This window comes from Desmodus rotundus, chromosome 4 (genome assembly GCF_022682495.2).
Source record: "Desmodus rotundus isolate HL8 chromosome 4, HLdesRot8A.1, whole genome shotgun sequence".
Classification (NCBI taxonomy): domain Eukaryota; kingdom Metazoa; phylum Chordata; class Mammalia; order Chiroptera; family Phyllostomidae; genus Desmodus; species Desmodus rotundus.
This window is the reverse complement of record NC_071390.1, coordinates 127,514,921-128,091,636: the sequence shown is the minus strand read 5'-3', so window position 1 is coordinate 128,091,636 and position 576,716 is coordinate 127,514,921. Positions and strand designations below refer to the sequence as shown.

The 576,716-nt window shown below is 38.2% G+C and overlaps 2 protein-coding genes and 1 non-coding gene across 3 annotated transcripts; 1 reads left to right on the top strand and 2 right to left on the bottom strand.

Annotated features, from left to right (window-relative positions):
- The first annotated feature begins 164,415 nt into the window (after positions 1–164,415).
- On the top strand, positions 164,416–393,700 carry ADAMTS3 (ADAM metallopeptidase with thrombospondin type 1 motif 3). Its single transcript, XM_024577370.3, has 22 exons — positions 164,416–164,929; positions 166,227–166,254; positions 187,268–187,674; positions 277,952–278,108; positions 343,372–343,571; positions 358,869–358,952; positions 360,825–360,981; positions 361,726–361,831; positions 362,382–362,525; positions 362,987–363,119; positions 365,092–365,205; positions 366,997–367,142; positions 368,533–368,708; positions 369,879–370,012; positions 371,837–371,960; positions 375,297–375,377; positions 377,331–377,494; positions 379,416–379,581; positions 382,289–382,421; positions 385,881–386,088; positions 387,710–387,827; positions 391,025–393,700. The coding sequence occupies exons 1-22, from the start codon at positions 164,861–164,863 to the stop codon at positions 391,588–391,590; spliced, it is 3,615 nt and encodes a 1,204-aa protein (XP_024433138.2). The 5' UTR covers positions 164,416–164,860; the 3' UTR covers positions 391,591–393,700.
- LOC112296468 (U6 spliceosomal RNA) lies at positions 211,616–211,721 on the bottom strand. Its single transcript, XR_002973912.1, has one exon. It is a non-coding gene; the product is annotated as a U6 spliceosomal RNA (small nuclear RNA).
- Positions 393,701–436,842: 43,142 nt separating the features above from the next.
- Positions 436,843–485,742, bottom strand: NPFFR2 (neuropeptide FF receptor 2). The gene is given in 5 exon segments (XM_045187392.2): positions 436,843–437,469; positions 437,471–438,223; positions 441,700–441,799; positions 447,591–447,925; positions 485,641–485,742. Coding segments are annotated over 4 exon segments (1,257 nt in total). The 5' UTR covers positions 447,919–447,925; positions 485,641–485,742; the 3' UTR covers positions 436,843–437,393.
- Between the last annotated feature and the right edge of the window lie 90,974 nt (positions 485,743–576,716).

The following is a 576,716-nucleotide window of genomic DNA, read 5'->3' as shown; positions in this document are numbered from 1 at the left end:
AAAATTGTCTCAGGATTCTTAATTTAATAGCACCTACAAAGTTCCTTTTTCCATGTAAGGCTATATGTTTTCATATTTTGGGTACTACTACATGGACATATTTTGGGGGAGGTGCTTTATTCTGTCTACTACAGAAAATAAGAGAAAAATGTTAAAAGGACTAAAATATAAGCCTTGAATCCCCATACGCATGTAAGACGAATGCCCCAGGAAAGTAAGGAGAGAACAGATGGGAGAAAATGATCAATTAAATTAGAGTAGAACATTTTCTAGACCTGAAGAAAGCAGTATGTCTTTAGGTTGACAGGACCTGTGATATTATTACGCAGAATATATACAAGAGACGTGTAACTGGACACTAGGGAAATGGCAGCTCTCCAAGGATAAAGAAGAATGTCTAAAAGCTTTCGGAGATGGCAACTTAAATGCAAATGGGTGGAAGTCAGATTGTCATCAGGTTTTCATTAAACATTTGCTAGGCATACTAACCAACAGAACAGGGTTTTCGAAATTTTGAGACAAAATCATTTTAAACAAACAATTCTAATGCCAGTGAAGTAGCATTTATGACTGAAGGCTAATGATTTTTTTGAACATGCCAAAGCATAGAACTTTTTCCAGCCACAGAGCCCATTTGAAAGAATTGCTTGAGGCCGTGTTCTAGTAAAAACAAAAGGAAGTAAGAGAAAGAGGAAAACAAGGAGTGCTGTGCAAGTAACACTGGAGAGCAAAGGTACCAGTACAACTATAAAGTCTAAATAATTGGTGCCCATGTGAAAAAAATAACAATGTAAGAGTTAAACCACAGATGATTCTAATGTAGGTGCTGGCAGAGCTGGTGTGGGGAGGTTAGAAGTGAAGGGAAATGAAGCCATTTTTGTCGTTATTGTTGTTTGTTTGTTTTTGTCTTGCTGGGCATGAAAAGGATATTTTAATGTAGTTTATTTTTTAGATTTTCTTCATTAAAATTTTAAAAGCTAAATTAAAAAGATTGGGTTAATATTCTGTGTTAGTATATTTTGAAAGAGATTTCTCAATATGCTGTTGGAAAGTATATATTTTCTTTAGTGTTTTAGAGGGCAATTTGGTAGTTTCTTTGAAATTTTACAATGAATACATACTTTGGCCTAGCAATTTTATCTCTCAGAATTGATCGTCTAGAAGTATTTTTATATCTGCCAAAAGGTTTTCCAGCATGTGTATATGGTGTTATTCAAAACTGTAATAATTCAAAAGTAATCTAAACCCATATGTACAATTAGATTAATTATGGATAACTATGCCATGGTTTTGAAAATCAAGTAGTTATAAAATGCTTGCAGACATAGTCATTTCTTTACTTTTTAATTGAATTTTCGGGGTGACATTGGTTAATAAAATTATATAGGTTTCAAGCATACAATTCTATGATACGTCCTTTGTATATTGTATTGTGTGATCGTCACCTCAAGTCAAGCCTCCTGCCATCACAATTTATCTCCCTTTACACTGTTCTACGTCCCCCCCACCCCCCTTCCCTTTGGTAATCACCATACTGTTGTCTGTGTCTATGAGTGTTTTTATTTGTTTTGTTTTGTTTTGCTTAATCTCTTTACTTTTTTCACCCCGCAACCCCCTCCGCCCTCTGACAGCTGTCTGTCTGTTCTTTATCTATGAGTCTGCTTCTATTCTGCTTGTTAGTTTATTTTGTTCATTTGATTCCACACAGGAGTGCAATCATATGGAGCTCGTCTTTCCATGACCGGCTTATTTCACTTAGCATAGTGTTCTCCAGGTCCATCCATGCTGTTGTAAAATGTAAGATTCCCTTCTTGTTTTTAGAGCCAAGTAGTATCCCATTGTGTGAATGTACTACAGATTTGTTATTCACTCATCTACTGATAGACACTTGGACTGCTTTCACATTTGGGCAACATAGTCATATTTTTGAAATAAAAAAGGAAGGGAATTACAGGTGTAATTCTATTTATTGTAAATGATCCTGAAAAAATTATATTCACAAATATATTGCCACAATGCTAACAATTATTATCTTTGGGGAGGAGGGTATATTTGAGAGATTTGCTTTTATTTTCTACTTTTATTATTTTACAATAAGAATATTTATGTAGTATGCATGTTACTCAGATAACCATTTAAAATTCAAAAACATAATAGCAGAAGTTCTTGAAACCCCAAACCTAAAAACAATTACTGTGAAGTTTGGTGAGTATCCATCCAGGATGTCTGAATTATTCATATGAGTATGCAGATATATTTAATTTTCAACAATTGGAAGAATACATAATGCATTTGCAGTCATTTTAAATGAAACTTTTTAATTTTACATTGTAGTCTCATGCAGTTCTGGAAACAACTACAGAGAAATCTCGTGTACACTTTACCTTGTTTAGCCCGGCGGTAACATTGTAAATGTGCTCATATTTCGACCATGCCATTGACGCTGACGTCAAGATAGAGATGTCTGTTGCTACAATACCTCATGTTGCCCTTATGTAGTCACAGTTACTGCTTCCTGTCCTCTACTTCCTTCTGAGTCCTGGGCACTGCTAGTATGTTCACCATTTCTATAATTTTGTCATGTTTAAAAGTACTTTTTTATTTTTAGATTACAGTCAACATGGCATTATTATATTAGTTCAGGTGTACAATATAGGTATTAGACATTTATATAACTTACGAAGTGATACTCCAATAAGTCTAGTATCCATCTGACACCATACTAGTTATTACAATATTACATCCCCGAGACTATTTTTAAAGCCATCAATTAGCACCTCATAATTCACTCCCCACCTCACCTCCCATCTGGGAACCATAGATACACAAAATGTTCTGTGTATCTATGAGTCTGTTCTGTTTGTTTATTTTGTCTTTTAGATTCTGCATGGAAGTGAAATGACATGGTATTTGCCTTTCTCTAACTGGCTTATTTTACTTCGTATAATAACCTTTAGGACCATCCATGTTGTCACAAATGGCAAGATTTCAACCTTTCTTGTGTCTGAGTAATACTCCATTGTGTGTGTGTACCACCTCTTCTTCCGTTCATCTCTTGTTGGACACAGGCTGCGGCCACATCTTGACTGTTGTAAATAATGCTTCAGTGAACATAGGGGTGAGCATGTCTTTTTGAATCGGTGTTTTGGGTTTCTTCAGATAAATACCCAGAGGTGGATGTGCTTGGTCCTTCTTTGTCTCTTGTTACAGCCTTTGTTTTAAAGTCTATTTTGTTCAATGTCAGTACTTATACTCCAGATTTTTAGTTACTATTTCCACGAAATACCTTTTTCCTTCCCTTTAATTTCAGTCTCTGTCTTCTTCTGTTTCTCAGGTACTCTGTTTTCTTTTCACATTGCAGAGATGTGCACGTGATAGAAATTGGCATTTCTAAGTTCCAGTCTGAGTGTGGGGTGTACGTGCGTGGCCTTGTCATGAAAGGGCATCTTGTCCAAGTTGGGGCTCACCTTGTGCTCTGAGCTGCCAGGAAGGGCCCTGGCTGCCTGTGGCCCTGACCTGGGGTAAACGACTTGAAAAATAATGATCATACTTGATTTTATTAGTAGTTCTTAAATGTATGTATAGCTCACATTTATTTCAATATTTAATATTAGAAGTGCTTCGGGTCTTTATTTAGAAGTCTGGTGACATTTTTGTGACCAGAAATATGTCATTGGAAATTATCTTTTATTTATATTAATTAGCCTATAGTAAAATTGATTTTGTTATATGCCATTTTGCTTATCAAATATAAATAACTCAAGAAGAGCAGGAAAGTTTATTATATTTACCCACACTTTTGCTTACTGTGCTCTTCTTTTCTGGTGTTCCAAGCTTTCTTCTCTTTTCATTTCCAGTCTGTGTAGAGAACTTCCTTCAGCCTTTCTTTTAGGATAGGTCTGGTGGTGACAAATATTGTTTTCCTTTTTCTGAGCATGTGTTGGTTTCATTGGTTATAAGTTTCTGGATTATTACTTCTTTTCTTCCAGCAATTCATAACTATTGCACCACAGTTTCTGATGAAAATCTGCTCTCATTCTCGTTTCCACAGTTTCTGATGAGAAATCTATCATTCTATGTGTTTTTTCCCCATATAGATAAGGGGTCATTTCTCTTTCACTGGTATATATTATATATATATATATATTTGCTTTAGATTTCATAAATTTGACTATGAGGGATCTTGTTGTGAATTTTCTTTGGTTTTGACTACTTGGGATTCATTCAGCTTCTTAAACCTATAGGTTTATATTTCTGGCTAAATTTGGGAATTTCAGCTGTTATTTCTTTAGGCATCTCTTTAGCCTTGCTTCCCCCCACCCTCTTTCTGTTGGACTCTGTCAATACTTGTAAATTCTTTGTCAACTCAGTGGTGGCGTGTATTGATTTTTTAAAATTCAGTTTGAGATTTTCCTGGTTCTGGTATGATGAGTAATTTTTTATTGAAACTTGGTCATTTTTATGTTATGTTGTATCTTATTTAAACCATCTGTTTTAACTGAGTTTTTTTGGATACTGCTCCAGCAGCGGAAGGGTGGTTTCACACAACGTCACATCCTTGTGCTAGGTGGAAAGAGAAACTTGGATTCCCCTCTTGGCCCCTGTTACTACCCAACCGTAGTGGTGTTCTTTCTTACTGCTGGGCAGGGTGGGACTTCTGGCTCCCCTATGGTCTCTACTGACTCCTTAGTACTCCTTGTTCCTGCTGAGTGACTGAAAATTCTGAGTCTCTACTAGCCTCCTCTGATACCACCTCAGGGAGAGGGTGAGGGTGCTTCGTTACTGCTGGGTGGAGATGGAGGCAGGCTCCCCACATGGTAGTTACTATCATTGCAGTGGATGGGACGCTTTACCAGCCAGCAAGGATGAAAGGACCAGCTCTGTCCTTGGCAGGTTATTGTAGTGCTTCATTATAGTCTGATGAGGGTAGAGGTCTAGAAGTTCCATTCAAACCTTTTCTGGAAAGAGTAAGTAAGAGTGAGATCAGAGGTTTTTATGTGGTGTTTGGTTAGAGGAGAGCAGTTATTGTCTAAAAGTTTTGCTCTTGATTGGCTGTCCCTTTCCTGTTTCTTTGGCTAGACAGAATAGGTGCTTGTTGGGGCCGTTAATATTGTTGGATTGCTAGCTTCTACTCCAAATCTTAGATGAGGCAAAAAGAAAATCCAGAGAGCTCACCACTGTGTCATTTCTTGCGTCTTGTTGTGCCAACCCAGTCTGCCTTCTTTCTCCACCTTTCACAGTCTTCTTATGTTAGTTTTATTTATAATGCACAGGGCTTTTAGTTGTACTTCGTAGGAGGAATAAAAAAATGACTACTCCACCATTCTGGGAGCTAAAATCCTACAATTATTCCTGATAAAGAAAAATCCGTTTTGCCACCTACTTTTACACTCAATAATATGTTGTGAAGATCCTTTTATTAAAATGAATACCAATTGATACCATCATTTCAGTGGATAAACATTATTCCATTGTTTGATTATTACCATAGTCTCCTGTTAACTAATCTGTTATTATATACATTTAATGACATAAACAATACTGTGATGAACATATATCTTAATATAGAGAATAATATCTTAATATTCTTTTGTCTATACTTCTAAAATCCAAAAAGTTATATAAACCAAAAATATTTTGTTATGTTTGGTGCAATTTTTTTTGACAAAATCTGGTTAGAATTCACATAAGGCTATTTATAGCCTTAATTTATCTAGTTTGATTTCAACACTTAATGTTTGCTACAGAAACACTGAAATGCTTGATTACAGTTTGCTGCCCAGACTCTGCTGGGGGTTGTTACGAAACATGTGGCCCATGTATCTAATTACTTCCTAAGATCCAAATGTTTTAAATTCTAACACAACTGTTTCAAATCTTCTGAAGATAATGTCCCAAGAGAATGATTATTAAATTTTGGTTCATACTGTTCAAATTGCACTACTAAAATATTGTACTACGTGTTCTTAACAGAGCGGGAGACTACTTATTTCCTGACAACACTGGATATTGTCAGACAATAGTGTCCTTGATTTATATTTATTTTTTGTTGGATTATAAATACAATCTATAAATGTACATTTCAGAAAACTCTAGAACGTAAAAAACAGTACAAAGAAGAAAATTGAGAACACTTATAACATCTTTCAGAGGTAATAACTTAATGTTTTGACTTATTTTCATCACGTCTATTTTTAAAATAATACAAAATTGTAATCATGCTATATGTAATAAACTTTTTCATTCCTTTTTTTGATTAGTGATGTATTGTGAACAATTTTCTCTTTCTCTAAACATTCCTATAGAGCATGATTTAAATGATTGTGTAGTTTTTCATTGAATGAATATGTCATAATTTATGTGACTAATTCCTTATTGTTGGGAAAACATGACTGTGTCCAGACTTTCTCATTGTAATTACATTGTAATAAAAGTAGTTATACATATTCCAAAGTGAAAGAGTTAAAAAGAAGGTGGTTTGGCCAAAGCCTGGTTTGTACTTCTTCGCACTGAAATTCCATCTTTTCCAAAGGTTTTCTAGTTTACTCTGATTATGATACTGTATTTTCATAAGAATGTGATCCAGAGTACAAATTGAGAGATGTTAGTTTTAACGTCTCTCTTTCTTCCTCGCTTCCTTCTCTTCTTTCCCCTTTTTCTCCCTTCATTCCTCCCTCCAGAAATGTTTAAATAAAAATAATTGATTCCTATATTTTAAAAGTTTAGACAAAGAAAGGAAGAGGAGATAAAGCTTTCCGTTCTCATGGCAACTCATCTTGGAACCAGGAAAAGCCACTCGGTTTTCTTGTCTTTACTCTCTTCAGCTATAAAGTGAAAAAATTGAGTTAGTAGCTAATGTTATTCAAAGCTCCTAAAATCCTATGTTTTCCTTTCTTTGGGCCATCCTGATGTCACTGAGGTGATGTCATCTCCATTTTTCTAGTTTTTTCCCTGTTAATTTACATGATTTTTTGGCAGGTATTTTTATCTTTGTTTATTATTGTTTTTAAATTTTCTGGCAGGATTGTTTTGTGTGTGAAGAATGTGGAGCGGGGGGGGCGGGTACATCACTCAATTTCCAGGTGAAGATTTTTCTATATTTTACTTCATCTGTCCTGGCGTGGATGGGAGACTCAGTCACCAGGGTGGATTTTTCAATACTCTCTGTGTATGCCTTACAGAATACAGATTGTATGCCAATTCTCTCTTGTTATAGCCACTTAGTCTCTCTGGCCCTCAGTTTTCTTATCTGTAAAACAGAGAGAAAATTATCTCTCTCACAGCTTTTCCTTAAAAGGTGTATGAAATAATGTGTGGGAAAGTGCTTCCTGAAATACGCAGAAGTCCTGCATAGAACTAGAGGTGAATAAAAGGCTTAAGGGACCACTCATCTTTAGAGGGCAGAGTGGAGGCAATGAGTTTGTCCATTCTACATTAAACCAGGTTGGCCTTAGCTATTCCAAACTTACACTAGCATCTATTCCTTTCCCCCCGTCATTAATCCACCCTTCTGATGCTACTTCCTTAAGCTCCAAGACTGCTTCTTTTAAGCTGTCAAAATAAGGATTTTTGGCCACATGTTTGCAAATGTCTACCCCCAATTCCCAAGCCAAACATCTGGCCAAACTGGAGGGCCTGGCTGTCATTCCTTACAAGTTAAGAGCCAGTACCATAAGACACTCTTGCATATGCCCGTGAGGCTCTTGGCATGTTTTGGAGGTCTGACACCAAGGACAGCCCCAAGGGATCGGGTGTCAAGGGAAACACTCTACTTCCAGGACCTGGGAAGTCAGTCCACATTCAACCTGATCTCACCGGAGTGTGAGTAGCTTAGTACCTGACAACGGAGTCCAAAAACCTCTGTAGTTTATGTGTGATCAAGACAATTGCAGCTACAGTTTTTCACTATTTGTTTTTTTTAGATAAACTTCTCCGTGGAAATCAAGACAATCAAACCATGAATGGAGGAATACAGTTGCTATCTTAGTTACTATGATTAGAGGACATGTAGATGTGCTGTGGTATCTCCTGGTCTGGAACAGGACTGAGCACTGACAAAATTCTGTAAACTGAGGGTGGTTCTTCCACATAAGCCGAGGAGATCATCCTCCAAAGATGTGTTCTACAAAACAAGTGTAAGAATTTCCTTTCTAAAAATGTCTCCCTCACAGTCCAGCTGGGATGCTCAAATTTCCACTATTTGGGTTTAAGGCATTGTTTGTTTTTGTGTACTGAAACTTAGCTAAGTAACAGCTAAGGTCAAGTTGAGGTTCGTTACACATTGTTATAGACTGTGTTTTGATGGGGTCAGGGAATAAGATATTTCAGAAGAAGAAGAGAGACCAGAGGAGCAGCTGGTATCCAACAATATTGAGTGTCTACAAGGAGGCAGAGTAGTGCAGGCTTAGAGGCTTACCAGCAGGTTAAATGACATAATGTTTATGAAGTCTTCAGCTCAGAGACTGACACAAGTTATGTCCTCAATAACTTATTACTATATACAATGTGCCTTGCAGACTGATGCTGGGGTGGCAACAGAGAACAATATAAACTTAATTCTTGCTCTCAAGGAGCTAAAGTTGGGTAGATGGGCAACCAACCAAAATTTGCATTAGGGCATGTAATAAACACTGTACTTTTGGGAGGTCAGAGTAGGATGTTTGAAGAGCATGAAGCCAGGCACACAATTCAGTATTCTGACGATTAGGTGACTCCAGAGAAGGTGATTGTCTATTCTGTGACCTGCATGAGCCATGGGGGTGTGAAGGACGGTTTCGAACACAGGGAACACATAGGTGGAAATTCAGGACTGTGACCACGCAGGGCATGTGCTGAGGGCTGAGAGGAGGTTAGTTGTTGCAGGAGAGAGTACCCATCGGTTGCTGCACTGAAGCGAGGCTGAGGAGGTTGGCAGCAGAAGGGAGAGTGGAAAGTGGTAGGCAGAGAAGACATACCTACAGTCATTTGAAGCTGGAACCGGCTGCTCCAAAGTGAGAAAAGCTTAGTCACAAGCACAGATCTGCCAATTGTTTTTGGAACACTGATGCTGTAATCAGCTTTTATTGAATTTTGGAGAAAACTGAACGTTCCAGTCACACTTTCATGCTGTGTGTCATATGCCGCGATTGGAATGTTGTTGCTTCTCTGCTTACAACTCTTTCTCTTCTTCCCTCAGAAGAGCCAGAGTGATGCAAATGTCACTTCACTGGCACCTCGCAATGTCTGCCATGCGTGCTGCCACAAAGAAGAATAAGCAAGGACCACTGAGCACAGACGGGGATACAGCTAAACAATCAGGGAGTTCCAAATTGTTAAAAGTTTCAAAAATAATAAGTTCGCAGAAAAAGTAAATAATACAGCATCCCCCTCCTGAAGTAACTAATGGGAAGGGTTGGGGTGCATCCTTTTACACCTTTCTAAAGACCAAATACCTAGAAGGCTACACACACACAGATCTGTCTTCTCGTTTTTAAAGGGGCTATACGTCATACATTACTTTGAAATGTTTCTTCTCATTTAACGATACATCATGGACAATGTTTCAGAACAGAAACAAAGATTTATTCCAATCTTTTTAATGCCGCATATTATTCTGTAGGATAATGTGATATAATTTAATCAACCAATCCACTCCGAATGGACCTTCAGATTGTCCTTATATCACAGCATAAAAATGCTTTAATAAGTGTGCCTGCTTATAAATTCTTACAGGATCTTTATGTGGGTTGAGTAAGTCAATGTGTGTGCATAGGAACTCCACATTTTCTTTTTTGAGGACGCCAAGTTCTTTCCCCCCCCACTGAATCCTTAGAAGAAGCCAGTACTCAAGTCGGAGGTGCAACGAGTGGTGGTTCTCAGCTTTGACCCTCTCCAGTCTTTCATGAGCCAGTAGCACACAGACTTGCTGCTCTCAGGGCCCTTGTACTCTCAAAAATTACCCGGAACACCCAAAATCTTTTTTGTTAATGGCAGTAATATCCATCAGTATTTACCATGATAGAAATTAAAACTGAGAAATTTTTAAAAGTATTTATGATTTTAATTAAAAGTAACAGTAATAAATGCACTACATATTACCATATTTTTTATGAAAAGGAGTTATGATTACCAAAACAAAAATATTAGTGAAGAAAATGGCACTGGTTTTCCTTTTTGGGCACTTCTTGAATATCTAGCTTAATAGATGACAGCTGGATTTAATACAATTTTCAGATAATTGTGGATATTCTTCTTTGATACTGTATCAGAACTTGACAGATGGTAGTTTCATAAAGGTTATGTGTAATGTGGAATCTGAAACCATGTCACTAAATGTGTACTCTGTTACATTAAAAGTAGTTGTTCTGTCTTGCTTTTTGAATGGATCTTTTACTCGTACTTTGGTCATTTAAAAAGTATTCATCCCCTGAATTCTGTAGGGCTTTCGAACGCACTTGTTGGTATCACTGCAGTCTCCTTAGAATAGTTAGTAGAAAGATGTCAAGACTGTAGTGGTTAATACTAGTTTTTTAAGATTCTAATTTCCACTTTAAGTCTCAAAGGTTATCATTGAAAACATATACTGTTAATTGTTTTCCTTCAAGTGATATACTTACATTTTGAGTAAAATATTTGCCAAATACTCAATTACGAAGAACCACAGTTTGTCATTGGTTCCTGCTTGTAAATAGCGCTTATGAACAAGAGGCCAGTTTAGCTCATAACTCAAACAATCTCACAGGTGCTTTGTCTTGAGTCAGTCTTTATGCTTCCATTTGCAGCAGCAATGCTTTTTACATGCTTCTTATTTATTTCTTCCCACAGAATATTAAAAAGATGTGAATTCAGTGGTTAAGACTTAACAAAATCAGTCTGTTTTCCTGTATCATCAAGAACATTATTAAATATAACTGGCCTTTTTATTTCCTACAAGTTTGAGACAGTTCCTTGAGTCATGGTAAAGCCCCGAAAATTTTACCCACCATTGCTTTGTACTATCAGCGCAGATGCCAATACACTGAAAACGGCCATTCAAAGAATCTGAAAAGGGATTCTGGTCTTATCTTGAAAATATCTTGATCTTATTAACCTCTTGAAAGGCACCCTGGAGGGTGCAGTCAGTGTTGAGAACCACTCTCCTACATCAGTGCATCTCAAATATTAATACATACACGAACTGCCTGGGGATGTCATTAAGAAACAGATGCAAAATCAGTTGTCTCGAGGCAGGACCGGAAAATTGCATTGGTAACAGGTTGCAGGTGAAGATGATGCTTCCTGTGGACAGCTGCGTTTTAGTCTCTAGAACTGCACCATCTAACACGGGAGCCGCTAAGCTATATGTGGCTACTTTAATTTAAATTTAAAGTAACTAAATAAAAAATATACAGTTGGTCAGTCATATTATTCACATTTTGAGCATTCAAAGCCACCTGGAGCTAGTGGCTACCGTAGTAGACGCAGCAAATAGAGAACATTTTCATCGCAGAAAGTCACGTACAGTGCGTGTGGTTAGCTGACACAGAGTTAGTAATGACAGGCTTGTGTAACTGAGTGCATTTAACTAGTAATCAGAAGCTATCCTTCAAAATAAACGTGGGGATAATTTATGAGTAATGTCATTTTTCTGATATATGCAACAAAGGCAATAATTTAGGATTTGAAAAAACTGTTTTAAACTCAATAGCTTCCAGTTGCCTGACTAATTTCTTATACATTCCCTGGGGCCATGTCTTTATGAGCTTTGTAAACTGATATTGCCAAGACTGATGCATGGTATTCCATTTTTTATGGAAGAAAAGATTCTATTTAAAAGATAAAGTGATTAGATACCTGATACAGAGATAGAAAAATCCTTACTCATTGTAAATGTTTTTCATAATCAAAACATGGTCCTCTATACAACTCACGAGGCATAATTTCAGTGAAAAAAAAACCGTCCTCTAGGGAGAATAAAAGTTTACACCTCAGAGGTTAGCACGCGGGATTGTGTTTCACCTGGGCACATGCCAGTGTAGGCAGCACGCTGAGAGGCATTCCTTGGAGTTCACTTGGGAAGTCCTTGCTCTGATGAGAGCTGGCCAAACTCTGCATACCCCCACCTGACTCAAGGAAACGTTCCAAGGTAGGCTTTCCAAAAGCATTCCTCGTCTGCAAAGTTCGCAAGCTGAGACGAGCCTAGTTGGAATGAAGAGCAAATGAGAGGTAACAAAAATAAGTGGGGGAGGTCATCCCAGACTGTATTATGAGCTCTTATTTAGGTTATTATTTTCTGTCACCTCTGTATCTGTAAGTTCACTTTACTATCTACTTCTAGAGAGTAAGTTCTGAACGTAGCACACCTGAAGCATAGCATTCCAGTTTTAAAAGTTTTAAAAGTGGATTGTCTGTCTTTGTGTAACTAACGCTCCTTTATAAAATTGTTCAGTGAAGTTAAGAGGAGACAAAGAGCGTGTTCCTTCAGTCTTGGACACCGGTTCCCCAGTGTGCAGAAGCACAGAATTCGTGACTCTTGTAACTTAATCCCCCAGAGTGGGTGCGGATGTTGCTCTTGTCAGTTCAGTTCTCGTTTGGGTAGATGTGTCTTGGCTTCGAAGCTTCTCAGACGTCAGTAAAACACCCCCACAAGGAGCAGGGTGATGAATGCCATTGGAATCTACATCTAAGAAACAGGTTTTCCTACTGCTGGGATATCTGTCACTGTGGTTTTTGTGTCTGGTGCTCCCTGTCTCTCACTCTCCCAGCTTGTACATTCACAACTGCGGAGCCAAGTCTTAACTCTGTGTTCTGTCTTGGACCCTGGAGTCAAATCTCCATGGTCACCACTATCGTGACAGGCCAGGCTGGAGACAGTATGTTTGTTATTTAGTTGAGACAAAAATAGGGCCATTTCAGGTAAAAAGCAGGATTTCCTGTTGCTCTTCGATTGGAAGGTGGGGCGTGATAGGAGGCAGATGTGTTGTGCTGGGCTGGCGTTTTTGCAGACGACCTTCTGTGGGCGCTCCGCGTGCAATGCCTGCCCCTCTTGGGCAGACGGCCTCTTCCGTTCACATCATTCCCTACCTCTGTCACCTGACTAACTTACTCTACCCACGTTTGCGTGCCTGACTCCTGCTTCAGAGCGCTGATCTCTCATGATAATCTAATATATCTATGGGCATCAGGGTGATAACTGTTCAGCAGAGCCGTGGAAGAAATGCCAGCTTGTAAAGACAAGATGCTAGAGGCCAGATTCCCCTCTGCAGCTTCTCACTGAGCAGTTGGCATTTACTAAGAAGCTACTATGCACCAGGCCATGGCATAGGTACCAACAGATACTGGGCCTTCCAAACTTATTTGTCAAAAGAAAGAAAAAAAATAAAGGGATGGCTATGGACTTTTCACAACAACCAATCTACTAATGTGTATTAGGACTTAAGAGGTTTCACATTAAATGTAATGGAGTAAATCCCGAAGGCGAGCAGGAAATTTTTTAGAACTGTCCATTTATTCTTTTTTTTAAAAAAAGAGGTATCTTGTCCCTCACAGTATTTTTAAAAAATATTTTATTTATTTATTTTAGATTGAGGGGAAGTGAGGGAGAAAGAGAGGAAAACATCAGTGTGTGGTTGCCTCTGGTGCGCCCCCTACTGGGCACCTGGCCCGCAACCCCGGCGGGTGCCCTGAGTTGTCTATCACATGTTTGCATAGAGTTTTATTTCTTGTTGGTTCTGGATCATTATCTCAAACTTTAATGTGCTTAATAGATTGTATAAGATTGTGTGTAAACCTATGAACTCTCAGGCTTTATAGTTTACTTAGGGGATTATCCCAGGGTTATTTTCTCCCTAATCAAGTTTTGCCTTAGAAACTAAGTTTCATATCTATCCTTGTGTAAGATGCTATTGCACTGCATTTATGAAGGAATCTAGGAATCAACACTACTTCAAAACTGTATCATAGAGAGACTAGCATCTTGTATTAGGTGAAATTTTCATCCTGAGTAGTTTGACATGCTGTTCTCCCTCTTTTCTCCCAAAGTTTACATCACTTGTTGTATTTATTAGATAAATCAAGTATGTGCTTTCCAACTAAAATCTACTGTACAAGGACACAAGGGTTTTCCTCTATGCTTGCAATTGGGTTTAATTTTTTCAACAAGGAACAAAAGTCATAACTATTCTCAAAAAGAACAACTCATCATCAGCTATAGAAAAACAAAGATGACTGACGTTTACAAATGTGTTGTGACTATTCTGATACGTTCCTACCATAAAAGCAACTGATTCAACCACGTAAGGGTACATTTTGCAATTTCTGTGCTAAAGATGTTATTTTGTCTACCATAAAGACAAAATATAATCACAATTGTTAAGCCATGTTTTGATATTTTTTTATTGTTAAATATGAGGTGCCTTATAAAATAGAAGTGCCTTCTAAAATGTCCTGCTTACAATTTTTTGATTTATAAGATAGTTGTTTTTAATTAACAACTTAGAATTTTAGTGTATGAGGTACAATTAGGTAATTTAGCCACAAATAATTACAATCTAATTCTTGCCAGAAGCTCTTACAGAGACAGCCTAATTAACATGATAACTCTCTCCAGCCTTGTTCTCTAGCTTTGTCCCTGAATTACGTAGCAGTGCTAACCCATGTGATATCAACCAGGCTGTTTCTCAGCTCCTGCAGAATTGTTGTCATCGTGTTAAGACTTCTTAGCTCTCAGCTTTTGTAGAATTCTAGAGACTCATCAGTTCATTTTAGATACCATTCATTCTAGTTCCTTCATTTTGTAAGTAAAGAAATTGAGGCCCAGAAAAGGGAAATGACTTGCTCAAAAATCATAAAATAGTAAGTGGCAGAATCAGTACCAGAAATCCATCTCCCTCTTCCTTTATGTGGCAACCATTGCAAATGGCCATCTCTCTGGCCTCCTCTACTCTGTATCCATTTTCTTCCAGGCACCTTGTCCGTAGCTTCTGGGGAACATTTGCTCTACTGAATGTTGGGGAAATTCTTTAAGATGACCCATATATTCATATTTGTTCATTGCCTACAGAACTACTTCCAAAATGAACACACACTCCTTACACCGGGGGAAGACGTCTGACAGGAGAGTCCATATTGGACCAGATATTATGCAACATGTTCCTTTGTATTGGCTCTAAGTGAGTTAAAATTAAACTGAGCGTTATATTTAATATCACTATTGCCCGTACAATGGAATCATTCTAATGTAAGCACTAGGACCAGACTATGTGGTTTCAAATCTATTCTACCACGTCAGTCTTGGAACCCTGAGTAAGTAACTTAAGGTGACTTAATAAGTAACTTAAAGTCACCTCTCTGTGACTCAGTTTCCTCACTTATGAAATGGAGATAATAATAGTTCTTATCAGATAGGATCAATTTAAGGAATAGATAAAATATTACAGGCAAAGCTTTTGGGACAATGTCTGGCACCTAGCCATTTTAGGTACTTTTGCAGTCTATCCCAGGTTTTCTCACTGAAAGGCATGCATGATGCGAATTTTGGAGCATGCATCTCAAGTAGATATTTCCTTATATTACATTTATATCACTGTATTATTATATATCTCATATAAACTGCAAAAATAGAAATTAAAATTGATGAGAAAAGAAATTAAATATTCTTGGATGCCAAGAAACCGTCTTAGATGTACTTTCCCACGGGAAAATCTGCACACCACTAGTCTACTCTCATGCACATATTTTATGCTATTACTTCCTCCCACTTTACCTCACAGTCTACCACAAAACGAGCAAAGGACTAGCTTCTTCCCTCTCCCAAAGCAATCATTCCTATAACATTGCTAACTTTGATCAAACTTAGTGGTTTAAAGTGCTGATAACCTTACAACATGTATCTACAGCAATTAAGGATTTTTTCCCCCATCTGGAACCAATGGTACTCTTCTGTGGTGATTAGTCAAAGACTGTAACAAATTACATTGTATGTTCAGTGGTTAGGATTTTTTTTATTGTTTAAATCGGAAGGGTATGATAGCTTTTTCAGTGTCTTTTTTTTTTTAAATGTTTTGTTTATAAATGGAAATGCATCAAAAAGTTCTCTTTTTCTCATATTTTTTAGTTTGTCAGTGGTGAATTTTGCATATGGTCCTAGTTACCATAAGTAACCAGAGACATTCCACCGGGATCTTGGATGTTCCATATGTCAGAGTACCAGATGGGCTGCAGATGATGTTGGAAATGAAGGTTATCTTTGGTAGCTTTATCTAAGACATATCAAACACAATTTGTAAGGTGATTAACGTTATAGGGGTTACTTTTCTCAATTTTTATGTGGTTATAGAAATTGTTGGGAGAGCTCCAAGATGATAAGCAATTATGAAAAGTCAAATCCTTTTCTTACTTAAGGATTTAATCTATTTACTCATTTTCATTTTGGAGGAGAAAAATTGCTCATTCAATTACAATAAGTAAGAATGTACTATTGCAATAGTTAGAATGTTTGTTTTGTAACTTGTCTCATTCACAATTTTAAACAGCAATTATTACATATTATTAACTTGTATAGGATTATCCTAGATGCTACCAATGTTTATTTTTTTATTTTTATTTTTCAATTATAGTTTGCATTCAATATTCCTATGAGATTATTTTGTATTTTCTAATTTCTAAACCTGGAAATATAGATATTATTTTCCCGATTAGAAATCTTTTGTGAAAAGTGTTATGCACCTTTTTGTTACATTTAGTATTATTTTGTATTAGTTTCAGGTGTACAGCATAGTTATTAGACAACCATATACTTTTACAAAGTGTTTCCCCAGTAGTACCCAAAGGCACTATATATAGTGTTACTGACTATATACCTTATGCTGTATTTTACATATCTGTGACTATTTTGTAACTTCCAATTTGTAATTTTTAATCCCTTCTTCACCTTTTTCACCCAGTCTCTCTTCCCCTCTGGCAGCCATGAGTCTGTTCTCTACATCATGATTCTGTTTCAATTTTTGTTTGTTCATTTATTTTGTTCTTTTTCCCCCATTTTTATAAAGGCAAATTTATTTTTTAATTAAATGTATTGTGGTAATATTGGTTAATAAAATTATATAGGTTTTGAGTGTACAATTTTGTAATACCGCATTGTGTTTAAATTTCACATATAAGTGAAATTACATGGTGTTTGCCTTTCTCTGACTGTCTTATTTCACTTAGCCTAATACCCTCTAGGTCCATCTATGCTGTCGCAAATGGTAAGACTTTATTCCTTTTCATGGCCAAGTAATACTCCACTGTATATAGATGTACCACAGTTTTCTTATCTATTTATCTTTTGATGGACAGTTGGGTCACTTCAATATCTTACTTGTTGTAAGTAATGCTGTAATGAACATAGGGGTACATATATTCTTTTGAATTAGTGCTTTGGGTTTCTTTGGATAATTTCCCAGAAGTGGAATTCCTGGGTCATAAGGGAGTTCCATTTTTAATTTTTTGAGAAACCTCTACATTGTTTTCCATAGTGGCTGCACCAATCTGCATTCTCACCAACAGTGCATGAGGGTTCCCTCTTCTTCACATCCTCACCAATATTTGTTGTTTGTTGATTTATTGATGATGGCCATTTAGACATGTGTCAAGTGGTATCTAATTGTGCTTTTAATTTGCATTTCTTTGATGATTAGTGACATTGAACATCTTTTCATATGTCTATTTCCCATCTGTATGTCCTCTTTGGAGAAGTGTCTTTTCAGGCTTTCTACTCATTCTTTAATTGAGTATTTTGGGGTTTTGGTGTTGAGTTGTATGTGTTCTTTATAAATTTTAAATATTAACCCCTTATCAGATGTATCATTGGCAAATATCTTCATCCATTCAATAGATTGTCTTTTTGTTTTGATGACGGTTTCCTTTGCTGTTCAAAAACTTTTTAGTTTGACATAGTTCCGTTTGTTTTTCTTGTTGTTGTTTGTTTGGTTTTCTTGCCCAATCCAATATATCAGAAAAAATATTGCTAAAGGAGATGTAAAAGATTTTACTGCCTATGTTTACTTCCAGGATTTTTATTTTTTCGAGTATTACATATAAAGTCTTTAATCCATTTTGAGTTTATTCTTGTACATGGTGTATGAAGGTGGTCTAGTTTCATTTTCTTGTCTGTATCTGTCCAATTTTCAAATGCTATTTATTGAACAGACTATTTTTATCCCTTTCTATGTTCTTGCCTCCTTTGTCATTTATTAATTGACCATGAAGTTGTGGGTGTATTTCTGGACTCTATTCTCTTTTGTTGATCTCTATATCTGTTTTTATGACAGTATCATGCTGTTTTGATTACTATAGCCATGTAGTATATTTTGATATCAAGTATCACGCTACCTCCAAATTTGTTCTTCTTTCTTAAGATTGCTTGAGGGTATTCAGGGTCTTTTGTGGTTCCATATAAGTTTTTGGATTATTTGTTCTAGTTTGGTGAAAAATGCCATTGGTATTTTATAGGAATACCAATGTGTTGATTCTGTAGATTGCTTTGGGAACTATGGAAATTTTAGGGATGTTGATTTTTTTGTATCCATGAGCACAATAGATGCTTCTATTTATTTGTGTCATTTTTAATTTCTTTGTTCAATGTCTTATAATTTTTTGAGTACAGGCCATTACCTTCTTAGTTCAATTTATTACTTGGTATTTTTTTGGTGCAGTTGTAAATGGGATTTTTTTCTTAATTTCCCTTTCTGATAGTTCATTATTTATTATTGCTATATGAAGATGCAACCAATTTCTGAAATACTTATTTTGTATTTTGCTACTTTACTGAATTCATTTATCAATTTTAGGTTTCTTTGGGTGCAGAATCTTTAGAGTCTCTCTATACAATATCATGTCATTTCCAGATAGTGACAGTTTTGCTTCTTCCTTTCTAGTTTGGATGCCTTTTATTTCTTCTTCTTGTCTAATTGCTGTGGCTAGGACTTCAAGTACTATGTTCAATGAGAGTGGTGAAAATGAACATCCCTGACTTGTTCCCAATCTTAAAAGAAATGCTTTTAGTTTTCCTCTTTGAGTATGATGTTCACTGTGAGTTTGTTGTATATGACCTTTATCATGTTGAGGCATGTTCTTGTATTCTCACTTTTCCAAGGGTTTTTAATGAGTGCTGGATTTTGTAAAATGCTTTTCCTGTATCTGTTGGTATAATCATATGATTTTATTCTTTATTTTGTTTATGTGGTATATCATGTTAATTCATGGATATTGTACCAGCTTTGCATCCCAGGAATAAATCCCACTTGATCATGATGTATGATCTTTTTAATGTAGTGCTGAATTCAGTTTGCTAATTTTTATTGAGGACTTTTGCATCTATGTTCATCAGGGTTATTGGCCTATAAATTTCTTTCTTTGTACTGTCTTTATCAGCTTTTGGAATAGTATTTACCAATGTTATTTCATAAATAAAATTTTTACCACATGTTAAATTAAAAATCTTTCACCTTTAGTTAGCAAGGTTTAATTCAATTATAGTGTTAAATATTTGGGGGATACTGTGAGAGTTTGCAAATAATGTAAAAGATATAATACACAACTTCAAGTGGAGTAAAGATCATACTCAGTGAAAAAATACTTAGATAACTAAACAATTTTAAAACACATACAGAATTACCCATAGTGATGATTTATCTAAGTTCAAAAAGCAGAAAGGTGGTTGGTTCAATGATGGTGTATTGAGAATGGTTACTGAAACATGTGAATCCAGCTATGATTAAACTAGAATGGTTTTATGATTAGGGAGGATTTTTAATAAGTGTGCTTAAGGCTTAGAGTATGAGAGGAAACAAATTTCCCCACCCTTAGAGAATTAATATAACCTTCAAAGGACAGCAATTGGGAGATGTCACACATCTGCCTGGTCCAAGTCTGAAATTCGAGAAGGCCTCATATGTTGGCTATTATTCAGTGCCAAACTTACATAAATAGGCAGGAGTAGGCCTCATCACAAATGTAGATATTTGCCTGGAGCTATATTCTCCATTTGGTTATCTAGGCACCATATTGCAAACAGTTATGGGGTTGTTGCTAAGCATTCATAATTAATCACAGATTGTGAGCCAACTTTGTTGGAGAAGATCAATATCAAAATTGCAATCACATAGTCATCTTTACAAGTATATATTTTTTAGTTATAATTTTATATTGATTTGCAGAATGCTCCAGAAAATTTATTCCTGGTAATTTAAAACTATTTCTTATTGTCTCTGTTTTTGTTCCCTTGAAACTCAAGTCACATAAAGTAGAAGCATTTTTGTACTCACATTTAATTGTATATGGAACTATCGTTATATTTTTCCTTCTTTCCTCCCTCCATTCCTCCTCCCTCTCTCCCTCCCTGTCTCCCTTCCTTCCTTCTTTCTTACCTTGTTCCTTTCTTTCTCCCCCTACTTTTCCCTTCCTTTCCTCTTTCCTTCCATCATTCCTCCCTTCTGCACTTTTTCTTTCCTTCTTTCATCAGCTATGTAATAATAATTTGAGTTCTGTTTATAGTTTTTAAATATATGAACATTTTATTTGCCATTAATAGAAACCATGTTTTAATTACATGCATAATTCCCTGATTTTCAGCTCTTATGTAATAAATATTTTAGTGGAAAAGTGTGGAAATATAGATGATCAAGTTTCAAAATTTTTTTTCTGTTAATAATATGCAAGTCCTTTGAATTGTTACTTTATTCTCAAATGTATTATGTTGAGCCATATGACATTGCTGATATCCGATCATTTATGATCTACATAATCACTTTTATTATTTAAAAAATCCCATTTGTGATCTACTAAGATGGCAATTTTATCATTGAGCCCATTCCATATTGAAGAAACTCGTTGACACCAAAAACTACTTACAAATGAGGGTGGGAAGAGATAAGAGCAAGTAAACTCAAAATCCAATGCTGCCCAGATCTCACTGGTCCAACGGGAAAATGTGTTGTCCTCAGTGGCTCAACTGTAAGAGAGGTCAGTCCTGAGAGATGATCAGGAAGATGCTTTGTGTATACCGTAAAGAGGACAGGTCAGTAAAAATAGAGACTTTTGTTAAATATTCATGCTATAATGATGGGTTCTATATTTTAAGGGCAATCTTTTGACTGATAAGGATTACAAAAATATATGATAATTCCAATTACATCTGGGATATATGACTTATATATGGAAAGTTAGGAGGATAAGAAGATGAGGAACTCATAAAGAGGGAGAGGGTCTTTTATAAGACATAAGTGGGTCAAGACTGGGTCAGGACTTTGAGATGCACCGGAAAATTAGAATCAGCATCACAAAAAGGAATGGGCAGTCTCTATGATGAGAGCAGTGATAAAGACAAATCAATGTAATATAATCATAATATAATTTGATACCATTAATACAATGTAAGAATTTAAAAAGGCAATAGCAAATAATGCTTTTGGAAGTTATAAATATGTGGTTTATTGTTGGAAAAAACATTTTAAAAAGTTTTGTCATTTCAACTGTTTGCTTTGGGGTAATTTCTACTAATTATTGTCTTCCTCAAACTATGTTATTAACTCACACACAAAAAAAATGTTCTAAAAAAGGTAAATGGGGTAAGACCGAACTAGGAAAAAGATGATGATTGAAGCATAATGTTTTATTACTTACGATGTAATACAGCATAAGTTTCCTTTGGGGGTCAAATAGGGCTGCTGTTCTCATGTGGGTGAGCTAGAGTATTTGTGTTAAAACAATGCCCTGAATTTAGCTGTACTAAAACATGTATCATGTGGTTCACTGAGGGTCATTCCCTCAAGTACATGATGTGCTGTGTGAAGTTTGAAACTAGCAATCTTAATGGTACATAAAATAGTAGGATTAAAATGTGGTTTGGACAAGATGCCACAAGACGAAATACCAGAAGAAAAGATGTTACCACAGTGCTTGCTCTTTGCCTTGTAATCATTCCTATATATATATTTACTTTAGTTTTTTTTTTTAACTCAGTTATATCCTAAATATTTCAGTTAATCAAGTGGATTCTTAAAGTCATCTACTTATTTGATGTTTGTAATATAAATAATTATAGCATAATTTTAAAATGCTTAAATTAGCCAAGGAGGTACAGACTAAAAAAAATTAGGGGAGCTCTACTAAACATCTTTAAATTCTGGATGCTCTTGTGGAAGGTTGAGAAAGCTTCTTCCATGATGGTTTAAACTAGAAATTTATCAACCAATAGTCTTGAAGTTTTGATGAAGCCATATAGATTTTTTTAAATGGTGATGTTTCACATACAAATCTGTTTTCCAAGCTTCTGTTGAGAACTGGGAACACTTTGGCAACATCAGGATCTCTCCCATGGCAACAATCTCCAGCTGTGGACTAGTAGCTCCTCCTTTTAGACGACATAGGTGCTCTCTCATTTGCCACAATCACCACCCTGCTTGACCAGCTTCACATAACTGTCATCTACCTGGTTTCTGTATGCATTTGAGTTTGTCACTAACAAAAGGGGCATATTTTGGTTTTGCATGACAGCTTTATTTTTTATTGAGGTATAACTGACATGACATTATATTAGTTTCAGATGTACAGCATGATTTGGTATGTGTATATATTTGTGAAATGATCACCACAGTAAGTCTAGATAACATCCATCACCATTCATAGTTACAAATTGTTTTTTCTTATGAGGAGAACTTTTACAATCTACTCTCTTAGCAACTTTCAAATATGCTGTAGAATATTAACTATGGTCACCACGGCGTGACAACGTTAGCAAGACAGGCTGCCTCATGCGGTAGTGGGTGCCCCTGCTCTGAAGTGTAAGAGAGTCTGGGTGTAAAGGTAATGAAGAAATAGATGTTGGCTAGATGGAAGAAATAGATGGATTTGGCTAGATGGATTTGTAAAATTATTTTCACCTCTACATTACTTTGATTCACTTCATGAGCATAGCATCAGTTTTTTGAGAAGTATTTGTCTTAAAACTTTTCATTTATTTTAATACCATTTTTAGAAGAAAAGTGGCAATTTTATGTATTAAGAAAGCAAGACATACAAGTGGTGTAGATTTTAGGTAATGAGTGGAAGGTGTCGATCCCCAAACCCGGGACCTTATTGTCCAATATGTCTATTTGTTCATTTGGCACCCATTATTGGGCACCGTCAGGATCCTGGAAGTGTAGGGCTACAGTTAACAGAGAAAATGTATGCTTTTTATGAGAGTTCATGTTTGAGTGTGCAGAACAGAAAATCAGTAAGCATATAATTTCAGAGCATAGCAAGTGCTATGAAAAAAATGAAGCAGAGTGAGGCAGTGTGTGTGCGGTCTTTTAGCAAAAAGTGGTTGGAGATGCAAAGTAACATTCAAGCAATGAATGAGTAAACAGAAAGGGTTAGCAATCCAAAAATATGGGAGTAAGGGACAGGAATGAATTTGACTTCTTCAAAGTACAAGAAGAAAACGATGGTAGATGGAGCCTAGTGAGCAAGGGAAGGAGGGCAACAAACAAGGCCAGATTGTAGGGAATGTTCTTAATGCAGTGGGAAGACAGGAGAAGATTTTAGTCTGAGGTATGATGTGATCCAATTTTGGGTTTGAAAGATTATGTCCTTCAGCAGATCTGTAAAGAATAAGTTTCAAGACGCAAAAGAGTATACAGAGAGATCAATTGGGAAACTGTTCCTGTCACCCAGGATGGGTGGCAATGTTGAAGTGATGAGAAATGGTGATACAAGATATATTCTGAAAAGAGAACTGACAGGATTTGATGATGGACTGAATTGGGAGGAGAGAGAGAAAGAGAAAAATCAAGGATGATGCATATGTTTTTGCATTAAGCATTTGGATGAATAATTGCTAATAACTGAAAGAGTAAAGAGTGGGAGAAGCGAGTTCTACCAACAAAAACCCAAGTGCCACATTAAATATTTTCTGGAAAAGGCAGGGCATAAATACCCAAGAGAAATATATTGGGTGCTAAGCACTAATACAAAATGAATATGATGCAGTCCCTGGTCCTGGAGAGCTCCTAGTCTAGTGGGGGTACACATGTCAAAAAAGTCAATAAAAGTTTATAGCCTTTATGACTGAGATGTGGAATGAAGTGGAGGAGGAAGGAGCTTTCAGTGAGCTCAATTGGATGCCCAGGAATGGCTAGCAGCCTGGCTTGTGAACTTCCAAAAACATCATTAATCACCATTCACCTAATGGTGAATGGAGGAAAAACCGGATTTTATATGATCTTTTCTAGTAGGTCTTATTTTCTAAAATTTTGATCATTCTGGCAATTCTCTGATTATTCTTTTACATCACATCATGGAAAGAATATGGAACACGAAAGGAATCTATTTCAGTCCACTTCTCTTTCCTCTACAAATTCTAATCATGGTTCCATTCCCCTATCTCTGTTCTGTCTCAACAGAAACCAAAATTTACCAAGTGTTTCTTAAGAGTCCAGCACGAGCCAAGTGTTTGTTTCTTTCCACATTCTCTTTACTTTCTGGCACTTTTACCTTTGAGTATGATAAATTTCCGGCTCTTATCTTAAAAGCATTCTTAGACTTCCTCTCTTTCTACCTGGAAGTTTTCTTTGCCACCTCCTATCTGTCTATTTCATCTTGTTCTTTATTTCTTTCTTTTTGCTTAACTCACCAATAACCTGATAGTCTTTGCCATGTTTTCACTTCTTATGACTTAGTTCACTTTTCCTTTCCCCTCCTACACATGCTTATCTTTCCCATTTCTTAGTCTTCCATTGAGCTTCCATATATACTCCATAATTACTATTTCTTTTTCTTTTTCTAGGTTGTTCCCTGTGCATATCACTTAATTCTGTTCTCTCTAATATGCTCTGCTGACTACCATTTCTTCAGTAAATCCATATTAAGACAAATTTAATATATAAGTGTTTTATGCAGCTTAAAATAGTTTGATACATTGGTTAGCTTAAATATGTTCCAGATATCATCATGGATGATTAATCCTGCAAACATCAGTGCCTGCATTGCTTTCCTTCTTGCTCACTCGAGTTTTCATTGATGTGTTTTCTTAAACACACGCACACAGATGCACACACACACAAGTAGCTTATAAACAACTGATCTACTTGTCTACTTTTGTCTACTGGCTGGTTTTAATTGGCAGGGACTGAGTAAAGCCATTAAGTATGATCCAATAGTCCCCCCAAAAAATCCAAATAAAAGGTTACCAAAATTACATTTGGAGAAGGCAATACGATTTGCATGAAGATAAACATGAAGAAAAAAAACAAGGAGTGAAACACATTTTCAAGGCCTTTACTTTCAAATATTTATTTAAGAGCCCCTTATTGGAAATTTCTGTTATTGTAGATTGAGGAAGAATTGTACTTTTCCACTGAAAATGAACAGGTTTCCTCCTTTGTTATGGGCTGCTAGAAAGACTGAAGTCAAATTAGAGGCTCAAACTAGCTTTTCCTTTCCCCTCCCTCCCTCCCTTCCTCCCTCTTTTTCTTTCTTCTTTCTTCCTTCCTTTCTTTCTTTCTTTCTTTCTTTCTTTCTTTCTTCCTTTCTTCCTTTCTTCCTTTCTTCCTTTCTTCCTTTCTTCCTTTCTTCCTTTCTTCCTTTCTTTCTTTCTTTCTTCTTCTTTTTCTTTCTATCTCCCTCCCTCCCTCCCTCTCTCTCTCTCTTTCTCTTTCATTCTTTCATCTTCCTCTCTTTCACTTTTTCTTACCCTCTTGAAGACATTTTAGACCCCAAAGCATTTTGTTTTCTTATATACTACCTACTTTTAATTTGCTATCTTGTATAATATGTATCTATGTAAGCACCCCAAACATTTCTGATGAGAGATGAGATATAAACATCTTTTCTTAATAAACATCTTTTTCTAACCATTTGGTGTCACTATTCACTTTGTTTCTACCTCAGTCTTAAATGACGGGAATATGAGCCATTTGGTTAGAAAAGCTGTCACATTTGGAAAGGGCAGCCAGTCAGAGAGAAATTAAATTGTTTTTCTTTGTCTGCTTGCCGTTCCAAGTTTCTGCTGGCATTGCCAGTCATTTGGAGGGAGAAGTGTAGGGCTTGTTCAGCTGTCAGTGAGTGTGAAGGAGGTTGGGTGGATGCCCGCCAGCCTCTCCTCCTTGCCATGGAGTCAATAACTGAAGGCTGGGTAGGCACTGGGGGAGGCACCACCAGGTCTTCCTTGGAAGAAGCAGCTGATGCTTTCTGAGGAAAGATGGTTTGTTACTGTTGTGAAACTGATGGTGTTGATCTACTAGGCAAAGCTCATATTTTCCACTTTCATATCTCTGGCATCAAGAGTCTTTGTGGACGAAACAGATTTAAGGAAGACTATTCACTAAAACTGAATTTGCTGTAAAGTTAGTTCAGCCATCTAGCAGGGGTGAGATGCTGAAGTAGTAAGAATTTCTCCATGTGAGTCAGTCCCTTGTGACGACCCTGGAGTGTTAGGTCAGATCTCTTTGTATTTGCCTGAGGAGAATGATATGGGGGATACTGGAGAGGTAGCTCTCAAGTATCACGGGACTGAAAAAGCATGGATGCAGCGAATGCATACTTGATTGAGGAAAGGTATTGAGGAACAACTGATCTACTTGTCTACTTTTGTCTACTGGCTGGTGAAAGGTTTCTGGACCATGGAGCTCACTGTAAAATATAGAAAGCTAATATGTGATATTTAAATCCAGAGGCCAGTTGGTCAGCTATTCAGTGTTAATGCATATTTCTTTCCAGACCTAGAGCAGAAATCAGTGACTAGACTGCTGGAAATTAGTCCTGGGAATTAGTCTTTAGGACTGTGGCCCTTCCTACAGAAAACATATGTGTTAGAAACTCTTATAGAAAGGAGTTTCTCTCCTCTACCTTGATTTTTTTTTTTTTAGTGATTACTTGTATTACTGTGGTAAGGGCTTATTTCACTTAATACTTATAACAAGTTTATGAGGGCAGCTCTGTTATCGCCTCCATTCTCTGAATGAAGAAATTGAAACTGAGCTGGTTGTTGAGCAACTTGCCCAAGGTTCTACTGCCTGAAATTGGGAGAGCCAAGTTCAAATCCAGACACTGCTCGGGTTGCTAACCATTATGCTATCCACATTTCATTCATGATACAGGTGCAAAAAGAGAGAGACAGTTATCTTACCTTAAAATATGTTAGTCATATACTGACCAACTTTTGGAAAGGACAATTGAGCCATGAATACATTTCTAAAGAACTGATAAGAAACAGGGGAAAAAAATGCCCTCAGCATAGAACTTTGCAAGATAGTGTCAAACATGATGTCAGTACAGAATAGTTTTCATGCAAATGTTGGAGCTTAGAAAAGTACTGTGTGCACTAGTGGATATATTCCGAGACCCCCCAGCAGATGACTGGAACCACAGATAGCACTGAAACCCATATATTTTACTATGTTTTTATCCATCCATACATATAATAAATTTAATTCATACATTAGGCACAGAAACTAACAACAGAATCAATAATAAAATAGAACAATTTTAACAATATACTGTAATAAAAGTTATATGAATGCGGTCTTTCAGCCCCCTCCCTCAAAATATCTTATTGAACAGCACTTACCTTTTCATTTAAAAGAAGCATTTTACAGCTTCTCGTGGGCATATCCAAATTGTCAGCATCACTATTCTCGCACTTTGGGGCCATTATTAAATAAAATGAGGCCACTTGCACACAAGCACTGCAGTACTGAGACAGTCGAACTGATAACCGAGATGGTTACCAAGTGACTAGCAGGTGGGCAGGATACACAGTGTGGATATGCTGGTCAAAGGGATGATTCAAATCCTGGGTGGGACGGAGCAGACGCAGGAGATTTCACCACACTAATCAGAACAGTGTGCAATTTAAAACTTATGAGTTGTTTATTTCTGGAATTTTCCATTTCCTATTTTTGGGCCACACTTGATCGTGGGTAACTGAAACTACTCATCTATTAATACTATGCCCATCTTTGTTATGTCTCATCATCTTGAAAAAAAGGTGTTAACCCTTATTAGTTGTGTGGCTTTGTTTAAGTTATTTTTCTTCTCTGGATTTTATTTTTATCATTTTTAAAATGATAATTACTGTACCTACCTCCTAAGGTTGTTAGGATGATTAGATGAGTTCACTGCATAGATATAAAAGAGGGTTGGCACATAGTGAGTTATCCAGTCTTGCTGCCATCATTGTCAGCATCTCCAATCATCTAACTTTAGTTCCTTCTGATTCTTACAACATTGCTTACTACGTGGCAGGCAGAGTTCTAAGTGCTTTACATTTATGAACTCAGTTCATGCCTATATCCTATGCAGTGGGTATTATTCTATGTGCATTTTATGTATGAGAAGATTGAGACTGTGCTTAAACTCGAGATATTGAGACGACCGGAACACAAGAGCTGCAATACTGCAATCACGTTGGCCTTTGGAGTCAGCTTTCTTCACTGCCACTCTGTCACAGATACCATAAGCGGTCAGTCCAACCTCAGACACCTAGAAAGGGTCAGAACTGGAGTCGGATTAGCATTTTCACTGTAAGTTTGGACCCCACATTTTGGGGGTATAATTTGGGAACTGATGAAAGCTGAAGAATTGAAAACAAAATTCTGGAGATACTAACATTTCAAACCAACACATTAGTCCCTTTTAGCTTGTCAAAATCAGATTTTCTAGAAAAGAGAAATTAAATATACAGAAAAAAAATTAGCAAATAAAATGCTCAAAACAAGAGAGTAGATCAATTACACTAGTGAAAGAAGATAAAATAACAGAATGGATCGAAGGAAATCCTAACAGATCCAGATTCCCAAATCTAAACCCTAAAAACTCATTTTAACATGGCAGAACAAACTACAAGTAAAATAATTGAATTACATTTGTTTGCTATTATATTTTGTTTGTTTCTGATGATGTTCAATAAGAACACCTACCAAATTATAACAATCTTAAAAACACAAAGTATTTTTACATTTTGAATTTTTCAATTATTGTATCAGATCAGATTTTGTATCAGTTCAAATTCATTGAGAACACCTTCCAGATACTTCTGTGAAGATTTGAACTGGAACTGTTTTAATATTCCCTTCAGATCATTTACTGCATGTTCCAAAGACTATCAAAATTTCATGCCCTAAATATAGTGTCTACAAAAAAACATTATATGAACAAGATGAATAATCTTTTACTTTGGATTACTGCCTGCCTGTCTTTACTCCTACTCTGCAAAACCAGGAAAGACTATTATTAGACCTTTTTCTTTGCATTTTTCTAGATACTGGGGATCCAGCAGTAAAAAAGACAAGGACAAACCAAAGTCCCTGATATCCTAAAATAAAGGAAAAAAATAAAGCAATAAAGCATCAGCAAAAAAAGGTCTAAGTACAACAAAAAATGCTTGCAGTGATATTGTTAGTGTTGCAAGTGTTACTGGAAATAAGAATAATAATAATGTTGATGATAATAATATATGATAGGTTACATTTATTGAGGACTTACTCCTGCAAGGTACTGCTAAGTATTTTATGTACACTATATCTTCGAATATACACAATTTGGTCATTCGGCGAGTATTTATTCAGAGCCTATTTTGTGCCAGGCACTCTTGCATGAGTTGACCTTCATGAGTATTGCTTTGTTGCAGTTTATATTCTGGGATTAGTAAGTATGTTTAATAAGTATGAAAAAAGTTTTTAACGGGATCTTATGTTAAGAGTTATACACAAAAAATAATAGAAGGGGTGGGAAAAATCTTTGGGAGGTGATGGATGTGTTTGTGGCATTGATGATGGTGATAGTTTCATGGGTACATACTTATCTCCAAACTCATCAAGTTCTGCATGTCAAATATGTATGGAACTTTACATGTCAATCACACCTCAATAAAATGGTTTAAAAAAAGATACCAAGCTTTGTGATTTGGCAGGCTGCGCTGGTGGTAAAATCAAGGATAGAAGAGGAATACTGGGGAAGGGGAACTAATCTGGGGAAAAGAGGGAGAGGTCAGTTTCTAATAGGTTGAATGTTCAATTTGAGATTATAGTGATTGAAGGAAGCAATGGTTATAAACCAACTCCCTGAAAGAATATGAGAGAAAATTATAAAGGGCAAAGGACAACCCTTGAGAAACAGAAGGCGCAGAATGATGAGTAGGAGTTATCTAAGAAGAGAGAGCAGTCAGAAGAAAAGACCAAGAGAATTCTAAATGCAGCTGGGAGCTGAAAGGTAGCAAAGACAGGAGATTTTTTTTTTTTTTTTGCCCAGAAAATAACTGCTGATAATATCAAAACAGCACTGTATGTGGAGTGGAAGCAATGGTGGTGATGAAACCAAATGCAAGGGACGAAATGGGATGGGCAGACAGGAAAGGGAGGCAGCCAGTGTAAGGCAGTGAGTAGGTGACAGCTCAAATGGTGGGTAGGGCTGTTCGGAGAACACAGTGCCGCCACCCTGTTCTCATTTAGCCTCAGGGTACAGAAGACTGTTGTAGCAGAAGTTCATGTTAGCTCAGTGAAGACAATTCTTTGCAAAACAATGAAAAATAATTCATTTTTCTGCACAGTAGTCAACTTTCAGAATACAATGAAACACCCAGAAGAGCTGTTGGTATCAGTTCTTGCATATGAAGTAGAAAATCTGTGCCTTTCAATATGAAAGCTTTATTTTCCCCTCGCCCTTCACATGGAGATTTATTTTTGCTGTCAGTCAGAAGGGAAAAATGTCCTCTGGTAGGTAGCAGGGTTTGAAGCAAGGGAGAAAATGAAACATACTCTGTCACAAGCTTGCGTTTGTGTTGGGAAAATATCATTTTGGCAGGAGAGACACTGTAATTTATCAAGCAGATTAATCTTGGGAATGGAAAGTTCTAACCAAATGGTGAAGACTTTAATATATCTCTTGTGCAGATAGGCTGGCTGCAGCCTGTACCTGCTGTGGGAGTGAACAGAGACTCAGATTATCCTTAAGATTTAACAGATGAAGAAACGTGATACATTTGGAGAGTCTGTCTAATTAGATTTGCTCAGTGTTGGCCAGTTCACACTTTCAGCCAACAGCAGAATGGGTAGAAATGTCATTCAGAGCGTAGTAGCCAAAGTATAACAGGTTAATATTCCTTTAATCTATCTATGGGTTGTAATGGCTAGGAAATCAGAGAAATAATCAGAGTAATTTTTCTTTCTCTTTCACTTTAATTATATTTTATTATATCTTCCAAATAAGCAAAAAGGAATTGACAGGGAAAAAACTAAAAACATTACATAAGAGCTAGAATTTTCCCTCAAACCTCTGCATGCTATTTCAGTTGAAACTATATTTAATGGCAAGGTCATTCTAATTACACTCTGAAATCCTCACGTCATTAGGGGTCCTTCGGGAAATACTCATTTACTGATAGGCGCACAAAAGCTATGCCCTGCACACTAGCACTTGCAGTACTTAATTACCAGGAGTGGTTGGTAGAGGGATGGGATTCTAGAACCCTGAGCTACTTGGTGTGGGCAAAGCTTCATGCCATCGCTGCAGGGTGAGTGCCAACGTCTGGGTGCCCCTGTGGCAGTTAGCAGAGTGCTTTAAGGGTAGTGAATAGTCACAAAGCAGAGTGTAGGACATGAACACAAAGAATGCTGTCGTATTTTCAACTGCACTAAAACAGGTTTTAAATCTCATCAAGACACCAAATGGACAGAATTTAAGAGCTCCGTACTTATTGCTAATTACAAAATCATCATTGCCCAGTTCTTAGTTATTGATAATTTGGGAATCTTAAATTACAATTTGTAATACAGACAGATCACATCCACTCTTTCCAGCTCGCTGTAATCAGAAAGCTGACCTTATTTGAGTAATGGAGACTCTGAGGGGGCAGGGTGGGGGGGCGGCGCGGTCTGCAGAGTACAATGCCCAGAGCTGGGTGCTGCCCAAAATGCACACGGACCGCCCCTACTTTATCGAACTTTAATGTCTCTTCTCTCAAAATCGCAGGCAGCTTGTGCACACCATATGCTCTCTGTCTGTATTTCTTCTCTGCTTTTTTTAATCTAAAAGAATGGTTCTTGAAATTCTTACAGAACTCTTTAAAATGTTTGCCACATATTTTGAGAAGCATCTGGTTGGACAAAGTCCTGCGTTCTGTATTTTTTCCCAGTTGTCTGGTGTGTGCCATGTTTCTTGTGAATCTAGTTTTGTTAACTTTTGGGGTAAATGCTTTTGCATTTGCTTCGGTGTGTATGGTGAGGCTAATAGCCCAAAGCAAGTTGCTAAGGGCTGTGTAGAGGTGAGACTCAGTGTGGGGACCACTTGATTAATTCACCTGCCATCTAATTTGCACAAGGTTACCTGAAAATTGGTGTTTGTTTCTTTTGCTTGATGATTTCAAGATGGACCTTATCCCTTTAAGGAATCCTGGATAGCTTGAATGGTTTCTCAAACGTCTCTGGTTTCATCAGGGAGAGTTTGGGGCAGCTATAATTCACATAGCTTTCCTTCAGCAAACAAGGCACCTACCTGTCAGTAAGACAAATTTTCCACAGAGCTAAAAAATGAAGAGTGTTATAAAGGAGTTTTGAATCTTAATAGCAACAGAACTTTCAGTTAAGGTAGCTGTGGAAAAGTTGTCTGTGCTGCCTACTTTTTATTATTTTCATAGTTTTTGGGATTAAATTATTGAGTTTATACACACATTAAAAGTTTAGTAATTTTAAAATATAAAGAAGAAAACTAAAATTAAACATAATGCCTAGAAATAGTCGTCAATAGCTAACACTTGCGTGGTATTACTAGGTAATAATCACTGTTATAATTTTTATTTATATTCCTTTAACTCACAGAATGACTTTAATGAGATAGATACTACACTTGTCCTCATTACAGAGATGAGGAAATGAGGCACAGGTAAAGTGACTTGCCCAAGGTCACTCAGCTAAAAGGTGGCATGGCCAGGATTCAAATGCAGGCAGCCTGATCCCAGGGTCTCTTAACTGCCATTCTGTGTCATCAATACTTATTTGTCACTGTTCACACACACTGAATTACTTCCAGCCTGCTTTCAATGAAGTTCTAGACAAGGCTGCAATTGGTGATAAAGATGGAACTCTTACCTTTTGTGACGGCATGGATGGGACTTGAGACTATTATGCTAAGTAAAATAAGCCAGTCGGTGAAAGACATATACCATATGATCCCGTTCATATGTGGAATCTAATGAACAAAATAAATTAACAAACAAAATAGAAACAGAAGCGTAGATACATGGAACAAACTGACAGACTGGATGAAAGAGGGTAAAGGGATTAGCCAAAGAACATACATGCGTGAGACATGGACATGGGCAACAACAAGGATTTTGCCTGAGCAGGGGTGGGGTGGGGAGGGCTGGGTGGAGGTGGGAAAAGGGGGAAAGAAGGTACAAGTTTAATAGCATAAACATTAAAATACAATATTAAAAAAAGACAAGTTTACAATAAAAAATCATGTTTAATTATTTGCCTTAATTTTATTTCCTTAATCTTCTAACAACTTTTCTCTTACACTGTCTACATTGGTAAACAGCTTTGCGATAAAGGTGTTTTAATTCAGTAAACATCTGCTGAGACCGTCTTCTTCATGTATTGGCTATTTACAAAGCTTCGCTTCGCTGGCTGAGAAGTGACAGGGTGCACAAGTGAAAGTGCAGGGTGCAGACCGATCAGTGTGGGGTGGGTCTGAGTGAGTGACCTTTGTTTAACTCCTCAGCCTCTTTAAATCTCAGTTTTCTCAACTCTAAAACAGGGTAATGATATGATAGCCTGGGGTCCAGGGTTGTGGTGACCACTAAAGGTACACCTGTGAAACGTGCCTAGGAAAGTGTGCAGTCATTTACAATGGTGACAAATGTCAATGATTACTTTCACAACCAGCAATAGTACTCTGTCCAACCATGACTGGCAGTTGCTAGAGGAAAATTTTTCTTAAGCAAAGGAGGAGATAAGAGAGGTTTATCAAAGATATGAACATAAACATTGTCGGGGACTGTGGAAGATACATCAGTAATGGTGGTGGAGGCACTGACAAAAGAGATGAGCAGCATAAATAAGATTTCCATGTATTTTCTTCCAGAATCTTTTCTGTCAATTTTTTTTAAGTTTATCATCTGGCTTATTTATAATCAACAAATTGCTAAATCAAATTGTTTCATCTTCCTCCCTTTTTAATTGGCTACTTGCCTTTTCATTTCTTCCATTTTTACTTGCTTACTTAACTTCTCCATTTTCTCTTCCTCCCTTTCCTTCCATTCCCAAAGTCATTGACATATGAAGCACTCTTGTTAGTAGACAAACCAAGTCTTGGGTTAGGGACTGCAGCTTGCAGGGGACCTTTGAGAAGTACCTGTCCATTCATCTTCTCTGCCTTCACACAGGACCACAGCCAAGCGCTTTCAGGCACAGAAGGCTGGGCACTACTGAGGCCTGCAGGGAAGGACATTCTGACTCTGCGCCCACAGTTCTGCAGCAGCCTGCAGCCTCGAACCCCAAGAACCAACTTGATTGCGTGATGGCTTCTAACTAACCTAGCCTAACCACATAAGGAGATAATATTCAAAATGCTAATAAAATAAAGGGGATGGATTATTTTTAAACTTTCAGTTCCTTCTTAAATTGGTTGAGTATGTCTACAAAATTTGCACTGATGACATTTTATATGAAACACTCTAATTCTCCAGGTTTGCCATCTTTGGATATCGTCAGTAGTAGCTCAGCACATACTGACATGTTTTTGTATTTTCTTTTAATTTGGGACTTGGCCCTTGCATTAGAAATCCTAGCAAGACTGAATGGCAGATCCAACAGAGGTGAAATACCTGTCTTGTAAACTTGTTATGGAAATGTCCTTGAGAGTAGGCGAAGAGAACATGCATTCTGAGAAGATAACACCAGTCTGCCCACTGCCCTGTCACTTGCCCAGAGGGTGTGCCATAGAAAATTCTGCAGTGGGTAAGTCTAGACAAAATATTTTTGGATGCTTTGAGCATATCCTTCCAGATTAAATGCTGTTGCCAAGGGGTTAATTGGACTCAAAGATCCCTCTCCGTGAGGTTTGAGAGTCTGTGATATAAATTCCATCTGCTTCTTGAAGCGGTTTATGGGTTTGGCAATATGATGTGTTGGCCTGACAATTGTTTAAAAAATCCTTTTTACTCTGATACAGGTATAATTTTTTATAGTATCCAGATTTATTTTTTTCAACATCTAATTTTAAATAAGAAACCACTCCAGGTCTGTGTCTGGGATACAAACTTTGTTCTGAATGTGAATACTGTGTAGCCATCGCTTGACCAAAGAGGTGTAACTTTCATACCGTAGCGTAGGAGGAGAACATTCTTCCTCCAATTTCAGTGCCATGAGAATTGGAATGTTATAAATAGTGAAAGTCAGTCCTGAAATATTTCTTGACTATACTTTCTTTGCTCCAGAGCATTGTCTGCAAACAGTCTTCCGTGGATTACAGGATCTGAGATTATCTCTAGGCCTGTGTGTGCTCATTTTCCATGAATGACTTTCATATTGGTAAATCTAAGTTTAAAAAACACCCCCCCTCCAATATAACCTTAAAGGGGAAAAATTGGGCAAAGTCAGCCTGAAACAGTGAAAGCTGGAAGACAAAAGAGGCACCTCTTGGCCTTAGTCACAGAAGGGAAGGATCTGCTTCCTGCTGGCCCTTTCATCACCCACGACCTTGACTTTGAATTTTCATAAAGAGCTACCTCGATTATTTATTCTTGTGTAGGGAATTCCTTCAGATGTATCTGCTCCTGTACTATTAAACATTTAGCTTTTTATCATGCCTCTTTTCATCTTATACAAACCTATTTGGTCAAGTGAGTGGATTATAAACCTTGATTCTGACCTGGTTTCCCCTTGAATTTAACAATTTAACAATTTTCTCTGGCTCCACACACCACAACTGCTGGCAGAGGGCCCTGTTCCTTTAATCTGCACCAACCACTCAGGAAACTTGCTATCTGGACTGATATCAACCCTTCGGTTTTACTTTATGAAGAAGAAGATCAGATAGCACTCACTAATCGTTGTTCAGCTCTCAGAGAAGACAGAGTTTCTGGTCTGTGAGGACACTGCACCCACTTCTCTACCTTCCCATGTTACTAACAGGAGGAAGGAACCTTAGGTCATCCTCTGATCCAAAGGAGGTGCCGTGTTCCATTATTGAGAAGTAAAGATGCAGGCTTCTGTCTCCAGCACAAGATAGTGATGACCTCAGGAGCCTCAGCTACTTTTGGAACAAGCCACTAAACCTGGAACATCAATTTCTGGGAAAATCACCTGACCCTGACCCCTGACAGGAGCATGGGGATTCCCTATTCAGGACTGGTGCCCACTGCACTCATGGCTCTCTGATCTTTTGGACCTACTTCTTCTGTAGAGTGTAATTTAACATTCAAAATATTTCCTCATCATCTGTTCCAATTGCAGGATTCTAGATTAATATGCTTGGACTTTTCAAAGAGAAGGAAACAGCGTGTCCTCATCTCTGATGACTATTAGAACCATGACACAGTTAGCATCTGGACCCACTGCCTGCTTTTGTGGATGTCTGATCTCTTGGGCTAATGTTTATTCCACCAGCTGCCCTTTTGAACATGCCGGACTTTCCAAGAGCCAGATAAGAAACTCCATGTCCATCTGCTTTTCCACTCAGAACTTTCTCCTGGCTCCATTCCTCACCATCTCCTCCAAATCTCTTTCTTAGTAGCCATCACAGTCTCCATGTTCTTTAAATGTCACTGGACTCCCCCTCTTTACTAGTTCCCTTTCGGAACGGCAGCTTGATTTCGGACTGCCATGCTGCCTCTCATCTCACATCCCTTTGAGCTGGTGTTTTGGTAGATGCCTCCATCCAAAGGCCTGAGAGCCATGAGGTGGCTTTTGCTTCCCTAGGAGTTTAAATGCCATTTGAATACTGTGTTCTTTCACTCATTAGCTAAAAAGTATATGCCGAAAGTTCCTGCCCTTAGATCTAAGTGGCAGTCTACTCCAGGGTACTCATTCTGTGTGATCAGCTCTATCTGGTGTCAGCCAACATTAAGCTGCCGTGTGGCAGGGACTTTCATGTGCCCATCAACCAGTGCCCTGTCTGGCAGACATAATATCAACTGAACAGCTTCTGAATAAGTAAATGCACTCAGGGACGGTTTGAGGGCATATGTGAAGGAACTTTCGACTGAGCTCTGTATTCTGTCAAAGACTTAATTATGAATTTTTAAAGTGAAATTGATATACATCAAAGTAACTATGAAACAGACCTCTGTATGCAGCATTATACTTTCATTAAAATTATACCTGGATTTAATTTATAGAAGCATAACTGAGGGCCAACACAGAATGGCCCATACCATTGGAAGACAATTTATTACTTACACTTCTTAAGAAAAGGGGGCACAGTGTGCTGTGCAGGGCTGCAAGAGAAGCAGTAGGCATTTGTCGGGAGGAAGAAGCATGAGCAAGGAGAAAGTCTAGATCAGAATTTTCATTGGGGTTTTCTGAAGGCAAGGCAGAGTAAGTAGCTCAGGAGTGGCTAGTTCGTGTGATGTCAGTGAGCTCTGGGCTATAGGGGTGGCCTCTAGCTGTCTGGGGAGAGCCTGGGAGACTGAGGGCCCTGGCCCTCAAAGGAGAGATAATGGCTTGATGCAGGAGAGCTTGATGAGAAGATGGATGAGGTTTAGGCTCTGGATTGGTTAACTTGCTTTTGAAAGATGTTCTTTCAAGTGAGCTGTTTGCCATCTTTAGGAATTAGTTAGCTCTGGAATATGTAGTCTCTCCCATGTCTGTAAGGTATCCCAAGATGTCAAAATGTCATGCTATGCCAATGATAAAACATATAGTTGCTCACCAGTTCCCTTCACCTTGGGTCCCTTCAGCCAAATTAAAGATCTAAAACCAGGTCAGGCTGATATGTGTTTAAAGAGGAAACTGTTACTGTAAAATGATATCTCCCTTGCCCTAACACACATAAAATTACAGGTGGATTAAGGAGTTCTGCTTTCTTTCCATGAAGCAAAGAATGGAGAGCTGCTACAATGTCCTTCAGAGGGCTTTGGCAGGGGTTTACAGAAGACTGGCGCCTGACTCCTGTCTGAGAAAACTAAAGCACCCTGTGGCCGGTTTGTCAGTCCAAAGACACGTGTAGATTTTGTGTGGAGCAGCAGTGGGACAGATAGGAGAGAGAGTGAAGGTGGTTTTAATATCATCACAGGTCCTGTCCAAGGGGCCTACCTGGAGGAGAGAACTCTCACAGCCAGAACTTCTAGGTGAGCCCTGAATTCCTAAGGGCTGCAGAACGATTTGCAAGGAACCACCCAAAACAGAGACACATCCTCCCAGTCAAGAAAACTGCAGGAGACGGGCCTTGAGTGATGGAAATCGTCAAAGGACCTTCAAACACACCCACTGAAAGAGGAGCTTCAACTCTCTGCCAGTCTCAGGGAGTCCGAAGGTAACCTATGAGAACATCTGGTCAAATAAATTCTTTGTCCCTTAACACTTCTTTCTTTCTCTCTTTTACTCATAAGTGATTTAAAATTGTTAGTAATCCAGGAAGGGTGGGGACTTAGTACAGAAACATAGAGAGGAAGTCATCCATTTCACCCCATTTCTACTGTAAGTTTCTAGTCTGATCATATTAGAAACCCAGTTATGATTAATTTCTTGGCAGGACACTTCTAATTTCTAAATTAAGACTATGATTTTTATTGAAAGAGACTGTAGCACTGTCCAGTACCAGAAAGCAGCAGAAAAATCATGGGACCTACCCAAGTTTTCACAAAGGGAAAAGAAAGGACATAGAGGGCTTAAGGAAATATTCCGCCACATCAAAGAGTTACAGAGCCTTAACAGAGCTGACAAAAGGCAAACCTTTGGTGAAGATCTTCCCCAGAAGCCTATAGAAGCTTCAGCTTTGTGTCTCTAATGAAATATCAAGGACACATGATCTCTTTGAAAGCAAAAGATTAATTGAAAATTAGTACATTGGGATTCAGGCTGAGAGAATAAGAAATGAGTGAAGGAGTCAACTGAATAATCATAGAATTTAAATACTGACAGAGCATAAAGAACCAAAATCACCTGCAGAAAACGGAATCAGTGAACTGGAGGACTAACCTGGGGCACTCTTGCAGAACAGCAAGAAAGGGAGCAGGGGCGGCTTTTGTGCATGGAACACTCACTGGACACCAAAGGCAAGTTATAGGGGAAGAAACTGAGACCTGGAAAGGTCACCTGATGTACCCAGGCAAGCAGCCGTGGGTGACAGAGCAGAACTAAAACTCAGATATGTCAGATTCCAATGTATATTTGTTAACTATATACTGTGCTAACGAGATATTTAGATCTGAGGGAGACGAAAGAAGAACCACTTTTTTGTGAAAGGTATTTTAAATTGAAAAAAAGAAGAACAAATTGAACATAAAAGGTAGAATAAAGCTTTCTTAAACTAAAAAAATAAACAAATGAAAGATCTTGTCTAGTTAGCAAACTGAACAATTGATCAAAAAAATAAGAACTGGTTCTTTATGCAGAATAAGGGTAGGGAATATGGACATAAAATAGTTAAATCTTTGGCAAAAGTGATAGCATTTACTATTGTTAAGAATGTAGTGAGACACATTCATATTTATGGGAATATCAAGTAAAAAGTATTGATCATAAGAAAGTAGTGTGAAATAAAAAAATCTAAAGGAAGCAGACAATTCTATAATCTGAAAAATATTTAACATAGATTAAAAGTTTTTCAAATGCAAATAGGACTAAAATAACATTTTAATGTTTAACATAGATTCATAAAATATATTTTAAAATTTGCTGCTTATTAACAGAGTCTGGTATCTGAGGCTTCTATTAGTGAAAAAATATGTGGTATCCCCACAAAAATTCTAAGAGGAAACTATGGGTGCATTTGACACGATAAGCTAATAAACAGAGTAGGACTGTTGAGTTTGGCAATACGCTTTGAATTCTTTGAAGTGACCCTGGAGAAGCAGGGTAGGGCGGGGTCACGGCTGCTCTATCAGACAGAGGATGCAAGTGCTGTTCTTGTTTGCCACCTGTAGTGTTACCTGTGCGAGTCAGCTTTTCACTCCAAACTCTAATATCCAGCCTTGAAGACCCTCACCAAGTATTTCTTGCCCAAGTCACTTGCCCAATGTCACATGGGTAAAAAAAAAAACAACTAAGGGACTAGGAATTTAAGAAACTTTCTCCTAAGTAGCAAACCAGGAAATTCATTTAGGCAACTCCCAGCAGTTTGTTGGAAGATGTGGAAACCAGTGGAAACCAGCTTCAGAGTCATTATTTGAAAGTGAAGCAGACTTACTGCCTTGTCCCAGAGAAGTGACGGGCAGATGAGGAGTCTGTGCAGGTTTATGTAAAACATATTTATATACAGAGGCTCAAGGTCAGAGTCTGGGAATATGGATAGTGATACAGAGAAAAGACAACCCTTGAAGATCATCATAGAAACTGGGTGGTAAATCTATGCTCCACAGTTCAGGAAATATGAATGAAATAAGTACAAGCATTCAAAGAGGAGATTGAATTGGTCTGAACCTCCAGACTGATGGTTGTGGGGATTTCCCTTTTACCTTAAGGCAAGACCACACCTCAACCATCTCAAAGAGATAAAAATCTTCCCTAAGAAGAGATAAAGAAGAGGTTTCTCAACCTTATACACTTCAGACAAGTCTTTGTTGGGCTAAGATGAATCAGAATAATCTGAGGTCTGCCTGCCTGTTCTGCCCGAGTTTCAGCCAAGCAGAATCTCAGAAACTGGCTCGGGCGTGGTTGACATTGGACAGCAGAGCCCTGTCAAATCAAGGGGGTCTGGGGGAAGCTCTGGAGTAGCGCAGGCTGAGCCTCATCTCTGGTTCTCAAAGGCACTGCTGACTCTTCTGTATGTTTGTAAAGGCAGCATCCTCAGGTAACTGAGATCCTCCATTTCTTTCAATAGTCCTTGGAAAGTATCTTAAATATTTGAAGTAAAACTGCAGTTGCTTAATTTCACAACTGACCAGAGACTGCCAGCCAGTATAAACATATTTTGAAAGTATGTATTATATTTATTTAAATCCATATATATTTGCACATGTAGAAAAATATCAATAAAGATCAAATAAGTTTTAAAAGTGAGTTTTAATAATTTATATACACCTACTGAGGTATACAAAGTGTTCTCAGACAGATTTACTGGAAAGATTCACTTGTCTGCTAATTGGTCATATGCTCAGTAATCTATGAAGTCATCTCCCCTTTTTTGTATTAATTTGGGGGCCAGAGAGGGGGAGATCCAGTGACATTATGCCTCCCATGAAATCCATACCTAATGGTCCCAGGCACTTTTTCTAACTAGCAGAGACTCACCAAGCAGTTGATATGCCAACCACGTTTCTCTTTCTCCTGTGAGTCTCTCATGTACTTTACTCAACGATCTCTTGAAACATCTTTGTCATCACTTGAAACAATAGTCTCCTCATTTGCTGGCTCCTGGGTGAAAAAATATTCTTACAGAGAAGAAGTAGGTTAGTTATATTTTTGTTCAACACCAAAGCAAAGCCATAAGCTTATTTGATGATTAGAACTAAATAGCCGAACAACAGTTCCTCCTTACTGATACATTCATTTCAGGTTTTTCAATTAGTTGCGTATTGCTTCACCTTTTCTAAAAAGCACCAATATATCCTATACATACTTGATCATAGTCAAAAATTGAGAATTTTCTTGGAATTTCTGTAACTACATGAAAGTTTTAATATTAATTTCTCATGACAATGTATCAGTGCTCTGAGAAGTGTTCAGGTAGAGGTTCTGTTGTCTCCGATGATTACACATTTTACCCTGTAGGAGACAACAAACAGATGGAAGTAAAGGTGGGCATTGTTTGTTGTTTGTTTGCTTGTTTCTGAATAATTTTACTGGAGCTGAAAGCAGCAGAGTATATATAAACTTAGAATCCTCTAAATGTTTGAAGATAGTTTTTATGGATTTTATAAGAGTTTTCCCAAACTGTTTTCCCCAAATAAAGTCCAAAGTGCAAACCAGTTAGGCTTCTCCTGTAAGACAAGAGTCAGCTGTTCATTTTTTCCTTCACGTGAGAGGCTCTTTATTCTCCATTTAGATTCTTGCAAAGTACTTACGAATATCTGCGTGTGGCTGGCCACAGGTGTAACGCTCTGCGTGGCAGCGTGAGTAAGGAGGTAGAGAGAGAAGACATACACAAGTTGCTCTGATGTGGTAGGAATGGCTGAGGCAGCAGCAGTAGGTGAACTTGTCATTTATCAGGTGAGGAAATACCAAATGGTATTTCTTTCCTATTCACTTTCCCCAAAATAGGTTAGTTATGGATCAGTTCAGGTCAATGTCTTACGAGGCACAGCCAGGGCTCCTTATCTAACTAAGGCCACCTGTTGTGGTGGCTGTATAAAAGTCCTTAAATGTTGATTTGTTTGAGTAGTGGAGGCTGGTGCCCAATTGCCTAGAACATGATTTTCCTTTTGCAGTGATGACTGCCCAGATCGGCCATTATTTTTATCTTGGCCAATTTCTCAGGTTTGTCCTCCTCCTTTTTGAAGTCCTGTGTTGCCTTTGTCTTCGATTTCTCGGCAATAACATAGTATAGTAAAAAGAACATTGGATCAGAGAGTAGGGAACTTGAGTTTTCCTTCAGGTCCTACCTTTACTAATTAGATGAACTTTAGGGAGAATCAGCTAATCTTGTGTCTCAGTTCTCTCATCTGTAAAATGACAGTGTTGCACTAGATGGCTTTTTCAGAAATCAAGAAGATTTTGAGTGGGCATAATCTCACACCAACCTTTATTTCCAAATTTTATGTTCTGGTCAAATTTTTATATTATTATTTAAAAAAATGAAATAACAAAAAGTGATACATATTTTGTGAAAAATCTGGAATAACACAGAAAAACAAAAGGAGATAATTTAAATACCCAAATCATTCCTATTGCAACCAGAGGTACCTACTGTTAGCATTTGTTCTCTTGGCTGCCAGTATTTTTCTTTTGCATGTGCAGGTATTTGAGTTCTACTCTGTAAATACATAATAAACATGTATAATTATCAATATACTTTGTAGGCAAGTAAAATATATTATAAAACATGCAATCCTAGTGTATATATAATTTCATATGCCATGTCCACTCTACTAATAATCTCATCAAAGTGATTCTTCATTTCTATTGCAGTGTTTTGATCTCTAGCATTTTTGTTTTGGTTCTTTCTTAGGATTTCCGTTTCTCTGTTTACACTACTCATCTGTTCTTGCATGCTGTCTACTTTATCCATTAGAGCTCTGAGTGTATTAATCATAGTTGTCCTAAATTTCCAGTCTGATAATTCCAACATCCCTGCCATGTCTGGTTCGGAAGCTTGCTTTGTCTCTTCAAATTGTATTTTTTGCCTTTTGGCATGCCTTATAATTTTTTCTTTACAACTGCACATGGGGTCCAGGTAACAGGAATTGCTTTCTATTGGCCTTTAGTCATGAGGTGGTAAGGTGTAGGAAGGAGAAGTGTCCTGTAGTCTACAAATAGGTCTCAGCCTTTTAGTGAGCTTGTGCCTCTGCACTGTTAACCTCATGTGTCTTTGTAAGCTTTTCCTGCCCTGCTCTGGTGGGGCTGGATGGTGAGAGCAGGCTGCAGCTGGATGTTTCCCTTCCCCAGGTCACTTAGACTCTGATAATCCCCGGCAGGTTAGGATCTGGTTAGCTAGTTTCCCCTGAAGACAGGCCTTGTTTATAAGAACAGAGTGCTCTGATGCATTTCAAAGTTGTTTCTGCCCTCCAATCCACTTGCAGGAAGCCAAGGTGATTTTTCTCCAATATTTTCTATTGGTTCCCCCTGTCACGTTGGAATCTTTAATTCTCCAAGTGGCCTGCACTGAGCCTCCAGCAATTGTCACTTACAGTTCAGGTTTTCCTCTCCCTTCACTGATTTCCATGGTGGTTTCTACTTGAGTCTGCTCAGGTGAGCCGACTCACCCCTGTAGTTGCCCATCTGACTCTCCAGTCTTGGGAGTACCGGTTTGCCCTGTGTCCTCCTCTTTCTTGTAGATCCAGGAAGAGTTGTTGATTTTTTAATCTGTTAAGCTTTTCCTTTGTTAGGATGCAGTGGGTAATTCCAAGCTCCATATGTGTAGAATAGAAAATTGAAAGTTCCTTCAACTAATTTTTAATGATATGGTGCTAAGTCCATACACTACTGGAGATACTCATCTCTGTTTATGTTTCTATTGCCAACCTATCTCTGAAGTGTGGTGCCTAGACCTACACCCAATACTCTAGAGGTGGCTCAATCAGAGCAAAGTGAAAAGCCATCACTACTTAGCTGATTTTGCACACTATTATCTTTCTAGTGCAGTCTAAGATGGCATTCATTTATTTACCCATCCAATAACAATAAACTTGTAAACGGTCTTTATGTTAGAAGGAAATATGCATATTTTATGCTTATTTAGCTTATTTATCTACAAACCTTTAAAAATTTATTTGCTATAGTTATTTTCATTCTGGACTTGTATAGTTGATTTCTTAAACCAAAGTATAGGCTTCACTATTTTGTTTGTATTGAATTGTATTTGATTTTATTTGTCCCATTTTTTCAGCTTGACATGCACATTTTTATTGTATTTTTTTCCATTATCATTTAGTCCCCTAAACCCCCACCCCCAGCAACCACCATGGACTCTTGTCTGTGTCCAATAGTCCTTTTTCGTTCTTGCTCAATTTCTCCATCCCTTAACCTCTCCGCAACCTTAGCTGTCATCCTGCTCTGTATGGGTCTGTCCCAATTTCCTTTTTTATTTCAGTTTGTTCATTAGATTCCATATATGAGTGAAATCATGTGGTATTTATCTTTCTCTGACTGGCTTGTTTCATTTAGCATAATATTCTCCAGGTTCATGTTGCAAAGGGTAAAATTTTCTTCTTTTTAACAGATGAGTAGTATTCCTTTTTGTAAGTGTCACATAGTTGTTTTATCCACTCATTTACTGATGGACACTTGGGCTGGTTCCAAATCTTGGCCATTATAAATAATGCTTCTTCAGATATTACATTTTTTTTTGTTTCTGACTGGTCTTTTTTTATGGTCTATGTCTTTGTTCATGCTGTTGAGTATCCTTATAATCATTACTCTAAACAGTCTGATAAATTGCTTGTCTCCATTTCATCTAGTTCTTTTGGAGAATTCTCTTGTTCTTTCATTTGGGGTCTGTTTCTTTGTCTTCCCATTTTGGATGCTTCTTAGTGTTTGTTTCTATGTATTAGGTAAATCTGCAAAGACTCTATTGTAGCCCTTTGTCAGACACTGCTTGTGACTGGCCCTGGGCAACCTGTTTGGAGCCATCAGCAAACCACAGCATGTGGCTCTCTCTGCTGGGCTGTGTGTGTTAGAACAAACCAGCCTGCACACCAAGACCGGGTTTTACCAGCACCATGCCATCGGAGGTTCAACTAAAGTCTCAGAGATCCCAGAGATCTACCTTAGTTGTGAAAGTAATTACTGATATAGCCTCAAGCTACACTCAGCGGATAGGCATAAGCTCCTGCAGGTGGGACTAATGCTTCCTTTCAGGCTGATGCCACCTGGAGGGGAGTGCTCTGCCTGAGAAGACGGCCTCTGCAGTATGGGCAATGACCCAGCACAGGGATCCTGGTGGCTGTTCCTTCAGTTCTCTCCCCAGAGTGACTAGCCCAGACTCTCTTCATGTGTCTCTAGTCCACTCTGCCCTCTCTCTGCCAGAGCCCAGGGTAAATGGCTGTAAACAAAATTTTGTGCATTGGCCCTTGAAGAGGCTCTCTGTGCTCTAGCTGACTCTTCCTAGTGGACAGAAACCCTGCTGCTTTTCACAGCTGGATGTTATCTGGGTTTCCTTCCCGGTTCTGGTGCTGTACGCTTTGGAGCCCAGCTTGGGGTTTAAACCCCACACTTCTCAGGGGGAACACCCCCCCAACAGCCACTGAAATATCCCCTCCCAGGAATTTCAGCTGCCACCCATGGAAGCCCAGACAGCCCTCTCACATCTCCACACCTCTACCAGTCTTGCTGTGGTGAAGTGGTGTCTTCCATCTGTCCTTGGTTGTGAGGTTCTCTCCAGCTAGAGTTAAGTTGATTATTCAGGATGATATCTTTACAATTTAGTTGTAATTCCACGTTGGTCCTGGGAGGAGGTTAGTGTAGCTTCGACTTACTCCTCTGCCATCTTCAGCTTGACATATATTTTTGAGTCTTAATTTCTCAGTATTAGGGCATTTTCGCAGTTGAGAAGTGTTGTATTTTTGTTTCCTGATATGCAAATACAATGACCCATTAAAAAAAAAGTATTTTAGTATTGCTCGTTTGAACTGAGCCCATATTGGTTCTTGATGATCAATGCTTTCTTACATGTCATGAATTTAATAAATTCTGGAAAATTTTGGAACATTATAATTCAACAAATAGTTTTTATGATACATGCCACTGAGTGTAGTTTTCAAGAGGAAGATTTCTAATGAAAGGGACTCATTAGAAATTTTTAATGAGTGTAAATCTTATGCAAATACCATGGAGTCCACAGAAAGGCAACTTTAGTTGCAAGTCATTGCCTACTGCTCAGTCACATAAACCTCAGACCTTTTTAGTTTCTCCCTAGTGATATTTTTGATCCTTCAACAAGAATACCAACTATTGTAACATGTTAATTTACAAAACAAACCACTGAGGCTTGATATTCTACCAAACATTCAAGATGTTTTTATTGACTTGTTGAAAAAAGAAAATTGAAACTCTTTATTTCTTTTTAAATTTTAAAATTACGTTTTATTATTTATGCTATTATAGTTGTCCCAAATTTTTCCCATGTTTCCCCTGCAACCAGCACTCCCTACTCCTTCAGACAATCCCCACACTGTCATCCATGTCCATGGGTCATGTATATATGTTCTCTGGCTACTCTGTTCCCTATTCTATACTTTACATCCCCGTGGCTATTCGGAAACTACCAACTTGTGCTTTTTAATCCCTTCACCTTTTCCACCCATCCCCTGACCTCCATCCCTTCTGGCCACCATCAAAATGTTCTCTGTATCTATGATTCTGTTTCTGTTCTTTTTTTTGCTTAGTTTGTTTTTTAGATTCAATTGTTGATAGATATGTATTTATTACCATTTTTTGTTCATATTTTTTATCTTCTTCTTAAAGAAGACCCTTTAACATTTTACATAATACTGGTTTGGTGATGATGAACTCTTTAAGCTTTTTCTTGTCTGGGGAGTCCTTTGTCCGTCTTTCAATTCTAAATGATAATTTGCTAGATAGAATAATCTTGGTTGTAGATCCTTGCTTTTCATCACTCTGAACATTTCTTGGTAGCAAAGTTTCTTTTGGGAAATTAGCTGACAATCTTATTGGAACTCCCCTGTAGGTAACTAAATGCCTTTCTCTTGCCACTTTTAAGATTCTCTCTTTGTATTTAACCTTTGGAATTTTAATTATGATGTGTCTTGGGGTTGGCCTTTTTGGGTCCATCTTGTTTTGGACTCTTTGTGCTTCCTGTATTTACGTGTCTACTTTCTTCACCAACTTAGGGAAGTTTTCTTTCCTTTATTTTTCAAATAGGCTTCCAATTTCTTGCTCTTTCTCTTCTCCTTCTGGCACCACTATGATGCAAATGTTGATATACTTGAAGTTGTCCAAGAGGCTCCTTATGTTATTCTCATTTTTTTCTTTTTCCTTATTGTTTTTCTGATTGTTTTTTTTTGCTTCCTTATGTTCCAAATCATTGATTTTATTCTCAGCTTCATGCACTCTAATGTTGATTCCTTGTAAATTGTTCTTTATTTTAATTAGTGTATCCTTTGTTTCTGAGTAGATCTTTTTTATGCTGTTGAGGTCCTCACTAGGTTCCTTGAGCATCCTCATAACCAGAGTTTTGAACTCTGCATCTGGTAGATTCCTTTTCTCCATTTTGTTTAGTTCTTTTCTGTAGTTTTGTTCTGGTCTTTCACTTGGGCCATGCTTCTTTGTCTCCTTATTTTGGCAGCCTCCCTGTGTTTTTGTTATGTATTAGAGATATTATGTCTCCCAGGCTTTATAGAGTGACTTAATATAGCATGATGTCTGTAGGATCCAGTGACACAGCCTCCCCTAGTACCCAAGCTGGGTACTCAAGGTATGCCCACTGTATGGGTTGTATACACCCTCCTATTGTAGTTGAGCCTTGATTGCTGTTGGTACATCCAAGGTCAGCCACTGCCTGTGTTCTTTCCAATGTCTTACAGTATTAGCTACAAAGCAATCCGTGGGTGGATGCTGCTAGTGCCGGGCCTGGAGCACCTTAGCAAGAGGTACAGTGATTGCTGAAGCCAGATGCTGCTTGTTTGAGAGAATTTAGGAAAATCTGAAACATGGGCCAAGACAAGCCATTCATATGGGAAAGTCACTGGAAACAGCTTGGGTGGGTCTAAAAGTTGGGTGGGTTATAGCCTCAGGGAACCATCAGGGTGAGGATAACAGTGTAAGCCAGGCCAATGGAGTCTCAAGCTGTGGTGCCCATCCCCCTGCCACTTCTGTTGGGGGAGGGCTCAGAAAAGGAACCATGGCCTCTGCAAGCACTTCTGTCTGGGAGAAAGCTGCCCCCCAGCTCTCGCCCTGATGCTGGACAATTCAGTTCCATTCTATATGTCTCTGATGCCTTTGGATCTGCTGCCCCTCTGCTGGAGCTCAGAGGGAGTAAGTCCAAGTATGTCTGAGTGTGGGCCCTTTAAGAGGAACTGCCTGGGGTTCCAAAAGTTAACTGTGTTCCATAGCCTCAATCCCCACTAGTTTTCACAGTCAGAGGTTATAAAGACTTATCTTCCTGGCACTGGACCCCTGGGCTGGAGGGGCTGGTGTGAGGGTGGGACCCCTCACTCCTGAGATATCCCTCCTGGTTTTAATCCACCACATATGGGTGTGGAACTAACTTGTTCTGTATCTCCACCCCTCCTACCAGTCTTGATTTGGTTTTTCTTTAATTTAATAGTTGTAGGACTTCTATTCAGCTCAATATCTGATGGTTCTGAATGATGGTTGTTCTATAGCTTAGTTGTAATTTTGATGTGGTTGTGCGAGGAGGTAAGCTGTGTTTACCTATGCCACCATATTGACTAGAAGTCCATACTTTCTTTAATTACATTGGATTTTGCACATAGTAGGAGCTTAAACATAATTTGACCATAAATATTTGTCAAAAGGATATATATTAAGATTCAGTCACAAAGTGGGAAATTTTGGCTGGTCCAACTGAACTTACTACAGAAGCTTTTGTTAATTGAGGGAAATGCTCTACAGAGATCAGGATATTTCCTTATTTGTCTGAACAGTTATGTTGTAAATACAAGGTATATACACTCAAGGTGTTGAGTGAGGTTAAAAGAGAAAAAATGACTTTTTGGTTTGAGTGAGGTTAAAGGAGAAAAGAGATTTTTAAGGCAGGTGAGATTATCTATTGTAAAATCATAAGCCCTTCAAAAAGAGCATAATCACAAAGAAACAAATTTAATTCATCATAATAATCATCAATAGCTCTGTCTCCCTGCCTCTGTTTCTATGGCAAACAAATGATAACATTTCAGCATAGTTTTGTACTATTACTACAATAGTAATGAATGCAAGACATTCGTGAGTCTTCTGTATATGAATATTAATAATAACTTGCCAAAACCAAGTTTAAAATCCAAAATTGTAAGAAAGTCAAAGTTATTCATAATAAGAAAGTTGGAATTTTCTTAAAAGCTTTTTACACTGTGATAATAATACAATAAGCATAAACAGATAATTCACAAAAGAAATCCTACAAAAACTAAATTCAAGCTCAAACTCAGTGATAATCAAAGAAATTCAAGTAACTTAGTTTTATCCAGCAGAGCGGCAGTGATTAAAAAGAGTAATGACATCCAGTACTGCAAAATATGTGAATGAAAGGGCATTTTTATACTTACTGTGGGAATATAAAGTAGGACCAATTTTCCCAAGGGCAAGTCTTCAAAATGCACAGATACTTTAACTCAACAATTTCAGTTGTAGGCAATGTGCCCAAAGGAAATAAAAATACATGTCGAAAGTGTATGCACAGTGGGCTTATTTTAATATGTTTGTATTAGTTACAATCAGAGACAAACTATGTTTGCAACATCAAGGTATTGGTTGAATTATAATGTATACACACATAATAGAATCTATCTAGCTTCTGGGAATGATGAGGGAGATCTATATCTATTGATATGAAAATGAATTGTGTTAATGACACCTTGACACATGAAAATAGGTTACAGAAGGATGTCATTCCAGTTTTGTAAAAAGCATATTTTATTCAAATTTATACGTTTTTTCACATTTGCTGTACAAAGGGAAATATCTGGCAGCAAGAAAAAGGTAAAGAATATTATCTAAAATAGTAACATGTGAAACTTTGAAACAATTATCATTGTTTTTTAATTTTTTAATAATGAATTTGAACCACATGTAAAATAAACAAGTGGTTTTAAAGTGTACTCTTTAATGAGTGCTTCATCAGAAAAGAAACCAATATGTTAGGCAGTGTTTCACAAGGACATTTTTTAGATTTGCCTCATTAATTTTTGCATAGTGGACATACAAAGTTAATAGAAAACACACATAGAGTTTTTTTGTTGTTGTTGTTTTTAGGATAAAAAAATTTGTCATTTGTTGCCAAGAGAAAAATTATTTTTCAAAACTAAAACCAAAATCCAATATGTTTCTGCTTGCTTCTGAAGGATAATAATTTAAAATTTATAATAGATGTTTAATTGTCAAGTTAAGAATGTTTAGAGCTCAAGGAAATTAGATTAAATGAAAGGGAAATAAGGAGATACTAAGATAAGGTGGAGATTTTCCTCCTATTCTTGATGCTGCTTGCCTTGTATTCTAGAATAAAATATTGAAAGGACGTTTCTTCACAATTATTTCAATTCAATAAATATTTATTGAGCTCATAAAAGTCACCACGTTCAAGAATGAAGAAATTAATAAGCTATACTCACTGTTCTCCAGATCAAGTCTGGATCTTCTCATGTTCAAGTAATTTCCTGATTCATACAAAAGAGAAACTTCACTGGTAGTGCTCAGAAACTCAATTAATAGGCAGTGTGTTTCAATGAAATTCTAACTTTTTAATTACCAGTTTTCTTTCATTCATTCTCTAATAACTGCTCTTATAGGCAGAAGATTGAGGTTAAAAACTAACACTTCCTCCAAGTAAACATTGTGAACTCTCTGAATTTTTTCCTTCTTCCATAGCAAAATGCTCTGTCTTTGTCCTTTTGGGCTGCTATAAGAAAATAACACAGATTGGGTAGCTTATAAACAACAGGAGTTAATTTCTTTTTGTAGATCGGGAAGCTGGGAAGTCCAAGATAAAGATGTTGGCATGGTCATGTTCTGGTGAAGGCTCTCTTCCTGGTTCCTAAGTGGCACATTCTCACTGTGGTCTTACATGATGGAAGGAGCTTGGGATCTCTCTGGAGCCTCTTTTACAGTGTACTTATCCCATCCATGAGGGCTTCACCCCCATGACATGAGTACTTCCCAAAGGTCCCACCTCCTCCTACCATCGTCTTTGACAGTTAGGATTTCAACATAAATTTTGGGGGACACACATATTCAGGTAACAGCAGGGTCCAAGAAAAGCAATAAATATAACAGGGAAGACTGAGGAATGGACTCTCTCCCAGTACTGGATATCATGGCCTTCATTTACTTGGAATTTGATCGCCAAGCTGAAGGTGATTGTAACTGCTACATGTCTCTGTCATCTCATGCTTTGGATCTGTTTTAAATATATTTAAAATATTTGTTAAAAGATACACACATGTTAAAAAGTAAAATAGAACCCAAAAGACTTAAAACGAGGGGGAAATATTGTGCTAATTTTCACTCTTTCCCACCCCTAGTGCAGTTTCTGTAGATGCAACTATTTTACACTGTTTTCTTGCAGTTCCCTGCATGTTGCTAAATAATACACCTATACATACTGTATTCTCTGCTTTCTGTTTGGACACTCAGGATTTACTCTCTTACACCCCCTTTCAGCTTTATACTGCTTCTTTCAAAATAATCATACATCTTAATTTTAAGTAAATCAACTAACAATACTTCCATTAATAAGAAAAATACATGAGTCCCATAGTGTCAAGTATTGACCTTGGACTGCATTTCTTTTCTGGTACAATTTTGTTCCCTAAAGTTGCTAATTGTTTTGCTTTTTGTTAGAGTACTTTATTATAATAAAAATGATTGTATTTCCCAACAACTTCATCAGAGCCATTTTACTTTTTTTTTTTTTTTTAATGAAGCCCAGTATTCTTGTGTAGTACTCTGGGCCAGTGACTGTCCAGGCCACGGTCACAGTCTTGGGTCGCCTTTGTGTATGATCTTGAATAGGATCCATGTGTTCTAGGTAAAACCCTTTTCTTCTTGTTGTACTCTTTGGTGTAAGGGTTACCACATCCTAAATACTTTCTAGAAAGAATGCACAGAAGATAAGTATATGCACTCAGTCATGTGTGAAAATATCTTCTTTCAATGCATACTTACGATTCATTTTTTAAGGATATAGAATGAGGCAAAAAGCTCTAGAACATAACAAAAATAAGAGATGAACTTGGGGTATCTAACCTTTGACAAATAGGTATTTTAGGAAAGAAGTGAAGACAACTTGGAGCAGGATGTTATTTTTCTTTTTAAGTTAAAGAACCGTGAACTTCTATACTGAAAGAGTAAGCTACAGTTTTTCGGTGCCACTTAGAAGAAAATTTTCATTGCCATCTAGCATCCAGTGTTGTAGGTGAGAAGTCTGAAGCTTTTCAGGTTTTCATTTACATGTAGTTTCTTTTACTCTCTGTAAGCTTTGAGGGTCTTCTTTTTACATCCAGAATTCTAAAATTTTATTATGTGTTTCTGTCAGTATTTAAAAAAATCATTTTGCTGAATATTTAGTTTTCCCTTTCAATGTGGAGCTCCAGCAAATTTTTGTTCGGTGTGGTTTTTCCCTTTTCCTTTTCTGAAACATCTCTTAGTCAGATGTCAGATTTCCTAGGTAATTTTTATGTCTCTTGATATTGTTGATTCTACTTATTTATTTATTACATATTTGGGAATGGCATTGGTTAATAAAATTATACAGGTTTTAAGTATACAGTTCTATGATACATCATCTGCATATTGCGTTGTGTGGATCGCCCAAAGCCGAATCATCTTTCATCACCATATATTTGACCCCTTCACCCGTTACTACTTCCCCACCCCCTTCCCTCTGGTAACCACCAAACTGTTGTCTGTGTCTGTGAGATTTTATTTGTTTGTCCTGTTTGTTCATTTATTTCTTTCAGTTTTTTATCCCACATGTGAGTAAAAAATCATATGGTTCTTGACTTTTTCTGTCTTAATTTGCTTAGCATGATATTCTTAAGAGCCATCCATGTTGTTACAAATGGCAGCATTTCATCTTTTCTTATGGCTGAATAGTATTGGCAGTATATATGTACCATACCTTCTTTATCCAATTATCTATCAAAGACACTTTGGTTGTACTGCTGGTGAGAATGTAAACTGGTGCAGTCATTCTGGAGAACAGAATGGAGGTTCCTCAAAAAATTAAGAGTAGAATTACCATATGACTTAGCAACCCTTCTTCTGAGTATCCACTCAAAAATTTGAAAACATTTATTTGCAAAGATATATGCTTCCCTATACTCATTGCAGTGTTATTCACAGTGGTCATGGCATAGAAACAACTGAAGTGTCTTGCTTTATCTAAAAAATACTTTTCAGATCTTTGTTGCTTTTATTTTTCTGTTTTTCTGAGAAATCTTCTTAACTTTCTTTTCTGAAGTTTCTACTTGCTGACTTTGTTATTTAGGTACTCAAATCTCCAAGAATGCTTTATCTTCTTTAATTGTTTATTGTTTTATAGTGGCATGGTTAATGAAAATGAATCTGCTTTGTATACAAATGAGAGGTGGTTGTTGTTGCTGTATTATTATTATTATTATTACTCCCCAGTCTTCTCACTTCTCTCTTCTTCTTCTGGGTTTTTACCCCTGTGTAACTTGTTTGTCTTTTACATTGTGGTTTAAAAAAAAAACCCAAAAAGGCACGATTTTCAATTGCCCATTAAAAAGTTGTCTGTATCCTGTGTGTTGGATTTCATTTTCAATTGGCATCCTTGCCTGCTGGTGATCAGACAGCCATACGGCTCACCAAATGTCAGAACATCAGATACCTTTTCCCTCAGGTTCTTTATTTTCTCCAGAGAAAGAGCCTTCATTCCCCTGTCTGAGCATGAGATCCCTCACTACTGTCTGGCTGCCTATTCCATCTGAAGTAGGATGTGGTAGTGTGGACATGGCATTGGGACAACTATATGCAAACTTCCAATTAGTCCTAAGTTTTCACCCCATCCATCACCCCTCCCACATCAGCTTTCTATGTGCAGTTCTATGGAATATGTTGCTCCCTTTATTTTGAACCCTCTCTATAAGCAGTCTAAGCTAAGGTCTCCTCTGAGATGCTGCATCAGTTATCCACCTGCTTCCCATTTTCCAAAGTTTTGTGAAATCTATCATTTATTGATAGCCCCTTTCTTATTTTTTGGCCACCTTTGGTTTAACTGCATGTCTTTTAGTTCACCAAGTACCTGCTGTGTGCTTGCGTAATGTGAGAGGTATAAGAGACATAATTGTAAGAGGCAAAGACTCTGCCCTGAAGAAAGATCATTTTTATTTTTAAAATTTAAAAAATTAAAAACATTTTCAATTACAATTGACATACAATATTATATTTGTTTTAGGTGTACAACATGGTGACGAGACATTTATATACCTTACGAAGTGATCACCCTAATAAGTCTAGCACCCATACAATATCATATATAGTTATTACAACATCATTAACTATGTTCCTTATGGTGTGCTTTTCATTCCCATGGCTGTTTTTATAACTGGAAATTTGTACATGTTAATCCTTTCCCCTTCTCTCACCCATCCCCCTAACCACCCTCTCACCTGGCAACCATCAGAATGTTTTCTGTATCTATGCATTTGTAAGAAACTTATAATTTAATGGCAGCTAAAATACTGATGCAAATGATAATGAGCAATAAGTACTAATGTGGCACGGAATGTGTCCCCAGCCTGATAGTGTTGCGGGAGTCAGGGCACTTGGAGTGAGCTCCGAATAATGGAAACATATTAAACTTGAGGAAGGAAGAATTTACTGAAAGTACCTATCAATGGACTTTCTGGGTCTTTACTCAGGAATGTGGCAACTTTACAGACTATTAAGGAGGTTCACTGGCAGGTGGAAAGGTTAAATGTTGAAGTAGTAGCAACAGATAGTCAAGGTCTTGAAGTTTACTTCATGTGAGAGTAATGATGATAACAAAAATGTACAAGAGTTTGTATATTATGGCAGCTGATCTCTTATAACTCTGCTGTATAGATAGGGAAATAAAGGTGCTGATAATTTAATTTGGCCTTGAGCAACAAAGGAAGGGTTCCAGGAATCCAACATGGAGGTAAAAAAGTAGCTCCTTGGTGGATGGCTAAGATCTTTTTTACTGCACATGCTCTGAACCTAATTTGTGATGATAATTTATGTTTTTCCTTTCATGTAAGAAAATTCTGTGCATGCCCAGATATTAGTAACTGAACATTATAATGCATAATTGAGACCCAGAAGGCATGCTTTATATAAAATTATTTTGAATGATACTTCTTGCAGTCTTCATTCACTGATTCATTCATATGCTCACTAATTCATTCAGTATTTTACCCACTCTTTCCATGCAGGTGCTGAATGCTATGAATATAGATATGAATGAGCCATTTCTCTTAAAGGGCTCATTTTTCTGGCTTTGAAAGGACAAATTTATGTTGTTTTGTTTTATGTGATTCAAGCAACAAATTCAATTTCTTGGATTATTAAGGTTATTTCTAGCCCCTGCTAGTATTTCTGTTTTGTTATTTTGTTGCTGGCCATATGCAATGAGAAGAACAGAGTCCACTTTTTCCTCTTTCTGATAACCCTCAGCAATGAGAACCCAATGGCCATGTTCTGCATTTAGTAAACACACCCCAGAAGTATTTTCTCAAGTATATTTAAAAATATTTTGGTTTTAGTAGACCAAACATAACCTATTCAGGACGTTTTCCCTCTTGATTTCTAAATGCTGACTTATTTACATGTAACTCAGCTCAATGTTATTTTGTGAGAGTGGTTCAGTGTTCCAGAATTTTCATGAGTTTCTAGTATTTACTCTTTTTTTAGTCCTAACCACCAAATGCCGCACCATCAAAATCAGGAAATCCTATTATATCTTCACATGCCTAAACAGTCAAGGTAGGCTTAAAACAAAAAATTTAGAAAGTTTGAGCTCAAAACTATGTGTGCTCATGGCCCTGTGTCATATCTGTTTCTCTTGTTAAATAAAGAATGTTTCAGATAAACAAGAGGTAGGGAAGGAACAGAAGGGCAATTTCATTCTACCCGGGCTTTGGCACATATGTGTTCTGGAACTTCCCCACGTGCAAGTGTTATCATAGAGACAGATCAGGACGTTCTTTTTCCTTGAAGAACACACTAGCATGGGTTTGAAGAGAGACCCCCACAAAATGAAATGTATTTATTAAAAATTGTGTGTTTATTCTCACATGTTTAAACTTCAGTCACCTTCAAAGTACTCCTCATTTGATGCAATACACCTATCTGGAGGTTTTTTCCAGTACTCAATACAGTTTTGAACTCATCGATTTTGATGCGTTTTAGTGCTTGTGCTGTTTTTTGTTTCACTTCTTCCATATTGGCAAAACATTGCCCTTGGAGAACTTTTTTTAATCCAGGGAAAACCAAAAAATATCACTCAGGGTGAGATCAGGTAAATAGGGAGGGTGGAGCATGAGGGTCAGGCAGTTTTTGGTCAAAAAACTAATGAACACTCATTGTGATATGGGCAGGTATGCTTGTAAATCACTCATCATGAAATGGGCAAATGTGTTGAAAGAGTCTTCAAAAAAAAATTCACTGAAGCTGAATGCAGCCTCTCACAACAGTGCCAGCTGGTACACTGATACACATGGGTTCCTAGAACACTCACCTAGTGGGCAGAAGCCTGTACTGCAAGGGGAGATCCTCCAGAAGATAACTACATTTTAGGGGGGTACCCCTCATATTTTTGTTGGAACTTGAGCTTTTGTAAAAACTGTGCTAAATGAGAAGAAGAAAGCAGTGATAGAAACTTTCAGCATCTTTTTGCTTTCCCCTCTTTCTCATCTGCAAGAAATAAAAAATCCCACAGAGAATATGTAGTACATTCCGAGAGCATTGATCATTATTGCGTTTTAGCAACACTCAGAATTTATAAAGAAAGACCCAAATTAACCTGGAGGAGCCTGTATTTTCCTATCTTTTGCCTTCCAATTGCTCCTATTATTACTATAGCCATTACCATTACTATTATTGCAGGCATCTCACTATGTTTTCAAACAAAAGCCTGGCTCCCATTCCTGAAAATGTCATAAGAACTAAGCTCCCTGTAAAATTTTAAGGAAACGTTTTAAAACTAAAACTGCACGGTTTCAATCTAAACTTCATTAATTGCCTCCTTGAAGCCAAACACAGTCTTGCAAGGCCTGTTAGTGTGATCTGGAGACGCTGAGGCCCAAGTAGTTCCTGAGAGTCCAGAAGTGCCTCACTCAGGCTGGCATCGTTCCCTGTGCTGTACGAGGCCTCTGCTGGGTCCAGGCAAAATTCACAGCTTGTTTCTTTCTCTTGATTCTGTCAGCTAAGAAGAAATATAAGATAGTGCTAGCCTGCCTGGAGAACTAGCAGCTGGAGGAAGGGCCTTCTTAATTGGCAGGACTAGGACAGCTTTGCTCCTTGTGGCGTCCATTTAGCAGAATGTCCCGAGGTTGCTCTATGGCACATGTATTTCTAGCTCCTTAATTAAAAATGCGCAGTTCCTCATTCTATGGCCAAATAAATTACAGGAGATCCAGGGGAAATAGAATTCTTCACAGGGCCTGGAATATTTCTGCATCTTCCTGGAAAAAAAATTTATGAAGGAACTATTGATCCTTGGCCTTGTGGATCAGAACCAGTAATGAATAGGCTCACCTTTGAATGGCCTATTTTCAACTCTAACAATAATGTTTTTCATTTACTCATTCAGTGCTAGTAGGTGACTTCCTATGGACCAGGCACCATCCTAGGTGCTGGGAAAACAGTGATGAACAAGACAGATGAAGTAGATCCCTCAAGAAACTTACAAAAAAGTAATGGAAGCAGATAAACAAATACATATATTTTCTTTAAAAAATAATGCTTTAGATAACTCCTCTAAAGCAAATTAAAAGAAAGATTACAGGATGGAAGATGTGGGCGTGTCAGTGTGTGGTAAGTCTGGCATCTATTTTGGACATGGCAATTGGGAAGGACTTCCCAAGGAGTTGTCACTTAAGAGGAATCTAGACAGAATGAGAGAGTAGAGCGTGAAATATCTGGGAGAAACGCATTCCAGGGAGAGAGAACAGTAAGGGATACTGCCCTGAGGGTTAGGGTGGACCTTGTACACTTGAGGAGGAACAACGGTTCCAGTCTGGACGGAGGAGGTTGAAATAGGAGAAAGTATTAGAAGATGAGGTTAAAGCACATGGTGTGTCAACTGACTGGCCTCCGTTCTTCATGTCTTGCTATCTCATTAAGGCTAAAGGGCATCTCTTGCACCTTAACCTTGGCATCATCCACATGGTTTTCTTTGACCAGTTGCAAGTGGGCAGAGATGATAAGATCCTAGTTCTAACTAGAGGATCTAAGAGGTCGGCACATTTCCGTTTTTACTAAGGCTAGTTCACTGGTCCCAGGAAAAGGAGAGAGGCGTGTGAACTGCTGTAGTCTGAAGCCATTTTTTTCCCCAGGAATGGCTGGCCGAGGTGGACCAGTCAGCCAACTCACAGATCTCTTAGAATAGATGATTGAAGTCCTCAGTTTTGTGGTTGTTTTTAATGCTGCAAAATTGTGGTAATGGCTAATCAATACAGGGACCTGATCCTTTAGGATCTTGAGATCCTGGGTAAAAAGCCAGATATTCTTCTACATGTAATGTAATGAAGAGCCATTGGATAGTTTTGAAATAGGAAATGATACAAATTTAGTTTTTAAAATATTAAGTTTTAAAAGACCCTTATTCTCTGAAGAATAGATCATAGAGAAAAGTGTCATCAGGCAGTTCAGGAGCAATGATTTAAGAGAACGATCTTAGTGGCCAAGACACTCCCTTATTTATTTAAAAGAAAAAAAACAGTAAAAAGAGTCAATTCTGGTTTCTGCCTTAGAAACTTGGTAATTATATCATAGTCATTGAAATAAAAAAGCTTTACTTTATTTTGTGTTAGAGATCTGTGTTTGCTCTCCACCTAGAATGAACCCTGCAGTCAGTTAAGTCTAGAACTTTTTTTTTCCACCTGAGGGTCACGGAACACAGAACTTCAAATCAGGAAGATTTCCGATGACAGTTTTTAAGTATAAAAGGGAGAAGCTCTGTCATGGAGAAAAGAAAAAAAATACTTTTTGTTCCCATATTTAAAAGCTTTGAGAAATATATAGATATAACATGGTAAGAAGGAAAAAGAGAGAATGAGGGAGAGGGGAGACAGAGAGAGTCAGAGATAGAGATAGGGACAGAGAAAGACACAGACCAACCATATGGACGGTAAGTCATTCAAGAAAACTAATATTTTGCTATTGTCTCTCTAAATAACCTTGAGGAAGTGGAGGTCTTAGATCTTCCTCAGGTTTCCATTTACTAATAGAAAATGGCATAACTGTCTAGTCAGCTTCTAAGTTTATCCTGAGTATATTGTATATATGCTAAAGCACTTTGAAAAGTATAAAGTACCATACCTATGGAAAGTATAATTATAAAACTTGAAAACTAGTCAAGGTCTTAGTTAATAAAAGACCATTGGTGCTATGCATACAAGAATTCCTAGTAATTTACTTCAAGTATCGTAATGACTAACATAGCTGGGGAATTGCTGTTTGTACTGAGTATAGGTTAGAGTGTATCTGAGCAAGTGCGACTCACTGTGTCTGCTTATATTTAAATTTTGAGCTAATACGGCCTGACACGGTAGCAGAAAATACACCAGACTCTTTAAAAGTGCTTTGCTATTGTGGAAGTATTAGGGAAGGGGTTGAAGTCTTCTAGATTTTACTTTATTTTTCTGTATTAGAGGAATTAAGCCAGAAAGTGAAATTAAATGTGGGTTTTTTTTTCCTTCTTTCAGAAAAAAAAATCTACCAAAATTACAGATGCTTTTTCAAATCTGGGAGTAACTTCACCCTTAGCACACATGAGTTGTCTGTTCTAATATTTGTCTTAAGAGAGAAGACAGGAACTAATACAAGCGCTCGTGCAAGCTTTTCCAATCTCTCCTGCCCACTTTTCTATAATCCCTGTCATTTGAGGGAAAATTCGCCTCCACTTACAAAGACAACTGTAAAATCTTCATGCAAACTGACAGTTTTAAACCAAACTGCCCACTTATATTTTATCATTTGGTCAAAAATATTCTATGTCTTGTGTTCCAAATTAAAGCAAACTAAGGCCATAAGTGGAAAAGTTGGGTGAGGCAGGGAGGGCACTGTCCAGAGGAATGGGGCCCGGCCAGCTGGCTTTCCTTCTCAGGTAACGGGATGTCAGACTTGCCAGCAGAGGTGACCGAAAGGCAGAAGTGTTTCTTCCTTGCCTTCACCCTTTAACGTCCGTAGGCAGAGGGGAGTTCTGGAGCGAGCCTGTAACAAAATCTTGAAGGAATAAAGATTGACTTTGAAGCCCATAAAAGCCCCCTGGAGAAATGGCCTAGGACCTTACTCATTGATAAGGGTCATGGCTGTCTTTTCAGCCTTATGTTTTTGCAAATAAGCAGGACAAATTGAAACTGCACTTAATGCAGTAAATGAATTGGTCTTGATTTGGCTTTTTGATAAAAATGAGGGTAATTTTAGGGGGAGAAATTATGTTTCAATATATTCTATAATACACAGTTATGAATATAAAACTCTAGTTCAGTTAATTGTCTTAAAAGCTTTATTTTTCACTTAAGCCAGACAAGATTGGAGCAAGGGCAATAGACTGGCAGATGATAAAATAGAATTGTGATTCAGATCATGAATGAGGGAGCCCAAAGGCTTCTCTGGACACCTCTCAACCCCTCATTATTTCCCCACAGGAGGCTGAGATACAATTGGGGAACACGTTTATTGATTTTTAGAAGACACATGAACCACATACAGTGTATCAAACACCAGACTGAGTAAAAAATAAATAACTAAAAAACCCCACAACAGTCTTTGTCATAGGGTAACAGGACAAGGACAACAACAAGCCTCCCACCAGCCTTTAGAATGCCAACTCAGAGGTCTTAAGTCTTGATGTGCTTTATTACATCACACAGCTTCCTCCATTTCCCTGAATGTCCCATCCTTCTGCTGGGATTGGACTTGCTCTGTAAACTACCCATCAAGTAACCCTTTCTCCTGAATGGCAGCAGCTTCACCTGCAGATCCCACCAGAACATGCACTCCAACTCCAGATGCTTTTAGATTTCCTCCTGTTCAGGGGGACCCAGAGGAGAACTGTTCCCTCCTGAGATCAAGCAAGTAAATAAAACCGGTTAGGCAGATGGGACTCCAGGGTGAGCAATCAGTGTTCAACTAAATGGCCAGAAATCTCCCTGGGGAAATCCAAGACAATGATGAATATTTCTTTAGATGTACTCTATTACCCTGGTGGGGAGTAGCTTGCACGTCTCCAGTTGTAAGCCCATTCTGAAGTTTGGGATCCAGCCCTCTCATTTGGCCTGTGTTTATGACTGTTACTGGTGCCTCTCAGCAGAGACCCAGTTGCCTTGTGCAAGCTGACTCAGGACTCTATGTTGGTTCTAATCATGAAATAGCAACAAGTCCTTCCTGTCATTAGGTTTCTGGCTTTCATATCATCAGATGTTGTAGAAAATCATAGATGTGTAAGTCAAACTATTTCCCTGACTGCTGACTCACAAGTACAAGTGTTACCATGACTACACCTTCTTGCTAGCTGTTGGGAGGGCAACTGGGGTACCACTCAATGGATTTTTTAATGATATTAATAGTTTAATACTCCTGTTTCAACTATGTTGTTTATTTCTTGATTTCATGTTTGTTTTGCCTTTTTGCACTAAAATTGTTTAAAGGAATATGGGTATTGTGGAGTGAGGGTCAGACGCTTTCATGGTATTTTCAGAGGTCTCTAATACAAAAGTGGTTAAGTACCATTAACTTTGCTAGTAAATGTAGCATTCATACATCAGTTCCAAGATGTTGGCTTTAAGCTGCTAGGGCACCATCTGACCCACCGTCTGATGGGATATAGTACCAGCTGGGGTGGCCACCCAGTTTGCCCAGGGAATTTTCCATATTTCTTCACCAACTGCTTTTGAACCTGAACTGTATTTCTTCCTTTCACTCTCTAGAATCCTTTGGCCTAGAACCTGAATGTACTTTTTGAACATACTGCCTTATCAAAACATCCTTTGAACAATCTGTCATTTGGATTTGTGTCTTCTAAGCACCAGCATCAAAGACAGGAATTGGGAATGGATGGCAGAAGCTTAAGGGGGAAGAGTGAGAAAATGAAAACTTTTCCTTTGTTCTCACCTAGGCTCCCTTGATGTCACCTTCTTAGTTCTCAATCCAGAATCACAGGTTTCAAGGTTCCAAGGCCTCTGACTGTTTGAGAAAGAAACTTGGACATGTAATATACATTTTGGTTACTCTAAGAATAAAAAGGTTTGTAAAATTGGTCTTCTTTCTACTAATTCAAAGACTCTTTCTAATGACGCAAGCCATATGGAGCATGTTTCTTTCCGTGCTTGGCAGTCTAAGTGGGTTACCATCCCCTTTTTTATTGGATCGACGTGGTTGGTCTCAGAAGGCATCTACATCTGGTTTGGAGTTTCCTGTTGTCTAGTTTCCTAAAGAGGAGTCTTCCTTTCTAGGGCTACTTGGTCTATAGAAGGGTTTTGCCTTGGCTCCTTCTAAGCAACCTTTGTTTTATCTTTCTCTTGAAATATTTCAGCACACGGGATCTGACCATAGCTCTTCCTCTGATCCCTCGAAACATGCCGGTTTAGCAGGTTACCCTTCTTTTCTGGATCATCTCTAAAAGTAACGCAATGGATGGAAGAACCTCAGAATATTTAGATATTTCCTGGCTTTGGACATTCTAGAAATGTCTAGGTGCTCATCATTAATGAACACTCAACCTTGGTTAAAAAAATCACAAACACCAAAATGCACAAAGGTGGAATAATAATAAAGATTGTTGTGAAGCTCGGAGGAAAGTGAAAATGACTATTTCAAATATCACTGGGATATCTAGAGTGACAATTTGGTCATACAATTTATTCTCCAAAAATTTGAGTCCCACATCCCGTGAAATGACTTCCCCATCTCTGAAGGTCAGTTCAGAGTCTAGTACTTACTCTGTCATTGTGGGTCATGTTGAGCCTTAATTTCAGTTATTTGGGTTTCATGATATTTTAGCTGGGACTCTGTAAGTACTGTAACTTTTGCATCTTTAAAAAACTCCTTGACACAGAAACACACTCTTAAACTCAGAGACAATTTTATATGCACACTATAAATCATAGAAAAGATGTGTTTTGCCATCTTCTGAAAATTCAAACTACACTTTAGGATTGAGCTATTTCGAAGTCACACTAAGGTCTCCCAATTCCTAGGTGGCCATTTAGGGTAAAATTTGGTATCTATACTAAAAAACCTGGAGTGATGGAGGGAGGTGGGGAGACAGAGAAAGGAGAAGAGGAGAGGAGGGGAGGGGAGGGGAGGGGAGGATAGGACATATATCAGTGATAGCATGAATTATACTAATGGCATGTTTTCACAAAATGTTTACTTCAGAGCACTCTTTTCAGCAGAATTGAGTTGAAGGTTACCAACCAAAATGGCTAATTAGTGTCTAATCAAGACAGCTAAAACGAGTAGTTGGTTCCCATCTTTGAGCATGTTTAGTGTATAAAGAATGTTTGAATGAGTTTGGCTTGCCTGACAGATGTCAACTGTGAGTGGGCCATTTGTAAAGCTTCATTAAGTAAAAAGAATACAGATTTTCTAGGACCTCAGACTGAGCTCATCAACTGAACCAGATGTTTTCATCCAGACCTCAGATCTGCTCTGCTGTAGGGGGACCTGATATTCTGGAGCCAAGGTCAGAGATTCCACTTGCAAACCCTGAGTTTACTTTAGCATTTTGAAATAGTTAGACCAATTCTTGATAATCTTTTATGGTAATCTGTTCCTATAAGGCTTCCCTCCCCTCCCCTCCCTCCCCCCTTCCCCCTCCCATCCCCTCTCCTCTCCTCTCTCCTCATCTCTCTCTCTCTTTCATCTTGATACCTATTATAACATTTTTATTTTCTTTAGTTAATCTTACTTTTTCAGGTTCAGGGTAAAGCATAAGAACCTGTGTTAGAGGTGTGTCATACTTGATCCAATAGGAATGTCTCCAAGGTACAGAGGATAAGGCTGAGAAGGCAAACTGGGGAATGGTTTCAGAATATTTTCATTCTTCTAATAAATAAAATTATTGTCTTCCAAAAATTTATTTTTCCTTTAATAATCAAAAACAATATTGCTCAAAATCCAACATCTGTTGTGGTTCTGTGTTTACTTAGCTAATTATCTCAATGATCGCGGGTTTTTGTCTGCTTGTGAATTTCTCCTTTCTTTTTTCAAATATGCTTGCTGATCTATTATATTATTCTTTATTTTCTTTAAATACTTCAAAACTGAAATTTCTTAAATTTAATTTTAGTAACCTATATTAACTTAAAAATATTTTTGTCTATTTTAGTTTACCTAAAGTCTTGTCCATCCAACAATTTCAGAGGACTCTTTCTTCACTAGCCCAGCGTCACTCCATTACACTTTCATGGTCTTTCATGTCATCTTCGCTTATGTTATTTTCTTCACTTTCTGTTCTTTTCCTACTAGGTACAACCAACCTTACTTCACAGAGTTTCTTACCATTTGCTTACTGCAGGGGATTCCCATGCCACTCTCGGCTCACCAAGATTATAACAGTTTTCATTATGTGGCATAGGTTCTTGCTTAGTTTTCTTTAGCTCACATGACCCCGTGACTTTATTTATAGCTAACAATAGAGCTGATTCTTCTGAGTCATCTCAAGGCACAGAGTAGATTCCAAAAATACATACTGATTGAAACATTAACACTAAGTTTATTTTTTATTCCCTCATTTTAAAACACATAATAATCACAGTAGAATACTACAGCTAACTCATACCAGCTTGTGAGAAACAATTATTACATTTCCAAGAATTTTACAAACTTGTTAATATTAAAAATTAAGTGATATAAATATGCATTAAATAAGGCATATTAAAAACAAAGATAATAAATATTTAAAATGCATCACTACCTAATTACTTTATTACATTTTGCTATTACCTATGCTCTTGAGGTTATTTACATCTATTGATGGCATAGATGGTAGAAATACTAGGCAATAGTGTGTGTACATCTCTTCTCAACAATGAAGTTCAAATTGATTATGAAGACAGTGTTCCCACCACAGCAACTGGCAAATGCAAATCAGGTCTTGGCTCATGTTTAATGGATTATCAACACATAATGATGATCAAATTCAAAGTTTGTTTTGTCTGTAGCTCTTTCAATATAGGTAGCACCAAAAGTTGAATAAATATTTTTCCTGCATTCAAACTGTTTTCTTACTCAACTAAGAAACTTCTTATATAATTGGTGAGCAAGTGAAATTCCAACAAACTTCTTCATCATTTCATTTTTGTCTTATTCATTAACATAAATAAAAATATCAACTTTCATTTGTGTCCAAATTATGCTTACTCATAAACTACAACTGTAGTTTTGGCTACAGAAATAAGAGTTAGAAAACATTCATTCTGTGAGAATTAATTGACTGTATGGCATTTAAAAATGGAGCCTTATGAATTTTAATATTTGTAAATTGTTTGCTAGACATCCTTTATATCAATGCATTTAAAATAAATGCATGTTAAGTAAATATATTTACATATATGCATAATTTTTCCAGAAATTTCCCCATATGTATTTAACTACTTATTTTTCCTTTCTATTTATTACCTGATCCTATCATCTTTTTGTTTCTTTAAGTAGGATTTTTCCCTTTTTCTTATGATGTTAACTATTAATATATGAGGTCTATCTAGAAAATGTCCAGCCATCGTTAGTATAAAGAGAACGGTTTGCACAACATTGATGTAACCAGGCAGCCAAGGAGAGTGGACTGGAATGCACATGTGTGAACAATGATGACTTCACTGTACTAGTCAGTGGGGGTGGTGGATGCTGTTGAGGGAGCGAGAACGTGTACAGTGTGACTATCACATTCAATATGACTGAGCAAGTAGAGCAAAAACTCTGCATCAAATTTTATGTTAGGTTTGAACATTCCTCCGTGGAAACTATTCAGATAATTCAGAAGACTTTTGGGGATGATGCAGTGAGTGCAGTGCAAATAAAAATATAGCACAAATGCTTCAAAGATGGTCAAGGATCTGTTGAAAGTGATCCATACTTTGGAAGGCCTGCAACAAACAGGACACCTGAGAATGTTGAATGTGTACAGGCTGCAATCAACAAAGATCAGTGACTGACAGTGTGAGAACTAGAAGCTGATCTGGGAGTTCCAATAACTACTATGTCCAAGATTTTAAAACAGGATCTTGGCATTAAATGTGTTGTGGCAAGATTCATTCCATGGCTTCTGCTACCAGAGCAGAAGGAACATCGTGCTGCAGTTGCTAATGATTTCATTGAAACTGCTATCGATGAACCAGATTTCCTCAAGAAGGTCATAACTGCAGATGAAATGTGTGTCTACAGCTATGATCCAGAAATGAAGGCTCAGTCATTGTAATGGAAGTCTCCTGGTTCTCTACACCCAAAAAAGGTGCAGCAAAGTCACAGCAAGATCAAGACCACGTTAACTGTGTTTTTTGATTGAGAATGTGTTGTCCATCATGAGTAAGCCCCTCCAGGCCAAGCAATTAATAGGGAGTACTACCTCAATGTTCTTCATCAGTTGAAAGATTCAATACAATGAAAATAGCTGTAGCTATGGGCAACTGGTGATTGGCAGCTTCATCACAGCAATGCGCCCATTCATGCATCACATCTTGTACAGAGTTTTTTGGTGAAACATCAGATAATCCAGGTGACTCAACCTTCCTTCAGCCCAGATTTGATGCTCTCTGCGACTTCTGGATTTTCCCAAAACTAAAATCATCTTTGAAAGGCAAAAGATTTCAGACCATTGATGAGATTCAGGAAAATATGATGGGGTAGCCGATAGAGATTGGGAGAACTGTGTGAGGTCCCAAGGTACCCACTTTGAAGGAGACTGAAGCATCATTGTACTATGTACAATGTTTCTTGTATCTTGTATCTTCTTCAGTAAATGTTTCTATTTTTCATAGTATATGGATGGACACTTTCTGGACAGACCTTGTACAGCCATCCAAGGAATCAGTCAGTTATACAGGGAGGGTAGTAAGTGTGGTAGTATGTTTTCATGTCATTTATGTAATTTTCCTTTAGAGAACAATTAATATACCAAATGCTGGTATTATTGATTTTTTTCAAGTGAATTGGGCCCCTTGTTACTCAAAGTATCTAACATGGTTGTGCATCTGGGAATTACCATACACCTCAACTATGTATGCAGCCCACTCAGCATAGCATCTCTGTGGAAAGAGAGAGACATATAGAAAGTGGATATGGATACTGGGATTTAGAGATGACAAGAGACAACAGGAGAGTTTTCTATTAGATATTAATTTTTAATAACTTGTCAAGTAATTGACTTTTGGGGCTTGTGAAATGAATAGACAGACTCTTATTTAACTTGACACCACACATGTTTTTAAACACTTGTATGGCTATAAGAATAGTTTTAAGTTTTGTGGGGCCTGAAGCTTATAAAATTCATGGGGTCCTCCTTTTAAAACAATAATGCACAACAGTGTGGTGATTTCAGAGGGGCATGGGGTGTAAGGAGGATAAATGGTAATAGAAGAAATACAATAAAAAATAAAAAGAAAAAACAATAATGCACAATTGTGTACAAAAGTTAGGTTAAAAAAGTGAATATTTATTTAGAATAAAAATTACAATAAATAGAAATAGTATAAAGCTAACACATAGCAGAAATATTACAATATTTAGAAAAATAACATACTGTCTTTTAATATGAAGACATTTTGTAAAAACATTTTCTATCAAAGGATAGAAAGATAATTTAATCTTCCTGCTAGAATTATTGATAAAATTTTTCATTATTAATAGTTAGAAAATTATAGTTTCATAACTTACTAGAAATGTGTAAATTTTTAGGGTCATGTAAATTTTGGGGTGGGCTTGTGAACATTCTAGGACAATGTGGGCCCCCCCGGATGGACTCTCCTGAGAGATTGGCAGTTTCTTCTGCCACTGCAACTCCCACAAGATTTTATGGCCAGAGGTTATGAGGCTTTATTTTCCCAGTCCTGGAACCTGGGTTGTGCAGTCTGTCCTGGGCTGGAATTCCTTGCTCCTCAGTTATTCCTCCCAGTTTTTATCAGCATGAATGTGGGACCAACTGGTCACCATCCGCTGCCTCACCTGCATGTCCTCTCCACCCTGGCTGCCAATCTCTGCCCCTCCTCCTAGTCAGGATGAATGTTTCTTCTTTAACTCTTTGGTTGTCAGACTTCCATACAGTTCGATTTTCTGGCAGTTCTGGTTATTCTCTGTTTTTAGGTTGGCTGTTATCCCTCTCCTCGTTGTGCGAGGAGGCACAGTGTATCTACCTATGTCTCCAACTTGGCCAAAAGTGTCAGTATTTCTTTATGTATTAATCAACAATTGTTTATTTGCATCACAGAGTTCCCTCCCTGGAACATTATGGCTTAGATACCGTCTCCATCAATGCAGACCCCCCTGGGGCACAAAGGTTGAATTGCTTGTCGACCTCCTAGAGTCACGTAGGTCATGTATCCCAGTTTCTAGAATAACAGCTTTCCACATTCATTAATCACTTAAGCTTATAACTATAACTGCAGCTAAAATCTTTAATTTGTGAGTTCTCTATGTTTTTACAAATGAGAAACATTGTGTTTGCAGTTAAGTTTCGTGTCATTGGATTAAAAGTGGAAATTCACAAATGCTTGTTATAAAAGGCTTTATTTTATGGTATTACTGCTCCTCTATATTCTTCCTTCTAAGTGTGTTTTCTTTCCTCTACCAGGCCAGTGGTTGTTAATCTTGGTTGCAATACAAGATCACTGAAGTACTTAAACAAACAAACAAACAAACAAACAAACAAAAAAGCCCTCATTTCCTAGGCATACCCCTAAGTACCTGCAACTTTTAAAAAACGGAAATAATTTTGGTGCACAGTGAGAACTGAGAACCACAGTATCAAACATCAGGGCAAGATATTGCTAGTCTACGTTTCAGCAGTTCCGTTCGTTACTCTGCTAGGATTTAGAAAGTGGAAACGGTGAAGATCGTGTGTTCCCATCTACAAGCATTATATCTCTACCTACAGGGAGGACAGGCCTTCAAAATTAGTATTGACTCTACTTTCCATAAATACAGCTGGTTCCATTTCAGCCATTGACAAGGTAAATTCCATCTTGATTAACAACAACAGCCACAACAAAAATTTGTCACCAAATACCATGCTGTAAATCAAATAGAATTCCTACTCTCTTGGCCATGGTGAAAGGCAAAGCAGATGTGGATAAACATATCAGCATAGTCCCTCAAATGCTGAAGATTATTGGAGGTAGTCATTGCATTCTATCTTCCATCTCAACTTGATATTTATTCTGAGGAGTTCCAACCAACACTTATTTATGAATGAAACAATTTTGCCATGAAAAAAAAGAAAGAGAATGGTGACTGGAAATGGGGAAAAGCCATCCTGTGGATGTGGGAAGTGACATAAAGACAGGTGTACCTAGAAATGATGAAGAAATACAGCACAGAAAATACAGGCCAGTTGAAATCATGAGTGTGTAATTTGGATTCCAGACTTCGGCAAGGAGTATAGGTATAGATTCTGTGCTTGATAGAGGGTGAAGGAAATTTTTGGCTTGGCCAAGCAAGCTCCTTGGAGTCTCCTAGAACCAGCTTCTGAAACTCTTAGAATTGAACTTATAGAGTTGTTTGATTAAGGTCATGCTCTTTGATCCACCAGAGTCTATAAGTTTTAAAAGGCAATTTAAACTGCCCAAGTGTCTCACAGGGAATGACATAGCTTTTTAACTCATACAATGAAAATGAGGATTTCTCTGTATCCATTCTACAAATATAAAACTGTATAAATCCAAAAACAGTTATACAGAGCCTTGTACGAGGACCTTCAACCAAAGACATTTGCAATCTTTTAAAATATACTATAAAAGCATCCACAATTGTTTGGCTTTTAAGAGCACTTGACCAGAAGTCACAAATAAGTCACCCAGGTCTTCTTTTGTAAATCTGACCTGGGCAGACTTGGGCTACCCTGGAGGAAGCAGGAAGATATCACCTTGCTTGCCTGCCTGAACAGCTCTGTTGTCATCTCAAAGATCCAGCTGGTCTCTCCCTATTTTTCTCCTTTTGTAAGAATTCAGCTAATATTTAACAAAGTTGTTAAATATTTATATTGTATAAAGGTACAATAGGTCATTTCACTCTGCAGTACATCTTTTGAGTTCTAGAACAGATGTTTTTTTTCCATTCTCTCTGTCAAGACAAGTTTTGCCATTGGCTATTGAAAGGAATGTGTTCATCAACACTGTGGTAAAGTGGATTGAGTTGAGAATAAACGCTAAATGAGGTAGAGTGGGATAAAAATGTAAAAACATTGGAACAAGAGCAAAGCTGGCTGTAGGAATAATCATTTGTTAAAGTGGCTGCACAAAGAGGGATACAGGGCTTGAGGTGGTAGAGAAGAGCACGCACGATGGCAGTCCGGCTCTGCTTAGGCAACTTTCACACCTTCTCTTGGCACTGAAGTGTTTGCAAATGCCCAGGGCACCATGCAGCCTGAACTAGTTCATCCTTCTTGCCACTTCCTCCCACTTTTTACCACTTCCGCTGCTTTCATATTCCTTGAATGTTAAGGTATAGATGTGTAAGGGAGGTGTTTGCACATCCCTTCATTCTTCAGCTTGGTATTAAATGCCTTCCACATGCCAGGCACTATACAAGTGTGGCTGGTTTATTGGAGAATGGAGGAGATGTGGGAGGTTATTTGAGTTTTTTCTCTGTTCACAGTTTAAGCCCAGAGGGATGATGACTAAAAAGTTTAATGAGGTGTTGGAAACGACTCAGATCTGTTCATTTCTGTGACGATCTGATCATTTGGTAAGAGAATGAATATGAAGTAATAGTATTAATGTGATGTCTACAGTAACAGCATAGTAAAGCTCTCCTAAGGCAATATAAAGGCGGGGGTGGGGGGCGTGTCATTCCATCTAGAGCCCAAGTTCCAAGTTGCATCTACCACTGAGATTCATGCAAACACAGGAACATTTAATGAGCTAATACAGTGGGTGGTCTGATGATCTCTATTTGCATAAATTGATTAGTATAGGAGAAGTTGAGTGCCAAGGAAATGCAGAATGGGGTAAAGTGGGGATGCAGAGGGCAGCAAGGTGGTTGTTTTAAATAGTCATACCTCGGTACTTGTTGGCTTCACTACTCATCATACTCTGTACTCATTACAAAAAAATGTTTCAGCATTTAGTGCTTGCTTGGGACTTGTTGCACTTGCCAGAACTTGTATGAGTCACAACACTGCCCTGCAAGAGAAAATGCTTCATCGTTTGGTCCTCGTGGGTTTCAGCGCTCCTCACAGTTCCACAATGAATTAATGATGAATACGGAGGTGCCACTGTATTGGTCTCTTGGCATAATATTATGAACTTGTTTCTGAGACTTATGGAAAGACAGAAACTTCAAGAAAAATCTTCACCGTGGGACAATAGGAGGGCCTCTTTGGCAGCTCACAGGTATCCGGATATGAGACAGTAGTAGGAAGACTATTCCCTCACCTCTGCCCAAACATAGCACCTTGATGTTAGTAATGTCAGGAGAATCAGGAGATAGTAGTCTTGACACAATTATTAGAATCCTTTCTGTGCTTCCCACTATAATTTCAAAGTTAAGGCAGCCTCAAATGACTTCATAGACAGTGGACATCACTGAGTGAGTGGGAGCAGGAAGAATGGGTCAGATTCCAAGTAGTTAATGTATCTGACAGAATGGTCGTGATACCTGTAACACACTCTCTGAGCATAAAGAAGCATAAGTAAGTGAAACTTCAATGGGGGATTAAGTCTTTTAAAATATGAGTCATTGTTATTAATTTGCATTACACATGTCTGCAAAGAGTACTTGAATAGAAAGAACAATTCAACCTGTTTTAATTTGGTTATCTTTTTTAGTTTTCTAACTCTTTTCATTAGAAGGAGCTACGCATTCAAAGAGCCTCAATATTCCCCCAAACCCCTAACACCCAACCCAAAGCAAGAGCACTGTATTTACTTCTGGGAGCATTTGAAAATTAAGCTTCTCTCTTTGCCTTCAAGGAAAGGTAGATCAGCTTTTTGGTAGTTGTCATTTGGGTCTGGTTTAATGTGTCATCAAGGTCTATTAAGAAAGCAAAGCAGAGAATTGACTAGGACATGGGGATCGAAGGATTAAGAAGCTGTGACAGAAAAAGCAGAGACCTTCAGGTAGGAAAAACTGAAGACATTAGCCCCAAAGTCTGGAAAACTACCCTGAAACATTTGTCCAAGAAACAGAGGTGGAGGCTGGGAGAGACAGAGACAACTGCCCAGTTGCCGAACCTAGAAAGACCACCGGGAGGGGAGTGCCAGTTAGAAATGATAAACACCAACAGCAAAAGAACTATAAAGTCACCCCCCAAAAACTTAGTGACTGACACAATAACCACTTTTTTCTTCCTAGGTTATAGGTAGGCAGGTGGACATGGATGATCTGAGCTAGGCTTGCTCAGACGTCTGCCCGGAGCTCTTAGGTTCCCTGGTGCTGGCTCATGTGGGAGAGCCTTGGCTGGGTGACGGCTCATGTGTCTATCACATCCCTCCAGTAGGCTGGTCCTGACATATTCTCATGGCACAGGGTTCCAAGAGATGAAAAGGAAATACACAAGTACTTTTTTCAGGTCTGTGTTGAGTGAAGCTTTTACTTCCCTTTGGCCAAAGCGTGTCACAGAGTCAAGCCCAGTGTTACCTCTGGGAGGATGCTATCAAAGGAAAGTGTACAAAAGGTGGCATTACTCACATTTCCAGGTGCCATTTGAGAAGCTGACCCCTTCTTGTTTACACAACAGAGAACCTCTTGCCACCTGCACTCACAACCTAACCAGGTGTTCCTACCAACCATAGCATAGACATAGCAAAAAGCTTGGTTTGATTGGGACCTAGTCTCACTTTTGCCTTCGGCCCATAGTTTTGGTTACAGTGTTTGATTAAAATAGTTTAGTAGAAAGCTGTACTGGTAATGATATGATGATATAATCCTAAAATACATTAAAATTTTTATCTAAAACTTTTGAATGGTTGTAAAACCTTTGTTTCATTACTTTATAGTTTTGAGGCAAAACTGCTTGCTGAAAGATATTTTTCTTGTTCTTTCCATTCAGAGTAAAAGCATAATATTAAGTATCATCTTGGGCTGGCTTCATTTGACTTTAATATAAATATTCTCAATGCTATACAAATGTATGCAATTGATGCATGTCATCCATTTATTATCCAGAAAACTACTGATAAGAATATTTTAAAAGGTAAGAAAAATGTTTAAACTAGTCATAAAACATAGAAATAAAAGGTTACATCTACAAACAAAAATATAGATGGATGTTCATATAATATATAATATTAGAAAAAGAGTAGTTCCAGTTATAAATTATATATATAGATAGATAGATAGATAGATAGATAGATAGATAGATAGATAGATAGACATATATATCTATCTCAAGGTCTGTCCGGAAAAAGTCCAGCCATTGTTAATATGACAAGAATGGTTGGCATGACATCGATGTAACCTGGCAGCCAAGGAGAGTGGACTGAATGTGCTTGTGTGAACAATGACAATTTCACTGTACTAGTCAGTGGGGGTGGTACACACAACTGAGTGAGCATATGTACTGTGTGGTTATTACATTCGAATTGACTGAGCAAGTAGAACAACCAGTCTGCATCAAATTTGCTGTTAAGCTGAAAAATAAATTCAAGGTGGATAAAAGCTTAAATATAAGTTGTGACAGCATTAAAGTCCTAGAGGAGAACATAGGCAGGAAAATCTCAGATATTTCACACAGCAGTATTTTCCCTGATATGTCCCCTAGAGCAAGGGACATCAAGGAAAGGATAAACAAATGGGATCTCATCAAAGTAAAAAGCTTCTGCATGGCTAAGGAAAACCTATTAAAATAAAAAGAGAACCAACCGTATGGGAAGACATATCTGCCAATGATACCTCAGACAAGGGTTTAATCTCCAAAATATATAAAGAACTCAAACAACTCCACTTAAAGAAGACAAGCAACCCAATTGAAAAATGGGCAAAGGAATTGAACAGACACTTCTCCAAGGAGGACATACAGAGGGTCCAGAGACATATGAAAAGATGCTCGGTATCACTAGTTATCAGAGAGATGCAAATTAAAACCACAATGAGATACTACCTCACACCGGTCAGAATGGCCATCATAAACAAAGCAACAAACAACAAGTGTTGGAGAGGTTGTAGAGAAAAGGGAACCCTAGTGCACTGTTGGTGGGATTGCAGACTGGTGGAAGCACTATGGAAAACAGTATGGAATTTCCTCAGAAAACTAAAAATGGAACTGCCTTTTGACCCAGCAATTCCACTGCTAGGATTATATCCTAAGAACCCTGAAACACCAATCCAAAAGAACCTATGCACCCCAATGTTCATAGCAGCACAATTTACAATAGCCAAGTGCTAGAAGCAACTTAGGTGCCCATCAGTAAATGAATGGATCAAAAAACTATGGTACATTTACACAATGGAATTCTATGCAGCAGAAAGAAAGAAGGAGCTCCTACCCTTTGAGACAGCATGGATGGAACTGAAGAGCATTATGCTAAGTGAAATAGGCCAGGCAGTGAAAGACAAATACCATATGATCTCACCTTTAACAGGAACCTAATCAACAAAACAAACAAACAAGCAAAATATAACCAAAGACACTGAAATTGAGAACAGACTGACAGTGACCAGAGGGCAGAGGGGAGGGAATTGCAGGGGAAAAGGGTGAAGGGTTTGTAGGAACAATTATAAATGACACATGGACAATAATGGAGGGGGTGGAAGCATGAGGGAGGTGGAGAGGACTGGGGGTTGGGCTGGGGTGGGGAAAAAAGGCAGGAAACTGTACTTGAGCAACAATAAAATTTAAAAAAGAAAAAAATTTTTTATTGAATGAAGAGCTGAATAAACTAAACTTGGCCGATTAAAAAAAATTGTGTTAAGCTTGAAATTCCTCTGCGGAAATTATGCCAGTGATTCAGAAGGCTGCACCTATGGGCAACTGGTGACTGACAGCTTCATCACAACAATTAATTCACCTGCTCATGCATCACATCTGCAGAGTTTTTTGGGAAAGCATCAAATCACCCAGCTGACTCAGCTCCCCTACAGTGCAGTTTGGTGCCCTGAAACTTCTGTCTTTTTCCAAAACTAAAATCACCTTTGAAAAGGATGAGATTTCAGAACATTGATGAGATTCAGGAAAATATGATGGGTCAGCTGTTGGAGATTGGGAGAACTGTGTGAGGTCCCAAGGTGCCTACTTTGAAGGGGACTGAGGCATCATTGTCCTGTGTACAGTGTTTCTTGTATCTTGTATCTTCTTCAATAAATGCCTCTGTTTTTCATTTTACATAGCTGGACACCTTCTGGACAGACCTTTGTATATCCCTACCTCTTTTAAAAGTGCTTTCACTTTTTTCCCTAATGCCTTTGAAAATACAGATTTGCTATTTATGAAATATTCTATATGAAATGTTTTAAGATTCACTGGTCTCTAACTACAACAAGTACCAAAATTGTCAATACTAGTGATTACACACACCTTATTCCCTTTTAAATTTGGTTCAGTGAACTACCAGTAATTTGGTATAAGAATTTTGTAACCATGGTTTATCTGTACATTAGCCATTTCATGACAATATTACACACAATGTTAGTTTTCAGCATCCTATCATTTGGCTGCCATGACTAATGACCTTATAATAGATGTAGCAAGTTTATTTTTCTTAGGTTTTAGAATAACAAGGGGAAAGATTAAGTTAGTTACTATTTACTTGAAATTTCTATTTAAAACAACAAAAAAAAGAATGTAAGCAAAGTGTTTACAAATGATTACAAACATGTCAACAGGACAAATAGGAATCTAAAAAGTGAATCAACACTGACTGATCGTTGGTTAAATTACATGAGTTTCATCCCAGGCAGGGGGAAATGTATCCTGAAATACCTCACCACCTCAATCCCAAATAAATGACAGGGGGCAGTGCAGGGACAGACCAGTGAAAAACAAAACCAAGCATTCACCCTGAAGGCAACGGCAGATGTTTCCTTTCAAAGATAATTACAACTGGGAAGCAATTAGTGATGGTCAGGCCCTACAGAGAAGTCCTTCATTTAGAGGATGCTTTAAAAGAACTTATTTAGAGAGGCACAACTGTCCTTGTGTGATACTAAAATTAAGCTAAAATTAATTCCTCGAGGTTTGCCCATAAGGAAGACACAAGTGAAAAAGCAGCCTGGGCACTTGAACATTGTGAATTACACAGCGAGCCTTTTTTATGGAGTGGTTACCCTGCAGTTCATAAAGGTCACTCGAGATTGGGCAATAATACGAGCCGTGGGACAAGATGTCTAAGAGCTCTGCTTGGGGAGATTGCTTTCATTTTTGAAATGTCCGCTCTTTGTTAGGAAAGAGTACAAATGCCTTCTAGTCTTCCGAAGGGTCACTCTTCTGGAATTCCATGCCACCCTTTTTATTGCCCTCAGATATGTCCATATACACTATTAAACATATAATGTGTATATAAATGTATGTAAAATATATGTCTACATTCATGTATATTCATATAGGAAGTCATTCTCTTCTCAAAAAGATATCTTACAGTTAAATGACTCTAGATTTTTTTAAAAATGTATTACTCCTCTTTCTGAGTCTGTGTGAGCTTCGTGAAGGTGTAATTAAATATTGTGTTGGCCAAAAAGTCCATTATTTTCTTTTACATAAAATAAAGACACATTTTTCATTTTCACAAATAACTTTATTAATTTGGATATTTTGAGTACATTGGCTATCTTGTGCTATTGACTTCTAGTTGCTGCTAAAAATCTTCCAACAAGACAGTCCCACAGCAAAGAATTATTTGGCCAAAATGTCAATAGTACCAAGAAACTTTGCAAACAACTTTGGACACATTCAGTCAGTCACAGCACCTTCTCCATATGCTGCATAAATCTTTTTGTGTGTTTCATTTGCATTTTTACCTTTCTTGGATTAATAAAGGATAATATACCAAAAATGTTGCAGATTTTTCTCTGTATTCAATATTAAAATGGCTGCACAAAAATTCACCACTTTTGATAAGTTTTTGTAATGCGTGCTGGTATGACAGCTGTCACCATGCAATATCACAAAATTGTTTTAAAGGCAACTATGTGTACTAGAGCCATCGTACAGAAAAAAAAGTAATGGACTTTCTGGCCAAGTCAATATGAGCTTTCTTAGGCTCCTCTCACTGACTTAAAGCAAAATAAAAATTTTGGCACTTGGCAGCAGATGCTTAAAATGCCTTGCTTCTTCTTCTTGTATCATGGAGTTGGTGACTCCAGAGAGCAGAGCACTAAACATAATAATGAGACACCAGAGTATGGTTTCTTTAAAGCAATGACAGGCCCGTTACTGGATGGCAGTGACTAAAATCAGCTCCTTCTTGGCTGAAGCAGCAATTACCAGCGCCCACAGGGGTCCTGTCAGGATCATTGTGGAACAATGCACACTACAAGGTCCACATGTGCCCTGGAACTTGCTGATGACTATCATGAGCATTCAATCAGGATAAGCTGGGATTGAAGATTCCCGACGAAATCAGGCTTTGATAGGTGTGTGGAATAAACCTGAATGTGGAACACTGTTGAATCCTATGAGCTGCTCGAAATAAACAACAAATGAATTGTGAGAATGTGCAGAACAGAAGTCCCTTAGATAATAAACCTAGGAACTCTGGATGTGATCCTCTAGAAGAGGAGCTTTGATAGGAACTAGGTTCAGGGTTGGTTGTGGTGGTATCGTCTTTCCTCAGTGATAACACAGTAGAGAAAAGGTTGCTAATCTATGGGGTCAAGAGAAAAGGCACAGTGATTTCTCAGGTGGTACTGAGAGAAGACTGACAGTAGGGATGAGAAACATCAGCACCTCTTCACTTACTGATCTCTTTATTTGGAATATTCTTCTCTAGGCTCACCTATGCCATTTGGTGGCCATAGCAAGACTACAAGTGGAGGCGAAGCCTGTGGTCTGTCCCCGGGCTCTCTAGCTTGCCTCTGTCCCACACTCTGGAGGATTTCATATGCATGTATTGGATACCCAGCCTGCAAGTTCAAGTTCCATCCCAAACCGTCCCTGGTAGGAAACCAGTAACCTTTCAGCTACCAATCTGGTCTCAGGGTACAGAGAGGTCCACCTTAGAGGGAAGAACCAGGAGATGAGACTTGCATAGACCCTGAAATGGTCTCAGGGCCATTTGAGCATGAAGTATGATCTAAAAGAAGAGGGCATGGACTCTGGTGGCCATGTCTCTTGGCCCTGTAGACACTTAGCTCAGTGAGAGGAACATGGCTGGCCGCCTGAGGGGGGCCCTCTCAAGCACAGAGCCCCGAGCAGGACCCTCATTGCCTTTTGCATGCTTTACCCCAAGTTATCCTTATAGTTTTTTCCTCTCACTTCTGTTACTGTTTTTGAGTGCAGGAAATTGAAATAACTGCAGTTGCTTTGGAGTTTTTCTATTTCAGCTCTGGAGGCATTTACTAAATAGAGTCTTCATCTGCAATATTGGAACAGTATAGACACAGAGTATATATTCACATTTCAATAGTAAATGCACCTTTTAAAAATAATATTTTAATACTTTTTAAGCATGATAAGGAACAAAGAAACATTCGTAGAGAGAAGTGAAAAGAAGATGGCTTGGTGTAAGTCAGCTGTCTGGGTGAGCACCTTGGACTCATGGGAGCATTTTTAACTCTGCCAATGACTGAAAGTCAAATTGAATCTACTCACAGGAGCTGATTGTTAAAGCTTCAACAATCAATTTTGTAAGTCCAAATTGTGTTAAACTCAGACATTATTAAAAATTAACATATAAACTTATAATTAAATAATTTGTATTTAAAAGAAAGCATTAGGACCTCATTACTTTCTAATTATTATCTTGTATTTTATGCTTTTCTGTGCTTCAGAAGTTATTTATATCTGTTGTACGTGCATGGAAGAACTATTATAAAATGTGCTTCTATACTCCTTACTCATTCTCACTCTGTTCACTCTGATGTGCCCCAGACTGCTGAACCCCAAAATTTCACCCATATGATTGGCTTATATCCCACCCTCTGAAGTGTATGTATCTTGTATATCTTAGTTTGATTGATGTGATGTCATTTATGTAATGGATCAATGTAATGTTCTACAGACTATCTAGACAATTAGATACCTTTGGACTATGCTAGGGTAGAGGGCAAGAGAGCTTACCACAGTCCCAGGTCAAGACCATGGGTGTATACTCAGGTTCATCTCACACCATACAAACTGTTTCTGATCCTTTTTCCTTATCAGGCCGAAGAACACATGACCTTGAATAGCCTTCTTATAGACCCTGAGCAAATACACCCTGGGATAATTATGACTTAATTTGATTGCTTTTTTCTTTTTAATTAACTCAAATTAATTTCTGCCTTTATATTTATGAATTACTTCCTCCTGTTTACAAGGATTTTTTCTCCAACTCTCAAGTTAAATACATAAAGCATTCATTTTAATTCATATGTTGGGCAAAATCAGAGGCATCATTTTAGGGGGAAAGCAACCACATTTTATCTCAAAGAACACTTAACTGATTCTTTCAGCTATACCTTAGATAGGTTATGTTAAGACAAACAGATCTAAGCTCTTGTTTTATTTCTTAAAATATTATTTCCATAACCTGACCACAACATCAACATCTCAAAAAGGTGTTATATGTCATTTGCATTTTGGCTTATTTTTGCCCTATTTTTATTCTCATTGCAATTTAAGCAGCGTAGTTACTTTAAAAAGTTTCTTCATTATAAAATAAAATATCCATGGGTTTGAAACTTCAACATAGTATATAGTAAATTAACGTTTCTAGAGTTTTAAAGTTCAGATTTCAGTAAAATAAATCATAGCAAGATGGTCAGCTAAGAACAGTATTTCCAACAAGCCTAAAATCTGAAAATAATATTGATTTTTTTAACTAGGTTGTTTTAGTTCATTCATCTAATAATACTCCTTTAATCTCAAGAGAAACTGTGAAAACAAAAACATTGTATACAAAATACATTGTATGAAAAACTTCTGCAAAAATCTGAAGATAATAGCTTTCATATTTGTTAGAAAACTTTCTACAAAGCAGTAGTTAAATCTGAGATGCTTTTGACATAATTTTTATGAATCCATGTGTTTATATTCTCTGTATTTTCCTTTTTGTTTCACCTTTGACTTCTGTTCTTTTTGTTCAGTTGTTTATACTGTCAACTGCATTAATTCTACTAGCTGAGGTCTAGGCTTGTCACTTCTGTAGTAATGGTGGCCGGAAGTGGAGAGAAAAAATAAAAAGAAAGCAAGTGAGAATGATGAAAGTGAGAAAAGAGACAATGTTCATTCCTACCATGTTTTTATCCATAAATGTAGCATCTTCAAGAATCTCATTCCTTTTTTTGTTGTGAGAGCCTTCATTTTGGGTGTTCAAGAACCCAAGAAATTAACAAAATATACTATTTGATGTTGTATAAGCATACATTTAAATCCAAATCTTAGGAGTTTATGAGATGTGACCTTGGGCAAGCTTTATTAGCTAACCTTTGACACTCAGTTTTCTCTTCATAAATGGAGAAAAGGCCTGCTTGCCGAGGTTTTGTAACAGTGAGCATACAACATGCCTGAGCTTGGTGTTGATTTGTTTGTTAATCCTCACATTTGACAAATACATAATGAGCACCTTCTATATGCCAGGCAATATGTTAGGTTCTACAATGTACTTAAATTTTTGAGCAATACAAATGGTATATTTCTGGCATAAAATAAGTGATAACTATTAAAAGACTAGAAAATATACTCTAGAAAGAAGCTTAATGACTTTAGGAGGAAGTACTGGTGTGTGAGAATTACTAGTAAGCGACAAATTCTACAAACTTTTTATTCATTTTCCTCAATAATTGACTGGAAAAAATAAAGAACAAATAAGGGAAGTAAACACTTACTAATCTTATTGGTGTTCTGGGGGAGATGATAAACATTGAGACACCCTAGATATTAGAAAATATTAAACCTGACTATAAATGTTAATTCTGTTTAATTTCAAAGTGAACACTAGAAGAATACAAATAGAATATTTAATATTTTCCATCTAATATCAAGTTTCTTTCTACAAAAGAAAGAAAAGTGTTAAAAACTAGTAGAAATAAAAAACACTAAAATGTCATCTGCTTACTGACAGTGGAAAATTTTAAACTCAGATGCCTGGTGTTGAGACAACATTTGAGGACCAGGAAGAAAGACTAGGAGAACCTCAGCATGGCTGAACCAGAGCCTTTACATTGTGAATTGATTAACAGAAACAATATTTTTATACATTTGCCTCTGTTAATTGAAGTTTTTTTAAACTCATGGACAAAATGATTCTTTCTATATTATATAATAAAAGGAATTGAAACATTTACAAATTTCATAAAATATATTGCACTACATTAGTATATTCTCCCAACCAAGTACTAACCAGGCCCGACCCTGCTTAACTTCTCAGATCAGAAGAGATCGGGCATGTTCAGGGTTGTGTGGCCATAGACTATTAGTACATTCTCATAACATATTGTTGCCTACAACTATTTCAACTACTAAAAATTGTTTCACTTAACTGACTTTTATTTAATATATTTTATGGAATAACAATATTCCTCACTTGCTCTGTAAATGATAAATCTGATTCCTATAGCCTCCTGAGTACTTATGGCCTGTAATCTACTCTTACATATTTATATATTGTACTACAGTTCCCACTTGTTCAGTTATAATTTTATTTATTCCCAAACATTTAATGCCAGTTGTATTTGACATAATTTGATTAAATATTTATGTAAAGCATCAAAATATAAATGGGAACAGAAGAGAGATATTTGTATGAAAATTAAATTAAATGCTTTCCCATAAAGAGAAACAGCTGAAAAGAATGTGAAATTAAACATAGGTAGGATATTTAGAAAAGATTACGAAACCATGGAAACCTAAAAGGATTTTAGTATGTGTTTGCCCCATTGCAGCATTTAGAGTTACTAAATTCCTGCATCATTTAAAAGAACTGAAACTGGAAGTCTTAGTCAATGTTTTGGGGGTGGTTTATGCAAGAAAGGCCAGGTGAAGTTTCCATCAGTCAATATATTCTCAAGGGAATAGCTTTTGTTTTACATCAAAAGACTGGAACTTGAATTAATAATTATTTATTTTAAGTGAACATAAAATATTTATGACACCTGTAATTTATTATTGTTTGCTAATTTAACTCATTTTCCAGATTAATCAGTTAACTCTCAGACGCCTTGGAATTGGTTAAAAGTATGTCTACCGTACATTATGCATTTATTTTACTTCATAATACGCAACGTTGACACATTTTGGTAAGGTTAGCGAGTCACTTGCTTTTGATTCTGACTCTTAACTGGACTTCAGTCTTCTGGTTGGACTTAATGATGTTTTATGTAAAGATGGGGTAGAACTCCAACTTCGTCATGAGAATTCGAATAGCCATACTGAGAGTTTTAGTGTATGGAGACTTAGTGTGGCCAAACGAACTTTTCCGTTGGCAGTTTTTGCAATGTACACCCTTTTCTTATGATTATAGTATAGTATATTAGTTATTTGTACAGTTATATGTGAACCCGAAAGCCTTTTTCTCCAACATGTAGTGACTTTATGTTCATTTTATACCAGCAGGAGTAGACTTGCGATGAGCTAGTTGCAAGAACAATTGCAGCAGGCCTCAGTTTTGTTTTGGGACAACAATAGTTAGCTCTGCCTGTAGAAGAAGAAGGAAGTCTGTCTGAGGCCACCTTCCTGAATTACTACTGAATTACAAAAGGTTCATTTGCATGATTTAGGGTGTATATGTGGGTGTTCTTCTAATATAATTCTGTCTTGTCATTTCATTACAGAGTTGATAGCATCTCAAGCTTGGGGGAGTCATTTGAACATCCAATGGCTTATGGCAGCCTAGCACAGCTTATTCACAATTCAGAAGGTTAATAGCAAGCATGTGGGTGCCATTTGTTCTGAAAATCAAGGGGCTCAGTTAATATTAAATTTACCATATTTATACTTAACGAATTATGGTATTACAAGAAAACCTGACTTCTTCCAGAAGGAGGCTACTTTACATATTTTACAGCCAAGCATAGGGTGGGAGAATTACCAAATGCTGGAATGTCAACTCTAAAGTTTAACTCCTGAATCACCAGGCTGGGAACAGCTTTATCAGTTTTTCTCACTTGTTTCTGTGTTGATTTAACAGTCGACATTATTCTCATATGGCCCAAATCCAGTCACTGCAGAGAGTTGGAGAGCTATAAAAATTGACATTTACAAATATCTCATGTTATCATTGTTTTTCAAAAATTAGAATTTTTGGCTTAATTTTGAAAACAAATTATACCAGGTTTATTAATGACTCTTACATCACCATTCTTTTTCCTGTGTGTACAAAAGGGCAACATATCCTAAGTAACTTCTTTAAAAGATCCTCTGGTATTTATCATGATTATTATAAAAATTTTTCCTTCTAAAAAATTAAAAAATATTTTTAAATCATCTGACAGATGCCAAGGAGCCAACCTCACACTCTGCCAGTACTAGGAGAAGCTGCTGTGGTGGAGTGAATATTGGATAGAGGTAAGGAAGTCAGGAGGTAGTTGCGGTAGTTACCAAAGACTTAAGGTCATAGGAGAGAAATAACTTTGCACCCTGGCTGGTGTGACTTAGTGGGCTGAGTGCCAACCTGCAGAGCAAGGGGTCACTGGTTCAGTTCCCAGTCAGGGCACATGCCTGGGCTGTGGCCGGTTCCCCAGTTGGCAACCAGTCGATATTTCTCTCTCTTTCTCTTTCCCCCTCCCTTCCCCTCTCTCTAAAAGTAAATAAATAAAATATTTTATAAAATAACTTTGCCAACTGTCAATAAAACACTATATATTTGGAGCCACCTACACATAAAAGGATGTTATATGATATGTATGCAAGGGCATAGCTGTCATTAAGTAGCTGAGATAAAGTGTGGTTTTTAACTTGGAGGGGCCACACAGTCCCCTCCAAGGGGACTTGACAAGGGACAGGCTAGATTGGACTTCTCCAATTGGTTCTCTAGATGAGGGAAAAAGAGGTGTTTTCTGAAGTGGCACTGATAAGGTATTTTCTCGCTTTACAATTTAATAGCACCCTCAGTACATGTCTGTATTATTTACCCTATTACCTTAAATGGCCTGCAGGCCCACCTAGCGTTTAAGAACACGGATTCTAGAAACTCTGGAGCGCTGCTTGTGACGGCTTTCTAGCTGTGGTGTCTGTTGTTTTTCTGTGCCCCTGCTTCCGGAACTGTAAACAAGGAATAATCATGTCCCTGTGTTGCAGGATGAGGCGAGGATTAAAAGAGCGTTGTGTTTGTAGTGAACAGAGAATGACACAGACAATAACTTAGCTATCCTCTCCACAGGCCCATTTCTTCCACAAGTCCTCTTGGGAAGTTGTCTTCTCCATGAGTGGTATGGGCGTTAAAGAGCTTTGTTTTTAACTGGAGAGACAAGTTTTTATTGCAGATTTTCTTTCTGCTTTTGGGATTTGGTGGATAAGTGGTGCTGAGGTGGGTAGTGGGGAGGAGTGGATCAGAGTAACATGGCAGAAACAGGCTAACAGCTTGATGCCCACATTGAAAAGTTTTCTATTTTCTGTCTTCTTCCATTGTTTGCCTGCTGTGCAGCTCAGAAACAATAAAAGTAGTCCTATTTTTAATTTTTTGAGTTATCTCCATACTGCTTTTCTCAGAGGCTGCTCCAGTCTGCATTCCTACCAATAGTGCACTAGGGTTCCCCTTTCTCCACATCCTCACCAGCACTTGTCTGTTGCTTTAGTGATGATAGACATTCTGACAGGTGTGAGGTGGTATCTCACTGTGGTTTTAATTTGCATTTCTCTGATGATTAGTGATGTTGAGCATCTTTTCATATGTCTATTGGCCATGTGTATGTCCTCTTTAGAGAAGTGTCTGTTCAGATCCTTTGCCCAATTTTTAATTGGATTGTTTGTTCTTTTGGTGTTGAGTTTTATAAGTTCTTTATAAATTTTGAATATTAACCCCTTATCAGATGTATCATCAAATATGTTCTCCTATTCTGTGTGTTATCTTTTAATTTTATTGATGGTTTCCTTTTCTTCGTAAAAACTTTTCAGTTTGATGTAGTCCCATTTGTTTATCTTTTCTTCTGTTTCCCTTGCGTGAGGAGATATATCAGATAAAATATTGTTACAAGCAATGTCCAAGATTTTACTGCTTATGTTTTCTTCTAGGATTTTTATGGTTTTGGGCTTTATGTTTAAGCCTTTAATCCCTTTTTGAATTTATTCTTGTGTATGGCATAAGAAAGTGATCTAGTTTTGTTATTCTGCATGTATATGTCCAATTTCCCCAGCACCGTTTATTGAATAGACTATCTATAGCCCATTGTGTATGCTTGCTTCCTCTGTTGAACATTAATGGACTATAAAGGTGTGGGTTTACTTATAGGCTCTCTATCCTGTTCAATTGATCTATGTGTCTGTTTTTATGCCAGTACCAGGCTGTTTTGATTACTATGGCCTTATAGTATAGTTTGATATTAAGTAGTATGATTCCTCTAACTTTGTTCTTTCTTAGGATCACTGTTGCTATTGGAGCCTTTTTTGGTTCCACATAAATTTTTGAAATATTTGTTCTAGTTCTGTGAGATACGTCATTGATATCTTGACAGGAATTGTGGAATTGTGTTGAATCTATAGATTGCCTTGACCCAGCAATCCCATTTCTGGGAATATATCGAAAGAAATGCAAAACACTAATTCAAAAGAACATAAACATCCCTGTGTTCATTGCAGCATAATTTATAATTGCCAAGATATGGAAACAACCCAAGTGTCCATCAGTAGATGAGTGGATAAAACAACTATGGGACATTTACACACTAGAATACTACTTGGTCATAAAAAAAAAGAAGAAAATTTTACTCTTTGCAATAGCATGAGTGGACCTGGAGAACATTATGCTCAGTGTAATAAGCCAGTCAGAGAAAGACAAATACTATATGATTTCACTCATATGTGGAATCTAATGAACAGACTGAACTAACTAGCAAAATGGAGACACACCCATAGATAGAGAGCAGGAGGACAGCTATGGGGGGGGTAGTTAGAGGATGGAGGGGTTGAACATGGGGATGGACAACAGTGTGGTGATTGCAGGATTTATGGGGGATAAATGGTAATGGCAAAAATTATAATAAAAACAAAAAGGAAGAATAAAAGGAGAAGGACTGAGGCCTCTGGGTTGGGATTAAATGCATAGGAACATGGAGCTAATGTAAGAAACAGAATGGAGAGATTTGGCTGTAAAAATCTATCAAATGAAATTTTACAAGCATTGTAGCTGTTGATTTCTAACCTAACCTTAGGGGCCAATTAATCTTAATGAGATTTCCCAGTCTTTTGGGGGTTAATGGACCCCCATGGAAATCTGAGAAATGGAATCAGAAAGTTATAATGATATACCGGGCTCAGAAGCATCTCTATTACAGCCCCCTATGCTTCAGTAGTGTTTTCATTGTCTGTCTGTATTGTGCCATTGATTATTTTGTGCTTATCATAATATGTCACAGATGTTACAGAATCATGACTTACTCATCTTGTTATTCCGAGCATCTAACATAATATCTCGCAAATAATAGCTACAAAATGTGTTTGAAGAAAGAAAAATAAAGGGAATGATAGGAAAGGAAAAGAAATAAAAACAATGAAGGCAGACAGGAAGACAGGAAGTTATAAAGGAAGGCGAGAAGGAGGGAAGAAGGAAAATCCATTCTGGTGCTTATTTTTATAGGTGTTATAAATGACTGTAGACAAATTTTCTCTTAAAGAGCCCTAGGACAGAGTATCATGTAATCTTTCCCAATACTATACTCCAGAGAGTAAGAACTATTTGAGCTGAGATGTTATGAGGATCATAGATCTTTATATAATCTAATCTTTACCCTGGAAAAGTAAGTTTTGGAAATGTAAGAAATGTGTTAAAGAGAAGTTAATCTGACTAAATTTAGACAGTACATATGTCACAAAAAAACCCCATGTTCAATAACTAAGGGTCAAGGAAGGTGATGAGATACAATGAACTCTTTACCTAATATAATTGAATGTTATTGTATTATTCATCAAGAGTCCTTCTGACACATAAATATGAACTTTTCACCCATTTTTAATTCCCTGGTACATTATAATAAGCTAAAGTATTACACTTTTGTTAAACCAGAACACCTTTCAAAATTTCATTAGCCTCTTGAGGTTGATGAATTATTTATTGTTAAGCAATTTGGTTGCCTGAAGGATACAGTCTAATGATATTTTGGAAGCTAAGTATGAAAAGTCTCATGATTTTGAAAGAACATGGCATACTTGCTGAGAAGTGGTTTACTAAAATTCAATGATTAGCTCAGCAATGTGTCATTTCTCACATATCTTGCTATCTCATTAACTTCAAATCATAAGGGAGAGGTAGCACTTTTCCATTATTTCTATCGGCACTTGTAGAAAAATATCTTTTTTAAAAGTTTGATGTTCTTGCACAGCTAAAGAAGCCATCATCAAAATGAAAAGGGAACTGGCTTGTGGGAGAACATATTTGCCAATGATACATTGACAACGGTTGAATTTCTAAAATATATAATGAATCTATATGACTCAACACCAGCAAGACAAATAATCCAATTAAAAAATGACAAAGGACCTGAATAGACACTTCTCCAAGGAGGACATACAGAAGGCCCATAGACATGAAAAAGTGCTCAACATCACTAGCCATGAGAGATGCAAATTAAAACCACAACGAGATATCACCTAACACCTGTCAGAATGGCTACCATCAATAAATCGACAAACCAAAAGTGTTGGCAAGGCTGTGGAGAAAAGGGAACCCTAGTACTCTGTTGGTAGAAATGCAGACTGAAACAACCACTGTGGAAAACAGTATGGAATTTCCTCAAAAAACTAAAAATGGAACTGCCTTATATGAACCAGCAATCCCACTGCTGGGAATATACCCCAGGAATCTCGAAACAACAATTCAAAAGAATTTATGCACTCCTATGTTCATAGCAGCACTATTTAAAATAGCCAAGATTTGGAAACAATCTAAATGCCCATCAGTAGATGAGTGGATGAAAAAGCTGTGTAGTACATTTACACAATGGAATACTACGCAGCAGAAGGAAAGAATGAATTCCTTAATTTTGCAACAGTATAGATGGAACTGGAGACTATTATGCTAAGTGAAATAAGCCACTTGGTAAAAGACAAATGACATATGATATCACTTATAAGAGAAATCTAATGAAAAATAAACTAATGAGCAAAATGGAACCAGAGATATAAAATCATGGAACTGACAGACAGCTGTAAGAGGGGAGGGAGTACGTGGGGACTGATTGAAGGAAGGTGAAGGGATCAGTCAAAGAACATATATGAATGACTCATGGACATGGACAACAGTGAAGGGACTGATTATGGAAGTGGGGGACGGGCTGGATGGAGCAGGGGAAGGGAGAAAAATGGGGCAACTAATAGCATAAACAATAAAATATTTTTTAAAAAATTAAAGTTTGATATTGTAAATATCTGCTAGAGATGAAATGGTGATGAGACCATACAGTTTCTTCATAAATATGTTAATTCAAAATAAGATGTCAAGATTTTAATTATAAAAAGAATGTATGCCACTTGATTTAAGTTCCCTTGGATACTAGGAAAAAATTTTGTCTGGATTTCATGGTGTTTAATTCTGGATTGACTAAGCAAATGTGAATGGGTTCTAAAATATTTGAGCAAAAGTTTAAGTATAATATCTTTATCTTTAAATGTTATGAATACAAATGCCAACTTACAACTCCTCTTTCTTTCCTATTTTAAAGGAGAGACTTCAGGCTTTTCAAATACATATAACTCCTAGCTGTAAACTAGGGCGTTCTACTTCTAGCTCTCTCTATATTTTACATAGAATGTGTCAAGCACTGCCAGGCAGAGGGGCAACATTCAATAATTGTTGATTGAGATGAAATTAGTAGTTAATACTCAAGAAGAATTATTTGAAGGAATGACTGGATCGTCATTCCCATTTCATTGCCTGTCACAGTTATTTAACCTGCATTAGCATGGAATATTGAAAATTCAGTCTTGATCTTGGAGACTGTTCATATTGTACAGATAAAAAGTTTCTCTCTTTAAATTCAGTAACTACCACAATTTCATAGGTTGTAAATATATACTGTACAAAGCAAATAGCATTTAATGAAGGAAAACAGAGCATGCACGTAACTTTTCAACCACGTGCCTGCTTTTCCTGAGCAGATGAGATAATCTTGAACATGACTTTTTTACATTCACTGAAAGAAAAGAAAAGGTAAGTTATCATTTTTATAATGGAGAAAATTTTGTTTCATTTTATTGGAACTTAAAGATTGTTCAATTGATTTTCCTCACACTTTCCAGTGAAAAATGAGCCAGAATTAAATAAACATTGAATGTTTCAGCTTAAAGTGATCTTTTTTCCAGGAGTAACAACCAACTGTGCATAAATTATGAGAAGGGAAATCATATCCTCGCTGCACTGGTGTGCTTTTTAAAAAAATGAGATAGAATTGGTATGTAACATTCCATGTTTCGGGAGTACAACATTATAATTTGACATCTGTTTATACTACAGAGTGAACTCTACCAAACTGTAGTTGTAGTTATCATCCATCACCACGCAATCGGTCCTTCTCATCCATTTTGCCCACCCCAATCCTCTTTCCCCCTTCTCTGTATCTATGAGTTTGCTTTTCTTTTGTTTGTTCACTGATTTTCTTTAAAGATTTCACACATGAGTGAAATTATATGCTGTTTTTCTCTGTCTGACTTATTTCACTTAGCGTAATGCCTTCTTGGTACACACTTATCTTCTTTGTCCATTCATCCTTTGATGGACATTTAGGTTATTTCCATAATTTGGATATTGTAAATAATGCTGCAATGAACATGGAGGTACAAATATCTTCTTGAATTAGTGTTTTTGATTTTTTTGGATAAGTACCCAGAATTAGAATAGCTGGATCATACAGAGGTTCTAGTCTTAAGTTTCTTGAGGAATCACCATACTGTTTTCCATAGTGGCTGCACCAAGTTACATCCATTAACAGTGTTTGAGAGTTCCCTTTTCTCCACGTGCTCTGTAACCCTTTTAATTCTTGTCTTTTAATAACTATTTTAACAGGTTTAAGGTGATATTTCATTGTGGTTTTGATTTGCACCACTGTAATAATTAGTGATGTTGAACATTTGTTCATGTGCCTGTTGGCCATCTGTATCTTCTTTGGAAAAATGTTTATTCAGATCCTCTGCCCATTCTTTAATTGGGTTATTTGGTTTTTGTTGTTGTTGAGCACTGGTGTCTTTGAGGTCATCTTTGAATTCTCTCCTAGAAAGGTGTTACACAGGCAGAAACTATCAGCTTTGAGATAATTAGGTTAGTAATTGCCTTAGATAGGGGTCAAATTAAGCCTACCTTACTGATTTTTATTTGTAGCTAAGGGTGTTATATCACATGTTCAGATTAGTGGCAATATTAGTAACTACTCAATAAACCCCACGTAATACTAAGTAGCTAAGATAAGTTACTCAAACTGAATTGACCAGAAAATGCTTTTTTAAAATGGGTTTAGTTTATACTTTGGGAAGTATGCATAGAAACATTCTCACACCTTTTGTTTAGTAACTGTTCAGTTAATAACTGAAATGGCAAGAGAGTTTTAAGGAAAGAAAATTTAATAATGGGGATGGTGAGTCTGTTCATCCATGCAGAGGGAAAGGAGCAAAATAAAAGGAGACATATTAGAGCTGGAAGGGCATTGGAGGTCATTTGTATGAAGTTCACCTCCTCTACTGTACAGGCTGTGAAAATGAGTTCTAGGAAGACAGAATACTTGCCAGATTTAGTCTGTGAGGAACAGAGCTGGGAGTTCAATCCTGAACTTCATGAAGCTTATCTGTAATAGGACACCTTAAATTAATATAACCCTTGGCATCTGGAATTTTTTTTAAAGTTGTGTGAAACTGGGTGTGATATATTTAGTCCTGCTGAAGGAAATGGAGCCATTCTTAAACATTCTAATGCTAGTGGTGGTGGTGGAAAGGAAAAGAGGAAATGGTGCTGCGACACACAGGTAACGTATCTGGTGGGATAAAAAGACTATAACACAGCTCTTAGGACTGATAGGAGGGTCGATGAGTTGAAAGTATTGCATCCAATGGAGAAAAGGTTAAACATAACCTAACGCCATATAGACACAAACAGAAATAACACTATGTGTTATTTAATGCCAATATTGTAATAAATTAAAAATTGTATAAAACTAATAGATATTCAATACAGGATATTGGTTAATTTAAGAGTGAGAGAGGGTGACTCAGTCTGGGAAGGGTTACTGGATTATTTTATTATAATAATGTTATTTTTAAGCTGGCTATATTATTTGTTAAACATGCATGTATCTTAAATATTGCACAATACCGGCAACTCTTTACACAGTTGTATGAGAACAGTCTTCAATCTAGGATATAATTATAGAGTGTATGCATACCTAGGCTCATATACATTCCTTTTCCCATACCACCACCCAAATACTGGTTACAGACAAAGATATGAAATCAGTATTGTTTAAGTGGTCAAAAGTTAATATTTCACATTATGAGCCTAATTTTTAGAGTTGCTGTTAGTGGCCTCCCCTTTCTCTCTCACCTCCACTTCTCACTACCTATTTCCACCAGATATGTTTCCACCCACTTCTGCCTGGGCCCACACACTCACCATCTTACACCAACTCAGATAAGCATCGTGTTGACTTGCTGCCTGTCTTCCTCTCTCAGTGGTGGGGAGATTTCATTTCACTAAGTTTAAACCTCTTCCAATATAAACAGTAGAAATTCTAAGAACTTCAGATTCCCTTAGTAAGCAATTTATACATTCTTCTTGATAATTTGAGTATGTCTACGGTTAAGTAAATATAGTACTTACAGTTCTGAATGCAAACAACAATAGGAAGATTTGCAAATGACTAGCTATTTTGGTACAATATATCATGGGTTAACCCAAGGTACTATTAGGTACTTGTTTTCATTTTCACTGAAATCTTCTCAGTAGTCTGATTCATAAAGCTCTGTTGAATTAATGTTCCAAAAGTGCTAAATACGTACCAAGCCCTTTCACCTAATTATTTCATGCCAAGAGTCGAGGCCGCTCCCTGTCCTCATCACTTTGCTCCTCTTACATTTAAACCATCTGAGAAGAAAGTGGAATTCTACTTAGGTACAACTGAATGTGCATCCAGGTTTAAGATGGTGTTATGCAGATTCCTGGCTCAAAAATGTCATGGGCATGAACATAAAGTGTAAGAATATGTGCAAGCATGTGGCACTGTATTGTTGCACTCCAGATACAGCATTGTGGTGGTCTAGCTTCTCAGGAAACATCACAGGTGCATTAACAGGAATTAAAGTGAAGGCCAAGCTTGCACTATGTCACAGAATGAACACCTAGCTGCCAGAACAGAGATGTCACAAAAGAGACACCAGACCTCTCTCTCATTTTCTGTATCAACCCTGCAAATCCAGTGCCGTAGCATGCGCGAGGAGGCAAGCAAATGCCATATGGAGAGAACCAGTTTACTAACTAAACTAGTTTAAAATGTCACCACAGAGTATGTGCCCTGTCAGGTCAGAAGTTAACGACTATGGAAATTCCCAGGAGTCCATGTTCTGCTATGACATTATCCACTTAAAAAGGACTTAAATGGGCTTTCCTGATTGGCCCCCACCAACCACTGCCGTTGATGTTAACAGCACACCCCCTGTAGGTGCCCTCCTTTCCCCTCTGCTTGTCTCCAAATGCCATGTGTATGTAGACAACTTCGAATGGAGGCATACCTTTCTTACGATCCCATATTATTTTGGCTCAGCAGCCTGTGGCATCTTAAACGTCATTACTCAAAACAACTGGTAGATAAACAGAGGCATGGGTTTTTCACACAGACAATTGGGCGGGCTGTATTCTCACACAGTTGAGAATTTGACCTGAGATAGACTCATAATGAGATTATGCTGGACAGAATAGACTGTCGCATCCACATACCCCTTTTTAGCTTTGGAGCTTTAAAGTTGGAGCATCATCCAGGGGACAAGAGGATCTGACAGTGCATCCAGCATCACCCTCTGGTTTCTTTGATGCCACCTCAGGCTAGTTTTCAGGCAGCAATTACAAATGAGTGAAAGGTGGGTGATACCTGAGGCAAGATCCCTACAAAGCTTCTCAGGCTGTAGGCAGGTTTTCTAATTGCATGTGTAGGGACACTGAACGTATTTCATGATGATGTTGCGAGGGATGATTTAGACCATGCAAGATGTAATTTTTATTTTAAAAAAACTGACCTTTTCCCCATTTGTGTATTATCTGTTTTCCCTTCAAGTTTCTATGTTTTTCCTATTGATTTAAAGTTATATGAATCTACATAAGTATATGTATTACTCTGTAGATTCAACACTAAAACATAGAAACTAATGTAGTGTAGCCACAGTAATATTTCAGTTCTCAAAAAAGCTTCATGAAGATAGTGACATTGTCATCACTATTTTACAAATGAAATTGACCTAGGGAAGTTAAACAATTTATTCAAAAACACATAGCAATTATGTAAAGTGATGGATTGTAACTAAAGGAACTTAATTCTTTCTTGTTTTTTATTATTCTTGTTTGTTCTATTATATTACAGTTGTCTCAGTTTTTCCCTCTTTGCCCTCCTCCACCCAGCTCACTCCCTGATCCCACAGTTAAAGAGATGTAATTCTTGTTCAGTTGAAATTTGTAGCTTTTCTTTAAAGCATCTGGATATTCATTAGCCATTAGAGAGATGCAAATTAAAACCACAATGAGATACCACTTCACACAGGTCAGAATGGTCATCATTAATAAATCAACAAAGACTTGCTGGTGAGGTTGTGGAGAAAAGGGAACCCTAGTGCACTGTTGCTGGGAATGCAGACTGGTGCAGTCACTGTGAAACAGTATGGAATTTCCTCAAAAAACTAAAAATGTAACTGCCTTTTGATCCCAGCACTATACCCTAAGAATTCTGAATCACAATTCAAAAGAACCTATGTACTCCAATATTCATAGCAACGTTATTTACATTAGCTGAGCGTTGGAAACAGCCTAAGAGCTCATCATGAAATGAATGGATCAAAGATTTGTGGTACATTTACACAATGCAATACTACGCAGCAGAAAGAAAGAAGAAGCTCCTTCCCTTGGTGACAGCATGGATGGAACTGGAGAGCATGATGCTAAGTGAATAGGCCAGGCAGTGAAAGACAAATACCATGTGATCTCACCTATAAGTTGGACCTAATCAACAAAACAAACAAATGAGCAAAATATAACCAGAGACTTGGAAATAAAGAACAATCTGACAGAGAGCAGAGGGGAGGCGGGAGGGAGATAATGGGAAAGAAGAGGAAGGGGCAAACAAAGGAACACAAATAGAGGACTCATGGGCATGGACAATGGTGCGGGGTTGGCTGTGGGAGTGGGGAGACATGGGGTAGGGGTGAGCAATGGGGAAAAAGGCAGGACAACTGTAACTGAACAACAATAAAAAAAAGAGGCAAAGGATTTGCTGAGATCAAAAAATAAATGAATAAAACATCTAGGTATTTGTATTCAGGCGAATACCTTTATACGTTTAGGGCATTTTTTTCTTTGTCTTCCTGCAATGGAAATAGAACTGAGTGATGAGTGAAATGTCTAAAGAATGGATAATTTGAAGTTGTATTTTTCCTCAGTTTCTGTCTGTGCGTGTGAAATTTTTTTTCTAATTTATTTTGAATTAGCATATAATGTAAGCATTGTCCATATTTGTCATAAAATTTTTGTAAGCATCATTTGCATGGCATTCCTTTAAATATTGATAATACTAGTTACCTATCCATTCTTCTATTCTTGAATTTTTCTCTAAGCACAAGCAATGATGCAATAAATATCTTAGTGGCTAATGTTTCTTGTGGATTTATACTTATTTCCTTAGAAAGGGTGTCAGTATTTTTAAAACTATTGATGCACATGCTAAACAACTTTCTTCTATGCCATTAAAATAATATGTGTGTGTGAGTTAGTTGTGTTATATTATCTGTGTGATTACATATATATGTATGTGTATATATATACGATATACATGTCTATGTTGTTTGCACAATTACAAATTAATCCAAAATAAGAAATAATGTCAATGTATTTTAGTTTAACTAATAGAATCAAATGTTGGATGATGAATGAAACTCATGAAATATTTCTTTGATAATTGAAGAGGTAGAAAAAAGCACTTTTTTAAAAAAAAAGCTAAAATTATTCTTAGTAGTCACATTGCTTCAGATAGGCACCCATAACATTGACTAAGGATCTATTTTTATCTAATTAAATGTCTATTTCATATTGGTAAATAAGTATGTTAATCAGCAACAGAAAACTAGATAAGATTTTAGAAATATTGGAGCACAGACCACATACTGTTGGGCCAGAAAGGAGATAATAATTTGAGATGAAGCAAGAATTTTTTAAATGCTGACCAGGGCCAGTTTTGAGCATTTTATGGTTACCCTCACTCCTCATCTTCTAAATATGCCTAAAGCAGAGGAATTCCCAGGTATGCGACCCTATCCCTGGGTCATTACACATAATCTTTAAACTACTGAATCAATGTATTTAAATAATAAAAAGAGTTCTTGAAGAACTGTCTTCAAAGATGATATGTCACAGATGTAAATAAATACAGAGGATGTCTTAATAAAATGCCAAGTAAGTTACCAAGAATACGTACATAATATGGGTAGTCTAGTTTCATGGGTGTTACTTCAATTTACATGAATTTTGATAAAATAAAAACAACATACTGGTTTCCAGAATTTTCTTCTTTTTATTTACCACTTCTTGATTTTTTTCTAATTTAGATCGCATCAACATGGGAAAATCAGGTCTTAAAATTATGCCCAGCCTAGACAACATAAGCATAAATAAAATAACATTCATTAATTGTCATTTATTTTCAATGAAAATTATGGGATAAATTATTACCTATAAAAAGTTCCTCCTCTTCTCTGGGAAATAGTGACTTTTTTTTTTAAATAGTGACATTTTGAATGTTTTCCTGGTCCTCTCTGAGGCCCCTGAGACTAAACATACCCTGTCGGTCTCCCTGCAGTGCCACTCTCCATGTTAACAGGTATCCGAGATCTTATTTCCTATAACAATTTACTTTAATTCATTTATTTTTAGAGAGAAGAGAAGGGAGGGAGAAAGAGAGGAAGAGAAACATTGATGTGAGAGGGAGACATCAATAGGCTGTCTCTCACACACACCCCACCACCCGCAACCCAGGCACGTGTCCTGACCAGGAATCGAACCTGCAAACTTTTGCTTTCCAGGATGATGCCCAACAAACTGAGCCACTCTGGTCAGGGCAGGATATTGTTCCCTTTTTGAGGGACATCTCAGAAAGGAAGAGTTTGCCTCAGCCTTTATATCAAACTTATACCAAACTTATATGTGTTCAATTATCTCTCCCCATGCCACACTACACACACACACTGCCCCAGTATGGTAGAGTGTGGATACTTTTCTTCCAACACTAACCAACATTGAATTTTCTTGCCTTCTGTTTCAGCTTTCCCCTTCAACCTTAGCCAATGAAATCCCAGGAGATTTCTCTCTCCTTTTTAATACTTTCCAGCACTGGCTTTTTGTTAGGGATAATGAAAGACATACTTAGTGTAATTCCTGAGTTTCAAGCAAGTTTTTCTCTAGGGAATTTCAAGACTCAAGTCTACCATGGAGTATAGACAGGCATAGTCACATAGTCACCATCGAATTTTGTTCATTATAAACTCATCTAATGTGCACTTTAAAGGCATATTGAAGCAGGAAATAAATTTTGCTTGATGATGAATAGATATAGTAAACCAGCGATTTTCAACCCTTTTTTATGTCATGGTACACATAAATCAATTACTAAAATCTGTGGCACACCAATATATACATATATATTTTTTGCCAATTGGACAAAAAATAAGTATAATTTTGAATCATTCACACCAGATGGCTATTGTCATTTTTTTATCTGACAATCTAAGGAAAAGAGGTCAGACCCATGACTAAATAGTGAGGTGTTGTATGTTTTAAAAATTCTTGCAACACACCAGTTGAAAATTACTCCAGTAAATCACAGAATTAGTTTAGTCAGGTAAGCTCTTTCTCGACCACTCTCTACTTCTACACACCTCGTTCTAAAACCTAACAAACCATGTTGTATTGCAATGAAACTGTATATCAAGCTAACTTTCTCCTCCACTAGTTTATAAACATCTCAAGAGCGAGAAAGAACACTGTCTTACTCACCTCTTTGTCCATAGAACCTACGAGAGCACCTGGCCCTCAAGCATACTCGATGAATATTTGTCAAATGAAAGAGTGAAAGTGCTATTTTTGGTTTCAGTGACTGAACTACCTGAATTTCATCTTACTGGCAGCTTTTGTGAACCACTATGGTATAAAAATGCCAACAGGCTGGACCAATGATCAGGAAGCAGGGGAGAAGGGCTCAGCAATTTTGGTAACAGTGTCATATTTTAACTTGTCCTCTTCTCATGAGCAGATCCAATTCAGGGATGTCACAGTTGTGAGGGGAATTAATCAGGTATGTGAAGTTACACAGAAAAATAAATCATCTTTCTAGTAATCTCAACCAATAGATTTATTCTGCACTATCAATTTTGGCATCCATGATGTGATATCCTAAAATATGTTAAAATAATCTTTTCGGATTTAAGTAATGGCTTTCATGCCATTATCACATCTCATCTTAAAAATACATTGAAATTTTGGAACTCATAGTTTCTGAAGTTAAAAGTCTTTTCGTGGTGACACAGCTAAAAAGAGGTAGACATGAGCCTAAATTCTCTCACAATGAGTATTCGTTCCATCACACAGATGCAAAACCTTATGATGGAGAACTCAAAGGTAAATTAGGCATAGACTCCCTAAGAATTATATAATCCACAGTTAAAATAATTGATTATAAGCCAAGGTAGAAATTGATAGTACCATCAGAGAAATACAAATAATTTTCAATGGGAGAACAAAGGAGTGAGAGCTGATTTCCACCTGGAGTAGGGAGAAAGTCTTCACACAATTGGTGAATGAACAGGACTTATAGGATGCAAAGAATTTGTACATTGGCTTTGTATGGGAAGATCATTTTAAGTTGAAGAAATCACATAAGCAAGTACAGAGCTTGGCTGAGGATCAGGGAATAGCAAGCAGTGTAGTCTGGCAGTATCTTGAATGGGTGTAGCACATAATATGTCCAGAAAGGTCAGTTGGGGCCAGATTGTGAAGGAACAGGAACTCCAGTCTAAAGAGTTCAAATTTATTATGGAGACAGTGACCACTGAGCCATGGAAGTTTTCTGAGTGAACCATTAAAATTGGTGAGCAGAGGGAATGATGTGCTTGGACTGTGGCCACTGCACACATTTCCCCATTTTTATCAAATCAAATATACGTACACCTGTTTCTTTGGCTGATGTCAGGAAATCCTTTGATATTTCCCCACGGTAATATTTTCCTCGTACACCTCAAAAAAAGGAAACTGAAGATCCTATGAGCATTTCCAAGAAATGGGCTGTCCCGGGGCAGTGAGCCCTGGTTTCTGCTCAACAAAACAGGTCTGCTTTGAGCAGGGTGTGCACTGCACACATTCAGTCGATATCAATGGGAAAAGCAGATATTCCATCTGCCAATGATCAAACCATAAAATCACACAGGAATGTACAGTATGCTGGTTTGAACTACATAGGCATTTGCCTCAACCGAAGAGAAAAGACCTGCCTATTTATGTCCCCTGGTAAGGACATTAGTGAGGAAAAGCTTTGATGTTTAAGTAATCATATAATTGACTCTACTGTTGGATCCAGAAATCCAGGGCTGGTTTCAGGAATGAACACTGAACATTTTTAATGGCACTATGAATAAATGGAGGCATGTGGCGAAAAATGTTAAGCACAAGACTATTATCTGTGAAATATTCTGATTATGCAGATTTTAAACTTTGCTTCTCAAAAGGTACATTGCCAGTGCTGCTGAATTTAGGTTTTAGGTATTATATCCCAGGGAATCTGAAAAAACAAAACAAAACATAGATTCTCGAATGTGGCAGTCATAATATTTTGTACAAGTTTTGAGAAAGCAGGGATGGAGAAGATTTAGATGACTGCCGAAGGACACATCTATCTTAGGATTTTATGATTAAAATTGGAGCCAATTTGTCATCCGTTTACTTCTCCCCATATATCCAATAAGTTTTCCCAGTCCTATCAATTCATCTTTGATAAAACTACAGCCATCTGCCCCTTTCTGTCACCAGCTTACTCCAGGACTTCATTGCCTTATTCCTGGATTAGTATAATAGTTTCCTAACTGACTTTCCTGCTTCCAGTCTCCTCTTTCCCATCCAATCTGCAAACTACCTCCTTTTATCCTTATCCAACCCGCAACCATTCCAAACTCACATTCTTAAAATACTACTCTTGCTCTCTTACTCATCTATTTATTCATACGGCCTCATGGTTCCCCATATCCTACCATACAGCTGGGCAGTCAGGGTACTGTCGATAAAATATACCAAGCAGCTGACACTCATCCATTCCAGTATTTACCAGCATACACTCTGCACTATATCACACTACTCACATTTTTCTCACATTTTTCTGAGACATTTTCCCCCACCGCATCCTTTGGTTAATAGCTCTTTCCTCTAACCATCCTCTTCATCTACTTAAATCTTACCTTTTTCTTGGTTACTTCAGTCTATGTTGGTTTCTAAGTTTTCCAAATGGCTTTCCAAATTTATATCTGAGCTCCTATTCTGGCACTAAATGATGGACTGTCTTATTTGCTTATTTAACCACTTTACATGTGAGTATTGTTCCCCACAGCAATTTCATGTGCCATTGAGGAAAGGGTCATTTGTTGTCCTACTTTTGTAACCTCCTGCAGTTTTATAGAGTGGCCTCAAAATAAATACTTTTTAAGTGAATGGAATAAAATTCCTTTCATACAGACAAGGTAAATAAATGGTAAAACAAAACAAAACAGTTTTTCTGATTTATTTTATCCCCAAAACAGAGAAATGACTTTAAAAACAAGACAAATATTAATAGCTTACCATCAAGCTATTGCTTATTTTGTTCCAGGCATGCTTTTATAAACATTTGATGCATGAATTTATTTAGTACATTCAGCAACTTTGTGAGGTGGTACTAATGTTACTCTCATTTGTATGGAGAAGGAAACTGAGCCTCACAGAGTGTAAGAAACTTGGCCCAAGTCCCTCAGCTTGTAAATGGAGTTTAAGCATAAGCTATTTAATTTCAGAAACCATATTTTAAAATTGTCCTTGTTATGTTCTGAATGTTTGTGTCTCCCCAAAATGTATAAGGTAAAGTCCTAATCCCCAAGGTGATGGTCTTAGAAGGTCTTGGAAGGTCTTCGAACTGCGAGAAATGAATTTCTATTGTTTATAAGCCACCCAGTCTGTGGTAATGTGTTATAGAAGCCCAGATGGACTAAGATACTCCTATAGTCTAGATTTCTTAAAGGGCATCAACTCTCCATCTGTTGTTTATTAATATAAATACATACTTTAGAGTAAAATGTGATTATTTGACTGCTGATGCTATGTTACCAAGCTAAAATGTGAGACAATTGGTACCAGAATGAAAAACAGCTCTACTCATATAAAGAAAAATTGTATACCCTTGTGCAATAAGGGGATGGATGGGAGGGAACAATTTAAATAAAGCAAATATATACTGTGATTGGGATGGAAAGAAGCAGTTACAAAATAATGGCAAGACACACTAATATATGCATGTCACGTAGGCATTGTGATTTATATTTTCTAGTCTGAACACATATTGCATTATTATTTATAAGCAATACTCATTATAGTAAAAAAAGAACTCACTTTTGTTTCTCTGACTTTAGCCATAATTTGGCTTTCATTGGAATTTTTTGTTCAGTTTGGAGTCTGATAGTCAAAATAAGTTGTAAAGATAATACAGTTTAAGAAAAAAACTTCTAAATTTAAAATCATTTCTCTTAAACCATATTGTGGAATTTTATAGGCAACAAGACTGTCCAGCTGGTCTGCATTTTCGAGGAAAACAAATAAGAGGAAATTGGATATTCTTCCAGCAGGAGGATTTCAAGCCATAAGTATTGTGCATTTGGGAACAAAAAAGCCTTCTGATTAAGAAGTATGTATGGTTCATAATATCAGTGTTTAACATATAACGTTTTATATGAATGTTATTAAAGAACCTCAGTGGGAGCTGTACCCTTCCCTTGGGAATATCTTCAGGACCCTTCAGTAGCAGGTAAACTGTGAAGTAGTTGGGGCTGGGAGCGGCAGCTCCGTAGGACTTCCACACTCTCTGTGGATGGGCTTTCAGACGGGAAACAACACTAATGAGTGTCCAAAGTGGGGAGCGAGCTTTGAAACAGGAGAGACTGTTCTACTCCGGCTAAAAAATGTCATACAGCTCTGAATAGTTTCGGATTAAGATTGCCTCCACCAGTTAGGCCACAAGGGTAGCCTCATTTAAAACAACAGTTTAGAAGTTGAGCATTTTGGAACCAACAATGACCAAGTCTGATAAAAATAACCCATTTGTTAAATCATTCACTCAAAATATAACTTTTATCCATCACCTTTGTATACCAGGTACTCTATTAGACACACTCTATATTGTAGTGCTATAAACTCAGAATTCATAAAAATTATTTTACAAAAGTAACCTTTGCCTTCAAGGGGATCAACATGGTTTTGAACAAATAATTTGCAAAAGAGACATGGGTTAAGGGTGAGGATAGGACTTTTACAGACTTCAGGGTTTACACAGCAGGGTGACATAAATAAGTGAGGCAAAGCTGCTTAATAAAATTTTCCTTCAGCACCCCAAACTCATTTTAGTATTTCAAAGGAGAAGTGAAGATGCTTTTTCACTTAGTTCAGTATGGAGAGGAGAGGTTTAGTCCTAATGACCAGCAGAGGTGATGCTCATCGCTCATCGGAGCCCTGCAGAAAGCGGTGGGTGAGTCCCAATCCTGGGAAAACACCTGGGCAGAGGATAAAATCTGCAGTGGGTCTCGTCGGGGTGATCATCTCGCAGAGCATCTGGTACCTCTTATTAAATTGTTTTGTGAAACAGCCTTCCCTAAGAAAGATTAATAAGATATAAAAGAAGGAATGGAAGGCCATTTTCAAATTATAAGGATTAATTTACTTCCTAGTCTGTTGCACCTCTACTCCAGTCCTCTGCTGAAATTCAGAAAACCTAAACCATGAAAAAAATAACTTCTTCATAGTCTTCACCATAATGGAACAGAAAAGAGTTGCCAACTTTCTGATCGATAAGGACATGCTAGGTAACTTCTCTGGGAAGGGCATTATTGTAGTACCTTTCGAGAAGGGATGATTGAAAAATTATAATCCCAAAGGAGCTGCCATTTGGTTGCTGCTTGCTATGTGCCAGGCACAGTACTAGGTATATTATATATTTGTCTCAAAATACATTTTGAGGTCATAGATCTTGTATTCTTGTTACACATTTTTTGGCCTCTGCCTTTGCTTCTTCCTTTGCCTAAAACCCCCTTTCTCTCAAAACTACCTGTGAAAATTCCATTCATCACCTAAAATTCACAACTTGATATCTATTTACTTTGAAGACTTTGCTCTAACTTCCTCCAATCCAGAGAAACTGATCTTTTGTTCTCTAAGCAAACCTCTGTTGTAGATATTTATATTTTTCATATAGAACCTACTTTTTTTTGCCTTATATTGCAGTGCTATAAGCTCAGATGGCTCGTGTCTGGCTTCCTTACTATAAGATAAATGTTTTCAGAGTAGGAACCATGCTTTTCTAAAGATTTGCCTTCCCAAACAGTGTTTTTCAAGGTTTCCCCCATCTTTCAAGATCTCTTGCAGCAGAATCATTTGGGTTTTTTGCTAAAAGTCCAGATTACTGGTATTCAATACCTACCTCAGCACTGCTGAATTAAATCTTAGAGGGTAGGGCCCAGGGACATATATACTAACTGAACATCTTAAGTGAGTCTCACATTCATTAAAGTTCAGGAATATCTGTCTTAGCATAGAGCAATGGTTCTCAACTGGGGGTAATTTTGCCTGGAGGGGATATTTGGTGACATATGGGAACATTTTTTGCTCATTACAGCTGGGACAGGGGTGGGTGATTCTGGTGTTTAAAGGGTAGAGGCCAAGGATGCTGCTCAACATCCTACAATGCACAGAACAATCCCCAGCACAAAGAATTATCCAGAATTATCTAGCCCAGAATGTCAATGGTGCTGAGGCTGAGAAACACTGCCATAGAGCAAATAGCATCCTGTGAGTGTAGGGATCAATAAGTGTTTCTTAAATAAATAAGTCTGTGATGAAGTGGGTTGAGAAAAATAAAGCTGGATGCTCTTCATGAGGGCTCAGCTGCATTCCTTCTGGGAAATGCTTGGTGGGGTGCTTGACAGCTCTGTCCCTGCCCAGTTGTGTCCTTGCGGCCAGGAGGCTAAAGCCCATCTATTCCAGTGACCATACATCACACTTAGCAACCTTTATATAAGAGAAACAACCTTTTTTGTAACGTTCACATCATAGTAAATTTCTCCTTTTAACTCTTTAAATTTGAAAACCACTTAATCAGTATTCTTTTAGGCAATCTCGGTATTTCTGGGATAGGAGGCAGCTTGGGTCTCTGTATTACAGTCAAGCTGACTCACAGCAGCTCCATGATCTGCTGGTGGTCGAGTGGTGAATGAACACCCTGGTTAGGATTAGAATCGGCTGTTTTCTATACACAAGCCATAAGGCTGCATTGCCCCACAAATATGTATTTTGACATTTTTGACCCTTCATTTGAAAATGTAGTCTTCTGAAATCTAACAGTACATCTTTGAAATGGCTTTTCATTTAACTTTTAATTGTTCAATCCTAAATGAATCAGCACCCACCATAACAATGCAGTATCTCCTGTCTGGAGAGAGGATGTGTTTAGATTGTCTCTATAGAAAGACGTCAAGGATCAGCTCTTTCTGACAGTGAGTGGTCACTTTAGAATCTTAGAGCTGATGATCTTGGCATGTGGAGTATTTTCAAATGTAGGACATGTAGAACTTTTGGCTGTGTTATATTAATGTGTTTCATACTGTTTCAGAATCTCAGAGATTATATAAGAGTGAAGGTGTATATACACACATAATCCTAGAATACTGAAACTAGAGATATAAAAATATTTAATTTCTGACTCTTTTCTTTGACCATAATTTCCCTCTTTTGATTTTTGTTTGGGTTAAAAAGCCCCCAGCTCAGCTGCCCTGTGCTGAGGTTCTCTGGCCTTTGGGTAACACTTAGACTATATAGTAGCAGGAAAGAAGAGAACAAGGATTTAGTTATGGTTTTCCATCTAAAATAAATTCTTCTTTTTGAAAAAAATGATATTTATTTATGCAGAAACTGCTTAGGATATAACTAAAATGTTATAACACATTATAGATTCTTCCACAAGTTCTATGAATGACTTGGACACAAACTATGTTATTTTCCTCCTTTTTTAATATTTGAGAAATTCAGTTCTAGTCTGTTCAGGTCAGAAGTAAAAATGAGTTCAAAAGACTGGAAAGTATTTAATAGCAAGCATATAAAAACATTTTTCTTGGGTGGTCTCTCTGTAACTCATCTTTTTTATTTTCCTTCTCCTTATCACCTATATTTTCAAACATGTTTAACTACCAGACAAGTGAATTAAGGGAAATGACTTTAAAAAAAATCTATGTAAAAGAGAGAAGGAGAAATGCAAAGGCTATTGAATTAGGGTGTTTTATGTTTTCAGCATTTAGTACAATGATAACTTTCACTTCTGTCTAATAAAATGAACCCAGAGTGAAAAGTTCAAATATTAGGCTTTCCGGTGGAGCTGGTTTCATGGAGTCCGGAGAGCCAACATCAGCGGAATGACAGAAGGGCGTTCATGTTTCTGTCTAGTCTGTGGTGGACTGCTGAGATGGCTACTTGAGGCAAGTAAAAGCCCCCAAACCAAAATTTAACCCGAACCTCAGAAGTTCAGTGACCTAAGGTGAAAGAACTTTGCTTCAAGTCTCCACTGACTTCCTCTGCTTTTCACCAGCCCCTCTCCCCAGATTGCCTCCTTAAAGCTAAACAAACAAAAATGGCAAAACACCAGACTTCTCAACAAAAGGGCTTTTGTTTTCTACCCAACTGTTGTGTACAATATATGAAAGTCACGGGCATGGCAGAAGGAAACTTACATTAAATTAACATTCCCCAAAACAACTTAAAATCAATGGATGTGTTTTCTTCCAGAGAAATCCGTAATTACCTTGGCTTCAGCGCAGCAGAAAATAACAGAGTATCATGCACAGGTTTTTGAGTTACTGTAGTTCAGATCAAGGTCCACATATGCTGTAAATCTCCATAACGGCAAGTAACTATCAGAACCTAACTAGCCATTTAGCTTCCAAATAGCTTGCGAACAAGTGTTCATTTCCCATAAGTACCTTGAAATGATCAGTAGACACAGTTAAGTAACAGCTGAGAGATTTAGGCCTGTGTCGCTAGAATGGGGCTGCCAGATAACAGACAGGACACCCAGTTAAATGTGAATTTCAGATAAGGAATGTATTTTTTAGTATAAATATGTCCCAAATATTGTACAGCACATACTTACACTAAGTAATTATTTGTTATTTATCCGAAATTCATTCAACAGACAGCTTCAGACCACATTGAAGCACCACCTAACCACCTCCATAGACAACACACTCAAGAGTTGAATTCAGTGGGCACCAGAGCCCTGCTAAAGTAAGTCTTGCTCCATGGGGAGGGTCCCTGCACAGCTGATTCTCCATGGTGATTAGTGGTCACAGCCAGACCTTACAGCTGAGTGGCCTGGGGGCATATCCCTCCCATTGATGTGCCATAGCCATCAAGGCTTAACTACAACAGGAGGGTGTACCCAGCAAACACAAGGAAGGGGAAGCACACCTGGACATCCCAGCTGAGGTGAGTGGGGAGACTGTACACTGTACCCTACAGAACACCCACTACATTAGGGCACTCTACCAAGCCAAGGAGATGTAGCGCCTCTGCTGAATACATAGAAACAAATATAAGAAAGCAGCCAAAAGGAGCAGACAAAGAAACAGGTCCCAAGTAAAAGAATAAGAAAAATAACTATATGAAATGGAGGAAAGCAAACTAACAGATACAGATTCAAAACAATGGTTATGAGGATGTTCAAGGAACTTAGTGAGAACTTCGACATCATAAAAAGGACATGGAAACCATAAGAAAGAATGAGTCATAAATGAAGGATACACTAACTGAAATGAAGAATAGTTTGCAGGGAATCAACAGTAGAAAAGATGAAGCCAAGAACCAAATGAATGATTTGGGATATAAGGAAGCAAAAACCACCCAATAGGAACAGCAAGAAGAAAAAAATCCAAAACAAATGAGGATAGTTTAAGGAGCCTCTGAGACAACTTTGAGTATACAAACATTCACATCATAAGGGTACTGGAAGGAGTGGAGATAGTGCAAAAAATTGAACACCTATTTGAAAACATGACAGAAAACTTCCCTAACCTGGTGAAGGAAATAGACATATAAGTCCAGGAAGCACAGATAATACCAAACAAGATGAACCCAAAGAGGCCCATATCAAGACACATCATAATTAAAATGCCAAACTTTAAAGACAAAGAGAGAATCTTAAAAGCAGAAAGAGAAAAGCAGTTAGTTACCTAAAAGTGAGCTCCCATAAGACTGTCAGCTAATTTCTCAACAGAAACTTTGCAGGCCTGAAGGGACTGGCAAGAAACATTTAAAGTGAGGAAAAGCAAGGACCTACAACCAAGATTACTCTACCCTGAGAAGCTACAATTTAGAATCAAACAACATATAGGGAGCTTTCCAAACAAGAAAAAACTAGAGTTCATCACTGCCAAACCATTATTACATGAAATGTTAGTCTTTTTTAAGTAGAAGAAAATAAAGATAAAAGATATGAATAATAAAATGGCAATAAATATGTATCCATCAAAAAAAGAAAATGAATACAGAACACAAAAATGTACTAATACATGAAAGTAGTTAAAACATCACTGAACAGGATGTTTTGTATTTTGAGCAACAAAGAAGAAAATAAGGCAGTTTCCCTTAGTTTCAGTGAGATAGGTTAAGACAACATTTTGTAAGAAAACTGACAGAATTCAGAATTAAGGGCTGTTTCTGAGTTTATCATATGATTAAAATTTTTTTTCATATTTTTGCATTGATATGTTTGCCTAAAGGAATAAATGGTAGCATTTTCAACTTTAGTCTATATCCAAGACTTTTTTATAATAAGATGGAAAGTACCTGTTTCTTGAAAGTCTGAAAAAAATCCCTAGCCTTTGTTTCATATACTTTGGTGTTTTGTTGCTAGATGCATGTATGTTTATTATTTTATATATTTCTGTTTTATTTTTTATCATTATAAAGTATTTCTCTTTTTTTCTGTAGAACAATTTTGTTTTAAAGTTTATTTTGTTTGATATTTGTATAGCCACTGAAGTTTTCACGTGGTTGCTGTTCACATGATACAACTTTTTCCATCCTTTTACTTTCAATCTATTTGTGTCTTTTCATCTAAAAATGTGTACCCTGCATACAATATATACTTTAATCCATGTTTTTTAATCCAATGTGATGATCTCTACCTTTTAATCAGATTGTTTAATCCATTCACCATTAATATCATTGCTGATATAGTTAGATTTATGTTGCCATTTTACTTTTTGTTTTCTATATGTCTTGTGCCTTTTTGTGTGTTTACTACTCTCTTTTGCATTAAGTGAATATTTTTGAATATAGCATTTTAATCCTAGTAATGATTTTTTTCGCTATATTTTTTTGGATTCTTTTAGTGTTTGTTCTAGGTTTTACCATACATAGTAACTTAATCAAAACCAGCTTCATATTTATATGAGCTCAATGTCTGAAATATATATATATATATGTATATATATATAAATGCTTCTCCTTTATGGTTCTTATCCTTTTCCCTCTTTTGTGTATTATTTATGTATTATTGCTGTTACAAATAATTTATCGATGTTACAAATCTAACCATACATTATTATAATTATTACACAAAATATCAATGTTACTAACCCAACAATACACTGTTATAATTATTACTTTACCATCTGTGGTCATATCCTTAGCTCATTGCTGCTTTATTCCTATCTACCTTCTTTGTGCTGTTATTGGCAAATATATTATACATATATTACATTTCTTTTTGCTATGGGCCCAATAATACATTATACATATACTATTTATCCAATTGCTTTTAAAATCATTTAAGAGGGGAAAAGAGAAAAATGAACTTATATAGTATTCTTTATAATTACTTAATGACCTTTATCAGTGCTCTTTCTGTGGATTTGACTTGCCGTCTGGGGTCACTTGCTTTCAGCCTGAAGAAATTCCTTTAGTATTTCTCATAGAGCATGTCTACTGGCAACAGATTCTCTCAGTTTTTGTTTATCTGGGGAAGTTTTTGTCATCTTAATTTTTGAAAGATAGATTTGCTGGGTATAGGATTCTTGATTTATAGTTTCTTTCCTGAGCATTTTTCTCTTAAATTGTTGTTATTTGTGAGAATTCTTTAAGTATTGATTCAGTAGTAAACTGTTAATATTTTTTGAGCTGAAACTGGCTTTCTCAGTTTGTATTTTGCCTTTGGGTTTTTTAAATGGTTTTCTGGACATATCGTATATTTTAATTTTATATAATAAAACTAGAAAGCATTTTTTAAAAATAAATAATAGCTATGAAATAAGAAAATGTAATTAGAACTGTTACTGACATTTATTAATAGTTAAGGTATGGACTCCTGGGTGCCGGGGCCTATTCTGCCCTATTCATGCTATAACGTCAGCTCTGAGCACAGCGCTTGAGACAGGGAGGAGTTCACAGACAGAAGTGCCCCCTTGTCCCTGGGGATGCATCAAGACCCCCAGTGGATGACTGAAACCACAGATAGTTGTTTCCACTGAACCCTACATATACCATGTTTTTTCTTATACATGCGTATCAATGGTAAAGTTTAACTTAGAAATTAGGCACAACAAGATTAACAACAATAACTAATAAAATAGAATAATTATAACCATATAAGGTATAAAAGTTATGTGAATATGGTATCTCTCTCTCTCTTTCCTTCTCAAAATATCTTATTGAACTGTACTTACCTTTTTACTTAAAGGAAGCATTTGAATGGCTTCTCTTTGGCACACTCGATTGCCAGCATCACTACTCTTGCACTTTGGGGCCATTATGAAGTAAAACAAGGGTTGCTTGAATACAAGTGCTGTGATACTGAGACAGTTGATCTGATAGCCAAGATGGCCTCTGATGACTAGCAGGCAGGTAGCATATACAGTGTGGATCCACTGAACAAAGGGATGATTCACATCCTAGGAAGGTCAGTGTGAGATTTCATCACATGATAGTCAGAACGGGGTTTGAGAGTTAAAACGTATGAATTGTTTACTTCTGGAATTTTCCATTTAACATTTTTAGTCCATGGTTGACTGAATGTAAATGAAACTGCACAAAGCAAAATCATGGATAAGGGGGGTACCACTGTATTTATAGAATATTACTTCTATAAATAACTTTAGTAGTAGAGGTAGTCCTAGTAATTTACTGGTAAATCCAGAAATTTAGTATTTTGGAAGAGACAATGGCTCTTTGTGAGTTTCTGGAGGTGTAGAACCAAATTTTGAAAACAGATACATTTTATTTTAGGAAAATCACCAGTAAGAGTCTTGAGTTACCCCACTGTAAAATTAGTACCAACTCACGAGGTGGTATTGTGAGGTCATCTTAAACCAGAATGTCGATGTTGCAAATTGAGAAGCTTTATGTCTGTTCACCAATGAAAATGGATGCTTCCTTTTCTGCAATTCATTGTACCTTTCAAAAATTAGTGTAATGATTATACGTAAAACAGATTTTGATCAAACTATAGGCGTGCTTCATATGGTGTTTAAGATGAAATAGTCTAGAGCTCAGAAAATAGATTTCTAACTACTATTATTGTCCTACCTAGGGCCTGCAGGCCACATCCTGAGGGTTGAGAAGGATTGTGCCTTTTCCTGGAGGAAATGGATTTTCTAACCTATGATTTTACTGGGGCAAGATGAAAGTTTTAAAGTGGCAAGGAGAGAACCCTCCATTCTATAAGATTGAGAATTGCAAGACTAGAGCTGGGGACATGGAAATGTCCATAAAATAAACACCGTGGAGGCTAAAACTGGTGGAGGTTAATCTGGTGACTGCCATGTTGACTACAGTTCAGATCAAGGGCCACCCATGCTGTAAATCTGTAATGGCGACTATCGGCTTGGGATCTAGGTGGGGACCCTTAAGTTGCGTTCAATTCCTACAAAACTCAAACATACCCATGACTGTTAGCCATGTGAGTCCTGAAACTTGTACTTCTGTTGGCCCTTTATTCAGTGAAATTTTGTAAAACGCTGCAGTAAAGACCTAGTCACATTTGAAGAAATAACCAAGGAATCTATGTTCCTGATTGGAGAAAATCGGGATGGGGAGAAAGACCAGTCCAGAGAATCAAGTTATGAGATGATGTGATATGACCTGCTAGAGCTCTGGATCAGAGGGTGGAAGCCCAGATGGCTGGCAGAACTGAAAACAGACCACTAGGCTGGATTTGTAAAACATCTAAGAAAGAATTCCTCAGAGATTCCCCAAAATCACCTAGGAAGAGAAACACAATATGAGTGGACTTCCTGAAATCAATTTGGGTACTAAAAGAAATGTAACCTTATTTTGTATTACCAGTTTGTAACATCTGGGGATACATTTATTGCATTATGTTCATCTTGGCAGCCAGGAAGCTCAGAGCTGAAAGTGTTGCTAATTATAATAATAATCTCATCCGGAATTCCTAAAATCATCAAAAGCTACTTGGAAGGGAAATCCAACTGCAACACCTTCGTTCCTCTTAAATGACTTAATATCTCTCTTTTAATCTTTATTATTATAACCCTGTTTTGTGTATGATTTGCACATGAGCTGGGATTTGGATGTGCCTAGGCATGTGCAGTGAACCAGCGAGCAGCATGCCAGGAGTCTGTTCAGATGAGTGACCAAAAAGGCCTCTCAGAAAAACAGAGTCACTCACAAGCTTGGTCCCAAAATAAAACAACAGAGTTGGGGGGAAGGAGTGACTCCGGCTACAGTCATTTTGTCTCCTGTATTAGTCTTTGGCTCTGCCTCCATGGACATATGTCTAGGTCTTCTGGGGAAATGTGTAAATAAAACCAAGGCAGAGGGAAGGTGGTTTTATTAAAACTCCTTCATGGGGAGAAACACAACTGCTTTAGTTATCTCCTAAAAGTGTTAGATCCCCTTACCCTTGGCCCCTGAAGGGTTCTGGAACATTCCCCATAGTGTTCATTGGGAGATAGTGGTACTTTGGGAAAGATGGCTTTGGAGTCTGGCAGCCAAGCCTCATAGGCGAAGAAGAAATAGCTGTGAAAAGCAGCAACAGGAGTGGCCGTAGGCACAAAAAGACACTGAGGGAACAATAGTGAGGCCTGTGGAGTGGAGCAATTCCCAGTGTGAGAAGTGGCAAGGCTCTTTCCCTGATTAAACTTCAGTCAGCTTCCTTTAAGCTCTCTAGGCCAGAAATTGGTGTCTGTCCTTGTAGGGCCTGCAACACCTAGTTGTAGCAAGAATTTTGCTAAGTCAGTTTTACAAGAGTATCTGATCACTCTAGAAATCTGATCAAATTCCTCATCTCCCACCCTTGGCTTCTGGTGATCCTGGCCTGCCTTCAGCAAGAATCTTGTTAACTTAGTTTAGCAAGAATTCTGCCTCCCCCCACTTACAACAGATGTTTTCTCTTAATACTTTTCCACCCACTGACCATTCTTTGTGCTCTTTGGCTATAATTCCCCACCCTGGCCATGTTGAATTTGGAATTGAGTCTAATTCTATACTGGGTCTCTTTCTCCTTATTACAACATCCTGAATAAAATCTGCTTTCATCGCTTTAGCTTCTGCTGGCTCTGGTTTTCTTTAAGAAACGTGATACTTGATAGAACTTGTGTCGAGTAGGCCTGTATGGAGTATCCTTTGACAGTGCTCAGAATCAGGTGTGATGGTTCCCAGAGGTGCTGATGTTACCTGTGTATCAGCAGTACCAGCAGACAGTTGTGTGTTCTGAGTGCACAAGGAGTCGGTGAGCACATATGAGACATACCCTAATGAGTCTCAGAATATTTGGGGAAGAAATTTTCCCAAGGAACCAGAAGAAGATCCAAAGAAAAAGGCCACAGTTGACCCTTGAAAAACATGGGTATGAGTTGTGCAGGTCCACTTAAATACGGATTCTTTCAATCCCCCCCTTGCCTCTCACCTACCTCAGTCCCTTGTTCACAGATCAACTCCATGGCTGGGAATCCATGTATGTGGAGGGTCCACTTAAGTTGTAAGTGGGCTGTGGATTCTTGACTGCACGGGAGGTTGGTGCCCCGACCCTCATGTTGTTCAAGGGTCGACTGTGTGTTTAATTCTCATAATATCAGTAGTATTTATTACGAATAGAATATCATGGTGTTTTAAATATCCATATCCTTACTTTACGGTAATAAAACTGAGGCTTACAAAAGCTACCTCACGTTGTAAAGGGAAACATTGGGACATAATTCAACTGTTCTGCTACATTTTCAATGCTTAATGTACTACAATATAGTGATTCCTCATTTAAATTACTTCCTCTACAAATTTTGATGCCCAAGCCCCTTTATAAAATTAGATAATTGCATAAATTAATAAATTTCTGTTTTTCTCTACGTCAGGTGGAATATATTTTATACCTTACTGGAATTCATTTTTAAATTTTTTATCTGAACTTATTCATTAAAATGTATTTTTTATTTATTAAAATGCTTTGTATCTTTATTTGAAGAAAAATTTAGTGAATTTAAAATTAGGATGTATATTTTGAAATCTGGCAAGAGGAAGAAAGATAACATTGCTTTAAAAAATGTAATTGGAGAACTTACAGAAGCATAAAAGATTTCTGTTACTGTCTTCAAAAGCTCCTCTTGAACAGGACATTCAAGCAAAATGATGACATGGAGCAGGACAGGGTCAAAACTATGGGACTTGCTAGGTTAGTCCAGGAAAGCTAGGGTAAGAGTCAGATTCTCTCTACAAGCGAAGAGAGAGCCAGAACCAAGAACTGGGACCTTGCCAGAAGCTGGGCAGGGTGGATGCCAGAGGAATAGCCAGGAGAACAAGCCAAGGATTAGTAAGAAGAGAAAGCGGCAGAGGTAGCAAGCAGGACACAAGAACACAGGACCAGGTTCCTAGGGCTACCTACCTGAATTGCTTCTGGACAGTGTCTCTTTAGCATGATAATGCCTCACTTAAGGCTCCAAGCATGAACTCACTATGTAGTGTCTTAAAGGTAATTTTCTATGCCTGATACTGTACAGCCCAATCTAATCTTCTACCTCTTAAAATACGGGATTTTGATGTGGAAACTGAGGAGCATGGGCATCTGAGTTATCTGGTTGTCGTTATAGTATGTAGCAGTCTTCCTGGGCCATTTCTCAGAGCTGTGTCTATTGGTGTCCCCCAGCCTTTGCTTGGCACTGAAGAGAGCCTGACAGGGCCTGGAAAATATATTCACGTTTCTACTGTGTTGTTTTGGAAGCAGGAGACATTAGATTCCAGATGGAGTGCGGAGACAAAAAGCCTGAAGGACAGTGTGTTTGCCTCAAGCCTGGAAAAAAAACATAGAGGGAAAGGCCTTTTTATTAAAATCTCAGAACTCAGGACAGATGGTGGAGAATTATTTAGCTTTGAAGTGGCCAGGTATAGGGATATGTCAACAGGGCTGCTAGGTATGGTTTCCTACACCGAGGGGTTCTATGGTGTCTTAGTAACTGTAAATATCATCCTTGCAGTGGGAGGTATATGGTCTTGAACTTGTGTTCTCAGAATCTGTGAGAAGTGCCAAGTCCTTTTTCTTTGACCAGAGCTATTCATTCGGCCCTGAATGGATGATGCTGAGGACAAAATTCTCATAATATTTCAAACAATTAAGCTTGTACTCTTTATTTACTCTTGCCAAAAAAACAAAAACAAAAACAAAAAAACCCTGGGTGGCTCTTCAAACCCAAGGAAGAAGGGAAAGGATGGAAGGCACAGGAAATGTAAATGGCAGAAGTAAGCACTCTACTCCTCAAAGAATGCAGTGAGAATGCATCTTCGGAGCCACTCCTCTTCTTCAGACCGGAAAGTCGGGGTAAAGTTGCGGAGGAAACAGCCGAAAATAGAAGGATAGAAAGATACCTATCTGCAGGAGAAGTGTGCATTAGTCAGCCTTTTCAGGACTTCTCCGCTGTGTCATCTAACATTGTTGTGGAGGTCTGCTATTGTTTTGCACTTAAAAAATCTTTTATATCACTTGCCACAGGGACATTAGGATCTTAAATCATTCTCCCTGCAATGTCAAGCCCTGAAACATTTTTGAAGTGAAGAACATATACTGAAGCAACTTAAAAACACTTGCATAAAAAGTAGAGTATTTAATAGAAATAAAATTAGCACAATATAGCAAAAGGCAAAATTAGTTCAATTATTCTATGCAGAAAGAGTGCTTTAATTCAATTTCTTACATAATCTGTGTATATTGGAAGGAAGGAGTGGAATAGATTGCATGGGTTCAGGCAAGAAAACAGATTTCACTTCAGCAGTGGCCTGCTCAGAGTTCTGCTTCTCATCTGTTTATGACATGTGCTGGGTCAAAACCTGTGGGCAGCATGGCCCCTACTGGAAATGCACGGGACCTGTCAAATTGGTGCTCTTGCTGGAGGTACAATATTCAATACTATGTAATAACCGCATGGGGAGAAGGGAGGACAACCTGGAATAAAGTTAACAGGTGTAGCCCTTTACGTGTTGATACAGTGTGTACATTGTCTATTTGACTTCTTCTTTGGATTGTGGATAATAGCAGAGGACGAGTGCACCTTCGTTTGAGGATATCATGGCAAGTATAGCCTAGGGTGAGTCACCACTCCCAATGAGTCACCCCCTTGTGTAAGCCTCTCTCCCTCAGTGGGGGTGGAATCTGGGGTTTGTCTCTAACCAACAGAGCATGGCAGAGATGAAGGACTATTTTCAGACATAATTTAGGTCTCTAATTATTTGACTTCGAATTAATCAAAAGAGTGAGTATCCTAGGTTGGCCTGACCTAATCGGGTGAGCCTTTAAAAATAAAGACTAAGCCTTCCCTGAAGGCAGAAACTCCAAGCAGCAGAGACTCTCTCTGTTTCTAGGTTTCAAGAAGCAAGCTGTGGTAAATTCTACAGCTTCAAGGAATAAATCCTCCCCCAAACCTGACAGAGCACGATGGTGATCCTTCCCTTGTAGAACCTGCCCTGAGAATGCAGCCTGTATGGCCCCTTGGTTTCAGCCTTGTGCAACCCTGAGCAGAGAGAACCGAGCTAAGGTTTGCCCACGTTTTTGACCTACAGAAACAGTGGGTATTGCTTTAAGTCTCTGCATTTATGGAAATGTGTTATGCAACCATAGAAAGCTAATACATATATCTAATAGGGCCTCCTTAAAGAGAAAGGAGAGCAGAAGCCCACAAGTCAAGATTACCTAATCTTGCATTGTGGAAATCCAGATATTTTTTCTTAAAAGGGTAGCCATATTGAACATGGTGGAAGGCAGGAGGCAGATTTTATGCTGAGAAGAGGTTGTTCCTTTTTGTGGGTGTGATGGTACCATAGTCAATAGGAAAGCCCATCAAAAACAGTTCTCTAAGCAGATGTAAATTTTCAAAGGGAACAGAAGGCTATTCATTCTACCTGGGCAATCCCAGGGAATGGAAAATACTGGACCACCAGCAGTCCTGGCATATTGGATGGGTATTTGAAGGAGCCAGGCCCATTTGACACGTGAGGGCTGGCATATGGTACAATTGAAATGCATGCACACATGTGCCCTGGTAAGTGGGAACAAATGTATACCAGGCCTTCACTACGGAAGCCTCCTGTAAGTGTGAATCTAGGGTGTCAGACATTAATGAGATGGAATCGACACACGGACTGGCCTACTGATAAAATGAGATTCAACCAGGCAGAGGGCTGGGGAGGTTCTAAAACTGAGTAAGTTTTCCTGTAAGGGACAAGTGTGAACTAAAGTGTGAATCCAGCAAAGACCATAACCTGGGTCGATGTCTGAGTTTTTCTGTTTTACCAGGTTCTGGATCTTTGCCTTGTAATGAACTAAACATGGCCTTTCAGACTAAGATTTGTTTTACCTGCTTTGGACAGAAAAGCGGTCACACGCTAAACCTGACCAGCTCAGGGGAGGCCTGCATGGTGGGCCTTACTGACTCAGAGACTGAAAGTACCACATGCAATGGTTTGAATATACAAATTCCTAACTAAAAGCAGGTCATGGCAACCTGTCATGGCAACATGACAAAGGTCAATGTTTGCCTGAAGTGAACCTGCTTTCCTTTTGAATTTACGATAACATACCTTTGAAATGTCAGAGGAATCTCCTTCTCCAGGCCCCTCAGTCACAGCCACCAGCACCAGAGCAGGAGACCACAGAATTCCTCACTGTTCCCTGCACGGCATCTCTGTGTGCCAGAAATGTTCATCATTAACTCCCCTGTCCCCACCAATGTGAAAGAAGTGTGTGTTTCTCTATTTTGCCTTTTTATTCCATCCCAGAGATCCCCCCATTTTCTTCTCCCACCCCCTTAATCTACCACCAGTGGATTTCATGTAACCCTCCTCACGCCTCTTCCTTTTATTCTAATGTATAAAACAAACTGCAAAATTGCCACTCCCCAGAGCATTTACTGAATCCACTGAGATTTTTCTTTTGGGAAATTGTTATCAGTTAGGCTTAAATAAACTCACAAAAATTTTCTGTATGTTTGGGCTTTTCTTACATGGACGCCACAAAGGGTCCCTGCTGAGGCTGTGTAGGTCCCTGTCTTCTCCAAGAGATAGTGACAAAGGAAAGTTGTGACCTAGACAGCATATAACTCCAACGACTTTTATGTGAGTGCTTAGCTGAATTAGAGATCTTAATATTAATCCTTGCAACACACAGAGTATTGGAGAGTACAACAGAAAGGCACCCACAACAGCCGTGAAGGCATTATTCATGCTCACGGGGCAAGATTTTCCTTTGGGAGGTGAGATTTTTCCATTTACAAGATAGACAAGGAATAAACAGCAGCTTTATCATGAGAGCTCTGGTGTAGTTTGGGGAAATAAGCCCCATCAATCGTGATAAGTCTTGCACAGCCCCAGGTGGATGTTATTCCATTGCAGTCCAAGGAATGGCTCCCTGGACTTAAGCAGCAGTACACAACCCACAGGAACCCAGGTGAAGGCAAGGTGGTGTTAAAGTCAACAGCCCATCTGCTCATTGTATAGAAGCAAAGGCGAATGAACCATATGGTTCGGTCTGTGACATCGTGCTCTCTCTGCCAAGGTTGAGGCCCTGGGGTTCACTCAGAGATATTGTTAGAAAATGGGACACATAGGGTCCTGCCCGAGGGAGGCAGCTGAGAATCGCTGAGGGACAGGGGCCAAAATCACGAAAGAAAGGAATGTTGAAAGCAGTTGCTAAGGCGGTCTGACTTATACCAGATGGTGTCTGCTCACTGTGATTGCAGCAGAGCAGTATCTGACAGACATTGTACAAACCAGCATCAGACAGATACCACTTTATTTAATGAACTGATCATACTATAGTTAAATCTAAATACAAATATTTGAACTTGTTTGCATTCACATTTTCCATCATTTAGCCACACATGAAACATAAACCATTGCCATTTTATTACTGAGAAACAATGACACATTGGAAAAATGGTAGATTTTTCTTTTCCAATCATGGCACTTGTGAATGTGCTTTTTCTGTAGTAGCAAAGAATGAGAAACCTCACTTCAGCCATTTCCCAGGAAACAAGAAAACAAATTTTTTTTCTATCCCAACATAAACATTTTAGGTGTTCTCTAGTGCTGTAAAAAAAAAAAAAAACTAATGTGGTTAAATTCCCAACTGACAAACCCTAATGAAGCTATTTTATTCTCGAACTGTGGCCCATAATTCAGGGTCTTATTGCAGCCAGTGGGTAATGGTCCCATTGGTTGTTGCATCACAACCCACACAACCTACAGGAGGCTGGGATGTCTGAAAGACTGCCAGCGTGGTTTTCCTTCCCGTAGTGCTTCCTCGTGCAATGAAATGTGGGCGCCATTGTTTATGCATCAACAATTGTATTTACTCCATAAAATGATACCATTAAAATAGGATTAAACGAAATACTAGCTTTGGGGATAATGTATATCTATGCCTTTTCCTTCTGTTCTTAAAATATGAAAATATTTACACATATGCCTCCCCCAAAATAATAAAACAAACTCCCAAGTGTTTACCATGCAGCTTAAGAAACCAACCTTTGCACTGGCTGGTGTGGCTCAGTGGACTGAGCACTGCACCGTGAAGCAAAGGGTCACCAGTTCGATTCCCCATCAGGGCATGTGGCTGGGTTGCGGGCCAGGTCCCCAATAAGTTGGCATACTACAGGCAACCACACATTGATGATTCTCTCCCTCTCTTTCTCCCTTCCTTCCCCTCTCTCTAAAAATAAATAAATAAGTAATCTTTGAAAAATAAACGAAAATAAAATGCTTAAAAAACAAAAACAAAGAAACAAACCTTACTGACTCCTTTCCACTGACCCCTATACCACAGAAGGGTAACTGCTCCTCTGAGATTTGTGTTTATTATTTTCTTACTTTTCATTATAACTATGATATATAGAGAAATATTATTTACTATATAATATGTATATATCAAAAATGTATATATCCCTGAAAATGTTTAACTGTTGTATATTTGTAAACTTAAAGATATTGGATTATTATAGTACATATTCTGCTGCGACTAGCTTTTTTTACGCAGCATTCCATTTTGAGATTAATCCTAGTCACAGCAATAGCACGTAACGTGTTTTATTGCATTAATTATCACAGTATATTCATCCAGCTGCCTATCAATGGACATTTGAGTTGTTCTTGGCTTGTTCTTTGGTTGGGTTTCATTTTTGCTAATATCTGTCCTTTTGTGAATATTCTTTTACATATGTCTTAGAGCACAAATATAAGACTTTTCCTAAAGCAGTGCTTCCTAATTTTTTTAATAGGTTATCGCTCATAGAAACTAACATTCATTCTGTGCTTCACTGGAAGAAGTAGATAAGCTGCTCTGGTCGAAGACAATTGGCCCAGCCCTCACAAATATTCCAAGGACCAAAGGCAACAATTTTTGGCATACCTGTCACCTAACACTGCATAAGAAGCTCAGCTCTAGAGAAAATACCTACAAGTGGAAAAGCTAGGATGTAGGGTGTGCATGTGTTTAACGCATCTTTCAAATGTTTTTTTGACTTCTGCTCTTATACAGCAGTTAATGAAGGCCTCGCTACTTGCCAACACATTGTATTCCATGTTCTTCAAAATTTTGTTAGTTAGTTGGATGCTAAATGATCTTTACATACTGGTTTTTAACTTTTGCATTTCTCTGAATGACAATTTTTCAAATGTAAGGGCCATGCATTAGTTTCCTAGGACTACCATACAAATGACCACAAACTTGGTGGCTTAAAATAGAAATTTATTTCTTCACAGGAGGAAACTATTTCCTCACGGAAGGCCGGAAGTTTGAAATCATGGCATCGGCAGGATTGTTTCCTTCTGGAGGCTGTGCGGCAAAGGCCACCCTACACCTCTCTCCCAGCTTCCGGTGGTTGCCAGCGGTCCTTAGTGATCCTTGGCTTGTAGCTGCATCACTGCAATCTCTCCCTCCATTATTATGCAGCCTTCCTTCCTGTGTGTCTCGCTCTGTCTAGACATGAGCTTCTTAGAAGAATACTAGTTATTGGACTTAAACATACCTTAATTCAGAGATTTTCAACCTTTTACATCTCATGGTATACACAAGCTAATTACTAAAACTCGGTGGCACACCTAAAACATATTTTTTTGCCAATCTGATAGGTAAAATAGGTATAATCAAAAAATAGGTATAATTTTGATTCAGCATATACATTGTTGTATTGGCTGCTGTCAGTTTTTTGAATCTGACAATCTAAGGGGAGAAGGGTCAGTGCCCCTGACTAGTCAGCACACTGGTAAAAATCACTGCACTAATCCACTGTTACCTCAATTTAACTAATTACTTCTGCAAAAATTGTATTTCCAAATAAGATCCCATTCTGAGGTTCCAGGTGGATTTGAATTTTTCCTATAAACTGTCTGTTCATATCTTTTGTCCATTTTCTCTTTTTTGTTGGTCTTCTTCTTCTCAAATTTAGGGCTTAATTGTTCATAAAGGATAGTAGTATTTTTTGATATTAGTTATCAGTATATTTCCCAGTTTCCTATTTGTATTTTTAAATAGTGTTTTATTTTTCAATTACATTTGACACAATATTATATTAGTTTCAGGTGTACAACATAGTGATTAGTTATGTAACTTACAGAGTGATCACTCTGATAAGTCTAGTACGCGGCCAACACCATATATACTCATTACAATATGATTGACTATATTCCCTATGCTGTACTTTACATCCCCATGACTGTTTTTATAGCTGGAAATTCACTTATCGTAATCCCTTTCCCCTTTTCACCCATCCCCACAAACCCCTCTGCCTCTGGCAACCATCGGAATGTTCTCTGTATCTATGAGTTTCTACTGTTTTGACTATTTTGTTTTATAGATTGCATATATAAGTGAAATCATATAGTATTTGTCTTTTATGACTTATTTCACTATGCATTATACCCTCTAGGTCCATCCATGTTGTTGCAGATGGCATGATTACATTCTTTTTTATGGCGGAGTAATACTTCACTGTATATGTGTACCACCTCTTCTCTATCAATTTGTGTATTCGTGGACACTTAGATTGCTTCCACATCTTGGCTATTGTAATTAATGCTGCAGTGAACATGGACATGCATGTCTTTTCAAATTAGTGTTAGGGGGGGTTGTTTTGATAAATACCTAGAAGGGGAATTTTTTGTCTCTTGGTATAGCCTTTGTTTTAAAGTCTGGTTTGTTTGGTATAAGTATTAATACCCTGGCTTTCTTTTTTGTTTCTATTTTCACAAAATATCTTTTGCCATCCATTTACTTTCAGTCTCTATGTGTCCTTTGGTCTGAAGTGGGTCTGTTGAAGGCAGCATATATATGGTCTTGTTTTTTTTTAATCCATTCAACCACTTATGTCTTTTGATTGGAGCATTTAATTAATTTACATTTAAATAAACTATTATTATGTATGTAGTCATTGCCATTTTATTCTTTATATTCCTGATCTTTCTTCTTCTTCTTCTTTTTAAAAAAGTCCCTTTAACGTTTTTTGTTATACTGGTCTGGTGGTGATGAACTCCTTTAGCTTTTTCTCATCTGGGAAACTATTTATCCGTCCTTTCATTCCAAATAATAGCATTGCTGGGTAGAGTAATCTTGGTGATAGGTCATTGCTTTCATCAGTTTGAGTATTTCCTGCCAATTCTATCTGGCTGCAAAGTTTTTGTTGAGAAATCAGCAGACAGTCTCATGGGAGCTCCTTTTAAGGTAACTAATGGCTATTTTCTTGCTGCTTTTAAGATTCTTTGTTTTTAAACTTTGGCATTTTAATTATGATGTGTCCTGATATGGGCCTCTTTGGGTTCATCTTGTTTGGGACTCTGCACTTCCTGGACTTGACAATCTTTTTCTTTTACCAGGTTAGGGAGGTTTCTGTCAGTATATTTTTCAAAAAAGTTTTCAATTCCTTGATCTCTCTTTTGTCTTTCCAGTACCCTTATGAAGTGAATGTTGGTGTGCTTAATATTTTCCCAGAATTCCCTTAAACTATCTTCAGTTTTTTAATTCTTTTTTTCTTTTTCCTGTTTTGATTGGGTGTTCTGCTACCTTGTTTTCCAAATTGCTGATTCAGTCCTCTGCTTCATCTACTCCACGGTCCATTCCCTATAATGTATTCTTCATTTCAGTTATTTTATTCTTCACTTTTGACTGGTTACTTTTTATGTTTTCTATTCTTTTTTATGTTTCCTCTCAATTTGTTGAAGATCTCACTGAGTTCTTTAAGCATCCTTATAACCAGTGTTTTGAACTCTGCATCTAATATATTGTGTGTCTTCATTTTGCTTAGTTCTTTTTCTGGAGTTTTGTTCTTGTCTTTCATTTGAGACATATGTCTTTGCCTCATCATTTTGGCAGCTTCCCTGTGTTTGTTTCTTTGTATTAGGTAAGGCTGCTACATCTTCTGATTTTGGCAGAGTGGCATTATGTAGTAGGTGTCCCGTGAGGCCCAGTGGCATAATCTCCCTGGGCACCTGTACCAGGTGCTCCTGGTGCATCCCTTGTGTAGTTTGTGTGTGACCTCCTGTTATAGTTGAGCATTGTTGTTATTGCCATGTCAGTTGGAGGCATTGATCCTCATGACTATAGTGGAGAAGTTAATTGTGCAGGGATGACCTCACAGAGAAGGATTTGTGTGTCTGCTGAGTTTGCCCTTTGAGTGTGTTATTTGTGGAGGATGTTGAGTGGTGCTCTGGTGTGGTTGGAAGCTGGCCACCAGGTGTGTTGGTTCTGGGGTCTGTTGGGAGGGACTCTGGTGCAGGTCAATGTCAGTTGCTCCCTTTTTTCTCTTTGGGACCACCTGGTATGAACTACAGAGTTTTCTGCAGATGGTTGGTATTTGTGCTGGGCTTGGAGGTGTCTGGAAGAGGCTAAGGTGTGAGATGAGGTGGCTGCCTTTAGTGCCAGGCTTGGGGTCACTTAGCACGTGGCACAGGGCATGTTAAGGCCAGACGCCACTTGTTTGTCAACCTTTGAGAGATTTTAGGAAAGTCCAAAGCATGAGCCAAGACAGACCACTTGTATAGAAAAGCCAGTGGAAACTGTTTTGTTGGGCCTGCAATTTGGGTGGGGTGGAGTCTCAAGGAATCATCAGCACTGTGTTAGGTTAATGGAGACTCAGATATGGCACTTTTAAGCAAAGGAAGAATGGCCCTCGCCAGCACCTCTACCTGGGGGAAAGCTGCCCCTCCAGCCCTTACCCCAGAGCCAGACAATTCTGTCCCCCTGTATGTCCCTTGTGGTTTTAGAGCTGCTGCTCCAGTGCTAGAGCTCAGAGTGACTTAGTCCATCAGCAGGTGAGTGTGTGCGAGAGTCCTTGAAGAAGAACACCTGGGATTCCAGTAGCTCGCCGTCTCACTCATCTGCAATTCCTGCTTGTTTTCACAGCCAGAAATTATGGGGACTTCTCTTCCTGGCACTGGAACCCTGGGCTGGAGAGTGCAATTTGAGGCTGGGACCTGTCACTCTTCAGGAGGGACCTCCACAGATGAAATATTCCTCCCTATTTTTAAATGCACACTTGGGTGTGGGACCAGTTTGTTCTGTGACTCTGCCCCTCCTACCAGTTTCAATCTGGCTTCTTCTTTATACCCTTAGTTTTAGGAGTTTTGTTCAGCTAAATTTCAGGTGGTTCCTGATGATTGCTGTGTTAGTTGTAATTTTAAATGTGGCCCTAGGAGAAGGTAAGCACAGCATTTACCTATTCTGCCACCTTGAGTGGAAGTTATTCTCTATTTGTCTTTAATATTTATAATGCTTCTGGGTTTTGAGTCATGCTTTCAGGGGTTAATATTTTATATTAATATCTCTGGTCTGTTTGGAATTCATTTTGGTATATGGTATAAGGAGTGGATCTAGTTCTCCATGTGCCTATGTATTTGTCTAGGTATTATTTGAAAATTTTTCTAGTAATTTTAGATGTTCTCTTTGTTATATACTAAATTTTCACATCTGTGTGAGTCAAGTTTTAGATTTATACTATTTTAAATTTGTCAATCTGTTCTTGTGCTAATATTACACTGTTTTATTTACAGAAGAGTTATATGTTAATCATAAGTTTATAATCTTTTTCTACAATATTCTTTTTTTGTGGCTATCCTTGCTTATCTATTCTTACATAAAAACTTTAAAATCACTTTGTCTAAGTTTAGAAAAAAAGGCATTTTTAAAAATTGGGATTGTATTACATTTAGAAACTAACTCAGAGAGATCTGGCATTTAGATTATTTTTCCTCTTTTTGACACAAACATTTATATCTTTACATTTTTTAGACATATTCTATATATTATAGTGCTTTATCATTTTCCTCCTATAGATTTTTTACTTTTCTTGTTAGATTTATGCCTAGGAATTTTATTTTATTTCTATCTAATATAAATGAGGACTTTCCCATTATCATCTTATAACTGATAATTTTTACATATTTGAAGACTTGGTTTCATATAAATTTTGTTTCTAGGTGTTTTATAAATTATTTTATTGCTTTACTGAAGATTTATTATTATGAGTCTTTTAGATATGCTATCATAGCATCTGTAAACAAAGGAAATTCCACCAGTAAATACTTTATTAAGGTCCCTCTGTAATAAGTATTGTGTCAATACTAAAATCAAGTATGGTAAGGCTATGCCAGGTAGCTCAGTTGGGTAGAACATTACCCCAATATGCCAAGGGTGTGGGTTTGATCCCCAGTCAGAGCACATGCAAGAAGCAACCAATGAATGCATCAGTAAGTAGAATAATAAATCAATTTTTCTCTCTCTTTCTCTCTCTCTCCCCTTTCCTCTCTCTCTAAAATCAATAAATAGAATTTTTCAAAATCCAAGTATGGTAATACAAAATATTTCTTGGTAAAATCTTTAATGAGAGCCATTGCTCTTACCATTCTGTACATTAAAGCTGATATCAATGTTCACATCAGTAAAGTAATCTGTTAATTTAATAATAAGTACAGTTGCCTTGTCTAGAGTTTTCATGGAACCCTCACTCTGTGAGTGTAACTTTATGCTTCTGAAGAGCTGCCTCCAAGGTAATGAGCTTTATTTATAGATTTCCTAATGTTGAAATACTCACTTGATTTTGATGTACTTTTGGATTTTGTTTGCCAATATTTTATTTAAGATTTCACATCCACAGTTAGAAATGAGATTGGTCTATACCTGTGTGTGTGTGTTGCATCAGTGGTAAGCTCACCTCTTGAAAACTGGAAAATTGCATAGTTTAAGTAGCATTAAGATTATTTGGTTTTTAAGGTTTTGTAGAATTCTTCTTTAATACCATTTGTTCTGGTGACTTTTGGGGAGTGTGGAGGCTCTTTGACAACTATTACTTCTTCTTTGAAAGTTGGATTGTTTAAACTTTGCACCTCTCTTGAATCTGGCTTTATAAATTATACCTTCCTAATAAGCTATAAATTGCATCTAGTTTTTAAAAATTAGTTTGCCCATGTTCATGCGATATAATCTCATCTTTTAAATCCTTTCGTTTTGATAGATATTCCCCCTTTTTACTTTTCATTTTGTATATTTATCATTCTATCTCCCTTTCTCAGCTGATAATTTGTCTACCTGTTATTTTTTAAGAATCAATGTTTTGTTCTGTTTTCTAACTCAGTTAATATTTACCTTTAATAATTTCTTCCATTTATTTTATTTTGCTTTACTGTGTTGGTTCTTTTTCTATTATTTTAAAAATAATTTTTTTAGCTTTTTTTATTGTTAAGTACAGTTGTCTTTATTGTATGTTTTATTTATTTGTTTTTGTTTTACTGCTGTATATATTTATTGCTATGGATGTCTTTGGGGGCCTCTTCAGCCATGTCCCATAGATTCTGGATATGTCTGTGTGGGTTTAAATTCCACTCCTGGTACCAAAATATGTATCAGTTTTCTATTGCTACCTAACAAGTTAGCACCGACTAGTAGCCTAAAACTATACATTTGTTACCTCACAGTTTCTGTGGGTCAGAAGTCCAGGCATGGCTTGATCTCTCAAGGCTGCGAAGTGTCAGTTGGACTGCATTCCTTGAGGGAGTTTCAGGTCCTTTTTAAGTTTTGCGTGGTTATGTGACAGCATTCAGTTCCTGGTGGTCGCAGGACCGCAGTCTTCCACCTTCTGGGTACCAGCCAGAGCCTGCTCTCAGCTTCTGTAACCTCTGCAGTCACTCGCCGTGTGGATCTTCCAGTGGCCTTTCCACACATGACAGTTTACTTCTTCAAAGCCAGTGAGGGGGAGTCTCTCAACGCCAATCTGCCAAGAAAGAATCTTATATAATGAACCTCATCAAGAGAGTGATTGTTTCATTATCTTTGTCATATTCTATTGGCTAAAGCAAATCCCAGGTCCAACCCAAACAGGAGGCTAGGAGATTATACAAAGGTGTGAAGCATCAGGGGGTCATTTTAGGATGTGGCATTTTAGGGTCTTTGTTGGTAATTTGACTTTCTAACTAATCAAAGCATCTTTCTTTGTTTTTGGTGTTTTGCAGCTTCACAATGATGATTTAGATGTAGATCTGGGTTTTGTTATTTTTTCTTTTGTGCAGCTTATCCTTGTGTGTCCTGTAACCACATTTGTAATTTGCAGTAATTCTGGTAACTTGCAGGTGTTGTCTTTTCAAACGTTGCCAGGGGGTTGCTTTCAATCTTGAACCAGATAAATTTAATTTCTTAGCTTAGATTATCATGAACATATGAGTAATGCAAATTTGAAGTATAGACTTACGTGAGAACAGTTTTGTAATTTTTAATTCTCAGAGGACACTATTATTACTTTTGTAATTATTTTTGTACCCAGAGTTCCAGAGACAAATCGATTTTCTTTTATTTCCCTGACCCAACAGGCCAATTTTTCTCAGTCAGCATTTTCACAAAAGGAATAGCCTGGTTGTGCTAGCTTCGTGCAGGAGTTTCAGTTCAGTTTCCCTATTTTGGACAGACCCTAGGCTTTGTTTACTGGTCCTCCAGGTGCAGCCATTGATTTCCAATGATCTGTGTTTCTGGTATTGTAATTCATCCCCAGCCCATCCTACTTTTCTACTTTTGCCTACTATCCTGGTTTCAGCTTATGATTCATTCACTCACTTGTTTTGTTGGTGGTGGCGGTTAGGTTGTGTTCGATCTTTGATGATATTTTTTGCCTTCATGTGAGTCAGAAATTCATTTAATATTATTTTTGTCGTATTTACCCAGTGTCTTCATGTTTTGCAGTGGGGGGACATTCCAGGGCACAACCATGTTGTTGATGCGGCAGTACACATTTTTTAACTTTTCACTCAGTCTAGTCTTGGCTGTCCTCTGAAGATTAAGTGGGACACTTCTTTATGGTCACCCTGGATAGTCACCTTGGATTTCCAAGCTTTTTTCTTCAGCTGGCCTTTCATCTTCCAGCAGGTTTATCATATAACAGACACCTTTTATTTGTTCAATTTTTCAAAGAGGGTGACATCTTTCAGGTGCATCCTTGATATGGAGGCAGGAATAGGTAGAAAATTGGTTTGCTACAATCAGTAATTAAAGCATTTTATTAGAAAACAATTTAAAATATTTTCTTATGACTTTTAATAAAGACATAAATTTATTTTGTCACAACTTGTGTTCTTGGACTTATAACAATCCAATCTCTACCTTATAAATCTGAAAATTAGAACAAATACTTTTACCGGCCACCAGGGACAATTTGTTGTAGCTCGAATTATGATGGGAATGTGTCTGTAAAGGACTTTATCTCTGATATTTTTCATCTACTGCACTGCAGAGCTGCTTCTACCTATACAATTAAATAAAGTCCTAGAAGATATCTAACATTAGTGTGCATAAGGATATTTCAGTATGCTTAATACAATTTCTTATTCTCTTCCTACATATCTATTCTGCTTCTTTAAGACAGATCAGACTATAATTTTTGCATTTTTAATACACACCCAAGGACTAGGGACCATACTCGGAGCAGACCTGTAGTGCTATATTGATTCAACAAATCATCCTGAAATGTCTTTTTTCTCTTTTATGTGTATCTGTCACAATGCTTTCAACTTCAGAAGGTATCAGAAGAATAGCAGCATATTGAATTGAACTGGATTTTAAATTATAACTTATCTACCTGCTGATTACTTCCAGGCCTCGATTAATTTGTTTCATGTTCTGAGTCTCTGGAATTTTTCTGACTTGCACATTTTCATTTTATTATGTTTTTAATATTGAAGCTATAACTTATAATCTTGACATTTGATAACCTTCTTAGAGATATTTAAATGTCTTTTTTGGCTGTACACTCCTACATTTTATTTTTCCAATTCCCTATCAGTATTTTTTTCTTTTCCTTTTTTCATTTTGCTGTCCTATTATTGGGGTTACAAGTAACCAGCATGTTTTATTGCTTTTCCTTTTAGTCATGCTACTTATATGTGTTTTACTATGATTTTCTTTAGATATTCTATGATTTGTTTTACTCTCTTCCTCCTGTAATATTGTTTGTTTTCTTGAATTCATATCTATAGTTTAGCTAGGGTTAAACTGAAAGGATCATGGTTTGATTTTCAGAAAAATTAGATTTTTTCTATAAAGTATATTATATTTATTTTATTAAGTATATTATAAAATATACATGGGTTAGGTACCTCAAAGTAAGTTATATTTGGCCACTGTCAGGACAATAGTAAAATATCTTACATTATTGTGGAATTTATTTTATAAAAAGAAGTAGATTAACAGCACATGGAGTCATTCATATCTCATGCCTTTATTCAAAATTAAGCCTAGGGCGATGATTTGCTGGAAAAGCTCAGCAGACACTGAGAAAATCAGAGTGGCCTGAGATATTAAATCTACTGGCTTAAGATGCCATCTTACTGTAGGAGGGAGGAGACCCTCACAAAAAATTCAATGTGAACAAGACGAACCAAGGCCTGTTTTCTTTGTTAAAGACTTCCAGCAAATTTACCTCATGGTGAAAAGGAAGAATACAACTACCCAGGGGCTTTCTCGAGCCTGTCTCTTGCTCTCCAGTGGCCACAACCAGGTATCTTGGAGATTTCACTGCCGTGCTTAGGCATTTGGGGCAAAAGCTCACCCTCTGAGAAACACAGCAATATGTGCTGGGAACCGTAGCAGATTAGAGGCAATAGCTTCAGACTAGCATCGGAACAACTGCAGCCAGAGTTTAGGGTGGGAAGAAAAAAAATGATTCAGTGGACTCTATGCTTTGCTTATATTTATGTACTTAAAATTTTATTTTGTTATATTTAATAAATCTACAGTTCAACTGGCTTTTGTACCAGAATAGATCATTCTTATAGCTTGTGTGGGTTTTTCATGAAATTATACAACATACATTAATTTTTTGGTTTGGATCTAGGAAATTAAATGGAGAGTATCAGCTACAGGAATTTAAAATGCATCCATTCATTCATTCATATATATATGCATAATCTAGGAGTGACAAATTCCAAACCACTATTAAATGTTTTCTCTGTCTTTCTGATTCTCCTAAAATTTTTAGTTAAAGCATATATTTGAGATTTAGCCCTCATCATCAGTAGCGATAAAAATATTGTGTGGTTGTCCACCAGGGATCAGTAAGGTCATGATTAATTATAAGAGTTGCAAATGTACTATTGAAGCCTTTTGTGGAGGAGACGGTTTTAACCTCTTAAGTCTTCAGGATTTCTCTGCAATTCTACTTTGGAGCTGCTCAGTGAAACTCATTGATCCTTGTCCTGCAGCCATTCAAGGCTGGGCAGGTTCACAGGGGGTTCAGGCAGATGGGAGAAAATTGGTGGAGCTCTGAGGATGTCTGACATGCCTTTACCCAGGGTGGGGCGATCCATGCATGCGGCAAGCTGCAAGTCGCACCGTGGGAAGTCCTGACTCCCTCATGTACTAGGTGCACTCAAAGCTGACAAGGTGCCAACACTGACTTTCTGATTACAGAACAGAGCTTCATTCTACGCACGTGGACCCTTACTCAAGGCCACGTGAACCCTGCCAAGTCACAGTCCCCGGACATCGGGGTGGGGGAGCCTGATTGACTCCATTTTCCCCACAATTCTCTTTCCTGGATTTTTCACTGAAGATCATTGACTAATGTATCTCCGTGGATATGTCAAAACCAGCTTACTGCAACTTACAACAGCATTTCTAAAAAGAGAAAAGAGCATATGTTCTTCAGTAACATTACTAAAAAAAGCCCAAATTTAGATTTTAAATCTTGGAGTGGGGTACTTTGCTCATATTTTATACTTCTTATGTATAAAGTATAAAACTTGCTTATTTATACTTCAACTCTTATTTTGAAATTCAGAAAGTATTGTAACAACGATGAGCTTTTTCACACCTATGTATTTGCTTCTTAGAAAAAAGATGCCATAGAAAGTTAATGCATGTATCATGACTGTCAGCAGCAGCAGCAGCAGAGAAAGGACAATAAAAACTTAGATCTGTTTTAAAAAATCTAAAGCTTTTAAGTAGAATAAAATACTAGGAATCAGATTGGTAGAACCAATCTGGTTCTGCTCAGTGTTCTATCCCTAATCTGGTACCTTTAACTCAGCTCATGTTTTCAGATTGACTGAAGCACTCTCTGCTTGTCCTCTGAGATTGGAGTTTTCCTGCCAGAGCAGAAGTGAAGAATATGGGTGATAACTTGGAGTTTGCCTTCCAAGTGTCCCTTTCCTCATATATAAGATATGTATATATATACATACACACATATAGTATATATACATATATGTATATATACATATATAACACACATATAAGATATATATCATATATAAATATCTTATATATATATAATGTGAATTTTTTATTAAAAGGTAAAGCATTATATATAAGACCTTTTAATAAAAAATCAAGGCTTCATGGCTTTTAGGTGAAGCCTTGATCAGGCCTTGCAAGGATAGGTTCTCTATGAGTACATGTGAGCAAGAGAAGGGAGAGAATTCTAGACAATGGAAGCACGTGCAATATGGCACAAAAATGGGAGTAGCTGCGTGTGTATGTAAGTGTTCATGTCTGTAAGTGTGTTTACATGTGTGATGTGCATGCACTAGGACTGGAGCCGTCTGCCTGTCTTTATCACAAAGCTCTTATTAATAAGCAATGAGAAATAAGGTTGGATGGGTTTACTGAGGTAGAATGGTGCGCTTCTGACCTCTGAGAATAGGAGTAGTGCTTCCTTACTGGCCTGGTATTGGTCGGATGTACCCCACTTATGGGTATGTATGGTGGGCCAATTTTCCCCACTCATTGTATGTATCTTTCCCACATTATCAATGTATTTTATTAGCATTGACTTTTTATTAAAAGGTAAAGCATCCATTCTTAAATTTAAAATATTGATTATCTACGAGGTTTCACACACACTGGGCTAAGTACTGAGGAGATAGCAGTGAACGATCTGTGCCCAAACAGAGCTTAGAGTTTAACAGAAAACACAGACATTAATTTCAAAAAAGTGCAGGGAGTTTTGAGAGAACAGCCATCTGAAGTGGTTGTGCCTTCTGACTCACATTTTAATGGCTAGGGCTCTGGAGCATCCACAGAGAACTGGACAGTGTGGAGACCCCCAGTGTCACCCTGCATGACAGACATTCAGCAGGACTGACTTTGGGCGGGTGTTGCTGCCAGGTGCTTCTTCAGATGCTGAAGCAGAAGCCACATTCAAGCTTCCATACAGAATTCAGACACATAGATGTTCCAAAATGTTGTTAAGCAAAACGAAATACCACTATTCTGTGACCTGTTAGGTATTTCTTGAAAACGGAGGGAGTGAAGAGGCTTTCCCCTGGTTTTTCAAAGCTGGGAAACTTCCGATAAAAACAATCAGGATTTTTACACTCTGCGATTTGCGAATGTGTATTGTGACTTAGCCTCGGTTACGGTACACAACATTTCCCCAAAACACTTCAGCGTGGATTCTAGTAACAACCAGATACATCAGTGTTCATGCCCAGTTTAGGAAAGTCTACAGGAGACCCTAGTGGCCTGATCTTGGTTATGGTGACATTTTTATTCCTTGACATCTGTGAGATCCTAATCAGCCTGTCTGCATCAGTCTGACGCAATGCCTTTGGCCTACAGCCGAAACCAGTCCTGGCCTGTCAAAGGAACTGACCAAAGCCAGGTCGAGTGTTGTTTATCAAAGGGTGCCACATGCAAACTTTCAGAAACTTTACTCTCAGGAAGTCCTTAGGTATTGCATCCAAAACAAATCAAATGCCTCATGCTCTAGCTGCAGTGGAAATTCAAAGCAGCTGATAACTATTATATAATCATTCTCACATATTTGTTTGCTGTTAGCAAATCAACTTTTAGATCTTTCTTTTTAAATTATAAATGATCCTAGTTCCTTTTATATCTGTCACATTGAAACAAACACTTGTTTCTTTTCCGGCAAATTATCCCACCCACGTGTATCTGGTGGTATCAGCCCTGTTAGGAATGCATGTGTTCAGAGAGGTGTTCAAAACTTTCTATAAGCCTTTTTGGAAGAAATTGCATATTCCTGTAACATTTACTTAGCTGTATTGAAACTTCGGTCCTCTTGTGGAATGGCCACTGTTTTTGGTGGCTAACATTATTGCCCAGTTAAATTTGAATTTCAGACAAAAAGGAATAATTTCTAGTGTAAGTATGTCTCATGTACCAAAAAAACGATTTATCGTTTACCTGAATTTAAATTTGACCGTGAATCCTGTGTTTTTGTTTGCTAAACCTGGCAACCCTGACAGGATCATTCGAACAGCACTCATTTTGCAGGAGCAAGCATCCTCCTTTTTCCAGCTGAAAGCGAATCCCACACCTCTTTATACCTATAAAGCAGAGTATATTCCAAAATATTTGAACAATACCTCTTTCTGGATTTCATGTTGATGATTAACTACTGATGCCAAGGTTTGAAAGAGTTTTCACCTACCGCAGTGGAAAGCTGAGGAATTATAAATGCCACCGTGACCGTGTAATCGCAGACATGTTTCTGAATTTCGCTGATTGTCAGCTTCCTCAGCTGTTAGTGGGATAGCAATGATTACCTTAGAGGCCTGTGACAAGGATGAGAATAATCTTTGTAATGGGCCTGAAATGACACACACCACAAACGTTGGTGCAGTGACAATATGCAGCAGGGGCTAGGCACTGGGGAGGTAACAGTAAAAGAGACAAAGTCCCTGTGAGTGATGAACAAGTAAAGAAACAAATAAGCAAGGGAAGTTTGAATAATGGAAAGAGCTAGGCAAACAATTAATCCAGTAAACACAAAGGGCCATCAGATGGGGGCTTGCTGCCTAGATGAGAGAGGGTCACCAGAGTCACCCTGAGTTGGTAACCTTTAGATTGAGATTGGAGTGAAAGAAGGAGCTGGCCATGAGGAGACCTGTGGGCAGAGTATTCAGGGAAAAGGAGTTATAGGTGCAAAGGCAGAGAGAGCTTGGCTTGCTAGAAAAGTTGGGTGCAGTGGAGGTTTGGGGGTAACAAACAAACAGTGGTGCTGGAGCATGCACGAGGGGCATATTTCTGGGACAGTGTTTCTCAAGCCGCCTGTGGTGGAAGACAATTTTTATTCTCAATACTTTCATAAAATACAATGAAAATTACCATAAAAATGGAATAAAGAAAAGAACATACACAATGCAAGCCCATATGTTCTAATTAAATCCAGCAGCATAAAATTATATTTCAGTAACTGATATCAGAATGGAACAGATTAATAAAGTGTATACGTAGGCAATTAATACAGTAAAATGTGCCCACCAATCATGTGTGAATATGATGGCAACATCAAAACGCTATACACATTTCTTATTGTCCCTTTTGCAGGTGGGTATTGGTGCCTGGACCACACTTTGCATAACTGGAGGACTGCAGAGGTCACAATGGCCATGATAAGAAGTCAAGATTTAATTTTAAATTCTAGCCAGGTGGTAAATTAATAATAATATGAAGAATGATAATAATGAAAATTTGTTTTTCCAGTCAACTGTGAAGAAAATGGGATTCTCCTTGTGCTAAACTTTCCAGAAGTTTAGGTCCCAGCAGGGTGAATTTATTATGGAAGAAGTCTACAATGGCAAAAGGTCCACATTCCAAGGTTCCCACCACGTCCATAGCATCAGCTGGTTCTTGCTTCCCCTGGTGTGCTGGCAAGAGAGATCTAAATGAGGAGACAGGAACGCAACCCTAGTCTGGCCCTGACGAGGTAGCAAGGCTTAGGCAATTTTCTCAGCATTTCCGGATCTTAGTTTTCTCATTTGTAAAAGATTGGATGGAGGACTAGCTGATATCTCTGGTACTTTTATATTCTAAAATTTTATAAATGCATGATTCCAATTGTGTCTTTCTTTAGTGGTAGAATAAAGTTTTCAGAAAGAAAAGAACTTGCTAAGTTAAAATAAAAATTCATTTCCATTAAATGATTTTTAATTATATCAAGGAAGTTTAAATTGAATTAAACTAAAATTAAAATAAAAGTAGTAATTTTAATGCGATACAACTGTTAGGAATTTTTGAATAGCTAAAATTTCTAATAATTACTATATCTTGTCTCTGCGCTGGTGTTACAGACCTCAAAGAGTTTATCCATCCAGTGCCGGCAGAGCCAAACACTAAACACAGAGAACTGCAGCGGAGAAATGTCGGCTGTTTTATTATGAACAGCACCATCCAGGAGAAGGGGAAGTTGGTGTCCAAAAGCCCCAACTCCCTGTGGGCATGTAGGTTACAGATTCTACAGGGCAAAATCACAACATATGGTGGGTTAAGGGGTTAGAGGTGGTGCTGGGACCTGACTGGTTGGTGGTGAAATAAGGGTAATAAATCATTTCTTCAGGTCCCAAGGACAGCTCGGAGGTCTTTTCCAATGACCATTTTCACAGGAAAGTAGCCAGGGGTCATTCCATCTTAGGGCTCAGGAGCTGAAATATAACTTAGGTCAAGATGCAATCTTTAGCCTGCCAGAGGTCCAAGATCGTGTGACCATTAGTCAGCTACCGGCTACTTTCCTCTGCTGCCTCCAGGGCTGCTGATTATCAGGGGAAAGGCTAGGTCTCCGAGGGGTAGAGAGAGTAGGGGTTGGGGGCAGGAGACAGAGAGAGAGAGAGAGGTGATTTCTAAAGCTAGGATTTAAAATGAATCAAATCATAACAACCCTCGGTTTCACTGGGTTTATCTTATTAGGAATGGGTTTCCAGCATACTCTGGTCAGGCTATCTACAAATTTAGAAATTATTGCTCATTCACTTCCTCTTTTATTCTTATTCCAGTGCGTTTCATCATGTTTCAAACTTTAGGCTTATTGAATTCTATATAGGTTCTCTGTGGTCATTCAGGGAGGAGCCAAAACAAGCAATAAGCAATCCCTCCTAGAACCCTGTAAATGTAAATTTTAAAGTGATCCAAATAAAGATATTCTGGAAATTTCCATTCATCAATTTAATATTTATCAAATATTCTGTTGAATATTGGAACCATATAAAAATTCGTGGTACCCAACCATGCCCACAAAAAGATAATGATTTGTTTGGGGAGAAACAAAGATGGTCAATTTCACAGGTAAATTTTTGAACTGAGAAAAGTATGAAGTGCTGTGAGAACCATGGGCCTGGAATGGCTACTTGCTTAGGAGAATTAAGACAAGAGCTTTGGAGTGTGCCGGAATACCGTCCTGAAGAATGACTAGGAAGGGTGTTTCAGTGGGAAGGAAGAGCCTGTGCACAGGTGCAGCAGGGGGAACGGTGTGTGGGAGAAGGCAGGTAGTTCTGTGAGGCATTTGGAGGCGGCAGACATGTGGTACTAGCATTATATTTTGAACATTCTCTAACATGTTACCAAGTTTTGAAATTATGATATAATAAATGGGAATAGACTTTAGAGGATGTATGCAGAAGAGTCATTGAGAGCCAGTATCCTTAGTTTGTAAATGAAAAAATAGAGACTCAGAGAGGTTAGTTAACTTCTCCAAAGTAACAGCTAGTAAGTGGCAGAGCTTGCATTTGAATCTAGTTGTTTGACTTCGAAGTTCCAAAGGCCAGGCCTTTTCCACATCAGCACCAGGCCTCCAGAGGGGCGGGCAAGTTGCTGGTGGGAAAAGTTCTCATCTGTCTTTGCCCTCAGGCCACCCAACTTCTAATGCTCCCTTGAAAAGGTTATCCCCCAGGGTATTTTATGTGCAAGGGGATGGTCATTTATCTAACTTCAGAATGCTGGGCCCCTCCTTATCAACAATGGCCTCTCGGGGTCTGCCTTCAGGCTTTTCATCCATTCCTGCAGGTCTGGCAGAGCAGTTCACAGGCTACATGGACAAACTTAATTAAATTCAAGTGAGTGTTGTTGCGAAGACCTGACAGGCACAGTTGTGTGAGGCTGAATAATTGAGTTGTGTGCGTTTTTTTTTTTCTTTGCCTTCTTGGTGGTAGGATAAGGGGGGGAGGTTGTTTTGTTTTCTCTGGGTTTCTAAAGATGACCCTGACACTTTTCATAAAGCTGTTTTCTAGTAGGAACGCCCTCCATCAGAGACGCAGTTTGGTTGCCAGGCTACCAGGAGAAAAGAGAACTCCAAATGACAATGCCGACCTTTTCTTGGAGGATCCAGGATCTATGCTTGCTCAGTACAAAAGTACCTCCCGTAGACCTCACAGCTAGAACTCCACAGTGTCACTACCTGAAACCCAGACTGCTAGCCAGGAAGGCACAGCCTGGCCTGGACTAAGCTCAGAGCTAGGATTGAAAACCAAACCAAAGCAAATTGGTAATGACGAAAAGAAACGGTCACTTAGGGACCCATTTAAAAATATCGTTTAGCATAAGCACAGATGAAACCAATTCAGAAGTATTTTTCTGAGGCAGCCCCCTGACACAGTGAACAAACGGAACGATGCCTGGTTGGCAGAAAGGCAACAAATGTTGTGCAGCTGATTTGCTTACAATTTGGGGGGTGGATCACTTGTACTCTGCCTGGATTTGTATGAGCCTTCAGCACCTTAGATTTTGAAATCTAAGATTATGAAACACCCCAGCTGTGGAACAGCTCAGCTGCGGAACAACTCAGCTGCAAGGTGGCCCTTGGGTGAGGCCCCTCTATGGCTAGACAGCTTCATTCTGCTCCTCTCCGCTCCTCCTGCTCTGGTCCGCTCCACTCTGCTCCAGCTTCAGCCAGGGAAATGCAGATTTCAGTGGAAAGGAAAAGTACACTCTCTGAGCAGAGAGAAGGTGACTTATATAGAGAAAAGTCCTTGCCCCTGGTCCCTGAATGGTCCATCCTCATACAAATGAGGACTCCAAATCCTTGCACATATAGTGGTCCAAAAAGCACTGTCTTGATTGATCAGAATGCAGCTGCTCTGATTGGTCAGTGAAGATCGTAGTGGGGCTATAGCTGCACAGCTCTGATTGTCCTAGTGGTTGAAATACGATTCCAGGAACTCCTTTACAAGGGGTGGCTCAGCTGGTAGGAACACAGTGCAGGCAGGCAGTTCAGCGCAAGTGGCAGGCATTTTACCGCAGGCTTCTCCCTGAAGTGTGGCTTTCTTGAGAGACTCCTGTTTAGAAATGGCTGCCAGGCTCTGTTTTTAAATTTGAGCCCATTTAGCCACAGGAGCCTTTACTGGTAGAAATTTTGTTTCTTGGGATCCACATGTTGTAAGTCATTGCACTAGTCTTCTATATGAGATATGTAATTTTGAGAAGGAAATACATTGATAAATAATATGAGAGACTATATCATGCAGAGGAAGGAGTGAAAATTGCAGATTAGCTAAATATGGCACCACTATATTCAGCTTCCAAGTTGCAAATTGGAAGGGATGGTATTATGTGAAATTACTTCTATTTATTTTTTAAATATTTTATTTATTTGTTTTTAGAGAGAGGAGAAAGGAGGAAAAGAGAGAGAAAATCAATGTGTAGTTGCCTCTCACACACCCTCTACTGGGGACCTGGCCTGCAACCCAGGCATGTGCCCTGACTGGGAACCCAACCAGGGACCCTTTGGTTTGCAGGCCAGCACTCAGTCCACTGAGCCACATCAGCCAGGGATTAAATCCTAGTAGTATGATTAATGTTTAAATGTTCTATCTAGATTTGTAATGACATTAATTGTAGTGAATTAAAATAATATGGGATGATACAAAGAAGAAGACAATTGTTTGTTGTCTTAATATTCAGAAATGAATATAATATTTAATATTTAATATAATATTTAATATATTATATATTATAATCACATATATATTATATTATATTATATTATATATATTATTATCACATATATATATTATCACATAATATTTAATATATTTCCTGTCTCTATAACCTTATATAATGTATTTATACATGATTTCATTTACAAAATTTAAAATATAACTATATATGTACACTAAGTCCTGATATTTTTATTACTATATTGCAAATATTTCCAAATGCTATTAAATATAATTTTACAAACCAATTTTGGCTATATAATGTATATTACATTGGGAACTTAATGTGTCTCTTTTTTATATTTGAAACTTTGATGGATTTTTAATTTCTCACAGTTAGAACTAGTGGTGGAGCAGTATAACTATAAACCAGGGAAGTCAAGCTCAAAGGCCTACAGGGTCAAGTCAAGTCCCTAAAAAGCAGGTATATACAAAGCAAAATGAAGTCATAGAATCTGTGTTCAATACTACAGAATTCATGTAAGAGAATCCAAAATGCAGCACCCAAAGAAACATCTACAATAGACAGAGACAGGATTTGGTGTTTGGGCTGTCAGTTTGAGACTTCTGGACTTCTATTTACATTTTCCAGAGCAGTACCTGTGGAAGATAAAATGCTTGGCCCAGTCCTTCCTCTTCCATTGAATCCATGCCAGTGTGGTGGTTTCCTTTTGGATGGAGCATACATCCCTGCTCTTTGACTCGGAGGTCCATCCGTGATTCCCTTTGGCTCATGGTCTGCAACAGGTCTAAGCCAGGATCCAAAGGAGTCTAGTGCATTTCCACTTGTCCTCCTGTATACCTCAGCCATCGCCTGGAGAAAAACGTGCTCAGCCACTGATTTCAAGAGAAGGATGAGATACATTTAGAGGAGACCATGTCAGAGGGAATTTCAATACGAAGCAGAGCCATTCCTACTACCCAAGAAACCTGTGAGAAATATTTATTTTTGTATGCCATTGAAATGTTAAAGATGTTCTGCTATGCAGCAACAGCTAAACAACACAACATCAAATTGTTTTCCAGAAAAGTATAAATTTGCATTCCCATATTAATATATGAGGTAAAAATATCTGGTTGTTTGATTTTGCATTTGAGTTCATTAAAATTTCACATGATTATTAATTATAGTTCTTCTTTTGATCATGTCCTTTGACATTTTTCTACTATAGTTTTATTTGTTTGTAGGAGCTCCTTGTATAAAAAATACAAGTCTTTCTCTGGCGGGTGTGGCTCAGTGAATTGAGTGCCAGCCTGTGAACCAAAGGGTTGCCAGTTCGATTCCCAGTCAGGGCACAATGCCTGGATTGCTGGCCAGGTCAGGTCCCCAGTAGGGGGTGTGCGAGAGGCAACAGCACATTGATGTTTCTCTCCCTCTTTCTCCTTCCCTTCCCCTCTGTCTAAAAATAAATAAATAAAATCTTTTAAAAAATACAAGTCTTTGTTCATTCATTCAATAAATCAACCATGTGTCAGGCACTGTTCTCATCTCTAATTCTGTGTTAACATTTTTTCCCAAATTGCTGTTTGCCTTTTAACATTAGTCTAAGGTACCATTTTTATCCCATGTGGTCAGATTTTTGTCTCCCCCTCTTTTTCCCCTTGATTTGAATTCATAGGACTTGTAAAATGGGTTTTTTAATCTTTGTTTCTCAGTCTGTGTCTTTGTGCAGGTCTTATTTCTGTGATGCTCTGCCCTTTGCCCTCCTACTCCACTCAGTTTTCTCTTCTTCCTGCCCATTTTCTTTCCCTTTCTGATTTCTCATTTTCTAACGCTACTTTTCTCCTGTGACAATTTTTTCTCCCAAAACTCAAAAAATAGTCACATATAAAATCAATGTTATTTGAAAATATTTGAATCTACTATTACAAATTCAAATTTTCTCCACATACTTAAATAAAAACAGCAATTAAGTATTACCTTTCCCCCTAGTTTTATTGAGATATAATTGACATACATCACTGCATAATTTAAGGTACACGGCATAATGGTTTGACTTATGTACATTGTGAAATGTATGTTTAGTTAACATTTATCTCCCCATCATGAAGTATTACTTTTTGTCTCTCCTGATAAGTTTAACTGAATTAAATTACTTTTAATTACTTATGGCTCTAGATGAATTTTTTAGGTGCATAAATTTACTACCTGAAAAAAGACTCAATGCTAAACAACATTCTGTTTGGGTCAATAAATATGTGACCTCCATTATGCATTCAATGGCTCATGAGAGCCTCATAAGGACCCAGTAATGAAATGAGGGTTGGAGGAAAGGGAGCTAATGTAATCACAGAAATAAATGTAATGCAATTTAGAATACGGCATTGCCACAAGAGCGCTACAGAAGTTTAGTACATGGGGAGACCTTGAAAGTAAATTGAAGTCAGCACAAAGGAAATTAGAGATGAGAGATGAAGAAAGAGATGAGGGACAGAGATAGAGAGCTATATAGACAGAGATGGAGAAAATGAGAATGAATCTCGCATCTTGATAAGATTTTCAAGCCTTCGGATCCAACTCTTTCTCACATTGAAATCTAGACTTTTCAGCCACGTGAGCCAGTAAAATGGAACTCCCCTTCGGAGGGTGGCTGTGCGTGGAAAGAGCCCACACTGTCAAGAACTGAAATGTTCACCCCAGGATGGTCCCACAGACTGGAAGGACTTCCAGAGGGATATTCAAACCAGACTGAGCCCTGGTTGGAAAATGTTCTCACCTCCCTTCCTGTTAATGAATCTATAAAAGAACAAACTCTAACAGGCACCTATTTGCCCCCACAGGCTGTATTTTTTGCATATATGTCAGTCTTGGGCTTTTGATAGTCTAGATAGGTGGAGGCAGACTGGACAATGCTTTTTGTGTCACTTGACATCCTCGTTTACTATCCTCAAAATGCTAAGAGCCACTCCTCTGAGTTCTCATTGGAGGAAAAAGAAGGCTTGATTAATTGTAGATTACTACCCTGATGAGGCTCCCTTTGTTTATGAAGATAACTCCCATGGCCTTTCTGTGGGATATTGAGTTGCTAGCAGATTTTTCAGGCGATAAGGGTAATTGCTTTCTCAGAATTGTGTTGTCATGGGGTGGCCTTGCACTACTTATTAGAAATAATGTGAAACCTAAATAGAAACATCGAATTGCTCACTTAAGCACCAGAGCCATTCAACCTCAGAAAACATCTTTAAAGTCCGCAGGATGAGTAGTCCTCAGCAACAGAGTCACCGGTGATTATGTGCTTGCAGCCCAAGAAGGAGTTTGCGCCATAGCTGATACCTCCTGCTGTACGTGGATAAATACTTCTTCCCAGGCAGAATTAGAAACAAACAACCTCCTTAACCTTGTCAGATTCATTAAGGGGCATTCCAGTCTTGTTTCTAGTGTCCATGGCTCATTAGGATTTAAATTTTCTGACATTGTCAGTTGGCTCCTAACTGGGCTCAAAGCTTTTTCAAGGTCTGGGTTGCAAATTCTTATTCTAATTTGTTCAATATATTTCATTGTCAAGCTGTTGATGCTCTATATAACCAAATGTTTAAAACCTCCTACAAAAACTTGGGTAATGTTGCGTGAAGAATAGAAATGATCCATCAAGCCACTCTATCCCCTCCATGTTTGTGATTCATAATGGTTATGATGCCAAATACCTTTTGTCAAGCACCCCTGATTTCTCTTATGAACTAAAGGCCTTTGCTGTTCTTTAATCGTTCCCAAGTTGTTTTGGCTGCTATGATAAGAGACTGCATGTTTTGAGTTTGACAGGTACCTGAAGACCTCTATTAAGCAACTGGATTCACTTGCTCCATTACCTACTGCACTGCCATAGGAGTCCCACTGAGGGACTGGATGGAACAAGAGCAGGCAGCCAAACCACTCTGGCATCAACACAGGACAAATTGACCTGATCAATCATCAACATTGTCAACAAGGTTCTGATCTAAAAGGGAAAAAATGTGGACCCCGAGAAAGAAGATTTCTACTAAAAAGGACTCCTAGTGGCTAACTGGACCCAAATTAAAACAAAACAAAACAAAAAAATAAACAAACACAAAGCCCAACCCAGCCATTTCTACATAGATTCAACTCATGCAAACTGCCATTTCAGGGAGAAGCTTTCACTGAACTACCTGGTTCTGCAGTGAACTGCCACCTGCATTACTTCTGCCATCTAGGCCAGCCCTTAAAAAGGAAATCCTGGAATCCTGTTTCAACCAATAGGACTGAGGCTTTCCTCATCCAATTGAAGCTGCATAGCTATAGCCACATCAACTTCTTCATGAACCAGTCAGAGCAGCTCCGTTCTGACAAAACTGTGAAGATTTGGAGTCCTCATTTGCACACAGATGGGCCAATCAGGGACCGGAGTTGGGGGTGTAATTCTATCTATATAAGTCAGCTCCCCTCTGGCTCCAGCATGCACTTTCCCTTTCCACTCAAGATTTTGTTTCCCATGCTTGAGCTGAAATATCGAAGAGCTGGAGCAGAGTGGTGCAGATAAGCATAGGCCAGAGCAGACTGGCACAGACTGGAGCAGAGCAGAGCGTGGTAAAGCGGTCCAGTGAGGAGCAGAGCAATGCTATCTAGCTGGTGAGGGACCTATTAATCTGGCTTTTATACAGCCTAGATCTCTTCTTGATTTAAAACCTGATCTGTAAAGTGATGGTAGATTGTGTTGTCTCTGCTTATGTTTCCTTGTTATCTCTAGGCCTGTCTCCAGTACCCAGTGAATATCAAAAAGGATTCATGGCAATTGCATTTTCTTAGTATATTCTTACCTGTTAAATATCAATGTAAGATAATACATTTTGAAATGTACAAGTGAGGGCAATTCGCCATAGCTGATGACTTCTGTTCCCTTGCCAAAGAGTTAATGTAATGTAAAACAAAGAAAAACAAACCAAATAAATAAATAAATAAATAACAGACTACATGAGCACACAGATGGAGGGATAGAGGGGGTTTTTTCAGAAGTGTAATGAGTTGATTTATAAAATTTTTGTGAGCAGATCACCAACCACGCATGATTGATACCTCAGAGTTAAAATGAGAAATGATTATATTAGTGGTTGCATTCACATGGGTGCCTCTTTGTTTTAATTGCATAGCAGTATCGAGGTAAAGTTAAGTGGTACTTGAGATACTTGTAAGGGGTTGGATACTAGAAGTTTAAGAGAGAAAGTTTTATTGGAAGCAAATAGAATATTATATAAATAAGGATCTGAAAAAATTAATTTCTGAGGATTTATCTTAAAAGAATTTTATACCTTTCCTTGAGATTTCAATGCATTTTATCTGAAAATATTAAACTTATTCCTTCATTTTTTATTGCTTTTACTGTCAAGGAAGTTTATATCTTACAGTAATATTATTAAGTACTTTCAGTCTGTGAATGAAATTGTTCCCTTTGTTATAAAAAGTGAGCCTCCAATGTAGTCTTTAGATTTAATATATAATCTTTTCCTGCACATTGTAGTGGAATTGATTCTCCTTAATCATGGAGAAAAATATGTCCCTTCTGAACACAAAGGCTAAAGGGAATCTCTGAAGTGTTGGAACAGACTCTCTTTGCAGCTGTTTCGGAAGCTGCCAGAAGCTGGGAAAATGTGAAGAGAGCAGCACAGGCTTTTCTTCCATTCATGGACCAAAGTCAGTCTAGCATTTTCCCAGATGTCAAAGGACAAACTGACCTAGTTGTTAAGCACTGTTTTCAGAGTCTTCACAACCAGAGGTAGAAATAAAACAGAAAGCTCAGAACTGTACCCTAGAATGTCAGTAGAAGACATTTTAGTGTCAAAAAGCCCTACATTAACAAATATTATTAATTAAGTTTATACAACTAAAAATTATGTGACTTGAATGGAAATGTCCAATGGAACATAAAAGTGAGGAATAACTTTTACTAATTCTGATAACCCAGGAAGCAGTGATTTTCTCACTGAGGAATTTTGGGTTGCCTGAATAAACGGAATTAAAATGAAAAACATCGTTGCTTGGAAGCATGATGCTCTATAGGTGAAGTAGTGAGAGCAAGTGCAATAGGCCTGGCAAAATCCACGTAAGTCACCAGCTCTCTCCCTTTCCCCCATCCAAAGTAAGTGGAACAATGTGGATCTTATTACTGTTTCTGGGAAATACAATTGGTTCCAGGAGGTCATGGCAAGGAGAGATGCCCAAAGTGGCATTTACTCCCTGCCTACTTGGCCCACAAGGTAAGGAGTGGGGCTCTTCTTTGGCTGCCTCCTAACAAGTGCAATGACGCCAGGCAAAGAATGGTGGTCCCATGCCAGCTAATTCCTGGCCACTACTTGCTGTCTTTGGCTTCTGATACTTCCTATTTCTCCCCAGGCCACTGTACCTCTGAACCAGCAAACTATGGTTACAGTAAATCTCAACTTTTCATATTTATGTGTTTTTATGCTAGAAAGGTTGGAACAGAAAGACCCACAAGGTCTTTGACAGTTTCCTATCAGCTTCTAATTGTGGACAAGAGAATTTCCTTGGCCTCAGGTGTGCCTTAGGAAACAGAAAAATATTCAGGCACATTTGTTATTTTATTACAAAAAAAGGGAAACTTCTCCAAAGCACTAGAATTTACTATAAGCAACAGGAGTAAATTTTGAGATTTTTTTTGTACTATTTACAGATTACTGAGATTTATCTCCTGACCAATGAACATGTGCCATGAATCTCTCCCCATCCTCAAGCCATTGAACTTACTGCTTAGTCTATGGCAGGACTTTTCCCTCTTTGCACTTCTTGCCCATAAATACAGTCCACCCCAAGGCCTCAACTGACTCAGCTGTAGTTTGCTTCAGCTTGTGTTTCCAGAATTGCAATTATTCTGCTATTCCCCCCAAAACTCAATTTCTGGTCACTTGAGCTTTCCTCAGTTTACTTCTTTATTTAGGTTGACAGGCAGAAACAAGAAATTCAATATGCATATGAGAGAGATTTCAGAAAGGGAAAGAAAGAACGTCCAAGAAAAGAAGTTCTAAGGAAAAGATGAGGAAAACTTTAACGAGCTGAAGAAAGACTGAGTCTGAAACTAAACAGTCTCGCTGAACACAAGGCAAAATAAATAAAAAGGGAAATTAATAGCCTAAGTTTAAAAAAAATAAATTCAGTTCTTCCAAGCAACTTCTTTTCCTCAGCATTACATTAGAGTTTGTTAAGGGGCCTTGCATACCAGGTGCATCTTAGGTGGCGACAAGTTGAAGTGGATATCCTCCACCAAGCAGCTCTTGAACGAAACAGAAAATTTCCAGTCTAGATAGTTTCAAGACTACTCAGACAGTTAGAATAAAGAAAAGTCAATGTATCAAAACTTACAGTAAAGCACCAATGCCATTTTAGAAAGTGGTAGCCTCTTTGTTTCTATTATTAAACAAAAAGGAATGAAAATGAATTATTAAAAACCTCAAAAGATTTGAAAATGAGAAGTCAAATAAGAGGAAAGCAGGAGAAAGAAACTATTAATACAAAAGATAAACTAAGTAATTACAAACTGAAAATCTATAGAAAATCATAACAGCTAGGAACTGGTCCATTAAAAAACATTAAAACAATATATGACATATATAATATACTGTATTTTGCCATGTATAATGCACACTTTTTTGCCCAAACTTTTCAGGGAAAAATAAGGATGCACAATATACATGGGTAGTACTAATTTGTTTCCGGTACATAAAATTTCTTGTACCTTGTATCTGTTCTTGTGTTTTGTAATTATTTGTTACATAAAATGTCTTGTATCATAATATGTTCAAAAATAAATGGTAAAATTCATTTATAATACAAAGAATAAGTATCTAAATATAAGTGAATAAAACATTGAATTAAAAAATTAAAAAGATTTTCCTGAAATTTTGGGCCAAAAATGTAGATGTGCATTATACACAGCAAAATACAGTATATATAATGTGCTAATAAATCTAAACCAAAGAAATTATAACATTATTATAATATCTATAAAATTTTTAATTAGATTGTTATGTAATAAGATTAATAGTGTTAAAAATCTTAAATGATAATATTATATCATTTAATATGATAATATAAATGATAATTTTATATAATATTTTTATAAAATATAAATTAATTAGATGGATACTAATTATTTTAGTATCCATTTAAAGACCAAGAAGCAGAAAAGTAATTAAAAACTGTGGGGTTTTTTTAAGGCTCCAGTTTTGATAGACACACAGATGTATTCTTCTAAACATTCAAGGAAGAATTAAGATAAAGATCCTAGGAAAAGTTTAAAAAAATAATTCTACTAATATAAGCTTAATAGCAAAATCTTACAAAGTGCAAAAAAGGGCAGTTCTATCTCAGTTGTGACAGTGTAATCATTCTAAAGATACTAGCAAATGTAATGCGACATGATTTTAGTATAGTAACTTATCATGGTTGAGTAAGAGCTGTATCAGAAAATAAGAATGGTTTAAGGCTAGGAAATTTATGAAGTTGTGCATAGCAACCATAGGCCAAGGAAGAAAATCTACACAAATATTTGTTGGTTTTAGGAGTAGGGGAGGGCAAAAAATGACTCATTTTCTGATTGCTACTCCTCCTACAATGCTGAGTCAGTTAAGATGTAGACAAAAGACTCAAGTAGATAGAGATTAAAATAGCTTTACAACTGAGCTATAACCATTTGAAAATACAATACAAATAAAAGATTTCTTTCACAATTGCAACAAAATCATAAATTAGAGTGAACAAACTTAAAAAGTAATGAGCAATAATGATAAGAAAATTTATGAAAATTTACTGAGTGTCCTAGAAAAGACCTGCATGAAAAAGCAGGCACATCATGCAGGGAAAGGAGGGTTTGATTTTACAAATATACAGCTCTCCACAAAGTAAGTCATAATTCCAATTTCAGTGTGATTTTTTCCCTTTCCCTTCTGGGTTTTTTTTCTCTTCTCCTCCATTTCTCTTTTTGTTTGTTTGTTTATTTGTTTACTTTTTTCTTCTTTTGAATTAGGAACAGCTAGGAAAATTTAGAAAAAACACACAAAGTTATTGTAAGAAATTATAATGCTACAAAAATCAAAATAAAATTTCTGGATTTTATGTATCTGTGTATTTATGAACATGTAATGTTATTTTGTTAGATATATGATGTTACATTGTTATTATGTCACTCTAATACCTAAGTATTCTTTTGGGCTTCTGGACCCAATTCCAATGTGTGTGTGTATGTGTGTGTGTGTGTGTATGCCTCCCCTTACCAACAAGCAATTCTTGGACATCAGGAGGGTGTCCTGTAATTCAACTCAGTCCTTTATCTATGGGAGATAACATCAGCTTCTACTGGGGAGGGCTCAGTCCTAGGCGACTGTACTCCATCAGATACCAATCACAAGCCCAGGTTGTTATCTGTACTTCTGACCAACTGACTGTACAACAGTCAGAGGTTACCAGGACTGCCTCCTTGGGTCCAATTCAGGAAATGTGTTTACTCACCAGATAAGCAAAACATTACAAAGGATATAGAAAAATTAAAATCAATAGCAACATGAGGAGATAAAAAGCTGGACGTTCAAAGCAAAGGAACTTTGTCCTCATAGAGCTGGAGGCCTTGCACGGGGCATGTGGAAGCATTGTAGTTCCTCAACCTGGAAGCTCTCTGAGTCCTTTTCTTTTTTGTTTTTTATGGAGGCTTCATTACATAGGCATGATTGATTAAGTTATTGGCCATTGATTCATCCTCTAGCCCCTCTGCCCCACCTGGAAATCAGGAGGTGGGACTATACGTTCCATCTCTGTTCAGGACTGGTTCCCCTAGCAACCAGCCTACATCTTTAGATGTTTTCAAAATGTCACCTCATTAACATAAATCAAATTATAGTTGAAAGGGGCTTGTTATAAATAACAAGACACTCATTTCACCTTTATGGCTCTGAAACATTTTCAGGAACTGAAGACAAGAGATTAAATATTGTAACAAAGGATGTTCCCTTTGGTATTTCTCTCAAGAAGTTCCAAAGGATTTGGGACCAGGGACTGTGCACGAAGACCCAGATATATATGGAAATATGTTTTGGTCATCTGAATGACCAAATTTTATGCCTATATCACAATATCACAAGCATAAATAATCTGGATGTTTCATTTTCATTTTAGTAGCATTATAATTTCAGGACATATATATGATACTGTGTTACATACATATGTGTATATATATATTTGGTGGCATTGCTAGATATAAATGATAAATATTTTTTCAAGGATCTTAGGGTTTGCAAACTGGAAACACAACTAGGCAAAAACTCAGAAATGTTCTGAAGAAGAAAGAAAAGTTAAGAGTTCTTACAGTAAAAAAAAGTACATTTTGATAAGAATCAGAACTACATTCTTTGCCCTAAGAAAATTATCAGTCAGACATCAGGCAGTCTGGATGATGGGTGGATGCCTGTGGAGGTCAGGAAGTCCAGATACATGAGTCCTTCAGGGCTGAAGCACAGGGTCATCTGAGGTCTGATGTGAATTCAGGCATTGATCCAGGACTGGAAAGTTTGAAAGTGTAAGTTCCCAGACCAGTTAAACAAGAATAGAATCATTTTCTCATACCTCAACCTACTTGATTTCAATAATTTAGCAGCTTGACTATAGTTATTTTATTTCTTCTCTCTATTCATATATATTTACATATTTAAATATATAAAAGTAATATAACATAATGTCACACAGTAAAATGAGTAAATAGGTTTAATGTAAAGTCAAGTCAATTAATACTAATAAAGACTTCACATCAGGTTCTTCCTTGCCTTGAGGCGAGGTTTAGAATGGAAAAAAAATTCCATGCCTGACAGGGTAGTGAGTGGAGTTACCATCCAGTCCAAAAAGGACTGGGTGAAAGTGAGTTTGGCTCAGATGAAATCTTAGTTATTTCTGTTTTTCTGGGATCTCTGTTTACTGAAATAAATAGATGTTGCACACCCAGATATTATGTCATTTAAGAAGTTAAGCGGCCTCTGGTTTGTATGTTTTGATCAGGCTCGTTGAGTATAAAGGAGTTATATTCTCAATGCATTTGTTAGAATACCACAGGAGAACATTTTAATTACATTGATGTAATAGTTGTTTCAGAAAACTTCCTAAGTGTCTCATAGTTTATGCATGGCTTTTCTGAGTAATAGTGGGTGTTCTCTGACTAGGTAGAATAAGATTTCACTTTTGAGGTAACTAACACTTATGGGAAGATATTTGGCTATGGATGTAGGTGTAATGTAACAAAGTCAATGTATAATGTTCTTTGGAAACAACTGTAATACTTGAAGAAGTGGAGGTTAGAATACGTTATTGAATTGGACTGAGATGAGATATTCTATGAAAGCATTTTTTGAGGTGATAAGTAAATTTTTCATGTTTAAATGTTAACTATCTGCCAGTGACATTTTCAGGTTGTTTTTGCTTATAGGAAATGGAGTTTTGTTTATCTGCTTATTGAGCTTCCTGCACACATTACAATACAATTTAAAAAAAATATGGTGTTAAAGTGAAGAGTATCTTGACAGTCCACGTGGTAATGGTTCAAAGTGAAAATCATTACATATTAGTAGCCCCTGTTATGGAGGCTCTGCTCTTCCCCCCCAAAACAATTGCTCTGCTCCTGGGATTCTGATCTGGAACTGATTCTTTCTACCAACTGGCATTTTAAGGGTCCTTGTCTCTGCCACAACAGGACAAAGGGGCCCCAGGTTAGAGTGCTGCGGGGCCAAGCGATTAGACAGTTCTCCCAGAATAAATACAGGAGACTGCTGGCATTTCTAAGTCTATAAAAAGGAGAAAACCTCTGGGACTCCAGAGAATCAGCTGACAACGATTTTCTTAAAGAGAGCTGTGAAGGTTTGCAGTTGCGATGCACAGCATCACAGCAAAGTAGCCCTCGTAGAGGACAGCAATGGGGTCTCTTTGAAATTAGCAAGGAACAAAATCAGCTTGATTCACACAAATAATCAGCCATTTTTGAATAATGCAAAGAAGAAAATCCAAAGCCAATTAGGTATAAGGCAACATTCCCCTAGCCACGCCACAGATTCTCACCAATTGCTTAGTGCACAGCTAGTGGACTTCATCTTAAGGATTTATCATACTATATATTTGTGTTTATGCTGATTTAAGTATATGCTAAAATACTTCGAAACTCTCCTTCCACAGTAGATGTTTGATTTTTATCAAGAAACTACAGCAACCAAGAAAGTTTTTAAAGAATTTTGTGATGTCTCAATTTGAGAACTCTCTAAAGTATTGCTATAAATGGGGGTGGATGCTACTTCCCTATTATAAACTCATGCCCAGAATGGGCGAATTTAGGTTCAGCATATGTGATTGGCAACCACACTGGAGTGTTCAAGCATCTTTAAATCCCCAGATCTCTGGGCCAGTAGGAAATTCAGTCTCAGTTACTTTGTCTTGCTAGGATTTTAGACTCCCCAAAACACAGAGAGTGACCTCTCCAGGTCTGAGGAGCACAGGTTACCTTTGAGACTCCCTGTGACCTAGGTGCCTGGGTTTTGTCTTCTGCAGGCCCAACAAGAGCCCTTCCCCTCTAAGACCTTGCTTCCCCCATGGACCTTGGCTCACCAGGCCTCATGGGAAACTTGAAATCTCTCTGTCCCTTGCACAAATCAGTTATTCACTTCTCTACCTTAAGCTTCTGGGAAACAAAAGTAGGGAAGACAAATTGTATGTGGGCACTTCTTTTTCTTTTTACCCTCTTCTTTAAGCAAAGGAACACAGAGCTTTGGTGTCTATGCGTGGAAGGGGAGAGGGGTTGCGGGGATATAGTGAAAAAGAATAGTGAGAGAAGAAAACAAGTAAATATGTGCCAGTTAATAGGTAGTTGATACCTGTTATAGAATGCTCTCTTACTAAGGCTTACCTCTCTCTGCATATTAATAATGAGAATGCTTCATCTATTCTCATACAGGAGGAAATAACAGCATTTTCTAAAGTAACCAAACATTAATTGATTAAACATCTCTTTGATTACCCACAAACAGGAATTATTTATTTATGTTTTATTTTTATTTTTTTACAAACAGGATTTAAAGAGGTCCTCTCTGGTCTCTTTAAATTCTGTTAAACAGGATTTAAACAGGAGAAAAACAGGAATTATGAATCCAAGAGACATTCTATTTGGTCTCGAAACATGCAAGAATATCAGAATTACTTAAATCTTACTGTGATTTGTATCAAGCAAATTCTTTTATAATCTAAGTCACTCAACCTCCAGTACCTAGAGAGTACCTTGTGGTTAGTCTTTCAGTAAAAGCATCAACCAAGTCCTTCAGTATTCCTTCCTTCAAAGATGAATAACCTCAGTGAGTTCCTTGAATTCTAATCTGCTAATAGAGAGCAAGTTGTAAGCAAATTTCTGTCCTGTTAGGATGCTCATTGCAGGAAGAGTTCAGAAATGTAGCACCTCACTAGGAAGTCTGTCATGAGTTCATGGACACCAGACATTCCTGAGAGGGATTGTGGATTGCAGATTGTGATTTCTTTTTCAAAAATTAATAATTAGCCCTGGCTGTTGTAGTTCAGTGGATTGAACATGGGCCTGCGAATCAGAGGGCTGCTGGTTCAATTCCCAGTCAGGGCACATGCCTGGGTTGCAGGCCAGGTCCCCAGTGTGGGGGAGCACATGAGAAGCAACCACATATTGATGTTTCTATCCCTCTCTTTCTCCTTCCCTTCTCCTCTCTCTAAAAATAAATAAAATCTTTAAAAAATTAATAACTCACATTTTAAAAACTGATTTGATTTGACATGCTCACTATATAAGGAAATACCTGACTTTTTAGTAACAGCACATGTAATCTTGTAATCAATGCTACAAGATCCTTTCCTGGACTTGTATCTTCCCAGTTCTGAATTACATGTTCATTTTGTATAATGGATGTTTAGTTAGGAATGGGGCACAAAATTAGATGTTATTCCAAACAGCTCAAGACTGGTTTTAATGTCATGTGGTTCTGTAATTATCTACAAATAGTGTGCCCTAGGGTCTTGCAACTCAGTGTTTTCCAAGGTAAAACCAGCGATGTCATCATTACCTGGGAACTTGTTAAAACTGCCTCACCTCCAACTTATACTAAATAAGAATTTGCATTTATTAGGTATATAAAAGTTTAAGCACCATGTCCATGTCCTTGGACACACTTTAGGCTGTATTATCTGTGAAAGTTTGGAAAAACACAGATGCCAAATTTCTGCAGTTGAGCTACTGTACCAGAATAGGTGGGAGTTGCAAACATGTGCATTAAACAAAACAAAACAAAACAAAATGATACTCCACAGGTCAACTTCTTACGTACATTGAACTTCTAACATTGGGAAGAGAACTACCTAGTAAATGGAGGCATGTTTTTAGCATGAATTGTAACAAACAGGTATTTAGGAAGTTCAAATGTTGAAGCTGTTCTTTTTTTACGAAGGCCACAGAGTTGCGGGCTAACTGAAGTTTATAGACTTGCATCAGTCCCTCCCACTATTATTAACTTAAATTATTAATAAAATAAAACGGAGAGTAAACATTTGTGATAATTTTTTCCTAATATGTGAAAAGCATTAAATGTCATTAGAATATTTGACTCTGTGTTTAGTTACACTGATGGCAAAAGTTCTTTCGGAAATGTTCACCTCTCTCTGAAATGCCGCAGATACTACAATGGTTCTATCACTTCGTATTTGAACTGTCTGCACTAAGCATTTATCATTTGAATTTGCCAGAATAGTGATAACTTCTGGGTTCTTTCTTTATTTAGTGTGACAATAACAGAGTAAAGACCCTAGACATAAATTTTAGTGTGTTTTTTTTAAATATGTGACTCTTTATAATAACAGCAACCAAGTAAGAGCAGCAGTAATTTCTAGCTTGATTATATCTGGCATATCCACTGGCTAAGAATCTACTCAGATAAAACCCCAAATCTTCCAGACCAGAGTTCAGTTTTTGTTTTGTTTTGTTTACCTTCCTTAAAAGCTGTACTCAAAGATTGTGAGTTATGTTTTCTTAAGGAGTCTTGCACTGGTTGTTGATTTCATTACTAATTTTTCATTTCTTTGGTGAATTGTCTTCTTCTGCCCATTATCTCTGTGGAAATTACTTGTAATTCTGGTCTGGAAAAAGTTAAATGGTACCTTAATGAATGAGTAGGACAACCTAAGAACTAAAGAACTGATCTTATTGAAAGGCTGTTTTTATGAGGTGAAGTTGGAGATGACTTTTGGTAACTTAGTGGAATTCAAAGTTTGCTTGTTTTTCCCTCCAAGAAAAAACTACAGATTTAAAAAAGAAAAGAAAAATGAAGACTCAATCCTCATAAACATTTTGTGAAAAGTTTGCCAGTCAGTGGATAAATAATGTGAAGGTTCAGAAACTTAATAATGAAATATAAATGATCTCTGATAGTACAATGTACTGCAATCATGTTCAAAATATATTACGTCTCACCATAGAGTGAAACTGTAGCTACTGCACAGTCATTGTATCAAATACCCTGACAATATCTGACTCTATTTTTCTGCTTTCAGATAGCATAGAAAGATTTGAATGTCTTAAAAGTCTATGGGAAACTTTATTACATAATTTGCTTTGTTAATTTACAGGAACAACTCTTACTTAAGTGGAAGGATTTTTCTCAAATACAATTTTAATACAGCTTTTTCCACACAAATCCATTTCATCTTATTTCGACTCCAGTGTAAATTCAGAACACTTATTAGGTTTATAACTTGAGGTAACCTACATTCTTTTGTAAGAGAATTTGATTCATGAGCTGTAATTTCTAATTTGCTAGATCTCTCTCCCCGTTCATAAACCTAATTGAATCCCAGTGAAAATGGTGAATTCTATTGTAGTTTTTTCTTAAACGGTAATTAATTCACAGTCCTGTACTGTGACATACCTCCCAAATGTTCTGTAGCATTGACTTGAGAATTATAGGAAGGAACACAGAGCTGTAAAGTTAACAATTTGGTTGCATTTCAAAACATAAGCATTGATATAATTAGTTGGAATTGGTTAGTTATTCAATTAAATTTATCATATATTTATTGAATGGTTAGCTATGTAAAAAGCACTATGCCACATCTTTGATTTTGGACCTCTGCCTCTGCAGAGAACACACTGACTACACTCAGTAGTCTTAAATAGTCATCCGTTTTATCCCTTGTCCCACTGTATTAGTGTGCCTTGACCTAGCAGGAGGAAAATCATGGCATAATGCAAAGTAGTCTGACGATAATTCTGAGTATTGAATAAATTAGCCATAACTATTAGGTTATACCATATCAAGTAACATTTAGAAGACTTTTACATTTTAATTGCTCCCCTATATCTGTTTAAACCCCAGGAAGGCTCTGATCTTCTAATACCACTAAAAAGTTTCCAAACAAAAAATATTTCAAAGACTTGAAAAAAAAGAGAAAGATTATCAAAACAATGGAAGGTAGACAGCAATATCTGTTTATGTTAGTTGGAGAAGAACAAGTAAATATATTAATTGTTAAGATAAACTTTATCAAGAAAGAAAGAAGGATATTTATGGTACTAACCAAAGGTAAGGGTGCCATGAATAATCCCAAGTCAAGAAAAAGGAGGAAAATTAAGGAACATAAGGATTACTTTTCATGTCTTGTCCTGTGGTGGAATTATTCTTCTAAAAGCAAATGATTAAGTTAAAAAATCCTAGACATCCGAATTTATCCCTGTGAGATACTGGTTCATCTCTGAAGGAAGAGACTGTGGGAACAACACTGCCTCAATGACTAGCCAATGCATGGACTAGATGACCTAGTAGGGTTTTTCTGTTTCTAATTTTTTGATCATTTTATTCATGAATTTTCCTGTTTTGTTTTTTTTTCAATGAGCCTTGCAAAAACTCTTGTGGAAAAGGTCCAAGTTGGAAATATCTTATTTACTGATAGTAGAGAGAAAAGAAAATCTATTCATTTCATTCTATTAAGTAGAGAATGTAAATATTCCCTCCCTCATTCATTCACCCAATATTCCTTGAGTGCCTCCTATATGTCAGGCCTATTCTATGAGTGTGAAAGTTTAGCTGCCTAACTCCTAACCAACCTAATGCCTTGATTTAAAAATAATAATAAGAGTAATGTATACACAGCATGCTTGATTCTCTAATCCACAAATGAGAAGTCATTATTATATAAAACAGGGGAGGGTACTATGTGAGAGGAAGACTCTTGTCCTTGGTGAGAAGCAAAGTAATTCTGTATGTGCAGCTCCATTTCCCCATTTTGCAAGTCTTGTACCTGAGTTCCTTGAGGCGATAGAGAAGGTGGAGAGGTGGAGAAGCCAGCCGAAAGGCCCAGCTTTCAGGGTGTTATAGTGGCGAGTCCCATGTTCTCACTCGAATATTTCTCCGTGTACTTCTAGGTGTCAGGAATCCCAGGACCTGGAATAAAGCTCATCACCAGGTACAGAAAAAAAGGACATAATTTCCCCTGGACATGCTCAGAGTGTAGTAAAGTACGCTGCGACTTCCCTGGGATGGGAATTGTGCTAGGGACTGTAACTGAAAGCGAATATGGCAGAGCTCAATGCTCTCAAGGAATTTACAGTTAGAGGAGGAGGTAGATACAGCTAGTTGATTATGATGCAAGAAAGTTCTGTACTTACACTATGAACAAAGTTGAGGAGAAAATTCCCCAGATTTGTTTGACCATGGTGAAAAAATTAAAAATTATAATTCATCTAATAAATATTGACAGGAGGTCATTTGGTGTACTTCATTAAAATTAAGAACTTCTCAATACAAAGAAATGGAAAGATATTCTGTGTTTATGGATTGGAAGAATCAACATAGTTAAAATGAGCACATGACTCAGAGCACTATGTTAGATTCAATGCAATCCCCGTCAAAATCCCAGTGACATTTTATTCTTGTTCATTAAAATTTTGGGGTTGACATTGCTTAATAAAATTATGTTTCAGGTGTACAGTTCTGTAATACACCACCTGCATTATGTATTCACCAGCCCAAGTCAGGTCTCCTTCCCTCACCATTCACCCTGCCTGTACACTCTTGCACCTCCCCCCACACCCATTGTTCCCTCTGGTAATCACCATACTGTTGTCTGTGTCTATGAGGCTTCTTTTCTTAATCCCTTCACCATTTTCCATCATTTTATTTTTTATTGTTTATTACAGTTATCCCATTTTTTCCCCTTCAGTCCTCCTCCACCAGCCCACCCCTGTAGCCCATAGTCAGTCCCCTCTCTTTTGTCCATATCCATGAGTCATTTATACACATTCTTTGAGTAGTCCCTTTCTTTCCTCCCACCATTTCCCACCCTCCAACTCCTGTCTTACAGTTATCAGTCTGTTCCTTGTTTCCATGCCTTGGGTTCTATTTTTCTCCTTAGTTTACTTTGTTCATTAGATTCCAGTTATAAGTGAGGTCATATGGTATTTGTCTTTTGCTGACTGGCTTATTTCACTTAGTATAATAGTCTCCAGTCCCATCCATGCTGTTGCAAAAGGTAGGACTTCCTTTTCTCTCTCTTTTTATTTTTTAACATCCTTAATCTTTTAAAAAAATTTTTATTCTTTTTAATTTATTTTTTTATTGTTGTTCAATTATAGTTGTCTGCATTTTCTCCCCACCCCTCCAGCCCACCCCAGTCAAACTCACCTCCCTCCTCCACCTCCACCCTCCCCCTTCATTTTGTCCATGTGTCCTTTATAGAGTTATGAAAGCTGCCACCTGTGTCTAGTTCCTGATATTAAGGGAAATGCCTTAGTTTTTGCCCATTGAGAATGATGTTGGCTGTGTGTTTGTCATATATGGCCTTTACTAATTTGAAGTATGTTCCTTCTATTCCCCCTTTGCTAAGTGTTTTTATCATAAATGGGTGCTAGATTAATCCCTTCACCTTTTACACCCAACCCTGCAACCAGTTGTCAGTCGGCTCTCTATCTATGGGCCTGTTTCTATTTTGTTAGTTCATTTTGTTTATAAGATTCCACATGTGAGTGAAATCCTATGACTGGCTTATTCACTTGGCATAATGCTCTCAGGTCCATCCATGCTATCACAAAGCACAAGAATTCCTTTTTCTTCTTTTTTATGGACAAGTAGTATTCCATTGTGTAAATCCACCATAGCTGTTTTATCCACTCATCTACTGATGGGCACTTAGGCTGCTTCCAACTCTTGGCTATTGTAAATAACGCTGCTTTGAATACAGGGGTGCATATATCCTTTTGAATTAGTGTTTTGGGTTTCTTTGGATATATTCCCAAGGGTGGAATTGCTGGGTCATAGGCAGTTCCATTTTTAATTTTTTGAGGTAACTCCATGTTGCTTTCCACAGTGGCAGCACCGATTTGCATTCCCTCCACATTCTTGTTAACACTTGCTGTTTGCTGATTTATTAATGATAGCCGTTCTGACAGGCATGAGATGGTATCTCATTATGGTTTTAATTTGCATCTCCCTAATGATTAGCGATGCTGAGCATTTTTTTCATATGTCAGTTGGTCATCTGTATGTCCTTCTTGGGGAAGTGTTTGTTCAGGTCCTTTGACCATTTTTTAATTGGATTGTTTGTTTGTTTGTTTGTTGTGGTATTGTTTTACAAGTTCTTTATAAATTCTGGATTTTAACCCCTATTGGTGTATAATTGGTGAATATGTTCTCTCACTCAGTGGGCTGGGGTGGGTAGTAAAGTGTGAAGGGGATGGTGGAAAGAGATTTGACGTTGAGTTGTAAACACAATGCAATATACAGATGATGTATTATAGAATTGTATGCTTAAAACCTATATAATTTTATTTACCAAGTTCACCTTAATAAATTTAATTAAAAAATCAAAAATCCTCTGGTAAACACAAGGTCAAAAGATTGAGAAGATAAGCCATGGACTGGGAGAAAATATTTGCAAAAAGTATTTGCAAACTCAATAATAAGAAAATAAACAACCCAATTAAAAAAAGCCTTTAACACACACCTCACTTGTAAGAAGTTACACACATGGCAAATAAACATACGGAAAGATGCTCCACTTCATATGTCATCTGGGAGATGCAAGTTAAAATGACAATGAGATACCAGTAAAACCTGGGACAATTGTACACTAAATGCTGGTTAGGATGTGGAGCAACACGAGCTCTCTTTCTTTGCTGGTAAAAGTGCAAAAATGGTACAACTACTTTGGAAGACAGTTTGGAGCTTCTGCGAAACTGTACATGCTCTGACCACATGATCCAGCAATCGTGCTCTTTGGTATTTACCCAAGAGAGTTTAAAACTTATCTCCACACAAAACACTGAACCTGGATGTTTCTAGCAGTTTTATTCATAATTGCCAAAGTTTGGAAGTAACGAGCATGCCCTTTAGCAGGTAAGCAAACGGTGGTACATCCAAGCAATGGACTATTATCAGTGCTAAAAATAAATGAGCAATCAAGCCTTGGAAAGAACGGAGGTAACTTAAATGCATATTACTAAGTAAAAGAAGGCCATCTGAAAAGGCTACGTAATGTGTAATTCGAACTATATGACATTCCAGAAAAGGTAAAACTATGAAAACAGTTAAAAAAGATCAGTGGTGGCCTGGGGCCGGGGGTGGGAGGAATGATAGGTGGAGCACAGAGGATTTTTAGGGCTGTGAAAACATTCTGTATGATTCCATAATGATTGATACATGTCATTATACATTTGTCCAAACTCACAGAATGCAAAAAAACAAGTGAACCGTAATGCAAATTATGGATTTTGATGATGATGTGTCACTGTAGGTTAAATTCTAATAAATGTACCACACTTTTCTTACTTTTGGGGTAATGCTTATAATAGGGGAGGCAATGCATACCTGGGGGCATATGGTAAATCTGTGTGTGTCCCCCTCAATTCCTCAATTCTGATGTGAATCTTAAACTGCTGTAAAAAAAATTAAGCCTTAAAAAACTGTGGGAAAGGTAAACTGCAGAAACAACAACAAACTGACAAATGAATTCTTTGCTGCAAGAAAGGACAAAAATTTTAATTATATGCTTAATACACAATAAGCATTGGGCATTATTAAAATGTCAAATTATGACAAACTACAAAACATCGAACAGTCCACCCTTAAACAGAGCATGTGCACACACACACACACACACACACACACACACAGCTCTCTGCTTAGTTAATTGTTGCCAGTACAAGGATGCACAGGTTAAAATGTCCATACATCAATGCAGCGGTCCCCAAACGTTTTGGTTCCAGGGACCAGTGTCGTGGAAGAGGTGAGGATGGTTTCAAGATGACTCAAGTGGATTACATTCAAGCTCACCTCCTGCTGTGCAGCCCAGTTCCTAACAGACCTGGACCAGTACTGGTCCAAGGCCTGGAGGTTGGGGACCCCTGTATCAACTGATTTCCCGAAACTTTAGTTGAAACTGGATGATTTCAGAATTAGCGAGACTACATGCATATGATTACTTTTGAAATTATTTTTCTACTGTAGACAAAAAAGGGGTCCCATACTAAACCTGACAAGCTCAGGGAAGGCCTGCATGGTGGGCCTTAAAACCTCAGAGACAGAAAGGAGAGAAACTACAAAGGATAGTTTGAATGTAAAAATTCCTAACAGTGAGTCATGGTGGTAGTCACGTCCTGGGCCGCTGCTTCCTTGAGAAAGGTTAACCTTTACTTTAAGTGAGCCTACTGTTTTTTTGCATCTTAGATAACATACCTTTGAAATATCAGAGTAATCTCCTCTTCCAAACCCCTCAGGGCAAAATCCCCACAACCAAAGCACAAGACCACAGAACCCCTCATTGTCAATCTGATTCCCTAGTACCATCTCTATCCTCTGTAATGTTAGTTAACTCCCCTGTCCCCACCAATGTAAAAGAAGTGTGTGTTTCTCTATTGTGCCTTTTTATCCAATCCCAGAGATTTCCCCATTTTGCTTTCTCCCATGCCCTTAATCTACCACCAGTGGATTTCACATAACCCTTCTTTCGTCTCCTCCTTTTATTCTAATGTACAAAATAAGCTGCAAAAAATTGTCTTTCTCTAGAGCATTTTCTCCATCCATTGAGGTTTTGCTTTCTGGCAACTGTCACCAGTTTGGTTCATGTAAACTCATAAAAATTCTCTACAGGTTGGACATTTCTTTTGTTGACACTATTTAAAACATAGTTTGGAAGAAAACATACTACAAACATTAGTTTAGCATTTTTGTGGAGCACCTATTAGCGTTTTCTGTAATGTTCTTTGCCTTGTGGAAAGGAAAAAGGGTGTTACAGACTGAAAAATCAAGACGAGCAAGTGTGTGGACCTGAGTGTGGGAAACAGCACAGCAACTGAGGCAAGTTAATGTGCCGGGATGGCAGGCAGGACAGGAGTCTGAAGTAAGGCCGGCAGGTAGGGGGCAGTTTGTGGAAGGAACTGAACGACTTCTTTGCTTTTGATTACTAACATTATCTCTGGTAAATTAAACATTTATTTGAGCTGTTTATATTTTCCTACCTCTCTTAGAACTTTCCCTATTTCATTATCAGTGAGCCATCTGTACCTATGCCATACAGTTTTATCTAAAAAAAATTCATTTCAGCCTTTACTATGTTATTTACATGCAAGATTATGTTAATCATTTTATGAAATGATGAACATTTACGAAAGCAGTATTATTACATTGATTCTAGAATTAAGAACACTGAGGCTGAATCTGCATGTGAAGCTTACCTATCTAACTCAAAGTTCATTTTAACTTAATAGTCTTTATAATAGTATTTCCCCAGGAATGTTCCTCACAGGACAAAGCGTGAGACAAAAGCAATCTGTGGTCACATCTGTGTGAGGACCAAAGGGCACTACCTCTCCCTCTGGAAGAATCACAGTGTGCTTAGGATATTAAAGTTTTTATGAAGTTCCGAAAAAAGGAAATTCATTTCATTTTGTTTAAGTACTTCACAAACTTTAGTTGACTGTCAGTGATTTTTTTTTTAAACACTGAGCATTTCAGGGTATACTTTGAGAAACTTTGTCTTAGACTATATCGGGAGATCCTTATTAATCAGAACTCAACTCACCTAGAATCCAAGAAATATAAACCCTATCATACACTCTCAAGTCAATGTTTGTCAGAGTGAAGGTAGTGACTCATTAGGTTATAAAATTAATGAAGTGGATCCTGACCAATATTTGGGAAAATAAACCCAAAACAGGAAACAAATAGGATAGAAAACATCAGGGCTGTTGCATGTGTAAGTATTGAATCATGAACATTTTCCTGGGTCACAATGTAAACTACATTTCTTTCTATGGTCATGGCCAAAAATGTCTAAAGTCACTGGCTTCGTGAAAGCACATTATTATGTCAGAAAATACAGTGATAACGAATGTCTGAACTTTGTAAAATTAACACAAAAAGGACTACTGTAGTGCCATAGCTAAATGTAGTATTTGTTATTACTTAGAATTGGAGAATTTGAGAGCTGAAGTATGTCATAGGGAAAAACCAAAATAGAGTTTTAGTGACTTGTCAAGGTCAGAGAGCTGTTAGCTGGGCCTAGAATCCAGGTGTTCTGATTTGTATTCTAACATTCTTTTACTTGTCAGTGTAAATTGATATAATGTTTATTTACAGAGCATGGATATTATTTATTTAATGAATAAGCAAACTAAGCACAAAATGAGCCAATCACTCTTGGATAGTAAGTCAATGACAGGTTGCAAAAGTGCTGAAGGCTTTAATTAAAGGGAAAAAGTAACTTAAAGATACCTCACTGCTGGGATCTAATTATAATTACGACTAATAACTAATTAACATAATACTCCTTGTTACTAGGTGGGGCCATTGAGTTATCTGGTTTCCCATTTGTACGTGTAAGTGTCCTATATATATGATTTTGACAAAAACAGCAAACACATCAGTGAACACAAAATCTTGCTTTGGGAAGTCAAGATGCAACCCTTAAATAATAAATCAAAGTATAGCAAACCCTCCAAACTCACACTTAAAAAAAAATAAAAGGAACTATGACTTAATAGAAGTATCCCTTAGCAAAACAAACTTTAGCTTGTATATATTTTATTTTGGGTAGGCTCCTTGCAAGACTCTCTGCAGTTGAAGTCACAAAGCTAATAGTTTAATTTGTGCCTAATCATTCCTCTTTTATGGTCTGTTTTTGGGAGGGCGTGTTTGTTAGAAACTGGTCAGTGGAGGTCTGAGATATGTAAAGCCCTTTTCCATCCCTCTGTTCCCTGGAAAGCACCCTCAGGAGTTCACCCCAAGAGAATGGACCTGGGTTTGCATTCCAGCAACCTCATCTCCGGTCGGTCTCTTGAGCTCAGGTTGGTGTGATCCACTCCCTGGAAGTGCTGGGCCACAGTGGGCAAAATCATCTGATAAGTTAATCTTGGGGAGAGGAAGAGACGCTGAGGCCTGTGTACTCTAGTGATAAACAGAAGCAGCCAGTGAGTCAAGGAAGAGGCATAGTATCTTTTGAAATTAATATAAACGAATGAAGCATAAACAAGAACTTAAAGGGGGCAGGGACCACCCCCACCAAATGGGGGAGGTGACTGGTGTCTGGAGGGGAGATAACCAAGCCCTGAAGACCTGGCAGTGCCAGAGGTGCTCTGCGGTGGCAGAGCACGCTGGACGAGGTGAATGTTATACAGCCCAGGACCCTTCCTCTTCCTATAATTAACTCAACGCCTGTCCCAGCAGTGGGACCGGTCTCTGCCCCGGACCTCCGCCTCCCTTCGCCCATCCCGCGGGGACGGAGAGGATCCGGGGGTGGTGGGTCGAGCACCGACCACCCAAGCCCCCGCGCGGTTTCAAACCCCGACCTTGCCCGCGGCCGCCCGCCCGCCCGAGCGGTCCCTCCTCCCCTCCCGGTCCTCCTGCGAGGGCCGCCGCGGGCGCAGGCGGGGGGCGCGGGCCCCGGCCCGGGGTGACGTGGGCGCCTCCGCGGGAGGAGCCGCCCGGGGGGGCTCTGGCCTCCTTATTAGCACCCTGCGGGTCGCCCTCCGCCAGCAGACGGCCGCCTCGCCAGCCACCGGAGCCGGCGTGCGGCCCACCCCTCCCACCTCCTCCGCCTGCCTCCTCCTCCTCCGCTCGGCTCCTCCCGCCCCCACCTCCGTGCGGTGCGCGCGGCGGAGTCGCCCTCTCCCTGCCTCTTTCTCCCGCTCCCGCTCGCACGTCTGCCTCGCTAATACTTCCCCCTGCTGTACTCCCGGGGACCCAAGCATTCTCCGCGCTAACCTTAGGGACCCATGGTGCTCGAAAAGCCTAGGAAAAGCCGCTCTGGGCAGAGATAGTGGAAGCCCCACTCCCTTCCCCCTCTCCCGGCGCAGCCCGTGCCGGGCTCGCTGCACCTTCTCGCTCCTGCTCACTCCGTTTGGGAGGACGGGGTGAGAAGGTGAAGTGGGAAGAACTGCAGAGCAGAGGGGGCCAGTCTCAGAGCTCAAATTTCATTTTCATTGAAGCAAAGCACAGAAGATCCGTTTTTTTTAATTCTGCATTTTTTCTTTTTAATTTTTTTTAAAAGAAACTTATTTTGGGGGGGTGTGCTCTGGGCACTTGCTTTGCCCAGTAGTTGAAAAGTGAACTCGACTCGTGATGGTTCTCCTGTCACTTTGGTTGATAGCAGCCGCTCTGGTACAGGTTAGGACTTCAGCTGATGGACAAGTAAGTGGAAAATAATAATAAAAAACTCAAACCCAACCTTTTCCCGAAAAAGTTCCTCCCCTCTTTCCCCTCCTCTCTTTCCTCCTCCCCCTCCCACCCTTCCCCGTTATCTTGTGCGTTCAGGAACGAAGTTTTGAGTGCTGGGCGCAGCGCGCGGGGCTTTTTGGGGTGGGGGGTTGAATTGCACGAGCGGTTTTGACTTGCTCTCCGGGAGCCCCGGCTTGTCACACCTAGGGCCCCGCCACTTTGCGGCATTCGTGATAATTCCTGGTGGCAAACTGCAGCCCATTCGCATCCTCGCCGGCCCATCCGGGCTTCCCCTTTCCGGAGGGCAGGCTGGGGCGCTTGAATGAAGTTCTGGACCTGGGACCGGGATCCCAGGGCTCCGTTGGCTGCAGCCGGAGTCGGCTTCGCGGGGCTTTTCTCTACTCACTGACTCACAGCTTTTTCGGGCAGCCGGAGGCGGGGGTTTCAGGAAGTCCTTGGGTCGGACCGGGAGCGATCCAGTAGACACGTGTCTTGGGAGGGCTGCGGCGGGGCTGGGGTTTGACAGTTGGGGAGGGGGCTGGGGACGTTTCCTGCCCTGCATTTTCCTGGGCACTGGCTGGAGGCGCCGGCCGCTTTTCTCCCCTCCCCCTCTGCACAGCTCCTCCTCTTTAAAGCAGAGTGCAGCTCTGTTTCTTTTTGGCCCAGCCCCCACCCCTCGGAGACTCAAGGTGAAGCCTGATGCTCTCAGAAGAGTCCTTCAGAAGGCTGAGCTGCACGAGCCCAGCCATTTGTAGTAATTCACATCAGCACAGGGCTGGTGGGGCTTTGGGTATAGAATGCGTCTGTAAGTTTTTGTAGCTTCTCCGGTGTGCCTGGTCTGAACATAGGGTAAAAAGTATAGAATTGTCTATTCTTGACTTCAAATTGATAAGTCAGCCCCCCCCCCTTTAAGGCTTCTTTTCGCACGTGTAATATAGAGACTGTTTTCTGATCCTGACCCAGTATCTGGAGTTTTCAGAAAAAATATTGAGTGCCAGTATTTAATTTTGCTAACTTCATAAATGTTTAGTTGAAATAAAAATGGGCAAACAATTCCCTTCTCTGAATTGTTACTGATTTGGCTCTTGCTCACCGTGCAAGAACCTTCTACAAACCCAGGTGCAGCCTTTAAAAGGCACCAGTCCCAGTCTCCTGAATCTCCTGATTAGCTAGCTCCTGAAAAGCGTTAATGGTAGAAATAAAGCACACAGAGTGATAAGATGAAACCCAGTAACTGTTTCTTTTTCTTTCTTTCCCCCCACCTTTCCAGGCTGGTAATGAAGAAATGGTGCAAATAGGTAAGACCTGTTCTCAGATGTCACTCTTATCTTAGCAGCAAGTAGGAAATGAAGTAAGCTAAGCAAAATATTGTTTCTGAAATTTCTCCTGTGGTTAGAAAATTAATTCGTAGCCCTGGCTGGTGTGTCTCAGTGGATTGAGTGCCGGCCTGTGAACCAAAGGGTCACTGGCTCGATTCCCAGTCAGGTACATGCCTGGGTTGCAGGCCAGATCCCCAGTAGGGGGTGCTTGAGAGGCATCCATACATTGATGTTAAAAAAAAAAAAATTGATTTGTAGTCTAGGAACATTTCTGTTGTCTTCCTCTTTCTGAAGGAGAATCCCATGTTCCTCAGGCTGAGTTAGAGTAAAAAGTCTCCTGCAGTTGGACTTTTTAGGAATCATTTTATTACTATTTGAAAAGCCACTGGTAGGTTCTAGGACAGCAATGTGGGGCTGAAAGAAGACATGGAGAGAAATAAAATCAGATCAACCTGTGTAGCCTTAGGAGAAGCACAACTGATTAGAGCACAAGACAAAGTGTAAGAATGCTACACAGGAGGGAAAGATGAAGTACAGAGGATGGAAATTTTTCTCTTAAAAATTTTCCAGCTTTGAATAAAACCTCTGATGAATTCCCTTATTCCATCTACTTTAAAATGATTCCCTATTGATGTGCAAGATACCGTCAGGCCTTCTGCACATAAAATCGAAAACCTCCGTATTACCTGACAGTGGGGTTATGATTCCCATTTTATGGGTGAGGAGACTGAGACTCAGAGAGTGTAAGTGACTTGTAACAGGTCGCTCCGAAGTCCATGGTCTTTTTTGGACCTGTTCATAAAATATATTTGTTCTGCATTCAGAGACTGAAAGTCATCTGGCAAGGAGCCATACTCCACTCAAAGCCTTTTTACACACATTTAACTTGGGTTACTGTAAGAGATAATTTTTCTTTTTGGCAGAGTATTAGTCTGTAAACTCTGTGTTTGTCAAGTGATATCGTAAAGTCATCCTTCAGACGAAGAGTTTTTATTACTGTAAACATAATTACAAGTCATTGCTCATGTGCTATGTGCCAGGCAGTGTTGATTGCTTTTTGTGCATTATGTCATCTAATTCTTGCAACCAAACTATAAATTATGGACACTATTGTGCCATTTTAGACTTAAAGAAAATGAAGTTTGACAGGCTACATAGTTATCTACTGTAGTACATAGTAGAGAGCTGGGGGTGGGTGGTGGCGGTTTAGGAATTCTGTACTTGTAAACTAATGGGGGGACCCCAAGATCCAGCTCCAGATTAGCTGTATATCTGTATGTAGCTGTGTATCAGCCTTTCTACGCACTGCTTAACATTGTTGGAACACTTCCCCAAGCTTAAACCTTCATAGTAAGAGCAGCACAGAGGGGGAGAGAGTGACAGAGAACTGCATTCAAAAAACAGTGTCTACAAATTTGTCATTTGTAGTTGATAGCACTCAGCCATCAATATATATCGCTTTAAAGAAGGTTTTGTGGGGTTTTTTGTTTTTTCTTTTAACTAATTCGCAAACTAGTAATAAGGAAAAGAACGCTGTTTTACTTTTAGTACTATGTAAACATTCTGTTACTGAAACATCCCAACTTTTCAATATGTAAATTAAAAAACTCTTTTAAGATAACCCTTTCTACTGAAGGAAAAAAAAAAACTATTGCTTTGATTAAATTTTCAGATAGAATCATCGTGCTGTCATGTAAGACACCTGGGTTAGACTTTGGTCCAGTGCGTTTGTTACTACAAATTTCTTTGGTAGCCCTTTTCTTCGGGGAAGAAAGCAGTACAGGGGTGCTTAAAATTCGGTAGGAGGGAGGTGAGTAGCAGTATGAAAGCGAGGAGGACAGGGTGCTCTTCAGTTGTGTTGCTTGAGATTTGCTTGCTTCCAAGTTCCTTAGCTTGTTGAGATTTCTCTCCTTAATGAATATCATTTTAATTTACCATTTTCAGGTGGAGTGAAGAGAAAAAAATAAAGATAAAAGTAGATTTTAACTCAAGTCTTATGATACCAAAGGTGTAGGATTTGAAAGTATATTTTTAAAAAGTCTAATGTACAATAATGAGGCTTCTCTCCCCTGTCCCTGCGGGTAAAGGATTTGCTAATAGGGGAACTTGGTAAGAAGCACACCTCTAATATAATTAACTTTCTATCCAATAATTGATTTAAAAGTGATCTTATAAGACTGCCCAGAGGTTCTATTTGATCAATTATCTAGTTAGGAAAGACTAATGAGTTTTATAGAATTAATCAATTTATATTTGTTGCTAGAGAAAATTCCACGACTCTGAATAATTTCTAGGTAATGTAATGTCGCAGGAAGAGAGCAATATAAGTTAGTGACAAGGCATAAATTATTAGGAAGCTAAATGTTAGAATGACTTTCCATTGAAGTACAATATGCATGCAGGAGAGTGCACATGAGTGTATACCGTGCTGATTCTTCATGAAGGGGACACTCCCAAGTACCTGGACCAATAAGGAGGACATTGCTAGTGCTTGTGCCACTGTCCCCTCATGAAGGGTAACTACTCTCTTGACTTCCAACAGAATCAATTAATTTTGCTAGGTTTTATTGTGTGTGCTTTTTATAAATGGAGTCCTACAATACGTGCTCTTTAGTATCTGGCTTAGGAAACCAATTAAAAAATATATATATATTTGATATGCTTCTATAGACTAGAAAGGCTTTTATTTATTAGGTTGGCCAAAAAGTTCCGTCTGATGGCTCTAGTAGTGCTTAGTTGTCTTAAACTTCATTTGAAACACTTTTGTTAGAGTCTATTGTGACAGCTGTCATATCAGTGTGCATTAAAAAAAACACATCAAAACTGGTGGGTTTTGTGCAACCAGTTTAACATTGAATGTAGAAGAAAATACACAACATTTTTGGTCTATTATGCTTTATTACTTCAAGAAAGGTGAGAAGACAACTGAGATGCAGAAAAAGATTTGTGCAGTGTATGGAGAAGGTGCTACAACTGATTAAATCTGCTAAAAGGAGTTTGCGAAGTTTCTTGGTACTATTAACACTGTGGCTAAATAATTCTTTGCTGTGGGGCTGTCTTATGCATTGGAAGATGTTTAGCAGCACCCCTGGCCTCTACCTACTAGAAGCGAATAGCAGGAAATAGCGGACATACTCAAAATATCAAAATCAATAAAGTTATTGGTGAAAATGAAAAATATGTCTTTTATTTTATGGAAAAAGCTAAACGGACTTTTTGGCCAACCCAAAAGGTAGAAAGAAGGCAGTTTGTCATGGGGGCAGGAAAGAATATGTATAAATGTATCACTTATATAGTGTGTTATAGGGATGTTGCTTCTTTCCTTCTCTTGCTACCCAGTGGGAAAATGCCCTCTTTGTATGTAGGCAAGTATGATTCACCCTAGAGAAAATGGTCAAATAGGTTTTGAACTGTGATCTAGTTCTCTCCTCTTTCGTCAACCGGGGAAGAAACACTTACCTACTTATTTAGACCTCTGTATACTTACATACACCCATACATAAGCACTTATATGCATGTATGAATGTATATGCACTATATATATGTGTGTAGGTGTATTTTTATGGCATATCAGTTAGTTCTTTCATTTCTGACTCAGAATATGGCCTTGGTAAGAGGTCTAGGATAATTGTGGGCAGCTGGCTGGCTGCCATGGTTGGGGAAGGAGGCTTGCTCTGTGACACATGTGGCTTAGAAAATAATCATAGTTCTGTAGAAATTGGAGCATCCGAAAAAGAATTCTCTGAGTCAGTTCATTTCATTAGTGACCATTCTGAGCTTGCCTGAGCATCATTAAAGGAAAAATCATTGTGATCCTTTGATGTCAAGCTATCTTTCTTTCATCACCCCTTCTCTTGGAATTGGGGTGTATTCATCTTTCCATGCCTATTTCTGCTTCCTAGCTTCAAATTCAATTGCATTTCATTCTTAACAAAATAAAGTTGCTAATCTTGTTCTCTCAAATATACAGTTTACTGAGAACTAGTTTAGTAATTTGCAGGTATTTATTTGGTTTTCAAGGATTAGTGTGAGTCACTTCACCTAGTCCTTGGCATATAGTGAGTGTTTCCTCTAGTGTAACCTCATGAGAGCAAAGACTTTGTCTTGATGACTGCTGTATCCCTAGTAAAGCAGGGCTTGGTACTTTGTGGCTACTCAAATATATTTTTTAAAGATTTTATTTATTTATTTTTAGAGAGGGAAAAGGAGGGAGAAGGAGAGGAAGAGAATCATCAGTGTGTTGTTGCCTCTTGAGCACCCCCTACTGGGGGCCTGGCCTGCAACCTAGGCATGTGTCCTCACTGGGAATTGAACCTGTGACCTTTTGGTTTGCAGGCTGGCACTCAGTCCACTGAGCCACATCAGCCAGGGCGTCAAATATTTTTTATTCAATGAATAAATCTAGCAAGCAGAGTTTAGTCACACTGGGATTTATGTGTGTTCTGAATTTCTTTTATTTAAAAGAAATTGTTCTTTTTGCTCTTCAAAAACTGTTCAAATTGCTCTTGTTCTGTGTCACTCTCCAGGTTTAACTGGTCCACAAGAAACAAGGATGGCAACAGTGGCTATACAATTATTCAGTGTTGTCAAGGCTTCTTGTGACTGATCTTTTCACTTCACAAAACTCAGGGACCTAGGCTTGTTGGTTTTTATGCACTTTCCCTTTTTGTACTTCATAATTATTTGGCAAATTGAATTGAATTATATGCAAGTTTTGAATGCCTACTAATTTCACACTGAAGTCTGCTTGGGGTCATCTGCTCTGTTGTTGGCATTAGGGGAAATAAAATTAGCTGAGATTTAAATCTAAACCCAGTTTGTCAGCAGCAGTGCTAAAGGGTGTGGTTCAAAGAAGGGTTAAACAAACCCTCTGTAAAATTTAGAATTTTAGCTACCCAAGCCATTATTCTTCCTTGTAATTAAAGATCATGCACTTAACTGCTTCAGCTCCCATCTCTCCATGGAGCATCATAATGGTTAACATTTCTGCTTCTTAGGTGAAGATGTTATTAAATTCGGCATGTTATCTATCACCCATAACTTACTATTGCTATTTATCTGAAGTATTTCTTCACATACTTTCAGTGTTTGCCCTTGTCATTTAACTAAGTAATGATATTGCTCAGAAATGTTAAGAAATCTTCAAGGTCACTTCTGCTTCCAGGATGATTATCTGTAAATATTCTTTGCTTGTGGGTAGCCAACCCAGATTTCCTTGGAAATCCATTAGGGACAGTTCCCAATTGTCTGGTAAAATCATGCATGACTTCAATATGAAGAGTTTGGTTCTATCACTTGGACTGGATATATTGACAGTGGTGACTGAGATAAAACTCTAAGGCTTCCTCAGACAGGATTGCCAGCACCAGAATTGCAGGGGCCCTCTCTCCAGCATCCCGCTACTTCAGAGATCAGCTTCTTCTCCTAAGCTGTGCAATTTCTGCTTTTATAAATTATTGAAATATTCTTTTAATTAATGAGTTTTTGCTGATTATAGAAGTTTTACATATGCCTATTATAATCATCTTCTTTAATTTTTCTGTATTTCCAAGATTTTTGACAATCATCCCAAAGACAAAACTGTTGTTACCATTTAGCATATTATTCAGAGTGTACAGATTGTGTGTTTTTTGTATACCTGTTTTTGTTTTGTTTAATATTTTAGTATAATTTTCTCTATCATTAAAAACTCCTTGCAAATGTCATTTTAATCCCATCATACTGAAAAACCCTAATTTATGTGATCATTTTCCTAGTGGTATTTGTTTCCTCAGGACAACGAATGTTGCTGGGCTCTGTTGTCTGCAGACCCTCCTCTGCTGTTCAAATGGCTGCTTAGGACAGAGACCTGGAAGTTGATGACTGAGTAAAACCAAGTTAACATGATACATTTTAATAAACGGCTTTAGAAAATGTTTGTATGACCTGAACTCCCACTAGCAATCTATGAACATATTGATTTAAAAATATTAATTCTACATTAGTGTTGTCTCTAGTCTTCTTGAAATTTGAAAATGATTTTTAAATATTTGGTTCTACAATCTCTGAAAGAGGGGCTGAATTAATTATTTTTCTGGTTATCAAGTACCTAAAAGGATGGACAATTATGCTATTAAAATGTCTTGTCATTTTATTTGTACCGTGAGAAGACCCCTCCGCATCATGGGATAGGACTTGAGACTTGTGTATTTAGAATGGACAGCAATGTGTGGGGAGAGTTTCCTCACTTTGAAATCTCTGTTCCCACATGTAACTGATTCACCCTAATTTTCCAAATACGTTTACATGACTTTGCTGACTAACTGTAAATTCCTAGGAAAGATTTTGTGGTAAAATGTCAGTCTCCTATTTATAAAAATGATTGCCACAAATTCAGCATGATGAACCTTTATGGAATTTGGAACAAATTGTGAGCGGCATGCAACAGTCTATCTCGTTCTTGAAGTGACTGATAAATCGTAAATAATACTTAGGAAACTTTGTAGGAAGTAAGTAGGATTAAATCTATGACTCTTCAAATACCGTAGTCTTAGATATCAAATCACATTTCCTATAATTTTCTTCATATGTAGTACATATATTTTTATATGCACACATGCCAACAAATAAAAGGAATGATTGAAATTATTATTCATATGATTTGAATTCTATTTCTTTATGTGTAAAAACTTCTCTCTTTTACATGTAGAGTCCATTCCTTGATCTCACCCTACGTGGTATATATCCAGTAGAGTTCCTATTAGTACTCATCGCCTTTCCTCCCTTAGATGGTCAGGGGCACAGACTGTTCACCCTGTGGTGTAAAACCCTGACTCCACCACCGCCTTGCCGATGACTTTAATCTCGGAAAGCATCACTTTCTTGTGTGTAACACAGGCATACTACTACTGCTTACTTTGTACAACCGTAAAGGACTTATACAATTCTGGAACATGGTAAGCAAACTAAAATAATAGTATTCGTGGTATGTCTTAGTATTGTGCTTTTTTAAAAACACTTTTACTCAGGGAGCTCCATTTCATTCTAATCCCTGCATTTTTGACAGGTCTGCCTGACAACATGAATTTCCAGGGACTTTAATTTTCTGTGCCGTGGACTTGTAAACTCACTCACTTCACCATGTGACAGCTCTTTGAGAGTTCTGTTTTCATGTATTATCTTTCTGTTGATAATGAGGTGTTGCTTAATTCATAGGGCTGTAGTGGTAGAGGAAGAGAGTTGAGTAAGGAGTGATGCAAAAACAGCTACTCCGTGTAATTCCCCCTTACCTATATTGTGGGTATACCAGACTCAATTCTTTCTCTCCTGTTCACCTTATTTACTAAAATTTCTTCTTTCCATTTCTTTGAGAGGAAATTCTTATATTAATCGTGACCCCTTTGAATGCAAGAAACAGGAACCAAGTGGACACTGGTTAGGAAAACAAAATTGATCAGGTGATCAAAGTCAGGTACAGCTGGATCTGAGAACTGAGAATGATGTCAGGAATCAATCTCTCAATCTTTGAATGAACTAACTAACTAACTCCCTTCCTTCCTTCCTTCCTTCCTTCCTTCCTCATTTTCCCTCTATGTTCACTTTATGTCTCTGTTAGGATTAGATGGCCATGTCTGCATCACCCCCCCACCAGTTGCTGACAAAGTAGTAGCAAATACTGTCATCAGCGGCTCTAGGCTGTCATTCTACCTTTCATCCCACTAGACAGAACCCTTATTTTTTGACGGCTCTAGGAATGTTCCTGGTTGGGCTTTTATTTGTTACCTAGCTTGAGGCATAAGCTTATTCTTGAACCATTCACCATGGTCAGGGATGCAGAGTTCCGATTGGCCTCAGTTGAGATATTCAACCCTTGACTTATAGGGACTTAGTGTGGAGTGTGGGATGGTTAACTTGAGGGACAATTGGCATGGAGTGTGGGAGGGATGCTGGGGTGGCTCACATGTGCAATAGTGCCACAGATGTGAGGACTTCCCAGCACACTGCATGGGAACTGGTGGCTGCTGTAGGCAGAACAATGGCTCCAAAGATGTGCACTTCTGAATCCCTGGAACCTGTGAATGTTACATTACACGGCAAAGAGGAATTAAGTTTGCAGTGGAATAAGGTTACTGATTAATTGACCTTAAAAATAGAGAGGTTATCCTGGATTATCCAGGGGTAGTCCTTATAAATGAAAGAGATAGATGAAAAAGATGGCAATGTAAGAAAGATGTGGTGGATGTTGCTGGTTTTGAAGGTGGGGGAAGGGAACCATGAGATAGGAAATGCAGGCAGCCTCTGGAAGTTGAAAAAGGCAAGCAAACAGATTATTACTAGAGCTTCTAGAAGAAATGCAGCCCCGCTGACACCTTGATCTTAGCCCTGTGTGAATAATTTCCGACTTTTGACCTCTAGAACTATGGCAAAACAAATTCATGTTGTTTTAAGTCACCAAGTTTGTGGTAATTTGTTACAGCAGCGATGGGAAACTAATCCAGTGGCCTAGCGGACTGTCCCAGTTTCTCATACTTTTGTTAAACCGTGAGTCAGAGTGTTTTAGATTTGGAAAATATAATTATCGCAAGTAATGTTTCAGTGAAAGTCTTTAAAAATGCTATCCGCATTTCTTATCTGTCATATTTTCCCCAGCCTTTGGCCCTGGAGGCAAATGCTGATTTTCCTGGCTTTAAATTCTGGACTCAAATTAGCCTTTAAAAGTATTATACATCAACCAATTGTAAGATGTATGAGAAGTATTAATTTTTAGAATGCCTAATATAGCTCTTGAGTCTGCAAGATGATAAATACAGCAAATAGAAGTGCTTCTTTAAAAACTGAGATTGGAACGTTAAAATTTTGGCATTTGGGCCTTACTTAAAAAAGTAATTCTCTTCTACTTGTTATCCTATTGATTATTTGACTACCTTTAGATGTAGCAAAAAACAAAAATATTTGTGGTGTTTTAAAACTAATATTTTTCTTCAGGCTTTTAAAAAGTTTCTTGAAAGATCTTTTCTTACCTGATTTCATATTCCGGAACAGTAAAGAATGAGCTGTTCTTTCCTAAACGACTCTCGTGAAATAAACATTGTGCAGTTGCAACAGTTGTTTACAAAAAACTCAGATTACAAAAATGAGGAGAATTTTTAAGTGTACAATTCTTCTTTCTTTTTTTAAATTTTATTAATATGTATTTAGTTTTTAAAATTTTGTCATTGTTGTTCAATTACAGTTGTCCCCATTTCCCCCTCCCCCATTGCTCTCCCCTGCCCTGCCCACCAGAATAATCCTCAAAACACCTTTTTGTTTTTTTCCTCGAATAGGTTGATTAAAAACTCTTTGACTATGAAAATGGGTTTGCAACTAAAAAAAAAAAACATCAAAGAGTTTCTCGACCTAGAGGAGATGAAGTGAGGACACAGAATCTGGCTGTATTCAAAAGTTCAGCATGTGTCACGATTAATTTTTAATTGCCTTCGAGAGAAGATGTGCCCCCTTCTCTGTTAGTGTTTACGGCCTTGGTGAGCCCTGTGGTGTGCAGTGCCCTTTCTGAGGTCCACTCTTCACCCTGCTCACATTTTTCCTGGAGCAGCTGGCTCCTGTCGTTTCTGATGAAAGTCATTCCCTTTCCTTTGGCTCAGGATTTGGAAATGTTGTTGTTGGAGCTACTTCTTTAGCAGATCTTGAAAATGCTTATTTGATTTTATTCTTGTGGCCAGATTGTTGCATACTGAGAATTTATACCTGATAAAGGAAATTGCCTGTGTGAACTGCCTTTTCATAACAGAGCAATCAGCCGATTGTTGGGAGGGAATCCCAGTCTATGGGTTGGGTAACAGACCGTGGGGTGTGACAGCCAGCCTGGACTTGAGGCCCTGTATTGATATGCAGTCTCTTCTAACCGCATCAGAAACATGAGGTGGGGTTGGGGATACAGTGGGGACGGAGGCCTGAGGGGTATTGGGGTGGAAGGAATCTGAAACTGACTTCATGTTTCTGTAGCTCTAACTAGAGGATGATGATGGTGATGGTGGTGATAACATCAACTAATTTTTCATTTTTTGAAATGTTATTAGGCAAGCCCTGTATGAGACTTACCTTGTTTGATTCCTATTATTGTCCCTATTTTACAGATGACTTCTCTGAGCCTTACTTTTCATAACTTGCTTGCAGGATACCAAAGAGTGTATCAGTTTGAAACCAACCAGAATTCAAACACAGTGCTTTCTGACTCCAGACCTTAGTGCTTCCTTACTCCCTTCCTTGCCTCGGATGAAAGCCACATTGCAGCAATCACGGTATCCCGATAATCTGTGTACCGGGGGTGGCTTTGGAATTATTTAGATCAGCTAAAGATTGCTGTTAGATGTGGGAGGTTTGTACTGCAGTCACTCCAGGTCCTCGCAGTGTTGACTGTACTACCGAACACTTTTGTTCTCTGAACTGTTCCATAGTGTGGTTTTTCAAAATGTGCTGGGGACCTCTAGTATCCCTTGGAGATAGTTGTGTATCATTTTACAGCATGCTTCGAAAGATACCAAACTTCCTGTCCTCAGCTGTGAGCATGTGTGACTGAATGCGTGAAGGAGTTAGGAGGATCCCAGAGCATGGGCCACAGTGCTATTCTGTGAGAGCCCTCCGTCCCAAGAATTCCCACTTCCAAAAATAATCATTGATTTTGTTTTTCCCTAAAGACTGATGTACACTGAGAACATTTAAACACAGTTAAGATACCACGTGTCTGTCCCAAAGAGCATAAAAATCTCTCTAAGGACAAGACATAAGCATATAATTTTCTTCCATAGAGACTTTTATAACTTTCATACAGACGGTGTACGACAGTGAGAATAAGGAAGTTTAGACCAGGAGGGCTGTATTCTGGACATGTTAGCAGGGAAGATTTTTTTGGAAAAGATGGGGCTTGAAATAAACCGGAGGGGATGGGTTGAACTTGCATAGATGAAGGAAAAGCACCAGTTCTTTTACCCTGAGGGATACAGTAGAGCAGAGCTATGAAGGCAGATTAGAATGTTTTCGATAGGCTAATAGATGGTGTTGAGAAGGAATTAGGGATAGAGTGCAGAGGGCCTTAAACATCAAAGTTAAGTTTTGATGCACTTAAGTTACCTATTCTCTGAATTTCATTTTCTTACTTGTAAAGTGAGAGGATGTTGTTAGCACATGGTCTTTCAAGCAACTTTTGGCCTAAAGTAATGACAGCTACTTACACTATTCAGAGAGAATAACACGGTAATATTAATACTTAACATTTATTGAGCACTATGTGCCAGACAGTGTTCTGAGCATTTTAGATTAGGCCGTTTAATTTTTACAACAATCCTGTGAATTAAATACTTTTACCCTTATTTTTACAGGTGAGTACTGATGTGTTAAAGAGTCTTAAAGGACCAAAACCACAAAGATAGTAAGTGGTAGAGGCTAGGCATTTTATTATTTATTTATTTAAAATATTTTGTATTTTTCAATTATGACTGACATACAATATTAGTTTCAGGTATACAGCATAGTGATTAGACATTCATATAACTTATTAAGTGATTATCCTGATAAATCTAGTACTCATCTGCACCATATATAATTATTAAAATGGACTGTATTACCTTTACCTCTCCATGACTATTTCATAAATACCAGTTTGTACTTCTTAATCTCTTTCCCTTTTTCACCATTACCCATCATCTCTCCCCACAGGGAACCATCAGAATGTTTTCTGTGTCTATGAATTTGTTTCTATTTTGTTTGTTCATTTATTTTTTTAGGTTCCACATATAAGTGAAGTCATATGGTATTTGTTTTTCTCTGTCTGACTTATTTCACTCAGCACAATACCTTTGAGCTCCATCCACGTTGTTGTAGATGGCAAGATTTCATTGTTTTGTACGGCTGAGTCGTATTCCATTGTATATATGCACCATTTCTTCTTTATCCATTCATCTGTTGACAAACATTTAGGTTGCTTCCATGTCTTAGCTGTTGTAATTAATGCTGCAAGGAACATATGGATGCATATATCTTTTTGAATTAGTATTTTGGGTTTTTCTGGATAAATACTTCAAGTAGAATTAGTTGGTTCTTATTTGTCTCTTATGAAAACCTTTGTTTTAAAGTCTATTTTGTCTGGTATAAGTGTTGATACCCTAGCTTTTCTTTTGTTTCCATTTTCATGAAATATCTTTTTCTATCCCTTTACTTTCAGTCTGTGTCTTTTGCTCTAAAGTGAGTCTCTTGTAAACAGCATACATAAGAGTTTTGTTTTCTTATTCATTCAGCCAACCTATGTATTGTGATTGGTACATTTAATCCATTTACATTTAAAGTAATTATTGTTAGTAATGTAGTTATTATTGCCATTTTATTATTCACATTTTGTATTTTAGATCTTTTTTTTTCTTCTTCAAGAAGTCACTTTAACCTTTCTTATAATATTGCTCTGGTGGTGATGAACTCCTTTTTAGCTTTTTCTTGTCGGGAAGGAAGCTCTTTTTATCTCTCTCAATTCTAAATGATAGCCTTGCTGGATACAGTAATCTTGGTTGTAGGTTTTTGCTTTTCCTCACTTTAAATATTTTTTTTGCCAGTCCCTTCTAGTCTGCAAAGTTTCTGTTGAAAAATAAGCTGACATTTTTATGGGAGCTCCCTTGTAGATAACTAACTACTTTTCTCTTTTTGCTTTTAAGATTCTCTTTCTGTCTTTAACCTTTAGCATTTTAATTATGATGTATCTTGGGATGGGCCACTCTGAAGTCATCTTGTTTGGGACTCTGTGCTTCCTTGGTTTGTATGGCTAGTTCCTTCACCAGGTTAGGGAAGTTTTCAGTTGTTATTTCTTCAGATTGGTTTTCAATCTCTTGCTCTTTCTCTTCTTCTGGTATCCTTATGATAAGAATGTTGGTATGCCTGACATTGTCCAGAGGCCCCTTAAACTTCATTTACTTGGATTCTTTTTTTTGTTGTTTTGCTTTTCTGATTGTGTCTTCTACTATCTTGTTTTCTAAATTGTTGACTTATTCCTCTACTTCATCTAAGCTACTGTTGATTCCCTGATGCATTCTTTTTAAAATTATTTTTAATTGTATGTTTTCCATTACCATTTATCTCTCTTATACCACCCCCCCCCACAATCACCACACTGTTGTCCATGTCCATGTGTCCTTTTTCCTTTGTTACTCTATCCCTCCACCCCACTGCCATGCCCCACCCTGAGCTGTCAGCCTGCTCTCTATCTATTAGTTTCAGTTATTCTGTTATGGTATTCTTCATTTGTGACTTGTTCTTTTTTACGTTTTCTATCTTCTTTTTTATGACCTTTATCTATTTGTTTAAGTTCTCTCTGATACAAGTATTTTGAAGTCTGCATCTGACATATTGCTTGTCTGCATTTTGTTTAGTTCTTTTTCCAGAGCTTTGTCCTGTTCTTTCATTTGGGACATGTTTCTTTATGTCCTCAATTTGGCAGCCTCCCTGTGTTTATTTCTGTATATTAGGTAGAGCTGTTACATCTCCTAGTCTTATGTAGTAAGTGCCCTTTGGGGCCTAATGGCACAATCTCTCTGATCACCTGAGCCAGGTGCTTTAGGTGTGTCTTTTGTGTGGGTTGTCTGGGCCCTCCTGTTGGATGTTGTAGTTGAGCCTTGATTGCTATTGACACATCAATGGGAGGGGTTGACATTCATGCCAGTTGGTTGTCAGGACTGGCCATGACTACAGTGGAGGAGCTGTTGTGCAGGGGCTGACCCCATGAAGCAGGATTCACTTTAGCAGGGCTCTGGTGCCTGCTGAGCCTACTCTTTGGGTGTGTTGTTGTGGAGGTGATCGGGTGGTGCTCTGGTGTGGTCTGAAGCTGCCCCCTGCTGCATTGGTTCTGAGACCTCATGGGAGGTTCAGGCCAAAGTCATCTGCAGCCTGTGCCTGCCCTGCGTTACTTGGCATGAGCTACAAAGTGATCTGCAGGTGGTTGCCACTTGTGATGGGCTTGGAGGTGCCAGAGAGACTCCAAGCTGCAAACTGATGCTGGCTGCCAGAACCTAGGCGTTTTAAATGTGGAACATGGAAACAGTTTTCCTGGCAATAATTTACATCATGTTTTGGTACAACTTATACAATATTTGGTAATAAGAAATTATATATGGGAAGCTTGGACTTGGTACTTGGAGCTTTTTGGTTTGAGGTGATAAGGGCTTGAAGGTGATTTGAAGAAAGGAGAAATTCTTAAGGAGAAATCAGTAGAACTTGAATAATATTGACGTATTGAAGTAGGGGCAAAAGTTAAAATGAAATTGTTTTTCTAGCCTGGAGGTTTGGGAGATTTAGCACATCATGAAATCAGGAAGGCAAGCTAAATATTCAAGTAAAGTTAGAAATTTGCTTTAGATATCTGAAGGGTAAAAGAGAGTATAAGGCACATTATTCTCAACAGAGAGCTGTCCCATTGAAATATCAGTTTCAGGCAACTTCCTTCTTTTCACCTATATTTACTGAGGGCCTGTTTTGTGTGGGGTATCATGCTTAAACACAGACATGTGTAAATGAGCCCAAAAACTCAGAAATGATTAAAATTTGGAAACTATTGGAAAAGTCTAACATGGTTGACATTAAAACAAAGTCTGACTTAGCTCACAGGTCTGTAAGTATATGGAAACACAGAACACCAACTCCTCAAAACCTTTGATGTACAGATGTACACATACGCCACACATACATATATGTACATTTGTACAAGAATGCAGTGTTTTCATGCAGTACAAAAGGGAAGACGGCATTAAATTAAAATCTGGAATGAAGAATTTAGATTCTGGCAAGGAGAATTGTTAGTGTTATAATTAGACTGCTGGCAGAGGTGTGACGATACATTTTCTTAGAGATAGTTCAAGGTTCTGAAGAGATCCAGAATGGAAACATAGCCCTCTTACCTGCCTGGGTGCTGAACAAGTGGAGAAATAGCAAATGTAAAGACACAGTGAAAATATTGTTTTACAGAAGAGGCCAGGATGAAGCATGGGGCACTCATGTGGTTGGGCAGTGTTCTGGCAGATGGACACCCCATCCAATGTGGATCAGGCCTGTGCCCGGGGAAGTGGAAGAGAACATGTGCTCCATATCACGGTCCTTCCCAGGAAGAGGAATGATGAGGGAGGCGAGAGCTTTGCAAACTTCTTACTTTTCCCTGACTTACCAATCATGTACCTCACTCTTCATTACTGGGAGGAGAGGTTGGATAGGTGATGGGATAATGGGAACAAAGAGGCCTGGGACACTCAAGAGAAAACTCTCTCCTCACAGTGAACAGGAGCAGGTTAAAAGCGCTCTGCCTCGAACTTAAGCAAAAATAATGCCATCTACTTGAGATGCCTTAATTGTAAGAAAGGAGCAAAGATTAGATGATTTTTCAAGGCTGTTTTTATTTTTGACCTGTGTAGTTATAATTCTATGACTATCCAAAGGGATTGCAGAGTGGAGGCTAATTTCCCTCTGCTGCTTATAAGTGCGGGGTCCTGTGTCTGCTTTCCAGGAAGTCTGTCAATGATTAGATCAATTTATTTTTGTTTTTGGTAATTTAAAAGGTAAGACCTGGATACTATGAAAAGATTCATTTGTAGGCCAGCAAGAACTATGAGAATGCATACAGTGTTGGTAAGCAAAATTCTGACTGTAGAGGTATCTGACAGCTTGTGTAGTTTACTGGCATTGATTGCTTGGTCATAAATTACTGCTTGGGGTGAAGAGGATGCATTAGGATTTCAGATACCCCCTCAGGCTCAAACTGCTCTCATTCATTCATTTATTCAGATACATTTACTGTATTTATTGAATGACTTCAGGGTCTGTTTTAGGTGCTGGGAAACTGTAGTGAAGGGAACAGATTAAGAAAAAAAACCCTGCCCTCCTGAAGCTTATATGCTAGTAGGTATAAACAATAGCATGCAAATATAATTTATAGTTTGAGATGGTGACAAGTTTTGTGGAGAAATGCAACATATGAAAGGGCGATAGTGATGTCACTGGTGGCCAGGACAGGCCTCACTGGGAGGCACGTTTAGGCAAAGGCCCGATGGAACTGGGGGTGACCCATGCACTGGTCTGGGGGGAAGACACTGGTCAGAGGAAACAGCAAGTACAGACCTTGGGATGCGAGGATTCCCAGTGCTCGGCTGTGAGCTGTTTTACTCTGGGATGGGTTTTGAGAAGCATGACATGATCTGCCACTTTCCTCTGGCTCTTTCTTGAGGATAACCTGTAAAGGGGAAGAGCAGAAGCAAGGAGAGTGGTTATGACATTCATTAAAAACTGAGCTGATGGTTGTTTGGCTTAGGGGAGTAGCAGGGGAGGTGATGAGCAGTGGTCAGGTCTGGAGATACTTTGAAGGTAGAGTCAATAGACTTTGTGAAGATTTGGTGTGTGGTGTGAGAAGAGTTAAGGTTAAGGATGGTTTAGTCAAGTGTTGGCCTGAGTAACTGGGCAGATAGACTTGCTATTTCCTGACACAGGTGAGGGACAGACTTAGAAGCAGGAAGATAGGAAATTCACTCTTGGAAATGTTGAGGTGCCTAGTGAACGTCCACATGGACGGGGTCTATAGGCACCTGCACCGACAAGAGAAGAGCTCACAGGGGGAGCCTGGGGTGGAGATGGACGACTGGGAAGGCACTCAAAGTCAGGGGTGGGGTGAGCGCACCAGGCTGGAGCGGGCAGATGCAGAAGAATCCTTGGCGCTGCAGTGTATGCAGGTTATGGGAATAAGGGAGCTGAGGGACAGGGAGGGAGGAGACTGGTGAGGACAGTGGAGAACCGGAGGAGAATGGTGTCCTGGGAGCTAAATACTAAAAAAAGTGTTTCAGGGAGGAAGGAGAATCTGGGTCAAATGCTTATAGGACAAGTATGAAAATGCAGTCTTGACCATCGGTTTCAACAACAAAGTGTTACTAGACCCCCACAAGGGCCTTACCGGAGTGGGTTCGAGAAAGAACACGAATGGGAAGAGGGGAATTGGAGGCATCTAATTAGTCAATCTTTTGAAGTGTTTTGCTATAAAGGGGAGCAAAGCAGTGGGTTAGCTAGAGGAGGATGTGGCATCAAGAAAGTTTTTTTATTTTTTGTTAGAGATGGGAGATATGGCAGCTTATTTATTTGCTGGTGGGAATGATCTGGTGATCTGGGGAAAATTGATGAGGAAAGAGAGAGAAGACAATTGCTGAAACTGTTCTTGCAAAGGCAGGAGGAGCTAGGATGTGGTGTGCGAGCGGACGGTTTGCTTTCAGGTAAGATTGCAGACAGTACACAGGTAGCAGCAGGCAGATGACCAGGCGCTGCCTGCGGGTCGTGCTGGGTACTCAGTGAGCACAGGGCGGCCGTACAGTGGCCCTGGCCCTCCCGGCTTGTGGAATTCATGGCCCACAAATACCTGTACATAACCGTTGCTGTGGCTCTTCAGCCAACTCAGCTGACAACTGAATAGTTTCCTATATTAAAATTGCCCTTGGGCATTATTTCGATGAGTAGCTAACTTATATTTAAGTTAAAATGGCTAATCCTAATTGATTTATTTGCATAATCTCATTTAATCCTCTCACCAAACCTATGAAGTTGGAACTATCACCAACAAATGAGGAAACTGAGTCAGAGGAAAAATAAGGCACTTGTTCAAGTTCATATGTTAACTTGCTGTTTTCTGACTCTGTGGTTCATTCTTTGACTACAGGCTGTGTTGCTTTCGCGGGAGCACTTAGGCCTGTGAAATGTGTAATTTTTGAATGCAGGAAATTAACATTTGATATTATTTGGTGTTATTCTGTGATCGTAATCTGAGATTAAATGCTTTTGAGAGCTGTGAGCTTGACCCAGCACCCTTTTTGTTTTCTCCCAAAGACTGAGAAGTTTTTGAAACTATGCCAGAGGAAAAATCAGTTGACTGGCTGTGGGCAGGCAGAGTGTCGTCGTTATTGTGGTAGTTTTCCTCTTTAAGTCAGATGTTAAATTACATGTTGATAGGAAGATGTCCCATCTATTGTAAAGTGGATAAGAACACAGGAGCATGATCTTCAGTTTCAAAATGGTCAGAATTGGAAGTTTCCTTTGGCTCCTCGCTGGCTAGTGTCAGACCTTCTAGTCCTGCCTTCTCCTTTATGAACTGGGGACAGTAATACCTACCTACTGTGGCTGTTGTGAGAATTAGAGATGGTATGTTCTTAAGCACAAAGCACAGCCCAGTATTTACTCTGCTATTAAATGGCAGGTGACTAGGCCGCTCCTTTGTTAGTTTGTTAACATACCGTCCAGGGATGGTAGCCTGGAAGGCTACTAAGTGCATCTTTTTCCTTGATTACCTTAATTTCCTCCTGGAAAATGACTCAGTCAAGCTTTAATTTCAGAAATGTTTCTTATGTGCATGTTTTAGGAATGATTTACTAATTAGCATTGCACAAGACAGAGCTCTGTAGCAATACACCATGTTTATTATGAAAAAAGGTTCAGAACGTGTTGTCTGACAGGAAAAATGGAACTGTCCCAGTGACGCTGGAATGTACAGTTTACTGTAAGCATGAGGCTCTGGGTATCCTCTTGGGCGTGGAGGAGACTCCCTGCATTCTTTTTAAATTTTCTCATTGTCCAGTCACTTAATCCAGGTATCAGTATATTGTCTAGACTTTGGTTGTGTGAATTCCTTTCAGCGGAGATGGGAAATCCATGTATTAAAATTAAGCATTGCTTTCTCCTTCCCGTGAAGCAGTGAATGGATGGTTAGAGAAAGAGTTATAACCGGGATTATTGGTGCAGCCAGATGCTTGTGGGCCTTGGACAGTAAGTCAGAGTGTGGAGCAGCCTAGACAGAGCAAAGGTTCTTTAGTTACCCGCATTGCCACCTGCACACATACTAAACAAATCCCACTGACAGGGGATCCTGGAAAGTACAAAATCTTCTTTTAGGGTATATTGGGAATACCAGGTTGAGTGGGAAGTTCTTATCCTCAGGAATTAATTTGGGGTAAGCTTTGTCAGTCCACATCCAAGATCCTGATTCATCCTTTACCACCCTCCATCACTCCACTCCTGTGACGCTTGAGTTCATTCCCTAAAATTTCAAGTTCTCCCTAAACTGGAATTCCCAAAAGTATTCACCAGAGATGGCGGTAGGGAGACCAGTCTCTGTGTCCGTGCGTACAGCACTGGCTTGTGTGGGTCCTTGATGAAGACACGGAGCACCTGTGACACAGGGATCCTGCTGCTGCTGTGTAACTGCTCCTGTGCTGGGCTCAGGCTTCACTGTCTCTGGGGCAGGACAGTCCCGGCTCCTTCTCTGCCTAGTAAATATTTGCAGCCCTGTTACTTACTCTGTGCATTTCAGAAAGAGGGACATTTTGTTTAGATCCATTGGTCATTGTAAGTGGCATAATGATTACAAACATGTACTCTAGAAATTTCCAAGTTGCAAAACGCCTTCATTTGTCTTCTGGTACTTTACACATTGTTTAAGGCATTTAAAAAGCAGGAGAATAATGGAAACATAGTGATTCTATAATTATATTTAAAAGTATAGATTGTAGGTTCATTTATGGGTCTCAAACTCCACTGGATGACATACATGCAGTTTCTATAAGTGAGCAGTATTTGTGAATCATATGTTTTCAGGGTACTTTAACAGACCACAGCACTAGTCTTAGGCTAGAATTATGAAGGTGGGGAACTGTTTAATTCATACTCTCAGATTTCTATTTCCATGCTTGCTTTCTTCATCCTCTTGCCCCCTCATTTCCTTCGGGATCCACTGCCTTCTGCCTTCAAGGATAAATGGTTCATTCAGTGTATTATCCCTCCTAAGGACGCTTGCATTTTAGCAGACATAATACTCACACTGACCAAATGAGGGGAATGAAGTTCTAACAATGAAATTCAGTTTAGCATGTAAGTGGCCACCATTGTTGTCAGGTGGACCCCAAATACACTTTCATATTCAAATGAGCATCTGTCCCATGTAAGGAACGTGCTGCAAAATGACAATGCCACTTGCCCTTGACTAACCAGTACCTGTGTGTTCAATTTATAGATTATTATTTCTTATTTTTTACCCATTTCCTCATTTTCTGAAAGCATTCTGTGATTTTTGGGACATGACATGATGTAGCAGAATGAATATGTGAGAACTGGAGTAGCACTTGGGTCCATATCCGAACTTCATAGTTATTTGACCATGGAAACAACCGAGTCTCCATTTCCTCACCTGTAAAGTATGATTGTTAGGTTGTTATGATGGAGAAAATGTGTATAAACTACAGTGTATAAATTATAGGCTGCGGGAGATGCAACATAAAGTAGCTATTGTAATTACTGTAAATTCCAGGATTCTTATAGGAAAAAATTTTAAAGATAAGAAAAATATTTCTTCTACATAATAGCAACTTTGTTAAAAGTTTGTAGCAGGTGTCAGTTAAGCAATAACTAATTAATTGGGAACATGTTTTGATTATAAGCCAGGTATTGTTCATGGAAACTTTATTCATGTTCTCAAATATATAAATGAGATATGAATGTTCACATTGTAATAAACTTTTAAAAATAATAAACCATTTTTTAAAAAGATTTTATTTCTTTTTAGAGAGGGGAAGGGAGGGAGAAAAAGAGGGAGAGAACCATCAATGTGTGGTCGCCTCTGTCACGCCCCCTACTGGGACCTGGCCCACAACTCAGGCATGTGCCCTGACTGGGAATTGAACCAGCGACCCTTTTGTTCATAGGCTGGCACTCAATCCACTAAGCCACTCCAGCCAGTGCTGTAATAAACTTTTTTTAAAAAATGGAAAAAGAGTCTTTGAACACAGAGTTACCTAAGTGCATTTGAGAAGTGATTTGAGTTCTCAAAATGTAGTGCTTATGAGATGATTCAGAAATAAACTTATTATGCAAGTTGAGGTGCAGTCTTGTGGTGGGCACCTTATGCTGTGTCCTCCTGTGTTCTCTTGTTGTTGCACAGGGTCCTACAATTCTATTTTTCACTCCACAGATTCACCCATAAAGAGAAAGAAAGAGTATGAGCTGGTGACTCCAGTCAGCACAAATCGAGAAGGACACTATCTCTCCCATATTCTTTCTGCAAATCACAAAAAAAGATCAACGAGGGACGTGTCTTCCAACTCTGAGCAATTGTTCTTTAACATCACAGCGTTTGGAAGAGATTTTCATCTGCGACTAAAGCCCAACATCCAGCTCATAGCTCCCGGGGCTGTTGTGGAATGGCATGAAACATCTCCAGTGCCCGGGAATACATCCAGCCCTGTTAATGATCATCAACCAGGAAGTGCTTCTGAAGGAATCTGGAAAACAGAGCCTTTGCAGACTAACTGTGCTTACGTTGGTGACATCATGGACATTCCAGGAACCTCTGTTGCCATTAACAACTGTGATGGTCTGGTAAGACTCATTCCCTTTGTGTGTATTTGTTTGCAGGCGTTTGGGAGTGTAGCATGGCTTCAGCATGGTTGGGAAGGTGGAGGTGGAAAGAAGCCTCATTATTATAGTTTAAATTTAGGAAGAAAGAAGCAGGAGAAAGCATTTGATTGTTAAAGATGTGTGCTTTGGCTTAATTTTGACATGAAAACAACATTATTCCAAGAAACAAAAGACAGCTATTTTAATAGGGGTTTTTTTTTTTTTGGCTTATATTTTTACTTGTGTTACACTGGGGAATTTTATTTTCTTATTTCTTTCAAAGTGTTTTGAAAACTTTCTAAAGAAACTTAGATTCCTCCAAAATGATAGTATTACACTTACGTGGAAACTTTTGATATCTTCTTAAAGTATTTTGAAAGCATTCTTTAGCTTCCCCACAGAATGCTAAAATGGGAACTCAGCAGATCTTCTGTCGGAATGTGTTCAAATAGCATTACTGTATGAACTGGTGATATAGTTGTCTCTGTGTGGTGGCTTTGATTCATAGTAACCTTTACCTTCAAGTAAAATACCCATAAGTTGCTCTTCAGTTGTATGGCTGAACCCCATAATGACTGAGCCTTCTTTACACTCTCTGCAGATGTGAAGTATTTTTATTTGTTTTGTATCTCTAGATGTTATTTGAAAAGTGTGTCATTTGAACATTTGAAAAATGTTTATGCCTTTTTCTATCCACAGTTGACTGCAAGTCTTTGTTTAAAATGAGCAACCATTTTTCCTTCCTGTGGTTGCCAGGCTGCTGTTTCTTGGGAGTTCAGAGCTTTTCCTTTTGTTTTATCACTGCTTCTAAGAGTTCTCAGAGTATCCCTTACATTTCTGCTTATGATTTTTCTACCTTGGCTGGTCTTCCACCAATACTATGAATATTCTGCTGTTGTCCTCTCTATACCTAAGACCAAGGAGTTAGGATACCATATGTTTTATCAAATGCTGTTGGGTTCCTTATTTCAGGCTTGATTTTCCAGTCTTGCCCCACCCCATGATGGTCTGTAGATTTTTTAAAAGCCAGTCCAGAAAATTGAATAGAACGCGTGCAGCAGGTCTGACTCTCCAAGTTGGATTCCATTCGTTTAGGGTCCACACCCTCATATTTGGGGTTGGGCCATGTTTGGGGGTTTGAAGACATAAGGGATCTTTCAACTTCTTCTTAGTCTGCATAAAGGTTGACTAGACCTGAATTAACTAAGTTATTGAGGTTTAAATTACTGAGAGAGCTGGATTTAGTATTGCAAAGACAGAAGTGGAAATAAGTTATAGAAAAGGTACTGTTTTGTAAAACTTTTAAGTAAAATGTATTGATTACAAAGCTTAATTCAGCATTATTTTTTAGATTTTAAGCATAAATAATATCATGTGCTTTTTATCTCCTCAGCTCAGACTTGAAACTTGCGATATTGGCTTAAAAATCATTTTAAGGGAGGCAAAATGCAAGAAAATCTTATAATGGATTATCACAGTGATTTCTAAACCCAATTTAGCAATGTTTTATTTTTACTGTATGTGTGAGATTATGTAGATTCAGAAATCTGGGGCAATAAAACTTTGTGACCAAAAAGAGAAAAAGTCACTATAAACTGTGATTGAAATTATGAGGTTTGTTTAATTTCTCATTTTAAAGGGATGATATTCACTGCTGACATCATGTATATGTAGATACAGTATGCATCCATCTGTGTATATAGTACACTACCAGGGTACACTACAGGTATTAATTTATCCCATTTGTTGATCTGATCAATCAGTTAATTAAAAGTTTTTGTAGGAAGCCAGTTACAGGTCAATCACTCTTCCAGGCACTGGAATAACCACGGTTACCAGGCTTATGGAACTCAAAGATGTTAAATATGCCACAGAATTTAAGTATCAAAATATTTAAAAATATGTATATGTGTTTATATGTGTATATACATATATGTGGGTGTATATGTGTGTGAGTCATGTTTAACTTAAACATTGTGGTCAAAGGGAGTATTCTGTAGGGAGATTTTTTGAATGGGACAGTTTCAACCCAGAGAAAAGTGACCAGGGCCTTCAGTCTGATCCAGCAAAAGGGTAGGTCTGGGTGTAGCAGGCAGTGCTGACTCTGAGGGTGTGCGGAAATGGAAGCCTCTTCTCGAGTTTCCAACTCACAGTAGCTGTGGAGGGAGACTGCAGAAGATGGCAGGGAGAGGAGCAGGGGTGCTGAGAGCAGGTCATCTATGGGACTTTGTGCTCTGTGACTTCGAAGTGGACAATACTCTGAGACAGGTAATTTATATTAGACAGAATGTTTTAATTAAAAAAAAATACAATGCTACTCAAAGTATGTCCATGAATGCAAGTTTCTGACAAATATAGAGAGCAAGACTATATATATAGAACTGTTATAGCAATTTGACAGTTATTGTATTTATATTCATTCTAATAACAAAAAAGTGGATCTGCCTTTTGACCCAGCAATCCCACTTCTGGGAATATATCTGAAGGAACCCAAAACACTAATTTGAAAAAACATAAGCACCCCTATGTTCATTGCTGTTTATTTACAGTTGCTAAGACATGGAAGCAGCCCAAGTGCCCATCAGTAGATGAGTGGATAAAGCAACTATGGGACATTTACACAGTGGAATTCTACTCAGCCATAAAAAAGCAGAAAACTTTACCCTCTGTGACAGTACAGATGGACCTGGAGAACATTATGCTAAGTGAAATGAGCCAGGCAGAGAAAGACAAATGCTGTATGATTTCACTCATATGTAGAATCTAATGAACAAACTGAACTAACACAGAGGCAACACAGAGACAGACTCATAGATGGAGAGCAGATGGCAGTTGTGGGGTAGTTAGGGGGTGGAGGGATTGAGCAAAAAAGGAAAAAGGACTCATGGACATGGACAACAATGTGGTGATTGCTGGGGAGAGAAGGGAACTAAATGGTAATGGAAAAAATACAATAAAGATTAAATTAAAAAATGAGACTGGGGTTTTGTGTCTTGTATTTTTTTTTATTTTTCCAGTAATTAGTTTTTATTGTACAATTGGGGAGAAAATAAACTCTTGCTTTACCACAGATAGTTTGGAAAGCAAGCAATGACTCTTACCTCTTTACCCCTCTGGACATCAGAGGCTTGACTGAAATACGTAGAGTCTCCCTATTCTAGTTAACTGTGTGAAATGATCACAGGAAAGGTGCTTTAAGGTAGACATTATTGGAGAGGACAAAAAAATTCCTTGAGTGATATTTCCAGAGCTACAGTCTAGAATGTGATCTAGACATAGACATACTTAATAACTAACATATTATTCTTTGGGTTTCTGAAATCATCATTAAAGTCATCTGCACAAGGGAATTGACAATGATTCTCACCTTATGTGCCCAAGAACAACGTCTGTACCTGTGTAGCAATACCTTTTCCTATTCCTTGCCAAGATTGCCACTTAAGAGTGACCGCTCATTCTTTACCAGTTACAACTTTATTCTTACTCTTATTGGTCCCAGTTATAGGTAAGAATTATGGAGATATTCAGTCATAGACTTGTCCCTGCTGTCTGACAGTATCCGACCTAGAACAAAGCTCTACTTCTCTAGACCCTTCCCCAAATCACCCAACCAAAGCCTACATCCTGATAATAGTTTTTTTTCCCCTTAACACTTTATTACTGAGATGCCGATGGTTCCCTCTGATGTGCATTCTCCCCCTGCAACTTGTATTAAACCCAGCTTGTCAACTGCACATGTGCTCCTGGTGCTTTTTGGTTAAAGGGTGTTGATGTGCTTTACCTCTCTGCTTCTACATCCTTGAGGTGAGAGTCCATTGGTCAGGACGGCAGGCATTTCACACTCTCCTCAGTGGGAAGACACTTCTGGCTGAGAATCCCAGCTGAAAATAGATTTCTTTATTCCACAGAGCCCTGGCATTTGCTCTGTAGCGCCACTAAATCTCCCCTGCCAGTAGCAGCAGCTCATAATCATATTTTGTGGTCTATAAATTTGCCAAAATAAAGGATTGTTTGGTTAGTAGACTTTATGTCATGTATTTCATAACATAAGGAAAGTGGATTTTTCTAGGCCTGCTAGAACAATATTGCTCTGTTAATTCTCCTGGATCGTTATAAGAGGAAACAGTTGGGGGTGGAAGAATTGACTGGTGAATGGCTCTTTTGGGTTATCCAGTTCAGTGATTTCTTCATGGGTTGATCAAGGGAATTTATCTAGGACAGAAGTTTTCAACATTTTGTTTAAACATCCAGAGTTCTTCCATCCCATGAAATCACTGCGGGTTATCTAATAACACGTAAAATGGATAAACTCAAGAAAGGCCTGATTAAAACACAGGTGGGAGGTTTCTTCTGCCTGGTGTCTCTTCCTCCTGCCTTGTTTCACTCTAGACTACTCTTGGGCCTCCTGGGGCATCTAACAGGGGTCTTCACTGATAGGGTAGGAGGTCCTGGAAGCTTGAGGTTAAAAGTTGGGAACCATGAACAGAACCTTTATTGCCAAAATATATACTGCTAAAATATATGTTAGTTACATCTGGTTAATACTGGAGGCATTTCATGCTTTTAGATTCGGGACATGGCCAAATGAAGTCTTTGTGGACTGCTGCTAACTTAGAAAGAAAACAGCCTTAAGATTTCCTTGCCTGAAGACTTTTACTTTAGGATTTTTTTTTGTCCCTTCTAAAACATGTTCTTGTCCTGCCTATTTCAGTGAGTCTAGCTGTATAAGCACTTTTTAAATAGCATTTTAAAAAAGCATTATGAGATAGTGTACCTGGGATTGAGAATATTTGACCAGTGATTGTAAATGCAGCTCAATCTGGCAAATGAAGTATGAAGTGTCTGATACTAAAAAAAGAAACAACTTTGTAGCTATTTATAATGGATTTAGAAAAGAGGGTTTTCCAGGGCTGATCTTTTAGAGGCTGACATTTGTACATGTGCTTTTATGAGAAGAACCTGATCGCTAACAGCCAGTCCCTTCCCACCTTTTCCTTTCATGGACCGTGTCTGTGGAAGGCGTCGTGTATTTTATTGATGGGAGAAGAGGGAGATCTGTGCCTTCATGGTCTACGTGCTCATTTAGGAGACCTTGAAGTTCTGAGGAACGAAGGAGTGAGACCTTCTTTCAGCTCTAGGCATCTACCCGAGACAACTTTAGTAATGTAGGATTAGGAGACACTCAAAGTCCCTATACCCTTAAATTTCTAGATGTAGAAGGGAAAAAGCATCAGGCAACAGCCCCTTTAAAAATTAAGAATGGGCGAGTGTCCTCTATGTTCATTAGTCTGGGAGAACCAGTTTGTGACAGATCTCACGACTTCTTCCCTGAGATTTGGACTAGCTGTGGCCTTTCAGGAGCTGACGGTGTTTACCTAGTTACTGTGCCAGCATGTGCCAGATACGGGCTCTTGGATACCTCTCCCACCTGCCTCCTTTCTCAAATAGATAGGCTACAGTTTGTGCTTATAGTGGGCAAAGAGGGAAGTTTCGGCATAGTCCTTGATCATTTTCACATTTCATGTCTAATTTTCATAAGCTATGTCTAGCTTATTCCAAAATTTTGGCTCTATTTCTCTTGCATGACTTAGTTGGTCTTATACAAAAAAAAATAGCCAAATATGTGAGCTTGGAATAATGTAGGAAGTGGAAAAAATGGTCAAGTGTTTTCAAATTTTGAAAATAATTCTTTTTACTACTTATTTGGTAGTTAATCTAAATCATTAATGTTTGTTTATGAGTACCACCTAGTCAGTGCATATTATTTGATTTACATCAATTTGATTATGATTTACTAACTTTGGTATAGTAAATTTTTAAATTAGGTTTAAAGATGAGTTAAAAATAGGGAAAAGAGTAAATGTGTATTGAAAGTCTTTCTTTGGACATACATGGAAAACAGAATAAAAGGGGAGGGGAAAGACTTTTTCTTTTTGTCGTTGGCCTGGGAAGTAATGCTTCCTATTCTTCTCAATGCCACGGCAACCATGGTTTTATTATAAAGTAATGCTTATTTTTAAAGATACTCAAGAAATGCCATAGAGCTGTGAAAGCACTGCCGAGCATATCTTAAATGACAAAAGTACAGTGAGTTATGGATATGATGCCCTTGTGCATAATCATGCTTTGAGGTCACAGAGTTCTTTTTAAAATTTCTTTATTTTTTAATTGTTTGTGCTATTACAGTTTTCCCTACTTTTTCCCTCTTTGCTCACCTCTACCCAACCTCCACTCCTGCTAACTAAACCCAGTTTCGAAGTTTGCATCTGCAAAAAAACCTATTATTCATTCAATTTAATGCTCTGCTTCTAGGAATACTGATAAGTTAATACAGCATTTTGAAGTACTAGGCCACGTACAGTGCTGTATTGATTGCCGTAGTAAATAGTGAAGGAAGTGAGGTGTAACCTTTGTCTTCCAAGGGTAATGTAAATAAGATATGCAAAAGTAGAATCACAGTACAAGGCAGAATGTTTTAAATGCTTGCAAGACTAGAATAGATGAAATGTGAAAGCTAGATTATGAAAAGATTCTTTCTGCCTGGAAGGATGGTAGAAGGCTTCCCAGAGGAAGCAATATTTGTGATACCAGATTATTGAAAAGACAGATACTTTTTATTAAAGTGATCACTGATGATGGCAGGGAATGGAATAGGATGGGTAGGAGGAGGAGCCTGTGGGGAAAGGAAGGGAATTGTGTGGAGGTCCACAAGTGACGGCCACAAGAATGGGGAGAAAATGGGGTGAGGTTGATTTCATGACCTTTGTAACATATGTAATGAATACACTGGAGAGCTGAAGAAGTGATGGGTAATATTTGACAGAATATAGGGCCAAATATCATACAAAAAGGAGGGAGGAAGGAAAGGGAGGGTGAGTGTGTGGTTGATAGTGACAGGCTTGCATGGGCGTTCTGGAGGAGAGGAGGATGAGCATTCCTGGTTTTAATTATGTTGCTTTTTTTTTTTTTCATAGAAAAGTTGTTCTGAAGTCACGAGGGCTTTTTTTTCTGGAGTTTAGACAGGTTTATTTTCAGTAACTTTTTTTCTCGCTTCTGTCTCCCAAATTTTATCTGAGATGATTATGAAATTTGATTTTTTAAAATCTGACTTTCTTTTAGTAGCTAGGTCCTTCAGCCTTTCATGTTTGATCAGTTAAATGCCCATTTAGTAAAGCTCCATCTATGGCTATAATTTCTTCCATTTAAAATGTTTTTCTCACTTTCTTACTATATATACTGTATGTTCATATCCCTTACTTCTTTATAGTTTCCAAGAAGTACTGTTTTTTTTTAATTCAGTATATTTTATTGATTATACTATTATAGCTATCCTATTTTTACCCCCTTGCCACTCTCTGCCTGATACCCCCATTCCCTCCAGTAATCCCCCACCTTTAGTTCATGGCTATGGGTCGTACATATAAGTTCTTTGGCTTCTCCATTTCCTATACTATTCTTAACCTCCCTCTGTCTATTTTGTACCTACAAATTATGCTTCTTATTATGCTTCGCTGTACCTCTTTCCCCCATTCTCACCCTTCCCCTCCCTGTTGATAGCCCTCCATGTGATCTCCATATCTACGATTCTATTCCTGTTCTAGTTGTTTGCTTACTTTGTCTTTTTTTTTTTAGATTCTGTCATTGATAGTTGTGAGTTGTCATTTTACTGTTCAAAGTTTTGATCTTCTTTTTCTTACATAAGTTCCTTTAACATTTCATATAATAAGGGATTTGTGGTGATGAACTCCTTTAGCTTTACCTTGTCTTGGAAGCACTTTATCTGCCCTTCCATTCTAAATGATAGCTTTTCTGGATAGGGTAATCTTGGATGTAGCTCCTTGCTTTTGATCTCTTTAAATTCTTCTTGCCAGTCCCTTCTTACCTGCAAGGTTTCTTTTGAAAAATCAGCTGATAGTCTCATAAGAATTCCTTTGTAGGTAACTCTCTTTTTTTCTCTTGCTGCTTTTAAGATTCTCTATCTTTAACCTTTGGCATATTAATTATGATGTATCTTGGTGTGGTCCTCTTTGGTCCCAACTTGTTTGGGACTCTCTGAGATTCCTGGACCTGTATGTCTATTTCCTTTACCAAATTAGGGAAGTTTTCTTTCATCATTTTTTCAAATAAGTTTTCAATTTCTTGCTCTTCCTCTTCTCCTTCTGGCATCCCTATGATTCGGATGTTGGAATATTTAAAGTTGTCCCAAAGATTCCTAGGCCTCTCTTTATTTCTTTAAATTCTTGTTTCTTCTTTCTGTCCTGGTTGAATGTTTATTTCTTCCTTTTGTTCCAAAGCATTGACTTGAGTCCCTGCCTCCTTCCCTTCACTGCCAATTCCCTGTATATTTTTCTTTATTTCACTTTGTATAGCATTTACTTCTTCCTTTATTTTGTGGCTACACTCAATCATTTCTCTGAGCATCCTGATTACCAGTGTTTTGAACTCTGCCTCTGATAGGTTGGCTATGTCTGTGTCACTGAATTCTTATTCTGGAGCTTTGATCAGTTCTTTCATTTGGGCCATATTTCTTTGTCTTCTCAATTTGGCATCCTCCCCGTGTTTCTGTGTATTGGGTAGAGCTGCTTTGATTCCCCATGTCATTAAATTGTAAGGGGCAGAGCCTTAGGTATTTGCCAGGGTGGGGCAACCTGCTTCACCTCTTTGTGGTGCTATAGGTCAGAGAGGGAACAATGCCGCTTGCTTGGCTCTTGCCCTATTTTCATTCACTTCCCCCATTTCCTGTAAGCAACTGGCGCCCTTCTAGCTGCTGCCCTGGTACTTATTCCCAGAGTAGTTAGGTTTGCGTATGTCCTAGGACCCTGTGGGCCCTTTTAACTGACTCTCCTGAAAGAACAGCAGTTTCTTCTGCTGCCCAAAACCCCACTGGTTTTTACAGCCAGGGGTTTTGAGGCTTTGTTTCCCCAGCACTGGAACATGGCTGTGTGGTCTGGCCTGGGTCTGGGATCACTCACTCCCCAGTCATCCTTCCCAGTTTTTATCCAGGGGCACATGTGAATGCGGGCCTGCCCATTCTGCTGTTCATCGCCACTGCTGCCTCACCACCATTTTTGTCACTTGTAGTATTTACACTATGCATAGCTATATGTATGTATATATATGCAAACATATATGCATATATACACATGTATTTATGCATACACAAGTATATACATATACATACAAATATATGGAAAGTCATAGAAAAGGCAGAGAATATCAATGTTTAATTCAATACTGTGATTCAAGGACAAGTGACAGAATTTGCTGTCAGGTTAAACAGTTGGTAGCAGAGCTAGACTGGCCTGTGGATCTATTGACAACAAAGCACATGGTGGCTCTGGTGCCCCAAGCTGCCTATCTGTGCTTCTCACAATGTGGGTCATTGACAAGGAGGCCATGACATAAATTAACTTGTATGTTTTTAATACTGTTAGATATTTATTGAGATTAACCAGAAATACAATTGAAAAGGGAGATTTTAACTTCCTATCATCAGTCTATAATAGTGAAATTGCAAAAAAAATTGGAGATAACAAAATCAATTGCACTATTTATTAAGGTAGTTAGACTTTGAACTCTCTGTTTCTAAAACAAGAAACTTTAAACACTTGGTATTTTTCCAAATATTTTCAAAGGAGCTGATTAATTTTTGAGCAATCTTAAACTCCATTAAATGTATCAAGAGATTGTCATTAGACTTATTGTGATTTGTAAGTCCTTTGATAAACTAATTCGATTCTTCCATAGTGATAATAAATTTCTGAAAATTCTACTTTATTGATTTTAAAAACTGGGATATGTAATGGCACTAACATCTAATTCCAGAGTTAGTAATATTTTTGAAAAGGATATTACATAGCCTGATAGGTTTTGCCTGCTTTTCTAAAATATTTAGAAGATACTAAATTTGGAGTATTACAGTAAGAACAATCAGAAAATACCAGTGAAGAGGAATAGTGACCAATCTGTTGAGTTAGGATATTTTGAAAGATTTCAGTTTGGAAAAATGTAAGTACAATTGTTGACAGAAGTCAAAAGTTTTATAAAATGGCTGAGGGAAATGGTTCATGTAGGGAGCAGGCATGGTGTTGGTTTAGAATCAGATAAACCTGGACTCCAATTCCAGTTCCACCACCTACCAGTCTTGTGACTTACAACTTACTTAACCTGATGGAAATCTCTTTCCTTCAGTAAAGTGGGGAAGGTAATGCTTGTCAGGCCAAGGCCTTCCCAAGAATGTTAATGCATCTTTCACACAGCCTGGCTCCTGGGAAATCTGTGATTGTTACTCTAGTAATTTCTTTTTTCTGTCTATAAATATTAGCCCTTAAGATTTTGTGATTAATAATAATCATGATGACTAACATTGTGGAACTTGTGGAAAACACAATCTTCTCTGAAGTGAATACCTTGGTGAAACTCCTGTGATTTCGGATCGCCTTTTGCACCCAGTACAGAACTCTTCTATCACAGTCTTCTCTGCAGGCACTCCAGCCCCTGCTCTGAAGACTCCTGGGATATGCACTTCTTTCCATCTTATTTGCATAGAGCTCTGCCACAGAGAAAGTTCTTCCTTAGGTTCTGCTTAGAAACATGCAGTGAAAATATCCCGCTCCACTTACCAGAGTCTTCTGAGTTGACAAAGATAAGGTGACAGTGGTTGCCTTCTTACAGTTGTACGAGGTTTTACACGATGAACAATCATTCAGTGCACCATGCAGCAAACCACTTCATTTTTAGGAAACATTTTCCTTTATTATTGTGATAAATGCCATATCTTGGCTAGAATGAAATTAATCAGACATAAGTCATAGTTTTAACATTCCTCTCAGGCTTTTAATTTGATCAAATATTTTAAATGAGGAATCCCAGAGTGAGACATTTTGGGGATAGTGAAAAAGAGTTCTGTGACGTTAGATTGTGTACACTGTTCAGTGTCTCTCCACCCTTCTTCATTTCCTATCTCTTTCATTAGGTGATGGTGGTTAATATGCCATCTTATATCAACTTTTCCCCCAATCTGGAGTCTTTTGTGGGTAAAAGAAACATACAGCAAGGAGTATGCATTTTCTGCAACTCTGGAGGCAGTTGAGGGGCTGGAGATAAGGGTGGAATGGTGAGTCCTTGGCTCCAACCACCAGAAAATGCACTTTTGAAATTAAATGTCATTATCAAAATGATCTTGGTGATTTTTTTTTGATTATGTGATAGGACTTTCCAAAGCCAATTTAAAACGTATGAGATTTTGGAAGGTCTCCTTTTATCTGGCGATGCTCCGAAGTGGAAGTTCTTTATAGACTGAAAGGACTGTACAATAGAAGCTGGGGTGTCATATGAGCATAGCAGGACCCAGTCTGAGCATGTGAAGCCCAAGAGAAAGCAAAGACCAGCACTTAGTGAGAGATTCGGCAAATGTTAGCAACCAAACACAGTGGGAAACGTTTTACTTAGCATTATCTGTGAAACACTATGCTTTTAACAGTGATTCGCATCTTGGGGCAATACTTCCTTTGGGCTTGCAGGATACTTGATCTTGCTTAGAGTGTGCCAGTATTTCATGCTTTCCTGCCTGGCTTCATATAGTCCTTTATTTTGCATACCTGGCTCTGAGGATGGTATTAACTGGCTGCCAGGACAAGAAAGCAGACCAAGCATAGTGATGTGGGTTCAGATAAAATTAAGTCACTGTGAGATACCTGTTTCTGTTTGGTCAGCTGAATGCCACCGTCACCTTGGGCTGCAACTATGGTGCCTGATTTAGACTTAGCATAATGATGAGGGAAGACTCTGAGTCATATTGGTCCCAGACCCTAACCATTGATCTATGGTTTTCAGGGAGGGGCCTCTTTTTATATACCATGCTTGGAAATATTTTAAAGGTACATAAATCTATGAGGATGTTTTTACATTTGAGCTGTATTTATAGACCTATCTTCTTACTCTTTACCATACTTAAAAATTAGGGGTTGGAATTAAATCAGTGATTCTTATTGTTTCACCTATTGGACCTTATATTATGAAATATTTTGCAAGTGAGAAAAATTATTTCTTAAGTCACAAATCATTTTACCTAGCTATTAATAATAAAAAAGTATAAAATTGCTGGTCAGAGTTCCCAACGAATACAAATTACTCTCCCTCTTCACTGAATCATATCTTTTCCAATAAAAAGATTAAATTATTCATAGATGCACCATGTTGTTCGGCCTTGGGACACAGCAGCCGTCATTCCAGGTCTTCATTACTGCCTCCACCGGTTCCTATGGCCCAGGATCTACAATTGGAACATTGTTAACTATAAGCTTTCCGAGATTCTAGAACTGATGTTCTATGACTGTATAACTAAGTGTGTGTCCTGTTTGTCCTCATGGCCAGTGCATGTCTGCCCAAGGAAGAAATCAAAGCATCACATGGACCATTATTCATTAATCACAGTCTCAAGTGGAAATGTCATGTGTGAATGTTACTTTTCTAAACTTTGAGACATGGTTACTTTCTAATAATGTTTTTTCTAATTTAAAATTTATTTTTAATCCACTAACTACAAATGTGTATTCTCAAAGGCTCCAAAGAACCTAACTGCAATAAAAATGTTGGGAGATGTTTGAACCTGACCCCTTATGAAGTGTGGAAATAACACACACACACTGCATAGTGAGGTTTTGGTCAATGATGGACCTCCCAGAGAATGGTGCTCCCTTAAGATTACAATGGAACTATAAAATTCCTATCACCTAGCAATGCTGTAGCCGTGATAACACAGTAGCATGACGCATGACTCATGTGTTTGCAGTGATGCTGATGTGAACAAACCTACTATGCTGCCAGTTATATAAAAGTATAGCACTCACAATTATGTACAGTATATAATACTTGATAATAACTATGCTACTCATTTAGGTGTTTACTATGCTATACTTTTTATTATTATTTTAGAGAGTACTCTTTCTACTTACAAAAAAAGGTTGCTAGAAAACAGTGTGACCTGTTAGGGCAGCAGCGGCGTGACACGTCTCATGTTTACTGGGTCCCCGGATTGTGTCCTTTCCTCTTGTACTTGATTGAATCTCATGGTGTTTTGTACAGCAGCATGCTCTCTAGGTTTGTATATATATAGCACATGGTATCATATGGTAGGTATATCATGTAGCCCAGATGCCGAGTAGGCTGCACCATCTAGGTGTGTGTAAGTACACTCTGTGATGTTCACACAACGTATTTCTCCTAACTATGCGTTTCTTAGAACGTATCTCTGTTGTTAAGCAGCACATGAAAAAAAATGTGTGTATATATCTCTATATACAGATATAGAGATATGTACATACTATATACAGATACATACATATATACATACACACACAGAGAGAGAAACATATGTGTATTTTTATAAAATACTAAGAGCAGAAGAGATTGCTCCTTGGATTTGATGTAAGGGAAATGCCAAGTTACCTCACCATAAGAAAGTAGTGCCAGCTATTCTGATGCAACCATTTCCCCAGCAGAGTTCCTCAAATGTTGCATTTGAGGAATATGCAACTGAAATTGAACATTATTGTTCTCCCCAAGGGGCCTCTAACCTTAGTGGACGTCAAGATTTCCTGGAGGGCTTATTAGAACATAGATTGCTGGAGTTTCTGATATAGGTCTCTGGGGTAGGCTTGAAAATTTACATATCTAACAAGTTCTCAGTTAGTGCCAGACCACATAACTCTACTGCCTGCTTCTTGTTTGTGTGCAGTGATGCTGGATACTGGTTTTTCCCAGCTGACCAGCTTTCTCTGGTAAGGGATTTCAGGGGGGGGGGGATTGGTGTGGAATACTGCGTTGGCCCTTGCCCACCGCCCCGTCATAATCCCAGCCAGTTTGACTCAGCACCTGTCAGTCCCAGATGGGTTAACTGCACAGCTACAACTTCTTATCCTTGCCTGGAGTCTTCATGTTCCTTGGAAGCTCCCAGTGAGTACCATCTCCCCAGACCAAGTTCTGGCAGAATACAGAAACTGTGAACTTGGACATTGCACATAATGTGTCTCATCCTCAGATTACTCTCTTCATTCATGTAAAGATTTCCTGATGGTAGATGGAACTTCGAAGTGGATAGGCATGCTGTTATTTAGTAGCCACTAGTCACTTAGGCGTGCTCTCAAGTTTCTAAAATCACTTAGCTTTCAAGAACTGGTTTGGGGCTGGGCCACGGATAACACAGAGGCCTTGAGGTCTTCATTAGTCCTGTGCTTTAGCAGTCTGGGACCATCATGCTCCTTGGGCTCCCATGAGTCAACCCTGTAGTCTCTCCATGCACCGGCTCTGTGCCGTACCCACCCTCTTCTGTATCTATACTCTCAACCTAGATGATCTCATCTGAATAGATTGTTTCAAATACCATCTATACATTGATGACTCTCTGTGGCTGGCCCTGACTACTCCTCCCAGCTCCAGACTTCTATGTGTATCCTGCTGCCTACTCAGCTTTTCCATTTGGATGTCTAATAATCATCTCAAATTTAAGTGGGGCAAAAATTAACCCTTCATAGTCACCCCTGCACAGTTGCCTCCAAAAAGAAGTTTGGGCACTGTTTCTCAGGCCAAGACCTAGGCTTATGCTATATTTCTCTTTTTTTCCTTCATCTCTTCTATAAAATCCATAAATAAGTCTTGAGGTTTTTCTATAAAATATGTTCTGATCTACTTATTAAATCTTCAAAGCTACTACTTTGACCTCCTATGGGTTTTTGTTTGTTTGTTTTTGGGGTTTTTTTTTTTGGTCCCTTTTGCCTCTCTTCATCCTTCACGTAGAAGCTGAACTTTCTAAATTTGATGAGCTTTTCTCTATTTAAAAGCCATCAGTCACTTTCCTTTGCAATTTTACCATGACCTTTAAGCCCCTTATGTCAGTAGTTCCAATAATCATTGTGTATCATAATCACCTAAAGAGCCTTTAAAATACGTAGCTGCCTGCACCCCAACCCTAGAGATACAGACTCATTTGGTCTGGGGTAAGGCTCAGCATACGTAGATTGCATGCTGCTCCAGATGGTTCCAATATGCAGCTAGAATTGAGAATTACTGTTGTCTCCAAGAGGCCTCTAACCTTAGAGGTATGAGATTCCCATGGAGGGTTTGTTAAACAGATTTCTGGGCACCACTTTGGGTTTCTGACTCAGTAGGTCTGCAGAGGGGCCTTAAAGTTTGTATTTCTAACATGTTCTCAGGTGACGCTGCCTTCTGGAGAACCCCTGTTCTTCAAGATCTGGTCTTAGCACCCTTCTCTGATATCATCCCCTTATTCACTATATTCAGCCTATTTGGTCTTCATTTTGTCTTTCCAATAATCCAAATTTTTCCTGTCTCTGGACTTTTGAAAATGCTGGGTTTTTTTTTTTTAAGACTTCTGAGAGTGTTCTTTTCTAGATATTTAAATAGAGGTTCCTACTCATCATTTGGGTGTTGACCGAAATTCCATTTTCTCAATAAGGACTTTCCAGGTTATTTTAGCTTAAACAGAAACCCTAGTTACTCTATGCTGTATCAGTGTTTCAGATCTTATTGGGAGCCATTACTGGCATTTCCAATTTATTGAATTTATTTTGTCCATTTATCGATGGGCGAGGCATGGAGTACCGAGGACAAGAACTCTTCCCCCTGGGTTTTCAACAGGGCTTAGTGCACGGTATGTCCTCAACGGATTAACATTGACAGGCTGAGTGGTATGAAGATTGGAGCAAAGGACTGATTACCAATTTTTAAAGATGAATTATAGACCTTTCTTCGATATTTTTTTGTTTTCCCTTAAGTTTTGCAGGTGCAGGGAGTGCTATGAACTTACAAGTTTAAGTGTCCTAAGGTTTCATCTACGTCAACTCCATCAACCTGAGTAGTGTTTCAGTGCTGTGGTTTTTATAACTAAGTTTTTTCCTCTCACTTTCCATCTCCTCTTATTTCACATGTGAGTAAAAGGGCAACATCATCGTGACGCAAACCCACACTTGAGTTCAACACCATAATAGATATGTAGGGTGTCTCTTAAATTAATTTACTCCTATTAGGCAACAAAAACAGATACAAGTCGGCATGACTTTCTGTTGCTTAAAATTTTTAAAAGATATTATAAAATACTATACTTTGGATTAATTCCTTGGAAGAAAAGAAAATATGCTTATGTATTGACTTTCTAGTCAGGATTGTTACTATAGCAACATGTAGTTCCTTCTCAGCCCTGATCATATAAATTTTTGTTTGAAGACTTTTATCCCGTGTTAAACTGGAAATTCCATGAGAATTGGAACAGTGTCTGTAATGCTTCCTCTTGTATCCACAAAACTAGTTGCCATGCCTGATATACAGTAGGTGCACAACCCATATCTGGTGAGTTACTGAAAGAATGAAGACACATAAATTCCACGGATAATCTACTTGCTATCAGCTTCCAGGTTTCATGAACTTTATTGAACAATTCCTTCTTTTGTGCAAAATTCCTCTTCCTTCCCCTTTGGTACCCAGAACTCTGTCTTACAGCCTTTCATTTCTTTCTGTGGCTTCTCCTTGATGGAATGTTAAAAAGTTTCTCAAGCCAAGTACAGAACGCCACCCCTTTTTACTTTCTTAGATTGTTTAACTTCTTTAGACAAGTACTGGTCTTTCCAACTTTGTGTTCCTTGGTGACTCCCAGGATTCCTTATATTCCTGTGAGTGAATTCTTTTCCTTTTTGCTTCTTAGGAGGAAATAAATGGATTGATTGACATCTGGATAGAATTTGGCTGAGTCCTGCAGTCATTTAATAAGTATTTATTGAGAATCTACTGTAATGCTACTTTCAGGGCTGGGGATGTAACACAAAAGCAGGCATAGAACTTGCCCCTGTGGAGTTTAGGTAGAGTGGGAAATACAGACATTTCTTTGAAAAAGTCATTCAGCCCTGGCAGGTGGTTGGAGCATAGTCCTGTGCACCAGAAGTTTGCATAGTTGATTCCAGTCAGGGCACATGCCTGGGTTGCAGGTCACCCCAGGTCAGGAACGTACTGGGGGCAGCCATTTGCTGTTTCTCTCTTTTTTTCTCTCTCTCTTTCTCTCCTCCTTCTTCTCTCTCCAAAAAGCAATGGAAAAAAATGTCTTCAGGTGAGGATAAAAGAAAAATCACCCAACTATGTGAATAAGGGTAAACTGGCATGCCTGCTATAAGGGAAGGGGACATTGTTTTATGAAGTAGGTAACCAAGTCATCTGAACTAAGCTAGGAGTCAGGAAGGGTTTGCTGAGGAAACAGTATCTGAGGTGACTTTTTAAGGATGAATAGGAGTTTCCTAGGTAAGGTTCTGGTTGAGCACATTTTATGGCTTAAGAGGACAAGGCGAACACAGGGTCAGACTAACAGGGTTGGCTGGGATGTAATTTGACTTTCAGAAGAAAATGAAAGCCACTGTGGTCCTCCTGAGTGACCATAGATGTTTCATCATAACACTAATACTAGTTAAAATTGACGAGCTCTGACTATTATGTGTGAGGCACAGATCTGTCTTTTAAGGGAATTAACTTAATCCTGACGACAGTTCTCATTTATGGATTAGGAATCCAGAGGAGGGAGTGTCTTGTCCTGTGTCTCACACAAGACTCAATACCGGCCTTCAGAATCTGTTTTTGACTGTTCGCAGAGGATATTCCTAATATTTCAGGTAGCTCATGCAGCTTGAATTCAAACATAGACACATATATGGATCTCTATTTACATATGCATTCCCTATCTATATACATACATGTACAAAGGTGTATGTATGAATGTTTATATAAAAGTCCATGTGAGTTTTTAGGTGTGTGTATATATGTTTACCTGTATATTTAATTAGTATATTTCGAGGCTGAAAATCAAATCTAGTGATTTGAAACCAAGCAATGTAACTATGAAAAATTTGCTGGATGGGATAGATAAGTACCAGTAGTTAATAAACAGAACTGAGCTGTTTTCTCGCAGATTCAGGTGCCTAACGGCAGCAGGTGAGTGAATGTCATTAGGGCAAGTGAAAATCTTCGGTCTGGCCTTATCCTCTGTCACTAAAGCAGCTCATCTCCATCCACAGTAGCTGCTTATGGCTTTAAATAGCATACCCTAGACTCTCTCTGCCAGTGTTTGTCAAGCCAGCCAGGGTTACCGTGGGGCCTTGGTTGCTCAGATGATGCCGCTATGCTGAGTGAGGCCAGGGAAGAGGTGAGCGAATTGGCCAGCGGCCTGGACACCAGTGCAGGGAAGAGATGGGGCAGTGCAGCGACTGCCTGCTTGGGGCAGAGTCCTAGGAGACCTGTACTGGCTAATCCCAGCCTCTTAAGTTTTTCTGGGATACCTCACTGGCCCCTCCCACACCACTCCCAGAGAAGGGTACTCTCAGAGAAGAATTTGAATTGTGCTATCCACAGACTGGTATGTGGGGATGATTTAAGGGGATCATGAAGCCCTGTCCCACTCCAGCTGATCGTCATTTTTGCCTGGAATTTCCACTATTAAAAGTGCAAATATCATAACTCTCTAGTTTTGAGTTTTTAGCTTACGTCCAACCATATTAGCAATTGAGCACACTTGCCCCTTGAAGGACACTGAAGGGATGGCAGAAGGGAGAGTTGAGGGGGATGGTGAACGCGAAGCCTATGTCTGGACAGGCACAGAGAATCAGGCATTGTCTGGGAGAGCAGACCTTCAGGGAGGAGAAGAAAAAGAAAAAACCTGCACATTTCTTGTTTGTCACAGTTTTACTTAATTCTTATCTTGACTTTGCCCATTTCTCTTTCTTTGGAGGGCGAGGCCAAGAGAAAATGAGCACACTTATTCTTGTAAGTTCCTTATGTGTCATTTCTATCAAGGCAATGAACTCTTCCATACCAAGTAGGGATGATAAGCATCTTCTCATCTGAGCTATCCTAGCTGCCTCAGTGATGGTTTTATTTTTTAACTTCAGGTGCCCGTCTCAGAATTGTTGGAATTTCAGGAGAAGTTTGAGGACAGAATGTTTTTCTAGGTTATATTGGGTGGTGAAGCACTTCTTAGTAGTGGACAGAATATGTAGTTACTGCTTACTTCTGGGTCCCTTACTGAGCCATGTGCTTATCTAGGGCTTGTCTGGTGTGGAATATTCCTTTTTAATGAAGTAGGATCTCTCGAAGGAGAAGCACCCACTCTGACTAAATAGGAGTGGGGTCCTACGGCTCTGTTTTGACTCTCAGTGTAATGGAGCAGATGCTGTGAGCACACCCAGCAGGGGAATGAGAAGGTCTCCGTGTCCTCCCAGGGTTTTAGTCAGAGCTACAGGGTCGGTTGTTGTAGAATTGTTCCCATTGTTTTATGGATGAGGAAACTAATGCCCAGAGAAGTTGAGTGACGAAATCCACGTCACACATTTTTGATTATCAGAAAAAGATCTGGAACACAGGATTCACAGCCCTGTGTCCAACATTTTTTTTTTTAAATATATAGCACCTGGTTCTGAATCCACAAGACTTCTGAGAGGTCTTAGGGCAGCTTTCTTCTCTGTCCAATTCAGTTTTTCCCTTCTCCTCAGCTTACTCAAGTCCTTGGTTTGGCAATATAAAATTATAATCTATTTCAATATTTTATTTGAGCTGGCTGCCCTCTGCCTACTTCTCATGAAGTATAAGTTCTCATAAGCCAGTTATGTCCTTCAGAAAATATATATCAGAATAACACACACATTTTCTTTAATTACAATAAAGAGAGCATACTGGTTAAGAGCAAAGGCTCTGGAGTTAGCAGTAGGAATCCCAGGTCCATCACATACTAGGTGTAAAACCACTTTAAGTCACATTTTCTCATTACTAAAATGGTGATAATACGTTTTTATTTTTTTAAAGATTTTATTTATTCAGTTTTAGAGTGGTAGAGAGGGAGAAAGAAAGGGAGAGAAACATCAATGTGTGGTTGCCTCTTGTGCGCCCTCCACTGGGGGCCTGGCTCGCAACCCAGGCATGTGTCCTGACTGGGAATAGAACCAGTGACCCTTTGCTTCGCAGGCTGGCACTCAATCCACTGAGCCACACCAGCCAGGCTAAAATGGTGATAATAAGTGATAATTTAATAATAAATAAAACCTGTTTCATAAATTATTGTGAGCAATAAATAATACATATAAGCACTTAGTACAGGTACTGGGACATAATAAATATTCAATAGAGATAATTTTTCTTTTATAATTATCTCTAATAATAATAGAGGTAAGCATTCTTCAGAATGCTCAGTTTTTTAGCTTATTACTCATACAGCATTGTGATTGCCTCAACTTGAAAAATCATAGAATATTGTCAGCATGCACTTAATCTTGTTTCCACACGCAGTACAACAGACCTCTGACAATTCCGAGGATCAGGTGTATGTAGGTACGTGCATGCCTTTCTGCCTTCATTCTCCCTACCATCCTCCCTTCCCTTCCTTCTTCCTCCTCCTCTCTCTCTCTCTTCCTTTTAGTTACTTTTTAAAAAAGACTTTATTTATTTATTTTTAGAAGGGAAGGGAGAGAGAAAGAGAGGGAGAAAAACATCAGTGTGTGGTTGCTTCTCCAGTGCCTCCTGCTGGGGACCTGGCCTGCAACCCAGACATGTGCCCTGACTGGGAATCAAACTGGGGACCCTTTGCTTCACAGGCTGGGGCTCAGTCCACTGAGCCACATCAGCCAGGGCCCTTTTAATTACTTTTGAAAGGATTTGAGGAAATCCCATGTTAGGACAGTGGCAGATGAGTCATTTAAGGAAAGATCTGAATGAAGACCATGTGAAGGAAGCTAAAAGCGATATTTTCAAACATATGAACCGAACAAGATTAAGCACTTGGGAAATACAGGTTGCTCTAAAGATTTGGTCAGTTAAAGCTTAACATGAAATACGTTAGGTTATACATTGTAGTTCCTGACAGTGGAAAACGAGATACCTCACATCTTCAAAGGCAAGTTATTTTTCTCTCAATAGGGCTAATATGACAATTTTAGACTCTCCCTATATACTTGTAAATCAACTCTTGATCAATAAACTCGACTTAATAGACAACTCAGTCCTGGCATTTATTGGTCACATTTTTACATTGTTTTTGTCTTTTAATATGACCTCATTATAATGTGGTTGTTTGTTAAGAGAGATTATTGTTCAGATTATGCATGGGAGTAATTCAATGTCAAGATGAGTCACTTTTGAGTGGGTTGCATATTGATATTTTCACTAATTTTTTAAACAGGCAATGGGAATGACTCATGCAATTATTTAAAAAACAAAGTTTTCAATATAGATTCCTCATATTTAAACCTAATTAAAAGTTAATGTGTGGAATTTCTTCAGATATTACCTAAGACAAGTTAGATAGTAAGTTTTATATGAATTTGAAAGGCATTTGTGTATAATCTTACTGTTTGGTTTAATTTTTTTCACTATACTGGAAAACAAAATGCTTGTAAAAAATATAGGACAACATTGTTCTCAGTTTTTAAAATATTAATTGTATAAACAAATAAGAACTCTAGAAACTGTACTTTTCAGGGAAATAAAAGGAGTATTACTCTGAGCCTGTGTCACCTTAATGAAGTTGTAAAGAAACTGCCTTTACATTTATTGGAAATAGAAAGATTTTTCTTTTAATGCGTGCATCAGATACAGATTGAATGTACACTCTGCCTACATTTTTTTCTCAAACGTTTACAATAGTTGAGTTTTTACTCTTTGTTGTGTGAAAGATTATTGGGTTATGCCCCAAACTCCCATGAAATTAAAACTTAAGCTATTAAATTCAGGTATCATTACCCTTTCTCATTCATAGAACAACCTTGTGTGAAAATAAGGAAGAATATATTATTTTTTAACCTGGTGGGGTTAGGGTTGAGATTTTTATATTTTTAAGACTTAGAAACAATTCTGTTAAACAATGTCCAGTGTTAGGAAACTAGCTCACTTTCGTATTCGCTCAGCCTTACATAGCTTTTTCTCTCTCTTTTTAACTTTGAACTTACTGTTTCATTTTTATAGTGGTTTTAACCTTTTAAAAACATTTAAACATTTTTAACATGGTCAGACACGAAGACTGTTCATTTTTTGTTGGTTATGATTCATTTCTATATCAGCTTTCAAGGAAGCTGTTAACACAATGTTCAGTGACGGAGTGGAATAGAACCTGTGCGGGGAGACCTAAACGCTCAATTCGATAAGTGTAATCATTCTGTATTTATTCTGAGGTTAGTCATGAGGATGGTGTGATTTCAGAGGATCACTCTTTGCTCTTCGCAGTACCTGATATGAGGCACAGACTTTGTAGGTGACTTCAGTTCCCTTTCTGTTTCTGGCCTGTGAGTCTCAACTAATCTTTGGTATTCTGTGAAAGTATCCTCAACATGCCAGAGTTCTCTCATCTCATGAGGGTTATAACCAGGACGGTGTAGGAGGTGCTGCTCAATCTGTTCGGAGAGAGAAAATTTCCCGGAAGGAAAATGTAAGTTGAATGGAGGGAAAGCAACTGGGTTAGGTTTTATGTAGTGACTTTGTGAACTGGACCAGGTGTTAAAAAGATCAGAATCTGTAGTGACTGTTGAGGACGAAGATTGGCCCAGCACACCTACTTAGAAGGTCAATGGTGGGAGGAAAGGTTTTCAGTCTTTTTTTCCAATTATGGATTTATGTGTAGGAGAAAGGATGTTCCATTTCCTCTGTGATTGTGAAATGTCCTTCCCATGGGGTCTTTTATTGTATTGGTTCCAGCAGTTTAACCTGCCATCTCACTTAAGCATTGTTTCTATAGAGTCTCCATGTTTTTACTTAAAATTCTTGAGTTTTCATTCCCTGTTTGGTGGAAGGGACCTCAGAGCTCTGCGTATTTGTGGGAAGTTGTAGGCCATCTCAGATAGAAATCTAGATACTCTGACCTTATTTCCGAGATCTAGGTAGAGCAGCGGTGTAGTTAATGACCTGGAAATTTGTGGAAAAGAGTTCGTTTACTTACTGTGAGAGCATTCATTTGTATGTGATTACTATAGTTTGATTTTTTTGGTAAGTACTCTTTATTGTAGCAATGGAGGTAGGTAATGAAAAGCTATGAATAACTTCAGTTTACATAGAAGAGATTACTGACAAAGAGAACGTAACATAATATGTAGGCAATGTGCAGTATTTGAGATATTTATGATAATTTAAGAAATAGGCACTTTTGAGGATGTTTCCTTGTAGAATTTGTTTTGAAACAATTGTAACTTAATTTGGCTTTCAGAAGGAGAATGATATAAACTAACATTGGTTGTGTACTGATTCCATGCCAGAGACTCAGCTAAGTACTTTATGTGTACTTTATTTAATCCTAATGACAACCCTGGACACTAGGTGCACCTTATTTGTTCCCAGTGACAACCTTGGAGACTAGGTGCCAAGTTGTTTTTGAAAATGATTTCAAAAGACACTTGTGATTTTAAGGAAGTGTGAGTATCGGAAAAATAGAGAAGAGAGATTGATCACTGTGTAGACCTCAGCTTAAATAGTTGGGGTCTGCATTATCATCCCAAAATATTATAAACATTTGGATTCATTTTGAAATGTTATTAAGTAGTCATTAACTTTGACTATTTTATTTTATTTTTCCATTAAGGGCTGATGGTGTGTAAGAAACTTAAATGTTTTGGTGAGGATATAGATTATTCGAACATGGGAGTTTCAGAATTTACATACAGTAAAGTAAGGACCAGTGACTACGGTTGGAATCTGGGCAGAAGTACAGACAGGTGTGAAGCACAGCAGAAAAACTGGGTAAACTCAGGAGAAGCCTACTGCACGAAAGTCTGAAGAGCTTCCTGAGAGAGAGCTTGCCCCAGGGAAGAACTCAGCTATTCTGAACTTGACGTGGTCTTGGGCATTGAAGGATAGAGCAATTCTGACCATGTGATCATTGTTCTTTGTGTTTTCTTTTTAAAATATAGAATGCTTCACAAATTTGCACATCCCCCTTGCACAGGGACCATGCTAATCTCTGCATCATTCCATTCGTTTATTACATGTGCTGCCAAAGTGAGCGCTCTTTGTATTTTCCTATTTCTCTAGCTCTCAATAGATTTATGTCTGAGCCTCATGGAAATATAGGAGAGCATCTAAATAAAATCTATAGTGAGAGAAGCTTTGTTCATGAGTATATGGGAACATGCCTTGAAGTTTCCTAGAAACTTATATGGACCTAGGAATCCCATCAGTAGGTCCAGGAGTTGGTGACATTTAAGTTAGACCCATCTGTGCCTGTAGGTGGGGGATAACGTCTGACAACATAGGGTTTAAAAAAATAACTGTTATACCAATGAAAATGAAAGATGCTGAGAAAGAAAGAGAGACAGAGAGAGAGAAAGAGAGGAAAAGAGAGAGGGAGGGAGGGAAGTTTGGGAACTTGGCAACTGGTGTGGATGGAGAGAGAAGAAAGTTTTGGGGTGACTAGGAAATATGGAAAACATAAGAACAGAAGAAAAACATTTGATAAATTCTCTGTAAGACTCCTTGAATGTGAACTGCCAACAGGATGTGCAGATAGAGATGTTTAACAGCCAGCCAGGAGTTGTGGGAACTCTGGAGAGATACATGGCCAGGTAAAGAAATTTGGAAGATGTGGGCATAAAGGCAGTACCTGAAGCTGGGCCAGGGGATAGAGTTGAGGATGTCCAGATGGGAGAACTGAAATTTGAGCAGAAGGCATAGAGATTCCCCAAGTACCCTTTGCCCCCCACATATCCAGTGAATACTTATATTTAGGGAGCAAGAAGAATAGGAGCCAGAGGAAGAGACAGAAAAAAGTAACCAAACAAAGGAAAGTAAACACAAGAGTAGAAAGTTTATAGAATCCAATGAATTTAAAGTTTAGGGTTAAGTTTAAATAGAAAAAAATAATTAAATTACACAGTCCTTATTGTTTAACTAAAATTATCAAAATAGTATTCCTAAGAAGAAGTTCTTATAGAATTTACTAAGTATAGAATCTGTTCAAGTATTAGTATCATGAGATTATATTTGTTCATGGTTGAATCAGCCAGATGATGTATCAAAGTTTCTGTCTTAAAAGGTAAAATATCTCCCTTAACTCTTCTGATTGTCAGGTCAGAAAATCATTTAAATCTTTTTGATTCATCTTGCTCATGTTAAATATGACCATACTCTGTTTTCTACAGTTGCCTAGAAATATATCTTAGAAAATTAAAATAAAAGTAACTGAGTTTTTCTGTCCAAGAATTATTTGTGGGAGAATTTAACCACTAACTTGTTTTAACCTTCCTTTTAGTCTGCTTATAAGCATCTCCAGAACCATTACTATAAATGAGTCATTGCTGAGGTAGAGATTAAAAGTGAACACCCCAAACTCACAGTAGCAGTAGTGGAGAGAATATTTGGAGAGTGAGCGGTAATGTGTCTATACAGAGGAACTTCCACATTTCACTCCGTAGACTGACTTCTGCATATTTTATAATGTGCATGTGTTTGTTTATTGCAGTGCATAGATGTGCTTTTTGAATTGGGATTATTATTATGCATGGTGAATGATATTGGGCGTTGGATATTGCGTTTGTTATCTGTGTACACTCTAAGCTAAATATCACATGCTCGATGTGAACGGGGGATATATGACTTTAAAAAGTCAGCATAAACGCAAGGGCATTTTGTCCATGTGGATGAATCATAAAGTGTTTACCATGCAAGTCCAGAGGGACAGGAGTGCTCTTAACTCTGTATTGGACACTCACAACAACAAGGACATCAAGTCCTTAGGCAGAAAACGGACTGAGTGCCTATGGAAAATTTCCTGTTAGGCTAGTGGATGGATGTGAGTGTGGCTCTTACCTTTCCATTAATCTGAAAGGGTTTCGTGGATGAAGTGGTAGGGTTTTCGTAGTGGTTTAAATGGTCATTGAGAAAGTGTCCTATAAATAGTGGATCAGAACAAGGTGTGTTCTCAGCATATCCTAATCTTACGTGGTTGGTTGTTTTATTTGTCAAGAGAAATAATTTGGCTAACATGAAAAAAATGGAATACACTGGAAGTATTTTAGGTGACTCACAAAAATTTAAGGAAAAGCTAAACAGTCAAGCTTCAAGAGCACAGGAACCAGGACAGCCAAGAAGTCTGTCAAAATCCTATTTCTGGGAGATTGGAATTGTCAGGTTCCAACCATCACCATCACGTATGACCTTTATGCAAATTCCCAGGAATGAGATCCCAATGAGGTCATCTCGGACCTGGTCACCCTTTGAAAGGTGGCATGGTAATTCAACCACATGGACTGCGGAGGGGGTGGTCTCCAAAAGAAGAGTGAGGTAGAAGGGAAAAGAGGTGCTGGGTAGGCAAACAGCAGAGGCCTGCCATAGATATTTATTGTACTTCTTAAAAAATGTGGGCTTGGGTGGTCTCTGAAACTAAATCTAGGTTTATATACACCTACATACACAGCCACACATACATGCTTTATATACTGCTCTTGGATGATCTCTTCCACTTTTTCCCCTCATTCACTACTACTCTTGAGGTTGATAAACCAAGTGACCCACTATAGGCTGCCTTCTCTCAAAGATAAGATTTAAAGAAATACAGGAGGCCTCTAAAGATACATCATTATAGAGTGTAATATATGACAAGTACTGAGTTGAGCTTAATATGGAGAGTCACTTTTTGGTTGATAATGAAGGCACTTAATATTTTTAGGCAAAGAAGGGTGTTTGCACATTTTGTTTGAGTAGAATTTACATTGACTTACATGAATATTCTCATCTGCCAGTAGGAGGAGATTCTCTTGCTAAAATAAGCGTTTCCTTCTGGTGTACTGTTTCACTTCTGGTTCAGAACTGGATTTACTACAAGTAAAAACATGTACAGTGCTGTCACCAAAAACCTAGAGCTTGCCACTTACAGTTGTGAATACGTTGTTTTAGATAGGTTCTCATTTTACTTCATAATGGGACAAAAATTCTCATTGTAGTTCATACTCTTAGACAAAAGAAAAAAAATCTTCCGCAGTCATTTATGCAGACATTTCAGGTTCCAGATCTGTGATTCTCAAACTTCGTTTGGCATGAGTCTCACCTGGGGTGCGTGCTACCAATACAGACGTCGGGGTTGACTTCCAGAGGTTCGGATTTAGGTGGTCTGGTGGGGGCTCAGGACTCCAGTTTCACCAAATATCCCCGATGATTGTGATGCAAGTGGCCTGTGGACCACCCTGGAAAACCCTGCTCTGGAGGATTTTGTGTTACTTTCTCAAAGTGTCTATATAAATAGTGTCCAAGAAGTAAATATTATGTATAATTTGTTCAAAGGGTTGGAACTGGACTGTTTTAGTGTTGATTGTTCAGAACATATACTGATGAACCACCCTTCTCCTAAAGTGGTTAGAATTGTTATTAATGAAAGCATTAGAAAGTTAAAGGGAAAGGAAAGTTTGTGAATGAATTCTGTATTCTCCACTAACATTTTACTTCCAGATGCATCTCATATATTAATAACACTTTATTTTTATATGAGAGAGAATTCCAGGGTGAGTATAGAATGTTCCTTTGTCCTGTATGTTTTTGGAACAGGTTGGAGTTCTCTGATAAGTATGGTATAGTAGGTGCACCAAGACTGTAGTTTCATCCTGTATTTCTTTTAAAGTTATATTCTCATGCATGTCATTTTTTTTCTGAAAACAAAGTTTTTTTTAGCTTTTCTAGTAAGCACCCTTTTATTTCATCTATTTTTCTCAAAATAAGATGGTTTGATATGTGATTTCATTTTTTAAAAACCAACCATGAGTGGAGCTAACGCTGTCAGGGATACTGTGGGAAGGACTTTAGTTGTCAAAGGCACTGTGGACTGCATAAAAGGTGATGTGGAGCAGGTAGACCGGGATGGAGCACAGCAACAGGAAACTGAGCGTTTCCTTTTGAGTGAAATTATTAATATTGTCAGCCTCAGAATATACTGGCCAGTTCTGTAACACAAAGGACATATTTTACTACATGTAATATGGAAAGCATTGGTTACGTACTACTCCTTTTACTTCTGCTTGAACACTCATCTGCAGAAGCATCCGCATGTGGAAAGAGAGAGGTTGGACAACTCAGGGCCACACAGCTGACAGCTGCATTTGATAAATGACCATAGCTTTTGAAAGTCTCAAGTAAGAAAAGCAAATCTAATCTTTTCCTTAAAATCATTTAGCTGAAAAAAGAGGTACTTTAAACACAAATATATAATGGCTTGTCTTTAGTGATGTGAATTCAGTAATGTTTTTAAATTTTTTAGAAGTGTTTTTTATTGTATTTTTTCTATTGCCATTTACCTGCTTATACCCCCTCCACCCTGCAGTCACCACAGCGTTGTCCGTGTCCATGAGTGCTTTTTCCTTTTTGCTCAATCCCTCCACCCCCTTACCGCCCTCCCCTAAAGCTGTCAGCCTGCTCCCTATAGATGATCCTGTCTCTATTTTGCTTATTAGTTCAGTTTGTTCACTAGATTCCACATATGAGTGAACTGATACAGCATTTGTCTTTCTCTGCCTGGCTTATTTCACTTAGCATAATGTTCTCCAGGTCCACCAATGCTGTCTCGAAGGATAAAATTTTCTTCTTTTTATGGCCAAGTAGTATTCCATTGTGTAAATATCCCATAGTTGTTTTATCCACTCATCTGCAGATGGACATTTGGGCTGTTTCCATACCTTGGCTATTATAAATAACACTGCAATGAATATAGGGATGCTTATATTCTTTCAAATTAGTGTTTTGGGTTTCAGTAGAAGTGGAGTATGCTGGGTCAAAAGGCAGATCCATTTTTAATTTTTCTGAGGCTTTGCCTTACTGCTTTCCACAGTGACTGCACCAATCTGCATTCCCACCAACTGTGCAAAAGGGTTCCTCTTTCTCCACATCCTCTCCAGCACTTGTTGTTTGTTCATTTATTGGTGACAGCCATTCTGAAAAATGCAAGGTGGTATCTCATTGTGGCTTTAATTTGCATTTCTCTTATGATTAATGACATTGAGCATCTTTTTATGTGTCTATTGGCCATTTTTATGTCCTCTGTGGAGAAGTGTCTACTCAGGTCCTCTACCCTTTTTTTAATTGGACTATTTATTTATTTGGTGTTGAGTTTTACAAGTTCTTCATTAGATTTTGAATATTAACCCCTTACCAGATATATTGTTGGAGATCATGTTCTCCTATTCAGTTCTTTGTCTTTTCATTTTTGTTGACAGTTTTTCCTTTTCTGTGCTGAAACTTTTTAGTTTGATCTTCAAATTATCTAAGCAAACTTCTGGGTAATATTATGATTAGCTGATCAATTTTAATAAAAACAGGTATTATTTTTCTGATAATGATTATTAATCTACAACAGGAAAAGTTGCGATTTTGTTGGAGGAGAGTTTGTTATGTTTCAAATACTAGTGCTTTAGTTGCCAAAGCCTTGAATATTTGTAAGTCCTATCATGCAACATATTTAAGTGGGAAAATTCACTTTTCTTTAAAAAACTCAGCTGAAATTTTATTATATTCTGGGATAATAGTTTTGTGAGCTATCTTCTGATAAAATAGTTTAATGTTTAATATATTAAATTATGTATAGTAAAAGATTCTCATTGATGTAGCATAAGTTATGTCATTTCCATAGAAGTGTGAGAGAGGGACAGGAAAGCGTTTTCCGAGCCCTCCAGAACAGTATGCATATGGGTGCGTTCTGTAGAGCAGAAGTGGGACCATTAAACCAGAAAATAAAGCATCAGCGCCCTTGCAGGCTGAGGTCTTGCTTACTCTACACGGTTAGTCATGGTACAAAACATAGTCTTGATTTTCGTGGTAGTACCTCCATACTTATTTCCAGAATACAGGTTTCTATGGCTTTAAGTGATAGGATAAAATACTTTTTAATTTGTCCTTATGATAGAACATTTCTAACAGCTTTGTCTTTTTCCATTTTAAATCCACAAGTTATTTAGGGGAGAGCACTTCAATTATTCGGTTCACATATTTAACGTTTAATAACTTCCCTTTAGACAAACCGAGTGAGCTTTGAATTCAAGGCTCTGATGACTCAAGGGCTCTAAAGGTGGCAACTGGACTGACACCAGCAAGAAATACTGGGTATTAGAAATTATTCCTGTGCAAAGTGGTGGGAGAGGGGAGGAGGGGAGAGCTCCCTTTAGGTTGTGAGCTTTCCAAATATGGGATCAAAATAGAGGATTTTAACTGATATGTGGCTGAGTGTTTATTTTTTAAATTTTTTAAAATTTATTTTATTTTATTTTAGTAAGAGGGGAAGGGAAGGAAAAAGAGAGGGAGAGAATCATCAATGTGAGATAGAAACATCAATTGGTTGTCTTTGCAGGCACCCCAACCAGGGATGGAGCCCACAACCTAGGCATGTGCCTTGACTGGGAGCTGAACCAGCAACATTTGGTTGGCAGGATGACACCCACACACCTGAGCCATGCCGGCCAGGGGGATTTTTAATGATAGGGTATTTCTCAGGTATATCTGAGTTGAAGTATATAGAATCATAACAATCATCTTCAGAAACCAAATGTGAAAAGAGGGTGCAAAAGGTCAGAAGCACACTTAAAGTGGGGAGGCCATTAGCCCCCAATTCTCCCACATCTCAGTTTTAAAGAACCTTTGCCACTGTTTAATAATGCCCTCTTAATAAGTTCAGTGGAATTAAAAGTATATCACCCACAGGAAAACCAACTGCCCCTGACGCTAAGCAGCTTTGGTCGTGGTGGGCTGGAACAGCCGACCTCAGTATGGTTGTCGCAGTGGGGGCAGTGGGAATGGCAGATGCTTTTGTATACATACACTGTGTAGCCTGGGGCAGGGACGTCCAGCCTTGTGGCGTCTCTGTTTTTGTCTTGGGCCACACATTAAATATATTGCAACATGTAATCACACATACAAACATCTCATAATGTTTTACATAAATTTACAGTTTTGTGTTGGGATGCATTCATAGCCATCCTGGGCCTCAGGATGGACACGCCTGGAGAGGGTTGCTTATAATGATTATTATCCAACAGCCAAGAAACACTCCACAGATTGCGGAGGTTGGACAGGATCAGGCTGATGCGGGCTGATGTCTCTGTGAGCTTGAAGGAAGGTGAGATCTGGATGCCATGGGCATGACAATCCACAAGATGGAGTTATTATACACTGGTAAAACATTTCCGAAACGAGCCCGTATGTGAACAATGCTGCTTTCAGCAAGATAAAGCCCAAAGTAAGAACATTTGGCTTATTCCCTTAAAAACTAGGGCTAGAAAGCCACAAAAAGCTACTGCTTTGGTGACTACTTCATCATTCCAGATTTTATTAGCTCATTTTGCCAAGACCGTAGGTTGAAAATTTCTTCTGTAAGATTAAGTATGCTTCTTTTGTAATGCCATGTTTGTAGGAGATACAACTGGATCTTTGGAAAATGTAATGAATTTCTCTTTACAAAATTATAACTCATCTCAAAACATGAAATGAAAGCAATGAAAAAAAGTTTTCCCACTATATTCATCTACTCCTGGCATTTAGCATAATGAGTGGCACATAGTAGGTACATAGTATATTTGTAGGTGAACAACATTGCTTATGTGAGAAAAGTAGAACAGAAATAATGCTATATTGAAATAATGTGCTTATTTGCTTCTGTGCAAAATCTTTACTGTTTAGTAGGTCTGGTTTGTGCTTCCATCTTTTTTTCTTTTACCATGTGAAATATATATCCCAAGGAAAAATCCTTTCCTCAAACTGGTTGACAGCACATCTAATGGACATGGGTGATTGTGGGAGGGTTTTTTTTTTTCCCCTGCAGGTAATTAAGATATAATTGAACTGAAATGAGTAGGTGTGATTGGATGCTTTTTTTTAGGTGTTTGTTTTGGACCTGTTATTATTGAATCATGTGTTGTATCCTTGACTATGTATCTCCACAAAAAAAGGTTTTAAAGGAGTTTGACAAATGATTTCCCTTCTCTTTTTCCGCCCTTTTAAACAAAAGATAGTGAATGTTACCTGCATCCTTCCTAGGCACATAGGTAATAAGCTAATTAATAATGTGAACATAGCCTTTTCCATTTGACCAAGGAGAAACGAATTGTGTAACTTTTCTGGATCTATAGAAATTTATGGAATCATATGTAAAGTGCATGAGATTTAGACAGTTACTTATACTTTTTTCTCTACTTTGAATATGGTCAACAAACTAGATAAGGGCCAAGGATTTTATAAGTCAAAATTTATAAATACATCAGAATTATTTTTTTCAGATATATATATTTTTTCCACATTTTTTTATTGTTGCTCAAATGCAGTTGTCTCCATTTTTCCCTCCACAACTCCCCCCAACCCCAGCCATCCCCACCTCCCACCCTTGATCCTATCCCCCTTTGGCTTTGTCCCTGTGTCCTTTATACATGTTCCCGAAAACCCTTCCCTGTTTTCCCCTCATTGTCCTCCTACCTCAACTCTGTTTACTGTCAGTTTGTTCTTAATTTCAGTGTTTCTGGTTATATTTTGGTTGCTTGTTTGCTTTGTTGATTAGGTTCCATTTATAGATGAGATCACATGGTATTTATCTTTCACCGCCTGCTTATTTCACTTAGCATAATGCTCTCCAGTTTCATCCATGCTGTCCCAAGAGGTAGGAGCTCTTTCTTTCTTTTCTGCTGTGTAGTATTCCATTGTGTAAATGTACCACAGTTTTTTGATCCACTTATTTACTGATGGGCACTTAGGTTGCTTCCAGTACTTGGCTATTGTAACTTGTGCTGCTATGAACATTGGGGTGCACAAGTTATTTTGAATTGGTGTTTCAGGATTCTTGGGGTATAATCCTAGCAGTGGGATTGCCAGGTCAAAAGGCAGTTCCATTTTTAGTTTTCTGAGGAAACTCCATACTATTTTCCACAGTGGCTGCACCAGTCTGCATTCCCACCAACTGTGTACTAGGGTTCCCTTTTCTCCACAGCCTTGCCAGCACTTGTTTGTTGATTTAGTTATGGTGGTAGTGCTTATTTGAATTATTAAACTCTTTTAGCAGAATAGAGTTCTTTACTAGTTAATATATACCAAGTTTGTTCAATTCCATGCTTGTCTGCATATAGAACCTGGCTTTATAGTGATAGGCTTTGGTATATAAGTAAAGGGAGAAAATAAAAATCTTAATATGTAGGGAAAGGTTTTGTTAATAAGAGTGGCTGCCTGATACAAGTCTTGTTCACTCGCAGTAAATCTGGGACCAGAAGTGGTGGGTAGAGACTGCTGGAACCGAGTACCTGCGTATATTGCCTGGGAGACAGACAGAGACAGGCAGGTGTCTTACTTAGACGTAGCTATTACAATTTTGCTTTGCGGGTCGGTCCTGTGACTCTCTCCTTTGCTCTCTAGTGAGTTGTTCTTGGCTCCAAGCCCCCTCTTAACAAGGTCACTGATTCTTGTGATGGAGAGAGATTACTTGTCGCAAATTTTCAAGGACATGTTTTAGCACAGGCCTCCTTTTTCCCTTCTAAAGGGAAAAAAATCCATGTTAGCTTTTTTCATCCTCTATTGTCTTCTGTTTATGTTTCTGAACATGGAGCCAGTATAATATATTAATGTATACATCTATGAGTCATGTTTTCTATGAAAAAGATAATGATCTCAGAGTTGACATGCCTTTTATTAAAAAAAGGTAAAGGCTCTGGACCAATATCTGGCATAGAGTAGGCATTTTGCTTCTCTTGTGACTCTGGGAAAATGTCAGACCATCAGTAACTTTAAAAAAAAATTCTCATTTATAAAATAAGTGATGAATATAGATGTGATTTCTAAAATAAGTTCTTACATTCAGGTAAGGATGAGCACAGTTTTTATTAAGTCAGAGGAACATACAATTGGTAGCTTATTGAGCATTTATTATTTATGAGGCTCTGTTTTGCCCTCCCACCTTTTGTTCTTGCTCTTAAAACTAAGAACACTGGAGGGAGAATAAGGAAGTGATAGAGCAGATGAGAAGTAAAGAGCTTCAGAGAGTGGGGGCGAAGTACTCCATCCAGGCTGGCATACCAGCTGTTCTAAGTAGCCTATTGATCTTCAAATGCCTAGCTTCTTCCTTCAGATTATGAAGTGGGCACTCTTTGTTCTTAAACGCTTTCTTCCATCTGGTAATGCAGTCTGTCTTTAGAGAAGATACATTTTTCCTCCTACTTTTGAACCAACTTTTTGGTATCAGAAATCTGCCTTTTTGAAAATTTTGATTTTACTAGCTTTTGGTCCTCTTGATGCACTCTGAAAAATACTTGTTCAAAGCCTTGAGTATATTAGCGTTGGTGGGCTCTTGCTTCAGCGACGGGATGGAGACCTAGATGGTCAGTTGTCTTTGTGAAATAGACATAGAACCTTTGGTTCAGAAACTTCTATTTGCAGGTAGGAGCCAGAAAGGCCTCTCTGTACTGGGCTGTGCAGAGATACAAGTAAAGTGTGTGAGTATCAACATTACCATGGTGATGAAGATAGGTTTTGGGTTTGGAATAAATTAGAACTGGATGAAGTCTAGCTCTGCCATCTATAAATTCTGTTGCATTGGGCAAGTTTAATTGATTTCTGTAGGTCATAGTTTCCTCATTTTTAAAGTAGGAATGATATTTACTACAGAGGATTTTCAGCCTGACCTAAATTAAGATAACGTGTCTCTTACTACACAGAGTGCTTCCATGAGGATAGTTGCATGGTTGTTATTTTCTGTTAGAAATTTGGAAGGTATTAAAAAGGGTAAATATGGTTAGGATCAGCAGATACACCTCAGGAGAGGGAAGAAAAGAATTTAGAGGTTGGAAATTAAAGTAACTTTAAAAAATGGAATATTGGGAGGAGAACTGGTAGAAAGATATTCCTTGAATGATTTTATTTTGAACATATTTTCTCAATGACCTTTTAAAATCTCTATAACCTGTTAAACTAGAACACACAAAATAAAACTTGAAGTTTGTACAGGCAAACTTACAAACATTTTGTATTGGAATGCATGTAAGTTTGATTTATTATCTATTTTTAATGATATGTTCAAACTTTTACAATGAGTATCAGATCTGAAATCACTACTTGACAATTAAACTCTAGTCTGAACTATAAGAAACTTTAGCTTAAGCTGATTATGAATGAATCACTATGATTAACACATCTGTAGCAGTTCAAGAAATGGAATAACAGAGTTGGAAACTAAATATGCAAGAGCAGTATATTGGACTATGTGGAGAAATTTTGGAAGATAGAATTTCTTTAAACTACAGATCTTGTTCCCCAGTCTTAGTATTTGTTGTCGTGAAAATAATTACAAACCCACATGCCTGAGGCTTAATGAAAACCTGGTGGCTGCAGAAATCATCAGAGGTGTAACATGCTACATTTCTCTTTTTAACCCATTTCATCTAACTTAACGTTTCACACAGTATTTTCAAAAATTTTTGAGCATCCCAAACTCATGCCGATGCTCGGCTTTTACAATATTTGTCATGTGGGAAGTTAAAGAAGGATAAATGATCAACAGGGATTGGCATTTATAATCTAACATTATAAGCTGAAGAGAAGTTTTAGGGCCTTATACTTTTAGAAACCTACTTCCAAGAGAGGTCTGTCTGTACCTCGGTTTTGATCGCCTTGTTACTTGAGTATCTTTTAGGTGCCCACCTTGAACCTAGGCTGTAATGATAGAAACAGCAACAACTCCCACCACCACTGTTGGCACACTTCCTGCTGGGGTGCCTGTCTTCACAATGGGGGCACCTCCTAGTTTTCCCCGTATGAAACTTGGGGCATTGCAGACTCACTGTGACTAGCATGGGGTTCCACCCCATTTATGCTGAGGCGAGCATAGAAATTCAAGGCACTTGAGTTTTCCTGGCCCCATCTCTGGTTTGGTGTAGGAATGTAGAGCAGATACAGTGACTCAAATGTACCTTCGTACGTGCCTTAATGAGATTCAGACACACTCATCCTTCTTTTGTTCTGCTTTAAGCCTAGTCTACTCAGGGTGTATTCTGGCGAGACATAGACGGTCAGGCTTCTGAGTTTTGAAAAGATAAAGGTAGTTGTTTGTTTAATGAATGATATGAAAAAATTATAGATATTTAAAAGAAAAAAAAAGGAGGCCAATAACTTTCAGGACATCACTTGAAGAATTTCACAGGAGAGAAACTAGGATAGTACCCTTGTATGAAACATGAACTATACTTTAGTGTTAGGGGTTTTTTTTTTTTTGATTGTTTGTTTGTTTTGTTTTGTTTTAGTGTTAGGTTTTAAAAGATTTACTAGTATTATTTTTCCACTTTGCTTTTTCACACATTACTGTAATTCTAATGTGTTTAAGGGGGGACAGTAGGATTGGGGTAGATTGAATGGGGAAGGGGAGAAGGAACCAAGGTTATTTTGAAACAGAAATGTGGCAAATAAATGCTATCTTAAGGAGATTTGGGTACTCCTTGTTTGCTCCACCCCCTCCTTTTATTCAAATCATCATATTCCTTGCAGTGAAGTTGGATACTAGGGTGGTTAAACCTCTCTGAGAACCATCCTTAGCAACAGATGTGATGTGTTCCCCACCTGACACCAGGGTAGACCAGGTATGTTCCATGTCTACCTGGGAGACCAGAGGAGAATGTGCTTCCTGAATTCATTGTTAAGGAACTCTTATTCTTCTGAAAGGAAGAGAAATAAAAGAGGGAGGAGCTTGCCATAAACAGAAATGAAGCTAAAGCGTTTATTTTAAGATTAATCACTAATACTGCTCTGACCAAGACTATAACATTTAGTTTAGCTATAGACTTTTCAATGATATTCATCGAGGTATAACTCTGATACACTGAAATGGATGAATTTTAGGTGAAGTGTTGGATAAATTCTGACAACTGTATGGCCACGTGGCTGTCATCACAGCCATGGTCTAGAGACAGTTCCCTCGCGTGCCTGTCAGTCTCCCCCCTAGCACCCCCAGGAACCACTGAGCAGCTGTCTTTCACTATAATTTTGTCCCTTCCAGAATTTTCTACAAATGAAATCGTATAGTAGGTGTTTTGTATGTGTGTGTATGTGGCTCCTTTCAGTTACCATAGTGCTTTTAAGATTCAGCCATTTAATTTTGAGTCCGTAATGTGTGCATTTTTATTGCAGAATACTATTCCACTATACGGATACCCCAAAATTTGTTTATCCATTCACCAGTTGGAAGACACTTGCAGTCTTTTGATTTTAGGGCTATTACAAATAAAGCTGCTATGAACATAGGATGAAAGTCCTTTTGTGGACAGGTTTCCATTTCATTTATATACATGTTTAGGAGTAGAATTGCCTGATCATGTAATAAGTGTATGTTTAACTTTAAAATAAACTGCTAAACCTTTTTATGAACTGACTTCATTTTTCATTGCTCATAGCAAGGTGAGAGAGTTCCAGTTCTCCTGTCTCCTTGCCAGTGTGAGGTCGTGTCAATCTTGATTGTAGCTATTGTTATGAGCTCGGAGGGTTATCTCACCAAGGTGGTGTTTATTTTCCCTGCTGTAATGACTGGTGATGTCGTGTGTATTTGTCATCCGTATGTCTTTTGTGAGGGGACTGTGCAGATCTTTTGCTGACTTGTTAAAAGAACAGATTGTCTCCTTGAGTTTAAGAATTCTTTATATTTTCTGGATATATATTATATTTTCTTCTGTCCGTGGCTGTTCTTTTCATTTTCTTAATTAAGAGGAAATGTTTTTCATTTTGTAGTCTAGTTTACTGATATTTTTCTTTTATAGTTATGTTCTTTATGTCCCATTTAAGAAATTCTTGAAAAACTTAAAATGCTTTGTTTTCTAGAAATTGTGTAGTGTTAATGTTTATGTTTAGTTTATTAATCTATTTGGACAGATTATTCCCGCTTTATTAGTTTTCAAAATTATCTTAGCTATCTTAGTTCTTCTGCCTGTCCATATAAATTTTAGCATAATCTTATCTGTATCTATGAAAAATCTTGCTTGGATTTTGATAGGAATTGTATTAAACTTGTATAAAAATTGGGGGAGAATTGACATCCCTACTAAGTTGAACTTTCAATCCATGATCACATTATATCTCTCCATTTATTTGGATCTTCTTTCATTTCCTTTTTTTAAAAAAGATTATATTTATTTATTTTTAGAGAGAGGGCCAGGGAAGGAGAAAGAGAAGGAGAGAAACAACACTGTGTAGTTGCCTGTCTCGTGCCCCCTACTGGGGACCTGGCCTGTAACCCAGGCATGTGCCCTGACTGGGAATCAAACTGGGAATCAAACTGGCGACCCTCTGGTTTGCAGGCTCGGGCTCAGTTCACTGAGCTACACCAGCCAGGGCTGATTTCTTTCATTTGTATTGTGTAGCTTTCAGGATATAATTCCTGTAAATGTGTTTTTAGATTTATACCTACCATTTCATTTTTCCAGAGTGGTTGTAATAGTATTATGTTTTATAATTTAGTGTTCACATGTTCACTGCTTATATAAAAATATATGTTTTGCTTGTGTATCTTGTGTCATGCTACCTTGCCAGACTTCCTTATTAGCTCTATGAAGGTTTTTTATTGTTGTTGTTTAATTTCTTGGGGCAGGGTAGATTCCTTGGAATTTTCTACATAGACAACCACATCATTTGGAATTGTGGATAGTTTTGTTTTATTTTTAATCTGCATGTCTTTTCTGTCCTCTTTCCATACTACATTAAAGAAAGAGTTCTGAGAACAGACATCTTTGCCTTGTTCCCACTCTTAAGGGGAAAGCTTTGAGTATGTTATCCTTAAGTATGTTATCTGTAGGTTTTTTGAAGGTGCCCTTTATCAAGTTTAGGAAGTTCCCCTCTATTTCTATTTTTCTGGTTATTTTTCTCATAAGTGGATGTTGAATTTTCCCAGATAGTTTTTCTGCAACAGTTGGTAATATCATGTAATTTTCTTTTTTATTCTGTTGATGTGGTGGATTGCATTGCTGGATTGATTTTCATATATGAACCAGCCTTACATCCCTGCAGTATACTTCATTAGGTCATGTTGTATAATTCTTTGTATCGTTATATTGTTGAATTCTGTTTGCTATATGTGTTAAAGACTTTTGCATCAACATTCATAAAGGGTACTGCTAGAGAGTTTTAGTTTTTTTTTACTGTCTTTGCTGGTTTTTCTATCATGGCAATATTAGCTTTTTAAAATGAATTGGTAAGTGTTCCTTTCTCTTCTGTTTTCTGGAAGAGATGTTAATGGGGTTGGTGTTAATTGATGTCTGGAGTTGGTGTTAAGTCTTCTTTAACTATTTGATGGAATTCTCCAGTGAAACAATCTGGGCTTGTAGATTTCTTTTTTGTGGGGGTGGGGAGATATTTAAAGTTTTGAATCTAATTGCCTTAATAGTTACAGGACTTCAAATTATCTATTTCATAATGGATGAGTTGTGGCAGTCTGTTTTTTGAGGAAGTATTTTGTCTGTTTATGGTGTTCATGGTATTCCCTTGTTATCTTTCTGATGTCTGTAGGGTCTTGAGTGAATCTCCTGTTTCATTCCGGGTATTACTAACTTGCATCTTCTCTTTCTTTGCTGCTGTTGTCAGTCCTGCTAGAGATGTCCCGATTTTACTGATGCTTTCAAAGAAGCATCTCTGTTTTATGGATTTTTCTACTGTTTCTCTCTTTTCAATGTATTGATTTCTATTTTTTATTATGTACTTCCTTCTACTTGCTTTGGGCTTATTTGGCTCTCTTTTTTCTAGGTTCTTCAGGTGGGAGGTTAGATTAATTTGAGACTTTTTCTCTTTTCTGATGTATTCATTACATGCTATAAATTTTCCTTTCTGTACTGCTTTTGGTGAATACCACAAATTTTGATACATTTATATTCATTCAGTTCAATGTATTTTTTTAGTTTTCTTGAGATTTCCTCTTTGACTAATGGATTATTTAAAGTAGTTGTTTAGTTTCTAAGTGTTTGGTGATATTTCTATTATTTTTATTTTGATTCCATTGTAGTCAGAGAACTCAGTCTGATTTTAAATTTGTTGAGGATTTTTTTTGTCATGGACCAGATATATTTCTATTTTGGTATATTTTCTATGGGCTCTTGAAAGGATGTATATTTTGGTGGTCTTGGATGGAATATTGTAGTATCCTATTGGTTGATGGTGTTGTTGAGTTCTTATATATCCCTGATGATTTTCTGTCTAGTTGTTCTATCAGTTCTTGCAAGAAGCATGCAGAAGACACCAACTGTAATTCTGAATTTGTCTATTTGTCCTTATAATTCTATGAGTTTTATGTAATATATTTTACAGCTCTGTTATTTGATATATACCCATAAAATTGCTATGTATTTTTGGTGGATTGATGATTTTATCTTTATATAAGAACTTTTCCTCTCTCTGGTAATTTTTTTTTGCTCTGAAATCTACTTTTATCTGATTTTAATAGAGCTATTCCTGATTTCCTTTGATTGATGTTTACATGATATATATTTCTCTGTTCTTTTACTTTCAACTTCTTATATTTGAAGCGAGTTTTTAGCTTGTAGTCATGGTATAGTTTGGTCATGTGGGAGGAGGGAAGGATGCTTCATTACTTCTGGGTGGTGCGTGGGAGTTTGGCTTTCCATGAAATGTCCACTGATAACACAAGGGACTTGAGAAGGGCTGGTTACTGATTTGTGGGATGAAAGTTCCAGCTTCCCACTTGGCTTTCTCTCACTTGGAGTGTTGGGGTCACTCATCACAGTGTTGAGAGGATGGAAGTCTAGGCTCTTTACTTGGCTTGCATTGGTGCTGGTGTGGGTGTGGGTGTGGGTAGGACCACAACTTTTTTCTGTGGTGTTTGGCTGGAGTAGAGCTGTTATTGTCTAAGGTTTTCTATCTTTTGAGGCTGGCCCTCTCCTGGTCCTTTGGCTAAAAAGAAGTCTTTTGTTGAGGCTTTTGTTTTTTGTTTGTGCCTATTATTTCCGACTTTGCTAGCTTTTTCCACTTCAAGTCTGGAATATATGAGGCAAAAAGAAAACCCAGCATCTCATCACAGATCCTGAGGTCTCTAGCCAGTCTCTCTTCCTCCATCTTTTAGAGTCTTATGTTTCTTGTATATGTAATGTCCAGGGTAGTCAGTGTACTTAGCGGAGAGAATCCGTAGACGGAGTAGAAGTATGTCTACCCTATCTTCCTGGATACAAAGGTTCATAATCTGCATTTTAACAAGACCTCTGGGATCTATTGCTGAAGTTACACAGGTTGAGTAGTGAGGCTCTATGCAGTTAGTTATTATTTTTGTTAATATTGACATTCTTTTTAGAAGTTTGAAAATGGAGTATCAAGTTACCTTTGTTGCAAATTACAGATTTTGTTTTGCTGTACCTTATACTAATTTTTAGATAAATTTCTCCCTTATTCATATTTATAGTCATCAAATACATATTACAATAAAGTTTGAGACACCTCTGATTGATCAGTGTCTTTTTTTTCAGATTTTATTTATTTATTTTTAGACAGAGGGGAAGAGAGGGAGAAAAACATTAATGTGTGGTTGCCTCTTATATGCCCCCTACTGGGGACCTGGCCCACAACCTAGGCATGTGCTCTGGATGGGAATCAAACCAGTGACCCTTTGGTTCTCAAGCCAGTGCTCAATCCACTGAGCCATACCAGCCGAGGCTGACTAATGTCTTAACATAAAACAACTCTCATTAGCTAAAGTTTTTGCAGGCGCTTAAATCATTCCGTAACTGTCAACGTGAGGTATTTATAAAGAATTACTTTAACTCTTCATCTGGCTTGTCTTCTATGTGGGGTAGCCAGTAATTATTCCCATGGGAGCACGTGCTGTCACAGCTCTGGGGCTTTTTTCCCCCTGTTTTCCTGGGGTTTTTTTTTTCCTGTTTTACATTGGGATGCACTGCAAAATGGAAGAAGCAATACTTCCCTTAAATGATATCCTATTTTAGTACCTTATTTCAAATGCGTACCGGGAAAGACACAGGATGACATTATTACATTCTTTAAAGAAATTTATAACATGAGCTAGTAGGTTAATAGGTTAATTAGCCTATTTCAGTGAAAACAGTAAGAAAACAAACTGCTTGACGTGGAAGCAAAAACTTATTAGTAACTTTTATGTTCCAAAGCACTATTTCTATGTCCTTAATATACTGTATAAACCTACATTGAATTGCTTTGCATGTTGTTAAGATATTTCACCAGGGATCTTTCTGTATTTGGCACATATTCTGCAGTAGCAGAGGATAACCTTTTATTTTCAAAGAAAAATGATCAGAATGCAGTTTGTTTTTTTATAGGCTGCTTTTCTCCTATGGGGCATGAAATTTTGGCCTTGAAAAAATGAGAGATGCAGTGGAATTGAGAATGTATGAATGTAAGATTATTTACAAAAACATTATTATTCCTCCTGTTTGTCATTTACATTGTCAAGCCCCATCTCATTTTCTCCTGGACCAGGGCTTCCAGATGTGAGACGATATCACTTTCAGAAACTCAGGTCTCATTTCTAGGTATTCCTTGTATTTATTTTAGACGTCTTAAGTATCTGCTTAATGTTGCTTAGTTTTTGACATTCCAGCTTCAAAGTGAGAGAGAAGTGATCTCTACTGATAACCCTTTTCAGTGGGTGGATCTTGTTTTCTCTAAGGCAGCAGTTCTCAAATGTGTTAACCTTAGAACTTCCTTAGAGGAAAAATTGCTGAAGACCTCGAAAATATTTTGTTTATGTAAATTAGGTCAATCTACATCTGCCATATTAGAAATTAAAACTGAGAAAATGTTAAAAATTGATAAATTTATTTAAAATAATAGTAAACCCATTATCTGTTAACAAATAACTTTTATGAACAATAGCTGTATATGTTTTTAAAAATTAAAATTTTGAGAGAAGGATGGTATTGGTTTTCATTCTGCCAACCTTTTCGATATCCGGCTTAATGGAAGACTTTGAGGTTTTCATATCTGCTTTTGCATTTTAATAGGTTGTTTTAGCTGAAATCTATGAAGAAAATTTGGTCTTAACAAACATCTGCAATTGGAAAAGAAAGGAATATTTTAGTGCCTTTTCAGATCATTAAGGATACACGTATTCTTTTATCCATCCCATACTAAAACTCAACAAATGGTAGCACTTTAAAGGTTAGTTGCAATGTGGAATCTGAAACCACATCAAATATTTTTGTACTCTGTTACATTAATATCCATGTTGCACTTTCAGGGGCTCATTTAGCTATGTATGATTTTGCAATTTCATGCGTTGGTCATTTGGAAAATATCGGTTCACTGAGTTATGAGATATTACAGTATAAACATTTGTTAATATATTCATAGATAGAATCAGAAAGTCTTTTTGTGTTGGCAGGCTGTCAGGCTCACAGTGGAACATACAAGCATCCAAAATTCTAATTTTTGCCTGAAAGCTTGAATTTTATCATTGGCAACAAATTCTGTCAGTTGTTTTCCTTGTAGAGGCAGGCTCACTTTATTCATTTGCAAGGTGTTTGCCAAATACCCAAGTTTGAATAACCATAATTTATGTTAGTTGTTATTTCAAGCAAAATGGTGTTCCGTGAAAATAAAGGGGGAGAGTTGAAGCCACATCTCAAACAATCGCATTAGTGATCTTTCTTGAGATACCCCTTGTAATTTGGTATGCAATGGAGGTGTGATAGGATGGCACACTTCCTGTTTCTGTCACAGATTATTAAAAATGTTGTACGTAAATCTAAAGATTTAATAAAATTGTTACTTTTATCAGCATGTTATTAAGATCACCTGGCTTTTTAAAACTAATTATTACTGTAATATCATGACTCCTGGGACACTGGGGTGCTACCACCTAGATTCATGGTAACTTTCCAGAAGTTTCATTAGCCATTGCTTTTGCACCATTGGTGCAGATATCAACACAGTGAAAAAGGCAAGGATATCTGTATATTAAAATGAGAATAGATTGGACCTTGCAGAGCCCCTTTGAGAGAATGGGTTTCAGGATCCCCAGAAGTTCAAGGGCCACCTTTTGAGAACCACTGCTCTAAGTCATGGCTATATAGGACAATGAATGTATTTCTTAAAATGCTTACTGCTATATAATTTCTCTTTGCTTTGAAATTTAAAGGAATTTCTAAAAAACAGTTTTGGTAACCATCATTGTACCCCTGAGATGTGGGTGGAGATTAGAGTATCCGAGAGATGGAGAAATCAAGTCAGGGTAGCCAACCCATTTTGCCTGGGGCCAGGAAAAATAAGTCAGAGCACATGCTGAAAGGGCTAGAATTTTGATTCTGAAGGAAGCCAACAAGAGAGCCAGAATCAGCCTGGACTAACACGATACTGACCATGAGCCTTGCCTGACTTTTGTTTTTCCTCTTCTTGTACACAAATTTGAAGTCTTTTCTGAGGAAGATATCTCGACAATTATGGCACTTTGGGAGAATGCTCGGAAGGGGCAGGCCTGTGTGCCGGCCACGGAGATGTGAGCGGTGAGAGAGCAACAAGGAGGGAAGGAAGCTGATATTAATAATGGTCCGATGTGTGCCAGGTGCTGTGCAGGGCACTTCACATAGAGTACCTGTTAATTCTCATGAGCAGCCTGTGAAGTCACTGTTATCAGCCTCATTTTAGTGATGACGAAGTGGAGCCTCAGGTGTCAAACAATTAGCCTGAGATTAAAGCACTCCTGTGGGTCGGAGTTAGAATTCAGCCATCTCTTTTCATTATAATATGGCGTGTTCATGTCAGTATTCTTGAGCCTCTTGGACTACATGGGTAACTGGTTAATTATTACTATATTTGTCTTCTAAGCATATTTCTGAATACACATGCATATGCTTTAGGCTTAATTTTTACCTTTCTGGGAAAAACAGCACAATTTTTTAATTTATTCATCCACTAGGGGGGGCAAGAGTGCTAATTTATTAAATAGTAATGATTGAGGAGCAGGGTTTAAATTATACGATTGTAGTATGATTTATAATTATGAGTAGGTACTATAGGAAATTGTATATGGAAAAAATATGAACAATTATCTAATGATTATTCCTGGTAATAAAAAGGCTCTGCACTTTTTATTGAACCTAGGAAACTGCTTTCTGTTTTACATGAAAAATAAAAATGGGATTGGCAGTTGAAGGGAGGGGATCGTGTAATAAGTACTGGCAAGATAAGCAGCGAACCCTCAGAAAGATTCAAGTTCTAGTCTCTTGTTTATTGGTTCATTTGCTTGTTTTAATACATGTGTACTTTAACATTATTCGTTTAACTTTGTTATGATCTGTTTTATGCTGTGGCGTCTGAAAGAAATCATATGATTTTCCAAAGACATTATTTAAGTTATAATGGAAAGTATTACATGATCTTTTGTATTTGGATAATGCATTTGTTAATCATTATTTTTTATTCCAGATCCATCATTAAATATGTCTAGGCATGGAGAGATTCCTTTAAAATAACTGATATATCTAGTTTCTCATTTACATAATTGCCATGTGGGTAATTTCTAGTAAAATTATGAAGTATTTTTTAAAAAAACTAAAACTGAACTGTGAAATAATTGCATAATATTTGGCATTAATTCATGTTCATATTTGCAAAGACATTTTGTCTATTGTCCTGATGTCTTGTTCCTTAAGACTCCTATAAAGTTTGGATGATGATTGCCATGGAAAAATTAGAAATTTCACCAGCATTATAATCATGATAATTGTGAAACTTTGCCAACCAGGTTCTTACTTGGTATGTTGTATAATTTTTTTGTTGTTCTTGAGTTTGTAAATGCAAGGATTGAATATAATTTATCATTTCACTATTTCTAGATATAATGAAGACTTTACTTGAGATCTGCATAAAGAGATTTATTTAATACTCTGAAAATCTTTGAAGGATTATTAAAATAATATATCTTTACATGATTCTGATTTTGAAAAAGGTATGGCCATTGGAACAAAATGGACCAGAGCTCATAACTGTCACTTCTCTGATAATACAGGCATATGATGTTGAGCTGTGGCTTAATCGTTTTGAACATTAGTTGACTCTTCTATGTAGTTGGACATCAGGGTTGCTCTGAACTGGTGGGTGTTGAGGGTATAAGGATGAGTTGCAAGTTATTCTGTCTTCAAGGATAACAGTCTAGCTGGAGCACTATACATACAATAAGCATGCAATCACATTGAGGTATGGCGGGGACAGTGATAACGTGACACAAACTTTCTAGTATGGCATCACCTCAAAGGGATACCTGCCTAGCCTGTGACACATTCTGTAAAGATGCTTCAGAGGAGGTAGGACTTGAACTTAAAGGATAAGCAGGTATAGAATCTGGGGATCTGAGAGGAAGGAACATATTTTAGGTAGAGGAAAGAGCATGGACAAATCATGGTGGAATAGGACAGTATGACTTTTGAGTTGTAAGAACATAGAGTAAAGATGAGATAACGTAGAAGAGTAAGCTGCAGATCTATAATAGGGCCAACACAAATGTATCCTGAGTACATATGACAAATTCAGATCTCATTTAAGTTGTAGGAAGCCATTCATAACTTTTTAATAACGTACGATATGATCTGGCATTTTTGGAGACTCGCTGGAACAGCACTGGGGAAAAGTCCGAAGGTACTGGTGTAGATTCAGTGAGAAGCAGTGTGCCCTGAGATAAGACTGTAGTAGTAACACCTGAGATGGTGATCAGCAGATTCCAGGGGTACCTAAGTATAGGCTTAACAAGAGAGAATGAAATCAAGAGGTTTTTAGGAATTTGAATCTGCCAACTTGGTAATTGGTCTTCAAGAAGCAGAAGGACACAGGTTGATTCTTAGACTCAAGATATGAGTGATTATATGGAAAATAGAGAAGAGAAGCAAACTTTTTTGAGGGGGCTTTGAGCTGGAGACAGACTAAAATATAACCTTAACATAATGTTTGAGTACTTTTCCATGTGCCGGGGATAGAGTAATGTTTTTTTTAGCATACATATTTAATTATCTGAGTATCCCCTTGAGGTATTACCATCTGTAACTGACACATGGGGAAGCAGTTCAGAGAGGTCACCTATCTCACCTAAGACCACACAGCTGGCAGTGGGGGGACTTGGAATTGAGTCTAGGTCTATCTGACCCTAAAGTACAACCTCTCCCCAGTCTATTACTTTCAGAACCATTGCATACAGCTGTAGTTGAAGCAATGGGTATAAATGAAAATGATCACCAAGAGTGTATAGACAGAGGAGATAAAATGGCCAAGGGCCAAACATGGCAAATAGCATTAGATTAAATGGAACCCACAGAAGAGGCAACCAGAGAGGTAGGACACTGGAAACAACACTGCATCCAAGATACAAACTTTAGAATAATCCTTCAAGGCTCTTTTTCACTCCCACATCCTGTTCACCAGCAAATTCTGTTGGCTCTGGGTTCACAATATATGCAAAATCCAACCATTTCCCCTTGTCCAAGCCACTCACATCTCCCGTGCTCTCACAGGATTTCCTGCACCCATCCCGTTCCCTCCCATCTTTTCCCCGCCCAGCAGTCAGACCAGTTATTTCATAATGTGGATCAGATTGCCATTTCTCTGCTCTGAACTATCCAGTGGTCTTCCTTGTCATTAAGAATATAATCCAAACTACCACAGCCCACAAGGCAGCAATGACTTTCTGCCCACAGGCTACCTACCTTTCTCATCTTTCTTTCTTTATCCTCCCCAGGCACATTTCCAGCCACACGACAGGCATGCTGCTTTCCAGAACTTTGCACTGTTTGCCAGCCTGGAACCCTTACTTAGAGAGACTTTCCCCAGCCAACCTGTTTCAAATAGCACCTTCCATCATATTATTCTACCTCTTTGTTCTCTTTTTAGAAGTTTTCATCACTTAGTATATTAAAGTTGTTTGTTTGTTTTGTGTTAATTGCCCCTAAAATTTCTGGCCCATGCCCAAGCTTCATAAAGTAAAGAGTTTGCCTTTTTATTTACTCCTGTAGCCCCAGGATCTCAAATATAGTAAATGCTTAACATACATTTGAATGAACAAATGCATCAGCTTTTGATAACAAGTAAATTATATTATGCTCCCTCTATCCCCATTTATCCCTCCTACCCCAGTAGTGTCTCATTACAGTAAGAAATAAATCCAGACTCCTTTCTGTGATTGACAAGGCCTGCCATGATCTGGGCCTTGGCTGAGACTGACCCCAAGTCTTTCCACTCTGCCCTGATTGACTGCGTTCCAGCTACATTGGCCTTCTAGTTCTTCTTGGAACTTGCTACGCTCATTTCTTCCTCTGCCAGCCACTCTTTCTACGTGGTTGGCTTCTTTTGATCCTTCCGATCTTTGCTCATTGCTTCTGCAGAGAAGCTTCCCCACACTACCCTCTCTTGAAACAGTTCGTCCAATACTTGCCTCTCCCCTCAAAATCTCCCCAAAACTCAGGCTAATTTTTATCATCACAGTTGTCACTGAGCAACATTGTTCATTTATTTACTTAGTGATATTCTCTTTCCCAACTTGGGATGTAAACTTCATGAGGATGAGGGCTTTTTCTTTCTTAGCATCCTATTTTCAGCATCTAGAAGGAGGTGCTTGGTACATCTTAGAAGCCCAATCTTTAGAGGATGGATGAATGAAATACTTCTGCTACTCTTATGAGGGTGACTAATTGTTACTGTGAATGTTTGAATACTCTGTGGGTGAAACATAATTGAAATAATGCGTAAAACTTCCAGGATGAAGGTTATGCAATTTGAACATTAAGTAATGAGTGTACCTTTCCAAACTGGCTCATGGAATTCTGGTACATTACTTTATAGAGATTCTTTTGGCACATTCTTGGGAACCCAAATCTCTCAAACTTTCAGAGTGTTGTAATTTTTATTTTTAGTTGTTGCTAAAACTCTTTGACTGGATGAGATTGCTAGTTCCTCAAGCATGGTGAGTGCCATATTCTTTTTGTATCCCCAGTGCTTTATCCAGAGTTCAGCACAGAGTAGATGTTCAATAAATGTTTGTGAATGGTGGTTTAAACATTTTTTACATTTAAAAATGTAGAATTTTCTGTAAAATATTTACAGTTAGTTTTTTCCGTTACAGTTTACATCCAATATTATTTTTTTATTAGTTTCAGGTGTCTATCATAGTGGTTAAACAATCATATACTTTACAAAGTAGTCCCCCCAATATTTCCAGTACCTACCTGGTACCGTACATAGTTACTACACTATTACTGACTATATTCCCTGTGCTGTACTTTGTATCCCAGTGACTATTTTGTGACCACCAATTTATAGTTCGAAATGAATATTTTCAGTTTTTGTGGCTTTCAAATCTGAGCCTTCCCCCTGCTCCACCATCTCCAAGAAACTTAACCTTTAAGCAATGTTTATTTACTGACAAACTCTAGAATAGGAATAAGGAGTGATATCCCCTACTAAATTTAAATTCTGTCCACCAGGCTAGAGCAACAGAGGGGACCTGTAATCCCTTACTCACCTACTGTACCTCCCTATTTGGATGAGGTTGGGAGGAGGCAGGGAAAGGCTCTGTGGCCCAGCATCCTCCTTCACTCTTGTTTTCTTTTTGATAAAACAGCCAGTGTTTAGTGTGGCTCCAAAAGTTTTGGTTTGGGATTTAAAAAGCGAGCAGCAGGTAGCTGTGACGCAGGTTTTGCAGTCACTGAGCTGCACACACCTTAAGCCAACATAACCAGTGAAAGGTGGCAGTGTTTGAACTGAATCTGGGCTTTTTAGATGGAGCAGCACCTTTTTAATAAAAGCACGTTTATACCGACTCCTTAAGAAGTTTAGACTGGAGGGCTGTCTCCAGAAACTGGCCCCCCTTCTGCCAAGCCCCATTTGTTTGTCTTGGCAGCCTGGCTCTGTCTGCTTGGCTGGTGCTAATGCTGGGATGTTAAATTGATGAAACACAGAGCTCTTGATCCTTTTCAGTGAGGCTTCTATTCGGCTAATGGCTGGGTAGAGCTCTTTGCTGCTAGCCACCTGTAACTGGCCAAGAAAAAAAAAATAGATGCCTAGATGTGGGCAAGGAAATTTTTCTTTAAAAAATCTTACAAAATACTACATTTTTTGTTTGTTTGCCTGTTTCACTATCCAAAATAGGTTTAAAAACACTGAAAAAGAAAGTGAAAAAAAAAGCCTACCTAAATCCCACCACTAATTTGGGGCCGTGGCAGGGGTTGGGAAAGGGGTGAAGGATGAATATTCTTGTAATGTAGTTAGGGATTTGGACACCTGTGGGAAGATGCTTTATTACCATAATTAACACTGCTTTTCACTGTGGCTTTTGTCTCAGTCTTTCTTTGGTCTAGGTAGGATTTTTTTTTTCCCACAAGTATTTGCAATATATTTAGCCTAAATCATCAAACATTGATAACCAGGCAAAAACATGAAGGGCTTTGGCGTTTCGAGAATCTGGGTATTCCAGAGCTATAGACCAACTGTACTCGTGTAAAATGCACTCACATTTGGGTGCCTGGGGCTTGGCCACCCTTGGGCTGTCAGCCTTCATGGCCGTACATTATTCCAAACCGTGGGCTATGACTAGACCTCTTAGAAATAACAGCAAAGAAAGGAAACAAGTGTAAATCATCTCTCTGGTTTGGGTGTCTCGAGGGACTTATAATATTGATTAAATTATTACAGGTGTTGACAGTCCCCAAAGGTTGGTGACTTTATCACTCCCTCATTTCATGCAGGCTTCTGCGCATGTGTCACCTCCTCAGAAGAGTGAAAGCCCCTGTCCAGTCCCTCTTTCTCTACTCACCTGTGCTATTTTTTTTCATAGCAGTTATCCTGATCTGAAATTGTATATATTTAAAAATGTTTATATCTTCTCAACTGTAATGTAAGTTCTATGAAAACAGGGATATTTGTCCTATTCACTGCTTAACCCTCAGCACTCAAAAGCGTGTGCAGGACATAGTAAGTGCATGACGAGTGTGTGTTGAACGGCTGAATAAATGAGAAAAGGAAATGAACCATAAAGGATGCAGTCGAGAAAGGAAATAATGATTGTTTCCCAGATAATACCATTCATCATGTGGCTCGTTAAACCAGGAGAGGAAAGTCCATCAATCTTGCCCACGTGAAATGTTTATTAGTACTTTCAATAGAACTTTGAGTAAAAACTGGATTGCATGTAACAAACATCACTTGGCCCTAGTTAGCCAAAAATCAGGAAATAGGAAAAGATTTCAAAGCATGGTTGTACTGAAAGATTGAGTAGAGAAATTAGATTTGTTTTAATAAAGGTTCTAAAAGAGCACGTACGCTTGGCTGTGGGAATACATGTAAAATTCTCTTTGCGTCTCGGCCATCTCTCTCAGAAGGGGTAGGTCTGTCAATTTCCGAATCTCTGTCTCAGCGCAGTGACGTTTCGGGGCTGCAGCACATGCTGCCACACACAGATGGAATTGACAGGAGAACATATCTACCGTCCACTAAAAAGAAATGTTTAAAGAGGGTATCTGATGCGTAACAGATGGCATGAGAACCAGCCTGTCACATTGAGATTGGTGATGATGGATTAGTGAACACCCTGTAATTAACTACCAGTTATTCTTCTCATGATTACATTTCTTTCCACTCTATGTCCACTTTTTATATGACTCGAATCAGTATAGTTCATATTTTATATATTAACTTTCACCATGAAGATTTATCTGTTTTCTTTTACGGTCTTCCTCGTGGTTTTATAGTTCATCATATTGATGTGTTAGCATGAGACTTACTAAGAACGAGGCTATCATGCCTTAGTGAGCAGTGTGCCTGGTGTGGAGAACACGTTCAGTTCATTTGTTGATTTCTATTGAATTGGCCAAATTTATTTAGCTTTTCTTTATATCAGAACATTAGCTTTTTCTGGTTATTAATATTATAGGCAATGATGCGGTTGACTGTCTACCTGAATGCCTACGACTTCATGATTCTTTTGACGTGTGGTCTTCGGATGAATTTCCACAGGGAGATTCTCAGTCAAAGGTTGTCAACATTTTCATATCTGTTGATTTGTGAATGGGTGGTATCTTCAAGCTTGAATATTCCTTTGGTCTTATAAAATAAATAAGGGTATTTTTGACTTTATCTTGTATTACTTGTAACAAATTTCTTCTTTCTGATATTGTAACTAAAAGGATTCACCAAGTTTTAATATAGGTAACAACCTATTTTTGTTCTCTTTTCATTATAGGCTTATTTTTTGTAAGGTCATAGCATGTTTATGAGTTTTATTAATGTGTGATTTTGTTATAAATTATGCATCTCATCAATTTTTCATGGATTTGGTCTTTGAGCCTGGACATTCACTAATTAATTATTATTGTAAGCTTAATTTTTTAAAAATCTTATTTTTTGTGGAGTCTCTAAAACTTTGACATTCCTGATGCTCTCCCCCCTTTTTTGGTTCTCCCTCTAAATGTTTTGGAATTCTAGTGGCTTTTGAAGTTGTTGCAAATTGTTAACACACACACATTCATATGATATATGGTATATAATTATTGTTGTCTTCTCAGCTCTGTTACAGGCAGAACAGCAACAGAAACTAGAAAACCCATCTTGAACAACTCTAATAAACAGAAAAAGAAATCTGTGACTATTTAAGATGACCAAATCTGGTTAAAAATCAGCTAATGACCAGTTAAAAAAAAAGAAGATACTCTTAATTTTTAACTGTTTGTTTCCTGGTTCTGTTAAAAAATTTGGAATACTAAAATCTTTGCATGATAACACTAAGATAATAGTGTAATTCATAGTAGGATGATAGCTGTTAGTAATAATAAGTATAATTTGAGTTTTTTTGTACGTGTAAGTCACTATTTCTTATGCATTTTCTCATTTAATCCTATTATCTTTCCCTCTTTACTGATGATGAAACTGAAGCTTTGAGAAGTTAACTGAAACTTCTCCTGAAACAATATTCATACGTGGGTCTGGACAGCTTTGAAATGTTGTGATTTCCCTTAATCATGATGCTAGGCCGAATACATTGGTTTTGAGAATTTTCATTTATCTCTAAGGATTTCTTTTAAAAAGTCCCTTCCTTTCTGTTGGGTGGATTTGTATGACCATCTCAGAGTTGAAATATTAAGTAAATACATTTTAATTTTTATCCAAAATGACCAGGTGTCCACTGGGAAAGCCAGTTTCCAATATCTCTGCACAGAGCCACAGTTACTGGCCACAGTTAACTGGTTCTTCTAAGTTGGATCTCCTAGTTTCAGTGTGCTCCCTTATCCTGTTTCTTAAAGAGTCCTCATCCTTCGCCTAACTCCAAACTTAAATCAAAATGAAAGTGATTCTGGTCCTGACCATTTCTAATACACTCTTTGTTTAATAGTCGTTTTTATATTTAATAGTTTATAGTACGTAAAAAACCTTTGAAAAGTCAAAATGGCCTTTTATTGGCAAATTGTTTTTATTAACATTGCTCATTAATATTTCCAGTGCTCTGCCAGTTTTTTGCCAATTAAAGTGCTGTGGGCGGTAAACAAATTGAGCTTGATAAAATTCATCATTAGTGGTCTTTAGTTTCCAGTAGAAGATTTAAGTGTTCTTTCAAGGGTTTTGTCACATTCAACCCTACTCTTACTGAAAATGGTGTGGCCCTTATCAGTGGAAACCCTTTCTGATAACTGGAAGTAGTCAGTAAATACTTGCTTATAACCAGATCATTATTGACTTTAGGAGTTCTTAACTTGGGGACAATGGAGGCAGCTTCAGGACATCTTAGAAATGCCTAAAGTAATGTGAAAAATATGTCATAGGACCCTTTTTAAATAGAGTTTATCATTTTCATCATTCAGTTATTCATTGAATCATCATTCATTCAAATATCCCCAAAGAAAAAATAAACCCAAAGAAACTTATAAAACATCCCTATTGTCAAAACCTCATCTACATTTATTTAACTACTTACACCTCAATACCAGAATTTTTAGATACCTGTTTGTCCACATTTTCTGTTCTTATTCTTTTGTCAATTTCCCATGCTTAAACTCTAAGCATTTTTTTAAACGTGGTACTGTCTTTGTTTCCCAGTCAAGGAGAGGGGCATGGGCTTATTTTTTTTATTTGTTTCTTTTGATTTTTTTCCTTTTTATTGAATTTACTAGGGTGATACTGGTTAACAAAATCATACAGGTTTGAGGTGCACATTTGGTCTTCATTTGTTTGTAATTAACATCATGATCTGTTAGTCTCTAGTTGAATAAGTGGCCTTATTTTAGAGAGAGAGGGAGGGAGGGAAGGAGGAGAGAGAGAGACTATAATTTGGAGAATTTAGGCTTCTGGAATGATTGACTGATGTGAGGTGGGTATTTGAAACCTGTTATTTCCGTGATGTATAAACTACACTTTAATAATCTTAAATACAGCTCTAGGGTCCCCTCTTCTCTCCAGACAGTAAGAAAAGGAATGTGTCAGTTTCTTTTCTCTTCACCACTATGAGACCACTACTTCCACCCACCTCCAAATATTAATGACCCTACACTCACCTGATTAAAGCCCTGCTCTCCTGTCAGCCTGGGGTAGACCAGCGTCACTGAGGTGAGAAAGGAAGCAGTCAGTCAGTGCCAGGGCCCCCCGTGCTCTGTCGGTCCTCATTCTTTACTTTGAGTCCTTTATCCCAAAGATGAGTCACAGCACCCACCTTTCTTATAATTATTACAAACTCAACAAAAATGATGAGTTTGTTTCATGGAGGGAAATGCAGAGAGAGTATGAAAGAAGGATATAAAATCTGTTATGTGTTTTAAGGATAAAGGTTCATTTTGAATCAGTCTTTCATGATTCTAAGAGAAGACAGTACTGTGTAGTAGCTAACAACCAGGTTATGGAATCTGTTATCTTAGACCTGCCACTGGTTAGCTGTGTCGCCTTTACAACTCAGGATAAAATGCATTACTAGTGTACCTATTGGCTGCGGTAGAGCAGCAACATTCTTGGCACATAATAAGCCGTCAATAAATGTTTATTGGTGAGATATATTTCTTGATGTCTCCCAGTTTTAGTGACTTATCTAGAAACTACTGCATTCCGTTTAAAGTAAAATAACCACTTCTATTTAAAGTAAAACATTCAAAAATCTACATTAACAAGTTCAAGAAGCATGTAATATTGAATTTGGAGCAGTACTCATTTCTCTTTGCCTGATTAGGTACTAGATCGCTGATCATTTAAACTTATTAAAAATAAAATGAATTTCTTGCTTTATATTGCAAATGAACTCCAGTATTATTACTGCCATTTATGTATTTAATGGTTTACAGCCTGTAAATGTAAATGATTCATCTCTAATTTTTGCTATGTTTTTCCAGTTTCTTATAAGTAATGCCTATTTATAATAGGCAGAGTCTGATAAAATTCAGTCACTAATGTAGGACATTCTTGGGTTATTAGAGAAAGCTCACTTCCTTTATTAATTTTTGGTTCTTTTACAAATGTACAACATGTTTCTCTCTGCTGCACAGAATTCCATTGTGTAAATGTACCATAGTTTTTTGATCTACTCATTTGCTGATGGGCACTTAGGTTGCTTCCAGTACTTGGCTATTGTAAATTGTGCTGCTATGAACATTGGGGTGCATAGGTTCTTTTGGATTGGTGTTTCAAGGTTCTTAGGGTATAATACCAACTTTGCAACAGCATGGCTGGAACTGGAGAGCGTTATGCTAAGTGAAATAAGATAGGAGGTGAGGGACAAATACCATATGATCTCACCTTTAACTGGAACAGAATCAACAAGAGAAAAAAGCAAACAAAATATAACCAGAGACATTGAAGTTAAGAACAATCCAACAGTAGCCAGAGGGGAGTGGGGAGGGGAGAGTGGGGAGAGGGGTTTACCGGAGCTACTATAAAGGACACATGGACAAAATCAAGGGGGAGGGTGGAGGTGGGAGAGGGAGGTGGGTTTGGCTGGGGTGGGGTGGAGGGATGGGGAGAAAATGCAGATAACTGTAATTGAATAACAATAAAAATGTAAAAAAAATTAAATAATAAAAAAATGTAGAACATCTTTATTTCATTTAGCATTTAGACATGCTAAAAGATATTTGAAACATAGAAGAAGAAAAATTGCTCTCACCCCTACAACTCAAAGATCCCTTTTGTTTATATTTTGGATAATTTTCTTCCATGAGTAGTTCTACAAATTTAAGGCTTCCAGTAAATGCCATTTTGAATATGTTCACTTTAGTAAGTTTCTCAAGGGCTAAATTACAAAATGTCTTTGATTATTGTGTAATTTCTCCTGGTGTTGGCTTGGAACACTACATAGGGTGTGCTCTGTTTAAAACCGGAACAAATAAAGAAGGAAACATACAAATATGAATGTAAATAATGAGCCAACAATGCAAGAGGAGCCTTCCATTGTAAGCATCCTGGTACAGAGAAATACACATTTTCTTCACAGCGTGAGTTCATATGTGGCCTAGCATGGAAGGTGGAGATCAGGAGGAAGTAAATACTAGTAGGGATGCGTGGGAGCCTGTGTAAGTGAATTGCACAGCCTTTTCAGCAGATGTAAGCACTTTAAAAAACCATTTAGAAATGATTTAAAATGTATTTCTCTGTTGATTGTAAGATACATCAGCCACTGATTTTCTTAATTTAGTTGTTGTAGCCCTTTCAATAATAGATCATTTTCTGACAGTTTACCTGTAAAACCAAGAATGTTTAAGTCAAAGATAATTATTAGAATAAAATTTAGTATTTCAGAATTCTCTGCATTAATGTACTATTTTGTAAGAAGTTGCAAGTGGGATTCATCCCAGGGATGCAAGGATGGTACATTTGCAAATCAATAAACATAATACATCACATAAACAAAAGGAAACACAAAAATCATATGATCATATCAATACTTGCAGAAAAAGCATTTGATAAGGTACAGCACATATTTATGATAAAAGCACTCAGCAAAGTGGGAGTAGAGAGAACATAACTCCACATAATAAAGGCCATATACAGGAAACCTACAGCCAACATCATATGCAGTGGGCAAAAACTAAAAGCTTTCCCACTAAGATCAGGAACAGGACAAGGATGTCTGCTTTCACTACTTTTCGACATGGTATTGGAAGTCCTAGCCACAGCAAACAGACAACAAGAAGAAGTAAAAGACATCCAGATGGGAAAGGAGGAAGTAAAACTCACTGTTTACAGATGACAAGGTACTGTACATAGAAAACCCCATAGACTCTACCAAAAATCTACTCGACCTAATAAGTGAATTTGGCAGAACAGCAGGATACAAAATCAGTACTCAGAAATCAAAGGCATTTTTGTACACCGACAATGAAATATCAGAAACAGAAATCATAAAAAAATCCCATTTGATATAGCAACAAGAAAAATGAAGTACCTAGGAATAAAACTAACCAAGAAGGTAAAAGACCTGTACTTAGAAAACTACAGAACACTGAAGAAAGAAATTAAGGAAGACACAAATAAATGGAAGCATATACTGTATTCCTGGATTGGAAGAATTAACATCATCAAAATGTGCATACAACCCAAAGCAATCTATAGATTTAATGTAATCCTTATTAAAATACCAATGACATATTTCACAGATATAGAACAAACATCTCAAAAATTTATAGGGAGCCATAAACAATCCCAAATAACTGCAGCAATTTTGAAAAAGAAAAACAAGGTAGGAAGGATCACAATACCTGACATTAAACTATATTACAAGGCCACAATAATCAAAACAGTCTGGTACTGGCATAAGAATAGACATGTAGACCAATGGAACAGAATAGAGAGCCCAGAAATAAACCCAGGTCTCTAAGATCAATTAATATTTGACAAAGGGGGCAGAAGAATAAAATGGAGTAAAAATAGCCTCTTCAACAAATGGTGTTGGGAGATCTGGACAGCTACATGCAAAAAAATGAAACTCACTTATACCATATACAAAAATAAGCTCAAGATGATAAAAGATTTAAATATAAGTCACAACACCATAAAATACCTAAAAGAGAACATAGGGAGGAAAATCTCAGATATTCCATGCAGCAATATTTTCACCAACATGTCACCTACAGCAACGGACGTAAAGGAAAGAATAAACAAATGGGATGTCATCAAAATAAAAAGCTTCTGCACAGTGGGAGGGGGAGAGAGGGGGGAAAGGTACAGAGAATAAATAGCATAAATGATAGGTGGAAAATAGGGGGAGGGTAAGAATAGTGTAGGAAATGTAGAAGCCAAAGAACTTATAAGTATGACCCATGGACATGAACTATAGGGGGGAATGTGGGAGGGAGGGGGTGGGCACAATGGAGTGGAGTGAAGGGGTGGAAATGGGACAACTGTAATAGCATAATCAATAAATATATTTAAAAAAAGAAAAAAGAAAACATTAGCAAAATGAATAGGGAACTAACCATATATTTGGGAAAATATATTTGCCCAATGATACCTTGGACAAGGGTTTGATCTCCCAAATATATGAAGAACTCATACAACTCCATGCCAGGAAGACAAACAATCTGATTTAAAAATGGGCAAAAGATCTGAACAAACACTTCTCCAAGGACATACAGAGGGCCCAGACACATGTGAAAGGATGCTCAGCATCACTAGCCATCAGAGAGATGCAAATTAACACCACAATGAGATGCCACTTCACAGTGGTCAGAACGGCTGTCATAAACAAATCAACAAACAATAAGTGCTGGGGAGGATGTGGAGAAAAGGGAACCCTAGTACATTGTTGGTGGGAATGCAAACTGGTGCAGCCACTGTGAAAAACAGTATGGAATTTCCTCAGAAAAATAAAAATGGAACTGCCTTTTGACCTGGCAATCCCACTGCTAGGATTATACCCCAAGAATCCTGAAACACCAATCCAAAATAACCTGTGCACCCCAATGTTCATAGCAGCACAATTTACAATAGCCAATTGCTAGAAGCAACCTAAGTGCTCATCAGTAAATCAGTGGATCAAAAAACTATGGTTCATTTACACAATGCAATACTACACAGCAGAAAGAAAGAAGGAGCTCCTACCCCTTGGGACAGTATGGATGGAACCAGAGAGCATTATGCTAAGCAAAATAAGCCAGGTGGTGGAAGATGAATACCATATGATCTCACCTATAAGTGAAACCTAATTAGCAAAACAAGCAATCAAAATATAACCAGAGACACTGAAATTAAGAACAATCTTACAGTAACCAGGAGGGAGGTAGGAGGGGATAACTGAGGGAAAAAGGGGAAGGGTCATCAAGGAACATGTATAAAGGACACATGGACAAATCCAAAGGGGGCTAGGATCAAGAGTGGGAGGAAAATGGAGACAATTGTACTTGAACAACAACAACAAAAATAATAATAAAAGCATGGATGGAACTGGAGAATATTTTGCTAGGTGAAATAAGCTAGTTGGTGAAAGACAAATACCATATGATGTCACCTGTAAGAGGACTCCAGTGAACAAAATAAACTACAAAACGAACAAAATAGAACCGCAGGCATGCAAATGTGAACAGACTGACACTGAGAGGTGGGAGGAGGGGGGTAATGGTGGAAAGAAGGGGAAGGGCCTAGTCAAAGAACATGTATGAATGACCCACAGACATGGACAACAGCATGGGAATTGATTGCGGGAGTGGGGGATGGGATAGGCAGAAGAGGGCAAAAGGGGAAAAATTGGGGCAAGTGTCATAGAATAATAAGAAATGATTAAAAATTTTAAAAAACAAAGAAAATTAGTACAGCAAAATAAAATGCCTGTCTCTGAGTTGAAATAAAAAATTGACTTATTTCATCAATATTTTAATTCAAATTGTTTTAGTCTTTGTGAACAAGCATGAAATATTATTTTTCCTCATCTTTGTCATAAAGATGTGTATGTGTTTCTACACTTACCCCACCTTTACCAAGCAAATTGGCAAAGTCAATATAATTGTAAATTCAAAATCTATCCAATTCTTCCTTTTTTCACTGTTGATAGAGAAGTTTACAGTTTGGGGGGGTGGATGGAGGAAGTCTTCACTGTTTTAATTTTTGAAGCTCAGTTGGCATTTTACTTAACTATTATGATTTGACCATTTCTGATGACTTTGTTCTGTTCAGGTCTACTCGCTTATCCTTGTAAGGAACTTTGTCACAAGCAAAGGGAAAGAAACTCAACAAGAGCCAATCCTAAGGATAGCCTGTGTATGCTGGCACCACACTACTTTGTATTTGATTATATTTCCTTCAACATGAGTGATTTATTTTGAAAAACCTTATCAGAAATGTATTGAGTTTTAGTTTTTGTTCATTTGAAATTTAGAAAAATATTTGGAGCCAGTTTGTATAATAAACTTTCTGCCTAGTATCATGCTATTTCTGTATTTGTGGTTACAAATTTCTGGGTCTGACAAACGTTCAATTTACGTCATAAAATAGCACTGGCCTTATTTCTAAATATATTAACATTAGACTAGGGCTAGCTTTTCCACTAGGGTTTCCACAGCTATCTTTTAAAAGCTCGGTTTCATGGGTTTTGCCAGTCTAGTATGCTCATGGCTTGCTACCATCTTGGAATCTGCCAGTCAGAAATTGCCTCAGACGTTATTGAGAAACCTGTGTCATTCCTTTCCTATTATTAACTGTTTTTTTTCTGCTGACATTTGTTCTGAGTAGCTCAGATCCATTTTAGCCAGGCAGTCACTTTGTGCTAAATGCTACTTGACCTTCAAGAGTGCGTAGGTCCAGCCAGGATTGGGTCAGACTTGATCCTCTCCAGTTTTAGATACCTGGCCAACTTCTCCAGCCAGAGTTAGGCTTTGATACTTCTAAAGGTCTGTAGATGATTTCATGAAATTGTGTTAGTGCTATTTTCTTTTGGGACATCTTATTTGATGCAGTCTTTTTCTTTCTTCCTTTCTTCCTTCCTTCCTTCCTTCCTTCCTTCCTTCCTTCCTTCCTTCCTTCTTTCTTTCTTTTCTTCCTTCCTTCCTTCCTTCCTTCCTTCCTTCCTTTCCTTCCTTTCCTTCCTTTCCTTCCTTTCCTTCCTTTCCTTCCTTTCCTTCCTTTCCTTCCTTTCCTTCCTTTCCTTCCTTTCCTTTCTTTTCTTTCTTTCGTCTTTCTCTCTCTCCTTCCTCCCTCTCTCCCTCCCTCCCTCCCTTCCTTCCTCCCTTCCTTCCTTCCTTCCTTCCCCATCCCTTCCTCTTCTTTTTTCTGTCTCTCTTTTTCTCCTCTCTCTTTCTATTTCTTTCTCCCTTTTTCCCTACCTCCTTCCTTTCATTTTCTTCCCCTCCCTGCCTTCTACTCCTTCTCATATTCCTCTTGCTGGTACCTCTATGAAGGCCCTTCTAGCAAGGCAGGTGGGAGAAGAGACGGAGATGGCACCAGCTACCCAGCTGGAATGGATCGATAATACTGACTGAACAAGTGTCATGGAGTCTACACCTTTGCAGTATTAGGATATTTGCCACGGATTATGGTTCATCATAGACTTTCTTAGATTGTGTAATCATGCGTATTTGTGGCACTGGCACCATTGAATCCCTAGGAACAAATTATATTCAACAAACCTATTACTACCTCTACACAGGCATGATAAAACACCAGATTGTGGCTTTTAAAACACAATTCTTTAAAGCACAGCAATAGTCATGTAGTGGATTAAATGAAGGTTTTTGTAGCTTTGAAGCCTCTTACAAAGGTACGATAGCAAATCTTACCTGAAAGACAGTGGAGTGTCTTCTTCTGCTGCAGGAGTGCCATCCGTGGTTTCCATAATGCCAAAGCCCGGCCATTGGGCTCCTTGGTCACATATTTTAGCAGAGGAGTCAGTGAGATGCCGAGAAATAACATAGGACGATATGACAAGAAGTGACTGAGGCATCTGTGGGGGTTAGGAAAACATGTTACTTAGGTTGAGAGCTGAAAGAAAAGAAAGTGCTAGATGTGGGGGAAATCGGGAGGATTGGGGGTAAAACATATCTGGCAGAATGAGCTGCTAAGCTCAGTGAGCTATGAGGAAGGTGTTGGAAGACAAAGTCCAAGAAATGGGAAGAAGCCAGATCTCATATGCTTTATTATCCAGTGTAAAAGTTTAATTTTAGGTATAATGGGGGCCATGGAGGATTGAAGCAGAAGGATGATATGGTATGATTTACTTTTTTAAAAAGCAGATTACCTCGTTGTGTGGAAAATGGAATAGGAGAGGGGCTAGAGTCTAAGGTGGAGGCTCTTGGTTTCCAGGTGAGAGATGATGGTGCCTCAAATTCTGGTAGCAGTAAGGGAGGTAGAAAGAAGTAATTGATTTGGGATATATCTGGGGGGGTAGCTTGACAGGACTTGCTGATGAACCTGATAGGTGAAGTAAGAGAGAGAGGAAACAGTGATAACTTGCAGATTTTAGAAGTGAGAAAATGTACAGATGGGCCGTTTCCTGAGATGGGGATAATGAAGGGAGCGGTTGGTTCAGATAGCAAACTCAGAGCTTCTGTTCTGGCCTAGGAGAGTTTGAAATGCCTGCCTGACTTTTCTATGCAGACAGTGAGGAGGCAGCTGGGCAACCAAGACTGGAGACTCACAGAGAGGCTAGGGCTGGAGATTTAGGTGACATCAACAGTTGGAAGATGTTCTTTAGGATTGGATGGGATCACCTAAGGGAAGTCAATCATCAGAAAGGAGAAGGAGGCTCAGAACAGTCTTCATGCTTCCCTACTTTTATGGTTTAAGTACAGAGTTGATCTAGTAAATGAGACAGAGAAGGAATAGACAGTATGATTCCCCAGAAGCCAAAGGAAGCCAGCATTTCAAGGAGAAGATGGGGGCTCTAGGTTTTGTGGGGTCTGACACTTAATGTGGGGGTCCTTTTAGAATGAGAAAGAAACCATGACAACTTACAAAGTAAAGAGATAAAAATGCCACAAATATCACCAAATTTTGGAAACATGGTTTATTAATATGGGTACATGATGTGCTTTTATAAAACTCTTTTTGTGGAGATGAGTGCTTAATCCTGGACCATTTCTTCATGCTACAATAATCTTGTAATATCTTGTACAGAAATTAGAAAGGCAAATAATTCTCGATTTATCATGGTTGGTCCAAATTTTATTTTTAGAATGATAATTTTAGAGAAGTTCTTTTAGTATTACAGCCTGTTATTGATAATGTCATGTATATTTTTGGGATTATTGCCAAATTTGGGGAAATTTCTATCAAATTTTTTAAATATATGAGCTCTTCTGGTTTCAGGAAATTTCAAGTTTTTATGCACATGGACTGATAATTCATCTTTGATGACTCTTACAAACCAGTTTATTACTGATGTTTTTGTGTTATCACCCCAGAAGACCTTTCTACCCAGGGCCACTAGAAATAACCGAACTCTACAAGGAAGTTTATCTGGCCACAGAAATATATCCCACTGAACCTGAATTGAAGATACTCCCAACTCAATTTCTATCTGTATAGATCCCAAAAATGTTCGCCAGGACCCCCAATACAAGAGCAAGTGTGATGGAGAGGAAGTTGAAATGAAAGAGACGGCAGTCTTAATGTTGAAGTTAAGATATCCTATTTTTTTAAATTTACAATATATCATGGAAGCATTGCTAGGGCCCCTCCCTGAGCCTTAGAAGTGGCCTGTGCAAATATGGGGCCTGAACCTTAAACTTTGTTAGCTTCCTCTGCAAGGAAAAAGTAGCAAGGTGTAGTGCATACTGGACAGGCAGAAGACCAAGTGAAATAGAAACAGAGTTCCCATTGGATATATACTCAAAAATTAAATATTTAGGATAAAAAAATTGGTCTAGGTCTTTGATGAAAAGACCTTGATGAAAAATTGGTCTAGGTCTTTTGTGTAAGTAGCAACATGATATACTGGTCAAGCAACACACACAATGGAAATCTCGGGGCTAGCAGAGATAAGATTTGAGTTACGTGGAGTGGAAATACACATTTTAGCTGACATTTGCTTCATTAGGGTCAGAAGTTTTGCCTTTTAGGGCCAAGTGCTCTTTATGGTTTGATCTTCTATAAAATGTATAAATGAAAAAGGGGTAAATGATGAAGATGAAGATGAATGTTCAGCCATCAGATACCTTTCTCAATTCAATTTAAGTCCTTTTTGTCTTGCATCTCAAAATCCAAGTTGTTTTTGAACACAGGAGAAACTGAGGTTGATTTTACATCTGCATTTTGTTAAATTTATTTTCAAATGTGGTGTCAGGTTCTGACTCAAATTTTTGCAGTAATTGAATATAAACTTTATACCTTTGCTCACAATTGACTGAAGGTCTATTCTTAAAGTCAAATAAATTTGGGTTGAGATCATATTATTTGTCCAAATAATCATCAACATTAACTGCATGAAAGTAGGTCAAAATGGAAATTGGAAAGTAGGACTTGGAGAGAAGAGGGATGGATTGGAAGTAATGGGCTCCTCCCGTGGTCTTGATGGCCACTGCTCCTTTCGTTGTCCATGTTGTTATTTATTCAGTATCTGGCTGAAGCTAGAGACCTTGTATGATCCGCAGTCTGTTCTTCCTCTTACACCAACTCCCGGAACGGTTGCCTGTGATAGGAATGGAGTTGTGAGGGAAGAATATCAGAGAAATGAAAAGAACCAATGACTGATGTTTAGAATTTCTTTAGCCCCCTCTGAAACTTCTTTGTTTTCTTTACTATATTACCTGATTCAAGAAAATGCTGTTTGACCCATGAAAAACTGTTTTGTTGTTTTCTTCTTGCCATTTAAAAACATCAGTTTTAGGCTTTTGATTTGAATTGGCAGGTTTGTTAAGGCAGACAAAGAGGGAAGTTATGGGCAAGTTTCCTACATGCTAGAGTTAGCCGAACTACAGAAGGGATTCAAGAAATCTTAGCTAGTTCAGCCTGCTATCCAATGACTGTCTTCTCACATAAGCTACATGGTGAGTTGGCCTTTATGCAGATAGTCTCATTATTGCCCTTTCATGAGGTCTGCCCCATACATACTGTAAGAAAGCTATAGTTTGTAAGGCCTCAAATTAAATGAATCAGGAAGCTTTTCTTTCACGTGATCCTTCACATGATCCTTTGAAGACTTCATCTTAGCCTTCTCCTCTTAGGTTAAATAGCCTTAGTTTATTTGTTCTGCGTGTGAGGTGGTGTTTGGATCACATACCACCCCGATCACCTTTCTTTTGGTGATGGTTGTCCCCATTTCTTCCTGGAACAGCTCTGAATTTGTTCATTGTTCTGCCCTCCCAGTTGATTTGCGGGGATGACCTCCCCTCCCCAGCTCCAGGGGAAAATCATGATCAGAATGAGCCAGTCATTGTGGCCTCCTTCCCTTTGTTGGGATTGGTTTAGACATGGTCATGTGACTCAATCCTGTTTCTGAGACCTGATAGGAAGTCAACCAAGGGACATTTGGAAAGACTTTTTCCCAAATAAAAGGCTACATTGAGGAAATTCCTTTCCTTCCTTCCTTCCTCCCTCCCTCCCTTCCTTCTTTCTCTTCTTTCTTCCCTTCATCCCTTCCTTCCTTTCCTTCCTTCCTTCTTTTTTTGGATGTGGAGTTATGAGGAGTTATCATCTAGAACTGGTAGCTTGGAAACATTAGGAGAGACGTCATTGGAGTCTAGGGACACAAGGTAAAAAGACCCAAAGCCCAAGTTGAGCAGCTCCTTCCACATCACTTCCTGTGTATGAGATGCCTGATCCTTTCTTGTTTCCATTTCTTACAGTTTCTCTTCTCTTACTTGCTGCTCTGAGCATCCTAACAGACAGATACCCAATCCCTTGTATTATTTTAAGTTTCTTGCAACTTTTGTCAATCAATGATACCCTTACCATTGTTTATGACATCTTATTCATGGAATTTTTATATTTAACGAAAATCTTTCTTTAGTGATTCATAAACATAGGCAAAAAAACATAACTTGATTGACATGAAAACCGAGTTTTCTGCTAAAATGTTATCCTGGAGTTAAGGTGGCAGAGCACTTGGCAGTTTTGGTTTTTTCCTCCTGCAGTGGGTTTAACAGTGGTTAACCCTGGCTGGTTTGGGCCAATGTTTTCTTAAAGGAAGCACCCTGGGCCATAAACATTACATTTATTTGGCTATTTTTTAGCACTGTATTTTTTATGCTTGCTTATTCTATTAACAGTTGTCCCAATTCTTCCCCTTTGCCCTCTTTCATCCACCCTTCCCCCGCTCCCACAGTCCTTCTTTTTATAACAAGGTTTTGTAACATTTTGCCACTTTGTTCTGTATTGGTTCTGTTTTCCTGTTCAACCTTTAAAGTAAATGCATTCAAAATTCCTCTTTTATAAAACTGCTTTCCACCTAGTATTCAAGATATTGAAGACTGTGTATTATTTAACTGAGACTTTGAAACAAGTAGAGAAACTTTGCTACACATTATTAGATCATTCGGTTGCTGTACTACTTGACTGAGGTTAAGTATGTTTAGTGTATGTATTTCTCCCTCCCAGATTAGCCTCCCTCTTTATCCTCCCACATTTATGCTTATAAATATGGACATGTATTTATTTCATTCTCTTCTTTTATATATAAAGTAGATGCTGGTGTTATTCACTGCTATGAAGTATTATCTATTTTTAATAGTTTATCAAGATATGATTCACACACCCCACAATTCACCTATTTAAGATTCAGTGGTTTCTAGAATAGTCATGGAATTACGCAGCCATGGCCACAGTTAATTTTAGCACATTTTCATGACACTGAAGAGACCTTGTGTAGATTAGCAGTCACTCTCCATTTCCTCCCATTTCTTTCCTTTCCCCTGAGTTCTAGGCAACCACTAATCTATTTTCTGTCTCTGTGGATTTGTCTATTCTAGGCATTTTGTGTAAATGGAATAATAAGTGTTTTGTACCGGGCCTCTTTCACCTAGCCTGTTTTCAGGGTTCATTCCTGTTGTGGCACATGTCAGTTCTTCGTTCTTTTTTATTGCAGAATAGTATTCCTTTGTATGGCTCTACCGTATTTTAATTATCCATTCTTCAGTTCAGGGGCGTTGGCTGTTTCCACTTCTTGGCTATTAGGAATTATTTAGGATTGTGATCCGAACTTATCCTTCACTTCCTTCAGTTTGCGTCCAAACTTGCAAAGTCAAAGAGAAAAACTATGCTGTTTTCCTCTGATTGTATCCAGCATTTAGATGACTTTTCATTGTGTGAGACTTTAACTGACCATTTAATTCCTTCAAACATGTCCATAGCTTCACACAAAACAGAAATAATGAAGGAGAGAGCACTCAGCATGCATCCAAATACAAATGCCCACACACATAAACCCCTGGATTTGAAAAAAGTTAGAGAAATTCACATGTGAAAACATTACTTTTAACACAGATGGTAATTGTAAACCTGAGTTTAAATTTAAATTGGAAAAAATACCCCAAGGTGTTTAATGTTTATCCTTAAATGTCCAGGATAAGACCGTGATGACAGCTACTGACTTATTTTTTATGATCTTGGAAAGACATGAGAGGAATAAATTTTTATCATGCGTCACACACGCAGATTTACGTACCTCTTTTACCTACCCATTTAGAATTTGGTGAGGGTAGCAGGGAGTTCTTTCCTTATTTGTTTTTCTCAGAACAGAAGAAGGAACTGTCTATGCATGTATGTGTTTGTATTTTCTCCTCAGAAGGAAGTCAGCACTGGTCCCTATGTGCTGTGTGTTCCCTTGCCTGCTGCTGTTGTAGCCGAGAGCTGAGCTGCTTCTGAAGTTTTTTTTTACAGGATGTGGGACATACAAGGACCATTCATTAGGGGGATTACTTCCCCGTGTGTTTCAATTCCATAAGTATATGGCTCTGTCTCCCCCTGATACTCATTCTGCAGTCCATTAGGTTTGTGTAGATAACCCATAGATCACACCTAAATGAACTTGAATGAAATGGCCATAGAGGACACCAGAATGACCAGTATTATTCTTTTCTATTGCCAGAATTTTGAGGAATAATTGACCTAAAAAGACTAAACACGTGAAACAGAATTGGTTGAACTAGGAATGTGAATGAGGTTTCCCGGGTCTTTTTTTTTTTGGCTTCTTCTAGTGCCTCTGGGATTTCAGATTCCCCCAAGTGGAAACATTAGCTGTTAAAATTGCATTAGTTTATTTTAATACAGTTGTGCTTGATTGCCTGACAGTGAACTAGCTGTGACAAGGCTTGCACTACTCCATCTTTTGTAGAAAATTTAATCAACAAACATTTGTGAGACTCTAGCAATTGTCAGGGAGTGTGCTGAGTAGGACACAGTGGTGACTTTCAGTCACATCATTGTCTAGGTGCACGCAAAGTCACTTTTAACACTACAGGGTAAGCTTTGTGATGGTCGGGACTCAAAATGTTTTTATTAAACATTGTACATCTATTTAAGCACAGTCTTTGACAGGTGGTAGGCACTCAACAAATATTTGTTGAATGAATGAATACATAATTGAACATTGTATTAATGTGCTATAATGGAAATGTGTGGAACATGGAAGGAACTGGGTTTTTTTCCCTGGTGAGGGAGAGAGTTTTAGTTATTTATGTTTCTTAATAGTGTTGTGATGACAATCATTTTACCAGGCAGATAAGAGCAGGGAACTAAATTATGAAAATTACTTCTTATGTTACTGATACTATGGTGGATAAGTTGTTTTAACACACATATTAGTTGAGCAAAGTAGTATCATTTTTCCATTACATTATTTTGTAGTATTTGTATTATAACAAATTAGTATATGGTATAATAATCCCTTTATTACTGTGTTATTATTGTACAAAGGGGAAAAATAAATTTGGTGCTACTAGGTGACTACCCCAATGTCAAAGAGCTCCAAGTGGTGGGCCAGTTTTTGAACTCAAGGATATCTGTCACCCCTTTTCACATGAAGGACTGGTAACTTCCCAAGTAAGAACTAAATATCCAATTTCAAGATGAAGAAAAAAGCAAACTTCCTCTTCCTTTCTACTAGTTAAAATGTATCAGTAAGGCTTTTCACGAAATGCTGCCTTTCCTGGCACTCAGAGTGATCCTGTCTCAGTGCTCCCCATCTAGGTGGTCCCTCTCGGGCACTGCCTGCCTCAGGTGTCTTTCTCAGCGCCCAGGCACCACTCTGTGAGAAGCCCATGTGTCAGCCACATGGAGCGGTAAGTCTTTGAGATGTGGCAGTCTAGGTGCTGCCTGTGTCAGTGAGGGACCTTCGGATAACTCTAGACTTCCGCCATATGAGTCTCCTCAAACCCTTTAAGTCTTCCTAGCTCATTCTCAGACACTGTGGAGAAAAGATAAGCCATCTTTATTGTGCCCTGTCTGAAATCCTGACCCACAGAACTCAAAGAAAACATGATGGCTGGAGCTGTGGCAGTCTCCTAGTGACCATGAGGAAAAGGCTATAAGAATTGCTCAGACCCTGGCTGGTGTGGCTCAATGGATTTAGCGCAGGCCTGCAAACCAAAGGGTCACCAGTTGGATTCCCAGTCAGGGCAGGTGCCTGGGTTGCAGGCCAGGTCCCCAGTAGGGGCATGGGAGAGGCAACTACACATTGGTTTTCTCTCCTCCTCTCTCTCCTTTCCTTTCCCTCTCTCTAAAATAAATAAATAAAATCTTTTTTTTTTTTTAAAAGAAAAGAATTGCTCAAGTGTCAGCCTGGACATTAGTCGTATAACCAAGAAGAAGCCACTTACCAGGAACTTCTTGTTACAGCTTCCATTTCTTTCTTTTTTTATATTTTATTTATGTATGTATTTATATTATTATTTATTCTATCTGTTCATTACTGTTGTCCCAATTTTTCCCCTTTGCCCTCTTCTGCCCAGCCTATCCCTCTGCCCTACTCCCACAATCACTCCCCACACCATTGTCCATCCATGGGTCATTCATACCTGCTCTTTGACTAGTCCCTTCCCTTTCTTTCACCCAAAACCCTCCCACCCCGTCCCCTCTGGCAGCTGTCAGTCTGTTCCCTGTTTTCATGTCTCTAGTTTTGTTTTGCTTGTTAGTTTATTGTGTTCATTAGATTACTCTTATACTTGAGATCATGTGGTATTTGTCTTTCACCAGCTGGTTATTTCACTTAGCATAATGCTCTTCAGTTCCAACCATTTTGCTGTTGCAAAAGGGAGTGTGGTTTGGGGAGCACGGAAAATGGTTCTGTGTAGGAACAGGTTATGAATACTTAAGCTGGCAGCTACAGTATTGAGATGGCTGCTGAATAAACCAAGACCAGTTCTGTGCTGAGTCTTTTCCCTTTGACAAAGTTGCAACCTCTGATGAGAGAACCCTTGTAACAGGAGTAGGTTGCTCCTAATCTGGAGAGAATTATTGGCACATAGAATAAATAATGGGAAATTGTGAATGATGGGGCTGCAATTTTTAATACAAACTTCAGAGAATACTTAAAGTAGGTTATGTAATCTGCGGACATACACAAGAGTTGGAAACCATGCAATTTCTAACTCAACTCCTTTGGAATGCAGAGAGACTGAGGTCCCATGCCTCAGCCCCGAGGCCTGACCTTGGTAGAGGAGGCTGCTGAGCCTCTTCCCGGAGACAAGAGATAGAGTGCGTTATGTCCACTTCATCCAGACAGGGCTGACTCCCCGTCCCTCCCAAATAGTAATACAATTCAGATAATCATCCAAGAACGCTGGCCTGTGTTACTCTATACACATAATTAATTTGAGGTGGATCGTAGACCTATATGTAATCTTAGACTTAAAAAACTTCTAATAGAAAGTTTTGGACACACACACACACACACGCACACAAAGCAGTGACCATGAAAACCATTGATAAATTGACTTCATTGAAATTAAAAATTCTGCTCATCACATCATTAAAATAACGAACAAACAGACCACAGATTGGGGAAAAACATTCACAGCATATATATATGAAAAACAATTTGTGTATTGAATCCTTAAGGAAACCCTACACATCAGTAATGAGAAGGTGAGCAATTTTTTTTTTAATTTTATTTTTTTATTGTTATTCAGTTACAATTGTCTGCTTTTTCTGACCATCCCCCCACCCCACCCCAGCCAATCCCACCTCCCTACCCCACCTCTACCCTCCCCCTTGATTTTGTCCTTGTGTCCTTTATAGTAGCTCCTGTAAACCCCTCTCCCCACCAACCCCTCCCCACTCTCCTCTGGCTATTGTTACATTGTTCTCTATTTACATGAAGTCAGAGGATAGTAAAAAAAAAAACAGTCTGTGATGGTGGATTAGAAAGTGGTTGCCTGGGGATGGGAGAGAGAAATTGCCTAGGAAGGGGCATGAGAGAACCTTTCCTAAAATGTTAAAAAAAAATTTATTGTTTATGCTGTTACAGTTGTCCCAACTTTTCCCCCTTGGCCCCCCTCCCCCCAGTACCCCCCTTCCCACAGTCAGTCCCCACACTGTTGGAGAGAACCTTTTGATTCTGACAGCTGTGTCCTGTATCTATTTTTAGTGTTGGTTACACAGATATTTACCATTGTGGCCACTCATTGTACAGAACACACAAGCTCTGTTTTTCTTGTATATCATTTTACTTCACTTCAAAAATGACACACACAAAAGGAGGGATAATTTTCTCACCAGAATTCTTCTACTAAAGAAAGAAAAGAGTAGAAATCCAAATTGAATAGATATATTCTCCTCCCTTGAGACTTCATGAGATTATTTCAGTTTTATGTGTGGATGGGCAAAATTGGCACAGTGAACACATTTAATTTTTTTGAATTGTTCCTCTTGTATAAAGCTCTCACCTGCACTGTGGCATATCTTCACAGGAAGGAGGAGGAGTGCGTTTAAAGGCTCATGGGATTGGGAGCTTGTAAGGAGGTTACGGTAGCTGATGGAAAATGTGTGATTGAGCTTCACTGGGGACAGGTGCTGAAAGGCACTCAAGGCCTACTTGTAAAAGGCACGAATTGGCAAAACGTGTTCAGGGGACTGAATGAGCATCGTAAGCTATATGGAGTCAGATTTCATCTAGGCAACAGATATCCATGGACATTGTTAACTGGGGAAGTGATTTCCTGGTCCTAAAGTTGACTGGCTTTGTGGAAAGTAAGCAAAAATTTGGAGAAACTGGTAGAAGGGATGTTATTGTTTGAATGTCGTGTTTCTGCTATGGATTCTAATATTTCAGCAGATTTTGATGCATGGGTACAAAACGGGGTTCAGACCTTTGTCTCATTTGAAATATGTTTGAAGCATACTGGGAAGCTCATCTTTCACTTGCCTATTTGAGGCTTTTTTACATGATTAGGATTATATAATTATTATTCTTTCAGGCAATTAAAAATGACCTTAATCAAATTTTTGAAGTTTGAAATATTAACTCATGATATTTTATTGTAAAATATTTTGCTTTTCTTCCTATTTGAAGTAGGAAAGCTGTTAACTAATGTTCTGTGTATCTTCTGAAGTTTTTCATTGACATTGTAAGTCATTTAAAAAATTCATAAATATCCTTCATAGTAGAACTTGTAAAGAATTGAAAAGTGAAGAAAACATTTTAAAAAATAAAATTGGAGAAGGAAGCTACATTTTTCCTTTTAGGGAATTCTTGCTTTTGGAAATAGATTTTAAAGTTTCAGCAAACACCTTTTCAGAAAGTGATTTATTTAAGCAAAATTACTATGCCAAGGTAAGGCTTATACCAGTAACATAGCAACTGTAGGTACACATTTAATTTTGTGAAAAAGATGGCAAGAAAATGTCCTGAGCTTGAAATGAATGTCTTGCCAATTCAATAATGTAAAATATCTCACATGAAGGAAAACCACTGGTTACGATGGTGATTTCTTATAACATTTTAATCTGAACAATATGATTTTGTCATTCATGTTTTTTTAAAAAAGAACCTTAGGGATTGTTAAAAGATCATACCAGTCACTTGGTAGTTATATACATAGCATTTAAGAAAAAGGAAACATTTTTTTAAAAAAGGAAAAAAAGGATGGAAACAGATGACTGCACTATTTGACTAAAGACTTACTCATACACAATTTCATTTAGAAGGAACTAAAGGTGATGGAGGGAAAACATGTGGTTTGGCAGCTGAATGTCATAAAGCAAAGTTAATATACTTTATTCAGTAAAGCTTTTTAAAAACTGAGCTAATTCTCAGGAAGCTAGATGCTTTTCTGTTGTTGCTCAAAGTAATTAATTATTGTGATAATAAGAATTCTGATTTCACTTCGTGAATGCTTAATGAAATGGCATGCTACTACTTTTCTTTTAAAAATTATATTTTAGAGGCCATTTATGAAGTTACTTACATGGGTTCACTCCCACAGTCCCCAACCACAAAAAATTAAATATCACTTAATTCACATCTATCACTAAATATCACAAAATATCACATCTAACCTCTACTTTGTGTATCCTTAAGTATATGCTACTTGGAAGATTCCACTGATTTTAAATTAGTACATTATTAGTAAGCACTGAGTAAAACTAACAGTGAATGTATGTGTACCCAGGAGTTAGGTAGCATTGTGATTTTGAAGGGATAGCTGTAGATAATGTATTTTCTGATCTTAAGCAAGTCAATCTTTTTTATTTGTTTCAACACCGCTGTTCTTACAGTGTAGTACGGAGAGGATAACCAGTCACTCTGGGTTGCTCCGGACCAAGGGGTTTCCCCAGGATGAGACCTGGAGTGCTGCTAAAACTACATGTGTCTCAGGCAAACCTGATAGTTTGGTCACTCCGTGTCCTCAAGATCCTTTCAGGGGTTCTGTGAGTTCAAAATTATTTTCATAATAATACGAAGACATTTTTTGTTTCTTCCACTCTCACTCTCCCTTAAGTATACAGTGGTCCCCAACCTTTTTGGCACCAGGGACCAATTTGGTGGGAGACAATTTTTCCACGGACCAGAGTAAGGGGAGGGTTTCAGGATGATTCAAGCACAGTGCATTCAAGCTCGCCTCCTGCTGTGAGGCCTGATTCCTAACAGGCCTGGACTGTACCGGTCCATGGCCTGGAGGTTGGGGACCCCTGCTATAAGAGGTATATTACAACAGATTGAATTCAGAAGCAGGTAGGAGAATCCAGCGGTCTTGTATTAAGTTGGACGTGAAAAGATTTGCAAAAATGTAAAACAATGTCAGTCTTCCCACTAAATTTTCTTTGTTTTGAAAATCATAGTTGTTTTTCATAAAATATTTATATTACCATATAACAGACTAATTTATTTTTAAATGAGTTAATGTATTATAGATTTTTGTTGTAATTTGTAATATAATAAATACCAAGAAACATAACCTACACAATCAAAGGCTTCTGAGGGATCTTCAATATGTTTAAAGTATGTAAAAGGGTTCTGAGAACAAAAAGTTTGAGAAACATTGTTTTAGGACTTTTCTGGATGAAAGAGGGAGTTTTAATTTGGGAACAGTATCATACTCCGAGCTTTCTCGCAGCTTTGTTTAGGGGAATCCTGTCTCACGCCTGGTACGTGTGTGGAGCTATGCTGCCTCCCTGTGCCCTGCTTTCCAAACACTTAGAATGAAGGAGGGGCTGTCTGTGAACTTGGCCTTAGCCTCACTCAAAATCACAATAGCTACAACTTAAAAGGAACAAAAAACCCAAAACATTTGTGGTAACTGGAAAGAGTGAAGCAGTTCCATCAAACTAAACACTCATTCTATTGAATGGAAAGAATCTTATAAATAGTAAGGGTACCTTTGTTATTTCCTCAAAACTGACTATATTTTGCCAGTACTGATATTAGAGCATTACCTACGGTTAACATTAGTGCATATAACTGTACTAAAGGGCTCCACCTAGGAGTGTGAGCCCAGAAGGAATTCTTGTTTTCTTCACTTTATGGGTCTGAAATGTCATTAGTACTGACGTAATGAAAGCCATGTGGCTCTTGGAGAGCTCGTCCTGGTATTGCCACACTTGTGCCGATCCCTGAGGACTGGCTCGTGGTGGACCAGTGTGGGGACCTGGCTGAGAGCTTTGGAACAGGTGAATGTTGCTCACCACACGACCTTAGCAGAGCGTATTCTGTGCCAGTTTTTCAACCTAAACACTTTCTGTTTTTCTGTTTTCAAAATGTTTATTTTATTTTATTTAAAAAATAAAAATTTTATTTAAAAAAATGCACAACAGACATCTGCATCTCCTACAATAACTTTAACATTCAGTCGAGGTATACAGGGCTTTCACTTTGTACTTTCTTTATTTCTATAAATTTTGAATTTCTTATGAGTATGCACTATTTTATACTCATAAAAGCAAAGTTTTTTTGAGTGATCAGTTATGATAGACATCGGGTTATGATCATGGCCATCAAATCCTTAATACGAACTAAGGGGGATAAAGACCCATGGGCGGCAGACTAGTGATCCAATCATCTTTGTGTTGCCATGAATTAGCACAAAGCTTTCTTTTTTAAACAGTTACTTTGAGAATATTTTAGAAAGTTGGTTGACAAATATTTGATGTCACATGGTTCTAGTGGTCACACTATCCATGGCATTTTGTGATTTGCTAAACATTAGAGCTCACGTCTTTTCATGGCAGTAAAAGTGCATCAGGATTCGAATTTGAAGGTGGCTGTGTTGTAATTGGTTTGTTTAATCTCTATCTGTTGGTTCTACTTGGCAGGCTTGCATTTAAATTCCTAGAAGTGAAAATGCAGAATCAAAAGATACATGCATTTTTTTAAGAATTTTGATTCACATTGTTAAACTATCCCCCTGAAAAGTGGTAATAATTTATAATTCCATAGTAATATTTAAGGATATAGGTTCTCCATCATTTTGAAGACCTGGGGATTATCTTTCTTTTAAATCTTTACCAATAACACGGGTATTATTAGGCGCCACCTTGAAACTCTGCTTATCATCAGACCCAACCTCAGACTGTTTGATTTAGTCAGTCCACAGTGGAGCTCCAGGGTTTCTTATGAACAGAGATCTTCTGTTCTGTAAGAATAGAAAAACATCATGTTAGGAGTTGAGAGATAGGGCTTCAAGCCCTAGTTTTGCCACTCACTATATGACCATGGCATCACTTAACTTACTTGAATCCTGGTTTCTGAATAGCACACGATGGTTTTAAAGACTGAATGACCCAATGAATGTGTAGTGGACTACTATGTTATAACATAGTTTTTTTGTGGTTTGGGAGTTTGGGATTGGACCAAGTATAAACTGACATTGTTAATACTGTTATAGTACCATAGAGTTGGACCTCAAAGACCTAGGTGCACAGTTCTCTTTTGGGTCAGAGACCCCATTTCGTTTGCAGCACACAACTCTCAGGATGAAGACCAGGATCCCTCTCTTCACTCTGTTCTCAAGTGTCCATTTAAAGATCAGGATGTGCTATTGGCTATCTGCCCTTTTAATGAAATCAGCCTCACTAGCCTAGTTGATTGATGTGCTGGATGGCAATAGGAAGCAAGAGAGGCCAGCCCATCGATAAAAACCATGCTTTGTTGTCGAAAACATTTTTTCTACTCTCAGCCCATGTACCTGTGATGTATACCTACAATTTAAAAAGAACAAAAGCATTAATCACCTGGCATATGTAACAGAAGGCACACCTTGTTTTTGTGTAGAGATTTTTATAAGAAATAACAATTATCAATGCTTGGAAAATCATTTACACATAAGTGTGCTATTTAACCAAAATTATGGCATTAAGAGACAAATTTTATTAGCAGCACATGAGTTTAATAGGGCACTATTTTGTTATAAAAAATACCATGTTTGTGTGACTTTGCATTTTCATACAGCAAATATATGAAAGAAAAACTCAGGAAGATTAAATTGCAAAACATACTACACTTTTTGCCTAACTCTACTAGATCAATTAATGTAGCTGTTCAGAACAAGTGCTTTAGCCTCATATTTAATGTGCTGGGTCTAGGCTTGGTTTGAAGCAACGTAGAGCTTTTTTTTTTGACAGATATGCCTTCTCTGTTCCTTGAAATGGTACATATTAGCTAATGTTGCATCTCAGAACAAGAACATTGGAAGAAACTCAAGATATGATGAGTGCTGTGGAGTAAGGGTAAATTTAGAGGGAAACAGAAGGAACTAGAAAAAGTTTTTATCCAGGGAGCTCGATAATGGCCATTTGCTGCTACTGAACGTCTAGCTGGAGAGATGCTTTAGCATTTTAATGTAACTTGCAGGCAGGGTGTGGCTTTTGATCAGGACCTGACATTAATGATCAGGGTCAGCTGTGGTTAAAGCCTGTTTTTTCCATTATAAGAAGATCATCAGGGGAAAAAGTCAGTATATTTCAATACTGTAAACTGTTTTGGGCTGGTTCAGCCATTTGGCGGCCCTATAAACGGAGTCAGGTTTCATTGAAAGAATGAGAACTGAGAAATATATGTTCTTTGCCTTCCAGCTGAGGTGGGTGCTGTTCCAATGGAGAGCTAGTTTCTGAGTGCTAATTTTAAAAATTGGATCCTGTTACTTTTCTCCTGAAAATATTATAAATATCATAAATAAATATTCTAAAATACGAGAAAAGTTTGGCATATATGTTTAGTGTGAGCTAAATATAATGATTATGTAGAAAATGTAAAAGGGAAAAAAGCCACTCATCAACTCCATTATTGGTGCTTGGTACCGTCGGTATAAAATGAACAGTTTTGGGCTCACAGTTATTTTCAAGACCACTCTCAGTTCTAATGTTCTGTTATTTTATTAGTTCTTTAATACCCAAGTGTTGTCCTTTTTATCCAGAAATGAAATAGAGTGGTATTTCTGGCAGGATCCTGGTAGGGAGCAGTGCTGTTCTTTGAAAAGTTGGAGAAGAATTTCGAGAAGAGACTGTTTAGAGGTATATCTAGTGTAAGGGAATGAAGATGGGGTGATGAAGCACCTAGAGCCTCTCAAGAGCAGGATGTTATTGTCCTTAGCCCTCAAGGTCTTAAATGGTGTTAACCCCGGGGCTGTGGCAGAGCGCACCCAAGGAGGGGTAGACACCACCGCTGTTAGTGTGTGGCCTGGCGGGGAGAGAAAATAGAAATACCTATTCTCTCTCTTCTCCAATTCTCTGACGTGGTGGTTACTGTGGGAGGGTTTTACGGGCCAGGCAAGAAGGGGCATATATCACTTCCACCCACATCCCATTGGCTGGAGTCTGGACATACCTAACTGCAAGAGGAAGCTGGGGAACATAGTTCTCCTGTGTGCCTAGAAAGAAGAGGACAGTAGGAATGTTGGTGACTACCAGCAGCTTTTGCTACAGAAGGATTAAGAATGAGTCCCAACTTCCTGACCAGAACACCTGGTAGATCGTGGTTAAGAAGCTATGTTGGGCTTTCTTGTCTTCTCTTAGAAACTTTATCCATAATAACTCCTAGCTTTTTCTTCTCATTACTACTTTCTCTTCATTGGGTTTTTCTTGGTTATAGTCAGTACATACAGATCTTACAGATCTCCTTCATTTCACCTTCGCCAAATTTCTCTTACCCTTTATGCTACTATATTTTATTTTCTTCATAGTACTTATCACTATATGAAAGCTTATCATTTAATTGTTTATTGCCCTCATTGGTACTTTAAGCTGTACAGGGTAGTGACTTTTCCATATTCCTCACTATGTTTCCACTGTTCCTGAAATGACCCCCAGTAGGGTCTCAACAATTTTTGTTTAGAGGAAGAAGTATCACAGAATCCCATGGGCCATTTTAGACATCATGCCATTATTCTTTCTTATGTATGCCCACTGGGTGTTCTCTCTATTGCATCACTTCCGTTTCTCTCCTTGCAGCTTTTTCTTTTGGTCTCTCCAGTTTGATTTATATTTTGCTTTATGAGTATTTGAGTTAGTCCAAGGAAAGTGGTTTCACCGATGGAACCAACAGCCATCCTGAAGTCTTAACAGTCCATGTTCCATTTTTAACTTCCTTTATATGTTCTTAGGTTTCCGTCTAATTGGCTGCTATTTATTTGCTGCTGAGGCCTTCAAAGTTCCTTTGCTGGTGTCCCCATTTCATTTATGTTTTAATCTCTTGCCTCATCTCAGGACTCACCTTCTGTTCTAGCCAGACTTTTCTCTTGAGTTCTCGTAAGAGTTTTGGAAGCTCTATCACCAGACCTTCCCTCTTACAGCTACATAACTTTTCTAAACAATTAAAAGTAATAGGGATGGATCAAGTATTTACTAGGTGTTCTTTTTCTTCTTTAACTCTATCATTCTTTCAGTTTTCCATTGTTGTATATAGCAAACCACCCAAACTTAGGGTGTAAAATAACAGCTATTTTATTATATTCATGGATTTTGTATATCAGGAAATCAGAGAGGGCAAATGTCTTTGCTCCAGAGCGTCTGGGTTCTCATCAGGGAATGTTCAAGACTGGGATTGATTTGAGTGGCTGAGTGTTGGGAGCTGGCTTCTTCATTCTGTCTTCAGTGTCTGGTGGCTGGGCCGAGTTATGCGAAGGCTTGGTTGGACTGTTACCAGAATGCCTACACATAGCCTCTTCATGTGGCTTGGATCTCTCACAGTGTGGCAGCTGGATCTGAGAGGAAGCATCTGGAGACAGAGTGTTCCATGAGACTGAGGCAGAAGCTTCAAGGCTTCTTCCCAACTAGGCTCAGAAATCATGGAGTGGCATCTCCACTACATTCTTTTGATTACAAACGAGTCACAAAAGCTGGCCTGAGTTGAAAGGGAAGGAAATTAAATTCTACCTTGTGATGGGGGAGTAGCAAGGTCATACTGAGAAAAACAATGTGGGATGGGAGATTGTATTGTGGGCCATTTTTGGAAAATAAAATCTGCTACATTGACCTATGGCTTATTCATGGGATTTCCTCTGGGGCTCTGTTATCAAAGTGTCATCCAGGGACCAGAAGCATCAGCATCACCTGGGAGTTTATTAGAAATTTAGAATATCCACCCAATAGCAGAAAAATAGCAAATGCTGAAGGAATAGTTGAACTGATCTGGATTGAATTTCTATTTACAAGCAAAATTTACATACTTTAAATTATATGTCTCATACTATTTTGACTGTTATGTTAATTGTGATCTTGCTTATTTTTTAAGGAATAATATATATATGTTCAATATGTATCCTCATAATGTATTATAATGCACAATCCTAGCTTTAATAATTAATCATTGATCTTCTTAACTAAAGAAAGTTTGGAATAAACATGTACTTAGGTGTGTGTTATAATGCTATTTAGAATCATTTCTAAGATCAAAAAGTTAGATTCTTTTGGATTTAACATACCACTTAAACTATTTTTTAATTGTTAGAATTTATAAAGCTTTTTTTTCTCTTGTGACAGCTGTTAGTAGATATCTATTTTCTTTTGAATGAAAGAATATGATTTTTAATTTGTTCTTTATGACTGTTAATCTATGATACCCTGACTCATTCTGCAGACTCTTTGAAACCTGAGAAATGCACACATATTTTAGTATATCTTTAGTAGATGATATTATGTATTTTAATTATTACATAGAGTTCAATTCATAGATTCCATTAACTCATGTTTTCTTTAAATAGTCATCTTTTTAAAATTTGTTTTGGAGTAAGGGAATACATATCCAAAAAGTCATTTTGATTGGCATATTATTTTTTAGGCAGTTTTTCTCAAACTATAATTTTCAGACTACTACTATTTGTAGCATCTGAAACGCTTGTTAAAATTGCAGATTTCTGATCTCTGTGTCGGTCCTTTTGAATCAGGCTGCCTGGAGTTGAAACATGGAAAAGTCTCTGAGGCTGGGACCTAATTTCTTTGGCACACTAAATATTGCCACTGACTTCTCATTAGTCTTATGATCATATCTCAAGTTACTTATCATGGGAATAAGTGGGTCTTGGGATGCTGGCAGGGAATAACAGCTTGTCAAATTCATGTCTTTCCTGGGAGCTGTAATATTGGAAGATAATTTAATTGGAAGTAATTTTAGAGATTATGAGGGGGGACCCCCTAAAACCCCCCTGGAATTATCTCCTGGAGGGCGGGCCCCTGTCATATAGGCTTCCCCTGCTAGGTGAGTGTTCTAGGAACCCATCTGTAGCAGTGCACCAGCTGGCGTTGTTGTGAGAGGCTACGTGCAGCTTCAATGCATATTTTTGAAGACTCATTTGCCCATTTCATGATGGATGATTTATGAGTGCACCTGCCCACACTGTGCTGAGTGTGCAGCAGTTTTTGACCAAAAATGGTATGACCCTGGTGCCCTACCCTCCCTATTCGCCTGATCTTGTCCTGAGTGACTTTTTTTTTGTTTTCCCGGATGGAAAAAGTCCTCAAGGGGTAATATTTTGCTGATGTGGAAGAGATGAAACAAAAACTGGCAGAAGCACTAAAAGGCAGCAAAACTGATGAGTTCGAAAACTGTTCTGAGCAGTGGGAAACATGTCTCAATAGGTGTAGTGCATCAAATGGAGAGTACTTTAAAGGTGACTGAGGTTTAAACATGTAAGAATAAATATACATTTTTTATAAATAAATTCCATTTTGGGGCGTCCTCCCTTATGTCTAGTAAAATTCTTGTAATTTTACAGATTATGAAACTGAGCCCCCAAAAGTTTAAATGGCTTTTCAAGAGTCATATTAGTTAGTAGTAAAGCTATGACCATAATCCACATTTTGTGTCAGCCAAGCTAGGTTCCTTTCTAAGATGAGGTAGGTTCATCTTCTCTTTAAGCATGATAGTTAGGTATGTTAATGAAAAGACCATAAAGGAAATCCCAAGGATTAATCAGAAGGGATCTGTATGTTTGCTGAATTGACCATTGTAATAAATTGAATGTTTGCAGTATTTGATCTAATTAGGACTTTAGTCATCTAATTTAAGTTTTGTCTTAGAGATTTTCTTTGATGTCCACATAAACCTTATCATGGTTCAGGAAAAATCCTGGAAAAATGCCTTACCATGAAAAATTCAACATAAAAAGCCAGAGATTGATTACTTATATGAGGCTTGTCTGGAAAATGTTCAACTACTGTTAATATAATGAGAACGGTGTGCACAGCATCAGTGTAACCTCACAGCTAAGGAGAGGGGACTGGAATGCGAATGCTTTAACAATGACGACTTCCCTGTACTAGTCAATGGAGGTAGTAGATGCCTTTAAGTGAGCATGTGTACTGTGTGGCGGTCACATTCAAAATGAGTGAGCAAGTAGAGCAACAAATTTGCATCAGATTTCGAGGTAAGCTTGAACAGTCCTCCATGGAAACTATTCGGATGATTCAGAAGGCCACACCTATGGGCAACTGATGATTGGCAGCTTCATAACGACAACACGCCCACTCATGCCTCATGTCTTGTGCAGAGTTTTTTGGTGAAACAGCAAATCACCCAGGTGACTCAGCCCCCCTTCAGCTTAGATTTGGTGCCCTGCAACTTCTGACTTTTCCCAAAACTAATCACCTTTGAAAGGGAAGAGATTTGAGATTGTTGATGAGATTCAGGAAAATACAACAGGGCAGCTGATGGTGATTGGGAGAACTGTGTAAGATGCCAAGGTGCCCTCTCTGAAGGGGACTGAGGTGTCATTGTCCTATGTACAATGTTTCTTGTATCTTCTTCAGTAATCGTCTCCTTTCATAGCATATGGCTGGATACTTTCTGGACAGACCTCATATAATGCACAATATTTGCAAAATAAAAATGAACTAGTTTTGCAGGAGAAGCAAAACTGTTCCTTTTACTAAAAATGGAGAGTTCTTATTTTATTTATTTATAATGTTTTATTGGATTCCCACAGAACAAATAGTATATGATTATGATATTGAGAGAGGTCCTCAACAATCCCCACACCATTATGACAATAATGAGCTTTCCTGGGTCCCTTGTTGTGTAATCACTTTTATCATAGGCTGATGGTTAACACTTTATACAGTTGAATGAAAAATGTCCTGTTAGGTGCCCAAATAATGGTGGCCTGGCTGGTAATGGAGATTAGGGAAAATTAGTGGAATTAGACTGAATGCATAGGAAATCCTTTAGTCTTTAGGAAATCCTCATGCAATTTTATTTTTGTAATTTTTTTAACCTCTCAACAATAGTGCTTTAGTGATGAAAGGTTAGTTTCAATGGACACAAAATGGCTGTGTAAAGTAAGTTTTCAAAATACATTTCCATAGGTAAAGAGTATCTCTTAGTAAAAGAACAATTATCTATTAGCAAAAGTATTTGTTTCTTGCGATCTAAGTTTTGATAAGAAGCAAGCAGCAGAGTTTTGAGGTTATGCTCTCTAAATAAGAGACTGAATTAGTGATGTCCATTGTCCCTGATTAAGGTTAGATTCATTTGCTTTAACAATTAATTGAATTGTGAGTCAGGATGGCATCTCCCCCCCACCCTTTTTTATATTTGGTACTCCAGCCATAATGCCTGCCTGACCGGAGGGCCCATTCATGAAGGGTATTCTGCAAGCATGCATTTGGTGTTGTCAGTTCTCAGGGGATTGTGTTAGATGCTGTTCAGATTCAGAAGTGATCCAGAAGGATTATTCTTGAATGAAATGACAGCCAAACTCGATTTAATCAGATTTGTATTTTGGTTTGGCTGACTTCCTTCTCAATGTCTCTCAATTTCCAGGCACTAGCACACTTAACATAAAAAAATTATAATAAAAGATTGACAGTTATAAGTACCATAGAAATATTGATAAAATGCTGGCTGTCCAAAAAAGGTAAAAATTGCTCCTGGCTTTGAAATAATTGAAGGCTTTATGGAAATCAATGGTTTGACTTGGGGATATTTTAGCTTCTTTTTAATCTTCATGAATTCTGTCTAAATGCATCCCATATAATTAAGCTTCTTTAATGTAAATAGTGTTTTTGGTTAACAAGTACAGATTTGAATCTGTTCTCTTCCATTTTCCTGCCCTTCTTAACTATTTTGCCTTCCCCAACCACTGTTCTGTAGAAATTTGGAGGATATCATTGAAATACCCCCTGGAATTCAGGAAATATTTGAATATCATCTTCATGTAATGATATCTATCTATTCTAATGATAAAATGGAACCAGGCAATGTGTTGGCACCTTTATAGAAAAATATTGGAGAAAGCAACACAATGAAATGGTGATTGTTTTCACAGAACCTTAATGAGCTAAGATATAGTTGTACCACTAAAGAATTATGATAGTCTTTTCAATATTATATATACCTTTATTCTCTCTCACACACAATGTCAATATAAAATTTTCTCAGTGTCTCTTCCAGACATATAAAACTAATCTAAGTTTAATTAAACTAGTTTAAAATGTAAAGCAGACATTTAGAACTTACTGCTTTTCTATGTTGAGTTAAAATTGCAACCAATTTTAATACAACATAATGAATATTTAGTTACCTTCAGTTTGTTATTTATTACATTATTTGGCACATATTTCCTGGCATTCCAAAAAAAAAAAGCTATCTAGCTCTATTCTCCTTCCTTAATAGATTTGAGAATCACTGAAGTAAAACAATTTTGGGTGTCACAATTAAAAATGGAATGTATCCCTAGCCTAAGTTTTTTAAGAATATCTGGCACAGAATTTTCCAGAAAGTCTTCGTAATTCTTGCTGGAACTCTTTTTTAAATGACTTTTATACTGATTTTTATTTTAAAACAAGTTGAACACAATTTAGTCTTTTCTTAGTGACTGATGTTTATTATTACTGACCTATAAAGGCTAGAATTTTACATTTGTTGTAGGGCTTTAACATTTATGTAGGGCTTTCGTAGACATTATCTCATCTGAAAGTGCCTATGCCCCACACCCCTTACTGTCCTGTTATTTACACTCTGATGACGATAAGGAAACCGCCTCACCTGGTTTATAGAATTGGGTGTCAAATATGGCTTGAAGACTCCTTCCAGTGAGTAAGAAGTGTGGCCCTTTTGATAGCCGTTTCCATGCTCAGAGGCTGTTTGGCTTACTTCTGGATTCTTGGCAGAGTTTGGGTTGACTGATGTAGCTGGAAGAGTTGATCTGACGAGAGGGGAATTCTGCATCTGGATTTCTAGCCTCGATCATTGTTTTATACGTATCCCCTCTGAAACGCTGTCAAGGGCCTGTGTGAAGTCTTAATTAAAGCATAACAATTCATGTTTAATATAACATGTTTCATGCTCTACTAAACATACTGTAAAAATTAACCTGTATTAAATTTTGTAAAATAGTTTGAGAAATACAATGAATGATTTCTCTTTGGTTCATGGGATGAGAGAATGGTAAATGTGCAGGGCTTTGCATCATAGAGGGAAATTTATGAAATGCTATCTTGATATCGTACACCAATTAAGTAGCATTAAAGATGGATTAAAAATGATTGCATCTGTTTAAATAGAGTCTCTTAGGGCCATATGTCATCATAGGTGTGACGTTTCTAAAATTTTCGAAGTTATAATTTAAAAGTTGTAAATTTCTGGCAGCATTATAAATAATACTAGTACTTAGAGAGCTGAGAGTTTTTATTTTATATTTACTGGGTTGTATTCCTTCAAGTCACCCCATCATTGAATGTAATAAGTGTATCCTATGAAATAAAACTATGGGGTCCTGAGAGCAGGGGAGTCAGTTATTTAACATTATGGTGGGACGGTGCATGATCTTTGAGCTTCCAAAAATACTCTTTGAATGAGCGAGTACCTAAATGAATATTTTAGTGGATAAAAGAAGCTTTGATACTTAATTATTAGTATTGATGATTTTCCCCCCTACTAACCCTGCATAAGCAGTTTTGTCTAAAAGTCACTCCATTTTTGGTAGCTGTTGAGGGAGAGAAATCAATAGTGTGGTGGGAAGAGCAGCAGAAGACTCTCACTGTGATGGTTCCGTATAGTCTGGCATCTGAAATGTATGTGGTTCCACAAGTCTTTGTAGTATCTCTTCAGCCCCCATTACTCTAATTAGACACTTTTGTTTGTCTAATTCCCTCCCACGGTCTTCATTCTTTGTGTCATCTCCATTGCAGTTACTTTTTACTTTGCTAAAACTCTCCTACTTAGCTACCCATGACACTCTGTTTTCCTCCCACCTTTCTTGCCATTCCTTTTCAATTTCCTTCTAAGGAGTTTTATTTTCACTTGTCCATTTTTAACATTACTTCCTTCTCCCACTCTCCCTAAAATATTAGGCACCTACTTTCAGCCTGTCATTGTTCTGGGCCCTGGGAAATAGCAGTGATATGTCAAAGTCCACGCTTGATAAAAATTATGCTCTTAAGGATGACAGTCAATCATCAAGGAGATGTCTTTAAGGAAAAAAAAAAGGCTGGAATAGAGAGTGAAGGGGAAGCTAATTCATATAGATCGGGTAGTACCAGAGGGACCAGGGCCAGTGTGGCTGGTTCTGAAAGAGCAAGGTATAAAACATCAGGAGAACCCAGAGAAATAGACTAGGCCCAGCCACGCAGGGCTTTGTAGGCCACAGTCCGGAGTTCAGATTTTAGGAATTTTCTGCACAGCAGGTTGAGGAAATACAAGTTCTCCACAGCCTCATTTCACAGAACTGCCCTGTAGAGACTTCTCTCTGTGTGAACGGGGTACAGTCCTCAAGCATGTCTTGGGCTTTTGCACTTCAGATCCCACAACCCTTTGGTGCATGGGACGACACCAACCGAGCCACTTGGCTAGGGCCAGAAAATCATTTTTAAAGAAGTAGCATTAAAACTGAGACCTGGAGGGGTGAAAACAAAAACTAGCCAAGGGAAATAAGGCATGATGGCAGAAGGGACTTCTAGGCAGACCAACTGCATTTCAATGCCTGAGTCTATAAAGAACTTGAGAACATCTAAGGAAAACCAAAACTGAACAAAGGCCCCTAATTCTGGGGCATAGGAAGGGGGTGATAATGGCTCTACTTGACTTTGGTAGGCAGGGCCAGCTGATACAGGCCTTGAGGCTTATGGTAGGGAGGAAGATTTTAAGTGTAGTAAGAAGCAATTAAAGTGATTTAGACAAGAGTGGCATGATTTTGTTTGAGGTTGAGGCTGCCATCTGTTCATCAAAATCCATTTGTCCTTTCTCCCTGGGCACACAGCCGGATTCCATTTCCTGGCTCTCTTTCTAGTTGGCTGTGTATCCATCCATCCTATCTATGAAAGTAAGTGGCGGTAGTAAATACCACGTCTAAGGCTAGCTCATAAAAACTTCCCATGTGGGCTTCCTCCTGCTGTGTCCCCTTCTCACTGGGCAAACTTCGGAGCCTGTACTGAGCACCATCAGCCTGGACCCCTGCATGTCTCTATGGAACAGAACCACCTCCCAGCTTCCATAGGACTGTCCCGAACTTTCATGTGAGCAAGAAGGAAGTACCTGAAATTTAGAGCTGTTCATACATATTCTGTCCCTTTGTTACCACATCCTGGTTTATCTAAAATTAGTATGATGTTTTGAAAGGACAATGTTGGCTGCTGTGTGATGTAAAAATATGAGGCAGTGCGAACAATAGTAGTAGCCAAAGTGAGTCTCATTGTGATGGAGACTAGGGAAATTTCAGTTTAAGTAGATTTAAAATAATTTTGGACGTAGAATCAATAGCTCCTATGTATAATTTGCTATGTATAGTAAGAACAAAGGTTAAAAAAAAAACCTCACGTAATTTAACTCTGCAGTGCCATATCACTAACTTTCAGGACTTTCCATTTAATTCCTTTAGGCATATATTTTATTTCTTTGACTAGGTTGCCCTCAACTGGAGGGCAAACAAACCACGTCTTTGAGAATTTTTTCTTTACCTTGGTGTCTGTACAGTACTGTTCATTAACTTTGTTTAAATTAATGAATAAAAGGGTAGACTTTCACATTTTTGGTCTGTGAAATTATCGGAGGTCACATGACCCAGCCTTTGCCTTGCCAACGATATTGCCTCAACCTGGCTTAAGTGTTCATTGCTTTCTAAGGGAGAGGCTTAGCTGTGTTAAATTTTGTTCTACCTATGGCCTAGTGGGAAAAGTAACATCATGGATCCTGTGTGTGGAGAAATGTCTTTTAAAAGCATGTGGGCTAATCTTCACTGCCCACCCCGTCACGTTCAAGTGTCCCCGATAGCCATTGCTTGTTGCTCAGAGTAACTGAATGCTTCAGTGACCACTGTGTAGTCACCGTTGTGTTCATCCAGAGTTCGGCACTCGTCTGGGAGCATCTTTATGGTCTCAAGATAGGAGGCAGTTTCTGTAATCCAAACGAGCAATGATGAGGTCTGTACCGAAGAAAGTGGTTGTGGAAATAGAAGAATGGGAGAAGAATGTAAGAAACTACAAGACATGGTAACTGCAGGGATTTGGGACATAGAAGACTGGAAAAAAGAGGAATATGGAAGTCCTCATGCTAATGAACTTCAACATATAACATTAAGTATATGGATATCAACAGAACTATGTTTCCAAGATAAAGCCAGTTAACACTGCCTGACACCAGATGGTGTTAGTGATGAGACAGGACATTCCAGCCTTGTTTTTGGTCTGTTTGTTAATATATTATATGTTTACTGCATTTGTGCTTAGTTTGGATGTGTTTTATGAACATTATTAACCCATCCATACTTAAGAAAAGCAAAACCAGTGATGTTGAAATTACTGGTAAGAAGATATGTAAGAATATGACACCAATACATAAAATAAAAATGACATTTGGAAAGCATGAAACCAGTGTTGGAAATTGTTATTGGTAGAGGAGATGAATCCATTGATAGAAAAAAATGACTCTGAAGGGTAAAGGTGCAATCAGACCACTTGTGAGAACACTGCATTTCGCAGTACAGGAAAAAGTAATTGGCCAGATGAGAGGACAACTCCAAATGTTGGCGTTTGCATTTGGAAGATCAGGGTACTGTTGAATGCCCACTAGCTCAATGTTCTTTTTAGTCAAGGCCAGAAGTTTCTTTAAGGTGGTAAGAACTAAGCATGGTGAAAGGGCTCTGGTGATGTTTTCTTGCAAGATATGGCCCCGTATGTTCAAGGGCTGTTTGCATGTGCACTGTGTCTGGGTGGGTGTAGAACTGGCATCTGGAGACACAATGGCTGGTAAGACTTCCCTGTGAGGCTCACTCGGGGGAAGGAGGGGATACTGCGTATGTAGCTGGTGGTAGAAGTCAGGATGGAACAGAGGGGACAGATTTTGATGCAATAGAAAAGCTACAGTCAGAGGCGTATTTACTGAAAACAAGTGCTATGTGCTAAGGTGCACCTACCTTTCATTTCTGTGTTGCTTGGCACATAGTGGTAGAGACATTAGAGGAACAGGAATTAGAATGGATGAGAGGCTCCCCTCCCCCATCGTGTTCCATAAAGGCCAGTGACCTGTGAAAACATAGAGTAAGTTAAGAGCCTCAGAAGAAAAATATGACTAACTTCTTGACCTGATATATTTTTTGAAATAATTACAGTTCCCATACTAGCACACTACTTCTTCAACTTTGTTTTCAAATAAATACACTGACATTTAAGTGAACATACATATTAGTTTATGACCTTTAAAGTAGAACAATGAGCTGTAACTATTTGCCTATGATGTAGATTTGATAGTTAATGGAGAACAAATTTCAAATGCAGTCATTTCTCTTCTGCTATTGTACTAAATATAGCCCTGGCATTTCTAAATAAACAAAAGATGAAACTCAGAAAAAGACACTAAATAGAGAGGTGGAAGGAATTGATTGTAAGAATAATGTTTTCAATGTGAAAGGATGAACATTTAGAAGGAAAACAAGATATACAAAATCACAAGGTTAGGTTAAGATAGAACAAATATGAGTTTTTCAAATAATAACATTGGAAATTTGGAGTTTTAAATGAAGCATAAAAAGGTTATTTAAAGGCAGAAATAAGTTTATGTGCTGAGTGCACTATGGAACTTATTCATTTCATACCATAGTGGTGTGGAAGGAAGATGTAAATGAGCTAAAAAGAAACGTACATTGACATGCATGGACAGAAGCTCCATAATGAGTTGTTATGGGAAACCAGAAATGTTTCTGGAGTTCACGGGCTGCATAAGATTTCTTTTAGAGATAAAATACCAAGTAGAATATATAAATGCACTTCTTTTACAGTCTGGCAAAATGTATACTTTGTATGATTTTCTTATTTATACCCTATGTAAAGTTCTTATTCTACCTTAAATGAATTTTTTATTCCTGTCGTACATGAATTTAAACCTGTGAATTACTGATATCTCATAATACATTTAACACTTAAAATATGTAGCCAAAAGTGGAAAGAAAAAGCATTAGCTTTCACAAATTATAATCTTACCATTAAAAAAAAAGGTACTTGTAAGGTAAAAATGATAAATATTTCTTTTAAAAATTAACACATTTTATTCTTTCTCTAGGCTGGCATGATAAAAAGTGATGATGATGAGTATTTCATTGAACCCTTGGAGAGAGGAAAACAGATGGAGGAAGAAAAAGGAAGGATTCACGTTGTCTACAAGAGATCAGCAGTGGAACGGGCTCCTATAGACATGTCCAGAGACTTCTACTACAGAGGTGGGCATCCTTGACTGGGCTTAATAATTAGCCATCATTTTAAGATATGGTGAGAACAACTCTCTCATCAATCAAGAGAATGTAATTGTCAATGCGCTCTTGTACAATCTGGAGGAAGCAAAAGAGGTTTTCACAGGGGTTGGCAAAAGTAGTTTACTGTTCATATGGAAAAGAATACAATAGTTAATAAATAATAATACAAGAGTAAACTCTTGTGTGCTCACAACTGTGACCCTACCTTTGCCAGCCTCAGTGTTTATAAAACATGAAATAGGGCTTGCCTTTTAAAAAACGCTTATAGGTGTTATAGGCAGTGTCTTCTTGCGGGGCATTATTGGATCCCCAAAATGGTTATTATTTATGATTTCTTTTAAAAGTTTCACATTAAAAATATAATCTCTCTAGCTTATATTAAATTTGAAAATATTTGTGCTTTCTAGAAGTATCTAAATTATGCTTTATTAATATTATTTAAAAATATTTAAAATAGATGTACTGACATGGTAAAGAGTTATATTTTAAGCCCAGTGTGATAGATATATTTGAAAATAAGTATGCTATTTTAATTGAAGGTCTATTTTTAAAACCTTTTACATGTGGAGGAGACAATGAGTTGAATACATCTGTTGGATTTTATTTCAAAGTAGGTTGGACTGCTAAAGTCAAGTTAAATTATGGCACATGAATATTTTCTATTTTTGTTTTAATGAAATCTGAAAGTAACTTGGCATTAAAGAGATATTCTTGAGTATAAAGTTGGGTGTAAAAGTTTCCTTTATAGAGAAGAAAGGAAAATTGGAAATCTGTGTATTTTTTTTTAAACCACATCTCTAAAGTCTACATTTAATTGCCAGGCCAATGTTCTGAATAAAGATAATGGAAATTTCCCCTTGGGAGATACCAAGATTATAAGTAATCTTCTCAACTGAACAATCATCTGTCTTCTGGACTGTTACTACCTAGTTGTTATTTTGATTTTCAATGCCACCAGCTTCCTTTAATATGCTGTTCTCATGTGCTCATAAAATTTAAAATAAATTTAAAATAAATATGACTTGAAAACTTTTTGAAAAATTCCTGGTTTGAAACAAAAGATAGATGCAGTACTATGAAACGTGTGCCTGTCTTATAGGGTCAGTGTGATGTAAGAGAAAGAGAAGACACTGTAGTCAAGTAGGCAGGTGTAAGTAGTAGCTCTACAATGTAAAGTTGTTCTGTTTACCTTGGATTAATACCTTTCTGAGTTATCTGTGAATAGAGTTAAAATACATTGCACAATTATAATAAGTGTTAGAAATGATATTTGTAAATTGCTTAATGTAGCCCTCATCAATAACAGGTGCTTAAGCAATTCTAGATATTGTTTTTGGTATTAATTATTAGTATTGTTTTATGCAAAATATTTACATATTATGAGTTTTGTTAAAGTCGAATAGTTAGACATTGCTTGTCATCACATGAATACATTACTGTTAATTCTCACTTGTATTTTCATGTTTTAAAAATGTCATTTTAAGTCAGAATACTGGTCAAAGGGTGGATAGTAGGATACAGTGCTTTAGTTTTGGTTGTTATATTTTAATCACAGGTACTACCTGTTTTGAGGCAAAGGTTAAATATCTTTTAGAAAAGCAGAGCCCGCATGTTACGGGATTGTATTAGAGGACCAGAGACCAGATTAGTCACTAAGACTGTCTTCCTGTGTGTTCCATCTGTTGTACCTAGTTTCACGTAACTGTGTCCTGTTGTTCCATTTCAATCCCTGATGGTGTCTATTTCTGTAAATATCAGACTGTTGGGAACCACCCTGCCTAGTCTCAGAAGCTGTAACCCCCCATGGTTAAGGCTGAGTCAGAGTTGGGACCATGAGCCACTAAGGAGACAAAGCTTATCTCCCTGGCAGGGGCGCCATCTCTGCTCACTTTACTTTACCCTGCTTGGCCCTGAGCTTGACCAGTGAGCCAATGACGGGTAAGATTCCTCAAGGGAGGAATGACCTAAGACAGGCATGGTCACAAAAAAGTCCCACAGGGAAGGACTCGGGGGGCTATAGAAAAAGGGAGTAATGGACCCTCACCCCTCAGCTTTGACATAGCCTGAGTCCTCATTCTGTCTGCAAGAAGTCTCCTATCTCTTGGCTGCCTTACTTCCCCTGGCTAATTTAAGCCTGAAACAATGACAGAGGGCAGTGCAGTCTTGTGCTGGAAAGGGCAGATTCCCCGGGGAATCAGGCCTAAGAAAGAATGCATAAAATCCTGTGAAACCTGCTTTGTTTATATCCTCAGCTTACATGATAAGGGTCCAAGCCTGAAATAAGTTTGTTTCCCAAAGTTTTATAGCCCTTTAACTAACTGACCCTGACTCAGAATAAGCCCTCGAAGTTCTTTATATGTTATCCTTTGTTTGACCCTTACTGCCTGACAATGATTGAGGAGCTTTACCTGTATTCCTGTGCAAAATTAACCTAATAAAAGCCCATGGAGGAAAAGGCTCTGGGCCCTTCTCCTTTGAGAGATTGGCCACCTCTCCTCCCCAAGCAGATCATGTCTTGGTAGATTTATTTTCATGTGTGGTGGACGCGGGTCTCTGCGGTAAAGCTCCCCCACATCAGACCTGGTACTTTACATTAGTCTCATATTTATAAGGAAGGAGGGAAGATTATTTTTTTTCTTGAAATAAGAAAATTGTGAGAAATACCTATCGTCTTTTTCAATTCTAGAGAAAATAATTTAGTAGTCATAGTATGTTAGTATAAAAGAATCGAATAGGATTAAAATGATTTGAGACATTAATTTTTTAAATTATGGGAAAGTTTATAGCATCAAAATCAACATAAATTTATAACGTAGACACTGAGACTGTTTGTTTTGAATTTTTCACTCAGGACTAGAGAGTATTGCCTCACAGTAGAAGTACCCCACAAAGGAGAGCGGTGCGTTTTGGAAAGATTCTCAGTGGTCGTGGGTGAAAGCAAAAGGGGCTCCTTTGTTAACTCTCAATTGACTTGAAACTCGATCCAAAATAGAAACATCCGGTTCTCTTAGAATGTTCCATGATAAACCCTAGAATGAGCTTAACAATTTTTGTTTTCTTATGTATGAAGTTCTGATTGAACTGAGTTACTGGTGATATCAGTTCACATCCTTTTGAGAATCTTAAATTGTAACCATATATTGAATATTTTAGAGGTGTTAATCTCTTCCCAGGATAAAAAGAGATTCAGCATTTAAATGCACCATACTATAAGTTTAATTTTTTTTAACTTCTAGGTCACAGGACTAAGAGCCAAGCTATTATATGGACTAAATTTTTACAACTGAAAATTAAGGATATATTTTTTACCTTATTCCATCATTTAAAATGTAAAATTGAACAGATTCTAGGAATAGAAAAGCAATTGATTTATAAGAGAAAATTCTAGTGTAGCATAAAATAGTGCTTTTCCTGGATCAATTCAGGAATGTTATTTTAGGAGACACATGAGTTTTTTCCTTAAAAAGTTATATAAAGAGGAAAATACATAAGATAAGATTTATTTGGAAAGAAAAGCATTTGAGGGCCATGGTCTTCATAAATTTCTGTGACAACAAGTCATCAGGAGGGGTTCTGAGCTAAGCAAGGCACTTCTGCCCTACTGTTTCATCAGTGGGGCCTCTGTAATGAGATATTCTGCATTTTGCTAGTTGTCACTGTAATTGCCTGACTACATTTTTTGCTTTGTCAGCTTAGCAAGAGAACTGCCATTCATTTGAAGTCTGTAGGTTGTTGCAAGTGTTCTAAATTAAAAAATAATTATGATCTGAACTAGGTGAGGAGGAGTAAAGTAGAGAGGAGTCGGACTGGACTGAGATTGAAGTGGAATCGATGGGGTAATTTGTGGGAGTGCACGTTAGGGTTGGAGAGAAGGAGAATGATCCAGGATGACTTGGACTTCTAGTCTGGAAGACTAGAGAATTCTCTTTCCAGAATTTGGGTATTTAAAATGAGAAATACAAATAAGTTTGATGGAGGAGGATAAATTAGAATCAATTTGGACATACTAAGTTTGAAGGTAAAGTGTAATAATGAGTGAAGATATGCATAGTATATTTTTATAATAATGTCCCAGAGTCAGTGCATGAATTATATACCATTATATGCATGTGATGGTAGACATGGGTAAGGGTTAGCTCTGGAGTCAGGTGAGAGCTCTTGGCTTGTGGGTGCTTGGAATGTCTCTGCTTGCCTTCTACTCTCTCCTTCTCAACTCTGTGTCACTGAGGGTCAGAAGCTGTACGGTGCACAGAATCGGAAGCTCATGAAAGATGTTTGCTACCTATCACTGTAGGGGAGGAGGACATTATGTCCTCAGGAAAACAAGAACTAAAAATAAAACAAAAACTATGCTTCTCCTACCCTCAGGAACCCTAAGCTATTTCACTTTACTGAATGCCACCTGAATGTCATTATTCTTATTCATGACAATGTACATATTCTCTTAAGAGATTTTTTTTTGCAGGGGGGAGGAGGCTGTACTTGTATGACATCATTTGCTTTTACTGTTTTTTATTTAATCCTTAGGCCCTTAGGCTTCTCCCTTCAAATTACAAACTATTCATTCACTGGAAGCTTTGTGTTAAAGTAATTTTTGTAATTACTTCCTACCAGTGGGAAACAAGGAATAGAAAGCCTTTATCTCCTAGCTTCCTTTCAGAATTTTCATTTTCCTGCGTGAACCCAAGTGCTTGTGACACTGCTGTGGTTGTCATGGCACTGTGAAGGAGCCTTTGTCCCAGGTGGGAAACATGTGCAAGTCTGAAATGATTTGGGAGTTGCTCCTGGTTGCTGGGGAATGAAACTATGAGACAAGAACTAGGATAATGGGAAGACTATTCCTACACTTAGTGATGCTAGGAACTTCCTAGACATGGAGTCTTTCCTTGAATCTACAGGCGTGTCAATAGGTGCTATAACCCCTTGTCTTTGCAAGTTCTCATGACCTATGCCCTGATCAGAGAGAAACATTGATGAGCTTTGCAGTACGCATGTGTGTTCTCTCTCTCTCTCTCTCTCTCTCTCTCACACACACACACACATCAAACAAGAAATTAATTTTAGCAGATTTTTTAAATTAAATGAAACATGGAACATGATATGTCTAAATCATTGAGATCTGTCAAGCAGCAACCATTCTTTTAGGTAGATGTTAAATGATAACATTTTCACAACTGTGTAGTTTAGTTTATAATCTAAGGGTTAGCCACTCATCAATGCTGGTACCCTAGGATTCATATAGAAATATTAATCATATTTATGAAATTTCTTTTCAGTTAGGTATTCTACATTTAGGTATTTATAACAATTTTTACAAAAATGAAGGGCACTAAAGATTGAATTACATCTTTACAGCAAGTAATCTGGAAGCCGAGTGATAGTTAAAGAGCTTTCAGATGTGAAATATGAGGATAATACTTTATTTCTTTTTATTAAAATATCTTACTGGGCCTTTCATGAATAGGTTCAACAAAAGGAATTTCCTTATGAAATAAACTACATTTTTTTCTAATAAGGAAATGGAAAGGCACAAACTGTGTTGAGAATTCAGACTGATGCATTACTATTTAATTATTGATGTGGCATGAATGAAAAAGAACTGGAAGGTTTTAGACATATCTGGGAAATTCAGGTGCAATTAAAAGCAGTTAACTTCTATTAGGGTAAAAAGCTAATTCAGATAATTTAATCCAGATCTTGATTCTTAAAATAAATGATTGCCTACTCAGAAGTAGCTACAGTTGACCCCTGAATAACACAGCTTAGGGGCACCGACCCCCATACAGTCAAAAATCTGGGTATAATTTTTGACTCCCCCCAAAACTTTACTAATAGCCTGCTGTTGATTGGGAGCTTTACTGATAATATAAACAATTGATTGGCACATATTTTGTATGTTACATGTCTTATTTATTCTTACAATAAAATAAGCTACATAAAAGAAAATATTATTAAAATCATAAGGAAAATACATTTATGGTACTATACATATTTATTGAAAAAATCTGAGTAAGTGACTTGTGTAGTTCAAACCTGTTGTTTGTTCCAGGGCCAACTATACATCAGTTGACTCATGAGGGAGAAATGCCTCCACAAAGAAATTGTGTTAGTAATCAAAATGCATTTATTCTTTCTAAAAATAAAATAGACATTATTATCAAAATATAATGTTCGTGTTTGGTTTTATTCATGCCAACTGATTTTGCTTAAGAGGGATAGACCCCATTTTAAGTAAAATATTATGTATATGTTGACTGTGCTCTTGCCAAATGTACTTGCTTAAACACATTTTAAAGCCTATACTATTTTTTTCTTCTTCATGTACAACTTACAGACTTTCGTGTGCATTGTGTAAAGAATCTGAATATTTCTGGAGGTGTAGTAATCTTTTGTTTCATTATGTCTAATGTGGTTGATATTTTAAAGAAATAATTTGCTGTAAAGTAGACTTTATTTATTTTTCTGTCATTGAATGTTTTCTTTTCCTTGCTGGCCCATCAGTCACTAACTTTAAGTATAACATTTATTTCTGATGATTAGTGTTCTTCACCCCTGAACATCTTCATTTCATGTTGGGTTGGCCAAAAAGTTAATTTAGTTTTTTCCCTACCATGGCTCTAGTCGTGCTTAGTTGTCTTTAACTTCATTTAAAACAATTTTGTTAGATTGTATTCTTACAGCTGCCATATCAGAGTGCATTTAAAAAAAACTTGTCAACTTCAATGTCTCTGGTTATATTTTGTTTGCTTTTTTTCTTCTTTTGATTACGTTCCATTTAAAGGTGAGATCATATGGTATTTGTCCCTCACCACCTGGCTTATTTCACTTAGCATAATACTCTCAATGAAAGTTCTTGAAATTGGGGCTTTCTATATGGTGAAAAGATTTGTTTTAGGGCCCTGGCTGGTTGACTAAATTGGTTGGAGTGTCTTCCTGTGCACCAAAGTGTTGCAGGTTTGATTCCCAGTTGGGGCACATACCTAGGTTTCGGGTTTTATCCACATTCAGGGCACATCCGGAAACCATCTGATCAATAATTCACTCACATTGACGTTTCTCTCTCTCTCTCTCTCTCTCTCTCTCTCTCTCCCCCCTCCCCCCCCTCTCCCCCTCTCCCTCTTGCTGTCTATCCCCCCATCTCTAAAAATCGATGGACATATCCTCTGGTGAGGATTTTAAAAAATTAAGAGAAAAATATTTGTTTTAGGAATGTTTGGAGCCATTTCTTTGAGTGAGAATATGAAATTTATTATAGATAAGTAATTATATACAACATTTTCCTCTATCACTTTCCAGTACCTTACTATGTATCTGGAAAAAATCCTGGACATGTCTGAATGAGACATTAGTTCAAATTATTTTTCGTTTTTCATCATTCACAACTATGGGAACCACTTGTATGCCCCTCCCACATTAATGTATTATTTGCCTTTGGGTTGCCTTTGAGATATTTGTTTATCATTTCAGAGCTCTGATTAATAATACCAAAAATTTAGCCTTTGTGTATATTCTTGTCTGAAGGACAGCCTTTAATTCTAAGTGTTTTTTAGCCAATTCCCCTGGAAGGTTTTGTTTCTCTCTAGTGTGCGTCACGAATTGTTGTGTGCTCTTTAAATGTGAAGAATAGTATCTATGCGGTACTAAAACTTTTGCAATCTACCTTCAGTCCTCTCTCTCGGCACTTTGACAGTTTTTGTTTTCATGTTTTATCAGGTCTTACTCCATGTGCTAAAAAATAAAATAAAATCAGTATCTAATGCCGTCTCGGTGAGAAAAGTGGGTGATAAAAATAGGTTCCTTATGTCTTGTGCCATGATACCTGTACTAATAAAATGCCACCATACAGCCTTCTAATAAGAAGAAATTAGGAAATTAAAATAGCTTTTAAATTTCTGCATTCCCAGTTTTGGATGACATATATAAAAAACCCGGCGACTTCCAGCCAAGATGGAGGCATAGGTAGGCTCACTTTGCCTCCTCACACAAACATAAAAGTATAACAACCAATCTAGAAACAAAAAACAACCAGAAGTGCCCTAAAATCAAACTGTATGGAAGTCTGACAACCAAGGATTTAAAGAAGAAATGTTCATCCACACAGGTAGGAAGGGTGGACAGGACGTGCTATGGTGTGAAGAGGTGGTCACTCGGCCACTGGAATGGGTGGTCCCACATGCACTTACAGTAGATAAAAACTGGGAGGGACAACTGGGGAGCAAGTGATCCCAGCCCCAGGCTAGATGCACAGCCATGGGTTCAAGTGCTGGGGAAATAGAGCCTCATAACCTCCAGCTGTAAAATACAGTGGGTGTATGGGTGCTGGAAAAAACTTCCAGTCTCAGGGGAGTCCATTTAATGGGCCCACAGGCTCTTAGAACATACACAAAACCACCCATTCTGGGAATCAGCACCAGGGCAGCAGCTAGGTGGGTGCCAGTTGCTTACAGGAAGTGGAGGAAGTGACAGGAAGTGGAGCAAGAGCCAAGCAAATGGCATCGTTCCCTCTCTGACCCCTCTCCCACATACAGTGCCACAAAGCAGTGAATCAGGTTGCACTGTTGCCAGTACCTAAGGCTCTACCCCTTACAATATGACAAGTGTGTTCACGCAGCAAGTCAAAGCAGCTCTGCCTAATACACAAAAACACAGGGAGGCTGCCAAATTGAGGACACAAAGAAATATGGCCCAATGAGAAAACAGATCAAAACCCCAGAAAAATACCTAAGTGACAAGGAGGTAGTCAACCTTTTACATGCAGAGGTCAGAATACTGGTGATCAGAATGCTCACAGAAATGACTTTTGAGTACAGCCACAAAATAAAGGAAGAAATGATGACTATACACAGAGAAATAAAGAAAAATACCAAAAGTGAAAGGAAGAAAGTCAAGATTCAAATCAACAATTTGGAACAAAAGGAAGAAATAAACATTCAACCAGAACAGAAAGAAGAAACAAAAATTCAGAAAAATGAGGAGAGGCTTAGGCATTTCTGGGACACCTTTAAATGTTCCAACACCTGAATCATTGGGGTGCCAGAAGGAGAAGAGGAAGAGCAAGAAATTGAAAAATTATTTGAAAAAAATAATGAAAGAAAACTTCCCAATTTGGTGATGGAAATAGACATCCTAGTTCAGGAAGCCCAGAGAATTCCAAACAAGTTGGACCCAAAGAGGACCACACCAAGAAATAATCATAATTAAAATGCCAAAGGATAAAGAGAATCTTAAAAGTAGCAAGAGAGAAAAAGAAAGTTATCTATAAGACTATCAGCTGATTTCTCAAGAGAAACCTTGCAGGCAAGAAGGGACTGGCAAGAAGTATTCAGAGATGCAAACGAGGACCTACAACCAAGGGTGCTCTATCCAGCAAAGCTATCATTTAGAATTGAAGGACAGATAGTTTCTCCCAGACAAGGTAAGGAGAAGCTAAAGGATTTCATCATCACCAATCCCTTATTATGTGAAATGTTAAAGGGACTTATCTAAGAAAAAGAAGATAAAAACTGTAAACAGTAAAATGACAACAAACTTACAACTATCAAAAATGGAATCTAAAAAACAAGAACTATGCAAGCAGCTAGAGCAGGAAGAGAATGATAGAATTGGAGATAACATGGAGGGTTACCAGCAGGGAGGAGGAGGGGGAGAATGGGAGGATAGGTACAGGGAAGCATAACTGGTAGGTACAAAATAGACAGGGTGAGCGTCAAGAATAGTTGGAAATGGAGAAGCCAAAGAACTCATATGTACAACACATGGACCTGAACTAAGGGTGGTATCGCTGGAGTGAATGGAGGTACCAGGCAGAGGGGGACAAAGGGGAAAAATTGAGACAACTATAATAGCATAATCAATAAAATATACTTAATGAAAGAAGCCATTATAGGAATTTGATGCAAATAAACATTGTCATTTCTCATTCTATGAGCCGAGGCTTAGCTTTTTAGTCAGGGGGATATCTGAGTAGAAATCACTGCCAGGTGCAGTAAATGCACCTCCCTATTTGTGTTTAACAGGAGTATGATTAAGTTAGCCAGGCTAGATATGTTGTTTTAGTCTCCTTCAACATCCTTCTCTCATCTGTGATGACCCAACATCTGAAAAGCCAACCGAAGCATCTGTGGGGTTGCTCTCATCTGAGTTCCTCTGGGTATCTTTCCATCACTCACCTAGTACTCTTTCTCTTAAATTTATACAAAATATGTTCCAACCTCCTGTCATCTCAGACTTATAGAAGTTATTAGTGAACATTTGTGGTATAGCCTAGGATTATTTTTATAGATTTGAAGAATGGGCATGGGGCAAAATAGTCATTATAATAATCACCCAGACTTGTATTCCTGAATAAAACCCCAACTGTTAGGAATTTTTTATCTTTCCTAGTTATATGGCCCCAGTTATACTGCACCTCAGACCTCCACCTGAAGTGTACACAGAGTGCCGTTCCTCTCTGTTTCTTCTTTCTTGTGACCTTCTGCCAACTTTGATAAAGCAACTCAAATACTTCAAATGAACCTCAAATTTTGTATTCTGAGTAGAAATTAAGTAAATGGGAAGCCAAGAATTTATTCTAAGTGGTAAGATTTATGAACATAGACCTTCCTTTTATTAGTAGACTTGCTACATTGTAGCCCATATCCATTCTTTTCAAATATTCATGGAGAAAACAAATAAAAGAACAAATACAAAACAGGGGAGAAAAAAAGCCCAGCTATCCTACTATGTGGGATGCATCTCATTTTGCTTTTGTACATGTGTTTTATATGTTAACTAGTACATGGGCTTCTTTGGCTGGCTGAGGAGGTCCCGCTGGGCTGATATTCCTTGTTTGCCTGGCTGCTGCTAGCCCTGCTGGCATTCACTGCAGGTCTCTCTCAACTTGACTCCAGTCAGCTTTCACTGGTGCAGCAGACCACCCCGAGTTCTGGCTAGGAACCCGGTGCACGCAGCCCATGTGATCCACCTACGGCTTTTGTTGTGGGACCATGTTGGTCCTGGACTAGCAGCTCTGACAGGCTCCCCAGGAAACTCAGATATTGCTGTTCCTATAGCACAGGCACCACGGGGAGTCGTGGCTTCCTCAGCTGCCACCAGACTGATGTGATTAATGTGCTAGCAGCTCTTGAGGTGTTGTTCCTCCAGAGTCCTCAGAATAGGTCAGGACAAAAGACTTTGCCTTGGAGGTCCTCCAAGATCTGTAGGTTTTAATTCCATGTCCCTTCTTCTCTTCTGAGAGGTGGCCTTGAAGGGAACTGGGAAGAAATCAGAACTACTGTTCTGGTTGCTGTTTGTCTCCCTCATCCCAGAAGCAGTCCAAGATCAAAACAGCCAAGTTTGCCTTTTCCTTCTTCTAATTAAGTGCCTTTTCCCTCACTCCTCCAGCCTCATCACTTAGCCTTACAATGGCTCGGATTTTCTCTCCTAGGAGGAAAAACAAACAAACAAAAGGATCTCTATGTTCCCATCTCAAGGCCTAGTGTTGATATATAGTATATGAGAGCCGAGAGGATTTAGAAAATCATTTCTCTCTCCAGGCAGCCTCACTTCCACAATCTCCTTTCTCCTGAAAAATCTTATTTGAGCTCCAGAAATTGAACATTGAGTTGCTTTATATTTTGGTACAGCAACCCTACTGTCCAATGGTCTCTATCCCTTCCCTTCCTCCCCCTTTTTCAAGGCCTCTCAGTCAACGCCCGGGGATGACCAACGAGTAGGTCATCTCTGAACAAAGGCCGAGAAGGATTAACATGGTCTTTTCCAGATATCACCCTCATTGCAAAAATTACCATATTTCTGTGGCCCACATTGTTGTAATTCCATATCATTGTAGTTACAGAAACCATATCTATCACAGGTTACTGAACAGGCTCTTATTGGGATCTTTTCCTCCCCCATTTGATACATGTAATTTCAGATAAAGAACGATAAGATGTCAAATGCAAAACAACAAAAAGCAGGTTTATAATTGGAATTAATATCAGAAAAAAATAAATGTTATCTCCATAACATAAGCATACATTACCCTGTAGTTTGTAATCTAAAGTGTGTTGTCCTGAGTCACTAGAACCTTGAAATCTTTAAATTCTGAGATTTAATTTTACTTTACTATTATTTTTTTCTAACTGTTATCTACAAACATAGAATTTTATCCCAAATATTACAGGATTTTATTCTTGATGAAATGAGGAAGTCAAATTTATTCTCTTTGTGAAGGTAAAAACCTGCTGTTGTACTTATAGGGTTAAAAATAAGTGATTTGTATGCCAATAAGAGAAAAGCGGTATCATTATTATGAGCCCATCTACTTATTTTTGCAGAGTGTTCTGACTTGGTCCTTAGATAGAAGAATAGTGTTGAAAGTGAAAAAGGCATCATGACCAGTGCTCCTTCAGTACAAATAGGGAGGTCATCTGTTTTAGTCTTCTACAATTCTTGGCAATAACAAAGGAAAAATTAATAAGACCAGTCATGAAGGCACTTTCTTACCTTAGGTACCCGTATCCAGTGACCAAAGCTTAAAGAGCAGTTTGAGTGTGATGTACAGCAGAGAACTAACGGGGTCAGGAAACCACAGTGCTCAGTATTTAGAAAACACTCGTTTCTAGGTGTAGGGACAGAATGGATTTATTCAGAAAACATATTTTGATTAACATAAGAACATGTTGCATTAAGATGGCATGACATATATTCTCTGTTCAACTCCCTTTCCACACACACTCTAACCCCACCTTAATGGCCATTCCTCTGAAAGGTGTTTCATAGCCAAAGGAAGACAGTCCAACTGTCTTAAATTTCTTAGAGTAAAGTTAGCCAAGGCATATCCTGTATAAAAACAGACTCAAACATTTGAATCTGACCTCTTGAGCCAGTTTTAAAATTACATCTTCTACTCGGGTCTTTGGAAGACTAAAGAAATCAGGAATCTAGGCAGTGACTTTTTTTTTTTTAATCCTCACTCAAGGACATCTTTTAAATTGCTTTTAGAGAGAGAGAAAAGAAGATGTGAGAGAGAAACATCGATTGGTTGCTTTCTTGTATGGGCCCCTCAACTGGGGATCAAACCCACCACCTGGGTATGTGCCCTGACTGAGAATCAAACACACGATCTTTCAGTCTCAGGGAGACACTCCAACCAGCTGACCCACACTGGCCAGGGCTGCAGTGACTTTTTTTTTAATACAAGACCGTTTAACATGTTTCTCTTTAACAATCTTTACTATTTCCTATCTCACAGAAAAGGAAACAGAGCCCCATATTTCAACTAGTTTTATAAAAAACGAAAACATTTATTATTAGAGATGGAATATGTGTCCATAGTGTATGCCTTCAAAAAGTATGAATGTATAATATGAAATAATTAATGATGACTTTTAGACAAACATGTAGTGTACATTGAAAGAAGATACGTTATTTTTATTTTATATTGGGACCTCAATATATGCTCTCCCATCAGAATATGGCATACTTCAGTAAAGGTTGGTAAAGAAACATACAATTGAAACTAAACCATTGTACAATTACCAATATAATGACTGAACACAAACACATTCTGTGACTTTAGAGATATCAGTGGATGTGGGAGTGTTTGAGGGACTCCCAGGCTATTGAAGGGTACCTGGGTTTTGAATCAAGATTCAATGACTGAAGAGAAAGGAAAATATCCCTAAAGTAGGAAAAGTTTATGTACAAAGATATTGGTGATGGTAGGGTGATGGTATGATTAGTAATAGCTATTAATACTAAAAGTAGAAATCATATTACCTAAAGGTTTTTTGTTACATAATAACTAAACTTTCCTCAACTGTTTTATATTCTTTGGGTTTAATTTAATTCGATTTTTTCAAGCCTTATGTATACATGTATTGGGAACTAAAGATGTGAGAAGTGACTCTTAATTTTTGTAGTGCTTATGTATGCTGCCCATCAACTACTGGACTTTTAATAGGAGAATATTAGCTGAATAATATACCTATCACCCATAAAAAAAAGCATAATCTTTTCCCCCTCTTAAATGTATGAGTAAACTGCTCTGATCCAATAGTATCTACTAGCTAAACTTTAAAAAGTATATTTTGGTGAGTGGGAAACATGTCCCAAAATGCTTTCTTTCCAGGAATGCAGGAGATTGAAAAAAATGACCAGGACCATCCCTCCCAACAAATAGGATCCTGTATGTATTTGAAAGTTTAGGAAATATATGCCACGGAAATGATAAGGCTTCTGCTGCAGAGATCTTCGTTTCCTCAGCCAACAGTGATCTTCAGAGGCAATGACATCATTGTGGCTGCCCTGACTTAAGGATTTAGTCTAGAGCCAAAGCCTTGGAACTGAGGCAGCTTCTTTGTCAGAGGCAGCTCAGAAGAGAAGACACAAAGGGCCTCCCTCTGAGTTATGGCAGGCTTTGCGACTCCTTTCTTGGCCCTTTGTGAAAGCACATGACTGGACTTGTAGAAGATTAACCCCCTTAACATTTCTGTAAAAAATTAAACAGATGCAAAGCAGCTCCATCACCTTTCTTTCCTCTCTGTTGTGAATTCAGCATTATAGTGGGCAGTGAATTATTTTGAATTCCCTCAGAGAGGCCAGGGCAGTCAATGGGGACTGAATGTGGGCCCTCTGAAGGGCTCAGTTGTGGGTTTTCTCGGGCTTTCACTCGTCTTTGTAGCATTATTCCTCTGAAAGAGTTTCCTCGAAGAGTGGGGTCAGTCTAGAGACCTTTATAGTGCTTGAAGTAATCCACCCTTTAATCTGTTCCTTCCTGTGGGAAAATCAGTATGAAAAAAGAGTGAGCTAATATTTATGTCCAGAAATAGACTATTCAGACTGTTTACATTTAATTCACTACTGTTGTTTAGAAATAGTTTTTTTTCAACTTTAGTTTTAATAAAGAAAAAAGATTACAAAACTTATTCCATGGCTTGTGCTGATAATTTTATCTAGTCATGTGTGAATAGCTGATGTTGATTTCTTAACCTAGTTTCCTACCCTGGATTATTATTTCATTAATCCAACAGATGCTACATATCTTTAAAATTAAGTATATACTATTTTATTGTTGTGAACTAAATGATAGCTGTATCTTTTTTATTTCCCTGTTTCAGAGTTTGTTACATATGTTATATGTGGAACAGATTGTATATTTTATCATTAGATATCAAAATATGTTTGAGGGTAACAAAATTCAGCTCTTTTAAAAGTTTTATTAAATTTTGGGGGGTGGCATTAGTTAATAGGGTCATATAGGTTTCAAGTGTATATTTCCACATTACATGACACATATATTCATTGTGTGCCCACCACCCAAAGTCAAATCATCTTCCATCACCACATATGTGGCCACCTTTACTGCCCCTTCCCCCTTCCCTCTAGTAACTACCATACGTTGTCCGTCTGTGTCTGTGAGTTTCAGTTTTATGTCTCACATATGAGTGAAATCATATGGTTCTTATCTTTTTCTGACTGACTTATTTTGCTTAGCATAATATTCTCAAAGTCCATTCATATTGTTGCAAATGGTAGTATTTCATCTTTTCATATGGCTGAGTAGCAACCCATGTTTGTATGTATCATGTCTTCTTTATCCAGTCATTTATCGAAGGACATTTTGGTAGTCTCCATGTCTCGGCCACCGTGAATAATGCTGCCGTGAACATAGGGGTGCATGAATCTTTGCGAATTAATATTTTCAAGTTTTTCAGGTAGATCCCCACAAGAGGGTATTCAAATTCACTATCTGTTAGGGAAATGCAAATCAAAACTACAATGAGATACCACCTTACAGTTGTTAGAATGGATATTATCAACAAGACAGGTTGGAGAGGTTGCAGAGAAAAAGGAACCCTCCTTCACTGCTGGTGAGAATGTAAACTGGTATAGCCATTATGGGACACCGTATGGAAGACAGTATGGCAGTTTGACAAAAACCTAAAAATAGATTTACCATATGACCTAGCTCTTGACTTTTAATGACAAAATTGGTGACAGTGATAACACAAATAACTGTGATGTCTTTTGGGAACAAGATTGTATTTGGGAGTTGGGATGGTGAGAGAAGACATTTGCTTGTTTTTTATTGTATGTTTTTAAAAATGTAATTACACATTCATATATTATATATTTGAAAAAAAATTAAAGCAACAAAGAGAAAAGTTTATTTGCCTCAGGAGTATGAGCATTTATTCCAGTTCGGATCATTCTGATTCAAAGTGTATAAAACTCTTTTCTCATGGTAGTTTCCAATTCCAATCTAAAGACTCCAGATCACTTGGGTTCTTAATGGATTGGTGTTTCAGGGTTCTTAGGATATAATCTCAGCAGTGGAATTGCTGGATCAAAAGGCAGTTCCAATTTTTAGTTTTCTGAGGAAATTCCATACTGTTTTCCATAGTGGCTGCACCAATCTGCATTCCCACCAACAGTTCATAGCAGCATAATTTATAATAGCCAAGTTGGAAGCAACCTGAGTGCCCATCAGTAAATGAGTGGATCAAAAAAACTATGGTGCATTTACACAATGGAATACTATGCAGCAGAAAGAAGGAACTCCTACCCTTGGTGACAGCATGGATCGAACTGGAGAGTATTATGCTAAGTGAAATAAGCCAGGAGGTGAAAGACAAATACCACATGATCTCACCTATAAGTGGAACCTAATCAATAAAACAAACAAGCAAACAAAATATAAGTAGAGACATTGAAATAAAGAACAAACTGACAACAACCAGAGGGTAGGGGGAGGGATAACAGGAGGAAAAAGGGGAAGGGTCATCAAGGAACATGTATAAAGGACACATGGACAAATGCAAAGGGGGGTGGGAATGGGTAGGGTGGGGGAAGTTGTGGGGGTAAATAGAGACAAATGTACTCGAACAACAATAAGAAAAAAACCCATTAAAAAACAAAGGAAAAAAAACCCCTCCAGATCTAAAAAAAAACATTAAAAAATAAAGGAAGGAAAAAAAAGAAACCAATACCTCCAGATCAGTAGGAAGAAGAAAAGGAGATGGGGAATAACCTTTCCATTGTAAAATAGATGAAAGATAGAGGTAGAATATTTTTTAGGCACAATCTTTTGGAGAGAAAGCACATCAGAATTTTCTTTTTTAGTTCTTGACTAGTAGAAATAAAATAAAGTTAGCTGCCTTCATTTATCTTTGAAATAGTGTAGAGTGAAAAAAAAAGAAGTAAATAGGGTTTAGTCAAAGAAGTCAATGAAAGAATGTTCTTTACTCTCTTGACATCTGTTTTTCTCTTCTAGAACTGCTCTTAGAGAAAATTGATGATGTGCTGTTTGCCTAGCGAGCCCCTTTCCCAGGGACTAATAATAGAGGGGCATGCAGAGACAAAAGTATAAGTATAATTTGAATTTTCAAATAAAGCAAATTTTCAGTACAAAATAATGCTATGCTGTAATCATGTGATTAAGGGGTAGAATTTTTGATACGTAGGAAGAAGGCAAGAAGAAATTTGTGGTGGGGTAGAGTAGTGATAGATAGGGCTATCCTTGGGGAAAACATATTTAGAAATACAGGGGTGGGCAAAAGTAGGTTTAGAGTTGTTCGTATGGAAAAGAATACATTAATAAATAACAATATAAGAATAAACTCTTGTGTTTTGTTTACTCACAACCATAAACCCACAACCGTTTCACACCAGTCCTGTCCATGTTGCTTCTCCTCTTGTTCCAGGTGGCATGGCAAGACCTGGCTGTAGGTCTCAGGTGAAGCTTAAGAAATCGGAGCAGCACAGCACAGTGGAAAGGCACTAGGTCTCCAGGAGTCAGGAACATGAGCTCTGGTCCCCCTCTGCCACTAGCAGTGGGATCCAAGGAGCTTGCCTCTCTGTTGTGCTTGTAGCTACCCTCCAGGTGGACATACTAGGTTTTAAGCTCCTTAAAGCTCCCTTATACCCATGGTGCTCAGCCTAAGACCTGGCACCTGGAACATACTCCTAATACAGCTTTTGAGGGAAAGAGTGAAAATGCACCATTTTTCTGGTTGCAAAAGTTAGGTGGGGCAGGGTGGTTAGAGGTTGTCATGTTTCCTAAGGTTCCTTCAAGCTCTTAAACCCAGATTTTAGACCATGTAGGGAATTTTTTTCCTATTCAAGTGTCTTATCTGTAACAGCCTTGTCATGCTGTCCAGCTGCTCTGTGTCAGGGACAGTAGCCTCACTATCACCGTGTTGTGTTTTCTGGTTCTTTTACCTGCACTATTGAACGAGTTCCTGGTCTCCAGTCCTGTATCCTTTTAGGAAGGTTTTAATGAGGTTTAATCATAGGTAACTGACATTTTGTATGCCCAAAATAGTTGAACACTGACGATTATCAAATGGTGAAACTAAGGTTCATTATCCCAACTTCAGTCACAGAAGTTTGGTCCCTTCCTTTCATTGTTTCAATGGCTTCTCATTATTCCCCTGGCCCTCCCCCCATTCTTTTGCCTCTGTCTCCCCCAGTCCCTTCTTGTCCCTACTCACAACAGCTTTGGTGATCTGACCTTCACTTTCTCGGTGGGCCAGCCTATTTTATTATCAATCTCTTTCACTGTCTACACTCCAGCTGCTCTGAAACTTCAGTTCCTGGACTGCCGAGCTTTCTCTTTAGTGTGGGCCTTTGGAAATGCCGCTCCTTTAGCCAGCAGTACTCTGCTCCTCCTTCCCTTTCAACCACTGCTCAACCCTGTCGTCTAGGTTGGCCAACACCCATGTTAGCAAAGGACTAGAGATAATAAACATGTAATAAATAAACTATTGCATATTTAGGAGTGTAAAGTGGTATTGAAAAAAGGAGTTTCTTTTCTGTAACTACCCTGATCCTGTATTTCACGTGTCCCATTTAAATGATGGTACTTATAACTGAACACAGTACCTTGGACATGGTCTGATGAACAGAGAGCACAAAGGAAGATAAGAGCCCATGTTTGGGGCCCTATAATTCTATCGTTACGATTTTTTAAGGCAGCCAGCTCTTTAAAAATGTGAGCTCTCAGCAATTTTCCATTGCTCTGACATAAAACGAGCTTAAAAAAGTGTTTGGCCAGAACTTCTTTTTTCTAGGATCCCAGGAAAAAGGGATCATCATGGGGGGAGTGAGGAAGGCATGGCAGTTTTCAGGAACAGTTATTGTGGGGGGTTTTTAAATAGTTTTCAGATATTTATAGAACAGCTGAGGAAATGAAGCGCTTTCCCAGACAGGTGTTTTTGCTGGGCTTTGGAATACTGGTGTGGGAGAAATGCTACTGCAGCCTTCTTTTAATTCACAGGAGAAACAGACCCTTTTGCTCCTTCCTGTATAATAACATTAGCTTTGCCAAAATTATGAGTAATCAGTATAGGAAATGTAGTTATTTTTGGTTGGATATTGTGTTTTCATAAAGTATGAGATAATAGGAAATGAAGTGGGTGAAATAAGTAAAGTTAAAAAATACAGGCTTTGGGTCAAAGCCACCCGGGTGAGTCTGCACTGCAGACAGTGAACTTGACACCCACCGTGCCTCCACTTCTGTACATGTAAAATGAGGGGGGATTCAGTGTCTTCCTTATTGGGTTATTTTGAGAATTAAATGAGAAGAAGTGCTTTATATGTCATAAATTTATGCAGCTACCAAAATTTTCACATCCTTGCTTTGGATCTTTCTGCTTAAAAAAATTAAAACCTTATGGATATAAGTCCCATTCTTCATGCCTTTCCACTCCTTCCTACTTGTGGGTTATTCATTCACACACTTTGATATATGTTGTTTTATGGATGTTGTATATTTTTACTAGATCTATATACAATATTAGTTAGGGCTTATGTGCAGAAAAGAGTTAACATAGCAGCCCTAAGACTGCTGTCCTTAGAAAGGTCTGCCTGCAAGGTTTCTCCTTGGCTGGAATCGGAGAACGTGGATTTCACGAGGTTCCCACCGTTCCCAGAACTGATAAGAGGGGCTCACTGCTCCTAAACTGTATAAACACCATGGTTGATGGTAATCACCTTCTCTCTTTCTGCGAATCTAGCATTTTGGTCGTGCCAGGCAGAGTGGCCTGCACACCCAGCCCTCTATAAAAACCTCGGGTACTGAGCCTCTACTGAAGCTAACATTTCCTATGTGATATCACACCTCGTTGCTGAGGAATTAAGTGTGTCCTGTGTGACTCCAGTGGGAGAGGACTCTTGGAGGCTTGCTTCTGGTTTTCTCTGAACTTTACCCCATTTGCCCTCTCCCTTTGCTGATTTTTTCTTTGTATTTTCTCACTGTAATAAATCATACCCATAAGCATGACTATATGGGTGAGTTCTGTGAGTCCTCCTAGCAGATAATCGAACCAGGGGTGGTCTTGGGGCCCCCTGACAGAGTGTCGCCTTTGAGTTGGTTGGGATATAGGCTAAGCTGCTGCAATGAGACCCCAGAATGCAGTGAGTTGAATGAGAAAGACAGTCATTTATGTTGAATGTAATAGTGTAGAAGTTGAAAGACCATTAGGCTGACAAGGGTAGATGGCCAGGCAGCACACAACTAAGTGACTGGAGCTGGAGCAAGGAACATGAGGGAGAACATCTGGGGATAGGGACAGTCCTTCAATTGCCCATTGCATTCTAGGGCAGCACAAATAACTCTAGAAGGTATTAATGACAGACTTTGGGAAAGAAGTCTCAATATTTGGGCTGTGGTGCTTTTTTTAAACTTTGTTTTTATTGTTGACACTATTACACATGTCCCCGTTTGCCTCCTTGTTTGCCCACCTCCACCCAGCCCCCACCTCCCCTTTACTCTGATGCTTTAAAGTTGCCCGATTAGGGAAGTGGGCTGGTTGTGACCATAGGTCAACATTCAGTAGCAGTGTGACCTGGCTTCAGCCCCGTCCTGCCAGGTGAGGGTTTGAGGTTGGGGGAACACCAGCCTTCCACCTGGAGTGATCAGTGGGCTGGGGCCCAAGCCTCACACTTGCAGTTACATCTGTGACTCGGCAAGCTAGCAACAGGATTTGTCGCATCAGCACTCACAGTTGAGAAGACTCCTATTTTCTCTCTATGCCAGTGGAAACGTTTTGCTTCTTCTATTACATTGGTTAATCTTTCAATGATTCTCACTTGATCAAGGGTCCCTGTTCCCCAGTCCTTTTCTCTTATCCTCCTTTGGTTATTAAAGTCTATGCCCTTATTTAACTGAGGGGTTACTATTCCACCCCTCAAAGAACCCCGCCCCTACCCCGCCCTGCCAACTCTGCCTTAACATCCTCCTCACCTGGCTGCTTACTGTGGCTTATATCTCAAATGGAATTTTTAGTTCCTTCCTCATTTCTGGTGCTTGTGACTGCTCCTTTATTGTGAGATTAGGTTTTCATTCAAAAGAATGTAGGTTATATTTCAGGTGGCAATTCTAGATATTTTTGGAAGCCATTTTTTTTCTTAAGCTCATAATATTTCTTCCTATTTGATTATAACTAGTGATTTTTTTGGTAAAGATTCATACCAGAATGTCACTTGGGATTTTGTTGTTTTTAAAAACAAGGTTGGCCAATTAAATAATTGAATTCTCACCCTGACTGGTGGTGTTCAGTTGGTTGGGTGTTGTGCCACCAGTTCGATGCCCAGTGAGGACACATGCCTGGGTTTCGGATTTGGTCCCCATGCAGGGTGTGTGCAAGAGGCTGATCGAGGTTTCTCTCTCACATCGATGTTTCTCTCACTCTCTTTCTCCCTCCCTTTCCCTTTCTCTAAAAATAAATAAAATCTTTTAAAAAATAAATTCTCAGCTTATTTGACTAATGTAGGGGGAAAAAAACAACTAATTGATCGAGTGATAAGTGGGCTGACTCTATATACTGTTTCCTTTGTCACAAGCATAACAAAGGTCCTTGGCTTTTCCTTTCACCCCCTTCCCTGTCGTTCTCCCTCCCTTTCTTCTCCTCTCTTTTTCTCCCCCTCTCTGACCTCTTTCTACGGTGATGTCTATTGACCATTGTTTTTAGCTTTCTTGTTCAAGGACCTTAAAGGAGAACTGTTTTTATAATTTATCCAGATATGAACATTGCAGGTATTTCTTTTTAATTTACCACTCCCTTCCAGAAACAGTTATAAATTCATATGGAGGCAGACTCTAAGGTAGATGTTGTTTTTCTCCAGTAGAGAAGGTGCTTTTAGATTGTCTCTGTCTTAGTTGGTATAAACATATGATTTAAAAATATCTTAGCTGTTTCTATTGAAGAATGACTGCTCTCTGTCTGTCTGTCTCTTCTTCCCACTCCTCCTTTATTCCTCTGATTTAAAATGAAATTTGGAACTGCTTAACATCAGCTGCAAATAAGATCATCTACTTTGATGAACAAGTTACTTAGAATCTCTTGTATGAACACTGCTTAATTCCTGGCCTTGGCTAGGTAACTTACACATTATTTCCATTGCCCCAGAAAAAAATAGGAACATGATGAAAGGGTTTGGACAGAGTAGAATCATCATCTCTACTGCAAAATAAAACATCTCAGAATGGATACATATCTAGTCAATGGTGGAGACTAATGTTGTCTTTATGTATTATGAGCAGCTTATAATATGTTTTCAGCTATTTTATATTTCACTGATAAATGAGGCCGAGATGGGCTGTTAGTAATTACTTGGTAATTCCCTGGATTTGTGCTTTTATACTTTGATGTGAGAAAATTATTTCTTTAGTGTCGGATGTAGATAAGTAACATTCTTTAAGACCTTGTAAAAACACTACTTTTTCATCTTTTGTTAATTACATACTGTGGGACAGCAGTTAAATTGCACTTTTGAGTCTGAGTCTTTTAATCAACTAGGAAGAGACTGAACCCCTTGTGTTTTGACCAGCACCACTTAGTTGCCGTCGGTAAGGAATTTAAGTTAACTTTAATGGGAAATTTTGATAGTACTGTATTCACCATAGCACGTTCACCCCAGAACTACAGATGCCTCTTCTTGCGAATCAACCTTGTGCACTATAGTTAGAATGAGATCAGACTCATCCATGACAACCCCAAAATATACCTCCAAACCTGACACCCTTCCACATAGTGACAAAAGCAAGTCTTGAGGCCTTACCTTTACTTAGGAGATTTGAACATAGAAATTGACAGATGAGTAGCACCTAGTTTGTGATGTCATTATTTGTAGGAATTATTTTCCATTTAAGAATTTTCGATATTTTTGATAAATATAAGAGATAGAAAGTGTAGTTGACTAAGTATGGGATTCAGATCACAAGCTGAAGAGTAACTGAAACTCTAACAGTTGTCAATCATGCAACTACTTCCGTGGATTCTGTGTTGTGGGATATAAAATGGGTCTAGTAACAGGGATGCCTGCCTCACGTAATTGTTATGAGGATAATGTAAAATGTTTAAATGAAAATCACCTTATAACCTGTAAATATCTTATGAATTTTAGTTAACTAATTAGTCCTGTAAAGAGAGGGTACTCGGAATTTAAAAAGAAATTCTAATTGGTATTTTCTATCTTGATAATGTTTCTTCATCTTGAAAAATTAGGCAGCTTCTTATTCTAAAATTCCTTTAACAGCCAGAGATGAAGAACAGGTTTTTAAGATTTTGGATAGCACTAACTATTATTAACAGCTTTTATTTTTCTGAATGAACTCTGATGTTTCAACTAGCTACTATATTTTTTATCATTTACCTGATGTTTTAAATGAGAGGGCCAGTGGATAAGATTTGCAAAAAGACATGCTAAGGTCATCATACTGAGGACCTGCTTCATTACCAACCCGTAAAACACCATAGTGTTTTTATACTTTGATGAAATGGTACAGTGGGTTCAAAGGGCTGGTTCTTGGGTCAGATGGTCTGCATTTGATTCCTATCTTGCCTAAGTGATGAATAGTGTTGGAAAAGTTACCTAGTATTTTACTTTTGACTAATTCACAAAAATAGTGGTGAGCTTACAGTAGTGCCCTGGGTATTTGTCCAGGTGATTCATATTCATTCATTCATTCATTCATTCATTCTCTCTCTCGCTCCCCTTCTCCAGCCCCCTACCCTTCCCTGCCTTGCTTTCTGTTGGTTGCTTTGTCATTGCAAAATGTTCTTGCCCATACCTTATAGTTGTTATCTATGAAGAGTTTGTTAGAGAGGAAATACCCAGCCATTCCAGAAGTGAACTGCTATCATTTGTTTTGGAATGTGGAAGGTGCACCAGCTATAAATTAAAAAAAAAAAAGTGGGAGAAACATTTCTTAAAACAGAAGAAAGCTTCTATTCCCAGGATATACCTTATATAAGGCTATAAATTTTGCTTCTGGGAAAGAACTGTTTATCCAGCGGGAGATCATTTACATAAAAAAATCTGCCCTGGCTGGTGTAGCCCAGTGGATTGAGTGTGGGTTGTGAATCCAGGGTCGCTGGTTCGATTACCAGTCAGGGCACATACCTGGGTTGTGGGCCAGGTCCCCAGTGGGGGCCAAGTGAGAGGAACCATTCATTGATGTTTCTCTCCCTCTCTTTCTCCCTCCCTTCCCCTCTCTCTAAAAATAAATAAATAAAATCTTACCAAAAAAATCTATAGTGAATCCTACTGTGATCCCCAAGGGTATTTTTAAATAGCTGCCTATTATAAAAGTATAAAGGTTATAATTTATAAATTGGTGATAGAAGATACAGAAAAATATATTTAAATATGATATTGAGTATATTTGAATATGATATCAACCCAATTGTTCTATAGGTTCCAGTTTGAGAGTCTAATCAAGTAGCTCTCAATCCTTAATATACAGCATAATCTGTAGTCCAGGGGTGTCAGACTCATTTTCACCGGGGGCCACATCAGCCTTGTGGCTGCCTTCAAAGGGCTGAATGTAATTTTAGGACTGTATAAATGTAACTACTCCTCAACTAGGGACAAGGAGCTCTACATTCGGCCCTTTGAAAGCAACCACGAGGCTGATATGGCCCCTGGTGAAAATGAGTTTGACCTCCCAGCTCTAGTCCATGGTGTTTGTGAAAAATACAGATTTCTGGCTTCCATCCCTGGATACTCTGATTTAATAAGTGTATTATTAACATGTTTTTGTTGGTGGTTCTTGTTCTTCAGCTAGATTTAAGAATTGTTGGCATATCTTTCAATCCCAACTTAGATATCAGGCTCCCCAGGATGTGTGAATGAGAGTTTAAGGAAGAGGGAAACTTCTGAGTGGTTTTACGAGTTATATCTGTTGCTTCCTACACAGAATATGACTATAATAAGTTAAGCAGAGAAAAAAAAAAGAACTGAAAGGACCCTACTGTGGAAGAAATATGCTGATATGCTTTAAGCCATTGTACCCTTAAAAACTTTACTGAGCTGGCAAAATCATGTGTTTCTATGAGCCTTATTTCTCAATCTCTGCCATGTATTTGTTTTTAGTCATCTGGGATAACTGCTACTTCCTGCTCTCTAGAACCTGACTAAAACATGAATTAAATATTACAGACTAGAATGATGCAGTGTGGGATTGTGTGATAGAGATTTGTTTTATTCCTAGGGCAGAATGGCGATGGGATACTGATGGTCCTGCCAGGTGAATTTGCTAGTGGTATCCCTGTCTTAACATAATAGAGGGGAAAAGTAGCACATTTATCATATGACAGCTATGCACTAAGTGAAACAGCCTATGTTAATTAATCCAGTAACAACCAATATTTGGAACTATAACTATAATTATAATAATGCTTTATTACTTTTATGAAAAACCTGCCATCGTTCTTTAAAACTGAGATTCGGTATCTGTGAAAAAAATTAAATGCTCTATTCAGTTTATCAGAAATTCTAGACTGTAGGTTCTCTGGTTGATTTGAATTTGTTATAAAGTCATGGAATGTTAGGGAGAGAAGAGGTTTTGATGCCAGGGTGATCTCTAAGTGATTTTCTGCTCAAGAAGCTTATTAAACCTTTTTATTTACCTACATAACTACTTATTAAAAAAGAAATTATCTGCGTCTATGAGTTTTTGCTTGTTAATCTTATTTGTTCACTTTGTTTTCAGTTTTATATCTCACATATGAGTGAAATCATACGGTTCTTGACTTATCTCACTTAGCATGGACCCTCAAGATCCATCCATGTTGTTGCAAATGGCAGTGTTTCGTCTTTTCAGATGGCTGTATTCCGTGGTACCTGTGCCCCACATCTTTATCTAATCACCTATCGAAGGGCACTTCGGTTGTTTCCATGTCTTGGCCACTGTGAATAACGCGGCAGTGAGCACAGGGTACAAATACACAGACGACAGCGCGGTGGTTACCAGAGGGGAAGGGGGATGATGGGGAGATAGTAAAGGGTAAAAGGGATCAAACATATGGTGACAGAAGACTTGACTTTGGGTGGGAAATGCACGATGCAATATACAGATAATGTGTTCTAGAATTGTATACTTGAAACCTATATGCTTTTTTAACCAATGTCACCCAAATACATTTAAAAAGAAAGTATCTGTCAAGAAGTTCAAAGTGTGAAGTAGATGGAAGCGAGCTCTTCTATTTGGGAGTCTCAGCCACTTGCTTTACCTCGCCCTGTGGCCTCTGGGGGAGGGGTTCATGCTGCCCTGGGGGGTATAGTTTCAGGGCAGCTGGTGTGATAAGCAGGATTTTAACATGACCCCAGGATTTCCATCCCTGGGTACGTGCCCTTTGTAATCTGTGCCCCGCCCTCCAAGTATGGACAGAACCTCTGAATGTGATGGGATATTGAAAGGGAGATTACCCTGGGTACACTTGACCTCATTAGAGGACCTAATTTCAAAGAAGGTGCAGTATTAGAGAAATGTGCCCCTGCTGGCCTGGAAGAAAGTAAAAAGCCATGTTGTGAACTGCCCATGGGGGCCTCCTTATAAGAAACTATGGGAGCCTCTAGGAGTTGAAGCCTTGGCTGACAGCTGGCAAGAAAAGTGGGACCTCAGTTACACACCTACAGGGAAATGCAGTATGGTAACGACCTACGAGTTTAGAAGAGGACCTCAAAGTTCAGATGAGAGCCTCAGCCTGGCTGGTGTCTTGACTGCAGCTTTTTGAGAACCTGAAAAAGAAAACTAGGTGAGCCCTCCCAAACTCTGACCTATAAGACTGAATTAACAAAGGAGTGTTGATTTAAGCTGCTAAAAAACGTGGTGATTTGTTACACAGCAAATAGAAAGCGAAGGGGGTTGGCATAGTGTGAGTCATTATAACTTCTGTCCTGCAAATAAAAATCCCAAGTCATGTTGATGGTGGTTTGGAAACATCATGTACAGACATAGGAAAGGAAGCACTTATATTTTAGCAGTGTATAATGAAAACTCCCTCTTGCATAGGCTCTGAGGCTTACTATTAATAGCCCATCTAAGATGATGTCATGTGGTTCTATTCAGAAGTAGAAATGAAAGGTTATGCTGCTAATGATAATTATTATAATAATTACAAAAATAGTAGGTAATGTAACTATATGGATAAAGTGTTATTATTTTATTATATTTATTATATGGCTTGAGAATCCTCCTCAAGAAGAGACCAGCCACTGTTGGCAAAATAATAAAATAGGATAGCCTACTTGGGTCAGAAGATGAGATCATACAGGACTTGCTTGTGAGCAGAACTTTCCTCTTTGAGAAAGAAGATGAACTTGCTTGGGTACCAGCAATGGAAAAGGAGGAGGAAAGATAGGGGGTTAGTGCACTGAAATGGTGAGTAATGTGGGCTGGGTCACCCTTCCCTGAAAACCTGCAACTAAGTCACTAAACTTACCAAATATTTGTTGCAAGAGTATTGTCTTCAACCCAGAGAAGCTAATGAACTTTGTATAATAGTCAACATGAGATGTAAGGGAGACATTCTGCAGGGAGGAAGGGGGCCATGAAGAAGTAGTCAGCTTTCAGGAATTTGCTGAAACCGTGGAGAGGGCTCTGGACTCTCATAAGCCTCTTAGATGTGGAGAAGTGGTACTGGACAACTAAAAACACCCATTTGAAGTTAATTATGTGTTAGCCGTCATGATGGACACTCCACCTACATAACTTTATTTTGTTCTCCTGGGGATAGATCCCCTTTCTGTCTTGTTCTCTGTAAATTCGAAATGCTTAGCATGGTGGCTGATATGTTAGGTGCTTTATAACTATTTTCTTAACTTCACTTACCAAAAATATGTAGAAAGAGTGTCTGTTACATACTAAGAACTAAGTTTGTAATGCTGGACCAAACAGACTTAGTTCTTGCCCTCATATATCAGATAGTCTAGTTAATAAATGAAAGAATGATGGGTATTAAATAGATTTGTTACTATCCTCATTCAAGTTCAATGAATTAAATAACTTGCTCACTCAGCTATAAAGTGGAAAAGTCAGCAGTGATATCTCTTTTGCCTAATATCTAATTTGTTGCACTTGTTAAGTACTGTGTACTGCTGCCCATCAATTTAAATGACACTATTTGGATGTTTTTCAGCTCAAGAGCTTTCAATATGAAATCATGCTCATAAAAATCTGTAAGTGCTCATATACATCTTTCAGGAAAACTGACATAATTCTTTGTAATTAATCAATTTTTAAATACTTGGAGGTTTATTTATAAAAGACAAATATTTGCGCTTCCAGTAAATGAAGCTGTTTAAGGCTCAGTTCCATTTATGAATATGTTCTTAGTGGAAATCTAAACTTTTTTCCAGATAAAAATGAAAGAACAGCCACACATTTGCCCTTATGCCCTCCTCCTTCCCCCGATTTCCACTTGCTGTGTTAAATTGCCTCTAAAAAAAAGTGCTTCATTTATTTGATTAGCTGGAAAAGATGCTCTGTCATACTGCGAGCCTTCTCTGTCCCCAAACCATTAGTATATGCTCTTTCTCCCTTCACTCTTCTCAGAAGACCCTGCGAAAACTGTCATTTTAAGAGCCAAGGATGTCCAAAGTCACTGGCTAAAAATACACAGATGTCCCACGCGTGTGCTTTATTCTGTATCAACCCATTTCTGCCCACTTTGTTTCCTGCCTCTGTCCCTTCCACGCTAGTTTTGTCAGATTTCTGCAATGCTGAATTCAGCCACTGATTATTTTACCCTCCAGCATTTATGCACTATTTTCATTTTTGCAATGTATTTTTTTCATTTCCACTGAACTCTCGTGAAGGTTTGAAAAAGTCAGAATAAGATTCCGTTAATGAAATGATACTGTAGATCTCGCGCAGCACCCCAAGAGCACGGCTCCATAGTGACCCTGTGTGCAGATCAGCCCACTCCACAGCTTCACTGATACAGCCTGTTACTGCGCACTGTGGCTTCCCCCCATTTTTAAACATTTTACTTGTATTTTTTTCAGTTAGTTTCCATATTTATGTAAGATCACTTCTTCATAATACAATACTCACATGTACCTTTTGCACTGAACTAATTAATTGATTGACCTTTGGAAGTAAATGTAGCTCAAACACAGAGAATCCACAAGTGATCCTACCATGGTCTCTAGGGAAGACGAGGAGGAAAATAGCCATTTTGACTCTTAACACTGAATTGAAAATATGCCTCTTAAATGTCACTATGATTTACTAAGTGCTTCATTCATTGTGCCCATGTTTTGCAGTTAAGGTGGACACAAGGAAATCCCCATTTTCTGTGGAAACCAATGAAGGAACTTAACAAGAAACACCAGGCTTTTTAATATGGGTGAGCTTTTTATAAGTTCAGATGGGATCATTCATATATTATCCATTTCAATTCCATCTATTAAAGATCATTTTTCCAGAAAACCTTCCCGAGAGGGTGGTTTTTCTTGACTCTCTCAGCATGTTTTCTTCACCTGATCATTGCTCAGAACAGGCAGAAAAAGTCACAGTTTGAAGTAGTTTATTCGGCAATAAGCATTTAAAAAAATCCAGTGTGATCATTCACTGTTATTTCCAGATTTTCGTTGTTAGTTAGTGAATCTCAGTGTTTTAGGTAAGAAATTTCAGCTGAAATAATGGAGAAAACACCCTTTCTCTGAGCACAAGTAGAGACCACACTGACCTAGCTTCAAAGGAGGAATTCCTTCTTTCTCTCCAGTGCCTGGCAACATCAAAGGCCACTCTGAATATCAAGGCTGTAACCTAAGTGACTCAAGGTGGCAGAGCTGCTGGCAGTGGAATTGTGTCACACCCGATGGCAACTTGGAATGTTTCTAGCATCTGCAGAGGAAAGTTGACATAGCTTTGGAAAATGTTGGAGCAGAGAGGCAGACATAGTCCAGCCATACTCCGCGACTGCTGTGTCCTTTCTCCCTTCAGCAGCCTTGGCAAGCCTCTCTAGACTGCCTTTTCTGAGCAGGCTCTAGCAACACCCAAGTGAAATTATTCTGCACCAACAGAGAATCCTAAGTCCCTTTTCCCCTTTAACATTTCTCCTTTTTCCATTCTACTTTCTGCTTCTTGGAACATTTCCCATGAATTCACATGGAATAAAGAAGCAGAGGAAGACCCATCTACGGTAGTACATCCAGGATTTGCACAGAGTGACTTAGAAAGATATCTGCAGGGAGGTAGTAACCATCCCATGCCCTCTCCTTTCTGAAGGTGATATTCAAAGCATTTAACTATGAGTGTGTCATGGTCACACCCAATCAGAATGGGCACTGGCGCAGGTGCTGAGGCAGGGTGGTGGCAGTCCCTTGCTGCACCAAGTCTCTCTCTTTAAGTTGCTTTTGTGGGTCTGCAGTACACGGGGTGGTTTGGATAGCAGTTTATCTGCCAACCAGTGCAGAACCTTTTTAGTGCTTTAATAACACCTGGTAAGACCATGCTCACAGTACTGGCGACATAACTACGTAGGCCTCTCTCTTTTTCAGTTCTTGAATTCCTGCTATTCCATGCCCCTTATGTGAATGACAGGGAGAGTGCTTAGATATTTAATCATTACTCTCTCCTACTCACATATCTTTTTATTCTTTTTATTCATGAAACATAGACATTTGATTATTAAAAGATACCATCTTTGGCAGTGCAATATAAGAAAAATATGAAACAGCTGATATCCTTCAAGGGCCTTCTGGTTTCATTCAACAAGTTGGGAGATGGGCCTTAGAGACAGTAATAGCTTCATCTTACAGATCAGGGCATGTGACCTCAGAGATAAGGTTTCAAAATGTGGTTCCCGATCAACAACATCAACCTCACCCATAAACTGGTTAGACGTGCCCGTTTCAGTCCCCAACCAAGACCTACTGGATAGAAACTGCAGGCGTGGGACCCAGCAGTCTGTGTTTTAATAAGCCCTCTAGGTAATTCCAGTGCACTCTGTTGCTTGTGACTCACTCACTATCTGAGAGGTTCAGTGACTCAGGCCTTCAGTGAAGTTTGATTCAAGTTCAGGGTCCTCTCCTCCTGACCGTCCTATCTCCACCGTGGCAGGTATTTATTGAGTGCCCAAGCTAATTTGAAGTAATTGTGTGTAGTCTATGGGGGCTTAATGCCAGATACTCTCTGGATGGTATTTGCCAATCAGAGGAGCAGCCCAATTTAAATATACAGCAGAGATAGGAGTGAAAGAAAGAACTGCTGTATCCCTCCACTGTCATACGTGTGGATATTCCTTTCTGCATGTGACATTGTGAATGGAATCGCTCTAACTTTGAATGTTTACTTTCATGTGTTTTACTTATATTTAACACTACCTAGCACTTGCATAGTAAGAGTTACATAGACTTGAGAATATATAAACTGTCAGATGCTAATGGATATTACCTAATGGTCCTCTTTTGATGTTCATCTTAAATTAACCTTGCCTATATGTTTTTAACTTATTTTTATTTTTTTAAATTTTATTTTTCAATTACATCTCTTATGATACTATTGCTGCCTACATCTCTAGTGTATGGCATTTTGCTCCCTTTCTTCTTTTTCATACCAATTTATGTCCAATGTTGCAACTTTCCCCTTGTCACCTATGTTTTTTCTTACAGAATTTTATACCACATAATGTCCTGATCACAGCTCTGGGTCCTTTTTCAGTTTCTTTTCTGGAGGCTCAGAAAGACTCTTGGCAGAACTCGAGATAAGAGTGATTATCTTTCCCCTGTGACATGAAACAATCCTTACACTGGAATATATTTGAGTTTAGTTTCCCCTGTCAAAATTTTAGAGTTTTCCCTCACCCCCTTATCTTGGGTAAATTATTTAATAATTTTCTAAAACAAAGTACCTTCATTCCATGGATCCAAATCCTTATTCCGCTATGCAGGAGCCTGATGTGGCTCCTGCCTGTTTATTAGTCTTCTTGTCTGTCTTCCTTCCTTCCTTCCTTCCTTTCTTCCTTCCTTCCTTCCTTCCTCTCTGTCTTTCTCTCTCTCTCTTTCTCCCTCTTTTGTCCTTCCTTCCTTTTGATTCATTCCTTCCTTCCTTTTGTCCTTCCTTCCTTCCTTTTGTCCTTCCTTCCTTCTTTCCTTCCTTCCTTTTGATTCATTCATTCATTTTTTAAACATGGACTCTGCTTTGATGGATTTCAGAGCCTTGGATAATAGTAGCAATCAGTGCTGGACTTGAGAAAGTCATTATTTGATTTAGTACACTAACATCCCTGTGATTATGGCCCCCTTTGTAGAGGTGAGGAAGCTGAGGCTCCAAAATGTTTAAGAGTGTACCTAAATTATATGGTTTGCCTTTACTTAGAACCTTTATGTGTTCTGGTGCTTCATTTTGTGGAGGCAGAAAGCATGTTCCCAGACAGGCATAGAGTACAACAGGATACAGTCTGGAGGTAGCAGTTACTGGACAGGGTATACCGGTGTTGTTGGACGAGAGGACCTTTGGCTTGTCCACCTGCGGCAAGAGCCAAGCAACTGGCTATGGTGATTCACTTCAGACATTCCAGGCAGACGCCCCACTTACACACACCATTAGGTAAAGGCAAAGCCACTAATACTAATATTTCTATGTTTGGATCATTGCAGCCCTATCAGTCTGTGGTCACTGAGGGCCTAAAGCCCTCATTGCAAAGCCGCAGTCACCTTACCCACCCAATCACAAGCACACCTGTGTCCAAGAGGATGCCTGCCAGGTAGCCTGTCACTCAACACCCATGGCCATTTCTCATGGCTTTGCTCCCACCCTGACGATGGTCAGTTTCCACAGAGACCCCCCACTGGGCCACCATCTTAGGGTCCACAGTTTCAATGGACTGAGATCAAAATGGCAAGCAACCATATTGCAAATAATCTCTTTATATTGCATAGACCAGTAAACCTGGCCACCTGCTGATACTTATATCTTGTTATAAATTTGGAGTAATAAAAAGCAAAATGCCACTCCGTAGTGCCCCATAGGCTAAGGATTTAGTTACTCTTTGTGACAAACTTTGCCTTCTCCTTTACATCCCTTCCTCATGCTGCCCATGCTAACCTCTCCCTGACATCAGCTTTACAGTTAGAAACTGTCCTAACAGGGGACCTGGCCTACCTGCCACAGGGAAACTGCTGACCTGTGCCCTGATAACTACACAGTATGTGTAGGGGCCAGCTCGCTTCCTCTCTCTCTCCCCAATTGTACGGTCTTTGAGGCAGATCCCAGACCTCTGAGGAGAGAGAAGCAGTGGGCTTCCCCATATACAATGTCTTTGTTCAATTAACCAAAGACTTTCTAATGTTGAGACCTCATTTCTAACCATTTGGTTAAAAAACCAGAAAATCCCCCAGCAGCTTCTTTGCATTAGGAGGGATTCAAGGAGGAAATCTCTTGCTATAGCTTAAGCAAGAAATTGTCTTCTCTGAATTGTTCCACACGTGGGGTATATTATAGTCATGGATGTTGCTACTATTTGACAGAATTTCTAAAATAAACTTTCATTTGTTACTACTATTCTCAGTCACTCTTTTTTCCCTGGGCGCTAAGTGACATTCTGGGTTTTCAATACAAGGAATAAAAATCTGCTAGGTGCTAAAATCTTTCTCACAAATCATCACATGGAATCATAATAATCACTTGTAATCATCATAATTACATTTGATGTAATGAATGTTCTCGCTTTTTTATTTTTTAAACATCTTGCTATTTTTAAAACAATTTGTTTGTAGACAGAGGGGAAGGGAAGGAGAAAGAGAGGGAGAGAAACATCAATGTGTGGTTGTTTCTCATGCGCCCCCTACTGGGGACCTGGCCCACAACCCAGGCATGTGCCCTGACTGGGAATTGAACCGGTGACCCTTTGGTTCACAGGCAGGCACTCAATCCACTAAGCCACACCAGCCAGGGCTTGTTTTTTTATTTTTATTTTTTACCCTCCCCTCAACCCCATCCCCTTTGGCAACTATTATCTTAGCCTGTGATCTATGGATCTGTTTCTGTTTTGTTTTATTTATTCACTTGTTTTTTTATATTCCACATATAGGTGGAATCATAAGATACTTGTCTTCCTCTGTCTGACTTACTTCACTTAGCATAATGACCTTTAGGTTGATCTCTGCTGGAGCAAGCAAGATTTCATTCTTTTTTATGGCTGAATAATACTCCATTGTATGTGTGGATCACATCTTCTTTATCCAATCATGTATTGATTAACACCTAGGTTACCTGTATATCTTGGCTATGTAAAATCTGCAATGAACATGTTTTTTTCCCTTTGGATAAATACCCAGAATGGTATTGCTGGGCTATGGCAGCTCTGTTTTTAATTTTTTGAGGAATCTCCACACTCATACTGCATCTCCATACTGTTTCCCTTAGTGGCTGCACCAATTTACAATCCCTAAAACAGTGTATGAGGGTTCCCTTTTTTTCCACATCCTCTCTAGCCCTTGTTTATTGACTTTTTGATGACAGCCATTCTGAAGGGGTGAGGTTGTATCTCCTTGTGATTTTGATTTGCATTTCCCTGATGATTAGTGATGTTGAACATCTTTTCATATGTCTGTTGGCCATCTGTATGTGGTTTGTTTTTTTTTTTAGAAATGTCTATTTACGTCCTTTGTCCATTTTTTAAATTGGATTATTTGGGGGGGGGGGTTTGGTATTATTTATCATTCTTTCTTGCAAGCCTTTCCAGCCCTGCAGACTGAGTAAGACCAACTGTCACATGCCCTTGAACTACTAAGTAGTTGCTCTTCTCAGCACTTATTACAGTCTGTAATCATGTATCTACCATGTTTTGCCATGTATATGTGCACCTTTTTGCCCAAAATTTTGAGGGAGAAAGAAGGATACACATTATACATGGGTATAATGATTACATACAGTGGGTAAAATAATAAGCATAATAATCTTGTGTGTAATGTGCACAGAAACATGGGTGTGCGTTATACACAGCAAATGATGGTATGTAGTTAATTGTTTAAACTCTGTCTTTTACATCAAAGCTCTTGAAAGGACAGAAATCTATCTTTTTTACTCAGCATATTCTTTCTAGTGCCTGGCAGAGTGCTGGGCGTGTGGTGGACACTCAAGAAATATTTGTGAAATTGAGTGGACTGACCCCCCCCAACCCTGAAATGCATTGGCTGCTCAGGGGCAGTTCTTTATGGTAAAGTCAAGCTTGCTGGTCCATTTTCCTAACTCGCAGGAATGAAATAGAGTATTTAGTCAGGGTTGCCAGAGGCAGGTTCCTGAGTCATAGTTGTGGCTCAGGGAGGCAGTGCCTAGCACCAAATCTGAAGGATGAGGTAATGCTGGAAGTGGAAGAAATGGAGGAATTGGTAATAAAATGCAGAGCCAGGAAGATCTAGATCAAGAAGAAATATATCAGGAGGAAACATATCAGGGCTAGCAGCTCAGAACTGAAGCCACAAACAGTAACCTCCTTTCATGCAGTGACCTGTGCAATATGGGAAGCATTTCTGAGGAGAGTAGTGAAGAACCAGAACATTAAAGCTTAGGTAGTGGCTTTCGGGGTTTCTTAGAAATACCTGCTTTCATTTAAAGATAGTAATTGCTTGTATCAAGGGCAAGAGGTTTTAAACATTTATAATCACTAGAATTAAAGGTGTTGTTGAGAGTATTTCTTTGCTAACCATTTCTGTTGTCATTTTTGATGCCATAGTAACAGCTTCCAGATTTAAAAATAAATGCCTTTCACAGCATTTTAAACCAAGCAACTATGCAAAAGTATAATCAGTCACCTCATTCTCTTGAAATATATAACTGAAATGGCAATAAATAACCCACCAATGTAGACAGAATGGAAGAAACAGAAGTGGAAGAAAATTTAGTATAAGGAAAAAATATAAAAATCTATTTATGGAAGTGTTTATTTTCATATTGCCTAGTTAATAATTAGTGACATCTTTTACTTTCTTCTATTTATATCTCTCTTCTCCCTTTTGCCACATAAAATTATCCAATTTTTAAGTAATTCACATGTGTAATAATTCTAGTTCAGTCCTGAAGGAGCTAATCCCTTGTGACTGGTCTTCTTTGCTTCTGGGTTAGCCGTTTAATGCTCAAAACAACTCTTGGCTTAGAGGATTCAAAGCATAACAAGAAAATAGTAATAGGAAATTCTATACCCACAAAAGGGGAGGGGAACTATTCTCAAACAGGCAGTAAACAAAGAGGCTGCCAGCTTTTAATTAAATGAATACATTTAAAAATTTTGTCACAGTGGCAAAAATATTATAGAATGACTTATAAAGTGTTCACTTTTTCTTGATATTACTAGCATAGCCATATGCTTTAACAACATTTGTTTTTTAGAGTCTTTGTAACACATTCTGTCTGGGGAGATGAAGAAGTGGGCAATATGCTTGTTAAAGCGTGTTCTTCGTTAAACTGTGGAGAGAATCATTAGTCTTTACGAGTGTTACACAGCCCTTTCCATTTTCCTAGAAAACGTAAAGCCACCAGATCCTGACCTAGAACGTTGTCAGCACCTCAGACACTTCCCTTACCATTACTTTGACTTAAAATATTATGAGCTAATTCTATCTGATTTTGAACTTTAAATAAATGAAAATATGTGCATAGTATGTCGTTTGTGTCTAGCATATTTTTGTGAAATTTATCCATATGTACGTAGCTATCTTTCGTTCATTTGTATTGCTGTACAGCCTCCCATTACATGGATATACCACAATTTCTGAACCCATTTTGTTGTTACTGGAGCAGGCTGTTTTCATTTTTGGCTGTTACAAATAGCTCTACTATTAACTTTCATGTACATATCTTTTGGTGTACATACATAAACATTTCTTGTGGGTATATACCTAGGAGTGAAATTTTTGTGTCAAAAATCAGCTTCAGAAGATATTTCCAATTTTCAGAGTGGCTTCATCAATATATACTGTTTTTAGAAAGTATAGGAGAAGGCTAGTTGTTCCACATTCTCATCAGTTCTTGGTACTATTGTTATTTTAATTCTAGCCATTCTGGAGGTGTGTAGTGATAACTCATTCTGGTTTTATTAGCATCTCCTTGATTACTATTACGGTTGAGTATTTTATATGTTTATTGACCATTTGGATATCCACTTTGGTTAATTGCCTGTTTAAATATTTTACCCATTTTTTTTGGAGTATAAGCTTTTGTTATTGATTCATAGGAGTTATAAGTGCACAGGTGAGCACTCTTTCAGATACACAGATGTCACAAATATCTCTTCTCACACCGTGGCTTACTTTTAACTTTCTTACTTGTCCCTGTCTTGTGATAAACAGATGTTAAAATTGAGCTTAGCCAAATTTTCCTATAGTCAACATTTTTTGGGACCTCTTGGAGTTTCTTTGCCTGTCCCAAAGTCAGCTAAGGTAGTCTGTGTTTTCATTTAAACGAGCTCCTGTTATTCCTTTCCTACTTAGATCTACCAACCATCTACTTTTGATTTTTGTGTTTGCTGTGAGGTATGGCTCAAGATTCATTTTTCCCTTATATGGATATTCAGTCGACCTCCCACCATTTACTGAAAAGGCCATTCTTTTCCCGTTTCACATTAGTGTTGCTTTGTATTTGAGGTGACCATATGTATACGGGTCCATTCTAGACTCTGTGCTTTTCCACTGGCCTCTCTGTTAGTCTTTGTATCAGTGTTAGACCATTTTAACTAGTTTCGCTTTCTAATAGATTTTGATATATGGTGGTGTCAGTTCAAATCTCTGCTTCTCTTTAAAGATTGCCATGGCTGTTTTAGGTTCTTTGCATTTCCATATAATTTCTAAAATTACCCTTGTAGCTTTCACAAAAAAGTACTTGCTGAAATTTTTATTGGAATTGTACTAAATCTATAAATCAATCTGGGGAGAACTGGCATCTTTATAATAATGCGTCTTCCAAACTATGAACATAGTTTATCTGTTCATATATTAATGTCTTATTTTCTCTCCATAACATTTTGGTTTTTTTAGTGTATAATTATCGCATATCCTTTATTATATATATTCATAGTTATCTGATTTGTATATGAATCCTCTCTTTAAAAATATTTGTGTGTCTGGCACATAGAAGGGTACTTTTTATGTTGACTTGCTATACTTCAGTTATTAATTCTTATAGTTTTTCCATAGAATCCTTTGAGTTTCTGGATCGGTTTTGATTACAAATTCAATTTTCTTAATAGATGTAGATATATTCATTTATGTATCATTTTAGTAAGCTGTGTCTTTCAAGGAATTTGTTAATTTCTTACAAATTTTGAGATTTATTGGCATAAAGTTGTTCATGATATCCTCTAATTTTTTAAATTATTTTTTGGATCTGTAATGATATTCCCTTTTCCATTTCTTATTTTTGTACCTCTTCTCTCTGATGGATCTCTGTAGAAATCTTCTAAAACTATATCATTCTTTCCACAGATTTAATTTTTGTCTATGTTAATTTTTAGTATATTTATTTCCTTTTTTTTTATTATGTCATCTAATTTAATGACTTCACTTTTTCCTTTCCTTTTTTTACCCTTTATTCTCTTTCCAATTTAGGCAATCAAGGCCATAATTTTTTCCTCTAAATGTAGCCTCATGTGCATCCAACAAATTCTAATGTGTTATTATTCAGTTCAACATAATTTCCACTGCATTGTATTGTTTGACACATGGTTTATGAGTGTGTTGCTTAGTTTTCCTGTATGAAGATTTCCTAATTGTCTTTTTGCTTTTGATTTCTTGCTCAATTCCATTGTAGTGGGAGAACACTTAATGATTTCAATTCTTTGAGATTTGTTCAGGCTTGCTTTGTGGCCTAGCATAACATGTTACAGTCCAGCAAACCCCAAATGTTCCGTGGTCACGTGAAAAGAATGTGAATTCTGTCATGGTTGGATGCAGTGTCGTTTGTCACCAAGTCAGGTTTGCTGATTGTGTGGTGAATATAATCTGGAAATGTATTGTTTTACTAACCTGCTTATTCTGTAGTTACTGTTAGTTGTGTTAAAACCACGCACTATGATTAAGGTGTTTTTCTCATTTTAGTTCTCCTGAATTTTGCTTTATATACTGAAAGGCTATATAAATTAGTTGACCGTGAATTAAAAATTGCTGTATCTTTTTGGTGGATTGAGTTTTTAAAATCTTATCGATGTCTCTTTTATTTTTAGCAATGCTCCTTGCTTTATAAAGTCTAGCTTGTCTGATATTAGTTTAGATGCATCTGCTTTATTTTCTTTTGTGTTTGCTTGGTGCACCTTTCTCCAGTCTTTCATTTTTAAACTCTGCATTTCAGTATTTAAAGTATGTCTTTTGTAAGTGGTATATTGCTAGAGGCTGCCATAACAAAATACCACAAGCCAGTGGTCTAAATATAATAAAAATGAACTCTTCCCCAATCTGTAGGCTAGGTGACTGAAATCCAGGTGTTGGCAGGATTGGTCCCTTCTGGAGGCTGCGAGGGAGAACCTGTTCCATTCCTCCCACTAGCTTCTGGAGTGGTGGAACTCCTTAGCATTCCTTGACTTGCAGACACATCACTCCAATCTCTGCTTCCATCTTTACATGGTGTCCTCGCTGTGTGTCTGTATCCAAATCCCCCTTTTCTTATAAGGCCATGAAATTAGGATCCATCCTAATTCAGTATGACCTCATCTTAACCTGATTACATCTGAAATGATACCACCAAATAAGGTTATGTTCAGGGCTTAGGATTTAAACATATCTGTTTGGGGACACAATTCAACCCACAACAATAATTATTGATATATCTGATTAGGGATTATATCTGCCATTTTACTCTCTTCTTATTTGTCTTGTTCCTCTTTGTCTTCCCCTCTCTTTCTTGCCTTCTTTTTAATTACTCAAGTATTTTTTTATTATTCCATTTTCACCTTAGATTAGCTGTTTACATAAACATTCCTTTACATTCTTTTAGTGTTTACCCCAATGATTTTACTATTTTTTTACTTTTACCCCAGTCGTACCCTCAAAATTATAACGTTCATACTTTTCTTATTATTGTCTAGTATTTTTTAAGATTTTATTTATATATTTTTACAGAGGGGGGAAGGGAAGGAGAAAAAAATCAATGTGAAAGAAAAACATCAATCAATTGCCTCATCTACACCCCAAGCAGGGACCACACCCGCAACCCAGGCATGTGCCCTGACCAGAAGTCCAGCCAGCAATGGTCTAGTGTAATTTATTGATACTTCCTAGGCAAACACTGGAATTTTAATCAACTTAATTCTATTTACTTTTCCCTATCAACATTTGGATTATTATTGTGATGTGTTTTAATTTTTGGTATATTTTTCACCCCCCACAAAATGGCCAAGATTCATTTTTAATTTATCCACTTGTTTCTTGTGGTTTTCATACCTCTCCATCCAAGTTTTTCATAAATGACTTTTTTTTGTCAGAACAATTACCTTTAGTGTGTCTGTGCCTGTGGGTCTGTTGACCACAGTTTTGACTATTTATTTGTTTTAGCTCTGCTTATCTGGGAATATGCTTTATTTTTTGATGGTTATTTTAGTAAAATATTTTCTTTAAGCACTTTAAAACTATGATTCCACTGACTTTTGACTTTCATTATTTCTACTGGGAAGTCAATTTGCCAGTCATTTTGTTGTTCCCTTGAAAATAACATTTGTTTTTTTAGCTCTATGACTGAGTCTACAATTTACACTTTGGCTTTGGCTCTCACTGCCTCAGCATGGCCTTCTTTCTATTTATCCTCCTTAGGTTCTGTAGTACTTACTAAATTGGTGGTTTGATACTATTCACATTTTTAGAACTTCTAACCTATTTATATTTTTCCCTATTGAGATCCACAATATATGTATATTTTACTTTTAAATGCAAAGAAGTTACTAAAGTAAACCCTAAAGACCATAGCTTGGGAAATCTTGATAAGTCACTTCATTCAAAGCAGAGCTCACCCAAAGACTGGATTAAATTATATTATACCTCTAGCCACCTGGATTAGATTGAAAAATTTTATGTCACCTAGGTTAGTATCTTCTACCCTAACCCAACAGGGAATATCAAAATAGCAAAAGGCTATCATCTTGCTAAGGAAGAAGTTTGGAGACATGAATCTGCCTAAATGATGGTGGTACTCAGCATGGTGTTTTATATAAAGAAAATGCTCAGAAAATACTGGTTAAATGAAAGGGAGCCAAGACATACAGACTATGTTGTTGAGTTGTTCTTTTGTTAATGCCTCTTGCGCTGGTTGTAGGTCTTGTGGATACATTGCCCTTGAAGGCCTGAAAGTGAAAAATATCATTTGTTTAAACCTAAATAGGAGTGTTTATCATGCTTTGTGACATTAAGCTTATAAGCACTATAAGAGACAGAGCAAATTTCTGGACCTGGTTTCCTGTGTTAGTTGCTTTAGTGTTAGGGTGTAATGATAGAGCTTACAATACTTCAGAGATAATTTGCTTTACATGTCCTCAGACCATAAAATTCATCAATATTTATAAAAGTTCTTTCATTTTATCACATTTTAATCTATATTATCTGTCATATTGAATCCATTTCTTTCCTTCATGTCAACATGAAAGAAAAAAACCAGGATTCAGAGCATTCATTTCTTATGCGTTAGTTATTCATTCAGTTACTGGTGTATTCATTTTTATAAATGTTTGAGTACCTTCCATGTTCCAAAAACTTTGAATATAGGAAAATAAAGGGCTCTCTGCAAGATACTTTACATACACCAGAAAACTGGTGTTATAAAGATACCAACTTATGCTATCCATGACGTTTACAGCATCTCCTCAGACATGCAGCTCTGGGACGGTGCACAGCCTTCTACACTGTATGCAGTGGTCCTGATGTGGACTGCACACTGCTTGCCTTCAGGGAGCTCTCAGTGCAGCCAAAGAAAACAGTTACAAACAATACTGTAGTACAGCTCTAGTGTACATATAATAAAGACATGCATAAAGAGTTGTGGAAAACATGAATGACATTGGTGTGTGGAGGTGTGGGAGAGTTTTCCAAGAAGAGGTTGGCAAGTGTGAATAAAATATTTACCAGAAATACAAGAAGGTAGAATTCAACGTGAGTGATTTTTTCTGCTGTCCTTGAAATGACTCTCATTTCTCCAGCTGATAACTTGCTATCCTCATGACCACACAGCTGTGTACATCTTTATGCAATTATGAGGTCATGTCTGGTAGATATTAACCTCTGAAACAATTTTGTTCATATGTGGTAGGAGATAGCATTGTCCTTAGTGGTTTTTTGTTCCTACAAGCATGAAATTCCCCAACCATTATTTACTGAAGGCTTACTAATGTGCCAGGCCTTGTATAGGCACTGTGGATGCAAATAGGCATGAATCATATCAATTACTCAAAAAACTACCGAACTAGTATAGGAGGCAAAGCAGAAACTTAAAGTACAGTGTGGAAAATACACAATAGATGTATTTATGAAGTGCCGTTGTATTTTCACTTTTTACCCATGATGATAATTCAATGATAATCTGCTTGTTATATTAAAGTGGTACTATGCATTCGCATTGGCACAATTACTAATAATTAAGAGTGTATCATTCAATTAGCATTTTAAGTGCTTGGTAGGTAGTATATATTTCATCGGCCTTGGTGTTATATCCTTAAAAATGTTATTATTAAACCATGGTCTTAGTATTTCTAGCATTTTCAAATTCAAATGGTATCCAATATTCTAATGAGAAAAAGTAATTGTTTTTCACAGACAGTTTTACCAATTATATATGTATTTTTTCACATGACCTTTCTCCATACAATATTTTCCCTACAGCATTTGCTTATTTTTTCATTCTCATGATATTAAATGTTTTTTAAAATGTTAACTCATAAATTTAATAAATTAGCATATGTCAGTATGGTCAATTAGTATTTGACAAAAGGGGCAGGAACATAAAATAGAGTAAAAATAGCCTCTTCAACAAATGGTGTTGGGAAATCTGGACAAGTACATGTAAGAATATAAAACTAGACCACCAACTTATACCATACGCCAAATAAACTCAAGATGGGCAAAGACTTAAATAGAGGTCATGATACCATAAAGTCCTAGAGGAGAACATAGGTGGAAAAATTTCAGATACTCCATGTAGCAATATTTTCACTGATATATGCCCTTAGTGTATCATGAAGGAAAGAATAAACAAATGGGACTACATCAAATTAAAAAGCTTCTGCACAGCTAAAGAAAATATCAACAAAATGAAAAGGGAACCAATTGTATAGGAGAAAATAATTGTCAATGATACCTCGGATAAGGGTTTGATCTCCAAAATATATAAAGAACTCACACAACTCCACACCAGGAACACAAACAATCCAATTAAAAAATGGGCAAAAGACCTAAACAGACACTTCTCCAAGGACATACATGAAAGAATGCTCAACATCACTAGCCATCTGAGAGATGCAAATTAACACCACAATGAAATACCACTTCATACTGGTCAGAATGGCCATCATTAAATCAACAAACAGCAAGTGCTGGCGAGGGTGTAGACAAAAGTGAACGCTAATACACTGTTGGTGGGAATGCAGACTGGCGCATCCACTGTGGAAAACAGCATGGAATTTCCTCGGAAAACTAAGAATGGAACTGCCTTTTGACCCAGTAATTCCACTGCTGGGATTATACCCTGAGAATCCTGAATCACCAATTCAAAAGAACCTATGCACTCCTATGTTCATAGCAGCATTATTAAAAATAGTCAACTGCTGGAAGCAACCTAAGTGCCCATCAGTAAAGGAGTGGATCAAAAAACTGAGGTACATTTATATAATGGAATTCTATGCAGCAGAGAGAAAGAAGGAACTCCTACCCTTCATGACAGCATGGATGGAAATGGAGAGCATAATGCTAAGTGAAGTAAGCCAGGCGGTGAAAGACAAATACCATATTATCTTACCTAATCAACAAAACAAACAAATGAGCAAAATAGAACCAAAGACATGGAAATAAAGTACAAACTGACAATGACCAGAGAGGGGTGGGGGTGGGGGATAATGGCAGAAAGAAGGGGAAGGGGCAAGGCAAGGAACATGAATAGAGGACTCATGGGCATGGACAGTGGTGGAGAGAGTGGGGGTGGGGCAGGGGAGCGCAATGGGGAAAAAGGCAGGACAACTGTATCTGTACAACAGTAAAAACATAAATTAGCATAAATCAAAGTATAATAACATGAATAACTATATACTGTATCTTGAGGCACTCAAAACAGTTCACTAATCTTAGTTCCTTAGTTGCATGATGCCTTGAGGTCCAGAGTAGATGCTGGGTAGTGTCACTATTTTATAATCCTGGATGGTGTCTCCATTTTATACTGGTGTAAAAGCAAAAAAAATCAAGGCCATTTCCAAAACTCATAATATGAGCCATATCCTAATCTGGTTTACAGTTTTGGTGGGAGGTTTTTAGTTGCTTATTGAAGAAAGTATTTTTTGCAATAGTAAAAATTAATTTTGTTGAATATTGTATCTTCTACTTTCTACCATGTTCTCTGCCTGAGTGCTAAGGAAGTCTTGCTCTCTCACTTAAAATAACCTGAATGTTCTTATTTTCATTTAGTCTCTATCCGGATCATTTCCTCCTCTCTAATCTCTTCAGTCTTTCTCAGATTTTTTCTTTATTTGTTTCCTATTTACCTTTATTGTATATTGCAGTAGTTCTATCATCCAAGCTAATTAAGATAATGTAGGAAAAGGACATTACGTTTTTTGTAAGTAAGCAGATGGACTGAAAATGATCACGGCATACTATGGTACAGAGCAGTGCACCATAAACGTGCAACCCAGACCACCTGGTCCAGGATCTCCTGGAGTGCTTCTTGAGGTGCATGTCCTAGAACCCACTGTGGACTTAGTGGGGGAAAATTTCCAGGGGAGGGCCCCTAAGAATTAGGTGATTCTTACGCACACAAGAGTACAATAGAGAAACCGTGTTTCTTTTTTTCTTTTTAAGCTTAGCTAGAATGACAGCTGGTTTTATTTAAAGACTATAAAGTACACTACAGCAGTGTCCAGCATACATAAATACCAAAGTAGTTTATATCATGTCAGGAGTACGGAGGGGAGGCCTTTTGAAGAATGATCTCATAGGCATTCTTTGGCAAAAACTTGGCAAATGTCCTGTGTACTCTGGCTAGGCTTACATTAACCAGACATTCCAAACCCAGAAAGTAAATTTTGTGGATTAATTTAAAATGTCTTTTGTTTTCCCCAAAAAGTTACTGTTTGGGGAGAAGAGAAGGCAGTCATTGTGGGGGGCCTTTTGCCACTCTTGCATAAATTAGTTTGCATCTATTTAGATTGCTGCCTCTATCCTTCAGGGAGTTTTATGGCATTCTCCACCATTTCCTGTTTCTACACTCAGGTGTCAAACAGTCAGGGGGTATGACAGAATAGATTCATATTTAAATTTTTTTGTTTTATTTTGGTAATTTTTTGTTGACTTGTAGTATATGTACAGAAAAGTTCGCAAGTCTTAAATTTTCAGCTCAACAAATTTTTACAAATGTAACCATCATGTATATCAAGTGATAGAATATTTCCAGCATCCCAAAAGCCACCCTGTACTGCCACATAGTCAGTTCCCCACCAAATGGGATCGCCATTCTGAATTCTGCCAACATAGTGTAGTTTGGACTTTTCATGAAATTAGTATATAATATACATTAAATCATGTAATATTTATTATTTTTGGTCTGGTTTCTATAACAACATTTTTCTATGAGGCTAATTCATGTTGCTGCATGTGTTAGTAATTTGTTCTTTTTATTGCTTTATACTATTCTATTGTATGAATTTACCACAATTCATCCAATTTATTTTCCAGTTTCACCTATTATAAATAGCAAAGAATATTCTTGAACATGTGTTTTGGTTAGTATACATGTGCATTTCTGTTTCATTTTTCCACAGGAATAGGGTCATTGTGTAACAGGGTGTGCCTATGTCCAACTTTAGGAGGTAATGCTAAATGGTTTAAGAAGTAGTGCACCAATATACACTCCCGCCTGTAGTGTATGAGTTTCAGTTGGTCCAAATTACTAATAGATGCTTAGAATTGTCAAGACTTATTTTCCAATTTAGCCATTATAGTAGGAATGTTTTATCTGGCTGTAATTTGTTTTTCCTGATGTCTGACACTGTTGAGAACCTTTCTACCTACCTATTTGCTCTCACACTGTGGTTTTTATGAAGTGCATGTTTAAGGGCGCTTTCAAAAACTGGATGTCTGTCTTGTTCCTAGTGTTTTGTATAACTACTTACGTATTCTTCATGTGAATACTTTGTCAGATATGTATTGCAAATATCTAACTCTGTGGCTCAGTGTCTTTAAGTAATATTTATAGTTTTCAGTGTAGAAGTCTAGCGTATCTTTATCAGATTTGTTTCTAAGAATTTTATTTTTTGTACTCTTTTAAATGGTATTTTCTTGTTTGTTGAAAAATTTTGTTTCTCTTGGCTTGCCAACCTTTGAATAACATGGGTTTGAACAGCGTGGATCTACTTATATGCAGATTTTTTTCAATAAATATACAGTTGGCCCTCCAGATCCCTGGGTTGTGCACCATGGATTTAACCAACCATGGATCCAGTATTTCCAATCCATTATTGGGAATCCACCGATGCAGAGGTCTGACTATATACATTGTTTTATGCAATTTTATGTAAGAAATTTGTACATCTGAAGTTTTTGGTATCCGTGGGTTTGGGGATTCTGCAACCAAATCTCTCCCAGATACTGAGGGACAACTACTGTAGTTTAAGGTTTTGGAGAGTCAAAAGTTATACACAGACATTTGACTATGCAGGGGTTAGCATTCCTAATCTCCGTGTTGTTTAAGGGTCAACTGTACATCAGAATCAGTTAACTTTCTGTGTTGGTTTTGTAGTCAGTGGTTTATTTAATCCCCTGATCCTAATAGTTGATGTGTAGGTTCTTTTGCATTTTCTATGAAAACAATTCATGTTGTCTGGAAAAGTGACATGTTTATTTCTTTTTTATAAATTATAATTCTATTTTATTTGATATTATTGCTTTATTGAGTTTTTTGCCATTCTGTGCATATCTGCAGATGACTGAGAAATCATTGCAAGAATTCACTCGAGGATTACAAATAAATTTTAGTGAGTAAGCAAACTCTCAAATACAGAATCCACAAATAATGAGGATTGACTGTATGAGATGTATATGTGTATGAACTATAACATCATATAATATCATAGTGTGTGCCTCTGTGTGTGTTATAAGATTAATTTACTTAATTATAACTCTGTTCTTAGATGTATAACTTCCCTCCAGTTTTTCTTTGACATCATTTATTGTACTGTTACAAATTTCAGTAACAATTAGCTGTGGTTTTCCTTTTCCATTCTTCTACTTGTTGCACACTGATACTTTACGATTTATTTATATCCTCATGTTCCCTAAACTCAAACCATTTACCTGCTGTTCACTCATTTATTTGTTTAACAAATATTGATCTCTTAATGTGTTTCAGGCTCATTGTGCTACTTTTTAGCACATTTCCACATTTAAAAAAATAGGTGCAATTATTATCTTAATATTTTAAATCAAAAAAGTAGTCTGCATTTTAGAAAATTTATCTTCCTCTGTCTATAGTTCCATGGAGTCAATATAATGAAGAATTTCAAAGCAAATAGGATAAAGATGTACTGACTCTCAAATTATATGCTTCATACATGGCTACAACTATATTATACAAGTATTATGTAGTACTTTAGCCTTGTCACATGAAGTTATGTGCTGTGGTTTTATTATATATGACTATTCTTTGCCCTACCAAGAACTTTCTGTGATGTCCACTGAATAAAAGGAAAAATGTAGCACATGAATTTACCCTTGAACACTTTTTTTGAAGTTTTGGCTTTACAGATGTTAGTAGAAAATCCCCTGAGATTGCTAAATATATTAATTAGAGTCAGATGAAATAATCCTTGAACAGAGAAGACTTTGATCAATTTCATTAAAATTTTTTTGAGATAATTGTTTTGTTCAAGTGGATGACATTCTAGGCTGACGAAGTAAGTAAAATGACAAAAATGAGTAGACTGTAATGAAAAATAATTAGGTTAACTCTACTAGAGGAAAAATAAAACTCACCTACAATAACAGATATGTACTTTAGGTAGTTTGGCCAATGCCAAAAGGTTTACATGTAATGCAAAAAGGAAATTTGTACTATCAAAAGCTCTTACAGTAACATTTAAAGAAGATAATTTAAGTGGTTAAACATATGATAAATGTACAAGACAGAAAATAGAAAAAGAGAAGAAATAGCTCAATGTATAGAAACTGAAATATGTTGTTGAAAGCAGAAAAGTAGAGAGAATGGTAAATCTAAGAATATTATGTAGCCAGAAGTATCAGCATTTGGCAATGGCCTTATGAGGCAAGCAAACTAAAAATAACTACAGAGTTTTGATTGCCTTTTAAGGAAGTATAAAAGATTGAAGGATAGCCCTGGCCAGGTTGCTGAGTTGGTTGGAGCATCATCCCAGGCATTAAAAGGTTGTAGGTTCGATTCTTGGTCCAGGCACATACCTAGGTTGTGGGTTCAATCCCCAGTTGGGGCACGTAGGGCACAACTGGTTGATATTTACCTCTCCATTGATGTTTCTCTCCCCTTCTCTCACTTTCTTTCTCTGTCTCTGTATCTCTCCCTTCACCTCTCTCTAAAATCAATAAATATATCCATGGGTGAGGATTTAAAAAAGGTTGCAGGATGTATTATGTAGAGATAAGTTAATGCTTTGAGAATAATAATAATGAGAAGACATTGAGACAGAATGTAGAAGTGTTCTATAACTCAGGATAAAACCTGCGGATTAAAAAAATGTATTAAAACTCTCAGACTGAATTAGTTGTCCAAGAAAATATGTGTAAAAGCAAAAAGCCTTGGGTGATTCTCAGACAATTGGTGAGGAGCGCAGGATCCAGCAAAGGGTCACCTAAATGGACATATGGAAAACTGTGAGTGGGGTGGAGTGAAATGTGAAGTTCAAAGACTGCATCAGTGAAGGAATATGTGACAACTTATTCTACTGAAGAAAGCAAAATGGGCTAGAAATGGAGATGGTGTTCTAGAGAGATGGGAAAAGAAATCCTTATTTGACTCTGGTCAGTTTCTGTAAAGAAGAAGCTATCCTGACGGAAGCCTGGAATGGAAAGGGGTGAGGAGGGCTGTCTACAGGGTGGGGACTGAAAGCTATTAAATTGCAAACAAGACAAAGATAAAGTGTATTTCCAGGAATTTCTTGTCTAAACAAATGCTTGGACTAGGTTAGTGATTTTCAACTGGTGTGCCACAAGAATTTTTAAAACATTCCGTACCTGACTGTTTAATCAGAGGCACTGATCTCTGCTCCCTTAGATTGTCAAATTTAAAAAATGACTACAGCTAACACAATAGCCATCCAGTGTGAAAGAATCAAAATTTTATCTATTTTTTTGTCAGATCAGAAAAAAATATTTCTGTGTTGTGTCACAGAATTTTAGTAATTAGTTTGTGTGTGTCATGAGATGAAAAGGTTGAAAATCACTGGACTAGGTTAAAGGGTTTATATAATACTATTTAAGAGCACCTGGCACATAATAGATGCTCAAAAATGTTTGTTGAATGAATGAGTGATCTCTCATTCCTGCCTTATAGATACTTGTATTGTGGTGCATTTTCTAAATACTAAAACTATGTTAATAATGATCTTACTAAAACAGTTATATGGCAATAAAAGCTAGAGGCCAGATTGGAAGTAATTTCTGAGGGATGCAGAAGAGAAAAATAGAGGTATTAGGTAAACTCCAAAGGTGTAGAATCACAGAAGCAGCATTCTAGAGGCAGGAGGGGTCTTGCAGGTCATTGAATAGCCCAACCCTCTTATTACATGGCTATAGATTTGAGGCCAAGTTTTGTTAAATAACTTACCATATATATGTTAAGTTTCAGTTCCAGGAAATTGAAACCGTACTAGCTATTTTAAGCTTGAAAGGATTTAATATAAATAATTAAGTGCACATTAAATTGTTGGACAGATTGGAGGGGTGGCCTCTAGGCTTAGGCTCCAGGACTAGTTCCCAGAAGGACACAGGAGATTGCCCTCTGCCCCCCGCCCCCAAGGCAGTAGTAATGCCACTGTGGTCAGAGAGGGAGAATGAGCAAGCTGCTGCCGGGACTGCTGACTCCAAGAACTTGCCACTGAAGATGTTTTCTGAGGACAACAAACTGCCATTACTGCTACCACACATTCCTCTCATTGTCCACATAGCTAGTGACTCAGCCTAGGATGCTGCCCATCTCCACAGTGTCTCCCCAGTTGCATTTGCCACTTCTGAATGTCATGCCTCACATGAGTGCATCTAGTTGGCTTAACCAAATTTTCACCTGGAATCCCACCTGCAGGCATATTGGAGCATAAAGTTCCAGCTTCTGGAGGAGTCTGCACCTCAGGGAAGTTGGAACGGATGTCAGCTCCAGGTAGCCACATTCCCCAGGCCTGCTCCCACAACTAGGAAAGAACATCACTGCAACACGGACGTGCAAGCCCTGTTATTTCAGTCTCTCCATTATCATTGCACACAAGTGTGCAAAGGAGAATTACAGACTCAGCCCTGCCTTCATAAGCCACGTTCTGAGACTGAGAGACCTATAAGAAGGGTGACCACTTGATTTATTGCTCCAACCAGGACACATTTAAATGTGAGAGAAAATATTACTAATATTTATGCCAGGATAACAGGCATGGAACTGAAATGCCCCAGGAGAACCAACTCGAAGTCTGTCTATAAAATATTAAAGTTCTTCATGATCTTGCCTCCATCTCCCTCAGTGGCCACATGTTGCCACACAAATCTTTACTCACTTTTGCTCCATCCTCTTTGATGTTCTGTTCCCCCAACGTTTCAGTACTTTCCAAGTCTTTTGCACATGTATGTCCATTGTCTGGAATGGCCTTCCCAATTTCTCCACATGTCTAACTTCTGTGAATCTTTTAAATTCCAACTTGCATGTCACCTCCTCTGCTACAACATTCTCTGATTCTTCTAGGTGGGGTAACTTTGTTCTTCTTCAGTGACATATTTATATAAAATATCTCTTTATATATCTTTCCTATTCAGCTATAACATCTTCAGTGATAGGAACTGGGCTTATTAACCTTTAGTCATAGAAGCTGAAAAGGTGCTCAAGAAATGTTTGGGAATACTTGGGTGGAAGGAAGAGAAGGAGGTTGGGAAGGAAAAAAAGGAAAAGAGGAAGTGAAGGGAGCAAGAAATGGAAGGAGAGGGAGAAAGGGAAAGACGGGGGAAGTAGAGGGGGAAAGCGCAGGAAGGAGGAGCTAATGAACCTTTTCTAGTAATTCTGACATTTTTACTTGTGATGATCCTCCTTGTATTACCAATGTATTAGATCTTTAAAATGGAATGAATAGAGAAGAAATCAACCCACACTCCCTTAGAAATAGACTTACTACCTCTAGTCTGGAATTGCTTCCTGCTGTTTGAAGAAAATACCAATATTTGCTGATTTTGGTGACAGTGGTGTTTTCACTACATCTTTGCTAACCTATCACGTACATCATTCCTCAATTGAGTTGAACATCCCGATTTTTAGATTTCTTGCACTAAGAATGCAAAAGAAGGGTTTTTAAAATCTCGAAAGATGAATTTAGATATAAGGCCTAGTGTACGATGAACCATCTTTGTTTCATTTTCCTGCAGTTATCACAAGATGATGCCTTTTCTGAGCGAGCAGTTTCAGTCTGCTGGTTGTGCCTTTGTTGATTTTAGGGGTTGGACCGCAATGAGCCCTGCTTATAGAATGTATTTCTTGCCTTCACCTCTGTAATGTGACTTCCTGAAGTTCACTCCCAATTTTTTATCATCTAATCATGAATTTTTTATAATCTTCGCTTGTGAATAGCTTTTTAAATTGATTTGAGAGAGAGAGAGAGATCGATTGCCTCCCATACACTCCCCAACCAGGGATTGAACCCACAACTTAGGTGTGTGCCCTGACCGAGGATCAAACCCACAATCTTTTGGTACATAGGATGATGCTCCAACCAACTGAGCTATCTGGCCAGGGCTAATTATGATTTTTTAAAAACCTAGTTTGCAATTCTCTAAAAAAAGTCAGTGCAAAACATTTTCAGTGAATATTTCAAGCATGTTCTTTGGACTGTAAAGTAATACCTATGTTTGCTGAGGTTTTAATTTTTTGAACTCTCTCCATGTTTTTGTTAAGTAACAAGTAGCTTTTTTTCTTGGAAGACAGCTTTCTTTTCTGTAAACACATTTACAGTACCTTCCAGCTTAGCCAGCTTTTAATGAACAAAGAAGTTCACATTCTTTTAGAGGAAAGGTGAGTAAGATTTTTTTTTTTTGAAATTTACTAAATGCTGTTCAACCTTAAATTGCTTTCCATTGCATATGATATGCTGTATTGCAAAGACATTTTTGAGGAGATTTAGTTTTTCATAAATGTATGATTTTTTAATTAAAAGAGCAATGTCAGGGTTTTTACACTGAACACTGTACTACTACCTAACTTCCACAAGTCCAAGGAAATGTGTATAGAAAATGGTTATAGAAAATTCTAAATCATAAGCACTACATGTTCTTAGCAATATCCAATTAAGTGAACTTCTGCTTTTGGCCAAGATGAAATAACAGAGACTGAATTTACCCTCCTTTAAACAATCAAACATTGGAAAAATATGTGAAACCATAGTCTGCACACACTGGATATCTGGCAGTGAGAGCCAGTGATCCCTAAGACGGGAAACACATATGAGGTGAGCCTCAGCATTACCCCAGTGTACTTCCTGGAGAGTTTCCAGCCCCAGTCCCGAGGAAGAGTTGAGAAGCCAGAGCTGAGAGTCTGGGACAGGAAGGTGGCCCACGTTCACAGGACTGAGTGTGGGAGAAAAGAAAGCTACATAGAGGTAGAACTCTGAAGATCTGTGGAGGTTACTTTCTGTGAGTATTATTCAACTGAGTCCTGATCAGCACATTCATGTGACGAAACCATGCAAATCTTGGAAAAGAACCCCCTTGGGAGGATTGGAGGTAATAGTGCCTGCCGTTGGTTTCGTGGGGTTGGGAAAAGTGTTACCTCTAAGCAGACTGGAATGTCTCGTGAATCACCCAGCATTGGATAGAATGTGCAGGGGGTCTTGTCTCAGTCATTATGAGTAATTAGCTCTACATGAGCTTTGATCTGATCCTGATTAATATCTTTAAAGCAAGATCTGAAAGGACCAAACTGTTTTCAAGGATTTTAACTGCCTCCAAGAACAATGCTCAAGAATATTTATAGGAATACAAACATATCCAACAGCCCAGGTAAAATTTACTATGCTAGATGTCTGATCAAAATTACCAAGTATGCCAAGGAGGAGGAGGATGGAACCCGTGACGATGAGAAAAATCAGTCAAAATCAACCTAGAACTGACTGAAATGTTAGAATATAAAACATTAAAACAGCTATTAAAACTGTATGTATTCCATGTGTTTAAAAATAGATACAAAATACCTCCATTTTTTTTTTGCTTCCATGTAATCAGTGCTATCTGGGAGAATGTATTATAGACATAGGATAAAATGTAAATGTAACTGTTTCTTTCCTCTGGCATATTTTACTCCTTAGACTAAAAATAGTTTTATCTTAGCAAGTAAGTGTTGTTAGTAGAAATTCACTTTAGAAAGGGCTGGCTCAATAATTTTATTTGAATGAAAAATGCTATTACTAAATTTAACTTGGGTATTGTCATTTGTGGGTTAGGAGTTTTGTACTATGCCATTCATTCTGGAAGATTACACCATAACTATGAATACAAAGTTTACACATATGTGTATAAAGTTTCCTTATAACTCATACAAATATAACTAATATCCGTGTGGCTTACTCCATCATCTGGAAGGGCTATTATCTGCCTTCTTTTGACCATCGTATCTAAAATTGGGCCTATTTCACTAGGTCACTCTTATTCTCCTCATTCTGTCTTCTTTTTCTCACCCTGGTTCATCATTGTTATCATTGGAAATTTAGCCTTTGAGGTCAAGTTCCATGTCTCCCATGTTCCCTGCTACACTCCCAGCAATTAGAATGGTGCCAGCTCAAGTGGCCCCGTTGTTAAAATATGTATTGGAAAGAATAAATGGCAAATGTCAGTATTTATAGTTTGGTTATAACAACTTGTTTAAATTTTTATTAAACCATTCAATATGCCTTTGAGGGAAAATTTAGGATGCTCCAGTAGAGTTTCTGAGAGAAATTTGAGGTGAAGAAATCTTTTGATCTTAATAAAGTAGCATATAAGAGGCGACTGATAGAAATACCTTGTACTTTGAAACTGACAGCTGTAAATAGAATCATACTTCTCATTATGCAATTGAACTAAATTAGAAAGTGTTAACTTCTAGCAGTGTGAGATTTCTAGAAGCTAATCTAGTAACTGGGCATGGGGACCTCTCCCTCTAGTCTTCAGTTTAGTAGAGCTCAATTCCAAAAGCCATAAGGAAGGAAAAATATAATCGAGAGAAGGAAAAGTGTTCATTGAAATGCTACTATTAAATGTATAGAGTAGTAAAATTTGAAAATTAAAAACTGTACTTTCTTCCAAAACTAACAGTATGATTCTTAGCTGATTAAGAACAATAAAAGAAACAAACTACAAAACAGATCACTAGTAACAAAGTCCTTTTAAAATGAAATAAAGGGAATAAACTAATTAATTGGGGAGATTAAACACAATATATCATCTTTTTCAAAGAACTGTGGATAGCCTAAGAATATTTTATTAAAGAAGATTTAGAAGAAAATGAGGACAATTGATGACTGTAATAGGAAAAGCGTAGATGGATTTATTAATCATGGTTCTTTTAATTTCATTTGTTAGGAACTAACATCAAACTGTGTTAAGCAAAAATTTTTTAAAAAGCAAATAGAAAAGAAAATGAGGTGGTGATAGTTTATTGACTCATGAACTGCAAAGACCAACGTTTCAGGCATGGTTGAATTTAGAAGCTGAAACTCATCATCGGAGCATAAACTATTCTCTCCATTAGTAATCTTCTCTTTCACATTCGCCAACAAGCAGCTGCCCTGCTGCACTGTTATATTCTGCTAGTTTCAAGTTTAGTGGTGAAAACTTCTCTTTCCTCATATCTCCCAGTAAAACAGTTCTAGGTCATAGTTTCATTGGCATGATTTAGGCAGTGTGTCCGTCTATTAACCAACTCCTGGAGTCACAGAAGTAGAATGTAGTACTTAACCAGCCCTGGGTCAACGCCTGCTGCTGGAGCTGAGATCAGGGTGGAGTGCAGAAGGCAGGCCTGGAGGGTGTAAATCCGTGGAACTACATGGGCCGTCTGGAAAAGGATAGTTGCCCCACACCTGGAGTTGCCAGATTTAGCAAATAAAAATAAAGACTTTTTATTTAAATTTTAATTTTAGATAAACAGTAAGTTTTATTTATTTGAAATTTGAATTTAACAGAAAATAGTACATTGGGTTGGTCAAAGACTCTGTTTAGTTTTTTCCATAAAATAAAAGACACATATTTCATTTTCACCAGTAATTTTATTATTTGGATATTTTGAGTATGTTGGCTATCTCCTGTGTTGTATAACATTGATTGTTCTCAATTATGCCTTTCTAAAACTTATTGTCATTCAATTACAGTTGTTCTGATTTTTCCCCATTGCTCTCCCCTGCTCTGCCCATCTACCTCCCACAGTCAATCCCTACCCTGTTGTCCATTTCCATGGCTCTTTATGCGTGTTCCTTGTCTAGACCCTTCCTCTTTTTTCCCCTGTTATCCCTGTAACCCCTATCCTCTGGTCCCTGTCAGGGTCAGGGGCCCTGTCTGGTCCCTTGTTCTTTATTTCCATGTCTCTAGTTCTTTTTGCTCATTTGTTTGTTTTGTTCATTAGGTTCCACTTATAGGTGAGATCATATGGTATTTGTCTTCTGCTGCCTGTCTTATTTTACTTAGCATAATACTCTTCAGTTCCATCCATGCTATTGCAAAGAGTAGGGGTTCCTCCTTTCTTTCTGCTGTGTAGTATTCCATTATGTAAATGTACCACAATTTTTTCATCCACTCCTTTACTCATGGGCACTGAGGCTGTTTCTAGCACTTGGCTATTGTAAATGAACATAGGGAGGGGTGCATAGGTTCATTTGAATTGGTGATTTGGGATTCTCAGGGTATACTACCAGCAGTGGAATTGCTGGGTCAAAAGACAGTTCCATTTTTAGTTTTTTGAGGAAATTCCATATTGTTTTCCACAGTGGATGCACCAGTCTGCATTCCCACCAACAGTGCACTAGGGTTCCCTTTTCTCCGCATCCTCACCAGCACTTGTTATTTGTTAATTTGCTAATGATAGCCATTCTGACCAGTCTGAAGTGGTATCTCATTGTGGTTTTAATTTGCATCTCTCTGATGGCTAGTGATGCTGAGCATCCTTTCATATGTCTCTGGGCCCCCTGTATGTCCTCCTTGGAGAAGTGTCTGTGCAGGTCCTTTGCCCACTTTTTAATTGGGTTGTTTGTCTTCCTGGTTTTGAGGCATATGAGTTCTTTATATATTTTGGAGATCAAACCCTTGTCCAAGGTATCATTGGCAAGTGTTTTCTTCCCATGTGGTTGGTTCCTTTTTCATTTTGCTGATGTTTTCTTTAGCCATGCAAAAGCTTTTAAACTTGATGTAGTCCATTTGTTTATTATTTCCTTTATGTCCCTTGCCCTAAGAGATATATCAATGAAAATATTGCTGTGTGGATTATCCAGAATTTTTCTACCTATGTTTTTCTCTAGGACTCTTATGGTTTCACAACTTATATTTAAGTATTTTATCCATTTTGAGTTTATTTTTGTATATGGTGTACGTTGGTGGTCAAGTTTCTTTCTTCTTCTTCTTCTTTTTTTTTTTTTTGCATATGCTTGTCTAGATTTCCCAACACCATTTACTGAAGAGGCTATTTTTACTCCACTTTATGTTCCCAGCCCCTTTGTCAAAAATTAACCATACTGACCAGTATTGACCATACTAACATGGGTTTATTTCTGGGCTCTCTATTCTGTTCCATTGATCTATGTGTCTGTTCTTATGCCAGTACCAGACTATTTTGATTACAGTGGCCTTGTAATACAGTTTGATATCAGGTATTGTGATCCCTCCAACTTGGTTCTTTTTCTTCAAAATTGCTGAGGCTATTTGGGGTTGTTTATGGTTCCAAATATTTGAAATATTTGTTCTAAATCTGCAAAATATGCCATTGGTATTTAGATAGGAATTGCATTAAATCTATAGATTGCTTTGGGTAGTATGGACATTTTAATGATGTTAATTCTTCCAGCCCATGAACATGGTATATGCTTCCATCTGTTTGTGTCTTCTTTAATTTCTTTCTCCAGTGTTCTGTAGTTTTCCGAGTATAGGTCTTTTACCTCCTTGGTTAAGTTTATTCCTAGATACTTTATTTTTCTTGTTGCTATAGTAAATGCAATTTTTTCCCTAGTTTCTGTTTCTGATATTTCATTGTTGGTGTATAAACATGCCTTCAATTGCTGAATATTGACTTTGTATCCCGCTATTTTGCCAAACTCACTTATTAGTTTGAGTAGTTTTTTGGTGGAGCCTATAGGGTTTTCTACATACACCACCTTGTCATCTGCAAACTTGATTTGATTGCTATCAACTTCAACTGGTCTACCTGACTGTGGCGTGTAGTCCAACAAGAAGTCCCCAGCATAAAACTTTTTTTTTATTACTTTATTGTTGTTCAATTACAGTTGTCTGAATTTTCTCCCCACCACTCCCTCCCACCCCAGCCAACCTACCTCCCTCCCTTGCTTCCACCCTCCCCCTTGGTTTTGTCCATGTGTCCTTTATAGTAGTTCCTGAAAACCCTTCTCCCCACTGTCCCCCCACTTCTGGATATTGTTAGATTGTTCTTAATTTCAGTGTCTCTGGTTATATTTTGTTTGCTTTTTTCTTTTGTTGATTCTGTTCCAGTTAAAGGTGAGATCATATGGTGTTTGTCCCTCACCACCTGGCTTATTTCACGTAGCATAATGCTCTCCAGTTCCATCCTCTAGCATGAAACTTTTCACACCACTTTTGACACGTTTGATCAGTCACAGTACCTTCTTTATATACTGCACAAATCTCTGTGGGTTTTTTTTTTTTTGCTTTTCAATTGCATTTTTACCTTTCTTGAAGTAATAAAACATAACATGCTGAAAATGTTGCATATTTTCTTCCATCTTCAATATTAAAATGGCTGCACAAAAAATCACCCATTTTGGTAAGTTTTTTTTTTTTCAATGCATTCTGATATGACAACTGTCACAATATCTAACCAAGTTGTCTTGAATGACATTAAGGACCATTAAGCACTACCAAGGCCATCTTATGGAAAACATCAAACAAAGTTTTTAGCCAACCCAATATTTTGTCTAACTGAATGCACACCCAATTCATTAAAAATATCATTACATTTTTAATGATACATTCAAGAAATGTTTGAAATGAGGCTGAGCAAGCAACAATGATGGGAGTTCACTACTCTGGAGTGAAAGACTGTACCTTTCCCAGAACATTAAGAGCCCAAAGAATGCAGAATTAGTCCCTAGGCAATCAAATTACAATAAGAAAAATTAAATACAAACTGTATTAATGAAAAGTAAGATAGAAAAAGAAACCAGTGAAAGACTGTTACTAGGGAATGCGGTAAGCGGAGGGTGAAACGCAGGATTCAGCCATGTGGGTTACCTGCACAACATCCATTTCCCCCTCCTCTTTTTATTTTAAGGCCTTTCTTCATTTTTTAAATAGGACCTTAGTATAATTCATAAACCCATACTTGTTCTAAACATACACTTCAGAGGAGGCTGATCTCAGTCACAGCGGTTGACTTCTGATTGGACTAAGACATAAGTTGGGTTCTCTTCTTATTTGTGAATGATTTTCACATGGGCATTTGATTCAGTTCTGACCACTGAAGCATGCAGTTAAGTGTGCCAGAGGCTGTTAGGAAAGATTTTTGTCTAGTCCTAAGACAGACATGTGTGAAGATAACATTTGTTGTACCCGGCTATGATGCTGGGAGTGGTGCAACCACTTGCAAATAATCAAAGCTAATCTGAAGACAAAACTTATACACCAAGAATGGCAGGATATGGAAAGCTGGATAAAAGTGGGTACTTGATGATTTACTACTGATGAACTGCTTAATGAGAAGTTGTCCTACCTTTGGACCTCTTGTAAGGCAAGCAAATGTATTTCCTGATTGCTTAAAATAAGTGAAGTTTTCTTTATTTACAGATAAAAATATTCTGGCATATAGGAGATTTTTATTAAAAGTCAGAATTGTCTATATATTGGACATTGAATGATTTCTGTTTTGTTTGTTTACTAATGATTACAAACCCAAAACATAAAAGCATTTTTTTCATTTAAAAGGTAAGAGGTTTTCCATTTTAAAAAATGCCATATATTATCCCTCATAGTAGTCAGTGAAAACAAAACCAACACATGTATTTTGGAATTAGAACTTTTGGGGAAAAGAACTCATGGAAACTAATATTCATTCAATGGTAATGTCTTAAAAAAAAAAAGCAACAGTTACCTAATGAAACTTCAGAATTGACATCATAAATTGGCCTGAATATAGTTCTTTAAAGTATTATTATGGAATTTCCCTGTTGGTAAAGGATTCAGCTGCTTTTCACAGAAACATTTTATATCTCGGTAGAGTGGTAGTCCCATATATGTATATAAACGGAAATGCTGTTACTGTATCTTTATAGGAATTGATAATAATATATATATTTTAAAAATAGAAGTGTGAAAATTACACTTCTATTCTTGAAAGATACAAACAGATCAACACACTTATTTAAGTTAACTGCTCTCTGATTATGATGTTATCACCTGACATTTGTTGGATTTTATGCCTATTTTTTAATCTCATCTTAGGATCTCTACCTACTATTGGAAAACCCAGGTTGTAGTATTCCAGTTGCTTGATTCTCACCACAGTGTTCTGTTTATGAATAATGCATAATTTCTACATATAAACTCATTCTTTATTTTTTTTGCTACTGAAAAACTGTGCTTCTCATTTTCTGAAATAGATGCACTATAAAGAAATCTGCTATGGAATATTTTGGTAAAGTAGATTTTTGTCATTCACTTATTCACATAAAAATTAACTTGCATTCCCAAATATAGAAGGAGTGCTAATCTAAACAAGATTAAATATTTTCAGTCATATCTATTAGGACTATATTCTGTGACATAAAAAATACCCCAGACACAGCCCAACCACAACTGTAGTGCTGTTCCTCATGGGTAGCAAGTCTGGCGCTGGGCAATCCAGGGTGGGGCGCTGGCTCTGCTGTCACCGTGGGGTTAGATCCCCTCTCTGTAGCTGCCCCACCATACTCAGCACCTGCCGTGATGCCAGTGTCACCTCACAGAACTGATACCATGTCCATGTTTCCAGGCCGCAGGAGGAAATATTGAGTAAAGTGACAAAGGGAGGGGTGCACCTACCAAGGTGAATCACCTTTCTTTGGGGAGCCTTCATGGAAGTCCTCCATACAACTAATTTAAATCACTGAGGTATAAGCAAAACTTCCGCTCAAATCTCATTGTCTTCTTCTTAGGCATGTGTGGTCCTTTGTCACAGGGAGACTGGGGATGACTTTTAGCTGGATTTATTGCCACTTCGGATAAAATTGACGTGCCGCTCCTTAGGAAGGAGAGCACAGAATATGGGGTTGATGATTCTCGCACTGCCTCCCGCATAGTATGGTGAAGGTTGCTTTCCAACTCAAAATATGTTCATATCAGACTGAGAACTTGGTCAGAACTTGTGCCTTTGCAATTTTATCTCTGTCTCCTGCCGTTTTTCAGACCATGGGAATTTCTGCTGGAGTGTAGACTGCTCTCACCAGGTACACTGTAAACATAATGGGCATATTCACATGCCGTGTTCCATCCTGGAAGTGTATTAAGCCTAAGTGTTCATAATCAGCAAAACAAGCTATATTCTACTTTACCTATTTGATAAGTTCAAAATTCTGAGTTAACATGACAGTTCTATATTTAACACTGACATGATTATACGTATTGTGACTTGATTACCCATGTTCCCCAAAATGTTATTTCAATAAAAACTGTTTATAGTAAAATTGCTTTTCTAAAAGTTCACATACAGCAATTGGGAAACTAGGGGGTACACACAAGGATACAATCAAAATATTTTCAAAATATTAATTCTTATCGGTAACTCCTTAGGTAAGTTTTAAAACTTTCATTTCCCAAAAAGTTTGTAAAGAGAAAACTCACTCACCCTAAGTCCTCAGAGGGATTGCCTTTAATATTTCCAAAGAGTTTGAAGAGTACCCTGAGCATCACTGTTCTGGAGCGCGGTGTGGGGAACAGTAGCATCACTATACCTATTGCCGGGGCTTATTTACTTACTTAAAGGGGCTCAGTTTTCCTGCTAGTTCTGTTACCGCACCCATCACTTTCTGCTCTCCCACTCAGCCACCACCATTCAAGTCACCTTGGATGCACTTGTGTGGCAGGATGCCAACAGCATGCCACCACAGAGCCATAGTTTGCAGCACCCCACTCAAAATGTCACTCAGCTTTCACTTCTTGAACTTGCCTGCTGACTTCTGTGTGATTCCTCCCAGCCCTCTGGGCAGTAGACGGTTCTGCCAGGGGGTGGTTGGACAAGATTAGAATGATACTGCCCTTCAAGATTTCTATTTCCCTCTCTTCTGGGGGCACAGAGATGACGGAGACTTGGGCATAGAGATATCTAAGATTCTGCCACAGTGTGTCAGCTTTTAAACTCTGAAGCTTTATAAAGGTGTGAAGGATTACTAAAAGGCATGTGTTAGTGCCCTGATTAGAGCTACTTAAACTAGTGATTGGGAAAGTGACTCAGCGTACATAGTTGTTCCGACATAGTAAAATGCAGCTACTTTCTGGATATAAATCCAGTACAACCGTGTGGTTCCCAGGGGCTACACGCGTGTGGGTGCTCAGTAAGTATGCACGGAATGAAGATCAGTGCCATCTCCAAGCTAGCTCTTTCCAATACTCTTAATCTACTAAACAAGCTTGTCTCACTGAGTTTAATCCTGATTTAACATTGAATGTAAACACTCTAGATTTTCTCTCCCTGTATCTACTTTGTGCTCTGCAGGATGTAGGTTACCCTCATTTCTAAAGTCACCAGCAGTTTACAGGTTCAGTCACTAATTCCAGAATTTTTTCTCGTGCCTGTTTTAAAAGAACTATACCAGTTTGATTTGCAGTGTACAAAATAGAATGTAGGAGGCTTTAAAAATGATGGCTTCTCTTAACGGGAAATCATCATCACATCATCATCACTGTAGTAGGAGCAGTAAGTAGTGTTTGTGAAGCACTTACATCTAAGCACTGTGCACAGTGTTTTTTAATGATCATTAATCACATCTTGCAGCAAGTCTGCAAAGTCAAGCATCTTAAATAAAATCACACTGATAGGATGTGACACTCCCAGGATTTAAAGCCAGATATGTCTGCTTAAAAGCCTATGCTACTAATCATTTTACCATTACATTATAAAGTAGGCATACTATGAAAAGTTCATGATGAATGAAGATATTTTACAGCCTCAGGACTGTCTGTAATTAATGGAGATGTGTAGAGATCATAAGTGCCAGAAGTTTTTTTCCTTGGAATGTTTGGCATTGCTCACTTTAGGAATCATAAAAAAGAACACTGTACATACAGTGCAGCACAGAGGGAAATAGCGACAGAAGCATTCTTGATTGAATAAAGGCAATGGTTGAAAGAAAAAGGCTTCCTTCTCCCATCCTAAGTTCCAGGCAATGAAAAAAGAGATTCTATCCTCTTTCCAGAAAACTGCCTATTTAAGGAGAGATAGAAAGGCCAAACCGAAGGTGTGTTAGAGCAGAATGAACCATCTCTCTGAAATACGTGTTCAGCCTCCTTCATTCAAGCGTCAGACTTAATGATATGATGACATTGCTGGTGTATTTCCATTGGATGTGGTCGCTGACAGTTCTGCCAAATAGGACATTTTTAGAACTGGGAGTTCATGTATGAATTTCCTATTTGTATGCTAGCTATCACAACCTTTCACATTCTCAAGTGTGTGAAAAGGCTTGAGGTTGAATAGTAAAGCTGTTTGCAGGTGTAGTCTCTTGCCTTCACTGGAGGTTTACACCACTCAAAAACAACTTTTGAGGAAAGCTTTCTGTTTGATGTGGATGGTGGTGAGAGTTATTTATGTGTTGTGGAGCCAACCTGAGTCCCTGATGAGGAGAAAATTCCCAGCTAATGATCTAGCAGTTGGGCTTGGGTCAAAGTGAATTACAGTATAGCTTTCAAACCTGACTAGTCACATTCAGAGCTTACGCCCCTACTCCTGGGGAGGGTGCTGGTGTTTCTTTCTTTCTTTCTTTTTTTTTTTAAGTGGAAACGGTCTGAGTGGGATCTGTACTTCCACTATTTCTAATCCCATGCGGCTGTGGCTTGGTCATCAATCTTTCTGGCTAAGAGACACCTTTTTTTACCCCTCAACTTGACTAAAACCACAAAGGGGGAGAGGAAAATGCCTATTCATTAATGTCACACGCTACTTCAGCTAGCTGCTAGGCCCCAGTGCAGCATTCAATAACGCTTCACATAAAGCATGAAGTCAGACGAGATTCTGTCAAACGTGTTTTTAGATATGCAGTCATTTTAGACATCAAGGCACCGTGAAAAATAAAATTTTTCCAAGTTTTATATATTTGAAATGGAAATGAATATGCTTTCAGTTTTATGCCAACAGTTTTGAATAGCTTTTATTTAAATATCCAAATGATAGGTTTTATTTTTCAATCCACCAAAACCATTTCCTTTGCCAAAAATATGGTAATCCAGAGGCAGATAATCTAGGTGTTTAAAACTTAAGGATGCTTCACTCACTTCTCCCGATAGAAGACAGATAGACAGATAATGTATGTGTATCGGTATGGTTTTTACTCTGCGCGTATATCTCTATGTGTCTTTGTATGTTCCCATTTGGAAAGTAAAAATTTTAAATTTCTTCAATTAAAAATAAAATTAAAAAGCCATTTCTACTATTTTTTTCCTTTGGCTAGGGAATTTTCTGACCTTCTTACTTGGGCATCTCATAGACTCTGCTATATGGCAACTGAAGGGGCCTGCTCTCCGAACAGTGGCCAGTACGGGTGTGTACACCTGTAGTGTTAGCTGGGCGTTAAGTGGATGTGCCTTGTATTCCCACTTCTCCCATTCACTAGCGAAACACGTTCAGCAGACATAAAGTAATGATAGTGACCGACAATTGTACCAGTAGATGCTGTTGTGTTGCCAGGCTGTAACTGGATTTTTAAGTTAAGGGTACTGGAAAAAGGAACGAATTAAATGGATTGAGATACAAATCCTACACTCTGATTATAGTTATTTAACCTCTGTAACTTATCAACGCATGATTTCTTATTTAAAATCTCCATTTATTTAGTAACTGCTTAGCCAGCACTTCCTTTGTACCCTACTTTCTTTGCCCTGTAGTGGGGAAACAACTGGAGGAAGACTAAACTACTCTTATCCTCAGGGGCATTTAGACCAGCGTGGCAACATTGCCTTCTGTACAGTAATATCATTTCACCCTCAACATTTCTGTTCTATGGTGAATTTATAGGAGGCCTGTGTGATCATACGGATATGCATATTATTTACGGAATGAACTGAAAGTCAATGGTTACGGATTATAACAATGGGTTCCCTAGAAGATCTTGCAGAAAGTTATTAGAAGGCCCATTGGGGAAGCTGAAATGCTTGAGCTTTGTTTGCTTCTTCATAGAGTCAGATCTGGAAGGCCTCGATGATCTAGGCACTGCTTACCGCAACATTGACCGGCAGCTGAACGAAACAATTAGACGTCGCAGACATGCAGAAGAAAACGATTACAACATTGAGGTGCTGCTGGGAGTGGATGACTCTGTGGTCCGTTTCCATGGCAAAGAGCACGTCCAAAACTACCTCCTCACCCTAATGAACATTGTGAGTAGTGACTCCTTCGTGAGGCCTTTTATTTTTTAATGTTTTGTTAGTGTCTTCTAGAAACCTGTGTGAGCACTTCTGTGACTGTGCCCACATCCAAAATGTGTATACAACTGCATTCAATGCAGACAGTGATTTACACAGTTAACATACCAGGATGCAAAAATAAAGGAAGCATAAAGCACACATTTCTTTTGGTTGATCAACTATTTTTCCATTGTCATCAAGGGGAAATCATAATTTGAAAAAGTCATAATGCAATGGAACTGTGACATGAATTGTTTTCTCAGTTCTGGGAATAATCAAAATGCTCAGGACTTAATCTTCTTGCCTTGATGTGGACCACAAAGGATAAAATAGTTCTTTTTAGCATCACGTTGTATCCCAGGATGATAAAGAATGATTGAGGCCTAATAACTCCATCTGATGCTTCTTGGCAGAGCCTTTGAATAAGAGTAACGTTTTTCTATATTATACAATGTAGGTAATATATTTACAAAGCACAGTCAACTCTTGGCACAGTGCTGCTGTGCAGTCATGAAGGGCTCTTTAAATTTGTTCTTTATTTCTTCTTCATGAGCCTTAATCATATCCAGAAGACATTTAATCAACATCCTTCAAACTGGTGTGTTTTTTTTTCCTTGTGAATAGGCAGAGAGCAATTGAGAAGAGATAATTTATAAATCACCTACTTCTAAAAGATAATTGAGATAGTAATACAGTCAAATTTATATTTTCATCACTTAGAATTATGAAATACATATTCTATTGATCTATTAAATGTTGTTATCTAAGCCTGTTGTTTCCTTCTTTCAGCTTTTGGCCACAAATGTAACTTCTTTGGACATGTATGTGGTTTACCTTCTTTTTTCAATGATTAAGATTAAATTTCAAATAATTATGTTGAAGAAGAAAAATCATTAATGTTAATCATGATTTTATTTATTCTGATATTTAAGTCTATATGTTAAATACAGTTTTGTTCTTTGAGATGCCATGTCTCTTTGAAATGCAAAATGAGTATAGATATTCAAATCCATTTTTATTTGATCATCAGCACTAATTCCTGTTATGAGGACCAGTTAGCACACAGAAAGCAGATGACTAGCCTTGTATAAAGCTTCGTCACTGAGAATTAAATGAATGCCTTCAACTATTGGCTGTCACATGACTTGCTAGTAGCATAACTTTGAGCACGTCGCTTAGCTTCTCTGGGCCTGCTTTAGTCTTCTCATCAGGAAAGTGAGAAAAATAACAGGACTTACTAGGGATGTTGAGAGGATTGAATGAATGAATGGAAGTCATGTGCTTTACACAATGCTGTATACACGTGCAGAAGTACACAGCCATGTTTTAGATGTCTACGTGAAGTTTATTTCCAGCATTACCTAAACTTTAAAAACTGCTGTGGAGATGCTATTCCCAGGTGCTTCAGTCATTGTACCTCGTGTCCGCCCTCTCCTCCCACCTGCGAGGCCGTCAGTTACAGACTTCTTGGGCCTCTAACTGGTGTTCAGACTGCAGAAAGCTCTCCGAGTAATGCAGCAGAGATTTGAACTGGTCCTTGCCCGCTCAGAACTTCTAATTTGGGCGAGGGGGAAAAATATAAGAGAAATTTCAAAGATTGAGCAATAAAAGGCATGCTACTATTAAGGCTCATATTGTAGCTGCTGTGTTATATATAAATTCTGTAAGACTTCAGAGAAGAAAGCTATGACAATGGTCATCCGAGGTGTAAAGTGCTGAGAATATTAAATTGGGACTTAGGAGGCAGGGGCTTTAGTTTGAGCTCTATTAACTGGTTGGCCCTGGGACCTTAGACGAATCGTGTGCTTTCCTGGGATTTAGTTTGTGTTTTTATAAAATTGAAAGTTTTGACAAAATGTTCATTAATAATTCAGTTCATCAGAAAGTTGGGAGTTAAACTGGGTCTTTAGGGGTTTGTTTACTTATTTTGATTTTTGTTGTTACTTTGTTTTGTTTTTTGGAGGACACATGAAAATGTAAAGGTTTTCTAGGTAAAAATCTATTGACTGGTCAGTAAATGCATTCTCCCTATAGTTTACCTGGTAGTCAGTGTAGTTCCCGTACCAGAACCCGGATGGTATTTACTGTACAGTTCCTGAGCAAGTGCTTTGCTTCATGGTTGCCTTTTTCATTTAAACTGAACTCCTTTTTGTAAGGGGAGCTTGTATTTCTTATTTCATACTTTCGTATCATGGAAAGGGTTTTCAAGTTATTAAATGTTAAACATCTCTTTAATGAAAGAATGGATAAATGAACAAAGGAGTATAAACAGCATGGAAGTAGATTATGATCAATCTTGGGGAAGCAGTAAAGTTGGATTCAAAACATGAGGGTATATGCCCTGGCTGATGTGGCTCAGCTGGTTGGGTGTCGTTCCACAAAGCGAAAGGTCACTGGTTAGATTTCAGGTCAGGGCACATGCTTGGGTGGTCGGCCCAGACCCCAGTCGAGGCACATGAGGAGGTAACCGATCAGTGTCTCTCACATCGATGTTTCTCCCCCTCTCCTTCTCCTTCCCTTCCCCTCTCTCTAAGAATAAATAAATAAAACATTTTTTAAAAAAGCAAGAGGAAATAAATGACAACTGAAAGCTTTTAATCAGCTTAATGATGTAATGAAAGTATTGTTTAAGAAATAAATTAACATTCCTTGGTTATCGTACTTTTTTCCATGTATATTGCAAGATGGGAATTACTCCCAATTTTCTAGTGGAAACAAAAGCTTTAAACTGTTAATAAAATGGAGGCACATTTTTAAAATTATTTGAATTTTGTAAAACAGTCTCAAATGATGATAATGCGGTGGTGGTGATTAGTAGAAGGTGGCGGCGTGGAGCCCAGGTGGGAGGGTACAGCCCCGAAAGGGCCTGAAGCTCTGCACCCTGCCTCCAGGCATGGCTCTGTGGATCTGCTCCGTCCGGCTGGCCCTGAGGTGTATCTGTCATAGAGAAACCAGTGTGTAGGAGGCAGCAGCCTATGTTGGAAAGGCAGGACAGCTTTGGTTTCAAGCCTTTTCCCAGCCCCTACAAGGTGAGAGGCCTTATACAAGGAGGAACTTTTCAATGTCTCAGTTTCCTCACCAGTAAGACAGGGATAGCAGTCCTAGTTTTATAAGAGAATTCTGAAGAAGAGAGGAGATTGTAGGTTGTAATAACTGCCACGATGGAAAACAGATAAGAGTAAAGGGCTATTGTGTGGTGGGGGAGGTGGGGGCTAGTTTGGATAGCAGGTTGGAAGAAAGCTTCTCTGAGATACTATCTGAGCAGAGATTTAGAAATTTGATGAGGAAGGGAGTCAGGCAAAGGACTCGATAAAAGACGATCCCATCTGAAGGATCATGAACTGCAAAGGCTGCATCAAGAAACAGCTTCTGAATTAGGAGTATGTTTTTCAGGCCGAATGGGTAATTTTCATGAATACCCCCAGTCAAAAAGTCATAAAGGACAAGAACAGAAAGGAGAAAACGGGGGGTAGGGGGGGGGAATCTTTGAAAATAAAGAAATAGAAATTAAATTTCTTGGAGTGAAAAATACAAATAATTAGACTGTCCTGGAAATTTTTCCAACAGTTTTTCTTTGTATCTTGACACTCAAACTGTGTTGGCAGAAATGTGTTATCACGCGAGCTCCTCTGAAGCTTACCTTACAGAACTCCGAGCATTCTAGGCAGGTGGCAGTTTTTTCCCAGTCTGAGCATAGTGGTACCTTTTTAGAGGGGTTCCTTCCTTCAGGATACGTACTAGCTGCTACAGGAGAAAACATGGGCCTTGCTGAGAGGAAAAGCAATGAAATAAATGTAAAGGGTGGGTCCAGGCCTTCTTTGCTTTTCATCTAGATGGAGAAGAATGGCTCCTGGCAGTACTGTGAAGGTAAAAGGAGGAAATACCCTACAGAGTTTTAGAATCGTCTCCTATTACAAGGACAAAGGTAGACTGTGGTTCAAATGATCAAAACAAAAAACAGTAGAATTTCAAAGGATAATTCCATCTTATGAAATTTTTAACTTTGAAGTCTAATGTCCTACCATGCAAACGGGATTCGTGAAGTTCTTTTCAAGAAACCAGTTTAGTGGGATGTATGTCACTAGAAGTGTGTGTTTCCCAGTGTTTGCTTTCTCAGCCCTGTGCTCTCTTTCCCATGAGTAGTTTAGGCAGCAGTTACCACTGATACATCCTCCCATTGGATCACACCTTGGAATTTAAGAAGAAACGTTAGAGGCGACCCTCTGTAACATTGTCCTTTTTGAAGACAAAGGGATTGAAGACGAATGTCAGGTTACTTAGTTAGTGTCAATAACTCAGTTAATGCAAAGCCAGACTGACTTTGTCTCTGATCCCCGCCTTAACTCCACCTCAGGTTAACATTTATGTTAATAGTTAGTCATTAGTACCCAATTTTCAAAAATATATCTGAAGGAGACTCTGTGATGTGAACTAAAGAACACGTGTGCTTATTAATGCCCTGGGCTGGCTGCTCAGAAACGTAGGCTACAGTGAGAACTAATTCACCACGTCATAGTGCTCGCCGGAAGGAGGAATATGCTGCCAACCTTCACCACTGTAAGAATTGGCTCACTTGCTCCGTAATTATCAACTCAATGCTGAAAACTCTAATTAGTCAACATAATATTTAGGAATCAAAATGTATGTGTAGAACCATGGTTTTTTAACAAACCTTTTAGAGTGTGGGTTTATTTATGAATTTGAGGAAAACCATGAAAAGTGTATTTGTGTCCAAAACAGCACACACCGTTTCAGAACGTCCAGGCCCACTTGACACTCATCCAGGTTGAGAGCGCTGGTGTGGAGCTGGCTGAAAGGGGCTCCCAGGAGCCAAATCTGAGACACTGTGAGCAAAAGTAAATACATGATAATAAAGGATGATAACACATGCAACAAAAGAAATACTCGTGAGTCCACACTGATAGAAATAAACAATGGACTATGTAAGTGAACACAGGACAAAACTTCCTTGTAGTCGAATTCCAGTTAACATATGTAGCAGGAATGATAGATGTATAAAATTGCTAATTAGCAAACACCAATGCAGTAATTGTTGCAGGCAAATATCATCAATGAATGACAAAATTAGTGGATGAAAGTCTAATGAGAAACGGGATATATACATAGCCTCAAAGTATCTCCCCACAAAGGATTTATTAACCATAAAGGGAAAACTGGTAACTTTATATTACCAAAACCTGACAGACAGCACCTTAACATGGGCCAGGGCATAGGAGAAGGCTGAGTTCAGTTTCAGGAGAATTAAGGGGCAGCCACTGAAGGCCTCTTTCTGTGTTGTAAACACTGCAGTAGAGAAGTGCAGGAACAATGAAGACAAGCCAACTGAAAATTAATTGTAGACGTTTAGGCAAGAGACAGTGGTGTGTTAGACAGTGAGGGTTGCTAAACAAGGGAGTATTTATGGGAGAATCAGTAGAACTTGCCAGCAGATCGGGGCTGAGAGAGAGAGAGGAATCCATCATGATTTTCACTCTTCTGGCTTGACCACTGCTGGATGATGGTGCCATTTACACAGAGGGAGTGACCTGTGGGGGAAGAAAACAGATTATGTGGCATGAAGGCTAGTGACAAAATCTTTGAAGATGTTCAAAATCATCTAGTTTTAGGTTGAGGTGCAAAGATGATTTAATGTTGTTAAAAATGAAGGCTTATTCTACTACCAACTAACATTTAGCCTTTGCTCTCTGCCTGGTCCTGTGCTAAATACTCTACATAAATTATATAATAATCCTCAGCCCTGAAATATGTTCATTTTTAGTCCCAGTTTATAAATGAGGAGATCGAGATTTAGAGAAGTTAGGCTACTCTTCCCAGAGTCAGACAGCTAAGAGGTAGCAGAACTGAGACTTATGCCCACATCTCTTTGCCTGCTCTTCCTCCCTAAGCTGTACTGCCTCCTGTATATCCCTTGCTGAATAAAACTCTGATGTCTTTTCTTTACTTTTTACTGTGTCTTGTGAGAACACCATTCAAGTCGTTGAAATGAGAATTCAGTTCCGTGCCTGATAGAATCAAATCAGTTAGCAATCCAGTTTAAAATTCTAACAGGGTGATGGAGCAGATTTTGTGGTTAAGGGGCAGGTTGTTTTCTTTCAGTATGTTAGATGGCCTCTGTCACCAACACCTCCCTGTCTGTGGCAGGTGTCCTGGCCATTTGCTAAGATCTATGACGTGATCTGGGTCTGTTGTTCCTATTAATATTTTCAATGCCCTGCAGAGAATTCAGTCTATGCTTCAATCCCAGTATTTACCAAGTGAAAAGAAAATAATTTACTTAAAAGAATGCCTCCTAGTATGAAAAACAATCTTGTACTTCCAAGTCCTCATTAATAATTAAGAGAAAATTCATCAACTCTTTTTTATATTGAAATTGGCTACTTAAGTTGGCTAATGAACTAATGATAACAGCAGCATAGTTGTGTTATCTGGACATGGCAATCTTTACTACCTAATATTTAAAAAAAGACTCCATAGAAGTACTCTGGCCCCAATGAAGCATCGATTGATTTATTCAAGAGTTAGCAAATATGCTCTGGTTAGTGTGGCTCAGTGGATTGAGTGCCAGACTGCGAACCAAAGAGTCGTAGGTTTGATTCCCAGTCAGGACACATGCCTGGGATGCGGGCCAGGTCCCTAGTAAGGGGCGAGTGAGAGGTAACCACACATGGATATTTCTCTCTCTCTCTCTCTCCCTCCCTTCCCCTCTCTCTAAAAATAAATAAATAAATAAAATCTTAAAAAAAAGAGTTAGCAAGTATGTGTAGTGACTGGTTACTTAGTGATGATTACATCTCAACACTGCTTTTGATTTTTTAACTAATGTTTCTAAAAACATTGAATGCGATTGCAAAGCCGATTTACCTGGGGAGTGTACGTGTTTATGCAACCTAAGCAAATTACGCAGCAGTTTTCTATTTGGGGTCATTACTGTTAATCCATTTCTTACCTGTGCATGCACACTGTCTTCTTGTCATTTATGCTCCTGGTATGTATACCCTCTCACAGTCCAAGTCCTGTTAGGTTCTAGAGAGGCAAAAATTAGTAAGATTTAGCTCCTTTCCATAGGAGCTAATTCAGCAGGTAAAATAAACAAATGAGCAAATAATAATAAAATAGAATAGTTTCTTCATAAGATTCAGCTGCAAAGTAAACATTAACTGAAAAGGAGGGGTGTGGTTTGGCAGATAATGCCAGTGGCAGATGAAGTCTTTCTTCATTGAGAGTATGTCATTTGAGTTGTAATTAGAGAATGAATTAGCATTTCCCTGATACAGAAAAAAGGACTCTTGAAAGATGGGGAACAGATTATAAAGAGAAGCTAAAAGTGGTAGTTTGGGGAGCCACTGGAGTTTTGTCTGTATGTGGAATCAAAGGGTATTTCGGGGAGATGGCAGAAGATGAGGCTGGGTAGAGCAGCTGGGGTTACCTTCAGAAAAGCATGTGCCGTCCTAAAGAGTTTGAATTTCACCTGCTAATGAAGAGTCATTCTGTGTTTTAAAGAAGACTAGTGACTTGATCAGTCTGTTTTAGACAGAGAATTCTGGATGCCATAGAATGATTTGGAGGAAGAGACTGTGTTAGACTCATGCTATGGACCTAGACACATAGTATTTATGTGCCAGATTTAGGGGATCAACCGCATTCAGTCTGGCTCCAAATTCCTTGTGGTTTACACTACCCCTCCCTGCCTTAGCAAACTCTCGTAATTTCCCCAATGTGGATTGAACATACCAGGTCACAGAGACAGATTGGGGTAAGTACATGTCAGTCCAGCCTCCTTACATAAACATGCACGCCTCCCCTAGAAAACCCTGGACCCGTCAGTCTAGAATAGAGTCCCCACATCACAGGGTACATTCACATCACACGATGTCCATGGTGTTGCTGCCTCAGAGGTTCTTTTGATTTTACTGAAGCGCCTCAGTTTCCTCTTTCCCCTTTGATTCTGCAGCCCCAAATTCCTTTCCTGACATTCACCCATTTTTCCTCTTTTATGCTACAAATAATCAGTCTGATCTTATTCTCCCCAGATTTATTCCATCCTTGATTTCTCCCAAGGTCCTAAAACATAGAGAAGCTTTTTAGCTTGTTGAGGAAATCATTTTTCTCATTCTTGAAAAATGGGAATGAATTCTACCTGAGCTTTTGGTATTTTTCCACTGTTCCAAAGGCCCAAAGAGTCTGTAAGGCCTTGTAGCTGAATTGCGTATTCTTGACCCACCCAAAGCTCCTTAGATGCTTACAAGGGGTAAAAGTATATTTAACCTAAAAGGACAGACTCCTGTTTATTGAAAACAGTCATGTAACCATTATAATCTGCCCTTCTGGAGAACTGCTGAAATGGGCCCAAACTACCCACAAATATTTGCGAAAGTTTTAACAGGTTATTACAGTGGTCCAGCTGATTCAGATGGGTACTAAGCTGCGTGGGCGGGTTTAAGAGATGTCCGCAGGGCTTGTAACGCATTGACTGCTATTCCTGCAGAACAGGGAGAGGTCAAGGATGATTTAGTCTTTGAATGTGGTAAAATTTTCAGAAAAGAAAAGATTTTGAGAGAGAAGGTGAGTATACTTTGAGATGTTTAAGTATACTTCCAAAGACGTGGATCTATTACTAGAGCTGAATGGGTGGCTCTGAAGAACGAGAGCTGAATCAGTGTTAGGAATAGAAACATTTGGAATTCATCAGCCTATGGATAGTGGTTGAAGAAACAAAAGTTAATGGAACATTGCAGGGAAAGTAGGTGACAAGAGAAGAGGATTGACAGCGAGACACTGACATGTGTGGACCGGACAGAGAAAGATAAGCTGATATTGCTAAGAAATAAATAAAAATAAACCAATATCATTGAAGAACATAGTGGTAAACAGTTCTGCAAAACATACTGCAAAACATTATAGGCAGGTTATTTTTTGTGATGAAGAAAAATTGAGAACATTAATAAAAGAGGAAAAAGAATGCCAAGAAAGGGACGGATTGAATAAGGGAAATAGAGTTGATTTTTTGGAATGAGTGTCTTTAGGGAAGTTGGAAGGAGCCTTAGAAGAAGGTAGAGACTTAGCACTTCCACTAAGACAGAAAGGAAAAGGCAGCGAGGTGTTGTTAAGAACAGGAATTAGCATCACACAGACTTATTTGAATTTTGGCTGTGCTGATTATTTGGGGACCTTCATAGAACTTCTCTGGGTCTCTGTCTCTTCCTAAAGTGGTGATAAGGAGCCCTCCTCTGTAGCGTTCTGCGCTTTCATGATGCAGGCTGAGCCTGGGCACTTGCCCTCCCCTTTGCCTCCGTTGCTCATTCTCAGATGGGCACAGACCACCTCTTTCCCATCCATGGGTCTCCCTGCTCGGACTGCCCAGCCTCAGGTACCTTTCTCCTCAACTGCTTGTCCTCTACCTCGCCCCTCAGATTTATTTACTTCACAGCGCCTATTCCCATCCAAAATGACCTTGACTGCATGTCTTTTTGCATTCATTTTCATAGCTTGTTTTACCTGTTAGAATATCTGAGTATTCATGAAAAGAACAGACTCATCTCATTTACTCCTCAGTCCCTCACCCCCAGGACAATTGCATACAGGGCAGCTGTTCAGTAAAGATTTGATAAGACTATTCATAAAAAATTAGTCTGAGATTGGGGGTGAGATAAAAAAAGTTGGCCGGTTGAGAGGCAGCTACCAACTTCTAGTAAAAGGACTAGAGAGTACGGAGCTGAGGATGAAGCAAATATGTGTTGGAAACTTTTAGCTCTACAAGAGCTAGTTGTGGATAGAGTTACGTTTTTTCATAGCCCATTTCAGAATTCTTTTTTTTATCCTCACAGCCAAAATCACCTGGACTATCTTATTACTTGTTTGCCTTCAGTTAACCAAGTCTTTTTCTACAAAAAAGTATATACACGTACCATTTATTTGTTTCTGTGTGAATAATAATATGAGTAATGGCTACAGTTTTTGCTTTTATATTTGCAAGGGCCAGACACCATTAAATACTATACATATATAAGGAATACATTTATTCCTTTCAACAATCTTGTAAGGGCAGTGCCACGGTTGCCCCATTTTACAGATGAGAAAACTGAGGCACAGAAATAGGTAACACACCCAAGTTCACATAGCTAAGGTCAAACCCAGGCAGTCTGGCTGCAGAACCTATCTCCTTTACCACTAAGCTATACTGCCTCTCAAGACCTACTCCACTCATCTGTGAGAAAAAACATTGTTCCTTTGTTGAAGCCAGACAAAGCTGTTCCTACGCTAGTCAGACAAAGCAGGTCAGATTGTCCTGCCAGGGAAATGTCCTGGGAGAAATTGTGCTGTCCGGGAACAAACCTGGAAGGAATTTTCTTTTCAAGGAAAGGAATACTTGGTTTTATTTTACCTTTTCAGTCCCCCCTCACATCATTGGCAACCCCTTTCAATATAAGGTCATCTGAAAATTGAATTAATTTTCTGCTTACCCCTTCTCCCAGGTAATTTAATAAAGACTCTGGTCTCAACCCTGAGCAGCCCACAGTAAACCTACACATGCTCCAGTAGACTGGCTCACACGATGGCAGGGTCTTCTGTTCTCTCTGGACAAACGTGCGTTTGCATTCTGTCGTGTCAGATAGGTGACTTATGTTTGTGCCTGATGCTTTTCTGACAACCCAAACACTGGTTGTACGTTTCAGCCCTCTCTTTTCTATTCTTACAAGTTTTCTCCAGTGATCTGCTCTAGCTTCTCTTTATTTTTTCCCAATATATATATAATGGCATTTTGTTGAATGCCATTATACTGATGATCAAGAAATTCTTATTTATGATAAATCGAATCCAGTTCCTCATTTCCTTAGAATTTACATGAGGATGGGGTGGGGTGGGGGGATAGGGTGAAAAGGCATACAACTGTAATTGAATAACAATAAAAATTTTTTTTTGAAAAAGCTACATATGGGAGAGCATATTATGTTAATTACCTTAAGTTCATTATGTTCCAATTTGGGGGTAAGAACTCCAAAATACATAGCTTTTTCTCTCCAAAAAAAAAAAAAAAAAGAATTTACATAAGGAAAGGTTATGAAAAGGAAGTGAAATTTTAAGTTCTTTTTATCCATATGATTCCTCCCCCGTTTCTTGAACTGAGGGGTAGCAAGCTAGTGTTGGTCACTCTAACATCAGTCCTTTTGTGCCGGGTGGCGGTAGGGCTGCTGTCTGCAGGTCTGTGGGGTGGGGCCGTGCGCTGCCAGCTACTGACCCTGGAGTCGGACTGCCCAAGTGTTCCTCCTTTGCTCTGTCTGCTAACTGTGTGACCTTGGGCAAGTTGCCTAAGTCCTCCTCCTTTTGGGAGGGAGGGGGCTTAACTTCTTTAGGTGTAAAGTAGAGATATGTCTAAAGTTATTGCAAGGGTTACTTGAATTAATATAAGGATTTAGAGCTGTGTGTGGAACCCAGAAAGCTCTCTGCAGCCTTAGCTGCTGTTTCAGTGTGTTGTTGATGTTGCTGTTACTTACAAAAAATTGCTTTTCTTGTCACTGAGTTGTGAAAATGCTGCCTGAACAAATATTATCTAAGCTCATCTTGATACATTTAAATGGTTAATTGAGTGTGATATGCTTTTAGTTTTTCTGTGTATCATTTATTGGTTGTTAAAATTTGCAATTAATTTATAGCCAAGTCAAAGGAGTTTCTTTGTGCCTCTTATGTTTTAGTCAGATGATACTAAAAAACAATCTAAATAAAGATGTCTTAAATATTTTTCTTTGCTTTCAAGAGTCAAATGAGTAAAGTATTTAAAACTCAATGTTTTCCTTGGGTTAGAATATTTTTGAATGCTTCTTTAATTTTAAGGAAGTTATTTTATCTATGTGTAAATATAGGAAAAGACAGGCACACCCACTGGTATTTAGGTACATTCAGGTGTGTTAAGTAGCTTGTCCCTTATTTCCTCTGAAATGTACATACTGCCATCTGCTGGAAAGAGCTTTTGTACAACATTTACACAGTATTTTCGAAAAAAAATTAGTCAATTATTTTTTGATAAGTTAAACTAAATCTTTTAATTAAAATTAAGCCCATTTCAAGGATGAGTCTTGACATCTTTTTCAGGGAAAACTAAGATGGGGGCAGTTGTTTTTCTAGCTCTTTTCAGGTAGATTATGAAAATACATCCACAGACCTTTAAAACATTTTGCACGGGTACATGGGAGAATGCTAAGGGTGGTTGTGTGGCTTATTGGCAGAGCAAGTCCAATTACATTTTGCCAATGAGACAAGGGAGGCGCAAAGAGGTCACAGGAGTAACAGGTCACTTGGTTCATCAGTGGCATAGCTGCAACCAAAGTCCAGGATTAGGTCTTCGAATACCTAATCCTGAGGTGCTGTTTATTTCTCCAGCTCTCCCCACATCCGCTGTGTCTCCGAGGATAAAAGCATTGCATCTTAATATTGATTAGGCCTGAAAAGGTGAAAAGCAGTCAAATTATTAAGTTCATTTTAAAAGTAAATCATGTATAGGAAGCGACTTTTTAAACCTTGGAAGGCAAAACAGTGAGTGCTATCCAGTTCTTTGCATAATACAGGCACCTAGTACGTGTCGATTTGCCACCCTGAAAGAGAACTTTCTTCTGTGTCTAAGTATTCCTGCCTTACGTTTGATTATTTCTACCCATAAAATTCAGGTGCACCTGTTCCCCGAACACCTGCTGACCCCGAACACCCCACACCTAATTTTGGTCCCGTCAGAACCCTGTTATCTAATTAGCTTGGCCTAACGGTGACTTTCTTTTGGTGAAGGGCAAATTTTTAAATGTGTCTTTTTATTCCATCATATTATAATGTAATATTTTCATAAAGTGGATATGATCTATTTGAGTAATATTGCCAACATGAATTTTGTCCATTATACTTTCGTGGCACTGTACTGACTTTTAAATTCATGAAGTACAGTTGAATGTATGAATTTAGTGGGGTTATGTGTACATTATACTAACTCAGATATGACACTATTTGCCATTGTCACAATGATTCTGAGATTTTCTGATGCCATCACTGCTGCTCTGCGATGGCTGTCTGCGCCCCTTCCCTTCCATCAGCTCTGCTCCCGAAATTCCTTCATTTTACTTAAACCTAACTACTTTCTTTAGTTTTAGTATTGTTCTTCTATCTTGTGTATTTGCTAACATTGCTTTCAGCCTTTCTTTTTACATTGATTGTATTTACATTTCAGTTATGTTAAGCTAAGTACGTGTCGAGTGAAGCAATGTTGCTAATTCAGAACAGCTGCCTTACAGAAAGCCTCTTGGAACATCCATGAGTCCCTGGGTGAAAATATCAGTAACGTGCCTGGCTTTTTGCTTTTATTGGCCTATAATGTTAGGACTTCCTCGTTAGATAATTAATCCAGAAGAGGGGACATGCAGTTTTCAATTAGCAACAGGAGGTGTGGTTTCTGAAAAAGGTCATAAGAAAAAAGCCTTTTGTCCAGCATTCAATTTTTCCTTATATTTACTCAAAATCTACCCCTTAATAGTGTTTACTCATGGTTCTTAGATTTGTTTTATGTAAATACACAGAATAAATCAAACCCCTTTTCCATTTGGTTGCTATTATGTCTTCTTTCTACATTTTTCTTTCCTACTTCCTATACTTTCATATCCCTCCCTCCATCTCACTAAAGTTTTTTTGAGCAATTGTTTGCATGAGTTAAATATTTTTATCCTTACCTAACCCTGTGAGATAGTGCTCTTACTATGCCCATTTGATTGAAGCTCAGAAAATTGAAGACCACAAACAATGAGGGGTTGACCCAAGATGTCAACTGAGACTATTAGTGTGTGGTGTCAGGCCCTGAGCCACTGTGTCTCTCCAGTCATTCTTTATGTGGCACTTTCTCTAGGCTCCTGGCTCTTTGCCCTTCTCTGGATATATCCATGTTTATCGATAACTCTTCTATGACAGCAGAGACTAAAGGAACCCAACACTTCAGGGGTACTCTGGCCTGCACTGGGACGACGTGGGGATGAGCTACCTACCCGCACACCTGACCGTGCATTTCCTTTTCACTCCTCAGCTTAGCTCCAACAGAGTTAAATCGGGTCTTTCCATTCTGTGCTTGTGTGTGTATTTGTAAATGAATGTACATATATGCACGCATGTTTCCATGTAAAAGGACTCTTTATGTCCTGTTAAAGTACACTTTGTCATCTTCAGTGTATACTAGGGTTGTCAGATCTTTTTCCTGCATTTTATTGCTCTTCTGTTTTTTTGTTTCATATACAAATTCGGTAAGTAAACCTATAGTCTGCATTTAAGGCGTTGGTTTTTTAAGGTGTTCTATGCAGTCCCACTAGATTCTTGAAACATTTCATTTGAGATTTCATGGTCTGCATCTTGGTCAGTGTGGCATTTAACAACTTTGTGATTCATGAATTTCTTTTCTTTTTTAGAGTGTTCTGCCATTCTTGAATTATATTTCTGTTTAAAGCCTCACTCTGAGATTATGCCTATCTCTTCTCTGTAGGTTTTTAATTGGCTGCACTCACCATTCAAACCCCCTAGAGTTGAGTGGAAGTGCATTTGGTTCTACATTCCTCTTTTAGTTACTGTGACAAAGGTTGGGTCCCCATTCTGGGGAACAGCTAACTTTGTAATCTAGCCTGACAACCTCACCTTTCCCACTCCCACTGGCATTTGTACACTTACTAAGAATTCTTTATCACACTAATTTGCACTAGGTTCTGCAGAAAATACAGTGACTGTCCACTTTGGATTCATATCTGCCAACAACTTACTGTGTTTTTATATGTCAGTTAATATCTACTGTCTTTCTCTTATTTATATAAAATCATCTTGGACTATGACCTCTGAGGTTGCTTAAATTCTAATATCTACAATTTTACAGTATACCTTGTCACTTTTAGAAATTTCACAATAACTTTAAAAATTAAATAAAAGCAGTTACTCAGCTTTGCTTTTCTCAGCTCTATCCATGACTGACATTCAACTGATACTCACTTGTACAACCATATTCTCTTAAAGCATATCCTCTGAGTTCATGATACTCGAGAGTTTACCAGCTCAGTAATTTACATATCTAACATTATTCCAAAGCCAAAGGTCAGAGATTTCATTTAAGAGTTCAGTTTAAATGAAGACTGCAGTACTTGTGATTACATGGAGGCTGATCCCTTAATTATTAAGCATCTCATAAAATCCTTTGTGCTCCTTTTCTTTTAGCAATTATCTTGTAGTAATTAGCATTGTTTCTAGGTGAATGAAATTTACCACGATGAATCCCTCGGAGTACACATAAATGTGGTCCTGGTGCGCATGATCATGCTGGGTTATGCAAAGGTAAGCCGTCTTAAAATATGTGAACCATGGACATTAAGGACTGGGTTAGCAAACAGAAGAAGAAATTGTTGGAGCTGTATCCAACATACGGCACCGATAAATCTCACGTAAACCTCGGGTGCACTGAACCAAGGGAGAAAAATGAGTGGAGCTCTCCAAATTTGAGCAGATAATGAACTATTTTTGTGTTACACCATGCCCTTTCTTTTCTTCTCTCTGATACAGCTGTGGATGGTCACCCTGACATCAGACACGATCATATGAATGAAAAAAAAATGAATACCATTGTAAGGAAAGAGGATTTCCTTAGTCTTGTCATTTTATCAAATTTATGATTTATTTATTCATTCAAAACATACAGAGTGTATATGTCAGATGCTTTCTAGGTACTCCAAATATATCAGTAAAGAAAAATAACAAAGACCCTTGCCCTCACATAATTAAAGATAATATTTTATGTGTCTACCTTTCCACTTAAGAAAAGTAAAGCACACAGTGAATATTATCATTCTAAAGAGTCTTAGTCCTTTTGAAAATTAAAAGTTGGGTCAAAATGCACACAGTAGGCATTTCATATGATGTAACTAACTGTTAGTAACTGAAGTTAACTTTACAATGACTCTAGGTATGTCCCTGTCCTTGAATAATGAAAATAATGAAAAATAATGAAATAATGAAGAGGATGAAAGGTGTCTCCCTTTGAGGAGAAATCTTAGGGGAAGTGACTAACTTGACAGTTTTCTTGATGTTTAAAATTATACATTCCTCCCATAGTTAAATTCTTCTGGTTACGAAATACTAATGAAGTTACATATTTAGCAAATAGAAACACTCCATATGCTTGCATTTCGTTATGTGTTTAACACCCACTTATTATCTGATGAGAGGGTGTCATTGATCTCCTTTATGCCATAAACCTGACCCACTGTGTCCGTGACACTGAATGCAAGTCAACTCCTGCTGGAGATGTTAACAGCCTTTAATTGGTTGTTAAATTTGTTCGGAGAAGCATGTGATCAGCATATAGCAAACCAAGCTACTTTTGTTAAAAATGTAAACACTGATAATAACATTTGCTGAACATAACAAAACTCTTAGCCCATCAGCCAATTAGGGTGAATTTCGGGTTGCAAGTTCAATCTCTCATTTCATCAGAGCTACTCTTGGAGGTGTGCTTCCTGGGTTTTTGAAGGATGGGCTCTTTCCCTCTGAACTTTTAACTCCTGACCATAATGTGATAGTAACAACATTCCAAGGAACTTCGCTCCATCTATTCGACCTACAAGATAAGTGTAAACCCCTCTTCATTGCCTTAAGCTTAAAAAGGGTTGGTTTGTTTTTCAGTGTGTGGTTTACAGAATTTGACCACTGTTCATTGACTAAGATTTGAGCAGCTTTGTCAGCTCATTGAAGAACTTATATTCTTCCCATATGTTGATTGATTCTAGACCAAAAAAAAAAATCTTAACTAAAGATCTTTAACAGCTCTGGACATAAGTCTCATGCCAGAATTTTTCCCTCTCTTTTTTCTCATTACCTATGCAACTAAAAATCTAAACTGAAGTAGGAAATATTTAGACTGCTAGAGGTCTGCACCAGTGACTAACATTGTTTGCCTCACGTGAGCAAATCTCAGCGTCACACACTCCCATATGTGTGTCGGCCACCTTGCACACAGGTGATAGAGAGTATGTAGATGCCCTTCACGGGCACTTAGAACTCCCAAACTAAAGTAGGTATCTACATGAGCCCCAAATAATATTATCGAACATGATTTAAATGCTGTAATCCCAAATGTTAACTTCAGCAAAAGAGATGAAAGGAAGCCTTTGGGCAAATGTTGTGTGTCTTCAACATTCTGTTCCCTCGCAGTCCATCAGCCTCATAGAAAGGGGAAACCCGTCCAGGAGCCTGGAGAACGTGTGCCGCTGGGCTTGCCAACAGCAAAGAGCAGATCCCAACCACTCTGAGCACCATGACCATGCAATTTTCTTAACCAGGCAAGATTTCGGACCTGCTGGAATGCAAGGTATTTCCATTAATATGTAGGAAAAAAACCCTAAGGGTATGACTTTTCCAAAGTAATCCTAAATCAGGGAGTCTGTTCAAATGTTCACGTCTCTGCCTCCACTCTCCACCAGGCATCAGCCAAGCATACATTTTCTTTCTATTGCTTCCAGTGACTTCTGTGGAACTCACAATGTGAAATGCCACTTAAATACTGTAATAACTTATACTCCCCTTTAAAATAATGATTGTGCATTTGGGGCACGGAGGGGATGCTGTGAAATGCAGTGTGAGTTCCACTGAGCGTTTGGAATGGGGAAAGAGATGCCATAGAACCCACTGCTGCCAAGAGCTTTCTTCCAATGCCAGCTTACATTTATCTAATAAATTCCAATGCTGGCTTTGGCAAGAGAAGACTGACGCTTTTCTTTTCAATGTTGATGGAATTTCTGGCTCCCTTCATCGGTACCATGATATGAAGGACCATTCTCTACAACAGAAAGACAAGGCTTAGTTGGTGGGCAGACCAGAATGGTAACCCCGGGCAGTTCCTTCCTTTAAGAAAGGAGAAAATGCAGACCCCGTGAATCTTTTCAGAGACGATTACCTGTGGCTTTCCCAAGAGAATGTGGCACAATGCTAGCAGCAGAAATAATACTGCCTCTGTTTCCTGAAAAGCTCCCTACCCCCTAGGCAAAGGTCCAGTAGTAATTCTTAATGGGTTTTCTCATAAAATGAAAATAAAAGTAGTTGTTATTCTCTACAGGATATGCTCCAGTCACAGGCATGTGTCATCCAGTGAGAAGTTGTACCCTGAATCACGAGGACGGTTTCTCATCTGCTTTTGTAGTAGCCCATGAAACTGGCCATGTGTAAGTCACTGTTGACAGCTACAAAGCCAAAAAAGGTCTTTTCTTCCCTGCCTCTCAGTATTGTTTGCACTTTGGGCACAGTGCATGCCTGCGTGCAGTTCTCGTCCCTTGCCAAGTCTGAGGGGCTGAGAGCAGCTGAGAGGTCATGCACTGAAACCAAATGAGTGCCTAGCTTGCAGAGACACCCTGCTATGAAATACGGAAGGCCTTTCTGTCTGATCGTTCTCTATTTCACAATTCCTGTGACTCCTCCACAAAAGGCATGTTAACTTACAAAATACGTATTTTCCTGTACAGTAAGTCCTTACTTAACATTGTCCATAGGTTCTGCAACTTTACGCAACACAACTTAAAACAAAACCAGTTTTATCATAAGCTAATTGATATAACCAAGAGTTAAGTTTCTGTGGCATCTTATCAACATTCTAAGGAAACTGCATTAAACAGAATGACTTAATTTGAGGACCTACGGTATTTATTTTTAAGACTGAAATTAAGCAGTCGCCTGGCCCCTGTGATTCTTACCAGTGAGATCTCACATGTGTTCCAGGCTGGGAATGGAGCACGATGGACAAGGCAATAGGTGCGGAGAGGAGACTGCTCTGGGAAGTGTCATGGCTCCCCTGGTGCAAGCGGCATTTCATCGTTACCACTGGTCCCGATGCAGCGGCCAAGAACTGAAAAGATACATTCAGTATGTCCCTTTCTGCATGTCATGAGAGCGTTTATAATATAAAAGAAATATGGATGTGAAAATGACTCTTAGGATCATGTTCATAACAAAACTCCCAGTGAATGAAAACGGTTGTTCACAGTAAACATTTTCCTGTGACCCAGAACTTTTGGCACAGTGATTCTATAACATGATTGCAATATTTTAAGTCGTAAGTCTACAATTTAAATGATTTTTTCCTGTGATTTTTTAAAGTAAATTATTCCTGGAATCTTGGATTAATGGTCAAATTTGAGTTGAGGATAAGGAGCAGGTTTTTGAGAAAGGTTTAAACAAAAAAACCTTTAAAGCAATGCTTTTGTGACCTTGTTCTGTGATCTAATGAAATCCCAGAGTATATAACCTAAGGATACTTTTGTTTTCAGGGGGGCTTGATAAAAGAATGGGACATTTCACTACACGTGATGTTTTCCTTCCTACAGTTCCTATGACTGTCTCCTCGATGACCCTTTTGAACATGAGTGGCCCAAACTCCCGGAACTTCCTGGAATCAATTATTCTATGGATGAGCAGTGTCGTTTCGACTTCGGAGTTGGTTATAAAATGTGCACCGCGGTACGTTTCTCAGTCAATGTCGATCTTGCGTCTTGAAATCTGTTTGCATAGCTCCTGTTCGGAGAGCTCTGCAGACTCACTGGCACGAGTCTGAGGATTTCTTCCAATGGTTTTGCGCTTGCCATGTCACTGTGTGTTAAAACTAAGTGCTTTATGTATACCGTCTTATTTACTGCTGTGACAGACTGCGCGCGAGTTGGTATACATTTATTTTACAGATGAAAAAGTCAAGATTTACAGCGATTAAGCAACTTAATTAAATCAGACATCTTGTAAATAGGGGAGCTGGACACTGAAGCCAAAGCTGTCCGGCTCCAAACTACCCTGTTGCTCCTTTGGTTTTTGTGACCTTTAGAGATGACTTTTAAGCATTAGACAGGTTGCTTTTCATCAGCTTGTTGGCCAGGGTCCTGTAGCTGTGACCCCAGGGAAGGGCGGTGCTGGTTCACGCTCCTGTGAGAATCACATTGCAGAGCACGGGGTGGGGAACACGGGCATTGTAGTCAGACTGCCAGGCCCTGGGGGCCCAGACCTGACACTTACCAGCTGTGGGATTTCAAGCACCTTCTTTATCTCTCTGTCTTAGTTTCTTCCTGTATAAAATGTGAATAATGATAGTGTTTATCTCATAGAAATAGATCAGGGCTCAATTTGATAATGCAACTGAAGTACTTAGCATGATGCAGGCACATAGTAAATGCTCTGTGGAATCCAGAAGCCAGCCTTCTGTGTAGCTTTTGAAATTAAAGGTATGTTTTAAGTTTCCATGTTGAGATTTAGTAGTTCATTAAAAAAGGGGGCGCTTTTTTAAGTGCTGGAGCAAACTGTATGTGTTAGAGCAAAAAAAAATAAGTATTTCATGGTACTAGCAATAAATGATGTGCTGTTTGAAATCTTCCACATGCAGATGGCTACAACCATCTGGACCGTCCACTGTACATTGTCAGCTCCTATCACCTCCACTACTGTTTTGACCTGGAAATTCTAAAACTTGGGCTCAATATGGTGGGAAAGTACAGTGTCCGAATTAAATAACAGGAATTAGAACAAAAAACCCAGGTCCAAAATGAGAACTAATTAAGAAAGAGCTCTGGCCACAGGCTGTGTGTAATTGGTGGTGTAGCCAATGACATGCAGGTAAATTGGTATTTAAGAATTTTTAAAAATCTATCTAAAGAGTGGTAAGATGTTTACAGTTACGAGGAAAGCAGACAGGCAAAGAACACATACAAGTATGTGTGCTGACACATACTTAGGGTATTGTCATGTGATATTTTAGGAAAATAAAAAATATTCTTAAGACTGAGAAAACTAAGATTCTAGTTGGGTTCTGGTACTGCCTTACTTGTAACAATAACTACAGCCTTACCTTGTAACCCTTATATTCTCAGCCACGGATTGTTATGAGGCTCAAATATATGGAAAGTATTTTATAAACCACATGAATGTACTATAATAGTTTGTTGTACCCAGAATACACTATCTTACATAGAAAGTTTGACAAATACTTTCTGCTTTTAGTCAGCTTTTTATGATGGGCATTTTTATTACTTATATCTGACTGCTTCACATTTACAGGGATTAAGAGGAGCCATTCTGATAGCTTGAGAGCTGCAAAACCATTATAATAAGTTTATATATTTAAAATGTTCATAATAATTACTTTTTTAAATTCCAGTACTATTTGAAAAACACAAAATAGAAGTGGCATGCAGAAATATTAAGAGTCAACTAGAGAATCCCAGACAAATCATTGGTTATCACTGTTATTTTAGAAAAGCAAACTAAAAATAGTCTCTACTTGGAATCCTTAGGCAGTATTTTTTTCTCATCATGCCACAACTTTGACTTTAAATTTAACCTGAAATTAAAATATCCAAGGAACATGATGTGAAGAAATTGAATAGAAGATATTGTTGGTACATATCCTGCCGTCTGCATTTCATTGAGATTTTGATTCTCTCTCTTCCAGTTCCGAACCTTTGACCCATGCAAGCAGCTGTGGTGTAGCCACCCTGATAACCCCTACTTCTGTAAGACTAAAAAGGGGCCCCCACTTGACGGGACTGAATGTGCTGCTGGAAAAGTGAGTCTGTCCATACCATGAAGACTTAAGATATGTGGCGTAATAATCACCTTTAAAAGTCTGGGAAATGACGAACATAGCTGTACTGTCATTTTTATGGATACCCTAGTACATGAGGTTTCATTGTGATAATGTACTAACTAACATTGTGTAGTAGTTTCGAATGACCCCTATAACAAATTACCAGAAGCTCAGTGCCTAAAAACAACAGAGCTTTATTTTCTCACAGTTCTGGATGCCAGAAGCCCAAATCAGTTTCACAGAACCAAAACCAATGTGTGAGCAGGACCATCCTCTCTCCAGAAGCTCTGCTGGAGACTCTTCCAGCATCTGGTGGCTGCCACATTCCTTGACTTGTGTCTCCACCACTTCAGCCTCCAACTTCATGACGCCATTGCCCCCTTCTCCTCTTCTGTATGCAGGTGTCCCTCCACCCCTGTCTTATGAGGATGCACATGCTGGCCTTGAGGGCCCATCTGGATGATCCAGGATAATCTCCCCTCAAAGTCCTTAACTTAATCATATCTGCAAAGACTGTTTTCCAAATAAGGTTACGTTTACAGATTCTAGGACCTGACATCTCTGAGTCCCCACTCTTCAGCCCACTACAGATAGACTAGGAAGCAGCAGCTCAGCAGAATATCTGGGACCCTATGAATGGGATTTGATTTACTTGCTGGCCTCCCTCTCCTTGTGAAAATTGTCCAGAAATAAAGTCCTGAGAATTTATACAGAAGATTTGGCCTTGCTCCTTGGGGAAAGAAGCCCAGAGGTTTTAAATCTCAAATTGTGCAGTCAGGATTGAATGCTCAGAAACTGGCCAGGTGCCGAGCTACCCTACTCCTAAGGGGAAAGATCACCCATCTCCAAACAAAGGCATGTTAAGAACTCAAGCTGAAGTGCCTTGATTAGTTTGGAAATAAGATATTGTAGACAGGACCAAAAGCTGGCAAAGAAAATTTATATAGCTTTTAGTTCTTTTAAAGCCCTTTAAAGCTCCATTTCAAATGTGTATAAACTATACTTGCAATGAGGATTACAAGCATTAATAATAATAATAATAAAAACCTGCCACTATTTGTATTTAAACTTCATTAGTCACTATGCTAAACAGACTACATACTGTGTGTTGCTGTGGGAAAATCTAGTATTACAAACTTTTGACTAAAAAACAAGAGCAACAATGAGTTGTTTCATTTTTGCTTTATAAAAAAGATAGCCTCCAAATCAACTCTGAACATCAACTTCCCTAAACACATTTGTGTTATATTTAAATTTACTAACATGGAGTTTTAAGAAACACTTTTATTGTATATAGAATGAAGAAACAAGTCAAAATGTTGGAAGGGAAAAGGACTCACACCTGCTGGGTGCTCAGCTGCCCGAATGCAATCAGGGTTCCAGTAGTTCCCACTTCGTTACTTCCTGGTCGGTCAGACGGTCTTGCATCACTCATGCTCCTTTCTGGGGCCCAAATTTCCATGTTTCCCACCAGAAAATTAGGTGCTCAGATCATTTTTATTGGTTATGTTTGATACTCACTCGTAAAGGTATCTCATAAAAACTCATCAAAATGAATTAGTTATTATTTCATTTTTATACTTAAAAACACAAGTCTAAACTACCCTTTGTATAGGGGACCTAATTTTTATAATTACTTTTGGATAATTTTAAACACATTTTCACCTGGTGGGCAAGGGGGGGAATGAAGCCCTTGCATTTCTCTTGCAACGACTTCAGTTCAGCACAGGCATGACTGTCGTAATTGTTAACCGTTGTCACTTTCCTAAGTGGTGCTACAAGGGCCATTGCATGTGGAAGAATGCGAATCAACAAAAACAAGATGGCAATTGGGGGTCATGGACCAAATTTGGCTCCTGCTCCCGGACGTGTGGGACGGGTGTTCGTTTCAGAACACGCCAGTGCAATAATCCAATGTGAGTACAACCCCTGTAATTCTGGTTATTTTTGTATAGACCAGAAAATGCTTCAATGTGCTGTTATTACTATTTTGTTTCATCAAATACATTTAAAATACAGAACATGAAAACTAAGGGTGTAACTGTCTATTTTGGGTAAATCTCCATTTATCAATTTTGCGAAGAGTAGTCAATGGTGAAGATGAGAGGCTTGAGTGAAGATCACAGATTTTTAAGAAATTACTGCTTAGGAATATTAAGAAGCTGAGCAGGGGAAGCCCTGAGATCCACTGTAAGAGGCACAGGTGTGTCAGGGCGGCAGCAGCACCAACTACAGATGCTCGCTCACTTGGGGTTGGGAGGGCGTGCTTCTGGGTGGGGCAACAAAAAAGGTGCAAGGTCAGGAATTGTTGGAGAAGTTATCCATTTATTCCCTCGGACTAAATTGATCGAATCCCTCTAGCATGCTCAAGAAAATATATTTTCTAAAGGAAAAAAATGACCAAAATATCAATCTTCAGACATTCTTCCTTGTCTAGGGTTTAACATGTGAGCAGCGCTGTGTCCCTGGCAGCAGGAAGGCTCGGAGCATGTCCTTTATAAAGACTGAGTGTCACACACCTGTCTTCACAGGAAGAGATGATGGTAGTATTAGTGGCAGACACAAAAACAGTAAAAATTACCGTAGTAAGAGCAGCTAAGTTTCACTATGAGCCACACTCTGTGCTAAGTGTTTTAAATATGTAAGCTCACCTAATTCTCTCAATTTTTCTCTTAAGGAAGAAAGGATGGGAAACTGAGGCATAGAGCTGTGGTCAGAATCTCTTTGAGTTGCACCTACATGTCTCATGCATGGTAGAAAATAAAAATTTCCTGAGCCTATATTTTTTATTCCATTATATACTTTGCCATGCATTTAAAATACACTGTTTAAAAAGCCAATTTAAGTTGAGTTTTGGGTTCACCCCTTTTTCTCCCCACCCCCCACCCCCAGCAGGGAGGGGAGGGGAAAGGATGGTGCTTTTGGAAAGGAATTGAAATTAGGAAGTATGAGTTCATTCACTTGGTGCTGGCAGCTCAGAAGCTCTGGCTTTCTGCCCTCCCTTGAGCACTATGCCTGCAAGCTTCAATGGCTGGACTGGAGCCAAGAGGCCTTTTTTGTGAAATATTTTATTTATTTATTTATTTATTTATTTTAGAGAGAGGGGAAGGGAGGGAGAAAGAGAGGGAAACATCAATGTGTGGTTGCCTCTTGCTCGCCCCCTGCTGGGGACCTGGCCTGCAACCCAGGCATGTGCCCTGACTGGGAATCAAACCAGCGATCCTTTGGTTCACAGGCCTGCACTCAGTCCACTGAGCCACACCAGCAGGGGCCAAGAGGCCTTTTTAAATGTTGTCTTTTCTTTAGGCCCATCAATGGTGGTCAGGATTGTCCGGGTGTTAATTTTGAGTACCAGCTTTGTAATACAGAAGAATGCCAAAAACACTTTGAGGACTTCAGAGCGCAGCAGTGCCAGCAGCGTAACTCCCACTTTGAATACCAGAGCAGCAAACACCACTGGATGCCATATGAACATCCTGACCGTGAGTAGCAGCCTGCTCCTTTCCTCCTGCACGCATGGTGACTTCGAGTTTATGCTTCGTCTTCACCATTCCCTTGGACTCTTGATCACTACTTGGTAACTTAGAAACCTTGGTGCTTACAGGGTTTCTTGGGTTTCCAAGAATAAGGCTAACATCCTCCTTTCTCTAGAGAGGTGAGAATTCTGGAATAGTTCCCACAAGTAGCACTACCCCCATCACTACTGAAAAGACCAGGGGAAATCCAACAAAATGAAAAGCGTGGAAGAGATGTTGAGTTTTCCTCATTCAACGGAAATCCCTCTCCTAGGAAACACTTTTGGAATATTGTGATCTGTCCTTTCTGAATAACTAAAGGAAAATGTAGCTATTTTCTAATGGGGTCAGGAACAAGAAAAAAGACTACTATTTAATAATAACAGAAACTTCATAACCTTTTTACTTTTGTACTGTATGCTGGTTATTAAAAAATACACTTGAAAGCTCCCTTTTAATGTTTCACTTCTAACCCTTAAACTTTCAGTTAAATATATTCAAATGAAAATGTCTCATCATATTTCTTATTTGACTAAATAAAAAAAATAGTTACATGATTGGCATATGATATAATACACTGCTGAGTTCAGTTGAAAAGCTGTTTTAAAAGAAAGATGCATCCATGTAGGAATTCAAAGGTACAACGCATTAATAAAAATGCATTTTTTAAATCTATTTTGGTCACATAAATTATAATAAATGTAATGAGGTTACACAAATTCAGAAACTTTCCTAGATCACTGAGTCAAATGAAAGAGAAACTCTTCCGGCACTCTAAGCATCACTAAAAGTGAAGTGGTTCTGATTTAAAGTTTTTGAAGAGCTGTGGTTAAATCTAGGGTTGCCATGCAACCTGAGTGGCCTGGCATAGCCCCAGGTTAGACCTGTTGTCCTGGTAGAATTAGTGACAGAGCCCCTTTTCACTCTCAAAAGTATCCCAGTTTCGATGTTAAATCAGATGGTCACCCTGGTTGAAAAAGTCTGCTAAGTATATATAATTTCCTCCCCTCTTTATTTATTTATACCCTGTTTTGTTTTCAGGAAATCACATTGAGATTTTGTATTTAAAAAATAAACTATATTGTTGAAATACACCATTTTATATAAATAGTTGATTTAGTTTTCCATCTTATGCAGCCAAGAAAAGATGCCACCTGTACTGCCAATCCAAAGAGACTGGAGATGTCGCGTACCTGAAACAGCTGGTGCACGACGGAACGCGCTGCTCTTACAAAGACCCGTACAGCATCTGCGTGCGAGGAGAGTGTGTGGTAAGCGCCGTGCAGTGTTGTGCATCTGCCTTACCTAACATTCATCTGCACGTTTTCCAAGTTTTTAAACCATTCCTTATCTGCGAAATCACATTATGATGTGAATGTATGAGTAGTTCAGTAGCTAAACTAAATCTGGGAGAAACAGCACTTAATAAAATCAAACTTTGCTCACTGGCCAAATGAATATTTAAATACAATTTCCCTAATAGCAAACCACATTACTCTGATGTTTGCTGGTTGGGAATACAGTTTGGAAACAATGCCTTTGTTTTGAGTATTTCAATGTTAAATGTGTTTTGTCTTTTCTTTAAGAGATAATTCTCTCCTTCTCTCACCTTCCAATTGACTTTAAGTTTAAACATTGAATTTAACATCTGAACCATAGTAGTGAAGATGCAAAAACTGTGTTTTTATCTTATTTAATCTTTTTTAAATGCAGTTTGTTTTCTTACTCATGTTCATATATCATGTGAAATTGATATGAAATTATCCTTTTTAATAGTTTATTGTATTTTTCTATTATAATTTATCACCCCTATATCCTCTTCCCCCCCACCCCCGCCATCATCACACTGTTATCCATGTCCATGATGTTTTCGTTGTTGTTCAATCCCTCCACTCCTTATTCCCCCAGAGCCGTCATCTGAAATATCCTTATTCACGGAACACATTGCTTCTTCCTGTTTGACTTATTTTCACTTCAGAACAACTAGTGTTATATTCATGAATCTTAAGTGTGGGGATGCCTCATAGTTGGTCTGAAATTTTCCCAAAAGTGCACTTGGGGGTTTGTTCATCTTTCACCTCCCACAGTATGTAGTACATCAAAGGATGCGGGGTCATTATTTCCTCTGCACACTCTCATCCCGGACCTACCAGTGCAGTGGCATGTCACGTACCCTACACTGATTTACGTTAAGGAGCTGCCCCAGCTCAGAAAGCCTTCAGTAGTTCCCTGTTCAGTTAATGTGAAAATGTTTCTCTTCCTCTGGTACTCAAGGCCTTTCACAGCCCATGCTTTGCAAATTTTCCACTTTGCTTCCCCTGTCACACCACACCAAGTTTCCATTGGTTTAAATATGGTTAAATATTGTTCTATGACCCCACTTCCCATGAATATACAATTTGCATGGCTCTTTTAATCCCTCTGTATTCTTTTATTTTAATCCTCACCCAAAGATATGTTTATTGATTTTAGAAGGAGAGAGAGAAACGTCCATGTGAGACAGAAACATCAATTGGTTGCCTTCTGTATGCAGCCTGACCGGGGGTTGAACCTCCAGCCTCCTGGTGTACAGGATGATGCTCCTACCACCTGAACCACGTGGCCAGAGCAATCCCTTTGCATTCTTGAAACACATTTCCACACACTTGATTCCTTCAGGAACCTATGAATATCTCTACTACTTTGGTGGAGTTTTGTCTTACATGCCTAGCAAACTTGTAAAGCTTGTACTAATGTACAACTCACTATTTCATTATTCATTTTATAAATATGAAAGCAACCAGGGAAAAACAGCAACTTACTTTTGTCTCCTTGGCATCTACTACAACATCTGTGCTTAATAATGATAACTATGTATAATGGTCCCTAGACTGGGTGAAGTTTATCCTGGAGTACAATTTAACCTGGAACACAAGTCATTTGATTGCATAGTAGTTCTTTAAAAGATGGAGGTATTATAAATCAGGGTTAGAACAAAAGTTTGGTGCAAATGGCCTGACTGTGTGTTCCAGATTAAACAAGGTCATCATTCTCTAGGGTGCTAACCTTGCCTTGACACATTAAAATTAGCCACATTTAACATCTTCTTTCTGCAGAAAGTGGGCTGTGATAAAGAAATCGGCTCTAACAAGGTTGAGGATAAGTGTGGCGTCTGTGGAGGAGATAACTCCCATTGTCGAACTGTGAAGGGGACCTTCACCAGAACTCCCAGGAAGCTTGGTAAGATGCCGCCTCTGATGCATTTAGTATCCTTCTCTATGATTTGTGTTTTTTGAGACTTCTTTTAGGAATGCAGCCTTTTCTCTATAAACATAATAAAATATTAACTGCTGATTTATTTTTATTCAGATGACCTTTTAAGGAACTGTTAAAAAAAACATGGAGTTCATGTCTGTAGCATTTGTAAAAAATTATCTACTAAACTTTGATAAAGAACAAATAAATCACTATCAATTATAGTAGCTAGCTAAAATCTTTGTTTTGTTTTATTTTGCTTTTAATAAAATGCATTAGACCTAATTATTAGAATTGGTGCTTACTTCGAATTTTCTGTTGCACATAAATTGTTGATCAGAAGTTTAAAAAATCACAAAACTTTAGATATAACATATTATTTTTGCTTCTTTTATTTTAAAAGTGAATAGGTTTTGCCTATTTATAAATCTATACATCTAGGGTCCATATTTCACATAACTTTTTAAATTTTATATTAAACAAAATTGAGGTACAACCAAAAATAACCTGAGGTGTCATTTCTTATGTGTGTGAGTTTTGTGCATTTTAAACAATCAATGACCTGGTCTTAGGCATATGGTAAATTTCAACAGATGAACAACAACAAAAAAACCCCCAAAAATAATATGCAAACATATTAACAGTATTATAATTATCCATTTGAATTTTTATTTTTTGAATTTTAATAAAATATTTATACAAACATTTATTAATAAACTTTCTGAGTTTATTACAAATATTTAACTATTCAATAAGCATTTATTGGACAAATGTTTCTGACACTTCTGCAATTAAAAACACATTTGATGTGGTGCTTTCCTTGAGAAACTTCTCTTCCATTACCCAAATCCCTGTCAGTATGCAGTTGTCCTTTGTAGAATGATGGAAAACAAAATAAAACAAAGAATTTTGGTTTACTTTGACTGAGTACCTTGTTGTAATTTTCTCTTTTAGGAGAAAAGAACATATAAAAAAGTTGGTCTTCATCCGAATGGAATAATTCTCTTAGTTCTTTTTATTCCCATTACACCTCAGCTACCCCACTCAAGCCAATTCCCCAACATGTGCATTGCTCTTTGACATACTTACAGGGGCAGAGCTGGGGGACTATTCTAACGTGTTTCTCTTAGGCATTCCTTACTTTAGTTATGGATGTCTGTTATTCCTGGGTGGTAATTTGTGAACATTGTTAAAAAGCAAATATTGCCATTTCCAGCTGACTATATTACTTTAATAAAGTGAACAGAATTAGAATATTATATACATAATGTTTTGGTGCAGTAAAATGTAATTTTCTCCATCTCTTTATGAAGTAATTTATGGTGCTTTACCACAGTTATATATGATTATTTTAGATGTAAAGTAATTCATTTGGTTTATTTCCAGTGTGAATGAATGTACTAAAAAAAGTTTCTGCCATACTCATTTACTCTATACATTGTGCGTAATATGAGATAGTGATATCTTTTTTCACATACCTCAAAAATTATGCTAAACCTGCAAATCAAGGTCGGACGAACAGAAGAAAACTTTCATCAATCAAACAGATTTAAACTGTTGAAAGATAATCTAACATCCATTTCTTTGCACTAAGGCTGTTATTATAGTCATTTAAAGACTAATTAACCTATTCCAACAGGGAAACATTTAAGCAAGAGGTGCCATAAAGAATTGAAGTTGCTGGAAAATGAAATCTGCAAGTATTCAACTTCAAATCACCTATATTCTCATTCATGCTTAGTCTTACTTTCATTGACTATTTATACTTTATTGGCATTAGCTAATTATTATAAATGCATTTTGACTTCAACATATAGAATTATAAAACGTATTTTAACTTACCTAATAATACATATACATATAGCTTATATAGTCAATGAAACAACAAGACTTTGATAAACATGAAACCTCCACTAATGAAAGACATTCTATTTAAGGGAAAACGAGAGGCGCCTTCACTTTACCCAAAGGAGCTCGTAATATTTCTCTTGCTGAAACAAGGGAAGCTAAAAATGTACTGGGTAAGTTGTAGCAAACTGCAGAAAGATGGGCATCCATAAATGAATCAAGCTGTTTCGCTGTCCTGGGCATCTTACGCATGTGACTCACAGGCACTGAGCACTCAGGCAAACATGGCACTTTCCATGTATTGGGCTTCCTTCTGGCTCAGGTGCCCAAAACTCAGGCCCAAAATCACTATTCCATTTAGTTAAGCTGTTAATGACTATTGTGACTACCCATAGGTAGCTAGTAATTGTCTATATACAAGTGGCAAGCATGTTTCTTTCTCATTCCATCAGCAGTTATGAGTTTATAACTGAATTTCTGTCAATACTCATCCTGTAGTATATGAATTGGATATTTTATAAGGTATCATTTACATCATCTTCCTCTATTTGCTTACTTTTTGATGGAAATGAGATGTAACACTTCATTTCTCTATTTTTTCCCTGACGATTGTTGATTTATAGCTGCGGTCTTAATTCTAAGTGATCTTAAGATAATTTTTAGAATATGTGATATCACTAAGAAATTCTGTTACATATGAAATTGACTATAACAGTATTGATATGATTTTAAAACCCAAGGCGAGCCATTGCACCTATTGGATTTATTTATTTATTTCTTTATTTGCACCAGCAGCTGGAGGCTAGGGTGCGTGTGAACGGTGTGTTTGACGACCTGCAGGCATTTTCTGACCAAATGGCTTGGTCAAATGTACAATATGTATTTTAACACATTCCTACTATAATACTTGTTGAAAGCTTAAAATTAGTTGCTTATCACAAGAAGAATGCTTGCTGATTTTCCTTTTGTAATTTTCTAGAATAAGGCAGGTTTTAAATATCAAGATATTTTATTAATTAGAAGTTTTCACTACTTGCTACTTAGACTTTTAACATACTATATAGGCTGATAAAATATTTTCAGAAGTTCAACTAATACTCTAAAAACTGGTCCCACTTCACAAGAGTGGTTTATAAAACTAAAAATCACATGGAAGGAGCCAGGAAAGTATAGAATTTGCCTGAGTTATTGTTGACCCAATTCACAGGTCAACACAAAATAAATGGCTAATAGGTTGGAAAGATTAACTCTTTTCTTCCTCTTTAATTTTTTTTAAAAAAAGGTTTGCCCTAATCTCATGCCAGATGTCACACAAGCTACCAGTGCTTTGAAGTTAATTTCTGAAACGGCTTCTTTCAGTTTATGTATGCCCTCTTCGGCGTGCAGGGGCAGTGGGACCGGAGCGCTCATCTAACCGTGGTGTGGCTTTTGTTTTCTCCTTTGCTTCCTACAATATTCACCACACATGCAAAGGGTACCTTAAGATGTTTGATATCCCCCCTGGTGCCAGACATGTGTTAATCCAAGAAGACGAGGCTTCTCCTCATGTTCTTGGTAAGTGTTTCTAACTGCTGCCTCTGCTTTAACGTGCACTTAAATGTGGAAATGTCAAAGAATCCTATCTATATATAGATATATGTGTGTAGGGGTATATATGTATATATAGATATGTATGTAGGTGTATATATGTGTACCTGGATTTGCAGGATTCAAGTTATATACATATGCATTGTTATGTGACTGTTGGGCAGCTCTCCCAAATATTCTTTCTTTAAAACAAGAAATATTCAAAATTAGAGCTTTAATTTTTTTTGGAACCTCAATTGGTTCGTTATTACATGAAGAAAAAATCATTTGACAAATTGATACATTTGCATTTTTGCTCTGCATTAGGGGGTAAGAAAAAATAAATATGTTAAAATGCACCAAATTATGGATAGTATCAGAAAATTTGCCATATTTATTATGACAAATTAGTTCTGATATTTTGGTTTAAACCATACTGTATGCCTCTCCTTACTGTTCTTGCATTTTAAGTTCTTTGACTAAACAGCAACCACATGTGAGTTATACTAGTCTAATGAAAATTTTCCTAATATCTGTTATGTGTCCAGTTTCTGACTGGTACATGCAGACCCATTCGCATGGCTGTTTATAATTTCCAAAAGAAGATTCTTTTCCTCCTTTATGAGGGGATCGTGTAGAAATGCACTTCAGAGTCTGTGTACAAGTGTGAATGTAACTTTCACGTAGTCCTTGACCTATTAAAGCGCTAAGACTTCTGAAACTAAGGTGTCATCTGTCAACCCCATGAAAATTTGTAGAAAATTGTTCTTTTAATGTGTGACTTAAAAAATGGTATTTCATAGAATATTTTTAGCATTTAAATTATATCCTCCACTAGATTCCCTGGCAGTCTAGCAGTAAGCTGGAATTTTAATTATTGGAGTTATTTTTTCAGTAATTAAAATTAATTATTTTTCATCCTTAGCATTCAGATTATTATCTTTGGAAAAATTAGACTAGTTTTAAAACTCACTAAGAATCAATCTATTCAACTTAAATTGCTCATGTTTTCTGTACATTTGCAGTAATGGTGTTAATATGAAATTTTATTTTCTACATCATTATATGCTGGTAAATACTTCCAAACTTGAAAATGTCATTTATTTTTATTCATTAAGAAAGTATTTTATTTTATAATATATAGTAGATCTATACTACATTAAGAATTCTAGCCATTAGCCCCAGCTGGTGGGGCTCAATGGATTGAGTGTGGGTCTGCAAACCAAAGGGTCGCTGGTTTGATTTCCAGTCAGGGCACATGCCTGGGTTGCTGGCCAGGTCCCTGATGGGGGGCACGTGAGAAGCTACTTTTTCTCTCCCTCCCTGTCTCCTTCCCTTCCCCTCTCTCTAAAAATAAATAAATAAAATCTTTAAAAAAAAGAATTCTAGCCATTAAACAGCTTTACTAGCCATATAAGTAGAGGATGTGACCTTGGAATTTTATAGTCATAAGAACTAAAAATGAGTTTAATTATGTTGAGTACCTATAAATATTTTTACTAACTTGAAAGAGATACACAGTAAATAAATAAGCCATTATGTTACATGCTGAACTAACATACATGATTTGCATTAATTATTATAGAAGTATCCCTTATTTTCAAAATATTCCCATGTTTCTGAGGAAATGTATAGGATTGAATGAGTTTAAAACTGTTAACCTCTTTGACAATATTTTCAAATGGGAACATTTCCTAATTTTTATCTTCAATGTAAATTTCTTATTATTGCTTTTGAATAGTTAGAAATCCTTCTTGAGGATTTTAAAGACCTATTGAAGGAAATGGGACTCATATCAGAACTAACACTCATTTTGATTTGTTTGATGCTAAGAAACAGTCTTTGATTTATAGAAGGAGACAGATAAACTTAATATGGATCATCAAATCTGGAATATGATAAAATAAAATGTCTGCTGGTTCCTCATTTTCCTCCCTTTAGCTATTAAGAACCAGGCTACAGGACACTATATTTTAAATGGCAAAGGGGAAGAAGCCAAGTCACGGACCTTCATTGACCTTGGCGTGGAATGGGATTATAACATTGAAGATGACATTGAAACTCTTCACACCGATGGACCTCTACACGATCCTGTTATTGTTTTGGTATGTGGCATTCTGGGCTCACTATTTAGTTGGATAAGTTATAATTTTTTTAGTACCTTATCTGAAAACACTTTTACCTTATACATTGAATATTTAGTTGGTTGTTTTTTTTTTTAAATAATTCCATTTACCTAGGGCAAAAATTAATTGTCTAAATGTATTTGAGTTTATTTTTGAACTATCATTCCATTCCACAGGTTAGATAATTTTATAGAAAACATACAATAATCAAAACTTTAAGTGTGAATGATAGGCAATCCTAAGCTCTCTCTCACTTTTGCATAATTACACTGCATTCTTTTCCAGCTGCACAGGTGTCTTGTCTTGGAGTCTGCCATTTAACCTCCAGGGAAGATGGCCTGGAGACTCTGCCCCCTGAGAGTGGTGTGGACACAGGGAACAATGGGCTGGAGTGATAAGGAGATTTGCAGCTAGAGTAGCCCGTTGTGGACCAGCAGTGCTCTGTCAGCATGCTCTTCCTTTCCTGTCCAAAGGGCCGGGACCCCAGGCCGGGAGGCCTGAAGCCTGGGGCTAGGCTGTCTGGAGTGGAAAGCACTAGATCTCTTGCTAGCGTGTGAAAGCCAGCACTCGATTTTTTAATGCTGTTTTAAAAACAAAGGCTAAGGGGGAAAAAGAGAACAAAACCCAGATAATCACATCCTTCATTTTAGTGGCTTGATATCACTTGATTTCTCAAACAAAAGCTGTTTCTAAAAGTTCGTATTAAATACCAATGAATTGCACATTTTTCCCCTTGTATAATTGATATAATCCTATAAAAGCTACATGGAAGTCAATAAAAACTAATTTTTTTTGGAAAAAGAATTCTTTGCTGTACACAAAATTTTAAAAGCAAATAAATTGACTCTTATTTGCAATGTTTTTTTAAAAAATTACTATCTTTATTTCATCTTCGGGGAAAAAGACACACACACCATTTCACAGAAAGAGGACATGCAGTATACAGCAGACAAAACTCACTTAGCTGAGTAATAAACGTAGGAAAACTCAGCTTTACTTTTTATCAAGTAAATAACAACTAAAACAACAGCCCTTTGCCCATTCGGGTAGTAAAGATGGAAATTATATAATAGGTAGTGCTGGACTGGGGCACTTCCATATACTGTCTCAGTTTGAAAGTGGTAATTTTTCTAACCATTCTGAAAAGCCGTTCATCTGTCTGTCATAAGAACTATAAAGTGTTTGTACCCTTTTGCCCCCTAAGGAAAATCAGAAATCGTCATAAAGGTGGGGATAAATTCTAATCAATACAAATATTTATAAGTCAGTAGTTAAATAATGCACCCAGCCATTAGGATTAAACACTATGCTGGCATTTACAATTATGTCTCCAAGTGGTATTTACTGTTTGGGGGAACTGTGTATAGCACATTTAGTGAAATAAGCAAGTCCAGAGAGAGTGTGGGTGTGCATGAGTGTGTTCACACACACACTCAGTATGCAAATATCTTGAGGCTATATCCCAAAATAATAGAAGTAACTTCAGTTTCCTCTGGTTTAGTAGAATTATGAGTGATTTTTTTGTGCTTTTTTATAATCTACATTTTCTGGAGGGAACTTTATAATCTTTATCATTATAACAAAACTTTATAAAGAATAATTTTAAATGCATTAAGGAGGTATATAACTTAATGAAATTTACAGTGAATCTCATTATAAAGTTATTTACTTTTATAATACAAACCCTTACTCCTCAATGTATGTCCAAGTTTTATATATTTGAATTTTTTCTTAAACAGAGAACACTTGTACTTTACTTGAAACAAAAACATATTTTTAGAAACAACTTAAAAGTCTTCCAGTTTCAGTAAGAGCACTATTCTGAAATATTTTAAATTTTTCACTCATACTTTAAAACTCTCTCAGGTGATTTACATATACTTATTCATGTGTGTGTTAGATTATACCTCAGGAGAATGACACCCGCTCTAGCCTGACGTATAAGTACATCATCCATGAAGATTCCGCACCTACAATCAACAACAACAATGTCATCCAGGAAGAATTAGACACTTTTGAGTGGGCTTTGAAGAGCTGGTCTCAGTGTTCCAAACCCTGTGGTGGAGGTAACAGTTGAACACATTTATTACATTACAAAGTAATCATAGTAAACCAGTCTTCTTGCTTTTCTGCCTTAAGGATTGACTCCAATCAAGGCCATAATCTGAGAATATCATATATAACTAAAGTGTAAATACAAAGCATTTTTACTGGAATTTCAGAATCTACAAAGGATAGGAAGCCATTCATTAGAACAGTAGACCTTCTTAAACCCCTCTTGCCCTTTCCCTTGAGTTCCTTCTGTCTCCTATCATGTAGCCACATCCCTAGTCACTTTACTCCTCCTAAGCTCTCCCGGATTCAGGGTCCTCTGGTGCTTGCCTTCTTTTCCACTTTTATTTTCCATACCGATGCATTTCTACTCTACCATTGTTAGTAACAAAGGAGTTATTAGTTGCTCTATGTACCAGACACAGTTTTAAATGCTTTATATATTAATGCGTGAATATTCACATGGCCTCTGTGAAGTCTACTATTTTTTTTTTGAAATCACTATTATTATTATCTCTATTGTATTAATGGAGAAAGTGAAGCTCAGGGAAGGTAAGTAATTTGCCCACATCATAAGATACATACCCAGGAAGTCTGGCTCCTAAGAACATGCTCTTACTACATTTTGCTTCCTCTCTGCCCTCCCCAAGGTAAATCCATTAAGCTCTTCTCAAGGTTTCTCAGTCGCTCCCATCATCCATTCTTCTCATTCTGTACATCAGTGCTCCAGAGCTGAGCTGGCCAAGACAGAATTCTCCCCAACAGGCAGAAGAAGGCCATGCCCTCTCACAATAATGATACTGAATAATTGAAAACAAAAGATTATTGATTGTATAATTTCAAAGTTAAGAATATATTTCTAAAGTGTTTTTTGGGGGGGATATAGACATAAAGTGTTGTAGTTAATTATGTAAAATGACACTTTATTCATTACAAGAAGTTGATTTAATTTGGACCCTCCCTTCTGCCTGCACCCTCAATATTGACTTGGTCACCAGATTTGTCATACACACCTTTTTATTATCTACCACACCTATTCCTTCCTTACAAGCTTCCTTCACAATTTTTGAGGGGAAGGTTACTGCAGAAGTCTCTTAGTCAACTAACTTTTGATTTTCTTCTCTTCCTTTATTTCCAGGGTAATCTTTTTGAATGAATGAATAAGTGGATTAATGAATGAGTATAATTATATTATTTCCTTGACTCAAATCCTTTAGTCTCCCAATATGCTGCTCTGAAATACAATATAACTTACGTAGTATTCTCGCCAAGTGAATAACCTGAATTTAACCCTTAGGACACAGGTGGCAAACAGGGCCTGCGGGCCGAATCCGGCCCTCCACCATGTTTTATCCAGCCCTGCACCTTGTGTCTACCCCGTGGCAGCCCCGATCTCTCACTTCACTGTTAAGGAGTAGTTACATGTTTACAGTCCTAAATTACATTTGGCCCTTTGAAGGCAACCTTGAGGCTGATGTGGCCCCCAGTGAAAATGAGTTTGATACCCCTGCCTTAGGAGAACATTAAATAAACCCAAAGTGTGGGACATTTTTCAAAATAACTGGCCTGTACACCTCAAATATATTAAAGATAAAAAATGTCTCAAACACTGTTCCTTATTAATCTCATAATTCCATGACAACTAAATATTCTTGGTTGGAAAAGCACTACTATACAGAACATTATAGGGGCAATGGAAAATTTTTTAGTATGGTCAATATATAATAGTATTTCTGCATTAAATATCCTGATTTTAAGAATTATATTGTGATTTTGTAAGAAAACGTGTTTGTTGTGAGTGATAAATGAAGTATTTAGATGTGAAGGATCAGGGTGTCAGCAAATTTATTCCCAAATGGTTCAGCAAAATTTCACATATATATCACATATTAATTATGTATTAGAATTGTAATATCATTATAATTTATATATATATATCTTAAATATGGTGACATGGTAACACAAGGTTAATCTATATGCAAGACATACAAATGTTTATTGTGTTTTCCTTACAACTTTCTTTAGGTTTGAAATTTAAAAAAATAAAATTATTCATAAATATGAAAGTTGGCAGTTAAGGAGACCTTTCATAATTCCCTGTGACCTTCAGAATAAATTCCAAACACTTGTCTGACACGCAAGGCTTTTATATTGGATCCTTTCCTACCTCTCACCCCTCTCACACATGAAGCGTCAGTCATTCAGAGACCTGCAGTTTCCTGGTATTGCCTTTGCTAGGAATATCGTTTTGCTTCATTCCCTTTATGCAATACTATTTGAACCTGAAGATTCTGCTCAAGGAAGTGCTGATCTTATAAGAGTTCCCTCCCCTTCTCCAGCTAAGTTAGAGCCTCTCCCATCTGTGTTACTTTGGTGCCCCCTGCAGTCAGTTATGTTCATAGCTCTGTAAAAGCCTAGTTCATGGATTATTCTCCGTGGTTTTCAAACCTGTCCCTGACACTAGATTCTGTATATTCAGAGTCCAGTTAATTAGCAAGTATACAGTTACTATTTAATAATTTGTAAAATTTATTAAATATAGGCTCTAAAAAGATAACTTTGTTTATATAATTTACTTCTGGACCTTCAGCACCTAGAACAGTGGCTGGCTTACTGCACGCAATCAGTAAGTATTTGTTGAATGAATGAATGGATGGATGACCAAATATATAACAGGATGAATAAGTGATTTAATCCAAAGAAATTTATTTTCTTCCCCAGGTTTCCAGTACACTAAATACGGATGCCGAAGGAAAAGTGATAATAAAATGGTTCATCGCAGCTTCTGTGAAGTCAACAAAAAGCCGAAACCTATTAGAAGAATGTGCAATATTCAAGAGTGTACACACCCACTGTAAGCACTTATTTTAACTGTTGTACCCTGGGGACTAAATAATATGGATTTTAGTGTCTTTAGCTCTTTTTAATTTTAATTTTATTCAAAGCTAATATATGTACCTGATTTAAATAGTTAAAGTCAATTCACAGGATTTATATAAAGCTGCAGTTCCCTGCCATTTGTCATATTCCTGCTCTTCAAAAACAACACTTTCCACCATGATGCTTCTTTTGACATTTGATACAACTGCTTCCATCTCTCTAAGTGAAATGTTTTTGCTTTTGCTGCTTGACTTTTTAGGGCAAGGAGGGGTAGGGAAGTTTTAGACATTATGTATCTTGAACTTCCACTGTGGAAAGTGAATTATTTAGTGCAATCCTCCTCCAAAACCACACCCACAGCCCACACTTCTCCCTCCCCAATACTTTCAATATTGATACAGCCTGTCTTTTACTGATGTTAATGTTCAGAGTTTATATTATTTCAATGACATGCATGTCTCTTACCAGTTGAGACACTTAGTATCCTATTTTTGTTTCTTTTTTTTTGGTAAAACTTAGTTTCTTCTAGAGTTCATGAATGTCTTAATTTTTATATTTTTTATTGCATTTCACAAGTTTGTGCCTAAGCGCTCTTCCATGAGTAGCAATCTCCTCTGAATACTAAATGCTAAACACTCAAGTATCTTCTTAGAGATATCTCTCAGAGAGTTCTGTGTATTCCAGCCCTGCCCTGGGCAGCACACGGCTTTCCCACCCTCCTAGCCAGTCCTGTTGCCTGCATTCCTTGTCTTCTTATCTCTGCTATAGTCATTTGTTCTGATGGATTGTATCTTCCAATAGCTTCATAAAAAAGTATATACAAATTAAAAACTTTTATTAGAGAATTAAATTCTTCTACACCCAAGAAAAACATAAGTTAAAGTATAAGTATATAGAAGAAGTCTTTCTTCTACTCTCACTCTTGATCATTTGGACACACACTTGATTCCAAACTAGAATGTATTTCCCTCTGAATTTTGAAACCATTATTCCATTGTTTTCTAGACTGCAGTCTTGCTGTTAAAAAGTCATTTGACATCTGATAACCAGTGCTTTCAGTGTGACCTATTTTTGTCATCCTAAGTTTGTAGGATCTTCTTTTTGTTCCCAGCGTCCTGAAATTTTATGGCCATGGAATTTCACAGCTGGGTGTTCACCTTTCCTCATCCATCATGTTATGACTTAGTTACAGACTTTTTGAAACATGAAACCAATATTTTTCATCTCTGGGAGAGTTTCTTGTATGATTCTTTGAAAAAAAATGTCTTCTATTGGTCTTTTTTTCCCAATGTTCTTTCTTTTGGGGATATTTGTAGTAAGGCTTTCTAGAAAGATTTAATTTTATGTTCTCTCATTGTTTATTGTTCCACTTGCTGAATTTTTCATTTTTGCTTCTATGTTAATATTCAAGAGAGCTTTAATATCCACAAATTCTATTTAGTTCCTCAAATTTTCATTTTTCAAGGCATTTATTTCTTATTTCACAAATGTAATAACTTATTTTATCTCTTTAAAAATATTCAAGATTTTTCCTCTTTCATGGATTATATCTTTTGAGTTATTTCTTCTGTTTCTTTTTCCCCACCTTCATCATTTGTGTTAGAAGATTTCTGTGTTTGGGGGATTGTTGGCTATTCACACATATAAAAGAATGCAGGATTAAACAGGCTGGTGCGAAGCTTGTTTTTGATCAAGAGTTTGCTGGTGAGCTTCATTATAAGATGAGCTGGCTGGTTATTTCACTGAAAGACCATAAATTATTTGTATATTTAGGGCTTTTCTAATGAAACTATCATTAGATTCCATAGAACAGAATCAGCTTCCTGTTAAGGGGGTATAAGCCTATGGTGTAGGCAACTAGGTTCATCTTAGCATTCCATATGTGGGCTCTTACATCACCCCCGTTTTCAGTATGGTTTTGTTCTCTGTAGTCTCTTGACTATGTCTGTTGTCCACAAGTTAAAAGTCTGGTTCACCTTCTACAGAGGGCAAACCTCAAGTTTCCCGCAGCTTCACAGGAGGGGCAATCACCCGGTGTGGTCAAGGATTAGGAGGCCTCACTGCCTCCAAGCAGACTTCCCATCGTTCCCGCTGCTTTCAGCCCTGCCGTCGCCCATGCTTTCCCAGTTCACACTCCCCCCTGCGGCCACAGTTTCTGTAGACTTCTGAAATTCTGCGTTGTGGTTTATCAGCTCCTACTGCTGACTTAAACTTCATCCTTCTTATGGCTACTGAAGTAGCAGGCATACACCCAACTGTTTTCTAGGTTCCAAAATTATCTCGTGATGGCTTTTTTCCCAAGTTTTTTGGCCTTTGTGGTTTTCTATTTTTCTCCTCCACTGCCATTCTAGGAGTTTCAAGATGGAGTAACATAGCCATAATTGTCTGTGTGTCTCCTGCAATCTCTGTCTCTTCAGGTGAAAGTCACTACTGGGGCTTCAAAGTTGAACACAATTTCTTTGTTGCCAGAATACATTTTACTGCCTGTTTGATAAGCTAGAGCAATCTTAAACTGTTAATACCAAAGACTGGTAAGGTTTTAGCATGGTTGTAGTTTGGTATCCCATATATGTGGAAAGAGAAAACAATTGCAGAGGAAAAGTAACCTTAGAAAGGGTAAATAGTATGCCTCAGTGACTTTGTGACAGACTGATAAAGCAGATGCAATTGATGGGGACAGCCCTTCGGGACCCGGTAACCACATGTAATGGAGAACTGTCTGTTAATACTGTACACTCAGCTGACTCGGGGAGCGCTGGACACCTTCACATTGACACTCGTATTTGGCAATGCCCTTGGGAAATCTTTGTGAACGTATTGTTTTGGAAATATTTCTTCCAGGTGCCTTCAAACCTTGATTGTACGCTGCCTTTATCTTTGTGTGAGACAGTCTTCATGGCAACAGTTGTAGAAACGAAACAGTTATCTCAGAAAATTAAAACATGAGTAAATTCACGATTTTGTGAAAAGGCAGCAGCAGCCAGATAAATTTGTGTTAGCGAGAATGAGATGGATTCCTTTTTCATTTTCATTTCAGATCCTTAACACCATTAGGCAATATCACTGAGGCTGCTTTGGTACTATTTTGAAAACTACCGTCATGTCTGAACCTAACCAGGCATCCTTTAGATGAGTTTCAGAAACCATCTGTCGATCATCCATCCTTTAGGAAAGGACTAGCTTTCGGAGTCACTGGGAGGCAGAAAAATACTAAGCAATTAAAAATAAAAGTGTCAGGCCTATTATTGTTAGACAGCTCTAAGGCTTTTTAATTGTTCAATACACCCATCTTTCTGAAAGGGCTCCCTGTACTGCCATGTGCCCCACTGGCTGCACGTCACTCAGCGAGCAGAGCCATCTAGGCTTGCAGTGCAGGAGGATGCACATGCTACATCCCAGTGACCATGTTCAATCTTAACCCCCATACCCACAGCTGGGCAGCAGACGAGTGGGAGCATTGCACCAAAACCTGTGGGAGTTCCGGCTACCAGCTGCGCACCGTGCGCTGCCTCCAGCCCCTCCACGACGGCACCAACCGCTCCGTGCACAGCAAGTACTGCGTGGGTGACCGTCCTGAGAGCCGCCGGCCCTGTAACAGAGTGCCCTGCCCAGCCCAGTGGAAAACAGGGCCCTGGAGTGAGGTGGGTGTGTCAGTTCTGTGTACACATGTATGTGTGTAAACATGTGAAGTATATTTGCAGACTTTGTGTGAATTGAGAAACTAACATTTTGTAATCATTAAGTACCTGGAGGTGTTAGAAAAAATAATGTTTTAAAACAGTGTTTGTATTTAGGATAAGTTGGTAGAGGCAAACCACGTTTGGGTACTTTGAGCCAAGAGGAGTCTAAAGGTGACAGATCTAACATCGTTGTTGACTTCACCATGCCTACGGAGTGAATTCCAAACCCCTCACACTGAATGCAGGGCCCTGCTCCGTTTGGCACCTTGCTAATCACTCTTCTTCTTTTTAATTTGGATATAATTGACAAACATGATATTAGTTTCAGGTGTGCAAGGGAATGATTCGACATTTGTGTATGCCACAAGAAGTCCTACACTGACTCTTCTTATTCTTTTTTATTGCCACTCTTTGGCCCAGTTTGAGTAAAATTCTAACTGTTCCAAAAAGACTTTGCCATTGAGAGCTGACTACCTTTTGGCAGGTTGGCCCTTCACCCCCCTCCTCTCTAACCATCTCCCTCTCATCTACCAAGGTTCACCTCCACAGCCCAACATACCACCTTCTGGGGTGCCTTTCCCAAAGTCCTTCCTATGCATTCCAAATGCATATTGTTCATGCAGAGTATTGTAACTCCTGTCCTTGAGCCTGTGCTTACCACTAACCCACCCACTTCTCAAGAACCATGCGCTTTGTTTCCTTGGTACCCAGCCAGTGCCTGTGAAATGATGTTTGTTTGGTGACTGACAGACTCAATGTTGGGGTGCCTGAGTTAACCCCATGTCTTTTCTATTTGTAAAGACTCATAATGAGGATTCAAAGGAGAAGAGGTAGAGAAGGAAAGGGCATCAAAAAGCACCTAAGGAGGAGGAAGTAGAGAGCAGACCCAAGAAGGAAGGACAAGTACGGGAAGGTCACCTGAACAGACCATAATGATAGTTCATATTCCTTTCCCCTCAAAGTCCTGGAATGAGGGCCCCTCCTCTGTAGCTCCTATCTAGAACAATAGCAGAGACATTTCTGAGCATAGTTTTAGAGTGGTTAGCCCCTTCATTAAAGAAATGAATTTATGAGAATAGAGTAATAGTGGTTCCGAAGAGGTTGAATTAGCCAGGGTAGCCTGTCAGTAAATCCTGCCACCTGTAAGGAAGGTGAGAAAATGGCAAGGTCAATACCATGATCAGCCCCCTAAAAACGGCACCACTATGCATATATTAACATTATAATACCAATGGCTTCTTTCATAGCAAATGCTTATTATATGCCAGGCATAATTTCTACACACCCTATCTCCTTTGCCGTCATTTAGTTCTACAACCATCCTATGAGGCAAACATTATTATTATTCCAGCTTTCAGAGAAAAAAGGAACATGCCCAGGCTGGTAAATGATGGAGCCAGAGTATAAACCTAGGACTATCTGTCTCCAAACCCCAGGGTAAAACCGCCTCCATAAAGAAAGAACCCCAGAGCTGTGTGTACGTGTGTGCATGTATGTGTGTGTATGCGAATGCGTGTGAGCATGGAGGAAGGAAGAAAGGCGGTGCAATGAACGTCTGTAATCGCAGCCTTTGTCTCCGTAGTGTTCCGTTACCTGCGGTGATGGGACGGAGGTGAGGCAGGTCCTCTGCAGGGCTGGAGACCACTGCGACGGGGAGAAGCCCGAGGCGGTCAGAGCTTGTCAGCTGCCTCCCTGTAATGGTAGGTGTGATACTAACTGATTTCCCTGCTCCAACGATGGTTTGTTAGCATCAAAAAGCAGAATTTCCTTTCAGGACAAGCTCTAGAATTTCTATTTGCTTATCAAAAAATAACCAAAGGAAAACAGTCTTAAAAAATTAGTCTAATACAATTCTTAAGAATGGTGTTGCAGGCCATGGCCGAGTTATGCCACCTCTGCAGCTCTGACTCGGCAGCGCGAGCCGGAGGGGAGAGCTGTGGCCTGTACACTCACGTCTGTCTGTGTTTCTGAAAAGGCTGCTGTTTCCCTCTCTCTGATTTTCTTTATAACCTCCCATCATTGCAAACCTATAATATTGCAGAAGGTTTGGAAATGTTTTTACTAAAATTATTCCATATAGACATGTGGATGGTAAATGCTACTCAGTAGGCCATTTCCAATATCTGCCCACCCATCACATGCACTCCCCCAGGGTGACTTCAGAATAGACACCTTGCGTACATGCAAAAACTTGCCTTCGCAAGTACTTCCTGTAGTACAAGAGTAGAGTCGATTTAATTTAAAAATAGACATTGATTTGCTACTGTAAAACAAATAAAGTACATATATTGGATGATTTCAGCTTCTGTCACGCTGTCTCCTTCCTCCTTTTCTGTGCTGGTTCTATTTACCTCTGTCTGTTCTCCCTGCCTGTTCTGCTTTTTCCCCTTCTTCCCCTACATACCTCCTCTTCTTTCCTCCCCCTCCATACTTCCTCCCTGCTTCTCTCTTCCCAGACTCATGCATTCTCTCCCTCTGTCCTCGCCTTACCCTTCCCCCACCACAAGCTTCCTCTGAAATGCAGTTGTGCTAAATCTGTGCCCAGTGACAACTGTGGACACTGCTCTGACATACTCGTGAGACTCCAGACTAAAGAGGTTTCCTTGCGGTTGGCCTACAACATCATAACTGAGCCGCTGATGGAATTCTGCCATGCGCTAAATGGTGTTTTCTTTTTTCAAGAAAATTTGCAAAGCACTATTTTATCAAATGTCGAACTTTTTGAGGAAATGTCAGGCTTCAAGTCTTTTGAACCTTCTAAGTTTTCATTTGCAAATGTGTAGTGGCATGAACAGGAATGACCATGAGAGGGAGACAAGGACCTGTACAGGGTCCAGCGCAAATAACACCCCTTTTCATTACACAACCTTTTATTACAGAATCACAAGCATGTACTTCTGTAACATAACAATATCACACTCAAGCACACCATATGACATTTTAGGTGAAATGCTCAAATTAAAACTGTAAATTATCACACCCAACTATTACCCTACCAACCACACTCAAGCAGGCGTTACTTCTGCTGGACCCTGTATATTCAATCATTTTTCTCTGGAAAGTATATTTGAAATCTTAATACACAAGTCAAATCCAAAGGAACAAACTTTACTCTGAAGCTATAAAGTTTAGTTGCCCTAATATCTTATTCTTATGTAAGCGTTACTGCCAGGGGGCTAACTACTTTGTGAGGAGGTTTTACTGATCTTAATAGCTCTATCAGCTATTTCTGCAAATACACCTAATTATCAGCAAGAATTTGTTTGATTTTCTTCCTTTAGCCAAAAAAAATTTTTTTTTATTGGAAACCAGAGGTGCTGATGAGAAGACGTAACTGTGTCAGTGATTCCACTTTCTTTTAGCAGCTCTCTTGCTCCGAAACAGTTCTAAGAGCTCTGAAAGGCCCTGTATTTCTTCCACATATCAGTCAAGCAAGTAATACTTCCCAGCAGAGTCTCAAGCTGCAATTAGAATCAAATGGCCTTTTGAGACACTGTGTAAAACACTTTTCCTGAACTTCCTATAATGATATGGGCATGGAGTGAGAAGCCTAAAAAGCTTTCTTAATTCTAATGATTCTGCCCTATGAACTCTTTTCTAGATACATTTGGATTGTACTATTTATTGGCACCATTAAGTCCTTCCCAACTCTCCTGAGGCAAATTACCATAAAACAAATGTATTCCTTTGCTTCTATTTTTTTCAGAATATCTCTCCTTTTTCCCTCTCCCATACAGAAGCATATTCTGGCCTAATTAGACCCGGGCTGGGAACCTGTCCCTGCAGTACCAAGCTGCTCACACTCGGAGACCGAGCCCCTTGTGCGGGCTTCTTCAACTCAAAGAGATTAGGGCACTTTGAACTGGGCCACATGATTTAGAAGGTTTAAAAAACTTGGAACCAGAGCAAGGGTGTTAGAGGTGAAGAGTCAGAGGGAAAAGAGACTACAGGGTCAGATAAGGTCCATTACCCTAGGGCGGGAGCCATAAACTCATAGAAAGAAAATAGTTTCCTTCTTTTGAGATACAGGCATAGAAAAAGTCATTCAGGTATGATGACGAATTGATGTTTGAGGAGAAAGGCATTAGGTGATTCTCAGGCATTCACACCATAATTAGAAGATTATCTGAGCTAATATGAATTACTCAAACACATCATACTATATAAAAGATCTGTGAATGTCAGACAAATGTAAGTCATTCCACAATTTGAGATGTGGGCATGGTTTTGTAACTAATAGATATTATATTTTCTAATACATAATAAGCAAGGGTGGTATTTTTAACCCTCCTGTGGGCCTTGCCAACTCACCCTTCTTTTAACTTTTTCAAGCATGAGAAAAAAGACTTTTTAATTTCTATGGCAAGTTACATAGCAGATTCATTACCTTGTAATATAATTTTACCCAGTACGTCTAATCAAGATATCATCTTGACTTTTTCTTTGGTAATACATTTTTAAGATTTAATTTGTTCCAGCAGGTCTTTAGTATATATCTCTATTTTAAATTTAATACAGAGGCTACTTTATTAGCAATACAGAAGTACCATGAAATAAAATAAACTAGATGCCTCTTTAGATCCTAAAAATATTTGTTAATCCTATTTTCTCATTAGAAGATCAGGTGAACGTTCCTCATAGGAACAAAAAGTACCCTCAATCGGAAGACTCCTGATGGAGATATTAAAATGGTGGTCAAACCAAGTGTGTTGCACGTAAAGAACAACTTATTTCAATGAATTCATCCTAATGCTGGTATTTATAATTCAAAGGCTCATATGGACAACTCCCACCAATGCCTGATTTTACTTAAATCTGTTTATAGTCATAAACAATTTTAATTTCTCTCCTCCTTATATTTTATATTTAGATGGGTTTTTCTTTTTAATTTTCACAGATGAGCCATGTTTGGGAGATAAGTCCATATTCTGCCAGATGGAGGTGCTGGCGCGGTACTGCTCCATACCAGGTTACAACAAGTTATGTTGTGAGTCCTGTAGTAAGCGCAGTAGCACCCTGCCACCAGCATTCCTTCCTGAAGCTGCTGAAACTCAGGATGATGTCATCTTTAACCCCGGTGACCTCGACCTCGCTGGATCTCTAGTGATGCCTACATCTTTGGTTCCTTACTATTCAGAGACTCCTGCTGTGAGGAAGAAGTCTTTGAGTAGGACCTCTTCAGTGGGAGGTCCAAATGCACATGCTGCTTTCAGGCCAAACAGTAAACCTGATGGTGCTAACTTACCCCAGAGGAGTGCTCCGCACACAGGGAGTGGGGCCGTGGGGCAAGTCTCCCCTGCCACCAGGAGTGGCCCCCTCCCTTCATCTCCACCCATGGCTGCTGCCCCCTCCCTTGCAGTCCGTGATTCAATAGGTGCTTCTTCTCAGGCAAGAACCTCAAAGAAAGATGAAAAGATGATTGACAAGAGACATCCAATAAGCTCATCCCCCTTGGAAAGATGAGAAGGTGAACCTGGAAGGCTAGAAATCAGAGGAAAGCCCGGCCAAGCTCCCTCTCCCCAGTGGTGCATATCGCTTCATTAAAGTGAAAATCTCCATTGATTGTCAACTCATTTTACCTGTAAAGGGAAGAACAGAAAGTGCTGGTTCACTTTCTAGTTTCTTTCCTCCTTTTTTTTGTTCTGCATCGACTAATTTACCAGAATTCATTGGAAGAAAGCACCAAAGAGTATTAACAGAAGGAAAAGTAAGTTGCTAAATACATTGGTCACTCTCTAAAGCAGAAAAGGGACTGGAACCAATTGTGCGTTTCGGCTGATTTTTTTGTTTAAAAAAAGTTATAGTAAAAGTAAAAAAGAGGTGCCAATGGTTTACACCTTAACAAAATATTTTGGGAATGGAGCAAAGAATTCGTAGACTTGTATTCCTATTTATCTATATTAGAAATATTATATGAGCAAATTTGCAGCTGTTGTGTAAATACTGTATATTGCAGAAATCAGTATTATTTTAAGAGACGTGTTCTCAAATGATTGTTTACTATATTACATTTCTGGATGTTCTAGGTGCTTGTCATTGAGTATTGCCTTATTTGACATTTATGGGTTGATTTTCAAAGCAAAATATTACAAAGAGGAAGGATTGCAGCTATTGACAATACAAAGAGTTTTGTTTAATCAACAGTGTGATACCTAAATTACAGAAAAAGAAAAAAACAGGTAAGCTGCAGATATACAGATTTCAGCTTACCTATTACCTTCTGTCTTTAATAAAAAGGAATGGGGCTGTGGTCACAGGGGCCAGAGTCCAGTAAATGAACCTGTCCAAAAACAACCTGAAACCCTCTTACCAGGACCTCAATAGGCACCACTGAAGTGTCCTATGTTCTTGTCTTGTTTTTGTTTTCCCATAGGTGACATATCCAAGAAAAAGCATACTCAATGTACTGTAATAATAACAAAGGAATATGTATTGAGGTAATTTGTATGTTGGTAGCTGAGAAAAGTATCATTGAACTAGAACTGATGCTCAAGGACAGTAAGGCTTTGGAAGCAGGTTCAAAAAAGCATTTGTCAATGGTTGCAATATTTATTGTCTGCATGGTTCACATACCCAAAGGTTCACAACCACAATGCATCTGACTGCAATAATGTGCTAGTAATTTATGTCAGTGGTCACCTTACTCACAGTGAAGCCAGAAATGCTCTCTCCAGGGAGTAGATGTAAAGTACTTGTATATAGAATTCAGAACTGAAGATATTTATTAAAAGTTGAATTTTTCTTGATAGTATTTTTATGTACTAAATATTTACACTAATATCAATGACATATTTTGTTAAACTAGAGAGACATAATTAGAGATGCATGCTCTGTTCTGTGCCTAGAGGAGAAATTTAAGCAAACTACATCAGCCGAATCAAAGAGCTTAAAGTGAACAAATTTGATGTTATGCAAACCATTTGCATTTTTGAAGTAGTTGAAACAAAGTTGATTTGTTCCCCTTCAATGAAACATAAAATAGTATGAACTCACCTATCTTTTTATGAAATAGTGAACTAGAAATATTTGTTTTAAAGTATTTGAAAAACATACATACTTCATGAATTATACTTCAAAGAAAAAAGATGTATGTCAGCATAATGTTTTTGAGGTCAGTTCCTGAACTAAGAATATATGTTAACCTTTCAAAGCACAGAATGTGCAAGCACTTTTGCATTTTAACCATGGTAAACAGCTTCACCTATGGACTCTATACCTCTAAGGAATCGCTGCTACTTTGTGCAAGACTTTTGAAAGTCAAATAAATTAGGTGAATTCCAGATCGTAAAATAATCCCTGAGCCTCAAGTAGAAGTCATTCCCCTCCCCAAGTTCCCCTGAATGAATTCTCTCTAGTTTGCTTGCATGTGTATACATCTGGTCCACAAGAGAATATAGAGAAAGATGGTCACACACATACACCTCCCATAAAGATGTACACACTCGTATACTTCTGATCTTTGAGCTTCATTTTCTACTAAGCTAAAAATTCTTTTTTTTTTTTATCAAAGTGTACACTACTGATGCTGTTTGTTGTATTGGGAGCACGTAGCAATAAAAATGTTAATAAAATACAGATCTGACTCCATCTAGCTTTTATCACTAGATGCATCACTGAGTAATGAAAAAGTGTTCCTTCCTCCTACAAAGTGAAGTATCAAACCCATTTGCTATTATTGGGATTTTCTCTAAAGAGGTTCAGATAAAGTGACATTGTCTCCTAGTTTCACATCAGGGTGTGTCCTAATTGTTTCAAAGGAAAATAAGATGTTGCAGGGTGTGGTTGAAGTTGATTTTACAGAACTATGAAGAGGCAGAGAGAAAATGGTGACAATGCTAGTATATATAAGAAAGCAAAGGCAGGGTGGTCTTTTAAAATGGGTAATCCCAGACTGATTTTTTTAAAGAAAAGCTGCCCACCAGCTTTGAATCCTGGTTGCCTGAGGACCTGTGGGAACAGTGTGGGAAGGAATGGGACATTACATTAGAGGGCCTTGCATTATGTAACAGGGGGAGACCACCTACAACTTCAGACCTGAATGATCTTGGGTGACCTGGCTAGATTTCCATTTCCTCATCTGTAAAATGGGAGACAGAATTGGGAAACACCATTGTGTGATGGCTATGAGAAATGGTTTACGTAAATCTGTTAGCACATAGCAACTCACAATAGTATCATCATGCTTGTATTGTCCCAGCCTCCTCCTCATTGTCTTCATTATGTGACTAAACCAGCTTGCCATAGAGATTCCCAGGTAGTTTGAATCGTGGTCATTGTGTCTCATTGATGGTGGTAAAAAACTTTAGCTGTAAAAATGACCTCCAGTCATTGATTTTGAAGATTTGTAGTTAACTATGCTTACTCTTCTTTTGCAAACATTAAATAGTCAAGCTAAGGAATGACTATTAATTATATATTTCTATAAAGGTAGTCAAAGGTACAATAATTCCCCAAATTATTAGAAAAATATTTCCCAAATATTTACATAAATGCATTTTGCAGAAATATCAAGTCACTCCTCTACACACATTTTATATTTTCTTCATGAAGAAGCTGCTTAAATATAAGATTTAAGAAAATTGAAAAATGATGAAAACATAGATAAGCTGTAACAGACATCACTTGTTTAAAAAAGTACCAAATAAAAAAAGTTAAAAACTAAACAGTTAAAGTAAAACTGCTTAAAATGCACAGGCACTACAGCACATCATCTAAATTAGAAAACAGTTGTCTGGGGCCCAGACACTTCTGAATAAATCATTTAGAGCTAGAGACACAATTTTAAAAATAAAATACTGCTCACCCAGCAAAACATAATATACTGAAATGAATTTATCAAAAACACAAATTCTAAAACAAAACAAGATGCTATGAATTTCTACCAAATCACCACAGAGATTACCTAAGAATCAGCATTACCCCATATTTGTCCCCCATCCTGATGTATAGCAGGTGCATAAAAAGTCACTTACCTACTACCGGCCAAGATGGAGGTGTAGGTAAACACACTGTGCCTCCTCACACAACCAAAAGAAGGACAACAACAAATTTAAAAACAAAAAAAACCCAGAACTGACAGAAAATCAAACTGTATGGAAGTCCAACAGCTAAGGAGTTAAAGAAGAAACATTCATCCAGATCAGTAGGAGGGGTGGTGATTGGCAGAACCTGCAGCAAGGAGGCAGCTGGAGGAGCAGGTGAGGAGGTGGCTGGCCGAGCCAGCAGTCCCACATTCCATGCAACCCAGGGTGCCAGCACAGTGGGAAAAAAGCCTCAAAACCTCTGACTGAAAAAACCTGTGGAGGCTGAGGCGGCAGCAGGTGAAACTCAGACCCACAAACCGCGCAACCCAGGGCTCCAGCTCTGGGAAATAAAGCCTCAAATCTCTAACTGAAAACACCTGTGGGGGTTGAGGCAGCAGCAGGAGACACTCTCAGCCTCACAAGAGAGGTCATTGGAGAGACCCACAGAGTCCTAGAATGTACACAAGCCCACCCACCCAGGAATCAGCACCACAAGGGCCCAATTTGCTTGTGTGTAGCAGGAGAAGTTACTGAAAACCAGAAGAGAGCAGAACAAGCATCATTGTTCCCTCTCGGACCCCTCCCCCACATACAGTGACACAACACAGCCATATGGTTGCCCCACCCTGGTGAACACCTAAGGCTCCACCCCTTACTATGTAACAGGCACACCGGGACAAAAAAAAAAAAGCCCAAATGAAAGAACAGATCAAAGGTCCAGAAAAAATACAACTAAAGAAGTTGTATTTTTACAGATGAAGAGATAGCCAGCCTATCAGATGCACAGTTCAAAACACTGGTAATCAGGATGCTCACAGAAGTGGTTGAGTATGGTTGTAAAGTAGAGGAAAAAGTGAAGTCTATGCAAAGTGAAATAAAGGAAAATGTACAGGGAACCAATAGTGATGGGAAGGAAACTGGGACTCAAATTTATAGTTTGGACCAGAGGAAGAAATAAACATTCAACCACAATGAATGAAAAAACAAGAATTCAAACCAAAAAAAAAAAAGAGGCTTAGGAACTTCTGGGACAACTTTAAATATTCCAACATCCAAATCACAGGTATGACAGAAGGAGAAGAGGAAGAGCAAGAAATTAAAAATTTACCTGAAAAAATAATGAAGGAGAACTTCCCCAACCTGGCAAAGGAAATAAACTTCCAGGAAGTTCAGAGAGTCCCAAGGAAGTTGAACCCAAGGAAGCACACACTAAGGCACATCATAATTACATTACCCAAGATTAAAGGTAAGAAGAGAATCTTAAAAGCAGCAAGAGAAAAGGAGACAGTTACCTACAAAGGAGTTTCCATAAGACTATCAGCTGATCTCTCAAAAGAAACCTTGCAGGCAAGAAGGGGCTGGAAAGAAGTATTCAAAGTCATGAAAGGCAAGGACCTAAATGCAAGATTACTCTATCCAGCAAAGCTATCATTTAGAATGGAAGGGCAGATAAAGTGCTTCCCAGATAAAGGAGTTCAAGTTAAAGGAGTCAAGTTAAAGGAGTTCATCATTACCAAGCCCTTATTATATGAAATGTTAAAGGGATTTATCTAAGAAAAAGAAGATGATCAAAAATATGAACAGTAAAATGACAACAAACTCACAAGTATTCAAAACTGAACCTAAAATAAAACAAAAATAAACTAAACAAACAACTAGAACAGAAACAGAATTACAGAAATGGAGATCACATGGAGGGTTATCAGTGGGGGGAAATGCACAGGGAATAAGCATAAATGGTAGGTACAAAATAGACAGGGGGAGGGTAAGAATAGTATAAGAAATATAGAAGCCAAAGAACTTATATGTACGACCTATGGACATAAACTGAGGGGGTGGGCAATGCAGGTGGAATGGGGTATGAAGGGTTGAGGGGAATAAAGGGGGGGGGGAATGAGACAACTGCAATAGCATAATCAGTAAAATACATTAAAAAAATAAAACCAAAAAGAAGTCACTCATATATGTTGTGGCGACACTAATGTTACTACTTTTAAATTGTTGATTGGCAAGGCTGCTCTTTTTCAACCAGTTCATACTTTCAAACAAATTATTTGACCAATTAGCTTTAAATCATTTGATTTTTAACAATTCACCTGGGTCTAAGTAGTGACACACACACATGCACTTTTATATATTTATACACGTACATTTTAAATATATTTATATATACACATTTTTATATATGTATACATATATATTTTTTAACTCTACCAAATACCCAAAGTTACTCTGCTATCAAGAACAAAGTGATTATTTACAGCCAAGTGTGACTCACTCACAAGTGTTAATATCCTGCTCGGTAGAATCACTCCAAAGGCTTAAACCAAAATAACAAAGCGCTTATACAATCCACTACTGAATAAACGAGTGATGCTAAAATTAGAAATATATCCACACAAAGAACATTTCTGTTCAAATTAGCTGTTTAGAGACTTCCATGGAGAGACTCTCACTAGTAGTTCCAGTGCAAACGAACCTCTATGGTGCTATTTTCTATTTCCATGCCAGGGAGGTAAGACTCCTAAACTTCCTAAGAAGTTACATTGCCCTGGGTGAGAGTGGGGGACTAGTGCCAGGCTGCTGGTTTAAGTGCTGCTTCTGTAGCCAACTAATGGTGACTTGAATGAATTACTTAATGTGCCTAAGCCTCAGTTTTTAATCTATAAACTGATGATGATAACACATACTTCATGGGTCTGTCTGAGCATGAAATTAGAGAATCCAGGAAAAGCAGTGAACACGGACTGACAGGCACTGTGTTCAATAAAGATGTGCAATTATTTTATCTTTTTATGGATGACCAACAAACCTCAAAAGATTCAATTTGATTTATTATTTTTTCATTGACCTGGTGTCAGAGTTATTTTATTGTAAATTATATATTTCTTTAATTTTTATTAAATTTATTGGGGTGACATTGATTAATGAGATTATATGTTTCAAGAATACAATTCTATGATACATCACCTATATATTGATTTTTTAAACCAAGGCCACAATTTGCAAGAAGTCCGGACTGTCCCAAAGAAGTTGGAACACAAGATCCAAAGGAGATAGTTGTGTGAACTACTACAATGTAAGAAGTTGTCATTTCACCATGGACAATCTGGCAAATGACTCCAGAGTTCAAGGGAACTGCTCTTTCTGTGGTGGCATCATGCACCAAAGATATTGTCCACAGACTCTCTGCCACCACATCCTCCGCAATGGGTGCCACGGTTCCTCTGGGGTCTAAGGGGGTGGGGGGGCTGGCTCTGGCTTTATATGCTCAGGGAAGAAGGGCTCCCATATGACCTTTGTAATTGAAGGCCATTATCCCTAGATTAGCAAGTATTTATGTGATCATCATGAAGTGGGCAGAAGTGTGCATTCTGAGAGAGAAAATCTGAAGGCCTATTAGTAAAGCCTATCGCACTTCCTCCTGAGCTTTTGTGACACCACGCTACACAGGAATGTGTCCTGCTATGCATCAGGCACCTGGCTTGTGTATATTGTCTAACTCAGGAGTGCCGAACTCGTCTTCACTGGGGGCCACATCGGCCTCGCAATTGCCTTCAAAGGGCCGCATGTAATTTATGGACTATGGAAATGTAACTATGCCTTAACAGTTTAAAGCAAGAGCGCAGTGCTGCCGCCGGGTAGAAAGAAGGTGCCGGGTGGATAAAACACAGTGGAGGGCCAGATTCAGCCCGAGGGCCTTGTGTTTGCCACCTGTGGTCTAAATGATATGCTGCATTATTCTAGTTTCTCTGCTGGATTTCTCTCCTATTTTTAATATCTCGGATATTGCCTGGTGCTTGAAGGCAGCAACACAGCCTCTGGCTGAATGCTTTCATATCTATAATGTTCTCAACATGGAGTTCAAGTTGTCAGAAGAAGCAGACGCTCTGATACTATCTGCATTTGCTTTGGATTTTCATGATGGTTAGAAATGCTCTTGACTGATTGGGGGTGGGGGAGCATCTAAATAAATAGCTTTTTTTAACCACATAAAGAGTTCTATAATTTTCTTCCCTCTACAGTCATGCTTCTGACTTGAATCTTCAGCCTGTCTCCTACACAGATTCCTTAAACTTACAACCATGCTCAGGTCTTCCTCACTTTACAGGGTAAGATCAAACTTCTGCTTGACTCTGCTTCTGCCTCATTAGCCACTATTTAATCTTTTTTCACCAGCAAATTTTTCAAAGAAAAATTTCTTTGGAAACTTTTCCAAATTTCCCTAGCTTCACCACCTCGCCTCCTCCCCAGCCCTCACCCACACTGACGGTGGGATCCACTACAGCCCATCTTCTGCTCCAAGCGCATGACAGAAGGAGCTTTCTCCAAGGTCATGGACTCAATTAAATTTCTGAGCTCTGATTATGTGCCAGGCATTGCTCTAGGTTCTTGGACTACGGTCATGTGCAAACTGGTAAAATTCCCTACCCTCTGCCTGGAGCTTACTCCAGAAGAAACATGCAATATTCATTAGACACTGGTAGATAATTTGTTAAAGGTGATAAAGCAAAGCATATCGTAGTATGAAATAGGGGAATGTTGGTAGAACCCATTTAGCAGATGACAGTACAGGAAAGGCTTGAGGGAGTTGAGAGAATCCTGGGGAAGAACATTCGAGGAGGAAAGAATGAGGAGTGCAAAGTCCCTGAGGCAGAATGGGGTCTGGCATGTTCAAAACACAGCAAGGACAGCAGTGAGCTGGATGGAAATGTTCAGGGTGAATAGCAGGCGATAAGGTCAGAGAGGTAACGGCTAACTAAATAATCACTAGAACCTGGCAGGCCATTATAAGGACTTTGGCTTTTATTTTTATCAGATTCTCTACAGCATTTCACCGCCTAGTGAAAAGAATCCAGGATTTGGTCCCAGATAAGCTGCGTTTGAATTCTACTTCCCTCTCATGAACTGTGAGACTTGTCTTTTAAATTCTCTTAGTCCCCTCTTCTACAGCAAGGAATGAAAATACTTTTATCAGACTCTTTAAGCCACACCAAACAAAGCACTTCTCTGGTTTCTTTCTCTCATATCATGAGGTCCTTCCTCAACCTTTTATGCTCCTAACCCACAAAATCCCACCCCAGATCTATTTGCACACTTGTACTGTCCCATAAAACTAACTCCAGCTTTTTGGCCCCCACGAAATGAGCTTGGTCCTCTATTATCCTTGGGAATTTAGTCGAGGCCAGGACCAGGTCTCAATCTCTATACATCCAGAGTCTTGCACACACTGTACTCAACACATTTTTGCTAAATAAGTGAGGAATGATTGCTTTGAACCATTTCTCATAAAAGGCCAATTTTCTCACCTTTCTTTGTGTTTACTCACTTCTCTGTGCCTGTGCCTAACTCTACTTACTCAGTTCTACAGATTTGCTTGGCCAACTGGGAATCAATGACCAACTCATTGATTCCCAGTTGAGAATATTCTTGCTAAGGAGTAAAATAAAATAGTTAAGAAACTCAATGGCCAAAATACATGAAAATTCACAACTCTTATTTTGGTCACATTGTTAGAATATTTTTAAACTACCAGATAAAAAAGAAATGATTCTATGCTATTGAATTCACTTCTAAGTAGTGACTGGAATCAGAGTAATTGGAATAGAAATAATTTATGGCTTAAATCATAATCTGAGATTTTTTAATGCTATAAAAAAGGTCTAGTGATATAGTCTCATTTTATGTCTTTAAAAACCATCTAATAGCTGGTATTAACATCTCCCCAAAATTTCCATTTATAGCCCATAGCCTCTCCTGAGTTCCAGATTTATATTTATAACTACTAACTTGACATTTTCACATTTGGACAACTAATAAAAATTTCTAACCTAACCCACATTTTAATTCCCATTCTTCCCACCTTGCTGTCCCCAAAACTCTTTCTTCCAGAATTTTCCTTTCTCTCAGACCCAAATCACGGAGTCATCCATGACTCCTTGGATCCATTTTCTATTGCTTCTATAAAACATCATCACAAACTTGGTGGCTTAAACTATTGCTCTACAGCTTCAACAATACAAATATTTCACAAATCCGTAGATTAGAAGTCTCACACAAGACTCAATGGGCTCATAGCAAGGTGTCAGCAGGCCGGCATTCCATTCTGCAGGCTCCAGGAGAGAATCCATTTCCTTACTTTTTCTACCTTCTAGCACCTTCCTCCGTTCCTTGACTTGTGGTCCTTGCATTCATCTTTGCAGCCAGCAACAGCAGGTCAGTGTTGTTTGCATTGCATCTCTCTGAGCCTTCTGTCATCTCATCTTTCTCTCAGCATAACAGGAAACTTTCTGCATTTAGAGAACTCGTGTGATTGGACTGAACCCAATAGTCCGGGATAGTCTCCTCATCTCCAGGTTAGCTAATTGGTGACTTTAATTCCAATTGCATTTGTTAGAATTCTTAATTCTATTCTGTCATACAATGTAATATATTCACAGGTTCTCGGGATTAAGATGTGGACACTTTTGGCGGATATTCTGCCTTCTGCATACCTCTCTTACTTTATTTCTTTAAGAACTCTTGCTTGTTCTACCACACACACACACACACACACACACACACACTCACACACAATCCGATGACTTGTCACCATCTCCATTACTAACACCCTGGTCCCAGTCACCATCTTCTCTCATCTAGCTTATTGTAATAACTTCCTAACTGTTCTCCCTCCTCCTATCCTTGCCCCACTATGGTCCTTTCTATTCAGAGCAGCTCCTCATTTAACTCAGAATATTTGCAATGGCTTATGAGGTCCTGCATGAGTCTGTCCACTGCACGTCACCACCCCCCTCCACCCGTTACTTCACTGGTCTTATTTACGACTAGTCTCTCTCTTACTCTGCTACAGCTAGAGTAGCCTCTCTTCAATTCCAGGTACACCACTTCCTCAGGATGTTTACACTAGCTGTGTCCTCTGCCAGGAATGCTCTTTCTGGAGTGTCCACATGGCTGAATTCTTCATGTCCTTCAAGTACTTGCTCAAAAGTCACTTAATCAATGAGGACCACCTCAGCCATCCTGTTAACATCACAACCCACACTCCTCCCCACACACCTCCTTCCAGTCTTATTACTTTGCTCTACTTTTCCTTTTTCTGTAGCACTTAATACCTTCTAATTTATCACATCATTAACCACTTTCTTCACTAAAACGTAAGTGCCACAAAGGCGGGGGTATCTCTCACGTGTAACGCTTAGAACAGTAATTGGTAGGCACTCAACAAATCACTGCTGAATGTGGAATAAATAAATGGATAAGACAATATGAAGGCATTGGTTTGCCCTCCCTTTTCAATCAATCTTCCATATTTATAACGTATTCTCAGTGCCTTTCTTCTCTTTTGCCAGTCCATTAAGTTCTGCTTTCTGATGACTGCATTAAGCTTTCTGTTTTCCTCATTATGTTTCATTCTGTTGATAGGATCACTTAGAATTTTATTCTCAAGACACAAGGCATTGAATCTTTGTAGCCATCTCTACCCTTTCAAGTTTTAGCAGATTCTTCTTACAACTCTCTGCCTACCTTGTTTGTATGAAATAACTGAAACTGATCATTTCGTGTTTCGACACAATTCCTACTTCTGCTGGTATTATCTGATCCATTGCCAATTCAACTTATCTTCTAGGTAGTTAAACATTTTGTAATGCAATGATATGTTTATTAAATTTAATATAACCTCTCATTAGAGTTTATTCCATGAATGTATTTTGAGCTTTAAGAATATACTTGATAGCGTATAGGCCTATGAAAGAACTTTGAAGTTTGTAATAGTATCTTAAGTTTGACAATTAATTAAAACTAAAGCTGGGTTAATTTTTAAATATTTCAAAGCATTTTTGAAATTCAGAATTAAGTTACTCAAAATCTATTACCTAAGTAGCAGATCACAGCTATAAGTACAAAGATCTCTGAAAAGTATTTGAGAAACCTAAGGCTGTGATATGGGCATGTCTATAAGCATTTATCCATGCTTTTTTGCTTTTTTCACCCCAGATTTTCTGTGGTATGCATGTATTTCCTGATATACTATTTAAAATACTGTTTCCTAAAGTGCCACTTCAGGTTTCCATAGTTCAGAAGATGGAAAAAGTGAATTATGGTTGTTGAGGTCAGTAATTTCCAGAGTGAGCCTTGCTCCGTTTCCACACGCCTCAAAGTTAAATATCTTCAAGCTCATGACCAAGTTTAAGAGCTGGGAATGCCACCCCCGCCATGCACAACCCCAGGAGTGTGTGCTGGCTACTCCTCTAGATCATCATTATTCAAAGCATATTACACAGAACGCCTTTGTGATGGTTAATTTCATGTATCACATGGTCTGGGCTAAAAGATGCTCAGATAGCGGTAAAACACATTTATGAGTGTGTCTGTGACGGTGTCCCAGAAGATATTAGTATTTGATTCACTAAACCAAGTACAGAAGATCGCCCTCACCAATGTGGGTAGGCATATCACAATCCATGGAGGGACTGAATAAAACAAAAAGGTAGAGGAAAGGCGAATTCACTCTCCCTGCTTCAGCTGAGACCTCCATCTTTTCCGGCCCTCAGACATTGGCGCACCTGGTTCTCAGGCCTCCTGGTACTTCCACCCACCACTGGCCCCCAATATTCAGGCCTTTGGATTCAGGCTGAGCCACAACACCAGCTCTCCTCATCCTCCATCTTGCAGACAGAAGATCATGGAACTTCTTGGCCTCCATAACCACCTGAGCCAATTCCTATAATGAATCGCCTTTCACTTATCTCTTTGTCTACATCTTATTGGTTTGGTTCTCTGGAGAACCCTGACTTAATATAATCTTTATGCTTAAATTCACCTGTGCAGCTTCCCTTTACTTTCTCACTCTGTCTGCAACCTGCCTCCCCACTGAGGACACTGCTTCTCCGTCAGCGCTCTCAGATGGGTGGCAATTTTTATCTTCTATACTGATTTGTACCAAAGGACCTAGTGGTACCTCAGTGTCTTCCAGGGCCTCATTGCAACTTCTAGGCTTTTCGGCTTCCTCCACTAAAACACCAGTTTTGGATGTGCACCCATTCACACCTCCGGTCGTTTCACTCATCTTTCCCATGCCCCCAGGACCGTACTCTCCGTTCTTAGAGAATGGCTCACCATGACTCCTCACCACTGCTGCTGCAACTTCTGGTGACTTTAGCATATTGGTCGACAATCCTTCCAAACCTTGGTCTCTCAGTTCCTCTGGGCTCCTCTCTACTCCAGTGATCTCAACATGCACCTTACTTCAGCCCACGCTCTCAGAGGGACAATGTGTTCTATAACTCTCCTAGCTTCTGGGGTTGCCAGTAATCCTTGGCTTTCCTGGGCCTGTGGAGGCACCGCTCCAATGTGTGCCTGTTTCCACGTGGCAGGCTCCTGTGTGCTTCTGTCTCTGTTTTCTCTTCGCACAAGGACACCAGCCACTGCGTTAAGGCTACCCTTATCCAGTGTGATCTCAACTTAACTGATTATATCCTCAAAGACCCAATTTCCAAATAAGGTCACCTTCTGAAGTTTGCTTTGGACATGAATTTTTGGAGGAAAGTATTCACACTGGGTATACCCCCCAATTCTTTTTTTCTTCTAGTACATTACGGCACGTTTCCCTCTTCTGCTTGTGAAGTAGATCACATCCACTCTTACCTTCTCCAGAATTTTAATTTTTCTCTCGCTTCCACTTTTAGTCTTCCCTTCTTATCACTATTCTTATCATGGAAATGTTTTTCAGTATCTTTCATACTAAAAACAACTTACTTTTTAAATCTGCTCTTGTTCATAGCCAAATCTCTCAAAAGGGTTGCCTACCCATGATACCTTCACCTCCTCATTGTTCAGTTCTCTGTTATTTACCATACTTGAGCTTTTGCTCCCAACCCTCTTCTGTAACTGGCATGTCCAAAGGTCCCCAGTGACCTCCTGTATTAGTCAGGGCTCTCCAGAGAAACAGAACCTATGAAATATGTATATATGTAAAAGGACATTAATTATAAGGAATTGACTCATAATCATGAAGGTTGGCAAGTCCAAAATCTGCAGAGGGAGCCGGGGGCTGGAGACTCAGGAGAGCCGAGGCTGCAGTTCCAGGCCAGGGGCTGTCTACTATAGAACCAGGAAGAGTTGGCCGTGCACATACAGTCTGAAGGCTGTCTGCTGGAGAATTCTCTCTTGCTTGGAGAGACAGGTCTTACTCAATTCAGGTCTTTATTTCATTCAATTTCCTCATACTTCCATAGTGCCAAATCCAGTGGACTCTTAGCTGTCCTCACAGTATGCATTTTAGCTCAGCGTTCTAACATAGTTCACTACTCTTTGAATTATTTCTCTTGGACTCTATGAAGTATTATTTTTGGTTATCCTCCTATCTCATCAGCTGGTCTTTCTTCTGATTCTTTTTCTTCTACTCAACATATAAATGTTGATGTTCTTCAGGCTTAAGTTCTTGTCTCTTTCTATATTCTCTTCCTTGGTGAGCTTCACTCCTATGGTTTGAGGTATCATCTATTGGCAGGATGGTTCCCCAATTTTTACCTCCAACTCAAATCACTCTTCTAAGATCCAGGCTCAGATATTTTATAAGTATCTCAAATTTAACATGCAAAGCAGGAGGCTTGATTCTCTTCAAACCTGTCCTACCCAACAAATTTTCTACCTGGCCCAGTTTCTTCCATATCTTAGAAATGGTAATATTGCTATTCAGTTACTTGAGCCAGAAAACCTAGATATCACCTCATATTCTTTCCTTCATCCTCATCTTCACCATATCTGGAGCATCCAAAAAACAAAATCTCTCATGTAGCTGTTAAACTCTACATCTGTTGCTACAGCCTGGGTACAGGCCACCATATGCTCTCAACTGGACTGTGAGAAATGGGTTCCCCATTCTGCTCCTGATTGTACACTCCAAAAAACTATAATTCTTTAAAATACGACCCTGTTTAAACACACTTCCGGCTTTCCATTGCACTTAGAATAAAATCCAAACTCAAACTCCATGACCTAACTGCTGGCTATGTATCCCACCTAATTTTAGGTGCTTCTCTTTTTTCCTCTACTGCAGTTACATGGTCTTCTTTTAATTCCTATGTGCCAATGTCTTCCCATCATCTGTGTCTTCATATGTGTTGTTATCGTTGCTTAGAATCTTCAGCATTCCCGCAGCTGCTATGGAGAATGTAGAAAAGAATAATCTGTTGTTCTGAGGTAACACCGAAACCATGCAGCAGCTTCAGAGAGGAACTAATGCTTTGTTTTTGGAGCAGATTTTAAAGGTACCTTAAAGGATTTTAAAGGAAGGAAGAAACTCTCAAAAAAAATCAAAGGTATGAATGGAGGTCCACCTCCCATCCAGCAAGTGGAGGGGAGTAGTGGGGAAAAATGGAGACAACTGTACTTGAACAACAATAAAAAAAAAATGTGGGGGAAAAAAGAATGGAGGGGCAGAGAGCTGAATCCAGGTAAAGAAAGGAACAGGTAAGTAGATGCTGGAATGAACAAGCTAATACTTTCTGGAAACTTCAGGTAGCTCCATATGCCTTGAGTTTAGAGCATGTTGGGTGATGGGTCCATTTCTCCCAGGCCCATCCTGCGTGAAGCATGTGACACCACCTCTAAAGCAAAATTCCACTGGTGAATAATGTAAAACTCTGACAAGCTGCCATATTCCTTCACGATTTAGAGATGCTATAGTTTGGCTTATAAATTACCCCAGAAATTCTAGAAATTTCCAGCTGGTAAATATAAACTATAAACTGAACTTACTTGCAGATGGTAGCCATGATTCTATTAAACAAAAGCCTTTCCCATGTAATAAATGCACCTGGAATCCATTTCCTGATGTGTCAGGCCTGTCCCTTAGCAAACTATTTTCTTGTTAAGTTTATGTTGCTTATTTTTATTAGTAGTTTAAACTGCCTTCTTACAGTTATATTCTATTTCTAAAATAAAACCTACCATATATGAACAAATATTATTCTTAGCTCCTGAATAAAATCAAAATAAAAATTTCCACACCTATTTAACACCCTCTGAAACTGGGTGCATTCTCTACTTCTGTTGGCACTGGTTAAAACCAGCGGTCAGTGCGAGGAGCTGGTGAAGCTAGTGCACCGTTGTAATCTACACATCGGGTTACTTAGCTCCGCGTTGTTCTGCACTAAGAGACAGTCCCGTGCCATCAGCACCAAATTTACGGCCTTGGTCAGGAAGAAGTGTAAGGAATTAAGTCCACATTTTACTGGCTTTTATACAAACTATTCAGTTTGAATTGCTGAGTTAGTGACATATTCATACTTCAAATTCCTCCTTTTTCAGTGTTCTGGCCGATGCTATATAATCTCTTTCTGCATTGTTTTTTCCCAGTCTATTTCACATAGTCCTTTCCCTAATTTCCATTTTCTGGCTCAGCTCTAGTATCTGAATAACAAGAGAAGACATTGGCGATCTATTGAAGGCTAAAAGGGAGGAAAAAGTATAATAAATTCTATATTACAACTCACAAAAAGCCACTTGAAAACTCACAAAATTACACTTGAAAAGCCATTTGCTCTAACCAGGGTATGTAGTGATTAAAAAATGGGCTGCTGAATCAGACTACTTGGGTTTAAACCCTGACAGTAAATGTCAATTTTCTCCATCTCAAAATGAGGGTATAACTGTGACTACTTCACAGGATTGCATGAGGAAAAATCAGATAAATCACATTTTAAAATGTTACACTGGAAGTGGGAGAACAATACACTTAGGCATTTTATTTGTTACTTAACTTGCTACTATTTCTTGGTTAATTTTTCTTTTTTTGTACCATTATTTATTCCAAATCTATTTTATATTTACTTATCTATTCCAAATATGAAACCATAAAGAATGAAGAGATATGTTATTATTGAACTGAGTATGTGTAAGGAATTTTGATGCAATATAAACTGCAAAAATAGAGAAAATAACCTCTTAAAAGAATAATAAAATATAAAAGATGTATTCCGTCATGCTGTGTAGTAAGTCTTCCCTTATTAATATATGCGAAAATTCATATCTAACTTTGTTTCCTTTATTTTGATAAAATAATTAGCAAAGATGTCTCTAAAGGCTCTAAGCATGTACTAGACTTTTACATTGACTTTAAAGGAATTGGGGACCCTGAACACTCACAAGCTCATAATAACTTTAAGGCAAAGCAATATGGCCCATCCGTGGTCATGGCAACTAAGATGGTTTTACTGAAGAGGAAGAATTGTAGTCTCAGTATACAAACACATTTCCATGTTGGATAAAACAATTCCAATGTGTTGCATCCTAGAATTATTCCACCCATTTGATGAACAGTGGTAGAATTCAAAATCATTCATTAAGAACAATCTCATTTATAAATACATATAATCAGTGGGGAATCATAAAACCAGAGGTACTGAATTTAGGAGACTGCAGCGGAAGAACAAAAGAGCTTAGCCACTCCTGTTTCTATCATATTGATTGTCTGCAGTCAAAGCGCTGCTTTCCTTTCATCTGTGTTCCTCCTTCACACGCATTGGTACAGCTCAGGGACTCAGAAAAGCATTCACGTCTCCTTTTGCAGAAGAAACATTGAGAAAACTATGAAAAGCAAAGAATTCTCATCCACAGGTTCTAAGTTACAGGATTTATATGTTACTTAATTTGGATGATGAAATAACTGTGGGGCTTGAGATCTAACATCTGATGCCAGACAAGCAGTACAAGTTAAATAGGGCAACGTAGGCAAATCCTGTTGGGACAGAATATTCACAGTCTTAGAATATGAGCTCACTAAAAACAGTTATAAAAACAGTAAGGGAACTGTTCTTTTCCTTTTTCCAAAATAAACAGGAAGCAATTATTATTTCAGCAGTGACAGCACTGTGAATGTGCAAGGATGCAGAATCCTTGCATCTGAACGCCATGAATGGTGTTCAGAACACCACAGACTCCTAAGGCAAACTTACTACTTAGCTTGGAATTTCAGAGCCTTTATGAAGGTGTCAAGTTTCCTTATCAGGAGATGAAGGTCAACTTCTATTCCAACTTGAAATCTAAAATTTTCATTTAAAAAAATGACAAATTTCTAGCGCAGAAAATGTTGTTTTCTTCCACATTAATCTATTGGTAATATAATTAAACTGCATTTCAAATTTTTCTCTTGCTGCTCTCTGATGAATTCCATTTGGCTCTGTGCTCATTTTCTCCCACATTCTTGCTGTCATCATCAGTCAACTTGAAAAATTACTGAGCTCACACATTATTGTGAGTTTTCTACCAGGAAAAAGGAGGTGGCAGAGTACTTTCTGCTCTTAAGACGCATTTGTTGTGGCTACACAAGTTTACAGAACAAAACTGAGTACATTAATTCATGGCATTTATAATACATGAGCAAAGCAAGCAGAGAATGAGGATAGTTTTGGAGTAACTAGCAAATCTACCTGAAAAACATTCATTTTGAACAGGAGGCAAAAGGACCACAGAAAATACAGGTCAGAAAGTTGAGTACCACTGAAAGAAGACTCCCACTTAAAAAAAAATTATTGTACTCTTCAAACAAGTTTCCTTCATGACACCTGACTTAAATTAGCCTCAAAATATTGTACAGATAAAATTTTTAAATCAAATGTCATAAAAATAAATAAATATATATAGTTGTCGAATGATCTAATGCAGGAGTAATAAATGTTGGTTCCATGGAGAGCACTTCTGAAGCATCCACAAACTTACTGAAATTATGTGCAATATTTTGCATGTAGGTGAGTATGGACTTTTTTTTGGAAAGCAGTTGTGTTGTATTCATCATTTAACAAAGATTCTGTGACCCCAAAATATTTTAACTCACTACTTTTCAACCTCAGTAATATTTTATTAAATAAATCATAATCCATACCTGATTAACACTTCTACATAGAGAAATTATGACATGATAATTCATTACATATGTACACAGTGACATATATCATTATTTTAAAAGTTTTTCTGATAATTTGGGGTAGTTTTTATTATTTTCAGGATATTTAGGTATACTGAAATTTGAATACGCTTCTGAAAAATCTGTTTTTATTTTGTTTTTAGACTTCAACATAAAATTTAAATATGTAAGGAACCGACAAATGACATGAGCTGCCACCAAAACTAAAGAAAAAGTATATTAGGTCTTTCACTGATGCACATCCCGGCCCGTAGGATCTGCTGTTGTGGTTGCAATATTCAAATACACACGGACTACAGAAATCCTGTGGAGGAAAAGGGATGGTGTGGCCACTCTCTCAAGAGGACAGCACCCGACTCTTGCCTTGACAGGCTTTTATTATTTTTCTAGGCCCCTTACATCAAAGATGGTCCTCATTTACTATGCATAGGTTTGTTTTGGGTGGTTATCTTTTACAGACAACAAAGGAGAGGATGTCACTAAATACATCAAAGAAGGATATTTGCAAATGTAAAAGGAGAAATGGTCGAAATCGGCTATGTTCCATACATGGAAGGTCTAGCCCAGATTTTGGGAAGATAAAGATACTCAGTAAACATTTGCTGCCTCAGGGTGAGGGAGTTTTAGCAAGAGCAAGTCTCATAGCAGTCTAGGTACAATGCAGGCCTGATTTCCCACTGGAGAACCTTTCCATGGATGTGGGTCCTGCCCGCCAACCTCGCTCCCCACTGGCTTTTCCAAGTGGGGGCTGAGCCACATTTCCCACGCTTGGAACGATTCCCCACATTTCACTAGTTAATTTCAAAATGGCATGAATTTGAGATGCGATTCCCAATGTGGATGTGCCCTTTTTCAAATTCCCCAAATAATTAATTTCATGAAATATTGTAACTGATAGTAGTTCCTTTCTTACCTTCTACCAGATCTCTTGCAAAAGTAAGCCAGTAATGCCCACCATTCTTCTCTTCACTGTAAGTTAGAAGTTTAATCATGTACACTAAGCATTACACTGATAAATGCCACATGGAAGATAAAATCCCCTGTGCTGCCACATTTAATCCATGAAGTACTATATCCTTGCTTTTCGTAACTAGACAAAGTCACCATCTTCTCTTTTTTTAAGATTTTATTTGTTTTATCTTTAGACAGAGGGGATGGAAGGGAGAAAGAGAGGGAGAGAAACATCAATGTGTGGTTGCCTCTCATGCACCCCCTACTGGGGACCTGACCCACAATCCAGGCCTGTGCCCTGATTGGGAATCCAACTAGCAACTCTTTGGTTTACAGCCCACACTCAATCCACTGAGCCACACCAGCCAGGGTGCCATCTTCTTAATCACTGTCTTCTGACCCTTGTATTCTCTAATGGGGCCTTCTATGACGGTCTCATTTCCTCCCGGATCTCAACTATGTTGGATTATAGTGGCCTTGGATTATACTGAAACCACTAATGTGTATAAATATAGCTTCAAAGAAAAGAAACAGTAGTAAGCAGTTATTGAGAATTTCATAATATGATGCCACCTTTCTCTTTTGAATGTCAGTATCTTGCATTTCTTTTCTGTGTTGGCTTTTTCTTTGCTTGTTGGAGAATATCTCTTTCTAATCAACAGCCACACTTTCCAAACAAGGTACCTGTTCCATTTTATCATCACTAGTAAGAAACTGTCATTTGCAGTATCATATTTATTAATAAATGTGTGTATATATATCTACTTATATAGTCATATATATATAAATGTACCTATAATTATATATAATTTGGGGATATAATGTTGAGTGCATCTACCAACATAGTTGTATGATCATGGAGTAATTTTAAAATGTTAAAAAGATTGCCTCGACTTTTGACCTAAGCACCTTGCTCTCAGAAACCTCTAACCTCCAGAATGTTTGAGTATAAAAAGTAATTAGAAAGGCCTTCTACCACAACCTAGTATAATAACCTCACTTATCAAATACTATTTATCTAACAATTCTTAAACACTTATTATCTGGTCACCAAGCACAGTATATTAGAAATTCAAAATCAGAAGTAATAGAGCAATGCCAGAGTATTTGCTTAAAACAGAAATCTAATCACGTTACCTTCTTTAATCTCTTTAGTAGCTCAAAACTCTTGGCCTTTGCACATGCTGCTCATTGACCTAAGTTTGTTCCTACCTCGAACACCATTCCCCACTCCCCTCTTCTAACTACTATTCATAGTGTAAAATTACCTCAGGCTTGTTCTGACTCTTCTGACACTGATTTCCCTTTGGTATTTTCATTTTATCATGTACAGACTCTTAACTATCTTTTTACTAATAAAATTTCACTTTTATTGCTTGTCTGTCTTCATTGCACTGGAACTTTTCGGAGCCTTAGGCTTCTTTATAATACAGTGATAGATGCTAAGAATGTTGAATAATGAATGAACAAATGAATGGCTTCATGAATGATTGAAGTAGACAAAATAATAGAAATCATGACTGACAGCTGAACATTAATAGCAAAGACAGATTAACAGAGAAAAGACTAAAATTCCACACAGTGAAATGTTGAATATTATTGATGAGTCATGATTTAAATTATATTCTGTCTTTCCTATTTAAGAGGATGGAGGAATTGCTTACATTATTAAATAATTTCAATAAAAATGATTACATGAATGATGACTTCATTGGTAAATGAAGTAAATTCATTTATCCGCAAAATTCATCTTGTTGCCCAACAATTTCAGATAAATGTATACAGAATATACACTTATACCAAAATTTGCTCTTGTGCCTGATCTTTTGACATTTGGTAGGTGTTAAATGTTTCAGTACTATTGGTATGGTGAAAAATAACTTTGAGTGGTGAGGAAACTCTTAAAGATGTAATAATCAAAGAAAATAAAGAATCACCAAGAGCTCTTCTAGTTCAAAAATACTTTCTCTTTATTTTTTTTGGCATTGGTTCCTTTATGACAAGTGAGCATACTCTGAATGTACACATATGTGCACTGCCTTATGTTTAAAAAGTATTATTCACCCTGTCCTTATGCTTCAGGTAACTGGTTGTCAGAATATACAAGGTCTGTCTGGAAAAAGTCCAGCCATTTTTAATATACCGAGAATGGTTTGTGCAACATCAATGTAACCTATAGGGTAGCCAAGGAGAATGGACTGGAATGCGCATGCGTGAACAACGATGACGTCATGGTACTACTAGTCAGTAGGGGCAGTAGACCCACTGAGTGAACATGTGTATTGTGTGACCATTGCATTCAAAATGATTGAGCAAGTAGAGCAATGAGTCTGCATCAAATTTTGCATTAAGCTTGAACATTCTTCCAAAGAAACTATTTGGATGACTCCGAAGGCCATAGCTATGGGCAACTGGTGATTGGCAGCTTCATCACAACAATGCACCTGCTCATGCATCATGTCCGGGGAAGTGTTTTAGCAAAGCATCAAATCACACAGGTGACTCAGCCTCCCTATAGCCCAGATTTGGTGCCCTGAAATTTCTGGCTTTTCCCCAAACTAAAATCACCTTTGAAAGGGAAGAGATTTCAGACCATTGATGAGATTCAGGAAAATACAATGGGGCAGCTGATGACAATTGGGGAAATTGTGTGAGGCCCTAAGGTGTCTACTATAAGGGGACTGAGGCATCATTGTCCTATGTACAATGTTTCTTGTCTCTTGTATCTTCTTCAATAAATGTCTCTGTGTTTTATATTACATGGCTGGATACCTTCTGTGTAGACCTCATATACTGCTTATGGTACTCTTTAAAAATTACTTGTTGCAATTTTAAATGAGGATATTCTAGGACACAAAAATGAAGGTAGGTCATGAAATAGTTTTAAATGCTCCTAACTAGATTCCTGATTCTAGTTTTGAAAAATGGGGCTTCTGGCTACAAAAAAGTTAATGAAGCTTTGAAAGGCTTTAGGGTCCCACTTTAAATGATTTTGGAACAGAATGTAATACACAGAGGTATTAAAAATTTGATAAAGATAAAGCACAGGTTCTGTAATCCTGTCCTAACTTCAAGTTCTACTTACAAAAGTTGATTATGTGCAAATTTGCTTCAATGTGAGTAGTTATAATTATATTAAAATTTTGCAATGAAACCTAAAGTACAGACAAACAGGAATAGAGCCTAGGTCTTAAAACACCTGCCTACTATGTAAGCATCTGCCTATGGTCTCCGTACCTGTCTGTGACAGGCAATGAGGAAGGGGGGAAGCGTACATTTGCCTAGCGACACAGACAGTTGGCGGAAATTGGCAATGTGAGGGTGAAAAAACAAACAACAGAAGACATTTAGATGAAGGATCAAACACATTAAAAAATAAAGGCAAGTGTTTTAGTATGTGCATTTTCTGCAAAACAAATTCATGTGTGAGGGAAGATGATTGGAAATGCCTTTCAAATAAAAGCTGGTCAATGGAAATTGAGTCTACAGGACTTAATTTCACTAATAATGGTGTAGCAGAGGGATGAGTGAAAGGGGTTTTAGGGCCAGATCACCTGGTTTTGGATCTTTCTGTACAATTTCTGTACGAGCTCTGAGCAATTTACGTAATCAATCTTGCCACTGTTCATTTGTAAACTAGATACTACTACTGACACTTAGGGTATTACTAATAATAGGCTTAATAGGTTTAAACCTAATAATGCTAATAGGTTTCTTATGAATAAAACATGTTGAGCATGACACATTAAGTACTGCATACCTGTTTCTGCTATTAATTTAAGGTATATAGAATGTTATTGATGATTTTATTTAGCATGCTATATTTATTGAATTCCATTGATGTTATTTATTTGTTTTTCCAATAACTGGTCACTTGCATTATTATAGATGGTCATATTCTCCTACCACAGCACCCTTAGGAATATCTGAATACAGATTTCTCAAGGGTTATGCGACATGAAATTCATGCTGATTTTATCTTGGACAAGAAGGCAATTAATAACAACCATTTAAATGTAGAGATGGGAGAAATGTTGTACCTCATCCTAATTCACCTGGTGGGGCAGTGTGGTTGACAACCAGGAAGTAGTAGAGGAGACTAGGTAGAAAGCAGCCGCCACCACCGCAAGGCAGACGCTAGGAATTTCTGTTACCATGTACACGCCTTCTATCCCATGGTTACTGTATGGTCTCGTCTTCTAATGCATGCCAAATTATCTATCACACGTGCACACACACATACACCGTTCCCTTCCTGCTCCTGAGCAGTGCAGCACTCAAAAGACTCCAAAAGTAGTTTTACTAAAGTCTCGGGAAAAGTGTCTATTTGAGGAAGAAAGGAAGAATAGGGCTTGCCTTAAAACACAAAGCAAATATTTCTTAAAACTCCTCTGTATATAAGTCACTCCCTGAAACCTCACTATTCCAAACAGCTGCCTCTTGAAGTTCCTTGTGCTGTGCCCCCCAACTCCTGGCTGTTCTCTTACCAGGCCTCTCTCTAATTCTTTCCTTCAGCAAGACCGCACAACACTGCCCTTATCGGGGTGCCTTCGATGCCACCGCCAGGAGGCTCTCGCAGCATATCCTGAGGAGAGATGATGGCAGCAGAGCGAGTGATAGATGAAGTATTTAAAAGGTAAATTTGAATTCTTGAATGATCAACAGCACATGAAGAGAAAGGATGGAGATAAAATTGCTCAGCTGATTTCTGGCTTCACTCTACATTGTATTAAGTATATCAAAATGGAGCCACTGCTCACACTACATGTAATACTTGACATAAAAAAATTAAAAGGATATTTATAGTACTGTTTTAAACATTATTTGGCTATAAGCAATTTGAATAATTTATAATTAGCTCTGATTCTCTCAAATCACCATGGAAATGTGGAGATTATTGCAAAATGAAGAAATCTAATGTACTAGTTTCCAGTGTAAAAGAAATATTACGAATACTAAATTTAACATAATGCTGCTAGCATTACATTTTGTTGACTGCTAAATATTAATTTTTATGTGTAGATTTTATTTTCCTGTTGCTGAGAGAATAATATATTTTTTGACTTCAAAATTGTATAGGCCCCTGAAAAGCATGCAGTCCCTGGGCACTGTGCCCATAGTCCCTAAGGAATAAAACAGACCCAGGTTTACCAAACCTCAGAAATCTGGTGTCAGTCACAGAGCCTCACGTGTGGACCTTTGGGAGACGCGGAGTCAGTGGACTGTCCTGTATTTATGCATAAAAGACCAATTAAAAGCCATGCCAATTTGGTTAGGAGTCATACTGGTGCCCTCAGAGAACTGAATGGTCTTTGGAGACTCCAAAAAGGAAAACATAATCTTGGAGAATCTTATTCAATGACTGTCTGTTATTTTAAAGTAAGAATTAACTCAGTGATTTTTTCCTCTTGAGTGAGATTAAGTAGTTATGACTGTGTTGTCCACATTCCTGCACAAACACCACCGTGGTTTGCCTACACTAGGAAAGAGAATCCCCAGTCTGGCTTTCAAGACTTCTACAAAGTGTTCCCAAACTTCCTTTCTAATTATTGAACATATTTCCCACTAGCCTTCAACATACCAGCCAGAATGCTCAGTATTTCCTGAATATTGCTGAGTCACTGATTGTTCTATGGTCTCTATCTCTCCCTATTGCCCACCCCACTTCTCTGATCAAGATGAAAGTAACATTTTCCTTTACTGAAATCAACTATACTTTGTCTCTATGTATCTTATGGCATTTGATATATTTTGAACCATATTACAGATATTAAGCTAAATGTTTTATTTCTCCTACTATTCAGTATGTTCACTAAGGACAAGATTTCATTATATTCTGATGCACCTTTGGTGAACTGGCTTTAGTAAAATTCACTTTTCTAAATGCTTATGCTGCATTCTGAAATAAGTAAAAGAGAAAAGATATCATTGACTTAAAGGATTTTACAATCCAGTTGCTAATATATTCCATATGAACATGAAAGTTTTAAATGTCAAATTAAAAGAGACAATAATTAGGCCTTGGCTGTTGTGACTCAGTGGATTGAGCACCAGCCTGCACACCACACTTTTGCTGGTGTAATTCCCAGACAGGGCACGTGCCAGGTGGCAGGCCAGGTCCCCAGTAGGGGGCGCGTGAGAGGCAACCACATACTATGTGTCTCTTCCCCTCTTTCTCCCTTCTTCCCCTTTCTATAAAACTAAATAAATAAAATCTGTAAGAAAAACAAAAGAGACAATAATTAGATGTTCACATAAAGACTACATAGAATTTCAGAAGCTGGACAATTTGGAATAGGTTGAACTAGTCAGAGTAGATTGGATGAAATATGGAGAATTTAAATAGGTATTGAGAAGTGGATGGAATTGAAAGGTGAATAGGTGAACCACAAGCATTTTATCTGAATTTATTCAAGTACACTATGTACCAAACATAACCCAAACAGCTATAAACCAGGCTGTCAACTTTTGCTGTAGAACTAAATCTATCCTGGCAAGTATCATAAATCTTACTTACCTTCTAGAGAGCTAAGACTTTAGCAGGAAAATCATAAATATATATAAGAGCTGTCTATTTGGGGAAAAAAGAGAAAATGTCCCCTTAAAATGTGACACCGTATCCCCATTCGTGCTTGTGCCAAGAATTGTTGCTAAGTGAGGCCAAAACCTTCCTAAATGATCGAAGAAATTGAGTGGGGAAAAAAGAAAATCGTTTTGTTTCTCTATCCTGAGTTGAAGAATTTAGGAATAAGAAGCAATGGAGATCTTTGAGATACTATATGTGTTGAAATAACAGGGGATAACCACTTCATGAACTAGGAAAATGTGGGAGAATCCAGAAACATATCATATAAAGGGTCTGGCACAAATAACACCCCCTTCCCCTTTTTTTATTACAAAATCATAAGCCTGTAATTCTGTAGCATAACAATATCACACTCAAGCACACCAAATACATGTTAGGTGAAATGTTCAAATTAAAACTATAAATTATTACACCCGTATTATTTCCCTACCAACCACACTCAAGGAGCTGTTACTTCTGCCAGACCCTGCACTATTGCTACTCTTTTTCATTCTATTTATCTCTCTCCTTTTCTATATTTCAGGCTCGAACTCATTAAGTGTAACTGACTAGAGAAGGTGTGCATATGTCTATATATGTGTGTTTAACTAACATATAATGTACTAATAGCATCCTTACTAGAATATAGGCTATATTAGCATAGGGATTTTGGCTTGCCTTGTTCACTGAAATATCCCTTGAAGTGTGATTAATCCATACTAACTGTTCAATAAATACTTGTTGGAAGAATATATGAACATCTTCTTACAGAGTTTGAACATAATGTAAAGAAATTATGCCTGCTTCCAGTTTGCAGTTCACATCTGTGCTTACGTTCACTCCTCTATGATCTGAGTTTCAACCAGCATCACCTTCTTACAATTAAAAAAAATTCCTGGAGACAGATTGTGGTGATGACTCCTCAACAGTATGAATATACTTAATGCCACTGAGCTATATACTTAAAAATGGTTAAAATGGTAAATTTTGTATTACATATATTTTGCCACAATAAAAAGAGGAATATTAGAAAAATTAAAAAGAATGAATCATACTTGTCAAGCATCCACAACATGCATGGTTAAAAATTTAATAAGAAGTATAAAATAGATTCTTTGATTTTTTTTAAGTGTCCAATATGTTTCAGATATTATACTTTGGAGAATCCATTTTTTTGCCTTTTCCAGCTTCTAGAGGCCACTCTGGTCCTTGCACACAGTCCCCTACATTTCACAGTCAGTGACACGGGGTCAAGTCTTTCTCATCTTTTTCTACCAGAGTCAGGACAGACTCTGATTTTGAGGACTCATGTGATTATATTGGACCCACCAGTATTAATTCAGGATAAACTCCCCATTTCAAAGCCTTCCACCTTAATTATACATGCAATTCCCCCTTTGCCTTGTAAAGTAATGTATTTAGTAGTTTGTTTATTGGATAGAAGGCTCCATATCTGTCAATTTAGTCTTCATATATTTGGGGGCTGTGTTGTTACCTGCATGTACTTGATAGAAAGATTTTAGTGCTTTTAGAGGAAGACCCGAAGGCAATATTCTAGGCTTCCCATATTTTCCAACCATACAAGGTCTGTCCAGAGAGTATCCAGCTATGTAATATCAAAGTAGGCGCCCTGGGACCTCACACAGTTCTCCCAGTTGCCATTTGCTGCCTGGTCATATTTTCCTGAATCTCATGGACAGTCTGAAATCTCTTCCCTTTCTAAGGTGATAGTTTGGGGAAAAGCCAGAAGTCACAGGGCACCAAATCTGGGCTGTAGAGGGTCTGAGTCACTGGGGTGATTTGATGTTTCACCAAAAATCTCTGCACAAAACGTCATGCATGAACAGGCACATTGTCGTGTTGAAGCTGCCAACCACCAGTTGCCCATAGCTGCAGCCTTGTGAATCATCCGAATAGTTTCCATGGAGGAATGTTCAAGCTTAATGCAAAATTTGAGGTAGAATGGTTGCTCAACTCACTCAGTCATTTGGAATGCAAGGGCCACACAGTACACATGCTCACTGTCTGTCATCTACCACCCTCCATTGACTAGTACCATGAAGTCGTCATTGTTCATACATGCACATTCCAGTCCACTCTCCTTGGCTGCCAAGTTACATCAATGTTATGCAATATGTTCTTGTTATATTAATAATAACTGGACTTTTTCTGGACAGACCTCGTATACCTCCTAAGAGACCTAGCCTTTCCCCTGATGATCAGCAGATGCAGCAGTAGACAGTAGCTGGAACAGGACTAATGGTCACATGGTCTGGACAATTGACAGGCTGAAGATCATAATCTTGACCTAAGTTATGTTTCAGCTCCTGAGCCCTAAAGTGGAAAGGTCCCCTGGCTACTTTCCCATGACTCCAGACATACGGACACTGAAAAAGACCTTAAGGCCCTGGCTGGTGTAGCTCAGTGGATTGAGTGTGGACTGAGAACCAAAGGGTCACTATTTCAATTCCCAGTCACTGCAGATGCCTGGGTTACAGGCCGGTTCTCCAGTACGTGGCACTCGAGAGCAACCACACATTGATGTTTTTCTCCCTCCCTTCCTCCTTCCCTTCCCCTCTCTCTAAAAATAAATAAATAAAATCTTTTAAAAAAGATCTCAGAGCTGTCCTCAAGACTTGAAGAAATGATATATCACCTTTACCTCACCTCCAACCAATCAGCTCCCAGCACAACCCCAAAACAATAACCCATGGTGCCTTGTGATGCTGGCCTATAAAATCTGTAACTTAGATACCATTGGGAAGTCAGGTCTATAGCATCAGCTCCCCATCTCTGATTGGTCAATTCAATAGTAAACTTTTTTTCTATACTGCGAACTCCTACTCCTGACTTTCTTTGAGTAAGTGAATGCAGTGAGGTGGACCCAACGAAAAACACTGGGGTCCCAGTAACAACTAATAAATGCTTTAGCAAGGTGTGCCCGATTTTCTAGGCTTGCTTATGGTTAAGAACCTGGCATCTGCGAATTTAGGGCATGGATTCCTGGAAAATGTTATATAAGCCATGTAACTCTCTGAGTATAAAATGGTAATGTTCCATGACTGAAATGCCTCCCTTTGTATAAGTGATGTGGTTTCCCACCTCACTCAGAGATCTTGTATGTTAATCTGGGCCATGGCACATTCAGGTCTTGCATTGGAGGTTCTATTTTCTGCTTCTCGTTGGCCTCACAATTAATTGTGTCTTTGAAACTTAATAAAGTTTGATTCTGGGGAAGATCCCTGATTCATAGATATTTAATTTGACAATCTAATCCTTTATATTATTTCAGATAACATTTCTAGAAATGACCTAGTTCAAATTCGTTGTTGTAGATGAAGTAATAGAGCAACATTGTTTTTATTTTTTTGCTTTGTTAGACTTTTTACTTCCTAACCATTACTTATGGTTATATCTGAACAATTTTATTTAGTTCTTCTTAACAACCTACATTTGATCTATGGTTGCATTGCTATTTAAGGGTCAATGTCATTATCTCAGTGATGCCAATGATATATTTGTCACCAGGGATAAGCATTTCAAGTTCAGGTTTGTTTTCACCCACATTCTTTAAACTGGCACATAGACTTTTAAATTCCCTATTATTGCCCCCTGGTATGTTGTTACTTGTTCTCTATCAAGAAGTACTTGGAAAGTTTTTCCCTGTGTTGCACTACTGCTCTTTATATTAGCTTCTCTAGAGAAACAGAACCAATAGGGTGTGTGTGTGCATATGTGTATGTGTTCATTTTAAGGCACAGGCTCACGTGATTGTGAAGGCTGGCAAATACAAACCTTGCATGGTTGGCTGGCAGGCCGGAGACCCAGGGAGGAGCCAATGTTGCAGTTGGAGTCAGAAAGCCACCTGCTGGCAAGAATTTGCTCTGGCTCAGAGAAAGTCAGTCTTTTGTTCTCTTCAGGCCTCCAGCTGATTGGATGAGGCCCACCTACATTACGGTGGGTGATCTTCCTTATTCAAAATCCACTGATTTAAATATTAATCTAGTCCAAACACACATTCACAAAAACATCCACAGTAGTGTCTGACCATGTATCTGGGCACTGCGGACCAGCCACCTTGACAGATAAAACTGACTATTGCATTCTCCATAGTACCCATCATACAGTGTTGTTTGGATAGTTTCATCTCTTTTCTACAGGTTTCATCTTGCACCTTTATTGAGCTTTTGGAGAATTCTCCAAACAAACATATTTGTTAAGCAAACATTGGAGATCATACACATCAAGCACTGTAGAACAATGCTTTTGAGGGAAGCTCTCAGAGAGAGTAGCAGTGTCGGGTGTGCGTGGGTGCACACTGCTCAGAGAACTCTAAACTAGCAGGGACCTGTTACCCAGACACCAACTGCAGGAGGGGGACCTTCTCTCTCATGATGTGAAACTTTAGCTGCATAATTACAGAAGCAAGAGACCCGGCCTGTTTTTAACCATGGATTAGGATCTAGTCCAACTCAGCTACTCCATGTTCATTGGTGGAAGATCGCCAGCCTAGGTTCTGGGGTGATGCGAAGTCTAGGATTTACGTCTTGCTTTTTTTTTTTTTTTTAATCTCTATAGAGCAATGGGACAATGGCCTTATTTTGTTATGCTTATTTAATTAGTTGCCTTAAGGATTTGGATGTGGTTTGTTTCCATGGAGGTCTGTTGGAGGCCCACATCTCTGAGTGGGCAACCTGGTGGCCAGTTATGGCTAAATCAACCCTTATCTAACTTAAAAGTCTTTTCATTCATTATGAGATGCACTTTACCCATGACTACCAGTATGCACATTTGTTTTCCTAATCTATTACATGGAAATCAAAATCCTTTGACACTATCTTAATAAGCCATCCAAATACTCATTTTTCATAGTTAATTATATTTTAATCTCTGATCCCATAAGATTCAACTTGTCAGATGACCTTTGGCTTCAAGATGCCAGCACACATCCCATTGAGGCTTGTCAGACTGTTGTTAGTGACATGATGCATTTCAACAGAGTGGCTCTGTCATTAATCAAAACACATAGCTCTCTCCCAGGAGTCAGACTGAAACTTGCCTTCTGTTTGATTATGCCTTACAGACTTTTTTTAGCTTTCTTGAATGTGGAGTTCTTGTTTTTAGTTAGAATAGTTTTTTTACCCTTGGCTACATATTTAAATCACCTGACAACTGTACAAAATTATCGATGTCCCAGTACAGGCCAATTAAAGGAATATCTGGGGATGGTGAGCAAGTATCAGTGTAAAACTTTCCAGGCAATTCTCAAGGGCAGCCAGAGCTGAGAGCCACTGTTTAAGCGTAGTGCTTCTCGAACACTAACATAAGATGAGTCATCAGTACAGCTTGTTAATATTCAGATTCGGATTCCCTATGCGTGGGGAAGGACCTGGGATCTGTATGTGAAGTGCGTGACACTGCCCTTTGAGTAGCGAGGCTTTTGAAGTTTTGGTTCCCTATCAATGGTTCTACCAACACGTTGAAACCTGTGTTTTCTAAAATGTTGCCTTTCTTAATCAATATGCATGAAGCACAAATTTCATGGACATGACTCTTCGGTCTCCTGTACAGCAAGCAACAACCCTTGTGAGGCATATAGCATTCAGCTTCCTGATTTACACCATCTGAATGTGAGGGTCCAATAGATGTCCTGGTCTGGCAGTTCCAGATGTGCCTCCCCGAGTCGGGAGGCCTGAGAGACACACCTGGAAGGTGTGGGTGTAGTCAAGGTTCAGCCCTGTCTTTGTTAAATGAGGAAATTCCACTTTTTTAAACTTGTTTTATCCATCAGTCTGCTATTTCCATTGAAAATAGTTTTCAGCTGAAAAAATAGTAGGACTCATTTGGTCATTTTGAAGATGAAAAAGCAGAGATGCACATGGTAAATCATGCATTTAAGTTCATTAAATATTCAACAACAAATTTATAAAGTTCTGATGATGAAAAAATCACTGGCAACATGAAGTGACAGCCCCTCCTAACTTGAAAGTATGGGACTGGATAAAATTATCTCATGGTCATTTTGCTTTTAGTGTCCATTAACATGATTGTCACACTGGTGTTTATTCGTAGGTGGGACATCGAAGATATAAGGGGAGCATTTCACAATAATACTTGTATAGCTCCAAGCACATAGCAGATAATGTAACTAAACAGGGAATGAAAAGGCTAAATTATCTGCAAATACCCAACAGCTCAGCAAACGAGCCCAGAACAAAGCAGGTATTATCTATCATTCCCTTCCATTTATTTCTCCCAGCTGTTCTAAGGACATAGAACTATATACTAATTAGAAGTTACTGTATATGGTATTTTTCCTAAATTTATAATTAACCTCAATTCTCCCTTTTGTTTGGAAAAGAAGGAAAAATAAGACATTGGCCAGATTTGGCCTTATCTTGTGCTAATTACCCCCTGAAGTGGTCAAGAGTGTCACACAGTGTGGCCACTGGGCAGCAGCCAGCAAAGCCATACTTAAGTACAATCCCATAAGCAAAGAAAACAACAAGAAATTAGCAAGGCAAAATTTGGTATACGTGCTCCTCCTTGATGCCTGTGATGGGCTTTGCCCATGCTCCTGTTTGGAGGAAAGGGGAGGCCAGGGCTACCTGCTGACAGCTAGAACAACTCCTTTGGAACCATAGTCTCAGAAAACTCCTGAGTGACTCTGGTAGTAGGATCTCCAGGGCAGAGTAGGAGCAGGCGTGTCTCTCTCCTGTGGTCCATGACATGTTTTCTTTTCATGTGCTATTAGACCGCGATTCCATCAATTTTACGTTTCTTTTAAAAAATCTGATTTTATGTTTCAATGTATAGGATATTAATCTTTAAAAGTATCTTATCTCAATACACTTAAAGCTAACATTTAAACTGAAATATTTTAGTTTATATTTCTGTTCCAGTCCGCAGCATATACATAATGCAAATATAGTTTAGCTTGGAGGCAAATGCCTTTGTATTCGGAGGTAGAAGTAGTGGATATAAAAAAGTGAAGAGTGGTTTGGCAGAACCAGTAAGTCTTGTTTTCTCAGGAAAAGCATTTTTCAACTTTTCAGTCTTTATGTATATTCTGTATTCTTTTATAATTCATCCACCAGTGTGGTTCTATTCACTTTTCATCTTCAAGAAATTTGCAAAAATACTTGATATGCTGGTCACCACCTCTTGTCCTCAATGACCTTATGCATTTATTCCTTTTTGCACATTTTGGATTTTTTAATTTCAATGTGAATATGAGAGATAGGGGAGATAATCAGAATTGCTCCTAAAAACACTTAAAACGTGTTTAATTTTTTAAAAATGTAGTACACATCCTTGTTCATGCTGCAGGTGACATCAGCTTCTCAAGCATAAGTATTAAATAATACCTAACAATCCCAAAATTATTTAGATGCTAAACTGAAGACTTTGCTCCTTTGAAATGAAGGAGAAAATGTTGTAGACATTAGGCATAAGGATATAAGAGCATAAAACCATAAGACATTAGTGTTTTTTGTGGCTTATTAGAGTCTTAAGGACAAAAGTTAAAGTTCTGCAGTGGGCAGGAATAGTGGTCCCACAGGTGGAGTTAGCCCACATCACTCTCCAGTTCATTTTGAGCACTGGGTGGGTCTGTAGGATCCCGAGGCAACCTGTGTTTTTCACTCCTTCCTTCATCTGTAATTTTTCTTGGCACACAGGTTCTAAGTCAGCTGCCTTAATCAGAGAGCCCAAGACAAAACTCTCCTTTCTTGTCCCATTTTGCTTGTTTACGTCTCACACAGAGTTTTCTTGGCAGCCCTTATCTTAGGCCTGAGAACCTGAACGACCTTTGATTTTGCCACTCAGAGCTCATAATTTCAAGGTTCTTCATATCTATTAAATGATTTTCTTATGTGAAATCAAGAGTTCTTGTAACCTCTTGTGATTATATGACATTTATTTAACCTAATGCTAGAAATATTCAAAATATTTTCTATAGGAAACTTAATTCTCATCCCCCCTTCTTTCACAACAATGGATATTAGGAAATTCTGAGGACAACATCCTAAAGAAGATACACAAAGAGAAGTTTGCATTTCTACAGTTCTACCAGATTCTGTTTGCAAATCAGCCGTGACACATAATTGAATTCAGCACATGTTGAATCCCTGCTCTCTGCTCAGCATGGGGTGGAGGAACAGGGCTATACAGGCTGTGTAAACCATAAGCATTACATCTACAAGCTTACAATTTCAATAAGGAAACAAACAAACAAACCAAAAAACCCATAACGTGATTAGGAAACATTGTATAACGGCATGTAATGATATAGCTGCGAAACACAATACGAGCTGTAAGAATCCACAAAACAAAAAGATTATTTGTTTCTGGATTTCTCAGAAAAAAGATTTGATTGAATTGGATTTTGAGGGGGAGGCTGTGAATTAGGCTGCTGTGAAAAGGGAAAAATGTGTACGCAGTGTACCCTCAGTTGAAACTGGAAGAAATCATTATTTCCACACTACTGTATGAGCACTGGCACTGCGGGCCCGAAGCTCGAGCCAAAGCAAAGGGACATGGGGCTAAGGACTGAACAAGAAATCTAGGAGAACTCCCTGGGCAATAGCTCCATGAAGGAGGGATAGTCAGTGGGAACATACGGTCTCTGGAAACAGTGGGGAACAATTAAAAGGCAGCCCTGTTTCTTCATTCTCTAACCTGAAGACAGGTCAGTAGATGTCAGACTTAATATGCCTTGCAAACACAGTCAAACAAATGAGGAGTGGTTTTAGAAAACTCCCAACACCCGTATTAGTCTGCACTTCAAATCTCATATCTGACTTCCACTTTTGGCTGAAAGGCATCCTACCACTTCTACAATACCCTTCAATCTTCATTTTTTCCTTTGCCAATAACATTGTATTTTCAGTCAGAATTACTTCTTATACCACCCACCTCAAACTAAGAACTGATACAAGACAGTCTCTCATTTTCCAGAAGAAACATAGAAAAGAACAGCTGAGGCTCTTCATTGTCTGGCCCTGGATATCTGTCAAGTGTTGGAGACAGACCAAGATGATACAGTGAGTAAATTTACCACCTGCAGTTCTCATGATTAGCTTTAAAAGCACAGCAGTAGTAACAATACAAAAAGCTCATTGTGGTTTTTTTTAATTAAAAAAGGCAATATGGTCTTATATGAAAGTATTTATTTCCCTTTCAACCCAATATATTAGCAGTGTCATCTGCAAAATCATTTCAGCACATTTCTTCCGCAAACCACAGTATGCCAACGCACGTTTAATTTGTTACCATGATCCTGGCTGATACATGGGATTTTCCCCTACAGATCATTTGCCACAGTTACTGTTTTATGTCTGTGAAATAATGAAGCATATTCTATAAGTGTTTTAAATCATGCAAAGAAAGTGCACATATTGGATTAGCTAATCAAAATAACAATTTAAACCTTTTGGTTTATACTTTTTCCTGCCACTGCCTTTCAATCTCCAAATAATGTGACTTTTCTCTCTGCAAGCTTTCAAGTATGTACCTCTCTCCATTTTAATTACAGCCACCACAAAACAGTTTAAAAATTCTTTATTTTCCCAGGATTGGGCTTTTGTCTGTTACTTCCATATAAAGTAAAGTAATCTTCATCTTCTAATCACAAAATCTTCATAGTCTAGTATACCACTCTGTTAATTACCAAATAAATCTTTAGAAAATTCAGGCACCATTGTTTGGCACCTGAAATTTAAGTTTCAGCAAAAAGATTTGAGTTCCTCATCCCTAACAGGAGAAAGGTCTCAGAAGGGCAGTCAGTGGGAATGTGTTGTGAGTAATGTAGGAGAAAATAATTGAAATGCTACATGAAGAAAAAGCGTTTTCAGAAGGAAGGAATCATCAATTGGCAAAAATGCTGATGAAAGGTCTAGCAAAATAAGGCCTGATCATGGACTGTTGCAACGTAGAGGTCAAGGGTGGCCTTGACTACACCACATTTGGTAGACTGGTAGGGAAAAGATTGATTGAAATGATTTCCATGGAGACTGACTAGAGGAAGAAAAACCTCTTGACGATTTTGCTGTAAAGAGAAGCAGAGGGACCTGGAAAGAGATGAGAGGCCAGGGGAAAGTTTTTGTTTGTTTTTAGAATTGCAGATACTAAATGTTTGATTCTCAAGACAATCCAGCAAAGAATGGACTGGGGAACTGATGACGCCTGAGAGAGAGGGAATAATCACAGGATGAAAGTCCTTGAAGAGGTGAGGAGGGGAACAGCCAGTGCACAAGTGACAAGGGCCCAGAGAGAATTGTACATGAGCAGTAAATGGCAGTAAAATTGGTTAATTCTCTGGTAACTTGGATATGGAAGATCTTTTTTGACATTCGATTTTGTCTGTAAAATAGGAAGCAAGATTACTAGAAGAAGCACTAGTCTTCATGCGATCTAATATTTTTTAAAAAACAACTTTATTTTTCTTAATCATTTTTTGACATATTGGTGTGTTTTTTAAGAGACCACATCATTAATGAAAATACAGGTGTGTGAAAGGGCATAGGATTGCTCAGAGAAAAGCTCACAGGCCCTGGGGCTGGGCTCAGCTTGGACATGGGGAGAAACAGCAAGACGTGAGCTTTGGGAAGAAGGTCACCAATTGACTGAGAGTAGCCTTGAATGCATGCAGACCTTGGGCTTCCTTACGCCAATGCTGGGGAGTTGTCATTAATCACTACTCAGGGAATGGCCTGGTGGATTATGTGTCTTCAAAGGGGATTTGAAGATATTTGGAAGAAAATCAGAAAGCAAACCAATTTTAATGCCTTCAATAATCTTATTTTAAATCTTTTTCACATTATAAGACCAATAGAGTCTTCAACTTGGGAAGGCATGATAAATCGATTCTGTTCAAAATATTTTCTTTTCACAAAGATACTAGTAATATTTGAAAATTATGCAGGAAAACAGATGTATGCAAATACATACACACACAACACTGAAATTATGAATCAACTAAATTCAATGTAATTGATATAATTAGCTCAGCTTGTCCTGTTACAGATTCTCTGCTAAGCACATTTTAAAACAAAAGTGTCTTTGGTGCTTTGGTGAAAATTTGTACAAATTTCTTCAAAATTTACACAATAGTAAATTGGGTTTATTGTACTATTCTTTTAAAAGCTTTATTTTGGTGACAACAAACACAACTATCAACAACTGAACCTAAAAAAAAGGAAACGACTAGAACAGAAACAGAATCACAGAAATGGAGATCACATGGAAGGTTGTCAGCAGGGAGGTGGAGGGGGGAGAATGGGGGGAAAGGTACAGGGAGTAAGAAGCATAAATGGTAGGTACAAAATAGACAGGAGGAGGTTAAGAATAGTATAGGAAATGGAGAAGCCAAATAAGTTATATGTACGACCCATGGACATGAACTAAGGTGGGGGAATGCGGGTGGGGGGGTGCGGGGCAGAGGGGAATAAAGGGGGGAAATGAGACTTTAATAGCATAATAAAATATATAAAAAATAAAAGCTTTATTTGGGTTTATTACATGACAATGACATCAAAGAAATAATACATATATTTATACATATATATGTATTCACAAAAATCTGTCAAAAGTTTGTAAATATTTTTCACAATTTAGTTTAAAAGCAAAACTATTACTTCTTTTGCCCACTTTAATCTTTGAATTAAAACCTGTCATGAGAACCTTTAACATCCGTATGCAGGAGGACAGCTTGGTATACAGTGTGCGTTACTGCGGCCCTGCCGCAGGAGTGTCATGATGGACCTGCTGCTACAGGACTGAAAACGAGGACTTTGTTGAGGAGGGAATGAGTCCATAGGTCTAGGTTGGGAAAAAGTCTTCAGTCAGGTTCAGGAATGCTCTGGCGTACCAAGATCCCTCAAAGTTCCTAGTTCTCTGGTACATTTAGCTGGTTAGGAAAGTTGTAACGAAATGCAGAATTCAGTTTTGATGTCTCCAAGGAAAGAGCTCTAGAGGTGGGGGGACTCTCCTTACAAGGCCAGGGAGCCAGCTATGAAGCTCCAAGGAGAGAGACTTACAGACAGAGATAACAGCAAAGGTAAATGACCAAAGACAGAAGTATGGACTTATTTTCTTTTAAAATGCACTATTAGTCCATAAACATAGGTTTGTAACAGCAAGCTGTGAGCAAAAGCAGCCTATTTCAATTTGAAAAAACAAATATCTATCGAGTAGCATCATGCCAAAGAGGACTTCCTTCCGGAAGCAAGGCAACCTCAGTAAAAATGAGGCAGGTTATGCAGGATCAAAGCAGAAAGTGAGCATACACCAAACTGGCTGGAGGGACCAGGCCTCAGTCTAGCCCGGGAATGGACATCTCTATTCTGTCTGGGAATAAATCAGACATAATATCTGTCACACAGAAGGCCCATGAAACCAAATCACAGCATGACATTTTCACACATCAGGTGAGAAATTCTCTGCTTCCCTAGCTCTTCCGCATCCCCAACGTGCCAGTGTCTGCTCACCCGATCCGGGAGGAGCCAGCGCAGCGGGCTGGCGTGGAGATAAAAGGAGAAATCAGGCAGCAGATCCTGCTTCCATTTCACGCACCCCCGCCTCCCGCCCCGCTCCGCCCCGCGCCGCCGTAGGTTTCTCTGCTTTAGGTGCATGGGAGCTGGGAGGGAAGCTGTTAAATTTAAGAGGATTTTAAAGTTACACTTGATTAGACTAAAATTTTAACACCCAGAGAAATGTTATTTATTAACTGAGAATGACTAGGGACGTTGTGGGACCTCCTAGAGATGCTCTCCGAGGACGGAGAAGAATGAGTCCACAGAGCAAGTCTGCTCGGCTTCATTAAACATACAGGGAGGGACAAAAGTAGGTTTACAGTTGTGAGTCTGGAAAAGAATACAATGATTGATAAATAATGATACAAGAATAAACTCTGCGTTTTGTGTACTCACAACTGTTAACCTGCTCTTGCCCCACCCTGTGTTTTATTTTTGTTTAACTGCCATCAATTGTTACAGACGATGGTGCTTTGCTATGTAGCTACATTGCCAGTTCCGATTGGAGAGGGTTTAACCCAGGTAGACTGTGCAAAAGCCGCAAGCGCGTGTTTACTTCACCAAATCCACTCTACAAGGGCCAAAGCAAGCAAAATTCTGTGACTAATTCTGGCCATGCTTTTTCTGAAAACACCTCAAGAGGAAGAAAAGGAATGGAAGAGAATCATGAAAGTAGTACAGGAAAAAGAAAAAAAGAGTGGAACTAAGAGGCTATACATACTAGGAGGGGCTACATGTCTTAGCTGGTTATAGAAGACCATTCAAATCTCATTCCAGCTTCCTTTCTCATCCTAATTCCTCCTTCTTCCTGTCATGTTCCTGCCACAATTAATTTTCCCCTCTTGTGTGAAAACATCGGATTTCTTCCGTACAGTCCTACGGTCAGCTCATTGCTTAGCCTGGAATGGCTTCTCCTACAGCCTGTTTATGCCTTTGCTACCTCTGCCTTCAGCATGAGTTAAATGCACCCCTTTGGTGCAAATTTCCTTATCTCCCTCAGGTGGAGTTCGACATTCGGGACTCTGCCTTCTCTGAGTTACCACTCTTTGTCTAGTTCACTGTACATGCATTTCCCCTCCTGCACCACCGCTCCTTGCCAGCACGCTCACCTGCTCCACTAAACTCTGTGTTGCTTGGACAGGCTCTGTATCTTATTTATTTTTTAATTTCCAGAATCTGGTACAGTTCTTCACTATATTAGGTGATCAGAGGTGTTTAGTTAATGAATTAACAATGACCTTTAAGCAGCTGACTAATGACAGGATAAAGGAGAAATCACACTACTCTCATCTGTCATACCAAACTCCATTTAATTATTAATTTTTTCAAGGGCTCTCAACAACAAGAATAAAGAAAAGACTGGAATTTCCTGTTCAGGGTTATTAGACAATGGCACCAAACCTTTCTCCTGCCGTCCTTCCCAGCACTGAAGACTTCTTCCAGGCAGCTCAGCCTAGAGGTGAAGCTGCACCTCAGGGAGGACAAGCCCTACTAGTCAATCCACAGCTGAGTAAGGCTCCGCCTCCATAACGCGGGAGATCTAAGGGCTAATACTGCAGAAATAGCCGTGCTGATGAAGTGGCCTCGCAGCGCATAACGAAGGCCTGTGCTGCAGTTACTCTTCAATGGTGGGAGCATGAGCTCTCCCTGCAAAACCTTAATAATAGTCACGGAAGTCCTTAGTTTTCTAAAATTTCTCTTTAGAGCAATGTTCGAATTCTTCCTCTTCCTGTTCTGTCTTCCCTCGTCCATAGAATTTATATTTCTCTGTCATTGTTTTACTCTCCTTCAAAAAATTAATTTCCCAAAGGAGACAAGGTGCCTTAGTTCAGAGGTTCAGGTTGGTCAGCACCACCAATTTGAATGTGTTCGACACTGTGTCAAGTTTCATGGGAGTTGCAAGGGCAAACACACGGCTGTCCATTCATAGAGCACCAGGCTATGCTAGTTAATTATACAGCTGTACTGATTATACACTCTCAGTTATACTTTTCTCACAACTTTTAAAGAGCCCACTCCATTCATGTGGTTTGGAAAGACTGTGAAGGTTCTCTGGTGTTTGTTTTTATTAAATATGTTTCCCCCATATTTTAAAAGTTATATAATAGCCACAGGGGAGTGGGGAGGGGATAGTGGGGAGAGGGGTCTATAGGAGCTACTATAAAGGACACAAGGACAAAATCAAGGGGGAGGGTAGAGGTGGGGGAGGGAGGTGGGACTGACTGGAGTGGGGTGGAGGGATGGGGAGAAAATGCAGACAATTGTAACTGAATAAAAATAATAAATAATAAAAGTTATAGCATGCCTGCAAATTAGTTAAAACATATGAAAAAGTCCGATAACTTTGGAGACAGAGCATCAGTATTATCCTAGACCAATGAAAATTCATTTTGTTCATGAAGACATCTTAAATATCTTGTTTTCAGTTCTATTTTAGCAAACGTCAGTATTTGGAGAGATTTATCTGTAATATTTATTGCAATTTTTAAAATATTTTTTTCATTTTCTAGTCTTAAAGTCCACAGTAGAATTTAAACTATGGACAGATTATTAGACCTATCAGTAAGGCCCAGGCTACTATTCCGGTGCCTCTAAGCCTTTACTTATAAACTATAGGGCCTGGCTTCTTCATGATATTTTGCAAACTCGTGTGTTTATAAAGAGAAAGAGCTATACTTGGTAGTGTCTAAGCTTCCCTCAGATTCCTGTATCCTGTGGGTCTGTCTCTGCATTTCAACAAAGGGAAGCGCTGATTTTACACAATTCTGGCGAATATCCCAGAGTTGCTGAGTAATATGTCAGAAGTCATACAAGATATTAGCAGCAAGGCTGGGATTTGAATTCAGTTTCACTACAATATATTTTTCTACAGTTAATATCATATCACTGAGGTATTTTCATTAAAATTTCTTACTTAAAACATTTCTCTCCACTTTTTTTATTTAATGTGGATCATGGTGAATGACATTTTTTTAATATATTGGAGTGAATGTTTACACATAAGTGTGACATTTAAAACCATACATTCTGCCACACACTACTGCATTTGTTTCGAATAATAAATAATAAACTACTTGACCAACATTAAGTAATGTTATTAAATTTTATTATGTATCCTATGATAGCGTGTTTGAATTAACTGTCCATTTCTTAAATTCGGTCTTATCTTGTTTCACTTACTGTTGAATGATTTTCTAATTTTAAGAACTTGCAACTTTTCCCCATAAAAAGACTAGGTATTTGTTTTTACTATTTTAATTTCAGAAGTAGAGTAAATTATGTATAGTTCTATTTCTGAGAGTTTGAGATGTTATTTCCGTGCCTTAAGATTTATATTAAAATGCGTCCACAAGAGTGTTTGCTAGACTAATAAAACCTCACAGAGATGACTTGTAATTGTTTGGTCTCCCTCAAAATTGTCTTTGTAAAGAGTGCGTTAGAATATTTATCCAATGGCATGTACACTTCCTATAACTTATGAGACACACCATGACAATGGAATGAAATATACTCAGTCCAAAACAAAATCATCTGAACATGCAAAGAATCATTTCCCTTAGAGAACGAAAATTTCATAATTAGAAAGGTAAAAATGTGTTTGACTATTATAAGATGAGATGTGCTCGAGTAGAAACATGATTGATTCTAAGTACTTAAAACTGGAAAACATTTACTTATATTCCTCTAAGCCTATTTAAAACTGTTAAATATTGATAGACTTAATGGAATATTTTGGCACTAATGTTTCTGGTCTTTGGGCATAAATAATAAAGTCATTACAGCCTTATGCACAAACAAACTCAAGTCTCTTGAAATTATTTGCTATTTACTGTATTTTGCTGTGAATAATGGGTACATTTTTGCTCAAATTTTGAAATATAAGGATGTGCATTATACATAGGTAGTGCTAGTTCCATATCTATATAAATGTTTTTAATTCTTTTACCTATGCTTATGCATTAAAAGTATAACTCTAGAAAGCAAAATGATATCTGTATGTTCAAAAATAAATCCTAAAATTCTTTTATAATACAAAAAACAGGTATCTAAATATAAATGAAAAGATTGAATTAAAAAATTAAAATGAAATTTTTTTTCCTGAAAGTTTGGGACAAAAACATGGGTATACATCATACACAGAAAAATACGGTATATTGATAATAGCTACAATCTCCTATATGTCTCAGACACCATTAGTCTCTACAAATGATGTGATAGATGTATAATTTCTTGTTCCCCATTAAGGAAAACAAGTCACAGAAAAGCTTAGTAAATTTCTCATAGTCACACAGCTAACAAGATACAGAGTTAAAATTCCAATGTTTCAAATCCAGTCTGTGTTCTTCACCTACACCCAACTGCCTCAATGAGCATTAATGTTATTTTTAGTTTACGGTAGTTGTTTACCAGCAAACTCTGCTGCTGGTGGCTGTTCATTAGAGAAAGTTAGAGGTTAAAAAATGTTTAATGTGAAACATTCAAGCAAGCTCCATCTAGAAGTCCAATCTGTTGAAAGAGCACAGGCTTTGAAACTACACAGGGACCTGTGTCCAATCAGAGCTTACTCAGAATCTGGCTGTACAATTTTAGATGTTATTTGCTGTCTCTGAATTCTAGTTCTAATATGTATAAAGTGGGAATAAACAATACACATTTATATGAAATTTCTGGCACATAATGCCCAATAAAAGGTAGAGTTCTTGTTACTGTTGTTACTGTGGTCCACACTGTAGGGCGTCTAAACACCAGTAAGGCTTGCCTCATCATGCCCTGGAGGAATTTATTTTCTAGTTGCAAGGATAAGACAGAACAATTAGAATACAATTGAGGTTGTCATACAAGAGGTGCACCATGCTTAGGGAAGGGAGTACGTGCCTTGAGGAATTAATATTCTAATTGCAAGGATAAGACAGAACAATTTCTGTACAACTGAGGTTTTCGTGCAAGAGGTGTACAATGCTTAGAAGAAAAGTACACAATTCTGTAAGAATACAGACTCCCTGAAAGTTAGCTTTTCAACAGACCTTGGACAAAGTACAGACAGGCAGATAGGGGAATAAAGCAGAGAATACAGAATATGTGGAAAAAAAAAACAGTAATCTACGCTAACCATCTCAGTTTGACTGAAGTTTAGAAAACAATTTGTGTTGTAGTTCCAACCAGGAGACAAAAGCCAGACCGAGGTGAGCTTTGGGTATCTGTGCGCACTTTACCAGGTAGAGAGCTTCAGAAGGTATTTTTACAAATGAGAACAAATCAACTCTCTATTTCAGGGAGGTGACTCTGCCAGCTATAGAGAGAATGGAAAGACAGGACCAAAAGCCAAGACGGGATTCAGGGAAGAGAGAATTGTAACCATTGGAAATAGGTAATGAGGAACTGAAGGTGATAAAAGGTAGACAGGTCACAGATAAGGCTGTAAGACTTAGTTATGATGATTTTCAGGAACTGATAGAATGTGAGAATGCCCATCAGAAAGTGATAATCTCTAACAAAGTAATCCTGAACAGCGAAGTACACCAACTGTAAATAGTGTTTCCGTAAATCAGGACAGAGGAATATAAGATCCCGTCTGTACCTAAAACTGTAGCTGGGCTCCTGATTGTTCCCTTACACATTAGCTGCTCTTCCTGCCAATCACCCCTTGTTCTCACATTACAATTTTACCTTGCTGGTGTACTGTTTCCCTGTCAAGCAGGATGAGATAACTCCACAGTCACAAGGAGAATATATGCATTTATGGTGCAGAAGGAATGCCTTTAAGAAAATTGTGACCATCTGCTCATGCCCAAAACTCTGGTGGCACAAAGTGTTATCTGAGACAGAAGGAACACAAACTTCTCCCTCAGCTCCATGAAACACCCTCTTCCCTACTCTCTAGCTACATAAAATCTCACTATTTTTGCTTCTTAGGGGAGATGTCAGAGATCTTGCTCTCCAGTCCAAGTCCTCCTGCTTTGGCCAAATGAAACCTTTCTTTGTCTCCCTGCACTGGATCCCAGTGTACAATTTTAATTGCACATTAGACAAACGAACCTGACTTTGAAAGATTGCACAAGAACACTTCAAAAAGTCGCCCTCGCTGAGTGCAGGAAGTGACACTTGCATTTTCAAATGTCACACAACTCAATTCAACTGAAAACTCAACAATTATTTTCTCAAAGTCTACAAAGTTGAAAAGCTTTTAGCTTGAACTACATAAATGACTGGAAAACCACGATGGTTCCAAGACCAGACATTTATTTTTATTTGCCAGACTATTTGTTATTTTATAATTCCCAATTTTTAGGGGCTTATGTCATCCTAAAATCTCGCATTTACGACTATGATCAATCTAATTGTAACACAGGAGAATCCAAGGGGTTGCAATTCTCTTTATAATAGCAGTGCTCATTTACTAAACCAGTAGGAGCACTGGATTTAAATGTTGTGCTCAGTAGGGAATCTGGAATAATTGGTTTTGCTCTGTACAGACTTTATGGGAGTCTTAGGATGATTGTTGAGCATTTCTGCTTAAGCACTTCAAAAGACAACTGCCATTCTTCTGCCAACTTCTCCATTATTGAAAGATTTGCTTTTTTAATGTCAGAGATTCTATTAACAAGGGAATTAAATTGGGTCCTGAATCACCTCTGTAAGAAACATGGGCTCAGCTAGGGCATAAACTTCATTTATAAAAATATTAAAAAACCAACAATAACTCCTATGAAACAATTTTATGATTTTACCAACTTTGCTATTTCAAATCAAACAAAACCAATCTGTAATACAAAGAAATATAATGCCCCTTTATTTGTGAGTGTAGTTCTTATTTCTAAGAAAGATACTTTAAAGGTGCAGGAAATTAATTTTTAGTCTATAATTTCGAATACAAAAGCAAAGGAAGAACTGACAAAACGTGCTCTCATGCACAGAACTACCTATTTATCACCAAGTGGAAAGTCAGTGTGCATGCATCAACAGCCATAACACGCGTGCTTGTCTCATACATAAAGAGTGAAGTTGGAAAAGGTCAGGCTTTGAAATATGTTCCTGGAAAATGGATTTATCCAGGAAAACTCATGTATTAGTCACTTTACATATTTTATGTATCGTAAGATTGGTTATGAACATAAGACCATTTTGTTTACTTGTTTTCAGAGAGGGCTTTCCATGCATATTTCCTTTGGAACATTCTCAGAAACAATTGAAGTACAAAGCCGTGGAGAGCAACAGTATTTCAATATATAACACAGTAGAGTTGAAATAATCACAGTAGGTCTTTATTAAGTCTCATTGTTGTTGGTAGCTCCTCCTAACTCCTCCATCAATTCCTGTTTGGGGTTTTCAGCACCTTTTCTAAAGCAAATTTTCCTCACGTGGGTTTTGATTTGTAGGTTCATGTGCTGACTGATGAGATGTATTTATGACCACATTGTTTTCAGCCCTGAGGGCGTAGGCTTCCTTGGGCTGTGCTCTTTTTTGGCAGAACTGGAGATGAAAAGCTTCTTCAAAACCACGGCGAAAATTCTCATTGAAGAAACCGTAAATGATGGGGTTGATGCTGCTATTAAAAAAAGCCAGCCAGTGTGCAAACGGGTAGATGTAGATGTTGATGACCTGCAGTTCATTGGCAGACAGTTCAGCATAGTCTGAGAGCATCATCAGAGTCCACAAGGGCAGCCAGGAGAGAATAAAAAGTAGGGCCACAATCAGGAGCATCTTAATGACCTTCTGCTTCTTCTTGGACACCACGTGCCACTGCTCCCGGTTCTGCTTGCCTGTGTGAGGCACCGTCATCCTGAAGAGTGACATTCCAATCCTTCCATACATGATCACAATGAGGAGCAGGGGAGCCAGGTAGATGTTAGCAAACAGCACGGTGGTGTAGATCTTTCTCATTTCCTTATGTGGCCAGTCTTCCCGGCACCAGTAGACTGGCATGGTGTTATTCAGGGAGTTGAGTCTCACTCGGTAATAGGTTTCTTCCTGTACATGTAACATTATTGCAGATGGAGACATAATGGCAATGGCCAGGACCCAGATGACCACAATAATGACAAACGCTGTGTTGACGGTGAGCTTTGGTTTAAAAGGGTAGACAATACACCGGAACCTGCAATTAAAGGCAAATATCAGTTGAGGCAGTGCCTCCTAACTTCTGACTGAGTTGTGAAATAAATTTAAGTAATTCTCACATTCTTCTCAGAAACATAGAAAGTGACCAGTAGTAGCAGAAAGGTGTGCATTGCCATTTTCTCTAATTGACATGAGATAAATTTCAATTCAAAATATGATTAAGTGGAGTGTATCAGACACTATTGTTAGTGAAAGTAATAGTGGTAACTATTATTTATTGAACATAAATGTTTAATACTCTGTTTCATTCTTTTCTATTGGTTTGCATGAATTATCTCTTGAAGCTTCATCATAAAAGATGGGAAAATAGGCCTAGAAAAGGTAAAGATATTGCCCATAATTACATATAATTTTTATGCAGGTAGTTTAGCTCCAGGGTTCATATTCTTAAGCTCTTCATCATGCCCTTCTGTGGTCCTCCCCCATGTTATCTGTGGGCTTGGCCGTGTAACTTGCCTTGGCCAGTAGGACATTAGCAAGCATGACATAAACAGAGGCTCTTTATATACTTGCATATCGGGGCTTGTACCTTGGGAATGCTTCCCCTAGAAAGCCAGCCACCAGGTGGTTAAAGAGGCTTGAATTAGGTGTGAGGCCGTGTGTAGGAAGACCCTGGGGCAAGAGAGGCAGGCGCCTAGGAGGTGCCAGCCCCAGTGTGGTGCCCACCTGGGGTCATGCTGCCACAGGACTGGTTTCAGCTACAAATCCCTGAGCAGGAGAACCACAAGAGGCACTCAGCCAATCCACAGAGCAGGAGAAATATTAGAGAATTATTGTTTTAGGCCACTATGTGGTTTGATGACCTGTTTCACAGCGATAAGCGTCTAAGAGTTTCCACTGTGAGTTCTGATTAGGCCCTTTCCCAGCGGCCTGTCCTCTGGTGAGCATGCAAGTTCATCATCATCAGTATGTACAGTTAGTCTGATTCACTTATTGCTATTTAGTTATTGTGATTCTTGCTGTTACAATTCCTGATACAAATGTTAATTATAAGATAATCATACCATTAAGGAACTGTATCACATTTTATATTTTTCAATGTACTGCCACCTATTTAATCCTCTTTCATTTTCGTGATGGCTCTATAAAAGTGAAATGTTATGGAAATTATTACTTTCCAGATTTGCAGGTAAGAAAACTGAGAGCATTTACATGGGTCCAGCAACAACTCCAAACTAATTCATCTGACATACCATCATAGAATGACTAGTTACCTTGAGTTTGACTGCTCTGTTGTCCTTTAAAACTCCTCCGTTGCATGCAGGAGGTCTTTTGTCTTAACCTCCAAGCTTTCTTCTAGCCTTCTGATCAGTGGACTTCCCCCCTTTGCTCACCATTAAATTGTGGATAACCTCATAAGCACAATTCTAGACATTTTTACTCTTTTTGTAAACCAACTATGAGAACCTCAAATATTTTATTTATGCATTCACTCAATAATATATGTATATGTATTCAGAGAGCCAAAAATGAACAAGACAGAAATTCAACACCCGTGAAGTCATCGATACCTGCTGAATCTGCTCACATCATAAATTCATAAGCATAATAAATACTGCTGACATTTTACGCCCCTAAGTGGTTTGTTTTGGAAGGTGACTCATTATATAGCAACAGATGACTGAAACTGTTGCAAAGCGATGCACAGATGGAGTGACAGGCAGTGGCATTGTGAATCAAACCACAGCAGGTGATCAAATGCTCATCAGTTCTTTAAAAAACCTAAAACATTACAGGTACAGTTGAAATTCCTTTGGTAGATCTACTTTATCCCAGTCATTTTCCTCTTTCCATCAAAATCCTGAAGTTGATATGTATCCCTACTGCCAAATTTTTTATGCTTTCATAGTAGTAGCCTGCTTCTATGACATTTTAAATTCGATATAATGGCACCATGTTGCATGTATTATTATGTAACTTTGTTGAGACTGCATGCTTTTGAGGTTTATGCATTTTGATATATGGTGACCTAGCTCATTAATTTTAACCATTGTATAGGTATTCATCAAATAAATATAGCACAATTTATTTAATATTCTAACCTTATGTACTTTTTATAATGAGCAATGTTTACTTCTAAATCTCTGTTCAGGAAGCATGCTAGAAACAGTGAAAATGGAATTAATACTAAATGTAATGTGGAAATAAAAGTGATAAACCAAAGATTCAAGGAGAAAATTAAAAGGATATTATAGGTTTTTATTTGCTGTAAAGATGACATATATTATATAATTAAGGTATACAATCTATTATTAACATTAAAATTATTTAGTAATAGTGCTACTATTACTAATATAAAATGCATATAATTATAAATAAATAAGTAGTATGCAAAAAATAATTTAATATAATAGTAAGCATATAATAAATTTACAAACAATGTAAAAAATATCTTTGGCATACAATGGTTAGGATATGTTTAAATTCTATTCTCTTTTCCTGCAAAACAAATAAACTAGACCTACATGATAAACTCTTAGAAATAGATTAAAACATTACGAATAATGATGGAAACAATAAGTTAATATTAAAAATAGAATATACCAAGTGTTTTGATGTCAACAGTTATGCTACATTTTATTTTTCTCTCTCTCATATATATGTGTGTATATATACATACACACACACACACACACATATATATATATATATATGAGAGAGAGTCTGTCCAGGAAAAGTCCAGCCATTGTTACTTTAACGAGAACAGTTTCACGACAGCGATGTAACCTGGCAGCCAAGGGGAGTGGACTAGAATGGGCACGCATGAACAATGATGACTTCACTGTCAGTGGAAATGGTAGACACCATTGAGTGAGCACGTGTACTGTGTGGCCATCACATTCAAAATAATTGAGTGAGTAGAGCCACAAATCTGCATCAAATTTTGCATTAAGCTTGAACAATCCTCCACAGAAACTATTGGGATGATTCAGAAGGCTGCAGCTATGGGCAACTGGTGATTGGCAGCTTCATCATAACAATGTGCCCACTTATGCATCATGTCTCATGCAGAGTAATTTGGTGAAACATCAAATCACTCAGATGACTCAGCCGCACTACAGCCCAGATTTGGGACCCTGTGACTTCTGTCTTTTCCCAAAACTAAAATCACCTTTGAAAGGGAACAGATTTCAGACTGTCGATGAGATTCAGGAATATACAATGGGGCAGCTGACAGTGATTGGGAGAACTGTGTGAGGTCCCAAGGTGCCTACCTGGAAGGGGACTGAGGTGTCACTGTCCTATGTACAATGCTTCTTACATAGTGTATCTTCTTCAATAAATGTCTCTATTTTTCACGCTGCATGGCTGGATACTTGCTGGACAAACCTCGTATATCCTCTCTCATGTATATACACAACCCAGTTTCGTAGATTATACATTTTTCTCTAGTTAGGTGGATTAGATGCAAACATGCCCACTTTTCTGGAGTGTATTTTGGTGCTGACTTACCTATCCACTGCTATTGCAACCAAAGTAAAGACTGAAGCTGCAACTGATATTCCCTGAACCAAACCACTGATTTTGCACATTGCATTTCCAAAGGGCCACCCTGAAAGAGAAAAGGACCGTTAGTCTTTGAAAAAAATCACTCTGAAAAAATTGCACTGAAAGTAAACAGAAAGGCATGACATGAAGACTGATAGAAGTTTTCTACATGGTATCTATGGAACCATTATTTTCACCAGTATCTTTGGGGCTCTGTTTTTAGTACACTAATAATAACCTCAAAACGCACATAGCAGTTACATCACTCCAGGCACTGCAATGGTGCTTTCTGTCATTAATATATCTAATCCCCCCATTAGGCCTTTGAAGCCTTCATTACTCACCTCATGATATAGACTAGGTAACAAACACACAAGTAGCACATGTCTTGCCACACAGCTGCTTAGCATTGTATTAGGATCTGAACCCTAGCAGTATGGTTCCAGAGTCCAGACAATTATCTCTTATACAATAATAATGCTCTTTAAATGATTAAAACAGGAGGAAATTAGTATTCTGACTTGCAAATGTTCCCCATAAATTATGAGAAGCTACAGGTAGAATTAAGTTAATATTTATTGATATATAATGTAATGAGACAAATTACCACAAAAATAATTTGTTATTCAAAACCTATTAGTGCCCACTCCCCTCCCCCAGTTTATATATTGAAACCTTAACCCCCCACAGTGATGGTATTTGGAGATTTGGCCTTGAGGAAGGAATTAGGTTTAGCTGAGGCCTTGAGGGCATTGACCACATAATGGGATTTATAAGAAGAGGGAGAGAGAGAAAGATCTTTCTCCATTCGCAGGTACTAAGGCAAGGCTGTGTGAACTAACAGCAACAGGGCGGCTGTCCACAAGAGGAAAACACTCTCACCGAGAGCCTGACCCTGCTGGCACCCTGACTCTGCTTGTGAAAAAGCTCCAGGTCGGTGAGAAAATAAATGCCTGCTGTTTAAGCCTCAACCCCACTCTATTGCATTTTGTTATAGCAGCCTGAGCTGGCTAAGATACAGCTTTAGGAGAAACAACACTTTGCATGAACAAAAGTAGTCTATTTGAATTCCTCCTTAAGTGAGCCTCAGTTACCAGAATATTCATAAATAAATTAGTAAAATTTTTATAGCAGTTCGATATTCTGAACACCCATCTGCTGTTAAGAAAGTAACTTATTCTTCCACTAGCAAATACTTTAGTTTCCCAAAAGATGAATGCTACATATTTCTCATATTTAAAAAATTTAACTCAAAAATATTTTGTGATTTATTTTTTAAAATATAGCTAATCTCCACATATCTAGTTAAAAATATTCCCAGTAACTTCAATATCCAAACACATCTTCAAAAAACAAACATTTATCATCCATCCAGGCCATTTTGCAATAGGTGTTTGAGTGACTCTAATGAATAAACCAGAAGAGAGCATGTCTTCTCAGTCCTGAAATGTGTTTATTTGATACAGTACTATTTTTCAACAAAAACTGCAAAAGAGAGTGTATATAGCCATTGGTTGAAAATAGAAGAATAAGCAGCTTACCTCATTTCTCTCACCAAACTCCACTGAAATGATAGTACCAGGACAAACAGAACATAAATCCACAGAAGCCAAGGTGGAAGACACAACTGAATGTAAACTTGGGCAAACAACACAACTGGCTGAATTATGTATAAACGCCATCAGATGCCACTGGCCTCCTCCCAGGTGGGCAGCAGAGTGGAGGTAACTCTCTAGGGAGGTGGAAGCATGGAGGTTTTAGACTCTGAGTCTCCAGGTGCCGGGGAAGTGGGGGTCCCAATGGTGCAGAATTAAATGAAAGCACACACTCTGCGGGCAATACTGCTGGCCCGCTCAGTGCAGAATGCAACCGTCAGCCAGCCTTATATACCGATGGCAGCAGATCAGAGAATTTCCTTCTGGAGAAAGTGACCCTCCCAAGAACAGTGACACACAGATTTTAATCTCTGGATTTCCCAATGAATAGCCCAGACTAATGAAGCTGAGGGTTGTCTTAACCTGAACTCCATGCATGCAGAAGTTTGAGGCAGACACACGCCTCTTTCTGATGCATAAGCAGCTAAGTAGCAGTGGACATTAAGAAAACATTAAATATAAAAGAGTCTAAACCAAAGTGGGAACAAGAAATTTAGGAGCAAACCCATATGAATCAGGTAGATGGAAAATGAAAAGGAAACACAAGTTATTATGAATAACCTCAAAGATGTAACATCCATGAAATGTGCATGACAGTATGAGAAACATACGGAATATAAAAACAGCTCAAAGATTTTACAATATGATAACAGAAATGAAGAACTTAACATAAAGTCTGGAAGAAAAAGGAAAGGATATCTTTGGAAGCAGAACAATAAGGAGCAGGAAATAGAAGAAAAAAGATTAGAAAAGAGGGGAGTCGGTAACTCAAATCTCAAATATCAGATTAATGGAAGTTAAAGAAAGACAGGAAAGAATTCTACAAGAAAACTCCCCAGGAACAAAGGGTATTCATTTGTTGACTGAAGGACCTAGTTTGTGTCTACCACAATACATGAAGTTTAAAAAGACACTCCAGCCCTGGCTGGTGTGGCTCAGTGGACTGAGCACCAGCCTGTGAACCAAAGGGTCACTGGTTCGATTCCCAGTCAGGGCACATGCCTGAATTGTGAGCCAGGTACCCAGTGGGGGGCACCTGAGAGACAACCACACATTGATGTTTCTCTCCCTCTCTCTCCCTTCCCTTCTGTCTAAAAATAAATATATAAAGATGTGGGGAACTGTTACAAGCATGGGAAATGTGGCTCAGCCCCCACTCGGAAAAGCCAGTGGGGAGCAAGGTTGGAGGTCAGGACCCACGTCCATGGATAGGTTCTCTAGTGAGAAATCAGGCCTGCATTGTACCTAGACTGCTATGAGACTTGCTCTTGCTAAAACTCCCTCATCCTGAGGCAGCAAATGTTTACTGAGTATCTTCGTCTTCCTAAAGTCTGTGCTAAACCACCAAAGTATGGAGTGTGAGCAACTTCCCCCTTGAGCTGTAACATCCTTGTCTTTTAAGTAATTAGTAGTATTCTGTCCTTTGTTGTCCTTAAAAGGTAATCACCTGTGGTGAACCTGTGCATAGTAAATGACGACCATCCTCCATGTAATGTGCCCAGAAAAGCAATAAAAGCCTGTCCAGGTGGGGGTTGGCTCCCTCTCTCTTGGGCTCTCTCTAGCCCTCTCACCCTCTCTCACTTAGAGAGTGGCCATGCCATCCCTTTTCCTCCACAGGATTTCTGTAGTCCATGTGTATTTGTATATTGCAGCCACAACACGGGATCCTGCGGGCCGGGATCCGCATCGTAAAATCTTTAAAAATAAATAAATAATTAATTAAAGACACTCCAAGTCATAATTGCCTAAAATTCAGAACACTAGGGATAAAGAAAAGCCTGAAGAACACTCAGGAAAAAACCCCCCACAAATTATGAGTAAAAGAATCAAGTCAAGTGGATTGGAATTTTCAGCAGTAACATCAGGTTTCTCAGAAATAACAGTAGAGCAATCTCTTCAAATATTTTGAAGGAAAAAATGTCCAACCCAGAATACTTTATATAGCTAACTAGTCAAATATGAGGGCAGAATAACGATATTTGAAGATCTGCAAGATTTCTAACATTTTAATCTCAGTTCACCCTTTCTCTGGAAGATAACAGGGAAATAAACCAAGAAAAAAGAAATGGCGTCCCAACAACAGAGGGCCGATAGGGATGAAGAGGTTGTTAGGGTCTCAGTGCAGGGACATCCCCGAGCAGGTGAGCTCCCTGCCTGGAGGACACTGTGTCTGGACAGAAAGGAAACATTGAGAGCGCCCGGCAGGTATTTCCAGGAAAGAAGATGCAATTTACAGGTTACCTCCTATGTTTGAAAGTATTGACAAGACATCAACACTCCTGGAAGAGAAGCTGAGACTATGTTACCAACAGGAACACACTTACAACAAAACAAATCAAAATATGATGCCTTTTTTAAATCCAGGAAAACAAAAATGAATCTTTTAATAGAGAAATTGCTATCACAGCACTCTATGTGGCTCAGCAGGGGTAAGATACATATAATAATAGGAAAGTATACTTTGAACATTGATTTAACCAAACACTATAATTACACTGAGAGAATGAGAGAAGGAAAGAGTGTGCATGTGTAGCAGCCAGTCTTGCTGTTTTCCCAGCTTCACATTCAATAGTATCTAACGTGAAGTTTCATGGATTTATGTCCTTTTGTCCCCGTGCTGTCACTACAGTGGAGTCTGCAAAGGGAAACTACCTCTTCTAGTAGAAGAGCATTATGAAAAGGAAATTACAGCTCTACAGTTTGAAGATAACACATTGTATGAAAACATATTAGAAATATTACAGTCATTACCAAAAAATAAAGGCAAAAGTTGCTGTGTGGCTGCCTCCTGGGAATGCAAATCAAAGGTAAGGAAGGGTAATATATATGGAAATTTTTTGAATAATTTAATTATAAATGTTTACAGAGGGAATGTTGAGAGCATTTCTTCTTCATAAATAGGTTTCTTGAGAACAATAATGATAATTTTTATCAAGTCTTTCGCTCTTTGTCTAGCATAGTGCTTTGAAACTGTACGTCCTTGAAATTGCTTCTTGCTGATAAACATCACAAAGACACATGATCTACGCAGTGCATAGTGAGAGGAGAGGCATTCTGAACTCCCCCTCTGAAGGAAAGAAGGAAACAGGTAAATCTATAGAGGAACCTCATATTCTTTAGTGAACTTACGTTGAATGTTATAAAAAGATGACTATGAGATGGCTCGTGCTGCTTTACAATTTTGGTGTGTTGCTATCGCTTCATTTTTTTCTTACAGACAGGAATATGAATATCTTAAATACTATTCATTCATTAATAAAAAACTATTTGTTAGGCAGGTTCTATGTACCAAAACTGAGCTGGGAGTTGGAGGTATACTGTTCCTGTACTTCCAGAGTATATCCGGTAGTGTAATAGAAGCAGTAGCACAGGCCCAGAAACACCCTAGGGGAGTACTTAGTCATTACATATATTGCACACGGAATTCACCACTGATGACACTTCCACTTCTTGAGAAATCATTGGGACTGCTGCTCCATCTTTCATCAAAAACTGCTGGAAATCTGCCCTGGCTGCTGTAGCTCAGTGGATTGAGCACAGGCCTGCAAACCAAAGGGTTGCTGGTTTGATTCCCAGTCAGGGCACATACATGACTGGGTTGCAGGCCAGGTCCCCAGTAGGGGGCACATGAGAGGCAACCATACAATGATGTTTCTCTCCCTCTCTTTTTCCTTCCCTTCCTCTCTCTCTAAAAATGGATAAATAAAATCTTAAAAAAAAAAAATGTTGGAAATCTCCCTAGCTAACCATATGAGGGACTAAATATCTATTTATATTTGAAGACAATGCATCAGTTGAAATCAGACTCACCTATTCCTTGAACTTTATATCCCATAATATTCTCAATAATATTTCCAGTATATTATACGTGCCCTGAACTGTGTTAAGCAAATTCACAGTCTTTGGTAATATATGCTGGATCTCATTCTCTGGTGACATTCAGTGAACACTCCAAGGTGAAGGAATTAACATGTACAAATTGACAGTTACAAAATAGTCACAGGGATATAAAGTACAGTATAGGGAATATAGTCAATAATATAATAATAATTATGTATGATATAGGGTAGATACTAGACTTATTGGGGTATCACCTTGTAAGTTATATAAATGTAATGAAAGGGTGACCCAGCCATGGCTGCAGGGAGATGGGACACACATTTTCCCATATCATCTTGCACTGCACACAGGTCAACATACCTGCTATAATGTTGTCCAGAAGCGTAATAGGCATACAGAATATACCAACTAATAAATCACTTATCGCCAGGTTCAAGATGAAGAGATTAGTGACTGTGTGCATATGTTTGTTCCTCATTACAATAAAGCAGACCACTGTATTTCCCACCATGCACAGGAAGAAGATCAGAAAGTAGGAAATAATGAAGATCGCTGCCACTTGAGCATGATGAAGGTAGTAGTTCACGTAGGTAATATTGATATCTGAGTAGAGATAATGCTTGGTGTCATTGACACTCAAAGTATGATGCCAGTTTTCTGAAGAGTTTGAGTCTCGTTTCTCACTCATGATGGACCTGAAGAAAAGGCAGAAAAGGAAAATCGTAATTAGAAACCAGCAGAACATAAATTCTATGCCCGAGTTTAAGAGGGACACTTTTACAATGCTATAGACTTTTGATGGGCCTTGTATAATAATCCATAAGTTTTGAATGGAATAGAGCTACAAATAGGACATTGGATGCATTCAAATTTTAACCAAGAGTATCTGAAAATTCCACTTTGTACCATAAGTAACACTTATTATTCTATTGTATTCCCTGGATATACTCTATATTTCATTTCTTTACCATATCTTCCATCCATTCGCAAAGTTTCTAGGGAAACTTTGGAAGAGAAACCTTCCAAAACTCTCCTTCCGCCTGCCCCCAGGTCCCATACCCTGCCCAAACCGACTTGTTCTTTTGAGCCTCACTTACATGTCTCTAGCTTTCCTGATAGTTTGAACAAGATGAAGTGTCTACATTTTCATAACTCTCATTGAAATAACCTTCCTGTGTTTTACCTTATTCTGCTTTGACTCAGTTAATTGAATATTCTTTTTATAAACTGTTGTGTGCAAACATAGCCACCATACTTCGAATTTCTTAAAAGAGGTCTAGGCTGCTTATCTTAGTTTCATTGAACATAATTCCATCCCATAGTTTGTACTCAATAAATTTTTTATTTAGAATCTGTGTAACTCAACATAGACATTTCAATCCACCCCGTGTGTCAGAGGTTTCGAACAGTCCGAGGTTTGGTGATTTACTGGGAGTCAGCATAAAGTGCATTCAAAGCTAAATACTTATGATAGTGAAAGGCTACAAAGTAAAATCAGTATACAAAATGGCACATGAGGTAAAATCTGCAGGAAACCAGGCACAAGCTTCCAAGAGTCCTCTCTCACTGAAGTCGTACACGACATGCAGAACTCCTCCAGCCGTGAGATGACAGCGTATGTGAAGTACCACCTACCAGAGAGGCTGACTGGAGACTCAAGGCCCAAGGTTTTGAAAAAGAGGTCATGTGGGCACCTTCTTCTTAGCATGTATCAAAATTCCACACTCCCAGATGGCAAGCAGGTGTGCATGATAAAATACGTTATTTGTACAAACAACTTAGTCATAGTGAACCACTTATCATTTAAAGATACTTTATATTAGTATAGGGGACTATTTATAATTTAGTCTCCAGTCTCTAACCACGGGCCAACCTTGCAGGCAAGCCTTTCTGAAGATAGCACGCTCAGGCCTGCTTGTTAACTTCTTTCTGAATACCTTGAAAATTGGTTGGGCAGGAGGTTCTATGTGCCTGTAAATGGGAATGAATTTGTTAGGGGAATTATACAACTGAGCCCCCATATTCTTTTTTGGAGTGGGTTCATGGACTTCGAACTGGTGAGGATAACTTGCGTGGGTCCCTGCAGGCAGATAACCAGACCCCAGTTTTCAGAAGATTAAGGCATTTAGTGATCTCACTGTCGACTGCATTTTTCAGTCTTCTGTCAATTAGACATTTATATCATCTTAGGGGCATGTGATCATTCTTCTAAATATGACATAAAAATTAAGATATGTATCATTTACTCCTGACACTTGACTTTAGATAGTTTTCTCTTTATATCTCATGTACAGGGAAGAGTAAACAATGTAACTTACTATTATAAACTAAGTTGAAGCCTCTGCTTAATATAAAACATGTTAAAATTGATTATACAGAGAAGGAAATTTGACTTTAGAAACATTGCACATTCCATTAAATATCTTCGTCAAATCATATAAAATGTTCAAATAAAAAAGTATAATTGCAGGCAAACAGTAACTGAGATGACAAAAAGATAGCAAAAGACCTTTAAAGAGACAGGTCATTATGATTGTACTGTATTGCCACTTCTCACTGGATAGTTCAAATGGGTGGTCATTGAGGTAATAAGATTATTCTTTTTTAAATATTAAAGAAAATTTAACAAGATAAAGAATAACTTAAAAAACGTGGGGCACCGAAGTCTTAACTGAGTCAGAGAGTGAATTGGTCGAGGTATGAAAGCGGCAGGCCGGTAATCCGTTTCTCCCCCAGCGTCAGGAGGATGCCCTCAGGGAGGACAGGCAATGCAGACCTTGTGGACAAAATAGTTGGACCTCCATGGAGAGGAATATTTGCTAGGCTGATGAGCCTTATATGTTTAACAATTTTAATAGGGCATTGCTGTGTAAGTATTGTTTATAGTCAATAAGTACAGAATCTATGGATTTATTTTAGTCTATCTCCTACTAATCTTTTACTTTATATTGTTACTTAAATGTTCTGGAGATAAAAATATTATTTTCAAGATGATAACACATTCTATTGGGGTGAGAACTGTCTCACTTACAAAGTACTTTGAGCCCTGGCTGGTGTGGCTCAGTGGATTGAGTGCAGGCCTGTGAATCAAAGGGTCACCAATTCCATTCCCAGTCTAGGGCACATGCCTGGGTTGCAGGCTAGGCCCCCAGTAGTGGGCACACAAGAGACAGCCACACATTGATGTTTCCCTCTCTCCCTCCCTTCCCTTCTCTAAAAGTAAATGCATAAAATCTTTCAAAAAAAAAGTACTCTGAGGAGTTCTCTTTACAGGAGGAGGAAACTACCCTCGTACTACATTACACTCTAGGACACAATAACAGTGAGCAGAATAACCAAACATTAGTGAGCACTTTATTTTTTTTTCATATTATAAATTCATTTAATCAGTTTGGAGAGCAATTCTTTTTTTTTTAATTTGTATTGTTATTCAAGTACAGTTGTATGCCTTTTCTCCCCATCCCTCCACCCGACCCCAACTGAACCCACCTCCCTCCCCCACCTCCACCCTCCCCCTTGGTTTTGTCCATGTGTCCTCCATGTAGTTCCTGTAATCCCCTCTTCCCACTGCCCCCCCGCCCCCGGCTATTGTTAGATTGTTCTCAACTTCAATGTCTCTGGTTATATTTTGTTTGCTTTTTTCTTCTATTGATTATGTTCCAGTTAAAGGTGAGATCATACGGTATTTGTCCCTCACCGCCTGGCTTATTTCACTTAGCATAATGCTCTCCAGTTTCAAGGAAGACATACAGAGGGCCCAGAGACATATGAAAAGATGCTCAGCATCACTAGCCATCAGAGAGATGCAAATTAAAACTACAATGAGGTACCATCTCACACCAGTCAGAGTGGCCAACATAAACAAATCCACAAACAAATGTTGGAGAGGATGCGGAGAAAAGGGGACCCTAGTGCACTGTTGGTGGGAATGCAGACTGGTGAGGCCACTGTGGAAAACAGTATGGAATTTCCTCAGAACTAAAAATGGAACTCCCCTTTCACCCAGCAATTCCGCTGCTGGGATTATACCCTAAGAACCCTGAAACACCAATCCAAAAGAACCTGTGCACCCCAATGTTCATAGCAGCACAATTTACAATAGCCAAGTACTGGAAGCAACCTAAGTGCCCATCAGCAAACGAGTGGATCCAAAAACTATGGTATATTTACATAATGGAATTCTATGCAGCAGAGAGAAAGAAGAAGCTTATACCCTTTGCAACAGCATGGATGAAACTGGAGAGCATTATGCTAAGTGAGATTAGTGAGTACTTTATTATCTTTAAATTCTTTATAACCTTAAGTACCTTATTATCTTTGAGTATTTTAATGTCAACTCTATACTGGACATTATTCTAATTGCTTCTTATGTGTCAACCCATGTAATCTTCCCAGTATGTGGTAACCACTAATACTGTCAAAATTTAATATATAAGGAAACTAAGACAAGAAGATGTTTTGTAACCTGTCCCCAAGCTCCACAGTTAAAAATTGGGAGAACTGGGAAACATAGGGAGGATTTCCTAAGAGCGTGAAGGTCAGTAACATGGAGGATGGGCAACTTGACAGTTGGAAACTGACCAGGATGAAATTCCATGACATGGATCAGCCAAAGAACTTTTAGAATCCATTATGTCTAATACTGAATTTAATTTTTTTTATAAAAATTATTTTTTATTTTTTCAGTTATAGTTGACATACAATATATTATTAGTTTCAGGTGTACAACATAGTGATTAGACATATATAGAGCTTATGAAGTGACCACCACATTAAGTCAAGTACCCATCTGCCACTATACATAGCTATTACAATATTACGACTGTATTCCCTATGCTGTACTTTACTTCCCTGTGACTCTTGTAATTACCAACTTGTACTTTTTAGTCTCTTCCCCATTTTTTTAAAAAAAATTTATTGTTGTTCAATTACAGTTGTCCCATTTTCCCCTGCATTACTCTCCCCGGCCCTACCCACCCCCACCTCCTACATTCTATCCTCGCCCACGTCTTTGTCCACGTATTACACAAAAAACACTCCCTACCTATAACCTCCAATTGTCAGCAAGTGTCTATTAAACATAACTGCCCTTGTAGGAGATAGGTTTCAAATATCAAGGGAAATGGTGTAATGCTTGGGTCAGTGTAGTCCAGAGAGAAAAGAGCAGCTGTAAAGGATAAGACAGGGGCAGGACTATGTCATATATACTCACAGAATCCTTGGAGATACTGTGCTGGGGGAGACAGGTGAATGCTGGATTTTCCTAAGCGTGGGATGGAGATACTTTTATTTCTATGTAACAGCTACATCAAAAAAGCATGACTTACAGGATGCAATGTAAAAGCAACTATATTTGTATCCTGCTGACCTTTTATTTTTTGAGGCTAAATACCTTCTGCTCCTGGGTGAAATTTGGAGGAAGTCTTATTACTTCTCTAACCATTTTCTGATGATAAAAAACAGTATAGTAGTTAATATGTCCAGTACAGAATAATAAACAAAATGTTAAGTTTTCACCAAGAATGCCATTTTGGCTTCTTTTCTCTTTTCTGATTGGCTTGTGCTCTTTGATAGCCCCACCCCCACCTTGTCAATCTCAGTTCCCATCCTTGCCAGAGTTGTGGGTGGGCTAGGTTAGGGAGGCGGAAAGGGGCAGAAAAGTCCTACTTTTCTTTGTAGGTGTTCCTTGAACTGGGCGGAGTTTTGAAGCTGACACTTTTTGTGGGCACCTTCCTAGGCTTTTCACAGACAGTAAACTATGACTCTGCAATAGTTTGTACTCATCTACACTTCTCTTCAAGCGAGGAAATTCCTCTTTGGCTGCTGCTGGCTCTGTCTTCAGCCTTGAGAAATCCTCTGTAGAGCATCACAGTTAACCCTTGTTCAGGTGGGTCAATCACGCTGGCCCACAGTTCACACTTGAGCATCTTTTGTCCAAAAAGACTCTAGGAGTGTAAGTTGGACAACACCACCGACTCTGCCACTCCACTATCAGAGAAATGAACCAGCCAGCCAGGCTCTTGTGCTTTAGATGTCTCAAGAGTGAGGCAGACAGAAATCTACTGTGTTCTCCCAAATGTTAGGTGCATATAAGTATATTAAACTCTCTGTATGTCTGCTTTACCCCCTTGTCTAAGCATGAATGGAAGTGCAGGCACTCCCTTTCTTCCATCTTGCAAGTGAGAGAGCGACTCAGCACACAGCAAGAAACTTCCCTGTCAGTCCTCTTCTAACTTCTGATTCTGGGCCTGTTTACTCTCTTCAAACTGAGGATAACTATTCCTGAATACCCTCCATTACCAGTCAGGATGGCAGTCCCACATAAGTGTCTTGGGGTTTTTGCTGAAACCAAAACCAGAATGGTTTGAATGTACAATAACATTCTGATACATAATTGTCAAAAGGATAAACCCCAAAGGCCTGAGGATCTGGGAATACCCTAGCAAGTGACATTCATTTTACTCAAAATTTCAAAATTGGAATTGTATTGTTAAAAAGTTTACATTCTTTTTATCCCTTAAGAATACTCTGGAATAACAATAAAAAATTAAAATTAAAAAAAAGAATACTCTGTATTTGTTCATATCAAGAAATACTCTTTCCAAGAATGACTTTTCATTGCTGACTATTGATCTGTTTCAAGATGTACTACAATGTATTTAAGCTATCACCTGCTGTTGGATAATTAGAACATTTTCAACTTTTCTGTTATCGAAGTATTAGCTTAATATTTATCTTTGATTCTATTTGTTTACATTTTCTAGAATGCTCCAAGGATGAAAATTAAGGAATCAGAAGGTGCGATCATTTTTCTGCTCTTAACAGATATTATTTTCTACTAGAAAGTTGGTCTTAATTCACATTTATTCCATGCATAAAGGGCTTATTCTTTCTGTCTTGTCAATTCTAGGCACTAAAATTCCCACCACTCCTTTTTTTGAAATCTTTACCGATTTACTTTTTTAAATTAGGTTAACTTCTTACTTAAATATACATTCCCTGAAATATTATGAAGTTGAATGTTAGTGCCAGATTTTTGGAGTATACATTCACTGAGCTTCTAGATGTGAGTTAACACTTCACTCTATTTGTAATCAGGAAACTTACAGTCTAAAAAGAAGATGCATATGGAATCCAATACATGCAGCATAGGTGCTAGAGAGAAATTCAAGGTGTGGATAATGGAAGGAAGTATCAGCCCTCTGTGAAAGGTCAGAAACTTCTTCCAAGAAGACAAGTAGTTTCAGCCTAGTTTTAAGAATATAGTGGAGCTCATTAAGTGATATCACAGACCAAAAATGAAAGATTTGAAAAAAACATTGCTCACTTGAGGATTAAGTATTATGCACCGTCTTCTAATGCTAGAAGTCCGTGACATGCCACTCTGGGGCACTTTGGTCTTTTCCAGATCTAAGCTTTATCACCTTGTGCTCAGGTATGGTTTATGTGTGTGATTTTTCTTCAGATGTAACAGTGCTGTTTAAACATAAAATGTCAAAGAACAATTTCAGTTTAAGAATCCAAAAGTAGGATGAAAAAGAAGAAAAGCTCCCAACAGTTAAAAAGGCTACAGTGAAGCCTTTATTATAAAGTCCATATTTTAAGTTCAGGCTTTAGTAGGAAAGTGAGGAAGTTAACTGAAGATGATGGAATAACTACATAAGTAAAAAGGGCCATTTGAAAGCCTTAGAGTGAAGGGAGGGAGAGGAAACTATAAAAACATTGATATATTTATAAAAGCACTGGAAGTTGGAAAAATTTCAGGTAGAGACTATTAACTTCACATAGATATTAATATATTATAGCCATAAAAACAACATTCAATGATTCAAGTATTGACACTGAATTATTAAATTTAAACATAAGCTTGCTTGCCCTGGCCGAGTAGCTCAGTTGGTTAGAGGGTCATCCCAAGACACCAAGGTTGAGAGTTCAATCCCTGGTCAGGGCACATGCAAGAATCAACCATTAATACATAAATAGGTGGAGCAGCAAACTGATGTTTCTTTCTCTCTCTCCAAAAATGAAAAAAAAAAGAAACAACAAATGTAAGCTTTCTGTATGTAAAAAGAAAGATTTAAATAATAAATTTATAAATGTTATAAGGTAAATAAGTAATCCTTTAAAAAATATTAATACTGTTTAGGTAAAATTTCAATTATCTGCAAAATGGATATGAAGATTATCTTCTATGATACCATATAAAAAGAGCATATGTTACTGCTATTTACAGTATTATTTTTATGATCTAAGTTTTTTACATAATAGCTTAAATATTTTAGCAATGTGACTACATCAAAAACCCTTTCGCATTATGTAAAAGTCATTTTTTCAATACAGGAATATACTAGTGAGTCGACACAGCCTGTAATATGTGCAGAAGTGATGCGAAATTAGTTCTTGCAGAATTGAGACACCGAGATAATAAAATAAAAATAGGATGTTACAGAAATAAAGAGTTAAATAAATATGCAATTTAGGTTTACAAATGAGGCAGGCAGTCCCAGAAATCCGCATACCAACTACTTAACTGACTTACAAACAAAAGAAAAAGTGTGACTTATTTTTACCTATATTTCTAAGATACGCCCTTATGTTACTGTCCACTTTAAAGGACTAGAGCCCTGGACCAGGCACTGTGCTACACACATTTCCCATTTGGCCTTTGAGGGGTGTTAAAAACAAGACACCAGGTCCAAAATGAGTTGCTTACGCTAAGCCCACATCACCAAACTGAGACTTCCCTTGATTCCAGTTTCAGCTCTCCCAGAAATGTAATTTTAAACCACTCAATCAGGAATTGTCTGATCAGTGTTGAGGGCTAGGCAAGAGAGCTAGACAATTATAGGCATTGCTAAGCAGAAAACCTCTTGAAGGTCACAAGAATAGATAGGGGAGAGAAACAACATTGTCAGCCAAAGTAAAGGTAAACAATATGTGATTTGCAGAGGGCTCTGAGTTACAGCCAATTAGTTAGAGGGCCATAAAACTTTAGGCGCCAGACTCATCTCAGGTTTGGACCCTTTAAACTGAGGGTACAAATTAAGTGGAACAGGTGGTTCTTATCGACAGGAGACAGGGTTTCAAAAGAAAGTTTTAACATCTGGTTAATGTTCCTCCAGAGCCAAGAGCTATGCAGAGATAACAGCAACTCCCGCTTTTGTAACTTGCTTGCTTGCTTCTCACCCTATAAAAGAGCTAGCCTGTGAGCGTGCGGCGTGGCTCTCATTGGAGAGTTCGCCCCTGCGCAGGTAAAAACTTTGGCCAATAAACCATCTATAAATCTCTTAAGAGTCTGAGTCTGTCAGTTCCTAGAACGAGAGATCTCGCTCTCGCATATAACAATCAGCACTAATTAAGCAAAAAGCCTTAAAGACCCCTGTCATCCCCTAAGAAAAATAACCATGCCATAACCAATCCACTTTTTGCCTTGTACAACTTCCTTGTTCCTGTCTCCTTCTGCCTAGAAATGTCTCTTGCTGTGGATAGCTCTTGGGAATGCCTTTGATTCAAGAATTGTTGAATAAACCCAGTAAGATCTTTAAAATGTACTCAGCTGAACTGTGTTTTTTAACAGGAGGTAAACTGATGAACCGGGGCATCCGGTTCCTTTGTGTCCCAGATTCTGGATCTCACTAAATTCTCTATTCCCTTTGCTTTCTTGCCCTCCCCCTGTTCACTTTTCTTAGGATCCTTCTGTTATGCTATTTGGTTGGAGATGATGTCAGGGAACTGCAGCAAATCCAGGAACGAAAACAACCTTAACTGTACTTTAGACACCATTTTGCTCAGAGTTTCTCAGCCACGCCTGCCCTGAAGAGATGTTTTCCTCAGGGGGAAATTCATTTTCTTTAACCTCAGCTGGCAGGACCTGCTCTCACACTCCCGTTCAGTCCCTTCACTTTTCTCTCTTCCACCAATCCTTACCACTCACTTCCAGAAAGCAAACAAATCAACTTGTACCCTCAGCCTAGAGAAAACTCTCATATTCTTATTAAAACTCTCATATTCTACTATTCAGAAATTTAGCTATTTTCTCTGAATCTTATTCTAGATCCTTTAGAGAGGCCTTCATTCATCACAACTGAAAAAGCATCTATAAACAGGAGAATCATTTACTAATGCTTAAATGCTAGCCACTCAAATAACCAGCAAAATTTCAAGTTTTGGTACATTTTCCTAAACTATATTTTTAGCCCAGTTGGTCTGCCCCTGCAATAATCTCTGTAATTGGAAGGCAGTGAAAATCATATTATCTGTTTTCTAGGAGAAATAAGGGTTATGGAAATTTTTTTGTATGTCTTTTTTTTTTTCAATTTTCTTCCCAGTGCGTCAGCAACAGTGGCAAACAACAAAGCTTTTGGCAAAGCAATTCACAGAATCTCTAGTGAGTCTCAAAGCATATTTCCAGCAAGCCGCTGTGTGGACCATGAGGCAGATTTTTCAGTGCTCAGAGGTAAGTGTTCAGAATTGAACTCATACAAGCTCCATGCACCTTCAGAGCACAATCTCCACGTCTAAATGCTCACGTTCATCATGGAATAGGACGAAATAAGGTTTCAACTCCACTGGGTGTTTCTGATGGATTCTAACCCACCTAATGCTATTTTTTTTAATTACTGTTTTCTTTTTTTCTCCAAAATTTTCTAAGAATGTTTGTAAGGATATTACAGACTTGCAAAAATATTTACTATTTTTTGTCCTTAAACATCCATGTCAAAATTTATCAGCAGTTTAGTCATCTAAAACATCTATATTCCGAGGGGAATGTAAAGTCCAGCATAGGGAATGTAGTCAATAATATAGTAATAACTACATATGGTTCCAGGTGGGCGCTAAATTTATCAAGAGAATCACTTCGTAAGTTATGTAAATGTCTAACCACTAAGCTGTACACCTGTACTACTATAATACTGTCAACTGTAATTGAAAAATAAAAATAAGTTTAAAAATAAAAGATATATCTTTGTGTTCCTACAGGATGCAGAACTCCTTCTTCAGCCTTGTGTCATCTTATACTGTTTATATTCAACTCAATATCTAACAACAATCATTTCGCTAATTATTCTGCATTAGCAATAACTGTTAATACTCTTCCAAAATATCTTTCCTTAAGAGGATCCACTTTAGAGGAATAGCATACAATGTGATTAATTTGATTTTAAATATTTTGAATACTAAATATAACTAACAAATGCAATCCATCAATTATATTTTTTCCCTGCTAACCATTTTAAATTATTCAAATATATAGACATAGGTTATTTTCTTATAATAAGTAAGAAAATTGGGGGGAAATGTAGATTACTTCTCTGTACCTAAATTTCCAGCATGTCCTTAAGACTTAGTTTTTAAATGTCAGTTTATCAATTTACATGCTAAGAAGACTAAGTAGAACATTGCAGGACATGAATAGCTTAAAATAATGCAGCCTGCCTAGAGCTAGACAGAGAATACAGAGTTGTTAATGGCATCTGTGGTTGAACCATCAGAGCACTAGTTACTTCTATAGAAGACTTTGAGGGCTTCAAAAAGCTGAAACCACTTCCATATTGCAAAAGAAAGGGGTCTCACTTAGCATAATGCTCTCCAGGCCCATCCATACTGTTCCAAAGGGTAAATGGACATGAACAACAGCTTGGTGACTGCTGGGAACAGGGTGGGTATAAGGGAACTAAACGGTAATGGAAAAAAACATACAACAAAGATTAAAAATAAATAAATAAAAAGGAACAAAACAACACCAAAAGGGGTCTAATTTTTTGTATCCTGTCTGAGCTAGCTCATGGAGTAGTTTTTAAAATTACTTTTAACCTCAACAGAGAGCAGTGATTGATATTTAATCACCAAGCACGGAGCAGGGGATACCAAGGAAAAGATATTTATTTTACACTTACTATGTGCTTGATGTTCAATAATCTTATCTGCATCATTTCGTACAAAGGATGTGCGCAATGACTGTGTGAGGACACACTGATGACCAGCGGCCACTGCCGAGCACCTCCTTGTAATGCAGCATGTGAGTCAGACACAGCCTCTGCTCTCTCCCAGCTTATGAAGTGAGGAAATCCACCTTTCCACCCCATTCTGTCCTCTCTTAGATTTCTGCTTGTTGTGGTACTGTTAGGAATTACCGAGAGGCCATTTGATTTTTTTCTATCACTATTATCTTAATTTTAGTTTCCTCTACTAAGAAATCATGTGATGCAGAGTGGAATGAAAGGGTTGTCACTGTAGGAGGGTTCATTGGCTTTTAAAAAAATTAGATAACAGTGGACATTTCCTTATATCTAAATTGTATCATGGAACTAATTCATTGAACCTGACATAATTCAGTTGCTCTCCTTAATTAGTAATTATATAAGTAAAAAGTGGAAAAATGAAATAGTAGAACATCATTTGCCCATATAATTACACAGAGAGAACTCTAAAATTAAAAGGCATGCTTTATGTTATGATAGTCTCAGCATGGAATATACATAGTTGAACAAGAGAAAATAGGCTAAGGCATGCAAGGAAAGGGAGGAGACTATTTTTTTAATGCTGGAAAAAAATATCCTGTCCTTGAATCTTGAAATACAACATATTAAAAATCAGAAATCACAGTTAGAAACCTTTTGTCCGAATAGACTTTCTTTCCCTCCTCTTTCAGAGCGGAATATTATTTAGACTTTTAAAGAAGTTTCAGGTAGCAATGACACAGAAAACAAAGTTGGGAGCAAATAATACTAACTCTGTGTCTAGCTGAGAACCACCTCATGTCAGTTGTAATAACTGGGAAAAAATGATGTGGTTACAGAATGTGGAAAAGTGTTAATACTGTTGGTGTTTCTTTTTTTGTCCTGCAGATTTATACTTGTACTCTTAGAAGACTTACCGCTGTTAGATAATGGCTCCCATTTCTTAGCACATTGCACAATATTCTCAATTAATAGTTCTTGAATAAAGGAGTGAATGATTGTCACTTTTGAACTCCACCTAAAGCAGAGCCAGGACAAGGTCATTTATTTGGGAGGCAATTCCAGGAAGTAAGAGTGAATGAGCAGGGTGAACAAGAAAGTGAAAGAAGAAAAGCCAATAAAGATGAGTCATCGAGCTGGTAACCATTGTGAGCAAGGGAGGCTCTTCAAGGACGTGTGTGGAGAGCTTTACGGATGGTCAGGACGTTTATCTGCTGACTCCAGACCCTTGTTACTTGGGTGTTGCCCTCCAAGGCATTAATTGTCCCACATTCCAGGTGGAGAGACCTGCTGCTTCCAGGAAAGCAATGAGGCGGAGACTCCAGAGAGTGGGCTGCAGACTTTTGAGATGGGAAACTGGTGTTATGCGTAGGAACTCCCTCCTCAGCTGCTGCTGAAATCAGAGGAGGGCTGACAGAATGTGTAGCTCACCGATAACATCAGCTACAAAGATGAAGCTGAACCATAGTTTAAAATATCATTATTTAAGATAAGAAAATTTAGGTTAGTGACAATCAGCTTGTCTTAAAAATGCCCATGTAACTTTTGACCTAGTCATTATATTGCTCAAGTTCTTCAAAAAGCATCTGAACTTCTAAGTTCCTGAATCATTGTCAATTGAATGCTTCATATATTTCCAGTGCCATCACCTTCCGAATTTCCACATGCCTAACATTATCCTCAACTGTACTGAACTATTACACCTGCAGTTTCCCAGATGCAACATGCTGTTTTCTACTTTTATGTGGAATTGAGAAGAGAAAGCAAAAATAAAATCAAGTAAATCCATATAAACCACAGGGGAAAAAAGAATGAATTTTATTCCTAAGTAGAAATAACTTAGGCTGGTGAGGACGTGATCCAATTTGCATTAAAAATATTTTTCTGGTTGTTATATATAGAATGCATTGGGCAAAGGAAGGGGTCCAGAGTAAAAGCAAGAAAGTCAGTTATGAAGTGATTCCAGTAGTCCACTTGGAAGATGCTAATAGCTTAGATCAGGTGACAGCAGTGCACACAGAGAAAGAAGGCCAGACTGCTGATCTTTGTCTGCCAATGAATTGGATATGAGTTGGACAGAAAGGGAGAGAGGAAGCAAACAGACTCTGGGGTTAGGCTTGACAATTGAGTGGGATGTAACATTTTTTAAATAAGGAAGCCTGTACTGTTTTGAATATATCATATATCTATCTATATCTATCTACATCATCTATATCTATATCTATATCTATCTATATCATCTATATCTATATCTATCTATATCATCTATATCTATATCATCTGTATCTATATCTATATCATCTATATCTATATCTATATTTATATAATGACTTTCAGAAGGCCAAATAGAAATATAAAGTACTTGGCTATATGTTTTGGAAATTCAGAGGAGAGATAAAGGCTAATGAGATCAATTTGGGAATTATTAGCATATGGATGGTATTTTAAGTTATGGAATCTGATAAAATTACATATGGAAAGAGGGTACTCATACCTCTTAGAATGGCTAGTATGAACAAGACAAGTCATAACGAGTGCTGGAGAGGTTGTGGAGAAAAAGAAACCTTCATTCTCTGTTGGCATGAATGTAAACTTGTACAGGCATCATGGAAAACAGTATGGAGGTGCCCCCCAAAATTAAGAACAGAGCTACCATATGACTCAGCAACCATTCATCTAGGAATCTACCCCCCAAATTTGGAAACATTTATTCTCAAAAATTATGAACTTCTATGTTCATTGCAGCACTATCCACGGTGGCCAAGACATGGGAACAACCAAAGTGCCCTTCGATAGATGATTTGATAAGGAAGATGTGGGGCATATATACAATGAAATACTACTCGGCCATAAGAAAAAAGGAAATAATTGTCATTTGTGATAACATGGATGGACTGTGAGAATATCATGCCAAGCAAAATAAATCACACAGAAAAAGTTAAGAACGATGATTTCACTCATATGTGGTATATAAAATTGAAAGCAACAAATGAACAGACAAGAAAAGCAGAAACAGACACAGACAACAGCATGGTGGCTACAGGAGGTCAAATACATGGTCATGAAGGAAGGTGTGACTTTGGGTGGGGGGCTCACACACTGCAATGTACTGATGATGTATCATACAACTGTACAATTGACATCTCTGTAACTTTATTAACCAATGTCACTCCAATACATTTAATTTTTAAAAGGAGGGAGAAAGGCGAAAGGTCTAGAGTCAAGTTCAAAGTTCTCCAATATTTAGAGTTCAGGCACAAGAGGTGAAACCAGAAAAGGAGAGTGGGAAGGTACAGTTAGTGAGGTAACAAAAAACCAAGACAGTGTGATGTTACTGAAGTCAAAAGAGAAAAGTATTTCAAAAAGAAAGTCATCAATTATGTTAAATATTCAAATGCTGCTAAGAAGCTGAGTGAAATGAGGAACAGAGTGGTCACTGGATTTGGCAACACAGATATTCCGAATGAACCAGACAGATTATTTTTGCTAGAGAGGGTAGGAGGAAAGCCTGAGATTAATTTGGAGGGAAGACTCCACCTGCCCTCTTATTAGATGGGCCACTTCCAGTCGTTTGGCTGAGCGCCTCCTACTCCTTGGAGGAATCTGTCTTGGAAAAAGTTTTTTTCTAAACTGAGGCCATGCTGAGTCTCTACATCGGCTTCTATATACGTTCCCTGGCAGATGTGCATTCTATTGGCAGGGCAGTTACTTTATAAACACAGTCATCTATTGGCTACCATTGGCAGCATCTGCCAGTTTCTTTCCCATGAAGGCTGAGTCAGTTACAAGTCTTTAGCCTCAAACTCATGGTCGTCTTCTTAAATCCACCTGCATCCCGTGCCAATTCCTGTCTGGCCTTGATGTTAGCAGGCACATCCCCATCTTCTGGGGTGTACTTCTCGTATGTGTAGGTAGCAGCAGGACGGGCAAACTGTGGGCAAGGAAAAAGGCCACAGCCCGTCACCAGTTTTCTCCAACGAAATTGCCCCTCCAGCTGTTCACTGCATTCTTGTCATCTCAAAATTTCTCAGAGGTGGGTCATGAAAGTCAACTAAGAATTACTAAATTAATTATTAGCTACCTGCTTTCTCTGTCCTGGTTAGGTGGTATATCGCAGAGTTCAGTCAGGAAGGAATGACCGTATGGAACATGGTATCTATTATAGGAATTATACTTTATACTAGAGGTCAACAAACCTTTTCAGTAAAGAACTACATAAATGTTTTTTACTTTGTGAACCAAAAGTTCTCTGTCACAGCTGCTCAACTCTGCTGTATAGCACAGAATGCTTGGAGACAATACATAAACAAATAGGTATAGTGTGTTCCACCAGAAATTTTTGAGAAATCAGGCAGTGGGGCTGTAGAGAGTTTGCCCATCCTGCTTTATGTGAGTGTGGGAGCTGCTAGGGGAGTGAACTCACAGGGGGCAGTGTTGCAGGTTCACAGAAAAAGGCACTCGTCAGTCACCCTGAAGCACTGGTGCAGAGCACACCTTGGAGTTGGAGGTAACATGCGGGAGGCCGGGCAAGTTCAGTGTCCTTACAGAGACTGTATGAAGGGAACGGCAGGCAGGTCTATGGGAAGCTGTTGTCTCAGCGTGGCTGCTGCCTTTGTTGGTCCTCAGCGTCAGCAGTTGGGAAGTGGAGCGTGGTGTGGAGCAGAAAAGGGTGAGGAGAACCTGAGCCCCTCCTTATCTCTTTGTCACTGACCTTAAGTCCTTCCAGGAGTAGTGGCTACTGTTTCCCTTTACCCTCAATAGTTTCATGAGATTTCCTCTTATCCAACTATTCAGGTTAAAGATGTAGCAAACAGTTAAACAAAGTTGTCACTACAATAAGTTGGCATGTTGTATCTTTGGACCACAGATGAAAGTGAAGGAGAAAGAGTCTCATTTTAGCACCAAGTAACTGTGGGAAAAGAAATCTCCCCTGGATCTCTCAGTGCCTCGGGTTCCTGAAATGTAGAAATGTATGTGCTATAAAAACAGAGAAAGTTTGCTTTTACTTTCCCTGGAAACATTTAAATTAGATCTGTACTCATTTGTTTCCCTGATAACGAGGTAAACTGCTCTCATCCAAAAAGCTAATAAACTTTCCAGTATCTTCCCCAGGGCCAAATAGTTACATCCTGCAATAGGCATTAGGTTAACTCCAAAAGTGAGAGAATATCCCAGAGATTTACAGCAACACTTTCTTGTTATCTTCCTAGGTGTTAATATTTCGAAAGACATAAATCCCAGGCCCTTGGAGAATCTCCGGTTTGCAAAAGCTGGGCATGCTGAACTTACTTGGTTTCTGAAGAGATTGATTATCTATCAGAGAGCTAGAGTACAGTTTCTTTCCATTGCCTCTCCAGGAGACTCTCTCTCAAAAAAAGAGGGGGGATTGGTTTCTTTTTTTTCTTCATAAACACATAACAACAGAAAATTTGTTTTTGGTTCCTCACCTACCAAATAAAATCTGTCAGTTGTGTAGGCAGTTTTTTCCATCCGGTGCATAGCTGCCGACCTGCAGGGTGGCCGGGCATGGAGCACCGCTGCTGCCGTGTTAATTTGGCTATCGTCTTTCTGTGACTATAAATGAAGCTCTTTTCCTGGACCCAGCCACTTCACCTGTGTGTTTGAAGTACCTACCTATCTATCTATCTATGCAGGAACATGTATTCGCACAAATGTGATAACATCTCAGGTCACCTACAGTCTCTGATCTCACAGGAATACACTGTGTCATAAAATGTAACACAGCATGAATTATAAGATGCAACTTCATTTTATATACTGCCAACAATAAAGGTTGACAGTTAAACACTCAACAGTTTTTTTTCTTATGATTTTATTTTGAATGTATCAATAGGGTGTCCTTAACCAGACAAGTGACAACAGTATGTGTAGCCAGGACCATCCAGTGTAACCGATGACACCTGTACCATGACTATAACCTTTCTGACAATGATTGTGAGGCACCCTAAATCTAAGACATGTCCTTGTTTATGGATATTCTGGTATATTTATGGTTATTCTTAGAACAGACAAAATAAAGTATGGATGAAATAAAGTCATCAGTTGAGAGTGAAGTAGAGGATGAAGAATTTACTAGAAATCCAAAGAGGGAAGAGAAGTTATAAAATTGTTATATGAAAAAGAGAAAAATAGAGCTTGTACAAGAAATGTAGAATGAAAGGCAAGAATTGAGTCTACCTATGGAATCTGGGTTAATGAAATTAAATGATAATCCACTATATAATTACATAATTTTCTCCAGTACAATCAGGCTACTCCACATAGGCACCGGTTAGAAAGACATTTGGTTTTAACTCTACTCAGAGTGTTTTCCAAGATAATAAACTAGAAGAAAACTTCTGTCTCTGGGAAGAGAGAGTAGACATTTTCCCCCTATTTTTCCCACTAAGTACAATGAAATGCCGTGAACGTACATAAAACAAATATGAGATGATTCTGAATAGTGGGAAGAAGGCAGACCAGCTAAGGATATTGGGACTCAAGGAACAACAGAGTGGAGTTTTCCCTGGGTTTTCCTTTTGGTTTGTACATGTCAGACTTGAAGCCAAAGAAGCGGACAACCTGGAAATGTCAAGGGGTGCTCAAACTCTGCTCTCTCTAGCCAAAGAACCAGAAATGGAGAATAGTAAGGCAGCAAGCTTTTGAACAATAACCACCTACTCCAAACAAACACTGCACAAAAAACTGTGGCCCCATCTATACCCATGTCAGCAAAGGCTAGGAGAGTGGTCTACACTGCCACTCTCACAATTTTCTAGTAAGGTACCTCACTCCTCACCATGGAGGCATCAGAAAAAAACAAGCACAGCCGGCACTTTCATCACTGCCAGGCCGTCACAAGCCCTCCTCCCTCTAGTGTGAGTGAAGGCCGCTGCGGAACAGCACTGGGGCTAACCGAGTCCTCGCAGTCAGGGATGCATCAGTCCGGGACTGCTGAGGGCCAGGGCTCCCACCCCTACACAGAAATAACCATCACCCACTCACCTCTCGATACAAACAGAAGCTGAGTGGGAAATCCGGACTCTATGCCCACCTGGAAGCAGAAGATGAATTGGTACAATAAACTGTAGTACATCTGTATCATGGAATTCTACTCAGCAGCAAAAGAAACAAATTATTGATATATACAAATACATGGATAAATATCCAGGGTATGATGCTGAGTTTAATTTAAAAAATCCCAAAAGATTACAGACTGTGTGTTTCTATTTTTATAACATTCTTGAAATTACATGATTATAAAATGGGAGAACACATTAGTGGTTTCCGGAGGTTGAGGGGTTCTGGATGACAGAGAAGTGGATATGGTTATAAAAGTGCAATGTGAGGGACCTTTTTGGATGGAAATGGTCTGTATCTTGACTCAATCAAGGTCAATATCCTGGTCATAATATTGTGCTGTATAATCTTGCAAGATGTGACAAGAGAAGCTGTGTGAAGGGTATATAGTATCTTTTTGTGGAGAGTTCTCAAAACTGTATATGAATTTACAGTTATTCAAAAATTTTTTTTTAATTGGAGAGATAGTAAATTCATCAAGACTATTTACAAGGAAGCAATCATAATGAATAACATGAAAGCAAGACCAGACTATAGAATCTGTTGGGTATATGAATAATGAAAGAAGCAATAAGGTCACTGAATTAGAAATAGGGTTTTCATTTTTATAACTTTTAATTGAAAATAATTTGCAGACAGGATTTACCTTTCTACGGTATATGTCTATGGGCTTTGACAAACGTACACAGTCACACGACCACCATCATAATAAAGATATAGCTCAAGTCCATTAGGTCACAAAACTCTTCCAGGCACCACTTTGCAGTCAACCCCAACTCCAGCCGCTGGCAACCACTGATCTGTCTGCTGGCCCTATGTTTTCCCATTTGCAGGAATATCAGAGAAGTGGAATCATGTGGTAAGTAGCATTTTGAGTCTGGTTTCTTTCAAGTAGAGTAATGAATGGGAGATTCAAAATGAAATTATATAAATAAAATAATCCATGTTGTTGTATCAATAATTCATTCCTTTTTGTTGTTGAATAGTACTTCGCTGTGTGGATGTGCCACAGTTTCTTTTCACGTACTCAAGGTGAGGGACAGCTGGATATTTTCGCCTTGAGGAAATTACCAACAAAGTCACTATAACATTCCTGTAGTTTTTTGTCTAAATAAAGTTTTCATTCCACCTGATAAATACCTAGGTGAGATTGTAGGGCATAGTATAAGTGTGTCTGTAAGACACAGCCAAACTGTTTTCCTGAACGGTCGGGCCTCTTTGTGTTCTTAACCACAATATGTGAAAGTTTCATTTACTCTGCATCTTTAGTAGCACTTGGTATTATCTTCTTTTTAAAAAAAATTTGGTCATTAATAGGTATGTGGAGATATATCATTGTGACTTTAATTTACATTTTCCTAATAATAATGGTGGGGAGCATATTTCCAAATGTTTATTTGCTATATATATAGTTTCTTCAGTGAAGTGTTTGCTTAAGTCTTTTGCCAAGCATTGACTGAATTGTTTATTTTCTTAATATTGAGTTTTGAGGGACTTTTCTATATTTAGGATACAAGTTATTTATCACATGATTTACAAAAATATTCTCCCAGTTTTTGGGTTGCTTTTTTCATTCTGTCAACACTGGCTTTTGAAAAATAGAAGTTCTTAATTTTTATGAAGTCCAACCTATGAATTTTATATTTTCCTAACAAAGATCACAAATATGTCCTCCTAATTTCATCTAGCTACTTTACTATTTGAAGTTTTACATTTAGGTCTTGAACCCATTTTGAGTTAATTTTTATATCAGGTATGAGTACGGGCTGAGATTTGTTTTTTAGAAGGGGGCATATGGATATCCTACTGTTCCGTCACTCTTTGTTGGAAAAATTAAATTAGAAGTTTTAATACAGTTGAACTGCTGGAGTGTCTCGCTAAAGTAAATCAACTAGGTGGAAAAGAATGTTTCCTGAAATAAAGCTTTCAAGATGGTTCAGTAAAAGTAAAACATAAACATGATGTGGTACACGTAGGCAAATATCACTTCAGGAAAAGCCGTCAAGAAACCGAAAAGCCAAAGTGAGCCCCCTTCATTGTGTTAAAGGCAACAAGAAAAAAATTGACAGAGCGGGAACTATGTGCTGAAGATATCACTGAATAGGTGAGGGATAATGCATGGTTACACTATGTCATGAGCTTCAAAAAATCTAGGGCCTTTATTTTTTATTGAATTTATTGGAGTGATATTGGTTAATAATATTATACAGGTTTCAGGTGTACAATTCCATAATACATCATCGTATACTGTATTGTATATTCACTACCCCAAGTCCTGTCTTCTTCTATTACCATTTATCTTCTACCTTCCCCTGCCTGCCTTTCCCTCCGATAATCAAAACACTATTCTGTGTCTATGAGGATTTTATTTTTGCTAGGGATTTTAAAAGAGAACAGAAGATTCCCCAAATTAACCTATAAGTTTATTGCAATTTCTATCAAAATCAACTAGTTTATTTTTTGTGGACATAGATAAGTGTACTCTATAATTTATATGGAAGGCATAGGACCTAGAATAGCTAGAACGACTTTGAAAAAGAAAAATAATGCGGAAGGAATCCCCCTACCTCATGCTGTCTTTCTAAACAGCTATCTTTGAAAGTCAGTGTGGGAGTGGTGAAGAGGTAGACACAGGGGTCAATGCAACACTACAGAGAACCAGAAAAGACCCACCCAAGGTGATTCTGACAAAGGTGCAAAAACAATTCAATGGAATTATACTGAGTTGAAAAAGATCAATCTCAATTTTCTATACAATATAATTCCATTATACAACATTCTTGAAAAGATGAAATTGTAGAGATGGTGACTAGATCACTGGTAGCCAGGATTTAGGGAGGCTGGAAGGTAGGAAGTGGATGTTGCTATAGAAATACATAACACAAGGAATCTTCATGATGGAACCATTCTGTACCCTGACTGTGGAGGTTGCCAAATAAATCTGCACATGCTATCAAGTTGCACAGAACTAACACACCGCAGGTAAAACTGGTGAATTGAATAAGGCCAGTGGACTGGACCAGTGTCGCAGTCCTGGCAGTGTAACTGTACCATAGTTATGCAAAACGTTACCATTGGGGGAAACCAGGTAAAGGGTACTCGAAATCTCTCTCTATTGCATCTTACAACTGCATGTGAATCTAGTTCTCTCAAAATAAAATGTTTTTAAAAAGAGGATGGAAGAAAATCATGTAAGCTTTCAAATACTACTATGTAGATGTTGCTTTTGAAAATTTTAGTGGTATTATGCATGCAAATCCTCACTCGAAAATAAAAAATATGGCCGGTTAGTCAGTATAATCAACTTTTATTACAAATAAGCAGCAGAAATTAAGAAACAAGAACATGATTTTTCAGATTATGTTTAATAATGGATAATACAGCCAAATCCTGAAGAACTGCACAAAACCCCAGCATAATAAATTATGCCTAATAACCCACACCATCTCTAACGGAAAAAAAAGCTGTAAGTGATAACATCAGTTATAGATTATAAGAGATCAGACACCATTCTCTTCCTGCGGTGTGTGTACTTTTTAAGGTAAGAATAGTTCTATCAAAGAAACGAGACGTCACCTCCATACCACCCCCACGGCACATACGCACCACATAAACGACCTTTAAAATCTCTACATGGAGGTCGAAAACTGAAACCAATTTACACTCACTTAAACTGACTAAACTATCTTTGAGGCAAATCTAGCTTTTGTAAGAAAATGTCAGTTAATCTTGGCTCCCTAAGAGCTAAAATGCGTGGAAGCACGGCCCTAGCAAAATAGTGGAATCAAGGGAAAACGAAAGCCCCGTGGAAAGTCTGACATAAAAATCAGGACACTTCTGTGCTGAGAGAGATCTGATGGTGGCTGATGGAGCTTCCACAGAGCGCGAGCTCCCTGAAGTGAGGGTTTCGAGTGGGTGCCTGTCCAGATCGGTAGCACTTCAGTGTCGGTGTTGAACACGGTCAACGTGAACAGGGACGCAGTCACTGATCAAAATCCTTTTAAAAGAATTTCATCTATCCCAGGGCTAAAATCATGGATGGCATGTAAGTTTTGCATTCCTCTCATGGAGGGTGCTATAGAAAGAGAATATCTACATTGTGCCACTCTGTTCTAGGCTCTCAGGATGCAGCAGTAACCAATCAGAAAAGACCCTGCCTTTTCTCAGAGGTGGGGAGAGATAGTAAGTAAATGCAGAATAGGAAAGGTGAAATATGAAGTGTGGGGGTGGGGGGGAGCAGGAATTGCTGGGCTGGTGGTCGTTACAGGCAGGGTGACCAGGGAAGCTGAGAAGCCGATATTTGAGTAGAGTGCTGGAGGCAGGGCCATGGTGAACCTTCTGGAGATCGGGTAGGGTGACCACAAGACCAGGTGTGCCTGGGACGGTCCCAGGATCCTGGCGCTGCCTTGGTCTAGTTATGCCAGCGCTCCCTTTTGCCCTCCAGCACAAACTGCCTGGCCCATCTCTGTCTGGGGAAGACTCCTTCCAGCAGAAGGAAATGAGACTGTGAATGGTGGTGTAGTATGTTCCGTGAGCAGCGAACAGACCACGTCAGCTGCAGTACAGTGCCTTAAAGGAAAACATATCTTCCTGGATCAATTTTTGTTATTTATAATAGGATAAGATACTTTTTCAGCCAAATTCAGTACTTATAGTAACACGTGGTCAGGAGTTTCTTTAAAAACATTCATATTGGTGATATAATATAAATACGTACACAAAGAACCTATTTCTCTTATCTATTTAATAATTGTTTGTTATTCCTTAATTCCTTTTTCTCCTTCTAGAATTTATACTATTTGCATGTTAGGTATCTTTCATTATTTCCATTTCATTCTGCTTTGTCTCTCTAATGTCTTTTTCCCCCCAGAGAACTATTCCTTTAACGCGATTGGAGAACTGAATGAGCGCCTTGGAAGCAGATCCCTCCCCTGTTGCCCCCAGATGACACCACAGCTCTGTTCTTTACCTTGACTGTCATCATCCGAGAGATTGTGTGCAGAGGACGCAGTTAAACTACACCCAATTCCTGAGATAAATGTTGTTTTAAGCAACTAAGTTTGGGATCAAGTTGTCCCAAGTTGTCCATCAAGTTGGTGGTGATTAGATGACTAATACACCACCACGACTGCCGTTTGTTACCTCCCGCACCTTCTGGCCCAGAGCACCCGCGCTCCTGGCAGAGGGTTTCCCCGTTGTGACTCCCGCAGTCGCTCTCCACGCCTCCGTGGATGTGATTCCTGTGCACTGCTGCCACACCCCTTTTTTCTGCCTCATACACTGAAAACGTAAATTGAGACCCAGTCATTTATTTCTCCTCTGGTACTCAGTCTCTGACCTTGGAGGCAGGTTTTATTGCTTATGTCTTATATATACTTTTATTCTGCATTTCACACAGACTAGTAGTCACTTCTTTTGTAGCCACAGCACTTGGTAGAGTGACTAACACATTATAGCTGAAAAACTGAATTTTCCTGATCTAATTTGAACTTCCTCTTCTCAAAATGTTTTCCATGTCCTATTCACCACCCCCTGGAGGACTTCACTAGACCCTGTATTAAAGTGTGGTCACTGAGAAGTAACCGCTCTTGTCTTTTTTAAGCAATACGGCAGGGTGTTCTAATTTCTATTTATGCCGGCTAATGTTTTGTTTTGAAAACTTGCCTGTTGAACGCTTGAAGCTGTACTGCTTTCCACATGTAACATTTGTCTCTTACTTATCCTCAGAGTATCTGCACACCCCAAAAATACATGACAAGGTTGATTCTTCTTTAGTTGTTTCAAAGCAATTTTTTAGAGGCTGACTCTCCTGCTGCATAGCAGTATTCAAGAGAAACCATTCTTTACTTCAAATTGCCTTGTTTATTTCAACATGGACAGCAAGTAAGTGTAGAACATAAAATATAAAGAATGAGCAAATTCCTCTGGCTTGTGTGTGCTGTCTACAGACTCCTGGAAGACTAAGAAATACAACATGCTTTTGGTTATGAAAGCAAATACCCTGAATTTTCCTTCAGTTATTATGTTCTTAAAAGCTTTGCACTGTCTGTTTAGAAAATGGATCAGACATACAAATGCTGCTTTTCTGACTTGGCTAGCCAAAAATGCTTTTTGAATTTAAGTATAGTTACTGCTCAGTTTTTTAATCCTTTTGTGATTGTATATACTTCTCTACTGCTTACAAGTGCTGTGTAACAAACAACTTTACGACCATAGGGGCCTACGATAATGTTTTTCACTCTCCAAAGGCGATTGGAAATTCTGCTAATCTGAAGTGGGCATGGTCAGCTAGGGTGATTTTGCTAATCTGGGCTTTCTCACATGTCTGAGGCTTCTGTTAGGACAAGTGGACTGAGTCAGCTCTGTTTCATGTGTCTCTACAAGTCCCATCCTCTAGAAGGGATCTGGGGCATGTTCTTGAGATGAAGGCAGAGGGGGAAGAGAGCATCAAAGTCACAAGGCCTCGAGTCCTGAAATATCATCACTTCCCATTGACAAAAGAAAAAGTCAGAAGCACAGCCTAGATGTGAGAGATAGGGGAAGTACATCTCCATCTCTTCATGGGAGAATCTACAGTGTCATATAAAAAGGGGTAAGTAGGGAGGGATGAAAAACTGCAACCATTTTTTGTAGGCAATCTATTACAGCATATCTAGTTTTGAAGGGATTTAAAACATTAAGTATTTAGAAACCAAGCTTGTGTAATGTTTAATTAATTACACTGTAATCAATGTCCCTCGAGAAACATGCTAGTGAAATTTATTTTATGACTAGTTTATGTTCTATTACTTTATAGGTAGGGAACAAACCTTTAGAGGTATTTTAATTAGTTAAAGATCCCTAAGATGAACATTTAAAAAAAGCACAGTTTTGATCCTACCTAGAATAGAAAAAGAAGTATGAAAACATTAAAAAATTTCCATTGACCTTCATAAAAAAGTAAAAAATAATGACTTAACTATGTTCCCCTGAGCCTTCAAATGGTAGTGCCTCTCTTACCTAAAAGCAATGTTAATCAGACCTAAACTAGCTGCCAGAATATGTAGCCTTCAACATAAAGTATGCCTGAAGAAGTTAATTATTATGAGTCACATGGAAAGTAACACCCAAATTAAAAAATAATAATGAATAAAGAAAAAAGAAAAAAAAATTCAGGTACCAAATGGTTCCAAACACATTATATAATGCTTACTTACTTTGTTTGGGTTTTTGAAAAACTATATTCTACATTTACAGATTTTAATAATGATTCCTTAATGCATTGGGCCTTACTATATGCCAGGCATTGTTACTGTCATACATAGCCCGCGTGCATTAACTCTCAACATGTCTTCACTGTGGGGAGATTGCGTGTATGTCACAGCTGGAGCGGCTGAGGTGCAGACAAGTTAGGTGGCTCGTCAAAGGTCACCCAACCAGCAGGTAGGGGGCCCAGGTCTGAACCCAGGTAGTCTGGTTCATGCTCTTAATCACTATGCCAGATTGCCTGGTGGTAGGTAGGTACCATTCTCACCCTCTGCTGCACTCTCCCTGTATCACAGGAAACACCCTGTGCTCTAGGTTAGACCCAGCAGTGAAGGCAGTTACAGGACAGCTGGAAGTGGAGGAGGCAGAAGCTGTGTTTTGCTCCTCCAGCAGTGACAGCTACACGGGCCTTGGCAGGTGCAGCGTCTTCCACCAAGCACCTCCAGGTACTCTCTAAACCGTGGGTTTCAGTGCTGCAGCCAAACAGGGTCATTGGTTCCACATCTTTCTGATTTTCTAACTCCTGGTAGAGAACTTTAGATCCAGCAGCATCTTTCCCTGATCACTGATCCTTCGGTACATCCGATGCTTTTAGGAGCAAAAGCCCTTGAATTAACTGCCTTCTTGAATTAAAGGAATTAAATATCTCTTCTGATATAAAACAGAACTCTTATTTACATCATGTTGTATACCTAAATGTTAAGAGGAAATAGAAGAAGCCCAGAAATGGCAATGGGGATTGGTTATTTTATTTAGTTTGAATAAAAGCTCGGATGACTTCACCACAAATGGAGAATGGAACACTTGTAAGCCATCGCATGCAGGGGGAAAAAGTTAAATTAGCACAGGTGTTTGAATGGAATGACCTGCCTGCTGCAGGTGAGGTTTAATACGGCCACCCGGCTGCGGGGCTAGGGCTTTATGGTGGGAGAGGCGATTACGAGAACTCAGGTACGTTGGCTCTGACCTTATTGGAAAAAATACCTCCAAATAATGACAAACTCAGGGTTTTAAATTCTCATTTCAAGATTTCAACAGAGAAGAAAAAAGCTGCTATTTCATGTATTTTTTCTGAATTCAATATATTAGTTTGAGCAGCTAGAAAAAACCTGTTTTGTTGGTTATAATAAACTCAGTGTCAGCTGATATTAAACAAAGTTACATTCTTTAACACTTCTGTTATAATATTAAGGAAGGCATCTACCTCTTTGCTGTACCCTAGGAAGGCCCAGAGAACTTGCCCTTTGCCAAATAATTGAGAATACATTGATCAGGAAAGTGCTAGCATCCTTGTAAAAGTCCATAGCATGGTATTCTCAGAAAGGAGGGGATGGCATGATGACTGGAAATACTGCTACTGAACTGGCTTCCTGACAATTACATCCCCACCCCTCCATGGCCAGTTATAACACTGAAAGAAATCTGTGGCAAGCTCACCTGCCCAGGCATTTGTACTCATTAAAATGAGGCCTACACAAATACAGGAATGCCTTGAGCTAAGATGTTAAGTTGGATGTAACATCCCTGGGTGATAGAAACTCTTCAGCTTCATTATGACCTTACGAGACCCACACTGTGTGTGTGGTCCATCGATGACCGAAACACCGCTGTACTGCGCATGACTACGCAACATCACACTACAGTTAATATTACAGCATGGTGCACTTCAGAATTTGTTGAGATAATAGGTGTCACGTTAAATGTTTTTGCCACAAAACAAAAGCAGAATAACACAGTGGGGACTTTGGCAGGTATTGAATAGGTCTGGTACCTTGAGTGTGATGATGGTGTCATGGGTGTTCACATAGGTCCAAACTCATCAGACTGTGCACACTGAGTATGTATATTTATTCATACAGCACTTATGTATTTTGCTGTGTATAATGGGCACTTTTTGCCCATATTTTTGAGGGAAAAAATAAGGATGCACAATATACATGGGTATAATGATTCCATACTTTGGGTTTAATAACTGGCATAATAATCCTGTGTATAACGTGCACAAAAGTGTGGGCGCACATTATACATAGCAAAATGCAGTGTATGTATAAACCAATAAAGCTTTTAAAAAATAGACAATGTCTTAAAGTGGGGGAAAAGGACGTCTTAGAGAATGACAGGCCTTGTTGTCAATTTAAATCAGGTATTGAGTCCACTTACTCTGCTATTCCAGAAGTACTGCTTTTGCAGAAGTAAACAGCAGAGCCCCTGAAACCTGGCATGCAGCTCTGTCGGAAAGACATCTTTCTCCATGTGGACGCTCACAGCCTACAAGACCTAGTTTGCTTTCACTCTACAGAGACAGGAGTATATCTGCATTCCTCTACCTCCGGGCCATGTCAAACCATGCTGACTCTCCAGCTCAGTTTCATGATCTGTCCTGCAGGGACCCTGCTCACATCCCTGTCACTGGTCTACTAAAATGGTGAAATTGTATTAATTGGATCTGGTGAGTAGAAAATAGTTACCACAGTCGATACCTTGATAAGACAAATGAGTCTTTTTTGTATATACATAATGAGTAGAAGATAAGCCGCACAAAACTTCAGGCATCTGCCACCTTAATGAAGTTCCCAGGGAGCCATGGTCTAAGGCATGGATAGTTATTCCCTGCAGAGGGAGAGACCGATGCTGTACCTTGTATCTCTCAACAACTAAGAAGCACAGCACTTGATGGGCTTTTGGCTGCCATAAACAATATCTACTAACCAGTTACTGATGTGTTTGCTAAATCACCCCCAAAGTTCCTAAATCATCGTGGAACCCAGAGCAAGAGAATGTTTGCAGCAGATTCAGGCTGTGGTGTGAACTGCTCTGCCACTTCGGCCTTAAGAATACAGGATCCAATTTTGCTTAAAAGATTGTGACAGGCTGGTAATGAATAGAAATTTGGACAACCCTAGGGTAAGAAAACTGGAGCCAACCCCAAGGGCTTTAAGAGAAAATCTATAGTCTCTTACAAAAATGGAAAATTTCCATTTCACAAAAATTTCTAACTTGCTACTGTGCTTAGGCTGAAAAAAATATACACACACATATATATGTGTGTATGTGTATGTATATGTATATATATGTGTGTGTGTACATATGTATGGATATATATATACACACACAAGGGGGGACCCAGAAAAAAAAAACAGAATTATTTTCTCGAGGGCAGGTCCCCTTACTACAGGCTTCCCCTAGTAGGTGAGTGTTCTAGGAACCCATCTGTATCAGTGTACCAACTGGCGTTGTTGTGAGAGGCTGCATTTGGCTTCAGTGAATTTTTTTTGAAGACTCTTTCAACACATTTGCCCATTTCATGGTGGGTGATTTACTAGCACACCTGCCTACACTGAGCTGAGTGTTCGGCAGTTTTTGACCAAAAACGTCATGACCCCCATGCCCCACCCTTTTAAACAAATGGATTAGCTTTGTGACAGCACACATTTAAATTGACTTTACAACTCTCCTACCTAGTGCTCTAGAATGCAGGAGGGTTACAGCAACAAATGGAGAAAAACAGATGTTGAGTTTCTAACAGTGTAACATGTCTCTGGTTCAGGACCTTAGTGCCTTGTAATACAGGCAAGACCTATGTCATCACATATTGCCAACACCTTATTAGGTCTCTTAGTCTTATCCAATATAAGTTTCGCTTTCCTTCTCCAAAAGTTTCATATGACACTTCCCCTAATTTAATCTGACAACTGCATCTTATCAAAAAAATACCTATGGAAATACCTATGTTATGGTAGAATGAGCAGCCAGAGGGGAAATAAAGGCAGGGCCCTCACCATCGCAGTCTACTAAAGAACTTAACACTGGAGGCTAGAAGCAGAGGCGCCTGTTGACCCAGTCATCCTGAGCCTGGTGGGATACGGTTGCCAGGGATTCCGAACACAAGGTAGCATAAGTGGGGAGCCCTTGAAAGTCTTTGTGCATCATCTCCACTAGCTGGGAAAAGAAAAACTTCAAGACTGTGTATCCCAAGGCCTGGAAGGGAGAAACATGGGAGTCTATGGGGCCCAAAGAAAAAGCTCATAAAACAACTTTGGTAAACTGCCTGCCTCCCACCACGTATGCAAAATGAACAAGCAGAGGCTGAAGCAAGCAAGATAAGGATTCAGGCTAACTGACCCCATACATACCCGCATTCAGGTAGTCATGTCTCTTGGGGGAAGAAGCCGGCACCACCTTTACCTGTCAATCAATATGTGACTCCCTCACCCCGTCCCACCCACTAGATAAGTCCTCAGACCAAAGGACTCACTCTCTTGGCCCTCTTGTGGCTCTTTTTGCCACACTGGGCAACATTGTCTGCACATAGTATCACACGCCCATCACCACAAGCAAAGTCTTTCTGTTGCCATTCAGAGCTCTTTTAAATCGATTCTCGTATAACTTGACTTATGTTCACGAGATTTTCACTAATCTAATAATTAATAATCTAATTGTTTCTTCTGCAACTACTGTATTCACACTCGGTCAGCCTTTACTAGTGACACTTTTCTTTTATATTACTGTTAACAGTTAGGTTTCTCTTCTATGCATATAAAAATGTCTTCTACAGATGGTCAAAGAAACCTCACCATGGTAAGTAATTTTCCAGCTAAGGAGGTGATAATATGAGAAACTAAAATTATATGTCAATAAAAATAATTATTTTCATTGAAAATGAACCAAAAATGTAAAAGACATTTTCCCCCAACTGCTTGGCATTCAATTTACATTTCGACAAATCCCACTAAGGAATGTTTGACTCTAATTTATTCTAAACTGAGGTAAATCTATTTGACCTGAAAGGGTAGCCTTTTGTCTCTGTCAAGCTTAAAATCTACAATATCTAATACTTGATATTTTGAATTGTTGGTATAAATATGAACTTAATACCTAAGAGAACATTTGCTTGTGGAGCACAGCTTTGTAAGGTGAATCTCTTATTTACCAAATCCTATCATGTCCATGACTACAATTGCAATAGATTTAAAAAATTCTCCCACTAAAAGTTTCCCAGCTGTTTAAAATAAAACACTACATTCTGCAAATCCATGACAGTCTGTTTTCTACAACTTTAGCTAAACATCACTTCCTAGGCCCCTTTAGCTATTTTTACTAAAATAACCACCCTCAAAAAAATTGTATTGCACTATACCTTGACAAGCTAAATTAAGTCTATTCTTGCTGAATGAATCGGAACATGTGTATTCTTTATCAGGACAAGTTGTAAACTCCTCTCTAGGTCTAACAAACAGCAATCAAAAAACCATGCAGCTTTGAAACAGTGCTGTAAGATTCTATTTAATAAATGTACTTTGGCTCCTCTTTCCAAATGCATAATTTTAAGAGGACATGCTCGAAGTTCAAATGGTTTTATTTTTGGAGTTTTATCCTTGTTTCTCATTTGCCTAGGAAACAATTCCAATTATGCTGTTCAATAGAGCACTAAAAGCAAGGTTAAAGGGTAGGTTTTTAAATTACCCCAACATAGTCAATGAGTACTTTCAATTTTAATAACATGGTCCACAGAGAACAGGGCAGATGACCTAGCAGAACTACCTATAATGGTTTACTCAAAGTTTTCAGGGAAATGAGAACTTTCTCCCTTTTCTGTATTGGAAAGTGTATTGTCTTGACTTTTATGTATTTCTTCCTTTACAAGGTCTTTAAAAGCTGTGAACTATGGTGAATAGCAGTAATCCAAAGCAGCAAACAGAAAGTCGGAGGAAAAGAAAATTGACTCCTCATCTTGGCTGTTCCTAAGCTATATTGACTTAATATTTGCACATTTTAGTTTGATAATCTATAAATGTAGGAAGAAAAAGAAAAATTAATGTTCGTTCTAGCTCTAAACCTTCATAATAATGTCAATAGAACTCATGGTTATTGGTTGCTGGTGGAAAAATATTGGAAAAAGAGATTATGAAAGATACTAATTTTTTCATATTTTGGCTACATCAGTAAAGTATTGTAATGAAAGTCTCACTACTCATATCTCTTGGCACCAAACACTTCATTTAAAACATATCTTGCTCATACTAGAGGCTATCTTCCTGCCATTGTAACTAAATCTAGATATTTTTCTTTTACCTATTCTTAAGAAATATGCTTATTTCTCCAACAGGTACTTGTTTAATTTGCTCACATGAGATCTACAATTTTGCTCAAATATAGACATAAATATAATGCCAAAACCTGACAGTACTAATAGGAATAGGAACAGATTATGAATGTCATTGGTATAGATTCAGAGAATTTATTTATTTCTATATTTTTAATTTTTTAAATTAAATTGATCAGGGTGACGTTGGTTAATAAGATAGTATAGGTTTCAAGTGCACATTTCATGACCTGTACACATTGCACTGTGTGCCCACCACCCAAAGTCAAGTCATCCTCCATCACCATGTATTTAGCAGATTTATAGAATTTAGAAGTAGAATTTTTAAAAGTATTAAATAAAATACAGAATTCCACTAAAAGAATCTTCTTGAAACTTCTAACAATTATGCTTCTAGATAAACCTCAGATTAAATAAGACATAAAAAAGGGATCAAAAAGGACTTATTCTAGAAATGCAAGGGTAATTAAACATCAGAAAATCTATCACCATAATCTATTAATTCAACAAATTAAAAAATAGAAATTATGCCTAAAACTATTATAACATTGTATGTCAACTCTAAAATAAATAAATAAACTGTATGATTATACTCATACATAAAAAACCTTGGCATTATTTATAAAAATACATACCAAAGAAGTAGAAGAAAAATAAATACTAAAAAAGACTACCCCAAACCAAACTTAAACTATTGTAATCTACAACGCTCTAATAACCCTTTCTCTCATTTTTTTTGGTTCTAATTTTATTTTATTTATGTATTTATTTATTTATTTATAATTTTTATTGTTATTCAATTACAGTTGTCTGCATTTTCCCCCCATCCCTCCACCCCACCCCAGCCAAACCCATCTCCTCCCCCAGCCTCCACCCTCCCCCTTGATTTTGTCCATGTGTCCTTTTTCCTGTAAACCCCTCTCCCCACTATCCCCTCCCCACTCCCCCCTGGCTATTGTTAGATTGTTCTTAACTTCAATGTCTCTGTAATAACCCTTTCTTTTAACCAAACATTTGATAGTCATGCATGATAGCATTGTTATTGTTGATCATTGTTCAGTTTGTCTTATGAATTATAATGAGTGGAAATGACAAAAGTATTGTCTATTTGGCAGGAATGTTGAAGAGAAAAATCCATCTTCTTATTGCTGATAACCTGATTTTATTCCAAGAAAATCAATACACTCTAGTAAATAGATACTATAATTTCACAGAAATTGGTTAACTGGTGGCTCAGAGATGTTTAAGGCTATGCATACTGTGGAACCTTCAACGTTCTGCTTCTGTAGGAGAACATAAACAGAAGTTACTAAAACCTGAATCAAAATAGGAAAAAAAGCCAGCTCAGGACAGGGGTAATTGGGGAAGCTCAGGAGAGCCTGTAGGGCTGCTAGTTCTGGAAGAAGCATAAGCTGCACTCTAGGTCAAAAATCACGTAAGGCAGCTTTTCCAGCCAAATTAAGTAGGGACAAAGGGAACTCCTCAAAGAGGCAGGATTCTAGCCAAAACTTTCAAGCCTGAAGTAGCCTTCTGATGGAAATATCATTTGTCCTTGTCCTCCCCAAGGACAAAACAAACCTTGCAAACCTGTTGAGAACAGGGAATTCCAGAGAGAAAACCAGGAGACTGTGAGTCAGGGCAAATGGAAATGCAAGGCTATGAATTCAGCAGTGTCATACCCCCTGCTGACAAGAAGGATTGGAAGCCCTGTTCCTGGAGAGCCCACATTTCCTTTAGTACCAATGCGCCAAGTAAAGGAACAGGAGGTAAAATAGAAAGAAAAATGTATAAAGTTTAAAAAGGTACTTTGTATTTAAAGACTTTAAATGAGATTCCTAATAACAAGAGAAATCCTAGGTACTCAGTGACACCTCTTTAACTGTCTACAATTTTCAAGAGGAAAGGGATGTTTGACATGACATTCTCTCAAGAGATATTTGTCCTCTTGTTGTTTCTTTAAATACCCCCTTTCCCAGACAAAACTTAAGTTTCTCTTTTTTTTTTTCTGAATGCAAGCAGCAATGTGGGTTGGGAGCAACTTTTTACTATGAGAATCATGAGGATTATTTTCGCTCAGAACCATGAAAATGCATTTACGCAGACCTTGCTATGGATCACTGTGTGCAGTGTTGGGGTGGACTCAGGTGTGGGCACTTGGAAACGCGTCACAAGTGACTTCACATGCTTGCTACTTCTGCTTATAAAAACCTTTGTCAAGCCTATAATAGTGACTTTTCCCTAAGTATGCAGCTTTTGCTTGAAAAGGGTTGGTGTGTGCAGAAGTCAGTACCTTGACTGCTATTACTATCTCCCGGGGGCCCGCAGTACAGAATTTAAGCATGTGGACTTCAAGTCTACATGAGTTCATTATCCTGATTCCTCAGCCTAGTAAATATGTTTACTTGGGGTAAATTATTTCCAAGCCTCAGTTTCCTTATCAACAAAACAGAGACTGTGGTTATTCTCAGTATCTAAACTCATGAGGATTAAATGAGATAATGTACATGAAGTTACATCTCACTAAAGCCTAGCTATTAACTATCTCACTTGGCCTTGGGGAACTGTTGTTTTCTAAATGTGGTGGGAATGCAACGCAGAGCTATAATATTCCAATGTGTTTGGTAGACCCTCGGGAGTTTTGAAAATGTAAGTTAACTGAGATTTCTGCGAAGAACTAGAAAAAAGTGCATTGATCCTAGTAGAAGATGCTGTAGTCTGCAAGGGACACAGCGCAAGCACACGAATGGAACTCTTTCCACAGCCTCAAAAAGAAAGTAAGAAATATGCTTCGGTAATATTTAGGAATGTTAGCTTTTCAGTGGCAACAAAGGCAAGGGAGAGCCAATTTCTTGGCATTTCTGGGTGAGTTGGTTTGTGGTGTTTTCTCTCTTGTCCTTAAATTACTGGGTTGCTGTGATTTGGGTTGTGCTGCTCTCCTTATATAGTGTGTCTGGTGTCTTCAGCTGTTTCAGAGGTGGACCTAGTTTGACAAGGAAACTGGAAGACGGCATGTCTTCTCAGTCCTGTGTGGCATTGAGATCAATTTAACTTTGATGCTCTCCTGACTCATTTTGACTTTTATGGGCGGGGGTGGGGAGAGTAGGAGAGATATCAACGAGGCATTCGAAACACGTGTGCGGCTCTGACCCTCCCTTCTCCCGCTCCCTGTTGCACTCGTTAAGAGCTATACTGGTCATGGCCACCTGAACATGCAGGGGGTCGGGGACTTCTCTGCACTTTGTTCATTTCTCCCGGCCAGAGCCAGAGCACCTTTAGATGGGTGCCTTAGCAAACATCACTGTGCATCCTCTATGTGCCAGATGCTGCAGCCAGCACACACTCCTTCAAAGAGCCCCTTTTACACAGAAGACACTGATGTCAGAATTCCTGTGCCTTGCCTAGGGCAGCTGCTTTCAAGTGGCAAAACAAGGATTTCTAAGCCTTCACACACCCTGGACCTCTTGCCCTTTTACCATAGAAACAGGGAAACCAGAGTAGTGAAAAGATTTTAGAAAGCATATTCTACTCATCCTTTTATTTCTGAGAAATCTTAGACTCCAGGAAGTTAAATGATTTGCCTCAGGCACAGAGTCAGTGAGAAGCTGACTGGGAATAGAATCTGATCTCTTCACTTTTAGAAGAGATGTCTCAAAACCTTGTGAGGCACGGATGGGCCCTGAGACCCATTGGAAAGAGCTGTCTGTTGTGGCGACCGACCACTGTAATTCACTTGTGGGGGAGCTTTATTTACATCTGCCTGAGATAGGATACACTGAAGGGCTCTCGGGACCCTTCATGTTCAGATTCCAGGCAGTTGGGAAATTCATTTAAGAGCTTGTTTATCCCACAGAGCTAGAAATTAAAACTAAAGGGAAACAGAAAGAAAAGGAAATCCAGCTACCAACATCAGGCTAATATCAAGCATAAAATTCATGTGCTCAAGAGAATAATTTGGTGAGATTATTAAGACTGTATAGATACATTTTTTAAATATGGTTTTATATTTTTTATCTCTCTTTTAATACATATGACAGTTTTAAAGTTCTCACCTCAAATCAAGTCCCTCTCTTCACAATATGGAGGGTGCTATTTTATAAAATTATATTTTAATTTTTTGATTTAATCTTTATTGTATGTTTTTTTCCCATTTGAAGCCTTGGGGAACAAAGTTCTACTTATTGAGCATCCCTATTACAGCTGGAAATCTATTTTACTGCAATACAGTGAAATCATTCATGAATATTTATCAGAGGCATTTGCACGGAATTCTCATCAAAAGCATTTACAGAAAAGCCGGGAACAATAAAGAACTAATTTTCCAGGAGCAAATCATTCACTGGGTAATAGTGAATTTACACCTATGCATTCTACAGCCTTTGACATCTGTAAAAGAAAATATTGATGAACAGAGTGATTCGTAACATGAGCTCTGGGGTAAGAGTTACAAAAATCAAAACAAAATGTTAACATATACTCTTAAATACTTTGTAATGTATTCACAAAATGCTTAAGAATAAAAATACCAGGTAAAATAGATAAACAGATGATAGGTGAGGAAAAATATGTTTGAGATTCACACTCTCCGGAAAGTGCTTACAGACATCAATAAAAATGGCTGGTAGAAAAGACTTATTGGATTATATGGATCTGAGAAAAACTCATCCGTTAATACAAAGCATATGATAGTGATATAGCAGTAACGCATGAGTCATTATAAAGCAATAATGAAAGCACATCTAAGAGTATCACAATATCTACTAGCTACTGTTAACATGTGGCTTTAAAGATAGGAGAGTATATATTGTGAAAGAAGCTGTTTTCGTGAATGGTTACATTGTAGAAGGTTTTACCACAGGAAAGACTGATTGAAAACTGCACACACCTGCCACTCAATTTTGTGTTCATCACGATGGTTCTTTGAGCATTTCACAGCAATTATGCAAATTCAACCTTAACTTAAAACATCACCATTAAGACAACTTTACAAACTATTTTGGTTTAATTAGGATTCCTAATTAAAAACAATACATCAGCTTAGAAACCATGATCCACCACTTACTCATCCTCCTCTTCATTAGCTATCAGTCGAAAATGATTTGAATGTATAATTGAAAGAGGAATTTAGACACATGGCTAAAATAACTTTTTTACTTTAAGCAGAAAAATATCACAGCATCTTCGTGTTTTGTCATCTTATATTTAAGTTCTTTAAAGTAAATAAATTTCTAAAATATCTAGCTGGGGGGGGAATGAGAGGAGTAAGTTAATGAATCTTGTTTTTTCGTTTAGAGTTCTGTCTAAAACATACAGGTATACAGCACAGAGCAGGTAATTTTCCTGAACTCCAACGCCAGACTCTAACTTTGACCGAGGCCGGAGATGTTGGAAATTCCTGGAGGTTTGGCAGAAGAGAGGTGAAACGTAGCATTGTCTGGAAACCCTATCTCATCCGCAAAAAGGGCTAAAAACCCCTCTAGTGCCCTCACGCAGGGCTCTGTGGTGTCCCAGAACGGGGTAAGAAAAGCAGGTGAGCCTTTCTGGTAAGTGGAAACGCGCAAGATGCAGCCTCACGTACACAAACACACGCAAAGCTCGGAATGATCACGGATGAAGGGAACGGTCTGGAAAACCCTTGCTAGGATCAAGCATGCTTCACAAGGACATTCAACAAAGTTACGAAGCCGCACCGGAAAGGGTATTTGGGCAACTTTATGGTGAAGAAAGCGCCTCCTGGTCCCTCGCCGGGTCCCAGCTCCGCGAGCCTGGGAGCAGGCATCCATACTTGGTCCACAGAGCCCAGGCAGGGAAGACCCCCAAGAGCCGAGTTGTTTGGTGATTAAAGCCACACCCTCCTGGACTGTGAATCCACAAGGGGTGCTAGAGTAATTTAGGAAGGGCTTGGGGAAAGGTCGAAAGAGTAAAATCACAAAATCCATGGTAACAGTCCCCAGTCGTTAACAGGAATCATCCAAGCCAGAGGCAAGCGCTGGGGACCCCAGCCCAGGCAGACCTGCGCCCCTACCTGCACACCTTGTAACCACAGAGACCCTCGGAGGTCGGTAACCAGAAGCGCGCACGTCGGTCTTCAGCAACAGGTTCTACCCCACCCGGCTCAAGCCACTAGCCGGAGGCGTCTGCCGGAGGGCTGTGTGTTCGCTCTCCCAGGGCTCTGCCAGCAGCTCTCTCGTCCTAGTTCCCTTTCAGACCAAACGTCACTCCCCAGGGGGCACCAGCCAGCTGCTGAGATTCTGAAGAGGCTATTCACATCCTGATAAAGGGCATCCGATACCTTCCTGTGAAATTCAGAATCTCTGAGTGCTGCAAAGAAAAGAAGCATCACTATGACTAATCGCATCATTGGTTGCCTGGCTCCAGGCTTTGAGCGAATGATTTCGCCACACTGTGCCTCAGTTTCCTAGTATGTAAAACAGAGATAATGATACTAGCAGCTGCATAATCTGAGAATTAAATGAGTATTTAAGTGCAAGATGCCTGGAATGGTGCCTGGTACATACTAAGTATTTAATAAATGTGAACTACAGTTTTAAGATTCTTTGGGGGAATGAGGAATGAGAACTATAGGACTCCAAATACCCTCTCCAGGGCCTTCTCTGAAATGGACTGTGATCTGTGAGTCTTTGCAAATATATTTTGCTTGCACAAAAACCTCTCTGGAATTCTGGAAATGTAAATTCACATAATTAGAAGGGGGAAAGAATAGAACCAGGGGAAAATGCTCAGTGATTCTAACAAGAAAATCTGCTTAGCTGGAAGTTGCTAATAGAGAGATCATGCCTGAAATTGAATGTATTAACTTTGAGGTTTAATACAATTACTGAGAAAGGGATCATTAAAGGTGATTTAAGATAGTAACATGGCTAGGATCAAGCACGGGTAAAACCTTTGAATATGTTATCAGGTCCAATCCTCACACAGTACATTAGGTTTGTCAAGCAATGGTGTATATTTTTTTTACAGTCTACGCTTGTCCAAGATTACAGAGGTAGGTTTTAAATGACAAAGCAGCATCTGGAACTGGAATTCAGTTCTCTCACTATTATGTTTCTCTGACCAAATCACTGGTAAGTGAGGGATACAGGAAAAAGCTGGTTGGAGATATCATTTACAGTAGTTTCCTTAGTCTTGGATTAAAGCTGTAGATTCAGATGTGTACATTTAAATTGGATTATGACTATGTTGGGGACCCAGAACGGACCTAGAAAGGGGAGTATCTCCCAACATTGTGCCAAGTTTAAGGTGGAGAAACCAGTCCCACTTCTCTGAAGTTTATCAGGATACACAAGGCATAGAAAGTCACAGGGGAAAAAAGACAAAGCCTGTAAACATATAACTAATAGGAGGCAGGGCTGAGAAAAATAAGTTAGTTTACAGAAAAGAAAGACATTCTGAATTTAATCTAAGATCCTCAAATCAAAGTGCAAAAAAGATAATAATTGTGGAACACCACTCTGCAATCTATTCATTTTAATTGATTATCAAAATGAATAGGAATCATAGCAATGCTTTTGATGAGACAATGAGGTAATGTCTAGCTTGCAAGAAATCTATTAAAAATGAAAAGAAACATAACATTTGTCATGATAATCATCAAGTTATGAATTATTTGCCGTGTCTTATAAAACAACACATGGGGAGAAATATGGTCCTGATTCTCCCCTATTCCCCAGTGTCGTCAGAAATGCCATTTGATGTAGCTGCCACTGAAGGCTCAGTGCCGCGCTCAGTCCTCTTGCTATGAACTCAATTTCCAAACATTCTCCCCCACACCAGTGGCCTTAATTACCGTGTATAAGGAGATCCGAACATTTATATTTTGTCTAGGCCTCTCTTCAGAGTTTCTGACTCTAACTTGACATTTCAATTGCTGACTCTATGTCAACCTCAAATTCAACATGTCTAAAACCAGACTCATGGTCTGCTCCCTAAAGCATGTTCCCTAGCTCAGTTAATGGCACTTCCACCCGCCCTTCTCTCTGCTAATGTAAATATGGTGGAACCGGAAACGCCATCCTGTGTGGTGGGTGGAAGCCACATTCTGAGAAGGGCAGAGAAAGCAGGGCCAAAGGAACCTGAACCCTTGACTGCTCTGGAAAACTTCCTTTCTAGTTCTTACTTGTCTACCTTTGACTTCTTTTACATGTGACAGGAATGGAAGTTCATCTTTTAAAAAAGTATATACATATTCATATATCATTATATATCACTTGGTATATTCTTCACATAAGTATAAAGTCAGTGTAACTAGATATAAATAGATGGTGCATATTAATACACATTAAAAAGAAAAATAAGAATTAAATTTTAAAACAGTTTGTCTACATGCCATTTAAAATTATCATGTATTCCACCAAGGATAGCTCACCCCTGTACCCCACCTTCGGAAATATTTCTTACACAATATGAGAATAGACTGATATATTGTGATACAGAGGAAGGATCAAACATTGCTGACCACATGGCAGCTTGGGGGAACAGGTCCAAGAAGGCACAACTGTAAAAATAAAAAGAATCTGGCCCCTAGAAAGAAAAAGAAATGAACCAAGTGACTAGTGGGAAGGTAATATAAGGGAAAGCAGGTAGGAAAGAACATAATCATAATTGTGGTATTTTTGACCCAATATTTTCTGATTCAATTGTTTTTTATATGATAGGGGTTTTTTTAAGTTTATTTATTTATTTTTAGAGAGAGGGGAAGGGAAGGAGAAAGAGAGGGAGAGAAACATCAGTGTGTGGTTGCCTCTCAAGCAACCCCCACTGGGGACCTGGCCTGCATCCCAGGCATGTGCCCTAACTGGGAATCAAACCAGCAACCTTTTGGTTCACAGGCCCACACTCAATCCACTGAGGTACACCAGCCAGGGCTACAAAGTATGTTTTTGATGGGTAAAAATCCCCAAATTGATTTTTTAAAAATTTGAATCTATGATAACACTTATATTTATGTTAAGAAAAAACTAAAGGCAAAGGAGAGATAAATTCACACAATTAGAACAAGTAAAGAAAAGGACTTGCTAATAATCAGAAAAATGCATATTAAGACAACATTCAAGTACAATTGTCCCACTTAAATAGCAAGAATATGTACTTGTCAGGTTGTTATGAAAGTAGCATATTTAACACAATCCTTTTGAAAAAAACAGTTTGACAATACACATAAATGACAATAAAAGATGTTTATACACTTAGACTTAATAAACTAATTCCTGGAAATATATCCATCAGAAATATTTCAAAAGAAATAAACACTACAAACAAAGTTATTTCTTTGTATTAACTACACAGTGGAAAATCAGAAGCAATCTGGAATATAAATTCAATGGAATTCAATGAAAAAAGCTTGAATTATGTATCAACATGGAGAAAAGGGTATAGAATAATAAGTGAAATAGATTATATATAATATTTGGGGTAAATGGGGATATTTCTCTGTAAAAATGAATTTTTATGGATAATGTCTACATGAACATCTAAAGTATAAAATCTATCATTCTATAATAGTGTTTGTAAAGTTAAAAAATAAAATGTTCGTTAATTAACTACGACACCAGAATGGAAATCAGGAGTCCTAGACTTTGGCTCAGTTTGGTCAGTTCAGTTCCTCAGGAGTTTCAGGGGGTTTATATGTAGTACGAAGGGCGTCAACTACTGTTCTTCAAGTTCTAAGAGCCTGTGAATCTAACTCCCAATTCAATCTAGTTACCTAGCTCCCTAGCAGCCCTGGGAAGAAAACTGTCTACTTTGCTCTCCAAATTAGCCTATCTCCTTGTCTTTCTAAAAGTCTCTTTTCATTCATTCAACCTAATATTTGTTGACTCTCTACCATTAGTAAAGTCGTCATGTGATAGTACTTTGGAGGAGTGGGGGAAAGTGGGTAGGCTTATTTAGATGAATACATAAAACACTATTTCTAAACTCAGGAAAACTTCCTTTTCAGATGTTATGGAGGAGCAAAGCACAAGGTAAACATGTAACTAGAAAAGAGAAAAGATTATCACAGACGGAAGCATCAAGGATATGGCATTTGTGCTAGGTCTCAAAGAATAAGTACCATTTGGACATGTGGAGATGGGAATAGAGAGGATTAGGTACTTTAGATAAAGGAAACAGCATGAGCAAAGCAGGAAGCTAGGGAACTCTGAGGGAAGTGTGGAAACAGTTCTTCACTTGGCTATATGAGAGCAACACAGGCTGTGTGAGAAAGCAGGGAGAACTGGACTCAGCACGACCAGGGCCACCCTGTACTGTAGCAGCCTGCACAACTGCACACAGAAGCAATGGGAGGGGCTTTTTCAGTTGCTTGTCATAAACCTTAGAAGGTGCTCTATGTTTGGGGCTCAACAACACAGCCAGCATGACATGGGAGGGATAAGGCCTCCATGATGGAGTGAGGTAGCCAAACAAATGAGTCCAAAACTTTATTCCTCATTCCCCTAAAGCTGTGTGTTGAATGCAGTGGAAACAAACAAACCCATGTTCTTATGCATCCACCTGTGTTCTTCCTTCATTACACGGGTCCTGATTTAATCACCTTTGAAACCTTAGCATTTAGAATGGCTATTGACCATAAAGTAGGTGTTGTGCACATTGATTGAGCAAATAAATGCTTTAAAACATCAGGACAGGTGAGACGGATATAAGTCATCAGCACATGGTTATATTGATAAAAGTGACATTTGTTATAAAAACAATTGAGCATCATAGTTAAGGGCATCGTAACTCTGGAGCAAGACTACCCAAATTTGAGTCTTAATTCCGTAAGTATTACTTTTGTGGATAATGGTCATGTTATTTCTCTGTTATTTGGTGTCCTTATCTGTACTATGGGAATACCAGTATTTGTGACCATTAAATAAATTAGTATGTTTAATGTATAATGATGTCTGGTACATTAGAAGCTCAAACATTAGGTATTAATTTTCTGATTGATCGTAATTGGCTTTAGTCACAAGGTAGATATTAGTCACAAGTTTCCTTTCTCTCTCCCAAAATTGTATCTCCCTTTACTTAGCATCTAAGAGAAAAATAAGTTATACACTTAACAATGAATGATGCTCTTCACCACCCAGCTCTGAGAAAAATACAATTTGGGCTACTTTCATTTAGATGAAATGGTTGTCATTACAGTGTAAACAGTACCCCATTCATCTTCTTAGTGGACTGCCAGAGAGCTGGATGATAAATATATCTCTACATTCCTCTTTTAAAATGTATTGAAGCAAGAGATATTTGAATCAACTAGATAACTTAAAAAATCACAGTGCAAGATAGGTAACAGATCTGGGTTTTGTTCAAAATAAGTGTTTTATTTCTGAACTTTTGCTTTCTTATTTTCCTACTAATCACCAAAATTCAAATTTCTCAGGAGACTTGGAAAATGTTATCATTTGTAAAAGATGGATTGATTATATGTACTGTCATAATTTAATTTTTTATAATTAAAGAAGATGTGTTTATGTTTAGTGTTACTTGGTATATCCATGAAGAGTTCCCAATAATATGCAAATGAAGAAATCTGGACTTTTTAAAAGACTTAAAAAACAATTATCTAATATTTCTCTTTTTTCATGTTTCTAAGAATAGTTATGCACTATAAGAATAGAAATTAAGAAATTTTAATGCAGTTATAATTAAGTTATGGTTTTAATATGTTATTTAGAGAAGTGATTTATTAATAACTAACTTATATATAATTTTGTATAGGGTGCCCCTGGAAAATTCATTTAGAAATATTATTCTGACTGACTCAGTAACAAATTGAGATATCAAGATGTTCTATGAACGATGGCTCCACTCCAACTATGAATGCCTTTTGAGTAGAAAAAAATGTATTCTATATCTAAATTTGAAGAATTTACCACTTATTGGATGTATTCATTATTTTTACATTTTTAGTGAAATATAAGGACTAAAATTATTTTAAAAATAACACATTGGTCCATGTTGACTACATAGGACAGCAAAATAGAATATTAGTTTATCAATCTATTTATGCTCTAAGGTTTTCTTTTCTCAATAACAAATCAATTCTCTCAAGTTCTAAAGAATTAGATAAATGTAAATATTCTCAATTTGAGATGAAACAAAGAAGTTTTACTATTCTGTCTAAAACAACAGAGATCCGCTGAGCCTGTCCCAAAGTACTGTACTTTTCAGACGGCTGTTCCTGCTGTTACATGACTACATTGCCACTGCAAAATGAAGGGCCAAACAGCTGTGCAGTCTGTAAGCCTGTCTTTCACAGAAATGTATGTTGCTTTCTCTTGGGGGCAGCAAAAGAGTCTGCTACACCAGGCAATAATTTACATCTTAATATTGAATTTCAGTGGACTATTACAGCAGTATTTACTAAAATCTATCGATCAACCTATATACACACAATTCATACTGGTTATATTTTCATCACTATACCATTTGCCTTAATTTATTTGTTATAATGTTTAAAATTTTGAGTTATTTCAAAAGAGCCTCTGCTCGGATAAAGTTGTTCCCCCCAAGAGGAATATCCTCTGAATAACTTAATGGTCTTGAATATCCCAATTGGGGGGGGAACTTGATAACTTTTTAATGCACAATTACTATCCAATAATCAGGTTGTCAAATGGGCACAACGTGTCTTTTATTTGAGCAGAAAAGAATATAATTGCTATAAACAATAAAAAATTTCTCTCAAAGTGTTGATTCTTGAACTATGCAAAGGTAATTTAGATGAAATAATGACACCAAAGAAAATTAAACATGGGAGTTAGAAAAAAAGGCTGGCAACGGACCCTTTGACCCAGTGTCCTAATGCATGTACTGGGGATGTGAAATGCTTACTTATGCTTTAAAGCATAATATATCCTGTGAAAGCATCTGTTCATTATCACCCAACAGTTAAAAAATTAGTGAGCATCAACACTCATCAAATGAGAAGAATATGATTTAAAGCAATGACACGAAGCAAGCGGCTAGCGTGCAGTACTTACAAAGCAAGGACACCTCTTGTCTCCTTCGTATTCTTCAAGATGTAAAAGAGGAAAATCAGAGGAAAGCATATGTGAGTTTCCCTTTGGAGGAGTGCTGTGAATTGGGTATTCTAAAACTACTCTCCCACTGAAAAAGATCATTAATGATGAATACAGTAGAGTAAAAATGATTTGAAATGCCTATGTGAGAGCACAAGAGAACAGGGAAGTCACGGGGGTCAAAAATGGGGAAGATGGCAGAGTAGCATAGCTGGGGCCTCAAGTCTCCCAAGAGCCTTCACCAGTGCTGGTCCTTGTATTTTAATGAACACAAAGAGAATGAAAGATGTGGATATAGAACCATGCGCATAAGTTGGAACTGAACATGACTGAAGCCAGGACCCTAAAGTTATAAAACGTTGTATCTTTAACATAAAAGTTGAGGGGAGAGTCAAGGAAAAATAAGCATTAGCAGAAGTCAGGGAAAGCTGTCTGTCTAAGCCTGTGCTCTGAAGAGAGTAATAATTCCCTTCAGAAATTAAACCATAATTGTATCCTTTGGACAGTTCTAATATTTGAACTTGCACTTTCTGGTTGGTTCTATACATATAAACTAATGAATTAATTGATGAGATCTCAGATCAACAGCAATGTTGAGTTCAAGAAAGAAGGGAAAACAAATGTCTCTATAAAACCAGGCTTTGCAGAATTCCCTAGATGAAGATCCGCCAAACAAATCTCACAGTTTAAGATTGTAGTAAACATGAGGCTGGAATCACCAAATGAGACTTGGAAGAAACAACTTTCAGACAATTAGATTCTCAAGCACTTCTTATATTATAATTATTGGAAACCCAATGTAAAAATATATGCCATAAATATTTAAGGAAATACAACAGGGTACCCAAAATATAAGCAAGCCTTTCTTGACGAAGGTAACTGTGCCTCGGTCTCTGTTTTGTCTCACGAAGGACTGGTGTCTTGAATAGCACTGCCACACCTATGTCCAGCCTGTTATACCTGCTCAGTAGGTATTTGTTGAATGAGGACTCAATGCCCAGCATTGTAACATGCAAAATTTAACAGGAGGTATTTTTACTTTACATCAACATTTCATTACTATGCTACTCTCTAGTGCACCTGGCAACTAAGATTGTTAGACTCCATTAACAGGTACAAAATATACCCCCAAAGGGTTATTGCATTCAAAACATTTGTATAAAGGACCGGTGGACAAGGACAATGGGCAGGGGTTGGGGGCAGTGAGGACTGAATGTAGGAGGGGGGCGGGGCAGGGCAGGGGAAAAAAGGGGACAACTGCAATTGAATGAGAATAAAAAAGTGTTTCTAAAGCACTATGAATAATTCGTCTGACTGAAAGCTCTTTATTCCCCAAACTAATGATGGCACATTCACTGTGGTGGCATCGTGTTATGCCTGCTTTAACTGACAGTCTTTATAACAGCTAAGAAGCTCAAGACCATCCCACCCTTCTCCCTAATTTTAGAAGACTAAACTGTGTAATTTTAGGTTTTAATTCCAGTATTATTGGATCTGTATCCAGTATCAATGGATCTGACACAGCTGTTTGATCTGAGCCTGTTATATTTGTACTATTGAGGGTTTTTAATCACCTATGTGTATGAGGAACATGGGACAAATTCTATCATATGAATACTTAATTATTCTTGTAGTTCCTTTCCAGGAAAGAGAAATCTGAGGTTTTAAACATTGCATGACTCTGATATCCCATTTTTATGCTGTGTCATGTAATGACTATCCCTAATTTGCAGGAAAATAGTGACAACTTTTGCTTATTTATGATTTTTTAAAATTTGAATTAGAGAAAGCAATAACTGCTTTTGGTGCAAAGGGATAGCGGTATAAGCCGCACACATACTGTAATTCATTTACATTAAATTGGAGAAATAGCTCACCACCAGGAAGGGCACAAATTGTTCTCTAGAGCAGACTGAGGCTGGCCACCCCCTTGCACAAGCAGTAGCACTTCCTTTAATCCTATGGACTGCCAATATTATAGGCTTTAAAGCAACAGAGCACCGCACTCCTTAATTGGAATGGCACATAGTGCCTTCCCTCCAAAGACCACAGTATGAAAGGGGACAGGGCAAGAGCAACTTTATAATGGAGAAAACTGACAAATACTTCAGCCAGGTGACAAAGGTCAACATCAATAGTGACCAATCATGCTGACAACATGCACCCTCGATATGAGATGGTACAAATGGCATTTTATCCTTGCAGTCTTCCTCTTCAATATCCAGTCTAATCTGGAGAAAAACATCAGACAAATACCTACAGAGGGACATTCTACAAGATACCCAACAAGTACCTCTGCCAGTACCTCCCAGTGACTAAACCAATGAGAGGCCAGGGGGCATGGAAGCCAGGGGAATGTAGTTATCTGTGATAGAGAACGGAGGGGAGAAAGGGCAAAAATGGGTCTGAGCGTCAAGAGGCATATAATAAATGCTCCAATGTTTTCTTCAATCCAATCTTTTACATTTTATACTAAAAGTAAGAAGACAGTCTATTTAAACATTCTATAATCCTTTTTTCTGCTCTAAAAGAGAATAAGTCCATATGTATTTGCTTCTAGGGACTTTAATTAATGTTTAATAATCTTTCATTTTTACTCTCTTGCTTCTCTCATTTTTGGAACATAAAAGGATTGTTTCACTCTTATTATTCAGAATTCACGTGTCTCTCCTTAATCAGTTTTACTTTATATGTTTTCTCTTCTTAAACCAACTGTAACATTTCTCAAATTACTTTTACTCAAAATTGCCTTTTCATTTCATGTAAAACAAGTGTCAAAAGATATGTTAACTTAATATGATCATCATGAAACAAAGGTTTTGAAAAATCCCTGCTTTTTTGCTATTTTATTGAAATGGGGAAAAGTAGACTAACTCTTAGCAATCAGACACCAGTTGAATATTATGAATTTTCCATTATGGCCAAACATATTGCATGACTGGGATTAAGCAGCATTTTGAAAAACAAGGAGTGTCAGTGATTTTGATGGGTGGGGCACTTCCGAAAGAATCAGACACCTGAAGTTTTGGGAGTGACCAGATGTTCCAGTTTTCTCAAATTTTTAATTTTGACAGGATTGAGAAACAGCACTACTATCTGTGGACTGCCTAGGTCAAGCTTTCAAGTGAGAGACCCAGTGAGTTACAACGTGATCCACCACATCTAAAACAAGATGTGATAGTTAGACGAAGTTCCTTCCTGCAGTGTTTGATGACATCTTCCTTTTACAGATTTCCTGTTAGAAAACCTTTGTTGGAGTTCTATTAATAGCAGGAATTCTGTATGCCCAAGAAAATGGAAGATAAATTTAATTCTAAGAAACCACAGTTAAAGCAAAATCAACACTAATATCAAATTAAGTTTTAAAATATACAAAAATGGGCAGATGACTTTCAATCCAACCAATAATTGAATGGCATGCTAGAATTTTTTTTTAATTCAAAGATTGTTGTGTTAAGCATCTATGAGCTGAAACACAAATTTTAGGGTCCGCTTCACCCTCACCCCCCAGGAGGCTATAAATACAGCAATGAGGACAAGATGCTGACTCTTAACACTCCACTTTCAGAACTAATTCCAGGGCCACCAGGGACATCATCATGACTTTGAACATGCCGTGGCCTGTTGAACAACGTGGTTTAAGCAGAACGGCTACGTATCAGAAAATGTAAAGACGGTCAACGCACTATGCTCTCACACCCAGGACAGCAAGGGCCAAACTCGCATGCGTGAGAGTAGCGGAAGGGCACACACAGTAGCAGAGGTACATGCTCTGCAGCTGGAGCTGGGAGAGGAAAAGCAGAACAGGAACCTTCAAACTGCTCACTGGTGGTGAGAGCCTCATCCCTCCAACATTAGCAATCGGCAAGATTGTTATGTAGGCTAATATCTTTCCCAGTGGAAAACTTCATCTTCTTAGTACACAAAGTAATGACTTTTTCTCCCTGTTATCCCCGATTTCCAAAAAGAATGTCATCACACAAACTATAGACACATTAAACATTCTAGCTGGAAGATATTTCTCTTTTTTAAACTTCTAAAGAGCCTTTGGTCTCTTCATTTTCCCCTCCCTCCTACATACTGCTTCCAGCTTAACCTGCCTGATAAAACAAGTAAGCAAACTGTTCACACACCATGTAAAACACCCAGTCTTAGAAACAATCCTTTCAACCTGCATTACGTGGAGTGTGTGTTACATGTTTGTCTTCTCATTTTGTACCCTAGTGTTGTGATTGCATCTGCTGGTTGTGATCAGGGTCCACACTGTTCAGTTACTGGCAACTTCTTGTCCCAGAGGTGAGAAAAAAAGCTCTGAATGGATGCTGCAGAAGGGAGTGAGCACAATGGGGTTTAGAAAGTTTGGGAACTGGAACCCACTTGAAAAGAGGAAAACGGGGCCATTATCTTAAAGAAGAGGAGATGCAGAGCCTTAGCAGTGGAACTAAACCAGAAACAGTATAGGAAAGTGAAAATCCAAATGTATTCAAGGTCAATGACTAGACAAAAAAGACAGGAAGCAGGGATTAAAGTCGGTGAGTTCAAGAAGGCCGTGGATTCACAACCATCTCAAGCAAAAATAAACAGGGATCCAAACTCTGTGTGTAGGCAGGAGGGGTGTGTGTGTGGTTGGGGAGGGAGCGGGGAGCAGCAGGCAAGAAATGCCGGAAGGCCAAAGAGAAATCTGAGTAGTTGTTTCAAACAATATGTGTGGGCATTTGAGGCTTGCTTTTATGACAGGCAAGTGCAGTAGTTCTCAAAGTGTGGATCCAAACGAGCAGCAATGGGATCACCTGGGACTAATTAAGAAAGAAAATTCTTGGGCCCACCCCAGACCTACTCCATCAGAAACTGGGTCTCTGCATGTACAGCCTACCCCCTAATCTGCTCCCCATCACTGCCTATGCTGTAACCAGCCCTCTAAGTGATTCTGACACTCAGTAAAACTTGAGAACCACTGGACTAGCAGGGAAGTTTAAAAGGAGGAGGTGCCATGGGTTGTAAAAAGCCTGAAGAATTCTTTTACTTGGAAATTTCATTTTGATAATTTCATGTTACAAAATAGCAAGTTCTGTTTATTAACAAGTCATTTCAGATAGCTTTTATTTGTTCCTTTCTGTCTACTTTCCACCCTTTTCCACCTGCTCTGTGCCCTGGAGAAGGGGAAGCTGAATCTTGTGGGCTGCATCAGAGGACTCCCTAGTTCTCTGGCTTCTGCTTGGATCCAGCTCCCAGGGAGCTCCAGCAGGAGAGAATATGGAGATATGGGGCTGCCTTGTGTGCCTGTGTGCTTTAATTAAGGTCATTTCTCCTCTCAAGGTGTTCTGTCTCCAAGATCATCTTCTTCCAGATTCGATTAACAGCTCCTTCCCATGTCCCTTCAGGCTGGGTGGTGGCAGCTTCGTTGTTACTGTCTCTGAGTAACTTACCTTTAGTCTTTGGTCCCTCTACCACTCAACCACACCTTTACAGAATAAGATTTTTAAATAAATCCCACTGGCAATAAACCCTCTACAAATTAACCAAACTAAAGTGTTCCCTATGTTTTTTATTTCCATCTATATAAGTCTTACCCACCTCCTCAAATTCCCTAAACCAGGGGTGTCAAACTCATCTTCACCAGGGACCACATCAGCCTCACCATTGCCTTCAAAGGGCCGGATGTAATTTTAGGACTGTATAAATGTAACTACTTCTTAACAGTTAAGTGAGAGCTTGGCACTGCCACTGGGTAGAAACAAGGTGCTGGGCCGGATAAAACAAGGTGGAGAGCCAGATTCAGCCCGCGGGCCTTGTGTTTGCCACCTGTGCCCTCAACCCTCCACTGTTTCTCTCTGACTCAGTTGCCTTTACTCGCAACCAAAGCCATGATGGGGTCTCTGCTGTCTAGGGCCAACCAATCTCTTACCTGGGGGGCGTGGGGTCCTTTCCCGTGCTCTCTAGTACAGTCAGGCTGACTCGAGTTTCTAATTCCTGCCACTACTTCTGGGATTGATTGACACATGGTACCACAGGGATTGAGATCCGGTGTTCCAAACAACCATAGAAGGAACCAAATGATGAAATGAAACCCAGAAATTAAAGGTAGTGGTAGTCAGGAGGGAGCTAGGCAGATCGATCCTCTCTCTTCCATGGACTGCTTTGATGTGTGTTTTTGCCTTGCAGCCATTGAAAAAAGTCTCCCAGGCCAAGCACGTTTCACCTCCAAGAAATATGTCATGTCTCGTTTTAGCTCTTAGTAAAGTGGCTGCCAGCATAGTCAAATATCACTCCCTAATGCTTCTCATTTTTCTTTGCCCATTTTTTCACTTTTTCCTATTTTGCTGCTTTGGGTTTGCGAAGTCCATAATGAGGCATAGCACTTTCATCCTAGCCTTAGGCCCTGCTATGTGAAACTTATCCCTGAACTGACAATAGGCAACACAATCGTAAACATAGAGACAATAAAGTAGCATTTAAACCAAAATTGCCTGGTGATTAACTTCCAGCCCTTCCTGACCAGTTAGCATTGACTCTCGCAGATGAGGCTAAGGCCCTGTTCAGCTTCCTGATCTGCACTGTCCTGGGCTGCGTTGTTACCAATCTTCTCCCATGTGCCATGTCATCTTCACTGGGAGAGGATGCTTCCTCTGATTTGGGTATTTATATTAACTACAGTGTGCTCTCAAACTCTCTGTATTTATTTAAAACCCACGCAGCCAATTTATTTTTGAATTAGTGAGGTAAAGTAAAAGTTGCAACCACTTCAGATTTAGGAAATGATAAAGGCATATTGCCTTTAGGTGAACCCTTAGTCCATCAGCCTACTCAATAATTAAGTTTTACTTCATATCTTAAAGCCTCTAATCTCTGTAGGCTATAATCTATTATTTTGTAAACAAAAATTCAAATGAAATAAAGTATAAAGGGAAAAATTATGCAATAAAGTTGTAATTTTGAACATAAAAGTACCGAGAAAGTTTGAAATAGTTCATTGCAATTTCTGCATAAATAATGGCAACCAGGACAGTGATTATTTTGTTGTTGCTGCTGCCACTGTTGTTTTGCCTTGTTTAAACCAATATCTAATGCTTTAAAAAAATCTACACTCCTCTGGACTTGAAAGTACAGCAGACTGATTATATTTGGTCTGTCTTTGATTACTTAGGGTGCCGGCGAGTTTCAGGGTTCTGATTATGGAGATCATTTTACAGTACAATAATGTACAAATGCTTAACAGATGAGGTAACACTGCTGTGTAAACAGAGTACTATGCAAATAAGATATAAATAAAAACAAAATGGAATGCATAAGGAAAATTTTATTATTTTACAAAGTTCTGTTTTGTTGACCAGTGTGATATGATTAGTGCTTTAAAACTTACAGCTGGTAGTGTTTGGAATCCTGTGCCTCACTGAACCAGAGGTGTTTTCAGAGATTCTGAAACTGTATAGCATTCTCTCTCAATCAACAATATTTAAGCTGCCTGAAGAAACAGAGCAACATTGAAATGCACAGGACCTTTTCAGTTGAGAATAGTGTACTGCAATAATGAGGGGGCCGTGTTGGTTCACTGACTATAGCATTTGTACCACTCTGATGCACAATGTCGATGGTGGGCATGCTGTTCATGTGGGGTTCAGGGAGCATATAGGAACTTGGTACTTTCTGCTCAGAATTGCTGTGAACCTGAAACTATTCTAAAAATTAAATAAATAAATAAATATTATATTGCCTACAAAGTACTTTGAAGCTACTGATGATGAATATTTGGTTTGCTTTTTACTTTTGCATACAAATCAATGGCTATTGCTTAGAAAGCCTAAAAGTGGAAACTGTTTTCCCTTAAGGCAGAGTTTAAAAAAACAAAAAGAAGAGTACAAATTGGAAAAATTGTGAATGCAGAAATAAATGAGTCAAATTTAGAGGAACAAAAGTAATTGAAGAGCTAAGACTAAAAAAAATACATCTAGGACTTCCAGTCAAAATGGCAGCATAAACAAACATGGGTTGCCTCCTTGCACAACCACATGAAAATTACAACTAAAATATAAAACAAACATCAGGAATGTCAGAAATAGAGCTGAATGGAAGTCTGACAACTATGGAATTAAGGAAACCACATCCATCCTTTCAGACTGGTAGGAGGGGCACAGACAAGGAATGAACTATTCCCTCACCCACATGTATAAAAACTCAGGAGGGATATCTTGGGAGCGAGGAGTCCCAGCCCACACCAGGCCCTCCAGCTCAGGATTCCAGTGCTGGGCAGATAAGTCCCCACAACTTCTGGCTGCAAAACCCATCAGGGATTGAGCCAGTGGAAGAAACTTCTGGACCCCCAAGCAGTTCCTCTTAAAGAACCCCCACACAGACTCACATACTCAGATTCATTCCCTCTGATCTCTAGCACCAGGGTAGCAACTTAAAAAACACGAGTGATATACAGGAAGAAATTGAGGTATTTGGCATTAAGGTGAGTAGAGGCCATTGTCCCTTTGCTAAATGTTCCCCCCACAGAGCCAGCCAGCTGGTGACATATCTGAGAGTCCATCAACCTGGCTAACACAGTTTGATCCACCTTGGAGATCCACAGAGGCTCTGTCCCACCCAATTTACAGGCCCACCCAATCTGCTTTTCCATAACAATGGCTGGATATAGCTCCTAAATCCTATCAAACAAGCAACAGCTGGCTTCAGTGAACCCTAGCTGCAGCTAGATTAGATTCACAGCTGGGCTTTGCCTGGGACTCTCCAACCCCAGCACAAGTAGCAGCCATCTCAGATTATTATACAGTTTAGGCAGGGTGCCCTGGGCAAAATACAACTGGGCGCTGACCTTGGCCTGTACCACCCAGCAAAACCCAGGGCCAATACCACCAGTGGAGAGCTACAGACCATGTCGGAGCACCACCACCCTGCCCCTGCACAGCTGATCCTCCATGGACAGTGGAGGTTGGTGGCCAGTGGTCATAGCCAGTCCTTGGAGCTGACTGGCCTGAGTAAATCCCTCCCATCAGCAACCAAGGCTCAACTACAAAAGGAGGGTGTATTCAGCCCACATGATGGGCACACTTTGAGTACCCACCTTGGGTGATAGGAGAGGCTGTGCCATTGGGCCCTCTAGGACATTTACTACATTAGGCCACACTACCAAGACATGGAGTCAAAGCAGCTCTACCTAATACATAGAAACAAACACAGGGAGGCTGCCAAAATGAGGAGACAGAGAAACATGGCCCAAATGAAAGAACAGATCAAAACTCCAGAGTAAGAACTAAACAAAATGGAGATAAGCAACCTATCAGATGCAGAATTCAAAATACTGGTTATAAGGATGCTCAAGGAACTCAGTGATTACTTCAATGGCATAAAAAAAAACAGGCAGAAATGAAGGTTATACTGATGGAAATGAACAATTTACAGGTAATCAGTAAAGTAGATGAAGCTGAGAATCATACAATGATTTGGAACATAGGGAAGCAAAAATCAACCATGCAGAACAACAAGAAGAAAAAAGAATAAAAAAAATGAGGATCATATAAACAGCCTTTGGGACAACTTCAAGAGGTCCAACATTCACATCATGGGGGTGCCAGAAGGAGAAGAGAAAGAGCAAGAAATTGGAAATATATCTGAAAAATAATGAAAGAAAACTTCCCTAATTTGGTGAAGGAAATAGACATGCAATTACAGGAAGCACAGAGGGTCCCAAACAAGATAGATGCATAGAAGCCCACTCCAAGGCACATCATAATTAAAATGCCCAAAGTTAAAGACAGAGACTCTTAAAAGCAGCAAGAGAAAAGCAGTTAGTTACCAGATGGTTGCTAGATGAGGGGGATAGGAAAGAATGAGTGAAGAGGTGAAGGGATTAAGAAGTACAAATAGGTAGTTACAAAATAGCCATGGGAATGTAAACTACAACATAGGAAGTGGAGTAACCAAAGAACTTATACGCATGACCCATGGACATGCACAATGGTGGGGGGTTTGCCTGAGGGCATAGGGGGCACTGGGTGGAGGGTGGCAGAGGGGGAGAAGGAGGAAAAATCAGGACAACTGTAATAGCATAATTAATAAAATATAATTAAAAATAAAATATTTTCATCAATAAAAAGGAAAAAAGTACATCTATATGATATAATATAAATAATACTTGGGGAAAAGTGTTAAGTTTGACAGGGTGATCAAACCCTGTCAGATTTCCCACGTGATAATAAATAGGTCTGTTTGTACTTAAGGCACAGACAAAATCAAAAGGATAAAAATGTCTTGTATCACCCAGTGACCAAGAACTTTCACTGTTACTATTTATGATAAATATCTAAGCAATGAGCTCCAGCTTCAATTGGAATAGAAACAGATGATATTTAATGGATTAAATAAATCTAATTTTAATTCCAAATCTATTCATTAAGTAACATAAATGGCTATGCAAATCACTGTTAATGTCTCTTCATCAAATCCTAAAGGAATTTCTGGTGATGTTATTTCATTCCAAATATTTTTTAATACAAGTTTTTATAACTAGTCATTTTCAATAGATGACTTGTTTTAAGGACAACAAAAAATAGTACTGCTCACTCTAGTTTATCTTCTTCTGCAAGATTTGCTCTGAAGGTGTTCCCTTTCATGGTCTTCGAGGATGGATCTGAATTTAGAGTGGTATTTTCACTGTAGAGTTTACTAGTGTGTACTGTTGATAGTCAGTAATGAGCTACCATTATCTGTATTTGTAAGACAGATGAGTCAGGGCTTGCTGTAGAGAGAAGTTGTTACTCAGACACACACACACATCATGATGTGTTGTTTTGTGTGTCTTTTTGTTTCCAAGGCTACCTAGGGTACCTGGCATGCCTAGCTGATTGCCCAAATTATGTAAATTTTTATAGAAAAAAAAAAGCAAAGAACCGATGCAATAGAAAATTACTTAAAACTTTTTGAAAAATAATTGCCTATAGAAAGATAGCATCTATGTAGAAAAGTCTACGAATCACCAGTATACAGCTTAATAAGTTATTGCAGTGTGAACCTACTCTTGGGACTGCCACCTGTGCCAAGAAATAACTATTTCAAGTCTGACCACAGTAACCACAGTTGAGAGTACTACTCAAGTTCTGCTAAATGTTTAAAATAGAATTTTAATAAAATATTTACATAGATTTGTCTCATTATATGTAAATTAAAAAAATTTTAATCTTATACACACATTGGTAAAATTTCCCATTTTTAAATGTGAAAAAAGAATAAAAGACACAAAATTTTATTTGTTATGACAATGTTGTTATGATATATAAACAAAAAAGTCCTTGTGATACTATCCTATAATTCTAGAATTGAATTAAAATGTAACTATGTTTATAAAAATCCTGTTAAGTATGTGATATTCAAAAGAATGCTCTTTAAAAAAGTTTTTTGAATGCTTTGCCAATTTCCTTTTTGTTGATCCACAGAACTTTTGCACAGGTACCACGTTCTTAATTTCCTTCATTGCTTCCTTCATTTGTCCCTTGCTTTGTCTTTCCCTCGTACTCATCTTTGAATGAGAACAGGTTTCTCTAGCACTGCTATTTGTCATAAAGAATCAAGGCAGGTCATTGAAGCGCAAATCCAAGTTTAAAAAGTAATGTAAATATTAGCATTTAAGCTCAAGGCCTGATTAATAATATTTCCATTATCCATTCAGTCATCCAAGTAGCCTGAAGGTATGAAGACAATCAGAGCATTTTAGTGTTTTTGACTTTTTCGTATGTGTTCACAGGGCCGTCCCAGTAATCAGCTGTAACTCTACCCAGATTGTTTTCTTCTTCAAGTTTACAATGCAGCTATATCTTTTCATCTTTGTTTTCCACCAATCTAGTGGGTGGACTCAACTTCATTATCAGGTTGCATTTCAGGCACCTTGCTTTGCAATAGAATGGAGGACTTGAATTAGAGAAATGTCCTCACATATATGACTTCCTGTCAGTGGTTATTTGTGCTGCACTCCTTCGATCATCCATCCTTTGACTATTGATTGAAACCTGCAAATTGCTTTCAAGTGCACCAATCCCATCTTTTCCTTAGGCTAGCTTGGCCTCAAGACCTCCCCCTCGATAGTTTTCCCTCATTGCAGTGAGTCTATTCCACCATTAACAGACCTTAATGTTGAACAATGGAGAGGTAACATTTGCCTTTAATGACCCCAGATAGTTCATGGAAAGTAACACTACTACGTAAGCATTAATTCTCTTCACTTCCAGTATCCCCTACACCAAAGAACTCTGGACAAACCTGCCTTAGCAAACTAATGGGGCGTGGGGCTCTTAGGCCAATTTCTAGCTGATAACACATCCTTTTTTTGTGCACAGATGGATCTGCGAAACTGCTGTTTGGACAACACAAATCAGCAAGGTCATACTGTTGTTTTCCACCTGAATTAATTTATTCCTTGGTTTTGTGGCTTACATTGTGATCATTCTTTTTCATGTTTGTCATTTTGTAAGAGCTTTGCTAGAGAATAGATGAAGGTGGCCTCTTTATGCTCAAAATAAGAAAGAACAAGATGAATTTCAAATCTATCATGATCAATCATGCTGCATAAAGAGGGAAGCAGGGTACCCACAGAGGGAGAAGCAGTAACCGGGCCAGAACTAGGATACTTTCAGTAGAGGAGCATCTTTTTCTCTGCCCCTCCTAGAACTGGGATGGAGTGAGGAGTTTGCAGGTCTCAAATCTCTGCTATAAATTCAAAACACATCACCATTACGGAGAGAAATATCACTGTAAAGAAAATAATGTAGGTAATGTCTAATTATTACCTGTCAGAGAGAAAATAAAAGGATTTGACTGAAAAAATGCTGATTTTGTTTGTTACTGTTTTATTTGTTTTTAAATAACTTTAATTGCTTCAGACTTTTCTTTGTTGGAATTGATGGTTTCAACATTAATATCCCCAGCCACCTTCATGCCTAGATTTTTCTCCTTGATGGTTTACATCATCCTCTGGATTTGACGAGGTGAGGAGGGGAGGGAGGTTGGTTGGTATTCTAAACCTGCTATTAGTCTTCCTGAACGTCCTACATGTTTTTAAATGTTATTTTTCAATCATCTGTATGAGAGCAATAAAGACTATACTCAACATAAGATGCAAAAAAACAAATTCCCATTCATATGTTCTCCTCTAATAACAAGTAGATTGGTAAATTAATAGCAGGCGAAAGTATTATGTTTTATTATGAATTTCTTTAATTTATTGTTAAATATTTGCCTTTTTAACTTTGCACCCAAAATATTTCCATATTTCTACATCTGTTTATGTATTAACTAAAATGTAGAGTGACTGATGCTTTTTTGTATATGTAAAATTTAATGATATGTAAAGATTTAATAATATGAGCGCATTGAGAACAAGTGATACATTGCATGAGTTTATATTACATCAGGATTATTTACAATTTTGTTTTTGGACTTGGAAACACTAATTGACTCTAAATAAGTAACATCAGCAAAACAGAGAAAGTGAAACAAACTGAGCAAAGTTCATTTTGCACTTTTGCACAAGAAAAATAATATAATCAGAACAAAAACCTTTAACATGGAAAGCATCTCATTTAGTTAGAATATTTTTTATTAAGTACCAACTATGCTCAGTGACAGTTTTGACTTCTGTTCTTGCCCCACCCCCACACCCCCCACACACATTTTACATTCTAGTGTAAGGGTAGAAATAGCCAAGGAAACAAACAAATGATGTAACATCAGGTAATGATAGATGCTATGGGGAAAAAAGAACAGAATAAGGTGTTTGAAAATGACTAGGGGGAGGGATATTTTAGATGGGTGGTAGGAACGAATTTCCTGAAGAGAGGACTTACTAACAATGATCAAAAGAGAAGGCAATAAGGATTTCAAAAAGAAGATCATAAAACAAGTTAGAGGAGACAGGGCTAGATCATGTAGATCATTTTAAGGAGTTTGCATTTTATTTTAGGTTTACTGAAGGACCATTGGAAAGCCAGGAAGTGAAATGATTATGATTTATGGTCTTAAACTTTATCCCATCTACTGGGTAGAAAATATACGGTGGGAGGCCAAATACTGGAAACAGAAAAGTCAACTGGAGACATTTGTGATAGTCTGCGTTAGAGAAGGACGTAATTGGACCTACGGTGGTTCACAGGGAGATGAAGCCAGATTATCAGGTCGTGATATACTTGAAGGAATTTACTGCTAGTGGGTGAAAGAAAGGAATTAGGGAAAATGCATAGGTTTTATAGCCTAAGCAACTGAGGGAATCAATGAAGAAATCACAGTGAGCTACAGGCAAAATAGTCAACCATGTAGAATTGGGACTGAGCTCAAAATAACCCTCCCGAAGTATCAGTGTTTCATTCTTTTCTGGAATATTCAGGGTACTGTTACATTCTTAAATATAAAAGAAAAATGCAAAACCTGAAAATGTTGTACATACTAATTGGTTATGAAAATTATGAAACTGAGATCATTTAAAATAATATGTCTGAAGGGTAAGTATAATAGACCTAAAGCATATTAAGCTGCAACACTAAAGTAGAAGTTCATTTTTAAAAAACATTGATGTATAAAGCAGAAATCAGTCAGTTTAAGTATAGGAGAGAATATAAATCCGAAGCAAGGGAGGGAGGTGGGTTTGGCTGGGGTCGGGGGGAGGGGTGGGGAGAAATGCAGACAACTGTAATTGAACAACAATAAAGTAATTAAAAATAAATAAATAAATAAATCCATGTATCCAGATAAGTCACAGAAAAAATGGTTTGTAGAAAGAACTGAATATAATTACAATAATAAGAAAAGAAACCAGCAACAATAACAGCCCATTCAAGTGCTACTTACTGAGCACTTACTATATAACCAGAATAGTGCTAAATATTTTCTATATCTCATTTAATCCTTACCAACTTCTCCCAGAAAAGCATTATTCTCCAGATTTTACAGTGCAAAGAATTGAAGTTTAAGAGATCAAATAATTTGTTCAGTATTACACAGCTATTTGATGTCAAGGCATGGAGATATGAAGCACCAGAAAATACTACAACCAGCTATTGAAGAATGGTTTAAGTTAACATTTTCATTATGACTATGTAAAGAGAAAACCTTAGAGCCAGAAGGAGCATAGAGACAAATGTATCCAGTTGAAAACCAGTGCATTGTCAATGTCCTCCCGGCAACCACCCCCAGGGACGCATGCTTGTACTGCTGTTGAGTGAAGACAAATCGGCTCAGGGTGAACCATGGGGCAGCTTAGTGAAAGTGTGAGAAAGACTTCTTTCAGCATCTGGTTTTGTGCTAGGTGATTTAGAGGAAGGTTTAAAACAACAGGGCTTTGCTCGGGCTTGGATGCCGTCACGAAGTGAAGAATAATTCTATGGTTGGGTATTTTTTGAATTATTTTATTGTTGTTCAATTACAGTTGTCTGTTTTTACTCCCCACTACTCCCCCCCAACTCCACCCCAGCCAAACCCTCCTCCTTCCCTTGCTTCCATGCCACTTTGGTTTTGTCCACATGTCCTTTACAATTGTTCCTGAAAACCTTTCCCCCTTTCCCCCCATTATCTCCTCCCACCTCCCCTCTGGTTACTGTCAGATTGTTCTTAATTTCAATGTCTCAGGTTATATTTTGCTTGCTTTTTTCTTTTGTTAATTAAGTTCCAGTTAAAGGTGAGATCATATGGTATTTGTCCCTTACCGTCTGGCTTGTTTCACTTAGCATAATGCTCTCCAGTTCCATATGATGGGGTATTTTAATAAATCTTATCTAGAAAGTAGGAAAAATGAAATGAAGCTAAAGACTTAACTGATAAAGAAGGGACAGCCACTCACAATTGACTGTTAAACCTAAGAAAATGTTGACCATTTTTGTGGTTTGGACAGTATTTCTGTTTCTGTCTGTGTTCAGACATGATCACCTAGCAACCTGGTTTTGCCTTGTCCGATGCGGGGCTCTGGGAAATGGTACCTGCATTCCAGCAGGGGACTGCCTGCTGGGTGGTGTCAGGAGTAGTTCTTATTTTTAGCACGAACAAGATAAGAAATTTCTCCACAGGCGTGTGCTTTCTACCCAATCTTTGAATACATTCCTTTTAGGGAAAAGTGAGGAATTGAATGACGCCGCATAGTATTATATAGCCAGTAATGCAGCACCTTTTCTTACAAGAAAGGCAAGTTTTCTTTTAAATATAATGCTACTCAATGACAACATTTTTGTACTTCACATTCATTTTATTTTCATCTTTAAAATATTGTTTTGAAATGTCAGAGGCAACTGTGTGTGAAAATTAAGTCTCAGAAAATCTATTATAACAGCAGCGGGAAGACTGAGATGTATTTATTCTCCTACTTTCCAACTTCTTTATGGAATTTACTAAAATAACATTATTAAAAAAGTAAAATTATAGAACACATAAAAAATATGATTTCCTACATTTGAATTTACTATGTATGGTCTTGTATTAAAATACAGTATGATTATTGTAAGAAATTCAAACTAGTTACAAAAGATTATAATTTAGAAAATAAAACCCCCCTTACTCCCATCCTCCAGAGAAAATCATTATTAATAAATATTTTGTGGAATATATAATGCACATGTGTTTATATTTATGCCCACAGATATACTAAGAAATCACACCACCCATACTGCCATATACATATATATATAATTTTACACACAAAAATACTATACCCAATGAAATTGTTTTATTGCTATATTAGAGATTATTGACACAATTTCTTATTGATTAGGTTTAATGAGGTTTTTTGGCCAATTTTCACTATACCAATAGTATGTTACACTATACCAATTACACTATACCAATCACACTATAATGTATGATTATATATACATCTTTTTATGTTCATCTAATTATTATAAGTTGAATTACTAGATCAAAGTATTACCATGATTTTAGAAACTATGATCAGATTTCACCCTAGAAAGTTCCTAGAATGTATAGTTAGGCATGTATGAGAGTGCTTATATCCTCATATACTCACTAATATTTGTGAGTATATTTGTAAATACTCATCTGTGTCAATATTTGAACACAAATGAAGACAAATGGTCTCTCAGCACATATGAGATCTGTCCAGAAGGTATCCAGCCATGTAATATGAACAATAGACATTTATTGAAGAAGATACAAGATACAAGAAACATTGTACATAGGACAATGCACCTCAGTCCCCTTCAAAGTAAGCACCTTGGGACCTCACACAGTTTTCCCAGTCGCCATCAGCTGCCCCATCATATTTCCTGAATCTCATCAATGGTATGAAATCTCTTCCCTTTCAAAGGTGATTTTAGTTTTAGGAAAAGCCAAAAGTCACGGAGCACCAAATCTGGACTGTAGAGGGGCTGAGTTACCTGGGTGATTTGATATTTCGCCAAAAACTCTGCACAAGACATGATGCATGAGCAGGCATGTTGTGATGAAGCTGCCAATCACCAGTTGCCTGTAACTATGGCCTCCTGAATCATCCAAATAGCTTCTGCGGAGTAATGTTCAAGCTTCACACAAAATTTGGTGTAGATTTGTTGCTCTACTCACTCAGACCACACAGTACACATGCTCACTCAATGGTATCTACCACCCCCACTGACTGATACAGTGAAATCGTCATTGTTCACGCATGTGAATTCCAGTCCACTCTCCTTGGCTGTCAGGTTACATCAGTATAACCCAAACCATCTCATTATATTAACAATGGTTGCACTTTTTCCAGAAAGACCTCATATATCTGCATCTGCTGGTTCTGCTTTCATAAGAAAAACTTGCTGATACAGAAGTAATAGTAACTGTAAGTCACCCCTCCTCCTCCCACTTGGCCTCTTTGCAGTCTGGGGCAGTGGGCAACAATCTGGCAGAATAGAAAGAACATCAACTCAGTGAGGGATCCCCTGACCCATGGACTATGTGGCCCTTAACTCCATGATCAGGGGAAGCACCAACCCCTTCTCTGGTGGGGTCAGGGACTGGGATATAGTACCACTACAATATGTCAGAACCTTAGCTCCAGCCCTACTCTGCTTCTTCTCGTTGTACTCATGTGTCTAGGGTAGAGCCTTGCTATCAGAGCAAGCTGGTGGGAGAACTGGCCACACCAGTCTCCTTGGCTGGGCAAGTACCAGCCCCTGCCTTAGTGTGTAGGACTAGGGTCCAGTTCCTGGGGTTGATAAGGACTGATTGCCTTAAGCACTGAACCACGCCTATTTGTCCCTGGAACTTTGCAGGAGCAGGTGAAGATTGACTCCTTCCAGAAAGCCAAGCTTCGGGGAACATCCTGGGACAAATTAACCATTGCCTCTGAGTGATAAATAATATCTTATTAAGATTTCCATTTCTTTGATTTGGAGTTGGTTGATTACATGTTTAAAGAATTGTCTGATCGCATTTCCCCTTTGCCTCTTGTTCTTCTTATTCCCAGTAGTCTGAGCCATTATCCTGAAATAACCTCCTAACCAGCTATCCTGCTTTCATTTAGTTCCGCCTGCACCTCCATTTCCACAGAGCAACTGAGAGAACTCTTTGCTCTCTGCTCCTCAGGATTTCTCTGCCTCAGCACTAGTGCCATTCTGCACTGGCTGGCTCTTTGTCGTTCAACCATTGTAGGACGTTTGGCAGCATTTTAGGATGTTTGACAGCATCCCCAGCGACAGCAAGCTCCTAGTTGTGATAAGTGGAAATTTCTCCAGATCACATACATGTCTCCTGGGAGCAAAATTGGCTCTGGTTGAGAATGACTGTGATGGGTTTCCTGTGCGCCTGATTAAAACCCCAATTTGTGATTAAGCTGCCCTGATTACATATGCCCTACTATCTTGGTTCATTCTGCACTAGGACCCTGGCCTCTTGGATTTTCTGTGAATACTCTAATCTCCCCTTTCAAAGCTTTTTTGCACGCTCTCCCATCTGCCCTGAATGCTCTTCCCCCAAATGAATTCGTGGTTTACTGTCTGACTTCATGGGTCTCTGCTAAAGTGCCATTAGCGGAGAAGTCTTCCCTGATCACCCTGTAAAAAGGCCCCTCATTTTCCATCATTCACTCTTTATCCCCACTTTATTTTCAACATAACTGTTCTATTTGATGTCTTACTCTATAAATATCTGTTTATCACTTGTCTCATGACAATGGAAGCGCCATAGGATATGATGTCTTCTTCATGCACATTCAACTATAACCCAGCAGTTGGTAGCTATTAGGTAAATAGTTGTGCAATAAATGAATGGATAAAATAATTAAATATTTCAAAATAGTTTCTTCACTGTGTAAACACAAATGAGGAAGACATATAGTTATTTTTATGTATGCCTCAGAAGTAGACAAGCAATGGATTTTTTATATTATCAACTACAGAAGAAAGAACTCAGAAAAAAATTTCTCAAGCCATGACTCAGGGAGTGATTCATTAAAAAAAATTACCTCTCCTACCCATAACTTAGTTCTTATGCCAAAATACTCCTGACAATCTATTTTCTGACGATAGAATAGCATTTCAAGAGTGTTCTATTTAGTTACAAATGCTTATATTTCTGACTAACAGCAGGGAAGAGGTAGTTTTACAAATGGAAGTAGATAATAGCATTTTATTTTGTTAGTTGATTACTGATAGTAAGTTTCCATGAAAGTTCTCAAAACCTCTAGAATATTATGTTGTTTTCAAATCCAGTTATGATAATTCATTAGAAGATTTTTAGCATTGTGATTTCCTCCTGGTTATCAAATAATGAGAATGGTTGTTGATTCAGTCTCATTTAAAATGGTAATACATGAAATACACACATGAAAACAGCAGTTTCAGCAGTTTAGTTTATGTAATGAACTATAAAGGGTAACCACACTGTCCTATTCATGCCTATAAGCAGAATAATTGGTAATTTTACTTTATCACTAAAGATGTAATTTTGCAACCAAATTTATCTTAATTGTAAATATTCTTTATCTTTTTCATTGAAAGTCATCTTTCTATGATTTTTAGTGTAACTTATGCATTCAAAAGAAATTAGTTTAATGTGCCAAAGCTATAATAGCTAATATTGAGATTAAAAATGAATTAGTTCTAAATTTACATACTTCTCAATGAAATCAGGAAACCAAATAATATATTCTGTATTTATCATTCTTTTAGGAATGCCTTTACTTGGTATGATTACACAGTACAAAGTAAGTAACTAGAAATTTATAAATTGTATTTTCTTCCGTTTAACCACCATTACCAATCTTAGCATCACAGTAGTGTAACAGTCTTGCATTGTGTATTTCTTATTGGTCACATGAGGAAGTGAACAATGTCAGTAACATAGTGTCCTTGTCAGAAATGTCTAGACTTAACCTAATGTTGAGGAGTTATCAGGCCAATCCAGTATATAGTACATTTTAAAGGAAGCTAGCCTAGTTTTTTTTTTTTAAACACTAAATACCATTAAAAAATCCCAGAAGCTGAGTGGGGCTTTTCTACTGTTAAGTATTACAGGAGACTAAAGCCATATAATACCTAAAATCTCTACAAAAACTTTGGTCAGAGTTTATGCATCTTATTATCTAAAACAAATGAACAAAGAAATGGATGATGATTAAATAACTATTAAAATATATGTCTTGCAAAATTGGGAATATTTAAGTAAGATATGTGTGTGGCAAGGGGGGAAGGGCATAGAGAGAAAAAGAGACAGAGTACAAGAATGTAGCAAAACTGGTAAACTGTGAGTGAATTTATGTGAAGCATCTGTGAATATTGACAAGAAAAAACTCTGAGATGTTCTAAATTAAAATTCCCATGGCTGTGGGCCAGCTCTGCCGAGACTGCTCATATAAGTGCATATCTGATGGAATTTAGGATTCACCTCTAGGTGGCTATTACTGTGATTAGGGCACCCAGGAGCCTCTGCCATCCTGACCACAGAAACCTGGCTTCTTATTTCCGCATGAACTTCCCAATCTGTCGCCCACAGCCAATCCACATTAGCAACCTAACACTTCTTCCTTGCGGACTCTGGCTGCACTTACCCCAGAACCAGCCCTGCGTCCCTTTCTTTATCCTCTTGTCTATAGCTAACGTAATCCTTCCAGAACGGGTGACGTCTTCCTCCCTCCTACCTGATGCATAAAAATGCTTGCAAAATCCAGGGCTACGGATACGCTTGTCTCTCCTACCTAGCCTGCTGCTGGTGGTTTAGACTCCGCGCACCAAGACCTCTTTTCCCCACCACCCCAGCAATGGCCTAATATACCCTTTCTTTTGTAAAGACTTTCAACCAGAGAAGTTACCGTATTTTTTGAACTATAAGGCACATGGGACCATAAGACGCACCCAGGTTCTAGAGGAGGAAAATAAGGAAAAACACCCTGCTCCGCCGCTGCCCCCCTCCCCCCAGTGAGCGGGGTTCCCTACATTCGGACTATAAGGCCCACCCTCATTTTCCTCCCAAATTTGGGGGGGGGAGTGCATCTTATAGTCCAAAATACACGGTAAAATTGTTGGCTAACAATATTCTTTGTATTACTCTTTCAATTTCTTTGTAGATGTGAAGGTTTAATGAAAAAGTTTGGTAGCAATAACCTGTCTTTTAAAATAGAGTACCATCATTTACTTCTGTCTATACATGCTATATAACATTGTTCTTTTCTTTTTTTTGTATTTTTTTTCAATTACACTTTACTTTCAATATTACTTTAGTTTCAGGTGTACAGCATAGTAGTCAGATAATCATACAGTTTAAAAAGTGTTCCCTCCAATATTTTCAGTACCCACCTGGCACTGTGCGAGGGGGAGACCCCCAGAAAAGGAATTATCTTCTGGTAGGTGGCCCCTTGTAGTACAGGTTTCTCTGGCTAGGTGAGTGTTCTAGGAACCTGTCTGTATCAGTGTACCAGCGGGTGGTGTTGTGAGAGTCAGTGTTCAGCTTCAGTGAAATTTTCTGGAAGACTCTCTCAACTTGTTTTCAGATTTAATGACAGGTGATTTATGAGCGCACCTGCCCACACTGCACTGAGCATTCCACAGTTTTTGACCAAAAATGGCTTGACACCCATGTCCCATCCTCCCTATTCACCCAATCTCGCCCACAGTGACTTTTTATTTTTGTTTCCCTGGATGAAAAAAGTCCTCAAAGGGAAATGTTTTGCTGATGTGGAAGAAGTGAAACAAAAAATGGCAGAAGCACTAAAAGGCATTAAAATTGACAAGTTCAAAAACTGTTTTGAGCAGTAGAAAAAATGTCTCGATAGGTATATTGCATCAAATGGAGAGTACCTTGAAGGTAACTGAAGTTTAAACGTGTGAGAATAAATATAATTTTTTAATAAACAATTCCATTTGGGGTGCCTGCCCCTTATACTTAGTTATTACAATATTCCTGCTTTCCTCATGGTGTACTTTGTATTCCCGTGATTATTTTGTAACTACCGATTTGCACTTCTTACCTTTACCTTTTTCACCCAGTCTCCCAATGCTCCTCCCATCTGGCAACTATCAGTTTTCTGTATCTGTGAATCTGTTTGTTCTGCTGGTTCATTTATTTCGTTCTTTAGATTCCACATTCAAGTGAAATCATATGGTATCTGTCTTCTCTGTCTGACTTATTTCACTTAGCATAGTACCCTCTAGGTCCATCCGTGCTGTCATACATGGAAAGATTTCATTCTTTTGCCTTTTTTATTCTGTAAAAGTTACATTAATTCCCTTTTTTTGTTAGCTATAAGCTAACAAGCAGGTGACTTTGTTTTAATGCATCACTGGTCTTGGAATTAGCAATTTTTCTCCTTTTCTATCCAGTTATTTTCTATTGTTTAAATTATGTCACCTATTCATTCATTCACTTATTAATTCAAGAAACATTTGTTCACACTATGTGCCAAGCATGGCAATTAGCCATGAGGACAAAGGAGAACAGATGCCCAAAAGGGATTTACAATGTTGTCTTTCAGAGACTATTTTCGAAATGAACAATATCGATTTTATAAACCTCACCAGCGTGCAGTGTGCTCGTCTAGTGAGCAACGAAATGCCCATCTACTGACGTCGAAGGAGTTTATCAAGGAGGGCAGCAGACTGTGCAGCCAGGCCCCAAATATCTCAGTGAATTTAGCTAGGTTATACATCAACTTCACGGCTGATGGAGACAACACAGTCGCTGCTCTAAACCAGCCTCATGGACCCCGGCTCAGGTGGGCAGTGCTCCTGGAAGCAGGTATAGGAACTCAGATGTAACCTTATTCCATCGCCGTGTGAGACTGAATTTTCAGGTAGATGGAAGAGTTGTGACCGCCGACACGTGCTGCAGGGGAAGCCACATCACCATAAAGGGAGATGAGCAGCTGACACCTCTCTCTTCCGAATCACAGCATCACTGCGAACACTGCTCTTTGTGCTCCTCCACTTCCTAATCCTCTCAGAGCTGGCCAAACCGCCTTATCGTCAGTCTTCTGTGAGGGTACGGTGATACTGGAGGGAGGTTACATTTTCGTCTTAACTGGCCAGGAAATCATCTGACATGGTACCAAATATCTCACCAAGACAGAAAACTACCTAATTCCTTTTGACTCTAAGACATTTTTTTCTCAGCCTATTGTGTATCAACAGTATCCCATATATCACTATTTCAGAATCATTTAGGAAAAACTAGAGTAGATGTCAGCATCCACGTGAATTGATTTAAATTGGCCACCAAAAGCTCTAATTATTTAATTTAATGCATGTACTAAATGCCATGTCAATTTTCTGTTAACTCTTTCAATTCATTTAAAAATAAATCCCTAACTGTGAAAAAAAAAAAGAGTAGCCTCTTCAAAGATTTATTTTCTCTAGAAGTTAACTTTGAGTTTTCATCACAGTAAATATCTTCTCATCCTTTTTTCCATTTTCTGTGGGATAGTTCAGCGAAAAGTTATCTGTCAGCAATGGGAATCTTAAAAAACTCTGCTTACAGCAGCAAAATGCTTTATTTTAGCAGCAATTTAACATTATACTACTTTAGGGAAATTAAGCACAGAAGAAAACCTAAGCATAGTTCAGGTCCAAGCACAATAAATCTTTTCCTAAAAACTGCATAAAGCCAACTTTTCACTTGGGTGAAAAATAATCTAAAGTTTTCTTCTCAAAAAAAAAAATACCCTAAATCATTAATAGAAATTGAATTAATGTGAGTACAAAGACTTCAAGAAGAAAATGATTAACTCTCTATTAATATTTGCATTGCCTTTACTGTGTGAAAGTAAGCAAGGGTCATTTATGACAAAATAATTAACATCCTTAATTTAGCCACAGTGAAATAAAGAGTATATTTATATGTTTAACTCAAAAGAGTGTGCTTCAAATGTTTGTTGAGTGACTCTGATAGTTAAATTATCTGAACCTCAGTTTATTCATCTATAAAATGGGGGCAAATTATGCTAAGGTCCAAAGCGATGTGGAATAATTAAATGAGACAACCTAGGTGGCATGAAAGAATATGCAGCATGGTGCTTGACTCCTAGTAAGCACCCACTGAACGTTCATGCTCTTCTTCACAATTCCTCACACAGGCATGTGTGTCTTTTTATGCTGTGCTACTAGCAACAGATGTGGAATTCACTAATAACTTCACAGCAACAGTGACTTTGATGGCTGTAGCAGGATATATTAATATCAGTAGCAATTAGCAAACTTGATGACTAACAAGGCAGAACATTTAAAACTAATATTACTAATGAGAATAGCCATAGTATAATATCAATATTTGAAAGTCTGCTTTTACTTTTTAAATAAAAGAATAAAGAACCCAAACAATTGCTAACTATTGCTTAATATTACTGTATTATTACTGTAATATTAATATAATTTAAAATTATTTATTATCTTTGTAGAGAAGAAGACGTAGAAGATTAATGATTCTTTCTGCCTGAAAAGGTACCATGTCGTTGAATGGGTTTGTAATTTTATGATATTAATCTTTTTCTGCTATTCTGGGCTCTTTATGCTTCTGAAAATAGTTACAAAAATTTCAATTGAGTCAACCTCACAGTGGCTTATTAGTCATTATATAGCGTGTGTGTGTGTGGTGTTTCGATTTAGGGCAAGAAGCAGAATTACACAACTTTCATTTCCTGGAACCTCATTCTTTAACAGACATACATCGCTACTATAATATATCTCATTATATATACAAATGATACTTAATATCCAAATTAAATAATCAAATGTATATTTATACCTGTTTTATATATCCTACATAAGGTTTTCTTTTTATCATATTATTTTTTAAAACACTGTGAATGATTCTTACTCTTTCTGACATGAGGTTACCCTTTTCACTGACAATACTAACACAGGAAGGAAATGAGAAAAGTATAGATTTTGTATTTCTTTTTAAAAAATATTTTATTGATTGTGCTGTTACAGTTGTCCCAACTTTTCCCACTGCCTCCCTCCCAGCATCCCCACTCCCCTCAGGCAATCCCCCCAACTTTGTTCATGCCCATGGGTCATGCGTATAATAAGTTCTTTGGCTACTCCATTTCCTCTGGTGTACTTTACATCCCCATAGCTATTCTGTAACTACTTGTTCATACTTCTTAATCCCTTCACCTCTTCCTCCTTTCCCCCAAATGCCCCTCCTACCTTGTAACCATTAAAATGCTCACCATATCCATGATTCTGACTGTTCTTGTTTGCCTAGGGATTTTTTTAAAGATTCAATTGTTGACAGGCATGTGTTTATTGCCTTTTTATTATTCATAGTTTTAACCTTCTTTTAAAATAAGTCTCTTTAACATTTCATATAATTATGGTTTGGTGATGATGAACTCTTCACTTTTTCTTGCCTGGGAAGATCTGTATAAGCCCTTCGATCCTAAATGATATCTTTGCTGGGTAGAGCAATCTTGGCTGTAGGTCCCTGCTTTACGTGACTTGAATATTTCTTGCCAATCCTTCTAGCCTACAAAGTTTCTTTTGAGAAATCAGTTGACAGTCTGATGGGAACTCCCCTATAGGTAACTAACTGCTTTTCTCTTGCTGTTTTTAAGAGTCTCTCTTTATCTTTAACTTTTGGCATTTTAATTACGATGTGTCTTGGAGTGGGCCTCTGTTCATCCATCTTGTTTGGGACTCTCTGTGCTTCCTGTAATTGCACGTCTATTTCCTTCACCAAATTAGGGAAGTTTTTCACTATTTTTTCAGATATATTCCCAATTTCTTGATTTTTTCTCTTCTCCTTTTGGCACCCCCACGATACAAATGTTGGACCTCTTGAAGTTGTCACAGAAGCTGTTTATACAATCCTCATTTTTTTGGATTTTTTTTTCTTCTTCCTGTTCTGCATGGTTGTTTTATGCTTCCCTATGTTCCAAATCATTGATTGGATTCTCAGCTTCATCCACTTTACTGTTGATTACCTATAAATTGTTCATTTCCATTAGTATAACCTTCATTTCTGCCTGGCTTTTTTTTTTTATGCCATTGAAGTAATCACTGAGTTCCTTGAGCATCCTTATAACCAGTGTTTTGAATTATGCATCTGATAGGTTGCTTATCTCCATTTTGTTTAGTTCTTACTCTGGAGTTTTGATCTGTTCTTTCATTTGGGCCGTGTTTCTCTGTCTCCTCATTTTGGCGGCCTCCCTGTGTTTGTTTCTATGTATTAGGTAGAGCTGCTTTGAGTCCATGTCTTGGTAGTATGGCCTAATGTAGTAGGTGTCCTGCAGGGTCCAGTGGCACAGCCTCTCCTATCACCCAAGCTGGGTACTCAAAGTGTGCCCAAAAGTGGGCTGAGTACACCCTCCTTTTGTAGTTGAGCCTTGGTTCCTGTTGGCAGGTCTATGGGAGGGATTTACTCAGGCCAGTCAGCTGCAAGGACTGGCTGTGGCCATTCACCACCTACCTCTGCCCTCCATGGAGGACCAGCTGTGCCAGAGCAGGCTGGTAGTGCTCTGACATGGTCTGTAGCTGTCCACTGTGTGTGCAAGCTCTGGGGTTTTCCAGGTGATGCAGGTCAGGGTTAGCCACCACCTGTGTTCCACCCGGGGCCACCCTTTGTGAGCTGCAAAGCATTTTTCTGCTGGCTTCTCCTTGATCTAGGCTTGGAGTTTCTCAGGCAGAGCCAAACTGGGTGCTGCTGGTTGGAGGCCTGGAGCCGCTTAGCCAGAGGTATGGAGCTGGGGTCAGCTAGTAAGTTGGGTGGGACAGAGCCTCAGGTAAATCGCCAGGGCATGGAAAACAGAGTAAGCCAGGTTGATGGGGTCTCAGTACCAGCTCCCGCTTGCTGGATCTGTGGCTCTGTGGGGAGAAGGCTCAGAAAAGGCACAATGGCCTCTGTCTGTCCTTCTGGCTGGGAGGGTTATCCTGCAGCACTTTCCATGATACCAGAGACTTCAGTTCCTCCCTGTATGACACTGGTGCCTTTCACACTGCTACGGCAGTGGTACTAGAGTGCAGAGGGAGTGCCTCTGCAGAGTTCGGGGTAGGCCCTTTAAAAGGAACCGCCAGGGAGTCCAGTAGATTTTTTCACTGACTCCAATCCCACTGGTTTTTACAGCCAGAAGTCATAGGAGTTTATATTCCTGGCACCTGTACCCTGGGCTGGGGGGCCTGGTGTGTGACTGGAACCCCTCCCTCCTGAGATATCCCTCCTGAATTTTTATTCACCACACATGGTGTGGGACCTGCCCTTCCACGTCTCCACATCTCCTACCCTTCTGGATTGATGTGGTTTCTTCAGCTCCATGGTTGTTGGATTTCCATTCAACTACATTTCTGAGGGTTCTCAATAATCTTTGCTTTGTAGTTTAGTTGTAATCTCAGAGTGGTTGTGTGATGATGTGAGCCGTGTTTATCTACACCTGTATCTTGACCATTTTGTATTTCCTTATTTGTGAGGCTCTAAGGTAAATATTTCTAGCATTCTCTCTACCTCCTCCTGGAAATGGAGGAGGGAATTTTTATTGGATTCCCTCTTTGTCATTTCTTTCCCTATATATATCAAGTCATGGAAAATTTGATCGTTGATTTTACCCTTGATAGTAGGAGGAATATAGTAACAAGGCTATGAATTATAGTAAGAGTATGACCAAGATGGAATTTATTTTTGCTAATAATTTTTAGTTTTATTTTTTCATTAAATTAGGTATAGAGAAATTAGAGAGTATATACTTAAACTATAGTATTTTAACATATATTAGATATCTCCTTTATAAACTTTCTTAGAATCAATGTTAAAAATATTAAATTTATAATATAACACTAAACTCAAATAAATAGGTTTAACTTAATGGAGAGGAATATTAACCAGAAATGCATACTGGTGTCCATTTTCTTTTGACAAAAAGACTTTGGAGGTTTTAAATGAAGTTTTTCCCTCTCTGCTCAACCTGAATCTGTATATTGATAAGTTCTCCTCATTATTTAAGAATGTCCTACACTTTCCTGTGTTTAAAAATTCTTTCCCAAAGCAATATAGAAAGAAAAAACAAAATTGGAGGACTGAAACTACCCAACTTCAAGAAATTCTACACAACTAGAGTAATCCAAACAGCGCAGTATCAGTGGAGGAACAAATGCATCCGTGGAGCAGAACAGAAAGCCCAGAAATAGACCCACATACATACAGTCCATTCAGCTTTGGAAAGGGACAAAGGCAAGAGAATGGAGGAAGACAGGCTGTTTAGCAAATGGTGCTAGAACTACATGCAAAAATAAATAAATTATCTAGACAGTATAGGGAATATAGTCAATAATTTTGTAATACCTCTGTATGGTACCAGTGGGCACAGGAAATATCAGGTGAAACTCTTGGTAAAATATATAATTGTCTAACCACTATGCAGTATGTCTGACACTAATACAAAATAATATTAAATGTAAACTGTAATTGAAAAAATATTAAAAATTTTAAAAATTAAAAAGAAAACTTGTTACAAATAAGAAAAATGGACCAAGTCACATTCTTACAAATATTTTTCCTGCCCTTTTAAAGACTGATGAAATACAAGGCTGAACACAGTAATTAATGCCTTTTAAACTGTCACCTGAATATCATGTTCCTTTTAAAATTACAATGTCTTTTGGTCCTAATGAGTCATAAATCTATTACTGTTAAACTCGTGACCCTGATTCCAGGTTAAAGAATAGCATGTAGTTGATTTACATTTTTTGTACTTCATTAAATTGCTTTTGCTATTTAAAAAAGTTATCTAAACATACCTTCATAGCCTCCACAAAATTTAACTCAAAATGAATCAATGTAAAATTCAAAACTAGAAAGCTTCTAGAAAATAACCTAGGAGAAAAATCTAGAAGAGCTTAGGTATGGTAACAACATTTAAAACACAATAGCAAAGGCACAATTTGTGAAAGAAATAATTGATAAACTGGACTTCGTTAATATTGTAAAAAGAAAACCTGTTTTGTGAAAGATAATGTCAAGAGAATGAGAAGACAAACCACAGACAAGGGAAAATATTTGCAAAAATCCTGTCTGATAAAGGACTGTTATCCAAAATTTACAAAGCACTCTTAAATCTCAACAGCAAGAAAACAACCTAATTAAAAGCAAAGCAAAAGACCTGAAATGGCATCTCACCAAAGAAGGTACAGAGACAAAAAAAAAAAAAGCATATGACAAGATGCTCCACATCATATATAATTAGAGAACTATAAATTAAAGCAACAAGATACCACTACACACCTATTAAAATGGCCAAAATCCAAAACACTGACACCAAATACTGGCAAGAACAGGGAGCAACAGGAATTCCTATTCGTTGCTGATAGTAATGTCAAAACGGTACAGCCACTTTGGCAGATAGCTTGACACTTTCTTACAAAACTAAACATACTCTTAACATATGATCCACTAAATGTGCTCCTTAGTATTTACACAAAAGATTTGAAAACTTATATCCGCACAAAACCCTGCACATAAGTGTTTATAACAGCTTTATTTGCAACTGTCAAAACTTGGAAGCAACAAAGACGAAGGTAAATGGGTAAACAAACTTACATGCAGATAATGGATTATTATTCAGCACTAAAAAGAAATGAACCATCAACCACGAAAAGACATGGAGGAAACTCAGATGCTTGTTACGGAGTGAAAGAAGCCAGCCTGAGAAGATTACGGACTGTGCGTAGCGTTCTGGAAAAGGCGAGGCCATGGAGAGAGCAGAGAGATCAGTGGTTGCCAGGGACTTGGTGGGAGGAAAGGATGAACTGACAGGGCAGAGAGAATGTTTAGGGCAGTGAAATTATTCTGTATGCTACTATAATGATGGGCACAGGCCATTAATTATTTGTCCAAATCCACAGAATGTACAACACTAATGTAGAGCCCTAAAGTGAACTATAGACTTTGGGTACAGTAATGTGTCCATGTAAGTTCACTGATTACCGATTATAACATACGCACAACTCTGCTGTGAGCTGTTGATAGCAGGGGGTGGGCAGTGCTTGTATGAGAGCAGGAGGGACATGGGAACTCTCTTACTTCCCACTCAGCTTTGCTGTGAATCTAACTACCCCCCCCAAAAATAATGGTTAAAATAAAGAAATACATAAAAAATAAATATTATTTAAAAATCCATTTAAATGTACAATTGAAAATCTTTCATCTAAACTTCAACTGTAAATGACTGATCTGTATTGTAGTAATACACTCAAAGGCACATATCAAGAAAAAAAGCTAATAGAATTCTTAAATGCTGCCTTCCCAATGATGAATATTTTCAATTAAAATTGTATGTTCACAGACTGAGATCATTATTTGGTAATATTTATCTATATGAAAGGCATTTCCAAAGATGAAACTGCAGACCAGCACTACCAGGTGAATTTTTGCACCTGATTTTGAAGATAGGGAATACTAATTTTGAGTATCAATTAAGCAAAATGTTATTATCCCCTCAAAAACTCCTACTCTTTTCATTAGTGCATTTATATTTCAAACATTGTACTCAATTAGTATTATTATTTCAATTTTACCAACAACAATTTTGTGAAAAATAAGGGGGAAAAATATTTTTTCTAGCCACGATATTTCTTTCTTCTTTGTGCCATCATTTCTTAAAAAGAAGTCTTTATTCTCTTCATGAGTCACTCGCAACCTCATGTCCCTCTGTCTCTCCCCACCTCACCTGCACAACACAGGTCTGGTTCCTGACACCATCCTGAGGACCCTCCTGCACCCCGCCCAGCCCATTACTACACCCAGGGAATATTGCCAGCCTTATTTCATTTGTTGTATCAAAAGCATTCCTCTCCTTGAAACAGACCCTCTTCCTCTGGCACCCTCCTACCCTCGACTTTCATGCCCCCTCTCAAGCTCCTTCTTGGGCTCCTTTTCCCCAGCTTGCCCCTTTCATTTATCTCTTCCCCAGATGGTTATTTTCTGCCCTCCTGACAGAATTCATAATTCCAAAAGCTTCCATTTCTATCTTAATTATAATAAATCTCAAGGACATGTTTTTGGGAAGTATCATATTCTCTCCTAATATATCATATTATGGTTAGAGCTAGCAGCCCCATAATCATCTCCCTTTGGGTGTCCCACAGAATCCCAAGTGTGGTATGTCCAAATTTGAGCTATGATTTTCACCCAGAAATGGCAATTCCTCCTCTATTTCCTGAGTGGAGGATGTTTCTATCTCCTGTGGTACCAGCAAGCAGCGTGCAGACACCCCCACTTCTTCATCTCTCTTACATCCTCTATGACCCTGTTGATCCTTCCTCCCAGATATTCGTGCCCATTCCTTTGATCTGCATTCCCAGGATGTTGGGAAATGACTGTTGCATTTTTTATGGTGCACAGAAATAGCCTGCTAACGGGTGTCTCTGCCTCCAGCACACTGTCATGCTGCATTCAGAGTGGGCACTCTAAAAGCTGAATCCTGTGCAGGCCGTGCCATTTCCCTCCACGTGACACCGCAGGGGAGGGAAGATTAGATTCTTACTCCTCTAGCTGCCATGTACAAAAATTTTCCCATACAGGTTTCCCCCAGTATCTAAAAGTAGAGCGTCCCTGTGAAACCTTGGTAAGATGAAATGTCATCAAGCTAAGGAATAATCAGTTAATTCATATGGGAAAAAATTCAGAGCATTTCCAGACCCCCCAAAATAATCTACCCAATCTTACCAAATAACACATAAAAACCTAACATAACACCAGGAGATGGCAAAAACAAGAGCGATGTGGTAAACACACAGCCTACGTAGGGTGCAGCAATGCGTGTGTAACGCATTCACTGGCAAGTGCGTGCTGTCTCCAGAACGGTTCACTGCAGAACACACTGGATGCGAATTTTGCTTCTCACCTTTTTTCTGTAAAATCAGAAATCTTCTTTGGATTTCTATCAGTTAGAAAAAAAACAGATACTAATGTAGGTCTTTTCATAAAAGTGAAATGGCATAAAGTGAACTTTCAAAGAGCAGGGGATACTTCTACATCCTTGAGCTTTTGAGCGACGCTATGGTACCCATTTCCCCCAAAACGGATAGTCTGTTTCATTGGTGACTTTGAACTGCTCACATGGTTCCCTTCTTGTCCTCTTGGGAGTCAGGTTCTCACCAAAAGCCTCCCTGAGGACCTGCGACTCCATCCCTGCCCCTCTAGGAAGACTACGAATTTCTAAACTTGCGTGAGGTCTGTACATCCAATTTGGGGATGCAAGAGGAGGAAGCTATTATATCTGTCAGCATACCTAAGCACCATATGCCAAGCTAGTCATTCAGTAATAAAAGGGAAATTTCATTTCTGATCTATCTTACTCTACATCCTATTTTCTCAAATTGTTCAGAATTCCTGTAGAAAAAGGTTTGCTTATTTGGCCTCCTCAAGGCCCAACACCTGCTGTTTTGACCAGTAAAATTAATAGACAGAAAAGAAATGGCATTTGAGGAGAAAAATAACAGATTGGGACTCCTGGTAGGGCCCTGATGTTTTGATGGCAATTTAATAGGTGGGACATTTTTATGTTAGCTGTTTGCAAGGCTTATTGTCTCTCCTGGGGTGGCCCTGGCTTTTTTCTTTTGGGTCCTGACCAGGCAGCTTTAGATAGCCCACCAACAACTGTTTCTCCAGGGTCACAACTGAACATGCTGGTCTTCAGGAAACTGTAGGTCAATTTTGGCAAAGGTGAGCCTCAGTACAGTACACGGGCTGTGACAGCCAGGCCTTGGCAGGAGGTGCAGGGAGCCTGCCCACATTCCATCTCTGTGAATTCTCGGAGAGTATATTCTGGTCCAAAGATGGGGACAATAGCACATTTAGTCAGACAGATTCCAGAGATTTAAGGGCCATTGCCTACCGTGTGACTTCAGACTGCCTCTTGATCTGCTAATTGTGAAATTTCTGACCATGGCTCTGGGATTCTGCAATCCATCACTGGCCCTGCCCAGTGAGTTGATGGGTTTTATCAATAAACTAACAAGAAAGAATGAAGTCCCTTCTTCTGAAAATAATCTGTCATTTCCTTTTAAGTAAAAAGATTAAGAATGCAGTTTATAAAGCCTTGCTTGAAATGTCTTCTCTTTGATGGTTTTTTAAAAACCTGCTTCTGTTTTACTACTAGAACAAGAGAATAAGAAACTTAAAATCAAAATAAGGAGGAAGTGAAATCTTTAGGCGAAAGGTTAAAATTTTAGGGAACAGATTAGGCCTATGGCAATGAGGGTATGGAATGCTAGAAGATACCTGATAGGCAAATATAACAGGAAAGAGGAAATGCAGGACAAAAACAGTCTTAACAAACCTTTTAGAGAAGGAAAATATTTCCTCTTATTTCTACATCAGTAATAAATTTGAGAATTAAATAAATCTAACAGAGGAAAAGGAAGAAAATCTCTGAAAGCAGCAGACTGGAACAGCTCTCCCAAAAGCATTAAGATTCAAAAACACAGTGGAAAGTACCCTCTTAAAGTCACAAATAGGGTTATAGTGATGGTTCGTGGGGGAATCATCCTTCAGAAACTGAGGCAGTTGTAACAAGTGGTTACAAAACATCAGGCATATTTGTGAGGGGAAGACAATGTCAGTATAACATTCTCGAAGTATTATTAGATACATTTTTAAAGTAAAATAGTCACTGTGAATGGAATTTGTACTTCTAGTCTAGTTCTCTTCCATGAACTCTAGATTCATATAAAATGAGCTTACATCTCCCCTTAATATCAAATAGGCACCCCACATAGGTCCTAAGCAGAACATCTGATCATACCGATGCCTGCAATCTCATCCTTGTTTTTCATCACTGTTAGGTAGTTGATGACACAAAATTGTTAGATTCAACCTTAGATATTTGATTTATACCCATATCCAATCTTCCAGCAAGCCCTATTGACTGTGCCTTTAAAACGTGTCCAGAATCCCCTTCTCCTCATCTCCATCTCCACTGCTGCCCCTCTGGTCAAAGCCCAGATGATGACATTTGTTTCCTAACCCCTCTCCCTGCTTCCACCTTTGTACCCACTTAACTCATCCCCCGCTGAGGAGCCACAGTGGAGCTCTGAAAGCGGATTATGATACCCCTCCGCTCGATACCGTCCATTTAGTACTGTAACTCTCATACATGCCTAGGAGGAAGTATGAGCTTGTGAAACAAATTTACTAAGCCCTTGAGCAATGTCTACAAAAGATAAAATCTCTGTATACTTAACCCAGCAACTTCATTCTAGGTGTATAACCAACAAAAATGTGCATGAAAAAAATATGTAAGAATATTTGTATCATCACTAATAGCCCTAAACTGATACAAAAAGACACAAATAGCCCTCTATCCTAGAAAAATATATATATATATTTATATGTATAAATATATATATTTATAATTCATATACATGAATTATGGGATATGTTGATTTGTAGCATCATTAACTATGGGAGATTTTACAAGAAAAAAAAACAAGGAAAACACACTAAATTCTGGAAAATACCAGTTTCCTTAAAGATGTTAGAAAAAAATTAATCAACTTAAGAAGCATATCAACTGGGCCTTCCAACAAGTAATGAGGGAACAGTTGCAGAAGGAAACAAAGACACTTGAGCAAATCAGTGCAGAAAATGTATACCATAAAGAAATGCAGCTCAAGAGCTGGAATATAAAAGCACTGCCCACCCCCCCCAAAAAAAACGATTTGTGAGGAGAATATTGTAGAGTTAGTAGTACTCAGCAGGTACCTAAGGCTTCAGACTCCTCCATGTAGCTGTAGTTCAGAAGTCTGGGGAAGTTTGCAAAGATCTCCAACTGGGAGAAATAATGGGAGTGGGGAGGAAATCTGCTCAGGGGAGCAGGTTTCACAGGTCTAAGTAGGCCATTGCACAGCATCAGGATTCCATTGTGCCAGGATGTCAGGAGACACGAGATGTTCACAGGAGCCAACAAAGACTCTGTGGCTGGGGAGCGCACTCTCAGTATCACGACAGGCTGCCAGAAGTTCAGAACTCAATGGGAAGTGGAAAAGAAATGGGGGGGAAAGCCATCCCAAATACTGAGATGTCTAAACATCAATAATGCAGATGCTGTATTTTTTTTTACAGAAGAGTATAAGAGAGATGTTTTTTTCCTCTACATCTGTTAAATTTCTAATGCAAACTTAGCCTCTTGGTGTGATACTTCCCTATACTCAGTATAAGTTCACTGGGCATGGACTCTAGATATCTGCTAAGGCTGAACAGAGAAGACTTTCTCATTTATTCTCATGATCCCTTCATTAGCACATGCTTAAAATCACCCACTATAAATGCAACATGGTTGTCATGGTACCAGGGAGCAGAGGGTAGAGTTGATAGGAAGAGTGTTTATGTGAATATTTTAGGCAGAATCATTAAACCATAACTTATGTTCTTTAATCAGAAATAATGGAAGTAGCCCTGGCTGGTGTGGCTCAGTAGAGTGAGCACCAGCCTGCCACCCAAAGGGTCACCTATTTGATTCTCAGTCAAGGGCACATGCCTGGGTTTCAGACCAGGTCCTTAGCCAGAGGTGTGCAAGAGTCAACTGATTGATGTATCGTGATGTATCCCTCACATATCAATGTTTCTCTCCCTCTCTTTTTCCCTCCTTTCCCCTCTCTCAAAAATTTAAATAAAATGTAAAAAAAAAATAGTGGAAGATGACTAAACAATGTACTGGCTCAGGAATTCATTACATATCCTTGCTCATTTGCCATACAGTAGTGAACATCTGCATTTTTCAAGCTAAGTAATTCCAGATTGTGACTGTGATAAGCAAATACTCTGTTGTCATAGTGATATCACACAGCAATTGACCCACAAGCTAAACTTCTCCTTGCCTTTCCTTTTATACATGTGGTTTTGCCATTTTGAAAACAAGATTACTACCCAAATGAATATATACATTTTAATTGATCGTTTAAAAGTCTTTTGATGGGCAAAGGACCTGAACAGATACTTCTCCAAGGAGGACATACAGAGGGTCCAGAGACATATGAAAGGTATCATATGTATCACTCAGTATCACTAGTTATCAGAGAGATGCAAATTAAAACCACAATGAGATACCACTTCATACTGGTGGAATGGCCATCATAAACAAATCAACAAACAACACGTGCTGGTGAGGTTGTGGAGAAAAGGGAACCCTAGTGCACTGTTGGTGGGATTGCAGACTTGTGCAGCCACTATGGAAAACAGTATGGAATTTCCTCAGAAAACTAAAAACAGAACTGCCTTTTGACCCAGCAATTCCACTGCTAGGATTATAGCCTAAGAACCCTGAAACACCAATCCAAAAGAACTTATGCACGCCAATGTTCATAGCAGCACAATTCACAATAGCCAAGTGCTGGAATCAACCTAGCTGCCCATCAGTAAGTGAATGGATCAAAAAACTATGGTACATTTACACAATGGAATACTACGCAGCAGTAAGAAAGAAGGAGCTCCTACCCTTTGCAACAGAATGGATGGAACTGGAGAGCATTATGCTGAGGGAAATAAGCCAGGCAGTGAAAGACAAATACCATATGATCTCACCTTTAATAGGAACCTAATCAACAAAATGAACAAGCAAGCAAAATATAACCAAAGTCATTGAAATTGAGAACAGGCCAACAGTGACCAGAGGGGAGTGGAGAAGGGAGTATAAGGGAAAAGGGTGAAGGGTTTGCAGGAACAATTATAAAGGACACAAGGATAATAACAAGGGGGGGGGGGGAAACAGGGGAGGGATGTAGGGAGAGTTGGGGTGGTGGGGAGGGGTGGGGGAAAAGGCAGAATTCTACCTGTACTTGAACAACAATAAAAAAATGTTTTAAAAAAAGCCTTTTGAAATCTATGTAATAGTATAATAAATAAAATCTCATTCTTTTCTAATCAGTCTAAAGAATAAATAAAATTTCAGGCTTTGGCTATTAAGAGAATAGGAACCTTCACTTTCTTATATAAATCTAATTTGCAAATAGCTGTTTTCTTATTCCATTTTATGTGCATATGTAAATTTGTATTTATGTTTATTTCAGGAATGACCTCTTAGAGAATTACTTTGATATACAAAATAAACAGTTTTATCTTATATATGCTAAAATATAACAGGCCTATCTAATTTAAATTTCCTGATACATTATTGACAAATTATTGATAAAAAATAGTTCAATAGCTTGATGATGCTCTAACATTATGTGATTTATAACCTCTGTTTGAAAGCTTAGGGGAATGAGACAATTGCTAGGTTTCCCATTCAGTTCATTGCATTTTTGACAATTCTTATAAGAGAAAATTCCTTAAGTAGAAATTGCTTCTGGTAAACATCCACCTAGTAGTCTGTGCCCTGCCATCCTCAGTAACAGATATTAGACCTGCTTCATCTACCACAAAATGATCTGCCTTCATATAAAAGCAAAAAAAATCCAATCCTGGAATTCCAGGACATTGTTTAGTTTGCCAGAGTTCTTAAATTGTTAAGTCTTACCAATAAGACTAAATTTTCTGATCTAAACCCTTTTTGATTTCTTCATCTTCACCTGAGAACTCTCAATTTGCTTTTCCCTTACTACTACCTCTAAGAAGTTCTCCCTGCCGAAATTTGGTATATTTGCACTCGTTTTTCTTAGTTATAGGTCTTTCCATGATTATGAACTTCTGTTGAAGGTACATATTCTCAGATATTCAAGGCTGAATCTGGTGCTATAACTCTACCTTCTGTCAACAGCTATAACCATTCAATTAAGAATTTTAATTCTAATTGTGCTTTCTAATCCAAATCATTTCTATTCCAGTTGTTGCTCTCCTTGTTTAACATAACAGTCCTGTTAACAACTACAATTTGTTGTCAGTTAAATACCATTAAAGTATCTCCCCTGATGCTCAGTTCAGTCTCTGAAGGAGTTTTTTTTTTTCTCTACAATTTTGGATATTTTAGCCAGTTCCCAAGAGCCAACCACCTCTTCCAATACATCTTCAGTGATAAATAAAGCTAGAAATAATCTCCCTGCCTCCATATGACTAGACTTTTTGTACAGTAACATGTGACTTAAATTCCTAGTTTAGATATTATTTATGACATGTCTCTCATTTCTTATGAATTGTAAGCTCCCAGAGACCGAGGTCCATACATTTACTTTCAACAATGAGCTGAGTGTTGAAACCTGTGTGTGTGTGTTTGTGTGTGTGTGTGTAATGACTGGGTAAATAATCAATTTGAATCTCTTTAGTAATTTCTCCACTTTAGAGATTATATAACACTAGCCACTTAAGCACTTTTGGCCCTGAGGAAAAAACAGAAAGAGGTTCGTGAAACTTCAGAAATAAAGTATCTCCTTAGGGGATTGAACATTTTTATTTGTTTATAAGTTAGAAAGCTAAAATGTTTTCAAATGTTCAACATGTTCTCAGCCCAAGGGAACCACTAGAGTGCAACCAAATATATTAACACTGTCACCTTAAAATAAAGTGGATATTTTTCAAGCTTAGGATAATGATTATCTCAAGTGAGCTTCTAAGACAACCAGAAAATTTTTCCTTTAATTAAACTCAATAATATTTTAGTGAAGTTATTATTTTGAAAGAATATTACCACGTAATACCCATCCTGATATCTACACAAAACAAAAATATTATTTTTATCTTCCACAGTAATAAAGTGGGCTTATATTACAGATGGAGAAATAGCTTTTCTAATTTCTCAGATATTCCAGGGGGAAATAATTACTGTTAAGAAGACAGACATCCCGAAAATGCCTTGTAGACTTTTGAATACGGTTTTTAAAAAGTTATTTGTGTGTTTATTGAGCACCTACTCCACTGAGCCCTTTCCTAGGCCTAGAGGGTGCAGGGAGTGAGAAAGAAGCCATGATTCCCTCTTTCAAAGAGTTTACAGGCTTGGATGAACGAAAGCCTTGTAAACAATGTGAAAAAGAAACTGTGACAGGGCAGTAGCCAGTGCTAAGTCACGTGATTCGGAGGACAGCCGCTCTAAGAATACAAAGAAAGGTGAAAACAGAGGGTTCTGCCACAAGGGCTTTGTCACAGGGGCCATGTTAGCAAAGAACCTCATTTATCTTTATGAAGAAATAACTAGAGAAAATAGACTTCTATGAAGAATCTAGAGAATAATCTAAAGCATCCTTGAGCAGGGCAATACTATGTTGGAAAACAAGTGAATTTGGGAATTCAAGTACAGCTTGGGTCAATTCAGGTACTAAGCTAAACAGCAGAAGTAAGCTGACAGATATTTAGAATTTCCAAGTTTATATATATTTTTCTTCACTTAATGAGTACTATCACAGAATAATATAATAGCAATATCCAGCAAATATTCAATGTATATCCCCTAAAAATGTAATTGTCTCATGAAATATGAATATATTTGCTGAGTTACTTTAAAAATAACTGAAATTCCCTTAGTCTTACAGGTATAATCATTCATACATTATTTCACTCAAGAAATATCTTTAAATGATTACTATATTCCAAAGTATAAATTCCCATGTATACACTATGTTCCCATATATAAATGAACTTTATGGATCCCCAAGACATTCTGAAGTGCAGTGAGGTTTCAGGTAAACTGAGGGAGGTACAGGCTTTTCCAACTTGAGTGTTTAAGAATCAGCTCATAAACTTGTTAAATTGCAAGATTGTAGTTTTGCCCAGTGTTATATAAATCTCAGTCATCTGTAACTGTAACCAGCAACTCCAGGCCTTCTGTTTTAGATGGTTGAACAAAATTCCACGTGGAGAACACCTCCCCAGAACCAGAACGGACTGAAAAAGCAATTCCACTTCAGGCCACAAGGGGATGTCTGGGACTTGACTCCCTGAATATGAATAAAACAACAGGTTTTTAACATTGGATGATAGGGGCTGCAAGATTTAACCCTTAAAAAAGGGTGAGATATGACAGACACCACCCTGTATATCTCTTAGATATTTAATTTCTGTCATCTCTCCAGGGATGTAGTGGGTTTTTTTTTTTTAATTTCTATATTGGCTGCGAAAGGGGAAGCCTATTTTCAGAGGCTTCCACTTTCAATTTCCTAGTATGATGACTGTTACCTCACAAGCCATGAACCAAATGTGGGTATTTAGTCCAACTGACAAGTACGTGAATTCCAATGATATATTCCCCTCTCCACTTAAATTGACCATCCGGTGCCTACAGAAAATGGTCCCTGAAGAAAATAAGATGGAAAATAAATACACGGTATGGCAAGGCCAGTGAAGTAGTAGTCTAGACATGGTATCAGTGCTAGAACAGTAAGGCTCCAATGACGTGGTATGCGACCACTGATTCCGAAAACGCAGTCTCTTCTGTCCAAGTTAACAGGACCAAAAATAGTTACTATTTATATGATGTGGGTAACAATATTCATTTACAGTTTTGCCCAGCAATAAGTTAAACCTTTGTCCTTCTGCATAACATATTCCAAAGATATCTGGACCACCTGGATATACTGCAGAACATCACCTCGAACCATAACGTCAATAACATCAAGCTGATTGGTTAGGAAAGGCAAAAGACTAAGTAGAGGCAATAGACTGCACACCTCATATACATGTGACACTAGGAGCTGCCACTTGAATAGAACTTGGGGAAGAAAAAAAGCGCTGTGGCAGATTCAAAGTGTGCAACAAGAAGCCCTTCCACCAGGGCCATACAATAGGGCAGAATCTATGGTGTCAGATGTGGCTGTGATGTTAAGACATACAATGTTGAGTTCATGGGGAGCCCCAAAGGGAGAATCACAACTCAGGCCCGAAGGTTCTGAAGTGTTCTATCATAAGGCTACTCCGTCTGCGGAGTGAACTAAGTGCCTTTTGGGAAAGAAATCCTGGCATGATATTGGTCTTATTAGAGATTGATACTCTGACCATAGAACATCAAGTCAGCGTGTGGCCAGACCATCCACATGAGCGGGATTGCATCAGACATGCCAAGTTATAAATATAAATGTCATCAGCAATGGTCTATTGGAAAATGTAAATAACACATCTAAAACAGAGTTTAAGCAGGAGAAGAGTGAACTGCATGAGAAGATAGACTTCAATGTTTTTTATAAACTCCATTTGTAGAATAGTTTTAGATTTACAAAAAATAAATGAGGATAGTACAGAAAGTCCCACTATATCCCACACCAATACTTACATCTGTATGGTAAATATGTTATAATTATGAACCAATATCGATACATTATTATTGACTAAAGTCTATATTATTTAGTTTTCCTTCATTTTTATGTACTGTCCAAATGTACTGCAGAGGAAATATAGATTAATCTAAAAATTGAGATGTATATATATAGAGAGACAGAAGAAATTGAAAGGTTCTAACATACATCTAACATTCCAGACGTAGTAAATAAAAGGAAGCAATATATGAGTAAGTCTAATAGAGTGAGATTTTTCTGGAAATGGAGGTAGGAAGGGTTTTTTTTTTTTTTTGCTTTTTTTTTTTTAGAAGGAGAAATAGGAATGTTTCCTCTCTCCCAGATAAAATTAATAGAATAATATCTCCGTCCTCTCTGTTCCTTTACTCACTCTAAGACGAGTGAATTATCCACTGATCGTATTTGAGGAAAATCACAGGCATGCCCGCAAGTCAGCAGCGGCTCTCGGCTGCCTTACCAGGCAGGGACTTTCCGTGTAGGTATGCCCTCCTGTCTGGGCCTGAAGGAGTAAATGCTGCCAGTTCTTGAGTTCAATAACTAGTTACACACACTAGATTAACTAATCTAAAATTAACCTCCTCCAACCTGGCCTTTACCTGTAATGAAATAACATTTTGGCCTCTATTTTTACTTTAAGAATGTGTTTAAAACCCATGTGAGGTAGAGATTGGCTATTTATTGGGGCTGATTTAGAAACCCCAAGAGTCCTCAGATTTAGAGGTTAAATTTAGTGTAAAACAAAAAAATCCACAAATAAACATAGTGAAATACAGCACATCAGTTATAAAATCTTCTAAACTACCAGAAAGAAAAGTCACAGTCAAAGGAATGACTATTAAATTAACACCAGGTGAAAGGAGGTGTAGAAGGAAAAGCACAGAGCCAGGAATGCATAGGGCTAGTTTTCAGATTGTGAAGCATTTTGTGTAATACTGCGTAGCTTACATAGAGCAGGCAGGGGGGAAAGATGGCACAAGTAATTGGCCAGGATCATTGCTGGAAACAATGGAAAAACACAAAAGTCTTTTAAGTACAGGAATGAGAGTGTAAATGGCAACAGTGAGAAATGCTTTGCAGTGGGAGAGTCAAGAGAGGTTGTTTCGTGACAGAATTGCTCTATGTCCAAACTCGGAAAGCATGCATGAGAAACAAAAGCCCAGGATGGGCAGAAGAGATCTAGTAATATTAGAATTTATGGTTTAGAACAAAATGGTATGTAGTGGCAGTAAGTTTCCATTATTTTTTTTTTTACCTACATTGCACTTTTGCTTGTTTTATTATTAGGCTATTCTAGGTCTACTGCTTTTGAGCATGGATATATTGGAGTGAAAATGGTGTTCACATCTTTCTGAATTTTTCCAAAAGCCTATTCTCTCAGTGGAATAAAGAGAACATTAAGATTTAGATCAAATATTTGAAGTTTGATGCATGAAACCCAAGCTACCATTATGTTCAAATTTTAGATAGATTCCCCTAACCTGAAAGAAGTGGAAGGCTGTGGATAGTAAATTATAAAAGAGGGAAAGCCAGACCTAAAAGGCCTCTCAATTAAGGATGAAAATGTTTGCAGCAGGAGATTTCATGGGAGACAGCTGGGTACATCCTCAGACCACACAAGTACTTTCACACAAACAAGTGTCATATATCAATTTATTCTGTGCAAAAAGTAATTTTAGAGAACACCAAATCTAAGTTGAAGAAGAGGAATAAACAAAGGAGCCCAGAAGTAAAAAGAGAATGAAGAAGATATTCATGTATTTATCTTATAATTATTGTTTGTGCACCCTGTGCAGAGGACTCATGCAAGGAAGACATAGGCATAAAAAGCAAAGACAAATATAGTATTAATGTTGGAGACCTCAGTATGAACTTATATTTAACATAATATACTACAGATATAGATGATTATATATAGAAATATTTGAGTGTGTATGTATATATATATATATACACACATACATACAATGAGTATCATGCGTACATTTCTTTGCTCTGCAGCTGAGAGGGACTAGAAGCAACAACACCTAAGTGAATAGTGATCAGATCTTGGCTTCTAAGGCCATTCTTCAATTAAAAAAATAACCCAGGTTTCTTTTAGAAATGTCTGATTCTAGTACTGAGGTGGAAAATATATAAGATGAGCCTAGTATTGGAAAGTAAGGGAATGCTAAAATCACACCCAATGTTGGTATATGTCAAAAGAATACAGGAACTAAGTCAAAGAGCCGCTAATATCCAAAGCTGGGAAACTTGAGGAACATAAATATTCATTCATAACAGAAAATAAATATCTGAATCCACACTGATATAAATGATTGCATAAATATATAAATAGTGAGGAAGAAAAGGCAAATCTCCTATGCAGAAGAATTATAAATGATGTATGTACATACTTCATCCTCTAGGAGGTGGATCATAACTCCCTGCTCCTTAAGTGTGGGCTGAATATATTGACTTCCTTCCAAAGAATACAGTATGAAAAGGGGTTGGGGGACAGTACCTTTATAGTGGACACACCTGAAAAGCACTCCGCTGCCAAGTGATCAAGGCCAACATCAACAGTGATAAGTCATAGTGAGATCATAGTACCCTGGATATGATGTGATGAAAATAGCATTTTACTTCTGTTATTTTCCTCTCCAAACCCACTTCATTGTAATCGGACAAATCACAATGGAGTGACAGTCTATAAAAATACCTATTACTCCTCAAAGTTCTCAAAAACAAGAGAAGGTTGAGAAATTGTCACAGCCACGAAGGGCCTGATGACAACTAAATGTAATGTGGTATTCTGGATGGGGTACCTAGACAGCAGTAAAGGATATTAGGTAAAAAATTAGGAAATATGAATAGACTATGGACTTCAATTAATAGTAGTGTATTGATATTGATTATTTATGACAAATGCACCATCCTTATGTAAAATGTTAATAGCAGGAAATGGATGTGGGCTATATGGGAACAGTGGTACCGTCTTTACAATATTGTTATAAATTTAAAACTATTATTAAAGAAACAGCCCAGATAGTATACATTCATAGACCCAAGAGATCAATAGCAATAAATATTAAAAATTCAGAGTATTTTCCTGTCAGATTGTGTTCCAGAGAAATTGAGGGAAAAAAAATAATTATATGGCATTGAAAACATACTAATAAATTTGAAAGCTAATTATAGTACTATATGGTGAAAGGAAGAAAACCATAAATGTAAATAAACTTGTAGTTAATTTTTTAAAAAGTAACATGAAAAAGTTTTGGTAGTAGTCAGATATCTCTTGGGGAAAAAAATGAATCTTGTTTCCAACTATATTTTGTAGAGAAGACAAAGACAACACAAAACTGTATTTATAGTTACAATATTTATTACTAAACACCTCAGACATTTAATGGGAAAAAAACCTATACATACAGGAAACTTTGCAAGGTGAGACTATGGAAAATCATATAGTTAGTATTTATATTGTAATATTTAATAAAAATGATGGCAAAGATTATGTATCCATAGTTTAATGAGTTATAAAAATATACATTAGGGTCATAGTGTCAGTAGATTCATCAGATCAAAGGTTAAGGACTTGATTAATCAACCAGAGGCATTTACATTCATAAAAGGTCTAGTGAGTCATAGCTCAAAGACAGTCAGCCTCTTTTTTAAAGTCAGAGTTAAGGACAGGGCACATTAAAAAAAAAAAAAACAATCAATATTCTGCCAAGCTGCATTATCACTGTCTGTGGCCTGGTGCTCAGTCAACAGAGTACAGGGTTTAGATGTTGGGAATGGCCCTGCCTGGTTTCAGAAACTATAACCCCTCATGGCTAAGGCTGAGTAAAAAGACCTTGGGACCATAAGCCACTTAGGAGACAAAGCTTATTTTCCTTGTAGGGGCACCGCCTCTGCCCCCTTTTACCTCACCCTGCTTAGCCCCAGGCAGATGACTGGTTAGCCAATGACAGGTAAGATTCCTCAAAGGAGGGACAACCTAAGACAGGCATGGTCACGAAGGGACCCTCACAGAAGGACTTAGGGGGCTATAGAAAAAGGGGGTGATGGGCCCTCGCCCCTCAGCTTTGACATAACCTGAGTCCTCACTCTTTCTGCAAGAAGTCTCCTAATCTCTTGGCTGCCTTACTTTCCCTGCCTGACTTAAGCCTGAAACAATGACTGAGGGTGGTACAGCCCTGTGCTGGAAAGGGCAGGTTCCCTGGGGAGATCAGGCCTGAGAAAGAATACATAAAATCCTGTGAAACCTGCTTTGCTAATACCCTCAATTTAAATGATAAGAGGCCAAGCATGAAATGAGTTTGTTTCCCCAAAGTTTTATGGCCCTTTAGCTATCTGACCCTGACCCAAAATAAGCCCTCAGAGTTCTTTGAATGTTATCTATTGTTTGATCATTACTGCCTGACAATGATTGATGAGCTTTATGTATATACCCTGTATTCCTATGCAAATAAACTCAATAAAAGCCCACTGAGGAACAGGCTCCCGGCCCTTCTCCTTTGAGAGATTGGCCACATTTCCTCTCCAAGCAGATCATGTCTTGGTAGACTTATTTTCATTCGTGGCAGCCAGGGGGGCCCTGTGGGCAGAGCCCCCACACATTTAGGTGCTATCCAGAGGTTGGTGTGTATCTTCAGTCTCCTCCTCCTCCAGTTACACCATGGGCATCAGGTAGATCTATAGGCAGGTAGGTAAGTAGAAGAATGGAAGAAAGGAAAGATGGGAGGAAGGAAGAGGGAGAGGGAGGGAGGGAGGAAAGAAGGAAGATACAGAAGGTATATCATACCTATACATGTGTTTGCTTTTAACATTTTTCTATTTACTTATAAATATTTCAGAATGCCCCAAAATAAACACACCTGTTTTATATTTTATATTCATTGAATACATTCAACAAAGTTTGGGGTTTTTTTTCACTTGTTTTGTTTTGAGTGCCAACTACCTCACAGGAGCTGTTTTAAATTCTGGGAGATAAAAGAGGGAAGAAAATTGACAAAAATCCTTGCTCTCACAGCTTACATTCTAATTGGGGAAACAGATAATAAGCCAATACACAAACAAAATAGGAAATACATATTATGTTAGATGGTGATAAATGCTATGGAAAAGTCAAAGCAAAGAAAGGAAGATACAATTCTTAACCGATAGTCAAAGAAAACCATGCTGAGATCACTATGAATGAGTGAAGAATTTCAAGAGATGAGGGAGCCAGCCAGGTGGATAGGTGTGAAGAAAGTACTCTAGGTCTGTATAAATATCTTAAAGAGGGAACAGCTAGGCCAATGAGGCTTTAATGGAATGAACAAGGAGAGAATAATAGAAGATTAACTCAGAGTGGAGGCCCAAACCTATGGAACGTTATGAGCCATTAAAAGGCTTTGAGTCAGACATCGTTTGACACATGTTATACCCCGGCTGCTGAGCTAGGAATAGGCTACGGGGCAGTCTCCACCTAGGAGATAGGATGGTAGCTAGAACCAAGCTGGTAGTGTGGAAGTGGTGAGAAATGGTCAGATTCTGGATATTCTGGAGGTAGAATTCATAGGATTTGCTGGGGGATTGGATTTATGAGGGAAGGAGTGAACTCCACGTGGCCTGAACATCTGAAAGAAATGGATTGTCATAGACTAGATCAAGAAAGAGCAAAGACAACCCACGGACAGAAGACAATATGGGGATTGATTCAGGGAGGGGAGGGGTGCGACAGGGTGGTGTCAGGGAAAGGGAGAAAAGGCAGGAAAAAACTATAACAGAATAAACTATAAAAACAAATTTTTAAAAAAGACCAATGAACACATTTGAAAAGAACATTAACAAGGAACTTCTGAGACCCTTCCATTCCCCACAACTGACTGTTGGCCTCATTCAAATCCCATTATTCTTTAACAGATGACAGGGTGTCTGCCAGTAAAGGGGACTTCTAAATGGATCACACCTTCATCAATAATGGGCGAGTATGGAAAGCGATCTTAAAAATTCAGTTTAGAAATCTTGAAAACACCAATGAGAGTACAGCCAGCCACTCCTCTTCATTATGTGATTTTTTTACTTTCCAACACAAAATTGTCTGATCTGAATCATCGGTTACTATTACCTGTCCATTTGGATAAGTCCATTTCATTTTCAAAGGTATGCCTGGGAGGTATTGACATAATTCTACAAACTTTCTATTTCATATATAAAACCTAAGCTGAAATTTCCATATCCATTGTTAGAGACCTAGATTATCATTATATATATTCAAAATTTATAAAGAATTGACTGAAGCCATATGAGGAATAAATTTATGAGAGAATGCTATCTTCTGATTGGGAAAATGAATCATGGGAAGTAGAAAATTGTATAAGAGCCCTGCAGACATATGAATTTCCAGAAATTTTAGTTTTGGCACAATTATTTTGGTAGTAAAATGGAAATTTTCAAAGTTCTATCAAAATGTCACTAGAGAAAAGTCCTTCTCTTTCCTTACCTGCCTTTGGGCAAAGCTTCCTAATTGTTCTCTGCTTTTCATATCCTGCCACTCACTTTCTTCTGTTACAGGTAAGAGCATATAGGGTACCCTTCTCAAGAGCCCTCAGTGGCTCACTGATCTAGGCATTGTCTGATTCTCCAGATCTTCTGTCTAGCCTTCCTTACTTGGGCTAAACCCCTGGACTAAGCATGAACTGTGTACAATGGGCATCCTGTTGAGATTAGCCCACAGAGGGTATTGGCAAAGGATCACAGGTCAGAAGGGGATTGAGGCTGGGGCGTCTGTTCTCTGGCCCTTGTCCTACTGGGTGGTGGACTGTTAGTTGCTACATTGCTGTAGTGAAAACACAGCCTTTCGGGTAGCTCTCTTCTACAGCTAGTGCTACAGTGACACTTCAAAATTCTCTCTCCCTGCCCTTTAAGACTCAGGGTGAAAACAGGTTCCCATAGTTGTTAGCTCTGGGTTATTTCTGACTTCATTATACCTTTTAGGTTTTCCTAAACCTGGTGCACACATTTGTTAGTTGCCCACTCATTAAATTCTTCTCATTATCCTTTGGAGTACGCCATTCTTTTCTGCCAGCACCCTAACTGTTTCATTCCCTTTGTCTAAGTAAGAGAGCCCCAACTGGTTAGACTGGCACTCAAGGCTTACTACGGAATCTTGTCTAATTCCACATCTTCAGTCTTACTTTTCACTGTATCTCTCCATGCTACATGGCTGCCTCTACACAACAAAACTTTCACAATTCTGTCTTTTATGATGATGTTTTCAAGTCTATCTAAATAGAGCTTGTATATTAATCAGAAGTCTTTCAAGTTCCAAACAATCCTCTGAATAACTTTTGAAATGCTTTCTTCATAATTTATTGCACTTCCTGTGACAAGCAATCTTTTTGTACATAATTTTTCATTACTCTGCATTAGAGAATAATTTTAAAAACATTTCGAGTAAGAATTATAGGTCCACATGTTAAAAATACAACAGGAATTTAATTACTAAGATGACAACTGGTCCACATTACAGAGGCAATGACAACTACGTGACAATGGGCTCCTCTGCCAAGTGTCTGGAGACTTTTTTTTAAACATCAACAGAGACTTTTTTTAAATGTTAACCATGGTGTGTGTCTTCATATCAGAAATTCAAAAATGAAGAAGAAAAATCTTCCCTAAACTCAAGACAATGTAATTATGTTCTTCAGGAAACTATTTTGAACTGCTTTTTTTAGTTTAAACAAATTGAATAAAAATTATTATGAAAAGGATACTTTGTGATGTTAGATTCATTTTAGTTTCCTTCTTTAATCACAGTGCTATGTCTTCAATATTATAATTACTATTGTAAAGTTAAATAAGAGTAAATATAAAATATTGGCCATGTCATCAGAACTTTTACAAACCTCAACATCTATTTAGATAAAAGAAGCTTTATTTTGATTAAGTGCTCTCACAAAATGGGATTTGAGAATATTTCAAGAATATGATGTAATGCTAGAGCAATACAACTTTTCCAAAAATACATAATATAAAAATATTTTTAATTGATTTCAAATTAAGATTATTAGTTCCACATTAATTTACTTACCTAGATGTAGGTAAGTATATCTTAAACTTTCTATTGTGAAAGACTTGTTTCTTTGTTTAAATTTTCATCTCTCAAGATCAATACCTTTGTAAAATACAAAAACAAAGTTTTAGGAAAAAATGATTACATACATGTACGTCAAAGGAACATCAAATTAGGCAAGTAAAAGATAAAATTCATCTAAACTGGAGAGGAAAAAGTAAAAAATATTAGAACTAATAATAAGCAAATTCATTAAAGTGGCAGAACAGGAAATCAATGTTGAAGAATCAGTTGTATTTCTATAGACTAATAACAAACAATCCAAAAGGACACTAAGAAAATAATTCCATTTATAATAGCACCAGCAAGAATAAAATATTTAGGAATAAATTTAACCAAAGAGGTGAAAGACTAGTGCAGTCAACAGTTTAAAATGTTGATAAAAGAAATTAGAGACAGAAATGAATGAAATGGCATTCAAAATCCACTGGAAGACTATTTAAATTCCATACATCCCAAACCAATTTATAGATTCAATGCAATCTTTATCAAAATCCCAATGGCATATTTACAGAAATGATCCTGAAATTTATATGGAACCACAAAGGACTCTGAATAGCCAAAATGATCTGAGAAAGAACAAAGCTGGAGGACTCACACTTTCTGATTTCAAAACATTACAAACTACAGTAATTAAAACATTAGGGTATTGGCATAAAGCAGACATATAGACAAACATAACAGAATAGGGAGCTCAGAAATTATATACACATATGTGGCTAACTGATCTTTAACAAGGGTGCCAGGGAGATACAAGGAAAAAAGAATTGTCTCTTTAACAAATGGTTCTGGGAAAACTGAATATTCACATGCAGAAGAATGAAACTGGACCCTACATGACCTACACAAATGTCAGCTCGAAATGGACTTGAAACTATAAACCTTCCAGAAGAAGACATTAGGAAAAATTTTCATGACATTCATCTTGGCAATGATTTCTTGAATATGACACCAAAAGCCTGGCAGACAAGAGCAAAAATTCACAGGTGGAACTACATCAAATTAAAAAGCTCTGCACATCGGAGTAAACAGAGGCTACAGAAAAGGAGAAAATATTTCCAAACCACATACCTTATAAGGGGTTAATATTCAAAAATATATAGGGAAATTCTACAATAGTAAAAGAAAACAAACTAATAACCCAATTAAAAATGGACAAAGGGCTTAAAGAGATATTTCTACAAAGAAGACATACGAATAGCCAACAGGTATCTGAAAAGATGTTTATGTCACTTACCACCTAAGAAATGCGAATCAAAATCACAATGTAAGAAATCATTGGTAGAACACTTGACCTTCATGTCTATATTAATTTTTGAATTATTTATCCTTTATGTTGAACAAAATAAAGAAAAATAACAAAAAGGACATTAAATATCTGTTATTAATATACTCCATATTTTAGGAAAGTGAGGGAATATGAACATAATAAGGAAAAATATTAACAAAGACAAATGGAACTTCAAGAAATGAAAAATATCTGAAATAAGAAATACATTGTTATACACATGACCCATGGACGTGAGCAATGGTGGGGGGGGTTGCCTGAGGGAGTAGGGGGTGCTGGGTGGAGGGGGGCAAAGGGAGAAAAAACAGGACAACTATGGTAGCATAATCAATAAAATATAACTTTTAAAAAGTAATACATTATATGGGATAAATGACATATTAGGAAATAAAAAATAAAGTATCACTGAACTTGATTGCAAAGCAATACAAACAGTCCCAAAGGCAGCACAAGAAAAAGAGAAAATGAATGAGGCTCGGTGGTACATTTCACCATGTGAAACAGAACAATATACATATAAGTGGAGTTCCAGGAGAAGACAAAGTACAAGGACAAGATAAATATTTAAAGAAATAACTATCAAAAGTGTTTCAAATTTCTGAAAAGAATAAACTCAGGTCAAAAATTGTCAATCAAACATTAGCAAAATAAGCATAAAGAAAATCACATTGAAGCACATTATAAATTGCTGGAAAAGAGTGACAATTTGAAAATCTCAAAAGCAGCCAAAGGGGAAAAACATTATTTACAGAGAAACAAACATATGAATGACAATGGAATTCTCATCTTATTTTCCTGAACAATACCATCAATCAGCCTGAATTAATTGGTAATTATAGAATACTCCATCCAATCACAGCAGAACACACATTATTTTCAACTAGGCATACACAAATCATTGACTAACATAAACCATATTCTAACCCATAAAATAATTTTCAACAAATTTCAAAGTACTGATAAAAAAGTAATGTTCTTAAGCACAACAGAATTAAATTAGAAATCAACAGAACAAGTACCTGGAAAACCCCCAATATATTTCATCCAGATTGTCCAATTTGTTGACATATAGTTTTTTGTAATATTTTCTTACAATCCTTTGTATTTCCTGGGTGTCAATTTTTACTTCTCCTCTTTCATTTCTTTGGGTCCTCTTTCTTTTTTCTTGATGACTCTGGTTAATGGTTTCCCAATCTTGTTTTTCTTTTCAAAAATAAGCTCTTGGATTTATTGATCTTTTGTATTTTTTAGACTATATTTTGTTTATATCTCCTCTGATCTTTATTACTTCCTTCCTTCTACTCACTTTAGGCTTTGTTGCTCTTTTTAAAGTTTCTTTACATGTAAAGTTAGGTTGTGTATTTGAGATCATTCTTGTTTCTTTTTTTATTGTTGTTCAAGTACAGTTGTCTCCTTTTTCACCCCACCACACCCCCACCCCTCCCTGCCTCCCACTCTTGAAACTATGCGTCTTGGCTTTGTCCATGTGTCCTTTATATATGCCCTTGATGGCCCTACCCCTATTATCTCCTATTATCCTCCCCCCTCCCTCTGGTTACTGTCAGTTTATTCTTTATTTCAATGTCTCTGGTTATATTTTCCTTGCTTGTTTGTTTTGTTGATTAGGTCCCACTTACAGGTCAGATCATACGTTATTTGTCTTTCACTCCCTGGTTTATTTCACTTAGCATAATGCTCTTCAGTTCCATCCATGCTATGGCAAAGAGTAGGAGCTCCTTTTTTCCTTCTTCTGCATAGAATTCCATTGTGTAAAAGTACCATAGTTTTTTGATCTATTCATTTACTGATGAGCAGTTAGATTGCTTCCAGCGCTTGGCTATTGTAAATTGAGCTGCTATAAACATTGGGGTGCATAGGTTCTTTTGGACTGGTATTTCAGGATTCTTGGGGTATAATCCCAGCAGTGGAATTGCTGGGTCAAAAGGCAGTTCCACTTTTAGTTGTCTGAGGAAATTCCATACTATTTTCCACAGTGGTTGCACCAGTCTACATTCCCACTAATAGTGTACTAGGGTTCCCTTTTCTCCACAGCCTTACCAGTACTTATTGTTTGTTGATTTGTTTATGATGGCCATTCTCACCAGTGTGAAGTGATATCTCATTGTGGTTTTAATTTGCATCTCTGTGATGGCTAGTGATATTGAGCATTCTTTCATATATCTCTGGGCCCTCTTTATGTCCTCCTTGGAGAAGTGTCTGTTCAGGCCTTTTGTCCATTTTTAAATGGGATTGTTTGTCTTCCTGGTGTGGAGTTGTATGAGTTCTTTATACATTTTGGAAATCAAGACCTTCAGTGTCTCTTTTTATGGCTTTTGTTTTGATGTGTATTTTCTCTGATATAAATATTGCTGCCCTTTTTTTTTCCTGCCCATTTGCTTGGAGTATTTTTTTCCAACCCTTCACTTTCAATCTGTGTAGGTCTTATTTGCTGGGGTGGGTCTCTTGTAGGCAGCATATGTGCAGGTCATATTTTCTTATCTATTCAGCTACCCTATGTGTTTTGATTAGGTCATTTAATCCATTAACATTTAAGGTCATTATTGATAGGTATTTGCTGTATTTTTGGACCATAAGACACACCTAGGTTTTAGAGGAGGAAAATAGGATAAAAAAATTTGAAGCAAAAAATGTGGCAAAATATTTGATAACATCCTTTAAAGCAGAAATCCTGTAGCGAGCCAGGTAAGCTACATTCGGACTATAAGATGCACTCCCATTTTCTATCAAAGTGCATCTTATAGTCTGAAAAATACAGTATTCATTTTTTCCCCTTTGTACCTGTGTTCTTCTCTCTCTCACTTTTTTCCTTTCTCTTCTTAAAGCAGTCCCTTTAGCATATCTTGTACTGCTAGTTTGGTGGAGGTGTATTCTTTCAGTCTTCTTTTGTCTGGGAAACTCCTTATTTCACCTTCCATTTTAATTGAGAGTCTTGCTGGGTAGAGTAGTCTTGGTTGCAGGCCTTTGCTTTTATTACTTGGAATATTTTTTGCCATTCTCTCCTGGCCTGAAGTGTGTCTGTTGAGAAATCAGCTGCTAGCCTTATCGGAGCTCCCTGGTATGTTACTTCTGGTTTCTCCCTTTCTGCTTTCAAGATTCTTTGTCTTTAAAACTTGGCATTTTAATTACGATGTGTCTTGGAGTAGGCCTCTTTGGGTTCATCTTGATTGGGATCCTCTGTGCTTCCTGAACTTGCATGGTTTTTCCCCTCTCCAGGTTCAGAAGCTTTTCTGTGATTATTTTTTCAAACAGGGTTCCTGTCCCTTGCTCCTTTCCTTCTCCTTCTGATTTCTATGATTCAAATGTTGTTGCATTTCATGTTGTCTTGGATGTTTATATTTTTTGAGTCCTTTTTCATGTAGCTGCTCTACCTGGGTGTTTCTTTCTACCTTGTCTTGCAGCTAATTCAGTTGTCCTCTGCTTCAGCCAGCCTGCTTGTAATTCCTTCCAGTGTGTTTTTTATTCCAGAAATTGTATTCTTTCTTTCTTCCTGGATCTTGTTTATAGTTTCTATTCCCTTTTTCATACTGTTGTAGTTCTCACTCAGTTTCCTATAGTTGTCTGTGAGTTCCTTGAGCATCCTTACAACCATTATTTTGAATTCTTTATCTGATAGTTTGCTTGCTTCCCCTTCATTTAGCTCTTTTAGTGTGGAGTTTTCCATTTGTTTTGTTTGCAGGTTTCTTCTTTGTCTCCCCATTTTAGGTTATTCTTTTTGTTTGTTTCTGTGTTTCTTGATGCTCTGATTTGCTAGCCGTCTTCTGTGGTAGGAGTTCTGTGGGACTCAATGGTGTGGTCTCTTTGAGCTTCTTGTCTGCATAATCTAGGGTTGCTCTTTCTTCTGTTTGTGTGGGCTCTCTTGTTGTACCTGGGTTTTACCTGTTGGTGTTTCCTTTGTTGGTTTCCTCCAGTGGGTTCACCAGTGTTCAAAACTCCCACCTTATCCTGTATGTGATCAGTGGCAGGGCAAAGACAAAATGGATTATGACAGCAGGAGAGTAGTCTGTGGCATTTAAAGTACCAACAAGTAGAGAACAGATAGGAGATCCTTTGGAGAAGTACAGCGATAACTGATGTTTCATCCAACTTGTCACTTTTAACGAAAGGTGAAAAAGAGATAAGACTCTTAATAGAGGAGAGAAAGAATGTGAACTGAATCCAGAAAACAGAGCATTTGTGTGAGGTTAGATGGTGAGATAGAGTGAGAGTAAGGGATAGAAACTATGTGTAGTGTACGACAGAATAAAGCTAACCACAACAGTAATAAAGCTAAGGAAGATAGTGAAATGGGCCAAGATCAGGGAGGCGTGCTGTGTAGTATTTACAATAATTTGGAACAATTATTTACAATACAGGGACAACAATAATTTGACAAGATCTGAATAAAAGGAATAGCAAAAGACCAAGAGTAGTGTGCTATTGGATTATGAGTGAAGTGAGAAAAGAAAAATTAAAATATGATGTGAAAGGGAGAACAAAGAAAACCAAACAATGCAACAAAAAAAGAAAAATAAACAGAACAAAAATTAAAAATAAACAAAAATAATGAAAAAATAATACAAATAAAACAATAAAATGCAAGTTCTGTAGTGTGTAATTAGCAAAGTGAAATTTGTCTGTTTCCCAGTTGGCATTAGCCTTCTGACCTCTTTCTGGTTCTGTCTTTGGTTCTTTGGTTCTCTGCCTTTCACAGCTCCAGGTCTTATTGTGTTTCATTTGGGGGCTGGTGAGGGTGGGGAAGCCTCCTGGTGACTTTAAACCTGCCAAACCAGTTCTGCTGGTCTTCCTGGCTGCTGCAGGTAGGCGGAGGCTGAGCTTTGGTTTTCTCCTTTCCTGTGGTTTCATGAGAATGGGGGCTAGGATGGGGGCTAGGACGGGGCTGCAATATTGACAGGTGCACAGCCTCCAGCCCAAGCCTTCTGAGTGCTGCACAGCTCCCTCTGTCCATAGGTGCCAGGCCGGAGCCTTTAATTCACCACATTGTGCCACCTATGTGGTGCACTAATTAGGAGCAACCCACGCCCCTCACCCTCCCTCTTTGCTGGCCTAGGTGCTGTGCACTCTCAATGTCCCTTCCTGGCAGTTCAGTTCCCCTATTAAGTGTCTCTGGGGACTGCTAACTCTCCGAGCCCTTGCTGCCCTCCTCTGATCTGTCCATGAGGTGCCCCTCCTCCTCCCTCTTCAGCTACTGCATGGGAGATGCCCTTGCACCACAGCTGCACACCATTTTTTTTTTAGTGAGTTTCCCTTTGTTGTGGACTGCTGTTCTTAATAAGCGCAGGTGTTTCATACAGCCCAACTCTCTGACCAGTCCCAATACTGTCTGTATCATGGTCAATCGTGGCCCAACTTTTCTCCCATCTCCAGATGTCTCCCTGCTCCCTGATTTCTCTGGTATTGTTGAGCCAGTGACCACAGTCCATGTTGGGGAATGCCCCCTGCTGTGTATCTCCCACTGCATCTTTATCTCCCCAATGACTTCAAGAATCCAGTTCTCTCCTAGGCAGGACTGGTTTCCCTGCTTTAGGAGAGGGGGGAGCTGCGAAGTTAGAATTGCTGACCCAGCTCTCCTCCAGAACTACTACAGCAGCAGGGACCAGGACCACAGCCACCATGCCATGGTCTCAGGCACAAGGCTGGGCAACTTTCCTGTCCACCTACAAAATTTCCTTACTATCCATTTTTTAATGTCCTCTGCAATCTTTGACTTCCAAGCTTCACATAAACTGGGATTCCATTTGCTGTTCACTCTGTTCCTCAGAAGATCAGCTAGGTGTCCCAGTTCCATGCACGAGCAAGTGGGTTAAGATCCTACCTACCTCACCACCATCTTCTAATCTTCTCATTCTTATTTCTTGAGGCAGGCCTGTAATGCTATGAATTTCCCTCTTAGGACTGCCTTCCCTGTGTCCCAGATTTGGGGATATTATGTTCTTATTTTCATGTTTTAAGTTATCTTTTGATTTCTTCTTTAGTCTCGTTAAGCCATCCATATTTAGCAGCATATTATTTAGCTTCCTTGTCTTTGTGTTTTTCAGTTTTCTTCTAATGATTGATTTCTAGTTTCATACCATTAGTCACAGAAGATACCTGATACGATTTCAATATCTTAAATATGTTGAGACTTGCTTGTGTCCTAACATGTGGACTATTCTAGAAAAAGTTCCATGTGCACATGAAAAGAATTTATTCTGCTGCTTTTGGGGTGAATGTTCTAACTATATAAATTAAATCTTGTTTGATCTAGTGTGCAATTTAAGGCTATTGTCTCCTTATTGACTTTCTATGTGGAAGATTTATCCACCGAAGTCAATGTGGTGTATGACTGTATTTCTATCAAGCTCTCACTTTATGTCCATCAAGATTTGCTTTTCATATTTAGATGTTCCTATGTTGGGTGCATATATTCTTAGTAAGGTTATAAGCTCTTGTTGGAATATTCACTTGCAAATGGATGCAAATTGGCAAATGGAATTTTGTGTGTTGGCCCTGTAAGGGGGTCACTGCATCTCTAGCCATCTCTCCATGATGAGAAAATCACTGCTGTGTTTCTCAGCCACGTTTTGTGAGTGCCTTTCCCAGTTCTGGTGGCCTAAGCTGGTGGGGCCAGGCTTCAGTTTTAGACCCCACACTTCTCAGGGGGAATCCCTGCACCTGACATATGCCTTCAGAACTTCAGCTGCCACCCATGGGAGACCGTCCAGACCTCTTGTGCCTGCACACTTCCCACCAGTCTCAATGTGGCTTCTTCTGTAAGCCCTTTGTTATGAGGCTTCTCTTCAACTAGTCTTCAGTTGCTTATTCAGGATGATTTTTCTATAATTTAGTTCTAATTTCAGTTTGGTCCTGGGAGGCGTTTAGTGTAGCTTCCATCTAGTCTTTCACCACATTCTCTTCTGTTATTTTTCAAATTACCTTCATTCATATGGATAAGTTCAAGTTTTTGGCAACAAATGAGTATCGGGATGCATTTTAGTCATTAAAATTTACTATGGGAACAAACCTATAAATCCTAATGGCTTAAAATAACCAAGGTTTATTTCTTGGTCATGGTATATGTCCCTAGCTGATTAGGATGAGCTCTGTTCATCTTAATTAGTTACAGACTCAAACCAAACGAACAGTCTTTATTCCGAATGCTACTGTTTGTTGCTTTGGGAGGGAACTCTCTGGAGGGCCAACCACTTACAAATAAATGACCTGACTCTATAATGGTATATATCACTTCCATTTACATGTAATTATTTAGAATTTTTTCACACATGACCTCATGTGACTAAAGATAGAAAGTGAAATACTCTCACATGCTCAGAAGTGTGAAGAAACAAAATTATTTGATGAACAATGAACAGCACTTATTATTTCAAAAGAGTATACTTGTTTTAGGAAAAAAAGTGGAGATTAGGAAAAGTAATATTTTTGCCAATTAATATTAATGTAGGATTAAAAGAAAAGTGACATCTTAATAGCATTTTATTATCAATAATTATTTGTTATATTTTAATCTGTGTTTTTTAAAAAATTAGTAATACATTAGTTTTTAAACATGGGTAAAGTTAAAACACAAAAGGAGTAAAACAAAATTAACAGTAAAATCAAGTGTTCAGTTTTTCTTCATACTTACACATTTTTACCCTTTCATTATCCTTTAATCATTTCTAACCACTGGGGTGCCTTGCAAAGTGAAGGAAACCCACAAGCACAGATTAAAAAGCCATCAGTGGTCCAGGTAAATAATAAAAATTCACTTTCAATTAAATTTAATTTACCATTACAGATAAAATTATTCAAATAAAGTATTTTGCTCTATTTCAAGTACACAGAAGGCATTTATAATTGAATTTTATTGATATGTGCTCAAGAGAAAGCATTATAAATGTAATTATAGCAAAAACAGAATAACTAAAAATGTATTGAGATATTTTACATTTGAATGTAAATTGGATGTTATCTACTAATTGCTGATTAATGAGTAATTATAGACACATTAAAATTAAGATTTACAGATTGATCCTTTAATTACTGACTGAGCTATGAATAATGGGGACTTTCACTGACTGAAATGCACATTCAGAGAGATGACTGGAGATTGTGACAACTGCAACAGATAAACCTCCTAAGAATAGTATTGTTCTGAAATATGAGAACATTATATACTTATTTTATAGAAAATTATATACTTTTTAATTTTAAATATAAATCTGTCTCTCCCAAACCCATCTAGGTTTACTCAACTTTGCCTTAACATTGAATTCAGCACCCCTGAAAAATTTCCAAATATCAATCTAACTTTTTGGCAAAACAAGCTGGAGATAAAGCCAGTTAAATCAGTCAATAAGACAGATCCTAGCCTCTAAAATTCCTTTAATTTTTATTTTGTGGAGTATGTGTGTATGTCTGCATATAAAATGAGAGAGAATTTTTAGTTTACTTTTGAGCCTAGAATTTGTAATATTGTTTGGAGGTACATGGACTTTCCTACCTACAGCCTTCATGGCTATGCCAAACAGATTTGGATGCAAGTTCTCTGAACATATAATCTACAAATTAGAAAAAGTTACTTAACCTCTTGAAGGCTGTAAGGTGGGAAATAGCTAATTTGCTTCACTGATTGGAACATATTAAGATAAAATATATATCAGTTATTGTTGTGCCTAGATTAGACTAAGTACTCAATAAATTATACCTACACATTACTAACAAAAATGATCATTGTTATTAATAGACTGCAAATCATTCTTGGTGGCTTCCGTTAAAGAAGATATACTTTGTTTTTCAATCTGATAATATTTAATGAAAGAGGACAACTTAGAAGTTTCTGACACGGACATCGGCCTGCAGTGTCCATGATGTTGTGGCTGAGATGAGACAAATTCACATGGACTATCAAGTCCTGTGGAGGAAAAGGGATGGCACATGCACTCTCTCAAGGGGAGAGCTCCCTGACCCTTGCCTTGACAGGCTTTTATTTCTTTTCTGGGCACTTTACATTGAGGATGGTCCTCATTTAATATGCACAGGTTCACTTTAGGTGGTTACCTTTTACAGAAAACAAAGGAGAGGATGTTGCTAAATACATGATCAAAAAAGAAGGATATTTGCAAATGTAAAGGGAAAAGTGGTTGAACTGGTTATACTTGTCTTTGGAAGGTTTAGCATAGATTTTAGGAAGTTACTTTAAAGATATGCAGTAAACGTTTGTTGCCTCAATTCAGAGTGAGGGAGTTTTAGCAAAAAGCAAGCCTCAAAGTGGCCTAGGTACAATGCAGGCCTGATTCCACATGGGAGAACCCACCTGTGGGCATGGGTCCTGTGTGCCAGACCTCGCTTTCCACTGGCCTTTCCGAGTGGGAGCTGGACCCACGCCACACAGAACGGTCTCCTATATTTCCCCCCTTGTTTTTAGTTAGGACCACTATAGATCTCACAAAGATTGCTACTTGCTGGTCTCTCACATGACCCTGGGAAAATAACTGGCAAATGCATCAAAGTACACAGGGCATTATTATAATCAGTAAGCAACCAGTGGTTCCAAAGACCCACATTCTCAGATTAAGCCCATCAGTCATTGTCAGGCAGTAATGATCAAACAATAGATAACATTCAAAGAACTCTGAGGGCTTATTTTGAGTCAGGATCAGATGGCTAAAGGGCCATAAAACTTTGGGGAAACAAGCTCATTTTAGGCTTGGACCCTTATCATTTAAATTGAGGGTATTAGCAAAGCAGGTTTCACAGGATTTTACGAATTCTTTCTTAGCCCTGATCTCCCCAGGGAACCCGCCCTTTCCAGCACAGGGCCATACCTACCTCCAGCATTGTTTCAGGCTTAGGTTGAGTAGGGGGAGTAAGGCAGCCAAGAGATTAGGAGACTTCTTACAGAAAGAATGAGGACTCAGGCTATGTCAAAGCCAAGGGGCAAGGGTCCATCACCCCCTTTTCCTATAGTCCCCCAAGTCCTTTCCTGAGGGTCCCCTCATGATCATGCTTGTTTTAGGTCATCCCTTCCTTGAGGAATCTTACCCATCATTGGCTAACAGATGATGTACTGGGGGCCAGGAAGGGTGAAGTAAAGGGGCCAGAGGCCATACTCCTGCAAGGGAGATAAGCTTCATCTCCTCAGTGGCTTAGGGTCCCAAGGTCTCTCACTCAGCCTTAGCCATGGGGGATTAGTTTCTGAAACCAGGCAGGGCAGTTCCCAACATCTCCCCTTTTTTGTTTGTGAATGCAATTGTAGTTGTTAAGCCTGTGAAACCTACTATTTGCTGCTCCTGAATGCAAGCTAGAGCAAACAACCTCCATATACATCGTAAAGCATAAATAAGGATTAAGACAAGGAGGCATCCAAGGGCTGCCATGACCCAAACTTGTAAATTCAGTCCATTGAACCAGTTTTTAGGGTTTAGCCATTTTAGATTATCGTGGAGGGTCTGGAACACTTTTTATTCAGTAAGACCTTTGCTCAAGCATTAAGAGCCTTCATGTCCCCCCATGTGGTGGGGACATGACTAAAGGGAACATTATGGGGCACTAAGGGTTTGTTGCCCTCTGCAGGAGGCTCCTGAGCCTCAGCTCCTGTCATTGGGGCCGGCCCCATCCTCCTCCGTTGGCAGACCCAGGCCTGTGAGTGATGGTGTGGGTGTCCGTGTTCCTTCTGGTTGTTCAGGGTCAGCTGGGCCATCTGGTCTGTTAGTCAATCGGTTCTTGTCTCCAGGTAGTGGAGCTTGGTGTCTATTTCGCTCATGATAAGGATTTATTCTTTTGGCTGGTAGCCAGACAGGACCTGTAGGAATGGAAACACATGCATACCCTCTTCCCCATGTTAAGAGATCTACAGGGCCCTGCCAAGAGCCATCTCCCAGAGGATTTCTATATAAAACCTGAGGATAAGATGACTTTGGCTCTTTCTTCTGAAAATGTTTCTCAATTGGAGTACGGAGTGATTCATCACAATTTAGAAAATTATATGTAAACATGACTAACAATCAAATTTTGGGGGGAGGACTCATGACTCCCCCTTTTTTGTTTTTTAAGAAGATTTTTAAAAGTATGATAAGCCCGTTATACAATTGCCTGACCAGTTATGTGGATTGTAAGGTATTCCTGTTTTATGTTGGATATTCCAATGCTGAAGAAAAACATGAGTAGAATGGGCAAGGTATCCAGGGCCATTATCAGTTTTAATTTCTTGAGGCCATCCTAACTGATTAAAGGCCTCAAGCTAATGGGCTTGTATACTTTTAGCAGATTCTCCTGTTAAAGCAGATGCATGTAGGGCACCAGAGTAAGTATCAATAGAAATATGAATGTATTTGAATTTTCCAAAGGGAGCATAATGAGTGAAATCTGTTTGCCAAATTATTTGAGAACTTAGTCCTCAAGGATTGACTCCTGTAGATGGGGGTGCCTTGCTAAGGGCTTGGCAACCAGGACATTCTTTAATAATTTGCTTAGCTTGGGAGCAAAGAATGTCAAATTGTTTTCGGAGTGCCTGGCTATTTTGATGAAAAAACTGATGAGAAGCTGTTGCTTGCTGGAAGGCCGTAAGACACTGACTAAGGTATCTGCTTTACTGTCACCATCCACCAGGGGGCCAGGCAAGCCTGAATGGGATCGAATATGAGTAACGAAGAGGGGGTGTTCTCACTTGTCAAGGAGGGACTGTAGGGCCAAAAATAGGTTAAGTAGATTGGAGTCAATAGAAGTCTTAATTAATGCCTGATCTAGATGCAGAATAGTATAAACAGTATACCCTGAGTCACAGACTGTATTCAAAGGTTCCTGGGGCTATTGTCATGGGGCCATTGTCTTTGGGCCATGATCACAGCGAAAAGCTCAGCCCTTTAAGTAGAGGAATGTCCTGAGGATACAAAACTTCTCCAGTTTTTGTCCTCTTGCCAGGTAATAACAGCCTGTCCAGTTTTTCCAGACCTGTCAAGAAACAGTTCTCGCCCCAGTTATTGGCATTGGGTGGACCTCTTCTGCTAGCCTTGTTTGAAGGAATGAAATGTTTTAAAGCATTTTATCTGAGGGCAGGTTAATTTCTAGTCCTCCTATGAAATCAGCTATGGCACACTGAAATTCTAAAGATTGAGCTGCCAATTGTTGTAAATAAACTTGAGTTAAGGGGACATGAATAAAGGCAGGATCATATCCAAATAACTGCTGTGTTCACTCACGTCCTTTTATAATAAGATGGCACAATGCAGTTATATAGGTGGTAATAGTATGTTGTGGTTGATGAAACAGACTATCATAGGTAAGTGGGGTGATAGCTGTCCTATAAGACTCACTGGGGTGCTTAAGGTTAGGAAACAGAAAGGCTGGACAGGAGACTGTGAATTAATTCTAGTTAGTTTTTGCTGCTGAATATGTTGATTTAATATATTTAATTCTTATAGGGCCTTGGAGGACAGTTTTCTGGGGGAATTAAGATCTGGGTCCCCTTTAAGGGCATTAAATAAATGAGTTAATTGTTGGGTAGGTATTCCAAGGCTGGGTCGCACCCAGTTGATTGCTCCCAGAAACTGTTGGGGGCAATTAAGAGTTAAATCCTTGGATGGATTAATTTGAAGGACTTGAGGCCAGATTGTCCTATTAAAAAGGATATAGCCTAAATATTTCCATTAAGAGTTAAATCCTTGGATGGATTAATTTGAAGGACTTGAGGCCAGATTGTCCTATTAAAAAGGATATAGCCTAAATATTTCCAAGGTTCTGATTGATGGATATTTTCTGGAGCAATTACTAGCCCAGCAGAGGCTACAAAATTTTTAAGAAAGGAAGCAGTTTTTGCTAAAATAATTTGTGAAGGAGCTGTGATCAGCATGTCATCCATATAATGAAAGATAATTGAATTAGGAAACTGATCTCTTACCTGCTGAATAGCTGTATGAAGAAATGCTGGCAGATAGTTGGGCTGTTAAACATTCCCTGAGGCAAAACTCCCCATTGAAACCACTGTAAAGGTTGAGAATTGTTAATGTCCGGGAGGGAAAATGCAAAACACTCCCAATCCTTTTCTGCTAAAGGGATTGTAAAGAAACAACCCTTCAGGTCAATAACTAAACGTGGCCAATCCTTTGGAATGCAAGCTGGATTGGGGACTCCCAGCTGTAGGGGGCCCATAGGTTGGAGCGTTTCATTGATTTTTCTTAGATCATGAATAAGCCTCCATTTGCAAGATTTCTTTGGTACAACAAAAATAGGCATATTCCAGGGGCTGTTAGAGGGTTCAATATGACCTGCTTCTAATTGTTGTTTAACTGAAAGGCAGGTCTGTCCAAGTTGCTCTCCTTAAAGAGGCCACTGATCAACCCATACTGGCATATTGGAGAACCAGGTAAGCAATAGGGGAGTTATAAGAGCAGTGGCCACTGGGGAAAATGCGGCAGAGAGATTTGCCTCCCCCACTGACTGAGGAGATCATGGCCCCAAATATTAAGGGGCATAGGCACGATATATGGTTGAATTCTCCCTACCTATCCTTCTGGTCCGTAACATTTATGAGACCATACACTGACTTGTGGTTGAGAAACTCCTCCAAGACCTGTCACAGATGTTCTGCTGCCTGTTAGAGGCCACTCTGGTGGCCAAAACTGATTTGAGATAATGGATATGTCTGCTCCTGTAACTATGAGGCCATGAAAGGTCTTATCCTTTATCTTTATTTGTAATATTGGTTTATTTAATTTAACTGATTCTGCCCGAAAAACTGATTGTCTGTACTACTGAAGCCTTCCTCTCCCCTCACTGTATTTTGAGTCTTTGAGATTATGTAGGGGAGTAGGAGCAGCTGGGCAATGCATGTTTGGGCAGGAATAATGATAGCCAGAAGCTTTAAGCATGATTTAAATTTCCTCTGATAGTCTGAGTCAATGACCCCTGGCTGAACAAAAATGCCTTTGGTAGCAATACTGGATCTCCCTAAGATTAAACCAACTGTTCCTGGGGGTAAAGGTCCCCAGACACCAGTGGGAGCCATAATTACTTGATCCTGTTCCTTTAAGGTGAGCTCATTGGTGGTGACCAAGTCCAGCCCTGCACTTCCGAGGGTGGCTGCACAAAGGTCGGAAACTGCATTTCCCTGCATTCCCTGATATTGATTGCTGTTCTGAAAGCTCTGATTGAGGTTGGGGGTGCTGGAGCAGGTGCCCCTTCAGAAGTTTCCCTGAAAAGGTTGGCCATTTTTGTCAAATTTAGAGCAGCATTCCTTTGCCCAATGTCTGCCCTTGCCACAGTGTGGACAATCCTTTAGGGTGAAGCTTGTCATTACCTTTCCCCCTTCCAGTGTGGACAAACAGTCCTTGTGGAGGTGACCTGGTTTTCCACAATTGTAACATCTGGGATCTCCCTTAATTGCAGCAGCTAAGAGAGAAGCCTTATGCTGCTCTGTGCCGACATCTTGGCAAGCCTTGATAAACTTACTGATGTCTTCGGTGGTAGTTCGCAGGGGTCCTATAATGGTCCTACAGTCTTCGTTGGCATTTTCATAAGCTAGCTGCCACAAAAGAGATTTGGCTGCTCTATCATTATGTATTTGCTTTTCAATAGCTTCTTGGAGGCAATCAATAAAATCAATATATGCCTTCAAAGCACCCTGATAGATATTGGTAAAGAAGAAATCTCCCTGGCCTGAGAATCAGACACAGCCTTCATGGCTCTGAGAGAAATTTGAGCACTTTGACTAAAAGCATGAGGATCAAGCCTAGCCTGATCTACAGCGGTGGTAAAATCACCAGACCTGAGCAACATAGGGAGCGTGACAGGATTATTCATTTGTTCATTCTCGGCCTCTTGGTGGCCAGCTCACTGAGAGTATTCCAAATGCCAGACTGTGAACTGAGCTGGGGTTAAGACTGTTCTGGCCACAGCAATCCAGTCACAAGGGGCCATTCTATAGCTGTCCATGATGGCTTGAAATAGCCCATTAGTATAATGAGACTGAAGCCCATTTTCTCTAATGCTCCTTTTTAGATCCTTGTAAAGGGGAAAAGGAAGGGACTCACGGACATTTCCTTGACCCTTGACTATAATGTGGAAGGCTGAAAGGGCATCTACATCCCCAGACTCTGCTGCCTGCCAGGGGCACCATCGCCTGGCTCTAACAGGATATCTGTAAATTTTCTGGCTCTCTCGGTGGTGAGTCATCCTGCGAGGAGGAACACCCCCAGGGTTGAAGTAAGGAGCCACGGCTACAAGGCAGGTCCTCCAGTGGGGCTGTAGGCAGAACTTTCATAGCTGGTTCTTCCACTATATTACATATGACTTCCTCCTCTGAACTAGACTCTTTATCCTCCTTTGTGACTAGTTCCAGTCTCCTAGCCCATATGGGCAGGAGAGCAGTCCTGACTGGCCCCCAAGTTACTAAGTTTTAAGTTCCCATAGAAACATCACTGTCCTGTAAAGATCTTAACCTACCACCTACATCTTCCCAAACCTTTACATCTGAGGTTCCCTCATCAGGAAAAGCAGGGTAGTATTCCTTTATAGTTTGTAAAAGCTGAATGAGATGCTGTTCCTTCACCTTGCAACCTACTCCCCAGAGGAGCTGTTATAACACCCTCGGGGAAACTTCCTGTTCTTTAGACAAATCAGAGCCCATTCTTGCTATTAAAGGGCTCCTTTTTACTTTTGACTGTTGTCTTTTCAGATTCTGCCACCCATGCTGAACCCTAACTAGTTAGCTATTGAGGGATATAGTGTGGTGGGTTGAAATATGCTTTAGTGAAAGACAGCCAGGGAGAGTGGTACTGGTCTTTCCAAGTATCCTAACCCCGCTTATGGGTTTTGGGGTCTCCCCTAGCGTTTAGGACTGTGAGGGGGGGCTTGTAGAGCTAGGTGACCAACCTTTATGTGGTGCTTCCTGGATGAGCCAGAAGTTAGATTAAGCAGTTTTGGAGGTCCCTATAAGGCCCCTGCATGTATCGGGAACTGATCCCAGACACCCTCTTAAGGTTCTGACTCATGTGGGAACACCCGATTTCTGGGGCCGAGGGTAGGAAGTGCCTTTTGTCTTCAGAGCTTGGCAAACGTCAAAAGCTCTCATAGAACACCTGTGACTAATACTAAATTCTCCTGGAAAGTGATCTTCAGAGTCCGGTTAAAACCGAAACACTCATTCACTATCCCCTTTTCCTTATGCAGGTGGATGGAAGGAAAAGGCAAAATCAAAAGGACCACAAGAGGCAGCTTAAAAGAAAAAAAATGCTGAGGTGATTTTAAAATGTCCCTGTAACTAGTTGCTGTTTTTAAAGCTGATTAAAGGGAAAGCCTTTGCTCTTTCTCCCAAGCCTAGATCTATTTGGGGGTTGTGCCACAGGGATGGGCTCGTGAATGTTTTTTACAGTGTGCCTCTCATTGCGTGGACTTTTGCTTGCAACTGGCGAGAAACCTAGTGTTCTGTCCCAGTCCACATCCAGCTAATTCTCACAGGTGTCTTCTATCCGCGAGCACCCTTGTGGCTTTTAACTACTCACCCCGTGCCCACGAGATTGCGGCAGATGCTTGGGAGAGAGAGCAAGGTTCCTGCTTACTAAAGAGGGTACAGGTGTAAAGCAGTCACAAGAGAGGGCGACCTTGGAAGAAAACCCTTTTCCTCTGAAATCCAATACACCCTATGACCTTCCAGAAAAGCAGCTGGTGTCGTCTACCCTTACCTGAGCTGATGCGTACACTCCAACCAAGTTGGTGTGTTGTCCACAACAGAGGCTCATAGCCTTGGGTCCCTGTTAGGGCGCCAGCTGATAAGGACACCGGCCTGCAGTGTCAGTGACATCGTGGCTGAGATGAGACAAGTTCACATGGACTATCAAGTCCTGTGGAGGAAAAGGGATGGCACATGCACTCTCTCAAGGGGAGAGCTCCCTGACCCTTGCCTTGACAGGCTTTTATTTCTTTTCTGGGCACTTTACATTGAGGATGGTCCTCATTTAATATGCACAGGTTCACTTTAGGTGGTTACCTTTTACAGAAAACAAAGGAGAGGATGTTGCTAAATACATGATCAAAAAAGAAGGATATTTGCAAATGTAAAGGGAAAAGTGGTTGAACTGGTTATACTTGTCTTTGGAAGGTTTAGCATAGATTTTAGGAAGTTACTTTAAAGATATGCAGTAAACGTTTGCTGCCTCAATTCAGAGTGAGGGAGTTTTAGCAAAAAGTAAGCCTCAAAGTGGCCTAGGTACAATGCAGGCCTGATTCCGCATGGGAGAACCCACCTGTGGGCATGGGTCCTGTGTGCCAGACCTCGCTTTCCACTGGCCTTTCCGAGCGGGAGCTGGGCCCACGCCACGCACAGTGGTGTCCTATAAGTTTCCACTTCGTTTTTAGAGAACATGGTTTCCAATGTATGGCATTAGCTTTGTAGGGGAGCACTGTAACAGTATTAAGTTTTTATTGTCTTTTTTTTAGTCAATCTCTGGTGAATCAGGATGTCCACAAACATTTTTCTATTTTAACCACATTTATTAAGTGATTGCAAATATTTATAAACATATTTTAAGGCACACTTAAGCAAAATTATGAATATGGCTGCCACTTTGTTTGCATATAGAAAGAACATAAAATCCACTACTGATCAGGGAAGACTGGTTCTTACATAGAATGTTCAAAAGTGATTTAGTGTTTCTCAAGAAATATTATGCTATTGATTTTGATCACAAATCCATTATTACTGTCTCTCTTACTACTTTTGGCACTCTGAAATGTGTTTTTCCTCTCCTTGACCTGTTTCTGGAAATAAAATTGATTTTTGTTTTATATCACTTCATCACTTGAAAGCTCCCAGGATCAGATAACTTTTCTCTTGATTAAATCAGATCAGATGAGAGCTTATCTGGCCACTGTGTGCCAACACTGACTCTGACATGATGGCAATTCTCTGCATCAGTTTGTCTGGAAACTATAATTAGAAGAATCAAAAATTGAAATCGTACAAATTTTATACTGCTTAGAGCATGATGCATCCACAACCTTCCTCAGTTTTCATGCCTATTTAAACAATAAATAGAATTTGAGGACCATCCAATACCTGAACAAATTAATGAGCACTTGTGTTGGACACAGTGCTAGGCTCTGTGACTGCAAAAATGAATAAAGCCACATTTCCTGCCCAGGAGTTACTCATGGCAGCATGGAGTGGACTGAAAAAAAGGGGAGAGTGATCACAGAGTGTCCGATGCAAATCATGTTGAGAGCATATAATCAATCTAAAGTTTTCTCTTGAATCCTGGAAGTGAAAAAATAAATATTAGAGGGTTAGAAAAAATTTAAATTGTTGAGAATTGCTGTTTCTTAAGAAATATGCTAAGTGTTTCAAATACAATATTTCAATTAATAGTAATATATATATATATCACAGCAAGAAAAAGATCATGTGTATTTATTAAAGAAACTTTACTATATAATAATAGAGGAAACTAAGACTGAGGATTAAGATGCTGTACAAGATCATAATAGTAAGTGACAGACTGAGAATTTGAACTGACACAGTGTAATAATAGGAGAAGAAATTGGGTTACAATTTCTGTAGTTGTGGATCTGGAGAGATGAGTGGAAATAAGCAGCCAAATGTTCTCCAAAATCATGGGAGTCACCTTATCCTCTGTACAAGTGCCTAGATCACTAAATTATAAATTTCTGGTATATTTCTCCTTTTCACTAGATCATGAGCTCCTCAGAACCAATGGTATATCCATATTCATCTTTACATTGCTTTGCCTTGAATTCTGCTCAGTTAACAGTTAATGAATAATATTTGAAACAATTAAGCATTCATCCTACATAAAGGCTACCTGTAGATATTTCAAAGCAACAACTTGAAGGTAAGTGATGCGAGTTTCAGAAGTCCAATTCTGGGGTCACAAAGCTATTCTACTAAAGCAGTTCCAAGTGTCCCAGTAAAAGGAAGTGGAACATTTATTGAGAAATAAGACAAGAATCAAGTTAATTTGATTAATTTTACATTTACTGAATGCAGCAGTCAGTATTTATACCACAAATTCCCTCAAAATTTTACTATTTAAAAAATCTGATGTTAAAGCTTTATTTTTCCCATGTTCGTTTTTAATTGTTCTTCTATTATAGTTGTCCTAATTTCTCCAGTTGTTCTCCTCTGCCCTGACCAAACCCCACCCTCACAGTCAATCCCCATCCTGTTGTCCATGTCCATGGGCCATTTATACTTGTTCTTTAACTAGGCCCTTCCCCTTCTTTCTTTCCTTATACCCCTCCCTGTTCCCTTCTGTCCTTGTCATTCTGTTCCTAGTTTCTAGACCTCTGGTCCTATTTTGTTTGTTTTTTGTGTTCATTAGGTTCCACTTATAGGTGAGGTTATATGGTATTTATCCTTCACCACTTGGCTTAATTCACTTAGCATAATACTCTCCAGTTTCATCCATGCTGTCACAAAGGGTGGAAATTCCTTCTTTCTTTCTGCTGTGTAGTATACCATCGTGTAAATGTACCACAGTTTTTTGATCCACTCATTTCCTGATGGGCACTTAGGCTGTTTCCATCACTTGGCTATTGTAAATAATGATGCTATGAACATTGGGGTGCATAGGGTCTTTCAAATTGGTGTTTAAAGATTCTTAGAGTATAACCCCACCAGTCAAATTGCCGGGTGAAAGGGCAGTTCCATTTCTAGATTTTTGAGGAAATTCCATACTATTTTCCACAGTGGCTGCACCATTCTGCATTCCCACCAACAATGAACTTGGGTTCCCTTTTCTCCACAACCTCACCAGCGCTTGTTGTTTGTTGATTTCTTTATGATGGTCATTCTGACCAGTCTGAAGTGGATCTCATTGTGGTTTTAATTTGCACCTTTCTGATGGCCAGTGATGCTGAGGATCCTTTCATATGTCTCTGGGACCTCTGTATGTCCTCCTTGGAGAACAGTTTGTTCAGGTCCTTTGCCCATTTTTAAATTGGATTGTTTCTCTTTCTGGTGTGGAGTTATGTGGGTTCTTTATATATTTTGGAGATCAGACCCTTGTACAAGGTATCATTAGTAAATATATTTTCCCATATGTATGGTTTCCTTTTTATATTGCTGATGTTTTCCTTAGCCATTAAGAAGTTTTTATTTTGATAAGGTCCCATTTGTTTATTCTTTCCTTTATGTCCCTTTCCCTACAGGATGTATCAGCAAAAATATATTGCTGCGTGGGATATCTGAGATATTCCTGACTGTGTTCTCATCTAGGACTTTTATAGTGTCACGACTTATATTTAAGTCTTTTATCTATTTTGAGTTTATTCTGGTGTATGGTGTAAGTTGGTGGTCTAGTTTCATTTTTTTGCACGTACTATTCCAGATCTCCCAACACCATTTGTTGAAGAGGCAATTTTTATACCATTTTATGTGCCTGCCACCTTTGTCAAATATTAATAAAACATAGAGACATAGGTTGATTTCTGAACTCTCAATTCTGTTCCATTGATCTATGTGTCTGTTCTTATGCCAGGACCAGACTGTTTTGATTACAGTGGCCTTGTAATACAGTTTGATATCAGGTATTGTAATCCCTCCTACATTGCTCTTCTTTCTCAAAATTACTGCAGCTATTTCACATTGTTTTCGGTTCTATATAAATTTTGAAAAATTTGTTCTGAATATGTGAAATATGTCACCAGTATTTTAATAGGGAATATGGTGAATCTATAAATTGCCTTGAGTATATGGATATTTTAATGATGTTGATTCCTCCCATCCATGAACACGGTGTATGCTTCCATTTATTTGTGTCTTCCTTAATTTCTTTCTTCAGTGTTGTATAGTTTTCTGAACACAAGTCTTTCACCTCCTTGGTTAGATTTATTCCTAGGTACCTTATTTTTCTTGTTGCTATTATCAAATGGGATTTTTTTTCCTGATTTCTGTTTCTGATATTTCATTGTTGGTGTACAATAATGTGCTCAATTACTGAATATTGACTTCTTATTCTGCTGTTTTTCCAGTTTCACTCATTAGGTTGAATAATTTTTTGTTGGAGTCTTTAGGGATTTCTATGTACACTATCATGTCATCTGCAAACAATGACAGTTTTACTTCCTCCTTTCCAATTTGAATGTCTTTTATTTCTTCTTCTTGTCTCATTGCTGTGGTTAGGACTTCCAATGCTATGTTGAATACAAGTGGTAAAAGCAGACATCCTTGTCCTGTTTCTGATCTTAGTGGGAAAGTTTAGTTTTTGAACGTTGAGTATGATGTTAGCTGTAGGTGTCTCATACATGGTCTTTATTATGTTGAGGTATGCTCCTTCTACTTTCACTTTGCCGTTTTTATCATAAATGGGTGCTGTACCTTATCAAATACTTTTTCCACATCTATTGATATGATTATGTGATTTTTGCCCTTCCTTTTGTTTATGTGATGTATTATGTTTATTGATTTGTGAATATTGTACCATCTTTGCATCCCTGAGATGAATCCCACTTGATCATGGTGTATGATCTTTTTGATGTATTGCTAGATGTGGTTTGCAAATATTTTGTTGAGGATTTTAGTGTCTATGTTCACTAGTAATATTAACCCCTAGTTTTCTTTCTTTGTTGTGTCTTTACCTGGTTTGGGGATTAGGATGATGCTGGCCTCATAAAAAGGGTTTGGGAGTCTTCCCTCTTCTTTGATTTTTTAGAATTGTCTGAGAAGAACAGAGGTTAGCTCTTTCTTAAATATTTTGTAAAATTCTTCAGTGAAACCTTCCAGCCCAGGGCTTTTGTGTACTCGGAGTTTTGTGATTACTGCTTCAATATCACTAGTGGTTATTGGTCTATTCATACTCCCTGCTTCTTCTTGATTCAATTTTGGAAGATTATACGTTTCTAGAAATTTGTCCATTTCACCCAGGCTTTCAAATGTCTTGGCATATAGTTTTTCTTAGTAATTTCTTACAATCCTTTGTATTTCTGTGGCATCGATTGTAAATTCTTTCATTTGTGATTTATTTGGTTCCTTTCTCTTGTTTTCTTTATGAGTCTGATTAAAGTCTTGTTGATTTTGTTCATCTTTTCAAAGAACCAACTCTTGGATTTAATGATCCTTTGAATTGTTCTTTTATTCTCTATGTCATTTAATTCTGTTCTAATCTTGATTATTTCCTTACTTTACTTGCTCTGGGCTTTGTTTGTTTTCTTCCAGTTTTTGTAGATATAGGGTTAGGTTGTTTATTTGAAGTGTTTCCATCTTTTTTATATAGGCATGTATTGCTATGAAGTTCCCTCCCAGGACTGCCTTCTTGGTGTCCCATAGGTTTTAGACAGTTTTCTGTTCATTTTCATTTCTTTCCAGAAATTTTTTTATTTTTTCCTTGATTACATTGTTAACCCATTCATTATTTAATAGCCTGCTATTCAGTCTCTATGAATTTGAATGTTTTTGAGGGTTATTTTTCCTTGAGGTTGGTTTCTAGTTTCTTGCCATTGTGGTCTGAGAAAATGTTTGATGTGATTTCAATTTTCTTGAATTTGCTGATGCTTGTTTTACAGGCTATCATTTGTTCTATCATTGAATATATTCCATGTGTGTTTGAAAAGAATGCGTATTTGATTCTTTGGGATGAAAAGTTCTGTATATATCAGTTAAGTTCATTTGATCTAGTGCAGCATTGAGTGCCATAATATCCTTGTTGTATTTTGTTTGGAGGATCTATCCGGTGTTGACTGTGGGTGTTAAAATCCCCTCATATAAGTGTATTACTGTCTACATCTTTCTTGAAGTCCTAAAAGATTTTGCTTTTGTATTTGGGTGCATATATGTTTACAATGTTTATGTCTTCTTGATGGATTCTTCCCTTGAGTATTATGAAGTGTCCTTCTGTGTGTCTTTTTATGGACTTTGTTTTGAAGTCTATTTTATCTCATATAAATATTGCTACCATGGCTTTTTTTCCTGTCCATTTGCTTGGAATATTTTTTCACCCCTTCACATTCCGTCTGTGTAGGTAGCATATGTTCAGGTCATGTTTTCTTATCCATTCAGCTACCCTGTATCTTTTGATTGGAGCTTTATCCATTTACAATTATGGTTATTATTGATAGGTACTTATTCATTGCCATTTTTCCTTTTGTACCTGTGTTCCTCTGTCTCTCACTCTTTTCCTTCATCTTCTTAAAGCAGTCTCTTGAGCACATCTTGCAATGCTTGTTTGGTGGAGGTGTATTCTTTTAGCCTTCTTTTGTCTTAGAAACTCTTTATTTCACCTTCCAATTTAAACATGAGCCTTGCTGGATAGAAAAAAAGTCTTGGTTTCAGGCCTTTGCTTTTAATTACTTGGAATCTTTCTTGCCATTCCCTTGTAGCTTGTAGTGTTTCTGTTGAGAAGTCAGCTACTAGCCTTATCAGAGCTCCCTTTTATGCTCCCTTTTATCCCTTTTATGCTCTCTTTTATCTCTTTATTCCTATCTGTCCCTTGCTGCCTTTAATATTATCCATCTTTAAATTTTGCCAATTTTTTATGTGTATTGGAGTGGTCCTCTTTGGATTCATCTTGATTGGGACCTTCTCTGCTTCCTGGACTTGTATGATTCCTCTATCATCAATTTAGGGAAATTTTTTGACATTAATTTTTCAAACAGGTTTTCTATGCCTTGCTCCTCTTCTTCTCCTTCTGGTATTCCTATTATATGGATGTTATTAAGTTTCATGTTGTCCTATAGCCCCCTTAAAGCCTCTTCATTCTTTCTAAGACCTTTTTGTTTTGTTACTCTGTCTGGGATTTTTTTTCTACCTCGTCCTCCAGCTTGTTGATTTGATTCTCCGCATCATCTGGCCTGCTTTTATTTCCTTCTCCTGTGTTCTTCAATTCAGAAATTGTATTCTTCACTTCCTCCTGGCTATTATTGATAGTTCTGTGTCTTTTTCCATGTTGATGTAGTTTGCAGTAAGTTCCTTGTAGCTTCCCTATAGTTGTAGTTCTCACTGAGTCATTGACCTTCCTTATAACCATTATGTTGAATTCAATGTGTGGTAGTTTACTTGCCTCTATATTATTTGTCCCTCCTTCTGGGGATTTCTCCTTTCCTTTTGATTTCCTGAGGATTGTTTCTTTGTCTCCATATTTTAGGGGAGACTCTTCTTGTTTGTTTGTTTCTGCTTCTTAAGTTGATCTGCTTTGACTCCCTGTCTTTATGGCATGAACTTCTATGGTAGGGCACCTGTTTTATTTAGTGGTGCAGTCTCTGTAATCTCCTGAATTTGATGCTGTTAGGGTGCCCTTTATGGTGTTTATGTTGGCTCTCTGGCTGTAATTGGGGTTTAATTGTTGTTATCTTTGGTGGGTTCTTCCTTCCAGCTGGCTGACCTAGTCATTCTGCCCACCATGTCTTTTATGCTGTTGTGCAGGTGCACTGTTTTTTGTTTTTTTTTTTCTTTCTGGATCCACCTCTGGTGATGTCCAGTGGTGTCTCACTATGGTCTTCAGCAGCCTGCTTGAGATTACCAGGGATCCACTATCTGTGGCTGACTTAAATAATTTCACAATGTAATTAGAGAAGCCCCCCCCAAAAAAAAACTAAAAAATGAGTTACAATATAGTGAATACTATAAGGTATGTGAACAGAAGAACTAGAGGAGAACAGTAACAAGAGTCCAAACTTGATGGAGGACTTAGGGAGACTCCAAAGGAAAAAAATTCATCAGGGTCTTGAAAGATGAGTAGGAATATAATGGGTAGCAGAGTGAGGTAAAGAAAATCAAAAATCTAAAGAAAATGATCAGAATGCACAAAGGCGCTGTGAAGAAACCCACGGGACATAAAAGATGAGATTTTGTACCATTATGAGCAGGTGGCTTTGTTTGGGAGCAGGCCTTAACCATTCCTCACATATAAGAGATAGGTATTTTTCTCATCTCATCTTCTTAGAATAGATTTGTGGCAAAGGAAAGCCACAGAGATGCAGATATAGCCTTCCCGATGTTCACAGGGATAAAGCATCAGTGACACTCAGGCGATGGACGTGTGTGTTGGTCTAGAGGCTTATTCCTCCAAGCCACCTTGGAGATCCGTTCCACTGGTACATCGGCTAACAGATGGACCATTGTTCTTGCCGGTCTCTCTGGTTCTCTTTCACATTAAAACCTGTACTGGACATCCAAAGTGAGTTTACTAAGACCTCTCTGCAGAGGTCAAAATTGCACTAAAAATCCTGACATGGAAACATAAATCATCACTCCATTCAATCCACTGCTATCTACAATACCCTGTGCTTGGCACGAGAGCCACAGACTATGGTGGCATTGACAAGTTATTAGGGGATATAGATAACTTACCAGGAAATCACAGTAATGTGAAAGTATAAGAGGAATTTTGAGAAATCAGACAATGCTTCCCAGAGGAAGTTATATTTAAACTAAGACTTAAGCATAAAGTTATAGGTTAGTGAGAAAGCATTCAAACTATTTACTTGACACTAAAATAGATAAGTCATCCAGCTGATTTTTTTTAAATCAATAACCTGACTTCAGTTTGAAACAACTCTTTACAAGCACTTGGATAGGCACTTAGTGGTCTACAGTGGAGGACACCAAACTCCAGAAAGAGCTTGCATTCTAATAAAAACATGTATCCATACACAAATGCAAATGCACAGAGTATGACAGCAGCACCAGAAAACATATAATACAGGCTTTGGGGGGTGTTCAGAATGTGGAGTCTTTTGTGGAGACTCCAGTTAGTTCACCTGCAGAGTATAAACTCAAGCTCTTCCTATCTTACCACATGGAGGAAAGAAAAGGGCACAAACTGCACACCCATCACTGTTGTGAGGATAAATAGTAGCAAAAAGATCTAAATTGATACTTATTTTAGAACTTGAATTTTGGGAGCTTTTGAATTACTCCCCAAGTGACTATATAATTTGTCATCTGAACTAGCACAATGGTGAGAGTTAAAGGAGATTATATTAATACTTACAACAGAAAAGCAGGCAGGCAGTGGGAAAGTCCTGGGCAAACCAGGGCATGTGGTCTTCTATAGAAAAGTTTTTGCAATGAATATGTGATGCCAAACACTTCAGATTTCAAAGATGTTGTTTTAACATCTTTTACATCTTTCGTTGTAAAACATCTTTGATGTTTTATACCTAAATATCACCTAAAATAATATACTTTAAAACCTTCCTAAACTACCTCCATAAATTACCATACCAAAACAAGATCTAAATTCTACCACAGATGTGTCAGTGCCCAAAGTCTAAGGTAGCATACCAAAACACAAATTTCAAGACGTAATTTAGTTCCCTATCTTGTCAGAAAAAAGAGATTATTCTAACTGAATTTCATGAAGAGTAAAATTCCTTATGTTTCAAATGCATCATATGGGCCTAGTGTGTGTCCAGCATTATTTTAGGGCTTAAGGATACAGTGATGAACAAAAACCTCTATCCAGGGGAGTTTAAATTTTTAAAAAGTAAATTATTTAATATATTAGAAGGTAACAACCGCTATAAATATTTTATTAACAGTTATAACTAAATAATAAAACAAAATCAAATTATTAAACCTTGAAAAGAACAACTGTAATTTATTTATATCATCAAGTTAAAGAAGGAAAATAAGATTTGTATAACAGAGGTACCAGAAAGCATTGGATAAAATTCAGCTAACATTCATAATAGAAACTCTAAGTAGATGAAATAAAATAGCAAGCATCAAAATGATCTAATTCTGTTTTACTTCTCATTATTTTTAAATCACAGCTGTTTCTCATCTTAAGATTTCTAAATAAATATTCCCCTAGAAGAAGTAATTCTTTCATATTATCTTCTAAGTGGGAAATTGATAAGAAATTCTATGTGTTTTATGTAAGTATGTTCTGGGTTTCCTTTAAACAAGAGATAAATAGCATAAGGTGATCTGCCCATGTTTAATAAGCCACTTTTGAGTACATATCTGAAGAAACACAAAACACTAATTTAAAAGAATACATGCACCTCTATGTTCATTACCATGTTATTTATAATAGCCAAGTATGGAAGGAGCCCAAATGCCCATCAATACATAAGTATATAAAAAACATGCGGTATATATATACAATGGAATATTACCCGGCCATAAAAAGAATGAAATCTTACCGTTTGCAACAGCATGGATGGACCTAGAGGGTACTATACTATAATAAGTAAAGTAAGTCAGTCAGAAGAAAACAAATGTCATATGATTTTACTTATATGTGGAATCTAATGAACAAAATAAACAAAGAGACAAAATAGAAACAGGCTCATGAATGCCGTGATTAGGTTGATAGTTGCCACAGGGGAGGGGGCTTAGTGGGTGGTGGAAAAGGTGAAGGGATGGAGAAGTACAAACTGGTAGTCATAAAACAGTCACAGGGATATAAAGCACAGCAGAGAGATTAGAGTCAACATTGTTGTAATAACTATGTGTGGTGCCAGGTGGGTACTGGAAATATCAGGGGGGCCACTCTGTGGATATGTGATTGTCAAACCACTGTGCTATATACCTGAAACTAGTATAAAATACAATTGAATATAAACTGTAAGCTAAAGAAAAAGCTGATAGAAAAGGGAACCATAAACATAGGATACTGACCTTCGTGGCTATCTAAGACGACTAATATTTCTTGACTCTTTTTAGCTTTTGTTAGTTCCGGTAGAAATTCAACCAAAAACTGTCTTTGCCTTACCTTTTACAGAAATTTTTAGAGGAATATAAAATGACTTTCTTTCAAAAATAACAATTATTTTTTATAATGTTAAATTTTCCAATAGATGTACCCATCCAATCTTAAAATCCTATTGGTAAAACAACAACAACACTGTTTCAAAGAAATGCTGTACATCCTGTCGTGACATGGTCATGATGAGGAGGTTTATGTAATGTGAAGAGTTTCACACATTTCTCATCAAATACAGAGTTTTAAAAAATGAACTTGGAATGTGTATATGAAAAAAAAGAAGTCACATGGATTGGTATCAATAAAATATTGGCAACTTGAACACAAATGCTCAGAGTAGAGTGGAAATTGTGAGGGCCCCGTGATGAACTCAACAGAGGGGTATCAATCACATTAGTAATCACGATTGGTTTTGTTTTTTAATCTTGGGCAAGGGAATTTAGAAACATATCTTCCAGTCAATGTAGTTTTAGAATATTGCTTTGCACCTGAAAGTTTCAGGTCAAAATGATGTCATGAAAATGAAAGGTCTGAGAAGCTAAATACAGAGTCCCACCATGCTCTTCAGTCAAAAACCACAGATCGTCCTCAAGCAAGGCTGATTCCCATCCAACACCAACTCCTCCATTCTTTCCATTGTACAAAACAGTGCAGAAGAAAGAACATGGGCTTTGTAATCACACAAACTTTGCTTCAATTTTGCTTCTGGTATGTATTAAATGTGTACATTTTAGTATTTAGGCAAGCTCTTTGAATCTCAGTCTCCTTATCAGTAAAACAAATATGTTTATAATCACCTTACACAACTAGTAATAAAGAATTAGTAACAAAGAATATAAAGTAGGCAGCACAATGCCTGAGACAAGACAGATGCTAGTATTTCAAGGTGAAAAAAGTATAGCGACGTCATGTATAGAAATAATATCACCATGGTTCTATGCTGAAGAAGGAAGAAATATTTTATTTCTTTTTTTTTTTTAGAGAAGGCAAATGAGGCTTCAAACTGGAAAAAATGTTGAAAAAAGGCTGTTTCTGCCAGTGGATAACTGCTAATATAACAGTACTTTTACCAACTGCTCACTACATGCTGGGTGCTGTCCAAAGCACTTGATATTTATCAGCTCATTCAAACCTCACAAACTCTTACATAGTAATTACTATTATTTTTTAACAGTGCAGATCAGGAGATGAAGGCACAGAGAAGTTTAGCGGCAGCAATTGGTAGTCTGGTTCCAGCCTTTATTCCCGATTACTATAGCATGTTTGTCTTTCATGATTTAACCCAAAAGATAAAACATATCATAAGACATAAAGCCAGAATTTCCTAAGAACAATTTTTCTGTCACTTTAAGTAAAAGAAAATATGAACTGAAAGGAGGAAATTCTGCAGCTTGTATAGTTACTATGAAAATTAATATTTAAATGCCTCTGAGAAATAAAATCACTATCTCAAAGAGCTATCTGCTCCTTCATGTTTATTGCAGATTATTTATAATAGGCAAGACATGGAAACAGCCATAGTGTCCGTCAATGGCTGAATGGATAACAAGAACATGATATGTGTATATATACATATCATATTTTTGTTATACACACATGTGAGTAGAATGTTATTTGGCCATAAGAGAGAAGGAAATTCTGCTTTTCACAACAGCATGAGTGGACCTTGAGTGCATTATGCTAAGTGAGATAAGTCAGATAAAGGCAAATGCTGTGTGGTCTCACTTAGAAGTGGAATCTTAAAAAAGCTGAATTCATAAAAAGAGACTAGAATGTGACTGCTGGGGGGAGAGGACAGCAAGGAGATGGTCAAAAGGTACAAGCCTCCACCTAGCAGAGGAACGTGTCCTGGGGACCTCACGTACAGCATGGTGACTGTGATAAACACCCTGTGTTGTGTACTTGAAAGTTGTTGAGGGTAGACTTTAAATAATAAATAATAATTATGTGAGAGGATAGAGGTGTTAACTAACCTTATTGTGATTATCACTTCAAAATATACATATGTGTCAAATCATGTGCACTTGTTATGTGTGTTATATGTCAACAATATCTCAGTAAAGTTGGAAAATATCTTCTGAAGACATTGTGTTTACATATTTCTTGAGAGATCATAGATTTTTCAAAACATTACCCACAGACATTTTGTGTTTTCTGCTTCCGCCTGCCAGGAAGAGCAGCAAGTGAGAAAAGGATGAATTTAAACCTGATTTCATATTTTTTTAAGACTGCCTTTAGTTATTCCGAACACATAAATCCCTCCAGAGAGAAACTGGTGTATCCATGTAGTACATAAAATACTACTGCTGTTTATGAAATTTGATTTTGGGTTTGTTGGTCATTTCAGTATTCATTTTTTATATTATGTATTACATTGTATTCCTGGTTGCTTTCCTTTTGATTGCTTATCATTTGTTATTTTGCTTTCCTTCTTATATTTTCAGCATAAAATTCATCTGCTTTGATTGTGTCAACAACCAAACTATCATCCACTATTTTAGTTATGTAGATTTTTCACTTTTAATTCTAAAGCATGTAATTTTTCTTAAAAGATTTTTTTATTTATTTTTAGAGAGAGGGGAAGGGAAGGAGAAAGAGAGGGAGAGAAACATCAGTGTGTGGTTGCCTCTCACATGCCCCCACTGGGGACCTGACCCGCAACCCAGGCATATGCCCTGACTGGGAATAAAACCAGCAACCCTTTGGTTTGCAGGCCAGTGCTCAATCCACTGAGCCACACCAGCCAGGGTTAAAGCATGTACTTTTTGGCAGAGGCCAATTTCTAAGAGATGAAGACTCAGCATTTTTCTTAGTTTTGCTTAATCTCATCTAGGGTATGCTCCTTTTTGCTTGTTCTTTTGAGCTGTCCGCAGATTAACGCCTATAAGGATTTCGTGTGTGCACTACTTTGCAGAGATCAGTATGTTTAGTCTCCTGTTTATAATGTGATTGCTTATGACCAAAGTTGGATAAATTTCTAGTTTCTCAGCTGAGATGTAATACAAAATGGGAACATGGAAGAATAAAAATTTTAAAGTGTTATTAGAGATAACACTTTTGTGAACATTTTGGAACAGAATATACCACTGCACATTAGACTTCTGGATCCTTGGATGCTATGGTGTATTATTCGCCTAGAGCCAGCTCAGAATTCCACAATAGGGAATGGGGGAGGGGCTCGGTGCCAAGTTTCCTGCTAAATTCCAATCAGCTCATTCTAAAGAAGAGCTTGCAATCCACTTGTCGTAGTATAAGGACCGACCCTTCGTACAGGATTTTTGTGAGTCATATGTGTTGAGATGCATCCAGGGACATACTGGTGAAGAAGGGAGGACTTACACAGGGAAAAGACAGACTTGGCCAGCAGTCTCACAGAGGGTAGCTTTGGACTGAACCCCACGGGAGTCTCTGGAAGTGTCTCTCATCAGTCACATTTCAGAGTCACCACAGTTCAGGAAAGAGAAACAGGGGAACAAATACTTACATGTAAGTGGGGAGGAACTAAACATAAAAGGATGAGTTTTCCACATTATTTCAACATTGTATATCCATTCTAATCCTCCAGAATCGACAAAATCACATGTATTTCCCTTCTTATATTCCATATACTTAATTTTTGCTCAGTAAGCTATAAAAATTTACATTTGAAAATATATAGAAATTAGCTAGCCTATGTTTTTCTGCTTTATTCAATACCGAAATATTTTTCTTAAATTTTGGCCACATATTAGTATTTATTTCCCTGATCTTCTTAAGGATCTCAGAGTGTTCTATAAACCTCAGTAATTTAAGGAAGAGGTTTCCCTTTACCATTGTCTATCCATGGATTTCATCAAAGATCCCAATTTTATTCCAATTTGCACTTTTGTTGAGAATAAAAAAATCAAATTTTCAATTCATGAATCTTAATATTCTTCAAAGAATCTTTGAGTTGAATAAAAGCACATATTCCATAATATATGAATGTGAATGTCAAAATATCTTAAAATTCAGTAAATCCTCTTTATATTTAACACTCAGGAACCATTTTCTAGGCAATGTCTCAGAAAAGCAGAAATAGACCAAGAGGCAACACTACCGAGTGCACAGTTTCTTCAAGCTTAGCTTTTTCATTAGTGCTGCTTCCCAGCGGCTGGTTTCCAGAGTCATAAATATGGAAACCTTTTATGTGGCATCTCTGAATGACTAACTGATGATTAAAAACAGCATTTTTCCCAGGAAAGAGCAGAAAGGGCCTTGAGACTTTTTTCCAGTTAGTCCTAGCATGTTTATTTAATAGAACATGTGACAGCAATGCCCCATTCGTGAGGAGCGGATTCAGGCAGGATCCACTCTTTGCCAAGCACTGTGCTAAGATCAGACATGAAGAAGCATAACACAGGTTCTCGGCCTTGTGTCAGCTCCTCTGCTGTGATTAATTCCTGTGCTACATGTAGGGATTTAGTAGAGCATAGGGGTTAAGAATATGGTTTCTGGAGTCAGACTGCCTGAGTTTGACCCCTGACTCCATTGTTAGTATGACTTTACACAAGTTACTTAGTCTCTCTGTGCCCCTTTCTTCACATATACCCATATGGTACCTACCGCTGTGTTATAATGAGGAACAGATGAGCTAATACATGTTGAGTGCTTATAACACTGAAGTCCCTAATTGTTTTAAGTTATGCATAATTATAACTTTGTGTTACAAAAAAATCTCACTGAGATAAAATTAACAATGCTGAAGGATGTCATAACCATTCCTCATTTACATATTCAAAAGACAGAGATTCTCAAAATATGGAACCCAGGCTGGCAGCATCAGCATTGCCTTGAGAAAATGCAGTTTCGCCTCATACCTGCTCAGTCAGAAAATCTCAAAGGGATTTAAGCCAGCCCACCAGGTGACTCAGGCACATTAAAGTATGAGAACCAGTGTCAAGCACAGTCTTGCTTATTGAGCATTCTTCAAGCTGAAATTTATATGTGTGTGTGTGTGTATGTGTATAACAGCAACAGACTAGGAAACTAGTAAACAAAAGATTAGTAAATGAGTAAATATACAGACTAGTAAAAATCACATATGGTGATCTATAGTGGAAAGAAAAGCAAAACTTTCCAATAAGAAAACCAAAACTTGAAGCTAGTTTTTGGCAAGGTTTTTCTCACAAAAGGAAATTAAGAACTTGGGAAAGAATGTATAGACCTCAGGCCCCAAACACTGTTACAAAGTGCAATAGTAATAGTTGCTGGAAGAGCCTCAAAATAGAAAGTCACATGCAAAGCACTGAGTGCATATCTGGTGAGTAATATATTTTTTAATAATGATATTTATGTTACTATTTACCTAGCAGAGTTCTATGCAGAGAGTTATAAGAAATATTCAAGCATGGAATCACAGAGTCAACTAGAAATCACCTGAAAATTTTGTCAAAATTTGGTCCATTCTCACCTG

Coding starts and splice junctions, on each gene's coding strand:
- ADAMTS3 (XM_024577370.3), top strand. CDS start 164,861: ATGGTTCTCCTGTCACTTTGGTTGATAGCAGCCGCTCTGGTACAGGTT. Junction 367,143..368,532: donor CGCCAGTGCAATAATCCAAT/GTGAGTACAACC, acceptor TCTTTTCTTTAG/GCCCATCAATGGTGGTCAGG. Junction 382,422..385,880: donor CAAGAGTGTACACACCCACT/GTAAGCACTTAT, acceptor CCATACCCACAG/CTGGGCAGCAGACGAGTGGG.